Source organism: Budorcas taxicolor, chromosome 15 (assembly GCF_023091745.1).
Source record: "Budorcas taxicolor isolate Tak-1 chromosome 15, Takin1.1, whole genome shotgun sequence".
NCBI lineage: Eukaryota > Metazoa > Chordata > Mammalia > Artiodactyla > Bovidae > Budorcas > Budorcas taxicolor.
This window is the reverse complement of record NC_068924.1, coordinates 50,355,525-50,913,795: the sequence shown is the minus strand read 5'-3', so window position 1 is coordinate 50,913,795 and position 558,271 is coordinate 50,355,525. Positions and strand designations below refer to the sequence as shown.

The following is a 558,271-nucleotide window of genomic DNA, read 5'->3' as shown; positions in this document are numbered from 1 at the left end:
AGTAACTATGCACCTCAGGCCCCTAGACTGGGAGAGGATGTTCCCACATGAATGGCAGGTACACATGTCTGCATGGGGTGGGAGGTCAGCAATGTGTGGGTCTGACCTGGCAGATGCCTATGTATTTACAGGGGTGCATGTGTTTGGAACTGCACCCGTGTGTATATGGCACATGTGTGTCTGTGGCCCTGAAGTCTGTACATTCACACGTATGTTTGCCTGTGCTTGTGTCTCTGCATGTGGTACACACATGTGCCCACTACTGTAAGTGAAAGTGAAAAGTGAAAGTACTAGTCACTCAGTTGTGTGTGACTCTTCATGACCTCGTGGGCTATAGCCCAGCAGGCTCCTCTGTCCATGGGATTCTCCAGGCAAGAATACTGGAGTGCGTTGCCATTCCCTTCTCCAGGGGATCTTCCTGACCCAGGGATTGAACCTGGGTCTCCTAAATTGCAGGCAGATTCTTTACTGTCTGAGCCACTAGGGAAGGGATGCCCGCAAACCCCCAGTGCACAGGCCTTGTTTTCCCAGGCTCAGCAATCCTTGCCACAATCTCAGGCAGGCTGGGATGCCACGGAAGATTTGTGGGGTTCCTGGTCACAGCAGGTTCTCAATTTCCCTGGGAACAAAAGCACCTGCATAAGAGGAAAAGGAATACTTAGAGGATTAACTTAGCCTGCTCAGCTCTGGATGTAGGCTTCTCATGTGAGGGGGTGTGTGCCAAAGGGCAAAGCCCTTTTCCTGGGGTCCTCAGACCCTCTGCTGCTGGTGGGCACTGACCCCTGAAGAGCTACCCTCCTGCCTTCAGTCACCAGCAGGAACCCCCGTCCAGGTACAACAGTCAGTCACTTTGCAGTTTACAAGGATCCTATCCACAGCCAAATCCTCACAGAGTGGAATGAAGTGTGGACTTCGAGCAAAAGCACTGGTGTCCTTCGATAGCAGGTCAGGAATGTGCCTGGAGGCCTCACCTCAACCTAACAAATCAGATCCTCAAGGGATGGAGGCAGACATTGACACTTGAAAAGCACTGATACAGAACATTCCATACAGAGCCAGCCCCTCATCCTGCCAGTTCTCCCAGGATGGCTAAGGCCCATTCAGGTAATCTATACTGGCAACCACAGAACTCACCAGAGTGCTTATACTATCTCACTTAATCCTCACACACCCACACAAAGTAGGCACCGTGATTATCACCATAACAAGTATGGGAAAGTGAGGCATACTGAGTGGATAGGTAACTTGCCTAAGGTTCGTATAGCTAGTAGTAGCAAAGCCAGGATTTGAACACTGCTCCATCGTGCACCAACGTTTCCATGTCTGGGTGGGAGTCAGTAAGGTGGGAGAGGCAATTAAAAAAAAAAGTGAAAAATCCAAGAATCAGTGGATGTTCTCATGAAAATCTAGCAAATACCAGATTTTACTGGTCGATGGCTTTAGAACTTGCATCTCTGTGCATAAAGGGCTAGAAGCAGCTCAGACAAAAGCCACACATGCCACATGATCCTATGAGAGGCAGAGCAGAAGGGTGGCAGCAGAAACATAGACTGAGATGGTGAGTGAGCTTGCTGGCAGCCAGAGTAAAAGAGGGAGGTAGGGAGGCTGCGAGGATTCCAGAGCCTGGCCAGAGTCACAGGGCTGCAGACCAGGCGACCACTGGAGAGATACAAGGGAGGCAGGTTCACTGGGGCTTGGTAATTGAATGGGGGGGAATGGGGAATAATGAGAAACGAGGAAGAAGTCAAGGATACACCCAAACCCCTCCTTCCTGTTAGGGTGACTGGAGGGCAGAGAGCACACAGGCAAGGACTGGACAGCCTCACACAGCAGGTGCCTGGGGAGTGTGTGCTACCTGCCCCCTGTCTTCATTCATGCCAACGCCTGCTCATACCAGGGCCTGTCCCACCCTCACCCCGCCTCACTCAGCCTAGAGGTTCAGGACCCTCCTGGCTTCACTCTTCCACCAATCTCTTGGGGGTTACTGGTTTACAACCCCAGCCTCCAGAGCCACTGCCTGAGGTCTTTGCTTCAGTCGTCAGCTCAGGGGCTCGGGGGTGGTCATCAGGAAATAATCAGGGCAAACTTTGTGAATCAGCAGGCCTGCTGCCCAGGGCTCCGGGCAGTGGAAATGCTGCAGGGCAAGGGGTGACGCCCAGGGAACCCCCCATCTCTTTAACTCTCCACCAGTACAGGGTTCTGCCACAGGGAACTGCCCCCATCCCGCCCCTCCACCCCACTCCTCTACCTCGCCCCTTCGTTCTTTAAGTTCTGAGACCAATTTCTTGGGACTGAGGCTGAGTGGAGAGAAGGGAAGAGGGATCACAGTCATGGTGCCTTCTGCTGTATTTTCACTTCTCTTCATCTGCTCATTTGTTTCTTTATTCTCTCCTCACTCATTCGGGCTTCCCAGATGATGCTACTGGTAAAGAACCTGCCTGCCAATGCAGGAGATGTAAGAGGTGGATTTGATCCCTGGGTAGGGAAGATACCCGGGAGGAGGGCATGGCAACCCACTTTAGTATCCATGGACGGAGGAGCTTGGCAGGCTACAGTCCATAGGGTCGCAAAGAGTCGGACATGACTGAAGCGATTTAGCATGAATGCTTCCTCATTCGACTAATATTTATAGACTGGTCCAAGGACTGGGTTTCCACGATAGTGCTGGTGTCCCCAGTGGTCAGAGAGAGAGATCAGGGAGTTTTAGTCTTGCAAACCAGATTGCCAGAGGAAAGTGACTTTTTTGTCCAAAGTCACACAGCTGAAGTGGGGGCTGGCCATCAGCTCTCCACTTGCAGCCCATGCTGAGTTCAGATTCAGCTGTGCTCTAAAGGTGCTGTTCTTACTAGCACTACAGGAATCTTTCTACGATCTAAGGTGCTTGGAGAATCTCTCAGACATAATAACGTTTGCCTCTGGGTTCTCCTCAGCCCCATTTCTTCTTCTTTCCCTTCTTCTTTGTGTCTCCTCCAAGAGCCCAGTGATCCCACAAGTCCCTCATCCTGTGGGGAACGATGACAACTCGGGATCTGAACAGTTTCCTCCCCTGGGACACCCTCCCTTGAATCACGATCTACTCCAAGCACCTCCCTTGCCCTGATGAGAAGGAACCTCTGGGCTCACTGTCATTCCTCCCAGGCAGCATGTGCTCATGGACCAAGGACCTTTCCTCAGCCCAGAGAAGCAGTTCCAACGGTTGTGGCTGGTTGTGGCTGGTTTTGCAGGCCCTTTCCTGGGGGCTTCTCAAATAATTCTGCTGACGTGACCTCCTGGTAGTTTATAAACTTGAAAGTGTCAGACTGCCAGAGCCAAGGTCAGAATGCTTGAGTACTGGAGCTGGAATCAGGAAATGTTATAGCTGGAGGAAAGAAGTTGGAATTGGGATTACAGACTTTTTTAGAATGTTTGAGTTGAGATTACAGACTCTTAGAGCTAGGGATGTAGAATCATCAATAATTAGAGCTGGAATTACAGATCAAAGGAAATGAGAGACAGAAATGATGCCAGCATTACTCCATTCCACCCCTTGGACAGCCAAGAAGAGAGAGCTGACCCTGTCACCCAGCCTGTGGGGTCTGGGCCAGGCCTTCCGCTCCCCCGCAGGGCTCTGTTCTCCAGATCTCCCAGAGTGGCATCCAGGGCCTCTGGGGCCGAGGCACTGCCTGCCTGGGGAAAGTGGGGACAGTGGTCTGCCGCTCCCCTATCTTGAGCCTCGCTGCCAGTGCACCACAGCACCCCGCCACCACCCTGGATATATTTAGGTACCCTCCCTAAATAAATTTCCACAGCTCTGGCCACTGCCTTTTAAGTCCCCTCCTCCTCTGAGGCCTCCAGGCATCTTCTCTAAACTGACCCAGGAATAAGGGCTCTTGCCCGGCCAAGGCAAACATTTCTCCACTAGAACAAAGCCCAGCCTGAGGGGTCTCCTGGTCCACTCAGTCTGGAGCTCAGACCCACCTGCTGGAACTCTTGACACTGCAGCCTCCCTCTAGCTCCCAGGGCCTGCTCTGGCCTGAGGACCACACATCCTTGATCCTGCTCTTCTCAACTTTCTTCATTCCAGGCAGAGAGCACTCCTGCCCCTGCCACCACAGTCCCCAAGCACAGACACACACACACACACACACACACACACACACATACACACGCGCGCGCGCGAGCACAGGCCAGCATTCCTCTCTTTCCTCTGGTGTTTGTCGGGAGAGAGGCCTCCATCCCAGCTCCACGCTGCCCTGGCACCTCTCCTCTCGGCCTCTCTCCCACGCTCCATCCCAGGCCTTGCCAGAGACGCAACGTCTTCCTCTTTCAGACTGAATCTTCCCAGGAGCCAGAGAGTCACTGAGAGTTCAACAGTGATCAAGGCTGGAGACAGGAATGGATCCCTCAGGCATTCTTAAATGGGAGACCCTCATACTCCCACCTGCCCAGCTCCTGGGCGATCATTGGCCTGTGGAATTGGAGAATTCTTAGGGCAGGAACGGAACCACTATGGGGGGCGGGGGGGGGGGGGGGGCTCCATCACTATCATTATAGTTTTATAACCTGTTAAGGGTTTTTTATGCGCCAAGCACTTTACATCCAGGAACTCATTCAGTCCTCACAATAACCCTAGAAGGCAAACACAATTAATGTCTCCATTTTACAAAGGAAGAAACTGAGGCACAGAAAAGTTTTGCCCTAAGTCCTACATGTAGAGAGTGCCAGAGGTAGGATTTAAACCAGGCCTTGACAACACAACTGCCTTGACAGTCCCAGGTGGTGGCCTGCTATAGGAACCCCCTTCCCCATGGTCCCCTGGGGTCCTGTAGCCTCTTTCTGCCTAGCCAGTGCAGAAAAGATGAGAACATTATTGAGAGTCAAGAGTTCCTCCTGAGAAGCCCAGTTTCCTTGCCCCTGCACTAGAGATGACTAAGACCCCACCACAGTTTCCCCATGCAAGACACACCCCCACTCCACTGTGACCCCTTCCTTCACACACAGTACACATGGCCACACACAGCTCCAGCGTCCCACCACACAACTCTGCTGCACACATGCATGCACGCCACGTACCAGCCACACTGCCGCACTCCCCGAGGAGGTCTAAGCCCTGCCATCTCAGTTTGGAGGACAGGTAGGGGGTTCTTCCTACTTTGCAGGTGCCGGAGGGCTCCCAGCAGGATAAACCCAGCCAAGCCCTGTGTCAAGTCATTGGATAGGAACTTACCAGACGATATTTTTGTGCACTATACAAAAACATTACATAGAGGGTTGCAAAATTCACATGAGTGTTGAAGATTAAACAATGAGACTTCAAAGAAGCTTCTTGTGTGTGTGTGTGTGTGTCTTTGCTCATCCATGCACGCCTGTGGGAGAGTGGGCATGGGACTATCTGCTCTTCCTCCAACCAGATCCAGGGTGAGCTTTCACTCTCCCAAGCCCTTCGGGCTGCTGGGTAAAAAAAGCCAGAACCACCCTAGGGTCATGGGAAGTAAGAGCTGCATGAATGCTTCTCATCTTGCATTATCTGGCTCAGCATGCTTCACAGAGCCATGGATGTGCCACACATAGAGAGCACACATTTCACAACAGGCACAACAAGCATGCGTGCACCGTCATGTGATGGTTCCCACCACACAGTGGGCACACACCCTGGGCACACACGTGGAACCCCCAGGTTACCCTTGCACAGTCACTCACAGCTGTAGATAAGTACCACACAAACTTTTTGCATGCAGAAAGCGAGTTAGTCGCTTCAGTCTGGTGGGACTCTTTTCGACCCCATGGACTGTAGCCCACCAGGCTCCTCTGTCCAGGGAATTCTCCAGGCAAGAGTACTGGAGTGGGTTGCTGTTCCCTTTTCCAGAGGATCTTCCCGACCCAGGGATCAAACCCGGGTCCCCTGCATTGCAGGCAGACTCTTTACCGTCTGAGACACCAGGGAAGCCACAATTCACTGCTCACACACACACCAAGCACACACTGTATACACCTAGTACACACACGTTGCCCACATTAATTTCTTAAACACTGCCCACAATAACTCCCAGACCCCCCACCCCGACACTCTCCATCTCACACCCACACTCATCACACTCACTTCCGGGAACCCCACCTGGGGCGCCAACGCATGGGCAGACGTGCCCTGTACCCGTGCGCCCCGGCACCGCCTGCCCCTCGGTCCCCTGCCCCGACGGCCCTCACCTGGACCGCGCAGCACCAGTGCCGGGGTGAGAGTGCCGGGGACGTCGTTCTCTTCGGCTATTGGCTAGGCTATCGGCTATCTAGGCAGCCCCCGGAATCCAAGCGCAGCGTGAGCAGCGGCAGCAGCTCAGACCACCCGGGCCTCCCGGCTCCTCGCGCCGCAAGAGCAAGGAGGCGGGGAAGGGGTGTAGCCGTGCAGTCCTGCGCCGGCGCTGGAGTCCGCCCAGTTGGGCTGGGCTGGGCTGCCCGCTGCTGGGGGCTCCGAGGGAGGTATAGACTTGGAAGAGGCCACAGGGGTCAGGGTCTGCTGCTCTGAACTGGGACCCAGGACCCCTGGACTCCGTACCAGATTCCCTCACCTCTTCTACCTTCCCTTGGCCTCAGTTTCCCCCTTTGTATTGGGGTCAGGGGCTTAAGTGGTGATTCCGACTTTCCAGCTCTGACACTCTACAGTTCTAGGATAGTGAAAAGGGAGGAGGGATAAACATAAATGCTATTTCTTAGCATCTACTACGTGCCAGGCATCCTACTAGGTCTTTTAATACATTACCTCGTTTAATCCTCACAAGTATTATTATCTTTATTTTACAGATGGTGAAACTCAAGCACAGAGAAGTGAAGTGACTTGCCCAAAGTCACACAGCTAGTAAGTGGCAGATCTGAGATTTGAACTCAGTCGGACTCCAAAGCCCAAGTACCCCAAGTGGATTGGTGGCAGTTTCTATACCATACACTGTTCCCAGATCCTCATAATAATATCAGGAGCTTGGTGTTACAAATCCATTTTAAAGATTAAGAAACTGATGTTCAGAGAGACTCTTTTACTCCAGGTCAACCAGCTAGTGGACATCCTACTAAAGCTGGGGGTGAGAGTGATACTGGGCTAGTATAAGGAGAGTGCTTGGCACATCACTGATGCTCATCGGTGTCAGTATCCTCCTGTCACTCCTCCTCCCTCTCTTTTATCTCCTAAGCTCTCTCTCTTTTTTTAACACTAACATTTTTTATTTATATTATTCATTTATTTTTGGCTGTGCTGGACCTTCATCGCTGTGGGGGCTTTTCTCTCGTTTCGGTGCTTGGGTGTCTTCTCATTGCAGTGGCTTCTCTTGTTGTGGAATATGGGCTCTAGGGCCTGCAGGCTGCAGCAGTTGCAACAAGTAGGCTCAGTAGTTGCAGTCCCCAGGTCCTAAAGCACAGGATCAATAGCTGTGGTGCCCTGGCTTGGTTGCTTCTTGGCATATGGGATCATCCCAGATAAGGGATCACACGTGAGTCTCCTGCATTGACAGGTGGACTCTCCACCACTGAGCCACCGGGGAGCCCTCCTCAGCTCTCTTAGGGACAGTGGCCTCTAATTCTCTCATCTTGGAAACCTCCCCCGACCGGTAGCCCTCAGACTAGCCACCCCCTCCTCTTGACTACCATTGCAGCTTTTAGTCACCAGTTATTGAGTTCCTATATGACAGGTTCTGTGCTAGGACTGTGGATCTAAGTCAGTAGGAGACTCCAGATAGTGCTGGCCTCATGGAGTTTACAATCTAGTGGGGGCCCTAGTTGTTAAACAGTCACATAAATTAATATGTAATTACATATTGTGGTAAGTGCTTAGAAGGAACAGTGAAGGGTAGAGGAGATATTATAATGGGAGTGGGAGGGGAAAGGCATCTAGTTTAAATTGTAAGATTTGGGGGAATCCCCTGGTGGTCCAGTGGTTAGGATTCTGCACTTCCACTGCAAGGGGGCATGGGTTCAATCCCTGGTCAGGGAACTAAGATCTCACATGTCCCTAGGCTCAGCCAATAAATAACGTGTAAGTTTTGGGAAGATTTCCCAGAGGCCAGAGTGAGGAATTGGCCTTGGCCTCAGTCAGGTGATGGTTCGGGGAAGAGAGTCCCAGCCAGGGAAAACTTGAAGAGGGTGAGACAGGAAAGGGTTTGGCGCATTCCAGGACGTGAAGCTCAGCCAGAGTGGGTGGTGCCCCACGGTGGCTCCCCCCGCCCTCTGGCCTTTCTGCTCAGCCAGAGTGGGTGGTGCTCCCCAGGAGGCTTGGTGGGAGATGGGACTGAAGGAGCAACAGCAGCAGCCAGCCCAGCCAGGCCAAAATCAGGACTTTGGCCTTTGAAGAACGTGGGAGCCATCAAAGCATTTAGAGCAGTAGAGTGACATAATCAGATACCCTTTTTTTATTGGGGTAAAGTTGATGTATAACATTTTACGAGTGTTGGGTATACAGCATAATGATTCAGTATTTGTATATCCAATATCATCTTAATCAGTGTCTCCAGCTGCTAGATGGAGATTAAGGAATGGGTAGGAGGGGCAAGGTGGCAGCAGGTCTCCCCATAGGAGTCTGTTTTAGCATCTGAGAAAAGATGATGGCAGCTGGCCCAGGAAGGATGTGGGGGATGGAGTTCGAAAGACAGAGCAGGGATATTTGGTGTCATGAACTGTGGTCACACTCTAGTCCCCCTGACCCAAGGGGCCTTGAGGTGCAGCCATAGCAGTGGGGCTGGGTAGTGGTGGTGGTGGTCACTGCCAGTCCTTTGTGGGGAGAAAGTGTTTACCTGTGACTCAAGGGACTTGGGTCCCTAGAAACTCTCACTTAGGGAAGCTCTCCTCTCCCTTCATGGTAGTCCTGCCAAATCTTCCCTCTTCACAAGCTCTAACTCACTGATATTCCAGCCCCATCTGCTACCTGACTCACCAAGAAATTCACTCAACAAATGCTCACTGGTCTTCCCAGGTGGTGCCTGCCAGTGCAGAAGACAGTAAGAGACGTGGGTTCGATCCCTGGGTTGGGAAGATTCCCTGGAGGAGGGCATGGCAACCCACTCCAATATTCTTGCCTGGAGAATCCCACGTAGAGAGGAGCCTTGTGGGCTACGGTCCATGGGGTCGCAAAGAGTCAGATACGACTGAAGCAACTTAGCGTGTATGCAATTGTTCACTGGTTCTGACCTGTGTTAGATGTTAGGACTGAGGCCAGGCTCAGTGGAGGGCACTCACTCGGTTCCTGTCCCCACCCTCTCCCCCTGCCCTCCGGCCTTTCTGCTCAGCATCCCCTTCCCCGAGAGGTGACTCTCCTTCTATCTGAGATGAAGGCCCCAGCAGCGCTCAGAGCTGCTCTCTGTTTCTGTAGCCAGGTCCTCACACCCTTGGGAATCCTGGTCTCCCTCCCTGCTGGCCTGTGAACATGCTTTAATGTCTTCTCAAGCCTTGGAGCCACCCACTCCAGCCACTGCCCCTTCTCTTTCCTTCACTGCCAGTGGTCTCAGAAAAGTTGCCTCCTCTGCAGTCCTCAGCCCATTTGTCTAGTCTCTGCTCGCAGAGCATCTCCCTAATGGCCCCTCTAAGGACCCAGTGACCTCCATGCCCCTGAAGGAGTGCATAGGAAGTCACTTCTAGACACTGTCAGAAACTCTCTGTGTGGTCCCCACGGCACCCTTCTCCTGCTTCCCTGACTCCTCCCAGAGCTCTACCCCATCCTGCGTCTTCTCTGCTCAGTGAGCACATTCTCCCTGGGGCAGGGCAGTGGCTCTCTTCAAATTACCCCTGTGCGCTGGACACTCGCAGTTCCCACCTCCAGCCCAGCCATTCTTCTGCACCTCAGACCTGCTGCTCCCTGGACTTCTCCCCCTTGGATGACTGAAGTGCCCTCTTCTCTACAGTAATCTCCCCCATGCCCTCATCTTCATGACAACACTGTCAGCCCAACACCTGCAGCGCCTGGACAAGACAGCCTGCCCTTTCAGTTCCCGCTGCAGCTGGTATTCAACATTTATTGAATTCCTACTATGTTCAAGGATTAAGGAGGCTTTCTTAAACAAATGCAACAACAAAAAAGAAAAAAAATCATAAAGGAAAAAAAATCGATAAACTCAAGTGCAATAAAAATTTAGAAGTTCTGTTAATCCAAAATACTGAAATAAAAAAAGAGAACCACAGACTGAGAGAAGGTATTGCAAAATGTAATGAAGGATTATTATTCAGCACATATAAATAGCTCCTGTATACCAATAAGAAGAAACCAAACAACCTAGATAGAAACATGAGCAAAAAACATGAGCAGGCATTTCACAGAAGAGAAAGCAGGCATGACCAACACACATATGAAAATATACTCAACCTCACAATCAACCAGGGAAAATTCCATTAAAACCACAATGAAATACCATTTCATACACATCAGACCAGAAAAAATTAAAGAGTTTGATAATACCAACTTTGTTGAGGGTGTGGAGAGACAGGAACTCTTATGTACTGTTGTTGGGACTAGAAATCAAACATACAAGCTGAAGAACAATTTGTCAATATCTGGTAGTTGAAGATGCACATGGTCTAAGATTGAATCATTGCACTCCAACATAAATAACCTGGAGAAACTCTGGCAGGTGTAGAAAAATGTACATCACAACATTGTATCTAAAGCAAAACATTCAGAACAATCATTATCTATCAATAAGAGAATGGAAAATACATTTTTATTCAAGTGTCCCTTGCTATCTGAACTCACTCTCCTGATAATTTCTACCATGACTTTGAAAACTTTTAACTAGTAGAAAACCTGGCTTAAACCTGCAGGTGTTCCCCAGCACAAGCCTGGGTGAGATGATGTGAAGTAAGCTGTGGTGGTAACTCAGCTGTTCAGATAGTATAGGCTTGCACGTCATGCTCAAGTTCCTTAAACGTATTTGGTATATAATGGTGACAATCTTCTCATCGCTAAGCAAAACTGTTTTCTAAAAAAGTGGGAAAGCCTGAATCTGAGAGGCTGAAGAAAGCCCACTCATTAGAAGAAAACGTGGAAGTAATAAAGCTCATTGAGAGGGCTGAACATGTGAAAGTTGTAAGCTTGGCCAGGCATGTGTGTGTGTGTGCTAAGTTGCTTCAGTCGTGTCTGACTCTTTGCAACCCTATGGACTGTAGTCTGCCAGGCTCCTCTTTCCATGGGATTCTCCAGGCAAGAATACTGGAGTGGCTTGCCATTTCCTTCTCCAAGGGATTCCCAACCCAGGGACTGAACCCAGGTCTCTTATATCTCCTGCATTGGCAGGCAGGTTCTTTACCACTAGCGCCACCTGGGAAGCCCCTTGGGCAGGCATACATCCCCCTCTATCACACATAGGAACTGTCCTATGTGTGAGAAGACAAACATAAAAAGCTCATTCAGTGTCAGATAATGAATCAATCAGTGTTTTAAATGCTTTAGGACTTTATGCAATGATGGAAATATCCTATATCTGCTGTCCAATATGATATGATGGCCTTCAGTTGCATGTGGCTACTGAGCACTTGAAGTGAGTCTAGTACATCTGAGGACCTGAAATTTTTAACTTCATTTCCATTTAAATAGTCTCATGTGGCTAGTAGATACCATATTGGACAACACAGCTTTATACTGTGCAGAAATCTTTGGTGATCATTCATTATTTTCAAGAATTTCAATGATATTGGGATAAAATTAGTTGAAGTTTACCAATGAGCTGGCAACATATTATTATTTTTCCCAACTAAAATTATATAATAGGAGCTTTCACTGGGCTTCCATGATGGCTCAGTGGTAAAGAACTCGCCTGTAATGCAGGAGATGTGAGTTTGATCCCTGGGTCTGGAAGGTTCCTCTGGAGAAGAAAATGACAACCCACTTCAGCATTCTTGCTTGGAAAATCCAATGGACAGAGAAGCCTGGTGGGCTACAGTCCATGGGGTGGCAAAGAGTCAGATGTAACTGAGCACATGCATGTGTGAGCTTTCACTATCTACAGATTTACTGTTAGGGATGGACTGTGCTCTGATAAAAAGGGAATACCTGTATACACATGTAATGGAATACTATACAACAGAGAAAATGAGTGAACTAGGGCAACATATCCAGAAAGCTAAAGCTCACAAGTATAATCAGACTGAAGAAAGAAGAAGTATATGGAAAGATACACACAATCTGATACTATGAGCATAAAACTTTAAAAAAACATGCAAAATAATCCTCTATTCATGTATAAACATATGAATAGGAATGATCAACTGGGTAGAGGTCAGCTTTCATGGGAAAGAGGAGAAGAGATTGTAGGGGACACACTAACTAAACTCTGCTCCTCTCCTGACTCCCCACCACCTGCTGCATGCTCTGCAAAGACAGAGGGTGAACAGGGCCCGCACAGAGTGGAAGCACCTCCTCTCAGAAGGCTTCCCTGTCCCTCACCCCACCAGAGCCTAGGGCCTCCTCTGGCTCCCAAGCCCCCAGGGTTGGCCTCTGACACACCCGATCACTCCAGCCTGATGTCTCCCTCCACATCACTCCCTCGTCAGCAGAGATCTTCCAGAACAGGCACTGTGTCTGTTGTTCACCAGCCCTGTTTTCTCTATACTTGGCACAGTGCTCTATAAATAACTAAATGAAGGAATGAATCTAGGTGTCTTTGGGGATTTAGAGTCACCATTATCATTCATTTCTTCTCTGACCCTTTCTGTGTGCCCAGCATGGTCAGGGCACTGGGGATACAAACATGAATTGTCTGTGGCTAGTGCCCTCAAGAAGTGTTTGGTGCGGAGAGGGGTAAGCCAGGTAGTGGGAGGGGCTGGGATGCAGAGACGTGCACTGAGGCATAGGAGCCCAGAGAGACCCCTGGCCCAGCCCGGAGACAAGGGCACAGGGAAGTCAGGGTACAAATCCTAAGTCGGTGTTAAAGAATAACTAGTCATCTGCATGAAATCGGGGTGGGGGGGGCGGGGTGTGGGCGGCATGCAAAGACCTGGAGGTGAGAGAGAACATGGCCAGTTCTGAGACCCTTGTGTGGCTCAGTCCTGCTGGAGGGTCCAGTGGAAGGAAGGAGCGGGCCAGACAAGGCTGAAGATGGGGGCGGGACCAGGTCTTGCAGGGCCATGAATGTCGCTCAAAACTTGGTTTACTCTCAGGGGGATAAGAACCATGGAAGGGTATAAGTAGGGGAGGGGCATAATCAGTCACGTCTTAGAAAGTTCACTCGACCCAGCTGCTGTGAGGAAGGGCAGGAGAGGAGGCAGGAGACAAGTGAGGGCCAGTAGTCCAGGCAGGTGACCAAGGCAGTGGGGGTGGAAGAGGGGTGTTAAGTGAGGGGCTGATTAGAAAGGGGATTGTGAGGACTTTTTAGAAAACGAAGATCATGGCATCCGGTCCCATCACTCCATGGGAAATAGATGGAGAAACAGTGGAAACAGTGTCAGACTTTATTTTTTGGGGCTCCAAAATCACTGCAGATGGTGATTGCAGCCATGAAATTAAAAGACGCTTACTCCTTGGAAGAAAAGTTATGACCAACCTAGATAGTATATTCAAAAGCAGAGATATTACTTTGCCGACTAAGGTCCGTCTAGTCAAGGCTATGGTTTTTCCAGTAGTCATGTATGAATGTGAGAGTTGGACTGTGAAGAAGGCTGAGTGCTGAAGAATTGATGCTTTTGAACTGTGGTGTTGGAGAAGACTCTTGAGGGTCCCTTGGATTGCAAGGAGATCCAACCAGTCCATTCTGAAGGCGATCAACCCTGGGATTTCTTTGGAAGGAATGATGCTAAAGCTGAAGCTCCAGTACTTTGGCCACCTCATGCGAAGAGTTGACTCATTGGAAAAGACTCTGATGCTGAGAGGGATTGGGGAAGGAGAAGAAGGGGACGATAGAGGATGAGATGGCTGGATGGCATCACTGACTCGATGGACGCAAGTCTGAGTGAACTCCGGGAGTTGGTGATGGACAGGGAGGCCTGGCGTGCTGCGATTCATGGGGTCGCAAAGAGTCGGACACGACTGAGCGACTGAACTGAACTGAACTGAGAATCAGCAGGATTTAGGCAGATTGGTTGTGACTGTGAGGAAGACAGAGGGAGTATCTTGGTTTGGGTTCCCCTAGAAGCCAATCTTGAGGCGAGGATTCAAGTGCAAGCAGTTAATTTCTGAGATGATCCTGAAAGCATCAGTTTAAGGGCCTGGAAAAGGAAGGAAGCCAATTCCGGGCGGTTGTCTGGTCAGGCCACGCGAGGTGGCTGTTCCCTTGCTCTCTGTACGTTTGTTGCCTTACCAGTGCTCGCTTCACCTACACCTTACTCACACGAGTAACTTTCTACATACTCACCCCCGGCCCTAGCTAGTGATTGTTCTTGCCAAAGAGGCATTGAGGGGCATGCCCCTCTGCTGGTTTCCTTGATAACCAATGAACCAACCCAATGTCAGTGTGCCCCATAATTGGCAATCTCTCCATCTACCCCCTGGGAGGGAAGACTGACACCACCGTTGCTCTAAGACCTTGCTTCAGATGTGTGTGCTCCCTCATCCATTAAACCATTGATATCTCTGTTGCTGACTCTAGACTCTTTTTTGGGTCTTGAAGCTGGGTGAGCACAGGCCTTTGTAGGCCTGTGAGGTACAGCCCAACACTGATCAATGAGCTGATTATCACTTCGGGGTAATCCCATTGGGAACCTCCAGGAGGTGGCAAGAATCCCCCTCAGAGATGTCCCACAGGAGGGGCAAGGAATCCAGAGCATTTATCAATTGACTCTGGCTGTCATTGGTTAAAGGCTGGTCTCCAAATGTTCTGACACTTCTGGCCAAGTGTGCTCCAAATGGCCAGAGAAAGCCCCTAGGCAGAGTCCCAGGTACTCTCAGCACGAAGATGCAGGGGTGTAGGGAGTGGTGAATGCTGGGGGTCGTGATCAGGGACCTGCTCTAGCATTTGCTACAGGGGAAAGGAGCCCCTTTACCCCCAGTAGGCTGAGCCCTGGTCCTCGAAGGTGGGTAGATGAGGGGAATCTGTGTTGAAACTGGACAGTGGGGGTTGGCTTGATGGCCCTGACTTCTTCCCAGCATCCTATCCCTAGACCTCAGCCCTAAGCCTTTCTTGTCTGGTCCATTCACTGCCCCCAGATGGTAGGAAGATCCTCATCTGATTTTGGTGGGGACTGTGCTCCAACCACTGGAATCTATCCGATTAGCTTAGCCAAGTGGTTTGATCGTCGCACACAATCAAGTCAGAGAAATGTGGTAGCTTTTTAATAAAATAACATCCCATCACCCCCAGTGTTGGCAGGGAGCTGGAGACACAGATCTGGGAAACATATCAATTTAATGTTCAGTTCTCTGGGCCATACAGGTGAGTTTGCCTAATGGGAGAGAGGAGATCAAGAGGAGGGTTTGGGCTGAAGCCATCAGCTGAAAGAGGGGAAAAGAGATGCCCACAGGCAAGACTGAGGAGAAGCAGCCAGAACAGTGAGGTGTGCAGCAGAGTAGTGTGGTGTCACTGAGGCCAAGAGCAGACAGGTTTGGGAGAAGCAAGGAGGCTGCTGCGGGCTCAGAGCAGGGCCCAGGAGCCAGGCCTCATCCCCCCGGCCCCGGCTCCAGCAGAGGCCAGAGAGCCCTTCGTTAAACCGGGTCTGGCAGCACACTTGCCTCCTTCTCTTCTCCCTTTTCCTCCTCTCTCTCCCAGCCTCTGTCCGTGGCCTCAGGAGCCTTAGCAGCTGGCAGGCGTCCAGTGAGACCCAGAGTTGACAAGCTATGTCTGGCATTTCCAACGACTTCGAGACTACCCTGCTCCTGTCAGCCCCCGGTTTTGATGTGTCTGCAACCCCCCTCCCAAGACCAGTGCTGCTCTTTCAGCCCTAACCGTGGTCCCAAGACTGCCCAACCCCTTTCCTGAGGTCCAGGAGCCCCCCGTTGCTCCTTTTTGTTCTGTCCGTCCAGTGTCCGTGGGCAACTGATGTCCTGAAAAGGGCCACCACTTCCAGAAGTTTCTCCTTTCACATTCCTACCACACTCCAGCTGCCCAACCTGGTATTAATCCACAATTTCATGACCCAGGAATTTTAGCCCTGGCAGTCCATCCTCAGGGTTTGGGATTCCGCCCCTGCCTTCATGTACATTGTTGGGAGGTGGGGGGTGATTCATTGCTCTTTTCTAGGTCTTAGTTTCCTCAACTACAAAATTTCCTCAACAGTCCCCTCTCTGCCTCCCTACAGTGGTCACAGTTCGTAAATTTGGTTTATGCATGCTATTTGCCCTCTTGGAATGCTTTTCCTTTCCTTATCCTCTTCATGAGTCCTGCTCACCCTTCCAAGTTCTACTAATAAAACATGCTATAGTTTTATTTATCTGTGCTATACAGTAGCTTCCCACTAGCTATCTATTTTAATACCTGGTATTATATACCTGTCAAGGCTACACCCCCAATTGGTCCCACCTTCCCCTTCCCCACGTTGTGTCCACATCTGTTCTCTATGTCTGCATCCCTATTCCTGCCCTGCAAATAGGTTCATCTGTGCCATTTTTCTAGATTCTACATACCTGTGTTAATACAAATGCTACCTTTTTTTTTTCATGTGTGCTATGAGCCAGCATCATACTAAAGGCTTTACGAACATTTTCATGCTTCATTTGTACATGGAGTCTGAATAGATGCTCTGATCACTCCCATTTTACAGATGAGGAAATTGAGGTTCAGAAAGTCTATATGACTTGCTTTAGGTTATACATCTAGGCAATGTTGGTCAGAACTAGAACTCAGGACTTCTGAGGCAAGACTGAGGCTGTTCTCTTTTCATTTTGGCTCCCTCTTACCATGCCCACCAGAGCTGCTGCTGCTTGAGAAGTTAGCTGGAATTAAAAGGAGCACAGTGACTGTGGTAAAGCTGATAGAGGTCTGCTGCTCAAACTACATCTGGAAGCTCATTGACCCCACAACACTGCCTGCTGCAGGGGGATCGGGGGTAACAAAATCCAAATGAGGAGCAAGAAGCCAAATTACATGAGAGTGGAAACTTCAGATCAGGGGTCAGATCTTTCACTGGGTACCCATAGATCCCTATTCCTTTCAAATCAGATTTGTTGAATGTGTACCATTCCCAGTATTCTTGCCTGGGACATTTCACTGACAGAGGAGCCTTGCAGGCTGCAGTCCACGGGGTCACAAAGAGTCAGACAAGACTGAAGGGACTAAGCATATTAAATCTGAGGCACAGCCAGATTTCATTGTTTGGTTAAATAATTTAAACTTCCTAATGAAGAAAGAATTGATGTTTTCATTCATTTCAGCTCTTTAAAAATCAACAAATTCAATATCGAAAGATTGGAAATGACCTAAATGTCTATTCACAGGGAACTGGCTAAATATATTATGACGGTTAATAGAACAAAGAAGATTTTTGTTGGTGTAAGAAGACTTTCAAGAAATCTGCAAAAGAAAGCCAGTTATAAGTGTATGAATGTGTAGCTTCTGTAAGAAAAAAGAACGCAGCTTTTAGGATTTATATATGCATACAGTTATCTGGAAAGATGATAAAACCATGAATGGTGGTTTTTTTGTAGAATTAATGAGAGAGACTCTTCACTGTTTACCTTTCATTTGTGTTTTGTTTGAACTGAGTGAATGCCTTCTTTAATAGAAAATTAAATTTAAAAAATATCACTTTCTTAAATCAAGATGTCACATTTAATAAAGTTGTTCCAAATGGTGGGACTTGATAGTATCTCATTATCAAGAAAAATGGAAATTTTTTATAAACAGAATTTTTAGAGGGGTTTACTGTTTTCTAAGTAGTTTTGCATAAATTGACATATTAATCTGCTTAAGTCTTATCTAGTCCAGGTGATTACTCTGACTTCTCAGAGGAGGAAGCTGAGGCTTAGAGAGGGCAATGCTCTCATCTGATGTAAGGAAGGAAAGGAACTGGAACTGGAACCCAGGGGCCTGATAGCAGGAACCTCCGAAAATGTAAAACAAAGCCACACCTTTCCTTCTCAGAGGGCTGGTGACTCATAGAAGGTGGGATAAAATAATTCTGTTCTCTTAAGTGGTTTGAAGATTAACTGAGGTAAGGTATATAAAACTTTGAGCACTGTGCCTACCACAGAGTAGTTAATAAAAAAACTTTCTTTAAATATTGGTTTAGACTGGTTCCAAACAGGAAAAGGAGTACGTCAAGGCTGTATATTGTCACCCTGCTTATTTAACTTATATGCAGAGTACATCATGAGAAACGCTGGGCTGGAAGAATCACAAGCTGGAATCAAGATTGCCGGGAGGAATATCAATAACCTCAGATATTCAGATGACACCACCCTTATGACAGAAAGTGAAGAGGAACTAAAGAGCCTCTTGATGAAAGTTAAAGCGGAGAGTGAAAAAGTTGGCTTAAAGCTCAACATTCAGAAAACGAAGATCATGGCATCTGGTCCCATCACTTCATGGGAAATAGATGGGGAAATAGTGGAAACAGTGTCAGATTTTATTTTTGGGGGCTCCAAAATCAGTGCAGATGGTGACTGCAGCCATGAAATTAAAAGACGCTTACTCCTTGGAAGAAAAGTTATGACCAACCTAGACAGCATGTTGAAAAGCAGAGACATTACTTTGCCAACAAAGGTCTGTCTAGTCAAGGCTATGGTTTTTCCAGTGGTCATGTATGGATGTGAGAGTTGGACTATAAAGAAAGCTGAGCGCCGAAGAATTGATGCTTTTGAACTGTGGTGTTGGAGAAGACTCTTGAGAGTCCCTTGGATTGCAAGGAGATCCAACCAGTCCATTCTAAAGGAGATGAGTCCTGGGTGTTCATTGGAAGGACTGATGTTGAAGCTGAAACTCCAATACTTTGGCCACCTCATGTGAAGAGCTGACTCATTTCAAAAGACCTTGATGTTGGGAAAGATTGAGGGCAGGAGGAGAAGGGGATGACAGAGGAAGAGATGGTTGGATGGCATCACCGACTCAGTGGACATGGGTTTGGGTGGACTTCAGGAGCTGGTGATGGACAGGGAGGCCTGGCATGCTGTGGTTCATGGGATCGCAGAGTTGGACATGACTGAGTGACTGAACTGAACTGAATCATCCTGTATTATTGAGGGTTTTTAGCATTAATGGCATCAAAGTGGTGGTGGTGTTGTGTGTCCTCTATTATCTAGAGTTTAATTGTCTCGACATACACAATGCTGACCTTGGCTTCTGGCAATTTCAGATCAGAAAAATAATGAGTGATGCTGTATTTATTGAAAATTGTCATATATAAAGAACAGAATTGTTCTTCCCAATTATTTTTTTCCTCCAAAATTTGAGAATAAGGGGATGTAATTTGAATTTCAAAGGAAAAAGCCCTGATTTTCTGGAGAGGGAAGTGTGAAGAGCGTGTTTGTGTGGAAACACTCCCATCTGCCACCATTTGAAGACCTGACTGGCAGAAGCTCTTAGATGTTGCCACTCTCCGAAGTGGATGAGAAAGGCCAGAAGAACAAAAGCAAGGATAACAAGAAGGCATAATCAGGAGGCTTTGGATCCACCTTGAGCTCCTTCTGCAGGTTGGAAGAGAGGCATTTCATTGGAATCCTGCTGGCTCTTTCAGTAACAGAACTGACAAGAAAGAGAACCCTTCCAAAGAGTTGGCACTTCTGAGTTTAGGGAAGCAATCATGGTGTTAAACTTTTCTTCGGGTGGCTTATGGACTGATAGTGTATGGATTTAGAAAAGAGCAGGAGGGAGTCCCTGGTGGCCCAGTGGTTAAGAATCTGCCTGCCAATGAGGGGGACACAGGTTCGAACCCTGGTCGGGGAAGATCCCACATGCTACGGGGCATCTAAGCCCATGCACCATAAATACTGAAGTGCACATATCTTAGAGCCCATGCTCAGCAGTAACAGAGGCCACTGCAGTGGGAGGCCTGTGCACCACACCTAGAGAAAGCTTGCACACAGCAACGAAGACCCAGCCCAGCCAAAAATAAAATTAAATGAATAAATAAACAAATAAAAGATTTTTTAAAAAAGAAAAGAGCAGGAGACAAAGTAACGTAATGTCTAGTGTTAAATAACTACACTTGGCCAAAACTGAACACAAGATGCACAGGAGATAAGAAAGCAAAGCACGAACCAAGGTTAACTATGAGGGAAGCGATGAGTGAGTCTCTTAGAAGACTGAACAAGTCTCCATCCATAGAATGGACACAGAGACAGAATTCCTCCATGAAAAAACACCAGGAAAATAAAATCCCAAATCTCCTCATATTATCATTGCTTTTCCTGGATCTTAACCAGCATTTTCCTTGTGCCTTGGGCTTTAAATAGGGAGTTCAGCATGGACCCCCCACATTGGGATGGAAAACTCACCAGCTCACCAGCCCTGGTTCACAGACCCTGGAGAATGTTTAAGATACAGAATGCTACTGACCCAAAGAAGAGAAATAGCCTTGACGTGAGAGAGGCAGGTTATGACAGGACTTTGCTTTGCCTTCAGCAAATTGGATGCAAATGAAAAGAAATGAAGTCTAGGTATCTTGATAGCAATGTCCACTCCAATGAAAACCACCACATCCTTATTGACATAGGTGCTGGTACAAGATGTTTAAAGAACCAAGAAGCTGTCATATAGACAGTGGCTGGTAACACTGACCTTGCAGAAGGTTGGCTTAAGCTTTTGCCCTGTGTGGGCAGTGGCTCTAACAAATTCCATCTCATACTTGCACACACACACACGTGTGCTTGCACAAAGCCAAACCTCAACTCTGAACACATCTGATGAGATCTGGTGTGTGTGTGCTCAATTATTTAGTCGTGTCTGACTCTTGGCAACCCTGTGGACCGTAGCCCACCAGGCTCCTCTGGCCATGGGATTTTCTAGGCAAGAACACTGGAGTGGGTTGCCGTTTCCTCCTGACCCAGGGATCAAACCTGCATCTCCTGCGTCTTCCGCATCGGCAGGTGCATTCTTTACCAATGAGCCACCTGGGAAGCCCCGGGATGTGGTGCCTTATACAATCATGGATTACAAATAGCCACAAAGCAGTCACAGACTGTTATTATTATTATTATCAACATATTGTATATAGAGATGACAGTGAAGAGAAAAAAAGCTAGCTGAGCCATTCACCCAACACAGGAGCTGATGTTCTTTGATACAGAAGTCATCAAGATCAATGACAACAGAAATCCATGAAGCCCTGTTTTGAAGAGAAAATAAAGCTATGGGGTATAAAGGTAAGAACTTGGGTAGAGTAATTAGGGCCAGGTTCTCCACCATGGTGACAACTTGTTAACCCAGCAAGGGTAAGTTCAGGCCCTAAGAAGTCATGTCAACAGGCATTCCCATATGGGGAGATACGTGCAAAGAAAATGCATCTCCCTATCAAACTCTAAAAAATGGGATGATTCCCACATCCACAATAAGAGGTTTTCTAGGGCTGCTCTAACAAAGTACCACAGATTGGGTGGGTTAAACTTCAGAAATGAATTCCCTACTGATACGGAGGGAAGTCCAAGGTCACGGTGACAGCAGGATTGGGTCCTTGGCCTGCAGATGCCCATCTTCTTCCTGTGTCTTCATAACATCCTCCCTCTGTTTGTGTCTGTATCTGAATATCCTTTCCTTGTAAGGACACCAGCCATACTAGATTAGGGGCATCTCAGTGACCTCATTTTACCTTAATTGTCTCTTTAAAGATCCTTTCTCCATTAAGTACCTTCCTGAGCTACTGGATGTTAGGACTTCAACATATTTTGGGGGAGGGGTTCAGCATAGAAGAGTGGGAAAAAACAAAATGTGGTACAATCTCTTCTCTGTTTCTGATTTTCTGCCCCTTCGAGACAAATGGCTTCTGGGCATTTAGGGATTTGGGACCCACACTTTTGTAGCAGTGAGTAGAGACGAGACCTTAGCTTCAATTTGATTCCTATATTTACTTGTCTGACGTTTTCCCCCGTTTTTAAAGTAAAGAAGCAGGTCATTTATTCTGTTCAGTTCAGTTTAGTCACTTAGCCGTGCCCGACTCTTTGCGACCCCATGAATTGCAGCACGCCAGGCCTTCATGTCCATCACCAACTCCCAGAGTTCACTCAAACTCACATACATCAAGTCCACGATGCCATCCAGCCATCTCATCCTCTGTCGTCCCCTTTTATTCTGTAGAAGTCCTCAAATTCTGGATCTGGGTAATTGCATCCCCAACTGTCATTTAACATGTTCTTCTGTACCCTGTATTTCCTGAAAACTGATAGCTAAATCAGTTTGATCAGATTCAGGATCAATTGTTTTTAGCGGGAATTCACATGTGGTGGTCTGTACTCCCTATTGCACCACATTAGCAAGACATAATGACTGATCGCCTTCTCTTTTTTGTGATGCTAATATTGGTCAGTGGGTTCAGGTACTATGAGACTATTTGGGGGGCACTCATGGCCATTGGTGATAACTGCCTAGACCTGTCCAATGGAAATATAAGGCAAGGCACAGGTATAGTTTAACATTTTCAAGTAACTACGTTTAAAAAATAATCAGAAATAAATGAAATTGATTTTAGTAACATTAATTTTATTATCAACATGTAACCAAGATGAAAAATTAATGAGATATTTTGCCTCTTTTTATTGTACTAAGTCTTCAAAATCTAGTGTGTGTTTTACACTTGCAACACATCTCAATTCAGATGAGCCACATTTCAACAGTCACTCATGATATGATAACCAACACTGTTTAAAATTTCTTTATAATTCTCTTTGTCCTTAGAACATGTCCCTCTTAGCTGTGTAGAATGTGGCAATTATTAATTACAGGAAAAATAGAAAGTTAGGCAAGAAAGAAAATGTAATCATGGAACGCTATTAGATATTAACTAAATTAATATTTTAGTTAGTATTAATGTTCTAAAGGAGATCAGTCCTGGGTGTTCTTTGGAAAGGCTGATGCTAAAGCTGAAACTCCAATACTTTGGCCACCTCATGCGAAGAGTTGACTCTTTGGAAAAGACTCTGATGCTGGGAGGGATTGGGGGCAGGAGGAGAAGGGGACGACAGAGGATGAGATAGCTGGATGGCATCACTGACTCGATGGACGTGAGTCTGAGTGAACTCTGGGAGTTGGTGATGGACAGGGAGGCCTGGCGTGCTGCAATTCATGGGGTCGCAAAGAGTCGGACACGACTGAGCAACTAAACTGAACTGATTAGATGTTAACTGTGAACAATACTTCCAAAGTCATAAAAATGGAAGCACTGAGTATTAATTTATCCCAAAATTGCAATGGGAGGATGAGGGAAGAGAACTTCACAGAGGAAATCGGTAGATAACGTCTAAAATAGGAGTAACCAATTTTTTTTTAGCAGCCTGAATTTGCTATTGCCATGGGACAGTTTTCTTTTTCTCCAGTCGAGTTTATGTTTCTGGCTTGTTTTCATTTAGTGAATTTAACACTAATTCCTCTCCTCCTTCTTTCCCTGCCCCTTCTCCCCACCCCACCCCCACCACTCTTCCCGAGCATGAACTGGGGGAAAGGGAAAGTCTCTTTCACTTCAGCAGGACTGTGACGTCCCTGCTGTGTGGGTGTTGCGTGTGCCCCCTCTTTCCTGACGACCCCGACGCGGACCACGTACGTCCTCTGTTGGAGTCATCCCTCCTTGGCACACATGTGAGGTCTCTGCCCAGAGAGATGAGCCAGTGAGGGCAGGGATGGCAGTCCACAGGCTTGGAGGAGGAGGAGGCGTTTACCAGGTAAGCAAGGCAGGGACAGGGATGCTGCAGATAGAGGGGTGGTGAGGGCAGGGGCAAGCTGCCTGGCGTCTTCTCTCAGCACACCAAGGGCCTGCAGTCACTCCTCAGAGACCCTGTGCAGCTGCCCTGACATTTCTGGCTGCCCAGGACCCAGCGCCATTTCCTAATCTGCTTAATAACAGGCAAATACTGGCATCTGCTAAGCCCATGGTCTTGGAACAAATAGACCCAATTAAAAGGCCATCACAGGGGAACTCAGGGGAAGAGGAAAAAAAGTCATTGATCAAATCAGTGCCCAGCTACCTTGTGGCTGGTTTGTGACCTTCTGCCCCAGAAGCCTTTCTCCCACTCTGCCCTAGACCTGGGAAACTTCCAGCCACCCCAGCTCCATCCTCCACTTCTCTACCCTCTGACCAGCTGCATGGCACCTTGCTAGGCCTCTGACTCTTGGTTTCACTGTATGCCAAACCCTGCAGGAAAAAACTGTCAGGGGTCCTTCTGGCTCTTCCTGCAAAATACATCTGGCATGCATCCATTTCTCACCACCTCCATTGCTACCATCTGGTCTTAATCCTCATGCTCTCTCGCTTGGATTCCTGCATTGGCTCTTTCCAGCTCTGGCTGCTCCCATCCTCACCCCACTGTAGTTTATTCTCCATACTGCAGCCAGACTGAGCCTTCTAAAACGTAAGGCAGACTGTACCTGCCATGGCTTTCCAACCTCACTCACCGACCTACCAGATTCCCCCAGTCTATGGCCCCCGCTTCGCTTCTTATGTCTTCACCCTGAACACCAGCCTCCTTCACAGCCACACCTTTGTGCTCACTATTTCCTCCAGCTGGAAGGCTCTTGCTGCAGATAACCCCTCAGTTAACACCCACAGCTCCTTCAAGTCTGTTCAAATGCTGTTTTAGCCTCTCCTGAGGTTTCACCTTGGAGAAAGCGATGGCAACTCACTCCAGTACTCTTGCCTGGAAAATCCCATGGACGGAGGAGCCTGGTAGGCTGTGGTCCATGGGGTCGCGAAGAGTCGGACACAGCTGAGTGACTTCACTTTCACTTTTCACTTTCATGCATTGGAGAAGGAAATGGCAACCCACTCCAGTGTTCTTGCCTGGAGAATCCCTGGGATGGGGGAGCCTGGTGAGCTGCCGTCTATGGGGTCGCACAGAGTCGGACACACTGAAGCGACTTAGCAGCAGCAGCAGCAGAGGTTTCACCTGACCACCCTATTTAAAATCACATCCTCCCTGTCTTCCTAATCTCTCTTCCTGTTCTGCCATTTTCCCCATAGCACTGTCACCTCCTAACACATCATGGAATTTATGCTTTATGATATCAGTTCTTTTTGTCTCTCTCACCCTACTAGGGTATAAGCTCCTAGAGAGAAGGGTCTTCTTTTCCATTCACTGATGATTTCCAAAAATCTACAGAAGTACCTGGGACATGGTAGACTCTTGGTAAATATTTGTTGAACAACTAATCAATAATCAATAATAACAAGGTTCCTCAGACAAAATGTGGCAAAGCCATACACATGAAGCATTATTGGGAATATAGTACTGCTATGTGCTGCAACATGAATGGACCTTGAAAATACAATGCTAAGCAAAAGAAGCCAGGCACAAAGGCCACTTACTGTGTGATTCCATTCACATGAAAGGTCCAGATTAGGCTAATCTATAGAGAGAGAAAGTTGAGTTTCCCTAGGCCCATGAGTGGGGAGGGGGCAGTTCAGTTCAGTTGCTCAGTCGTGTCCTACTCTTTGTGACCCCATGAATCACAGCACGCCAGGCCTCCCTGTCCATCACCAACTCCTGGAGTTCACTCAAACACGTCCATCGAGTCAGTGATGCCATCCAGCCATCTCATCCTCTGTCATCCCCTTCTCCTCCTGCCCTCAATCCCTCCCAGCATCAGGGTCTTTTCCAATGAGTCAACTCTTTGCATGAGGTGGCCAAAGTACTGGAGTTTCAGCTTTACCATCAATCCTTCCAATGAACACCCAGGACTGATCTCCTTTAGAATGGACTGGTTGGATCTCCTTGCAGTCCAAGGGACCCTCAAGAGTCTTCTCAACAGCACAGTTCAAAAGCATCAGTTCTTCGGTGCTCAGCTTTCTTCACAGTCCAAACCTCACGTTCATACATGACCACTGGAAAAACCATAGCCTTGACTAGACGGACCTTTGTTGGGAAAGTAATGTCTCTGCTTTTGAATATGCTATTTAGGTTGATCATAACTTTCCTTCCAAGAAGTAAGCATCTTTTAATTTCATGGCTGCAGTCACCATCTGATTTTGTCTGGGGAGGGGGTTAGATCTGGGCAAAATGCCGAATTGACTGTTCATGGTACAGGGCTTCTTTTTGGTGGCAATGAAATTTTTCTATAATTAATGGGGGTGATACTTGCACAACTCTGTAAATACATTAAAAACTATTGAATTGTGTATTTTAAATGGGTAAACTTTATGTGCTGCATCGATTCAGTCATGTTTGACTCCTTGTGATCCTGTGGACTGTGGCCTGCCAGGCTCCTCTGTCCATGGGATTCTCCAGGCAAGAATACTGGAGTGGGTTGCCGTGCCCTCCTTCAGGGGATCTTCTTAACCCAGGCATCAAACCCACATCTCTCCTGTCTCCTGTATGGGCAGGTGGGTTCTTTACCACTATGTTATTTTTGCTGTTGTTGTTCAATCGCTAAGTCATGACTGACTGCATTCTCACGGACTGTAGCATGCCAGGCTCCTCTGTCCTCCACTATTTCCTGGAATTTGTTCAAATTCATGTCCATTGAGTCAGTGATATGGCTTAACCATCTCATCCTCTGCTTGCCCCTTCTCCTTTTGCCTTTAGTCTTTTCCAGCATCAGGGTCTTTTCCAATGAGTCAGCTCTTTGCATCAGGTGGCCAAAGTATTGGAGCTTCAGCTTCAGCAACAGTCCTTCCAATGAATATTTAAGGCTGATTTCCTTTAGGACTGACTGGTTTGATCTCCTTTCTGTCCAAGGGACTCTCATCATTACAGCTCAAAAGCATCAATTCTGTATGTTAGTTATATCTCAAAAACTATGTTAAAATAATAGTGCTTCTGCCTTCAAGGGCCCTTGTGAGACTTACATAAAATGATTAATTTGACTTGTTTTGTAAAGGAAAGGAATTATATAATGAGTACCCACTGATCCTAGATGTCCAACAAAACCACTATATGGTTTATCTTATTTATCCCTCGCTATGAATCTCATTTGTTCATTCAGTGAGGAACTGTGCACCTCCTATGTACTAGGCACTGTTTTGGACACTGGAGATAAGGCAGTGATCAAAGCAGACAAAGACCCCTGTCCTCTGAGAGCTTTCAGGAAGAATCAGACACTACAAACCAAATGTGAAGTAAGTGTGATTTCCCTTTTTTTTAATGACATGGAAATTGAAATGCCCGAGGTCATCTGAATAATGAGAGGCAGAGCTGAGATTCAAATGGAAGTCTGCAAGGTTTGTGTGTTTCTGTGCCTCGTGGGTGAGGGCACTGGGTTGGCTTAGGTGCAGTGAAAGCTTGTGGACGAGGTGTGTGGGTCTACGGTGAGGATGTGGGGATGGGTCCCCAAGGGCTGGCTGAGACACGCCCCCCCCCCCCCAACCTGGTGCTTCCCACTTCATTCCAAGGGCCCTCCCTTCCTCATGACTGACAGTCAGATGCATCTTACCTACTAGATGCTGGCGGGATTCAAATTATAGGCATCTCACGGGTGGTGAGTGAACCTGAACTTCTGCCAGAGCAGTCACATGGGGGTGCCAGGAGAGGCAGCTGAGCTCAGTCACATCTCCCAAGGGATGGAGTCCAGTTGTGGAGGCTGCCTCATGAGGAGGCAAGGACTTCTGGGGGCCATACAGAGGAGCCAGGGCTTTGGGTGGGGGTGGAGGCCTGGAACAGGACAGGGGAGGGAGCTGGGGGTGCCAGCCTGGAGAAGAGTCAGCTTGGGGTCATGGGTACACCCTCCGTGGCTGCTCTGGGCTGTGAATAGGTATGCCATGTGCCTTTATGGCCAAGCTGGGAAGATAGGGTTCCTGGGAGGAGGCTCTCCTCCAGGGACAGGGGTTGCCTAGGAGGGAGTCACCTCTCCATCTCTGGAGGTGTGGGAGGAAGCAAATGATGTCGGGGTATGAAGGAGGTGCAGAGGGGACCCTTGTGGGGGGACAGATCCTTTCAGAGGCCCCAGCTTCAGAGTGGGGAGAAGATTCTGGCTTCCCACCAGAAGAGCTCCCAGACCAGATTGGGTGGCAGGGTGCTGGCTCTCAAGGCCTAAGTGCCCCCCCTAGTTCTGCAAGCCTTGGGGAGGGCCTCTCTAGCCCTGCTCCCCAACACTCAGCTGTGTCCTCAGACCCAGGGTTTGGGTGTCTTCCTGGCAGCCAGTGAAGGTAGGGACACCATCTGGGGCCTCCCTAAAGGTAAGTAGGAGGTCAAAGGGATAACCATGACCAGAGGACATCACAGAGTTGTCTTTGGGAATCCCCGCTCATGGCAGAACCAATGAGAGCCAAGTGAGCACCTTTGAAACCCCACGCTGGGACACTGGGCCTCAGGGGGCGCTGAGGACGGAGCAGCAGTGTCTCCCTCTCATTTTTTTTTTCAAAGTTTGTTTTTTCTCTTAATGAGGGCCATTTTCACCCCCCCCCCCCCAGTCTTTATTGCATTTGTTACAATATCGCTTCTGTTTTATGTTTTGGTTTTTTTTTTGGCTGCAAGGCATGTGGGATCTTAGCTCCCCAACCAGGGATCAAACTCATACCCACTGCATTGGAAGGGAAAATCTTAACCACTGGACCACCAGGGAAGTCCCTGCCCCTCATTCTTCCCTTTACAAAACCATCAGCCAGTCATAAGCCTTTCTGAGGGGATAAAATACCCCACAGTGCTAAGCTTTGTCCTGGTGCCAGAGCGCAGCATGATGGATCCCACTAGGGGCTGGGGGCTCTAGGTGGGTGTAAGGAAAGAGCAGATTAGCCAAGACGGCAGTGGTCAGGCTCTCTCGCCCCACGGCCTCTCGCACCACGTTTTGTAAATCATGATTATGTAACTGCATGCGCACTATGTCCTATATAAGCACCACCTGGACTGCCTTTGTGCTCTAGTCAAGTTCAGTTGCACTGAGGTGAGTTACGTAGTCATTGTTGCTGCTGTGTCTGCCATTAGGAGGTAAAGCACATCTCCTTTGCCATGGTGAATAAAGAATGTCTGCAGGTCCTACAACTCCTTGCACCATCTTCCAGCTTCTTCCTAGCTCATGCCTTGCTTCCCCTGGGTTCAGTGAACAGTGAGATACAAGGACACAACTGGCATAGTCGGCAGGATTGAACATCAAGACAGTGGGGAGTCCCTGTGAGTCCATGGGAGTGAGTGGGCTGGAATGGAGAGCTGAAATGTCACCTGAAATGAAGAGCTGAAACTCACCCACAACGGCAGCAACCTTTTGTCATTGCTGATCAGCCCCCACCATCAGGAACACACCTGGAGCCAGCAAGGCTTGACTTATTACTTGCTGCAGCAAAGACTTCCTATCAGGGGATTCTCTGGGGTGTCTCCAAGGGGAAGAGTTAAGGAAGAGGTGTTTATAAGGTTGTGGGGGCTGAAGTGAGTCAAAGAATGGTCTTTGGCAGAGACTGGTCAGAATTTTCAAAACAGGAAGTTGCTGGAACAGTCAGAGATCCTATGTTAAGAATACAGGAGAATTACTATTAAATCAGTTTGTCTGTGGTTTTCTCTTGGAACATGTGGGTCTAAATTAGAAGTCCCCAACCTCCAGGATCTACTGATGATCTGAGGTGGAGTCAAAGTAATAATAATAGAAATAAAGAGCACAATAAATTTAGTGCACTTGAATCATCCCAAAACCATCCTCCACTCCCGGTCCATGGAAAACTGTCTTCCATGAAACCAGTCCCTGGTGGCAAAAAGGTTGGGGACAGCTGCTCTAAATAAATACATGGGTGTTTACAAGTGTGAGTTTAATCTGAGATGGACATCACAGCTTGGTCAGAAACGGTTACTTGTTTTGTAAGTCAGGATGTTTTTTAAACTGTGTTCCCAGTTTCAGTTCTCAGTCCTATCTCTATCTTACACACCCCAGCAACTTTGTTGCCCCAAGAGGGTCATTTTCTTCTCTGCACTCCACTGGTGAGGGTCTGGACCTCAAGCTGCCTTTCTGCTGCTGCTGCCATCTCTGGCCACCAGGGGGAAGCAGGGCAGCAGCCATGGACTCAAGACCCAGAGGGGACTAAGCACAGCCAGGCAAGGGAGCTGAGCCAGTGCTCAGATTGAAGGGATAGGTCTGAAGCTCTGCACAGCTCCATTTACTTTCCTTTCCTTCCAGGGATACCAGGAACGTGGAGAAAAAGGCAGAGGGAAATGGAGACTGAGGGAGGAGGGAGACTGAAGGAAAGGGGATCCGCAGAGCTGGCAGCTGGGTCCTCTGCCGCTCCCATCTTTTCCTGCCATCCCTGGTCCTAGACCTCCTGGCAGCCCCTCCTGGTCCTTCTCTTTCTCCCGCAGGTTGGTCATCCACCTGTGGCCTTTCTACTCCAGGGATCTACGTGGTACCTGCCGGGACTGCTCCTCCCCCTCAGCCTTCTCCCTCAACACAGATGTACACACACACACACACGCACAGGCTGTCTGATGACTTTTAATTTCCTCCCCCACATTGTGCAATTGATTTGGTCACAAAGGCTGGTCTAACAGCTTAATCCCACAATGAGGTGGGACTTTTCATGTGGCTGCTGATTTGGAATTTGGCTCCAGGACATAAATCTGAGGATACAGAGGGGTAGAATATCCACCTACTAAAGAAACCTAGAAACAACTGGGGTTAGATAGCTTTTCAGGTTACTGCCCCAGCTCCCTACCACTTCCTTTCTTGACTCTACAAGCTCAACACCTCACATCTCTGCAGTTGTGAATTCACAACAGAGTGGGAGTGGGGAGGGGGCTGGACAAGGGCCTTCCCACCCCCAGGCCAGGCGAAAGATGCTCTAGGAAAATCACTGAGGGAGTCTGGGGTGTATCAGTTCAGACTCTCAGCAGGAAAGATGGGGCGCAAATTGGTCACTCTGGGATAGTTGAGTGAAGAGACTCTTACAAAAGTGTGGTCTGCTGTGCGAGTCAATGCATGAGGCAGGGCACCCAGGGCCGGTGCTCTGAGACAACCTGGAGGGATGGGGTGGGGAGGGAGGTGGAAGGGAGTTCAGGGTGGGGGACACATGTATAGCTATGGTCGATTCATGTTGATGTATGGCAAAAGCCATCACAATATTGTAAAGTAATTATCCTCCAATTTAAGTAAATAAATATTTTTTAAGAGGAGCCTGGCAAAAGAATGTGTGGTCTGGTGTTTGTGGGGAGTCTGTGCAGAGCGGCACTGATGTCAGGTTGTCAGGGCCAGGGAAGCAAGGGCAGCAGGAGAGGGCTGGGGCAGTCCTGGAGATGACCCACTGGCCCCTTTCCGCCTCACCTTGCCCCACACCCAGAGGAGAGGGGCACCCCAAGGATAGGGAGCAGGGTCCTGCCAGCACTGGGGGAGAGGGGGAGGGAGCAGCAAATTCAGAAGGCAACTAGAACTTTAAACTGGACTGAACTCTAGTTGTTACCCAAGAGTGACTCAAAGTTTTGGAGTTTGCCAAATATGCAGTTCATGGATGGAAAGGGAAATTAGACATTACTGAGCAGAGAGCATCGATGAGAGGAAAGTAAAAGTTGCGGGTTTGTGCCTTACAGCACGCTCACTGTTCGGTAAACTTGGAAAGGCGGTATGATCAGTTCCATTTTACAGATGAAGAAACTGAGTTTGCAATCACAGAGCTGATGGTGGCTGAACTGGGCCAGAACCCTGCTCTTCCTGCCTCAGCTTCCCTGTGTCCCCCTACCTCTTCCTTTCCCTGAAGAGTGAATGGGGAGCTCCCAGGTCAGAAGCCAAGATACACCTCTCTCCCACCCACACCACTCAGGCTTCTCCCCAGGATGCCTGCCCCAGGCCTTCCAAGGTGAGTGATCCTCCCAGCGGGTACAGACCAGCACTGAGGAAGGCAGCTGAGGCAGCGGAAGGGGCCAGACAGCCCTGGTCTCATGTTTAGTCTCCGCACTAATCACTGCTTGGCCTCGGGCAAGGCACAGCCCTCTCTGGGTCTCCAGTCCCTCCATGCAGCCAAATAATCCCTGGGGGTCCCTGTCAAGAGGAAAAACTGATTCTAATTGGTCATGTCTCCCAAGAGACTCACATGCTGTTTCTCAGTGGTGTTTAGGAGTAACAGCCCCAGGAAGTGATGTCAAATTTGAAAGGTGAGGAGCAGGGCAGGAAGGCCCAGAAGGTAGATGCAGGGGAGATATTTGGGGGCAGACAGATGCCCTGGTCACTGCCAGACAATGGTATAGGGCAGCCATTGTGCTGGGAATGAAAAATCCTTTTCTGACTTCAAGGGCTGAAAATAGTCATGGGTGAGCCCCTGGGAGTTGGCGTGGTCTGGTCCATTGTTCCTGGCTGAGATGGGGTTGGGACTGGACACCTGGTTGACTTGAAGCCAAGACAAGGGCAAGCCTTCTTGAAGAGGCTGGGGCCACTGAGGAGTGGATAGGCAGAGCCAAGGTCATTGCATATGGGGAAATTGGAAACTGAGATCCAGAGAGGAAAAGGAGATTCACCATGTCACATGGCACAGCAGAGCAGAGGAGGATGAGTTTGGTTTCTGGGGCTCATTTCCCTCACCCTCACACCCTCCACCTCAAGCACATACCCATGGGGAAGGCAAATGCATCCCTCACCTGTAACCCCAGTCACTCCTGGCCAAGCTCCAGCCTCACCCCACAGAGGGCAGAAGCATCTGACATTCAGCTGGCTCTACTCCAAGGCACCGTGTGGTACCAGTGGAGTCACTTCATCTTTCTGCTCACTTGATGCCAGGGGAGACCCACTGCCCCACTCTAGTTCTCAGAACTGAGGGCTCATGGGTCCTAGCAGTGCCTGGGGGAACAGCTGTTAGCTCTGTCTTTGATGAAAAATCTAGGCTGCTGATGCCCTAAGTTAGGGAGAACTGGTGTGTGGGAGGCAAGGTCTCCAGCCTCTACAGAGTGACCCAGAGAGGGCAGGCATATGGACTCAGGTCACACAGCAAAAACTGGCCATCTGTTGCCTGCTCTGGCCCAGCTCCAGGTTGGTCCTCCAGCCCTGGGTCTCTGATTCTTGGATAAACTGAGGAGTGGCTGCAGTGCCCTGGTGGGGACCACCAGTCAAGAAGAAAGGGCCAACTCTTGCTGCCAGAGGGTGGGAGCCCTTTGGAAGAGCAAGGGCATCCTGTTCATCCCCTTCCCATTGTCACTTCTCCCTAAAGCCCTTCCACAGCCCATCACCCAGACAAGGTTCTGTAAATACACACGAGCTCATGAGCCTGAGTGTCACCCAGTGCCAGGCAGGGCAGAGGGTGGTCCCACCCTCAACCCACGATGGCCTGCTCCCTTCCCCCACATCCTGAGGAAGCCTCGCCCACAGGGGACACCCTATTGTTCACTGGCCAGACACACAGTCCTTTCCTTCAAATCACTTATCCCAGTGTGGTTATATATTAAATTATGTGAACTCCACAAGGGCAGGGGCCAGCTGGTTCGCCTCCATATCCCCATGGCACAGTGCCTGACGTGTAAATGCTTATGTTCCAGCCTCTGATCTCAGTGCATGTGTATTGATTCAGGCCTCCCAATGCCCTACATGGGAGGTAGTGTCTCCTTCTGGAAATGAGAAAACAGAGGGGCTGCAAGATTCAGTGATTTGCCCAAGATGCCACAGCTGAAGAAAAGTGGAGACACTCAAATGCAGGTGGTCTGGGCAGAGAATTGGTGCTCTTAACCTCATCCTCACTGGAGCGCCTCTCTCATCCTGAATCACATGAAGGTTGAAGGGTTGTTTACAAACTCTCCTGCCCCACAGGGACTGCAAGTGGCAGGGGACACTGGAAAGGGAACTACTCAGGGCATCGGATGGAAGTGAACTCAGTCTTGACTCCCCATTTACTGCCTGTATAACCTGGAGCAAGTCCTCATCTCTCAGAGCCTGTTCCCTCATTTGCTAAATGGGAATAATACTGTCTATCTCACATGGTAGTGGTGAAGAAATATTACAATGGATGTAAGAGGGCCCTGCCTGGTGCCTGGGACATAGGTCAATACCTCAATTCCCTTCCTTAGGTGCCTGACTCTTACATCCACCCAAATCTTCCATGACAAGGGTGATGGTAAAGAAGTAGCTTTGGTGGCCTGACCTGCCAAGATTGGAGTAGTTGTGTCTGGAGGGCATGTTACCCAGGGCCTTTCCTAGCCTTTGGAGGGTCAGAGTGTCCCTCCTGGGCCCCAGGACTACTGCCAACGAGAGAAGAGACCTCTATGTGCCAGGGCCCCTGCCCCTGCTGCATGGAGCTCCCTGAGCTGAGCTGCTGCTGGCCATTCAGCAGGCGTTTCCTCCTCCCAGTTGTTCCCCTACCACCCCAGTGCCCCAAGTCCCTGGCTTTAGCTCCCTAGCTCCATCAGAGGCGGGGAGAGCTGCGGTGGTGGGGGTGACGGCAGGATTCCCACAGAGGCACTGACCTGCACCGAACGGAGCGGGAGCGGAGCAGCTGGGGCGGTCCAAGCCCCTGGCGCACAGCCAGGCGCCAAGCTGACCTGCCAGGTGACCTTGGGCAAGGCCCCGCCCCTCTCTGGCCTTAAGTCTGTAGCTGAGTTGATAGTCCCCAGGGTCCGTCAGGGGCTGCGCCCTGTCACACTGGCCTTCCGGAGTCAACAGCCCCAGGAAGTGATGTCAGGCTGAGGAGGTGGGGAAAGGGCAGGGAGGCCCACAGAGTAAGAGGAGATATTTTGAGAGCAGACAGGTCCCTCCACGTCACTGCTGGACAATGGTCTGGGGCCAGGAGTGGAAAATTCTGCTCTTACTTTGGCTGAAAATAGTATAAGGCAACAGGGTCGGGAACCCACCCTCAAGGAGGGTGGCCTGCCCACTGAGCAGCAAGGCCCAATGTCCACAACAAAGGGCCAGGCAGTCTGACCAAGGTCCAGAGATGGGGCCCTGGGCCTGTCCATGGTTCTCTTAGGGTCTCCATTCCCCACCCCCACCAGTGTCGGCCACAGGATTGGATGGTGAGTAAACTCCTCCTGTCCCGTAGGTCCTGTGTCCTTAGGCATCTCCAGGCACTGGTTTCGAGGAAGGCTTCCTGAGGCTAGGCCATAGTGTGGTCTTCATGTGCTGCGGACACTGAGTCCTCAGTTCTCAGGGTCTCAGGACAGCTGCTGGAGGGGTAAGTGGGCAGGACATGAAAGGTGTAGGGACCAGGGGAACTTGGGCCCATGGGACACAGTCCCATCCCCAACTGCAGATGGACATTCAAGGGCCCTCAAAGTCATGACATATAACTCCCTGCCTCTGGGTCTGAGCAGGGCTGAGGGAGTCAGAGCTCAGCATCAACACTCCTGGTCAGTAGAGCATCTCACCTGGGTAGAGGCTCCTTATAAACTGAGATGGGGTTCAGCCTGAGCAGCAGCTGGTAGGAAACTCAGGCCTGCAAGAAAGGTTCAAGGACAGACTCTAAGAGATCATCACAAAGATAATCATATGGATCCCAGCTATATTAACAGAAGTAACCTAGAATGCGGGAGGTGAGCATTCCACACTACTTTGGGCAAGTCACCCACATTACACAATGCAGAGCAATGGTCTGGGTCATGGCTCATGACAGGTCCCTGTCACACGGGGGAGCCCTGGAGCTAGACCCTAAATAGGGCAACCCTGAGGGTGCCGTTTTGACGAGGCAGAGTGGGAAGGGTGGAGAAGTCACTGGAGGTAGGTGGAGGCGGAGTGGGGAAATCAGGCAGAGTGGGCCCATCAGGGAAGGGCTTTCCCAGAGGGAGAGAGAGATAATTCTTATTCTTGAAGTTAAAAGTGAGGTCAGTTTTGCCCTGAAAGTGAAAGTGAAAGTGAAGTCGCTCAGTCATGTCCGACTCTTTGCGACTCCATAGACTGTAGCCTACCAGGCTCCTCTGTCCATGGGATTTTCCAGGCAGGAATACTGGAGTGGGCTGCCATTTCCTTCTCCTATTCCTGCCCAAAGGCTGGAGCTAGCTGGCACCTGCACTTTCATGTTCTTCTCTGATGAAGTGTTCTTCTCGGAGTCCTGCCACTCCAGGAGGCTTTCCCTGATGCACAGTCCACAGCCCCAACCATTCACGTTATCCAGCGGTGTGCTACAGAAACTTGTACCTGCTCACAAGCGCCAACTGCTAAATTTTCAGGCATTTTGCAAGGAGGCTGACATTCCACTGGTAGTCTGAAGCTGGCCCTGGTAGGATTATTTGTACCACAGCTATTGGCAGTGTTTACAAATCAGGGATTCCCTGCACCCTCTCTGGACAGTCAGTTAAATGGTTTAACATTTATCAGCACTTAATGGTTATTGCCATTAAATCCTAAACTGGGGGGACCCTAAGGACTGGGACCCTCTGCAGCCAGCAAAATCAGGCAGAAAAGTCAGTTAACTTTAGAGTAGAGGAGGCTATTCCTCACATGAGACCACCTCTAAGGCAGCTGGTGGGAAGCCAGGCAGCAGAAAAGAGCAGGTTGGAAAAAGGACAGCAGTGTGCACAGCGAGAGCTTCCCAGGCTGTAACCCCATCCTCCAACTATACAACGGGGCCTGGCTCAGCAGTAACAATACATTTAGTATCAGTTTATATCATCATAAACTGTTTGTGATGGATTTATGACACCAGTTTCCAGACATGCATCCCTTGGACTGAGGGTACTCCTCAGAGCCAAGCCCAAGGTGGCACTCAGACCACTCCGACTCATCGTGGGAACCGCTGGCTCAGCCCTTACCCCTTACCAGGGTCCTCTGGTCAACTTGCAACCCCACCCCTCCCAGGCAGCTCAGGCCCAGGCTTGGCTGTGTGACCTCGGGAAGTCGCTTTCCTCTCTGGGCCTGTTTCTCCATTTGACTTGATTAGGCTGGAGCCCAGCCTGGGGACCCTGGCAGGCACAGCCAGGTATTTATGTGGGAGTTAGGCCAGGGCTGGCATTGTCCCTGAACTCCCTTCTTAAGATCTTACTCCCTACCCCACACATACAAATGGTGACTAAGGGTGTGGGGACCGCCACGCTTTCTGGACCACAGAGAACAGGCTGAGTCCTGCTCAAATGACAGAGCACTGGGGTCACAGCTCCCTTGACCACCCTGCCCGAGTCGCTGATGGTGCATATGTGGGGAGACTGTCCCGTTTGAACAAGTCTACAGCCCCATCTCATGTAAACCTGAACCGGGGTTCAGCTCCTACAGCCAGACGTCCTTAGTGTCAGCGCCACTACCAGCCAGCGAGGACTCTGTCCCCCTGGAGTTCTCACGGCTGGCCGAGTCTTCTGTCCTGTCAGCGTGAGCTCCGTAGGACCTGTGCAGGCCCAGCCGGTGGCGAGCCTGGGTGGGAGGGGTGGGGCCTGTGGGTGGCTTGGCATCCCGGGCAAAGCGCACAAGCCTCTGCCCAGCCAGGAAGTAGAGCACGGGGTCGAGGCAACTGTTGGCGCTGGCCAGCGGCCGGGTGACCTTGTAAGCCAAGTTGATGGCGTCGAGGGTGCGGCAGCTGAGGTCCAGCGAGCGGAAGGAGTAGTAGAGGGTGCGGGTGACGTGGAAAGGCAGGAAGCAGAGGACGAAGACAGTCAGCACAATGGCGATGGTGCGCACGGACTTGCGCTTGGCCCGCGGCAGGCCGCCGGTGGTCCCGTAGGCCGGCTTTAGCAGCCGCCGAGCCATGAGTACGTAACAGACCAGGATGACGGCAAAGGGCACCGCGAAGAGCAGGCTCAGCATGACAGAGCTGTAGGCCACGAAGTGGCCGAAGAGCTCGGGTGCCGAGGTGTCATGGCAGATGATGCGGTCGCCTCGGGTGCTCGTGGTGACGAAGTACAGCACAGGGGCCTGGCAGGACAGCACCAGCACCCACACGGCGAACGCCACCCGGCGGGCGTAGCGGGCCCGGCCCCAGCGCAGCGAGTGCAGCGGCCGCAGGACGCCCAGGCACCGGTGCACGCTGATGCACGTGAGGAACAGGATACTGCAGTAAAGGTTGGTGTAGAAGAGGAAGCGCACCAGCTTGCAGAGCACGGTGCTGAAGGGCCAGTGGTCACCTTGGGCGTAGTAGTAGACCAGCAGGGGCAGGGAGGCGGCGTACAGCGCATCCGACACGGCCAGGTGGAACATGTACGTGGTGGAGGCGTTCCAGGTCTTGAGGCGGCACAGGAAGACGTAGAGCGCCGCGGCGTTCAGACACAGCCCGAGCACGCACACCACGCCATAGGACACGGGCAGCAGCACGTACTTGAAGCTCTCGTTGAAGCGGCACTTGTAGTCCAGCTCATCCCCATCCCACGTGCCATTGGTGGTGCCATTCCAGGTGTCCGGGCCTGTGGCCATGGCCCTGAAGGGAAGCAGGGATGGGGGTGGGGTGGGGTGGGGGTGGGGGTGGAGAGAACAACCATCAGGGTCATGGACGGCCGGGGACCCAGCAGGGAGGCCTGACACACCCGCCTGACCCAGGCCGTGAGGGACCCCAGGTGACTACAGGCACCTCCCAGGGTCATGGACTGCCGGGGACCCAGCAGGGAGGCCTGACACACCCGCCTGACCCAGGCCGTGAGGGACCCCAGGTGACTACAGGCACCTCCCAGGGTCATGGACGGCCGGGGACCCAGCAGGGAGGCCTGACACACCCGCCTGACCCAGGCCGTGAGGGACTCCAGGTGACTACAGACACCTCCCAGGGTCATGGACTGCCGGGGACCCAGCAGGGAGGCCTGACACACCCACCTGACCCAGGCCGTGAGGGACCCCAGGTGACTACAGACACCTCCCAGGGTCATAGACGGCCGGGGACCCAGCAGGGAGGCCTGACACACCCGCCTGACCCAGGCCGTGAGGGACTCCAGGTGACTACAGACACCTCCCAGGGTCATGGACGGCCGGGGACCCAGCAGGGAGGCCTGACCCAGGCCATGAGGGACCCCAGGTGACTACAGGCACCTCCGTTGGGATCTGCCCAACCACATTCAAGGCTTTTATTGCATCTGATCTGCCCCTCTCTGTGGACACAGAGGGCCCAGAACCTTGGAACCATGGGACCTTTATAATTCTAACGATTTAAAACGGGTAGGCAAACTGAGGGACAAATCCAGCCCACCAGTCTGTTTTTGTAAATAAAGCTTTATTGGAACACAGCCATGACCATCTGTTTCTGCAGCACTGAATAGTTGTGGCAAAGACCATATATTCCTCAAAGCCTAAAATACTTAGCATGTTGCCTTAAAAAAAAAATTTCTTTCTTTTTTTTTTTTTGGTGTTTGAGAACCTCAGGAATAGAGTTCCAGATCTAGGAGTCTGCCTAGGGCAGCTCATACCTTTCTGGAGGCATTGGGAAGTTCTTTTATTTGGCCTGTCTTTCCGTTCTCTGAGAGGCTCAGGCCGTGTGCCTAGTATTTTGGCATTTGAGGGAGTTTTGTAAGGGTCTCCCTCTTTAGTTATTCAGTCACCTCTTCAGCAAATATTTTTTAGGAACTCCTATATTCTGGTACTTTCTGCATCTGTAAACTTCCCTGGCCTCTGAGGCCACCAGATGGAACAGTGACCTTCCTAAAGATTGCAGGCAAGTCTGGGGTGGAGATGGGAATAAGGGTAATGGGGAACTTCTGTGGGGCAAACTTAGCTTCCTCCAGGCCTGCCCTGCTTCTCTCCATACATCACCACCACCTCGACCTTCTCCTTGTTCCCAGTGAGCATATAATGCAGCTATGGTGCCTCACCCAGACAGAGAGCACCTGGAGATCAGGATGCAACCTTACTCCTCCCCCCATCTCTCCAATGTGACCAAGAAGAGCTCTCTCAGACTATCCCAGTCTGGAGGGCAAAGATGTGCCCAAAGGTCTCAGAAGGCAGGCTGGGAGTCATAGCAGAACTCCCTGATTATGGGGCTGTGCAAGTGGCTCCCTAGTGAGTGCAGAGGGCTTGTGCCCTGTGTGTGGGTGTGTCTGGGAGGACATAGAAGGCAGATGATGTGTTAGTCCTCCTCACCCTGAGAATCTGGGGCTGTGTAATCCCTCCTATTTTGGAACCCCAGGATCCTGAGAGGCTGGGACTCAGAGATTCTATGGGGCCAATGATATCCATTCCCTTAGATGCTGAGATTCCTGCCCAGCCAGGCCTCCCAAAAGCAGCTCAGGACCCATGAAGTTGAGATCAGGGTGGCTGAGGGACAGTTGGCTCTTCAGCTCCCTTCTTTTCCCAAAACTCTCCCTCCTCTATCTTCCCTGCCTGCTACTGTCAGCAAAGATGCAACTAGGAGACAGGGAGCCTGCCCTCATGACCTTGCTCCCACGGACACAGGTTCCTCCCCAAGGAGCCAGGGGAGATACAGGATGAGAAGGTATGTATGAGATTAGGGGCCACTGGCAGGGCCAAACTGCTAGGACCCCTCTTGACTCAGGAACCAGCATTAAAGCATTTCCTGCATCCCACCCAGCTCCTTGCAGCCGTGTCACCTCCACCCTTGTGGTAGAGCCCCTGTATCGGTCTCCCTGTCTCCAGCCTCAGTCCCCTCCATCCAGAGGGATCTTTGGAAAAGAGAAAGTCATTCCTCTGCTGGAAACCCGCTGTGGCTCCTGTCTGATCTCAGGAGAAAACCTAGCTCCTCAGGCTAGTACCAGCGGTTTGTATAACCCAGCTTCTATCACCATCCGCATCCCCCGTGACCTGCCATTTCCTGAATGCACCCAACACATTTCCCCTCTCAGCCATGCTTCACGTTACTCCTTCAGACTGGAATCCCTGCATGCCTGGCATCTCCATCTGTTGAAATGACAACTCTTTATCCTAATCCAGTGATTAGGAAGAAGCTGGCCTCTGGACCCAGGCTGCCTTTGTCCCCTCATCTGTGAGGGGACAAATGAGGTGATCAACAAAATCTACGTCACAGGCCTGCTTGTGAGGGTTAGGGGAGCAATTTGTTTAAAACCTTTGGAGCCACGCTTGGCACACGGCGGGCACACGGTGGGCACACTGTGTGTTATGAGCTTTGAGGCTCAGCTCAGCCGTGGCCTTCTCCTGACCTCTTTGGGAAGGCCTCTCAGGCCACGAGCAGAGGAGCAACAGAAGGTCCTGGAGGTTTTGGAGCAGGTGAACGTGTTGGGCCAAGGCAGTGACACCCCATGCTGGGGCCAGGCCTGGGGACCTCATGAGGGGAGAGGTCTGAGAGCTGTTTAGGAGGGAGTCTGGATGGAGGAGGGGCCAGGACGCCTCGGGTTCAGGGGTCAGGAGGAGAGGGAACTCAGTGTCAGACACGGTAAGTGTGGGGTGCCCCAAAGGGGTGTCATGGGCTGGGATCACCAGATCTGAAGCACTGAGAGGTAAGCAGAGGTTGCTAGCTCACAGGAGCTGCAGAAGGAGCATGGAGGCCCAGGTACGAGACTGAGAATCTATGGAGGGCCACACTCCCCCTGGGGACACTGGCTTGGGGTGTCCAGCTCTGCCACAGAGCCCTAGGTGACATCAGGAATTTCCTGCCCTCCTGAGGGTCAGACCTCCCAGGTGCTGAATCCCCTGGCCTGGTAGCACTGTGATGCCAACACTTCCCTCATTAGGTGCTGTGACCACTGGGCGTGCTCAGGGCACCCCCCTGCCCCAGCCCCACCTCCACACCGCTGCTCTGCTCCTGCCCCAGTGCTGAGGCCTGGCAGGTCTCTCCTCAGAGCGAGGGTCAGGGCCTTTATCTTCCCTTCATGTCAACATCCATAGCTGGTTACAGAGTTCCTCGGTAATTACTCACGGTGGAGTCTCTGACCCTGATGCAGGGGTGGAAACTTCAGTACATCTCTCATGAACCAAGGGAGCTGCCCTTTCCACCTGTTTGAAGACATCCTGGCCTCCACCCTCCCAAGGCAGCTAGGGACTCTATCATCACAGACCCTGTCCAGACTGACCCCGCCTGCCCTCTCCCTCCACAGTCCAGCCCGCCAGCTTGTGCGTACAACTTCCCTCCCCACCCGTCTGACCGGCTCCTGCTTACCGAGCAGGCCAAGTCTTCAGTCCTCTCCCTCGGCCCTTCCTACTGCCCCTCCTGACCCCTGATACCCTTGGGGCCTCACTCCCAGCAGCCCGGGACCAGCTCCCACCTAACTTTGTCCAGTACCACTCAGCTTCCCCTCTGTGCCCGGTTCTGGCTGGCCCTGACCTCAAGCGCTCTGAGTGTGGTGGGAGCCATGAGCCGTGTGAGAGCCCTGACAGGCTTTGTGTGCCACTGTTCCTTCTGCCTGGAAAGCCTTTCCTGACCCACTCACACGGCACTCCGCCCATCCCTCAAGACTCTTCTCAAATCTCATCTTATCTCCAAGGCTCTTTCCCTGCATTACTAACCCCCCAGGGCATTCCATACATCCTGCTGGGGATTTGTGTCTCCACCCTCTATCCCAACACATTCCAGGAACTCCTATCTGATTCTTTTCTCTGGCCCTGTCCTCCAGCTAAAGGCCTGATCCAAAGCAGGCATGACATGAATGAGAGAACGAAGGAATGAGTGAAGCAACCACAAGAGGCTATGGGAGCCCAGAGGAGGCTAAGCTTTATGATATTGGTCTCCTTTCAGTGGACAATGACACTGAAGGATTGCTCAGCTGCTGACCCTAGGTGGCCAGGGGTCACACCAGCTCTCCAGGGGCCCAGTCCACCTGAAGCCTGCTCCTGCCCCAGGCAGACCCCTGGACTGGCTCTTTTTTCAAGAACCCTGCCCTTCTCTGGACAGATCAGGGAAGAACCAGAGGGAAGGAAACTGGACCCAGGGATTCTGAAGATGGATCAGCTGTCTGATCTACATTCCTCTATCTGACACCTCTCTGGCTCAGGTCACGGGGTCAGGAGCTCCTGATTCTGGACTGCCACCCTCTTCACTTTGTAGGGACCAAGTCTGGGTTGAGCAGCTTCCCCTGCAGCACCCTCATTTCATTCCTGACCACATTCCTCAGCAGATACTGCCATAGAATTTAGGCTACTTGTTTAAGGTCACACTGCCAAGTATTGGAAAAACTGGATTTGATACCCAGGGCTATCTGGCTCTGAAGCCTGAATTCATCACAGCTTGGGATGAGGTAGCAGGGCATGGGTCCCCTTGATTTACCCCCAGGTCAATGTATACACATGCACGAGCCTGCCTGCCCCAGCCTCCCAGCTTCCCAGGCAGTGGACCCCACCCTCTCGCGCCCATACCTGACCAGCCCCTGCTCTTGCTGTCAGGATGCTCAGCTCCAGCTCAGGTTCCTCACTCATGAATGCACAGGCCTGGACCGAGCTGCAGGGAGCTCTGTGGGAAACAGGAAAAACAGGTCCTCCAGCCTGGGGCCTCGCCCAGCTTCCAGCATTTCTCAGGGCAGGCAATGCCGTGGGCTCCAGAGACAGGGAGGTGGAGACAGCTGGGGCTCTGGGTCACAGGAAGTCAGCTAGGATGAGCCTTCCCCGGGCTGCCTCCTCTGTGCCAGCCCTGGTCTGAAAGAGGCAGCAAGTGACCAGGAGTGGGTGTTCCGGTAGGCTAGAGTGTCCTCTGCCCACTCTTGCTCTTCAACTGTTCCCTTTTAGCTCACATGTTGCACAGGCGTTCCCCAGCACCCCCTTTCACTGGAGGATGGCTCTGCCGGGGAGGGTCTCCCCCATACCCTACAGAGCTGAGCTGAGCTTCCAGTGCCCCCTCCCTCAGTCCCTGTTTGTGCTTCAGCCCCACAACAGGAAACACTCAATACCCTCACTTCCCAGTATGCACTTAATGGTACTGTGGCCAACACAGTTCACCTCAAGCTGAGTCTCTATCTGGAAGACCCTTCCTCCCTCATCCCACCGCTAGTCATTCCTCCAGGGGTGTGGTAAACACACATGGGCACACACAGGCACGGACACACCTAGATACACAGTCATATTCAGATGTACACACACACACTGTCTCTCTCACACACACAGAGTGTTAGACAGCCAGAGCCTGGAACAGCCTTGAGAAATCACCTCTGCCAAACTCCCATTTGACAGAGGAGGAAACTAGGGCCCAAGGGCTCACAATCAGCCAGAGACGGAGCCAAGAGCAACACCCAGGTCAAGATTCTGGCCCTGGTTGTATGTCTTGCCTGGGACCCCTCCCACAGAGCAGGCACGGTGCTTCGGTGAGGGGATGGTGACTGGTGGAGGAATGCCTCTGTGTGGGCAGGTCCCAGTGTCCACCAGAACCTCAGACCCATCTCAGAGAAAGAGAACATTCCTTTCCTTTTTCTCCCGGGTTCACTTCCCTGCAATGGGGGACCAGGAGACAGCTGAAGCCAGGCTCCCAAGCTGGAAGCCCATTCTAGTGTGGGGAAAGTGGAGAGAGATGGAGATGGGGGAACCACAGGAATAGGGCAAGGGGAGGGGACACCAGGAAAGGCCTTGGACCACAATTTTCCCAGTGCACCTTGCCCAGGAGTCTCAGGCTGACATGGGCCAGCCGGGTGGTAGGCGGGAGTCTAGTGACAAGGTGAAAGAGTTCTTCACCTTCTCACCTGCTCCACCTAGGGTCTCACCCAGGCTTCTCCTAAGGAGATGCCTTCACTGAAAAGACTAAGGTAGAACTTCTTGCTTTCTCTGGGCAGGTGGGAGATACTAGTTCCTAGCTCCCAGCTGTGGGACTCAGACAAGCCTCAGGTCCGCACTTTAACTCCCACGGGATCATTCTGGCCTGGTTGGTTATTTATTTATTTTTGGTTGAGCTGGGTCTTCGTTGCTGCGTGCAGGCTTTCTCTAGCTGCAGCGAGTGGGGCTATTTGTTGCACTGTGCAGGCTTCTCATTGCAGCGGCTTCTTTGTTAGCGGAACACAGGCTCTTCAGTAGTTGCGGCACACAGGCTCAATAGTTGTGGCACACAAACTTAGTTGCCCCAAAGCATGTGGAATCTTTCAGAACCAGGGATCGAACTTGTGTCCCTGGCATCGGGAGGCAGATTCTTACCTACTGGACCACCAGGGAAGCCCCCCTCTCCTGCTCTTTGGCTTGGTTGTGTCTTTTGACTTGACACCCACCAAGAGTCAAACCCAGTTGGGGGGTAAACTGACCACTGCCTCCTAGATCCTCTCTTCCAGGAAGCGCCCACGGTTCTTAGTGTGAGGGAATTAGTTCTGATTAGCTCTCCACCAGCGGGAACACGTCTTACTGGCAAGGCCCAAGATCTGCTCTTCCTGGCAGTTCCCCACTGTGAAGCAGCCATGATGCTACTGTACTCATTGTACAGCACTCATGTTTGTTAAAAACAAACAAACCACAAAAAGACAAACCAACAAGGCCCGAAAGGGTAGCCCAAGATCTTACCCAAGGTCACCGATGAGCCAGGGGCAGAGCAAGCCTGGCACGCAGACTCACTACCTGGCCCCTGGACCTGGCTCTGCCGCTACCCCTCACCCAACCTGCCTCTTCCTCTCCGCCTCACTCTTTCTCTCTGTGGCCCCAGGCTAGTGAGCCCAAAGCCAGGAAGAGTGGCTGGGGCAGTTCCCAAACTGGTTACATATTTTTCAGGGCGGCTGGACAGCATTCCAGCTTCTCCACTCGGGTGGCTCTGGAATGTATTGCCTGCTTGCCACCCACCTGGCTGGCCCTGTCCAGTCCAGCAGGGGAAAGTGATCTGTCATCATTCTGGAAACTCCTGCCTTTGCAGGAGGTGAGGTGCTGTGAAGGGAAAGCCCTGGACCCAGAACCACTGAGGGGCAGCAGAGGGCACTGGGCAGAGGCGAGGTCCCATTTCTTCCATTCCCAGCCGTGAGACCTGGACAAGCCTCAGCTCCACAACCTAACTCTCAATTTCCTTGCAATCTAAGAACAGTACGTGCCTCGTAAGTTTGTCAAGATAACTAAAGGAGATGATTTAGATTTTGTGAAATAATTAAAAGAGTTATGATTTTAGCAGGTGAAGAAGGTGGGCAGGATGCGGGTATTCCAAGAAGATAATAGCAGCAGGAAACGCATGGTATTATGGGCAGAGTAGGAAGGTGACAGCCAGACTGACCACAGATCAAGGTTCTCACACTGAAGGCCATCCTCAGAAGGGAGAGCAACCTAGGCACCCCCAGCAAGACTTAGACCTCACCACACCCCTTCACTCAGTCACCCTTTACAGAGGCTGCCGTATCTGTACCTCTGTCTGTGTGGGGCGCTTGGGGACTCTGAGGTGGGTCAGACCCTTCCACGATCTTGAGCTCAGTGTCAAGGTTGAGGGTGGAGGAGAGAGGGCAGGGGAAGATCCAGAAATAGTCAATGACATCTTAGGGTGATCAGGGCTGAAGGAGACATGAGGGCCCCTAATGGAAAGGGGGTGTGGTCAGGGAAGGCTTCCTGGAGGAGAGGACACCTATTTTGGAAGATAGGTAGGAAATTAGGTGGGTGGAGAGAGAAGAGGAGCAAAGAGAGCAAAAACTGGAGCAGGTGATCCATAGTATTTTGGGAAACTGTCAGTTACCCTTATGGCTTGGGGCAGAGGGATGGTAAACAGAGGGTAAGGCTGAGTTGGAGGACAGGGAGGAACTTTGGAGTCATCCTCTACCCTCTCCCAAATGTCCTCCCTGGGGCTGAAGGCCCGTAGGTGCCCAGCTTTGCCTGGTATGCTTTCTGCATCACAAATACTGGGGCTGGTCTGGGGAAATAGCTGAGGGGTAACCTCAGATGTTATCAGCAGGTGCTATTGCAGTGTGATGCCTCTCAGCCTCCTCTGGAGGCCCTGGGTCTCTGGAGCCCCTTCTGGAGTCTCTCTCCCTCTTGGGAGTCCTCAGGATCCTGACTGTGGGGGCCACCCATTGGCGTTGAGCTCAGAACATCTGAGTGTGTGGGTCTCAGAGGTCAGCCAAGCTGGTTCTCCTGCCTTACAGATAAAGGAAACTGAGACCACTTCCTTAAATGGAAGGGCCTTATCCAGGTCTGGTGTTCGAATTATTTTCAGTGCAGGGTTAAGTTCCCCCCAGACAACCTCCAGGGCAAGACTCCAAACCAGCTGGCCCACCTCTGACACAATCCAGCCCAGAACAGAGCTACAGAGGTATGCTGCTGACCTGAATCAGCTCAGAACCATAATGCCCTGGACTCCACCCTGATCCATCACACCCGAAGGCCTCCAGCCACACTTAAGAGGCAAGAACACTGGGTTCAGGTTCTAACTTGGAACATCCATGCTGTGCAGCCTTGGTCAAGTCAGTTCCCCTCTCTGAGTCTCAGGTTCTTCATTGATCAAACAGGGAGAATTACTGACACATAAGAGCTCTCAGGAACCCTCTGCACAAGAACCAACTTTAGCTCTCCACGGAGCAAGACCTTTTTCTATTATACACCTACCTTCTTCTGATCATTCACTTCCCCAACTCTCACTGGCACCTTCTCTGTGTCCAACCTGTGCTGAGTGATCTGGAGAGAAAAAAAAAAAAAGCAGGCCCAGCCTGGCCTACTCCTACAACTGACCTCTAGGATGAATACAGAGGTGAGGAAGGCTCCCATAGTCAACCTCCCCGCATCAGGGCCCAACAGCTGGGAGAGGCCAGGCCTGAGGACACAAAAGTAGCCTAAGCAGAGCATGTGGGTCAACAGGTGCACCAGGGATTTCCTTAGTGGTCCAGTGGCTAAGATCCTGTGCTCCCAGTGCAGGGGGCCCAGGTCTGATCCCTGGTCACGGAACTAATCCTTGGCCTTTCCTAGTAGCTCAGATGGTAAAGCATCTGCCTGCAATGCAGGAGACCTGGGTTTGATCTCTGGGTTTGATCCCCTGGAGAAGGAAATGGCAATCCACTCCAGTATTCTTGCCTGGAAAATCCCGTGGACAGAGGAGACGGGCAGGTCACAGTTCATGGGGTGGCAGAGAGTCGGACACGACTGAGTGACAAAACACATACACGCACAGGGAACTGCAGCCAGCATGACACAACTCAGGATCCTGCACGCCTCCGCTAAGGTATGGAGCAGCCAAATAAGTTTTAACAAGGAACTTTAAAAATGGCGCACCACACAGACTCACAGAAGGAAGTTTGGGAAGGGGAAAGATTTCACCAGGAGCAGCGCCACCTCCTGTTACCCCAATAGCAAGGTTTCTCCAGCCCTGTGGACAGCCTGAACAGACACTCTCTTAGCAGCAGCTGGGTCATCAGGCCACAGGAAAGAAATAAAGACATATTTTCAGGAAGGAATTCAAACTTCCCTTAGCCTGAAAAGTAGAGGACCTGGCCTCACCCAGATGGGGATTCTGTCTTGAATGGGCAAGAAAAAGCTAGGGCAGGTGGGCAGGAATCCCTGCTGTCACCTTGGCTTTGTGACCTTGAGCAAGGTATTCTCTGAGCCTCTATTTCCTCATCTTCAAAATGGGGGTAATAATTTCTCCTTCACAGGGTTAAAATGAAAGTTGCTCAGTCGTGCCTGACTCTTTGTAACCCCATGGAGTCCATGGAATTCTCCAGGCCAGAATACTGGAATGGGTAGCCTTTCCCTTCTCCAGGGGATCTTCCCAACCCAGGGATCGAACCCAGGTCTTCTGCATTGCAGGCAGATTCTTTACCAGCTGAACCACAAGGGAAGCCCAAGAATAGAGGAGTGAGTAGCCTATCCCTTCTCCAGAGGATCTTCCCAACCCAGGAACTGAACAGAGGTCTCCTGCATTGCAGGCAGATTCTTTACCAACTGAACTATCATGGAACCCAGTATATTTCACAGGGTTGGTGGAAGATAAATTAGGGACTTTTATAAAATGTTACTGGTAAGTTGTCTCTGCAGAGACGGCACAGGGAGAGGAAAGCAGCCAATAGTTTAAATTCCAATAATCAGCACCATCCCTCACCATTGCATTCATGTTCTAGTATCGTCACAATGCATTTAGGTCTATGAATATCACACATCTCACCTGAGCATTGCACTTTACACAGGAGAGAAAGCCTAGAGATAAACCCACACACCTATGGTCACCTAATCTGTGACAAAGGAGGCAAGAATATACAATGGAGAAAAGACAGTTTCTTCAATAAGTGGTACTATGAAATCTGGACAGCTACACGTAAAAGAATGAAATTAGAACATTCCCAAACTCCATACACACACACAAAATAACTCAAAAAATGGATTAAAGAATTAAATGTAATGCAGAACACTCTGAAATAAATTACAGCAAGATCTTTTTTGACCGACCTCCTAAAGTAATGAAAGTGAAAACAAAAATAAACAAATGGGACCTAATTAAACTTAAAAGCTTTTGCACAGCAAAGGAAACCATAAGCAAGACAACATACAGAATGGGAGAAAATATTTGCAAATGAAGGAACTGACAAGCGATCAATCTCCAAAATATACAAGCAGCTCATGTAGCTCAATATTTTAAATCCAAACAACCCAATCAAAATATGGGTGGAAGAACTAAGCAGACATTAGAAAACTGTGAATCAAAACTACAATTAGGTATCACCTCACACCTATCAGAATGACCATCATTTTTAAAAAATCTATAAACAATAAATACCGAAGAGGGTGTGGGGAAAAGGGAATTCTGTTGCACTGTTGATGGGAATGTAAATTAATATAGCCACTATGGAGAACAGTATGGAGGTTCTTTAAAAATCTAAAAATAGAACTACCATATGACCCAGCATTCCCACTACTGGGCATATACTCAAAGAAAATCATAGTTCAAAAAGACACATGCACCCCAATGCTCATTGCAGCACTATATACAAATTGAGGCTAGGACATGGAAGCAACCTAAATGTCCATCAATAGATGAATGGATGAAGAAGATATGGTACATATATACAATGGAATATTACTCAGCCATAAAAAGGAACAAAATAGTGTCACTTGCATAGACAGACAGACCTAGAGGCTGTCATACAGAATAAAATAAGTCTGAAAGAGAAAAACATATACTGTCTATTAATGCTGTTCTGACCATGCCCTGCTCACAAACCTTCCACGGCTCCCTATTTGCCTTTAGGATGAAACCCAAGTTTTCATCTTGTACACCCTGAGTCCTGTAGTGCCCCGGGACACACTGTTAGGACCATCTGTGCCACCGATTCTGATGGCCTGACTGGTTTCCCGTTCTTTATAATGATGTGGCGCTCCGCTGTAGACAGGCTTTCCCTGCAGACGCTGGGGACAGGGGACAGGGCTTAGCGGCTGCTGCTGCTCCCCCAGTTCATCTCAGTGCTGTGCAGGATCCTGGCAGCACAAAAATGAGATCCAGTTCCTGCCCTCCAGGGGTTCTGAGACCTTGGGAATGAGAAGCAGGAGACAGAGACCTTAACAGTTCAGGGTAGAATTAGGGCTCTAAGACCGCAAGGGCCCAGACGCGGCTCCAATCCAACCTGGCTAAATAAGGACGGCTTACCAGAGGAGGGGGCATCTGAGCTGGGTAGTTCTCCAACTGAGGAAGATGAGTAGAAGGGCATTTCAGGCAGTGAGCATGGACTATGGAATGGTCCAGAGGCAAGAAAGTGACTAGCATTTGCAGCAGATTACATGCATTTACGAGGATGGAAAGTCAGACAGGAGAGGTGGCTGGAGAGGGTGGCAAGGACCAGCTCTCAGATACCTTGAGTCCCAAGCCAAGGGGCTCAGATGTGATCCAGTGGAAGTTCTCTGAAAGTTTAGCCCAAAGAGCAAAATGACTGGGATTTGAATTTCAGGAAGTTATCCCCCAGGATCTGATCTTTCTAACCTCAAAGAGTGAGCCTGCCCAAGAGGACACTGGTGTTGAGCATGACCCACATGACAGCTCCTCTATAGTCCTTAAGTTCCACATCACTATTACTCCCCTTTTACAGATGAGGCTCAGAGAAGGGACATGCCTTGCTCAGGGTCACATGGTGTACAAGGCATGATGGAGGGAAGGTCTCTGGGTCTCCAGAGAGCTTTTAGGGGGGCCTGTCTGCTCAAAGACTCTCTTTCCCAATCATTTCCACCAATAGACAGCTGAGACTTTATCTGGGCCCCACCCTGGCCCTCAAAAGCTCCCATTATTCCAGCCAGATCCAAAACAAAGTGGGCACTTCAGGCTGTAAGCCCAGGGAAACTGAGGGTGCGTACTGGAAGGAACAGCTGCCATCAGCCCCAGAGACCCCAAACTGGCATTTCTGGTCCGCAGCAGGGCCTGGCCCTTGGGTCTGGCTCCTGGGGGACCCTAAGCCTGACACTGGGAGCCCTCCTTAGGGGGGTGAGAGAGGGCACTGCCTTTCTCCAGGCTGACCCTTCCTACAGCAGCCCGCCAGATTAAAAGTCCCCAGACAGAGGCTTAACTGTCCTTCCAGGCCACTGCTCCGCGCGCCACCCACCTCCCGGCCCCCGCCCCGCCCCAGTCTTGCCGATGCCCAGGCGAGGCTGCCACCCAGGGTGCCCCTGGAGAGAGGGGCTCGGGACCTCCAGGGTTGGCCTGTCTCTGGCTTAGGTCCCACGCTGCGGGGGCGCCCGTATCGGAGCACAAACACAAACAAGTTCCACAGGTTCAGCTACCCGACTCCGCAGGGGCGCACGCTCTCACCCAGGGACACACACACTTTCCCGAATATGCGCACTCACCCGGGGTATCCGTGCGCACTCACCCGGGGTATCCGTCCACACTCACCCGGGGTATCCGTCCACATTCCCCGCGATTGAACTCCCGTGGAGCCCGAGCTTGACCACGGACCCGCCGGAGCTCTCACAGGGGTTTGGAGCCGTGCCTTCTCGGCCAGCCGCGCGCGCCGCTCTGCCTGCCCGGCGCCGGCCGAGTCGCCACCCCGCGCGCACCCGGGCCAGCCCGCCCGCGGCCCTCTCTCCGCCCGCTGGTCCTGCCGGCGGCCCGCCCTCACCTCGCAGGGCGCTAGTCCTCACGCTGTGCCCCGACCTGGCTCCCAAGTGCTCGCGCCACCGCGGGGACACACGTGCCCGAGAGCCTCGCCCGCCCCGCCCAGCTCCCCACCCCTCCGGGTCAGGCCGGGGGCGGGCCGGACTCCGGACAGACCCAGGCACTGCCGCCGCCACCTCCTGCCAGGGAGAGACACTCCGCTACCCGCTGGGGAACACTGCAGGGCCATAGGGCGCTGCCCGGGCAGGGATGGGCGGCGACTGACCTACCGCCTGGGGACCGAGGCTCCCTGGCCTTCCTCACTGGGGTGATGAAAGGCTTTCAGAAACTTTGCTAAAGTTTTGCAAAGTTCAATGTCTCTGTGACCGCTGTCACTGCCCACCGCAGAGCTTCCAGAGAACCTGTTCAGGGACCTTGCTCAGAGCGCTGGCCTCCCATTGCCTGTGGGGAGGAAATCTGGGCGCTCAGGGTCCTGACCCTCCAGTTCTGGCAAGGAGAGTGAAGGGAGCCTCTTGTGCTCTCTCTGTGCTTAATCTCAGCCAGAAAGAGTCAATAGAAATTCCTTAAGAACAGGCTTTTTTTTGGTCTGTCATCTTGAGCTACTTCCCATGAGCTGCCTTTTCAGCCTACTCCCGCCACACACATTACTCTCTTCTCTGCCCTCAACCCCATTCGGATGGCTCCTGTAGCCAGGGACCCTAGTCTATCCCTTTCCTGAACTGTGAGCTCCAGGAGACCAAGGACCAGTCTGTCTGCCGTCTTTCTCCTGGTCCCAGAGGCCTCAGGAGTTGCTTAATACTTGTTGGAACGCTTGAATGAATGAATGAAAATGACCACCACCCCCTTCTCATTCTGGTCTAGGCTTGGAAAGTGCAGGTTCTGACTCAGCTTCAGCCCTGACTCTGGGAGACCTTGATCCAATTCCAGCCCTTTTGGGGCCTCCTTTTCTCTGAAATAGAGGCGATCACAGTCACCCTTCCACCAGTCAGTGTTGTTCTGTGTGGGGCTCTGGACAGTCAGTGTCTGGACCAGTGCACAGAAGGTCTGTTTCTGTGGCCGAGGAGCTTGCCCAGGGCCCTGGGACCTTGGGTCCTGCTAGGTCCCACATCAGCTGACTGGGCCTGGCTGCAGTCTTGCCAGGAGTGGGAATAGGGTGGACACACAGCTCTGTGTGGCTGGGCCGCCTCGGCAGTGCCCCAGGGACCTTCACCCAGGAGACACAAAGGCTCCTTGTCCAGCCTCCTCCATCTATTGTCCGAGTGGATCCATGCTGCTTCTAAGGGGCTACGAATCCCTGGAGTCCCTACTTGAGGAGTCCAGGCCTTGGGGTCTCATTGTGGGGAAAGCCTCCTGGGCACTGGAGACCTCAGCCAACCCTCTTCTCGCCTCTCCCATCAGATCCCTACTGTAAATGCTATTTTGGCCCAGAGAAAAATTCCTTTGGTATCAGTATGAGGACCCAGGGCTCTGCCTCAGGTTCCAGCTTACTGGAGGGTGGCCAGCCCAGGGCTCTGCTTCTGCTCTGGTTCAACTGGCTCACTTTACAGCAGAAAAACCTGCATCCCTGAGACCCGCGGTGTCTAAGCTACCACAACAGGTAACTTGGGCCTGAGGCACAGACAAAAGGGATTTGCCCTCAAACCCCACAACCAGCTCAGGTCCCCTTCTTGCGTCATCTCCTTTAAAGCTTCTCTGAGCCTCAGTTTCCTCTTCTGCAAAGTGGCAGTAATGATTCCTTTCTCAGTGGCTCATCTGAGGTTCTTGTTTCAGGGTTTTGCCCATCATCCCCAGTGGCCTAGGTGTGAAGGGTTAGGATGCCCTACTGTTGAGGGGCTGGAAGTCAAGGTCTCTTGATATCTTCCCCTGACTCTCTCCTCACTGGGCTTTGGAGATCATCAAGTCCACCAGGTTCCAAATCCCCCAGCAAAGTCTCCTCTACTTACGGCCTAAGGAGCCGCCATCCCTCTTCAACCTGAGCTCCTTTGCTTTTATCTTTGTATTTACTTACATTTCCTTGTAAGAGTTTGATGAACCATTGATCCGACCAGGAACTGAGGCCCCGTGAGTTCCATAGCAAACCCCACCCAAGCCCCCATTATGAATGGGTAAAGAAAGAGCATGGAGGGAGCCTTCCTGTAACCACGCAGCCAAGGCAGGCTGATGGAGAAGGCCCAGACACATCAGGTCCCCATGAGGAGAGGGGACCAGGAGAGGAGGCGGGGAGCAGGGTTCCATTAGCAGCAGCAGGTTAGGATGGGGAGGGCAAACCCAGCAGCACTTCTCCCCAGGCATTAGGAGGCTTCCTGCATCTCCAGCTCTGAGGAGGCATTTGGCTCTCTCAAGCCTTCTCATCTTCCCTCTCTGACTGCTCTCGTCTCCCCTGAGGAAGCCAGCTCTCAGAATCTGTGCTGGGGCTGGAGCCCCTGCCCTGGCTCAGGCCTTGCTGTTCAGCTGGGACATGACACCTCCAAGCCCTCCTTCACAGGCTAGGGTGGTGACTCCGTTACCCCTCCTAGCCTTGCCTGCCTTACACCCTCCCGTGTCCCCACCACCCTCATGATAAAGCCTGGCTCTACAGCCAGCCAGGCCAGGGCCTTCCTCCCCCTACCTCACCTCCTGCCTCTGCTCCAGCCATGCTGCTACACTGGTCTGTCTCCCACCTCCTGCCTGGCACTTGCTGCTCCCTCTGCCTGCAATGCCCCTTGATGCTTCTCCACCCTTTGTCCTTTCTCCTGACTCCCCACCATCACTCCTCTAAGTCCCAGCCCAGGCGCCCCACTAGGTCCCTGTGTCACACCAGTCATCACAATCTGATTACTGTCGATATCTATCTCCCCCTCCTATGGGGATCTATTTGAGGGCAGGGCTAGAGCTCATCGTATTCACAGTTAAATGTCCAGCACCTAGCACTGTCCCTGTCACCCGACAACCTCCGTGGATATTTGTTATGTGAGTGAATAAGAACTCTACCGATCACATTCTTGTGATTGTATTTTCATTGCCTGAAAATATCTCATTTAATCTTCACCAGCACCCTAAGAGGTAGATCATTACCGCTTTACATATAGAGAAATTGCAGTTCAAAAATCAGAAGTTAATGTCTAAATCACACGGTGAGCCTGCAGTAGGTCCCCTGGCCCTGAAACTGCAAGGCAGGGAGGAAGGCTGTGTGGCATTCCCAGAGTGATGGCTGAGCCGTGGTGCTGGCACCTGCACGGCGACTCCGGTTACAGAGAGCTGGACTGGCTCCAGAAGGCTTGTCTTGCTTGCTCTCTGGACTGCTGCATTGGCCTGGACCATCCCCTGCCTCCCTCACCGACCGGGAACTGTGCTCCTCAGATTTCCCCAGCAGGGGCCAGGCCGCCGATGTCAAATGCAGCCTGGAAACTCTGGCTGTTGACGTGCCAGGATGCAAGCACCCAGGGGAGGCAGCCCGGGAGGCAAGAAGCCTGGTCCAGGCCAAAGCAAGCCTCTGTTCTGCTTCCCTGCCAACAGGACAGGCTACATAACTTGAGGGATCCATGGCAAAATGAAAATACAGTCCCTTTGTTCCAAAGCTAGTAAAACTCTCAAGATGGTATAGCAGAGCGCTAAATCAAGTATGGGGACCTTCGAAGCATGGGTCGCAGACCTATGAAGCCAGCCCTATCCTCAGACGTTTTGTTTCTTCATCTGTCAAATGGGAAATGATGGCCACCTAGTCAGCAGTGGTGAGGATGAGGTGGGAGATATAAGTAGGAGGTTCAGTGAAGAGCATGAGTTTGGGTAGGGGGCTGTGTGACACCATGAGCTATTCGCCTCTCAGCACTAGGTAGCAGACTAATTCTCATCAGGAGTTAGATTCCTCACACAGCTCCTTTCCATGAACTAAAAACTAAGGCTCGGGCAAAATGACTTGTTCAGGTTCACACACAGACTCAGTACGGGAAGCCAAGATCAGAGTCCTGGCCCGTCTCTGCAAAATGGGTGCTTTCTGTAACACAGGAAAGGGGTGGTTGGGAAGACGGAGGGAGGGTGCTGCTCAGGACAAAGAGGGCCACTGTGCAGACACAAAGACCTGACCACAGAGGGCCCTGCAGGGGCTGGGCCCAGTGAGTGGATAGAAAAGCCCCATGGTGACTGGGGAGCTGCCGGGAGCTGCCTCCCAGCCTCTCCCTGGCCCTGCATTGATGGGGGCGGGGAGGTAGCACGCAGAACCGAAGAAACAGGTCAAGGAGGAGAAACAGACTCACAGCCAGACCCTTTACCCAGCCCCAGGCCCAGGGCCCCAGAGCTACCCACCCTGGCTCTCCCCAGCTTCTCCTGGGCAGCCTGCCAGCTTCAGGAATTCCCCACCCCCCGCCCACCACCAGTGAGAGTAGGGCTCAGTTAGGTAGCTGACCATGCAACATTTCCAAGCTCACAATCCTGCTCAGAAACTTTTGGCTACTGTCTATCACCCCCAGAGGAAGGAAGCATAAGCCCTCACATGTCATTCAAGGCCTTTGTGACCGGCCCTATTTACCGATCCACACTCTCCTGTCCCCACGCTCTATCAACCTTTCTCAGCCTAGTCATATGGGACACTCCACAGTTCTCCAAACCACTCAGTCCTTTCACACAGCCCTGCATTTGCCCGTGCTCTTCCTTCTTCCTGCAGAGCTCGTTCCCCATGCTCACTGCTGGCTGAAATCCTTTCTCCTTGAACTGGCCAGTTCAAGGCCTCCCTCTACTAGGCAGCTTTCCTCAACCCCTCACAGTTGGATTTAACCTCCAATCTGCCCCCAAGGTTGGATTCACCCATTCTCTTGCAGAGCTTATCCTGGTCTGGCTTGAGCTATAGTTTGGATCTTCAGAGCCTGCCTGGAGGAGAAGACATTTGAGCTGGGCCTTAAAGGGCAGGCGGACTTGACTGGTGGACAGCAATGGTAAGCAACAGACAAGAGCTCTCAGAACCAGCGCTCTCTCAAACATTTTATGTAAATCAACCTATTTGGTTCGGATAGCAAGGGGTCCACAGTTCAGAATGTGCTTATTTGCTCAGTTGTGTCCGACTCTTTATGACGCCATAGATGGTAACCCGCCAGGCTCCTCTGTCCATGGGGATTCTCTAGGCAAGAACACTGGAGTGGGTTGCCATTTCCTTCTCCAATAGTTCAAAATGGCAGCAGATGAATGTGGGGTCCCATATCAAAGGGTAAGACAAAGTGTAAGCATCAAGTCATAACGGGTTTTACACGACATACTACAGACTGTTTCGGAGAAGACAATGGCACCCCACTCCAGTATTCTTGCCTGGAAAATCCCATGGATGGGGGAGCCTGGTGGGGTGCAGTCCATGGAGTCTCGAAGAGTCGGACACGACTGAGCGACTTCACTTTCACTTTTCACTTTCATGCATTGGAGAAGGAAACGGCAACCCACTCCAGTGTTCTTGCCTGGACAATCCCAGGGATGGGGGAGCCTGGTGGGCTGCCGTTTATGGAGTCGCACAGAGTCGAACACAACTGAAGCAACTTAGCAGCAGCAGCAGCAGCACAAACTGGTCGTTTAAAATGCACCTGAATGTATTTCTCAGTACTATGGTTTACAAACTAATTCTGCTTTTATCTTTATTGTTTTCTTCCCTTTAACCATCTTGGGATAGCTTTTCTGTTCGTTTTCTACAAGCTTATTCAAGTGAATGCCTGTTTTGTTTATTATCATTCTTTTTAAATACCATAAACATATAAAGTTATGTTTTCCCACTGCGTTCGGAAAATGCAGCTTTTGCTGTACATTGTACATTTTGATATGTAAAGTTGTCTTTATCTTTGTTTTAAAATAGTTGGTAATTGAATTTTTAAATTTCTCTTTGATCCAATAAGAGTCTTTTTAGAAGAATATTTAGACTTAGGAATTGTTTCTTTTATTTATTTATTTTTGGCTGTTCTGGGTGTTCGTTGCTACAGGGACTTTAGTTTCAGTGAGCGAGGGCTACTCTTTAGGTGCTGTGCTTGGGCTTCTCATTGCAGTGACTTCTATTGTTGGGGAGCAGTGGCTCTAGGGCTCTTGGGCTTCAATAGTTAAGGCACTTGGGCTCACTAGTTGTGGTTCCTGGGCCCTAGAGCATAGGCTCAGTAGTTGTGGAGAACAGGCTTAGTTGCTCAATGGTACGTGGGATCTTCCCAGGTCAGGGATTGAACCCGTGTCTCCTGCGTTGACAGACGGATTCTTTACCACTGAGCCACCAGGGAAGTCCATGTGTCACTTTTTATAGGATCCATGTTTTGAGACATTATTAGTCTAGTTTTATTATACACATACATACACACATATTTTAAAATAATGTATATCTGTATTTATTTTTAGCCTATGTAATGTTTGTAACAGGCTTACCAGGTGGCTCAAGTGGTAAAGAATCAAACACAGGAGCTGAGTGGTATATCCTATGGGGTTGCAAAGAATCAGACAGTTGCTTGCTCAGAAGCAACTAAGCAAGCGTGAACTTAAGTATGAAACCATCTTTTCCTAACAAAAGAGCCATTTAAGATCTGTTTGCATTTATGTTTCTATTACAGACTGCTAATGAATATATCCCAATACTTTATTTATATTAACCTTTTATTTGGGGCAAAGTGAGGATTGTGGTCCTGGGAATAGCACTTCAGACAGCTCTGAGAAACTGCTCCAAAAAGGCAGGGGGGAATGTCTGTACATCTGTGATTTTGGTGAAGGGGGAATACATGCAATCAAGCATATATTTTTCCAGAAGCTTTATGCTAGTCACAAGGAACAGGTGTCACCATGAAGGATTTAAGTGCTTATCTAGATATGAAGGTGGTGCTAATGGTTAAGAACATGTCTGCCAATGCAGGAGACACAGGAGACGCAGGTTCTATTCCTGGGGCACAGCAACCCACTCCAGTAATCTTGCCTGGAGAATCCCATGGACAGAGGAGCCTGTCAGGCTACTTTCCTGCCAGTCCATAGTGTCGCAGAGTCAGACATGACTGAAGCGATTTAGCACGCACACACAGATATGAAGAGCTATGAGAATTGGCCTCATAAAATCGGCTCCTGAAAATATCTAACTATCTGAAGACCTGTCCTGCCAGTTTTTCCCAGAGCACAGAATGCCTCATTTCTGCTCACCACCCTGAATGCCTTTCAGGGGGGTGTTGAAAATCAGCAGCTGCAGCAGCACGTGATTTAATCCTTGTAGAGTTAAATGGCAAGTGCCCAAGGCAAGTGAAAATTGGTAGTTGACGAAAGTATCCCCCTTTTAGCCCATGTAATGCTTTCAGCCTCACTTTGTATTAGTTTTTTTTATCACTGTTACTATTCCCTACTTTGCATTTACCTAACATAGCTTTGTCTGTGGTTTTTAATGTAAATTTTCTTTGTTGTTTAATTTTCTACTTCAAATTTTGAGTGAGTAATGTATTTACATGTTAAGACAATTAAAAATACAAGAATAAAAGATATTCAGGGGAAAATCTCTCTCCATTCTCCATTATTTATCTATCCAGGTCCCACTCCTCCCTTCACCCCTAAGCCAGAAAGTGGTTTTATTATTTTTTCGTGTATCCTTGCGTTTCCCGGCAAATACAAATATTTCTGCTTATTTCCCTTTTTTAAAAAAACACAAACAAAACATATATACACATAATCTTGCGTTTCATCATTCAGTTGTAGCTTGGGGATTTTTCTTAATTAGTACATTGCCAGTTTCCTCATTCTTTCTAGGGGCTACAGAATAGCCCATTATATCAAGGTACCAGAATGTACTTATTAATCCTCTGTTGGTAGACATTTGGATTGTTTCCAATTTTTGCTGGTGCAAGCAATCTTGCAATGAATAACTGTACATATTTTTTGTCCACGTAGGAAAATTTCACAGAAATACTGTTACTAAATCAACAGGACTGTGTGTAAATTTGATAACTACTGCCAAATTGCATGCCATTGGGATTGTCCCGATTTACCCTCCCACCAGCACTGTATGAGAGACTTTACTCCTTCATAGTCTCACCAACACTGTGATAGCAGACGTTGAGTTTTGCCAGTCTGCTAAGTGAAAAATCGTATCTCCAGGAACTTGAATTTGCATTTCTATTATTTTGAGCATGTCTTTTCATAACAAAAGAGCCATTTAAGATCTGTTTGCATTTCTTTTTCTATTACATCCTTTAGCCATTTTTCTCTTAAGATTGTTGGGCTTACTGATTCTGTCAACTGAAAATATAGTCACAACCTGAAAGTAGATGGGAATCTACTTTGATGGGAATGTTTAGGACTCTGAGCCTGAGAAACAGCATCTCAGTAGTTCTGAGAAAACTGCTCCAAGGAAGCAGAAGAGGGAGTCAGGCTATATGTATATACAAGTTTGCAACAAAGGGAGCAGGTAGTCAGAAGCATATCAGATATCAAGTTAAGGAACTCAGTGTTCTGTGTGTGGGAAGATGCAAGCCTCTGGGCTCACTCAGTTCATTTCTTTCATTTGCACCTCAGCTTTGTTGTTGCTCAGTCACTCAGTTATGTCTCACTCTTTGTGACCCCATGGACTACAGCACACCAGGCTTCTCTGTCCTTCACTATCTCTAGGAGTTGACTCAGACTCATGTCCCTTGAGTCAGTGATGCCATCCAACTATTTCATCCTTAGTTGCTCCCTTCTCTTCCTGACCTCAGTCTTTCCCAGCATCAGGATCTTTTCTAATGAGTCAGGTCTTTGCATCAGGTGGCCAAAGTATTGGAGTTTTAGCTTCAGTATCAGTCCTTCCAATGAATATTTGGGGTTGATTTCCTTTAAGATTGACTGGTTTGATCTCCTTGCAGTCCAAGGGACTCTCAAGAGTCTTCTCCAACACCACAATTCAAAAGCATCAATTCTTCGGCACTCAGCCTTCTTTATGGCCCAACGCTCATATCCGTACATGACTATTAGGCTGCTGCTGCTGCTAAGTCACTTCAGTCGTGTTTGACTCAGTGCGACCCCAGAGATGGCAGCCCACCAGGCCCCTCTGTCCCTGGGATTCTCCAGGCAAGAACGCAGGAGTGGGTTGCTGTTTCCTTCTCCAATGCATGAAAGTGAAAAGTGAAAGTGAAGTCATTCAGTAATGTCCAACTCCTAGCGACCCCATGGGCTACAGCCTACTAGGCTCCTCTGTCCATGGGATTTTCCAGGCAAGAGTACTGGAGTGGGGTGCCATTGCCTTCTCCGGACTATTAGGCTATCTGGGGCCAAATCCTGTTTCCTCATTCACCTTAAGGAGTGGCAGATGGTTGCTTCTTGCATTTCCCCAGCGCCTCAGCAATCACTGTGGGGGGTGGCAGCATCTGCTGGATCACAGTTTTGGGAGACTTTATTACATTTGGAGGCCAGAAATTGCTGATGGCTGTGACTTTTCTTGTTTATTGATATGGCAGGAGATATTTTCATTTCACAATTCCTATTAGCTTTTTGTACTTTAGGAAGATTGTCTATTTCTGTGCTCTCTGAATTAAAAATTTTTTTTTCCAATTTATCATTTGTCTTTTGAATTTACTTAGGTTTTTCTGTTTTTATTTTTCTGTGGTTGAATTGATCAATTTTTTTCTCCTATGGCTTCTGAGCCTTAATTAGAAAACACTTTTCTGTCATGGTCCGGACACACGGGTTGGAAAAGAATTTCCAGACATGAGACAGAATGAGAGGGAAATAAAGTTTATTAGAATGGGAGACACTGTTGGAACAGCGGGCCAGCTCAAGGGTGAACTGACCTTTGAACAGGGGTCCTTAGTCCACTTTTTTACTCATGGTACAAGGAGTGGGATAGGGGTCTTGGGGGTCTTTTGCTGATTGGCTGAGGCATATATACTGGGTAGGGGAAGAGTAAGGCAAGTACCTTCTCCCTGTGGGGTACGAGGGGAGACAGGTTATACTGCTTAGGAGCACTTGAAATCTGTTAATAGTTACAACATGGGGAGAGAAGGATGATATGGGTCTGGTTTTTCCATTCCTGCATTCCAAGACCCTCCTTGGTTTTATCTGTTCTTTAGTCCTTGGGTCACCACATTTCTTACTCCAAGATCATTTCCCCATGTTTTCTTTTAATACTCATGTCTTATTTTTCACATGTACGTCTTTACTACACCTGGATATTCTGTGTATTTGAAGTATTTCTTATAACCAGAATATAGTCTAGCCGAATTTTATTTTTGAACTTGAGACTGTGACAATCTTTGCTGAGCATGGCATAATTTATTTATATCTATTTCATAACTGATGTAGTCTCACTTTACTTCTTTATATTTGTGTTTCCTTACTGCTTTGTTTTCTGTTCTTTGCTGTACATTCTGGATTTTTCTCGTTTTTATCTTTTATAATGATTTAGAAAATGGAGCTCCAGTTTGTAATTTCATAAGCTTTTGGATTGTCGAGCACATATGTTTAAATTTGTATGTATCCAGCTGCTGCTGCTACTAAGCCGCTTCAGTCGTGTCCGACTCTGTGTGACCTCATAGACGGGAGCCCACAAGGCTCCCTGGGATTCTCCAGGCAAGAACACTGGAATGGGTTGCTATTTCTTTCTCCAGTGCATGAAAGTGAAAAGTGAAAGTGAAGTCGCTCAGTCGTGTCCGACTCTTAGCGACCCCATGGACTACAGCCTACCAGGCTCTTCCGTCCATGGGGTTTTCCAGGCTACTAAAGTCAATTTCGAGTTCGATCCCTGAGTTGGGAAGACAGCACTTGTTGATTATGTGCTAGACACTGTGCTGGCTGATTTCCAAGGGTCTCTCCTTTTTTTTTTGGCCACATTAAAAAATGTGGGATCTTCGTTCCCTGACCAGGGATCAAACCTGTGTCCTCTGCATTGCAAATCTGGGGTCTTAACCACTGGACCACTAGGGAAGTCCCAGTGGGTCTCTACTATTCACTGCATTTTATAGACAAGGAAACAAAAGCTAAGAGTGCTCAAGCAGCTTGCCCAATTTTTTTTTTTAAAGGTTGAGTGCTTGTCACATGTCCAGTACTACTGCTGCTGCTGCTGCTAAGTCACTTCAGTTGTGTCTGACTCTGTGTGACCCCACAGACGGCAGCCCACCAGGCTCCCCCGTCTCTGGGATTCTCCAGGCAAGAACACTGGAGTGGGTTGCCATTGCCTTCTCCAATGCATGAAAGTGAAAAGTGAAAATGAAGTCGCTCAGTTGTGTCCGACTCCCAGCGACCCCATGGACTGCAGCCTACCAGGCTCCTCTGTCCATGGGATTTTCCAGGCGAGAGTACTGGAGTGGGGTGCCATTGCCTTCTCTGTCACGGGATCTTCTTACAAAGCTTGCATTCTGCTTAAAGAGATAAAATTAACCCACTTAACACAATGGGAAGATACTCTAGGACTAAAAAGTAAGGAATGAAAAGTTTAGTAAGAGTTAAAGGTCTTTGTTATGACCTGGAGTTTGGTGTTAGCCTGCCCAATTATTAATGATCTCCTGTGGATGATGCAAAATTTAATAGGCTTCAGGTCATCAGGGCCACCCCTGGAGCTAGAGTGGAAGATATCTCACTTAAAACGACACAGCTGAAAAGGCGGGAGGAGTGAATTCTTCAAATCCCCCAAAGATTTAAAATGCCCACAGTGTATCTCCTAAGGGCCTCACAATCCTGTGGTATCAAACTCTTGAATTTATGCCAGTCTGCTAAGTCTAAGTCGCTTGCTTCAGTCGTGTCCGACCCTTAGTGACCCCATGGACTGCAGCCTACCAGGCTCCTCGGTCTGTGGGATTTTCCAGGCAAGAGTACTGGAGTGGGGTGCCATCGCCTTCTCCGATGCCAGTCTGATAGTGAAAAAAATCATGTTTCCTGTAGTTTCGGTTTGCATTTCTCTTAGAGAAATAAGCATCCTTTGATGTTTTCAAGGCATTTGCATTTTCATTTCTATAAACTGTTCACATTCTTTGTCCACTTGGGAGGCATCCAGCATATAACTACTGTATCAGAGCTTCCTGGGGTGTGTTTGTTTTGAGAATACCAAGCAGATGACTTTCAGAGGTTTATTCTGCTTCTTACAGAAAATCATTTCAGGGATCATAAGTTCTTTATCTGAATCTTCAGAACAATTTTCTTCATCCCATGTAGGACCTTTTCACAGGCCTTGTGTCAGCTGTTTTTGTTCACTCTTGCTGCACTAGGCAGAGAAAATGCCAGGCCAGGCACTGCCTCCTGTCCCCCTCAGCTTGATGTTGCATCGCTCAGTAATGGTGGCAGTCTCAGTCCCACTATGAAACAGACATTGTAGACACAAAAATAGAGAAGCTGGTGGAGCTTATTAGGGAATTATCACCCCTGTCATCAACAATAGCTGGAACTTAAATATCACTATACTTGATCTATATCCAGATATAGATTACCTATTACGCATACCACAGTGAGTGAAAGTCGCTCAGTCGTGCCCACCTCTTTGTGACCCCACGGACTATAACAGTCCATGGAGTTTTCCAGGGCAGAATACTGGAGTGGGTAGCTGTTTCCTTCTCCAGGGGAATCTTCCCAACCCAGGGATTGAACCCAGGTCTCCCTCATTGCAGGTGGATTCTTTACCAGCTGACCCACCGGGGAAGCCATACCACATATAGTACAATATATATTATATAATATATATTATGGTACAATATATATTTATATATATACGTGTATACATATATGCTAAGTTCAGTTCAGTTCAGTCGCTCAGTCGTGTCCGACTCTTTGCGACCCCATGAATTGCAGCACGCCAGGCCTCCCTGTCCATCACCAACTCCCGGAGTTCACTCAGACTCACGTCCATCGAGTCAGTGATGCCATCCTGCCATCTCATCCTCTGTCGTCCCCTTCTCCTCCTGCCCCCAATCCCTCTCAGCATCAGAGTCTTTTCCAATGAGTCAGCTCTTCGCATGAGGTGGCCAAAGTACTGGAGCTTCAGCTTCAACATCATTCCTTCCAAAGAAATCCCAGGGTTGATCTCCTTCAGAATGGACTGGTTGGATCTCCTTGCAGTCCAAGGGATTCTCAAGAGTCTTCTCCAACAGCACAGTTCAAAAACATCAGTTCTTCGGTGCTCTGCCTTCTTCACAGTCCAACTCTCACATCCATACACGATCACAGGAAAAACCATAGCCTTGACTAGATGGACCTAGTTGGCAAAGTAATGTCTCTGCTTTTGAATATACTATCTAGGTTGGTCATAACTTTTCTTCCAAGGAGTAAGCGTCTTTTAATTTCATGGCTGCAATCACCATCTGCAGAGATTTTGGAGCCCCCCAAAATAAAGTCTGACCCTGTTTCCACTGTTTCCCCATCTATTTCCCATGACGTGATGGGACCGTATGCCATGATCTTCATTTTCTGAATGCTGAGCTTTAAGCCAACTTTTTCACTCTCCTCTTTCACTTTCATCAAGAGGCTTTTTAGCTCCTCTTCACTTTCTGCCATAAAGGTGGTGTCATCTGCATATCTGAGGTTTTTTATATTTCTCCTGGCAATTTTGATTCCAGCTTGTGTTTCTTCCAGTCCAGTGTTTCTCATGATGTACTGTGCATATAAGTTAAATAAGCAGGGTGACAATATACAGCCTTGATGTACTCCTTTTCCTATTTGGAACCAGTCTGTTGTTCCATGTCCAGTTCTAACTGTTGCTTCCTGACCTGCATATAGATTTCTCAAGAGGCAGGTCAGGTGGTCTGGTATTCCCATCTCTTTCAGAATTTTCCACAGTTTATTGTGATCCACACAGTCAAAGGCTTTGGCATAGTCAATAAAGCAGAAATAGATGTGTTTCTGGAACTCTCTTGCTTTTTCCATGATCCAGCAGATGTTGGCAATTTGATCTCTGGTTCCTCTGCCTTTTCTAAAACCAGCTTGAACATCAGGAAGTTCACGGTTCACGTATTGCTGAAGCCTGGCTTGGAGAATTTTGAGCATTACTTTACTAGCATGTGAGATAAGTGCAATTGTGTGGTAGTTTGAGCATTCTTTGGTATTGCCTTTCTTTGGAATTGGAATGAAAACTGACCTTTTCCAGTCCTGTGGCCACTGCTGACTTTTCCAAATTTGCTGGTATATTGAGTGCAACACTTTCACAGCATCATCTTTCAGGACTTGAAATAGTTCAATTGGAATTCCATCACCTCTACTAGCTTTGTTCGTAGTGATGCTCTCTAAGGACCACTTGACTTCACATTCCAGGATGTCTGGTTCTAGATGAGTGATCACACCATCATGATTATCTGGGTCACGAAGATCTTTTTTGTACAGTTCTTCTGTGTATTCTTGCCACCTCTTCTTAATATCTTCTGCTTCTGTTAGGTCCATACCATTTCTGTCCTTTATCGAGCCCATCTTTGCATGAAATGTTCCCTTGGTATCTCTAATTTTCTTGAAGAGATCTCTAGTCTTTCCATTCTATTATTTTCCTCTATTTCTTTGCATTGATCGCTGAAGAAGGCTTTCTTATCTCTTCTTGCTATTCTCTGGAACTCTGCATTCAGATGCTTATATCTTTCCTTTTCTCCTTTGCTTTTCGCCTCTCTTCTTTTCACAGCTATTTGTAAGCCCTCCCCAGACAGCCATTTTGCTTTTTTGCATTTCTTTTCCATGGGGATAGTCTTGATCCTTGTCTCCTGTACAATGTCACGAACCTCATTCCATAGTTCATCAGGCACTCTATCTATCAGATCTAGGCCTTTAAACCTATTTCTCACTTCCACTGTATAATCATAAGGGATTTGATTTAGGTCATACTTGAATGGTCTAGCGGTTTTCCCTACTTTCTTCAATTTGAGTCTGGATTTGCTAATAAGGAGTTCATGATCTGAGCCACAGTCAGCTCCTGGTCTTGTTTTTGTTGACTGTATAGAGCTTCTCCATCTTTGGCTGCAAAGAATATAATCAATCTGATATATATATATATATATATATATATATATATATATATACTAAATTTACACACACACTGATAAATTTAGTTCTCACAACAACCAAGATTAGCATTATTACCATTCCCATTTTACAGATGACAAAGTTGGGCACAGAGAGGTTGGGTTACTGCCCAAGCTCACACAGCTAGTAACTGATGGAGCCAGTACTCTACCATGACTTTCTGGCCCTAGAATCCATGCTATCAATTACCCTGACTGGCTTAGAAGATAATCCTGTGTGGTTGGGGCTTATGGCCAAAGGTCCATCTAGTCAGTGCTGCCCCTGGGTCCCTGAGAGAGGAGTAGGTAGTGGGAATTAGTCTGTTTATTTACTTAGAAAAAAGAACTATTGGGTCTTCATTCATTCATTTGTTAAAATCTATCACTCATTCATTCAACAAGTATATATTAAATGTCTCCTACATGCCAAGCCTTGTGCCAAGTGCCAGAGACACCAAGATAAATTCTAGACATGGTTCTTGCCCTTAAGGAGCTTTCAGCAAAGGGAAGTGGGAAGCACATGGTCAGTTAATGGCACAGTATGACACATGTTATTCTGTTTTAGAGGGAGAAGCCAGTGATGTGTCAGCCAAGAATGTGTTTCTCAATCTGTTCCTGTCTACCATCTACTTAGTGCAATTCCTCCCTCATACTTTGTGTGTGATTTTCTCTGTATATAGTATCACAGCAAGTTTTTGTATCTTTGCTTATCTTCCTGATCACCTCGGAGGGAGTAGATAGTGCAATGATCAGTCATATCTACCCTAATTTTTTTTTTCATCCAATAAACATAGCCTTGTTCCTGTGAGTGATGGGGGGCCAGGAAGGGTTCTGAGGAGGAAGACGGGCACTTTAGAATGAGAACTCTGGCTGTACTGTGGGAAATAAATTGAATGGGGGAGTTGAAGCAGGCAGTGCAATAGTTCAGGTGGAAAATGAGATCTGAACAAAAGTTGTGGCTGGGGAAAGGGAGAAGGGTATGGATTTAAGGAATATTAAAGGAATGAAATTAAAGGGATTTGCTAATTCAGTCAATAGTGTTTAATGAGCAACTACTAAGTGCAGGCACTTTGCCAGGTGCCAGGAATACACCAGAAAACAAGTCCCTGCTTTCATTCAGTCTAGAAAAAAGAGATAGATAACTGGAGTTTTTACAATAAAAGATAATAAATGATCTGACAGGGGAAGTACAGGACACTGTAGAAGAGGGGGACCTGCAGGGAATGAGGGAGGAGTCGAAACTGATGCCAGGATTTCCACCTTGGGTGCAGGAGTAGATGGTGGCATCATTAGCTGAGCCAGGGAACCCAGGAGGGCAGAACCCTGAGGATGTCTCTCTGAGTCCCCCAAGCCCAGGACAGGCAAGAATAGGGGAGGTGGTGAGCAAATGACTAGTGAATGAATAAATAAATGAATGTGGGCTTGTGGATCCTCCCCAGCCCCCAGTCTGACCCTGGAAGAGGAAGATGGGGAGTAGTACTGAAAGAAACTTGAAGTTTCAAGAAGCCCAGTGGTTACTCAATGCCCACAAACCACTGACTCTTTTCAGTTTCCCAACAGACCATATGTGGCTGCTGTGACTCCCTTGATGTCTATCACCCAGAGCCAGGCTTCCTTGACTCAGTGTACTTGGGGCCTGAGCAGCAGGCAGACTCCGCATACCCCTTAGTTATTTTGAGGCCACCAGCCTGAGCCCCACAGATTGTTAGAGGAAATGAGTGGGGAGAGAACCGGCCTTGCAAAGTCCTTGGGTACGTGTCAGCAGAGTTAGAGGCCCTTCTTCTGTCTCCCACATCCCCTGCGTGCCCTCTGTCTCAGCATCAAGCTCCCAACTCTGGGTCTGTCTGCCTCCATCGAAAGGCAGGGATTGGCCGATCACTTTCTGTATCCCCAGCACCCAGCCCAGACACCCCGTTCTCCCTAGCACGTGATAGAACATGTGTCATGAGTTAGTTCAGAGCACTATTCCTTGATCGCCAGGGGTTAGTCTCCTTGACCCTCAGAAGAAGTCCCACCAGCAGCCACACAAACACCAGTCCCATTCTTGGCATGTGGCGAGGTTATGTTCCTGAGTGGGTAGGCCGAGGCTCTGAAAGCATCTGACCAGGTGGGAGAAGATACCACCTACGGCCCCATCATTCCTTCCCTGACCCTGTCAATATCTGAGAGTCTTAGAATTGTGGAATCTTAGAATCTGAAGGACAGAAAGGCCCTCTGTGGTCATGACCTCCAACTACCCTTTTGTGAAATCTCAACTGTCCTGTCCAGGCTCTGATCACAGTGCCCTTGGCAATAGGAACTCACCCCGACCTAGGACCTGAGACCTGCCTTTTGTGATTTCTTTGAGGGTCTCCTCTCTGTCTTTAAGGCCACACAGACCCCACCTGCCTGCAGGGCCCAGAACAACCCACCAGAGCCAGGGCTGGGCATGGTAGTGGGGTCTCTGCAACACTTATCTCCAGCTCTCTGCCACCCCTGAGAGATGAGGAAGTGAGCAGGAGTTCCTTTCTCCAAGGCCACAGTTAAAGTGTCCTTACATGCAGTAACCAAACCATCAGTGGAGCTGCATCAAGGCCAAGAAGGACAAGAGACAGGCCACCCTACCAAGCAGAAAGCTGAAGTGTTGTAGGCTGTTTTGAGATTGTTGCGATTGTGGTTAAAAACACCTCTGTTATGTACGAGCTGTATAACCTGGTGCTTAATCTTTCTGACCTTAGTTTTCCTGTAGATAAAACGGAACACTGACCTGGTGGGCTTGCTGTGTGGGTTAAACAAATGTATGCAAAGAATTAGCCCAGTCCAGCACCAAGGAGGCATTCAGTGAACCAGGTTCTCACACAGCAATATCCAGGGACCACATGAGCTGTACACACTGCCTCACACACACACCGCCCCTGGCTCCCCAGGACTCAGATCTGTCCAGGCGGATGGCTGACTGCAGTGCCACTGGGAAAAGAGAGGCCTGCTCCATCCTGGCCATTGCCCAGTGCTGTTTGGCAGTGCTGTGCCAGTCTTGGGGTCTCCCTGCCCCTCAGGTCCTTTCTACCTGAGCATGGGCTAAGGCTCTCCTTCCTGTTCTTGAGTCACTTATTTCTTTCACTCTTCAAACAAAAATCATGTGTTTATTGAAGTTTTCCAAGTGCCTGGATGGTACTGTATGCCAGCCTAGGAACTGTGCCCTGTTTGGGGAGGTCCACACATAACTGACATTAAAATTTTGGTGTGTTTTGTATCGGAGTTTTCTATGCATTGCAACCTAGTCATAATGTATGTATAACTGTATCCTTTGCTTTTTTAAAAAATTCACCATAATGGCATAAAATATTTTCCTGCATAAAATATATTTTCCTGGAATTTTACCATCTAGTCAGTTTGGTGTTTTGTTTTGTTCCTGCACTGCACGGTTTGTGGGATCTTAGTTTCCCAACCAGGGATTGAACCCATGCCCTTAGCAGTGAGAGAACACAGTCCTAAACACTGGACTGCCAGGGAACTCCCTACAACCTCCCTACAACTCCCTGCAGCCAGTAAAATTCTGCCCCGTTGATTTCAGCTCACCATTCTAACAGAAATCCTTAACTTGTGGTGAGATTTAGCTGCCTCTTCCCAGGATAGAATGGTGCTGGTTGTCACCCTGGAGGAAAAGATAGAAAGATGAGGAGAGGAAGGGGTCGGAAGTAGAGGTGAGGAGATGAAATCACCTCCTCTGGAGGTTCATTCTTCTTGCCCCTCTCTCCCCCTCAGGCTATATCTGTTTCTAAGTATTGAAACCACCCCCCGCCCCTACTGCCCCCGAGTCATTTGGGCATACCTGATATCCTTCTCTTTCACTTTCATCAAGAGGCTTTTTAGCTCCTCTTCACTTTCTGCCATAAGGGTGCTGTCATCTGCATATCTGAGGTTTTTTATATTTCTCCCAGCAATGTTGATTCCAGCGTGTGCTTCTTCCAGCCCAGCGTTTCTCATGATGTACTCTGCATAGAAGTTAAATTAGCAGGGTGACAATATACAGCCTTGACGTACTCCTTTTCCTATTTGGAACCAGTCTGTTGTTCCATGTCCAGTTCTAATTGTTGCTTCCTGACCTGCATATAGGTTTCTCAAGAGGCAGATCAGGTGGTCTGGTATTCCCATCTCTTTCAGAATTTTCCACAGTTTATTGTGATCCACACAGTCAAAGGCTTTGGCATAGTCAATAAAGCAGAAATAGATGTTTTTCTGGAACTCTCTTGCTTTTTCCATGATCCAGCAGATGTTGGCAATTTGATCTCTGGTTCCTCTGCCTTTTCTAAAACCAGCTGGAACATCTGGAAGTTCACGGTTCATGTATTGCTGAAGCCTGGCTTGGAGAATTTTGAGCATTACTTTACTAGCGTGTGACATGAGAGTGAAAAAGTTGGCTTAAAGCTCAGCATTCAGAAAACGAAGATCATGGCATCTGGCCCCATCACTTCATGGGAAATCGATGGGGAAACAGTGGAAACAGTGTCAGACTTTATATTTTTGGGCTCCAAAATCACTGCAGATGGTTATTGCAGCCATGAAATTAAAAGACACTTACTCCTTGGAAGAAAAGTTATGACCAACCTAGATAGCATATTGAAAAGCAGAGATATTACTTTGCGAAAAAACATCCGTCTAGTCAAGGCTATGGTTTTTCCAGTGGTCATGTATGGATGTGAGAGTTGGACTGTGAAGAAAGATGAGTGCCGAAGAATTGATGCTTTTGAACTGTGGTGTTCGAGAAGACTCCTGAGAGTCCCTTGGACTGCAAGGAGATCCAACCAGTCCATTCTGAAGGAGATCAGCCCTGGGATCTCTTTGGAAGGAATGATGCTAAAGCTGAAACTCCAGTACTTTGGCCACCTCATGCAAAGAGTTGACTCATCGGAAAAGACTCTGATGCTGGGAGGGATTGGGGGCAGGAGGAGAAGGGGATGACAGAGGATGAGATGGCTGGATGGAATCACTGACTTGATGGATGTGAGTCTGAGTGAACTCCAGGAGATGGTGATGGACAGGGAGGCCTGGCATGCTGCGATTCATGGGGTTGCAAAGAATTGGACACGACTGAGCGACTGAACTGAACTGATGTCCTTCCGAATCGTTCCCCTGTTCATTCCGTATATCCTTCCCTGAAAGGAAGGGAACTCACTTTCTGGTGGGTAAAAAGCCTCCTTTTTCTGGGCCCCAGTCCTGCAGACCTGGGCAAAAAAGACTCGGCTCCAGCCTCCCTGCCCTCTTGTCACGTGGCCTGGTTTCCAGGCCTCTGTCGTCCAGTCACCTTCTCCTGACCCAGAGCACACGCCAGAATATCCGAGAGGCCCCAGAGCTCCAGGTGGGTCTGGCTGGTGTGCAGCAGAGTAGGGCAGTTATCTCTCTCTGAATGCTATATCTCTCTGTCTTTTTTTGGTCTATTTTTTTGCTTTGCCATGTGGCATGTGGGATCTTAGTTCCCTGACCAGGGCTGAACCCACACCCTCTGCACTGGAAGTGTGGCATCTTAACCACTTGACCGCCAGGGAATTCTCATTGTGTTAATGCTATCTTCATTTGTTCATTTGGTAGCTATTGCCTTGGCTCACGTAGAGTTGTGGTCAGCTCAGACTCTGAGCTCATTTTTGCATTGTTGTTGGTAAACCAGTTCACCCACATCCTATTCCTGGATAATCATTTGAAGAAACCAAAAAAAGACTTGATACTTTGCTCTCTTAGGACACTTGAATTGTGATTTTTTTAACTCTTCCTCTTGGCTTCTTGGAAGTGAATTTGATACATGTGTGCGATCTTTGTCAAAACCTACTGATGAGAACTTGAACTGGGCCCAAGGCAGAAACCCTCTTTTCCACAGGCCCTGGTCCATAACCAGAGCTGCTACATAAGTTTGACCAGCTTCCTGAAAACTTGTGAAGCTATATCACCTTCTTTAAAAGTCCAATCATGCATAGCTATACACAAAAGAACTGAAAACAGGTACGGAAACAAATACATGAGTGTTCATAGTAGCACTATTCACAACCAAAAGGTGGAAACAGCCCAGATGTCCATCGATGGATGAATGGACCAACAAAATGTATGGTATATACATATGATGGAATATTCCTCAGCCATAAAAGAAATGAAGTTCTGACACATTCTATAGTACAAATGAACCTTGAAAACATTCTGTGTGGAAGAATGCAAACACAAAAGGTCACACATTATATGATTCCATTTATATGATATATCCAGCATTGATGTGGGGCTGAGGAGAGAGGGAAACAGGAAGTGACTGTTTGGTGGTTCTGGAGTTTTCTTTTGGGGTGATGAAAACATTTTGGAACTAGAGGGGCGGGTTGTTGTACAACACTGTGAATATATAAATGCCACCGAATTATGCAATTTAAAGTGGTTAATTTTATGTTAAGTGAATTTCACCACAATATAAAAAAAATGCATCTGCAAACAAAGCATCTGCAAAAGAAAAAAATCCACTGCATTCAACAGACAGCCTTGTGCCAAGTATTGGGGCAGCTGAGATGGATGAGACCTGCTCTCTGTTAAAGCTGGTAACCGAGCTTTTTGGCCTTTGACGCTAGCAGGTTGCTACCTCCTGAGATTCGCCTCCCTCTCTGTGGGTTCTCTCACTGGTTACCACTATCACCGCCAGGCAGACTTCCAGGGGTGCTGCCCCCCTACCCCGTCTTAGCGAGCTGGGTTGGTACACACAAAATGCATCCTCTTAGTGACTTTGAAGCGGGAAACCCGACAAACATAACCTTGGTCATGTGATAAAGGTTAACAGCCACAGTAATGAGTCATGTTGATCGAATGTACCTTGCTCTGATGTGATGAGAACAGCGCTTTATCTATGAGGTCCTCCTCCAAAGAACTCTGAACTCCAGTTTAACCGTGAGAAGAACATCAGGAAAACTCAAAATGAGAGACAGTCTACACAATTCTTGACCAATACAGCTCAAAACTGTCAAGGTCATCAAAAGCAAGTGACGTCTAAGCATCTGTCCAGACCAGAAAGAGTGCAGGGAGGCATGATAACTAAATGTGAGGAGGTATCCTGAGACAGAAAAAGGATGTTAGGTAAAAGCCAAGGAAATTCAAATAAAGTATGGACTCTGGTTAGTTAATAATGTACCAGTATTTGTTCATTAGTTGTGACAAATATAAGATGGTCCAATAGAGGAAATCAGGTAGGGGTATATGAAAATCCTCTGAACAATCTTTGCAATTTTTCTGTAAATATAAAACTATTCTTGGGACTTCCTTGGTGGTCCAATGGTCAAGACTCCATGCTTCCACTTCAGGGGGCACAGGTTCGATCTCTGGTTGGGGAACAAAGATCCTACATGCCATACCGCACAGGGAAAAAAAACAAACTATTCTTTTAAAAACTTGATTTTAAAAGATTGTCTTTAAAATGTATCTTTAAAAATCCTTACAAGGGCTATAACAAGGCTGTTCAGATAGAAATGGCAATGAAGAAATGAACAGAGTGGCGTGTGACCTACTAGTTTGATGTAACAGATGTTCTCAAGTGCGAATTGACCCCAGGAAGAAAAATAAGGGCTTACCCTACTTTCCAAGCCCCTCACCAGCCTCTTCCTGACTTGGAAGTCCCCTTGTAGATACCAACACCTTTAAATATCTAGATTAACAAACATCTCTTGGTAAATGTCACACTGCACTTGAAAATATGTGAGTTATTTTCAAATATCTTTTGATATTGATTTCTAACATAATTTTACAGTGATAAGAGAACTGACTCTGTATGATTTCAGTACCTTGAGACCATGACATTTTTGTACCTTGCTTTATGTCCCTTAATATGTTCCAGTGTCTCCTAATTTATACAGTCTATGGGAACTTGAATAGAATTTGTACCTGTTGTTGTGTGGAAACTGTATAATTCTTAATTATGTTGAACTGGTTCATAGGGCTTTTCAGATCTATTGTATCCTTCTACTTTTTTGTATATTCATTCTATTAAATTTTGAGAGTTTGATATTGAAACTCCAACTAAATATCTTAATTTATCCACTTAAATAATTGTAATATATAGTGGAACTATATGTAACTTTGTTTTGTTCCAAGTCTCCTATAAATGCATTATCATACTTTTATAATTTAAAAAATAAAAAAGAGAAAAAAAATCAGACTGAGTCAGGGTTTCACTTCCATATCAAAGACCTCATAGCAGTTCTGCTTTCCAGGCCCTGGTCCACTCATCTTCCCCAGGGGGACTTAAACCAGGAAGAACTTTAGATGAGATGCCTCACTGCCTTTTCACAGGTATAGTCTCAAGGCCTGATGGTTATGTTCTAAATCAACAGTAGAATGATATCTCAGTCCTACACAATATCCATAGATACTCCCACCCATTAATCAGGGATTATTTCCTCCTCTACTGAGCAAACATTCCTCCATTTGGTACATGATGATACCATGGATGCCTTTGAACAGGCCCTTTCTCAAATATAAATGCAGGGTGGGGCACTGTAGAGGCTAAAAGGAATGGTTTAGAATGCACAACCCTGGATTCAAACCCTGATTCCATTACTTATTAATTTATTTAAACCCTATGATCCTCAGTTTCCACAACTGTAAAATAAAGATTAATAATGTCTATTTTATAGAATTGTTGGAGGAAGAGAGAATTCATGTTATGTGCTTAGCACAGAGCTGATATAAGGTCTCAAGTTCCTGTCAAGGTTCTTGGATGGAGCTAAGAAGTCCACAGGCTCCAGGGAAGTGCCACCTGCTGCCAAGACCACCAATCCATGAGTGATACAGAAGCCAGAATAGAGAGAGAGGACTGGCTGGATACTGGAGCCAGAGGGAGAAAAGGAATGGGTAGCAAAGGACCTATCCACAGATAAACTTGACTCCAAGAGTTACTGGTGAGGAGACTGGCACAGAATGGCTCTCAAGGTCTTGGGCATGTCCATGTCCAACAGTACTTTATATTCTCCAAGGCCATCATCAGGTGAATCATTGTGAAAACCACCCCCCCTCCCTCTGTGAGGACTTGCCCTGCACCAGGCACATACCTGGAGAGGACTGCAAAGTCCAGGAGGTCCAACACGTGGGTTGACTTGAGCTCTGAGAATACCCCTGGTGAGCCAGACACTAGCCCTTTAATTGAAAGACTGCGAGGAGGCCTGTATGGTACACCCAAGGGCAGCCAGGGTGACAGAACAGTCAGAAGTCTCTGGGCATTTCAGCCTCAATCACACCCTGGTGCCTAACACTGCCTGGCACACAGTAGGTGCTTACTGAGGACACAGATGAGAGAATGGAATGTCCCTCTCCTCAAGTCCTTCACAGTCTGGCAGGGGAGACATGGTATACCACAAATCCATGAGGTATCTTGCCCAGAAGTAATCCTGAATCGTGGCCACTGAATACCTTGAGGGAGCAAAGCACTTGCAGGGCAATGCATAGTAGGACGGTGCCAGCCTGGGCAACAGAGGACGAAGGCTGTGTCTGTGCAAGGGGCCCAGCTGCCCCAACATTGCTGGGGAGCGCATGACTCAGGGTAGGCAGGGCTGTTGGCTGGAGGAAGGGTGGGGCACCCTGGGAAATCACCAATGAACCCCAGGAGGAGCCGGCCTCACCTCTACCTTCCTGATTCCTTCTCTCCCTTATTGCTTCCTGGCAAAGGCCGCTGCAGAGCTCACAAGCAACAGCTTTGCCAGCATCTGCAGCATAAATCGGAGAAGGCAATGGCACCCCACTCCAGTACTCTTGCCTGGAAAATCCCATGGACAGAGGAGCCTGGTGGGCTGCAGTTCATGGGGTCGCTATGAGTCAGACACTGAAGCAACTTAGCAGCAGCAGCAGCATAAATAGCAAAGATCAGAAAGGGATAAAGCTGGAGTGAGCTTCTCAGTGCAGAGAATAGGCAACATCTCAGAGCATACTTTAAAAATAAGGGTGCCTCAGTGAAATAAAAGCTTGACCCTCAGCACTGGATAAAGTTGTGTTAAAATCCTGGTTTAGCCTAAACTTCTAGCGCCTGAACTTCCTGCTTTTTTAATTTGGGCTTTGGAGTTTATATCTGTAGGGGGCCTGGTTCACTGAGTTGGAGCTCAGTGCCTGGTAGGTAAGACTTCCCCAGCGGCTCAGTGGCAAAGAATCCACTGCAATGCAGGAGACACAAGAGATGCAGGTTCGATTCCTGGGTCGGGAAGATCCCCTGGCGTAGGGCATGGCAACCCACTCCAGTATTCTTGTGGGAAAATGCCATGGACGAGAAGCCTGGCAGGCTGTAGTCCATGGGTCCCAAAAAGTTGGACACGACTGAAGCGACTAAGCACGCACGCCTAGTAGTTAGACACTGCCCGTCACTGTCACCGCACTGTTCCACACCATGGTGTGAAGCAGCCTGGATAAACAGATGCTGAAAGCAACAGGGGCCTCCGTGTAGGGCAGAAAGCCACTCACCTTATCTAATATTGCTGAGCAACTGTTTTCACCTACTAAAATTGGCCCCGCAACACCTGATGCCCTGAGCGTGACTGGTCCTCCGAGCCAGCTGGGAGCAGCCGTCCCCTTCCTCAGTTCTCTATCAAACCATCTTCTGTGTGGCGTTCTCAGCCCAGTTCTAGAGAGCATGACAGAAGAGAAAGACCCAGCCCCTGCCCTCTGGAATTGCACTCTCACAGGACAGGCCACCCTCCGAGCAATGACATGTCATGATGCCATGTGGTCCCCAGGTCATGGGGCTGCAGCGCTGGCGCTCTTGGCAGGCTCTCAGCCTCATCTGTGCCAGTTCGGCACAGCCGTCACCTTCTCTCCCCCTTAGTTCATTGCACACACCTGACCTTCACCTGGAAGGCCCCTTTTCCCGCTGTGAGGGGGCAGGTCTCCTGGGAGGCCTTCCCCTGCTCTTCTCCCTCAGCACTTTTATGTTTTCCACTAACGGACTGAACAGGTAGGGCCCCACAGGCACGAAGCCCACGATCACGTGAATTCATCTGTCCTGGGAAAGGATGATTATTCCCCTGTTTGGTGATTGTTGTGTGTCTGTCTCCCCACTAGATGGTGAGCTCCATGGAGGCAGGATCTGTGTCTGTCCTGATCACTGCTATGGGTTGGGCACCTGGTTGGCTGAATGGCTCTGTGACCATGAGTCTGATAGCACTCAGAGGAAAAGGTCTTGATGGTAAAGAACAGCTGAGGGAGGTTCCTGCAGTGGATGGAGTTTGTGTACGAGGGCAGCGGGCAGGAATACAGCAGGGATGTGGAGGTGGGAATGAGTCTGGGCTGTCCCATAGACGATGGCGGGGCCAGTCTGCCTTACTGGAAGGAGGGGTGGTGACGTTGGCTGGATATGGGGCAGGAGGAATCCAGGTGCCGCCTCCTGGGGCCTCTCTGCCTCTACACACAGCTCTTGGTCTTCCCCAGCTGCTGGTTCTCCCTCCCTCATCCCCCTACCTTCTTCTTTGAAAAAATTATTCATTTATTAATTTGGCTGTGCTAGGCCTTCATTGCAGGGCGAGGGCTCTAGGAGCGGCAGCTTCAGTAGTTGCGGCTCGTGGGCTCTAGAGTACTGAACAGTTATGGCGCATGGGCTTACTGGCTCCTCGGCATATGGGATCTTCTTGGACCAGGAATCAATACTGTGTCTCCTGCATTGTATTCCCTCAGCCACCAGGGAAATCTCGACCCCCACCCCCCGCCCCGCCCCACCTGCTAACAGGGCATCAAGAAGTCCATGGATAAGGAACTCAAAGAACAACAAGGTAGGTGATCAGACCTCTGGTCATCTGAGAGTACAGGACCTTCCTTTGTTGAAGTCCCAGCTCCAGTCACCTTCCCCATGTGGAGCTGCCAGATAAAATACCAGACACCCAATAAATCTGAGTTTCAGACATACAGTGAATAATTACTTAGAATAAGTAACACTGGAGACATGCCTATACTAAAAAGTTCTTCCTTGCTTCTCTGAAATTTCAATTTTTATTAGCTAAACATGGTAACCCTTTCCTCACCCCCATTTCAGAACCTTCCACTTGCCCCTGTTTGAGCCTCCAGGGAGCCATCAGAGAAGTCTTGGGCCTCCAACAGCATCCTCAACAAAGCCACAGTTTAGATGGAAGCGATACTGAAGATTATTTAGTCTCATGTGTGTGCACGTGCTAAGTTACTTCAGACATGTCCAATTCTTTGCAACCCCATGGACTGTAGCCCGCCAGGCTCCTCTGTCTATGGAATTCTCCAGGCAAGAATACTGGAGTGGGTTGCTATTTCCTTCTCCAGGGGATTTTACCAACCCAGGGACTGAACCTGTGTCTCCTGCATTGGCAAGCAGGTTTTTTCTTTTTTAACACTAGTGCCACCTGGGAAGCCCATTTAGTCCCTTACCACCCCCCACACGTGGACTAGGAGACTGAGGCCCAGAGGGACAGGAATTGGCAAGCCCTTGGGCCCCTGCAACTCCTTGCCTGTAACTTGGGCCTCCTGGGGAGCAGAAGGACCCTTGGGGAAGGGGGTTTAGGAAAGGCCAGGGCCCTCCTGGGTAAGGCAGGGCAGGAAGGCTCCAGCTTAGCCCACCCGCAGGCAGTTTCCCGGGTCCTGACAACCCCAGGTGAGTCACCACCTGCCAGACTGCATCTAGGGCAGTTCCGAGTCCCTGGGCTTCTCAGCTCCTGCTGGGCTTGCTGCCCAGAGGAACTGGGGGTGGAGTGGCTGGAATGGGGTGTCTCTTGGACGGGAGCAAGTGGGTGGGGCTGGACTTCATGTGAGAGGACTGGGCAGCCACTCAGGCGCTTCAGAGATGACTCAGTTTAACTCCCAAGGAGGAAACTGAGGTGAGGGGAACTGGGAATGGTCTCAGTTGTTCAGTCGCTCAGTCATGTCTGACTCTTTGCGACCCCATGGACTGAAGCCCGCCAAGATTCCCTGTCCTTCACCATTTTCTGGAGCTTGCTCAAACTCAGGTCCACTGAGTTGGTGATGCCATCCAACCATCTCTTCTTCTGTTGTCCCCTTTTCCTCCTGCCCTCAATCTTTCCCACCATCAGGGTCTTTTCTAATGAGTCAGCTCTTTGCATCAAGTGGCCAAAGAATTGGAGCTTCAGCTTCAGCATCAGTTCTTCCAGTGAATATTTAGGATTGATTTTTCTTAGGACCGACTGATTTGATCTCCTTACTGTCCAAGGGACTCTCAAGGGTCTTCTCCAACACACCACAGTTCAAAAGCATCAGTTCTTTAACACTCATAGAGGCAGGGACTTAATTGAAATCACCCAGCCAGTCAGACCCACAGGCTAGGGTTTTTCTATCGAGTTGTCATTCCACTTTCCCTGCTGAAATTGTCCACCCTCCTCCCTGCTCTGTGTTTCTTCATCTCATTTTCCCCTCCTTGATGGTACATGATGTGTTTATGATCAGTCTCCAGTTAAAACACAAATCCTGTGCACTCTCTGGAGATCCCAGAACAGTGCCTGGCACTGAGCAGGTGCTGAATAAGGCTTTGTTGAAAGACACTGCCCCTATAACATCTCACCTTGTGCGGCACACATGGCGTGATGCGGCAGTCCCCCAGCTGCAGGTATGCAGTACAACCTCTGCTAGGAGTGTGGCTCTCTGTGGGTCTGGGGGCCCCTGAGGCCCAGAGCTCCCTCCTCTAGGCACAGCCCCACCTGGCTCTGTTGCACAGGGATGAGATGGACTGACTGTGAGCTCTGGGGCTGGGCTCTCGCCTGTCTGTCCCAGAGCACCCGCTGGACCAGACAACACCAGAGAATGGTCAGCGGACTCGATTCCAGAGTTATGCTGGTTCGACCCCTGGGTCAGGAAGATCCCCTGGGGAAGGAAATGGAACCCACTGCAGTACTCTTGCCTGGGAAAACCCATGGACAGAGGAGCCTGTCGGGCAACAGTCCATGGGGTCGCGAAGAGTGGGACATGACTGAAGTGACTTAGCTTGCACGCAGTCGCTCAGCAGTTTCAGACTCTTTTGTGACCTCATGGACTGTAGTCCTACAGGCTCTTCTCTCTAACAAACCATCACCAACAGGAAGAATTTAAGAAAGGTCAAAAGGAGAGAGGAGACCCCAGTCCCTATGTCCTACCAATCTCCCAGAATTATTCTCGCTGAAATCTGTCTTGGCTGGGTGATGTCCACATTACCAGGAAAGACCCTGGGTCAGAGTGATTGGCCAGAGACAACCTGGAAACTCACCCTAAAACCACAAAACCCGGGACTGTGAGCCTCACGGCAGAGCAGTTCTCCTGGGTTCCCTTGCCCTGCTGCTCTCCCCTCAGGTGCCCCTTCCCAACAAAGTCTCTTGCTGTGTCAGTGAGCATGTCTCCTCGGACATTCATTTCCAAGTGTTAAGCTAGAGCCCACTCTCAGGCCCTAGAAGGGCACCATCTAGTCTCAGCTAATAGCTATGTTCTCATGGCAGGGTTGTGCCAAAGACATCCCTTTTAATGTGTGGATAAATAGTAAGCTCTCAGTAAAATCATGGAGCCCTCTCATGGCAGTGATGGTGCGAGTGCTGATGGGGATGTGCTCGCCACGAGTAATGTGCTCTGTTCCCCTCTCTTTGGTTATCGCTCTGACATTTGTCACAAACACACCTTCTGTTCCTCTAATAATGTCTGTGGCGTATTTCACTGTCAGCAGCAAAGCTCCCCTGGGTAATCTCAAAACCCTGAAGAAACAAAACCTTGGTGTCACATTCTCCTCCAGGTTTATTCTGTAGGCATCTTTGCCGACAATCACCTCTGATTCTGTATTATACCGGGGGAGTGTACACTGTGCCAGCCACTAGCCTAGGGGCGTCCCTTACCTTTAGGCCCCAGGCTCCTCTCTATCCTTGACAGTCCCTTCGCGGACCCTATTCCCTGTCCTTCTCTGAGGCTCGCATCCAGGTCTTGTCTGTCTTGGAGACCATGGGTGGTTGGGGCCTCAAGGACTGTCTTGGGGACACTTGGAACACTTCAGAGTCGTCCAGAGAATGTCACTCCGAGAGATCTGTCCAGATTTGTCCGGCCCCAGGCCTCTGCCCAGTCTAGATACCTCCTCCTCTAGTCATATGATCTCCCTGTTATGTCCAAAGGTGAGCTCTGCTTCTCTTCCCAAGCCTGTTCCTGTCTCAGCCTCAGTGAGGGCACCTCCAGCCAGCTGGCCGCGTGGGCAGAACCTGAGAATCATGGAGCCTCCTCTCACCCCCTCCCTGCTCTCCTCCATTTCTCTCAGTCCTGGCCATCCGTCTGTGATATCCTGGGGAGAGTCCACGTCTCACCTTCCTTCGCCTCACCTTCATTTTTACTTCATCTTCTCTCACCTGAACCTTGAAGCAGTGAGCTCCTTCGATCTCTGCCCTCAGTCCTGTGCTCCCTGCAGCAGCAGGGAGGGATCCTACTGGCAGTGCATCCAAGCTCATCGTTCTCCTGCTCAGAACCTCTCCACAGCTCCCCATTGCCTTCAGGATAAAATCAGCTCCTTGGCCTGATAGCTGAGGTTCTTCATGATCTGGACCCTGCCAGCTTCACCAGCTCACCTCACACTGCTGTTCCGCGGACTGCTAAGCATTCTGCAGCTCCCAGCCTTGCTTCAGGATGATCCCTCCACCTGGAACGCTCCTTCCTTCCTAACTGGTAGATTCCTTCATCTTCAATCATCGGGAGAGTCCACTGCGGGAATCAACTTGTTTTCCAGGGAGGGTGGGTAAACAAGGCTTTTCTCAGGGTGTATGTGTGTGTGTTTAGAGTCAGTCAACGTTTGTCTATTTATTCATGTACACATAGGCTTGTTTCTAAAAGGATCTGAGATGGGCCATTACGTATTTACTGAGTGGCAGCCATGCGCCGCGCAACTCCATGCGCCGCGCAACTCCATGTGCGCTGCATGCGCATCCACACTGCCTCTGGCAGGCCAGAGACCCGAGAAATTCTAGCGCAGGGGCTCGGGGCGCAAGGGCGAGGGAACTGAGAGGAACCAGGAAGGGGGAGGTGGGAAGGAGGGAACAGTGAGAAGGGCTTGACAGGAGATGGGAACGGACGGAACAGAAGGAGCAAAGGCTGCGAGTGGGGGATGGGGAGAACCACAGCTTCCTTCTGCGGCCCCGGCTTGTGTTTCCTTTCCCTTTCGCCCAGGTCGTCTTCAAGATCTGTTCCCCTTTCTTCTTGCAACATTGCCCCGTGGGGGACAGGGTGGGGATGAACGTAGTGGGGACGGAGATTGTGAGAGCCCCTCAGGGTCCAGATTACCCACAGGAGGGAGCCTGTCCCCAGTCAATGAGCGCTCCTGTGGTCACAGCACACTGAAGTTGCCAGCACACCAGCCATCCTCCTTTCATCCTCCCAACCAGTCTGTGACTGGGTATCAGCGCATCCATTTCATCAGAGAAGAACTCGAAGACCAGAATGTGGGTGACAGAGCAAGGACTCCACCCGTCTATCTTCAGAGGCTAAAATCTTTCTTCTGTCAACTATCGCAGGGGCCATCTGCTCCTGAATCCTCTGGGCACAGCACAGGGAGCTTAAGAAATATGAGTTGGGTTAGCATCAGGGAGGATGGATTCCTGAGAAGGGTCCCGTCTCTGCAGCGTCTAGGCCAATGCCTGGGCTTAACCTTCATGGGCTTCCCTGATACCTCAGTTGGTAAAGAACCCGCCTGCAATGCAGGAGACCCTGGTTCAAATCCTGGGTTAGGAAGATCTGCTGGAGAAGGGATACGCTACTCACTCCAATATTCTTGGGCTTCCCTTGGCTCAGCTGGTAAAAAATCCTCCTGCAATGTGGGAGGCCTGGGTTTGAACCCTGGGTTGGGAAGATCCCCTGGAGATCCTCCAGGGGAGGATCCCTATTCTGGCCTGGAGAATTCCATGGACTGTATAGTTCATGCGGTCGCAAAGGGTCAGACACGACTGAGCGACTTGCACTTTCGCTTTCAACCTTCAGGGGCTACTTCAGTCGCTCGGCTCCTCTGCATTTCTATCCAGCATTTCTATTTCTGCATTTCTATCCCTGGTGCTCCAGGGCACAGGACCTGGTCAGGCACCAGGAAGCTCAGGCTGCAGCCGCAGCACTGCCAGCCCTGGCTTCGTGACTCTGGCCGAGACCTCAGCCCTCTGCCCTTTGCCTTCTGCAGTCGAGATGCTGAGCTAGAGCGTGTTCGAGGTCCTGACTTCTCTGATCTCGGTGACTCCCAGATTTCCCTTGGTTTGGTTTGTTTGTATGCCGAGTGTGTGCCAGGCTGAGAACAGGATCAGTTCCTATCCTACCCAGCTGGTCAGCCCTAAGGGGTCCCTCCAGGCAGTGGGAATGGTTGCCTGGGTCAGGGGTTACAGATTCTAGTTTTATCTGTTGCAGCCAAAGCTGGGGCCACCCTGGCCCACTCCCCAGCTGACCCCCACTGACCCCAAAACTGAGCGGCTGGGAATTGACCCAGGTTGAGCTGAGGCAGCTGTCAAGGCAGCCCTAAAATTAGCTTCAACAGGGATAGGGAGAGAGCCCTGGCCCAGGCTTCAGGCTCCAGCGTCCCCGAGGGACTGAGTCCACACTCCACAGAAGGCTGGAGAGGTCAGCCAGAGTTCTGGCCGTGGCCCTGCCATGATGTTGGCTGGAGAGTCACAGATTAGCATGGACACATTTCAGGAGGGGATTTGAAGGGCAGGTACCCTCTGCCAATTGCTTGGGCCCTGATGTAGCTCCCATCTCACAGCCCGTCAGAACCTGGGAGGGTCCAGGAAAGGACCTTGCTATTTATATACTTCTAGAACAGGTTGAGTCAGCCTGCCTGTCTTCCCAAGGCCAAATTGGATGGCCTCACACCTAACATCAACTCCCAACCACAGAGGAGGAGCCAGAAGGTCTACCAGCCTGCTGTGGGGGTAGGTCGCAGATCCCCAGTACTCTGTCTAAAGTCAGCTCCTCCCACTTAGGAACAGCAGCTGGATCCACTTCCCTCCTCTCTGCCTTGTGTTCTGAGGATCTTGCAGATTCTAATTCCAAAGATCTGGGGTTGCACATGGGATTATGCAGTCCTGGTGCCCCTGCATATCCAGCTTGTGACTTTTTACACTATAGAGTATACAAAGATGCAGGTGTACAATAATAGCACAAATTGCTAACACTTTAAAAAATAGTCAACTTTTAGTCAGGTACTAACAAGATTACATATAGTGTCTTAAGTCTCATAACAACTCTTATGAGTTATGGTCCTATTCTCAGATGAGAAAATTGAGGCTCACAGAGGTTAGGTGACTTGCTCAAGGTCACATGACTGTTAAGAGGCAGTCAGGGTTGCTGTCAGGGATGGTGAGGATGCACCTCACCCTGGTGCAGGTGAGCTTGGGAGCACATGTGCAGCCGGGTAGGCCTGGGTGAGTGCAGGAGTGAAGTAGCGCCGAGAGTCAGGGAGGTTGGAGTCAGTGCAGACCAATCAGAGCGCATGGAGAAGGCGGGGGGGTGGGGAGGGGTGGCAATCAGAGCAGGTGCAGAAGGCAGGTGGGGAGGAAGGAGACCTAGGCCCAAATAAGCCCAGCCTGGGCTTGAGTCTTCACACTGCCTGGCTGAGTTTCAACTTTCTCCTCTGTGAAGTGAATATATAAGAGTTGTCTTGTGAGGCTGCTGCTTTGAGAAAGAAATGTGATAACATATACAAAGAGGCTCTCCCAGGGCCAGCCCAACACAGAGTAGGTGCTCAGGATGTGTGAGCTAGCCTTTCCTCTCCCCCTGCCCCACCCTCTGTGGGTGAACTGCTTGGCAATCTGGGGAGTGGCTTCTGACCTGATGGTTGCTGCCAACTCATTGGATTAAAAGAGGCATCCTGGGAAGGGTCAGGGACAAGCCGGGGCAAGGCCAGTACAGAGGTGCTGGGATCACAGCTGAGAGAGCCTCCCGGGAAGGAGACAGACATCCCTACAGAGCTTAGAGCCTGGCTTGCATTAGCTGAGACAGAACTGCAAAGCTGGAGACCCCGTCAACTCAGGATAAGCCCTCTTAGGAAAGAAACACCCTCTCCTTTGACTCAGCCCTTAGCTGTGTCAGACATCAGTCTTCATGGTCCTCTAGAGAGTGTGCCCACTGGGGGACAAGTCTCCCCTGGGCTGGGCCGGACATCTGTTAGGTCAGGGTTTTGTAAGTCTCTGATGACTCATTTCCTCTTCCTCCTCCCACACCCCAACCTCACTGCCGGAGCTGGGTGTCCCTGGTGATGCCCGCATCTGAATTGCTGTGGGTCATCAGTGGGTAGACCCCTTACCTACCAGCCATGCATTGCCAGCAAGTTTGCTGCCCGAGTCACTCCTAGAGGAATAAACTGCTTCTTGTAGGCCTCTGCAAAAAGTGGGAAGTCGCCTTGGTAGGCGTTAATCTCTCCTGGGATCCAGAGTGGAGGGGAACTCAGTTGGATCCCCTGGACTACCAGAAGCAGATGCTGGGAAAGAGAGTCCAGGATACACTGCTGATGAGAGCTCGCTAAAGGTGGGACAGCGAAATATACCACTGGTGATGCCACATGGCTCATTTCCTAAATTTCCCACGGGAGGATCCTAAGGCCAAAAGAGGGCCATCACCAGGCCAGGTCACCAGGAAAAGGGGCACAGAGCCCACCCCAGCCACCTTCCCAGATGAGGCTGTGAAAGACTCTGGCTTTTGGCGCCCCCATGTGGCTGAATAGACGAAAACAGGGCTGAGCTAAGATTTGGAAAAAAGTGGGTTGAGTGACTCCACTGCGTGAGGGGCATCCTTCCTGGGTACAGGGCGAGGACTGTCTCCAATTACACAGCCTCGGCCCCAACTAGTCCCCCCAATTCAATATCTATCTCCCACACCGGACTGGGAGCACCCCAGGAGCACGGTGGGATCTGATCTATCACATCCCTTGGATACCCTGGGAAGGCACTGTGAAGCTTTGAGGAAGTGGTTTGAACTGAATTTAATTCAGTGTAATGGAAGGAAACAGTGGAATGTGGACAAAGATTATGCACAGGACTGCTCACCAAATCCATGTCTGTAAAAGCAAAATTGCGTTGATGTATTGCTGAAGTGGGTGATGGATACAAGGGTCTGTTATAATATTCAGTTCATTTTAGAGTGTGTTTGAAATGCTTTGAAACAAAGGAATTAATGGAAACCATAAAGGCCTAACAATAGAAATCTAAATAAATTATGATGCAGTTGTGCAAAGGAATAGTGTCTAGAGACATTAAAAATGCTGCCATGAGTTTTTTTGTTTTTAATTATAACAGCTTTATTGATCTATAATTCACATAACATACAATTTCTGGACTTAAAGTATACAGTGGTTTTCAGCATATTCACGAAGTTTTACAACCATCACTGTAATAGACTTTGAAGCATTTTTGAAAACCCCCCAACAAAACCTTCTACCTGTTAGCGGTCACTTCTCATATGCCCCCAAGTCTCTCCCACCCCTCAATGCAGCTGACAAATCTACTTTCTGTCCCTGTAGATTTGCTTATTCTGGACATTTAATGAAAATGAAATCACATAATATGTGGTCGTCTGTATTTGACTCTTTTTTTTTTTTTTTAACACAGCACGATGTTTTCAAGGTTCATTGAAGTTGTAGCATGGATTGGTATTTCATTGTGGATGCACCAAAATGTATCCATTCGTTAGTTGATGGATATTTAGGTTGTTTCTGCTTTGGGGCTATAATGAATAATGCGGCTAATAACATTTATGTACAAGTGTTTGTGTGGATGTATGTCTTCACTTCTCTTGAATATACATTGCTGGAGTGAAATTGCTGGACCATATATTAACTCCATGGAGGACTTCCCTGGAGGTCCAGTGGTTACGACTCTGTGCTCCCAATGCAGAGGGCACTGCTTCAATCCCTGGTCAGAGAACTAAGATTCCCACATGCCACACGATGCAGCCAAAAAATCATAAAATTTAATTTTAAAAATATATAAACTTTATGTTTAATTAACTGAAGAACTGCCAGACTGTTTTCCCAAAGCTCTATCATTCTACATTCTCACCAGCATTGTACGAGCGTTCAGATCGATTTCTCCATATCCTTGCCACATTTGTTATGATCTGTCCTTCTTTTAGTCTAGCCATCCTAGTGGGTGTGACCCATGTAATTTTTAATGACATGGAAAATGTCTTTAGTGTAATGTTAGATTTTTTTTAGAAGTAGACTTAGAACTGTTTATACAGTATAATCTCAACTCTATATATGTTTACAGAAATCAGACTAAAAAATAATCTACTAAAATGTTGATTTGGTTATCTGTGGACAAGTTTGCATGGTTTTTATTTTTTCCTAATTTGACAGTTTAAACGTGCTTTGATGGGGGGAAAAGTCAAAAGAAGGTTAAAAATCAGTAAATATTAGAAAGATAATGCAAATAAATTAAAATATTAAAAATGTATTGAATGAAGCTGATTAAGTGCCAGTATGTAGGACTTTGGGCTCTTGGGTGAGGTCTGAGTAGAGATGGAAAAAGCAGACGAGTCAGGCCACTGATTTTAGGGTGCAGGGGTGTATAGACAAGGAGCATCACTTTCAGTAGGAATTAGGGAGAGCTTCATGGAGGAGGCAACCGTGCAGCTACATGGACTGTGAGCAAGAGGCCAATTTAGACTCATGGAGATGAAGTGAGGGGACAGATCACAGACTGCAGGTATATCAGACACAGGCCTGACCTCTGTGCGCACAGACTGCTGAGGTTGCAGACGAGAGCTCCAGTATCTCTGTAGGAGAGATGGTGACCTGAGCCAATCTCACTCTGCCCTAATTTGGGGTAACTGACCTTGCCCAGTATGCTGAGGATGAGTTTCCTAATCTCTGAAATGGCTGGAATAAACTTCCTTGAGTGTTGTCATAGCGCTGAATGAGATAGGAATGTGAAGCAGTCTCTGGCATAAGCCTGACCCATAGCAAGTAAGGGATTTACTTCAAAGAAAGAGGGAGGTGCAAAGTTGACTTAAAGGATGGAATGATGTAGGGGGAGATCTGAGGTGAGGGACACTTACCTGGACCTTGAAGAATGAAGGATTGGTGGAGGAGGTGACTGACATTTCAGACAAAAGCAACCAGGATCCAGAGTCCCCAGCAAGAGGAAAAAGGTTAAAGGACAGGCCAACTGGGAGTAAGATATTGGAGGGCGGGGCACCTTGCTTTCTGACAATAGAGAAGTTACTACAGCAAAGATACAAGAGGCTTTCCTAATGGACCAGTGGCTAAGACTCTGTGCTGCCAATTCAGGGCACCTGGGATTTTCAGGTGGCTCGGGGTAAAGAATCTGCCTGCAATGCAGGAGACATAGATTCAATCCTGGGTCAGGAAGATCCCATGGAGAAGGAAATGGTAACCCACTCCAGTATTCTTGCCTGGAAAATTCCTTGCACAGAGGAGCCAAGCAGGCTGAAGTCCATGGAAGTTGCAAAGAGCTGGATGTGACTGGGCACGCTCGGGTTCAGTCCCTCGTAAGGGAACTAGGTCCCACCTGCCCCAACTGAGAGTTCACATGTTGCAACTATAGATCCCATATGCCAACTAAGATCCAATATAGCCAAATAAATACATAACTTTTTAAAGTGAAATTGCTTTATTTACAAAAAGAGAGAGCGAGAGAGATACAAATAGTCTCCTGGGAGGGCAGCCAAGCAGTCACCTTATCTACTTTTACCAGCTAGCCCAGAGAGGCTCAAGGTCACACGGGGAGGCTGGGGTGTCCCAGGTGTGGGCTTTTCTGCAGGAAGTGGGCCTAGGACTGCAGATTGCTGTGGGACTCATGGACTTGCTTCTGAGCCCTGTGTGTACTTCCATCCACTTCTCAGACAAGTGGCTCTCCTGGGATCATGGAGTTGAAATAAAGGGAAGAGGCAGTTTTATTTTCTTCTTTACTCCTGTGATTTTGAAGCCCTTCGCACTGGGCTAGTGCTGCCTTTGTCCCTTAGTAAATGACTCAAGTGGCTGTTGCTGGATATATTCAGGACAACTTGCTTCGACTTGGCAAAAAGTCAGTGTTACAGAATCTTGCAACTTATTGTCAGATGTTTCTGAGAGGAGAAACACATCCAGGGAGGCAGAATAAATGTAGCAAAATGTTAACAATGAATGTGCTACAGATGAAGGGCACAATACTATTCTTTAAACTTGCCTGTAGACTAAAAAAAAAATTTTTAAGTTTTTTGGGAAAAAATGCAACATATACAACATACAATGTGAACCAAAAATTAGAAAGAAGGAAGACCAAAGAAACAATCTTCTTGACCTCCAGTTAGTCAAAGTATTTATGGATACAATATCAGAAACATGATGTGCAAATGAAAAATATTGATAAGTAGGACTTTATCAATATCTTTATCTTTGAAAGACACAATTAGGAAAATGGAAAGACAAGCCACTATTTGGCAGAAGCTATCAAAATCACTATCCATAGAAGGAGTTCTATCCAGAGCAATTATAAAAGGCCAAAGCAAAAAATTACTGTGAAAACTCAGTAGTAAGAAAACAAACCACCCAATCCAAAATGGACAATAGACATGAACAGGTACTCTACCAAGAAGGCATATGATGGAAACAAGCACATGGAAAGATGCTCAAAAGACAAAAATTAGTAGAAGTACAGACAGAAATAAATGAATCTACTATTGTAGTTGGAGACTTCAGTAGCCCTCTTAGAAGTGAACCTAGCTTTGGGGGAGAATAGATACATGTGTATGTATGGTTGAGTCCCCTTGCTGTTCACCTGAAATGATCACAACATTGTTTATCGGCTATACTCCCATATAAAAAAGAAAAAAATTTTAAATGAAGAAATGGATCTAGCATCCAGAAAATCAGTAAGGACATAGTTCCATCAATCAACTGGGTATGACTGATATCTATAGACTAATTCATCTAACAACAGCAAAATATACACTCATTTCAAGCTCATATGGAACATTCAGCAAGATAGACCACACTGTGGGTAACAGAACACTTACCCAAATTTAAAAGAATAGAAATCATGTAATTTTGGCTCTCAGACCACAAAATAATTAAATTAGAAATCAATAACATAAAGATAATTGGAAAATCCCCACACACATGGAAATTAAATAAGACACTTCCAAATAACGTATGGGTCAAAGAAGAAATCTCAAGAGAAATTTGTAATATTTTAAACTAAAAAAAATTAAATATAAAAATTTATATATTTTTATATATAAAGCAGTGAAAGAATTGCTTAGAGGGACATTTTTAGCATTGAATGCATGTAATATTAACAGAAAGGAAGAAACATCTAAAATCAATAATCTGTTTCATTTTAGGAAACTAGAAAAAGAGCAAATTAAATCCAAAGGGAGGAGAATAAAAGAAATAATAAGATATAGAGATGAAATTGAAAACAGAAAGTCAATAGAGATAAAGCAATGAAACCAAAGCTGGTTCTCTGAAAAGACTGATAAAATTGATATACCTCTAGGAGGCTAACTGCTTTTAAAAAAAGAAAGGATATAAATTACTGATCAGTTATACCCCAATGCAAAATAAAAAGTTAAATAAGAAAAAATGAAAGAGAACAATCACTACAAATCCTATGGACACTAAGATGATAATAAAGGAATATTATGAAAAACTACGCCCACAAATTTGATAATCTAGATGAAATGGACCAATTCTTTGAAAGAAACAACCTGCAAAGACTCATACAAGAAGAAATAAGCAATCTGAATAGGCTTATATCTATTAAAGAAATTGAATAAATAATCTAATAAACTTTCAAAACAGAAAGCAGCAGACCCAGATGAGTTCACTTGTGAATTCCACCAAATATGTAAGAAGAAATTATACCAATTCTCTACAATGTCTTTCAGAGGTTAGAAGCAGAAGGAATACTTCCCGACTCACTCTGTGAGGCCAATACTACCCTGATACCAAAACCAAAGACATTACAAAAAAAGAAAACTTATAGATCATTACCTCTCGTTAACATAGATGCGAGATGCTCAAACACATTTTTAGTCATTGCTGCTGCTGCTAAGTCGCTTCAGTCGTGTCCGACTCTGTGCGACCCTATAGGCTGCAGCCCACCAGGATCCACAGTCCCTGGGATTCTCCAGGCAAGAACACTGGAGTGAGTTGCCATTTTCTTCTCCAATGCATGAAAGTGAAAAGTCCAAGTGAAGTGGCTCAGTCGTGTCTGACTCTTCACGACTACACACCTATTAAGTGATAGTCACTTAGCTTTGTCTGAGTCTTTGTGACCCATGGAACTATAGCCCCCCAGGCTCCTCTGTCTGTGGAATTCTCTAGGCAAGAATACTGGAGTGGGTTGCTGTTCCCTTTTCCATGGGATCTTCCTGACCCAGGGATCCAACCTGGGCCTCTTGCATTGCAGGCAGATTATTGTCTGAGCTACTAGGGAAGCCTGTATTCGAATGGCTAAAATTAAAAAGATTGACAATATCAAGTGTTGATAAGGATATGGAACAACTAGAACTCTCATACACTGTTGGTGGGGACGTAATATGGTACCACCACTTTGGAACACAGTTTAGTAATTTCTTAAAATTTTAAACATAAGTCTCCTATATAACCCAGTCATTCCATTTCTAGGTGGAATGAAATGAAAAGAGAATGAACTCAAGAAATGAAAGCATATGTCAAAATAAAGTCTTGTACACAATTAATCAAAGCATGTTTGTTTGTAATAGCCTCAAACTGGAGATGACCCAAATGTTCATCAATGGATAAGTGAATAAACAAATTGTGGCCCATACATACAATGGAATCCTATTCAGCAATAAAAAGTAATGAGCTGATGGACAACTTGTGGAATGGTGGTGTGAGGAGCCCTGCAGACCCTCTTCTCAGTGGAACAACCATAACTATATATATATTACAAAATCATATACATATGATGTGTGTGTGTGTCATTCTCTGGAAATTGCCCTCACAGCACATAGCAAATGAAGGGATGTTTATTCAAGAAAATTTAGGGGCTTCCCTGGTGGTCCAGTGGCTAAGACTCTGTACTCCCAATGCAGGGGGCCTGGGTTCAATCCCTGATCAGAAAACTAGACCCCATATGCTGCAACTAAGACCTGACACAGTCAAATAAATAAAAATAAATATTTTTAAAATCTGTTAAATCTTGGCAAGGACAGTAAGTGTCTGGAGCATTTGGGCCATGACTCATTCTTTCCCTGCCCTACCAGCTCAGTGTATGGAAGCCCACTCTAGACAGGTGAAGCTAAGAACACAGAGCCCCTGCTTCTCCCAGGTTTCAGACCAGGGCTATTGTCCAGGGCTGTGGTATCTTCCTGGGAGGAACAGGCTGCCAGCATTTCTCATTCTCTCAGCTCTGTGTTGCTGGGACACTTGGTGCCACATGCAAAAGAATGCAGTCAGCTGCTTCTTTCACACTGTATACAAAAATTAATTTTAAAAGATCAAATACAGAAACTTAAGAGCTAAAAGCATAAAATGCCTAAAAGAAAACAGTAAATCTTCAGGACCTTGAATTTAGCAGTGGTTTCTTAGATATGGTAACAAAAACACAACCAACAAAATGAAAAAAGTTTTTTTTTACAAGTTGAAATTTGTCAAAATTAAAAATATTTTTGTTTTAAAGGATACCATCCAAAAATGAAAAGACAATCTATATAATGGAGAGAAATATTTATAAATCATACATCAGATAAATATAGAGTCTAGACTATATAACGGAGAAGGCAATGGCACCCCACTCCAGTACTCTTGCCTGGAAAATCCCATGGGCGGAGGAGCCTGGTAGGCTGCAGTCCATGGGGTCACTAAGAGTCAGACACGACTGAGCGACTTCACTTTCACTTTTCACTTTCATGCATTGGAGAAGGCAATGGCACCCCACTCCAGTACTCTTGCCTGGAAAATCCCATGGACAGAGGAGCCTGGTGGGCTGCAGTCCATGGGGTCGCACAGAGTCGGACACAACTGAAGCGACTTAGCAGCAGCAGCGGCAGACTATATAAAAACTATTAGTTAAATAATAAAAACAAATCAAATTTAAAATGGGCAGAGATCTAACTAGACATTTTTCTAAATAAGATAGACAGCTAAACAAATAGAAAAGTGGACTATAAACACAAGAATAGATTTCTGACATCAAGGAAATGCAAATCAAAACCGCTATGGGATATCACATCATACCCACAAGGATGACCATAATTTTAAATATCGTAGAATGATAAATGTTGGTGAGGATGTGTAGAAGTCAGAATCCTCATAGATTGCTGGTTGGAATGTGAAAGGGTGCAATTACTTTGAAAAAATAATTTTAAAATATGTTTGGGGAAAATTGGGAGAAATGTGAATATGAACTGGATATTAGGTGATAGTATGGAATTATTCATCCTTTCCTCAGGATTGTGATTAAGAAAGTGTTCTTAATCTTAGAAGCTTTATGCTCAGATATGGGTGTCATCTAGTGACATGGTATCTGCAACTCATTTTCAAATGATTCAGATTTTTTGAAAGAGAAAGCAATGGGGCAAACAAGGCAAATCATTAATTGTTGAATATAGGGGAGGATATGGATGCTCATTGTACCCCTTTTCCCCCTTTGCTTTTGAGGATTTTCTTAAAAAAAAAAAAATAGAGAGGACCACAAAAAAACAAATTGCCCTGCTGGGTATACAACAGAGCCTCTCTGGGTTCAGGAAGGCAAAAAGAGACCGAAGCCTGGGGATAAGCAGCCCAGGGGCCAAGATTTGAAGCTCTTCAGCTTCCCTTTCTGGAATGAATGTGCCCAGAGGGATGGGCAATGGGGAAAAACCTCCAATATCAACTCATGCCAGCAAGGTGCTAATGAGTGACTTTAGAGGCATTTTCTCATTTAATCCTCACCACATCCCCATGATATAGGTGCTATGATTATGCCCAATTTACAATTGAGGAACATGAGGCCAGAATTCAACAACTGCTTGAAGATTCTTCTCCTGATCCAAGGACTGTGCTGGGCTGCCTGGAGGCCAGAGAGATCACAAGACTGTGTCCCCTATAAACAGCCTGTGAGAAGCCTGACCTAGCTCCCGGCCTTCGGGAAGAGGACAGGCTTCAGGAATCAGGACCTTTGATGCTGGGTAACCTTACCCACACAATCAACTGTGGAAAATTCTTAAAGAGATGGGAATACCAGACCATCTGACCTGCCTCCTGAGAAATCTGTATACAGGTCAAGAAGCAACAGTTAGAACCAGACATGGAGCAACAGACTGGTTCTAAATTGGGAAAGGAGTACATCAAGGCTATCTACTGTCATCCTGCTTACTTAACTTCTATGCAGAATACATCATGTGAAATGCTGGGCTGGATGAAGCCCAAGCTGGAATCACGATAGCTGGGAGAAATATCAATAACCTCAGATAGGCAGATGACACCACCCTTATGGCAAAAAGCGAAGAAGAACTAAAGAGCCTCTTGATGAAAGTGAAAGAGGAGAGTGAAAAAGCTGGCTTAAAACTCAGCATTCACAAAGCAAAGATCATGGAATCTGGTCCCGTCACTTCATGGCAAATAGATAGGAAAACAATGGAAACAGTGACAGACTTAATTTTTCTGGGCTCCAAATCACTGCAGATGGTGACTGCAGCCATGAAATTAAAAGATACTTGCTCCTTGGAAGAAGAGCTATGACCAACCTAGACAGCATATTAAAAAGCAGAGACGTTATTTTATTGACAAAGGTCTGTATAGTCAAAGTTTTTCCAGTAGTCATGTATGGATGTGAAAGCTGGACCATAAAAGCTGAGCTGAGCACCGAAGAACTGATGCTTTTGAACTGTGGTGTTGGAGCAGACTCTTGAGAGTCCCTTGGACTGCAAGGAGATCCAACCAGTCAATCCTAACATCAGTCCTGAATATTCATTGGAAGGACTGATGCAGAAGCTGAAACTCCTATACTCTGGCCACCTGATGTGAAGAACTGACTCATTGGAAAAGACCCTGATGCTGGGAAAGATTGAAGACAGGAAGAGAAGTAGACAACAGAGGTTGAGATGGTTGGATGGCATCACCAACTCAATGGACATGAGTTTGAGTAAACTATGGGAGTTAGTGATGAACAGGCAAGCCTGGTGTGCTGCAGTCCATGGGGTTGCAAAGAGTTGGACATGACTGAGCGACTGAACTGAACTGAACTGAACTGAACCTAACCAGCGGCTTCTGGTGGCTCAGAGGTAAAGAATCCGCCTGCCAATGCCAGAGACTTGGGTTTGATCCCTCAGTTGGGAAGATCGCCTAAAGAAAGAAATGGCAACCCATTCCAGTATTCTTGCCTGGGAAATCCCATGGACAGAGGAGCCTGGCAGGCTGCAGTCCATGGGATCACAAAAGAGTTGGACACGACTTAGCAATGATACAACAACAACAACCTGACCCAGAGGGGATGGGGTTGCAGTTCAAGGCAGGGACTGTGTACCTGCCAGCATCAGGGGTCCAACCAGGGGGTGAGTGGGGGAGACAGGGAACCGCAGGGAAGCTGTGATGGCCCAGGTACCTAGGGCTGTGACCTTTCTGACCTCATATCCTGGCACTTCCTCTTCTCCCTTATTCTGTCGCTCTCAAGCTTACACACATAGACTCACCCCTCCATGCCTTTGCACAAGCTATTCCCTGAGCCTGGAATGCCCTTTGAGTGCATGCTAAGTTGCTTGAGTTGTGTTCACAGGCAAATTACTGTCATTCTCTAAGACTCAGCTCCAAGTGTCTTGCTCTGGGCTCCCACCTCTAGCTCATCCCTATCTATGAGATCATAATTGACTCCTTGAGAGTCCCCAGGACCTGGCCTAGAGGAGTGTTGGGGGGCAGGGGGTGGGATGATGGTAATTCCTTTTGGTCACTCCTGGACTGCCTCTTGTTCCAGCCACTCATCCCCAGTGGTCACTCTCAGGGGACCTCCTCTCCCATGTCTGGCGCCAGAATTCCTTCATTATTCTAGTACCTACCACAGGGAGGCACAGAGATCCTTCAATGAGCAAAGCCCCGGTTGGACTCAGGTCCCGCCGATTGGGCCCCAGGTGGCGCTATCAGCCAAGGCAAGAGCTGGGAACCCTCAAGCCCTGGAGCCTCTGGCCCTGGTGCAGCCTGGCACACAGAGATGGTGCAAGGCTGTCAAACCCTTAAATTCCAGAGCTGCTTCTCGTCCTATTCAGTGTGTCCATATCTAATTTAAAAGCTCAGAATGTCAGGCCTAGATTGACAGTGGTGATCCTCCCAGCGCCCAGATACACAGGAACAGCGATCCTTGCAAGGCCACACAACTGAACTAAGAGAGCCCATGTCTCCTGAGAGGTCCAGAATGGGCAAACACCTGGGCACAGTCATTTCACCTAGACTCTGCCACTATCAGCTATATGTCGGGATAGCCACCTTCCCTCTTTGAGTCCAAATCCTACTGCCTCCTGTGGGCACTGAGAGCTGAAAAATTGGCCAAAGTGCTGGATTCTGGTGCAGGGGTACTGTTCTGGCCAGTGCCCAACCCCTGAGCCTCAAGGACACTGGCTGTGAAATGGGAGCCAGATCCAAGGGTTCTGAGCAGCTGGCGTCAGGATACCTCTGGGCAAGGGAGGCCTGGGTGTGGGGCCAGTGCCTTGGCCAAGGACAGGCCGCTCCTGGAGCTGCCAGACGGGAAGCATTTTCCGGGAGCCGGAAGGGCTGGCGGAGCCCAGGGCTAGGCTGAGCGGCCACAATGGACCCTTGTGTGGAGGTTTAGCTTGGACCCACCCTCGGGCCTGGCCTGGGCTGGGGTGGGTCCAGTTTTCTGATCTGCAGCCAGACCCAGCTCCCAAGCAACTCATCCCATGCCCAGAGACTGGGATCCCTGTTCAGCTTCAGACTGATGCCCACAGGCTCGCTGCCTGTGCCTGAATTTCCACCATCTGTCTTCCTGGAATCTGCTTGCCTGAATGACCTCACACAAAATGAAAAAGTCCATCTCCCCAAGAGGAGCCTCAAGTGGGCAGGGGTGGGCCTACTCCTCCAGCCAAAGGGAGCTCAGGATAGACTCCAGAGCCCGCCTGGTTCAGGTCTGACGAAGATTCCTGGTTAAGGGGCCTATCTGGGAGATCTCAGCTCTAGCCTTGGCTGAGCCTTCATTTTCTCCTCTGCTAATGAGAAGGAAGGAGGGGTGGTAATCCTCATTTGAGGGGGCCCAAATGCTGGTGGGGGAACTTTCAATGCATCTGGCTCCCCCTCTGCCTCAGGAAGGACTCCGCCTAAACCAGACAGTCTCCACTCATCCTCCCCTTCTGTGGGCTCCCAATCAGACTCGCCCTTAGAACCCTGCCTTTGAGGCAGCCCTCAGGAACCCCTCTGGACCCTCATGTAGACTACACAGTCTCCATTTTGGGGGGCTCCCATGGTCTTATATCCATCACTGCTTGGAGCAGAGGATCCTGTCCACCTAATGCTCATGGTCATCTCAGCAGCTGTTGCCGGGCCCCCTGACATGATCAGGCTCACCAGGGAGCACGTCACATCAGCCGTCTCTGTGAGGCCCAGTAAACTGCCCTAAGCCTGAAAGGGGATGATGCGGAAGAAGCTGCACATAAACTGTATATACCTCTGTGAATTGCGAATATTTAAAAGATGGAAATTTTAAAAAGACCTTGTACTTAGATCAAATTTATAAAGCCTTGGAGTCAAAGATGAGAGGAAAACAGTGGGACGTGACCAGCACAAAGGTGGATTTGACGTCTGGATGCATTAGCAGAGGCATAAAGCCCAGAATGTGGGAGGTGACCAACCAGCTCTTCTAGGTAGTTTTGTGCCCATGTCTCAGGAATGACTTTGGCACTGATGCCCCTGCCCAGGTGGTTTTAGACCAGGAGCAGAGAAGATGCAGAGTCACCGTCCTCCCAGCTTGATAGGGCCACTTGGGGCCATAGGGTAGCTAACTTTGGGCCCCAAAGGAGACTTGGGGAGAGCCTAGGAGGCTGGTCTCTGCTCAGAGTGAGAAAGGCAGTCCCTCAGCAGAAGGAGCTGCTTCTACAGATAAGCAGTGAGGGTGTGAGAGTGGGGTTTGGATGAACCCAGCTGGGAAGTCTGTGAAGCGGAGCCCTCTTCTGGTGGGGTGAACTGAAAGCTTAGGAGACCCTCTCCATGGTAGAGCTTTGAGAGAGTCTAAGGTCCTGGATGACGCTAAGAATCTGAACTTCTGAAGCCAATGGTGCCTTGGCCCGAAGCCACTGGTAGTGGGTATCTCAGCAACACCAGAAGCCATGCCATCACCTCTGTTTGCTTTGTGTGGCTTTGTTGCAGGGTGTGGACCAATATACCTTTAAAAAAAAAAAAAAAAAAAAAACGCCAACAGGAGGCAAGATCTTGCTGTCCCAAGGTCATTTCGGTTGATCTTTGTCGCTGTCACAACCGGGTAGCTAGGAGCCTCGGCAGTGTTTAGAGTTGGCCCTTGGCTTCCTCCTCCCCCTACTTCCTTGCATTGTCAGCCCTGGATCCCAAACCTAGGGACAAGAGCACAAGCTTTGGAAGTAAACAAACTCAGGCTTGAGTTTCTGCACTACCATCTACCAGCTGTGTGGTCTTGGGCAAGGGGCTTTGCCTCTCTGAACCTCTGTTCTTTCCATGACTTGTTAAACATGGTCAAGAATGTCTGCTTTGAAAGTTGTGGGGATTAGAAAGAATATGTGTTAAGGATCTGGCACCTACAGAAGCTCAGGAAGTGTGGGCTCCTTTCTCTTTGCCCTTTTTTCTCCTTGGGAGACTTTGGAGCAGTAAGAAAATCTAGACTGGGAATCAGGACGTTCTGAGTCTGGTCCGTAGGTTTTGTTGTTCACTGGCTGCCTAGCCTCAGGCAAGTCTCCGGTCCTCTCTGACACTGCTTCATCTTCTGAGAAATAAGTCAGGGTACCAGACCATCTCTTGAGGGGTCCTTCCCTTTCCGCAGATGCAGAAAGAACACTGACTTTCCTGAGCATGGCTGGGAAATGCTCTGGCCAGGAGGCAGCCCTCTGGTATGAGGCTAGACCCTGTCCTGACCCACAGGTGACCTAGGAATACTCTTTTCTCCTCTGCACCTTGGTCTTTCCTGTAGTGTAATGGAATGGATGTCATGGGCTCTGTAGCCCCTGTGGCTCTGATGATCCAGGATCCAGTGACCCCCATGGGTCAGGCAGGTCCCCTGTCCATGGACACTCCCATCCGCCTCCCCACCTATAGCAATAATCTCAAGTATCGCATTCTCTGTGGCAGAATCCACCCTGTGTCCAACCTCGTGGTCTTTCCTTCACCATCTTCTCTAAGACCCTGAGAGCTACTGGAACTCCTACCCCACCTTTCCCTTCTCAGTGTTCAGCGTCCCATGAGCCACTGGCTCTCTCTGGGTCCTTCTTCCCTGAAATCATAGGATTTTCCCCAGTAGGGAATCATCTTGACCCCCTCCCACTCATCTCACAAGAACAGAAGGAATGCTTGCTTGTGGAAAAGCCCTCACGTAATGATGGCTGCACTTTCGAGCACACTGCCTACATCCCCACCATCGCCGAGGCATCCTTTTTCCTGAAGCTCTGCAGAAACGTATGCCTCAGGTTGGGCTATAGGCCCAGAGGACTTTACACTTTGCACGTCCTTGGAGAGGTGTCCAGAGCACTTGAGAGAGCTCTGCACTTTGGCGTCACGAGCCCTGGCATGTGAGGTGAGAGGCGGTTGCTGTGTTGATCTGGCTCCAGACAGCTGGCAAACGGCAAGTTCACAGCCTCACACCCGCTGTGAGGGCTCTAGAGGGCATCTGGAATGGTGAGGGGCCATCACGGCTGCTGGGAGCCCCACCCCTGCTCAGTGTCACCACGGGGGCCCTGCCCTGGTACTGTCCCACCTGTAGGAAGAGGGCTGCCCAGGTGCAAAGGCCGGGTCCACCCTGCCAGCTCCACCACAATCTTTATCTGATTTCCTCATGGAGAGTTTACCAGAGATAGAACTTGAGGTCCTCCTTCCCAGTGGGATGGCTGGCCTTATTGGCTACCCTGCTACCACGTTGGTGAAGTCTAGCCAGTATTTCTAAACACACCTGTTCCCCTCCCTCACCCTCTGAGGCTGGGGGCCTCCACAGTCCTGAGCCCTGTTTCCCATGGACTAGCTGACCACATTGTGCATGGCAGTCAGCATACTCCCCAGCTCGAGTTCTCTGGGGAAAGGGGATTGAGTCATCTTGATCCCCATGGCCCATGTTAGGGCTTAGCAAAAAATAGATACTAAATCATTTCTCCCATCTATGCCGTTTTCAGTCTTCCCAGCACTGACCCATAAAGGCCCTGGCAGGGACCTTCTTCCAACAGAAACAAAGAGCCATTGGAGTGGGCAGTCCTAAGCTACAAATGATGGAATGCTAACGTTAGCCTCGAAGCAGATCCTGAAGGGAAAGCAAGGCTTGTGAATGGGATATAAAGGGTGCTGTGGGGTCCCACCTGTCCCTCTACTGTGGTCTCAGCCCGGTCTCTGCTTACATCCTGACTCCAGCCCAGCCAGATGTACTGCCTGTGAACTGCCACATTTCTAGGTGTTCCATCTCAGGGCCGGGCCTCTCACTATTCCTCCTCTTGAATGCTTTCTTCATCCCCTTTTCCCTGGAAATCCTCCTGGCTCCAGAGTCTACTGACAGTGGCACACGGAAGTGACCTTTCCTCTCCACATTCTCTCAGTTTTTTCTGCTTATCAACTCACCTGGCCCCAGAGCTATTGGTACTGTTTGTTTTATCTGTCTCAGGAGGGTGCTCTGAGAGAAAGCAAATAGCAGCCTCTGCAGCCTCAGTTCCCCATCTGTAAGATGGGGACAGTGATCCTACCCTTCCAGGCTGATAGAAGGATTAAATGAAATTAGTCAGGTCACAACACAGCCCAGAGTCATGGCACTTGTCTACACACGTGGCAAGAAGTAAAGCATAGCCAACCTGCACCAAAGATTCAGGGGTCTCTGGGCAAAGCTCTGTTAAATCACTGAACACCTCACCTCACCTCCCAGGCACAGGGAGGAGTGGTCCGGGGACATGGGAGATCAAGGGGAGAGGGCAGGCAATTTTAACGTCTAAGAAATTAACACTGCTAGTGACTATTAACTACACTCCAGACTTTAATTGACTCTCACCAGTTTTTCCAGCAATGTCCTCTTTTCTTCCAGGATCCAATCCAGGATACCACATTGCATTTGTTCGCTGAGCCTCCCACTCTGGTCTGTAGTTAAAGAGACTGATTTTTTTTTTTTAAACTGGAGTGTAATTGCTTTACAATGTTGTGTTAGTTTCTGCTGTGTTAGTCACAACAATGTGACTCAGCTATACACATACATAAATCCCCTCTCTCTCTTTAGCCTCTCCCCATTCCCACCCCACCCCCTCTAGGGTATCAGAGTAACAAGCTGAGCTCCCTAGAGACTGACTTTTTAACTGATGGTTTCACATGGAAAACTAGAGCGCTTTTATCGTGGCTTGCTTCACTTTCACTTTCACAGTTTGACTTTAGAAAATCCCCGTGAGCCGTGACTTTTCTCACAGGAGCAGTCCACTCCTTCACTGTGACGCCCCTCCCAGCCTTCAGGCCCCTGGATGCCCCAAAGAGCTCATGCCCATCTCATTCTCCCTTTCCCTCCTTTTTCTTACTTCAGGGATATTTAATTCTGCCCTGCTGCTGCAACCCACCATGCCACATCATCTTTAAGAATGCCAGTGGCCTTTATAATGGGAATTACAAAACAGCCGAAATTTTAGTTCTACTTCGACTCTCTTCCTGGGGCAGAAACATTTTGCTCTCAGAGGAATGAGTGGGGAGAATCACCAACACAAAACTCCTGCCCAGTTCATCCTCCCTTTCTTCTTTTCTGCAGTTCACACATCCCTTTAGGGAACCCTGTGGTCCCAGGGAAGCCAGCTCAAGGGGTGGAAATAAGACCTAAGCTGGACCGGTCAGTACATTCCATCTCTTGGCCACAGTGATTGGTTCAGGAGAGGCTTGTCCCCTGAGGTGACCAGCCAGAGTGAAACTTGGGACTTTTGCAGGCACCCTGTTTCACAAGTTCTCTGTTTCGCTCGGGGTGGGGTGGGGGTGAGGGGTTGGGATGCATCCTTTGGAAGTGAGAGGCCAGTGGCCATTTTGTTATTGCAAGTGATTGTCAAGGAGTTTCATTCAACCTGTTGAGGCAGACAGCATGAAGCAATTCTGGGTCTTTTTTCCTTCCTAATTATTCCCTTTACTCTTTCCTCTTTTTTTTTTTCTTTTTTTTTAACATCATAGATAGAGTTTTTATAACTTTCTAGTCTCATTCAGTTATTTAAACTCAGACCAGCGAAGTTTAAAACTTCAGTCTCCTATCCAATTCATAGCGATTCTTTTACACTATCCAGCCTAGAATTGTGACTAGAGGGGCTTAGCATGGGAATGGACCGTGATGTACCAATGACACACTCTGCTCTTTGCTGGTCGCTAACTCCTGGAGGTGGGGAGGAAGCTTGACAAGATCTCCTGCCAGCCCAACTTCAACCTGCAGTAGAGAGGGTTCCCTGGTCTTGCTCTGGTTCCTTCTGGCCTTGGTGGCCTCTGTGATATGGTGGCCTCCACAGAGGGGATGTGTGTGGTTTCTTGGGTGCTGTTTAGCTCTACATTGGCCCCCTCTTTACCAAGGATCCCCACAGATGGGGCCACCTGGCCTCCCATTGTCCCTACCATTGGTTAGTCCCCAGCCCGTCCCTCGGATCAGGGGTCCCACTGCTTGGCCTTGTGCCTGCTGATTGGCCATCTGGTTCCTGTACCTCCTCTGACCCTCATACTCTTTCATAAGGAGCCATGGGAAGTATGAGGAACTGGGAGGGGTGGCCCTGTTTTCCTCCACCATATCCTGGTTTTGACAAGCTTGCTGACACAGGCCCTTCCATGAGCTTATCTCCAGAATGCTCTAATCCACTATCTGTGTTCACAAACAACCCCTGTCTCATGGGAACACAGCCCGGGGTCCTCCCTGCCCACAGCCCGGCTTTCTCCCTACACTTTATTCAGGCAGCAGCACCAGCATGAGCCTGCAGGGTTCTAGCTCAGAGAGAGTATCGAGAAGCCCCTCTCCCCCTGTGCAGGCACCCCAGTCTCTTCAAGGAAGCTCTTGGATGTCTCTATTCTCCCTCCTCTGTCTTCCATATGCACTTGCTTAGCTTTGATGGGGAAGAGAAATCTGGGAGATTTAGAACCTCTATTGGTTGAAATGTGGAAGAATTAGCATTTAAAGGGGCCTGGAAAGCCACAGTGGAATTTTCACCCAGGATCTTCTCTCTTACTTCAGAGATGAGCCCTATGCCCACATCTTTGATCCCCGCCTTTCTCCAACACTAAGTAGGCCCCTGCCTGCCTCAGCTCTGAGCTCTCCATCTCCTATAAAGGGGAAAAATGACGTATTTAGCTGAACTAGCTCAGAGGTACAACTACCACAAGATGGCTTTCCTGATCACAGTGAAAATAAGTGCTGGAGTGTTTCAAATTCCTAAGTCCTTCACATTCATTAGTTTGCCCTTCAATCTGATTAGCAAGTAGGGGCCAGCAAGTGCCAGTCCTCCTGGGTACCAGACTCTCTTCAGTGAAAGAAGGGATGCCCAGAGCTTTAGCCTGAGCTTCAGTCTGGCTCTGCAAAACTGTCTATTAGTTGCTAGCCTCCTGCCTGCATCAGCCCATGTCTCCTGCCAGGAAAGCAGACTCAGGAGGCTGGGTATATCAGCATCCCTTCTGCCTCCCCAGTTGGTACCGGCTCCTCTAGCCAGAACTCTGCTGCTCTTTCTTATTCTCTGAGGACTGCCCAACTCACCTCCCCTTCTTCTTCCTCCCACTCAGTTAACAGGGAGAATTTCAGAGATAGCATCATTTAGGGGCCCAGCAAGACCCAGATGGCCCACTCAGTGGAAAATGGAGGAGGTTTTTTTTCTTTCTTTCTTTCATGAAAAATTTTTTTTTTCTTTTTGGCTGCACTGTGCAACACGTGAAACTTCCGCAACCGGGGACCAGGGATGGAACCCATGCCCCCTGCAGTGGAAGTGAGGAGTCTTAACCATGGGCCCACCAGGGAAGTCTGAGTATAGGGGAACGTGAAGTGCGATAACCTGGAGCTGGTAGTAACAGAATGGCCTGAATGGCCAAGGCGGGTGAGGAGCAGTTACTAGAACCTGGAATGAGAGAGTCACATAGAGTCAGCCTCTTTGAGAGGAGCAGTGACCTTTAGGTGAGGGACAGAGCCAACCCAAGTTACTGCCACAAGAAGGGAGCCAAGGGAGTAAATTACCCTGCCCTCACTCTCCTCCCTTCTTGGGATCTCCATTGGCCAAGCCCAGCCTGAAGCCAGAAGCAAGCACTTCTGTTAACTAAGTCCACCCAGGTCAGCCTCCTGGGGCAGAGAGCAGAGTGGGGAAGGCTAGGGAATGGAAAATATCCAGCATAGGCAATCCAGCATCTGGGGAGTCTGTGCCTTTTTCAGTAAGGCTTCCCTGTCGCTTGTACCCATGGTTATCTGTGCTAGCAGGGCCAGATTCTCCAAGTACATCTTGTCCTACAGCTCATGGCTCATAGAACAAGTCTTTTCAGTCTTAGGGCACGTGGGGAGCACTTGTCTCCTTTCTGTTGTCTTTAAGATAAACGAATCCTGGCACCTCCCCTTATCACTGCACACCACTTGAAATGGCACTGGTCATTCTTGCACAGAGTTCAAGGCACTGAATTGCAGCTTTGAATCCATGTTTGGTTCCTACTGCCAGAGCCTCTGCCTGCCTGCCTGCTAAGTCACTTCAGTCGTTTCTGACTGTGATGCTATGGACTGTAGCCTGCCAGGCTCCACTGTCCGTGGGATTCTCCAGGCAAGAATATTGAAGTGGGTTGCCATGCACTTTTCCAGCCAGAGCCTAAAAGCTCTTAATTTTTGCCAATTCTCTCTTTCTATCCCACCACCATCCCGTAACATTTCGTTGGGAAGCTCTAACCACAACTCAGCATCCTCCTCTCTTGTCCCAGGGGCTACACTCCCTGCAAATATCTCTCCTTTCTGGTAGCATGTAGCCTTGACCAGAGGTTTTCAGTGCTTGTCTAGCAGTCAGCTCCACAGAAACAGCTCCAGCTCCAGGAAATCCTGTCTCTGAAGCTAAGGCTGAGATGAGAGGGAGTGGGGGGCCAAGTCAGCCAAGGGTATCCCCCCCAGTCTACCTCGCCCCTTCCTGGAGATACTCTGGTTTCTTAATAAGTCACGTGTCCTTCAGGGTTGGATTAAACAGCCTGGGGTCACACAAGGAAGTTTAGGGGAGGAGGTTTGATATCAATCTTCTGAGTTCATTTCATAAGGGTACACGTCTCTGTTTTTCACGGACTGCTATTTTCCCTATTCCCATTTCTGGTATCAGCACCTTGATTTCCTTTGGGAGATTTTCCTGCCTGTGCTCTGATTGCAAGGATTTCTTGTGTGGGTCACCCCATCCTCCTTGCTCCAGGGTTGGAGAAGTAACTCAGCAAGGCCTGTAAGACTCAACCCTGGTACTTTCTGCAGGACTCAGGACAGTAAGCTCTTTCCAGTAGTGTTGATGATATCCTGATTGTACTTCAGGGTGTCATCTTGCCACCTCATGGGGGGACATAAACTGAGAGAGAAGCCAACACCAAAGAAGGTGGAGTGGCGAGATGGAGACAAATTCTTGGAGCCTGGATCTAGCCATTCCTGAAGTTAGCCCTATTCCTGGCTTCCACATTTTTGTGAGCCAATAATTCCACCCTCTCCTTTTATGTTTTTGGGTTTTCTTTACTTGATTTGATTAACACATTAGAGTTGAACTTCTGTAATTTGCAACCAAAAGTGTTATGATTAATATACTTTCTGAACAATCCACTTTTTAAAATTGCATTATAGTTAATTTATAAGGTGGTATTAGTTTCAAGTGTGTAAAGTGATTCAAAAGAATATATATATTCTTCAGATTCTTTTTCATTATAGGTTATTACAACTTATTCAGAGAAGACAATGGCACCCCACTCCAGTACTCTTGCCTGGAAAATCCCATGGGTGGAGGAGCCTGGTAGGCTGCAGTCCATGGGGTCGCTAAGAGTCGGACACAACTGAGTGACTTCACTTTCACTTTTCACTTTCCTGCACTGGAGAAGGAAATGGCAACCCACTCCAGTGTTCTTGCCTGGAAAATCCCAGGGACGGGGGAGCCTGGTAGGCTGCCGTCTATTGGGTCACACAGAGTCGAACACGACTGAAGTGACTTAGCAGCAGCAGCAGCATTACAACATCTTCAGTATAGTTCCTTGTGCTATACAGTAATTCTTTGTTGTTTACTGTTTTTAATATATATATGTATTATATTAATACATGTATTATATTAATTAATATATACATGTATATGTTAATCCAAAGCTCCTAATTTATTTCCTCCCACCCTTTGAGAATCCTTTGGACTGCAAGAAGATCAAACCAGTCTATCCTAGGAAATCAACTCTAAATATTCACTGTCCATGAGTCAGACATGACTTGGCGGCTGAACAACAACAACAACCCTTGCTATCCCCTTTGGTAACCGTAAGTTTGTTTGGTATGTCTGTGAGTCTGTTTCTTTCTTGTAAATGAGTTCATCGGTATCATTTTCTTTTTACGGTCTACATATAAACAATATCATATGATATTTGTTGTTCTCTGCCTGACTTATTTCACTTACGATGATAGTGTTGGGATTTCCCTGATGGCTCAGTGGCTAACACCCTGTGCTTCCAATGCAGGGGGCCCAGGTTCAATCCTTGTTCAGGGAACTAGACCCCGCATGCCACAAGGAAGATCCTGGCTGCCTCAACTAAGACCCAGTACAGCCAAAAAAGAGATAATCTCTAAGTCCATTCACAATGCTGCATTATTTCATGCTTTTTTATGGCTGAGTAATGTTCCATTACATATATATACTACATCTTTTTTATCCATTCACCTGTTGATAGACATTTAGGCTGCTTCTGTGTCTTGGTTATTGTGAATAGTGCTGCTATGAACAGTGGGGTGTATGTATCTTTTTGAATTATGGTTTTCTCCAGGTATGTGCCCAGGAGTGGGATTCCTGGATCGTATAGCAACTTTATTTTTAGTTTTTTCAGGAAAAGCCCATACTGTTCTCAATAGTGGCTGCACTAAGTCACATTCCCACCAACAGTGTAGGAGGGTTCCTCTATTTCCGCACCTTTTTGAAAACTCCATTCTTGATCCGGCCAGAATGCTGACCTCATAGCCACAACTTCCCTCTGGCAATGAGGTAATAGTCTAGGGTCATCTCTACTTGGGCTGAATCAGGCCACACTGGCACTTTTGCACCAGTGGGGCGGGAGTAGCATGTTGACTTTTTAATTTTTATACTGCTAAGAACTGCAGATGGTGATTGCAGCCGTGAAATTAATAGATGCTTACTCCTTGGAAGGAAAGTTATGACCAACCTAGATAGCATATTCAAAAGCAGAGATATTACTTTGCCAACAAAGGTCTGTCTACTCAAGGCTATGGTTTTTCCAGTGGTTGTGTATGGATGTGAGAGTTGGACTGTGAAGAAGCTGAGTGCCGAAGAATTGTTGCTTTTGAACTATGGTGTTGGAGAAGACTCTTGAGAGTCCCTTGGACTGCAAGGAGATCCAACCAGTCCATCCTAAAGGAGATCAGTCCTGGGTGTTCATTGGAAGGACTGATGCTGAGGCTGAAACTCCAATACTTTGGCTACTTGATGCAAAGAGCTGACTCATTGGAAAAGACTCTGCTGCTGGGAGGGATTGAGGGCAGGAGGAGAAGGGGACGATAGAGGATGAGATGGCTGGATGACATCACCAACTCGATGCACGTGAGTTTGGGTGGACTCTGGGAGTTGGTGATGGACAGGGAGGCCTGGCGTGCTGTGATTCATGGGGTCGCAAAGAGTCAGACGTGACTGAGTGATTGAACTTAACTCAACTCAAGAACACTCAACGTGAGATTTACCCTCTCCTAAGTCCACAATAGAGTAATGTTAACTGTAGGGACAATGTTGTATGTTTGGCTCTTTACTTAAGGTAATGATTGAAATCCATAGTAAGTTGAGAATTTAACTTCCTATCAAAAGCCCCAGGCAGGCAGCTACTGAAGCCTGCCTACCCTAAAGCCCATGCTCTGAAACAAGAGAAGCCACCACAATGAGAAGCCGGCACTCCACATCTGAAGAGAAGCCCTGGCAGCAGTGAAGACCCAGCACAACCAAAAGTAAATAAATAAAGTAAAAAAAAAAAAAAAAAAAAAGCCCCGGGCAGGGTCCAAAATTGCACTTCAGGTGTGTCTGCCCTCCCACCACAGCCTCTACTCATGGACCTCACCAAGGAGCAAGTAAGACTCACTACTCCTCTCAATTATCCTAAAGTAGATCTTCACTGGGCTTCCCAGATGGCTCAGTGGTAAAGAATCTGCCTTCCAGTGTAGGACATGGGTTCAATCCCTGGGTGGGAAAGATCCCCTGGAGAATGAAATGGCTACCCACTCCAGTATTCTTGCCTAGAGAACCATGGACAGAGAAGCCTGGTGGGCTATAGTCCATGGGGTCGCAAAGAGTCAGACATGACTTGGCAACTGAGCATAGCAGGAAATCTTCACCACGAGGCCTTAGTGAGAAATGGACATCATATTGAAGACTTCTGTATAGAGATGGAGTAGGGTTTACATCAAATGACTCTCTCTCCCCTCAAGTGATCCCAAGCCTTTCTCTTTTCCAGGGTCTCCCGTACCCTCTTTTCTTGCCTCCTTTTTTGGCAGCACAGTTTGCTCTGGTCTTTTCTTCCTTACCCATGATGTAAGGCTGTGATCTAGTGTAGGAAAGGCCATCACTCTGACTAAGACTTTGTTCTCAGCAAACCAGAAACCCTCGAACTACCTGGTTATAGCTTCCTGAGAAGGCATGGGAGGAAGAGAGGTTTTAAATCGTCTGAAACAAATATATATATGTTTATATATATTCCTGCCATGTGTTTTAATTCTTTAGAATCAAAGGTATACCTCACTACTAAATCACCCTCTAACTGAAGTTTCTGCAAGTCACCTGGAGTCTTTTTAAGAAATTATTCTTCTGCTGAAATTGGTCCGTTTGTTTCTGTCCCTGGTTCCCACAGCCCAGCTGATGCAGCAGTTCTCTTCTTTTCCTCAGCCTCTGCTCCTCCTGTTCTGACTCAAGCCCTTCTCTCTGTCTTCCTGCCTTATCTCCTGCTGCTGATGGCTTGGCTCCTTCCTCAGAAGGCGGGTGAGGAATGCTGGGCCCACCTAAGCCTTGTTGCCCCAACTTGGGAAGAGCTCTGGGCCTGGCCATCTCTGCAGCCTCCAGCAAGTTTGTAAACCAGCTGCCATTGGGATGCTCTGCCTTAGCTAAGGGAGGGGGGGGCGGGGGAGCATGTAGAACAGGAGGAGGGGAGACTCCTTCACAAAACAGCAGACATAGCAAACACTCTGTGGCTTGGTCTGTTCAGAACTGGAGGTGACTGTCCCCTTACCTCAGAGCTGGTCACATCATACCTGGGTCGTGGCCTCTGAATCCAATTCCCAGTCCAGGAGAGAGCCCTGGACTGATTGAGGCCTGGGTGACTAGAAGAGACAGACAAAGAGGGAACCAAGAGGGAACATCACCCACAAGGGCCTGGCGAGGGAAGGAGGGAGCCCAGAGGACGTGGTCTCTACCCGTACCCACTGCCAGCTCTCCTAGCGCAGGGGCGGAGTTGCTCCAATGGAGAGCGTTCCTATAAGATTAAATTGGCTGAACCAGGTACTCTGTGAGGGCTCTTCCAGTCCTGAGCTTTGATATTTTGTATATTGTCTTGGAATAAATAAAGACTGAATGACTACTTAGTACTTTGTTTGCTAAATGCAGATTGATTTGTGAAATCAGAAAGAAAGTGAAAGATTTAAATTAACTGGTTGTTCCAATAAATGCAATATGCTTGAATAAAGACTGGTTCATTCATTCATTACGTGAATGAAGATTGATTGCTTCGTTGCAAGAATGAATTAGCAAATACAGGGCATAGATAATCAGGCTGGTTAAATGCAGGTTTGATTCAGTTCCTTGGTTCCTGCTGTATTCACTTATCGTATCCTTTATCCTGCTTGTCTCTCTTTTTCTTCCTAGTGTAGTCTTGAAGAAATGTTTTCATTTTTGTGCTGGGCATGAAAAATATCACAGGCTAAAGATTCCTCTTCCATAATCAGGATTTCACTGTAGGCAAATTTGGTTGCCCAGGCACGTGCCTATGGTGACTGATCTAACCTGCTTCGTGACTGATGTGAGATCTGAATTTAGCATCTTGGCCAGGGGAACTGAAGGTCAGAGCTGGGGCTGGGCCTCATCTGGGCTGGCTCATGTGTAGGCAGAAAAATGCTATCTTTGTGGGTTAGCAGAGGGTGCCTATTTGACAAGAAAATACCTTCCCAGGGTTTCCCTGGTGGTACAGAGGATAAAAATCCACATGCCAATGCAGGGGACATGGGTTCCATCCTTCCTCTGGAAAGATCCCACATGCCGCGAGACAACAGAGCCTGTGCACCATAACTACTGGACCAGGGCTCCAGAGCCCTCGAGCTGCAACCACTGAGCCCAGGCGCCACAGCTACTGAAATCTGCATGCCTAGAGCTCATGCTGCATGACAAGAGAAGCCACCACAATGAGAAGCCCGCGCACCACACAACTAGAGAAAGCCCGTGTGCAGCAACAAACAGCCAGTGCAAACAAACAAAATTTGATTTACATATATAAAAAGAAAATATCTTCCCAAACATTTGTTTCAAGGTTCTTAAAATTCCAGCAGTACAGAATCACACCTTCTTTGCACAACAGAGCCGAAAGACTGTTGAGGTGGTACATTCCAACAACCTATTGCTCAGATATGCTTTTGAACTGTGGTGTTGGAGAAGACTCTTGAGAGTTCCTTGGACTGTGAGGAGATCCAACCAGTCCATTCTGTAGGTGATCAGCCCTGGGTGTTCTTTGGAAGGAATGATGCTAAAGCTGAAACTCCAGTACTTTGGCCACCTCATGCAAAGAGTTGACTCATTGGAAAAGACTCTGACGCTGGGAGGGATTGGGGGCAGGAGGAGAAGGGGACGACAGAGGATGAGATGGCTGGATGGCATCACTGACTCGATGGATGTGAGTCTGAGTGAACTCCGGGAGTTGGTGATAGACAGGGAGGCCTGGCATGCTGTGATTCATGGGGTCGCAAAGAGTCGGACTCGACTGAGTGACTGAACTGAACTGATTGCTCAGATGATTGCCTTTTGAAGTAAGATCCCTGGTAAAATGTGAATGGAATCAGGGAAGGGATGTATGTGAAACTCTAGTGGGTAGATTAACCTACTAGCGCCATCAGCTCCTTAAGTTGCTTTGGTCTGTCCCCAGTGTGGTTCAGAGGGATCTGGACACAGGCTGGATAAGTTTGATAGAGGGAGACAACCTGAATAGCTGAGTACAATCCTGGGGTATAGACCTGGGGGAGGGGGCATGGTAGAATCTTGAGGATGAAGAGCAGCTGGGAGCTCTTGAAGGGTACCTGAGAAGGACCTGCAGGAAGTGAAGTGGAGAAAGAGCCCAGAGTTGGCTTTCCCTCCCATTTCCCAGGGTTCTCTTGAGCTGACTTGTGTGCAGAGGGATAATACATTTGTCTGGTCCTCCTCACCCTGCCTCAGGAAGTTGAGAACTACGTGGAACTGGTATGATTACTCCATCAGCTTAGGATACAAATTATAATCACATTCTCCCACCCCACCACAATAATCGCTTAGACTCCCACAAGGCCTTATTAATAGCAGGTTTTATTTGTAAGACTGTCCCTCTAGAGGCTGTTTCTCCCACCTCATCAGACTGCTCACACACCTCAGGGATTAACTGATTTCAAACAAGGTTAGTGCTGAGCTCCAGGCTTGTTCCACCCGCTGCTCAGAAGCCCAGCAGCTAGGAACACACAACCACCAGCACAAGTCCCCTCTCTCATACCACTGAGTTTCCCTGGGAGACCCAGGGGTCCTTGCCCCACTGAGCAGTGGAGCTTACTGGGGATAGCTGTCTTGGGAGAGAGTTGAGTACTTTTGAACCTCGCAAGGGAAGGGGCTGGGCTTTCTTCCACCAGCATTCTGAAAGCTTCTTCAGTTCAGTTCAGTCGCTCAGTCATAATGACTCTTTGAGACCACATGGACTGCAGCGTGCCAGGCCTCCCTGTCCATCACCAACTCCCGGAGCTTACTCAAACTCATGTCCATTGAATCGCTGATGCCATCCAACCATCTCATCGTCTGTCGTCCCCTTCTCCTCCTGCCTTCAATCTTTCCCAGCATCAGGGTCTTCTCAAATGAGTCAGTTCTTCGCATCAGGTGGCCTAAGTATTGGAGTTTCAGCTTCAGCATCTGTCCTTCCAATGAATATTCAGGACTGATTTCCTTTAGGATGGACTGGTTGGATCTCCTTGCTGTCCAAGGGACTCTCAAGAGTCTTCTCCAATACCGCAGTTCAAAAGTATCAATTCTTTGGTGCTCAGCTTTCTTTACAGTCCAATTCTCACATCCATACATAACTACTAGAAAAACCATAGGCTTGACTAGATGGACCTTTGTTGGCAAAGTAATGTCTCTGCTTTTTAATATGCTGTCTAGATTGGTCATAACTTTTCTTCCAAGGAGCAAGCATCTTTTAATTTCATGGCTGCAGTCACTTTCTGCAGTGATTTTGGAGCCCCCCAAAATAAAGTCTGTCACTGTTTTCCCATCTATTTGCCATGAAGTGAAGGGACTGGATACCATGATCTTGGTTTTCTGAATGTTGAGTTTTAAGCCAACTTTTTCACTCTCCTCTTTCACTTTCATCAAGAGACTCTTTAGTTCTTCTTTGCTTTCTGCCATAAGGGTGATGTCATCTGCGTATCTGAGGTTATTAATACTTCTCCTGGCAATCTTGATTCCAGGTTGTGCTTCATCCAGCCCAGTGTTTCTCATGATGTACTCTGCATATAAGTTAAATAAGCAGAGTGATAATATATAGCCTTGATGTACTCCTTTCACAATTTGGAACCAGTCTGTTTTTCCATGTCCAGTTTGAATTGTTGCTTCCTGACCTGCATACAGATTTCTCAAGAGGCAGGTCAGGTGGTCTGGTATTCCTATCTCCTTTAGAATTTTCCACAGTTTGTTGTGATCCACACAGTCAAAAGCTTTGGCATAGTCAATAAAGCAGAAGTAGATGTTTTTCTGGAACTTTCTTACTTTTTCAATGACCCAACAGATGTTTGGCAATTTGGTTCTTCTGCCTTTTCTAAATCCAGCTTGAACATCTGGAAGTTCATGGTTCATGTATTGCTGAAGCCTGGCTTGGAGAATTTTGAGCATTACTATCGTGTGAGATGAGTACAACTGTGTGGTAGTTGGGGCATTCTATGGCATTGCCTTTCTTTGGGATTGGAATGAAAACTGACCTTTTCCAGTCCTGTGGCCACTGCTGACTTTTCCAAATTTGCTGGCATATTGAGTGCAGCACTTTCACAGCATCATCTTTTAGGGTTTGAAATAGCTCAACTGGAATTCCATCACCTCCACTAGCTTTGTTCATAGTGATGCTTCCTACGGTCCACTTGACTTCGCATTCCAGGATGTCTGGCTCTAGGTGAGTGATCACACCATTGTGATTATCTTGGTTGTGAGGATCTCTTTTGTATAGTTCTTCTGTGTATTCTTGTCACCTCTTCTTAGTATCATCGGCTTCTGTTAGGTCCATACCATTTCTGTCCTTTATTGTGCCCTTCTTTGCATGAAATGTTCCCTTGGTATCTCTGATTTTCTTGAAGAGATCTCTAGTCTTTCCCATTCTATTATTTTCCTTTATTTCTTTGCATTGATCACTGAGGAAGGATTTCTTATCTCTCCTTGCTATTTTTTGGAACACTGCATTCAAATGGGTATATCTTTCCTTTCCTCCTTTGCTTTTCACTTCTTTTCCTTTCTCAGCTATTTGTAAGGCCTCCTCAGATAGCCATTTTTTCTTTTTTGCATTTCTTTTTACTAGGGATGGTTTTGCTCCCTGCCTCCTGTACAATGTCATGAACCTCTGTCCATAGTTCATCCGGCACTCTATCAGATCTAACCCCTTGAATCTATTTCTCACTTCTACTGTATAATAGTAAGGTATTTGATTTACGTCATACCTGAATGGTCTAGTGGTTTTCCCTACTTTCTTCAATTTAAGTCTGAATTTGGCAATAAGGTGTTCATGATCTGAGCCACAGTCAGCTCCCAGTCTTGTTTTTGCTGACTGTATAGAGTTTCTCCATCTTTGGCTGCAAAGAATATAATCAATCTGATTTCAGTGATGTCCATGTGTAGAGTCTTCTCTTGTGTTGTTGGAAGAGGGTGTTTGCTATGACCAGTTTGCCAGTTTTGCTATGGCAAAACTTTATTAGCCTTTGCTCTGCTTTGGAAGCTCCTTTGTCCCCTATAAATGTGTTGCCTTCCTCCTCAACTCTGCATCCCATTGGATCTTGTGAGAGAGAGCCTTTGTCAGGCCACAAGGATTCTGTTTTGTTCTGCCAGGGGCTGTTTACATATGATAACCTCAAGTGGCTGCTAAAACAGAGAGGGCCTCCTCCAAGTTGGCTGGCTAAGTCCTTCCTCAAGGACAAAGAACAAGAAGCTTCCTCCTGTTACACCCAGCCTCCTCCACTTAGCACTGTAGAACAGAAGCAGCCATGAGTCAGGGACATTTTGAAACCATGGAATCCAGTTGGGACTGGAACCCACAGTCATTTAACTGAGATCACACACCTGGCTTCGGGACTTAATGAAGCTCTGGTTCTTGCTGTCTCATTGCAGAAAGAATTCAGTGAGAGACAAAATCATAGGTAAGTGGATTTATTTAGAGAAAAACACACTGCACAGACAAAGTGTAGTCCACCTCAGAAGGCGAGACAGGTACCAGGGTATGGGGTTGTCATTTTTTATGTTGTTATTGTTCAATTGCTAAGTCCTGTCCAACTCTTTATGACCCCATGGACTGCAGCATGTCAGGCTTCCCTTTTCTTCACTATCTCCCAGAGTTTGCTCAGATTCATGTTCATTGAGTCAGTGATGCTATCTAACCATCTCATCCTCTGTCACCGCCTTCTCCTCCCACCTTCAATTTTTCTCAGCATCAAGGTCTTTTCCAGTGAGTTGGCTCTTCGAATCAGATGGCCAAAGTATTGGAGCTTCAGCTTCAGCATCAGTCCTTCTAATGAATATTCAGGGTTGATTTCTTTGGGGATTGACTGGTTTGATCTTGGACCTATTTGATTCTAATTAGTTTATGTCATGTCCTCAGGTTATGTCATTCTTTTAAGGGTTATGCCTTGCCCACTTCCCTCCTGTTTCAATTTTACACTGTGCCACCAAATTCCTCAGAAAGACTTCAGGGACCTCTAGGTGGGGCAGGACAGGAAAGGAGAGACCAAAGTATCCTCACACATGAGCACCCCACCCCAACATCTCACCAGCCCCTCTTGTCTCCAGTCAGCCACTGACAGCTCCTCACCTAGACTTCATGAAGCCACCCAGAGAGGAGGCATGCCCTGCCCAAAGCAACACACTTTCATAACTCACTGCCCAGTGCTCTCTTCTGGGCTGGGATGTTGAGAACAGACCACGTTGGGGATGGCAGTGTTTCTCTGGGAGGAGATAAATCTGTGGCTTCCTGGCTCTAGAAGCCTCTTCATCTGGGCCATGGTGGGGCCCAAGTCACTGGGAATCAAAATTAGGATAGTCCCCAGGGAACTCTGCTCAATGTTATGTGGCAGCCTGGATAGGAAGGGAGTTTGGGGGAGAATGGACACATGTATATATATGGCTGAGTCCCTTTGCTGTCCACCCAAATCTATCACATTGTTAATCTGCTCTATTTCAATGCAAAATAAAAATTGAAAGTTAAAAAAAAAGCAAACTAAGATGGTCCCACACCCAGGTGCAGAGGCAGCCACTTCCTTCTAGATGTGGTAGGGATGTCCCTATCCCCAAGCACTTCCCTGCCCATATACTTCCTCCTCCAGCCATGCCCCCTCCATCATGACTTCTCCTCCCAACTCACAATGTCCCTAATCATTTTTCCAGCCTGTGTCCTCAGGAGACCCCTTCAGGCACAGGATGACAAGGCAAGACAAACCGATAGCTCAGACAGTAGGATGCCCAGAGGAGTTTATCCAGTCAACCAACTGTCACCAAGAGGCAAACCTGCCTGAGGCGCTGGGGAATTTTGATTTAGAGAGTAGGGTATCTGGGGCCAAGGTCAGGGGCCTAGAGAACAGACATCTCCTCCTACTCTAGCTGCTCTTGCAGGCCTAAAATTCCCTGGCCTTAATTTCCCAGCAAAGTAAAAAAGTTTTAATAGAACCATTCCCAGCCCCAGAGGTCAAACAGCAAGGCCCTGACCTCGGGGCTGGGGAAATCTTGGAATGCTTCCTGATGTAAGGGACCCCCAATTTGAAATCCAAGCAATCTATGAAAGTTGGGCAAGCCCTTAGGTAGGAGTTAGAGGGAGGTGGTCTAGCCATAAGGAGGTAGCTCTTATACTGTTTGGGGGCCTCTGTGTCCTAAAGACCCAGTGTGAGCTGGGATGGGGGGAGGGTATAGGAGAGGATGGTTCTGGGTCCTTGGATGGAGGGATGGGGTGGGACAATAGGGGATGGCCTGTTTAGGAACCTTCAGTTCAGTTTAGTTCAGTCGCTCAGTCGTGTCTGACTCTTTGCAGCATGCCAGGCTTCCCTGTCTTATCACCAACTCCTAGAGCTTGTTCAAACTCGTCCATTGAGTCGGTGATGCTGTCCAGCCATCTTATTCTCTTGTCCCCTTCTCCTCCTGCCTTCAGTCTTTCCCAGAATCTGGGTCTTTTTCAAAAAGTCAGTTCTCCCAATCAGGTGGTCAAAGCACTGGAGCTTCAATTTCAGCATCAGTCCTTTCAATGAATATTCAGGACTGATTTCCTTTAGGACAGAATGGTTTGATCTCCTTGCAGTCCAAGGAACTCTCAAGAGTCTTCTCCAGCACCACAGTTCGAAAGCATCAGTTCTTTGGTGCTCAGCTTTCTTTACGGTCCAATTCTCACATCCATACATAACTACTAGAAAAACCATAGCTTTGATTAGATGGACCTTTGTTGGCAAAGTAATGTCTCTGCTTTTTAATATGCTGTCTAGGTTGGTCATAGCTCTTCTTCCAAGGAGCAAGTGTCTTTTAATTTCATGGCTGAAGTCACCATCTTCAGTGATTTTGGAGCCCAAGAAAATAAAGTTTGTCACTGTTTCCATTGTTTCCTATCTATTTGCCATGAAGTGATGGGACCGGATGCCATGATCTTAGTTTTCTGAATGTTGAGTTTTAAGCCAGCTTTTTAGATGAGATCTTACACAGGTTAGGGCAAAGGTGCCCAGACCTCTCAGGAGCCCAGAATATGGAATCCCACCACCTTGGGAGAAGCCTCCAGGCCTTCCAGGGTGGGTCTTAGCTGACAGCCTGGCTGGTTGTGAGAGCTCTATTTGGCCTGGTGGCTTTCTTCCTGATATTTTCCAAACTCCCTCAGGATGTTTCTCCATCTGAAACCCCCTCTCCCCCTACCCCAGGCTCCACTTCTCTGCCTCTGTTTCCACCTACCAGCCTGGTGCAGCACTGGCCTCAGAGATGGGGTTGGGATGGCCTGTGTGGGGTCTGGGGTCAAGGGTGGGTGGGGATAAGATTGTAATTCATCATGATTTGGAACCCTATCATGTCAGCCAGAAGGGGACATGGGAATTGTCTAACACAAATTAACTATTTTAATTAATGAAGAAGCCTAGACCTAGATGTGGGGAGGGAGTTGTCCAGAGTTATTCAATGAGCTGGGAACAGAAACAATATTAGAACCTGGGTCTTCTGAACCCTACTGAGCACCTTCTTTCTCTGCCCAGAATCCTGCAAGAAGGAAACAAGCCTTTTAGCTAGTGCAGTGAGTCTCAACCTTATGTCAGTTTAAGACACTGTACTGAAGTTCAGTGTGGTCTTGCGGGATTCTTTGGAGCCAGTTTGCTGATAAACCCAGACATGGGCACCAATGCCTGATTTTTTGGTTTGTTTCTTTATTTTGTTTTTGCTGCTTAATTTATTTTATTATTATTTTTTAAACTTTTTATTTTGTGTTGGGGTACAGGTGATTAGGGCTTCCCTTGTGGCTCAGACAGTAAAGAATCTGCTTGCAGTGCAGGAGATGTGGGTCTGTGGGTTTGATTCCTGGGTCAGGAAGATCTCCTGGAGAAGAGAATGACTATCCACTCCAGTATTCTTGCCTGGAAAGAGGAACCTGGTGGGGTGCAGTCCATGGGATAGCAGAGTTATACATGACTGAGCTACTAACACTTTCACTTTCATAGCTGATTAACAAGGAATATTGTGAATAGTTTCAGCAAAGGGACTCAGCCATATATATACATGTATCCACTCTCCCCCAAACGGCTCTCTTATCCAGGCTGCCATATAACATTGAGCAGAGTTCCATATGGTATACAGTAGGTCTTTATTGATTATCCATTTTAACTATAGCAGTATACAAGCAACTATAGTTTATTCTGGAAGTCTTTGAGTCTGTTGCTGCTTTGTAAATAAGTTCATTTGTATCATTTCTTTTTAGATTTCACATGTAAAGGATGTCTTGTCTGACTTATGATACTTCTCTGTCTGACTTACTTCACTCAGTATAACACTCTCTAGGTTCATTCATGTTGCTGCAAATGGCATTATCGCATTCTTTTTAATGGTTGAGTAATAGTCCATTGTATATAGGTACCACATCTTCTTTATCCACTCCTCTTTTGATGGACATTTAGGTTACTTCCATGTCTTGGCTGTTGTTAACAGTGGTGCAATGAATATCGAGGTGCGTGTATCTTTTCGGATCATGTTTTTTTCTGGATAAATGCTCAGGAGTGGGATTGCAGGGTATATGGTAGCTCTATTTTTAGTTTTTTTAAGGAACCTCCATACTGTTCTCCATAGCAGCTGTACCAATTAACATTCCCACTAACAACATTGGAATGTTCCCTTCTGTTCATATCCTTTCCAGCATTTATTGTTTGTGGATTTTTTGATGATAGCCGTCTGGCTGGTGTAAGGTGCTATCTCATTGTAGTTTTGATTTGTATTCCTCTAATAATTAGCATCTAGTCAAGGCTATGGTTTTTCCAGTGGTCATGTATGGATGTGAGAGTTGAACTGTGAAGAAAGCTGAGTGCCGAAGATTTGATGCTTTTGAACTGTGGTGTTGGAGAAGGCTCTTGAGGGTCCCTTGGACTGCAAGGAGATCCAACCAGTCCATTCTGAAGGAGATCAACCCTGGGATTTCTTTGGAAGGAATGATGCTAAAGCTGAAACTCCAGTACTTTGGCCACCTCATGCAAAGAGTTGACTCATTGGAAAAGACTGTGATGCTGGGAGGGATTGGGGGCAGGAGGAGAAGGGGACGACCGAGGATGAGATGGCTGGATGGCATCAACGACTCGATGGACGTGAGTCTGAGTGAACTCCAGGAGTTGGTGATGGACAGGGAGGTCTGACGTGCTGCGATTCATGGGGTCACAAAGAGTCAGACACGACTGAGCGATTGAACTGAACTGAACTGAATAATTAGCGATGTTGAACATCTTTTCATGTGCCTATTGGCCGTTTGTATGTCTTCTTTGAAGAGATGTCTATTTAGGTCTTCTGCCCATTTTTTTGAGTGAGTTGTTATGGTGCTGTTAAGCATCATGAGCTCTTTATAAATTTTGGAGACTAATCCCATATTGATCACATCATTTGCAAATATTTTCTCCCACTCTGTGTGTCTTTTCATTTTTTGTTTCCTTTGCTGCGCAAAACCTTTTGAGCTTAAGTAGGTCCCATTTGTTTGTTTTTATTTCCACTATTCTGAGAGACGGATAGAAAAGATAGTGCTGCAATTTATGTCAGAGTGTTCTGCCTGTGTTTTCCTCTAGGAATTTCATAGTGTCCGGTCTCACATTTAGATCTTTAATCCATTTTGAGCTTATTTTTGTGACTGTAGTTAAAGAATGATCTAATTTCTTTCTTTTTTTTTTTTTTTACACGTAGCTGTCCAGTTTTTTTTACATGTAGCTGTCCAGTTTTCACCATTATTGAAGAGACTGTCTTTCCAACACTGTGTGAACTTGCCTCTTTTGTCATAGATTCATTGACCATAGGTGCATGGACTTATTTCTAGGTTTTCTATCCTGTTCCATTGATCTGTGTGTCTATTTTTGTGCCAGTACCATACTGTTTGCTAGAGGAGGGCATGGCAACCCACTCCAGTATTCTTGCTTGGAGAATCCCCATGGACAGAGGCAGAGGAGCCTGGCAAGCTATATTATAGTCCATAGGGTCACAAAGAGTCAGACATGACTGAGTGGCTGACACACACATCATACTGTTCTGATGACTAGCTATGTAGTGTAGTATAGTCTGAAGTCAGGGAAACTGATTCCCCCACTCAGTTTTTCTTTCTCAGTGCAGGAGACTGATGCCTGTTTTATAAGATGTTCTGCATTCCAGCCAAGCCAGGATATTCTCCTGTCAATTTGTTTGTTGTTGTTGTTTAGTTGCTAAGCCATACCCAACCCTTTCACAACCCCATGGACTGTAGCCTGCCAGGCTCCTCTATCCATGGGATTTCCCAGGCAAGAATACCGGAGCAAGTTGCCATTTCCTTCTCCAGGGGGTCTTCCTGACCCCGGGGTTGAACACAAGCCTCCTGCGTTGCAGGTAAATTCTTTATCACTGAGCCATCTGGGAAGCACGTCAACTTGTTTAGATTATTATTATTTAAAAAAATTTTTATTTATTTGGCTGCATCTTAGTTGTGGGCTTCCCAAGTGGCGCTGGTGGTAGTAAATAACCCACCTCCCAATGTAGGAGAGGTAAGAGATGCGTGTTTGATCCCTGGGTTGGGAAGATCCTGTGGAGGAGGGCATGGCAACCCACTCCCGTATTCTTGCTTGGAGAAGCCCATGGACAGAGAAGCCTGGTGGTCTATGGTTCACAGGGTTGCAAAGAGTCAAACACAACTGAAGCAACTTAGCACACACGCACGCATTTTAGTTGTGACACAGGATCTTTGTTGTGTCATTTGGGATCTTTCGTTGTGGTGCATGGACTCTCTAGTTGTGGCCTGCAGACTCAGTAGTTGCTGTGCTCAGGCTTAGTTGCCCCGTGGCACATGGGATCTTAGTTCCCCAACCAGGGATTGAACTCAAGTCCCGTGCACTGCTTGGTGAATTTTTACCCACTGGATCACCAGGGAAGTACTTGTTTAGTCCATTAATTAAAGTGAATGTATAACATTCTGAAATTCAGGTAATGATTTTGCAGACACTCATGACTGAGGCTAGAAACCCAGTTTGAGAAATGAGCTGGAAGGACAGACAATCCTGGAGAGGTGAGCAGACAGATCTACACTGCAGAGGCCACTGTGATAGGGCACAGTGTGGGGCTGGACTCCTGCCCTCTGCCCCATGCCCCAGTCCCTCAGCCTTCTCCCTGTGACAGGCAGTCCTGGGAGTGTCCTTCCTGTGGTTTGACCACATGAGAATCTGCAGGTTCCCGACAGAAGTCAGAGTCCTTCCTTGATGAGGGATCCTGGGCTGGACATGCCCTTTTCTGGGCTTCAATCTCCACCTGTAATTCAATGAAGTGAAGGGATTGGTGGGGAAAAGGTAGGGGGGAGGAGGCAGGAGCATCTGTTAGAGCTGCTGCTGAAAACTGGGCAGCTTTTCTGGTAGTTGAGATAGGTCCAGAGCTAAAAAGATCATCTTACCCTTTGCTCCAATTCTGAGATGTCGTCTTTCAGAAACAATCCAATTGGGAAAGGCATGGCTCTAGAAAAAACTGATAATCATCCTTTGGTTATAATCCAGAGTTTTCCCCTCAGCTGGAGCTTCCTTGTGTCAGCCCTGGGAAATCAACAGATCCCTCCAAGGTCCCCCAAAGTGATCTCAAAGTATTATAGCGGGACTTCCTTGGTAGTTCAGTGGTTAGCACTCCATGCTTCCAATGCAGGGGGTGGGAGAAGGAAGCTAATCAGTGTGAAGTCAGGGAACCCAGAGCTCGAGCACAATAGGCCTGGTCCTGGAGAAACGGAAGGCCAGCTGACCTCAGTGAAGTTAAGAGCCAGGACTAGGGCCACCTCTTTTTTTCACCCTCTGTGGACCTCCCAGCTTCTTTGGCTTAGGAACGCCCAGGATTCCGGGCATGTCTGCCTGTAGCCTTCTAAAAATACCCCGGCTGCCCAACGCCTCCCAGATGTCTGAGCGCTGACTCTGTGATTTCCCTGCTGGTAATAGGTCAGCCCTGACATGGGCAATTGGGCTGGCTCAAGCCACTTCCTCTGCCTCCCACCACCCAGTCTACCAGAAGCTTAGCCCAGCCCCTCCTCCCAACCCTTGAAAGGCAGGCAAGGGTAGAGGCGTGATGGCCTGAACTGAGAGAGCTCAGATTGTTGACTCCAGTCCCTTCTGAGAACAGACAGTAGACCTGAGGTCTGAAGACTTGCCCAGGGCTCTTTGGAACACTAAGGTCCTCCCCAGTCCACTCCCCAGTGCCGCCAAAATCTTGGCTGTCTGGGTGCTGATACTACACTCTGGCTAAATTTAGGATGCTTCAGAGGGCCCTTGAAACAACTCTAAGAGAGATATTAAAATAATTAGGTTCATCTGGTAGGTTAAATTATGTGGGAAATATTATCAAATGAGTAATGAATCTTCTTAGGTTATATTATATGGTAAATATCACTAATACAAATATTCTATAAATTATATGGAGTTCCTAAAATTCTGACATGTCCTGCTAAAATGTTATCAGTCATGATTCTAGTCACTATTTTAGAGTATTCTGTGTCACAACACCAGCACCCTGTTCATGCCTGCTGCCCACTTGCCACTTGCTGTCTGGGGTCCAGGTCTGAAAGCAGGATCTGACTTCCCCACTCCAGCTGTAAGCTCCTGACAGCAGCAATGGGGAGGATCTCTGTGATCTCCATGGTGCCTGGAAGAGTGTCCAATCTGGCGCACATGTCAATAAGTGTAGATTGGATTAAATGCCATAGTGGCAGCTAGAGCTGTGTGCAGAGCCCTGGACCAGGGCCTAGAGCCTCTGGCTTCTAATCCAGGGTCAGCCCCTGTGATGCTGTTCAGTTCAGTTCAGTTGCTCAGTCATGTCCGACTCTTTGTGACCAGATGGACTACAGCATGCCTGGCTTCCCTGTCCATCACCAACTCCCAGAGTTTACTTAGACGCATGTCCATTGAGGCGGTGATGCCATCTAACCATCTCATCGTCTGTCGTCCCCTTCTCCTCCTGCCTTCAATCTTTCCCAGCATCAGGGTCTTCTCAAATGAGTCAGTTCTTCGCATCAGGTGGCCAAAGTATTGGAGTTTCTGCTTCAGCATCTGTCCTTCCAATGAATATTCAGGACTGATTTCCTTTAGGATGGACTGGTTGGATCTCCTTGCTGTCCAAGGGACTCTCGAGAGTCTTCTCCAACACCACAGTTCAAAAGCATCCATTCTTTTGCGCTCAGCTTTCTTTATAGTCCAACTCTCACATCCATACATAACTACTAGAAAAACCATACCTTTGACTAGATTAGATGGACCTTTGTTGGCAAAGTAATGTCTCTGCTTTTTAATATGCTGTCTAGATTGGTCGTAACTTTTCTTCCAAGGAGCAAGTGTCTTTTAATTTCATGGCTGCAGTCACCACCTGCAGTGATTTTGGAACCCCAAAAAATAAAGTCAGCCACTGTTTCCACTGTTTTCCCATTTATTTGCCATGAAATGATGGGACCAGATGCCATGATCTTAGTTTTATGAATGTTGAGCTTTAAGCCAAATTTTTCACTCTCCTCTTTCATTTTCAAGAAGCTCTTTGGTTCTTCTTCACTTTTTGCCATAAGGATGGTGTCATCTGCATATCTGAGGTTATTGATAGTTTTCCCAGCAATCTTGATTCCAGCTTGTGCTTCATCCAGCCCAGCATTTCTCACGATGTGCTCTGCATATAAGTTAAATAAGCAGAGTGACAATATACAGCCTTGATGTATTCCTCTCCCTATTTGGAACCAGTCTGTTTTTCCATGTCCAGTTTTAACTGTTGCTTCTTGACCTGCATACAGATTTCTCAGGAGGAAGGTCAGGTGGTCTGGTATTCCCATCTCTCAGAATTTTCCACAGTTTGTGGTGATCCACATAGTCAAAGGCTTTGGCATAGTCAATAATGCAGAAATAGATGTTTTTCTGTAACTTTCCTGCTTTTTCTATGATCCAACGGATGTTGGCAATTTAATCTCTGGTTCCTCTGCCTTTTCTAAATCCAGCTTGAACATCTGGAATTTCACAGTTCATGTACTGTTGAAGCCTGGCTTGGAGAATTTTGAGCATTACTTTATTAGCATGTGAGATGAGTGCAATTGTGTGGTAGTTTGAGCATTCTTTGGCACTGCCTTTCTTTGGGATTGGAATGAAAACTGACCTTTTCCAGTCCTGTGGCCACTGCTGACTTTTCCAAATTTGCTGGCATATTGAGTGCAGCACTTTCACAGCATCATTTAGGATTTGAAATAGCTCAACTGGAATTCCATCACCTCCACTAGCTTTGTTCATAGTGATGCTTCCTACGGTCCACTTGACTTCGCATTCCAGGATGTCTGGCTCTAGGTGAGTGATCACACCATTGTGATTATCTGGGTTATGAAGATATTTTTTGTATAGTTCTTCTGTGTATTCCTGCCACCTCTTCTTAGTATCTTCTGCTTCTGTTAGGTCCATACCATTTCTGTCCTTTATTGAGCCCATCTTTGTATGAAATGTTCCCTTGATATCTCTAATTTTCTTTCTTTTAAATTTATTTATTTTAATTGGAGGTTAATTACTTTACAATATTGTATTGGTTTTGCCATACATCATATGAATCCGCCACGGGTATACACGTGGTCCCCATCCTGAACCCGCCTCCTTCCTCCCTCCCCGTACCATCCCTCTAGGTTGTCCCAGTGCACCAGCCCCAAGCATCCGGTATCATGCATTGGACCTGGACTGGCAATTCGTTTCATATATGATATTATGTATGTTTCAATGCCATTCTCCCAAATCATCCTATCCTCTCCCTCTCCCACAGGGTCCAAAAGTCTGTTCTATACATCTGTGTCTCTTTTGCTCTCTCACATACATGGTTATCATTACCATCTTTCTAAATTCCATATATATGTGTTAGTATACTGTATTGGTGTTTTTCTTTCTGGCTTACTTCACTCTGTATAATAGGCTCCAGTTTCATCTACCTCATTAGAACTGATTCAAATGAATTCTTTTTAATGGCTGAGTAATACTTCATTGTGTATATGTACCACACCTTTCTTATGCATTCATCTGCTGATGGACATCTAGGTTGCTTCCATGTCCTGGCTATTATAAATAGTGCTGTGATGAACATTGGGGTACCCGTGTCTCTTTCAATTCTTGTTTCCTCGGTGTGTATGCCCAGCAGTGGGATTGCTGGGTCATAAGGCAGTTCTATTTCCAGTTTTTTAAGGAATCTCCACACTGTTCTCCATAGTGGCTGTACTAGTTTGCATTCCCACCAACAGTGTAAGAGGGTTCCCTTTTCTTCACACCCTCTCCAGCATTTATTGCTTGTAGACTTTTGGATTGCAGCCATTCTGACTGGCATGAAATGGTACCTCATTGTGGTTTTGATTTGCATTTCTCTGATAATGAGTGATGTTGAGCACCTTTTCATGTGTTTGTTAGCCATCTGTATGTCTTCTTTGGAGAAATGTCTATTTAGCTCTTTGGCCCATTTTTTGATTGGGTCGTTTATTTTTCTGGAATTAAGCTGCAGGAGTTGCTTGTATATTTTTGAGATTAGTTGTTTGTCAGTTGCTTCATTTGCTATTATTTTTTCCCATTCTGAAGGCTGTCTTTTCACCTTGCTTATAGTTTCCTTTGTTGTACAGAAGCTTTTAAGTTTAATTAGGTCCCATTTGTTTATTTTTGCTTTTATTTCCAATATTCTGGGAGGTGGGTCATAGAGGATCCTGCTGTGATTTATGTCGGAGAGTGTTTTGCCTATGTTCTCCTCTAGGAGTTTTATAGTTTCAGGTCTTACGTTTAGATCTTTAATCCATTTTGAGTTTATTTTTGTGTATGGTGTTAGAAAGTGTTCTAGTTTCATTCTTTTACAAGTGGTTGACCAGTTTTCCCAGCACCACTTGTTAAAGAGATTGTCTTTAATCCATTGTATATTCTTGCCTCCTTTGTCAAAGATAAGGTGTCCATATGTGTGTGGATTTATCTCTGGGCTTTCTATTTTGTTCCATTGATCTATATTTCTGTCTTTGTGCCAGTGCCATACTGTCTTGATGACTGTGGCTTTGTAGTAGAGCCTGAAGTCGGGCAGGTTGATTCCTCCAGTTCCATTCTTCTTTCTCAAGACTGCTTTGGCTAGTCGAGGTTTTTTGTATTTCCATACAAACTGTGAAATTATTTGTTCTAGCTCTGTGAAAAATACTGTTGGTAGCTTGATAGGGATTGCATTGAATCTATAGATTGCTTTGGGTAGTATAGTCATTTTCACTATATTGATTCTTCCAATCCATGAACATGGTATATTTCTCCATCTGTTAGTGTCCTCTTTGATTTCTTTCACCAATGTTTTATAGTTTTCTATATGTAGGTCTTTAGTTTCTTTAGGTAGATATATTCCTAAGTATTTTATTCTTTTCATTGCAATGGTGAATGGAATTGTTTCCTTAATTTTTCTTTCTATTTTCTCATTATTAGTATATAGGAATGCAAGGGATTTCTGTGTGTTGATTTTATATCCTGCAACTTTACTATATTCATTGATTAGCTCTAGTAATTTTCTGGTGGAGTCTTTGGGGTTTTCTATGTAGAGGATCATGTCTTCTGCAAAAAGTGAGAGTTTTACTTCTTTTCCAATTTGGATTCCTTTTATTTCTTTTTCTGCTCTTATTGCTGTGGCCAAAACTTCCAAAACTATGTTGAATACTAGTGGTGAAAGTGGGCGCCCTTGTCTTGTTCCTAACTTTAGGGGAAATGCTCTCAATTTTTCACCATTGAGGATAATGTTTGTTGTGGGTTTGTCATATATAGCTTTTATTATGTTGAGGTATTCACAATAAACTGTGGAAAATTCTGAAAGAGATGGGAATACCAGACCACCTAACCTGCCTCTTGAGAAATCTGTATGCAGGTCAGGAAGCAACAGTTAGAACTGGACATGGAACAACAGACTGGTTCCAAATAGGAAAAGGAGTACATCAAGGCTGTACATTGTCACCCTGCTTATTTAACTTATATGCAGAGTACATCATGAGAAACGCTGGACTGGAAGAAACACAAGATGGAATCAAGATAGCCAGGAGAAACATCAATAACCTCAGATATGCAGATGACACCACCTTTATGGCAGAAAGTGAAGAGGAGCTAAAAAGCCTCTTGATGAAAGTGAAAGAGGAGAGTGAAAAATTTGGCTTAAAGCTCAACATTCAGAAAACTAAGATCATGGCATCCGGTCCCATCACTTCATGGGAAATAGATGGGGAAACAGTGGAAACAGTGTCAGACTTTATATTTTGCAGATGGTGACTGCAGCCATGAAATTAAAAGATGCTTACTTCTTGGAAGAAAAGTTATGACCAACCTAGATAGTATATTCAAAAGCAGAGACATTACTTTGCCAACTAAGGTCCGGCTAGTCAAGGCTATTGTTTTTCCTGTGGTCATGTATGGATGTGAGAGTTGGACTGTGAAGAAGGCTGAGTGCCGAAGAATTGATGCTTTTGAACTGTGGTGTTGGAGAAGACTCTTGAGAGTCCCTTGGACTGCAAGGAGATCCAACCAGTCCATTCTGAAGGAGATCAACCCTGGGATTTCTTTGGAAGGAATGATGCTAAAGCTGAAACTCCAGTATTTTGGCCACCTCATGCAAAGAGTTGACTCATTGGAAAAGACTGTGATGCTGGGAGGGATTGGGGGCAGGAGGAGAAGGGGACGACCAAGGATGAGATGGCTAGATGGCGTCATGGACTCGATGGACGTGAGTTTGAGTGAACTCTGGGAGATGGTGATGAACAGGGAGGCCTGGTGTGCTGCGATTCACGGGGTCGCAAAGAGTCGTACACGACTGAGCGACTGAACTGAACTGATGTTGTGGTATATTCCTTCTATTCCTGCTTCTGGAGAGTTTTTATGATAAATGGATCTTTAATTTTGTCAAAGATTTTCTCTGCATCTGTTGAGATAATCATATGGCTTTTATTTTTCAGTTTGTTAATGTGGAGTATTACATTGATTGATTTGCGGATATTGAAGAATCCTTGCATCACTGGGATAAACCCCACTTGGTCATGGTGTACGATCTTTTAAATCTGTTGTTGGATTCTGATTGCTAGAATTTTGTTAAGGATTTTTGCATCGATGTTCATCAGTGATATTGGCCTGTAGTTTTCTTTTTTTGTTGTATCTTTGTCTGGTTTTGGTATTAGGGTGATGGTGGCCTCATAGAATGAGTTTGGAAGTTTACCTTCCTCTGCAATTTTCTGGAAGTTTCAGTAGGACAGGTGTTAGCTCTTCTCTAAATTTTTGGTAGAATTCAGCTGTGAAGCCGTCTGGACCTGGGCTTTTGTTTGCTGGAAGATTTCTGATTACAGTTTCAACTTCCGTGCTTGTGATGGGTTTGTTAAGATTTTCTATTTCTTCCTGGTTCAGTTTGGTAGTTGTATTTTTCTAATAATTTGTCCATTTCTTCCACATTGTCCATTTTATTGGCATATAATTGCTGATAGTAGTCTGTTATGATCCTTTGTATTTCTGTGTTGTTTGTTGTGATCGCTCCATTTTCATTTCTAATTTTACTGATTTGATTTTTCTCCCTTTGTTTCTTGATGAGTCTGGCTAATGGTTTATCAATTTTATTTATCCTTTCAAAGAACCAGTTTTTGGCTTTGTTGATTTTTGCTATGGTCTCTTTTGCTTCTTTTGCATTTATTTCTGCCCTAATTTTTAAGATTTCCTTCCTTCTACTAACCCTGGGGTTCTTCATTTCTTCCTTTTCTAGTTGCTTTAGATGTAGAGTTAAGTTATTTATTTGACTTTTTTCTTGTTTCTTGAGGTATGCCTGTATTGCTATGAACTTTCCCCTTAGCACTGCTTTTATAGTGTCTAATTTTCTTGAAGAGCTCTCTAGTCTTTCCCATTCTATTGTGATGTTGTATGTCCTCGTTAATTGCTCTGAATGAGCCTCCAGTTAATGGGCTCTGGAGGAGATGGTGTCCAGGGTCTGAGCCAGCTCTGCTGTCCCAAAGCCATGAACTGATGGCCTGTTAGGTATTCCTGTCTTCTTTACTCCACTGTGTGTGGGGAGAGATGGCATATCTGGCTGGTTCCATCCAGCTCTAGGTTCTCAGCTTCTACTACTCCCTGGGTATCTCTGAACATCCCACCTTTGACCCCACCCCCATCTCCAGACCCGACTCTTCCAGAGATGCCACCTTCTGACTCTGCAACTGGGTACCCAGGAGTGAACACACCCGCCCCATCCCCCCACCTACTAACTGCATGAACTTAGGCAGAGCATTGAGCTTTTCTGGGTGTCTGTTTTATCACCTGTACAATGGAGATATGTTAGAGGAATGTTAGGAGAATCAAAGGAGATTCCACCTGTAGAATGTCTTCCCTGACCTGTCAGGCTGGTTCAGGTGCCTTTGCTGGCTCCCCAGTTCTGCCTCCCTCCCTCAGACCATGTCCACACTGTGAGGTCATTGTCTCTCCACGCATCCATCCCCCACCAGACTGGGGGCTCCTCAAGGCCATAAGTCCCCAGGGCCTAAACCAGAGTCTTCGCAAATGAAGATCATGGGAAGCTTGTTGACCAACAACGTTTGAATAAAGCCTAGGGGAAAGGCAAAGGGTTGTGTAGAAGTCTGGGAGTCTCATTTTGGAAGGGCCTTGAGAGCAGGCAAGAATGGTAGGTAGGAATACAGAAAGCTGCTTGCAGCCCTGCTCTCACTTCTCTGATTGGTGAGTTTATCTATGAAGATCCCTGAGAAGCAATTTCTTCCCTGAGAAAGCTAGTCATCTGGGCACATGATGTACTCCACTGTAGAACTCTTTATGTGTTTGTCTCTCTCCTCACGGTGTGCTGAGTTCCCTGAAGACAAGACTGTGTTGGATCTCATTATGAAGTTGAAAGTGAAAGTCGTGTCTGACTTTTTGCGACCTCATGGACTATACAGTCTATGGAATTCTCCAGGCCAGAAAAATGGAGATTCAATCCATGTCAGATTCAGAAATCATTGCCTCCATCTATTTTTTTCTCTCCACAACCTTTTCTGTACTCACACTGGATCTATTGCTTGTGGCTCAGCTGGTAAAGAATCTGCCTGCAGTGCAGGGGACCCAGGTTCAATGCCTGGGTCGGGAAGATCCTCTGGAGAATCAAATGGCAACCCAGTCCAGTATTCCTGCCTGGGAAATTCCATGGCCAGAGGAGCCTGGCAGGCTATAGTCCATGGGGCTGCAAGAGTTGGACACGACTTAGCAACTAAACAACCACCACCAGCCTTGGGGATGAAACTAAGTTACCAAGCAGTTGTCTTTCTTCGAGAGGCACAGGAGGGTTAATTTAAGTATGACCAGTGAGGACTGGTAAAGAGTTGTAAGAATATATTCCCAAACCCCATTTTTGAGCTTGGACTTTTCTCTGCTGAGGGAAGGCTGTAGAAGCCAGACTCATAAGTATAAAAGGTCCCTGAATAAACCAAACATGTTTCTCAAGCCCTTGATCTGAGCCTGTTTACTTGTATCTTACACATTAATTTTACACCCTTGGTGATCTGGTTGTAGACCGTTTAAAGATTAATTGGCAGCCAGCTAAGGGGTGAGAACTTGCTGTTGTGGCCAAGTGGGTGGGCACTCACCAAGGCAGCAGAGAAGCAACACTGTCGGATGGTGGCAGTGAAAGGCAGACAGAAGAACAAAACATTAGACAGGCAAAAACACTTATGAGCAACACAGATTGGGACTATTTAGTTCAGGTTGGGCTAAGTCGCTCAGTCATATCTGACTGTTTGCAATCCTGTGGACTGTAGCCCGCCAGGAGCTAGGGGGCTACAGAGATCCTGGAGAATCCTCTGTCCATAGGATTCTCCAGGAAAGAACACTGGAGTGGGTTGTTCTTTCCTCCTCCAGGGAATCTTCCCAACCCAGGGATCAAACCCACATCCCTTAAGTCTCCTGCATTGGCAAGCGGGTTCTTTACCACTAGTACCAACTGGGAAGCCCTTTTAGTTCAGGTCAGGCCTCCCTAAAATCAATGCCCTGGGTACATCACTGCTTCTGTTCTGGGGAAATCCCTTTTTGAACCTCAGTCTCAGTCTCATGGGGGCTTCCCAGGTGGCGCTAGTGGTAAAGAACTTGCCTGCAATGCAGGAGACATAAGAGTCGCAGGTTTGATCCCCTAGAAGGGATGGATACCACTCCAGTATTCTTGCCTGGAGAGGATCCAAAGAGTCGGACATGACTGGAGTGACTTAGAACGCATGCACGCTCCCCACCTGTAAAACAGACAGGTTCCATCAAGGGCTCTGAGTGTTTATAATTCTGCAAGAGTTCCCTCATGTGAGGCTGTTCACTTCACAACTATACAGGTCAAATGAGGTCAAGACTCCAATCTCTGGGATTTGGGGTAATCAGGTTTTCTTGCCACAAATCCCCAAGTGTGGAGACTGTCCTTAGCGGGAGTCCACCACCAAACCTATCTGGGCTGGGCCCCCAGAATAAAGAAAACTCCCAGGAGCTGGCATAGAGCCTGTAGCCCATGGTCGACTTGCTGCCTAGGGAAGGGGTGAAAAGGAAGCCTGACTCTAAGTGAAACGGAAGTGCCTGAGGTTTGACAGTTGCTCTCAGCGTTCTGCAGCCAGGAAGGAAGTAAAACTGTCTGGGCACCTGGCAGCTTCCACCCTGAAAGCCCATGGGACAGCAACAGGTGAGAGCATAAGTGTGTTCTCTGGTCCAGAGCTGGGGCCCATGCTGGCGGGGGGTGGCTGGGAGACAGAGGTCCCTAGAGAACAGGGAGATATTCACAGCCTAGTGGGAGATAGTTAAAGAATCAGGGATTGACTGTGATTATCAGTGTACATATGGGTGCTGAAAACCTGTCAACAGGGAGCACCCAATCTAGCCTGGGGCTCAGGGAGAGAGAACTGAAAAGCACCAAGGTCACAGAACTAAAAAGCACCAGAGATTTAAAAGGAAGAGGAGTTCAGAAAAAGACACAACTAAATAGAAACCTAGTCAGCTTGTGCTTAGTGCTGGCATCAAGATCTTAACGCGGCCATGGAGATCTAGAGGGAGGAAGATTAATTCTGATCTGGGAGAAGGAGGAAGTTCTTCCAGAAGCAGGGATTTTGAGTAGAAGTTTGGAGGATTAATATGAGTTTATCAGGCATTGAAGAGGAGGGAAAGGGTGAAGGTGGAGGGAACAGCAGGTTCAGAAATGTCAAGCTGCTAGAAGAACCTGATGAGGTCTGGAGAGGTGTGTATTAATGTTGTGTTTGGAACAAAAGACACCTAAAATGGTGAGACTGAGAGGTGAGGCCCAGTAGGTCAGCAGGGGTCATGTGGTGAAAGGCCTAGAAACTCACATTAAGAAGCCTGGGCTGCATCTGGAGGATAGGAGGAGCCTCAGAAGAGTCTTGAGCCACAGGAGGGCAGAGGATAGGAGACAGCTGGGTTAGGGGAGAGGCAGGAACGTTGGCAAGGAGGCAGTGACAGAAGATTGAGAGTATTAGGCCACTGTCAGACCCAACCCCTGTTGAGAAATTGAAACTTTTTAGGAGACTACAGAGGCATGGAGGAAATGAGAACTGAAACCTGGGCCCTGTTGTGCCTGCGGTTTGGACAGGTGTGCTTAGCAAGGGAAGTGAAAGCGTTTGGCTGACTGGCAGCCCAAACCTGAGGAAGGTGAGAGAGCTTTGGAGGGAATGTGGGAGACTTGTCCTGGGGTGGGAGCCCTGTTCCAGGCTAGGGCAGCGTTAGGTGCCACGTCCAAGGAGGCAGAGAGGCACCTGCCACCTGCTACTGCCACTGTGCAGCCCTCTAGGTCCCTGCTCCTCAGAGATCTCACTTCCTTATGCCAAGCCTTTGCTCAGATGTCTCTTGAGATAAGCTTTTTGTCCCTCTCCTCTCTGCCTTTCCAGCACCCTGTGATTCCCCATCAGGCCCTGCCCGGCCCTCCAGGGAGCCTTCTCTGGGCAGAGCAGGTTCCTGACTTCCCACCCTGCCTGAGTGGTGGCCTGGCCATGCCCTGCCTTGAGGCAGGTCTTGTTCTGTGGTCTTGGTTCACTACTCCAGTCACTGTTACCTTGCTGCAAGTGCCCCTCTCTCATCTGACTCTTCCCACAAGAGTGCATTTAGAGAGTGACATTCATAATCAGACCCTGGGGCCCTCAAAGAAGCCACATGCCACTTGTTTGTCCTAGAGCAGGTGCATGGGAGGGCTGTTCATAGGCCACGCTGGTTGGGTTTTTGTTCTGGAGAAAGTCTCGACCTGACTGAGTCAAATAGGCAGGTCTAGGTGGAGGGTCCCATATTCTTTTTTATAGTGTCTTTTTTTTTTTAATTGAAGTATAGTTGATATTGGAGAAGGAAATGGCAACCCAGTCCAGTGTTCTTGCCTGGAGAATCCCAGGGACGGGGGAGCCTGGTGGGCTGCTGTCTATGGGGTCGTACAGAGTCGTACACAACTGAAGTGACTTAGCAGCAGCAGCAGCAGCATAGTTGATATACAATATGATGTAAGTTACAGGCATACAATATAGTGATTCACAATTTTAAAGGTTATATTCCATTTATAGTTATTATAAAATATTGGTTATATTCCAACCTTGTAGCTTATTTTATACATAAGAGTTTGTATTATGCTTATCCATCCATATATTGCCCCTCCCCCTCCCCACTGGTTTGCTTTCTACATCTGTGAGTCTGTTCCTTTTCTGTTATTTTTACAAGTTTGTTATATTTTCTAGATTCTAGTTTCCACATATAAGTGATATCATTTGGTATTTGTCTTTGTCTGATTTATTATACTTAGTATAATAGTCAGGAGGCTAGCAGGAAGCTATTCACCTCTAAGGGTTCAATAGAAGGGACTTAATGAAGGGACTGCTGTATTGAGATGTGGGTTGGTGAATGGAACAAATGAAAAATGGTGAGGCACTCACTCAGAGACTAGGGCTGAAAGGAGGGGCAGGAGTCCCATCACTGGAGCCCAGGGAGAGGTGGGCCTGCCAAGAAGAAATGGGATCAAGGAGGTCGGAGGGGAGGCAGCAAAGCAGGGAGGGAGCAAAGGGAGAAAGCCCAACGTCTCTCTTCTCTCATCTGCTGCTGCTGCTGCTAAGTCACTTCAGTCGTGTCCGACTGTGTGTGACCCCATAGACAGCAGCCTACCAGGCTGCCCCGTCCCTGGGATTCTCCAGGCAAGAACACTGGAGTGGGTTGCCATTTCCTTCTCCAATGCATGAAGGTGAAAAGTGAAAGTGAAGTCGCTCAGTCGTGTCCGACTCTTAGCGACCCCACAGACTGCAGCCCACCAGGCTCCTCCGTCCATGGGATTTTCCAGACAAGAGTACTGGAGTGGGGTGCCATGGCCTTCTCTGCTCTCATCCTCTGGGCTCCTGTCATTCCTCATCATCAAAACCCAAGTAGAAGCCAGTTAGCAAGGGTGCCTTGTGATGCAGCCCACAGGAATCAACCTCTTGCAGGGCTGAGGGTCTGGGTCGGGGTGCAAATAGAGGATAACCATCTCCAGATATGCCTGAAAAATTGTCACCCAGATGGAATATCTGGATGATGCCTATGGCTTTGACCCAGTCATTTCTCTGTGATCAGTGCTGGGTTGGAGAAGGCTTTCATTACTGCCCTAGAAAGAAAGGACCAAACTTCACGTTGACCTTCCTATTGCTATCAACTAGAAAGCACTGTCTGGGGACTTGGAGAATAACAGAGCCACAAGGGTCTCAAGGGTAACCATGTGTTTTGCTGAAAGTTTTAACTTTCGTTTCAGGTTCAAAGGATTTGTTAACAAAAGAAACCACTTGTTACACACAAGTAAACAATTCCAATATTTAATAGAGAATTACCTATCTTACTTTCAGTATACAATCATTAAAAAAAAGAGACTCAATATCTAATAGAGAATTATCTATTTTAATTCCAATAAACAATCATTAAAAGGAAAGAGAAATAGAATACTAAAGGAGAGTAATAGTACATACATCACCAAATTGGGTTTTGACTGGCATGCATATTCAAACAGTGCTGAGAAGTCCCATGTAACAGCAATCTGGAGTCCCAGTTCAGGAAAAGTCCCAGGCAGCGCATCTACTCCATGAGTGAGACTTCAAAATTGTAGTTTGGGGGTTCCCCTTTATAATCCCAGGCTGCAAACTGATAGCATCATCAGAGCAAACTGCAGCTCTGGTTTACGTTAATCTGCTATTTGTTTTGTTTTGCAAATCTTGGAATGTTGTTAAGGATGGGTGGCCAGACCCCCTCCAGGGGCTCAACAATTCCAAGATCTGTCCCCTCTCTAATCTGTGGTGCCAGGTGGCTTGTACTCACAGCAGCCAGGTAGTCAGGACAGTGTCCAGGCAGGTCAGAAGCAAGGTCAGAGGCCTGTGCTGCTTCCTCAGTCTCCGAAGGCCTGAACAAGACTTTTGTTGGGTCTTTGTTGCGGTATATGGTCTTCTTGTTGCAGTGGCTTCTCTAGTTGCAGAGCATGGACTTTAGGTGTGCGGGCTTCACTAGTTACAGCATGTAGGCTCAGGAGTTGTGGCTCATGGGCTCTAGAGGGTGGCTTAGTTGCCTCATGGCATGGATCTTACTGGACGGGATTGAACTCGTGTCCCCTGCATTGGCAGGCAGATTCCTAACCACTGGACCACCAGGGAAGCCCATTTAGAGCAACATTTAGAGCAAACATCAAAGTGGGACACACATGGAAGACCACAGTTTACCTCTGCAGGCTGATTTCCTAGGATTCACTACTCAGGCTGTTCCTAAGCATGGCTCAGGCCCATCCAGCCTGCGGTTTTTGCTCTCTCTCACTGTTCCTCCCTTGGGAATGTCCACCTCCCATGCATCAAAGCCCACTTCCGGTTCAGCCTTCCAAGTCCCCTCTTTTAGACAGAGGCAGCTTCCCCACTTGGAGCTAGCACAGCTAGCTTTGGAATTTCTTACTCATGCTCGAACAATAGGGAAGCAATTCTAGATCTTGTTTCTCCATCTGTAGCTCCTGTTAATTCAACTTTTCATTTTCTCCTCCCTGAATACTACATTTGCTCTAAAAGTTTGACAGTTTGGCAGCCCAGTTTTTGAGAGAAGAGGTTGCCTGAGGCCAGAAACTATGACAGGGTTGTTAATCATCTGGATACCGGAGTTGGAATCCTGCTTCTAACTGTGTGATCAAGGGGAAGTTTTTAAACAGCTCTGAACTTCTGTTTTCCCATCCTTAGTGAAGTGAAAGTCACTCAGTCATGTACGACTCTTTGCGACCCCATGGACTATACAGTCCATGGAATTCTCCAGGCCAGAATACTGGAGTGGGTAGCCTTTCCCTTCTCCAGGGGATCTTCCCAACCCAGGGTTCGAACCCAGGTCTCCCACATTGCAGGCAGACTCTTTACCAACTGAGCTATCAGGGAAGCCCTTCCCATTCTTAAAGTCAGGATAATTGGTGTTGTGAGAATCAATGAGTTAATATAGTCAAAGCCCTCAGGGCTGTGCCTGGTACTCCATCAGCATGTAAGAAATGTTAGCTATTATTGTTACAGCTATCACGAGGGGTCAGACCAATGTGCTTGTAAACAACTCCTCACACCCAAGCAAAACTTGTGCAGATACAAGTATGGCTCAACACACAGCCATACTTTGAGATGAGGCTGGGTGTGTAATTGTAACCTCATTTTAGAGATGGGCATAGGCTCAGACAAGGCAGGGGCATTCATTCATCTAACAAATATTTATGGGCAATTTCCACATGTCAGGCACTGCCTCTCTTCCCACACAAAGATTTCTGAATCCTCAGGGAGGGGATGAAGGTACTGTGTTTTAAACAAGCACCTTTAGGTGATTCTCAGCTGAGGCAAGTCTGTGAAAAACAGATTCCAGAATACTAGGGCAAGCATCTTGCCAGATTCCAAATTTGGAACTGAGTTTAATAGGAAATAGCATCTTTTGGTGGTAGATTTGCATATCGGTTAAGAGCACAGACCCTGGAGCCTTGATTAATTGGGTACAAATCCTAGTTTGCATTACCCTTAGCGACTGCAGGGTAAAACGTGGCCAATAATATTACCTACTTCAAAGTTGTTGTAAGAATTAAATTAATTATTTATGTGAAGTGCTGACACATAGTAGCTGTTATAAAGTGTGAGCTATTATTATTACTGTGGCCACTGTAGATAAGCATCAGAGAAGGCAGAGGTGGTGGATTTGACGCTTCTTACCCCAGGATTGGCTCTGCCTACAGTGTTGGCGGTGTCTGTCTCTTCAGGGAGACTCACCACCTGCTCCCTTCTGCTGGAAGAGCTTTCCTGAGCCAGGGAATTCCCTCTCATAGCAACTGACAGAAGCTCCCAGCATTCTGATGCCACATGCACTGCCCGCAGCAACATGGCAAGAACTAGATCCCACCGTGAGGCCAAGGCTGGACAGGGAAGACAGATGGGTTTAGGGATTGGAGCTGTCCATTTAGGAGGGCTGAAAATCAAAGAGGGAGTATAGGTCCTGGGGAAGCTTCTCTCCATACACTGGGCCAACTTTGGTTGAAAGCAGTGCTCAGCTCACCCATGCCACAGTACGCTGGTGTGTGGATGGATGTGTTGCAGACAGGCAAAGGGTGAGTGCCTAGGGAGAAGGCAGGATGCCAGGGCCTCTGCCAGCCCTCCAGGACACTCATTTTGGCCTACAGACCCCCCAGCAGGGAGCAGGCAAACATGTTCTGTTTTGGCATTAATTAGGCAAGCTGTGGGAAAGTAAGCAGCAGGCTTCCTAAGCTGAATAGGGTCTGCTCCCTCCACGGGCCAGTGCACAGTGGTTATAGAGCTGTCCCTCCCCGACAACAACTCTCTCCCCTGCTCCCTGCCTGACCCCCCAACACCCAGCTCAGCCTGGAGGGTCTTCTCCGTGGAAGAGGCTCCCAGATGTGTAGCATCCCATGCCTTCCAGGCTGGGAAGCCCCAGTGTCCCAGAAGAGGAAACGAAGACTGAAGGAGGGCAGGGACTTCCCGGGTCCTCACAGTGAGTCAGGGCAAAACCAAGACTGTAGCTGGGCTCAACCTCCTCCCAAGGGAATTCCTCTTTTTGTGTTTTATTATTATTTTTTTAAACTTGCAAACAAAACCAGAATGAAAATGCAGGGAAGCTGAAGGAAAACACATGCAAGCACAGAGGAAACTCATATTTACAGGCCAGTATGTTGTAAGCATTTTACATAAACATTCCCATTTAATTCCCATCACAACCCTGCAAAAAATCATTATTCTCCTTTTATGGACAAGGGAACTCGGTTTAAAAGAGGTTTTAGGACTTGGTCAAGAATCCAAAGCTAGGCAGAGGAGGAGCTGGACATCTGACCCAGGTTTGCTGACCCCAAATCCCTGTGCCGTCCACCCCAACCTGTTTTATCCATTGGTACAGCTTCACAGAGTTGTAATCACAGTGCAGCTCCCAGTGGGAAACCCTGGTCAGCATCCCACATGGCAGTCATTCAGCCTTCCTTAATGTATCCCAGGTAGGGTAGTCACTGGCTTACATAGCTCCCCAGCCCTTTACAGATCATGTACCTGTTATTTCATTGGACCTGCACCCACCTACCTAGGAGGAACAAAGGACAGAATCTGCAATGTGCCAAAGGTCACACTCAGCAAGTGCCTGGTAGAGACAGGACTAGATCTGTGGCTTCCTGCCTCTTGAAGTCAAAATCATGCGATGGTTAGCTCCTATTATAGCCTCGGGACTGTCCCCTTACTTCCACCCTGAGCTGTAATACTCCTTGACAGGGGCACCGTCAGAGCCCATAATTCCCTACCCCAGTGCCTGCCTCTCAGGGACTCACCTCTGGCCTTAGATCCCTGCTACCTGACTCTCCTGGGCTGACCTGCATGTCCTGACCTTACTGCTATACCTTTGGTTCATGTGCTGAGATTGCAGGCTGCTGGAGTACAGGGCCTGGAGTATACCCCAGATAGCTGCTTACAACTGAGCCCAGAATAAGGGGCTTGTTGATGCTGGATAGAATCTAAGATCTAGTTCTGCCACAGACCCACTTTGTGCCCTAGGAAGAGCCTCTGTCCTCTTCTTGGGGCTGATTTTGAGGCCTTACTCCAGTGGGCTGTGATTCTCTGTCTGAGAGCTGTGGAGGAGACAGGCTCATTTCTACATCAGGCTTAACAGAGGCCTGTGTGAGAGATACCTCAGGCAGGGGCAAAAACCAGTGTGTGTGTGTGTGTGTGTGTGTGTGTGTGAGCTGGAGATAGAGGGGGGAAAGTGACTAGGGTAGAAAGGAGATGAATGGGGGTGGGGTTCACAGACTGCAGTCTCCAACAGCATCCTCAGGTCGGCTTGCAGGGGCGGGGTGCGGGGCTCAGGCAGGAGATAGCTGGCATCTGGATGGGCAGACAGGTAGTCCTGAGCAGTCTGCAACAATGTGAGTGGGGGATAATGACAAAGCAGGGAAGGGAGTAGAGGAGGCTTTGAATCCCCACTACAGCAAGGGGTGCCTTGGTACAGAATGGGCAGATGGGATGCTGGCCATCTTCTCTGGAGAAAGCTTTGAATGGAGTACCAACCTGCCGTTGGTCACATTCTGGGGTGCTGGAGTGAGTGAGGTGGGTGCTGTTCCATGCTAGCCATGCTCAAGTGCTGCTGCACACTTTACCTGAGGTTTCTCCTGGGATTCCTGTGGAATACGAGAATAGCTCGTCTTTCAATGCCCACTCTTATATCTGTACCAGGCCAACTTTCAGTCGTGGCTCTGACTTAAACTTAGAATCACGTTCCTTCCCTGGTGGCTCAGAGGGTGAAGCGTCTGCCGTCAATGCAGGAGACCTGGGTTCCATCCCTGGGTCAGGAAGATCCCCTGGAGAAGGAAATGGCAACCTACTCCAGTATTCTTGCCTGGAAAATTCCATGGACAGAGAAGGCTAGTAGACTACAGTCCATGGGATCGCAAAGAGTCGGACACGACTGAGCGACTTCACTTTACTTCACTTTACGTTCCTTCCAGGAGACTATATAGCCGCAGGCATGCTGAAAGGAGAGCACAGCTTCAGAGCCAGAGGTAGTCAGGGGCTAGGCCTGGCTCTCCTGTCCTAACTGTGTGACCTTGGGTAGGTCATTTTACTTCTGGGCCTCAGTTTGTGAAATCTGAAATGGGTCATAGGTACTGCTAGGTGTTGTTGTGAGGGTTAGAAGCAATGAAAATATGCTTAGTTCAGAGCTTGAAACATGGAAGAGGCAAAATAAATGGTAGCTATTAATTCATTCCCAGGGTAAGAATCCCATCTGTGGCCTCCTCGATGGAAGGGAGCCAGCACCTGGTTGCACAGTCACAGGGATGGAGGAGCTCACTCCCTTCAGGGGCCACTCTGCCTGGAAAACCTCTTTCTTTAGATGCAGCTGAGACCTGTACCAGTTCTGTCTCCAAGGCCACAGGAAAGTTCTGTGGCATTTCCCCCAAAGAATCTCAAGAGGTCTGACTGTAACAGAGTGCTTGCCTGCATCGCAGGAGCAAGGCTCTGGAAGTCCCCAGCCTGGTTCAAGGGGGACATTTTAGTCAGGCTTACATTATATAGAAATCTCTTTCTCTATCCCTGTGGAGTCTGGAACATATGGATTGTACCCTCCCAAAGCTGGTTTTTTTCCTGGGTGAACTCTCCCAATTCCTTTGAGCACTTCTCGTAGAGGCAACCTCAGGTGGTGCAGTGGTAAAGAATCCACCTGCCAATGCACGAGATGGGAGTTTGATGCCTGGGTCGGGAAGATCATCTGGAGAAGGAAATGACTACCCACTCCAGTACTCCTGCCTGGGAAATCCCACGGACAGAGGAGCCTGGCGGGTTACAGTCCATAGGGTCACAGGGTGTCGGACACGACTGAGTGGCTGAGCACGCATAGAGGCAAACAGGAGAACTGAGTTCTGGTCCCAAATCTATCACTTCAGGGCAAGTCACTTATCTTCACCGAGCCTCGGGTTCCTCATTTGTAAAATGAAGAAAACAACAATCTCATAGGATGATAGTGAAGATTAGTTTGGAAAAGTAATACAAAAGTTTGGGGTTGGGAAAAGGCACTTGGTAAATATTAAATACATTTTAAAAGAAACCATTTTTGAGAAAGCAGTTAGCAAATAAGCCCATCTGGTGCTGCCTCTTAGCTTCTTACAACACCTGTAAAGGAAATCATTCCAGAAAGTCAGTGCCATTCCTGGCTTTAGAATAAGGGCAAATCAGGTGGAGGGTACCCTCCTCAATCCATAAGTCAAGTCCCAGGGTTTGACTTCAGCTGTGAAGAGCTTACTAGGTTCCAGGCTCATTCACTTACCTCTTATTCTGCAATTGCGGATCAAGGCCTAGAGAAGACTTAGCAGATCAATGATAGAGACTGGATCCCAAATTTCCCAACATCCAGCACCTTTATATGCCTAGTGCTCACTTCCAATAAAGAGAGGTGAAGGGAGGGTAATTTCTGGACCAGGCTAGTTGTAACCTTCTGTTTGCAGGACACTGCATCTCGACAAGGAGTTACCCCTTCCTCTCCACTAGCTCAGTGTCATTCATGGAATGGTTAGCCTGGAACTCAGCCACGGTGAAGGTCCAGGCTGATTCTTCCTTGTTCACCCTTGTGTCCCCTGTGTCTGGTCCAAGGCTTGGCACAAAGCAGGACCTTAGCAAATACTTTCTGGATAAATGATGAATCAGCCAGCATGTATTAAGCACTATACGAGAGGCCCTGTGGTAGGAGAAATTTTATTTAATATACCGAGCCTGTGAGGCTGGTTTTAGATGCCCATTTTACAAGTGAGGAAATAGGTTGAAAGAGATGAACTGATTAGGTCAAGGCCTCACAATGAACTGCTGGTGGAACTGAGACTAAAGCCCAGCCTGGCTACCTTAACTCCAGGCACTAGCTGCCAGCCCCACAGAGGTCAGGGAGCTGGGCCTCCACTCACTTGTTCCCTTGCCCCAGGCTTTCCCAGATACTAATTGAGGACTCTGATAAAGGGTTCACTTTGAATGGCCTCAAGGAAACCAGAAATAGCAAGCCTAGTATTCCAATTCCTATACAGGTTAATCTGCCTCAAGCATAACTCTGATTCTATCAACTTCCTATTCAAGAATCTAGGCTAACAGTGTAAACAATCTAGGTTGTTCCATCGTCCTAATAGCTGGCCAAGAGGCTTTGGTCAAGTTATTTGGGTCTCTCCAGGCTTCACTCACTTTCCTCTTTTGCCTGACTCTGCTTCTGAGAACAGGTGTTTGAGACCCCAACTTCTGATAAACTGGGGCATTCTAATTCACCCTCCACACATCCCTATGGCTCTGGAAGAGGTGTTTTTCATTTTTCTAAGGACTTAAAGGGAGGCTGATATCCCTACACCCAGATGGTCTGGATAGATGAGGAAGACGGAGTCCGGGGAGCAGACCAGAGCATCCTCGTTGGGAGATTAGGAAGCCTGCTGCTGCTGCTGCTAGGTCGCTTCAGTCGTGTCCGACTCTGTGTGACCCCATAGACAGCAGCCCACCAGGCTCCCCCGTTCCTGGGATTCTCCAGGCAAGAACACTGGACTGGGTTGCCATTTCCTTCTCCAATGCATGAAAGTGAAAAGTGAAAGTGAAGTCGCTCAGTCAAGTCCGACCCTCAGCAACCCCATGGACTGCAGCCTTCCAGGCTCCTCCGTCCATGGGATTCTCCAGGCAAGAGTGCTGCAGTGGGGTGCCATTGCCTTCTCCTTAGGAAGCCTGAGCTCATCCAAACAGCTAGGCGCAGGCAGAGTGGACTGGCACCTACAGTGGGCTGGCACCTAGAGGTCCTGACTCTCATTCAAGAGCTTCCTCCACTGCCCCTGGAGCCTTTTACTTTTCCTCTTGATTATCATCTGCACCTGTTTCTCTGTACCCTCAAGAACACTTAGTTACCCAGAGATTCTAGTACTGCTGTGTTCAGTTCAGTTCAGCTCAGTCGCTCAGTTGTGTCCGACTCTTTGCGGCCCCATGAATCGCAGCACGCCAGGCCTCCCTGTTCATCACCATCTCCCGGAGTTCACTCGGACTCACGTCCATCGAGTCCGTGACGTCATCCAGCCATTTCATCCTCTGTCGTCCCCTTCTCCTCCTGCCCCCAATCCCTCCCAGCATCACAGTCTTTTCCAATGAGTCAACTCTTCGCATGAGGTGGTCAAAGTACTGGAGTTTCAGCTTTAGCATCATTCCTTCCAAAGAAATCCCAGGGCTGATCTCCTTCAGAATGGACTGGTTGGATCTCCTTGCAGTCCAAGGGACTCAAGAGTCTTCTCCAACACCACAGTTCAAAAGCATCAATTCTTCGGCACTCAGCCTTCTTCACAGTCCAACTCTCACATCCATACATGACCACAGGAAAAACGATAGCCTTGACTAGACGGACCTTAGTCGGCAAAGTAATGTCTCTGCTTTTGAATATACTATCTAGGTTGGTCATAACTTTTCTTCCAAGGAGGAAGCGTCTTTTAATTTCACGGCTGCAGTCACCATCTGCAGTGATTTTGGAGCCCCCAAAACTAAAGTCTGACACTGTCTCTACTGTTTCCCCATCTATTTCCCATGAAGTGATGCTGTGTAACCTTCATAAAGTCTCCACTCCTCTGGCCTTCCATCTGTGACATGGGGGATGGGGTGGGTCCTGGCCTTAACGACCTCATGCTCTTTGACTTGGACGCCCTGTAGCAGACAACCGATTTTTCCTTTGCAGGGCAACTAGTCGCCCTCGCCCTCACCCAAACCAGGCATCTGCGGCCGCTGCGAAAGGACTTGTCCACGCTCACTCCTAGGTGCCTTGGCCCGCCAGGCTCATCTGCACGAGAGGGTAGGGGTGTTGGAGGACCATGAAGCAATCTGCTACTCCCTCAAACAAATAGGTATACTGCCTGACCCCCCTCCCGCCACATTGTAACTAACACACACACACACACACGAGTGGGCGTCAGGAGAAGACGGCGGCTTACGCGCGTGCGTCGGCGCAGAGCCCTCTCCCGCCCACGTGCGCGCCCCCGCCGGAGGCGCGCACCGCGGCGGGCAGGCGGGAAAGCGCGCGGGAAGCCCCCGGCTGGCTCCCACTGTGGGGGAGGGAGGACCGGAGGCGTTTGGAACGTGCCATTCTCGGAGAGAACGGGGGGGGGGATTTCCACGCTGCGATAGCTGTTACCCCTCTCATTCGCCGACCGATCCATTAGCTCCCTCCGTTCCCCGCCGCGATATGGTGCCCCGAGCCGCGGCCGCCCCCCCTCCCAGAAGCCTGGCCCGGCCCCTCGAGCCCGGCTGTGGCCTAAGCTGTCCCCTCCGCCGCCGGAGTGGGGCGCTGCGCCGCGCGTTGGGGCCGGAAATTCCCGCGGCCTGAGTGGAGGAACCGAAGCACAGAGCGCGGCGCCGCCTACCACCTCCCGGGGCCGGGCAGAGAGGGTCAGGCTGCCTTAGTGGGGGTGGGAGGGCCGCGTGTGAGGAACCGCGGAGCCGGCGGCGGGTGGGGAGGCGCGGAGGGCAGGGGACGGGACGGCAGGGTTGCTGTTCCGGAGGCGCTGGGCGACCCTGCGCCCCCGCAGCCGGGCCCCCGCCCCCTCGCGGTCTCCGCCTCCTTGCCTCACACACCCCCCGGGCCGCCAGAGCCCAGGCCCTCCCGGGGCTCCTCCTCCTTCTCTTCACACTCACCCTCCGACCCGGGTTCTCCTGCCACCCGCCGGCCTTGCAGCTTCCCGGGCGAGTCTTCGTTCTCAGGCTCTCCTTACACACAGACAAGCACACGCCCGCTCCCGGGGCGGCCCTCTCCTCTCGACCCTCCTTTTCCTCTCCTCACTTACGCCGCCGTGGGAGGAGGATTGATGTCCCTTCAGCATCATGCAGCCGCCGCCGAGGAAGGTGAGGATGCAGCTGGGGGTCTTTGAGGTTTGGGGCGGGGAGGCGTACAAGGAACGCAGCTGGGGCACCGCGGCGCCCCCTCCCCCTTTGCGCAGGGGGCCGTGACCGTCGTCGTCTCGGGCTTGTCACTCACTTGCCGCCGGTTCCTGGAGGGGGGCGCGTGTGTTTGGTGCCTTCGCAGCGGAGGGGCGGCCGTGGCTCGTCCCCTTCACCGCACAGGAGACCACCCCCCAGCCTAGACATTTTTCACAAGAGTTTCCAGTGTGCGTGCGTGTGTGTGTGTGTGTGTGTGTGAGCGAGCGCGCATGGCAGTGCTGCTCTCTGCAAAGTGCTTTCTCCGGGGCTTCACCGAGGGGAGGTGGGGGAGCCCCTGCAGCTTTGCAGAGCCTTGTGTTTGTGTGATTGTTTAGTCTGTGCCAGGTTTGAGCCCCCCTCTCGCTTGTTGCCACCCTCGCGCATTTGCGGATTTACAGGACGTTTGTTACCAGCCTCGCCTTAAGATTTGGCCCGCTTTCCCCACCCGGCGACCGAAAAGAAGTCGCAATAGCCACCCCACCCCAGGGGAAAACAAGAAATTAAGCATTGAACGGTTCTGCCTTTCTCTTCCCGGTTCCTGCCCCGCCCCTCCGACAAGAGGGAGAGGAAGGTGGTGATTCTCTTCCCAGGAGAGCGAGAACCGGGCGGTGCGTGGCGTGTTCGCCGCAATCTGGGCTTGGGGTGGGAGTGACGAGTGCTCCGGGCTTGTCAGCAGCTTCAGCCCTTCCAGAACTGTTTCAGTGTCCTCTTCCCCAGTTTTTTTCCCAGGGACCGAGGCTGTGTCCTTGTCGTTTCAATCTTGCAGATGGTTACTGAGTGTCTACTCAGGGCGCTGGGTGGAGGAGCCTGTTCTGTCCTCCCCTTGTGGGCAAACATTTGGTGAATGCCTAACTCACTCGTGTCTGCTCCCTCTTCTTTTCTGTTTCTCACCTGGGTTCTCCAAGTGAGTCTTTTTCTTTTCACACATAGCCCTCCGGTAGCCCTGCTCCGGTGGCGGCGAGGGTTCCAGGCCCACTGTAACCTGAATCCTGGCCTGGCGGGCGAGGCACTGGCCAATTTGCATTTACTGTTCTGTTTGAAGTGGAAATGCCACGGGAACCGGCTTGCTGGGGTGGCTTAAAAGCATATGCTGGCAGGTCACTTTTGCTTTCTTCTTTGTGAACAGGAGATTGTGATTTGATGTGCTGTCAGCAAGGGCGTCATCCAGAGAGTGTGCTTCTCCTAGCCATTATAGAATAATTTTTGTAGTTGATGGATGCATATAATTTCATGATTGTGTAAATTTCAGTCATTAGACATTAGGCATTCGTTATGTCCCCTTCTCCCATCTATGCTCTGCTCACCTCTCCTTATGGTTAATACATTTGAATCCTGTTTGGAAGAAATAGAAGACAGACTCTTTTAAAGCTCTAAGAAGACCTAGATAGGTATTGTACATGAAATGAAACGACTGGCAGTTTATTTTGCACCTTTTTAATCTGTAATTTTTATACTCGTGTACTTTCATTTAGCTTCTGCTTCAGGTTATTTTGGCTAGTTGTTAAAATTAAGTATCTGCAGTAAACAAAATTAGGTGGCTAGTAACAGGATTGTGGTCCTCAGAGGAGAGGCAAGTAACAGTTATATATTCTGACAAGTATTACATATTTTCCTTAAATAATTTTTTTAAAGTTGTGTTAAGCCCTTATAAATATATGGTATATTTCAGGTGAAAGTTACACAGGAACTGAAAAACATTCAAGTTGAACAGATGACAAAACTTCAAGCCAAACATCAAGCAGAATGTGATTTGCTAGAAGATATGAGGTAAGGTTATAGTAAATAGTTGGAGAACTTCTGTATCTCTGTTTCAAAGAACCTTTGAGTTACCAAGCCCCAGGAACTGATGATGGAATTTCCTTTTGGATTTCCTGCTTTAAGGCTGTTAGAGCTTTAACTCAGCTAGAAATTGTAACTGGAACTAACACAATACAAACTTTTTTTCCTTCAGTGGAGAAACCTATAACGTTCACATACTTTTATGAAAAAAAAGTTCTTACAAATTTATCAAAATTATATAAACAGTGAAATGGAAACTCTTATTTAATCCTTCTAGTAAATTGACCTTTTTGCATTTATTGACCTTAACGATTTCACATGGAATTTTAAACTGACACCTGGTTAATGATTAATATCTGGGGGTGAGCCAGTCAACTTCAGGTGATTATTAGAACATGACAAATATAAGTTTGAACATTAAATTTAGTGGGACATGTGTTTATCGGATTTTATTGTTAAACTTAACCTGTATCCACAATCAGCTAACTTTGAATTTAAAAGATAAGACATCTTGCCAGCATTGTGAAAGTCAATAACTTTCTTTATAGAGGTAATCATGACTCAGTTTATTGAAAGAAACACCACTGTTTTAGCAGTTCTATAATACAAACTGGCAGTTCAGCAAACATTTTTGTAAAGGTTGATCTGCATGTTGAAATAGAGTAGCTGCCATTCTTATTTCCCTATATTAATGTATTTAGTAAATTGAAAATGGATTTGTAAACCTCATCAGATTTTTTCCCGTGCTGAACAAAACCTCATGTTGATTTCATGAAAAATACCAACTATATGTTGTCGTAATTATGTGTTCAGTTAGCTGAATTGTTCATAGCCCAAAGATTTTTGATAGCTCTTTTTTCTCCCATCCCATATTTAATTTAAGTAGTGTTTATGACTATTTCTACTATTTGCATGTATTTTCAGGGTTTCTAACTAAGGCATATTAATTAGACTCATCCAGACTTGGATATACCAAGATCATTGTTTTCTGACTGGAAACTACTTTTTTTTTTAACTTTTATTTTTACTTTGGCATATAGGTGAGTAACAATGTTGTGTTAGTTTCAGGTGAAAACTACGCTGTTTTAGTTCTGTATTTGTTTCTTTGCTTTTCTTGTGGCCATAGTGATATTTTTAGACTGAAATAATTCCTGTGCAAGATACCTGAAATTTTTCATATGGTTAAAATTAAGTTTGTAACAACTATTAAGTGAACTAAGGCATTTTATATTTTACCAGTTTAGAAAGGCAGACTTAGTTTGTAAGTAAAGTTCCTCTGTGGGGTATGAATAGTCAGTAGTCAATGTCCTTTTGATTATATTCTAAAGACTTCTTGTTTGCATTCTTTTTCTCTGTTTCCCCTATTGCCTCTTCCTTGACTTATGGTCAACTAGATGGACACACAGTTGCTGCTAAGTTGGTGTAGGTTGTTGCTTCCACTGCTACTGTTTAGTTGGTTGTATTATTCCTGACTTCATTACATTTCACTTGCACTGGTGCAGTAATATCCTAATTATTGCTTTAGTGTTCTCATATCTTCTCATCTTCTCCCAATCTCCATTTAAATCTGTTTTCCACATTGTCATCAGTTAACTTTCTAATAACCATTATAAATGAGGTTCTCTGTGGTCTTCTGAATAAAGACCAAACACTTTGTTATAGCATATGTAGCCCTTTGCAAGCCAGCTGCAAGCTACAAGCTCCATTTTCCTGGCTTAGTTACTATCATTTCATGCCCATTTATCTTTCGTTCTTAATCCTCTGGCTTGGCCACTCAGGACTTCTGGTTATCTAATTGTGTTCTCTACATTCATGCCTTTGTTTGCACCCTCCCAGTTTTCATCTGGCAAATTCTTGTTAACCATTTAAGTTTGTGAGTTTGCTCTTCTCTGTGATCTCAAATGATTTTGATTTGCACATGCTTCTGTCTTCATGTGAATTCCTTGAAGTCATAGGCTAAGTCTTACTCGGGTTTATATCTTTGTACTTTTTGTTTAAGCTGGCAAAATTGTTAAGTGGACGTAACTGGTTATATTTAAGTGCAGTTTATTAGTTTTTAGGTGATATATTTTATAAGCTCTATTTATAGGGAGCTATAGGTGGTATTGGGTCTTCTTGGGTGGTTCAGTGGTAAATAATCTGCTTGTCAATGCAAGAGATGTGCAGTTCCTGGGTCAGGAAGATCCCCTCTAGAAGGGAATGACAACCTATTTCCAGTATTCTTGCCTGGGAAATCCAATGCACAGAGGAGCCTGATGGGCTGCAGTCCATGGGGTTGCAAAGGAGTTGGACACAACTTAGTGACTAACAACAATAGGTGGTGTCATTGAGCTTGTGTTTTAATTTGACTCATGTAGGCACTGTAAATTGTACTGTGGCTATTTGATGTTGAGTATATGTGTGTGTGTGCATGCTCTTTGTGACCCCCATGGACTGTAACCAGGTTCCTCTGTCCATGGGATTTTCCTGGTAAGAATACTAGAGTGGGTTGCCATGTCCTCCAGGGAATCTTCCTGACCCAGGGATTGAACCAGAGTCTCCTGCATTGGCAGGAGGATTCTTTACTACTGAGCCACCTAGGAAGCCAGAGTATATATGTATTTATGTATAATATGTAAATACAGTGATTGTTGGTGCGCCAAGGATTAATGGGATTCTTTATATTTTAAAGGAGTGTGTTCTCCTTTGTATTAAATAAATGAGATGAATGCCTTCTTTCTTATATAGTTGTGAGCAGAATACTGTATTACCTTCTAAAACATAACTTTAGATTTCTGATTTGCTTTTTTCTCCCTAATGGTAATGCAGAATTGGAAGTTTAAAATTGTCTATTCTCAATAGTCATAACTTTTATTGCTTGAGGAGAAGGTGGTCTGGCTTTTCTGGTCTGTCTTAGCAAGTGGAATGACCTTTTAAAAATTCATTAGAAATCTCTGAGCTTGGATTTTTATATGTGTTTTGTTGTAAAGGATCTTCTTGCTTTTCCTTTTTTGAGGCTCTCACCACCACCTTCCACCCTAAAATCCCACAGATAGCTCTCCTTCTCACTGATGCATCCCCCATCAGTGTTATACTCAGTTTAAATTACTATAAATTTACTCTCCCCAAATTCAGATAGCTTTGATTTTTAACATAAAGAAGTAGACAGAGAAAAATTTTTTGTGACTTTAAAAGAAGTTAAAGAAAAAAGTCCACAACACATTAAACTGTAAATAGGAAAATTTTATACTGGGTTATAGCTTCCCTGGTGCCTCAGCAGTGAAAGAATCTGCCTGTAGTGGAGGAGATGTGGGTCTGTGTGTTTGATCCCCGGGTGTGGAAGATCCCCTGGAGAAGGAAATGACAACCCACTCCAGTATTCTTGCCTGGGGAAATCCTATGATAGAGGAGCCTGGTGGACTACAGCCCATGGGGTCATAGAGAGTCAGACACAACTTAGCGACTAAACCACTGTTACTACCAACCATGGCTAGTTCCCCACTCCCTCTCACCTTGTGAAATTTTGAAAGGAGGCTGATTATGGTATCGTGTTTTTTCCCCATTGCTCTCCTCCCCTTCTTCAGTTTATTTGTTCCAGGGGTGCATGTGGAAGCTGGTGTATTGGGAGTGAAGTATGAAAGATAACTCATTTGTTGTTAATCAGGGACATTCCATGCTTTGGGGGGATTTTATACTGAAGTGTTTCCTGTTGACTTTTGCTGTCAGCAGTAGACAAGCACACTTTACTTTCTTTTTAGTTTATTATTAGTTTATTCTCTCTTTGGTTTCTAAGGCCATGTATAAGTAAGTTTCTGAATCCTATAGCCTATAGTTTATTAATATATGTATTTCTTATTTATTCTAATGATGTGCTAACTCCAGTCAATAAAGAAAGTTCTTTGAAGGGACCCAGAATATAAAGAACTGCCTTCTTAGCAGACATTTTAGGTTGTTATATAATATTTAAAAAAATCTTAGAATTTTAGAGTCAGGTGGATACTATGGTATTTGTTGATTTTATAGATGAAAATGGAAACCAAGGCACAGTTAATAGGAAGTGAATCATATGGAGGTGAACTCTACCCACTCCAGTATTCTGGCCTGGAGAATTCCATGGACTGGATAGTCCACGGGGTCACAAAGAGTTGGACACGACTGAGTGACTTTGACTTCACTAGACTTGTTTACGTTCCCGTATCTGTATTTCCCAAGCTTTTAACCAAGGAACTCATAATGGCTCCCATATTTGGAAACATTTGCCTATCAGAATACATTTTAACAAATAATTTGTGTTCTTACTTTTTATTTTTCATATACTGAGCTGTGAGTCAGCTTTGAGTCAGTATTTTAAAGCTAGTAATATGAGTACAACCAAAGGCAAAGATTCATAAACTATACCTCAGAGAGGGCTAAGTGTATGTATGATTTCTTACGGATGTTCTGAAAAATTTAAACTGACTCAAGAAGCACTTGTCTTTTCACTGTAGACATCTGCAGGTCTAGTGACCTCAAGTGAGGAATTGCTGTGCTATATGTTACCTTCTGGAGAAGGCAATGGCACCCCACTCCAGTACTCTTGCCTGGGAAATTCCGTGGATGGAGGAGCCTGGTAGGCTGCAGTCCATGGGGTCACTAAGAGTCGGGCACGACTGAGCGACTTCACTTTCGCTTTTCACTTTCATGCGATGGAGAAGGAAATGGCAACCCACTCCAATATTCTTGCCTGGAGAATCCCAGAGACAGAGGAGCCTAGAGGGTTGCCGTCTATGGGGTCACACAGAGTCAGACATGACTGAAGCGACTTAGCAGCAGCAGCATGTTACCTTCTCTAAACTGTTGGCTCATGGGGGTCACTGGGGATTGGATTCTGAAGTCTGTTGATGTGAGCTCTGAGACTTTTTTTTCATTGTCTCAGATACCTTTATATATGAAAGGGAAACTTAGAGGTAATCTGGCTTCCCAAGTGTTGCTAGCAGTAAAGAACCAGCCAATGCAGGAGACCTAAGAGACTCAGGTTTGATCCCTGGGTCAGGAGGATCCCCTGGAGGAGGGCATGGCAACCCACTCCAGTATTCTTGCCTGGAGAATCCCCTGAGTAGAGGAGTCTGGCAGGCTATAGTCCATAGAGTCATACAGAGTCGGATATGGCTGAATCGACTTAGCACGCAGAAGTAATCTGGTCTTGTTTGTTGTTCATGCACTCATTTGTTTCTGACTCTTTGCGACTCCATGGACTGCAGCATGCCAGCCTTCTCTGTGCCTCACTGTCTCCTGGAGCTTGCTCAAACTCATGTCCGAGTCGGTGATGCCATCCAACCATCTCGTCCTCTCTTGCCCCCTTCTCCTCCTGCCTTCAATCTTTCCCAGCATCAGGATCTTTTCTAATGAGTTAGCTCTTTACATCACGTGGCCAAAGTATTGGAACTTCAAAATCAGTCCTCCCAATAAATATTCAGGATTTATTTCATTTAGGGTTGATTGGTTTGATCTCCTTGCAGTCCAAGGGACTCTCAGGAGTCTTCTCCAGCACCACAGTTCAAAAGCATCAATTCTTTGACACTCAGCCTTCTTTATGGTCCAAGTCTCACATTGGTAAAGGACTACTGGAAAAACCATAGCTTTGACTAAATGGACCTTTGTCAGTAAAGTAATGTCTCTGCTTTTAAATACACTGTCTAGGTTGTTATAGCTTTCCTTCCAAGGAGGGAGCATCTTTTAATTTCATGGTTGCAGTCACTGTCCACAGTGATTTTGGAGGCCAAGAAGATAAAGTCTGTCATTTTCTATTTTTTTCCCCATCTATTTGCCATGAAGTGATGGGACCAGATACCATGATCTTAGTTTTTTGAATGTTGAGTTTTAAGCCAGCTTTTTCACTCTTCTCTTTCATCTTCATCAAGAGACTTTTTAGTTCCTCTTCACTTTCTGCCATAAGGGTGGTGTCATCTGCATATCTGAGGTTATTGATATTTCTCCCTGCAATCTTGATTCCAGCTTGTGTTTCATCCAGTCTGGCATTTCACATGATGTATTCTGCATATAAGTTAAGTAAGAAGGGTAGGGGTTTTAAAATTTTATTTATTTAAGAATTGTTTTTTAAGCTTATTGTCGACTGGCACCTGGTATTATTTATGATAATTCTTCTGACAGTTGTTTGGTTTTTAATTTTTAGCCATACCCTGAGGCATGTGGGCCCTTAGTACCCCAAACAGGGACCAAACCTGTGCCCCCTGCACTGGAAGGCAGAGTCTTAACCTCTGGACCTCCAGGGAAATCCCTAGAGGGTTTTTAAAAAACAGATTTATTGAGATCTAATTCACTTGCCATACAGTTAACCCATTCAGAGTGGGTTTTTTTTTTTTGGTATATTCATAGGGTTATACAACCATCATTATACTTCAGAACATTTTTGGTCTCCTTTCAAGAAACTACTTATTAGCAGTCCCTTCCCATCACCTTATCCAGCCTTAAGGAATTGCGTTCTCTCTCTGTGGAAGTAAAATCTGTATAAATGGAATCATACAACATGTGGTCTTCAACTTTTATTTAGCATAATATTTTCAAGGTTCATCCATGTTATGGCATCAGTACTTCATTCCTTTTTTATGGCAGGATAATATTCCATTGTGTGGGTATACTACATTCTTTTAATCTATTCATCAGTTGATGGACTTTTTTGCTATTATGAATAATGTTCCTTTGAGCAAATTTTTCTGTGGACTTATGTTTTCATTTCTCTTGGGTATATACCTAGTAGTGGAATTGCTGAGTCATGTGGTAACTCTATATTTAACTTTTTGAGGAACTTTGAAATTGTTTTCTGAAGTGGCTATACCATTTAATATTCCTGCTAGCTATAATGTAGGAAGGTTCTAGTTTCTATACATTTTACCAATGTTTGTTATTGTCTGTCTTTTGATTATAGCAATTATAGTAGGCGCGATTATTGTTGCTTAGTTGCTAAGTCATGTCTGACTCTTTGTGGCCCCATGGACTGTAGCCCGCCACGCTCCTCTGTCCATGGAAGTTTTCAGGCAAGAATACTGGAGTGGTTTGGCCTTTCCTTCTCTGGGGATCAATCCAACCCAAGTCTCCTGCCTGGCAGGCTGATTCTTTACCACAGAACCACCTGGGAAGCCTTTATTAGGTGTGAAGTGGTATCATATTGTGGCTTTGATTTGCATTTCCCTAATAGCTTATGATGTTGAGCGCTTTTGTGTGTGCTTATTGGCTGTTTGCGTATCTTCTTTGGAGAAATGTCTATTCAAATCCTTTGCCCATTTTTAAGTTGGATTATCTTTTTCCTGTTGAGTTGTAAGAGTTCCTTTTTTGGCTCTGCTGGGTCTTAATTGTCAAGTGTGCTTCTCTGGTTGTGGCACGTGGGCTCTTTAGTAATGGCATGAAGGCTTAGTTGCCCCATGGCATGTGGGATCTTAGTTCCTCAACCAGGTATCGAACCCATGCTCCCTGCATTGGAAGGCAGATTCTTAGCCACTGGGGCAACAGGGAAGTCCCATAAACGTTCTTTATACATTTATCTTATCAGCTGTATGATTTGCAAATATATGCAGTATTTTTCCCACTCTGAGGTGATTCTTATGTGCTCTAAATTTTGAAAACCACTAAAGTGGTAAAAAAGAGTAAGAACTTGGAAGATAGACCAGAGATTGAAACCCAGCTCTGCCACTTATTAGCTGGACCATCTAGGACAAATAACTAAGTTCTCTGAGCCTCATATTTCATGTATGTAAAATAAGGTTAATGCCTAACTTTTTGCTGCTCTGTAAAGAGTTAAACCAGATAGGTAAAACGCCAAGCATGGTAGATGTTCACCATTGGTAGCTTCAGGATATGCAAGATAACAAAGTAAGTTATTGTGTATTTTTTTAAAATTTAGTTTTAATTTATTTTTAATTGAAGGATAGTCTCATTTCAGTGTTGTGTTGGTTTCTACCATACATCAGTATGAATCAGCCATAGATATACATGTGCCCCTTCCCTTGTGAATGTCCCTTCCACCCCATCCCACTTCTCTAGGTTGTAATAGTACACCAGTTTGAGCTCCTTGAGTCATACAGCAGATTCCCACTGGCTATCTATATTTATTGTGTTTTATTAATTCTCATAAGCATATATTTTTACATTCTTAGATTTCTAAAATCTGGATCCATCTTATAGTTGCTTTTGTTTATGATGTGGTTGTTGTCTCTTCATGGACAGAACTTGCAGAGTAGTTTTCAGCAGTCTTGGAAGAAAATCCCAGAGATATGGTTAGAATACAAATGCTGGATCACCCAGGGATTTCATGGCACAGAAGATGATATTGTGTGGAAAAACAGTAATGACTGATTTTAAAAAGTGATTCAGAAGAATTTGAGCCTGAGTGTGACCAATTTATTTCTTTTACCTTTTAAAAATTATGCACAGGAGCAATGTATGCTAAAAATTTAATGAAGCTCTTTTAATAAGTAAAGTTGTGATACAGCATTGTATCAGTTTAAATGGGAGCATTTTTTCTTAGTGTAACACAGTGTGACTTGTAATCAGTGGAGTTTTAGATAATGAAAATTGGAAGTCGCAAGTCAGGTTCTGGACCCTGGTCTTTTTTGTTCATTCAGCAAATATTATTGTCAATCTAGTATTCTTTCAAATTAGAATTTAAAGATGAAGTAAATCATGAGAGGGAGAATTTTTTTTAAACGGAGTTAGATGGAATTAAACTAAGGAGTAATAATGAAAGTTACCCACCACTTGGGTTAAGAATAGAAGTGCTGAAGAATTTTAATGTGCGATATTCCTTGATCTGGTCTTTTTAGCCACAGTTATATGAATATGGAGATTGTAAAGGTGATCTGAGTGATAGGTTAGCTGATCACAGCTATTGGAATGAGCCCTAGCTTAGAGATATACAACGTGGATATGAATCCTAGTTGTTAATTTCTATTAATTATGTGACTTTGGGCACAAGTCACTTAAACTTCTCTGAGCCTCATGTTTCTTATCAGCAATGATAATTTTAATACTTTATGGGGTTATTTTGATAATTAAAGTAGCTCACATAAAAGCTTTCTTGCCTAGTGCATGGAACATAGTAGATGCCCAACAAATGCATGTGGAATGCAGTTTCGTTAAGTAATTAAGAACAGTTCAGAAATCACGGTCTTTGACTTACTCATCCTGTAAAGAGTTAACTTGTGAATTAAAAAATGTAATGAACCTCAAAGGTAAACTGTTAAGTAATGCTAAAGAATTTCCTTCACCAAGTTCAGCAGTCCTAGGTACCTTCCATCTTTGTATGTGTTGATAATGATTCCCCTTGTGATTACAGATGGCATATGCAATTCCAAGTATGCTAATCTCATACAACATTAGGTAGAAAAAGAGGAAGTGCAATTGTTCCTTATGCAAAATTTCTCTCCTTACCTTCCCTCCTTTCCTTCTCAGAGGGAAGACCATTTCTATCAGAAATTTTCCCAAAAGACTTTCCCTTGTATCTTGTTGCTTAAGTTTGCTTCCTATGCCCTTGCAGTCTAGCTGCAGAGGAGGCTGGGAATATCATTACCTTCTTAGAGAAGTGATCCTTGCCAGTAAGAAATAGATACTGGTGGCACTGATACAGCTTTTCCACATTACTTATTGCCCTGTTTGCCACAGGGACCCATTTCTAGTTTACTCCTAGTAGTTCCCATAAAAGATATGTTGATGTTAGATTATGAAAGATATAGCTAGAATTCCAGTTGTTCCAGGAAGATTAGGAATAAGAGATTCTTTAGAAACCATTTGTATCTCCTTTCAATTCCTTTGAAGTTCACTGACTTAGGTCAGGAGCAGGTTTTTGCATTTACCTTAAATAATGGGCCAGTAGGCCAGTGGCCTCTTAGGATTCTCCTCTTGAAAACACAGGAGAGGTTAATGATCTTGCCACTTTTGGCCTTCTGATAATTTGGGGAAATCATGGTCTAAGGACCCTCCAGAGAGTACCATTTTTGCTGAAGTCCTTTTACTTCTTAGGTGAAAGCATTAATAAGTAGTAAAGTGGCTAAACTGAAAGTTGGGAAGGACAAATATGAGCTTGAATTACTCCTAGCTGAGTAATTTACCCTAATAATTGAGGATTGGCAGTTCAGTCTTGAATGTATAAAGTATGAAACCTCTTACCTGAGGAGGCCTGTGGTGCTCAGTTGATGTTTGTCTTTGTAAATTCTTCAAATGCCCATTTGAATCTCACAGATGCTGTTTGTTGGTGTCAGTCTTCAGGAATGATTTGATGCATAAGCAGGAGTTAGTTTGTAAGTCTGGTTTGTGCTGTTGACTCTTGAGTGACTAATTTGGGAAGTAGGCACAGAAACTTGCAACCATCTCCTTTGTTCCATTGCTACAGATTTCCTGTTATGTGTTGGTCAGGACGAACTTAACAGAATATTAGCTGGTATTTTTATTTCATTTTATTATTTCTTCATAATATTCTTGGTTATACTTTAACGTTCCATTTGATCTCATTTTTGGTGTTCATGTGCGAGTGTCTTGTCATCTGGATGTTTTCTGTTTTGTGAGTAATCCCAATTCAAAAAGAAAATGTTATTTCTGGTGTTAAAGAAAAGTGTTACCACATCTGTGTCCCACAGGAAAGAACTGGAAATATATACCCCTTGATTATATTTTTGTGTTGTTTACCCTCCACTGGTGGGACCTTAGTTCTCCGATGGGATGAACCAGTGCCCCCTGCATTGTGAGGCCGGGTCTGGATGATCAGGGAAGTCCCTTAGACTTTTTATTGTATACCTTTTTGTGTAAGTTTGAATTTGGAACTATGTGAGTACTATATACTCTTAAAACTAAAACTAAATGATTCAGTATTGGTAAAAAAAATTTTTTTAAGCTCTACCATTAAGTGTCAATGTAGCATTTATTTATTTATTTAATTTTTTGGTTGCGCTGCGTCTTTGTTGCTGGTTGTGGGCTTTCTTTAGTTGTGATGAGTTGGGGCTACCCTTCATTGCAGGGAACGAGCTTCTCGTTGCGGTGGTTTCTCTTGTTGCAGAGCACAGGCTGTAGGTGCATGGGCTTCAGTATTTGCAGCATTCAGGCTCAGTAGTTGTGGCACCCGGGCCTAGTTCCTCAGCATGTGGAATCTTCCCAGGCCAGGGATTGAACCTGTGTCCCTTGTCTTGGCTGACGGATTTGTATCTACTGTACCACCAAGGAAGTCCATCCAGTATTGGTAAATATTTTATTGCATGTCTGTTAGAGATGATATACTGTAAGAGTTTATATTGGGCGCTTCCCTGGTGGCTCAGAGGATAAAGCATCTGCCTGCAATGCAGGAGACCCAGGTTCGATCCATGCCAGTATTCTTGCCTGGAGAATCCCATGGACAGAGGAGCCAGTTGATGATAAAATGTCATTTGTGACCTTTAATTAGTGTTTAGTGAAGTTATTTTCATCATTAATAGACTTTACAGTTTATTTCTAATATATACCAAATATTAAGAACACTTGATTCACAAACTTCTGTTTGTAACATGACTGATCTCAAGCAGGTTATAATTCAGAGTTGGAGAAATAGACTTTGTGTACTATTGTGTTCCTTTCTTTCTGTGTTTTTTAATTGTTTTGTCTTCAAACAAGTAAACATTGGGTGATTAGATTCATGTCCAGGCTCAAATTTTATTTTAGTTAACTTTATTCAGAGGTTTTATATCATAGTCATCATTTAACATATTGTTTCTATGGTAAAATGTATTTTTGGGGAATTCTGTTTCGTCTGTAGAGGTATTTTATACACTAGTTTTCTCAGCTTTATTGACCTAACTGAATATTTTTGGTATTCCATTTTCTTCTTTTGCAATTTTAGCTATACCTGTTTTTCAGGTGGTGGTTTTAGGTGTTACACCATGCATTTTTTTTTTTAAATTTCTTCTTTTTTTTAATTTTTACTTTATTTTACTTTACAATACTGTATTGGTTTTGCCATACATTGACATGAATCCACCACAGGTGTACATGAGTTCCCAAACATGAACCCCCCTCTCACCTCCCACCCCATATCATTTCTCTGGATCATCCCTGTGCACCAGCCCCAAGCATCCTGTATCCTGCATCAAACATAGACTGGCGATTCTTTTCTTACATGATAGTATACATGTTTCAATGCCATTCTCCCAAATCATCCCACCCTCTCCCTCTCCCTCAGAGTCCAAAAGTCCACTCTATACATCTGTGTCTCTTTTGTGGTCTCACATACAGGGTCATCATTACCATCTTTCTAAATTCCGTATATATTACACCATGCATTTTTAATCTATCATTGTTTATCTTGAGTTAATAATACTAGATTGGTGAAAAGTAATTGTGGTTTTTGACCTTGAATTTTAAATCATTATAACTAGATGCAGACATATCTTTATTAATCAAAATAGGAACCATTACAATCAACACATTTTTGCCAACGAGAAATAAGTCTATTTATGCCTGTAGCTTAAAAATACATGCCTTGGGATTCAATGAACTCTTGGAAAGCATTTTCTGCCTCCTGGTGGTTGTGGAAGCATTTTGCCTGCAAAAGGTTGTTGAGATGCTTGAAGAAGTGGTAGTCGGTTGGAGAGAGGTCAGGTGAATATGGCAGATGAGGCAATACTTTGTAGCCTGGTTTGTTCAACTTTTGGAGTGTTGGTTGTGCAACGTGAAGTTGGGCATTGTGGAGAATGGGGCCCTTTCTGTTGACCAATGCAGGCTGCAGGTGTTGCAGGTTTTGGTGCATCTCATCAATTTGCTGAGCATACTTTTCCGATGTAATGGTTTCACCAGGATTCAGAGAACTGTAGTGGATCAGACTGGCAGCAGACCACCAGTGACCATGACCTTTCTTTTTTTGGTGCAAGTTTGGCATTGGGAAGTTCTTCGGAGCCTCTTCTCGGCCCATTCACTGAGCTGGTTGTCACATAATAGTCCACTTTTTGTTGCAAATAACCACCAATTGAGAAATGGTTCATTGTTGTTGCATAGAATAAGAGAAGATGACACTTCAAAACAATGATTTTTTTTTTATCTGCAGTTAGCTCATGAGGTACCTACTTATCCAGCTTTTTCATCTTTCCAATTTGCTTCCAATGCTGAATGACCATAGAATGGTTGACGTTGAGTTCATTGGCAACTTCTTGTGTAGCTATAAGAGGATCAGCTTCCGTGATCAATAATCAGCTGCTTGTTGTCAGCTTTTGGTGATCTGCCACTACACTCCTCATCTTCAAGGCTCTCATCTTCTTTGCAAAACCTCTTGAACCACCACTGCACTGTATGTTTGTTAGCAGTTCCTGGGCCAGATGTATTGAGGTTGTGCGTTGTCTCCGTTGTTTTATGACCCATTTTGAACTTGAATAAGAAAATCACTCAAATTTGCTTTTTGTTTAACATCATTTCCATAGTCTAAAATGCATATAAAATAAATAGCAAGTAATAATTCATTAGCAAAAAACGTAAAGCAAGAAATGCACATTAAAATGGTATATAACATAACCACATTTATTTAAGAATGTATTCCAATATCAAATGGCAAAGTTCAGCAGTGTAAAACTGCAATTACTTTTGTACCAGTCTAATAAAAAGTGTAATGTGATATCTCATTGTGGTTTAAATTGCATTTCCATTTAGTGTATCTTGAAGTTCAGGTCTGCTAGTGACAATTTAGTTTTGTTTTATCTGAAAATTTCATCATATAGTCATTTTGAGGGTATAGATGCTGGGTAATGATTGCTGGCTTGACAGTTTATTAAAATTGAAGTGTAGTTGGTTTACAATGTTGTACTATATAGCAAAGTGATTCAATTATATATATACACATACATATACATATGTATGTGTATGTGTATAGTCTTTTCAGATTATTTTCCATCATAGGATGTTGAATATAGTTCCCTTTGCTATATAGTAGGACCTTGTTGCTTATCTACTTTATTTTTTATAATTTTATTTATTTACTTGGCTGCATCAAGTTTTACTGGCTGCACGTGGGGTCTTTGTTGCACCATGTGTGATCTGTCTTTGTGGCGCATGGACTCTAGTTGTGGCTTGAGGGCTCAGTAGTTGCAGGACACAGGCTCTCTAGTTGTGTTGAGCAGGCGCCAGAGCTTTTGGGCTCAGTAGTTGTGGTGCATGGGCTTAGCTGCTCTGCAGCATTTGGGATCATAGTTCCCTGACCAGGGACTGAACCCTGGTCTCCTTCATTACAGGGTGGATTCTTAACCACTGGACCACCAGGGAAGTCCTGTTTATCTATTTTATATATAGTAGTGAGTACTTGTTAACACTCCTAATTTATCGCTCTCACCCCTGTTTCCCCTTTGGTAACTCTGTTTTCTGTGTCCTCTGTTTATGTTTTGTAAATAAGTTCATTTGTATCATTTTCTAGATTTCTTATATAAGTGATGTCATACGGTATTTGCCTTTCTCTGTCGGATTTTACTTAGTATGATAATCTTCAAGTGCATCCATGTTGCTGCAAATGGCATTTTTCATTCTTTTTTGTAACTGAAAGATATTCCATTTTATTTATATGCCATATCTGCTTTATCCATTCATTTGTTGATGGGCATTTAGGTTGTTTTCATATGTATTGTAAACAGTGTTGCTGTGAACATTGAGGTGCATGTATCTCTTCAAATTAAGAGTTTTCTCTGGATGTTTGCCTGCAGGTGGGATGGTCGTACGGTAGCTCTGCTTTTAGTTTTCTGTGAAACCGCCATACTGTTTTCCATAGCAGCTGTATCAACTTACATTTCCACCAACAGTTTGAAGTGTTCTGAAGTGTTCCCTTTTCTCCATATCCTCTCCAGCATTATTATTTGTAGGCTTTTGATGATAGCCATTCTGACCAGTGTGAAGTGATACCTCATTGTAGTTTTGATTTGTATTTCTCTAGTAGTCAACATTGTTGAGCATCTTTCCATATGCTTTTTGGCCATCTATATGTCTTCTTTGGAGAAATGTCTGTTTAGGTCTTCTGCCCAATTTTTGATTTTTTTTGTTATTGAGCTGTTTGAGCTATTTGTATATTTTGGAAATTAAACCCTTTTTTGTCATAGCATTTGCAAATATTTTCTCCCTGGGAAATATTTCTCACAGTTCTGTAGGTGGTCTTTCATTTTGTATACATTTCCTTTGCTGTGCAAAAGCTTATAAGTTTGTTTAGATCCCCTTCGTTTATTTTTGCTTTTATTTCTTGGATATACCACATTTCATTTATCCATTCATCAGTTGATGGACGTTTGGGTTGTTTCACTTTTGGCTATTATGAATAAGCCTTCTGGGAACATTCATGTACATGTTTTCCCCATATACATGTGTCGAACATTCATGTACATGTTTTCCCCATATACATGTGTCTTTTTTTTTTAACAGCAAGGCACTTTGAATAGATTGATTTTTTAATTTATTTATTTTTGGCTGTGCTGAGTCTTCATTGCTGCTGGCAGGCTTTCTCTAATTGTGGTGAGCTATGGCTGCTCTTTGTTGTGGTATGTGGGCTTCTCACTGTGGGCCTCTCTGATTGTAAAGCACAGGCTCTCGGTGCATGGACTTCAGTACTGCAGGCTCAGGGGTTGTGGAACATAGGCTTAGCTGAACACGCTACATGTGAAATCTTCCTGGACCAGGAGTTGAACCTGTGTCCCCTGAATTGGCAGGCAGATTCTTAATCACTGGACTATGAGGGAAGTCGTATTTTCATTTCTTTTGGAAATATACCTACTTGTGGAATTGCTTGGTGATATTTTTTTACTCTGTCTTTATTTTTATTTATTTATTTGGCTGCATGGTATGCAGGATTTTAGTTCTCTGACCAGGGATTGAACCTGTTCCCCCTGCAGTGGAATCACAGGGTCTTAACCACTGGACAGTCAGGGAAGTCCCTTTTTTCTCTGTCTTTAAATGTTCAAGGAACTGCCAGACTGTTTACCAATGGGACTACACCATTTTATATTCCTACAATGATATATTTTTCTAATTTCTCCATGTTCTTGTCAACACTAGTTGTTGTCAGTTCAGTTTAGTCACTCAGTTGTGTCCGACTCTTCATGATGCCATGGACCGCAGCACACCAGGCCTCCCTGTCCATCACCAACTCCCGGAGTCTACTCAAACTCATCTCCATTGAGTTGGTGATGCCACCCAACCATCTCATCCTCTGTTGTGCCTTTCTCCTCCTGCCTTCAATCTTTCCCAGCATCAGGGTCTTCTCAAATGAGTCAGCTCTTTGCATCAGGTGGCCAAAGTATTGGAGTTTCTGCTTCAGCATCAGTCCTTCCAATGAATATTCAGGACTGATTTCCTTTAGGATGGACTGGTTGGATCTCCTTACAGTCCAAGGGACTCTCAAGAGTCTTCTCCAACACCACAGTTCAAAAGTATCAATTCTTCTGCTCTCAGCTTTTTTTATAGTCCAACTCTCACATCCATACATGACCACTGGGAAAACTACAGCCTTAATGAGACAGACCTTTGTTGGCAAAGTAATGTCTCTGCTTTTTAATATGCTGTCTAGGTTGGTCATAACTTTCCTTCCAAGGAGTAAGCGTCTTTTAATTTCATGGCTGCAGTCACCATCTGCAGTGATTTTGGAGCCCCCCCAAAATAAACTCAGCCACTGTTTCCCATCTATTTCCCATGAAGTGATGGGACTGGATGCCATGATCTTTGTTTTCTGAATGTTGAGCTTTAAGCCAACTTTTTCACTCTCCTCTTTCACTTTCATCAAGAGGCTCTTTAGTTCTTCTTTGCTTTCTGCCATAAAGGTGGTGTCATCTGCATATCTGAGGTTATTGATATCTCTCCCGGCAATCTTGATTCCAGCTTGTGCCTCACCCAGCACAGCATTTCTCATTATGTACTCTGCATAGAAGTTAAGTAAGCAGGGTGACAGTATATAGCCTTGACGTACTCCTTTCCCAATTTGGAACCAGTCTGTTGTTCCATGTCCAGTTCTAACTGTTGCTTCCTGACCTGCATACGGATTTGTCAAGAGGCAGGTCAGGTGGTCTGGTATTCCCATTCTTTCAGAATTTTCCACAGTTTTTTGTAGTCCACACAGTCAAAGGCTTTGGCATAGTCAATAAAGCAGAAATAGATGTTTTTCTGGAACTGTCTTGTTTTTTTGATGATCCAGTGGATGTTGGCAAAATGATCTCTGGTTCCTCTGCCTTTTCTAAAACCAGCTTGAACATCAGGAAGTTCACGGTTCATGTATTGCTGAAGCCTGGCTTGGAGAATTTTGAGCATTACTTTACTAGCGTGTGAGATTGTACATTAGTTATATCTCAGAGCCTTCCAGCAACAATAAATTCTGTCATTGTCATCGTCATCATCACCGCCAGTTTATAGAGGAGACTGAGTGTCAGATTGGTTGAGTGACTTGCCCAAGATCAGAGTACTGAGTGATGAAATATCTGGGTTTGAACCTGTGTGTATAACTGATTTTAAAATTTAAGTTCTTTGTCTCATTGAAAATTACTGATATATATTGTTTGATATCAAGTGAAATTTCATAGTGTTTCCAAGCAGTGAGAGCACCTATGTAGATAGATATTTTTTCCGTCTCAGATTTTGGCAGAAATCCATTGAATATAGGAACATCATTTCCCTAGTTTTGATAGTTGTACTCAGTTTTCTTAAAAGTAGAAGGCAGACATCTTTCAGGATTATTTTAAATAAATGGGGCACAGCATTTTTAGTGCCTACATGTCTAGATATTTGGGAGGGAGTGTCTTGTTTCAAGAGTTACTACTTAGAATAGATACCAAAGAAGTGTAAGATTCAGTGCCTTGTAGATCTTCCAGTCTGGCTAATTAGTACAGTTTGGAAGAAGGTCCACTGGGTGGAGTTTCATGGTTTTTCTGACCCAGGATTGTAGAAGTACTACGTGAAAAAATGGAGTTTTAAAGATCTCTTGGCTCTTCCAATAATGATATCTAGGTTAGGTTATATTTTGAAATACTTCCATAGTAAAAAATGGCTTTTTTTAGGTTGTTTTATAAGTTAAGACCAGGATGTTTTGTGGTCACAGGGTGAAGGATACCACTTCTGAATAGAGCTAAAGTCTTGCTATAGACCAAGATTTTTTCTGGCCACCTAATGATGTTTATTTTTAACCTTTTGCCAATGTACCTAAAATAAAATATATTCCACAAATAGCTTAGAATCAGCTCATATTGGGTGGTAGAAATGTGTATATTCTCATGATACTTTATATTAATAAATTCACTTTAATAAAAGATTACTGTTTAAATGTTTGAAGCTAATGTTATGGAAGTATTGAAATACTTTTTAATTAGGAAATAGGTGCTTATTAGCCGATTACATTGTTTCATTTTATATAGCTATATGCATGAGGACAAATACTTTCCTGAGGAAAGAATGGTTGTATATTTACTTCTAGGAAAATAATCATATTTTCAAAGTTTCATTAGTTTATAAAAAGTATAGAATAATAATAGTAGCAAATTGTAAAACTTTGTTATGCCTTAAAAAATGGCTTTGACGATGGCCTATTTTGTTAATATAGCATCTTTTGACATTTGGTCTAGTCTTGATATATTAGCACATGTACTAAAATTTAAGTCTTCACACCTCCTATATGTTATATATTAGTGTTGTTTTGAGGAAGGAGAAAGCAAGGAAAAAGACGTCACTGTTTAATTTTATGAGTAACTGTCAGGCAGAAAGCTGTGAAAAATTTATGATATACTATCTTTTAAATGTACTGTGTAATTCAAGTGTGAGGAATAAGATATATCTTGCATTAATGATATTAAAAGACAAATAGTAGGAGATTGTTTGCTTTAATTTGCATCCTTTAGAAATAAAAATTTTCATCTAATTAAATTGTTTGATATTTGTTCTTTGCCATGATCTCAAAAGAATGTGTGTTCCATTTCAGTAAAAGATTATCTGACTAATAAATGTTTCCCACTCTTCCTGGCGAAGAAGACGTGGTATCTTAAATTGGGTCTTAAACATGATATATCATAAATGGAAACATTTAGAGTCATGGTGTTCAAAGGTGAACTTGATTATGGATCTCCTGACAAAATGATTTGGCAACTTGGTTAATATTGATAAATCTTAATGAAAGTTTTTTTTTTTTTAACTTAAAAATGCAGTTTTAGGTGGGATTTTTTAATACTTGCATTCAGGTCTTTTGTGTGTGTGTGCACATGTGCCATGAGATTAACATTTTGAAAATGAAAGGACATAGTAATCTGTTATCATGCAACTTTTACTGAACTGAACTGATGCTGTTTAAAGGATGTTATGATAAAATGCATTGGAAGAATTCTTGTGACTGTCTTCGTCTTAGGGCCTTTTTTTTTTTTTTTTACTTATTTATTAGGCTTCACCGGATCTTAGTTGCAGCATATGGGCTCTAGTTCCCTAGCCAGGAATTGAACCCCAGACCCTTGCATTGGGAGCTTGGAGTTTTAGCCACTGGACCACCAGGGAAGTCCTTTTTTTCCCCTTAGGGCCTATTCATGACAAGCTTGGTTTCAATTTCTTTGTGATAAGATTATCTGTTTTCAGGTAACTCATTTTGACATTATTTCTATTTATTTATACGTAAAGAGACAAAGTATATCAAGAGCCTAAAGGCAAAGAAATTTAAAGATGCCCAATTAATATGTCAGTTGATCAACACATGTAACTAGAGAAAAAGCCACTCTATTTTAGGCTACATTTAATCAGTCTGAGAAGTTATGTTCCCCAGCTCTTGTGTTTGGAAGTAGGGGGCAGGGAAAGGAGGAAAAATAGTTATGTGATGAGGAAGATCATAGAGTTTTTCCAGGTTTTTGAATATTGCCATCACAATTTGATGACATTGCCGTCTTTGAAATAGTTTTGAATTCCTAGAATTAAACATAGGTTATTCAGATATAGGTGCTAACAATGCATTGTATAAGGAAGAATCAATCACCTGTGTACGTTACAAATGATTGGCCCTACTCTTAAGATGGAGTAGGAAATGGTGACCCACTCCAGTTTTCTTGCCTGGAGAGTCCCATGGTTGGAGGGGCCTGGCGAGCCATAGTCCACGGGATTGCAGAAAGTCGGACATGACTGAGCAACTAACACACACACTCTTAAGGATCACAGTTGGTTGATTCAGGGGAGAGATCTGGGCATATATGTATTTAAAGGCATCACAGATGATTCATATTTGTAAATATGAGAAGATGAAATATTTATTTATTTGTAAATAAAGATGGTATTACAGGAGTTAATACACATTTCAGATCTTCTTAATACACATAAACATACTTCATACACATTTCAGATCTTCTTCCTGACCTTAGGCATTCCAGGAAATATTCCCTTGGCTAAGAGATGCTATAGGAGAGGTAGATTTCTAAGATGTTTAGAATTATCAATTGGACAGTTAGTCCTGAATAGATTATTTGTAGGTTGAAAATGTCAACAAAGGACTTCCCTGGCAGTCCAGTGGTTAAGACTATGCTTTTACTGTAAAGGATGCAGGTTCAGTCCCTGGTCGGGGAATTGAGATCCCACACGTCACATGGTGTAGGCGAAAAAAGAAAGAAAATGTCAGCGAAATAATGTGTGACTTTTCAAGTTCATTTTACTTTTAACAAAACCTTGTTGGATTAGTAGGAAGGTGCTGGTCTCGTTTGTTATTGTTTTCCTCCCTTTTATGTGTACATGATTTTTATAACTATATCTATAATGACCTAACTATTTTGTTTTTGGTGAAACAAGGAAGGATGAGTAGTTTTATAGTTTTAATTCTTTGATTCTCAAAGTGTATTTCCTAGATTAGTAGTATCTGTACCGACTAGGAACTTGTTAGAAGTGCAATTTCTCTGGCTTTATCTCTGTTGACTGAAAAAAAATACACAACACGAGAGTTGTGAGTTAAGTTTTATTTGGGGCAAAATGAGGATTATAGTTTGGAAGATAGCCTCTCAGATAGCCCCAAGGAACTGCTCTGAGGAGGTAAGAGGAAAGGTCAGCTATATGTGATTTTGGTGGAGGGGGCTATGTGCAATCAAGCACACATTTTGGTAGAAGGTTACTGCTAGTCACAAGAAGGTTACTAGTAGTCACAAGAAGCATATGTCTCTGTTAATGATTTTAGTGCTTTTCTAGATGGGAGAAAATGTAAGAAATTTGGCTCGTAAAATCTTCTCCTGAAGATATCTAACTAACAGGACTTGAGAAGTCCTGTTCTGCCAGTTTTTTTCCAGAGAACAGAGTGCCTGATTCCTTATCTCCACTCTTATCACACTCATTCAGGCTGTTTGAAGTTTAGCAGCTGCATTGGCAGTGACCTAATCCTTGTAGAGGCAGATGGTAAGGGACAATTTTTGGTTAGCTCAGTCCCCTCCTTGTCATAAATTCTACTGTGATTTGGGAGGCACTCATGACCATTTCTATTTTGTCCCATGGTGCTAGGAATGCTCATTCCTAGGTCAGGCAGGGATTTTGTTGATAGCCATACAATTTGCTCTTACTGGACTAGGCCCTGTTAATAGTAGCTGAAATCTATGGACCACCTATCATACCACCTGGTATGGCCCAGGAAATGATTCCCTCTGTTGCTTCTTCCCATATCTAAACTGTTAAAATCACTGACCTTATATAGAACTATTTAGACAGCTGCTTCAAGTCACCTAGTAGTCATTTTATCAGAGGCTCATGCACACATTTGGTAATGCAAGAAAGAATAATTTTGTAAAACAGGCAAAATACAAGTTAGTAAGGTCATTAAGTAAGAATTTAAGCCAAGAACTTCTGCTAGGCGTTGCCTAGTGTATTCTTAGATCGTTTTACTTAGTCTGTTCTGTACCAGTCTTTATCTTTGGGGAGATTATATTTTGGTATTATTCATAGGCACCCAGCCCAATTTCCTAGTATTATTAATATGGCCTCTTGATTCCTGACATAAAGGGAGCCTTAAATCTAAATGACTGCAGCCTGGTGTCAACCACATGAATCCATTCCACAATTGAGGGAGGTTATAATTTTTGGCTGAAATTTTGCTTGCTGTTCTGATTGAGTTTGAGTGATCTTGAAAACAAATTTATGTTTATGGCCAGGGTCATACATAGCAGGTATTATTAATTGGCCGGGTCAGGGTATCCCAGCTAATAACATCAGCTAGTTGCCTGAACAGAATTATGTCTTTTTTCTAGAGTAAATTTCCTAAGGGCTATTCAGTTAGAGCCTTGGAGTGGAGAAATCCACCAGGGTAGCCTGAAAATACTGGATACAGGTAATTGACCATAAAGCTAACAATTAAATTAACTGTGCATAAGGTTGTGAAATGCATTTAGTTAGCAAGCAAAGATGTGAGCAGATATCAAAGTAATTGGTATATAGGCCTGGTCTTGGATCTTGAGTAACCTGGGTCAGATGTGGTCATTTTCTCATCCTGTTTTGTCATCTCATCCTGGCTTGGTAGTGTCTTCTCTGTTTGGCCTTGTTTTAAGGTCAACCGCCCTCTCTATAGGCCAATCTGTGCAGGGGCTTGTTCTAAGTGTAAATATTAATTCAAGAGTCTGTTCCCTTCAGTTTTGCTGTGCAGGAGGTAGTTAAGAGTATTTGATGTGTCCTCCATCTAGGCAAGAGATTGCCCTTTAAATTATGTCCTTTCTAGTATACACAATACCCTGGTTTCAGGTCATGGGCATCTGATTTTCATCCAAAGATTTAGATAAGCTTTAGAAATGAACTTCTTTTAATAATTCAATTAAACTTTTAATTGAATTATTTCTTAATTGAATTTATTTTTTACAATAATAAAACATAACAGCAAGGAGCTGTCTGAGAAGTACATCTTAGGCAGTAAATACAGACCTCAATTCTCAAAACTAGAATTTAATATCCACTGAAACATAACACTTTTCTCTCTAAAATTACCCTCATTTCTACTGAATATAGCCAAATTAAGACTAATTTGTTTGCAAAATAAATCTGGTTTCAATAAACTTGGCCTGATGATTCACATGGGCTTTTAAAAAATTGGCTTTGCTGGAACTTTTTACAAGGAATTTCAGATTAAACTTTTTAAAAGTAAAAGAGGCCAGCTTTTCTGGCCTCTTAGATCCAGGAAAGCCGTGCCAAAGGCCTGCCACATATTTCACCTTCAGATCTAGGTGAATTCCTCCCTTTTTGAAGTCCCCCCAATACTGTGCAGATCACAATAAACTGAAAAATTCTGAAAGAGGTGGGAATACCAGACTACCTGACCTGTCTCTTGAGAAACCTGTATGCAGGTCAGGAAGCAACAGTTAGAACTGGACATGGAACAACAGACTGGTTCCAAATAGGAAAAGGAGTACATCAAGGGTGTATATTGTCACCCTACTTATTTAACTTATATGCAGAGTACATCATGAGAAACACTGGACTGGAAGAAGCACAAGCTGGAATCAAGATTGCTGGGAGAAATATGAATAACCTCAGATATGCAGATGACACCACCCTTATGGCAGAAAGTGAAGAGGAACGAAAAAGCCTCTTGATGAAAGTGAAAGAGGAGAGTGAAAAAGTTGGCTTAAAGCTCAACATTCAGAAAACTAAGATCATGGCATCTGGTCCCGTCACTTCATGGGAAATAGATGGGAAACAGTGGAAACAGTGGCTCCATTTTTTTGGGCTCCAGAATCACTGCAGATGGTGATTGCAGCCATGAAATTAAAAGACTCTTACTCCTTGGAAGGAAAGTTATGACCAACCTAGATAGCATATTGAAAAGCAGAGACATTACTTTGCCAACAAAGGTCCATCTAGTCAAGGCTATGGTTTTTCCAGTAGTCATGTATGGATGTGAGAGTTGGGCTATAAAGAAAGCTGAGTGCCGAAGAATTGATGCTTTTGAACTGTGGTGTTGGAGAAGACTCTCGAGAGTCCCTTGGACAGCAAGAAGATCCAACCAGTCCATCCTAAAGGAGATCAGTCCTGGATGTTTATTGGGAGGACTGATACTGAAGCTGAAACTCCAGTACTTTGACCACTTCATGTGAAGAGTTGACTCATTGGAAAAGACCCTAATGCTGGGAAGGATTGGGGGCAGGAGGAGAAAGGGGACGACAGAGGATGAGATGGCTGGATGGCATCACCAGTTCAATGGACATGGGTTTGGGTGGACTCTGGGAGTTGGTGATGGGCAGGGAGGGCTGGCGTGCGGCGATTCATGGGGTCGCAAACAGTTGGACACGACTGAGTGACTGAACTGAAATACCTTGAGATTCCTGCTCCTGTTAGGAGATGGCCTTCCTAATTTATCTGATAAAACTGCTGGTAACTTGAGTGTTTTCAGACTCTGGAAGGATCAGGTAGAGAAAAAAGATACATGTTTCAATTCTGCTTGCAAAGGTTTAATTTGCCAAAGTTCTGTAAGTCATAATTAGCTTGAGGGGAGGGGTTTCCTTATATCGGGAAAACATAGATTTAAAACTAACAATGTTTCAAACAGAAATCCGTGTGCTACTTGTGAGTTTAACATCTCTAGGAGTCACCCTAGAGTCATTTCAGCCCTCTTATGTGGCTCAGTTTCTCCTTTGTTAGTCTGAGACCACTGTGGATATTCAGATCACTGAATGGCCAGTTCTTACCCATGACCCCTCCCCAACCCCCACCCCAGGTTGAGAGCAAGTCTTAATGAGTGGGTTTCACTGTGGGACCCACTGCATGGTATGAGGACTCTGCCTGCATCACTCCTGTAAATGTTTCAGTTTCCCGAGAAAGCTGTAACCAATGGGGAGGAATCTTGTCCCTCTTCTTTGGAGCAAGGCTCACATGTAATATCTTTTACTTTTATCCCAACAAATTCTGTCAATACATTTTTCTAAATTTGGCTATAGTTGCTTCACAATCTTATGTTAGTTTCTGCTGTAGTGAACCAGCTCTTGTGTATCCATATATCCCCCTTGTCACTCTTAGAGCACTTGTCATGTGGTATATTAATCTTCTATCTTTCAATTTTTTGTTTTCTGGTATGTTTTCCCCTCCATCCTGTGGGCTTTTTGAGAGCAAGACTGGTATGTAGATGCTGAAGAAGTATTAGTTACTGAATGAGGTATCGTTGGCCAAATAAATATTTAATAATTTTTAAAATGTGGTTTTAAAAATTGTTGTTGAAAGTTTTCTTTTCCTTTGTTTACATAAACACCATGTACTACAATATAGTACCTAATTTGCAGTGTAGCATGGTCATTGATATCCTTATTCACATCCTTATATATTTATGTAACTATCTTTTTAGGATAAATTTGTAGAAGCGGAATCGATGGATCAAACATTATGTACTGTTTAAAAGATCATTTACACACTTGTTGCCATATTACCTTTCCTTACTCCCCACCCCCACTGTTGATAGATATTCCACATGTGGGAATAGCAATATATTATCCTGATGTTCTAATATTGGTCATCTTATAGGCAGAATAGTCTTATTGTTTGAATCTGGATTTCTTTGGTCGTTAGAAAGATCAGGGTTTTTTTTTTCATATTGGACTATTTTACATTATTTTATGTGTTTTGTTAATCATCTGTGCTATCTTCCTCCACTGGGGCTGCTCTGACAAAATACCACAGATTCAGTTCAGTCGCTCAGTCGTGTCCGACTCTTTGCGGCCCCATGAATCGCAGCACGCCAGGCCTCCCTGTCCATCACCAACTTGCGGAGTTCACTCAGACTCACGTCCATCGAGTCAGTGATGCCATCCAGCCATCTCATCCTCTGTCGTCCCCTTCTCCTCCTGCCCTCAATCCCTCCCATCATCAAAGTCTTTTCCAATGAGTCAACTCTTCGCATGAGGTGGCCAAAGTACTGGAGCTTCAGCTTTAGCATCATTCCTTCCAAAGAAATCCCAGGGCTGTCCTGCAGAATGGACTGGTTGGATCTCCTTGCAGTCCAAGGGACTCTCAAGAGTCTTCTCCAACACCACAGTTCAAAAGCATCAATTCTTCGGTGCTCAGCCTTCTTTACAGTCCAACTCTCACATCCATACATGACTACAGGAAAAACCATAGCCTTGACTAGACAGACCTTAGTCGGCAAAGTAATGTCTCTGCTTTTGAATATTCTATCTAGGCTGGTCATAACTTTTCTTCCAAGGAGTAAGCGTTGCACTCCTTTTCCTATTTGGAACCAGTCTGTTGTTCCATGTCTAGTTCTAACTGTTGCTTCCTGACCTGCATACAGATTTCTCAAGAGGCAGGTCAGGTGATCTGGTATTCCCATTCTTTCAGAATTTTCCACAATTTATTGTGATCCACACAGTCAAAGGCTTTGGCATAGTCAATAAAGCAGAAGTAGATGTTTTTCTGGAACTCTCTTGCTTTTTCCACGATCCAGCAGATGTTGGCAATTTGATCTCTGGTTCTTCTGCCTTTTCTAAAACCAGCTTGAACATCAGGAAGTTCACGGTTCACGTATTGCTGAAGCCTGGCTTGGAGAATTTTGAGCATTACTTTACTAGCATGTGCTACTGCTACTGCTAAGTCACTTCAGTCGTGTCCGACTCTGTGCGACCCCATAGATGGCAGCCCACCAGGCTCCCCCGTCTCTGGGATTCTCCAGGCAAGAACACTGGAGTGGGTTGCCATTTCCTTCTCCAATGCATGAAAGTGAAAAGTGAAAGGGAAGTCGCAGAGTCGTATCCGACTCTTAGCGACCTCATGGACTGCAGCCTACCAGGCTCCTTCGTTCATAGGATTTTCCAGGCAAGAGTACTGGAGTGGGGTGCCATTGCCTTCTCCGTTACTAGCATGTGAGATGAGTGCAATTGTGCGGTAGTTTGGGTAGCTATAAACAACAAACATTTATTAGTTACAGGTTTGGATGCTGGTAAGATCAAGATCAAGGCACCAACACAACTGTGTTCTCTTGTGAGGGCCTCTTTTCTCATTTATAGCTGGCATCTTCTCGCTGTGTCCTCACAAGACTGAAGAGCTGGGGATCTCTTTGAAGCCTCTTTTATACGGGCACTGACTCTTTTCATGAGGATTCCACCCTCATAACTTAAGCACTTTCCTAAGGCCCACTGACTGATACCATCACATTAGTATTGTTACTAAGATTCCAGCATAGGAATTTTGGTAGGATATAAACATTCAAACCACACCATGTCCTTAATCTAATGTTCTGTTTGAATGTTAGGAGTTTTGTAGGAGTTTTTAATATTTTAGGTTGCTTGATTAATGCAAATGCTTTCCTCCAATTTGTTGTTTAACTTTGTCTTTTTTTCATCTAAAAATTAAAAATCACCATTGGTACATACTCATGGGATGTATGTAAAAAACCTAATGATACCAAAAATTGAATATAAAACTATAAAAATACTCTAGTACTTTAAAGAGACATGATAGTCCATTATTAGATAAAATAGAATTAAAGTCTAATCATTAATAGGAATAGAAATACTTAAAGTTAAGTGGATTCACCTGAAAGAAATAATAAGCATGAAGATTTATTCACTTAATAACAAGAAAGCACAGTTTGCAAAATTGTAAGGAGAAACTGACAAATCTGTAGTCACAGTGGGAGATTTTGACATCAAACAAATTTTAAAAAGCATGTGGAGTATTTAAATTCCATAATTAATAAGCTTAGTTACATATATATTGATAGATTCTGTGTCTAATATGCAAAATATATTCATTTCAAACACAGAAGTTGATTATATCATTATTAGTTCATAAAAGAAATATCAACACATTCCATGGAAATTATACATGCATTTTATGTAGTACGTGGTTAAGAGAGGGCTCAGGGACCAAATTCTGGTTCTGTCCTAGCCATGAGCCCTGGGTAAGTTACCTGACATATGTGATTTAGTGTTCTCATATATAAAATGGAGGTGATAATAGTGTGCCGCTCAGAGTTGCAAGGATTACTGTTCAGAGCAGGGCCTTGCACGTGGTTGAGGCTCAGGAAATGTTTAATGTCATCATTATAATTATCATCCTATTCTCTGATCCCAATGCAGTAAAAATAGAATTAATAATAAAGAGAAGCCCTCTTTCCACCTGTAAAAGAAAACTCCATATATACTACTCAGTAGTAAAAAGGAGTGAATTATGGATATATACAGCAGTGTGAATAAAGGACACACCGGTGAGTGAAGGAAACCAGAGAGTACCTGCTGTATGATTCTGTTTATATGAAGTCTAGAACAGACGAAACCAATCTGTGATGGAAAAGAAACTAGTGAGTGGTTTCCTCTGCAGGTTAAGTGGGGGAATTGAGTAGGAAGGAGTATGAAAGAAAGGAGTATGAAAGTATAGCTATCATTCTATTTGTACCTGGATGGGCATTTGGATTACTCAGATATATGTATTTGTCCAAACTCACACATTTTATGTGTATAAATATATATGTGTGTGTATATATGTTTATATATGTGTCTGTATATATATATATATATATATATATATAAAATTTGTGATTTTAGTTTATGTAAGTTTTACATGAAAAGACTCAACAGGAGAATGAATGGATATACACATTAGAAGGGGGAAAAGTGGAAGCAGTGGCAGATTTTCTTTTCTTGGGCTCCAAAATCACTGTAGACGGTGACTGCAGCCATGAAATTAAAAGATTCTCCTTGGAAGAAAAGCTGTTTCAAACCTAGATAGCGTGTTAAAAACAGAGACATCACTTTGCCAACAAAAGTTCTTACAGTCTAGACTATGGTTTTTCTAGTAGTCATGTTCTGATGTGAATGAGAGGACTAAAATTCATGCTTGAATTTTACCTTATGGTTAAAGAAGAACTGGTTAAAGAACATCAGTCCTTTTCAGAATCTTCAAAAAAACAGAAAATGAGGGAACATGCCTAACTCTATGATGTCCTTATTACCTTGATAACCAGTCAGACAAAGATACCACAAGAAACTACAGATCAGTATCCCATATGAACTTTGATGTAAAAATCCTTAACAAATACTAGCAAACTGAGTCCAACAACATATTAGGATTATACACAATGACAAAGAAAAATTGATTCCAGGAATGCAAAAGTTCAACATAAAAAAATCAAGGAATAGAATGAAGGGGGAAAAAGAACACATCATTTCAGTAGAGGCAGAAAAAGCATTTGACAAAATTCAATACCCTTTCATGATAAAAACACTCAGTAAACTAGGAATTGAAGGAAACTTCCTTAATATGATAAAGGGCACATATGAAAAACCCACAAGTAACCTTATACTCAATGGTGAAAGGCTAAAAAGCTTTCCTCCTAAAGGGACAAGACTGGCTGCCCACTCACCACAGCTACTCTCTTGTGACTTTGACACTCTATAAGCATATCTGGAAGCAGTGTTTGCCTCACTGGGGTTTTTTGTTTATTTTTTAAGTTTTAAAAATGCATCTGCTCTATGGCAGCATTTTTCTCATGAATGTTTCTCAGCTACTCTCTTTTTCCTGTGCCTTTTTTTCTTCTTAAAATTTTATATTTGCATAGATCTATTCTTGCTCCCTTTGGGGTTATTTTTGAATGAAGAGGGTTTTTCCTGTACAACTTTTTAGGATACCAAACTTTTTAGAATACAACTTTTTAGGGTAGTTACAGTCTTTGACATTTACAGTAGTTTTCATTGTACCAGGATTGAGTGTATGAATTGTTCTATTTCTCCTCAGCCAGAGAAGATTGGCTACTGCAGGCTACATAGAACAGGCTATCTCACTGTTTTTTTTTTTTCCTACTACACCAGCAATCTAATTTCTGCCAGTGTAAATTGTTTGTGTGATTTCTAATTTAATACTTTCTCCTCTATTTCTTCAAACTAAACAGCAAAGCTTCCTCCACCAGCCTGTGTCCCTTGTTCTTGTTGTTGGGAATGTGGTTTAAATTTTATACCTCAGTAAGTGCAGTTGAAGAAATGTACTCCCTGCATCTTTTTGAGTTTTGTAACCTCATGTCTTATAGTTTACCCTCTTTCTCCAATTTAATTGTCTCTCCTCAGGCCTCTCTTCCACTTACATTTCATGTTTCCTAGTTTTATTGGAGATCATGTTTACATTTTGTTTTTTATTCTGTTTGTTGCTTTTGGGTAATTTCTGAGAGGAGAAGGGAGATTCTGACTTTATTATTTAAGACCAGAAGTACTTTAAATATATTTTTTGGTAGTGCTTTGCATATTTAATATTTTAACTGGATTAAATGTCATAATTATAAACTGTGGGCATGATATTTTCACTTAGTAAATACTTTTCTAGTTTTTGCTGTGTACCAAGTCTAAGTGCTTTACCAATAATCCTGTATGAGATAGATGTTCTTTTTATTCCTGTTTCATGATAGGAAACTGAAACATGATCAGGAAAATTAACTTGCCCAAGGTTACCTAATTAATAAGAAAGAAAAATGCTTTCTACTTTTCACTCTATGCCTGTAGTATTTGTGGATCTTGGCATCATTTGTTTATCTTATACTAATAAATACCTTGAGAGCAGAGTCCATGTCTCATTCATTTTTACATACCCAGTGCCTATTTAGTAGAATACCTGAAATTCAGAAGATGCTCAATGAATGTTGGTGAATTAATATTTTCTATTAGGAGCAAAATAATTTCCTGTCAGATTTGTATAGCTTCAGTTGTTCATTCTACTTGTCTTGTTCAAAATAAACTTTTTTTTTGTATTCTCATGTCATCATTTTAATGCTATTGCCATATTTTTGGTAATAATATCTCTAAAAACAGCTGTTATATTCCAGGACAAAATTGTAAAGTTTTCTTTATGAAAGAGTCACCAGTGTCCTGATAAATAAGTAGTAGTTCCCTTACCCTGGTTTGCTATCTGTGCTAATGAATGATTTTTTTAATATTCTGATGTTATTGTTCAACTTTGTTATTTGTAAAATAAGAGGTCAACTAACTCAGAGTAGTAGAAATGTGATCATCTTATAGTTCATTTGTTTTTCTTGCTCAGTTTTATTCCATTGTAAGAATGTATCACTGTTTGTTGGCCTATTATCCCACTGGTATAATTTCCTGTTTAGGGCTATTTGTGAATAAAAGTGCTATAAATATTTTTGTCAAGTGTTTTTGTGGACATTTGCTATCATTTCGCTTGGTAAATTTCTAGCATTGGAAATCTGTCAAGATAGATGTTTAGTTACATAAGAATATGTTTTTTTCTTTTCCCTCAAAATGGTTGTACCATTTTATATTCCCACAAACAACATGTAGAGTTTCATTGCATTTTATCTTTACTGATACTTATCAGTCTTTTTAATTTTAGCCATTGTGGTGGGTGTGTTTATTTTTAATATTCATCATTATGGTTTTGATGTCCCATCTCTACTACCACCATTAATAAATTGAATGTTCTTAGGTGTTCTGCTTATCCTGGTGATGAATTACAGAGTTAGGGAGCCCCCAGACAATTCTCACTCCTGATACCAATTGCAAATCTGGAGGCTTCCTAAGACCTCCTCACTTAACAGACTATTTTCTAAAACAGGTGTACCATGTTACATTGCTATAAGCACTGTATGAGAGTTTTCAGTTTTCTAGGTCCTTGCTGGCACTTGTTTTTGTTCATCTTTTAGTAACAGCAGCCATTAATATCTTAAAAGAGATTTTATGAGAAACTGCTGTTGACTATTAACAAATGCCTTTACGTCTTATATGAAGATTATCAGAAGATTTTTTGCTCCATTCTCTTGCTTTCAGTTCAGTTCAGTTCAGTCATTCAGTTACATCTGACCGTTTGCGACCCCATGAACCGCAGCACACCAGGCCTCCCTATCCATCACCAACTCCTGGAGTCCACCCGAACTCATGTCCATTGAGTCGGTGATGCCATCCAACCACCTCATCCTCTGTCATCCCCTTCTCCTCCTGCCCTCAATCTTTCCCAGCATCAGGGTCTTTTGAAATGAGTCAGCTGTCCGCATGAGGTGGCCAAAGTATAGGAGCTTCAGCTTCAACATCAGTCCTTCCAGTGAACACCCAGGACTGACTTCCTGTAGGATGGACCGGTTGGATCTTGTTGCAATCCAAGGGACTCTCAAGAGTCTTCTCCAGCACCACAGTTCAAAAGCATCAATTCTTCAGTGCTCAGCTTTCTTTATAGTCCAACTCTCACATCCATACATGACCACTGGAAAAACCGTAACCTTGACTAGATGGACCTTTGTTGGCAAAGTAGTGTCTCTGCTTTTTAATATGCTATCTGGGTTGGTCATAAGTTTCCTTCCAAGGGGTAAGCATCTTTTAATTTCATGGCTGCAGTCACCATCTGCAGTGATTTTGGAGCCCCTCAAAATAAAGTCAGCCACTGTTTCCACTATTTCCCCTATGGAAAAATCCATTAAAAAATTGCTATCTTAACTGTTTATAAGTGTATAGTTTAGTGCTGTTAAGTACATTCATTTTGTTCCACTGCCACGACCATCCATCTTCAGTACTCTTTGCATCTTGCAAAACTGAAACTCTGTGCTTATTAAGTAATAACTACTTTATCCCCTCTTCTTAGCTCTTGGAAACTACCATTCTACTCTGTGTCCATGTGATTTTGACTGCTCTAAGTCAAATCTTGTATAAATGATATCACACAGTATTTGTCTTCTTGTGACTGATTTATTTCACTCAGCATAATGATCTCAGAGATCTCACAGTTCATTCATGTTGTTGTGTATGTCAGAATTTCCTTCCTTTTTAAATTTAAATAATAGTTATTCATCCAAAACAAATGTAGCAAAATCTTAAATACCTTTATTTTTTATATAAGAGATGAATAGTTATGTTGGTAAATTTAAATAATTATTAGAATAAGTTTTGTTTTGTTGCCTTTTTTCTATTCCAGCTCTTTTCTTTATATTTTTCACTTTTCACTTTGATATCTCTGCCTTTTTGAAGTGTTTCTAAGAACACAGGTACCTGACACCTCACAGAAAAGCCTTTAAACCCAATATGCACGCATGTGTGCTAAGTTGCTTCAGTCACGTCCAACTCTTTGTGACCCTATGCACTGTAGCCCACCAGGGTCTTCTGTCTATGGGATTCTCCAGGGAAGAATACTGGAATGGGTTGCCATGCCCTCCTCCAGTTAAACTCAGTATATTTAAGATTAATTGTTAATGTTATGTTTCATTGACTCTACCTTGCCTGTGGTTTGTAAGAAGTGAAAGTGAAAGGTTGCTGAGTCAAGCTGGATTCTTTGCAACCCCATGGACTGTAGCAGCCCACCAGGATCCTCTCTGTCCATGGAATTCTCCAGGCAAGAACACTGGAATGGGTAGCCATTCCCTTCTCCAGGGGATCTTCCTGACCCAGGGATTGAACCTGGGTCTCCTGCGTTGGAGGCAGATTCTTTACCACTAGCGGTGGTTTGTAAGGTCCACTGTTATTTCATGTACTGTTAAGATAGAAGAAAATACTGCTAATTACTTAAAAAATGAATAATAATATCATAAAATGGGGCTTCCCTGGTGGTGCTAGTGGTAAAGAATTCACCTGCCAATGCAGGAGATGCAAGAGATACGGGTTCAATTCCTGGGTCGGGAAGATCCCTTGGAGAAGGGCATGGCAACCAACTCCAGTATTCATGCCTGGGGAATCCCATGGACAGAGGAACTTGTCAAAATTGTTCACTGTAAAATCTGTGAAATATAATACATGTGTGAAAAAGGCTCTCATACTATAACATGTAGTGCCCTTGTACTTTCTTGACTCTTATAAAAGACTAGAATGAAGGAAATGATTTGACTATTTCATGCTGGGAAGCTGATGAAATTTTGATTTTTACCTTGTTTTCTGTGGTTCCCTCTATGTTGTTATCTTCAGTAAGCATTTTCATACCTACTATGCACTAGCCATACTGATGACAGTAGCTAATAGGCGCACACACCTGTCTTTTACTCTGTGCTAGACACTATTTTGAGCACTTTATATATTTTTACATTATTTATTTTTTACATTTATTTATATAAATTTTACATTATCCCTATGAGGTAGATACTATTACGATACCCATTTTACCAAATAGAAACCTGAGGCACAGAGAAGTCAAGTGACTTGACCAAGGTCATACAGCTAATCAGTGGTGGAGCTAGGATTTGAATGTCCTAAGATTGTCTTAACTCCAGTCTGTGGTGTCAGCGGTATTCTTAGATACATAGATCATTGACATATTGTGCCTTCCCTCACACAGCTTATGAAACAGTGTTTGAGGATATGTTGATAACTTTGCGTAAAATTATTGTTATGTTTTCGGTAATGAATTTTTACTTTTATTTGTGTTTTTAGGACATTCAGTCAGAAGAAGGCTGCTATTGAAAGAGAGTATGCACAGGTAAGCTTGCAAGTGAAGGTCCCCATCCTCTCATCCTTCTTTGGCTTAAGGGCAGATATGGTTGTTGGAGAGAAGCATTGGTATCCCTGCATTCTCCATTTCTTTGGCTCTCTCACTTTTTTCCTCCTTTTACTCCATTTGAATTTTCAGATGAGGAGCTGAGTTGCTTCTTACTACAAAGAAGTTTATGAACATTTTGGAAGAAAATAATCACAATATTTTGAAGTATTTACAAGTATAAATAATAGTGAATAGATTTTACAAGTATATATATTCACAACCGTATATTTTATCCCTATGACTCATTTATTTTGTAACTGAAAGTTTGCTCCATTTGATTTCTCTCATCTGTTTTACTTATCTGGTCACTTGTCTCATAAAAAGCTTTTACGAATAATCCAGGTTTTTTTCTTCATGATTAGATTTAGGTTAAAATTTTAACAAAAATACTGCACAGGTGATGTTGAGCCTAATGAGGTTTTATGGTTTGTTGTGGTGACAGATAAACTAGAGCACATCACTGATATTGCTAGTTTTCTAGCCTGATTGAATCTTTAACAGTGATAGTAGAGCATTTTATCATTTATCAGTTTTCAAGATTATCTTATGCCTTTTCTGTTTTTTGTTTGGTTTTTTCACGCTAGAAAAATGAATATTTGTTATGTTAAAAATATTTGCAAGGCGTAATTCAAGAAAAATTAAACATCTGAGAATGTTTTAATTTTAACTTACACATTTCAGTTTAAATTATTAAATTTTTTAAAACGTCAAAGCTGGTGTATTCTTAGCTTTCATTTATACACATTTAAAAATCCACTGAAAATCAGAACATTTATCTTTTGCTGTGGAAATTTCCTTTAGAGAGACTGCTAGTTGTTAAATTGAAAGTATGTGGAACATTCATGCTGCCAACTATCTGATGGATAATATTTGATAATGACACTTCCTTTCTGGGACATTCCATAGTTTTGGCTATTTGTTGTTGGTATATCATCTAAACAGTCAAGACTATTTAAATATATTTAAAAGAAATGGGATCATAATTTATGTGAACAACTTCTTTGAATTTTTAGTTTTCTTTATCAATTTTTCCAGTTTTAAAGCAGTCTTTTAAAATATGGTAGTTATGTTTTGTTTCTTTTTTATATTTAATATTCTTTTTTCCATGTGCTATACGATAGGTCTTTGTTGGTTATCCATTTATAGCAGTGTATTTAATATTCTTTTAAGTATTTTAATATTTTGGTTCATCTCTGTCAGGAGCTAAGTCTTATGAATATTGATAATTTCCTTAGTTGAACTGTAGGTGAATGGGGAATCTATGCTTTATAAGGAATTACTCTGATTTTCTTATAAAAGTATTATTTTAAAATTAGTTTATTTAAAGATATACCACTTTTCATGTGTTGAGAAAATATTTTGAGCACTCTTCCAGGTTCTGTGGATATGAGTGCCCAAAAAAGAAGAAAAAAAAAGTCCTAGCACTTACAGAACTTCTGTGGTTGTATATTAACTTCCAATTAAATGTATTAAATTCATTCTCTTCAGGGAGTTCCCCGGTGGTCCAGTGGTTAGGACTCTGCACTCTGTCAAGGGTTTGATTCCTGTTTGGAGAACTAAAATCCCATAGGCTGTGCAGTGCAGCCAAAATGAATAATAATAAAATTTAAAAAAAAATTCTCTTCAAAACAACTGATGTGGCATTATAGTCAATTGAAAAGAATGAAGTTATTACTTTATAGAAGTTATTACTTGTGATATATGTTGTCATCATCTACACAAAGAATTAATGCACCAAAAAGTTTGAGTATTATTTGTGAGATTTAGAGATCATATAGATGAGCTGTCCCAATAGAAAAATATGAAGGAAAAGAATTCAAGTGGGATTGATCAGATGATAGCAACTTGAAAAATAATACCTCAAGTACATGCAACCCACTCCAGTGTTCTTGCCTGGAGAATCCCAGGGACAGGGGAACCTGGTAGGCTGCCATCTATGGGGTCTCACAGAGTTGGACACGACTGAAGTGACTTAGCAGCAGCAGCAAGTACATGCAGACTAAACTTGTAATAGATTTCTAGGGGAATGTTAGAAGAAAGAAAGAAAACAATACTGTATATCCTTATTTACACTTGAAGGAATTTGAGCCCTGAATTTTTTCAGGTTTCTTGCTACTTTCAATTTCCTATAAGAATATTAATGTTTTATTTTTAAGCACGGTTTGTGAAATGCATTTTGTAATTCTCCAGAAATAATAGATGTATGGCATATCTATTCAAATAGAGCAAATGAATCTCCAAAAACACAGAAGCAATGTGAGTCATTAAACAGCATTAAGTATTAGGGTAAAATTTAGTCTGGCTTTTAACTACAGTTAGCTAACCACTGAGGTATTGGTAAAATTATTTGGAATACTCAAACTGAAGTTGCTAAAGGCGAGTTCTGTGTATTAATATACTTCCTGTAGTCTTTGGCAGAATGCTGCTAGTGAAGGAAGGATACAGAAGGTTACTGTGGCTGGAGAGAAAGAGCAGGAAAAGTTTGTGGGCTTTAAGGGCGGCTCCTTGTCTGAGGACAAACACAGAGCAAATACGGACACCCTGTCAAAAAGCCTGTGGTATCATACAGTCACACCTCAAGTGCAACTTTTTGCTAATTTTATTCTTTTAAGAAAGAAATTTATGAAGAGTTGGGCATACTACCTACTATCCTATGTGTGTGGCAGGGTTCTTTTTTGGTGAATTTCCTCACAGTAAAAGTTTCAAATGTAACTTAATTTAGTTGTGTACAGTTAGCTTTCTGGCCATTGCTCTTAAAGAATCATTGGTAAAGTTATTTAAAATAGTGGACTATATACTTGGAGTTCTCTATTTTGCTAGCCTTGTCCTGTAGAGCAGTGAAGATAACTATCTTGAGAAAAAGTTGAGGATTATTTTGTGTTCATGTTGATACTTATGTTTTAAAATTATTTTACTTTTGAACTCCTTAACTTATGCAACAATAATTAGAAATAAATTTTGGGAGAAAAGCAGACAAAATTTTTTTCCTCAAAATACTTGATATACATAGTTTGATTTTTAAAGTTTTAAGAACTATTAGGAGAAACAGTGGTAGATATGAGTAAATGTTAGTATTCTTTGGCATGTAGATTTGCTATTAAGTTTTGTCTTTTTTTTAGAAACTTTGTTATATTTAGTTTTATTATCTTGCTTGTTTATTTGTTTTAATTTTAAGAACTTATTTAGCTCTGATCACACATAAAATTGAGGATTTATATGCAGGATATACTTTTAAATCTTACTTTTTATTTTTTCATTGAAGTATAATCAATTTATAATATTTTTATTAGTTTCCCAGTGTACATACAGTATAGTGGTTCAGTTTCTTGCATATTATATTCCATTATAGGTTATTATAAGAAATTAGGTATAATTCCCTGTGCTGTACAATAAATCCTTATTGCTTATCTCTCTTATGTATAGTAGTTTGTTAATTTTATACCCGTAATTTCTTCCTTCCTCCTTTCCTCTTCCCTTTTGTAACTGCAAGTTTGTTTTCTATATCTTCAAGTCTCTCTTTGTTTTGCCTGTACCTTGGTTTGTATTTTTAGCTCCCGCATATAAGTGACACCACATAGGATTTTCTTTCTCCGTGTGGCTGACTTCACGCAGCATTATGTTCTGTAGGTGTGTCTGCAGTGCTGCAGATGGAGGTATTTCATTCTTTTTTACGGATGAGTTCACATTCCAGTGCATGTGCCACACGTGCATGTGCATCTTGTATCTTCTTAACCCAGTTGTTCCTCGATGGGCACTTGGGTTGCTTCCATGTTATCACGGCTGTTGTAAATGGTGCTGCTGTGAACATTGGGATGCATATATCTTTTCAAATTAGTGTTTTCGTTTTTTCCTCATACAGATCCAGGAGTGGAATTATTGGATCATATGGTAGTTCTATCTTCAGTTTCTTGAGGAACCTCCATACTGTTTTTCACAGTGGCTATACCGATTTACATTCCCATCAACCATGTAGAAGGGTTCTCTGTTCTTTAATGGCTGGCTCCTTAAAGGGAAAAAGTGAAAAATGACAGGAGGGAAAACTATTAACTCTGAGAATGAGAAAGAAAAAGAATTGAAGAAAAGAAAACAGAGCCTAAAGAAACTGTGATACTGTCAAACAGACTAATTATACATTGTAGGAGTCCCAGAAGGAGAAGAGAAAAGGTTAGAACTAGGCTTTGAGTGGTGTTATATCATGTTTGAATAGGGTATATTCTGCTTAGTTTTTTTAAAAAGAACCTGTTAATAAGGATAGTGGATATAGCAGGACAGTACACGCTTTGCATTGTTAAAATAGGAATATTTTTTGATGTTATCATAAATGAGATTGTTTTCTTAGTTTTCTTTTTGTATGGGTTGTTGATATAAAGCAGCACAACTGATTTTAGTATGTTGATTTTTGTTTTCTTCAACTTTAATAAATTCATTTATTCTGATAGTTTTTTTTTTAATTGAGTCTTTAGCATTTTCTGCATATGGGGTTATGTATTTGTAAACAGAGAAAATTTTGCTTTTTCCTTTCTGATTTGGATGCCTTTTCTTTATTTTTTCACGTCTGATTGCTCTTGCTACTACTTCCAGCATTATGTTGAATAGAAGTGGCAAGAGTGGGCACCTTATGTAAGTTGTGTATATAACTTTTTAATCATGTTTTGGACTAGTAAGTTTTAAAGTCAAGAATCTAGTCAGTTTGATTTTTATAGGTGATTGATGGGCAAATTGTGATGATATCCAGTTATAACAATGTTACACTAATAGGTTACATCTGAGATTGTCTATTTAAAATTGAATATTAGTATATGTAGTATATACTATGTATTAGCTGATTTTCATAGTCGTTTGTGCAGTGATAACCTCAGAACTTAATGCCAAGTTGCGATAGCATAAGCCTGACTGGTTTCATGACTTTTAGAAAAAGTGTTGTAAAACTTTTAAAGAATGCAGAAGTGGCAGTCCTGGCATCTCAGGGCCTCATGCCTCTCTTAGTTCACTGAAAGGCTGAGGTATTCTCATTCCTGGTATTACTGTGGGGATGCAATACATTACGTGGGAAGCTCTGATTGAGAGCTAGTACATAAGGAACATATTCTCCTTTAGAGCCTCAAAAAGAAACCAAGGCTGCTGACACGTTTATTTCAGACTTCTAGACAGCAGAATTCTGGAAGAATACATTTCTTTAAAAAAAAATTTATTTATTTATTTGACTGTGCTGGGTCTTCGTTGTTTGGGCTCTCTCTAGTTGTGGCGAGTAGGGACCCCTCTCTAGTTGTGATGCATGGGCTTCTCACTGCAGTGGCTTCTCTTGTTGCGGAGCATAGGCTTGAGAGCATTCGGGCTTCAATAGTTGCAGGACCCGGGCTTTAGATTACAGGCTCAGTAGTTATGGTGCATGGGCTTAGTTGTCCTGTGTTGTGTGGGATCTTTCTGGACCAGGGATCAAACTGGTCCATGTCTTTGGTATTGGCAGGCAGATTCTTTACCACTGACCACCAGGGAAGCCCTGTTTCTCTTTTAAGCCTCCTAGTTTATGATACTTTGTTACAGCAGCTCTTGGAAACTAATATAGTAACCGATGGTAATTTTCTTATTCTGGTATTAATTTGAGACGCTTGATGTAGCTACATGTATAAATATGATTGAAAAGAGGATCTTTTCCCTCCTAACTTACGATAACCATAGTTTTTGGAATACTAAGTATTTGCTAGACATCATTATTTTATTTAAATTCTTAAACACTGTAAGATACTATTATATCTTGTACTTTAAAAGTCACCAAGACTCAGAAAGGGGAACCCTCACGCAGTCTGAATGTTGGTGTCTGACCAAAAGCCTATGTTTTCTTTCCTCTCTCACTGTTTCTTTATGTACCAACAGAAGCCAGTTTCTGTTGGTGGCAGTAGCTAGTATTTATAGATTTTCTTCTTTAACTCAAAATTTACATTTGTATAATCTACGCAGATAAAGAATGATGGTCTCTTAAATGTGCCTTTTCCTAAAGTTCTGAGTTTTATATAATTTTAGTATTTGTTTGCATTTTAAATTTTCAGCCAAAGGCCAGAATATAGAAATAAATTGTATCCTTCTGTTCATCTGGGATCATTGAAAAACTAAAACCATTAAGTACCAAAAATTTCTCATGGAAGTTCTGAAAACTTTAGAGTTACCTCTAGAGAATCAGAATGATTACAATATCCATTCTTGTTTATTAGCAGCTTAAAGTAGATCATTCAGAACAAATGGCCAGTGATCGATTTTTATTTGAGAGCCCCCCAAATGGAGTGACTGCTAATAAAGATGAATGTAATTGATAGAGTATCATCTATCCCATTTATGATGACTGGTTATAGGGAAAATCAAACCTTTAAAGTATCTTTAGTGGAAGAAGATGACATGGTCTTGAACATGATGGTTTTGTGTTCATGTTTGATGACAGATGTTTTTGGAGTGGGACTTGGTGACACTGCTGAATAAATATTGAAACACTGCAGGGACCAAATACATATTGGTGCAGCTTCTTCATTCAGTCTCTTTGCAAATAGTATTTATTAACAGTGTAGTTTGGCTAACATTGAAGACCTACCATGTGGCAGCTGTTCTTAGGTGGTGAGAATGTCCTTAATAACATTGGAATATTTCCTTTTCAAAGTGAAGTGAAAAATTTGTATGGGTAATGGAAAGTAACATTTTAATTGGCCTTGTTGTTCTTTAGTTGCTAAGTCGTGCCTGATTCTTTGTGACCCATTGACTGTCCTTCACTAGAACTTTGCAAATATACAAGTAGAGTTTTTAAAAATGGTATATATAGGTAGTTAATTTGATCATGGCATCTGGTCCCATCACTTCATGGGAAATAGATGGGGAAACAGTGTCAGACTTTATTTTTTTGGGCTCCAAAAGCACTGCGGATGGTAATTGCAGCCATGAAATTAAAAGACACTTACTCCTTGGAAGGAAAGTTATGACCAACCTAGGTAACGTATTGAAAAGCAGAGACATTACTTTGCCAACAAAGGTCCATCTAGTCAAGCCTATGCTTTTTCCAGTGGTCATGTATGGATGTTAGAGTTGGACTGTGAAGAAAGCTGAGCACCGAAGATTTGATGCTTTTGAACTGTGGTGTTGGAGAAGACTCTTGAGAGTCCCTTGGACTGTGAGGAGATCCAGCCAGTCCATCCTAAAGGAGATCAGTCCTGGGTGTTCATTGGAAGGACTGCTCTTGAAGCTAAAACTCCAATACTTTGGCCACCTCATGCGAAGAGTTGACTCATTGGAAAAGACCCTGATGCTGGGAGGGATTGGGGCCAAGAGGAGAAGTGGACGACAGAGGATGAGTTGGCTGGATGGCATCACCAACTCGATGGACCTGAGTCTGAGTGAATTCCGGGAGTTGGTAATGGACAGGGAGGCCTGGTGTGCTGTGATTCACGGGGTCACAAAGAGTCAGACACGACTGAGCGACTGAACTGAACTGAAGTGGAGCCTGATGGGCTGCCGTCTGTGGGGTTGCACAGAATTGGACACGACTGAAGTGACTTAGCAGCAGCAGCAGCAGCAAGCAGCATAATTTAAGCTTTAGTAATAAAGGAGGAGCATGCATTCTAGGATATTAAAAATCTGAAAGAAGAGAAGCAGTCTCTGTAAAATATTTTTATTAATTTGTAGTTATTAGCAGGAATCATGTAACACTGTTTCTTTGTGATGGAATTGAATTGTTACATTCTTCATAAAAGTAAAAAGGACATGCTTACTGTATTTAAGTCGTAGTGTAATGGAGAAATAGATCTATAAACAAATGAAACTAGCTCACCTGATTTTGTGTAAGAGAATCATTATCCATTGTTAAATGCATGTCTAGGAAGCATCACTACCAACAAAGCTAGTGGAGGTGATGGAATTCCAGTTGAGCTATTTCAAATCCTGAAAGATGATGCTGTGAAAATGCTGCACTCAATATACCAGCAAATTTGGAAAAGTCAGCAGTGGCCACAGGACTGGAAAAGGTCAGTTTTCATTCCAATCCCAAAGAAAGGCAATGCAAAAGAATGCTCAAACTACCGCACAAATGCACTCATCTCACACGCTAGTAAAGTGATGCTTAAAATTCTCCAAGCCAGGCTTCAGCAATACGTGAACCGTGAACTTCCTGATGTTCAAGCTGGATTTAGAAAAGACAGAGGAACCAGAGATCAAATTACCAACATCCATTGGATCATAGAAAAAGCAAGAGAGTTCCAGAAACACATCTATTTCTGCTTTATTGACTATGCCAAAGCCTTTGACTGTGTGGATCACAATATACTGTGGAAAATTCTGAAAGAGATGGGAATACCAGACCACCTAACCTGCCTCTTGAGAAATCTGTATGCAGGTCAAGAAGCAACAGTTAGAACTGGACATGGAACAACAGACTGGTTCCAAATAGGAAAAGGAGTACGTCAAGGCTGTATATTGCCACCCTGCTTATTTAACTTATATGCAGAGTACATCATGAGAAACGCTGGGCTGGAGGAAGCACAAGCTGGAATCAAGATTGCTGGGAGAAATATGAATAACCTCAGATATGCAGATGACACCACCCTTATGACAGAAAGTGAAGAAGAACTAAAAAGCCTCTTGATGAAAGTGAAAGAGGAGAGTGAAAAAGTTGGCTTAAACGTCAGCATTCAGAAAACTAAGATCATGGCATCCGGTCCCATCACTTCACGGCAGATAGATGGGGAAACAGTGCAAACAGTGGCTGACTTTATTTTTCTGGGCTCCAAAATCACTGCAGATGGTGACTGCAGCCATGAGAAGAAAAGATGCTTACTCCTTGGAAGGAAAGTTATGACCAACCTAGACAGCATATTAAAAAGCAGAGAGAGACATTGTCAAAAAAGGTCCAACTAATCAAGGCTATGGTTTTTCCAGTGGTCATGTATGGATGGTGAGAGTTGGACTATAAAGAAAGCTGAGCACTGAAGAAATTGATGGTTTTGAACTGTGGTGTTGGAGAAGACTCTTGAGAGTCCCTTGGACTGCAAAGAGATCCAACCAGTCCCTCCTAAAGGAGATCAGCCCTGGGTGTTCATTGGAAGGACTGATACTGAAGCTGAAACTCCAGTACTTTGGCCACCTGATGCAAAGAGCTGACTCATTTGAAAAGACCCTGATGCTGGGAAAGATTGAGGGCAGGAGGAGAAGGGGACGACAGAGGATAAATTGGTTGGATAGCATCACTGACTCAATGGACATGGGTTTGGGTGGACTCCGGGAGTTGGTGATCGACAGGGAGACCTGGAGTGCTGCAGATCATGGGGTTGCAAAGAGTCAGACATGACTGAGCAACTGAACTGAACTGAGTGCTCCTCAATAGAGCACTGCTTCAAAGTATTGCCCACGTGAGAGACGTTTTTGCACTTTAAATCACCAGTTCAGTTGAGTTTGAATTTGAAATTCATATCTGAAATCACTTATCTTTTCTCTTAATGTACATGTTATGTCTTTTATGATCAGCAGTCACATAGGTCTCTTGTTTTGTTGTATCTGAATATCAGTTCTGTAGTAAGTAGAACTGTCTGTTTCTTTGATGAATTCTTTACATAACCTGCAAAGTGGCTTCTGGATAAGCAGCATAGCCTTATTTTAAATCAGCTGGTCCCAAATAATGTAAAAATTGGGTGAAACTCCATCCAACCTTTTAATGTAATGTAAGAGTAAAAATAATGAACAGAAATTTGATTTTAATTTAAGTTTAAATTTAGTTTAAACTGCTGTTACTCTAACATAAATTGTTGCTCTTTCTAATTCTCTAAGTTGGTTTGCTTTATGGATTTTCTGAGAAAGCAGGAAGTGACCTAATGCTTTTGCTTTAAAAGAAGAAACCGTAACACTGTCCAGGAAATACTCACACCTCACTTCCCCACCTAGAGAGTCCTTGAATACAGTATTATATTTCCCTCGTGATTTATGTCTAGTACTTAGTACAATATCTCGCACATCATAAATACTTAAATAACATTTGATGGGTGAAATGAAGAATGCTTTTTTCATGTCTGCTATGAAAATTCCAACTCAGAATAGGAATCAATAAAATGTTATTTTTAAGCCAAAAAGTGATATTGCTAGAAAGAAAGAAAAGCATATCTTTTGACCATTAATTGATAGCCACAAGTGGCTTGTGTAATGTAAATTTCTCCTTTATAGTCTCAGAAATCAATCATTTAATGAAGTTGATATTTAAATAATTTGCAGAAACTCTATTTCTCATAGTAGGATTAAACTCTTACATCCAGTTAATGACATTTGCATTCAAATTTTAAAACATTGTATGTATATAATTTAGCAGAGTTATACTCTTAGTATTCACAAACTAATGTAAACTAAACATTGATTCAAGGAGTATTCATTTGTATTGAACTGTTATTAATGGTGTTAACTAATTTTAATGAACATATATTAAAATAATTTTATTTCTTTAGTTATGACTGCAGTGGGTCTTAGTTTGAGCATGTGGGGTCTTTCACTGTGGCCCGGGCTTTTTGTTGTAGCGCTTGAACTCCAGAGTGTATGGACTTAGTAGCTGCGTTGCATAGTAGTTGTGATGCACAGGCTCAGTTGCCCTGCAGCATGTGGGATCTTACTTCCCTGACCAGGGATTGAACCTGTGTTCCCTGCATTGGACGGCATATTCTTAACCTCTGGACCACCAGGGAAGTCTCCAAATAATATTTTTTAGTGACTTAAACATTAGAACTCGATGAGTTGTGAAATATAAGCAAGTGGTTACTTTTCAATAGTGTATTGGTTTTGCCATACATCAGTATGAATCCGCCACAGGTGTACACGTGTTCCCAATCCTGAACTCCCCTCCCACTTCCCTCCCCGTACCATCCCTCTGGGTCATCTCAGAGCACCAGCCCCAAGCATCTTGTATCCTGCATCGAACCTAGACTGGCAACTCATTTCTTATATGATATTATACATGTTTCAGTCTGACTCCTTAAAAATGATGAGTGCAAACTGAATGAGACCCCCCTTTTCTTCTATTTAATTTTCCATTGTGTGCTGTTAACTAGTTCTCTATTTCTGTTTTTAATTCAAATAATTTGTACTTGTGAAGCAAGTACAAATTTAATTTGTACTTGTGCTTCCTTTCAAATTCTTTCTTTGCAGCCAAGTGTATTGTAGTCACTAAAATTTTCAACTGTTGTCATATTGAGAGGATGTTAAAATGTTAATATGCTTAATTTTGTTCCCTTTTATTATTAATACATCTAATCATGCAGCAAAGTTGAAAAATATGTTAACACCCATATACCCACCTACCATTTAGTATACTTGCTATAAAGTATATATATACCCTACCATTTAGTATATTTGCTTTATCACATATCTATCCATATTTTGGTCTTTCTTTCATTTAGTATTCCATTTTATTTTTGATGTGTTTCAAAGTAAATGCAGACATCAGGACTCTTCCCTCTAAATTCCTCAACTAAGCTTTGTTTTGGAAAGATCTACTTTTCTCCTTTTCTATTTCATTCAGCATTGATGTTTTAAAACTTTTTCTTTTCTGTTTATTTGCTTTATTCTATTTACTTTTTATTATTTTTGTTATGACTGCACTGGATCGTCATTGCTCTGCATGGTCCTTCTCTAGCTGCCGCTGGCAGGGCTGTTCCTTGTTGTGTGCATGGGCTTCTCACCGCAGTGGCTGCTCTTCTTGCGGAGCACAGGATCTAGGTGTGTGTGGGTTTCAGTAGTTGCATCACTCAGTCTCAGTAGTTTCAGCATGTGGGCTCAGTAGTTGTGGTGCATGGACTTAGTTGCTCTGCAAAATGTGGGATCTTCCCACACCAGGGATGGGATCCATGTCCCCTACACTGGCAGGCAATTCTTATCCACTGTACACCAAGGAAGAAGTCCCATTCTCCCTTTTTAATATAGAAAACAGGTTGGCAAGCTGCAGCCATCTGGCTTGACACCTGCTTTTGTAAGTAAAGTTTTATTGGACCATAGTCAGTGCTCATTTGTTAATGTTATCTCTGGCTGCTTTCTTGCTGCACTGGCAGAGCTGACACAGGGATCATATGGCCTGCAAAGCCAAGAATGTTTACTCTCTGCCCTTTACAGAAAAAATCTGCAACCACTCATACAGAGGCCATGAAACTTCTTTCTAAATTCATTGATAGTAATTGTGTCAATCAAGGCATTCATCTTCTAGTTAGAAAGTTCCTATTTATGTTGGGCAAAAATCTTCTTTTCCAGGTAATCTTGGATGCATGACAGTCTTTTAGGAATTTGAAAACTGTGTGCTTGCTCTCATCTCTTCCTGCAAGTCTATGCACCACTCCTAGTCTTCCCAGTTGTAAAATTCTGTAGTTTATTCAGTTCACACTTAAATGACCTATGTAACTCAATTTTAAACCTTTCACCTATCTTGTTTCCTGTCATTATTCCTTAGACATTGATACTCAGATCAGAATCCAGTTTATTAATCCTATGGGTGTGATTGGCTCAGAGCAGTCTGTTTCTTCTATATTTTAATTTTTATTAAGTTTTACTATGCATTTCTTATATATTGTTCACCCAGTGATGTTATTACTGTTAATATGGGCTAAGGTGCATTATCCTTACAGGTAGCTATATTACATTAGTGGCTTTTATTGAACTTAAATTCAAAACCACAAAGTCTTTTATGTATCTTACTGTTATAGCAGATCTCCATTCTTTTCTGAACCCACAGCAGAACTTTTACCTTTGTGAGAGTCCACTGTATCGACATAGCTGACTTAGCCATTTTTATTGAGAAGTTTTTGTATCTTGTCTGTCATTCTTATGTTTTCTGTTTTTTTTAGCTGTCCTGTGAGAATTTAATAGTAGTTACTTCAGGTTAAAGCGTCTGCCTCCAATGCGGGAGACCCGGGTTCATTCGCTGGGTCGGGAAGATCCCTTGGAGAAGGAAATGGCAATCCATTCCAGTATTCTTGCCTGGAGAATCCCATGGACGGAGAAGCCTAGTAGGTTACAGTCCACGGGGTTGCAAAGAGTCGGACAGGACTGAGTGACTTCACCTCTTCACCTCACTTCATCATCACCTTGCTGTATGTGCACAATCATTGAACACAAGTGAAATTTTTGTGGGAGTTTCTGTTAGAACTTATGGTAAAGTGAATAATTTCTCAGCAAATAATCCTCTCCCATCCTTTTCCTTGGGCTGATATGTTCATCTCTGACTCACTGACTTTGGACTTGATCATATGGCTTCCTTGAGCCAATAGAATGGAGATGGAAGTGGCAGCAGGCAGTTTCTAAGATGAGGCTTTAAGAGCCCTGCAAAGTTTCTTTTAGCTCTCTTGTACTTTACCCATTTCCTACAAGAAAAAAGAAGATTGCCTCAGTTAATTACTGCCCCTTTGGATTGGGTTCCAAAATAAACGGTAAGTGAAGGAGAACTGAACTTGATTCACAAACTGAAAGCAGAGATTCTCCAGCCAAATCTGAGTTCATAAGAAATTTGTATTTAATACTGTAAGCCATTGGCATTTTTGAAGTTGTTTGTTATACAGCATTAATTCGCCAATAGCTGATCCTTATACGGTTAAGCAAGCCATTCTGTTTGTAGGGAATCGTCTCTGAAATGCCTATTACTTGTAAATAGCAAAGTGACACTAGACCATCTTGAACCCTGGGTGAAAGGAGATCAGAGGTAAATTTTGTGCTAAGATGCATGTCCATGGCAGGAGATAAGAGATCCTCTGAGGAAAGGGACTATAATTACTAAATTATACAGGATACACAGATAGATGCTACTGCTCTGGATTGTGCCTCAAATACTTTGGGCCATTTCCTTACTTATTTGCAGTTTGATTTGCTACCATTGTTTGGTTTTTCTACTTTTTTCTATTCTGTTTTTCTATTCCTCCTCATGTTCTGTGATGTTTTATCACTTTTGGAAATAGTACATGTTTTCACAGACTATAAGTAGTATGTAAAGAAATAACAGAATAAGACTATTGGAGTTTTAGTTCTGGCTCTACCATTTGTTAACACAGTCACTCCAAATAAGTTACTTAAACCATTTCCTCCTTTTCATAGTGAGGTTAATAAATAACTCACAGTTGCTGCTATGCTGAAATGAAATGACAGAGTCATTGGCTCAGAATCATTTGTATATAGTCATTTAGGAAATACTTATTGAGTGAACTTTGAGGAATACAGTGCTTTGCACATTATAAAAAAATCAATGCATTTTATGGCATTTTGATAATTACAGTCCTAGAAAGTACTTGTTGGTATTATATTGATGCCAGATGAAAAGAAAAAAGAATTCGACTTCTATCTGTGGAGTAAAGAAGATAAATATTTGCTGCTGGAAATCATGGAACAGTTTTATAGATGTGTTTTATGTTACATCATGGCTTAATACTTTATTTCAGGACTTTTCACAGTACCCTTGAATAGGTATTGTCAGTAGCTGTTGTCTTGTTTTTGTTTTCTTATTATTTTTTAAATTTTGGCTGTGCTGTGTCTTCATTGCTGTGTGCAGGCTTTCTCTGGTTGTGGCGAGCGGGGGCTCCTCTTCATTGTGATGCTCAGGCTTCTCGTCGTAGTGGCTTCTCTTGTAATACAGAGGCTCTAGTCACGGGTTTTAGTGGTTGTGGTGCATGGGCTTAGTTGCTCCGCAGCGTGTGGAATCTTCCTGACCAGGGATCGAACCCATGTTCCCTGTGTTGTCAGGCAGATTCTTATCCACTATACCAATAGGTGGTATTTTTTGTTCTATCTGAAGAACAGATATTAAGAAATAAAAAACTGCCTTTATTCATATAGTTCTATCTTTATTCATATAGTTACTCTTTATTCATACGGTTCTATCTATATGAATCCAAGGCAGAATATAAGAAGATTGTTTATGCTCTGTTCCCTCTTCTAGTTGACATTTATTCAGAATATAAATTCAAGTATATATCATGCCACTGAGTATTATGCATGATCATATTCTTTTTGTATAACCTTGGATAAGGTACAGTAAAAACAATGAGGCTAACAACTTTTCCCTCCTATTATTTGGGCATGTATCAGACATTTTGACTGGTTCATAGGAATCTTTTTGTTTTAATTTAAAAATTAGTTGTGATTGTAACAATTCACATATTACAGAGGCACATACACTAAAATCAATTGTCTTTTTTAGTTTCTTTTCAAATTCACCTCCTTTTGTTTGGTGTGAGTCTTTTTCTTGCACAGGGGAGGTATTGATGGGCCAGACCTGAATGTGGCTTGCATTATTTCTTCCCATTTTCCATTTGCCAAAACTTAGTCAAATGATCATATCTAATTTAAGAGGAGGCTGGAAAGATCTCATCTGTGTGTATGCCTTGAAGGAGGGGAAAACATGGATACCAGTAAAGCTAGCAGTCTCTGCTATATGTTTGATTTTAAAATTCAGAAATATTATTTTTATTCTGAAAATATTGTATCTATCCATACTGTGATGGACAGGGAGGCCTGGCGTGCTGCGATTCATGGGGTCGTAAAGAGTCGGACACGACTGAGCGACTGAACTGAACTGATACTGTCTACTGCTGAGTCAGTGTTTTAAGAGAACAATAATAATTGTATGTCATTTAACTGATTAATTCCTTCAGTTACACAAATGGTCAATGGGTCTGGTAACCCAAATAGCAAGGAACAACTAAAGAAATAGAAATTTTAAATGATATATTTTAAATTCTTAACAGGTTGCCCAGAAAAGTAGGTGGAGAGTGATAAATATTTGCTTATGAAAGCTAATAATATTTGCATTCACTACTTAATAGAGGCTTTTAATGATTTAATCTATGATGCAAACAGTTTTGTCCTATACCTAATAGAAATCTTGTGCATATTTCGTTAGATATATAACTGAGTGTTTGATTTTTTAAATGATTATGTAAATGGTATTATGATTTTAAGTTCCACTTTTCATTGCTGGTTTGTAATAAAGTAAGTGACTCTTGTGTATTAACTTTGTATCCTGCAACCTTATTGCAATTATGTGATTAGTTCCAGAGAGTTTTTTTGTTGTTGATACTTTAGGATTTTCTGCATAGACGATCACGTCATCTGCAAACAAAAGGCAGTTTTATTTCTTCCTTTCCAATTTGTATACCTTTTATTTCTTTTCCTTGTCTTATTACTTTAGCTAGTATTTCCAATATGATGTCAAAAAGGAGTAGTGAGAAGGGACACCCTTGCCTTGTTATCTTATCAGGAAAGCTTCAAATTACCCACCACTAAGTATAATCCTAGTATTTATCAAGCTGACAGAATTCCTGTTTATTCCTAGTTTGCATGCATGTATGCTCAGTTGTTTTAGTTGTGTCTAACTCTTAAAACCTATGGACTGTAGCCTGCCAGGCTCCTCTGTCAGTGGGATTCTCCAGGCAAGAATACTGGAGTGGGTTGCCATTTCTTTCTCCAGGGGATCTTCCCGACCCAGGGATTGAACCCCGGTCTCCCTCATTGTAGGCAGACGCTTTACCGTCTGAGCCACCAGGGAAGCCCTGGTGATAGATTATATTAATTGATTTTCAAATGTTGACTCAACCTTGCATACCTGGGATAAATCTCACTTGGTCATGGCATATTTAATACATCATTGGGTTCAGTTTGTTAATATTTTATTCACAGTTTTTGCATCTACACTCATGAGTTTAAATCTGTAGTTTTCTTGTAATGTGTTTGTCTAGTTTTGGTATTAGGGTAATGCTGGCCTCATGGAGTAAGTTAGGAATCATCTATTCTGCTGTGTCCTCTGAAAGAGATTCTAGAGGATAAAGCTCAACATTCAGAAAACTAAGATCATGGCATCTGGTCCTATCACTTCATGGCAAAGAGATGGGGAAACAGTGCCTGACTTAATTTTTCTGGGCTCCAAAATCACTGCAGATGGTAATTGCAGCCATGAAATTAAAAGACGCTTAGTGCTCGCTTCGGCAGCACATATACTAAAATTGGAACGATACAGAGAAGATTAGCATGGCCCCTGTGCAAGGATGACACGCAAATTCGTGAAGTGTTCCATATTTTTGGAAAGCATGTACACCCGTGGTGGATTCATGTCAATGTATGGCAAAACCAATACAGTATTGTAAAATAAAATAAAGTAAAAAAAAAAAAAAAGACGCTTACTCCTTGGAAGGAAAGTTATGACCAACCTAAACAGCATATTAAAAAGCAGAGACATTACTTTGCCAACAGAAGTCCATCTAGGCATGGCTGTGGTTTTTCCAGTGGTCACATATGGATGTGAGAATTGGACTTTAAAGAAAGCTGAGCACCGAAGAATTGATGCTTTTGAACCGTGGTGTTGGAGAAGACTCTTGACAGTCCCTTGGACTGCAAGGAGATCCAACCAGTCCATCCTAAAGGAGATCAGTCCTGGGTGTTCATTGGTAGGACTGATGTTGAAGCTGAAATTCCAATACTTTGTCCACCTGATGTGAAGAGCTGATTCATTGAAAAGACCCTGATGCTGGGAAAGACTGAGGGAAGGAGGAGAAGGGGATTACAGAGTTTGAGATGGTTGGATGGCATCACCGACTCCATGGACATGGGTTTGGTTGAACTCCAGGAGTTGGTGATGGACAGGGAGGCCTGGAGTGCTGCAGTTCATGGGGTCACAAAGACTCGGACACAACTGAGCGGCTGAACTGAACTGATATAATTTCTTCCTTAAGTGTTTGGTGGAATTGAGCAGTGAACCCATCTGGACGTGGTGCTTTCTTTTTTTGGAAAGTTGTTATTGATTCAGTATCTTTAATCAATCACTTGAACATCAATGATTTAAATGTACCAGTTAAAAGACTGGATCAATAAATAAGACCCAACAGTATGTTGTTGACAACAAATGTATTTTATATATATGTTTGTGTATATATGTGTGTGTGTGTGTGTGTATGTGTGTATTCAGGGGAGGCCTATTCATATTGTTTATGTCTTCTTGTGTGAGTTTTGGGCCAAATTGTGTCATTCAAGGAATTAGTCCGTTTCTTCTAGGTTATTGACTTTATGGGCATAGAGTTACTCATTCAGTTTAGTTCAGTCGCTCAGTTGTGTCCGACTCTTTGTGACCCCATGAATCGCAGCATGCCAGGCCTCCCTGTCCATCACCAACTCCCAGAGTTCACTCAGACTCACAGCTATCAAGTCAGTGATGCCATCCAGCCATCTCATCCTCTGTCGTCCCCTTCTCCTCCTGCCCCCAATCCCTCCCAGCATCAGTCTTTTCCAGTGAGTCAACTCTTCGCATGAGGTGGCCAAAGTACTGGAGTTTCAGCTTTAGCATCATTCCTTCCAAAGAAATCCCAGGGCTGATCTCCTTCAGAATGGACTGGTTGATCTCCTTGCAGTCCAAGGGACTCTCGAGTCTTCTCCAACACCACAGTTCAAAAGCATCAATTCTTCGGCGCTCAGCCTTCTTCACAGTCCAACTCTCACATCCATACATGACCACTGGAAAAACCATAGCCTCGACTAGACGGACCTTAGTCGGCAAAGTAATGTCTCTGCTTTTCAATATGCTATCTAGGTTGGTCATAACTTTTCTTGCAAGGAGTAAGCGTCTTTTAATTTCATGGCTGCAGTCACCATCTGCAGTGATTTTGGAGCCCAAAAAAATGAAGTCTGACACTGTTTCCACTGTTTCCCCATCTATTTCCCATGACGTGATGGGACCGGATGCCATGATCTTAGTTTTCTGAATGTTGAGCTTTAAGCCAACTTTTTCACTCTCCTCTTTCACTTTCATCAAGAGGCTTTTTAGTTCCTCTTCACTTTCTGCCATGAGGGTGGTGTCATCTGCATATCTGAGGTTATTGATATTTCTCCTGGCAATCTTGATTCCAGCTTGTTTTTCTTCCAGTCCAGCGTTTCTCATGATGTACTCTGCATATAAGTTAAATAAGCAGGGTGGCAATATACAGCCTTGACGTACTCCTTTTCCTATTTGGAACCAGTCTGTTGTTCCATGTCCAGTTCTAACTGTTGCTTCCTGACCTGCATACAGATTTCTCAAGAGGCAGGTCAGGTGGTCTGGTATTCCCATCTGTTTCAGAATTTTCCACAGTTTATTGTGATCCACACAGTCAAAGGCTTTGGCATAGTCAATAAAGCAGAAATAGATGTGTTTCTGGAACTCTCTTGCTTTTCCCATGATCCAGCAGATGTTGGCAATTTGATCTCTGGTTCCTCTGCCTTTTCTAAAACCAGCTTGAACATCAGGAAGTTCATGGTTCATGTATTGCTGAAGCCTGGCTTGGAGAATTTTGAGTATTTCTTTACTAGCGTGTGAGATGGGTGCAATTGTGTGGTCGTTTGAGCATTCTTTTGCATTGCCTTTCTTTGGGATTGGAATGAAAACTGACCTTTTCCAGTCCTGTGGCCACTGCTGACTTTTCCAAATTTGCTGGCATATTGAGTGCAGCACTTTCACAGCATCATCTTTCAGGATTTGAAATAGTTCAACTGGAATTCCATCACCTCCACTAGCTTTGTTCATAGTGATGCTTTCTAAGATCCACTTCACTTCACATTCCAGGATGTCTGGCTCTAGATGAGTGATCACACCATCGTGATTATCTGGGTCGTGAAGATCTTTTTTGTATAGTTGTTCTGTGTATTCTTGCCACCTCTTCTTAATATCTTCTGCTTCTGTCAGGTCCATACCATTTCTGTCCTTTATCGAGCCCATCTTTGCATGAAATGTTCCCTTGGTATCTCTAATTTTCTTGAAGAGATCTCTAGTCTTTCCCATTCTTTTCTTTTCCTCTATTCCTTTGCATTGATTGCTGAAGAAGGCTTTCTTATCTCTTCTTGCTATTCTGTGGAACTCTGCATTCAGATGCTTATATCTTTTCTTTTCTCCTTTGTTTTTCACCTCTCTTCTTTTCACAGCTATTTGTAAGGCCTCCTCAGACAGCCATTTTGCTTTTTTGCATTTCTTTTCCATGGGGATGGTCTTAGTAGTATTCCTTTATTATCCTTTTTATGTCCATAGGATCTGTAGTGATACTCCCATCTTTCATATCCTATATAAGTAGTTTATATCCTCTTTTTTTCTTAGCCTGGCTAGAAGCTTATCATTTTAATTGTTTTTTTTCAAAGAACCAGCTTTTAGTTTTATTGATATTCTCTGTTGACTTCCTGTTTTCAATTTAATTGATTTGTTTTCTAAGTCTTATTATTATTTTCTTGTACTTCCTTTGAATTTAATTTACTATTTTTCCCCCCTAGTTTTCTGAGGTGAAACTTAGATTATTGATTTTAGATATTCTTTTTATTTATTTTATTGAAATAAAATAATTTATTTGACTTACAATGTTGTGTTAATTTCTGCTGTACAACAGAGTGATTCAATTATATATATATATATACACACACATTCTTTTTCCTATTTTTCCATTATGGTTTATCACAGGATATTGAATATAGTTCCCTGTGCTATATATAGTAGGACCTTGTTGTTTGTTGATACCATATATAATGGTTTGCATCTGCTAATCCCAAATTCACAATTCATCCCTTCAACCCCCCACCCCCACCCCAGGAACCAGAAGTCTGTTGTCTGTGTCTGTGAATCTGTTTCTGTTTCGTAGATAAATTCACTTGTGTCATATTTTAGATTCCACATATAAATGATGTCATATGATTTTTTTTCTTTTTCTGAGTTAACTCACTTAGTATGGTATTCTCTAGGTTCATCCTAAAACATATGGAAATTAAATAACACACTTTTAGATAATACATGGGTCAAAGAAGAACCTCAGGAGAAATCTGAAGAGAAATGTTAAAATATGTTAAACTAAATGAAAATGTAAACAACTTATCAAAATTTGTGGGATACAATGATAACAGAGTTTAAAAGGGTATTTATAATATTAAATGCATAACATATTTTCATTGTGGTCTGAAAGTCATTGTGTGATTTCTGGTCTTTAAAATATTAAAATAAGTTATGTTTTATGGTCTACCGTGTGATATGTCTTGGTGAATCTTCCATGTGAACATGAGAAGAATGTATATTCTACTGTTCTTGTATGAAATAGTTTGTAGATGTCAGTTATTTGATTGATGGTGTTATTGAATTCTACTGTGTCCTTCTTGATATTCTGCCTGCTGAATCTGTCCATTTCCAACAGAGGGGTGCTGGGGTCTCAAAATATGATAGTGGATGTATCAAAAAAAGAACATTATTTATTTTAACAGAGGCTAAAAAGCAGAGACATTACTTTGCCAACAAAGGTCCACTAGTCAAGGCTGTGGTTTTTCCAGTAGTCATGTATGGATGTGAGAGTTGGACTGTAAAGAAAGCTGAGCACCGAAGAATTGATGCTTTTGAACTGTGGTGTTGGAGAAGACTCCTGAGAGTCCCTTGGACTGAAAGGAGATCCAGCCAGCCCATTGTAAAGGAGATCAGTCCTGGGTGATCATTGGAAGGACTGATGTTGAAGCTGAAACTCTAGTGCTTTGGCCATCTAATGCAAAGAGCTGACTCATTTGAAAAGACTCTGATGCTGGGAAAGATTGAGGGCAGGAGGAGAAGGGGACAACAGAGGATGAGATGGTTGGATGGCATCACCGACTCAATGGACATGAGTTTGGGTAAACTCCGGGAATTCATGATGGATGGGGAGGCCTGGCGTGCTGCGGTCCATGGAGTTGCAAAGAGTCAGACACGACTGAGTGGCTGAACTGAACTGAATTACTTTACAGTGTTGTGGTGGGTTTTGCCATACATCGACCTGCATCAGCCATGGGTGTACCTGTGTCCCACCATCCTGAACCTCTTCTTGCAGTTCTACTAGTTTTGTCTCATGTGGTTTAGTGCTCTGTTGTTAGTCATATGCATATTAAGCATTGTTATGTCTTGATGAAGAACTGACCCTTTTATCATTAATGCCCTTACTTATACCTGATAACTTTCCTTGCTTTGAAGTCTGCTCTGTGTTAAATTCATGTAGCTACCCTTGCTTCCTTTTGATTAGTGTTAGCATAATGTATTTTTCTCCATCCACTTACTTTTAATAAGTGTCTTTATATCGAAAGTGGGTTTCTTGTATACAACATGTCATTGCATCTTATTTATTGATCTACTCTGACAGTGTCTATCTTTTACTTGATGCATTTAAACCACTGGTGTTCAGAGTAATTATTGATATTGTCAAATTTATATCTAGCATATTGGTTACTATTTTACTATTTTTCCTGCTTTTTGTGGTTTTGACTGGGCCTTTTATATTATTCCATTTTTGTCCTTTCTTAGCATATTAGTTATATCTCTTTTTAAAATTTTTTATTGTTTGCCCTAGAGTTTGCACTATATTGCTGCTGCTGCTAAGTCGCTTCAGTCGTGTCTGACTCTGTGTGACCCCCATAGATGGCAGCCCACCAGGCTCCCCCGTCCCTGGGAGTCTCCAGGCAAGCCACTGGAGTGGGTTGCCATTTCCTTCTCCAATGCATGAAAATGAAATGTTAAAGGGAAGTCGCTCAGTCGTGTCCGACTCTTAGTGACCCCATGGACCGCAGCCTACCAGGCTCCTCCATCCATGGGATTTTCCAGGCAAGAGTACTGAGGTGGATTGCCATTGCCTTCTCCGTTGTACTATACATTTATAACCAAGTCTAAACTCTAAGCCTACTTCCAAAAACCATTATACTACTTAGTGGATAATGTGAGTCCCTTATAACAAGAAAATAATCATAATTCCTCCTCCCATCACTTGTACGATTCGTCTCATTAACTTATAGATAAGCATACTTAAACATAAGTATACACAATAGAATTAGTTCAGTTCAATCGCTCAGTCATGTCTGACTCTTTGTGATCCCATGGACTGCAGCATGCCAGGCCTCCCTGTCCATCACCAACTCCCAGAGCTTGCTCAAACTCATGTCCGTCAAGTCAGTGATGCCATCCAACCATCTCATCCTCTGTCTGTCCTCTTCCCCTTCCGACCTTCAATCTTTCCCAGCATCAGGGTCTTGTCAAATGAGTCAGTTCTTCACATCAGATGGCCAGAGTTTGGAGTTTCAGTTCCAGCTTCAGCATCAGTCCTTCCAATGAATATTCAGTACTGATTTCCTTTAGGACTGACTGATATGATCTCCTTGCTGTCCAATGGACTCTTAAGAGTCTTTTCATCACCACAGTTCAAAAGCATCAATTCTTCGGCGCTCAACTTTATCATCCAAATGTCACATTCATACATGGCTACTGGAAAAACCATATCTTTGACTAGACGGACCTTTGTTGGCAAAATAATGTCTCTGCTTTTGAATATGCTGTCTAGGTTGGTCATAACTTTTCTTCCAAGGAGGCAGCATCTTTTAATTTCGTGACTGCAGTCACCATCTGCAGTGATTTTGGAGCCCAAGAAAATAAAGTCTGTCACTGTTTCCATTGTTTCCCCATCTGTTTGCCATGAAGAGATGGAACCAGATGCCATGATCTTAGTTTTTGAATGTTGACTTTTAAGCCAGCCTTTTCACTCCTCTTTCACTTTCATCAAGTGGCTTTTTAATTCTTCTTTGCTTTCTGCCATAAGGGTGGTGTCATCTGCATATCTGAGGTCATTGATCTTTCTCCTGGCAATCTTGATTCTAGCTTGTGCTTCATCCAGCCTGACATTTCGCATGATGTACTCTGTATATAAGTTAAACAAGCAGGGTGACAATATATAGCCTTGACGTACTCCTTTCCCAATTTGGAACCAGTCTGTTTTTCCATGTCCAGTTCTAACTATTGCTTCTTGACCTGCATAGAGATTTATCAGGAGGCAGGTAAGGTGGTCTGGTATTCCCATGTCTTTAAGCATTCTCCACAGTTTTTTTGTGATCCACACAGTCCAAGGCTTTGGCATTAGTCAATAAAGCAGAAGTATATGTTTTTCTGGAACTCTCTTGCTTTTCTGTGATGAAACGGAAGTTGGCAGTTTGATCTCTGGTTCTTCTGCCTTTTCTAAGTCCAACTTGAACATCTGGAAGTTCTTGTACTGTTGAAGCCTCACTTGGAGACTTTTGAGCATTACTTTACTAGTGTGTGCTGCTGCTGCTACTAAGTCACTTCAGTTGTGTTCAACTCTGTGCAACCCCATAGACGGCAGCCCACCAGGTTCCCCCGTCCCTGGGATTCTCCAGGCAAGAACACTGGAGTGGATTGCCATTGATGAGTGCAGTTGTGTGGTGGTTTGAACATTCTTTGGCATTGCCTTTCTTTGTTTTTGGAATGAAAAGTGACCTTTCCAGTCCTGTGGCCACTGCTGAGTTTTCCAGATTTGCTGGCAAATTGAGTGCAACACTTTCACAGCATCATCTTTTAAGATTTGAAATAGCTCAACTGGAATTCCATCACGTCCACTAGCTTTGTTCGTAATGATCCTTCCTAAGGCCCACTTGACTTCGCATTCCAGGATATCTGGCTCTAGGTGAATAATCACACCATTGTGATTATCTGGGTCATTAATATCTTTTTTGTATAGTTCTTCTGTGTATTCTAGTCACCTCTTCTTAATATTTTGCTTCTGTCAGGTCCATACCATTTCTGTCCTTTATTGTGCCCATCTTTGCATGCTGTGTTCCCTTGGTATCTCTCATTTCTTGATGAGACCTCTAGTCTTTCCCATTCTGTAGTTTTCTTCTATTTCTTTACATGATTATTGAGAAAGGCTTTCTTATCTCTCCTTGCTATTCTTTGGAACTCTGCATTCAGATGGGTATATCTTTTTTTTTCTACTTTACCTTCAGCTTCTTTTCTTTTCTCAGCTATTTGTAAGGCCTCCTCAGACAACCATTTTGCCTTTTTGCATTTCTTTTTCTTGGAGACGGTCTTCATCACTACCTCCTGTACGATGTCATGAACTTCTGTCCATAGTTCTTCAGGCACTCTGTTTAAGCATATAGAATAAGAATAGTTCTTATTTCCACTTTGCCAGACAACATTTATCTTATGCCTACAGATGCAGTGGTCAAAAGTTAATCCATTTCTGTATATATCTTATTGATAAGTGAAGGTATAACCTTTAGAGGAGACTTGGTATTGATAGGAAAGCAGAGCAGAGGTACACAGCAAGGAGAACTTAAGGAAGAGGGTGGAATAAGCTGTGTATGCTATCTGAGAAATAGACATCAAACCCAAGGACACATACACAGCCCTCCCGATTGCCACCCCTGCCCCCGAATACATACAGTATATAGCCTTTTCACACTGGCGTCTTTCACTTGGTAATATGCACTCCAGACTCGTCCATGTCTTTTCATGACATGTGTTTGTGTATGTGTGTTTTTAGATCTTACACATATTGTGGTGGTAGCCTTAATGAAAGCACTTTGCCTACACCAAAAAAAAAAAAAAAAAAAACCTGCTTGTTTTTCCACATGACTGCAGAACAATTATAGCTTCTACTAGGAGCCCTTCTCCTGTTCCTGGGAAAATAACTGGGTTGGCTGGCATTTGCATAATCGTCTTTAGGGCTATTGTGGGTGGGTTTGGACTGCTGACACAGAGCTGCAGACTGGCCACCTGTCCAGAACTTGGCTTTTGTGCAGTATTATTATCTATTTCTTTATAGTGTTATTTCTGAGTGATGAATAATTTGATTAAAATATTATAAACCATTAGGAAATGTTTATGTTGAACTTAATTCTTCCATTTAGGGGAGAGAGAAATTTCCTGTCTCTTCCACTGGCACAACTATATATTTTCATGCCCCCTCTGGCATAGTTTTGTAACTGCCTTTGTGAAATTATCCTCATGAATATTAATTAGGGATGTGAGAATTTTAAAGGAAACTTCAAAATGATTTGTATTCATTCTTCTATAAATTATAAATTAAGTATTGTCCAATGTTTTGTACGAGTCCATTTCACTTATGTGGAATAGTTAAACATTTGAAGTTATCAAAAGAAGAAATATCTAAGGTCTTGAAATGCTAACCAGTCCTACTTCATTCAGTTTCCTTGATAATAATGAATCCCATAACTCATTTAGGAAGTCTCTGTCCAATAATGCACACATTGCTGTTTTCACTAATTTTATTAGTCATCTGTATTCAGTCTATGATGGGAAATTTTTGTTGTTTTTTTAAACCTACATGTAACGTAATATTGGTATTTCTTATACATAATAACCAACTGAATTAGATTTTTATGTTAAAGTTAATCTATAATTGATTGACCCTATAATCATACTATGTAAGGGAAGTCTAAAAATCAAAGAAGCAATCAGTGACTTAATAAGCATTTTTTAAAAAAATTACATGCCAGAATTATTTAAGGACAATATTTATATGGTTGTGACAGTCACTTCTCTTAGTTGTCATTAAATATTTATTGAATGAATTAAAGATTGAATACTGCTAAGAGACATTATTAAATACCTGTAGTATACATATCAGGATCTTCCCTGATCAGGTACTTTTTTTAGTATGCTATTTCATTTGATTAATGCGAGTCTGTTTTTTTAGGTAGATGGTATTCTTATTTTTTAATAGACTTAAGTTTTAGGAGTTTTAGGTTTCCAGTAATTTTGAGCAGTAAGTTTAGAATTCCCGCATATCCTCTGCCCTTGCACATTCATGGGGCATGTGGGCATATGACTTCCCTGACTATTAACATTCTACACCAGAATGATACATTTGTTACAGCCAGTGAACCTCCATTAATATTATCATCACCTAAAGTCCATAGTTTACATTAGGGTTAACTCTTCATATTATACAGTTTATGGATTTTGATAAATGTTTGGTGACATGTATCCAGCATCATACTATCACACAAAATAATTTCAATGAGCTAAAAATTATCTGTGCTCCACCTGTTTCCCTTTTATCCCTCCTAACCCATGGAAACCTCTGATCTTTTTACTGTTCCATAGTCTTTATTTTTCTAGACTGTCATATGGTTGAAATCACACACAATATAGCCTTTCAGCTTGCCTTCTTTCCCATTATGATATCTAAGTTTCCTCTGTGTTTTTTCTTACTTGAGAGCTCATTTCCTTTGAATGCTCGGTAATATTCCATGGATATGCTGCAGTTTGGCTTCCCTGGTGGCTCAGAGGGTAAAGAGCCTGCCTGCAGTGGGGGAGACCCAGGTTCGACCCCTGGGTTGGAAGATCCCCTGGAGAAGGAAATGGCAATCCACTCCAGTATTCTTGCCTGGAAAATCCCATGGACAGAGGAGCCTGGCAGGCTACAGTCCATGGGTCACAAAGAGTCAGACACGACTGAGTGACTTCACTATGTTTCAGTTTGGTTAGTCATTCACCTATTAAACTATGTATTCACTTACTGATTTTACAAATTATTAAATTGAAGCTGAGATCAAGTAATTTGTCCAAGTTCACATGTATATTAATAATACATAATCTAAATCAATGGTCTCTAGAACAGATTGATTGTTCACACTGTTGGGGATGTACAAGATGGTTATATACACAATAAGGGATTTTTACAAAACTCTTACTGTTTGTTTGCCTTTGTTGCACCGTATAGCACTTTCATCTAATTGGATTTATTGATGATATTCTCTAATTTAAACTGTCTCACAAACTGTACAAATAGCTTTAAAATATCACTGATATAGCTTTAAAATTTAGGAAAAGTCATTGAAGATAATTCTAATAATGCAAGAATGTGCAAACACCAAGAAAAAAGCAGAGATAACATTTCTTTTAAAAACTCTTTATCAGCATAAGTATAATGTAAAAGTGATGATAGCCCACATAGACTGGAAAAAAGCAAGCCAAAGATAAATTGAAATTACATAGAAGACCATTTGATAATGGATTTATAACCAGTTTTATGCGGGGGGCGCTCCACAGAAAGAGAGAGGCAGTGGAACTTCCCTCAGCAAAGCCGAGGGGTCCCGAGGAGAGGTGAGCCTGCTGTCCGCCAACCCAGCCCCTCGGTGAGCAAGAGACAATCAGACGCGACCGGGGTTCCGTCTAAGCAGTTCCGCTTTATTCCCACAAACTCTTGGTTTATATAGGCAAGCAAGGGGGTTCTGTGAGGGACCTCCCATAGTTGCACCAATCACGTTAAAGGTCAAATTATAATATGCCATAGTTGCACCAATCATGTTAAAGGTCAAATTATAATATGCATATAAGGTCAAGTCGTCATGAGCTTAACAGGAGTCTATGGTAATCACGCACTGTCCACGTGTACAGAAGTCAAGAGAGCCAATCAAAAACTTTAACATAGACCACGCCCCTATCTCTTCCATCAGACGCCATCTTGGCTTCCAACCGCAAAAGCTAGCCCCTTTTTTTTAAGGTTTCCCACGTAGGGCCCCACAGTTTTATAGTTTTTATAGTTCATAGTTTCTAAGATGGTAGGTGTTGTGAGAGGCATCAGAGGGCAGACACACAAACCATAATCACAGAAAACTAGTCAGTCTAATCACATGGATCACAGCCTTTTCTGACTCAATGAAACTAAGCCATGCCGCGTGGGGCCATCCAAGATGGGCAGGTCATGGTGGAGAGGTCTGACAGAATGTGGTCCACTGGAGAAGGGAATGGCAAACCGCTTCAGTATTCTTGCCTTGAGAACCCCATGAACAGTATGAAAAGGCAAAATGATAGGATACTGAAAGAGGAACTCCCTAGGTCGGTAGATGCCCAATATACTACCTGGAGATCAGTGGAGAAATAACTCCAGAAAGAATGAAGGGATGGAGCCAAAGCCAAATCTACCTCATTTAAGTGGAAACTGTATAGTATTTTTCTTTCTTTGCCTTCTTTCATTTAGCATGATGTCCTCAGGGCTTATTTGTATGATAGGTGTGCATCAGAATTTCTTTCCTTTTTACAACCGAATAATATGAAATTGTTTGTATATACCACAGTTTGTTTATCCATTGGTGGATGCTTGGGTTGCTTATATCTTTTGGCTATTATGAATAATGCTGCTATGAATATGTGTATGTGCCCAATCATATCCAAGTCTTTTCGACCCATAGACTGTAGCATGTCAGGCTCCTCTGTCCATGGGATGTTTTAGGGGAGAATACTGGAGTGGGTTGCCAGTTCCACGTTTAGGGGATCTTCCTGATCCAGGGATTGAACTCAGATCTCCAGTGTCTCCTGCACTGGCAGGCAGATTCTTTACCACTGAGCCACCTGGGAAGGCTATGAATATGGGTGTATAAATATCTATTTGAGTCCATCCTTTAATTCTTTTGAATACATACCCAGAAATGGAATTGCTGGACTGTCAGGAGAGTGTGTAATTTCCTTGGTTCCGTCTCACTGCAGCAAAGATTTGAAATGGGGCAGGGGTTGAGGGGAAGCAGTGTTATAGCTCGGTTACAGCTCAGTTTTATTTGGCAACCAAAGGAAAATACCTCCTTGAGGCATGAGGGTGGGCTGACCCAAAAGAAGAGAGGGGCTCAATTTTGGCTCCTCTTTTTATATGGGTTTTCTCCTCCCACTGAGCCTGCTCTATGTAAATTGGTTTAGCCAGGAGGGCTGTTTGTTTCACCTGGATGTTTGTTCTCACTCTGGTCCTCAGATTTTCTTTTGTTCCATTTTCACAGGCTTTTCCTTTCTTTGTTTTTTAGCCACTTCCATTTTGGACTCCTTTTTCCTATTCTAACTACCCAACAGGACCATATGAAAATTCTATACTTAGTTTCTTTTTCTTTTTTATTCCCTTTCAAAAAATTTTTTGAGTATAGTTGATTTAAATGTGCTAGTTTCAGCTGTACAGCAAAGTGATTTAGTTACACATATATGTGTCTTCTTTCTTTTTCATATTCTTTTCCCATATAGGTTTTTTACAGAATACTGAATAGAGTTCCCTGTGCTCTTCAGTAGGTCCTTGTTGGTTTTATTATATCTATAGTTGTGTTTATGTTAATCCAAAACTCTGAATTAACCCTTCCCCCCCATACTTAACTTCTTAAGGAACCTCCATACTGGTTTGCCTAGTGGCTGTACCATTTTACATTCCTACCAACAGTTCTAGTTTCCTGCATCCTCATCAACACTTGTTGTTTTCTGGTATTTTTTCATAGTAGCCACCCTAATGGGTAGTGTAGCTTTTAGACTTTTAAATTTATGATCAATATTAAGATATTTTTAATGATAATTAGTCTTGATTTTGTCTGGGGAGTGTGTAATTTCCTTGATTCTGTTTCATCACAACAAAAATTTGAGGTGACGGACAGATCAGTGTTACAGCCACGTGTAATTTCCTCATACGGACCAGTGTTACAGCTCAGTTTTATTTAGAAAGCAAAAGAGAATATATCCTCGAGGCATGAGGGCGGGCCAACCCAAAAGACGCAAAGAGAAGCCCCCGGCCCAATTTTGGCTCCTCTTTTTATATGTTTTTTTCTTCCCCCTCGGCCTGCCCTATGTAAATTGGGCTAGCCAGGAGTGCTGTTTGTTTTATCTGAGGTCCTCACTCAGGTCCTCGAACCTTCCTTTGTTCTATTTTCTTGGGCTTTTCCCTTCTGTGTCTTTTAGCCACCAGCATTCTGGACTCCTTTTTCTTATTCTAACTACTAACATTCCCCCTTTAAGAGATGGGAGGCCCAGTGCTTTGGGAATAGGTGTGTCGAGGGTCTCTCTGGCTACTTCCTGCTGAACTGGGATGGTGAGGGGCATTGGGCCTGCCCTCTTGCTAGTCTCAGAGTCCTTATAGCTGTGTCCGTCAAAGAGTGAGCGGTATTTTCTCTGGTTGGCTGTAGTTTTATATGTTCTTCTTGAACTGGCACTGCATATTGTAGCTTGTTGACCTGGGCAGAGACAAAACAGGTTAGACAATTGATAACACATGCAGCAATCATAAGCAGTAGGGGCATTAGCCAACTCCAGATTTCCCATTGCCAGGAGGATCCCCCAAAGAGAGATTGTAGCCACCCTGAGAACTCTCCAGCTCATTCTTTGAGATCCTGTAGGGTCTGAATGTTTTTCTTGAGGACTGTGAGACTTTAACTTGGCTGAAGGTATTTACCTAGAAACAACAAGTGCCATTCAAGATGACTCAAGTTCCTCCATGTTCAGGAATCAGGAGATCTATCTCCTGTCTATTTTGGAGTACAACTCCTGTCAAGCAGTGTTGGCTCTTTAGAACTATCCTGAGAAATCTTATGCCCCCAAACTTAGTTTTGAGGGTGTTCATTAGAATGATACTCATTTGTAGTCCTGCATAGGTATCTGAGATCTCCCAGGAGCTCACAGGTGTATTGAGTCCTCTTCTGTTTTCTTCCATGGCTTGACTTGTGAGTAGTGAATCCAGGAGTCATGTCCTGGTACCTTGACTGCTGTGAGGGTAGAAAGTATTATAGGGTAGGGGCCCTTCCATGTGGGCTGGAGTTGAGTCTTTGGAGACCCATCTTTTCAGACTTTAATTAGGACGTGAGTCCCTGGAGCATATAGTGGTGGCACTTTAGAATCTTTTGGGTCCTGGTTGATACCCCCAAGCATATATCCTGTTGGGATTGCCCAAAGCCATGGTATAAGACCAGAGGGTCTCAACCTCTGGGTCTAGGAAGAGGTCATTGACATAAACAAAAGGTCTCCCATATAGCATCTCTTAAAGACTAAGACCGGCCTGTTCCTTAGGGGCAATACAGGTGTGGAGGAGAGCTATTGGTAAAGCCTCCTTCCATCCCAGGGAGGTCTCCTGGGTTATCTTCTTTATCACTGATTTTAAGAATTCGTTGGCTCTTTCTACTTTTCCTGAAGACTGAGGCCTCCGGGCACAGTGGAGATAATAAGTAATGCCCAATGCTTTCAAGACCTCTTGGGTAACCTTAGAAATAAATGATGTCCCATTGTCGCTTTGTAATAACCTGGGCAGACCAAATCTCAGAATGATTTCATGGAGCGTTTTTTTTTTTTTTTTACCACCTCCTCAACCTTCTCAGTCTGGGTGGGAAAGCCTTCAATCCATCCTGTGAATGTGTCTATCATGATTAATAGGTATTTATACCCTTGAGAAACTGGCATCTAGGTGAAGTCCATCTGCTAGTCCTCTCCTGGGTAGGTCCCACATCGTTGAATGGGCTGGGCCAGCTGCGGTCTTTGAGCTCCTTGGGAGTTGTTTAATTGGCAAGTGGAACAAGAGGAGACCACTTGCCTTGTAGTTGTTTAAAGGCCTGTTCGTCTGAAGGACCTTTCTAATAATCTTTGGAGGGCCTTTTCCCTTAAATGAGTGGTAGCATGTAAGTAGTTAACCAACTTCCATTGGAGGTTCCCAGGCAGAAAAAGGAGTCCCTCCTTTTGGAACCACCCCATATGATCTTCTTGAAAGCCCTCACTCTAAGCCTTAAGAGTTTCACCTTCAGTATATGAAGGAGTTTCTGGCAAATTAGTCTGTGGAACTAAGGTAGCGACCCCTATTACATCATTGTTCTGTAATGCTGCTCTCTTAGCTGCCTGATCAGCTGCTTGGTTCCCTCATGCCACTTCTGTGCTCCCTTTTTGGTGTCCTTTACAGTGGGAACTGAAACCTCGGTGGGCAGATGTACTGCCTCTAAGAGCCTAAGGATTTGGTCAGCATATTTGACTGGGAACCCTTGGGTGGTCAAGTGGCCTCTTTCTTTCCAAATAGCAGCATGTTCATGTAGCACCAGAAAGGCATATTTGGAGTCAGAGTAAATGGCTACTCTTTTTTCTTTTCCCAGCTCTAAAGCTTGAGTCAGGGCTATGAGCTCACCTAATTGGGCTGAAGTACCTGGTGGCAAAGGTTTAGCCTTTATGGTCTCAGAATTGGAGACTACTGCATATCCAACTTTCTTTTTCCATCCAAGACAAAGCTGCTTCCATCAGTGTACTAGATTTCCTCAGGATAGATCAGAGGATCTTCTTACAATCCCTCTTGGGGTTTTATCCAGTGGTCCAAAATTTCTAGGCAAGAGTGAAAGAGCAGAGAGCCCTTGGGGGTAGGCAGGAGGGTAGCTGGGTTAAGAACCTGCCAAGAGGATATAGTCAGGCCTGGATTTTCCATCAACAACAGTACTTGATATCTGAAGATCCTTTGATCAGACATCCATAAATGGCCTTTCCCATTCAGGAGTTGTTTCACTTGGTGGCTGGTAAAAATAGTTTGCCCCCAAGAGAGAGTTTTAAAGCATCTTCTATCAGGACTGCAATAGCTGCAAGATTTCAAAGGCAGGGAAAGATCTCTTCCCAATAAGGGAGTGGGACACTCAGGGACCACCAGAAACTCGTGGGAAAATATTTGTCCATCCCAGCAACAAAGAAGTGCTCAGGTGAATATTTTTGTAATTGTTTTTCCTGTAGCACCCAAAATGGTACAGGTTTGTGGGGAGAAGGCTCTGGAGCAGGAGGTCAGGACAGAGTAGGTAGCCCCTGTGTCAACCAAGAAATTCTCAGACTTACTTGCCACATCCAGTTGCACCCTTGGCTCCAGCCCCATGATGGTTGTCTGTAACAGGTAGGCTGGCTGGAGTGGGCCGCTTTAGTCCTGTTGAACCATCATGAGGGAAGGCTTGGCGCTTGATCTTGAGGCTCTTGGGTCCTGAGGACAGAGTGTCACCCAATGTCCCAGTTGATGGCATTTGTAGCAAGCTGTTTTAGGAGACTTGTCACGGTTTGGACACTCTTTGGTCCAGTGTCCTGCCTATCTACAGATTAGGCATTTGCCTTGTGCCTAAGACTTGGGGTTTGCCATAGGGCTTCCCTGGAGGGCGGTCAGCATCTGGGCGTGCCTTGTCTCTTTCCTTTTCTCTCTTTCCTGGGCCTTGGCCTCCCTCTCCTGTTCTCTATTATAAAAGGTTTTGGTGGCTCTCTGGACCATCTCATCTATAGAGGCGGCAGTGTCCTGTTGGTGTAGCTGTTGTATGTTTATCCTGATGTCTGATGCACATTGGGACAGGAATTTGTCCTGTAAAATAACCTGTCCCTTGTAAGAGTCTTAAGTCCAGATTTGTAAACTTTTGGAGGGCCTCTTTTAATGTTTCCAGAAAGGCGATGGGGTTCTTGTTGGGCTCCTGAGTTATTGCTGAGACTGGGCCTAGTCCCACAGCTAATAGGCTTCCTTCTATTTCCATGGGTGGACTTCCTTAGGGATGATTCCTACTGAAGCTTATCCTGCCCAGTACTGTTGCAAGCTGAGGCCCGGGCGTCCCTGGGTCAGGGTGCAGATCCCCAGACCGGTTGAGGCATGGAAGCCTCCTGGAGATCAGCAGGTCAAGGCATGTTGGCCTCCTGAGAATTGGTCCCTGGGCAGGTTGAGGCATGTCGACCTTCTGGGACCCCTGGACTGGCGGATCCCCGAGCAGGTTGAGGCGTGACAACCTTCTGAGGGCCAGATCCCTAGGCAGGTCAAGGCAGGTCTACCTCCTGGGACCCCCGGACTGGAGTTGGGTATCCCCAAGGTCTCCAGCATGACCAGTGCTGGGTAGAATTAAGGGGTTGTAATCTTAACTCATTGCTGGTTTGTCCACTGTGGATGAGAATAGATAAAATGATGTAAAGTAATTCAAGCCTGTGTCCTGAGACTGCAAACCTGGTGGAACAGTCATAAGCCTTATCATCTTATTGCTCTGAGGGAATGTAAGTCACTTATTTCCTCCCCTAGTCCTCCATAAGAGCAGTTTAGGGTGTTTCCAATCACTTTAGATAGTAGCAGATGTAATGACAAAGGAGTGGGTTATCTGGTCCTGTTAGGGGCATTAGGAGTATTTTAATAATAAGTAGGGTGGAGCCTACAAGGGGGCAGAGTCCTGACTGTAGAGTTAGTAAGTGGCTTAAGAACAAATTCAGAAGAGGCAACAGATCCGGTGTTCCATAAAAGTGGAGTGGAGATTTGGTCCAAAGTTATGTTTGTAACTTTAGGAGAAGTGTGGCAAGGGTTTGGGCCCAAACAGCCTGCAGGGCTAACTCGCAAAGTGGCAAACATTATCTCTGGAAGCCCAGTCGCCCTTGAAGGGATGCCACCAACAGATGGACTTCTAGCAGGCATTGTGTGTCCGTCACCCACCCTGGCGGGTCCATTGAGAGATGCTGTTGTTTCACATGTTGTAGGAAACATGGAAGATGAAGGCCTGACTATCTAGAGGGCTTGGATATTGTACAGTTTTTCTCTCCCAAGGGCCAGCTGTTTTCTGGTTGTCCCTCCAGAAGATTGTAGAGGCAACATTGTGGTCCCAGATGGGACTCAGGAAAAGAGCATGAAACAGGAGGGAAGGAGTCAGGGCACAACTTTTGAAAGAATGACATAGCCCAAGGGCATAACATAAACCAATTAAAATCAAATGGGTCCAGGATGACAAGTTAAATTCAACTAAACCTTGAGCCCCAGTCTGCAAGCTAAATGATACAGAGGTGCCAGGACAGTTCCAAGGCACTGTCAAAAGACAAGAGTGGGTGGTTCCCCCCACTCATCACCATATGAAATCACCTAGCTCATATAACTAACCACACCAGATTCCATGGCCAGCGCCCTCACCCTCTGCGATGGCCCACACCCTGTGGAGTGTGTTTTTCTCTGAATCCTAACAAATCCACCTCTTACTTATCCCTGTGTCTCTCACTGAATTTTTGCAGTGAGACATCAGAGCCTGAGCTTCATTAGGTCCTAAAACCAGGCACCGGGGGTTTTGGCCAGGCTCAGGTCCCAGCTGGATATGACTGAGTGACTAAGCATACAGCACAGGGTCCCTGCCACCTGGGGTTGAGTCCCAGTCTTAGGTAAATGGTTTCAGGCACAACTTTCAGAAATGGAAAGATGATTACTTGCCCAATACTTTGTAAGCAGTGGCATAGATGGAAAGAGGAGCTGAGGGACAGGAGGAAAAAGCAGTGGGAAAAACATATTAGGAAGACCCTTCATAACCTGCTGGAAAATCTGCTAAATACCTGACCCATGCTCACAGTTTGCATTGGCCTGATCTTTGGCACAAAGAAGATTAAGGACAGATGAACCCCCACCCACTTGGGCAACAGCTACTGGGGCCCAAGGAAATAGTAGAGCTTTTGGGACACACTGAGGAGTAGCCCCTGCCAGAGTCCCTCAGTTGCACCCACTGCCGCTCACCTGTTCACGGGGGGTTCAAGGAAACAAGAAACAATTGTAAACGAGTCGTTCACAATCAAGAGAGATTGTAAAGGAACCATTTACAATTAAGAGAGATTGTAAAAGAATCGTTTCCAATCAAGAGAGATTGTAAAGGAAGTAAGACTTTGTTAGCCATACATATGTCCTTCCAGCCTTAGGAGCGAGGATCTCCTACCTTAACCGGAGGTCTTCTGGAATCTGAGACTGAGCTGCCTGAGCTTTCTGTTGCGTTTGTTTTTGCTATCTGGTTTCCAGCACACTGGGCTTCTTGTCACTTCCCCTGTGCTGGTTTTTTTTTGCGTTCCTCTTCCACTGTGGAAGCTTTCGCCGAGCTTCTGCTGTGCTTGGCCTCCATCTTGTGGGGGCCAAGCCAAGTTTGCTTCAGCTGGGTTAAATCTGAGTCACGGCACCATAGATGTCGGGAGAGCATGTAATTTCCTCAGTTCTGTCTCATCACAACAAAAATTTGAAGCGCCGGATGGACCAGTGTTACAGCCCTCGGACGGACCAGTGTTACAGCCGCATATAATTTCCTTGGTTGGGTGAGTGTTAAGAGTCTAGTTTTATTTCAAAAGCAAAGGAGAATATATCCTTGAGGCATGAGGGCAGGCCAACCCAAAAGACATGAAGAGAAGAGAAGCCCCTGGCCCAATTTTGCCTCCTCTTTTTATGTTTTTTCTCCATCTCTTGGGCCTGCCCTATGTAGATTGGGCTAGCCAAGAGGGCTGTTTGTTTTACCTGAGGTCCTCACTCCAGTCCTCAGACCTTCCTTTGTTCCATTTTTACGGGCTTTTCCCTTCTTTGTCTTTTAGCTGCCACCATTCTGGACTCCTTTTTCCTATTCTAACTACGTAACAATTTCACTTGATTTCAGTCTTTCCCCCCTACAACATGTGTTAGTTCCCAGGCTGCAGTTTTGCTTTGGAGCATCTCTTTTCTTTTCTCCTTGCACTGCTTAGAGCACATAGTAACTTCGTGATTGGATCACCCACCTTTCTCTTTATAGTGAAGCTTCCACATCAGCATTGTTGATCTAGAAATAAAGATCTGATGATTACTCCCTCCTTTAAATTTCAATGGGATATTTAAGACTTATTGAATGCTTATTAAAATAGCTTTGCTTAAACTTTACACGCCCTGTAAGTCATGAATTTACCTCCATTTTACAGATAAGAAAGGAGTAGGACTTGTTTAGCATTGTACTACTAGAGAGTAATGGACCAAGATTTAAATCCAGTGTTATCTGACTCCCCAGTTCCTTCCCATTATTATGCTTGACACATTTGTGTATGCACATCATTTCCCCTCTCCCTGGTCACTGGGAAGTCCTTTATACTTCTTTCTTTAAGGCCCAACTCAAATATCACTTTTTCTGTGAAACATTCCCTGACTCTGCTTTTCCCGTCTCTCAAATCTGTCTAGTGGCTTTTACTCTGTTACTTCATAGCACTTGTACATAGCTGTATAATAAAATTTTCTCTTGATAAAGGATCATTCAAAAACAACAGAAGATAACATGTTGCTTTCTAACAAAGATTTCTGAATTTGTGAAAATTATTCTCTTATTGGTATTGTTAGAAGCATTAGGAATGAGAAGTTATTTTTGTAGAAATGAGATCTACAGATTACCTGTATTTTAAGAAAAAATGATGGTGACTGAAACTTTCAAAACAGCCAAATTATGAAATGATTTGCATAAAACTTTCTCATCTTATGCAGAGTTTAGTTCAGTTCGGAGTTCTATGATTATTATTCACAAAAGTTAGATTATATGTAATCATAATCATAATCATATCACTACTTTAGAGTGAAATACCACCTGTACATATTTTCATACTTAGTCTGTTGTCAGAACTAACCTTGGAGCCTTAGTTTTTTCCTTTTTCACTAATCTGTTTCCCTAAGTCTAAAGATTCCTTTACCTTAGTTAATCAAACTCAATGTTGAAAATACAGATGTTAAATTAAAAATGTCTTCTCTGAGAAAGAGACTGTTAAGAAAATGAAAAGATAAGACTGGAAGAAAGTATCTGCAAAACATGCATCTGATAAAGGACTTAAATCAAAAGTATACAAATACATCTTAAAATTCAATAATAAATAGATGACCCAGTTAAAAAATAGGTCAAATACCTGACCTGATACTTCAACAGAAAAGATATACAGGTGGTAGATAAACATATGAAAGATGCTTAACATCATAGTCATTAAGGAATTGCCAGTAAGATACCACTGCGTACTTGTTCGGCTGAAATCCAAAATACTGACAATACCAAATGCTGTCTAGGATGTGGAGCAATGGTTTCCCATTGCTAGAGTAAATGGAAAATGGTGCATCCACTTTTGGAAGCTGAGCACAGTCTTATCACAAAATCAGGCAATTGCACATTTTGATGTTTGCTTAGATATGTTCAGAACTTAAGTTCACACAGAAAACCTATACTGTATGAGTATTTATAGTAGCTTTGTTTATTACCAAAATTTAGTAGCAGATAAGATGTCCTTTAGTAGGTGAAAGTGTGAACAACTTGGGGTGCATCTTGACAATGCATAGTAGTTAGTGATAAAAAGAACTGAGCTGTCTAGCCACTAAGAGACACAGCAGACACTTAAATGCATCTTGTAAAGTGGAAGAAGCTGATCTGAAATGGCTGCAATGCTATATTATTCCAAATATATGACATTCTGGAAAAGGCAAAACTAGAGATGGTAAAAAGATCAGTGTTTGCCAGGGATTGAGAGTAATAATTGAGTGCTCAGAAAGTGTTTTAAACTTTGAAAGAAGACCTGATTTTGAACCCAGGCTTAACTAATCTTATACAGATTACTTAGCCTCTAAAAACTTATGTTGCATCTACTGCGTAAGGTGGTGACCTTAAATATTTGTTTTGTTTGCTAGTTTGTTTAGTCACTGAGTCATGTCTGGCTCTTTTTGTGACCCCATGGACTATAGAAAAGGCAGAGGAACCAGATATCAAATTGCCAACATCTGTTGGATCATAGAAAAAGCAAAAGAGTTCCAGAAAAACATCTACTTTTGCTTTATTGACTATGCCAAAGCCTTTGACTGTGTGGATTACAACAAACTGTGGAAAATTCTTAAAGAGATGGGAAGACCACCTTACCTGCCTTCTGATAAATCTCTATGCAGGTCAAGAAGCAACAGTTAGAACCAGACATGGAACAACACAGTGGTTCCAAATTGGGAAAGGAGTACATCAAGGCTGTATTTGTCATTCTGCTTATATGCAAAGTACATCATGAGAAACAGTGGGCTGGATGAAGCACAAGCTGGAATCAAGATTGCTGGGAGAAAAATCAATAACCTCAGATATGCAGATGACACCACCATTATGGCAGAATGTGAAGAAGAACTAAAGAGCCTCTTGATGAAAGTGAAAGAGAAGAGTGAAAAAGTTGGCTTAAAACTCAACATTCAGAAAACGAAGATCATTGCATTTGGTCCTATCACTTCATGGCAAATGGAGAAACGATGGAAACAGTGACTGACTTTATTTTGGGGGCTCCAAAATCACTGCAGATGGTGAATACATTCATGAAATTAAAAGACGCTTACTCCTTGGAAGGAAAGTTATGACCAACCTAGACAGCATATTCAAAAGCAGAGACATTACTTTGCCAACAAAGGTCCGTCTAGTCAATGCTATGGTTTTCCAGTGGTCATGTATAGGTGTGTAAGTTGGACTATAAAGAAGGCTGAGCACCGAAGAATTGATGCTTTTGAACTGTGGTGTTGGAGAAGACTCTTGAGAGTCCCTTGGGCTGCAAGGAGATCCAGGCAGTCCATCCTAAAGGAAATCAGTCCTGAATATTCATTGGAAGGACTGATGCTGAAGCTGAAACTGCAGTACTTTGGCCACCTGATGTGGAGAACAGACTCATTTGAAAAGACCCTGAAGCTGGGAAAGATTGGAGGCAGGAGAAGAAGGGGATGACAGAGGACAAGATGGTTGGATGGCATCACCAACCTGATTGCACATGAGCTTGGGCAAACTCTGGGAGTTGGTGATGGACAGAAAAGCCTGGCATGCTGCCATCCATGGGATCACAAAGAGTCAGACCTGACTGATCGACTGAATTGAGCTGAACTGGACTGTAGCCCACCAGGCTCCTCTGTCCATGGGATTCTCCAGACAAGAATACTAGAGTGGGTTGCCATTTCCTTCTCCAGGAAAGGATTGAAACTGCATCTCTTGTAATGGCAGGTGGATCCTTCACCACTGAGCCACCAGGGAAGCCTGACTTTAAATATTACTTGAGTGCGAATATTAAGTACTCAGCTATTAACTTTAATGGTTAATTATGTTTTCCATCCAACAGGAGAAATGAGGAAGAATGGCTTTCATTGCCCTATATATTCAGTCACATTTTGTCTGTCTCTTCTGGATTTCCCCCCTCTATTTCAAGATAACTAAGGATGCTTTTCATACTGTTTATGGAGTTCTTACAACAAAAATACTGGAGTGGTTTGCTTTTCCCTCCTTCAGTTGGAAGGAAAACTGTAACCAACCTAGACAGCATATTAAAAAGCAGAGACATCACTTTGCTGACCAAAGTCCATATAGTCAAAGCTATGGTTTTTTAAGTTGTCATGTACAGATATGAGAGTTGAACCATAAAGAAGGCTGAGCAACAAAGAATTGATGCTTTTGAATTGTGGTGTTGAAAAAGACTCTTGAGAGTCCCTTGTACTGCAAGGGAGATGAAAGCAGTCAATCCTGAAGAATTGAATATTCATTGGAAGGACTTATGCTGAAACTGAAACTCCAATACTTTTGCCACCTGATGCAAAGAGCCAACTCATTGGGAAAAAACGTGATGCTAGGAACGATTGAAGGCAAAAGAATAAGGGGGTGGCAGAAGATGAGATGACTAGATAGTATCACTGACTCAGTGGATCTGAATCTGAGCAAACTCTGGGAGCTAGTGAAGGATAGCGGAGCCTGGCATGCTGCAGTCCATGGGGTCCAAAGAGTCAGTCATGAGTTAACGACTGACCAACAAAAAGCAAAGGGTCCAGCCCATGAAATTATTTGCTTGTTGATTTGAAACATTCCAGTTTTTGCTTGAAGAAGGAACTGCTTTTATAGCTGTCTTTGAGATCAAGTGGATAGTTCAGTTATGTTGACTAATATAACACTTTTGTTATTATTTAAAAACAACAGCACCTACCTTGTTTTTCCCCCTCAATAAGACCCTTCAGTCAGAAGCTTACAAATAGGTATCAGCTAATCCAAGCCTTGAAATCTAACTTTAATTTTAACAATTGAAAAAAACATAATTTTGATGATGTCTAGTGACTCTTTAACATTCTAAATAAGGCAAAGTTAGTATATTTTGCTCTAAAAATGTGTCATCATTTATGTCTTCCAATTGGTAATGTTTTAAATATTATAAAATAAATCCCTTAAATTTATTTGTTGACAGCAAATAATATAAATCTCTATTGGAAGATGACTGTAACACTTAGTGAAAACTATTGTTTTTCTTACTAATGGCTTCTAGCAATGTGAAAAGAAAAATTCCCAAAATGTGGGGGGGAGAAAAAAAATTCATAAAAGTATAACCATCATTTTGTGGTTAAACAGTCTACCGAAAAATGGAAAAATGCAGTAAAAACTATTGAAGTAAGAGAGAGAAGCTAAGTCAGTGCTTTTAGTCAGTAGGATTTTCTCTTGATTAAAACTTGTATATAAATCGTTTGGGAATAAGTGGAAGAACTCTATAGGAGTCAACAAAACTGGAGGGAGATGGTTGACATGAACTTGAAAATGATCAGATAACTGACATTTAGTATTTAATATCAGGTAGGTTTGGCCTTTTGCCTCCTAAAAGGAAGATAACCTTTTACTGGACAAACTTCCAAGTTATATTGGCAATAGCATTGTATAAACTGGACATTTAACATGTCTTCTCTGTTTAAGTCCAACAGAATTTATGCACATACTTTTTCTTCATTGTTGTAACAGCAACATTCATTGGAGAGCTAAGCATAATTCAAGCAGATAATTTTCTACCTCTTGTTTATATTAAAGGAAACACTGAGCTTTATAAGCACAGTAAATTAACTTAAAATGATATATCCTAGTTATTATTAAGACCACAACTCTTCAAGAAAACATCTTTGTAAATGTGTTTTTATGATTGCATTTTAAGCACAGTGGTAGTAATAGTGCTTTTACTCTGAATTATGTAAAAGAAAGACATTGGAGGGTCATTCTTAAAGTACAGGAATAACTTTGTGGAAAACTTCTTTGAGAGTAGTTATCTCCTAAATACTAAAGAAGAGTTCATTATATAAAGTGTAAATGTAAGCTTCAAAGAACAAGTTGGTTGCTTTGAAGTAAAAATTTACCCCAACGACGCTTCTCTGCATTTTCCCTATTATTTTTTATATCACAGTGTTTTTTTCACCTAAGTTTTGCCAAAACCTGAAACACCCTCTTCCTTTCTCAGGTGGTCAAATTCGTATTTGCCTTTTTCAGATCCAGTTCCAGAGTACTTAAGTTCACATAGGTTTTCCTGACATCTCTCACTTTAGGAGAGATAGTGACTTCTCTTTTCTTATACTTCTGCTAAATCTAGGATCATTTGTATAATAATCCAGCAGCTCTTTCTGCAGTTAAGTAGCCTGCCTGTGTATTCATCCCTGGGGAAGGTACCACCATCTGTCCATTTGTATAAAGCCAAAATACAGAGAGTCATCTTTGCTGTCTCCTTCCTTCTTATCTCTTCCTCTTGTGTGTTCATTTGCTCAGTTCAGTTCAGTCACTCAGTCGTGTTCAACTCTTGGCAACCCCATGAACCACAGCACACCAGGCCTCCCTGTCCATCACCAACTCCTGGAGTCTACCCAAACTCATGTCCATTGAGTCGGTGATGCCACCCCAACCATCTCATCCTCTGTCATCCCCATCTCCTCCTGCCTTCAATCTTTGCCAGCATCAGGGTCTTTTCAAATGAGTCAGCTCTTCGCATCAGGTGGCCAAAGTATTGAAGTTCCAGCGTCAACATCAGTCCTTCCAATGAACACCCAGGACTGATCTCCTTTAGGATGGACTGGTTGGATCTTCTTGCAGTCCAAAGGGTTCTCAAGAGTCTTCTCCAATAACACAGTTCAAAAGCATCAATTCTTCTGTGCTCAGCTTTCTTTAGACTCCAACTCTCACATCCATACATGACTACTGGAAAAACCATAGCCTTGACTAGACTGACCTTTGTTGGCAAAGTAATGTCTCTGCTTTTTATTTATTTTTTATTTTTTTTAATTTTTATTTTTACTTTATTTTACTTTACAATACTGTATTGGTTTTGCCATACATTGACATGAATCCTCCACGGGTGTACATGCGTTCCCAAACATGAACCCCCCTCCCACCTCCCTCCCCATAACATCTCTCTGGGTCATCACCATGCACCAGCCCCAAGCATGCTGTATCCTGCGTCAGACATAGACTGGGGATTCGATTCTTACATGATAGTATACATGTTACAATGCCATTCTCCCAAATCATCCCACCCTCTCCCTCTCCCTCTGAGTCCAAAAGTCCGTTATACACATCTGTGTCTTTTTTGCTGTCTTGCATACAGGGTCGTCATTGCCATCTTTCTAAATTCCATATATATGTGCTAGTATACTGTATTGGTGTTTTTCTTTCTGGCTTACTTCACTGTCTCTGCTTTTTAATATGCTCTCCAGGTTGGTCATAACTTTCCTTCCAAGGGGTAAGCATCTTTTCATTTCATGGCTGCAGTCACCGTCTGCAGTGATTTTGGAGCCAAAATAAAGTCAGCCACTGATTCCACCGTTTCCCCGTCTATTTCCCATAAAGTTATGGGACCGGATGCCATGATCTTAGTTTTCCAAATGTTGAGCTTAAGCCAACTCTTTCACTCTCCTCTTTCACTTTCATCAAGAGGCTTTTCTGTTCTTCACTTTCTGCCATAAGGGTGGTGTTATCTGTATATCTGAGGTTATTGATATTTCTCCTGGCAATCTTCATTCCAGCTTGTGCTTCCTCCAGCCCAGTGTTTCTCATGATGTACTCTACATATAAGTTAAATAAGCAGGGTGACAATATACAGCCTTGACGTACTCCTTTCCCAATTTGGAACCAATCTGTTGTTCCATGTCCAGTTCTAACTGTTGCTTCCTGACCTGTATATAGGTTTCTCAAGAGGCAGGTCAGGTGGTATGGTATTCCTATCTCTTTCAGAATTTTCCACAGTTTATTGTGATCCACACAGTCATATAAAGCAGAAATAGATGTTTTTCTGGAACTCTCTTACTTTTTCGATGATCCAGCAGATGTTGGCAATTTGACCTCTGGTTCCTCTGCTTTTCTAAAACCAGCTTGAACGTCAGGGAGTTCACGGTTCACGTATTGCTTGGAGAATTTTGAGCATTACTTTACTATTGTGTGAGATGAATGCAATTGTGCTGTAGTTTGAGCATTCTTTGGCATTGCCTTTCTTTGGGATTGGAATGAAAACTGACCTTTTCCAGTCCTGTGGCCACTGCTGAGTTTTCCAAATTTGCTGGCGTATTGAGTGCAGCACTTTCACAGCATCATCTTTTAGGATTCGAAATAGCTCAACTGGAATTCCATCACCTAAACTAGTTTTGTTCGTAATGATGCTTCCTAAGGCACACTTGACTTCACATTCCAGGATGTCTGGCTGTAGATGAGTGATCACAGTATCGTGATTATCTGGGTCATGAAGATCTTTTTTGTACAGTTCTTCTGTGTATTCTTGCCACCTTTTCTTAATATCTTCTGCTTCTGTTAGGTCCATACTATTTCTGTCCTTTATTGAGCCCATCTTTGCATGAAATGTTTCCTTGGTATCTCTCATTTTCTTGAAAAGATCTCTAGTCTTTCCCATTCTATTGTTTTCCTCTATTTCTTTGCACTGATCACTGAGGAAGGCTTTCTTATCTCTCCTTGCTGTTCTGTGGAACTCTGAATTCAAATGGGGTTATCTTTCCTTTTCTCCTTTGCCTTTTGCCTCTCTTCTTTTCACAGCTATTTGTAAGGCCTCCTCAGACAGCCATTTTGCTTTTTTTGCATTTCTTTCTCATTTGCTCAGTCTTGTCCAATTCTTTGCAACCCTAGATGAACTTAAGCCTGCCAGGCTCCTCTGGCCATGGAATTTTCCCAACACAGTACTGGAGGTGGATGGCATTTCCTCCTCCAGGTTCCCATCCCACAGATCAAACTCGCGTTGGCAGACCGATTCTTTACTCCTGAACCGCCAGGGAAGCAGACCATTGCCAACCATTATCATGTCAATTTTCCCTGCTAAATATCTTTATCAGTCTGGTTTGATCTCCAGTGTCTCCACCACATTTTGAACTCTCATCATCTCTGCCAGAGTTGCATAGGGCAAGTGTATGTGGGAAGGGGTGTAGGGCTTCCTTGCCTTCCCTGGATATGCCATTCTCCCACCATCTGTGCATTTTCACCAACCTGAAAATTCTCAACCCCATACTATTGGGATGTTTATGGAGGCTTCATCATGTGAGTATGATCAATTATTAACTCCAACCTGCCCCTTTCTCCTCTCTAGAGATTAAGAAATGGGGCTGGAAATTCCAGAAATATGACTTGGTCTTTCTGGTGACCAGCCCTCATCCAAGAGCCCACCTCAAGTCACCTGATAGAATAAAAGACATTGCTATCACCCAGGAAAATCAGTGAGACTTAGGAACTCTGTGTCATGAACTGGGGCTCAAAGGCTAAATGTTAGAACAAAATTCTTCTAACACCTCTATCCACAAGAGTTTTATGAGCTCTGTGCCAGGAACTAGGGACAAACACCAACACGTATTTTATTTCACAAGGTGTATAGATAGCTTTTTTATTTGTTTTTTTCCACTTGGCAAAATGCATTTAGGATTTATCCAGGACTTCCCTGGCAGTCTAGTGGTCAAGACTCTACACTTCCACTGTGGGGGATACAGATTCAATCCCTGGCTGGAGAACTAAGATCCTGCCTGCTATGCAGCATGGCCAAAAATTTTCTAGAAGAAAAAATTTCAACATGAATGTTGAGGTCAGACAGAAAACAACAAAACTCTGTAAAGCAATCATCTTTCAATAAAAAAATAAATTAATTTTAAGAAGAAAAAAGGCTTATTCAAGTTGTACAAATGTTTTAATTAGTTTTTATTTTTTAATTAGTTTTTATTACTGCATGGTACTCTGTTGTAATGATGTACCATAGTTTGTTCATCTATTGAGGGATGTCTTGGCTACTTCCACTTTCATGAATAAAGCCGCTTGAAACATTCATGTGCAGGGATTTGTGTAAGCATAAATTTTCTCATCAGTTTTGTGGACTACCTAGGAGTGCTATTGCTGAGTCATATGGGAAGTGTTTAATTTTATAGGAAGTTTCCAAATTGTTTTCCAGAGTGGTTGTACCATTTTACATTTCCGCCAGTAGAGGCATGTCCTATGGCTCTGCATTCTCATTAACGTTTAACATTGTACTATTTTTTTAGATTTGAGCTATTCTAATAGGTATGTAGTGGTACCTCATTGTTATAATCTGCATTTTCATAGTGACAAGTGATGTTCAGTATTTTTCATATGCTTATTTACTATCATTACATCATCTTAATGAAGTGTGTGTTCAAATCTTTCTGGGTTGGTTTTTTCCTTACTGTTGAGTTTTAAGGGCTCTGTATATCTTTTGGATGCAATCCTTTATCAGATATGTGATTTGCATGTATTTTTCCTAGTTTCTTTCCCAAAGGAAAGTTTAATTATGATAAAGTCCAATTTTTAATTTTTTCCTTCATGTGTTACTTTTGATGTTACCTGCAAAAACTCTTTGCCAGAGGTAAAAGAGATTTGTGTTCCCCTACATGTTTTGTACATGTGCTTTACATTTACGTTTATGAACTATGTTGAGTTAATTTTTGTGTAAGTTATGAAATATGTGTTTATGTTCATTTTTTGGCATTTGATTATCCACTAGTTCCAACCATTTACTCATATAGACTATCCTTTCTTCATCTGATTGCATTTGTTCTTTGTGAAAAATCAGTTTACTATATTTGTATGGATCTATTTCTGGGCTCTTTTCTATCCATTGATCTGTATGTCCTTTCTTTTGCCAATACCACACTGTAACATTATAGTGTAGTGTTGTAATTAGCTTTGAACTCATAATGTGAGTCCTCTGACTTTGTTCATATTTTTCAGAATTGTTTGGCTATTTCTGGTACCTTTACCTTTCCATGTACATTTTAAAATCAGTCTTTTGATATTTAGCTTTCTGGAAATTTTATTTGGATTGCCGTGAATGAATAAGTGAAATTCAGAATAAATGACATCTTAATAATGTGAACTCTTCTAATCTATTAACATGGGATTTTCTGATTTTTTTTCATCAGTGTTTTGGACTTTTCCCTCTATAGTTCTTACATGTATTTTGTTAGATTTATTCCTGAGTTTCATTTTGCCCACAATGCTATCCTATTTTTTTTTTTGTAAGTTTCAAATACTACTTGTTCATTACAGGTGCACAGGAGAACAATTGAGTTTTACATGTTGTCCTTGTATCTTGCCACCTGCTAAACTTAATTATTAGTTCCAGGAGAATTTTTTTGTAGATTATTTGTGGTTTTCTACATAGACAATCATGTCATCTTTAAATAAAGGTAGTTTTATTTTTTCCTGTCCATCTGTATCTCTTTTAACTTCCTTTTTTTGCCTTTTTGTACTAGGTGGGACTGTACATGAAACTGAAAGTATTAGTCACTCAGTCGTGTCTGACTCTTTGTGACCTCATGGAGCCTGCCAGGCTCCTCTGTCCATGGGATTCTTCAGGCAAGAATACTGGAGTGGGTTGCCATTCCCTTCTCCAGGAGATCTTCCCAACCCAGAGATTGGACTTGGGTCTCCTGCATTGCAGGCAGTTTCTTTACTGGTTGAGCCACTAGGGACTACATATACAGTGTTGTAAAGGACTGGTGAGAGAGCACATCTTTGCCTTATTCTCAATCTTAAAGGGAAAGCATTCATTTTCTACTAGAAGTTTGTTAACTGTAGGCTTTTTGTATATACCTTTTATTAGGTTAAGGAAGTTTCCTTCTGTTGCTAGTTTTTGAGAGTTTTTTTTTTTCATCATTGGTGAGTGTTAAACTCTTTCTCTTTTTTATTCTGTTTGGTTCTAAAATCAAATAGGTCATTTAATATGTTGTTATTGTTCAGTTGCTGAGTCGTGTCTGACTCTTTGCAACTCCATGGACTGCAGCACGGCAGGCTTTCCTGTCCCTCACTATCTACTGTAGTTTACTCAGATTCATGTCCATTGAGTTGGTGATGCTATCTAACCATCGCATCCTCTGCTGCCCCCTAATATGTCATTAGAACTTACATAATTACATTTTTTCTTATATAATTACATTTAAACACAATTAATCTTTATTTTTGATAAAAGGAAGAGTCTTAAAATATGTAAATACATGTTTAATATGTACCATGAGATTAATACCTCATTTTATCATGGAATGAATAGAAAAGTATGCAAAGGCAATTTATTATGTAATTTAAAATAATGGGTTTTTTTACCTTAACTTTTATATGCTGTACAAAACAATGAAAAATATTTCAAAACTTCCCTTAAGGAGAGGATGTTAAGTTCTCTATTACTATTAAAATAATTTTAGAATAGTAAAAGCATTGTATAATATACATCAGTTTGAGAAGTATCCAACTTATTCCGTGGACTTTAATTTTTAACAATCATTTACACAGTATTGGGAATTTCATGACAAAATTGGATACAGAATAACCTGTGTGAGAGCCACAGAGCACACTTCTGCTCAGCTTCTTGTGGTAAATGGACAAAAGGTTAAGCCATCAGTCCATTTCCCAGTGTCTATTGAACAGTGACTTTCTTTGTGTTGCTTCACTTGTTAGAGCAATATAACAAGTGTTATTGAGAGGTGAAACAAAGCAAGTCTTACATCAGACACTGATAGCTTTTTAAAAGTTGAAATGGGATGTTATCGGGTGTTCCAAAGAGTATATTGATAGTACATTTTTGTGGAAACCACTGCTCCAGAGTAAACTATATTAGAAATCAAATCAGCATTATATTTTAATGATACTAATGTAAATATAAATAAATATTGTATGTCTAATGCACCAGTTTTAGATAATAATACTGTGGGCTAGGGAAGAGATTTAAAAAAAAAAAAACACTTAAAAAAAAATTGCCAGCCACAGGTTTATTTTCCTTAGCCATTTATTCATAGTAGATTTTATTTTCTGTACAAAGAAACCTTTTATACATAAGATATAGCCTTAGGCATGATGTAAAAGGTAGACCAGTTAAGTATATAATGCTTTCAGAAGCATGCAATGTTATTTATGACCTTTCCTATCAGGGCCATGGAGTATTTCTTGGGCGTCCATGCAGATTAGATCTTGAACAGCTGCATGGAACACACAGGAGTCATGATTCCTGTTTCTGTGAACTAACTTGAATAAAGTCTTTCATCTAAAGCTCTCGCTGTTTGTCTATTTCATGAATCCCTCATCTCATCTCTGAAGGGCTCCATTCAGTTTAATACAGTTCAACATTGTAGTTTAGAGCTCTAGAAATTGCTTTTGTAACTCATAATGCACAAAAAAGATAAGTTGAAATAATTTCAAAAACTTTTTAAAGAATTATATAAAATCTGCTTCAAAATGATTTTGAGGGTGAAGATTTAGAATGATAACTAGGGATTCTAATTCAAACTTAACTAGTTTTGAGACTTAAAGTAGAATTTGTGTATTCTAAGTGTCCAAAAATTTTTCTGTATTGTAACAGGGCCTAATGGAATTACGAGAAATAAGAATGTTGAGATGTTTGTTAATGAGTTCATTTTATATATCTTTAGAGTGCTGCCATTCTGCCCTCTTAGTCCTCATAATCTGAGGCTATGTTCTGTATGGAGTGTTCTACAGCCACTTTAGCAGTGATTAAACTGAAAAAGTCACTGTAATATTATTTAAATTAATTTGTTAGGAAAATATCAGGTAATTTTTTCCTCCTGGGTACTTGTATCACTTACTGCTACTTTTAAGGCAGTAACCCATCTGTTGCTTCCCATTTTATGTTGAATGCTTCTTACTCTGTCTACACATTATGATTTCTTTCCATTCAGGAATCTTAATTTACTTGAATCTTCATAAAATATGTTCTTTTTTCATTGCTTGGGTATCCACATGTGTGTTCCCTTTTGATAATGAAGATGGTCAAATTTGACTGTAATTTTATTAATGAGCTTATTTATCATATTAAAACCATCTGGTCATAATGTTAGAAATCTGGTATATGTTTTTTCTCTTTGAGTGTATGAAAATTAAGGACCCAGAGAAATTTCGGTCTAAATGTTTCTAACTCCAAATGGCAAAAACACAAAAGGAGTTTGAGTATTATACAGTAGGAATGAAATTATGTAGGTGGCATTTATTTATGCAGTCAGGGAACATTATTGGTATCAACTGAATACTAGGCTCTGCTACATATAGCTTGGAGACAGAGTGATTAAAAAAAATGACAAGATTGATAGCTGAAAGAGCTTATAGTCAGCAAATAGACAAAACATATTGAAACCACATAGTAACAGTGAGCAATGTATAAGGATTATGAGTACTGTAGGATAGTGTGTTCATTGGAAGGACTGATGCTAAAGCTGAAACTCCAATACTTTGGCCACCTCATGCAAAGAGTTGACTCGTTGGAAAAGACTCTGATCCTGGGAGGGATTGGGGGCAGGAGGAGAAGGGGACGACAGAGGATGAGATGGCTGGATGGCATCACCGACTTGATGGACATGAGTTTGAGTGAACTCCTGGAGTTGGTGATGGATAGGGAGGCCTGGCCTGCTGCGATTCATGGGGTCACAGAGTTGGACATGACTGAGCAACTGAACTGAACTGAACTGAGGGTAGTGTGAGACTCCGCAGCTGAGTAAAAGTGAGCTACTTTGTATACAGTGTGATTAGAAAAGCCCTCTTAGAGGAAGATGCAAAGTATGAGCAAAAGGATAAGGAAGTAGCCAGAATTGTGGTCTCTGAATATGGTTTCTGTCTGAAAGGAATCAGAATTCCTTGGAAAACTAGCTTACTGAAGATCTGGAGTAGGAACTGTAAAAACAAAATTATTTAAATATGTTGGGGTCATAATGTGGGCGCCAACTTGGAGGAACTCCCACTGACCACTGATGTAGCATTTGGAGCACTGAGAGAATAATGACTGCAATAGATTGAAACTCATCTGTTATTCAAAACATGTGAGTGCATAATGTTACTTTAAAAATTCATCCTTCACTTTTGGACCAAAACTAGACAGTCAAATATTTATCTTGCCTTTCCTATAAGAATTGTATCTTAGCATACCCAAATAGTGCATGAGGGGATAGTTCTTTAAAAAAGAATTCAAGCTAACAAATGCAGAAAGAATGATAAACTGTTCTCTTTTAATGAAACGAAACCAAACAGGCAATGAAACTTTCTACATTTTTCTTTATATACATTTTAATATTTTGTGTTAGGAAATTTAAAAATCAGCTTAAAGGAGGAACAGTGAGAATTCAGCCAGTAGGAATGAGAGTGATGGGAAGATATTTCATACAAATAACGCTTTGAAAAAGGTACAGAATTGAAAAAAAATTCTGTCCAGATTCAGAGAAGTTTTAATAATTGTATTCTCTAAAGTACAAGACATGTAAGTGAGAGTGTTGTGGATATGCAGTTGTTTGTTAGTTTTCAGAATACATAGGACCTGAAGACAGTGAAACCGAACTACTGCCAAGTTCAAAAGGAATTGAGATTCAAAGGAGCTTCTCTATTATTCTTGGTTGGACTCATTAAAAAAATAATAAACAGAAGCATTCAACAGTGAATTTAATTAAGCCAAATTGGTGTGGCATCAGACCTTACTAGAAAGTTCTCATGTATAGAGTGCACCATCGATTTTACGTGGGCAATTTGTGCTGAAAGCAGGCAGCCAAGTAATGTGATTGGTCTTCATCTCAGCACTTTATTTGTTCCGTTTAAAGTTGCATGTATGGAGACGAATACCCCAAACTTAACGATTTCTGATCCTTTACATTGGGCCCTGTTACAACATTAGGGGACCACATATGTTTCCTTCCAAAAGTAGTATGTTCTATACTCAGAGTGAGTAATTTAACCTCTCTTGCCAATGAAATCGTCTTCTCTATTCAAATTCTGATACCCACTCTACCTGTTATGAATAAATGCTGTTTTGTCTAGCTTCATGTTTGTATGGATAGCAATAATTGGGTATTTCTTTGTGAAACTAATTTTTCCCATTTAAGTGATTTGTGCTATGGTATTATTTAAAAAGAAGAAGAAGAAAAAAAAAACCTTGAAGTCTTGTCTTGAAAATTACTAGTATGGAATAGCACCAGAGTTTGTGCATTAATTTTTCAAGCCAGTATTTATCTGTCTGCTCCAAACTGAATGTGTTATACTATTTTCTGGTATATGAGTTTGGCTCCTTGGATTCAGAAATGCAGTAAATGCTGCAGCAGAGGAATGATGGGAAATTGAGATGTCAAACTGAGTCATCAGAGCTCTGGAGGTGGACAGCTGTGTTCCCTGTGATATACCAGGGGTAGTTTGTTTCTATGGCTGGTCACATAGTTTGGTGAAATGAGAAGCATTTCAATTAAGTTTCAATTTTCTCATCTTTATACTTAACCTTTTTCCTAAAAATGAGAACAAAAGAAGACTTTGAAAATAATGAAACCAGTTATAGTGTTCTGCCGTTTATCATTGGTTCTTTACTTCTGAATTAAATTTACATATAGAAAGATGGGATTTGTTAAGTAGTATATTTTAAGGAAAAGAGCTTCCTTTATAGCACAATATTTATTTTATAATTTAATTTATATTACATTTGTATTTTTTAACAGGGTATCCAGAAGTTGGCTAGTCAGTATCTGAAGAGAGATTGGCCTGGAATAAAAGCTGATGATCGGAATGATTACAGGTAACTTAATCAGTATTCTTGCCCATTTTCTTTAAAACTTGTTTCACACAGAGCCATGTCACATATATATAATATAAAGACTCCAGTTTTTTAAAAAATTTCTTCCTTTCCTCTGCCGTGTTTTTAGATAGAATGTCAAAATTATTAAACACTGTTAATGTTCTGCAACGTATATAATGTATATGCAATAGATCATTTTCATATGTCTTAAGTCTAGTTACATTCTGTTTAATTGATGGACACTCTCATAAAGCATTTAAAGTAGATAGGTGACAGGGAACACAACTTGTTTCCTCATGACCTATAGATGAAACACACTATTATAGCAATAATGAAACAGGATAATAATGTTCTGTCATGATCTTGATTCTTTACTTCTGAAACAAATTCTACATTTGAAAAGATAGAATTCTGTGAGCCTAGGGAAAAAGAGTTTGTGTGTGTGTGTGTGTGTGTGTGTGTGTGTGTGTGTATACTTTATACACACCCAGGGTATCCAGAAATTGACTAGTCAACATCCACATACAAATTTTAAAGAAGGTAGGTGACAGTGGAATATAAATTGTGTCGTCGTACAGACGTCTTATAGCTGATTAACAATTTTGTGACAGTTTCAGGTGAACAGTGAAGGAACTCAGCCATATATACACACGTATCCATTCTCTCCCAAACCCTCCTCTCACCCACATTGCCACATAACATTGAGTAGAGTTTCATGTGCTATACAGTGGGTCCTTGTTGGTTATCCATTATAAATATAGCAGTGTGTACATGTTCATCCCACACTCCCTAACTATCCCTTCCCCCAGAAACTGATTTGTTCTCTGAGTCTCTGTTTTTAAGTAAGTTCATTTGTATCATTTCTTTTTCAAGTCCACATAAAACAGATATCATATGATATTTTTTCTTCTCTGTCTGACTTACTTCACTCAGTATGACAATCTCTAGGTACATTTGTGTTGCTGCAAATGACATTATTTCATTCTTTTTAATGACTGAATCATATTCCATTGTATATATGTACTACATCTTCTTTATCCATTCCTCTAGATAGATATTCAGGTTGCTTCTGTGTCTTGACTAATGTAAAGAGTACTGCAGTGAACACTGGGGTGCATGTATCCATCATTCTGACTGGTATGAGGTGATACCTCATTGTAGTTTTGATTTGCATTTCTCTAATAATTAGCAGTGTTAAACATCTTTTCATGTGCCTCTTGGCCATCTGTATGTTTCCTTTGGAGAAATATCTACTTAAATCTTCTGCCCATTTGTTGATAGGATTGTTTGCTTTAATGCTGTTAAGCCTCATGAGCTCTTTGTAAATTTTAATCCCTTGTTGGTCACATCATTTGCAAATATTTTCTCCCAATCCATACAGATATCTTTAAAGTATTTATAATTTTGTTTTTTTGCAGTTAATTTGGAACTATTTATTAGCTTTTGTACTCAAGACTGTCCTTAGTGTTGAGGGTTTCAGAGTTTGCACTCTGGTTGGAGTTAAGACTAATTATTACTCATGAAGCAATAGCAGAGAATCCAGGGTAATTAAGAACTCAGTATTGAAATGTGTGGTTTGGAATCTGAATATTTATCAGGTTACTGGGTCATAAGATAATTTCTTAACAGGGCTAGAAAACTGAAGGATATATAAGAAACCTTAACAGTATTGCTGATGTAAGTAAAGCCTGACTTAGGAAAAGGTTGCTTGCTGAACAGTAGAGAAGAACTCCAACTTATAGATAGGTTATATTCCAAGTTTGTTTGAAATTCAGTATGTGGGCTACCAAAGAAATAAGGATAAGGTTATGCCCCCAGGCTAGCATATACAACCTACCTTTTAAAAGTATGGTAGTTCAGTTCAGTTCAGTCGCTCAGTCGTGTCTGACTCTTTGTGACCCCATGAATTGCAGCACGCCAGGCCTCCCTGTCCATCACCAACTGCCGGAGTTCACTCAGACTCACATCCATCGAGTCAGTGATGCCATCCAGCCATCTCATCCTCTGTCGTCCCCTTCTCCTCCTGCCCCCAGTCCCTCCCAGCATCAGAGTCTTTTCTAATGAGTCAACTCTTTGCATGAGGTGGCCAAAGTAATGGAGTTTCAGCTTTAGCATCATTCCTTCCAAAGAAATCCCAGGGCTGATCTCCTTCAGAATGGACTGGTTGGATCTCCTTGCAGTCCAAGGGACTCTCAAGAGTCTTCTCCAACACCACAGTTCAAAAGCATCAATTCTTCGGCACTCAGCTTTCTTCACAGTCCAACTCTCACATCCATACATGACCACTGGAAAAACTATAGCCTTGACTAGACAGACCTTTATTGGCAAAGTAATGTGTCTGCTTTTCAATATGCTATCTAGGTTGGTCATAACTTTTCTTCCAAGGAGTAAGCGTCTTTTAATTTCGTGGCTGCAGTCACCATCTGCAGTGATTTTGGAGCCTGGAAAAGGGAGTGGCAAACCACTTCAGTATTCTTGCCTTGAGAACCTCATGAATACTATGAAAAGGCAAAAAGATAGGACACTGAAAGATGAACTCCCCCAGTCGGTAGGTGCCCAATATGCTACTGGAGATGAGTGGAGAAATAACTTCAGAAAGACTGAAGAGACAGAGCCAAAGCAAAAACAACACCTATTTGTGGATATGACTGGTAATGGAAGTAAAGTCTGATGCTGAAAGAGCAATATTGCATAGGAACTTGGAATGTTAGGTCCATGAATCAAGGCAAATTGGAAGTGGTCAAACAGGAGATGGCAAGAGTAAAGGTCAACATTTTAGGAATCAGTGAACTAAAATGGACTGGAATGGGTGAATTTAACTCAAATGACCATTATATCTACTACTGTGGGCAAGAATCCCTTAGAAGAAATGGAGTAGCCATCATAGTCAATGAAAGAGTCCAAAATGTAATACTTGGATGCAATCTCAAAAATGACAGAATGATCCCTGTTCGTTTCCAAGGCAAACCATTCAATATCATAGTAATCCAAGTCTGTGCCCTGACCAGTAATGCTGAAGAAGCTGAACGGTTCTATGAAGACATACAAGATCTTCTAGAACTAACACCAAAAAAGATGTCCTTTTCATTAAAGGGGACTGGAATGCAAAAGTAGGAAGTCAAAAAACACCTGGAGTAACCGGCAAATTTGGCCTTGGAGTACAGAATGAAGCAGGGCAAAGGCTAATAGAGTTTTGCCAAGAGAATGCACTGATCATAGCAAATACCCTCTTCCAACAACATAAGAGAAGACTCTGCACGTGGACATCACCAGATGGTCAATACCAAAATCAGATTGATTATATTCTTTGCAGCCAAAGATGGAGAAGCTCTATACAGTCAGCAAAAACAAGATTCCCTGGAGAAGGGAATGGCTACCCCTTCCGGTATTCCGGCCTGGAGAATTCCATGGACAGAGGAGCCTGGAGGGCTACAGTCCATGGGGTCGCTAAGAGTCAGACACGACTGAGCGATTTCACTTTCACTTTCCTCTTTCATGCATTGGAGAAGGAAATGGCAACCCACACCAGTGTTCTTGGTTGGAGAATCCCAGAGACGGGGGAGCCTGGTGGGCTGCCATCTACGGCGTCACACAGAGTCAGCAGCAGCAGCAGCATTCTGCCTTCACCTCTGCAAAGCCTCACCTCCTAATACCATTATCACCTTTGAGGAATAGGATTTCCAGATATGAATTCTGGGGGAACACAGAGATTCAAACCATAGCAGATCTTTTCTATGTAAATATTCCTTGGAGTTCCCTCAGCTTTCTAGTGACTATTTTAAGTAATCTTATCTATTTTCCTGTCTTTAAATATTGCCTATAGACTAGTAATGATCTGTGTTTTTATGAACTCTGCAGCTTGGGAACAGACCTCATTTTCTGTTAGGAATGTTAAGTAGCTGCTTCTCTGCTTTCACAGTTTCATTTGCCACAGTACCACCAACCATATATACGTCTTTGTAAAACAGGCCTACTCTCACCCCTTACTTGAAAATCTTGTATTGTTTCTCCCTTCTAATAGTATGAAATTTTTAAAGAATTATGATATCCAAAGCCACAAGGAATCTTGACCCCCAAATTACCCTTCTTTCCTCCTTTCTGGCTGTTTCTCTTTCTTTCATGCTTGGTTCCCCAGCTCTTGGGAGCTTTAAGCCGCAGCTGTATTGCAGTTCTTATCACACCTCAACTGGACTAAGTATCAGTCATTCCCTGCCTTTACTTCTGTCATCTAGGATGTGGGTAGTCTCCCTGTCTACTACCAAGACCAACAATACGTGGACACTTATTTATTAAGCACCATACTTTCTCCTTGTATCAGTCACTATATAAGTTAATCTTATATTATGAGTTTAACTTGCCAGCGTTTTCTAGAGTCTTCTTGATGTGTGATGTTGTTTTCCAAATCAAGAAAGATTTGTGATTTTGTTAATTTTTTCTTAAAAAAGGTAATAATGGTTTCATGTGCAGTTTTAAGAAATAAGACAAAGAGCACTCTGACAGTCTTCACTCAGTTTCCCCAGTGGTATTATCTTGCATAACTGTAATATAGCATCACAATTAAGAAATCAATATTGATACAATCCACCAATCTAGTTCAGAATTCACCAGTTTTACGTGCACTTGTTTGTATGTAGGTATATGCATAGTAAGTTCCATGGTGTTTTATCACATATGTAGATTTATGTGACCACTGCTGCAATCAAATAAATGTGTTGGTTTGTTTCCTAATAAAAATTTTTCCTGATAAGGTTTGATCTGTTTTCTAGTGTATTAGTTATATGAGAAATAGTTTACAGCATGATTTTAGGTGGTATATGGATCATTTTTTTTTTTTTAATTTTTTTGCCATATCATGCAGTATGTGAAATCTTAGTTCCCCCAGGAATCAAAGCCATGCCTCGTGCTTTGGGAGTGTGGGATCTTTTTTTTCTCATTAATTTTTTTCATTTGAGTTGGAGGATAATTGCTTTACAATATTGTGATGGTTTTTTTGCCATACATCAACATGAATTGGCCACAGGTATACATGTGTCCCCCCATCCTGAACCCCCATCCCACCTCCATCCCCACCCTATCCCTCTAGATTGTCCCAGAGCACTGACTCTGGGTGCCCTGCTTCATGCACTGAACTTGCACTGGTCATCTGTTTTACATATGATAATGTACATGTTTCAGTGCTGTTCTCTCAAATCATCCCATCTTTGCCTTCTACCACTGAGTCTAAAAGTCGGTTCTTTACATCTGTGTCTCCTTTGCTGCCCTGCATATAGGATCATTGGTCCTGTCCTTCTAAATTCCATATATGTGCATTAATACACAGTATTTATCTTTCTCTTTCTGACTTACTTCAGTCTGTAATAGGGGGAGTATGGAGTCTTAACCACTGGACCAGTGAGGAATCCTAGATTGATATTTTTTAATTCTACTAATTATAACTTAATTATGGCAAGTTTTATTTTTCAATTATAGTAGAATATAAATTGTAAGATGCATATATCTTAATTTAAAAGGTGAGTCATTTTAACAAAAAAAAGATAACAATGGTATAGGAGATATGAGGCACAAACTATGTAAGATATACACAAAGAACTTAGGATACCCTTTTATTAGAGTGAAGACACTTTTTTTTTTTTTACTTTTTATTTTATTTCTGGTTGCACTGGGTCTTCATTGATTCACATGGGCTTTCTCTCATTGCAGCATGCAGAACCTACTCTTCCTTGTGGTGCTCAGGTTTCTCATTGCAGTGGCTTCTCTTGTTGCGGAGCACAGGCTTCAGGTGCATGGCCCTCAGTAGTTGTGTCTTGCAGGCTCAATTTCTGTGTAGCATGTGGAATCTTTCTGGACCAGGGATTGAACCCATATCCCCTGCATCGGCAGTTGGATTCCTATCCATTGCCCCACCAGGGAAGTCCAAGACTCTTTTAAAAAAATTCTTTAATAGTGTTGCTGGGACCAAGAGCAATCTTATGTCAACAGAAGAGCAGAGGTTTGGAAGCCAGACAGATCCTGGATTTGAATCTGGTCTCCATCATTCCCTCCTCTCCTTCCTCCCATAAATATATATTGAGTGAGTGCCTGCTATGCCAGACCCTGTTCTATGTGCTGAGGATACTAGAGTGAATAAGACAAAGCTTCTGCTTTGTAAAAGTAAAAATATTAGAGTGTCTTCACTCTAATAACATTGAACATTGAAATCGCTCAGTTGTGTCCGACTCTTTGCGACCCCGTGGACTGTAGCCTACCAGGCTCCTCTGTCCATGGAATTTTCCAGGCGAGAGTACTGGAGTGGGTTGCCATTTCCTTCTCCAGGAGATCTTCCTAACCCAGGGATCGAACCCGGGTCTCCCATATTGTAGGCAAACACTTTACCGTCTGAGCCACCAGGGAAGTCTCTAATAAAGAGGTATCCTAAGTTCTTCGTGTATATCTTACACAGTTTGTGCCTTATATCTCCTGTACCATTGTTATCTTTTTTTGTTAAAATGAGTCACCTTTTAAATTAAAAATGTATATCTTACAATTCATATTCTATTCTAATTGATAAATAAAAGCCTTCATTCTAGTGAAAGACAAGACAATAAGCATATGAGTAATTAAACATTATGTCACTCTGCAATAAGGATAGTAAGCATAGTAAGAAGAATACAGTACTGAGAAGTGCTGGGCACTGCAGTGGCTATACTGTGTAGAGCCTAGCCTTCAGGAAGATAGGAGCAGAATCAGAGGGAGGTCGTTTAGGCTGTTCTAGTAATCCAGGTATAGGGCAGTGGTGGCTGAACCCAGGGTAGTAGCAGTGGGTAGACAGAGATAGACAGTTAATCAGTTTCCTTTATATTTTAAAAATCTAGTGAACAGTATTTCTTGGTGGATCAGGTGTGGAATATGAGGGGAAAAAAAGAATCAGTGATGACTCTAGTGGTTTTGGCTTGAACACCTAGAAGGTTTGAGTAGCTGTCAGTGAGGTGAAATAGATTAATAGAACATTTTAGGGAAATCAAGAATTTGATTTCAGACATTAAGTTTTAAGATACTTACTAAATATCCAAATCAGATATGTTAAACAGGCAACTGAGTGGTTACAGAAGATGTCTGAATTAGAAATTCAGGAATAGTCAGTATATTGACAGTCTTTAAAGCCATGAGACTGCATGAGCTTATCTAAGAGACTGTGTGGTTATGGGAGAGAAGAAGCTGACTGTGGGGACACTCCAGCATTTACAGGGCAAAGAGATCGAAAGGAACCAGCAAAGGAAACGAATCTGTCGCTAGTGAGATAAAAGTAGACCAAGAGAGAGTAATAATCCGGAAGCCAAGTGAAGAAAACATTTTAAGAAGGATAAATTAGGTCAGTACAGCTAATAGGCTGAATAATAGGCCTAAACTTGAGTTGACTATTTGGATTAGCCCACAGGGAGATCTTTGATGACTTTGACAAGTAATTTCAGAATGGTGAATGTTAAAGCCTTATTTGAATTGAATCAAGAGTGACCAGGAAAAGAAACAGAAGTAGTAATTTCAGACATTTCTTTCAAGGAGCTTTGCTGTTAAAGAGAACAGACATTGGGGTGATAGCTAGAGAGAAATGGAAGGGTTGATGGAAGATTTATTTGTTTATTTTTAAGATGGGAGATATATGAATATGATCCAGTGGAAAGGAAAAAGTTGATATTGTAGGAGAAAGCACAACTGCTGAATTGCTATTCTTGAGTTCAGTTCAGTTCAGTCACTCAGTCGTCCCAACTCTTTGAGACGCCATGAACCACAGCATGCCAGGTCTCCCTTCCCATCACCAACTCCCAGAGTTTACTCAAACTCATGTCCATTGTGTCAGTGATGCCATCCAACCATCTCATCTTCTGTCATCCCTTTTCCTCCCGCCTTTAATATTTCCCAGCATCAGTGTCTTTTCAAATGAGTCAGTTTTTCGCATCAGGTGGCCAGAGTATTGGAGTTTCAGCTTCAGCATCAGTCTTTCCAATGAATATTCAGGACTGATTTCTTTAAGGATGGACTGATTGGATCTCTTTGCAGTCCAAGGGACTCTCAAGAGTCTTCTCAAGCGCCACAGTTCAAAAGCATCAATTCTTTGGTGTGCAGCTTTCTTTATAGTCCAACTCTCACATCCATACATGACTACTGGAAAAACCATAGCTTTGACTAGATGGACCTTTGTTGGCAAAATAATGTCTCTGCTTTTTAATATGCTGTCTAGGTTGGTCATAACTTTCCTTCCAAGGAGTAAGCATCTTTTAATTTCATTGCTGCAGTCACCATCTGCAGTGATTTTGGAGCCCCTCCCCCCCCGCCCCCAAAAAAGTCTGTCACAGTTTCCATTGCTTCCCCATCTATTTGCCATGAAGTGATGGGACCGGATGCCATGATCTTAGTTTTCTGAATGTTGAGCTTAAGCCAACTTTTTCACTCTCCTCTTTCACTTTCATCAAGAGGCTCTTTAGTTCTTCTTCACTTTCTTCCATAAGGGTGGTGTTATCTGCATATCTGAGGTTATTGATATTTCTCCTGGAAATCTTGATTCCAGCTTGTACTTCATCCAGCCCACCGTTTCTCATGATGTACTTTGCATGTAAGTGAAATAAACAGGGTGACAATATACAGCCTTGACATACTCCTTTTCCTATTTGGAACCAGTCTGTTGTTTCATGTCCAGTTCTAACTGTTACTTCCTGACCTGCATACAGATTTCTCAGGAGGCAGGTCAGGTCATGTGATATTCCCATCTGTTTCAGAATTTTCCACAGTTTATTGTGATTCACAGTCAAAAGCTTTGGCATAGTCAGTAAAGCAGAAATAGATGTTTTTGTGGAACTCTCTTGCTTTTTTGATGATCCAGCTAATGTTGGCAATTTGATCTCAGGTTTCTCTACCTTTTCTAAAACCAGCTTGAACATCTGGAAGTTCACGGTTCACGTAGTTTTGAAGCCTGGCTTGGAGAATTTTGAGCATTACTTTACTAGTGTGTGAAATGAGTGCAATTGTGCAGTAGTTTAAGCATTCTTGGATTCCCTGGTGGCTCAGACATAAAGCATCTGCCTGCAGTGCGGGAGACCTGGGTTTGATCCCCAAGTTGGGAAGATCCCCTGGAGAGGGAAATGGCAGCCCACTCCAGTACTCTTGCCTAGAAAATTCCATGGATGGAGGAGCCTGGTGGGCTATAGTCCATGGGATCACAAAGAGTCAGACACGACTGAGTGACTTCACTTTCACTTTGAGCGTTCTTTGGGACTGGAATGAAAACTGACCTTTTCCAGTCCTGTGGCCACTGCTGACTTTTCCAAATTTACTGGCATACTGAGTGCAGCACTTTCACAGCCTCATCTTTTAGGATTTGAAATAGCTCCACTGGAATTCCATCACCTCCACTAGCTTTGTTCATAGTGATGCTTTCTAAGGCCCACTTGACTTCACATTCCAGGATGTCTGGCTCTAGGTGAGTAATCACACCATCGTGATTATCTGGGTCATGAAGATCTTTTTTGTACAGTTCTTATGTGTATTCTTGCCACCTCTTAGTATCTTCTTCTGTTATCCATACCATTTCTGTCCTTTATTGAGCCCATCTTTGCATGAAATGTTTCCTTGTTATCTCTGATTTTCTTGAAGAGATCTCTAGTCTTTCCCATTCTATAGTTTTCCTCTATTTCTTTGCAGTGATCACTGAGGAAGGCTTTCTTATCTCTCCTTTCTATTTTTTGGTACTCTGCATTCAAATGTGTTTATCTTTCCTTTTCTCCTCTGATTTTTGCTTCTCTTCTTTTCACAGCTATTTGTAAGGCCTGCTCAGACAGGAAGTCTTGAGTTAGAGGTTATATAATGTATAGATGTGAAAGATTGGCCTTCAGAGCATAAGTCATTTTTGGAGTAAAAAGAAGGAAAACAGTATATGGGTGCAAAGGCAGGGAAAGAGGGAGATGTGGAGGGAGCATTGTCTTCATGCTTCATTACCAGCTGATAAGTGTGGTCACATTAGAGGTTTGAGATGAGAGGGAAATGTAGGAAATAATTATCTATAAGAGTAAGCAGACGGGACTTCCCTGGTGGTCCAGTGGCTAAGGCTCCATACTCCCAATGCAGGGGGCCAGGGGTTCAATCCCTGGTCAGGGAAGTTGATCCCACATGCTGCAACTAAGACCCAACACAGTCAAAGAAATAAATAAAAACAGATATTAAAAAAAAAAAAAAAAAAGAGTAAGCAGAAAAGTAAATTAGGGGAATATAGTAGGATTGCTGAGTAACACGGGCTTCCCTGATAGCTCAGTTGGTAAAGAATCCGCCTGCAGTGTGATTCCCCAGTTTGATTCCTGGGTTGGGAAGATCCCTTGGAGAAGGGTAACACTAAGGTTTATTTGACATCAATTTAAAGTGAGAGTAGGTAGCATGATTATTTTCTCCAGCAGTGTTCTGTTGCATAGATATTGGTATGGTGTAAACAGAATTTTGGATTTAACCAAGTTTGGAAATTGTAAATTATAATGATGGAAAGAGAGTGAGGCAGAGGTAATAGGGTGTACATTAGAGAGTGATAATATTGGAAATCTAGGCTGGATAATGGGAGCCATAAAGGGAGATTATGAGAAGGGCGTAAAAGAGAATGGAAAGGAGGCAGGATGAAATGGCTTGTGGGCTCTGATTGGGTTGAGTAATTGTTGAAGTGAGAATCCTAAAGGGAGTGAGGAGAAGCAAGAGGCATTGGTCAGAGATTAGATGATTAAATTGGTATTAGAGTAGAGGGGTTAAAATAAATTTAAAAAGTTAAATCGCTCGCTTAGTCATGTCCCACTCTTTGTTACCCCGTGGAGACTCCTCCGTCCATGGGATTCTCCAGGCAGGAATACTGGAGTGGGTTGCCACTTCCTTCTCCAGGGGATCTTCCTGACCCAGCGATCGAACCCAGGCCTCCCACCTTGCAGGCAGACGCTTTAACCTCTGAGCCACTACTCATATAGAGTAGAGGGGTGGTTATTGATAGTGGCAAAGTCTAGGTTATGACCATGAGAGTACTAGTTCCTGGTGAATCGCCATAGAAAAATTTCTCAGCTTCTCCAAGCCTTACTTTTTCCTCTCTGCAAAATGGGGATAATGCCTGTCTTACAAAGTTGTCCTAAGGATTAAATGATGTAGTACATGTAAAATACATGACACAGTTCCTAGCATGTGATAGGTTCTTCAGAGAATTTCCTTGCTTTCTTTTATAATTTTGAGTCTAATTTCCTCAACTGAGCAGAATAGTAAAATACTGTAAATGCCCGATACCTTTCCTTATGTTTCAAAATTTTATATATGAAGCCTAGTGAAATGAAATTTTTAGGAACTCACTCTACAACCCATTATTATTTTTTCAATTGAAATGAAAAACACCACTGTCATTGAAACTACCACTATTATGTTAAGAAGAAGTTCTTCTACAAAGTACTTCTGTAGTATTTCTTCTACAATTCTGTGACTGTTACTATTTATTCATTTAAAAGAATCCATATGACAGAAATTTTCACATTATTTGCATTTATTTTTCCATTTGCCAGTAGAGGAAATGAAAGCATAGTGAGATGTGTTACAGAAGATTATATTGGTTAAACTAGAACTGGAACCCAGATCTTCTCACTAACTGGTAACCAGATTTCAGGCAATTCATGGTGTTCCACTGTTGAAAATATTTGCCTGCTATTTATTTGTCTGCTAATCTCTGAAGATCTCTTTTTAAACTCAATAATGAAAGGATTTTTCTTTTTATTTTACAGTCCTTATGATTTATACATTCATCCATCCATTCATTGTTTTCATTCAATACATACTTATTATAACCTTTCTAATTATTAGACCATGTGCTAGGCCATAGAAATACAATTGTGAGAAAGACATACACCCCTCCCTTCAGGAAATTTTTTCTATAGTGAGACAGACAAACGTTAACAATTACATAAAGATACTTATAATTGAAGGAAAAGTGCTAGAACCATGTGAACCATGTGAACAGGGAGGGATTTGATTGAGTCTGTGTATTGGCTTGGTAGTGATCATGAGACTTCCCTGTAAGTGTCAGTCACTCAGTCGTGTCTGACTCTTTGTGACCCCACGGCCTGAAGCCCACCAGGCTCCTCTGTCCATGGAATTTTCCAGCAAGAATACTGGAGTGGGTTGCCATTCCCTTCTCCAGGGTGACTTCCCTGAGGAAGTTCCATTTAAGCTGAGATTTGAAGGATGAGCAGCAGTCAGTTAGATGGAGGGGTAAAAGGAAGAAGGGGCAAGCGTGGATGAAGGAATTCTTTCTTCCCTATTCCCCTCATCTCCTAAGATTTCTTTTCTTGCGTCTAATGGATTTCCTGCTACAGAACATGGTCCCATATACTGCTGTAGTAGGAAATCCATTAGATGCAAGAAATCTTAGGAGATGAATATTATATCAGTGCAATATCTCTTTTTAGCAAAGTACCACTTATTGTTATAAGTTATAAAATATGTTTATAGCTAGTATAGGATCATGTTGGGACTAAGGCATTTAGGAAAGCAGAAGAGAAGGTTTGAAAAGGAAATTGACTACAGAAAGCAAAGGATGAATAATTCTTTGACTTTATCAAAAGATTGCTGTGAGCACATTTATCAAGCAAAGGTGATGGAACTTGGTTGGAATGACTCCCAAGCTGCAATGAGATGCTGGCTCTAACTTCCCGATGCAGGGATCGAACCCGGGTCTCCTGCACTGCAGGCAGACGCTTTACCCTCTGAGCCACCAGGGAAGCCACCCTAAGTGTTATTACAACAGTGAAACAGATGTAGAGCAATAATACCATAGACTTCTTTTGTCTAACAAATAGACTTCTCGAGAACATAAGCAATTGTTCATGATTTTTCTTCCAGTCACATCCATTTATGTAAGAGAGCAATATAATATAGTTGAAAGAAAAGGTACTTTAGAGGTATTTGTCTGTATCTCAGTACTGCCACATTCTTGTGTAAGCTAGGGTGATCTTCTAAATCTGAGCCTCAGTTACCTCCTCTCTAAAATCAGGAAAATACCTTAATGGAATAATGAAATTTGGTATTCATACTGACAGTCCTGAAACAGTGAAAGGCCTGGAAAGTCTGAATTATCCACTAATTTTTTATAGTGTTAGCTTTGTCTAGAATTGTAATCCTTGTATCACTTTACTCCGGTATCAAGAATAGCTAATGAATCAAAACAGCCCATTGTCAGGCTATAGAGAAATAGAATGTATTCCATGCTTCTGCTTGTTATGTATACTAAAAACATTACTACCACTATGAACCAATATAAATACCCTTTAAACTCTAAAGAACGTATTAATTCTGTTTGTCGGTGCTAGCCAGAGAGCAGAAGGTTAGGCAACTTATTCTTCCATTTCTCTGCCTAATACTTTTCTGTCCCTCTTTAAATTTAGGAGCATGTATCCTGTTTGGAAATCTTTTCTCGAGGGAACAATGCAGGTAGCCCAGTCTCGGATCAATATATGTGAAAACTATAAAAACTTCATTTCCGAGCCTGCAAGGACAGTGAGAAGCCTAAAAGAACAGCAACTAAAAAGGGTATTGTTTCTATTTATTCTTTTCCTTTAATATCTCATTACTACATTTATAGTCTGCAAGATTATGTTCAGTTGCATTTTACACTTTGAGTTTTTCTCTATGGTCCAAATGTTTCTGATTTTAACATAGACTTTCTGATTTCAACATGTTCCCTTTGGCTACTGTATTTTATTAATTGACAAAGGTGAGTGTGATATGAATCTGAAAGCTCAGTAAAGATTTCTTACAAATATCACTTTTCAATTTAACTCAAGGAAGTAGACCTACTTAGATTGGTATATATTAAAACAATTACAATATTATTAATCCCACTAAGTCTTGAGAAAATCTTAGTTTCAGTTTGATCCAGTTTGCATAATAATTTAAAGGAAATTGACACATCTTGACCATATATAGCAAACTTATTACCAAATTTGGGTTTACTCTAAGGTTTAATTATATGAACTACATAAAAGTTTTTAAATGATTATGCAGAGTTTTAAAATTCATGGAAAGAATAATGTGATTTTTATGAAAAGCTTGTGATTGAAAGTAGATAATTGAATTATATCCTCTTAGGAAATAGTTACAAGATTAGAGATTATCATGATGCCTATAAAGTATTTAAATGTTTTTTATGGAAGTATTAATACTTTAAAAATTATTAAAGTAATTATTTAAGGAAATAATATTTCACAAGCCATTGTTTTGATTCTAATTGTCTTTCGGATTTTCACTAATTTTTACAAACAAAAACTAAATAAACTAATCTTCCATGTTTGCCAAAGATGATTTTAGTAGCACAAAATCAATGTTATTAATAAATATATCTCTTTCAAGTGCTCACGTAGTATCAGTGGGTTTTTAACATATTTCTATAAGAATGCCTCTGCTCAGAATTCTCTTTCAAAATTTTCTTTCAAAACAATACATGACCACTGACCGAACAAAGTTTTCAATTGGAAGAAAAAATGTTTGTGTGTGTGTGTGTGTGTATCCATCAGCGCATGCAGAGAAAGAGTGGGAGACAGAGGTAAAGAACTGATCCAACTCCTTCCTAACTGGGAGAAAATATGATGTTTCAAATAGCCAGTTCATTCACCAAATCTAATTGAATTATTGGAAATTCTACATTTCTCAATATCAGAATATTTTGAAAGAGTTAACCGATTTGTGCTCTTCTATGATCTGAATTTCACTTAACATACCTGGGCAAAGAATGTTTGGTGAGGTTTGACAAGTCCACTTATCTGTGAATTAACTTATAGCCAGTAATAATGGTGCTTATGTTTTATCTAAGCAGCTGTTGAACACTAAATATATTTTGAGCATTCGAGGAGGGAATGGCAACCCACTCCAGTATTCTTGCCTGGAGAACACCACGAACAGAGGAGCCTGGCAGACTACAGTTCATAGGTCACAAAGAGTTGAACACAACTGAAGCAAGTTACACACACACCATATATTGAGCATACCTATCAGAACTCTGAAATTATAGATGGCAGAAGCTTACTTCAAACTGACTTAAACCAAGAAGAGAATATATAACTAAAAATTTTGGCATGGATGGAATCCAGGCAGGAGTGGATCCAGGAGCTCAAATGATGGCATTAGAATTCATGTTTCTTCCCATCCATTAGCTCTGCTTTCCCAGTGGCTTCATTCTTCAGCAACTCTCCCCACATTGTGCCGCCCCGACATGCCATATTTACAAATATCAGAGCTAGCAATTCCACATTTTCCACTTTCCCCAAAGTTCTAACAAAACTATCAGAATTGAGGCTCATTGATTTGTCTTGAGTTACAGAGGTTACAGTCCTCAAGCAAACAGAATGGACTAAAAATGGGAAAAGATGATTCTCCAAAGGAAAATTGAGATGGATTCCCAATGGAGCAAGAAAAGCAACACATGGCCACAAATATTGACTTCTCCAATTGTACTTCCCAAACTTTACAACAAATTGACTCCACATAGGATCAAAAATCATCTATTTTTCGTTCTGTACTCCAACCCTTTCTCAGTACTTTCTTTTTTTTTTCAGCCGCCTTTTGGATTAATCTTGTATTTTTCTTTTAGTGTGATGAGAACACTTAACATGAGATCTACCCTCTTAACAGATTTTTAAAGTGTGCAATACAGTATTGTTATCTGCAAGCACAATATTGTACAGACAATCTCTAGAACTTACTCATTTTGTATAACTGAAATTTTTTATGTTTGATTATTTTATGTATTTCATGTAAGTGGAATCATGCAGTCTTTGTTCTTATGTGACTGACGTATTTCACTTGGCATAATGTCTTCTAGTTTCAACCATGTTGTTGCATGGATGCATGCATGGGATATCCTTTTTTAAGGCTGAATAATATTCTTCTGTATTATATACCATATTTTTTTAATACATTCATGCATTTATCCACATTTTGGTTATTTCCATATTTTGACTTTTGTGAATAGTTCTGCAGTAAACATGGGAATACTAATATTCTTTGAGATCCTGATTTCACTTCTTTTGAATAAATACCTAGAAGTAGAATTACTAGATAATGTATGATAGTTATGGTTTTCATTTTTTGAGGAATCGCCATACTCTTTTCCATCAAGAGCTGCACCACTTTGCATTCTCACCAACAGTGCACAAGGGTTCCAATTTCCCCCCAACCTTGCCAATTCTTGTTGTCATTTGGTTTTTTTGGTAATAACCATCCTAACAGGTATGAGGTGATATCTCATTGTGGTTTTGATTTGTAGTTTCCCTGGTGATTAATGACACTGAGCAGTCTTACACTTTTTATTATCAAAATTTCCTTCACTATTAGCTTTTTAATTTTATAATCTTGTTATTCTTTTAGTAATTACTTTGGAGATTCCAATATGCTTTTTTGACGTACTGTAATTTACCATGAATTTATACCTTTACTGGTCTTCAAACTTTAAGTCTATTGTGAATTAGTATTTTGCCACCTCTTAAACAATGTAAAAATGTTTTAATAACATAATTCCATTTACCTCCCTGTTAGGACTTGTTTGCTATTAGACCTTTTGTCTCTGTCCATGTCTTTTGTACTTTATCTGCACTTTCTTTATTAATGTGATTTTTTTCTGCACTTCAGTCTGAATATTTTCAACTGTTATCTTCCAGTTGATTAACACTCTGTTCTGCTATTTACCTTTTTCTTTCTGTGTGTTTTTATAGATTGATTGAAGTAGAGTTGATTTACAATACTGTGTTATTTTCAGGTATACAGTAAAGTGATTCAGTTTTATATATTTTTCAGATCATATTCCAGTATAAGTTATTTTAAGATATTAAATATAGGTCCCTATGCTATACAGTAAATCCTTGTTACTTAACCTGTTTTATTCATAGTAGTCTGTATCTGTTAATCCCATACTAATTTATCCCTCCTCTCCTGCTTTTTCTATTTGATAATATAAGTTTGTTATATGTGTTTGTGAGTCTATTTCTGTTTGTACCTAGATTCATCTGTATATTTTGGATTCCACATATAAGTGATATCATATAATATTTGTTTTTGTCTTACTTTCTTCATTTGGTATGATATTCTGTAGGTCCATCCATGTTGCTGCAAATAGCAAAACTTTGTTCTTTTTATGCCTAAATAATAGTCCAGTGTGTGTGTGTATTGTGTATGCCACATCTTTAAATTTTTTTTGAGTATCGTTGATTTATAATGTTGTCTTAGTTTCTGCTGTAGTGCAGTTATATATACACTTACATCCACTCTCTTTTAGATTCTGTTTCTGTATAGGTAGTTACAGAGTATTGACTAGAGTTCCCTGTATATGTTACATCTTCTTTATACAATTATCTCTCGATGGGCACTTGGGTTGTTTTCATTTCTTGACTATTCTGCTATTTCTAATCTGCTTTTAAAATTTATCTTTTGGAATCTCAGTGTATTTTTCAGTTCTAGAATTTTTTATTTTTTAAAAAATGGAGTCCATGTTTCCGATGCAATTCTTCATGTTTTTTCTTTCTCCTGTTTAATGTATTACTCCTAATCTCTGTTTCATAGTTCCACTGTCTGAACACTATAGGTCTCTTTTTATCATTAACTATTTTTTTGTTTGTTTGCTTGTTTTTGGTTATTTGGGTCTACTGCTTTTGTAAGCCTCATGGCGCTAGACATTGTGGATAAAAATTGTAGATGCTCTGGAAGATGTTTTCTGTTTCCAAAGAGAGTTAAGTGTTTTAGCAGGCAGATAGAATACTATTTAATCACTTTGATTCTGTTAGGGTCTAGCATTAGACTTTTTAGGCTTGTCTGTTTCACTTTTGTCCTTACTTCTGGGGTCCTACCTGAAAGTATGGGATATTTACCAAAGCCTTTCTGTTTTGACAAGACTTGAACTCCAGTCTTTGTCTTCTCAACATCATGTAGCTGCTCTGCTCCCTCTGTTCATTGCTCAGCTCATTAGCCTTTTAGCTTCTGTTCTTTCCTTAATTTCTTGGAGCTTCATTCCACACATGCCATTTAGAAGTCAAACTGATGACTTGGGGAAATTGCATACAGATTTTATGACTTGCTTCTCTGTAGTACCCTTCTTCCCAGATTGAGTCTCTCAAGTTCCTACTCTTTTGGCACCCTCAAACTCCAACCTCTGTTTCCACAGTCTAGTTAAAAAAAAACAAAAACAAACCCACTTTCTGTTTATATTCTACTTCTCTGTACCGTGATTCAAAAATTGCCATAAGGAAAAAAGTCAAGGTGAATGTAGAGCTTACCTAGCTATGTTTCTCTTCTTCCAGATATTAAGTCCCTTAAGTCCAGTGTGTATTGCTGTTCTTTAATTCTAGCTATTTCTAAAAATCTCTGTTGTCTAACTTTTACAGTTAATAGGCTAGAAGAGGATAGTCTAAACCAAATTGTTCATGATCAAAACCAATTTGACTTAAAATTCTCCGTCTGTAATATCTTTTTAATTCAAATATAGTTGATTTGTAGTATTAAATTAGTTTGAGTTGAATAATATAATGGTTTAAAATATTTATAGATTATACTTCATTTATAGTTACTGTATGGTACTGGATATATTCTTCGTGCTGCCCAATATATTCATGTATCTTCTCTTGCCCCTCTCCCCTTACCTCACTCCACTGGTCTCCACTGGTCACCACTGGTCTGTTCTTTATATATATGAGTCCTCTTCTTCTTTACTGTATTCACCACTTTATTTTTTAAATTCCACATATAAGTATTAATGTACACTGTTTGGCTTTCTCTGACTTATTTCACTAAGCATAATACCCTCTAAATCCATCCATGCTGTTGCAAATGGCAAATTTTTGTTCTTTTTTTATGACTGAGTAGTATTCCTTTGTGTGTGAGTTATATATAATACCATATCTTCTTTACCCATTCATCTGTTGATGGACACTTAGATTACTTCCAAATCTTGGCAATTGTAAATAATGCTGCTATGAACACTGAGGTGCATGTATCTTTTTAAATTAGTGTTTTCATTTTCTATGGGTATATTGCCAGGAGTAGATTATTGTATCGTATGGTAGTTCTAAGTTTTTTTAAGGAAGCTTCATACTGTTTGCCACAGTGGCTGCCCTGATTTGTATTCCCACCAACAGAGTACCAAGGTTCCCTTTTTTTTCCACATCCTTGCCAGCGTTTGTTATTTGTGGTCTTTTTGATGATAGTCATTCTGATAGGTGTGAAGTCATACCTCACTGTAGTTTTGATTTGCATTTTTCTGATGACTAGTGATGTTGAGCATCTTTTCATGTGACTGTTGGCCATCTGTATATCTTCTTTGGAAAATTGTCTATTCAGGTCTTCTGCCCATTTTTTTTTTAATATCAAATTGTTTGAACTGTTTATATATTTGGATGTTAACCCCTCTGTAACATTTTAATGTTCATGTTCTTTTTTAAAATTTTCTGTTTTGTCAATTTTATTTGTTATTTAAATAGTTTTATAGAAAAATAACTTCTTCACCTCAGTAGACTATGTTTCCTACTCCTTTACCTTCTTAGTTTTTATAGTAGTTGTAATTAATACATGGATATTATTTTTAGAGTATTCTGTTTTTTTGCATTCTCTATTTCCTAATTTATTGTTAATGTTTCTATACAAGCTTTATGTTTATTATATTTTACTTCTGAATACATCTTTCATTTATTTTGCTTTATTTAATCATTCCTCTGTTTTATTACCACTAAGGTAATAAAAATTAAAAATTTTAAAAGTTATTTTCTTAGGATGAATTTCCAGGACATGATTAGTAGGCCAGAGAACCTTTAAGTTGTTAGCAGGTCTATCTATCCTAGTATCTGTGTCATACTCAGGAATCATACTTTTAATTTCTTCAATAGAATTCTGAATTATAATATCCACATTTTTCATTTGGTATGGTCACTTAGCTCTAATGTAAACTTATTCATGTCTCTGCTCAGTGCTAATACATCTTAGGAAAAAGTTGGACATATATCACATCAAGGCTTTTCTCAGCTTCTTTTTAAGTATATAACTTAATCCTCCTCAGAAAATTGGATTTCTACAGATAAAAAATTTTTTTATTTTAAAAGTTGGAAAGGAAATCTTATTCTTTTGCAAATTAAGTTTGATGACCTTTATTTAATAAATATTTTTGATATTTTGCTGTGTGCAGGCATTTTCCTTTGAAGAAGAACCCAAATTACTCTCACTTGAAAGAGTTCACTTGGGTGGTGGAAAACACTTGGTTGTTATTTTAATGAATGCTAGGGAAGAAAGGGTCACAAGATATCTCTTCATTGTGCACACAGGCTCTCTAACACTGTTTTATAAACTATCTAATAAACTTATGTAAAGAGAAAAAGCAAGTAGGATAGACCCAACTAGAGTTTAATGAAGAGATTTTTGAGAAGTCCTTTTAAAAATATGAATAACACAAAATTCATCTAATATTGTGGCACATATAGAATGTAATTTAATTAATAACCTTTTATAGGTGGAAATTAATTAAGTAATATTTATGAGATATTTGGTTACCTGAGAGTAAGGAGAGATGTCTTTTCCTTCAAAGGGTAGGGAAATAAGGAGTGAGTGGCTGTGTGTGTGTGTGTGTGTGTGTGTGTGTGTGTGTGTGTATGCATGTGCTTGTGTGTATGTGCTCATGTACATGTACCCATGGTGTTCACTCTGTGTGAATATTCCAAGATTCTATCCACATGGCTTGCAATCCTCAGGAAAACCTTTGACCTACTGTGTTTCATTTCCTCTCAAAATATTCAAATTAGCACACCTTTTCAGTGCTGTGTATCACCATGGGACTCTTGGGCTTCCCTTCATTGAATAGTTTTTCTGAGGCCAAGTTTCATTGTTTTGATTGTACATTTTGGATATAGACCTTACACCTGACTCTTCTTTTAAATAATCCATCCCCTTTGCCCATTAAACACAGCTGTATTTTTTCAGGCTCTGCTCCACTTCCTGACTGTTAATATCTAATTGCAGCCATGGAGCATTCTCTTAGCTCTTCACACATGCAAGCATGGCATTATTGGGATGCTTAGCACTATTCTATGGGAGTGTCAGGTTGTCGTGAAGGAGGAAAGAGGTGTTTTTGTTTTGTTCTACCCTTTATTCATAGCCTGACACTTATTACGTGCTCAATAAATGTACCCATAGGGAACCTTTCCAGTCTCTCTCTCCCTGTAGAGTAGGCCCTTTCTTAACACCTAAGTTACTGAGAAACTCTAGCCTGTGTGTTAGACGTTTAAGTTTAAATTTGTCTGTGCTTTACCCTTGCTCTTCTGACGTTCTTGTTCTGCTCTACACTGTTCATCCTGGCACAGTAGTCTCTTACCAGTGTCTCTTCCTGCTTTGCTGAGTTTCTTCAGTCTCCACCATATATTGACAGTGTTATTCCAGGCTCAGAAGTTTTTCAATGGAGGCTGCCCTGAATTGACCTCAGACTGGTGAAACTGGGGAAACTGGCCTCAAACTCTTTCCAACTGGGGAAAAAAATTCCACTTTGGACATCCAGAAGGGTCCCAAAGCAGTGTTACTTGGGCCCCATTGTGTTAGAAGAGTTATTCATTAAATATTTCTTTGACTTACTATGTCTGTCCCTTCTCCTAGAATCTGTATGTGTATCCAAAGAGTTGAATTTGGGATAGTTCTGAGTAATAATTGTTATGTGGTACCCAGGTTTCTTAGTTCTATCCTTCATCTTGGACTTACCATGTTAAACTTCTCAGATTTCACTATTCCTTCACTCACTTCTGAGATGAATCCTTCAGTATCCTTTGTGCCTAAGTTCCCCAAACATATAGGTAGGAGATTTTATTAATATTATGAATATTACAGAATTACTTTAATCTTTTGCCTTTATTGCTCTGCTCCAACACTGAGAACATTTTTTTTGTTGCTCTTCTTATGCCCTAGTCAGTTATCAGCAGCACTCAGAGGTTATTTCTCAAAGCAGAGTTATTAGGCAAAATGTGACACTATTCCATACATTACTTGAAATGGGAGTACCAGCTGTTCACTGGATTTTAATTTGCAATTTGAAGGGTTCTAAACATGCTGATTCTTCTCCTGGGTTTCCAACCTGAGGGCATAGTGCATAGTTCTTAGGACACACTCATTTTTTGTAAGCCTGAAGACTAAAGTCATAATAACTGTACTTTGTATTTTACAGTGTGTGGACCAGTTGACAAAGATCCAAACTGAATTGCAAGAGACAGTAAAAGATTTAGCTAAAGGCAAGAAGAAGTACTTTGAGACTGAACAGATGGCTCATGCAGTACGAGAGAAAGCCGACATCGAGGCAAAGTATGTGTTTTAGCATTTCTGAAAAAGTAATTATGCAAATAAATGTTATTTTTGCCAGTACTTTGTTTTCTGTTAGTACAGGGCATTTCATCAGACCTGTAAATGCTACATACTTTAGATCAAATTTTTCTCTTACATTGGTTGATTTTATTTAAATTAATATTAGCAAAATGAGAATGTTTCATCAGTTTTCACATTAAATTGAATTTTGAAAAAGAAAGAAGACAAATGAACATTGTATTGGAAGCTTAGCAAAAGTCTGCTTAAGTTGCTTAGATGTCTGAATATCAGGGTTTTAGAGCCTCATTTTTCTTATGCCAGACTAAACCAGTTGTAGTTGAAAAATCCCTGATGCTCAGTGTGCCATTGAAGGATGATGGACACATCAAGTGAACAAGAGCACTGACTTCAGTGTAGAAATCCTGCCCTAGAATTTTCTCTTATATGAAGTTCTAACATACACTTTTTAATGTATGCTTTAGCAACTGTGTGTGAATTTTACTTTAAGTATATGTGAATTACAAGTCCTTTATTTGAAAATAATTAGAAAAAGAAGGAACTGGCAGTTTATAACACAAAGAAATGTAAAGCTAGCAGTTAGAGATTTTTGCAGTGACAGCTTGAGGAAAGATTAAAATTTTTTAAGAATAAAGAAACCTGTGTTATTGAATCGTATTCTGAAGATGTCTGTAAGGAAGGGTAAGACTCTCATTCAGTCAGCTCACTGATGGAAAATGTAGGAGTTTGAACTCCTAGTGATGGAATCAGAAAGTCTGTACAGTTGAACACTTGTGCAGACTAGGAAGGAGTCAGGGGTGTCTTTCTAATATATTTTTCTGTCTGTAGGAAATTAAGCAATCTCAGGCAAATATAAAAATTTAGGGGCTCCTGGAAAGTGTATTTTGTACCAAGGGATGGTAAATGAATACTCATAACATGCTTACTGTTACTGGAAAACATATTTAATATTTCCCATAGTTTATTTTCTTAATTATTTTATTTTTATAAGCATACAGATATTTCCTATACTTTCTTAAGAGTTGGTGAACCCATCTCCCGGTAAGATCTGAAGTTTTTAAGATTAGCTTCTCTCCATTAGGGATATCCTGTCATGGTGGTTTTTAAGAACTTGTTTTTTTAAACTCTCAGGGATTTGAAAACAGAATTGACAGATTTTGTAGAGCATATATAAACACCTATTTGAGCCAAGGTCCACGGGTAAAAATGAGGACAGTTATGGGGCTTTTCTTGAGAAGTACACAGGGACTTTCCTATAGCTCAAACGGTAAAGAATCTGCCTGTGATGCAGGAGACCAGGATTCAGTTCCTGGGTGGGGAAGTTCCTCTGGAGAAGGGAATGGCAATCCACTCTAGTATTCTTGCCTGGAGAATTCCATGGACAGAGAAGCCTGACAGGCTACAGTCCGTGGGGTCGCAAAGAGTTGGACACAACTGAGCGACTAACACACACACAAATGGATTTGGCACAGATGCTGATCACAAGAAACTGCCTCCTAGTATGGCTTAGATTCAAAGAGGATACAACAGATCAGACATTTAGTTCCACGTGTAGCTTTTCATGAAAATTAATTCTACAACAGGGAAAGAAATATCTCTTTATTCACTTGCTAAGGTTTTTTTTGAATGATTATATTGGGTACTGTGGATCCAGAAATCAGTAAGATAAGCTTTGCCCTCAGAAAGTTTAAAGCCTAGAATTAAAAACAAATGTATATTAAAGTAAATTTACGGTTTGTTTATTCACAGTAAACTCAAAGAAAGTAAATGCCTAATGTCACCTGGTAATTAATTTATTTTAGTAGTTATGTGAAAACACTGTTATATAAGTCTAGAAGATAGATTAATTTTACCTAATGAGAAAGGAAACCTTTATAGAAGAAGTGGTATTTGGACGCAGTTCTGAAGAATGGTTTTTCTAAGTAGAGATGAGAAGAAAGACCAGGAGGGGGAAGTGAAAACTGGGCTATATACAGTTTTGACAGATGATTTGATAGGTAGTGAGATGTGTACATTAGGAGAGAGCATAGAAGGAAGTATACAGTTTGATGAATGAGTTCCACTTTAAATATATAGGTTCTAGAAAACCTGTGGGACCGTGGAGTTAACATATTTGGTAGAGCATTATGTATCTGACTCTCACAGGAGAATTTGGGCCTGAAGATCTTGCTTTGGGGGTCAGTTGCATATCAGATGATAGTTAAAAGGGTGGCATCATATATAAAATGAGATGAGAAGTTGAGTTTGGAAACCTAAGGAACATTAACATTTGGAAGGTGGGTGAGGAAGGGGAGTATGCAGTGTAGTTCATTGTTTGTATCAATATATATTTTATTTGTTCTAGATGATAATCTTTGAAGCTAGAATTTTTATTATTTTACTTGTTACTATTATTTTCTTTATTGCCACACAAGGATTGTATGAAGATTAGCAAATGAAGTAGAAATCGTAAACTTAAATCCTTATATTAGAAAATCCAGAGGCAACTCAGACTATTTAGATAATGGCTACAAAAAAAGTAGAAATGAGTATACCCCAAACACAGTCTTTCTTAACCCTGAATAGGCACTCCAATTTTAAAGTCTGTAGCTTTTGTTTTACTAGATCAAAACGAATAAGAATCTGATTACTAAAACCCCCATCAAGTATGAATATAATAACAAAGTAGAAAAATACAGGAGTATCTTAGATCTAACTATTTTTTTTTAAACAGTGGAGCAGTTGGAATGCATATTTGTGCATCTAACAAGAGAATGTTTTTCTCTTTTTAGAAAGTTGAGAGACAGCTTTTGCTATCCTCTTCACATTTGCTCAGCAGAGACTGTCTTGCTGTCCTCCAATACCAAATGGCCTGCAACTTTACTTCGTATTATGGCATAGCTTCCAGCACACGCATTGACTTGTCCCATGGCAATCACCATGACACTGTAGTCAAGACAAACAGCTTCAAAAATCACTGGTTGTGGGAATGTTGGTTGTTCCTTAGCATTTGTCTGTTGACTTTCTCCTTACTTTTATCTCTAGTTGTTTGGGTAAAGTTACAATATTTTTATTACTGATTTTGATTGTGGTTCCCCTCACAAGCTGAGAGGGATTGAGAGAAATAAGGACCCCAGAAAAGAGAAGGTTAATCAGAGTAAAATCATACAGGGTAGAAAGTTAAAGGGCTTTATCACTATGTTCTGAATACTATATTAAGAGTGGAGGGAGCACTCCAACAAGAACCGTTAGTGGGAGACATGATGGAATTAAGGCCTTTGTAGAGCCTGTCTATATCATACCATAGGTTGCATTCCTGCCATTGTTACAGCCTATTGCAGCCTATTGTTATGGGCCTGGAAAGCCTGCTAATCTTTGCCTCCATAGGTTGGTTGTCCGTGGGCCTCTTTAAGCTTCCTTGCAGGTACTAAAGTACGTGCAACTATATGATACTGGGAATAACCTATAGTTTGATGGCTTCTGTTTATTAGGCAATACTAACATACTGAATTTGTCAAATTGTATTTTTGTCATTCAGGATATTTTTATTTTATTAATCCCACTATTTTCTTTTTCACCATAATATTAAATTCTTCCTGTAGTAAAATAAAGGAAAATAATCATTGCTTTTGGTTTTCTGTTTATCTAGTTCTCTTTTAGAATAGTGTTATGGGAAAATGTCACTTTTTAAAAAATTTATTGATTATAATATTTAATCATTATGTAATTTGATGTTATTAAATATACTTTTCTATTTTCATTATAGATCTAAACTTAGTCTTTTTCAATCAAGAATCAGTTTACAGAAGGCAAGCGTGAAGGTGAGTTTTTGAAAACTTTATTTCACAAGAAACCTTAGCTTAAAAAAAAGAACTGAGCCTTTTGAAGGTGTAGTTAAATTATTTCCATCTAGTTTCCGTATAGAGAAGCATTTTAAAGTCATTAGGGAAGAACTTTTTTCCCAGTTCATGGGATTTTTCAACAAGGTGTCAGCCCTTTGGATACTCCCTGCTTCTTAAGATTGCATTAGAGGTAAATTTCTGTGCCTAACCTGCTTAGGACTGTTGCCTTTAGCACTTAGTCCAAGAGACTTTAACTGGTCTATTGGCTTTAGAAAGCTTTACAAAATCCGTTTCACTTATATTTATACCTCTGAGCACAATATTCTAGGCCAGATGCAAGTGAATTTTTCCTGTGGTATCCTCAAGCTGTAGAATACCTGATAAATAAGCTTAGTGACCTGCCTTTGTCTGCTAAGCTCCCCTCTAGCATGCATTTCTTTTGGCGCATTAGAGGGTGTTGATTTTTTAAAAATGATTTTCTAACTCCAGCAGATTTACTGATGTCCTTGAAGATAAGAGACTTACTTAATTTGAGAAACATTATTGTCCCATCAGAATAAAATGAGCATACAATTTCGAAGTTCCCTCAAAAGCTTTGAAAATACATAAAGTATAAATAATAAATATTTGAAAACCCTCTAACTATGTGAGGCCTGGCGTGCTGCAGTTCATGGGGTCGCAGAGTCAGACATGACTGAGTGACTGGACGGAACTGAACTGAACTGAACTTACTATGTGACACAGTTCTAGTCACTGTTTATTGAATTCTTCAATAGTGTTGAAGAATTCTTACATGCATATAAATGTTTCTTCACCTGATCATCTAATTTACTCTTATTGGGGAACTGATTAAGAGTGGTAGTACCCTTGTATGTTTTTCAGTACTGTATCGGTTTGCACTAACTATTTTTTCCTCTTACTATGTTTTAGTTAAAAGCCCGGCGATCTGAGTGTAATTCCAAAGCTACCCACGCAAGGAATGATTATCTTCTTACATTAGCGGCTGCAAATGCACACCAGGATCGCTACTATCAAACAGATTTAGTTAATATTATGAAGGTAATACAGCCTAATATCTGCAGTAATTTTGTATGAGTTGACTGTTGGGTGTATGGGATTGAGTCTATAGAATAGCAGGCAGTACCTTGCATTTTGCTGGAATATGGAATATACTTTGTCTTGTTTATGTAACCTCTGTTTCATATAATTCTGAATTAATTTTAGTATAAGAAAATGTTTAAAGCCAAATCATAGTAAAAGGTTGTATTATTCCCTAGCAAAAGCATTTATTTACTGTATAGTGGTTATTAATATATGATTATTTTTTAAAAGCTTCAGTTCAGTTCAGTCGCTCAGTCATGTCTGACTCTGCAACCCCATGAACCGCAGCATGCCAGGCCTCCCTGTCCATTACCAACTCCCGGAGTGCACCCAAACCCATGTCCATTGAGTTGATGATGCCATCCAACCATCTCATCCTCTGTCGTCCCCTTCTCCTCCTGCCCTCAATCTTTCCCAGCATCAGGATCTTTTCCAGTGAGTCAGCTCTTCGCATCAGGTGGCCAAAGTATTGGAGTTTCAGCTTCAACATCAGTCCTTCCAATGAACACCCAGATCTGATTTCCTTTAGGATGGACTGGTTGGATCTCCTTGCAGTCCAAGGGACTCTCAAGAGTCTTCTCCAACACCACAGTTCAAAAGCATCAATTCTTCTGCGCTCAGCCTTCTTTATAGTCCAACTCTCACATCCATACATGACCACCTGAAAAACCATAGCCTTGAGTAGACCGACCTTTGTTGGCAAAGTAATATCTCTGCTTTTTAATATGCTATCTAGGTTGGTCATAACTTTCCTTCTAAGGAGTAAGCGTCTTTTAAAATCATTGCTGCAATCACCATCTGCAGTGATTTTGGAGCCCCCAAAAATAAAGTCAGCCACTGTTTCCACTGTTTCCCCATCTATCTGCCATGAAGTGATGGGACCGGATGCCATGATCTTCGTTTTCTGAATGTTAAGCTGTAAGCCAACTTTTTCACTCTCCTCTTTCACTTTCATCAAGAGACTCTTTAGTTCTTCTTCACTTTCTTCCATAAGGGTGGTGTCATCTGCATATATGAGGTTATTGATACTTCTCCCAGCAATCTTGATTCCAGTTTGTGCTTCCTCCAGTCCAGCGTTTTTCATGATGTACTCTGCATATAAATTAAATAAGCAAGGTGACAATATACATACAGCCTTGACGTACTCCTTTTTCTATTTGGAGCCAGTCTGTTCTTCCATGTCAAGATCTAACTGTTGCTTCCTGACCTGCATATAGGTTTCTCAAGAGGCAGGTCAGGTGGTCTGGTATTCCCATCTCTTTCAGAATTTTCCACAGTTTATTGTGATCCACACAGTCAAAGGCTTAGATTTTTTAAATTTAATCATTTTATACTTAATTGATAGATAAGCTTGTGCATTAATATTTTATTATTCTGAGGTACTTGGGGGTAAAGCAAGAGAAAATATAACTAGAGGTATATGAGAATGTTAGAATGGGTTACAATTACTTGTATGCCAAAATTCGATCTTGGTCTTCCTCTGTTTATACATCTATATGTATCTTTAACTTTAAACTTTAACTCAAGGAAAAGACAAAGGGTGGAGAAGAAACTTTTTTAACCTGCTGCCAGTTTTGCCCTCAGGGCTGGTAGACAAGTTCTGCTTGAAATTGTATCTCTTTCTCTCCTGTCCTCTCAAGGGCCCAAACTTGATTATTCTGTCTTTATTTTCAACCCATCCCTCTCAAATACATTGTTCTTAATGACTGTCCAAACACATTGCTTTGATTGAATTGCTTGCTCTACAAATCAGAGATGTTGAGAAGGGAGTGCATCAAGTTATTGTTTTTTTTTCTTTTTTTTGATACGATGGCTCTGAGAAAGAGATAAACTCTGTCCAGAAACTACAGATTCTTTCCTTGAAAATAGAGACAGGACATATACTGGAACCTTTAAGGAAAAATGGTGGGATGGAGAGAGTAATACTGAACTAAAGTGAAAGTGAAGTCGCTCAGTTGTGTCTGACTCTTAGTGACCCCATGGACTGCAGCCTACCAGGCTCCTCCGTCCATGGGATTTTCCAGGCAAGAGTACTGGAATGAGGTGCCATTAAGAAGTATCCTATTGCATTTTTTTAATTTCCTTTTGATTTATTGTGTGAAACCCCTTTTCCTGATTTCTATGCTATTCTGACTTCTGCTGGTTAGAATATAAGAGATGAGAGAGATCTGAATTGTTTTGACATCCCAGACGAGAACTCTTCATACATTTTCCCATAAAATAGTTGACCTAGAGGTTTAGACATTTTATTAGGTGTTGCATAGTGCTTCAGACTTACAAGGACCAACTGTAGACTTGGCAAATATATACTCTCCCCTTTGAATATTTTTAAATGAACATTGTATTAATTTAAACAGTAACAAAAATAAAATATTTGTGTTTTTTTTTTAATTGAATCCACAGTCAAAAAAGATTTCTTACCTAAAACCCTATGACCTTTAATATACCAGGAAAGGTACAGTATTATTTGGGGGATCTGCTGCCTGCCAGAAACAAAGAGGAGGTTAATGGGCCTAGCTGGGCCTCAGATTATGTATCTTTGAACACACTTTGAAGTCCTTGCATACCTAGGTATTTGATCGTCATTGGGTAGATGTGCTTCAGATTACTCATTTCATGAAACATTATAGGGTATTGAATGATAAAAAATCGAGGCAGGAATCCTTCCTGTACTTTAGAAACAGGAAATTGTATTCTCAAATTTCACATTGTGTGTGCTAATTCATTTCCTTCATTATGCGAATTCTGTAGTCTGCAATATTGAATAATATCCATTAATTACACTATTAGCTACTTAGTAAGCTTCTGTCATTGAATTGATAGTGGCCCTTTAGTGGCTATCTATTTTCTGGATTTTTGTTAATGTTGCAATAGCTTAACTGGAATCTTTTAAACAAAATTTTTATGATGCTATAGGTGATCTTATGTACAAAGCAAAAGTAGAGACACAGATATAGAGAATAAATGCATAGATATCAAGGGGGATAGTGGGTACATCAGTGGGATGTACTCAGTGGGAGGAACTGAGCGATTGGGATTGACATATATACACTATTGATAATATGTACAAAATAGGTAACCAGTGAGAACCTGCTGTACAGCCCAGGGGACTCTATTATATGCTCTGTGGTGACCTAAATGGGAAGGAAATCCAAAAAAGAGGGGATATATGTATACGTATAACTGATTCACAGTAGAAACTAACACGACAATGTAAAGTAACTATACTCCAAAAAAATTACTTTAAAAAATTTTATATGAATAGCTTGAAAGCAGGAAATTTGAGTCATTGATTTTATCATACAATGATACACATTTAATAGTTACTTATAGTATGGTTGGAGAAGGAAATGGCAGCCCACTCCAGTATTCTTGCCTGGAGAATCCCATGGACCGAGGAGCCTGGTGGGCTACAGTCCACGGGGTCGCAAAGAGTCGGACACGACTAAGCGACTTTACTTTCACTATAGTATGGTAGCTACTGTGCTAGGCTTGGAAGAAGCAAAAATAAACAAGACACTCTTCTTATTCTTAAAGAGCTCAGTCTAGTTGAAGAAAGATAATTTAGAAATGATGAATCAGAATAATGAATTCACATAAAAGGACCATGGATAGTAGTCATCACAACTGTCTTTTTTTTTTTTTTTTTATTATTACTTGATACTACCCTGCTGCTGCTGCTAAGTCAGTTCAGTCGTGTCCGACTCTGTGCGACACCATAGACGGCAGCCCACTAGGCTCCCCCATCCCTGGGATTCTCCAGGCAATTCTAATCACTTTATGCCTATTATCCTTTCTCATTTTCTTCTTTGACCTGGTTAGTGTGTATAGTTCATTGTTTAACACACTAACCTATAAATAAATGAAATCCCAACCCTGGATAAACTACTCTTTACCAGCATATAAATGCTGCTAAGTCACTTCAGTCGTGTCCGACTCTGTGCGACCCCATAGATGGCAGCCCACAAGGCTCCGCCGTCCCTGGGATTCTCCAGGCAAGAACACTGGAGTGGGTTGCCATTTCCTTCCCCAGTGCATGAAAGTGAAAAGTGAAAGTGAAGCCACTCAGTCGTGTCCGACCCTCAGCGACCCCATGGACTGCAGCCTTCCAGACTCCTCGGTCCATAGGATTTTCCAGGCAAGAGTACTGGAGTGGGGTGCCATTGCCTTCTCCGAGCATATAAATAATCAAGTCCTATAGAAGAAAATCTTTCAGTAAGGCACATTCGTGATCATAAATTACTGTGGCTGTGCTGTGACCCCATGGACTATAGCCCACCAGGCTCCTCTGTCCATGGGGATTCTCCAGGCAAGAATACTGGGGTGGGTTGCCAGGTCCTCCTCCAGGGGATCTTCCCAACCCAGGGATGGAACCGAGGTCTCGTGCATTGCAGGTGGATTCTTTACCATCTGATCCACTAGGGAAGCCCAAATTAATGTGGAACCAGTTTCAAATGGATCCTCAACACTGTTCAGATATCCTCCTGTATTTCCCTGGTTGACTTTCTGTACTATTTTCAACAATTTTGTCAACTTTTCCCCTTCTCTTAAAATCTCAGACTTACCCCAGCTCTTTCACACTTGGCAGGTGGTCTTTCTTGCTAATTTTTAGAGAAAATAGAAACCATTAAAAGGGAATTCCGTTACTGTCCTATTACAGGCTTCATCTTTATTGAAGACTCTTCCAAGAAGTCTAATAACAAGAGTTGTTTCTCCTTTCTAAAGATGATCGTTTCACTTCAGCTTTGGATGGTATCTCATTCCCTCCCACCTTCTCAGGGATTTAAAACAACTGACTATTCTATTTTTCCCCTTATATTTCTGGGATGTTCTATTCTTTGATCATCAGTTGATAGCATCTTAGACGACAGCCCTCCTTATGTTTATCTTTTGTGTTACAGTCCTCTAGTCTGGTTTAATTGCCCTCTGTGTGCCCTGAAATGGGGTTGTTCTGGGACCTCTCTTTGCCTGTCTCCTGTGTAGTGTCCTCAACTGTCTGTATCGCATCTTCTTTGTTCTTGGTATACTTTGTTCCTTGGTGGAAAGCGACTTAGCAGCAGCAGCAGCAGCAGCAGTACTTTGAGAGAGTGGGCATGAGAGATAAGTTTTTTAAGATACTATGTTATGAAGGTGTTATTTTTCTGTGCTCATACTTCGGAATAGAATTAAAGGTTAAAAACTTTATTTATTCAAATGTTGAAGACAATTGTTGTCTTGCTTCCTGTATAGTCCATGGGGTCACAAAGATATTGAGAACTCTGAACCATCTGATCCTTCATTATTCATATCTGCTCTAGTGTTTTTTCTTTTCAGCTTATGAAATATTTCTAGAATGTCCTTTGATTCTTAAATTAGTTTTTCCCTTTTGTTTTCTCTTTCTGGAACTCCTGTTATTAAGATGTTATATCTCCAAATTTCTTTTTTCTTCTTTTCTTGTCCTTTGTCATTATGCTCTACTGTCTGAGATACCTCTTCAGCTTTATAGTTTTTTGTTAAGTTTTTAATTATTTTCAGCATGGTTTTAATATCCTTTTGTTCCTGAATATCCTGAATTTTGTTCCTTTAATATCCTGAATGTTCCTTTTTTTATATATAACAGGTTTCTGTGCTTTATCTTTTCTTTTTAATTCTGATGGTCTCAATGACAGAATTTATTTTGAAGTTTTCTTTTCCATACGTGGTCTCTCTTTTAGCCTGTGGGTAGGACTTATGAACTTTGAGCTTCCCTATATGGTATTCTGGTGGGCCATTTGTAGGGGAAGCTGAATATTAGTATCTTTGTATCTCTTCTTGAGCTGGTCAAAACTACTACTTTGCTCCTTTCATCATTTCTTCAGATCTTTTCTTGTGTTGTTTGCTGAGGAAGGGTTTCATGATCTCCTTAACCCAGTTACACTCCCACCCAATCTGATGGGCTCATAAAATGATTTATCTCATCTTTGAAGCACTTTGAAACATGGTTGTAGTTTTACCTGTATTTGTGTGATTTATGTGATAACTGCCTTATCTTCCACTTAATTATACATTCCATAAGGACAGTAATTATTGTCTGTATCACTTGAGGCTCCATCCTTGCTATCTAGTACAGTGTTTGATTCCTAATATGTGCTAATGTTTATAAATTAATACTTATTGAAGAGTGAATGAACAATTACTCTCATTTTTATCCTTGCAGAATGAATCATTCTCATTTTACAAATAAGGAAGCTATGACAAAGCCTGGATTCAACTCTGGCAGGTTTCTCTGCCTTCAGAGCTGGTGCCATTAGCTCTTCAAATTATACCCATTCATTAGACTTATTTCCTCTTTCCTTGTTAAATGTGGAATAATCCTGCCCTATCTTATCTCCTTTGACTTCTGTCAGGAGCGAATAAGACAATGAAGAGTATTTTGTTAATTTTGAAAATTGGTATACATGTCATTATCATCCTATTAAATAACATAAATTCTGTTATTCTGTTTTAAATAAATCTTACTTTTTTAGGACGAGGAGGGGGAGAGAATAGAAGAGACCTTGAATGCTTGGGAGTGAGAGTAGAGCAACTGTTTGGATGTCTAACATTGCTAGGTTCTTCTCTAGGTAGCTTAAAATACATTATTTCATTTAGCTTTTCATAATTTCATAATATCTTTCAAAGTAAATATTATTTTTTCCCTGTTTTACAAATCAGATGGTGGAGGCGCAGTGAGATTCAGCTGATCTATATAATAGTTAGGACTTAAATCAAGATTCCTGTAACTTCATACCATATCTTTCCTAGATTTCATGCTGTGTTCTTTTCTACATACCATTCCAATATTATTGATAGTAAAATTTAGTATAATAAGCAGTAACATACCATGAATGTCATAAATTCTGAGAGAACTATAGAATAAAATTAACAATTGAAAATCGCAAATTCTGCCCCATCATGATTATTCTAAAGAGTAAGATCATATCAGTTTCTAAATAAAAGTATTTAGACAGGTTTCCCAAGGAATACTTTGTATACTTTACGATTAGAGTGGACATTAAATATATTACTAGTGTCTGCGTATTGTCAGGCAGGTTTTTTTGAACACCAAAATAAAACAACAGTAGCAACAACAAAAAAAGAACTGTTGCTTGGCCATGCAAACTGGATAACTGATTTTATCAAATCTGTGGGAAAGTTCAGCTGATTGCTAGGATGTCTTGTAGTTTGTTCCTCAAATGCTCCTTTTTTGTAGAGTGTTCCTGTGCAATATATAAGCTGATAGTTTTACTTTTAGAAGCTTGCGGAATATTTTTCTTAGTGGTTTGGATGAGGAAGGATGAAGTATAATGCATCTTAGTAGAAAAGAGAACAAAATGTCAACCTAATGAAAGACTTTTTGAAAAGCTTAATACTAGGACCCTATTTCTAGACAGATATTTAGTGGATGCCAAACATATCTAACTAGTTGATAATTAGGCCAAGTAATAAAAGGTGAACATGTTTATATGTCACCAAAATATAGAAAATACGATAATATGGTATATCTTTTACAGATATTTGTCTTGGTTAAATGAAGAGAAAGTCATTATTGGTATCCAGGTCTCTTATTTTTAAGGCTTTTCTGACTAAAACACTAATTATTCCAAAAGTCTTCTTCATTCTCATGTAGGATTTGTAACTCTCATCTTGATTTTAAATCATAACTTTTCTGGTTTTCCTGCCATCGCTCTAGATGTTATACTTCTGATTCACCTAGTAATGTTTATTCACTTAATAAATTAGCATGGAAGACCTCAAAGAGGTTGACTTCAACAGAAGAGTCAAGACTGGCTCTCTGCTTCTCTTTACATACTTTTTCTTGGAGAGAGTAATTATTTGGCCTGTTTTTTTTTAGTATTGTATGATTCTCAAATCTATTTGTAACTTTTCCCTTAATAATTATCCATACTTTTGCCTTTCCATCAGTGGCTGAAACTTTCTAAACTAGAGGCAACTCTTTGTTTCTCATTGTTCCCTTGAAGAACCCCCTCCTAGATTTCAGGTGACAACTGAAGCAACATCTGTACTATCAAATATGGTAGTCCTTAGGTTCATGTGACTATTTAAAGTAATTAAACATAAGTAAAATTTTTAATTCTCTTCTTTAGTAACGAGAGTCACATTTTAGGTACTCAAAAGTGACTTGGGTAGTGGCTATCATATTGAACAGTACAGATATAGAATCTTCCCATCATCACAGAGAGTTCTGTTGGACAGCAGAGGTCTAAAGCTTATTTAGTTTTTGTTTTCCTCCCATCCTGGTCATCATTTTCCCCAATAACCGTAGCCATAATTGTATTCATGTTATTTCCAGATTAATTGCTTCTTCATTTGCATTCTACATCTTGAAATCAAACAGAAAGAGGTGAGCAGCATTTTCTTAAAGGGCCTAATAGTAAATATTTTAGATTGCTCTGTTACAAGCACTCAACTCTGATGCTGTAGGATAGTCATTGATAATATGTAAGCAGATGAATGGCTGTGTTCCAGTAAAACTTTATTATAAAAATGAGCATCAGGCTGGATTTGACCCACAGGCCATAGTTTCTAACCCTTGGTATAGGACTCTAACAGCTATGTATGAAATTTTCTAAATGTACAAATACATTCAGAGAAAAATTAAATGACTACCCATTAGCGTACCACTCAGCTTCAGAAATGAAATAGTACTAGCAAAATGGAAGCTCCCCGTGTGACTGCATCTCATTTTCTTAACTGAAATTTTAGTTGTTTTTGTTTTACTCTTATAAACAGTGCTGCTATCAACATTCTTTTATGTGTCTCGGTGTATTTATGCAAGAATTTCTTAAGGAAATATACGTAAGAGTGGTATGTGTTAGCAGCTTTACCAAAGAGACGATATTGTATTACAGCAACTTTTTCTTATATCTTTTAACATCGTTTGTGTGTCATCTTAAACTCAACAAGGATCTAAGTGTATATTTGGTGATAGGCATGGTGATACGGAGATAGATTGGACGTGATCCGTATAAACAGTGAGACAGAAACAAGACGGTCTAATTCGCTAGAACAGCCCCTAAAGGGTACATGGAATATGAGGTTATAGATCTTTTCTGCTGTTTTGTTGTTTATATTATGACTGGCTCCCTGTGATACAAAAAGAGATAATTAGGAGGCTTCTTGCCCATTTTTACCAAACTTTTAAAGCAGTGATTTTAAAATATTTTTAACAGTTGAATAATTGTTACAAACTCCTACATAACAGTTGAATAACTGCTACAAACTCCTACGTGGAATCCTTATATAGAAAGCAGATAAAAGGGAAGCTGTTTGGTTAAAGCTGTGAGCCTTTTTCCCTTTTGTGTGGGCCCCATTACCCATACATGCATATGTAATCCTCTACTTCTTTCCCTTAGTTCCTGAGGCGTATGCTGAATACAAGAATTCCTTGAAATATGATTTGGAAACAACCGTTCCAAGACAGGGTTTTGTTTTGTTTTGTTTTAAATAGAATTCTGAGCTTTAGCTGGCTAATCCTCATGCTACTTTTTATTCAAAGTAATCTCTTAAAAATGTGAATCAGATCATGATAATGTACTGCTCATATTCTCCAGTGGACAGGGCCAACAGGAAATTGAGTATTCTCACTTGAGAGCTTAATTGGGTGTCTTGGGCTGGAGAGTCAACAATAATGGACAAAAGCAATCCTGAGAAAAAAGAACAAAGCTGGAGTATCATGCCCCCTCACTTTGTAAATCTTTGTTTTGCAAAGCTACAGTAATTAATAAAAAGCATGATACTGATACAAAAACAGATGCATAGATCAGTGGAATAGAACAGAGAATCCAGAAATAAACTCACACACATGGAGTCATTTAATCTACAGCAATAAAGGTAAAAATGTACAATGGAGAAAAGAAAATTCCTTCTATAAGTGGTGTTGGGAAAACTAGGCAGCTACATTAAAAGAATGAAATTAGAACATTTTCTCACACTACTTAAAAAAAAAACAAACTCAAATGGATTAAAAACCTAAATATAAGACCTGAAACCGTAAAATTCCTAGAAGAGAACATAGGCAGAATACTCTTCCACATAAATCCTAGTAATATTTTTTTGGATCTGTTTATACTAAGGCAAAAGAAACAAAAGCAAAAATAAACAACTACCATCTAATTAAACCTAACAGCTTTATATAGCAAAGGAAAATGTGGACAAAACAGAAAGACAGCCTACTATATGGGAGAAAATATTTGCAAATGGAATGACCAATAGAGGATAAATATCCAAAATGTGTACACAGCTCATATGACTTAATGTTTAAAAAAAAAAAAGAAAAACAATCTGATTTAAAGATGGTTAGAAAATCTGAATAGACATTTTTACAAAGAAGATATACAAATGGTCAACAGACATATGAAGAAATGCCCAACATAGCTGATCATCAGAGAAATGCAAATCAAATCCACAATGAGATATCACCTCACACCTGTCAAAATGGCTGTCATCAAAAAGTCTACAAGTAAGCAGAGCTCCCTCACCTACCCACTTGCATCTCTTACAAGCATCCTATATTAATAATTCTATGTCTTGCCTATCACTTTGCCTCTCCCTGAATTCCTTTTGTGCTGAGACACAAAGATCCCGAGCCTCAGTAAGTCCAGATACCAGATGCTAAAACCACCACCAAATGGAAGAAATTAACTACATGATGATCATGAGCATGTAGCCCCAAGACCTATGGGCATTGAGGAGTGTAATGTTAACCCGTGACACTTCCCTGTTTGTTACCTCACCATCAGCCAATCAAAAAGAATTGTGCGTTAGCTGATCACATACTCTGGTGTGCCTCTTTCACCTTGCCTTTAAAAATGCTTTGCTGAAACTCTTCAGGAGTTCAGGGGTTTTGAGCATGAACCACCCTTTCTGCTTGTGTTGGTGCCTTGTGATAAACACTGTACTTTCTTTCACCACAATCAGATGTCACTAGATTAGCTTTACTGGGCACAGGTAGACATGTTACCAAATCCAAGCTTGTTCTGCTCCCTGCACAGCAGGCCAGTAAATGCAAGAGACAAGGTCTTGAGGCAAGGAGTACAACTTTATTTGGAAAGCCAGCTGACCAAGAAGATGGCAGACTAATGTCTCAAAATAACCATCTTCCGTGGGTCTGAATGCCGGGTTGTTTTATAAAACAGAGATGGGGGAAGGTGAGGAAATATTAATAAAATTAAAAAGGCAGAATGGAGAGGGAGAGGTGGTGAGGAAATAAAGTAAAAGGGGGCCATCCATCCTGCAAAACGTCTCTGGAAATGGCCAGCTTTCTGAAAGGAAGCCTTTTATGAGGGAGGGAGACTAATCAGGCACAGGCCTCAGAGGTCATAGAGTGTTCCATTCACTGAAAAAGTTACAAAGTTGTATCCCTCATCAAAAGGGATTAATAGCATAGATTCTACTTCTTAATGGGGTGGGAGTGCAGGTGGTGCAGAGTTTATGGAAGAACATGTGCACCAGAAATGTTGCTGTGGCTTTTTTTTTCTTTTTGCAAATGCAGTTTTGCCACATGACCTTGTATCCTATAGTTTTCCTAAATTCACTTATTCTGGTATCTTTTTTGTGGATTCTTTACAATTTTCAGTGATCATGATCATGTCACATTGAATAAAGAGTTTACTCTCCTGTCTTTCTAGTCTATAAGTCTTTTTATTTCTTGCCATATATCATTGGTTAAGATCCTTAGTACAGTTGAATAGAAGTGGTGAAAGTGGACATGCTTGCCTTGTTCTGAGATCTTTTGGGGAAAGGAAAGTGAGAAAACTAAACTAACTTCTTAATTATTCTGGTAAAATATAAATAACATAACATTTACCATTTTAATCATTTTTATATGTGTAGTTTGGTACCATGTTGTACAGCCATCACCACTATCCACCTCCACTATCCCTCCTTTTTCGTCTTCTCAAACTGAAACTCTGTACCCATTAAATAATAACTCCCCATTCCCTTCTCCAGCCCCCTGGAAACTATTATTCAACTTTCTATCTCTATTAGTATGACTACTGTAGGTATCTCATATAAGTGAAATCATACAATATTTGTTCCTCTGTGTTTGCTTTATTTCACTTAGCATAGTGTCTTTAAGGTTCACTCATGTTATAAGTGGGCTTCCCAGGTGGCTCAGTGGGTAAAGAATTTGCCAGCAATGCAGGGGACACAGGAGACTCAGGTCTCATCCCTGGGTTGGGAAGATGCCCTGGAACAGAGCATGGCAACCCACTCCAATATTCTTGCCTAGAGAATCTCATGAACAGAGGAACCTAGTGGGCTATAGTCCATAGGGTTGCAAACAGTCGGACACCCTGAAGCAACTGAGCACTCATGCACAGATGTTATTAGTGCATGTCAGAATTTCATTCATTTTCAAGACTGCACTTTTATTTTCTCCATTCTGTATAACATGTAATTGTGAGTGCCTCTTTACCAAAGAAGTGAGATGCTTGCAATGTTAATCCTTGCTACTGGGGCCTTTAAAATTAGAAGTGGAATGAAGACCTTCATAAAAATAACTACATTCTAAGAACATGTAATAGTAATAGCTATTATTTATTGGGCTTTTATTCTGTACAGGCTTTACATTCATATTATCTCATGTAATCTTCAAGGCAACCCTATATGTACATGAATACTTCCTTCCAGTTATACATTTCTATGAATACAAATGGTACAGATAGCCATCAGATCTCATTGGAATGTAAGATTCCTGAGAGTAGGTTCTCTGGTTTTGTTCCCTGTTTTATACCTGGCACCTAAAATTGACATTGAATGAATGACGAGGGAGTGGTTCCAGTCGGTCTTTCTTTGTGGAGGGCCTTGCTTCATAGTTAGCATTTTAGCCAGGCCTTATATGGGTGTAGGATGTATAGCGGCAGAGTACATGATTTCACAGGAACACACTCCAGTGAGCAGGGGGCTGAAAGTGATACATTGCAAAAATCACTGCTTCCGTCTATCTTGGGGAGAGGTCTGAGTGAGGAGAGAGCTTTGGGAGAGCTGAGAGTGCTTGCAATAGGGATTTTTAGTGAAACTGAAAAAATTTTGACCTTGAGGAAAAAATTCTAAAATGCCTTTAAAGTAGCTTAAAAAAAATAAATTATCTGAGGATGTGAATATTAGACTATTTATTATCCTAGCTTTTTATGCAGTTTTCAATGAAGTTTAATCTTTTGCCATTAAATTTGATTATTTTTTGTATTAGGCCACTTTTATATATTAGAAATATTAGATTATTTTTGCTGACTGGAAATACAGATTTAGGTTTTCATTGGTCTTCCTAGATTCTGTAATGTATTTATTGTTGGTTAAAAAACTTGAAGTAGTGGAGATTGATGATGTTAGTTTTGGGGCTAAGAAAGGAAGTGACATGTGAACAAAGTCTTCAGCATTCTTAGCCATTTCTGGCTGTAGAAAGTTTTCTTTGTTTGTCAGTCATTTATCAAAACCTTTCCCTTTTGTTTTTCCTTTTCAAGCTATTTTGAAAAGGCACATAGTATTCATTTTTCTGATATTCTGGTGGCTTTTGCTTCTGAGTCTCAGGCTGATGTAATGATGTCACAGAATATAATACAGATTATATTCTGTCACTGAGGTAGTTAGTCGCAGTTAAAAATAGTCTTTGCCTTCAGACAGGTGTTTTTCTGAACAGAGTATCCTAGTCCTATGATTGAGGATTAGGCCTCACTTGCGTGCATTTGGTGATGTTTTCCCTACTGTGGACAATGTGTAGGTTTGAAGTTTCATTCAGGAAAGCATTTACACTTAAATTTTGTATTTCTTATCACAAATAACATGCATAAACTTTGCTCTATGCTCAAACTCATAGAGTTTGTGGAATTCCAGTTTCAGACATGATTTTATAATATCTAACTTAAACGCATGTCAGGTCATTTTGTTTTCTTATTAAATCAGTTAGTTGACACATACCATATTTCCTTGGTTCTCAGATTCAGGGTTTTTAAAAATCTTTTAATGTTTTTAAATCAGTGGTGCATCTCATATTTTGTGATTTCTTAAAGAAAAAGGAAGATAATTTTTCCTAAATTTCTACTTTGTACAAAGCACAGAGGAGGAAGTAAAAAAAAAAGTGATTAAACATTCTATTCTCAAAAAATAAAGGCAAAGACTGGTCTTTGTCTCTTTCTTTTTGTCTCTTTTTTTGTTTCTGTCTCTCAGATGTACTTTTAAAAGTTAACTGACCAAAAAAAAAGTTAACTGAATATGCAAGGTGGCACAGCCTAAATTCTTAATAACTTTTTCTGCATAATTCATTAATCTGATTTTTATTCTTGAGAAAAATAGCTCAAAGCCAAATGAAATGAAATGATCCAAGAAGGAGTAAGTCTGTAGATGAAGAATCACTGGAATGGAGTTTCAGTTCAGTTCAGTTCAGTTCAGTCGCTCAGTTGTGTCCGACTCTTTGTGACCCCATGAATCGCAGCACGCCAGGCCTCCCTGTCCATCACCAACTCCGGGAATTCACTCAGACTCACGTCCATTGAGTCAGTGATGCCATCCAGCCATCTCATCCTCTGTCATCCCCTTCTCCTCCTGCCCCCAATCCCTCCCAGCATCAGAGTCTTTTCTAATGAGTCAACTCTTCGCATGAGGTGGCCAAAGTACTGGAGTTTCAGCTTCAGCATCATTACTTCCAAAGAAATCCCAGGGCTGATCTCCTTCAGAATGGACTGGTTGGATCTCCTTGCAGTCCAAAGGACTCTCAAGAGTCTTCTCCAACACCACAGTTCAAAAGCATCAATTCTTCGTTGCTCAAGCTTCTTCACAGTCCAACTCTCACATCCATACATGACCACTGGAAAAACCATAGCCTTGAGTAGATGGACCTTTATTGGCAAAGTAATGTCTCTGCTTTTCAATATGCTATCTAGATTGGTCATAACTTTTTTTCCAAGGAGTAAGCGTCTTTTAATTTCATGGCTGCAATCACCATCTGCAGTGATTTTGGAGCCCAAAAAAGTAAAGTCTGACACTGTTTCCACTGTTTCCCCATTTGTTTCCCATGAAGTGATGGGACCAGATGCCATGATCTTCGTTTTCTGAATGTTGAGCTTTTTTTTTTTTTAGGTAACTAGTCTTTTTATTTTTATTTTTTTCGTTTCATGTATGATATTATACATGTTTCAATGCCATTCTCCCAAATCATCCCACCCTCTCCCTCTCCCACAGAGTCCAAAAGACTGTTCTATACATCTGTGTCTCTTTTGCTGTCTCACATTACAGGGTTATTGTTACCATCTTTCTAAATTTCATATATATATGTTAGTATACTGTATTGGTGTTTTTCTTTCTGGCTTACTTCACTCTGTATAATAGGCTCCAGTTAAGCCAACTTTTTCACTCTCCTCTTTTACTTTCATCAAGAGGCTTTTTAGTTCCTCTTCACTTTCTGCCATAAGGGTGGTGTCATCTGCATATCTGAGATTATTGATATTTCTCCTGGCAGTCTTGATTCCAGCCTGTGCTTCTTCCAGCCCAGCGTTTCTCATGATGTACTCTGCATATAAGTTAAATAAGCAGGGTGACAATATACAGCCTTGACATACTCCTTTTCCTACTTGGAACCAGTCTTATTGTTCCATGTCCAGTTCTAACCGTTGCTTCCTGACCTGCATATAGGTTTCTCAAGAGGCAGGTCAGGTGATGTGGTATTCCCATCTCTTTCAGAATTTTCCACAGTTTATTGTGATCCACACAGTCAAAGACTTGGCATAGTCAGTAAAGCAGAAGTAGATGTTTTTCTGGAACTCTCTTGCTTTTTCCATGATCCAGCAGATGTTGGCAATTTGATCTCTGGTTCCTCTGCCTTTTATAAAACCAGCTTTAACATCTGGAAGTTCACAGTTCACATATTGCTGAAGCCTGGTTTGGAGAACTTTGAGCATTATTGTACTAGCGTTGAGATGAGTGTAGTTTATTCTCTCCTAAGATTTTGAAGGGAATAAGTAGACAGTTACCTTTGAATTTAACATTTTGCAGCAGACTTTACGTATTTACTTTAACAAGTGAGACTGAGGCTAAGTGATGTTCCAGGTGTACTATTGAAATTGATCTTAAAGAAAAGCTGATAAAAGGTAACGTATATACACACACAAATACATACATGCACACGCACATGTGCGTGTGTAAGAAAAATTGTTTTTCATGTGATATGAGTCCTTGAATGGGGCCTTAAAGTCATTACCCATCAATTTTTGAAGGGAAAACTAGCTGGTCTTGGATTTTGTTTTGTGTTGCCAGTTTGTAGCAACATCTTTTAATATTACTGTTATAAAACCATCAAAGCACCAAGGAGAAGTGTTGGTCAGAAAATGAATCTCAGATACATAGAAGCACAGCTGGATCTCTCGAGTGAAGGTGACTGATCAGAAGCATTGACTTCTCTGAACAGGGCTTATGATTATCAAGTAGTTCATGGCCCTTAATGCCATCAAGAACAGTAGTGAGTTTTAGGACTTTCTGGAATTCCATCTCAGTACTATCATTTTGGAAATCAGAATAAAGGCTCATTTAGGAAATAAAAATTTATCCTCCATCAATATAGTTGGAGATAAAGATTATTTGACAAGAAGTGTTATAAAAGTTTAAATCAGAAGACAGAGAGATTTCTGCATGTTGCAAAAAACATTGGGTTGTATATCAAGAAGTCTGTTTATTTGTTCAGAAAGTAATTTTGGAAGTGCTACTCCATACCCTACGGAGAAACCTCATGGCTTCTTATTCCTCCAAAGGAAACAGTAAAGAAGTCAAGATAATTTAAAAGACTCCGCTTGCTCTGTTCTTTTGCCAACTTTATTTCTTGATATTTAGATGTAATTTGCATACCATAAAATTCACCATTTTAAGGTGTCATGGGTTTTAGTATATTCACAAGGTTTTACAACTCACACCCCACTATCTATCTTAGTCTAGAATATGTTCATCTTCCCAAGAAGAAACTTTAGACCTCATTAATAATCACTCTGTCTTTTCCCTACCCACTAGCTCCTGCCAGACTAAACTGCTTTCTATCTCCGTGGATTTGCTTTGTTCTTAATATGCAATAGAAATGGAATCATGCAATATATGGCCATTTCTGTCTGGCTTCTTTCACTTAGTATAATGTTTTCAAGATTCCTGCATGTTGTAGCATAAATCAACATTTTATCATTTCTATGATGAAACTCTACTCCATTGCATGGCTATACTGTATCTTGTTTATCCACTCATCAGTTGATGGGCATTTGGGTTATTTCACTTTTTTACCCTTGTCTGTCTCTTTATTCTCATTTCATGAATCTCCCTACTTCATTCTGCCCTTCAGTAAATGATTCTCTTTTAGTTCCTCAGTAGTACCAAGCTTTCTCATCAAGGTATTTGCATATATTCTTTGCTCAGCCTAAAACCGTTCTTCTGCTCGCTCTCCCCATTCACTTTTTAAACTCTTAATCATGGTTCATTTCCCAGTTCAAATTTGTTTCTTTAGGGAAACTTCCTCCAAACTATATCAGATTCCTCATTATATGTTCATAACAGCAGATTTCTTTCCTTCATCTTATTCCTCTTACTTTGTAATTGCATACTTGATTATATTGCCTTCTTGCTTTCCTTCCTGTCCTCCAGTATACTTTCTACCTCATGAAAGCAACGTTGTGTCTGTTTTATACTCAAAATTGTATCCCTAGAGCTTGGCACAGTACCTAGTATATAATTATTTGTTGAATATATTAATGTATGAATCTGTTTACAAGTATTAAGAGCATAAAAATGAGAAACGGTCTGCCCATATGAAGTGTACAGTGCAGAGCCAAGCAGGCAAGTAAGCAGTTATTTTGCAATAAATAATGCTATAATGGCACTATGTGCAAATGTAATGAGACCAGAGGAAGGAGGAGGAAAGTCAGGAAAGGCTTCACAGAGGTGTTTTTTAATGCAGGTTATTCTATCTCACTTGATAGAATGTAAGGCCTTGAAAGGAGGAACTGTGTATTATTTGCTATTGTGTTTTATTCCATAGAAGATTGCTTGAGAACATTCTAAATATAGAGACAACTATGATTCCAGACTACAGAGGTACGTAGTTCGATATCTGTACAGTAGAGTGTGCGGTAGGAGCACATAGCAAGAGAGAGGACTGGTCTGTAGGAAGAGCATATGACTGGACTTACATGCCCTACTGAAAAGATTCTGTGGACAGTGGGGAGCCATGGAAGACTTTCGAATCAAGAAGTGAAGTGATCAGATTTCCATATTAGGAACTTGACTGTGGCAGCAGTGTGAAAGATGGATACTGCAAGCAAGAATACAAATAAGGCCATTACCACCTGACCTGGGGGCCGTTAGTTTAAAAGAATGAGAGGATAGATTCAGAAGTTACTAGGAGGATTCTGCTGATCATGATGATAAAAGTTAACATTTATGCAGTGCCTACTATATGTCAGGAACTGTGCTGGCCTCCAGATGAAAAGATAATGAATGACACAGCACTTGTCCTTGAGGGATGAGAAGGACAAATGTGTACCTTTAGAACATGGATGCAGTGTGATAGAGCACAGAGTAGAAAGGATGACCAACCTAGTCTCCAGGAGTAAGGAAGACTTCTCAGAGGTAGTGACCTTTGTGTTGGGCCTTGAAGGATAGACAGTGGGCTTTTCCTGTTCAAAGAAGAGGTATAAGAGGCATCTTAAGCAGAGAACCAGTGCAAAGGCCAGTAGAGTGTTTTTTCTCATCAGTGTGGTTGGAACATCAGTGTGGTTAGAGCCTTCAACCAGTCATCCTTTACCCTGTACGTTTTCCACTGATTTTTTTTTGCATTTGTTCCTTTAAAATTAATCCTCTTGATTTCTGTTTCATTATTCCAGTCTTTGGAGATTCATTTGAATCTTGATTCTTTCATTCATGATATTTCATCTTTGTATATTTGATAAGCTTTCCTTCTATTTATTCCCCCAGGATTAGATAAAATCATTGAAATGGATAGAAGCCTGTGGTTACTAGGTTAGTAAAGATCTACTTCCAAGTTTACCTGTCTCTTAATTAGCCACTGTTAATTCAACAGCTGTGAAACCTGTTAGCTATTAACACTCAATTTTTTCATCTAAGTTTTTTTCAGTTTTATTCATAATTAAGTATAATGTAGTGGTTAAAGGATAAAAGTTTTGGGGCAAAATCTGATTTGATTCTTGGCTCCATCACTTCATAGTTTTGTGACCTTGAGCAAATTATTTCCGTTTTGTCAGTTAACTTGTCTGTAAAATGAGGCTGCTGAGTGTCCATATTGATTTGAGGAATATTTTGTGAGGTAAATGTTTATTAAGTGCTTTCTCCTTTTGCCCAGAATGTAGCAGGCACACAGTATGGTGGGAAAGTGCATGCTTGAATGCTCAGTAGCTTCAGTCATGTTCGACTCTTGGCAACCCCATGGACTTAACCCACCAGGCTCCACTGTCCATGGGATTTTCCAGGCAAGAATACTAGAGTGGGTTGCCATGCCCTCCTCGGGGGATCTTCCCAAGTCAGAGATCAAACGCACATTTCTAAACTACACATATTTAAAGCAGCACTAAATACAGAGGAACACAATTCAAAATGGCCTGGAAGCACCACGATTTGATGTACTTGTAGTTGAGTTCAGTTCAGTTCAGTCTCTCAGTCATGTCCGACTCTTGTGACCCCAGGAACTGCAGCACACCAGGCCTCCCTGTCCATCACCAACTCCTGGAGTGCACCCAAACCCATGTCCATTGAGTCGGTGATGCCATCCAACCATCTCATCCTCTGTCGTCCCCTTTTCCTCCTGCCCTCGATCTTTCCCAGCATCAGGGTCTTTTCAAATGAATCAGCTCTTCGCATCAGGTGGCCAAAGTATTGGAGTTTCAGCTTCAACATCAGTCCTACCAATGAACACCCAGGACTGATCTCCTTTAGGATGGACTGGTTGGATCTCCTTGCAGTCCAAGGGACTCTCAAGAGTCTTCTCCAACACCACAGTTCAAAAGCATCAATTCTTCGGTGCTCAGCTTTCTTTATAGTCCAACTCTCATATCCATACATGACCACTGGAAAAACCATAGCCTTGACTAGACAGACCTTTGTTGGCAAAGTAATGTCTCTGCTTTTTAATATGCTGTCTGCTGCTGCTGCTAAGTCGCTTCAGTCGTGTCCGACTCTCTGCAACCCCAGAGACAGCAGCCCACCAGGCTCCTCCATCCATGGGATTTGCCAGGCAAGAGTACTGGAGTGGGTTGTCATTGCCTTCTCCAATATGCTGTCTAGGTTGGTCTTAACTTTCCTTCCAAGCAGTAAGCGTACTTGTAGAGCAGCTAACAATTAGGGCAGGCAGAGAACATACTTTTAACTGAGCATTAAAAAAGAAAAGCAAGGCTAAAAGTTGCAGTATTAAAATTGGAAGGCATTTGATGTAAGCATTGCTAAGAAGCCTCACATGTACAATACCTTCCCATCCCTAGGTCATCATAGATAACCCCACTTTGCAACCAACCAGTAGTATTTCATATCAAAAGTAGGAAAGCATGGTGAATAAGTGTGCCTGTCTCCCCAAGAAAAATTTACTCTCTGTAGCCTCAACGCTAAATTTCTGGCTCAGCTTTCTTAACATCTGGGAATTCTTTTTGTCACAGCCTTTCTTTACTTGCATCCTTTAAGCCGTAAGATTATTGCTGTCTCCCTATCCTATACCTTCCCTCCACCCCCAACATTATCAAAGCAGAGACAACTTTTTGGTGGCTTACAGAAGGATGCTGTTTGCTAAAAATATTGGCAAATCTAAAAGAAATGGGAAAGGCAAGCGAGTTTTGGTGTATGTGCCAATTGTAATAAATTAGTGGCTGTTTGGAATGCTGGGCCAAGAAGTATTCTGAGACTGCTAGGCTCAAAGGCCATGATCCATTAGCAGTTTCTGTTGTGAGTGTGAGAGGAGCAAATGCTAGTACATGGGCCCCATATGCGATGTCCCCAGCCTAGTAAATCTCTGCTTTGGATTCATTTAGATCTATAGGAATAGCAGATTAAAACATACATATGCCAAATTAATATGTATTTGAAGTATGTAGATTTTTTTTTCTATATATCTGTCCTTTTAAAAATATCTTCCTCAAAGTCAGACTTAGGTCAGTACATTAAATATCTGAGGTATCTTAATGACAGCAAAAACAAAACAAAACCAAAAATACCCCCAGAAACTTAGAATCAGAGGAACTTGCATTGTAGTTCTACCTCTACCAATCAGTATGTGACTTACTTATAACTGACCCAGTGTCTGACAGTGCAATATTAAATATTTTTATTGCTCCTTTCAGAAAACACAGAAAGCTATTGGGAGCAGAGCTGAGAAATGGCTGCCTTTGCAGTTCATTGAAATCAGGCCCACCCTGTGTGGGGACTTGTCATTTAGTGTGACACTTGACCAACTATAGGAGCAGATCTTAAATTGATAGTCCAGATCGTTAATCTCAAAACAGACCAAGCCTTTCTGTTGAACAAAGACTGTAGACCACATGAAGTAGAAGAGAAAGATGACCGTTAAACCAGGATTAAAGTTTCTGAAATTGGTGAAGAGTACTGACAGAAACTTAGAAACATCCAGGCTTGCAAATCATTTTAGCTCGCGCGCCAACAGCTCACCCTCCAGATTCTAACATTTAGAGGATGGCATATGCACACCCAAGTATTTCTGGTGAACATGCATCGTGTTCTTTAGGTGTGTCCAGGGAAGAAAGCAACTGAGACGCTGATCTAGTCCGGTGCTGTTTCCAAAGATGGAAACAGGTCAGATATTTTGGTAGACTAGAAAGTTCTGTTCTGAAACAAGATTCTGGAGTTTTGTTTTCAGCTTTAAAAAATTACTTCTTAGGAGTATTTGGTTAAGGTAGATTCTTTTTCCTAAATCTGATAAGTTTTAAGTGATTACAGATAAGAATTAGGGAGATGAGACCTTTCTCTGAATGTGGTTTTTGATAAAAGGAGAATATAGAATTGGTGAACTTGGGATAGAAACTGATTGATCAGTGTAGGAAAATACTTCTCTATAAAGAAAATCCAGTTAATAGATTTTGTCCCACAGTGTTTATTTACTTGAAATCCAGTGACTGTTTTAGAACATTTCATTCTGTTTTTGTATTCTGCTCCTTAGTTCCAAAGGTTCACCTGCGATTTGACTTAAAGCAAGCCATTTTCGCTTTGTAAAATACTGCTTAAGTTTGCAGGCGAAATAAAGTCAAAATCTTAAAGATTAAAGCAGAGTAAAGTAGTTAACTGGTAAAAACATGATAATGTGTTTATGTGTGTGTGTTTTCACATACGTATGTATGTATAGAGTTATGGACTTCCCAGGTGGCCCTAGTGGTAAAGAACCTGCCTGCCAGTGTGGGAGACATAAGAGACATGCAGTCAATCCCTGGGTCGGGAAGATCCCCTGGAGGAGGGCATGGCAACCCACTCCAGTATTCGTTTTCTTTTTAAATAATGTTATCTATTTTGGCTTCGCTGGGTCTTTGTTGCTACGCGGGCTTTTCTCAAGTTGCCATGAGTGGGGACTGCGCTCTGGTTACGGTGTACAGGCCTCTCATTGCAGTGGCTTCCCTTGTTGCGGAGCACGGGCTCTAGGACGCACTGGTTTCAGTAGTTGGGGTTCCAGACTCTAGAGGACAGGCTTAATAGTTGTAGCACATGGAGTTAGCTGCTCCACCACCTGTGCAATTGCCCCAGATGAGGGATCGAACTCTGGTCTCTTGCATTGGCAGGCGGGTCTTTTACCATTAGCACCACCTGGGAAGCCCACTACTCCAGTATTCTTGCCTGGAGTATCCCCATGGAGGAAGAGCCTAGTGGGCTGCAGTTCAGAGGATTGCGAAGAGTTGAACACTACTGAAGTGAATTAGCATTCATGTACGCATGCATATCGTTATCACTCAATTTTTAAAAGCTTAATTTTTATGTTAATTGTTATTTTAAATAATTTATGTTTGTATCATTCCCACCTTATAGAAAAATTGCGAAAACAGTAAAAAATGAGAAATCCCGTTTACCTGCATTCCTTCATTGATGTTTTATTCATTTTCTTCTTCTCCATTTAACATGTAATGTATATGTATGTATGTGTTTGTATGTGTATCCATTGTCATTATTCTTTTTCCAATCCATTTGAGAGCAAATTGCAGACATAATGCCCTGCCACTTCTAAATGCTCTAGAATGTTTTTTACCCCAAATAAAGCTACTCTCCTACTTAACTATCCAAACCTTAAACCATCCATATCAGGAAATCAGTATTAATACAGCACTACCATCCAGTCCATAGACAGAATACAAATTTTACCAGTGTTCCAGCAATATCTTTTTTTGATTTCTAATGTGAAATTCAATCCAGTACCATTGTACTGGTTCCATTTAGCTATCATGTCTCTTTCGTCTTCTTCATTCTGGAAGTTTCTCTGTTTTTTCCTGCATTTCATGATCTTCACAGTTTAAAGAGTATAGGCCTTTGATTTTGTAGGTTGTCCCTCATCAAGCTGGGTTTGTCCAGCATTGCTACACGTCCAATGTCAGGCCATACATTCTTGACAAAAATACCTCAGAAGTGATGCTGTGCTCTTCTTAGTCATCATATCAAGAGACACGTGATGTCAACCTCTCCTACTGCTGGTGATGTTAATCAGTTGGTTTGTTATCTGCTAGGTTGTTTTGCACTATAAAGTCATTATTCTTTCCTATACAGTGTTAAGTATTTCAGGGGGAAAGTGTGCCAACATCCTGTTGTTCATGAAACCACTACCCACAGTCTTAGCATACTTGGATGAAACCTTCCTGAGTCAGCCACTTCTCTGATGGTTGCCAAATGATGAGACATCTTCATTTCTTCTTCATTTGTTAGTTGTCACTCTACCATAAGGAAGAAGTTTCTATTCATATCATAGTCATGGATTTCTGTTTTATTCAGTGGATTGCATTTTGTTGCTCTTTTTATTTATTATTATGCTTACATTGCTCCATACTTGATCAATAGGAATCTCGTCAAGTTGGCTCCTGTCCTTCACACATGTGCCTGTTATTCTCTTAGTGTTTCCTTTCTGGTAAAAGATACTCCAGGCTTATCATTTACTGTCTTTGTCCTGATTCTGGAATAAACTGTTTCCTAGTAGAAGATAATATTTAGAAGCTAAATTCTTGGTAATCGGTATGCTCATTGCTTCTGGGAATTATTGCTTCTAGTCCCCTTTCAGTGACCGGGGCTAGGATGTATAGACATATACACAGCTATACCTGTTTCTGTATCTGTCGATGAGTGTATAAACATAAATTCACCTTGAGATGTCCAGTTCCAATCTTACTACCTCAGAATTCGATCTAAGTTTCCCCTTATCTGTATTTGTATGCAAATGCTTTCTTTGACAGACGTTAGGCTCCTGTAATCCTCAATATATTTACTGAAGCTCGGTCTCTTTGTATATTACTCATCTCATGACCACCCTGGTCACCTGCTAAACTTTGATTTTCCCATCCCAAACTTGCCACTCTTGAATTTTCCTAATCTCAGTAATTGCAGCTATGTCCTTGCAATTGCTTGGGCCAGTGTTACCCTTGTTGCCCCTCCCCAAATCCTGTATCTGTCCCATCAGTAGATGCCTTCAGCTGTACCTATAAATAGGACCACTTTCCCCATCCCCACTGCTATTATTATTCTAAACTGAGCCACTGTTATTATCTCTTGCATGTACCTTAGCAAATCTATTTGACTCTCTGCTTCTACCCCTCCCTTCAGTGACTGTTCTTCATGCAACAGCCAAAGCAGTCCTTTTAAAACCCAAGTCAGGACTTCGCTGGCAGTTCAGTGGTTAAGACTCTGTGCCTCCAGTGCCGGCAGCACGGTTTCAGTTCCTGGCTGGGGAACCCGCATGCCTCACAGTGCCCTACCCCAGAAAATAAAAAACCCTAAGTCAGAAGTCATTCCTTTGCTCAAAACCTTCTGGTAGCTTCTCTTCTCACTCATTTTAAAAGTCAAACTCTTAAGTCCTCTGTCATCTACCACTTTTCCATCACTGTAATTCAACCATATCGGCCTTCTCACTATAAACAATCATTCTCTCACCTCAGGACCTTCGCCCATGCTATTTCCTTAGCAAGTATCCCCCAGATATCCATATAACTTACTGTTTCTTCACTTTAGGTCTTGGTTTGAATGTGACTTTACTAGTGAGGCTTTTCTGATTACTCAGTGTAAGATAGCATCCTTTTCTTCACTGTCTAATCCTTTACTTTGTTCTTCTTTATTGTACTTGTTATAACCAGTCATAATAATTAAGAACAGGGATTTGGTCTGGTTTTCCTTTCCACACAATATCCCCACCACCTTAGAGTAATGTATGACAAGTAGTAGACCCTCGATAAATATTTGTTTAATGACTTCTTGCGTATTCACGTTTAATAAATTTTGGGGGAGTAAAAATGGTTTGGGTGGCATATTAGTGATGTCTGTTTATATAGCTGTAAATTAGATAGATATTTTACTTTTTTATGAGGAGAATTAGTGTCAAATAAGCTAATAAGTATCAAGGAGCCTGGCTTTTAGTGTCAGTTAACTTTCAAACTGTAAATCAGAAAATAGAATTCGAGATTAGGAATATTTTGACAAAGAACCTGTTAATGGAATTGGCATCACCAGTTATAAGTTTCTAAGACCTGGATTTTACTTTTCTGCCTTAGTTTCTGATGCTTGGCAAACCCTCTTAAGACCATTTCTCAGAATATTCTTCCTGAAGTTTAATCTTTCTTTCTGATCCAAGACTGTTAGGCATCTCATTTTTTTCTGGCATATTTTATTTTGCTTAGTATTTAATACCATATTTATTTTATTTTCTATTGGAATATAGTAACTTCACACATTTATTTTATTCTTTCCACTTCCAGTAATAAAATTTTTTGAAATTTGAAGTATTTAGAGCCAGTAGAGAAATAGCTCTTTTTGCTTCAGGGTAGCCTGAGGTTCTTGAGAAGGTGAACTGTTTTTTTCACTTGAGGGGAGTTGTTATTGAAGTATAATTGTGATACAGTATTGAGGTTAGACGACTGACATTAAGAAAAAGACAATTTTATCATGGAAGTCTTCCTCCAAGAGTAGGCTTTCAGTGCAGGAGACCCAGATTCGATCTTAGGGTCGGGAAGATCCTCTGGAGAAGGAAATGGCAACCTACTCCAGTACTCTTGCCTAGAAAATTCCACGGATGGAGGAGCCTGGTGGGCTACAGTCCGTGGGGTTGCAAAGAATCAGACACAACTGAGCGACTTCACTTTCAAACGTATGTAAGTGATTAGCACGTAGTAAGTGTTCTTTGAATGTTCAGTTTCTCTTTCCACCTTCTGTGATCTTCTACTAATCAACATAACAGCATTTTCAGTTCAGTTCAGTTCAGTTGCTCAGTCGTGTCTGATTTTTTGCAACCCCATGGACTGCAGCACTCCAGGCCTCCCTGTCCATCACCAACTCCTGGAGTTTACTCAGACTCATGTCCATTGAGTTGGTGATGCCATCAGCATTTTAGCTATATTAATAAACTCCTTTGTATCTAACCAAATTTTCTTACCAGGATAGCTAAAGTTGGTGAACACAAGTAAACAGAAAAGTAAGTATATGAAACTGTTTTTTGCTCTAAAAATACTGAAGGCTAATAGTAGGTTAGTGTTTTCCCTTACAGACCTTATGTATCTTTTTGACATTAAAATGGAGAAGAGAAAGTGACTTCACCTGAGTAACCAAGCAAAACCTATATAAATGGAAGTATGTAGGGAGTTTCCAACCATTAGACTCATGGTACTCTTCCTTCTTGTTTATCTTCCTTTGGTAAAACATGTGCAGGCATAACATAATGATGTAGGGATTTTTTTGGTTCTTACCAAAAATAAAATGCCCTAAAATGTGCCTATTGAGAGTGCTAACAGCGTGTGGATTCAGAAAGTTATCTTTTAAGTGAAAGAATGTATTTTTTATAGTATTCTTGTCAGTTAGAATATTCTCAGTGTTATGAATAGCACCTTTATCTGCTTCACTCAACTCTAGCCTCATTTCCTCAGCATGATTGATCTCAGTTAGATATTAAGAACTTAGAAACAAACTTTGAAAAGGTAGATTTCAAATGAATGGGAAAGTTGATTATAAAGGTAATGATGGTGAGGCTCTCTAGAGAAAGGAAAATTTTGATCCCTATACATACCAGATTTTAGATTTGTTAAAGATAAACATAACAGAGAAAAACATAGGTGAAAATTTAGCTGATCTTAGTACTCTTGCCTGGAAAATCCCATGGACGGAGGAGCCTGGTGGGCTGCAGTCCATGGGGTCGCTAAGAGTCAGACACAGCTGAGTGACTTCACTTTTACTTTTCACTTTCATGCATTGGAGAAGGAAATGGCAGCCCACTCCAGTGTTCTTGCCTGGAGAATTCCAGGGACAGGGGAGCCTGGTGGCTGCCATCTATGGGGTCACACAGAGTCGGACACGACTGAAGCGACTTAGCAGCAGCAGTGTGAGGAGGAGATTTTTAAATATTCTGGCAAAGGTAGATACTATATGGGAATATGGTGATAAATTTGACAATCCCAGAATTTCAAAATCTGTAATGCAACAATGATAATAACAACAATAAGTAACATTTATTGAGCTAAGTGCTAAGGCTTGTAGTAAGTGCTTTACATGTAAACTACAGTGCCAAGATTGAGAAACTCTGTCTTAGAACTAAACAATCTATAACTCTGGTCTACTGGCCACGTTATACAGGCAGCAGTATCATCTGATGTTTTGCCATAGTATAACAAGTATTTCCAGCTTTCCAATCTGCAGCATCTGTTTTCTCTGCTCTGTTGCTTAGCAGATGTCACTTATACTAGCTTTTTGGTGGTTGTTGTTATTGTTATAAGAGCATTCTACTACAAGATACTAGTTCTGTATTAATTAGGATACAGGCTAACCTACAGAAACAGAGAGACTCAAAATGTAGTGGCTCAAACAAGATAGATGTTAATTATTTCTCATCCCATAGTTCAGGGTAGACAGGTTCTGCCTCAGGAAATTATTCAAGTACCCAGGTAGCAAGATGACTCTATCACTTTCTCAAATCATCTGTTTGGCCAAACCTGGATCTTGACGTATTTGCCTTCTAGCTAAAGGGTACCGGAAAGAGAACCTTTCTCTGGAGAGCAAAGACATACTAGATCTGAAGATGTAGTGCTGAAAGTGGCATATATTACTCCTGTTCACATTTGTGTTGGCTCCCAAGGCCCACACCTAACAGCAGGGAAAGCCAGGAAGTATAATCCCACCATGTGCCCAGGAAAAAAAGGAGAACAGATTTTGGTGGACAATAGATAGTTTCTACCACAGCTACTATCTGTGCTGTTTCTAAATATCTGATAAGGTAGATGACAATGTAGGAGTTAAAAGGTTCTTGTAAATCAGTAAGAAAAATTAAAACATCCTGAAAGAAATAAGAAAAAGTTACAAACCGGGTTTTTAAAAAAGGAGATAATACTTGCATATACAAGTTTAACTAATATTTGACAAAGGAGCCAAAAATATTCAAGGGGAAAAGGATAGCCACTTCAATAAATGGTTTTGGGGAAACTGGATTTAACTGTATACAGAAGAAATTGGACCCCCTACTTTATACCATATACAAAAATTAACTCAAAATGGATTAAAGACTTAAGCATAAGATCTGATATCATAAAACTCCTGAAGAAAACATGGGGAAAAAGCTGTTTCACATTGGTCTTGGCAGATTTTTTTAGATACGACACCAAAAGCACAAGCATCAGAAGCAAAGACATTTAAATAAGTAGGACTGCATCAAACAAAAGCTTCTGAACAGCTAAAGACACTATCCACAAAATGAGAGGGCAATTTATGGAATGGGAGAAAATATTTGCAAATCATAGATAAAGGGTTCACATCTACAATATATAAAGAAATCATGCAGTTCAATAGCAAAAATAAAAAACCAAGCCCCTAAAAATCTCAGGTAAAAAATGGACAGAGAAACTAAATAGACATGCATGAGATTACAAAGAAATGAAAAATTAAAAGGAACTAAAATGTTTAAAAATAAAATATTTAATAATTTGAAGTAATATGATATACTTTAAAATATAATTATTTAATAACATAGAATGTTATATATAACATTAATTTGTACAATATAAATATGTAATACAAAATATAAGCAATGATTAAGATGTATCTAGATGTTATATGCTATAATTCTTCTTTAACTTATGTTGTAGAAGATTATTTAATGACATGGAAAATAACACTATACTAACTTTAAATGGATCATAAATAATATATAAGATATGGCTTTGAATTTATTTTTAAAGTCTATTGTATAAATACATGTCCAGATAGATAGAATAGTCATCAAAATATTTAGAAGTGATTATTTCTAGATAGTGAGATTATATATGATTTTTGTACAAAATGATTTCCCATATATTTCTCCAACCCCATAAAATTCTGTTCCCTCTGTTCTAGCTGCTCTTTGTATATAGTGTACGGTTTTCAAATTCCATGTTAGTTTCTGATGTTGTCTCTTGAATAGACTGACATTTGTGTTTTATATACTACTCTACCACACAGGAGTGACTAAGCTATAATGTTTCCCTTAGAAGCATATTTTAGATGACACTGTGGTTACTTCTGGCCATTTGATTTGAATTTAACTATATATATTACATATGTTTTTTATTTTATTATGTATATTGTTTTTATATTATATACTTTAATATAATTTATAGTTTTAACCTATATAATGCTAAGCGATAAGTGAAATGCTGTTCCATAGCAGTTTACCTATTTTCCATTCATGTACACAATAAAGTGAGAGTGTCATTAGTGTATATGTTAAGTCATGGGGGTAGAGCTGACCAGAAGATAGCTGCCCTAATTATAAATTAAAATCAATTATCAGTGTAAGTGAAAGGTGAATTAATGTATTTCTGTTGTTCGTCTGTAAACTTCATCAATAATTCTCTTCCATTTTCTCCCCTTTAATTACAGCTGTTAATAACTAACAAAGGTGTGTGAATTTTACCTCTCCTGCCTTTCTGTAATCAAAGGTAGAAACCTTAATGAGTACTGAAATTAGAGAAAGTGAAGAAGCAGAAGAAATTTCTTTCAAAACCCCTAAGTTAGCTATAGATTTGTTTTCCACAGAATTTTAAGTCCCAACCAAGACTTGAGTCTTCCTGAACATCTGTGCTCTACCATACCAGTATATACCATGCCATTCTGTGCTGACTTTGTCCTGATACAATCTCTCACTAATAACTTTCTCTCAAACCTTTCTGTCAGGCATCTTGGACTTTTGTTCAGTAGTAAACAAATTTCCTATTTCAACATTAAGAGATTATAAAATATTTCAAACATATAGAAAAATACAAAAAATAATACTGTAAGTGTTCATGTGTCCATTACTAAAGTTAGCAAATTAGATTTAGATAAATTTTTTTTTAAGGAAATCAGATACAGATATATTTTAAATCCCTTTGTGACTCATCTCTTCCATTTCTTGTTCCCTTGTTTCTACCCTAGGGACAGCCACTGTTCTGAGGTTACCATCTTTTATTCTAACCATGTTTTCAATACTTTTTACAAATTCACAAAGTATATATTCATAAGCAATTTAAAATATTGCTGTGTGCCTTTAAAGAAACTGTATACAGTGGCATTGTGCTTATTCTGCAACTTAATATTTTTAATTAACACATTATGGTTTTGAAATTTATCTAAATATGTATAACTCATTCATTTTAGCGTCTGTATTAAATGCCTTTTTATAAACTGCGTTTGATTTACATATGCTATTGAAACTATTCGAGTGATTTCTAATAGTTTACTGTTAAAACGATGCTCCTGTGAATATTCTTGTACATGTTTTCACATCCACATACATCTGCACCTGCAATTACTGAACCACAGAGTACATACATAGTCTAGTGCTACCCAAAGAACTGTGCCACTGAGGAGGATGTGGGAAATGGGTACACCTATACAGTACTGGAGACAGTATGCCGTGGTGCAGTACTACGTATATAGTCTAGTGCTACCCAAAGAACTGGTTTTTCTGCTATGAATTGCTTACTCATATCCTTCATCATTTTTCTTTTTTTTTTAATGTTTTTAAAAATTTGTTTTATTCATTTTTGGCTATGCTGAGTCTTCGTTGCTGCACATGGGGATTTCTCTAGTTGGGGCAAGCAGGAGCTGCTATCTAGTTGCAGTATGCAAGTTTCTTATTGCAGTGGCTTCTGTTGTGGCGCGCTGGCTCTAGGGTGTGCCAGCTTCAGTAATTGTGGCACATGGGCTTAGTTGCTCCACAGCATGTGGAGTCTTCCCAGATGAGGAATCAAACCCATGTCTCCTGGATTGGCAGGCAGATTCTCAACCACTGGACCATGAGGAATGTCCTGTTATATCTTTCTTATTGATTTTTAGGAATTCTTTTTATGTTATGAATACTAATTGTTTGTTATATATTAAAGGTAACAAAGTCCAGGAAATTCCCCCATGGTTCAGTGATGCTGCCACTGTAAGGATCTTAATGGGTTCCATTCCTGGTTGGAGAACTTAAGATCCTCCATGCTGTGCAGCACAGGCCACCCCCCCACCCCCCAACAAAAGTAACAAAGCCTAATGCTTTTACATTTATATCTATGAACAGAAGATTTGAATTTTTATGTAATCATAAATTATCATTCTTTTCCATTATTGTATTTTTTATGCTTCTGCCTAGAAATCATATGGGTTTTAATCTATGTTTTCTTCTAGATGTTCTAAATTTTTTTTTGTAGAGTTAGCCTTTAATCCTTTTGTAATTTACCTGTATGTATGATTAAGAGAGGAATTCTATATTTCCTCTTTCTAGATAACCACTTGTTCTAATACCATTTGTTGAACAGTCAAATTTGGACTCAACTCTATTATAAATCTGTTGGACAATCTGATTTGGACTGACCTCTTTTATTAATCAGTTCCCTTATACATGCACATTTATTTCTTGGTTTGGGGATTGTTTCATTGGTCTTTTTGTCTGTTCCTGTCCAGTATCACACTGTCTGTTCTTCAAAATTATATTGATCTGTAATGGTCCTTCTCTATTACCTTTAGAATCAGCTTATTGTCGTATGTGTAGTTTAACTGGGATTACATTTAATTTATAGATTACTTGGATGATGTATTTTAATTTTGAGTCTTCTCATCTCAGTACAGGTTTCCCCTGTCAACTGAAAGTAGAGTGTTTCTATGAAACCTTTTATAAGCCAAAGTGGCATAAAACAAAGCAATTACCTTAGGACGCATCTTGCTAACAAATGCACAAAGTAAAACACAGCTGCTAACAGACACAATTCAAAGCTCCGGTGGCTTGGTGCTGAGAGGCTGAGTGTAGTTTCTGTGGACTGACTTGGCAGTGCCAGTCTCACAGCTTGGGATGCGCACTCACTCCAAAACAATGCTGAATGCTGTTTTTGCTTTCTCCCTCTCTTTTTTTAAAGTGAAAATCCTCTTTAGATTTCTTTCAGTTAGCAGAATATATACTAATGTAAGCCTTTCATAAAAGTGAAATAGCATCAAGCAAGCTTTCAGAAAGTGGTAGATACCTATATTTTTAGGATTTTTTTCTTACATCATTCAGTTAATGTTTATAATTTTCTTCCTGCTGGTGTGGAACATCTTTTTTCTCTATTATATAATATCTGTTGCTTTTTTGGATATATTTTCCTTATATTCCTTACGTATTTTTTCATAATGCATATGAATGTAACTTTATTAATATATTGACAGTTTTTTAAAACAGCTTTATTAAGATAATTTTCATACCATAATATTCACCCATGATAAATATACAATTCAGTCAAGAAAATTTATAAAATTTATGATTTTATTTTAGAAAACTTCTGTCACCCCTGAAAGTTCCTTTATACCTGTTTGCAGCTAATGCCAGCTCCCACTGTCAGCCCCAGACAACCACCAGTCTGTTTTATGTGTCTGTGGGTGGCTTTTTCTGTAGATTTTATATAAATGGAATCACACAATTTGTGGCTTTTTGTGTTTGGCTTCTTTTACTTAGCATGATATTTTTTGAGATTTCATCAACTTTGTACCATGTACCAGCAGTTCATTCATGTGCAAGTCTTTGTGTCATCTATTGCTTTTATTTCTCAATGCATGGATATCCAGCTATGGAGAATCCTTATTCATTAAGTGGTTATTATATTTCCCTTTTAATTCTTTGAACATTTTTTTTCCTAATTATTTACTTATTTGGCTGCAGTGGATCTTACTTGCAGTATGTGGGATCTAGTTCCCTGGCCAGGGATCGAACCCAGGCTGCCTGCATTGGGAACATAGAGTGTTAACCACTGGGCCACCAGGGAAGTCTTACCTTTGAACATTTTATAAAACTTGCTTTAAGGTCTGCTTCTACTAAATCAAATATATTGGCCTACTCAGGCAATATTTATTGCCTCTTTTTTTTTTTCCTCTGAGTATGGGAGACATTTTAACGTTTCTTTGCATGTCTCATAATTTTTTGTTGAAAATTTGACTTCTGAAATTACAATTCTGAAAGATCTGGGTTCTTTACCCCATCCATCCTACCCACTAAGGGTTATTTTTGTTGAATTGGGTAGTTGGTTGGGGCATTGCTTGCCCAGACTAATTCTGTAGAATCTGTCTATTCTGCTGTATGCTGCTACTTGTCTCTTTGCTCAGTTTCTTTTTTATTCTTATTTTTAAGCCTGGATCTCAGTGATTCATCCCTGAGTATGCATAGTTTGGTAATCAGTCTGTGATTAGTCAGAAATTATACTCAAATACCTCAAACCAGTAAGGCTTTTACCCTTTGGGTGGATGTGTTTTTTGCTGGGAAGTTTATTAAAAGTCTAGGCCTTCTTACCTTGCTTTTTTTCCTCGTGGGCCTTCGAAGGTCTCATCTGGATGTACAAATAGCCTTCCTATTAATCTTGGGTGGCCTCAGCCTGCAAAGGCTTGGAGCAGGGCTTGGATTCCCAGCCAGAGATTGAGACCATGTTGTGGCAGTATAAGCGCCAGATCCTAGCCACTAGACCAGTGATCAGTGACAAGGGCCTTGGTCCTACAGCTTTGCAGAAAAGAATTTCCAGAAAGACAGAAAGTAGTGAAGCAAGTAAAGTATTTATTAAGAGGAAAAAAGAGTACGGTATATGTGCTTAGACACACAGGCAAACTCAGAGGAAGAGTCTCTGAGTCACGCCCTCTTGGCAGTTTAAATCATTTATATGGGCATTTCTTCTGGTTTCCCTTTGGGTGGTCATTTTGATTTGCCTTATTCACAGTCCATATTTGGTATTCTTAGGATCCTTCCATGTGGTGCATACATTTCTTAGCCAAGATGAATCCTACTGAAGAGGCATATGGGTAGCTCATCCCTTGACATTGCTCCCCTCTTTGGCCTGCAAGTAGCTTTTCTGTGCATATGTGGTCAGGGAGGTTTTGGGACTTCAGAAATAAGAGATACGTGGTCTGGGCAGGGCCCAGCCTCCTCGCTTAATTGTCCTGTTATTCTTGTCTTGGAGTGCTGGTCAATAGAGAATGAATCTCCAGTTGCCTTATGGTGGGAGGTGGGGGTCATGGGTTCGCATCTGCCTCATGCTTCACTATCAGTTAGGGATACATGGAAAGTTTCTGCTGTTTCATTTCCAGGATCTTTGTGTTAAATTTCTGGCTAATCTGCTGCTCAGATGATCACCCCAACTAGGACCACAGTCTCAGACTAGCAGAGCTGCTGGTTTTCCTGATGCACTTCCTACCAAGATCACTACTTTTGTTAAATATCTCTAGACAGGGTACTCACCCTCTGTGATGGCCCATACTTTGTGTAATGTGTTTCTCTCTGAATAAATCCACTTCTTGCCTATCTAAAAAAAAAACAAAAACAAAAAACCCTCTGGACATGAGTTTTTAACCCTTTGCTCCAAATCAACTTAGTCTCTCTGGCAGTGAACCTGCTGGTTTTCATTGCCACCATTATCCTAATAGAACTATTACCTAACGGAATGGAGATGGGACCAACCCTAGGCAAAAATGCCTCACATTGCCACTATTCTTACCCAGAGGTCAACAAAAGTTTTTCAATATATTGTTTGCTTTTGGTTGATTTCCAGAGCCTGTAATAGGTTTAAGTGAAAGCCACTCAGTCGTGTCCAACTCTGTACAGTCCATGGAATTCTCGAGGCCAGAGTACTAGAGTAGGTGGCCTTTCCTTTCTCCAGGGGTTCTTCCCAACCCAGGGTTCAAACCCAGGTCTCCTGCATTGCAGACGGATACTTTACCAGCTGAGCCACAAGAGAAGCCCAAGAATACTGGAGTGGGTAGCCTATCCCTTTTCCAGGGGATCTTCCCAACCCAGGAATCGAACTGGGGTCTCCTGCATTGTAGGCGGATTCTTTACCAACTGAGCTATCAGGGAAGCGTAATAGGTGTAAATACATATATTAAAAAAGAAGAAAGATCTCAAATTGCTAACCTAACTGTGCATTTTAGGAACTAGAAAAATGAGAGGAAACTAAACCAAAGCAAGAAGGAAGGAAATAATAAACATTAGAGCAGAGATAAATGAGGTAAGAAATAGAAAAACAATAGAATCAGCAAAACCAGAAGTTGGTTCTCTGAAAAGGTCAACAAAATTGACAGACTTTAGATAGACTGACTATATTTCTCTCCTACGGCTGCCATAACAAATTATCACAAATACGATGGCTTAGAGCAACAAAAATTTATTTCTCTCACAACTCTGGAAGCCAGAAGTCTAAAATCAGGCTGCCAACAGGATTGGTTCTTTGTGGAGGTTCTGAGGGAAGAGAATCCATTCCATACCTCTGCAAGTTTCTTGTGGTTGCTGGTAATCCCTAGCAGTCCCTTGGCATGTAGACTGGCATCACTCTGCTTCTGTTTTCATCTCACTTTTTCCCATGTCTCTTTTTCTACTGTCTCTTATAAAAGAACGGATGAGAGTCTTTATTACACATGTAAAGCCCCTTTTTCCAAATAAGATCAGTTTCATAGGTTTGAGGAGTTAAGACATGGATATATCTTTTTTTTTTTTTTGACTGCACAGTGCTTACAGGATTTTAGTTGCCCAACCAGGGATTGAACCACCACCCTTGACAGTGAAAAGACAGATTCCTACCTGCTGAAGCTCCAGGGAAGTCGCAAGACATGGATATATCTTTTATGGGCCACCATTCAATCCACTACACTGATACCTCCCCTCGTCCCACCCCGCCACCACCCACCCACCCCCCCCCCCGCAAAAAAAATGATTTAAATTACTAAAATCAGGAATGAAAGTGTGATATTACTACCAGTATTACAGAAATCAGGATTACAAGAGAATACTATAAACAGATACCAATAAATAACCTAGACAAAATGGACAAATTCCTAAAAACACAAACTCAAAACTAACTGAAGAAGAAACAGAAAAATGTAAATGATTTTATAATAAGTAAAGTGGTTGAATCGTAGTAAAAAAATTCCCCTATAGAAAAATGTAGTACCAGATGGCTTCATAGGTGAATTTTCCCACATATTTGAAGAATTAACAAATTCTTCCAAAAAAACAGAGGGAGAACTTCCTGACTCGTTCTATGAGGGGAGCATTATCCTGATACCTTCTAATTTTTTCTATGCATATATTGTGTATACATGCTTCAAAATTGGTATAATTTTGTTTTCACAAGTACTTTTTTCATATAAAATGCATTTTGAAATATTCTTGCCTTTAAATACTACTTGAAAATGTGATTTTAATGACCGCATAGTATTTTATTATATTAACATGCCATAGATTTTCATGTCCCTTTTTGTCCGTTTTAATAAATCTGTAGTGACTATTTTCTAATACTAATTTTTGTATACCTATTTGATAACTTCCTTAAGACAGCCTGTAAGAAATGTGCTCCCTGGTCAAAAACAAAGATTTGTTAATATTTTCCATATAGACTCATTACCTTCCACAAAGATTATATCAATTTATACCCTGAAAAACAGTGTGCAAAAGTACCTATTCCTGATGTTATCAAAGCTGTGTTTTAAAATTAAATAAATATACATAGAAGAGCAACAGTTTGGATGAATGTAATACTCTTAATTTAATATTATTTTAATTTTTTGCTACTGGTAAATTGCACATTTTTATTTTGTGCTATGTAAACAACTCTTCAGAACAGTTAAAAGTTGAAGAAAAGAATGGATCATTAAACGGATAAGATAGTTAATGCTAAAGATAGTGATGATACAGTAACAGAGTTGGAGTTGATATTTTATACCAAACAAACTGACATCCAACATATTTTTATTAAGTACTTATATTCTCTTACATACTACTCTAGATATGGAAGATATAGTATGGTTAGCTCACATTTTCATTGCAGGGCATTCATTCATTGATAATTTAACAGATATTTATTCAGTGCCTTCTAGATCCAGATGGCCTCTGGCCTCTTAAAGGAGAATAAAAATATCAAAATAGTCTTATTCATTGACTACTTACTATTTTCCACACATTATATTGATACTAACCTCTTTAGTTCAGTTCAGTTCAGTCGCTCAGTCATGTCCAACTCTTTGCCACCCCATGAATCACAGCACGCCAGGCCTCACTGTCCATCACCAACTCTTGGAGTTCACTCAGACTCACGTCCATTGAGTCGGTGATGCCATCCAGCCATCTAATCCTTTGTCATCCCCTTTTCCTCCTGCCCCCAATCCCTCCGAGCATCAGAGTCTTTTCCAATGAGTCAACTCTTCGCATGAGGTGGCCAAAGTACTGGAGTTTCAGCTTTAGCATCATTCCTTCCAAAGAAATCCCAGGGCTGATCTCCTTCAGAATGGACTGGTTGGATCTCCTTGCAGTCCAAGGGACTCTCAAGAGTCTACTCCAGCACCACAGTTCAAAAGCATCAATCAATTCTTCGGCACTCAGCCTTCACAGTCCAACTCTCACATCCATACATGACCACAGGAAAAACGACAGCCTTGACTAGACAGACCTTAGTCGGCAAAGTAATGTCTCTGCTTTTGAATATGCTATCTAGGTTGGTCATAACTTTTTTTCCAAGGAGTAAGCGTTTTTTAATTTCATGGCTGCAGTCACCATCTTTACATAACATTATTTTCTTTGATATTAAACTAATATTTAATATTTGGAAACTGCATTTTGTAGAGTTGCATGTGTCTGATCAAACTCATTCATATCAAATAAAATACTAACTTGCTTTTTAAAAGGCCTTTAGGTATTAAAAGTGTGGTGCTTTTGTGATAAGCCTAGAATGAACACACATATACACAGTCTCATTCTATTTAAATGTTGTAACACTTTCAGTCTTCAGGCTATTGGTAGTTATGAGTTTAAAAGGCTAAGGATGCTGATTCCCACTTAGGGCTAAAATTTATTTGTCCTGCTTCTATGAAATTAGAGCTAAGAATAATCATAAATGCCTTTTTAGTTTGGCTTTGATTGCACCTTCTACGTAGAGGCTATTAGCACTGTTGCATAAAACTCTAATGGCTCTTGCCAGAGGAGACTGAAAAAGCAGTCACATGTTGTTGAAGAAGCTCCCTGAACTTTACTTCTTGATTACAGGAAGATTCACTCACCATCTTCATAGATTTCCTGTAAACCAGATAGTTTTCTCTAAGAGATCAAAATCTAACAGAGAAAAACTGGAATGTTTTTACCAAACAGGCAGCATTTAAAATCAGAATAAACTTCTATATCTCTAAAGAAATCTGTTATAGGTACCATGCATGGAACTTTGGAATAAAAAATAGAAACTTAATTTTTTCTAATACTTTTAAATCCATTACTTAAAAAGATATTTAAGGTACAGTCTGTTACACCTGCAGTCTTACTTGGTGGGTACAAAAATGCTTAGTTGTAACTTTTAGAAGCTGAATCATTGTTGTTCTTGCTGAAAAATGGATCTTGTCTTTCTTGACCTTCCTTCCTTCTTTTTTGAATGTCCTGAGCTAATGGTTTTTCTGTGTTCGATTACTGCTGAGCACAGCAGAGCTTGTTGCTGGAACTGACTTCAGTATGGACATGTGAATGTTTATAATAAGAAAAGCCAAATTCTTTTCCATGGACTCTATAGTTGAAAGCTTTGATACACCCCCCCCCACCCGCCCCGTATACTTGACTACTCTATTAAAATATGAGAACATTTTGCTTTACATGTTTAGCTCAGAGCCCGCTTTTATTAAATGTAAGGACCAAAATGTCTATGGTTCTTATCCTTACTGTATTTTTTAGAAAACATTTGTAATCTTAAATCAGCTTTAGAGTACAACTTAAAAACCATTTTAAAACCTACCGAACTGATTTCTTAGGAAAACAAAAATAATCAAAATGATGTTAGTCTTAGGTAAGCATTGATAAATACTGATTTCAGTTGCTAAGAATTGAGCCACTTTTTAAAATTTAAAATGTGACCAGTGTAATTCTTCAGGTTTTCACATGTGCTCAGGCATCATTCCTCCAGAAAATCTTCCTTAAACCTCCACATTTGTCCCAGTGCCTCTCTACTAGAACCCTGTATAATTAAATCATACTATAACATGCTTGTCTCTAATACTTGGCCAAATCCTTCATGGTTATGTACTCAAATACACACATATAAACAGACTCAACCCTTAGCAGCATTCTTGGCACAGCGTAGGACCTCAAGAAATACTTTTTTGAACTGAACTGTTGAATAATTATTTTTTAACTTTTTTTTAATTAGAGTATAGTTGATTAACCATATTGTGTTAGTTTCAGGTGTACAGCAAAGTGATTCAGTTATACATATACATAAATCTATTCTTTTAAAAATTCTTTCCCCATTTAGATTATTAACATAATATTGAGCAGAGTTCCCCTTTGCTATAGAATTAAGTCCTTGTATCATAGTAAAATTACATAGAAAATTCAGGTGCAAAGAAATGTAGCTGTCATATGTTAATGTACCATATATCTAAGATTGTTCCTGTCAGAGGCTATCTTTGAGCTATAAAAGATCAGACCCCATTCAGTACAACCACTTGTTGTAGTTCAGAAGAGCACTAATCTGTTTCCTTTCCATTAATGGTTCTGTATATCCAAGAAATGTGTATTAACTCTTCCCTGAAATTTCAGTGTGAGAAACTTTCAGATTGCCTATATCTGGAATAATGTTTCCTGAATTAAAACTAAGGCTTTATATTCTTCATGCTAAATATTTTCTGGTGTTTCAATACTTCAGTCTCAAAAGTGCACTCAAAAGATGATATTTTTTTTTTTCAGTTTTTTTTTAAATTTTTAGTTTTACTTTATTTTACTTTACAATACTCTATTGGTTTTGCCATACGTTGACATGAATCCACCACGGGAGTACATGAGTTCCAAAACATGAACCCCCCTCCCACCTCCCACCCCATATCATCTCTCTGGATCATCCCCGTGCACCAGCCCCAAGCATCCTGTATCCTGCATCAAACATAGACTGGCGATTCGTTTCTTACATGATAGTATACATGTTTCAATGCCATTCTCCCAAATCATCCCACCCTCTCCCTCTCCCTCAGAGTCCAAAAGTCCGCTGTACACATCTGTGTCTCTTTTGCTGTCTCGCATACAGGGTCATCATTACCATCTTTCTAAATTCCATATATATGTGTTAGTATACTGTATTGGTGTTTTTCTTTCTGGCTTACTTCACTCTATAATCGGCTCCAGCTTCATCCATCTCATTAGAACTGATTCAAATGTATTCTTTTTAACGGCTGAGTAATACTCCATTGTGTATATGTACCACAGCTTTCTTATCCATTCATCTGCTGATAGACATCTAGGTTCTTTCCATGTCCTGGCTATTACAAACAGTGCTGCGATGAACATTGGGGTACATGTGTCTCTTTCAATTCTGGTTTCCTTGGTGTGTATGCCCAGCAGTGGGATTGCTGGGTCATATGGCAGTTCTATTTGCAATTTTTTAAGGAATCTCCACACTGTCCTCCATAGTGGCTGTACTAGTTTGCATTCCCACCAACAGTGTAAGAGGGTTCCCTTTTCTCCACACCCTCTCCAGCATTTATTGCTTGCAGACTTTTGGATCGCAGCCATTCTGACTGGTGTGAAGTGGTACCTCATCGTGGTCTTCATTTGCATTTCTCTAATAATGAGTGATGTTGAGCATCTTTTCATGTGTTTGTTAGCCATCCGTATGTCTTCTTTGGAGAAATGTCTATTTAGTTCTTTGGCCCATTTTTTGATTGGGTCGTTTATTTTTCTGGAATTGAGCTGCAGGAGTTGCTTGTACATTTTTGAGATTAGTTGTTTGTCAGTTGCTTCATTTGCTATTATTTTCTCCCATTCAGAAGGCTGTCTTTTCACCTTGCTTATATTTTCCTTTATTGTGCAGAAGCTTTTAATTTTAATTAGATCCCATTTGTTTATTTTTGCTTTTATTTCCAGAATTCTGGGAGGTGGATCATAGAGGATCCTGCTGTGATGTATGTCAGAGAGTGTTTTGCCTATGTTCTCCTCTAGGAGTTTTCTAGTTTCTGGTCTTACATTTAGATCTTTAATCCATTTTGAGTTTATTTTTGTGTATGGTGTTAGAAAGTGATCTGGTTTCATTCTTTTACAAGTGGTTGACCAGTTTTCCCTGCACCACTTGTTAAAGAGGTTGTCTTTAATGGTACTGGCACAAAGACAGAAATATAGATCAACGGAACAAAATAGAAAGCCCAGAGATAAATCCACACACATATGGACACCTTATCTTTGACAAAGGAGGCAAGAAAAAGATGATATTTAAATAACACAATCAAAAGATGAATGTGGGAAAATTCTAGATTCCATTCTAAATTGGAATGCCAAAAATTTTTCTATTTTCAACAGTCCTATTTACTGGCATGTATGGTTTTCTGGTTTACGTACCTAAAGATCTGAGTTTCAGTCACGTTAATAGACTCTCCTTTCTGTGTCCTCCTTCAGTCTTTTGTCCCTTCACATCTTCTTGCTTCCAGCTATGAAACTATGTGCATATCATGGCAGTACTCCAATAAAAGATGATCATCTGTATAATCCTGGGTTAAATTATATCCTTTAAATTGATTTATTAAAATGAAAGCAAAAAATGTAAATTCTCACAGATAATTTGTGGACAGCAAAAATTATGTGATTGTATCCCCAGCTTCCATTATAAGGAAAGCTACTCTAATTATTTTTGCCTCCAAGTATATATGTGAGTGACAAAATAGATTTGAGACTGGGATGGGGCAAAAGAGATTTCCTAAAGTGTATACTCAGGCCAGTATAGTCTTGGTGTGAGTCCCTTGAAGTATGCTGCTTTAATTTACTCACCTTTGTCACATAATTTTACTTGATTGCTAATTCTGCTGTGTTTATTAAAAATGAAGGTCATTTAGCAGAAGGGTGAGATGGAAAATAATGAATGTCTGAGGGACTAAAATTCATGGATATTTAAAAGACAGTTGAAGTGATATACACTAAAGCTTTTAAATCAAGTATTTGAGGAGTACGTGAAGTTCCTTACAAAGTTCTGAGATTCCCTGGAGCACAGAGATAAAACATGATCACTAAATAAACAAATAGCAGCAGCAACAACAAATCCTAGAGAGAGGGGAATCTGATTTCTGGGCTTCCCAGGTGGCGCTAGTGGTAAAGAACCTGCCTGCTAATGCAGGAGACATAAGAGACACAGGTTCAATCCCTGGGTCAGGAAGACCCCCTGGAGAAGGGCATGGCAACCCACTCAAGTATCTTTCCCTAGAGAATCCCATGGACAGAGGAGCCTGGCAGGCTACAGCCCACAGGGTCACAAAGAGTCGGACACAACTGAAGCAACTTAGTGCAGGACAGAATTGCCACATTATGTTTAAATGTCCTATTCTTAACCAAAAACTAGACATATAAAGAAACCAGATGATATAACCCATTCACAGAAACAAAAGGAGTCAATAGAAACTGACCTCAAGGAAGCCAGTACATTGAACTTACTAGACAAAGATTCTATTAAATCACCTCTTTATGAGTGAAGACCATAAATATGATTAAAGAGCTAAATGAAACCACATCCAAAGAAATAAAAGAAAGTATGAGAACAATGTTTTACCAAAGAGAGAATATCAACAAAGAGACAGAAATTATAAAAGGAAACCAAGTAGAAATTCTGAAGTTGAAAAGTGCAGTAACTAAAACTAAAATACATAGAAGGATTTGGTGGTAAAGCTGAACCAGCAAAAGAAAAAAATCCATGAACTTAAAGATCAGACAACTGAGATGATCCAGTCTACAAAAGGAGTAGATAATTTAAGTCCGATTTAAAATACAGTGCCTAAGGCAATCATCATAAAGTTTTGATGGGCTTATACTGTATGAAGATATATCTCTATGATAATAATAGCACAGAAGAGGGAGAGTAGAGCTATAAAGGGACATAGTTTTTGTATTCTGTTGAAATTAACTTTGCATTAATCCAAACCAGTTTGCTTAAATTAAGGTGTTAGCTGTGCTCCTCAGGCAATCACTACAAAAATCTTCAAAAGATCTAGTAAAAGAAACAAGGGACTTAAAACAGTATACTATTTTACAGACCTCATGAGGAGATACTATTCTTATCTCTCTATAGAGGAGGAAACTGAGGCTTAGAGAAGTTATACGGCTTAAGTATGTAACAGAATCAAGACTCAAAACCAAATCTTTCATCAAAATCTTTTATTATAGGTCCTCTATGGGAAATAGGTGAAATTCTTGGGTAGAATATAGAAATATTTAAGCTTTATTATTTTAATAACCATCTTTTATAAGTACCATACTCTCTAGTCTCTATCAGATCAGGAATTTAAATTGGGGTCAGTGTCTCCCCAGAGTGTCATTGCTAGTTAAGTAGTAGATCTGAGATTTGAATGGAAGTGTATGTGGTTCAAGGCTTTCTATTGGACCATGCTGCCTTGAGGTTGCAACCCAAATATTGAGATGGTTTTAGCACATTCACAACTAGATGACACACGCTTGTAACTCAAAGAGGATGATACAGACTTTATAGAAAAGCAGTATTAAATTTTCCTTTCCTGGTTTTGTAATTCACAGGTAGAAGCTTTGTTTTCCTCTTTCATAGAACCTGAAGTAACTCAGTGCTTTTAAATAAAATAACCGAGTAAAAATTTAGGTGATATGTTTCTAATTTTACTTTATATCAATTGACAAATTCAACCGTATATTAAAGATATTTACAGTGATGTAAATTTAACCCAGAACTTGCTTTGATCTCTTTAAATTTGTAAAAATATACTTTCTCTTTGCATCCTAGTTAAGTGCAGCTTAAAATCTTCTCAAAAAGATACACAAATGCAGGCAGGCAGTCATTGTAGTTTTGCATCAGTAAAGGAGGACTGTAGAATTTCATGATTTAATTTTAAGACAGCTCTTATTTATCATCATCTTGATATTTATATCCTTGACTTTTACCAAAGACTATTTGGAATGCCCATTGCTCTCAGAAAAAGAAGAGTTTGCTTTTTCTAGGCTTCATTAAGGAAACTCAAGAGATTTCAGCATAGCTCTGTTACTACAAAATCTCTGCCCTTCCTGGATCTATATAAGGAGGCCGCTGTTTAAAGTTCTTGCTTTAGGGGAAATTGCATCAAATGCTTAGAAAAATGACACATTTTCTTTCTCCTAACTCCTAATTAATTTCCCTCTTCAAACAAGTTCCAGGAATTTATACTTCCCTATAAAATAATTGTTTAGTGGAACACCCTAGAATTCTAAGCTTCTGAATTTGTCTTTAGCATATCCCAATTTTCCTTTACTATTTTGAGTTTGGGTTCCAAACTCAACTGATTTTAGAGATCAAGTTGATCAAATGAATAAAGAAAGCAAAAGTAATATATAAAGGGGTATTGTAATATGTAAGGAACATATATATATATATATATATATATATATAATATATAAGTAATACATAAGGAATCTGAAAAGAATATGGATGTTCAAAGGCATTCAGAAGCCTTTCAGCTTTTTCAAACTATTAAAATTATTAAAACAAAAGCCCCATGGTTTCTCAATTTAGATATTGCAGACTTCTTCCCATAGCAATTGGTTCCAAGTAATCAGAAACAAAATTTGTGTTTAAAAGTTACATTTGAGTGAGTTCCTTACCAAATTTTTGCATGGTGGAGACCACTGAGAATCTCATACTGCCAGATTAACTCATATTTGTATAAACCTTAAAAGAATGCTTATCCTACCATTTCTGAGGATATATATGAATTCTAATGTATCATTGATTATGAAATTTATGGCTGTGCATGCAGATCTCTGTAGGAATAGAAGATTGTGCACATCTACTGGTTTGAAATTGAACAAGCAAGTGTACTTAGAGAACATTCTTGTGCCTTGCTCATGTAAATACTAGACAGGGCTCAGTTCAGTTCAGTTCAGTCGCTCAGTCGTGTCCGACTCTTTGCGACCCCATGAATCGCAGCATGCCAGGCCTCCCTCTCCATCACCATCTCCCGGAGTTCACTCAGACTCACATCCATCGAGTCCGTGATGCCATCCAGCCATCTCATCCTTGGTCGTCCCCTTCTCCTCCTGCCCCCAATCCCTCCCAGCATCAGAGTCTTTTCCAGTGAGTCAACTCTTCTCATGAGGTGGCCAAAGTACTGGAGCTTCAGCTTCAGCATCATTCCTTCCAAAGAAATCCCAGGGTTGATCTCCTTCATAATGGACTGGTTGGATCTCCTTGCAGTCCAAGGGACTCTCAAGAATCTTCTCCAACACCACAGTTCAAAAGCATCAATTCTTCGTTGCTCAGCCTTCTTCACAGTCCAACTCTCACATCCATACATGACCGCAGGGAAAACCATAGCCTTGACTAGCTGGACCTTAGTCGGCAAAGTAATGTCTCTGCTTTTGAATATACTGTCTAGGTTGGTCATAACTTTTCTTCCAAGGAGTAAGCGTCTTTTAATTTCATGGCTGCAGTCACCATCTGTAGTGATTTTGGAGCCCAAAAAAGTAAAGTCTGACACTGTTTCCACTGTTTCCCCATCTATTTCCCATGAAGTGATGGAACCGGATGCTCAGATGCATCTTTATCATGCATGTCCTTGTCAAACTATTATAGTTGTGACACTTTTATTGTAAGCTTTAAAAGTATTTACCTTACTTTAAATTTATAAGAAATACAGGTAGCTTTTGGGTTGTATCTGATTCGGCTTTGAAATAAAAATTGTCTATTTCAAGCTTTTGGATCTGTTTAATTGAAAAGAAGTAGAAATAGTAAGGCAAGCTGTTGAATTATTATCACTTGCACCTAGTGATCTGTATGAATCAAGGGTGACAAGAGTGGAAGCTGGAAAAGCAGGCCCCAATTATAAGAGAAGGGAGGCACTGTGAGAGTGAAGTAGATATAATCAGGCATTTACTTTATCTTAATTGGGTCAACTTTACTCTGATGAAAAAATAACATGTAGCATGTAATTTACAGACTTAAATTTTAACCAGACACTATTTCCCTTCTCTGAGCTTCACACTTATATATCATACTGTCTCTTGAGCTAAACCATTCTCTTCTGCCAACTGCGCTTCTTCTTGTGTTCTTGGCGCAGTGTATAATACACTCACCTGCCTAGATCAGACACTTGGAAGTAAAGGTTTACTTTCCCCTCTGCCTTTCTTTCAACATCTAGTTAATCACTAAATCTTGTTAATTTTATTTCTTACTTATCTACTACCTTCCAGACATCCTGTTTCATCTGGGTTATTGCAGCAATCTCCTATTGCCCTGTATCTTGCCAACCCATTTCTACAGTACAGCTAGGAGAACGTTTCCAAACCACATATTTTACTAGACTGCTAGACTATGTTCATTAACGACTCATTGCATTTAAACTAAAGTACAAGCAAAACAAACCAAAAAATTTTCTGACTGCATGATCTGGCCAGGGCTTACCTCTTGGTTCTTCACTTATTCTCCCCATTTCTCTTCCCTGTTATCCCAACAATGTACATCTTTTAGTTCTTCCAATATTCCTCTTTTGCCTCTAGGTTTTCACAAAGGCTTCTCCTCTTTCTTGACTTCTATCTGTCCCTCTCCTCCTTGGTTTTGCTAACTCTTGCTTATGAAGATTTTCACTTAATCATTATCTATTCTGGATAGCCCTGTGTCTTTTTGCTTCATAACTCCTAATGATAGCATAAAATCTTAGCATAAAATAGGCACTTATAATGCCTATTTGTCTGTCTTTTGTTTTGGTTTGTTAAGTTCCGTGAAGGGAAGGATCTTGTCTGTTTACCACTGTGTCTTCTGTGCTGAGTTCAGAGTTTGACATACTGGTAGTACTTAATATGTATCTGTTAAACAAATAATATGCCAGTCAGAATTCACATGCTAAAAAAAATGAGCCCACACTCAAGTCCCATATCAGAAAAGTAAGCCTAATGATGTTATGTAACACTGGTAAAAATTTGTATAAGCTGGAAAAGAAGTTAATTTCACAAAACTTTGTCTAATGCAATAGTTCCAAACCATTTTAGTAGTGGCATTTTTTTATGTGGAATCCCAAGACATAAAACATATATGACTCTGCATGCCTTCTCTCCCTCAAATCCTACTTTCTTGACCACAGGGGTAAACTTACAGGCCAAGCTGGTATGCAAGAGAGAGCATCACACCCCTGTCCCTTCCTCAGGGTTATTGGGCAGATTTTGGCACTTGACCTAAATTAGGTCATCCCTGGGATGGAAGCTGAAAGATAAGTTGAAAATGGCCTATTCTTCCCACTAGGAAACTCAGACCAACTCACAGGGAAAAGCAGTGATGAGAAACTTGGCAGAGTAAAGCTGGGAGTGAGGAGCAGAGGAGAGGGGCAGAGACCGTCCTTGAATTGGGTAGTTTCTGAGCAAGCATCATCTTGTCCTTGTGATATGTTTACCTGAGCCAACAAACTCCCATTTTGTGCAAGTTACTTTGAGTTGAATCTTTGTTATCTGCAGTTAAGAGACTCCTTACTAAAGGGTGATGGATGGTAATTGTAGCTTATATCAGCCCTTCCAATAGGCAATTTGGAAGCATCTCCTATCTGCAGTGTGGAAATGAGTTGGTGGGAGGGACAGCTGTATGCCGAGGAATAGGAGATTGCAGCAATAATCCAAATGATATACTTACTAAGTACTATGATAGATAGCGATTAAGTACAGAGTGATAAGGATAAGTACTGTGATGGAAGAGTTTTTATAAAGCATTTTCAAGCTCTGTCCTTTGTTTCCCAGTATTTCATTCTGTTTTAGGGAACTAATTCTTTTTAACTATTGGATTTTTATCAAAGTCCATATATACAATCTACCTACTAAACGCAAACCAGGTTGAGACAGTACTACCCAGAATTGCTTTGAACTTCATCTCTCAGCACCATCACTGGTTCAAACAATTGCAGTTAACTTGAGGCAGGGGTAGAGCCAGTCACAGGGTAATCATCCACTTCTTTTGCTTTGAATTCTAACCATTTCTTAATTTTTATACCTCCTGCATTAACTTTATGAACATGAGCAATAATACACCTAGGCCAGAAGGCCTCCAGCTATCTTACTCTTATCAACCAGAAAAATTGGTACATGGGTAAGTTAATGAATTCTGTAACCCTATAAAATTTGGGGAGTTCTGGTAGGGTTCCCAGAATTTTTAATATTCTCATCATATTCTGGGGAACATGATGATTTAATCTCTGTCTGCTAGAAGAGACTTCCAATAACTTGACCCACCTCCTACCTAATGTAAATTGGTTAAGCCTTGTTTGAATTGCTGAAGCCAAGAGATGCCTTTACTGTGTTTGGTACATGATTAATGGTACGTTTTTCTCTTAACTGGAATACAGTGAGAATAGCTTGCCTGTGGGCTTCCAAGGTGGCGCAATGGTAAAGAATTCGCCTGCCAATGCAGGAGACACAAGAGACTCCAGGTTCAGTCCCTGGGTTGGGAATATCCCCTGGAGTAGGAAATGGCAAACCACTCCAGTATTCTTGCCAAAAAATTCCACGGACAGAGGAGCCTGGCAGGCTATAGTCCATAGGGTTGCAAAGAGTTGAACATAAGTGAGCAACACTCGTGCGCGCGCACACACACACACACACACACACATGCAGAGCTTGCCTATAAGCTGTCTAATTCAGGGCATTTTGTTCCTATATTAAACTCTATAGAGTAAAGCATTCTTTCATTTAGTCTATAAATATCTTTGAGCATCTGCTATCTGCCAGGCTCTGTGCCTGAAAAAGACTTAATCCATGACTTGCAGTAACACCCATGCAATATACAAATTATAGAAACACTAAGGAACTGGTTAAATCAGTTTTGTAAAGCATTTGCAACATTAGTAAGCCATTAATAAATATTAGTTGCCTGTTAGCCATCATTATTACTATTTGAGTAGGTGAGAAAAGGGGAATGACATTGCAGGCTAAGAGAATAACTTCATTGGAAACGTGATAGTAAATGTCATTTTCCAGAATGACTTGTGGTTGGGATATGAGTACAGTACAGACAACAGTGATGAGAGATGATACTGATGAGAGGTAGTTTGGGACTGGATTATAAAGGATCTTAGATACCAGCTAAAGAATTTTAACTTTTCAAAATGTATAGTGGGAGCTTAAAATTTTGGCGGATAGCACCACTTTTTCTTTCTAGTCTGGTATTCAGATTTTCTTTTTTATGGAAAATTTCCCATATATACCAAAGTAAAAATAGTAATGGAATGACCCTCATGTATTCATTACTCAGCTTTAATGATTATCAATATGTAGCCAGTCCACTGAAGATTTTTTTTTTTAATTTTAAAATCTTTAATTCTTACATGTGTTCCCAAACATGAACCCCCCTCCCACCTCCCTCCCCATAACATCTCTGTGGGTCATCCCCATGCACCAGCCCCAAGCATGCTGTATCCTGCATCAGACATAGACTGGCGATTCAATTCTTACATGATAGTATACATGATAGAATGCCATTCTCCCAAATCATCCCACCCTCTCCCTCTCCCTCCGAGTCCAAAAGTCCGTTATACACAGCTGTGTCTTTTTTCCTGTCTTGCATACAGGGTCGTCATTGCCATCTTTCTAAATTCCATATATATGTCCACTGAAGATTTTTAAGCAAAGCAAAAAAGGAGACTAACACTGTGCCATTCCCTTGCATTAGTTGATCTTTACAGTGTCCCATGGAGTATGTGGTATTCCCACTTTCCCTATTTATAGAAGAGAGAACCTTCAAAATGATGAAGTAAAAGTTCTGAGATTCTAACCCATACCCAGCTTATTTTCAGAACTCAAGTTCTTTCCCATGCTGCCTTTATAACTCTGAAGTAGAGCATGGTTCTCAGTTGCTCCTCTGCCTAATTGATATATTGGTGCTATTGACCCCATTCACGATGGACTTCTACCTCCAGTCACTGTGCTGGAGTCACAGGGTCACCAGGATCTAAGTCTATGTAAATATTCAACATAATCAGCTAAAATGACTCTTCATTTAGTCCAGTGGTTGTCAAAGTATGGTCCCCAGACCACCAGCAGCAAGTTGTTAGAAAGTATAAATTCTCAGGTCCCACCCCCAACCTACTCGGAAACTCTGGGGGTGGCACCGCATGATGCCTGTATTCCCATTTGCTATGTTCAATAAAATGCTCCAGTGGTTTCCTGCAAACACAAGGTTATGACCATCTACCAAGAGTATTTCTAAAGCAAAAACCTCATATCAGTTGTATGTTCATTTTTTAACAAGTTCAGGAAAAGTAGTTGTAAGGTAAGAATTATTATTCAGACTTAACACCAGCAGTCTCTCTGGGGATGTTACATAACCTCATGGAAAGAAATCTTAAGGAATTTGCACTGTCTATATTTATAGTGCTTGCTGGTGCCATCTAGTGGTTTAAGCACAATGGAACGTGCAGTTGTATTACTGCTTTGACGACGCAATTTGTGGTTTTAAGTCAGTTTTACAGTAAATGTTTAATTAAATAACCAAAGTAAGAAAAAATATTTTTCCTTACTATAAAACCTCCATTGAGAATTCTTAGATACAGCACCAAAACACAAGTGAAAAAAATAGTTAAATTAGGCCACAACAAAATTTAAAACTTTTGTACATCAAAAGACACTATTGATAGAGTGAAGGGGTAGCCCACAAAGTGGGAAAATATATTTGAAAATCATATATCTAGTAAGATGTACTTAGTCGCTCAGTTGTGTCCAGCTCTGCAACTCTTCGGACTGTAGCCCTCTAGGCTCCTCTGTCCATGGAATTTGTCAGGCAAGAAGACTGGAGTGGGTTGCCATTTCCTTCTCCAGAAAATCTTCCTGATCCAGGGATCAAACCTGAGCCTCCTGTGTCTCCTGCGTTGCAGATGGATTCTTTACCCTCTGAGCCATTGGGGAGGTCCATCTAGTAATATATATGTATCCAAATATATAAATAAGTGCTAAGTAATTTCAGCCATGTTCAACTCTTTGCATCCCTATGGACGGTAGCTGACCAGGCTCCTCTGTCCATGGGATTTTCCAGGCAAGAATACTGGAGTGGGTTGCCATGACTTCCTCCAGGAGATCTTCCCCACCCAGGGATCGAACCCATGTCTCTTACTTCTCCTGCATTGACAGGCAGGTTCTTTACCACTAGTGCCACCTGGGAAGCCCAAATATATAAATAGTACCTAAATATATAAAGAACTCTTACAACTCAACAACAAAAAGACAAACAACACCAATTTTAAAAATGAGTGGAAACTGTTATATTTTAAATGGATAACCAATAAGATCCTATCCTGTAGCACAGGGCATTCTGCTCAATGTTACGTGACAGCCTGGATGGGAGAGGAGTCTAGGGGAGAATGGATACATGTATATGTATGGTTGAGTCACTTTGCTGTCCACCTGGAACCATCACAACATTGTTAGTTGGCTATACTCCAATATAAGATGAAAAGTTTTGGAAAAGTGTGTATAGGACTTGAGTAGACTTTTCTTCAGAGAATATATACACATAGCCAATTAAGCACTTGAAAAGACGCTCAACACCATTAGTCATTAGAGAAATGCAAAATCAAAACTACAATGAGATACCACTAGGGCAGCTTGAATAATTAAAAAACAAAACAAAACAGAAAATAGCAGATGTTGTTGAGATTGTGGAGAAACTGGAACCTTTATATATTGCTGATGGGGATGTAAAACGGTGCAGCCACTATGGAAAACAGATTGTCTGTTCCTTAAATAGTTAGACACAGAATTTCTATCGGGAGACCCAGCAATTCCACTACTAATTATAAACCCAAGAGAATTGGAAACAGGTGTCAAGCAAAAACTTGTACACAGATGTCCACAGAGCGTTATTCATAATAGCTAAAAAGTGAAAACAACCCAAAGATTCACCAACTAATGAATAAACAAAATGTGGCATATCCATAAAATGTAATATTTTTCAGCCATAAAGTGAAAGTCGCTCAGTCATGTCCAACTCTTTGCAACCCCATGGACCGTACAGTCCATGGAATTCTCCAGGCCAGAATATTGGAGTGGGTAGCCTTTCTCTTCAGGGAATCTTCCCAACCCAGGGATTGGACCCAGGTCTCCCACATTGCAGGGGGATTCTTTACCAGCTGAGCCACAAGGGAAGCCCGAGAATACTGGAGTGGGTAACCTATCGCTTTTCCCCGGGATCTTCCTGACCCCAGGAATTGAACCGGGATCTCCTGCATTGTAAGCGGATTCTTTACCAACTGAGCTATCAGGGAAGCTGTAAAATGATGTACTAATTCATTGATGAACCTTGAAAATATGTTAAATGAAAGAGGCTGGCACAAAAAACCACATATCATGTGATTCCATTTATATGAAATGTCCAGAAGAGGGAAATTCATTGAGTTAGAAAGTAGATTAGTCAAAGATACAGAGAACAGACTTGTGGACATAGTGGGGGAAGGAGAGAGTGGGATGAATGGAGAAAGCAGTATAGCTCTATATACACTACCATGTATAAAACAGATAGTTGGTGAGAAGTTGCTGTATAACACAGGGAGCCCAGCAAGGTACTCTGTGGTGTTCTAGAGGGGTGGGGTGGGGTGTGGAGAGGGGAGGGAGACCCAAGAGGCAGGTGAGATAGATAGATAGATATGTATATGTATATAATTGTGGCTGGTTTGAGTTGTTGTAGGACAGAAACCAATATATTTATAATGTTGTAGCAATTTTCCTCCACTTAAAAAAAAGAAGAAAGTAGATTAGTGGTTGCCAGAGATGGAGAGAAAGGTAGGAATGGGTGTGACCACTTAATGGGTATGGGATTTCTTTTGGAAGCAATGCAGATGCCCTGGAATTAGATAGTAGTGATGATTGTACCACATTGTGAGTGTACTGAAAGTCAGTGAGTTGCACACTTTAAAATAGTTCAATGGTGACTTCAATGTGTGAATTTTCCCTGGTTTTAAGAAGATCTCTGTTGATTTGCAAGACTCCAGAACCTTTATTTTCATTATTATTGATGTATTGATATATTTTCCCATCCTTGTTGCTAATATGTATATATTCCATTTGTTCTGCTTTTTTAACCTAAAATTGTTCAATGCATTTTTTACCATCTACACGGTTTCCACGGTTTTTGTTTTGGTGGCTGTGCATATTTTAGTCACTGTGTATATCATAACTTAATCATTTCTCAACTGTTTAGTGGTTTTCTCTTTTTTTTCAATTTTTAAGGAGTCCTGATCTAAATACTTAAATAAATAAGAATGTTTAAATTTCTTTGTAGATATTGCATTGATGTTTCTTCCCCAAAACAGAATTTCTTTTTTTTAATTTTACTGTTTCTATTGTGGTTTTTCTCTGATTGCTGTATAGTAAGAATATATGACGGAGAAGGCAATGGCACCCCACTCCAGTACTCTTGCCTGGAAAATCCCAGGGACGGGGGAGCCTGGTGGGCTGCCGTCTATGGGGTCGCACAGAGTTGGACACGACTGAAGTGACTTAGCAGCAGCAAGAATATATGAATTTAGAATCCTACCAATAATGGATGAGGGAAAATGGAGGAAATTAATGTTTGTAGAATGTCCATTCTGTTCCAGGCACTGCGTATGGACCCTTTACATCTATTATTTCATTCAGCTCCCACACCTAATCTTATAAACGGACTAGAGATGTAGACATAGCTAATAAGTGGATGAGCAAATATCAGAAACCAAGCATTCTGTCTCTCAAATTTTATACAGTCTCCACATCTTTACCAGTATTGGGCTCTACCTTTTTTGAGTTCCTACTTATTAGAAAAATTCAATGTTTTCCCAAGTGATTGTTTAAGATTTATATTTATTCTTTACTTAGAAACCTACCTATATCTTTTATTTTATATTAATAGATTTTAAACTGAACTTAACATTTAAACAGCAAGCATTGTATGTCAGAGCTTTCTCATAGTTTTTTTGCTTTTGTTTACTCTTTTATAGGCTCTTGATGGAAATGTGTATGACCACCTTAAGGATTATTTAATCGCCTTCAGCCGGACTGAGCTAGAGACATGCCAAGCTGTGCAGAACACATTCCAGTTTTTATTAGAAACCTCCAGCAAGGCAAGTTACCTTCAGTGCAGTATGCGATATATCCATTTAGAATCTAAAATGTCTTTAGATACAAACAAAATGAATGTACCAATGACATTAGAATGCTTTAAAGGACAAATTTTTTGAAAACAGTATTCCTTCTAACAAAGTTGAAAGGTGTTTCATTCTTCTTGATGAAGGTCAAAAAGGGAGGTGATGATGCAGGCTGACTCAGGACATCAGTCATTATTAGCATGTCTGTTGCTTTTGAAAAGAATGGTTTTAAGAACTTTATTTTCCACTTAATTTTGAATGCACTCAGTTCACATAAAACAACAGGGTCATGTGTCTGTGCGAAGAATAATCAAGGGACACAAAAAGGAAAATTAAAATTTTATGATTGATAAATTAATGTTATAATATCTTGCTTTAAACAATTAACCTTGCCTTCTATATGCTGTCATTCTTTGATAGTTATCTTTTCATTCAAGTTTGCTAGCATGTCACACTGTTTACATAGAAAATAAATCAAATTGTTTTTCTTTAGGATCTGACAGATTAAAATTTTTTGCAGTAGAGAAAGTATCCTTTGGAAGATAAATTGTTCCTATGGTTAATTAATCTTGTTTTCTTTCTGATAAATTAAGTGCACAGTAAATGTTTCCTGACTGAATGCATTTATTAAAATATACTCATTTTATGACTACTATTTTAAAAGATCCAGTTCAATTCTCTTTTTTGGCCAGCAGAGTGGGAACTGGCTAATACCTTAGAAAGTTGTTTGGAAAGGAATCAGGGTATCCATATTACAAACAGAGGCCAAAGACAGGAAAGAAAAGGGCACAGTCTATGTCCCTTTTCTTTTCCTGAATTGCCTCCGTGTGTATTTATTATTTTCAGTGTATCATAGCGCCAATTCCATTTTTAGAAAAACATTTAAAATACTAAGTTCATTTGGAAATACAAATATCACTAGTCTGGTGCTTTGAAATCCTGTCATGTTTTTGTGTTCTTATATTTTTACCCCTAGGATTCAGTAAAAGATGTAAAAGGATGAACATATAGAGAGGATAAATAGATGGGTAGATGGATAGTTATGTGAAAGAAAATGTAGAAAAATGTTAATTAAAGAGTCTAGGTAGTGGTATGCAAGTGTTTCTGTACAGTTCTTTTTATTTTAATGTGTATACATTTGACTTTTTCCATAAGAGAATATTGGGGGTAGAAGTCTATAAAAATGTCTTGGTTTGTTCCTTTTATGAAGAAGTTGATTTTTAACTAGTAATCAGATTGTTTATATGTACTGGTCCATTCGGGTTTTCTGTATCTTTTTTAGTGTGTTTTGGCAACTTCACTTTCCTAGATAAATTGTCTATTTCATTTATCAAATTTGAAGGCATAAATTTGCATATAAACTTGTTTGCCTCTGTAATTGTCTCCCTTTTTATTTCTAATATTATTTGTGCTTTCTTTCTTATTTTAATCAGACTTGCCAATCTATTTTATTAATCTTTTCCAAAAGCCAACTCTTGTTCTACTTCTCAGTGTTATTGTTCCCTGTCTCCTTGATTACTACCTTTATAGTCATTATTTCTTTCTACTTTATTACAGTTAATGCTTTTAGGCTTCTTTTTCTATTAGGTTCTCTATTTTCAGCCTTTTCAAATAAATCCACTTGAGCCTAAAAACTTTCTCTTTCTACTGTAATTGTATTCTGTGATAGGTACGTAGGGCATTTTAAAATCGCTTCTGCCATTTCCCTCCCCTCATTAACCCATGAATTATTTAGAAGTTTTTCCAGTTTCCATTTAATGGAGGGAGCACATAGTGGGTGACATTTTTCATTTCTAATTTTATCAGAGAGATTGTCCCCAGAAAAAAATTTTTTTGAAATATTTCTCCAAGAATGTTTGAGTACACTGCCAACTAAAGGCATTTAGTCTTTAAAATGTGCTACTATTTTATATAGCAGGTCACAGTTTTCTAGTTTTTAATACATCCTCTGAGGTTGGTATTATCTTGCTCATTCTGTAGAAAGAAAAACAGACCCAGGAAGTTTATGTGATTTGCCTGAGGTCACAAACACACACATAGTGTTTTCCATGCTCTACTAATATCTATATTATCTCTTTAGCTTATATTGTTTTCATAGGAAATGAATTTAAAATGTATAAACTGATTTGGACACATAAAGAGATAAGCTTTTATTTTCCTCTACATTCACTCATATGGGTATCTTACTCCCCAGGGATGAGGAAGAAATAAGATGCTCTTATGTTTAGATTGAAAGTGGTAGTAATAAAAATTTAATAAGAATGATGTAACTAGGAGATGTGCCCTTTTATTCCTACTACCAGAAGAGCTCACACCTAGAAGTTTTATGCTGTGTGCTTTTTTGTTAACAAAGAGCTTGTTCTGCTACTTTTGTTATCCTGCTAAAAGCAACCTAGTGATCTGATATCCAGAAGTTTAAAATTTTTTTATTTTTATTCTACACCATTACTAGCTTATCTTTGAGAGAAGTTCATTTATTTCCACATTTCTAAATTGTAACTGTACATGTATTTTGGGGATAATCCATAGACACATTGTAAATTGTATAATGCCCACTATACCTTTCATTCCCTAAAGGGAAACAGCTGGCCCTAGGAACTTCTGTTTAATTTTAATTATTTATGAAAGCTTGCTTTTCTTCTTAATATTTTATGAAATGCTTTGTGCATGTAACTGAAGCAGATATTGTCAGAGAGATTTTCTCTAGTATAGTAATTCTAAAGGTGGTTCTACTGGCCTTAAAATTTGTTTATGTATGCTTGCTTTCTGTCTGTATAAGGAAATTCCTACCAATTAATAATGTAGCTCTTTTAACAATTCAAAAATAGCAGGGTTATTCTACATTTCTTCAGAAATTAAATTGTCTAGTATTGTCACTCTTAATACCTTAAAGATACGCCAAAAAAGTAAACTTAATAAAATAAAGGGGAAAATCACATGGTCATCTCAAAAACACAGGAAAAGCATATGACAAAATTCAGCATTCTCTTATGATAAAAATGCTCAGCAAATTAGGAATAGGAGGGAACTTCCTGAACATGGTAAAAGACATTTTTTTAAAAACCTACATCATATATCATACTCAGTGTTGAAAGACTGAAAGCTTTCCCTATCTAAGATAGGATCAGACAAGGATGCCCACTTTCACCACTACTATTCACCATTGTGGTGAATGGGCCTCCTGTGTGGCTCAGCTGGTAAAGAATCCGCCTGCAGTGTGGGAGACCTGGATTCAGTCCCTGGGTTGGGATGATCCCCTGGGGAAGGGCGAGGCTACCCACTCCAGTATTCTGGCCTGGAGAATTCCATGGACGGTATAGTCCATGGGTCGCAAAGAGTCGGACAAGACTAAGCGACTTTCACTCATTCACCATTATACTGAACGTCGTGATCTGAGCAGTTAGGCAGGAAACAGAAATAGGAGGCACCAAAATGGAAAGAAAGAAGTAAAAGTATATATTTGTACATGACATGATTGTGTATAAAAAACTCTATAGAATCCACAAAAGTCCTGGAGCTAGTAAATGAACTCAGCAAAAGCTGCAAATGCAAAATCAAAACACAAAAATCTGTTATGTTTCTATACTTCATCAGTGAATTAACTGAAAGAAAATTATGAAAATAATTCCAGTTACAATAGTATTTGAAGAGTAAATACCGAGAAATAAATTTAACCAAAACACAAAAGACTTGTACACTGAAAAACTATAAAACATTGCTGAAAGTAAAGAAGACCCAAATAAATGGAAATAATAAATGTTTATGGATTAGAAGATTTCATATCTCTAATATTTCAGTATTCCCCAAAGCAATTTATAGATTCAGTGCTGCTGCTGCTGCTGCTAAGTCACTTCAGTTGTGTCCAGCTCTTCGCGACCCCATGGACTGCAGCCTACCAGGCTCCTCCATCCATGGGATTTTCCAGGCAAGAGTACTGGAGTGGGTTGCCATTGCCTTCTCCGAGATTCAGTACATTCCTATCAAAATTCCAATGGCCTTTTTTGCAGAAATGGAACAGCCAGTCCTCAAATTCATATGGAACTACAAGGAATCCTGAAATATTGAAAAGGAAAAACAAAATTGAAGGACTCACACATCCCAGTTTTAAAACTTACTACAAAGCTATGATAATTAAGAGTGTGGTGCTAGCATAAGGCTAGACATGTAAGAATTCAGAGTCCAGAAATAAGCTCAAACATTTGTGGCCAATTGATTTCAACAAGGTTGTCAAGGCCATTCGATAGAGAAAGAATAGTCTCTTCAACAAGAGGCGATAAAACAATAGGATAACCACATGCAAAAGAATAAAGGTAAACCCCTTCCTCACTCCATATATAAAAATTAACTCAAAATAGGCCAACAACCTAAAACTGTAAAATTATAGAAGAAAATACAAAAGTAAATCTTTGTGACCTTGGGTTTGCCAGTTTATTCTTAGAGTTAACATGAAAGCACAGCAGCAAAAGACGATAGATAACTGAACTGGTGGGCTGCAGTCCATGAGGTTGCTAAGAGTCAGACACGACTGAGCGACTTCGTTTCACTTTTCACTTTCATGCATTGGAGAAGGAAATCGCAACTTACTCCAGTGTTCTTGCCTGGAGAATCCCAGGGACGGGGGAGCCTGGTGGGCTGCTGTCTATGGGATCGCATACAGTCAGGACTGAAGTCACGACTGAAGTAACTTAGTAGCAGCAGCATCAAATTATAAGTTTTTGTGCATCAAAGAACATTGTGGAAAATGTGAAAAAGCCCAAAGAATGGGAGAAATATTTATAAATCATGTGCCTGATAGGAATTTAATATTCAAAATATATAAATAACTTTTACAACTCAACACATAAAAGACAAATGACCCAATTTAAAAATGGGCAAAGGACTTGAATAGACATTTTTCCACGGAAAATGTACACATGAAAAGATCCTAAGCACCATTAGTTATTGGAGAAATGTAAATGAAAACCACAATGAAATACCACTTCCTACCTAGTAGGATAGCTTTAATAATTAAAACAACACGCATATAATAGCAAGTATTGGCAGGGATGTGGTAAAATTATAACTCTCGTACGTTGTAAGAATGTAAAATGGTGTAGCCACTGTGGAAAACAGTTCAGTAATTCCTCAAAAAGTGAGACAGAGTTACCATATGACACTTCCACTTTTTTGAAAACAAGTGTTTTCAAAAAAATTGAACAAAAAAATTGTACAGAAATGTTCACAGCAGTGTTATTCATAGTGAAGTCACTCAGTCGTGTTTGACTCTTAGCAACCCCATGGACTGTACCCTACCAGGCTCCTCTGTCCATGGGATTTTCTAGGCAAGAATACTGGAGTGGGTTGCCATTTCCTTCTCCAGGAGATAATAGCCAATAATTGTAAACACCCTAAATGTCAATCACCTGGTGATTAGATAAATACAGTTTATCCATACTATGGAATATTATTTGTTCATAAAAAGGAATGAACTACTGATATATCATACAACACATGTCCCACAGAATAAAAAAATACAAATAGCTATTACCATATAAAAAAGATGCTTTTATGGGCTAAGTTGTATCCCCTAAAATTCATATATGGAAGTCCTAACCTCTGGTATCTCAGAATGTAACTGTTCTTGGATATCAGGAGGTTAAGGTAAAATGAGGTCATACAGATGAGCTCTAATCCAATATGACTGGTGTTCATAAAAGGTTAGAATGTGAATAGGCACAAAGGAAAATCCACGTAAGACACCAGGAAAAGACGATCGTCTGCAAGCCAAGGAAAGAGGCCCTCAGAAGAAACCAGCCCTTCCAGCACCTTGATCCTGGACTTCCAGCCTCCAGAACTGTGAGGAAACAGAATTACCTTGTTTAAGCCACCTCCTCTATGATCCTTTGTCATGGAAGCCCTAGGAAACTAGTACAGATGCTTAAACTAACTATAAATCAAATAACTGGAAATTAAAATCACTATGAGATTCTATTTCACATTTACGAGATGGACAAAAACTGACAAGAATGATTGTTGATGAGAATATGGATTAACAGAAGCTTATATACTGCCCTGAGGGGTACAGATTGATATATCCAATTTCAACACATTTGGCATTATCTAGTCAATTTAAAGATGCACTTAGCTTATGACTCAGTAGTTCTACTTCTTAGAATATAACATAGAGAAACTGTGGCCCCAGAGTGGGTACCAGAAGACTTTGAGATATTGTTCATAGCAACTTCTTTTGTCAGATTAGAAAAAGCTAGAAATAACTGTCCACCACCAGTAAGATGAATAATGGAATACCAAATAGCAATAAAAATGAAAGCTCTGTAGGCACATGCATTAATATGGATGAGAGTCACAAATGTGATATTGAGCAAAAAGCAAATTGCAAAACAAGGACCTACTGTATAGCACAGGGAACTGTACTCAGTATAGTAACCTATAATGGAAAAGAATCTGAAAAAGAATGTGTATGTGTATGTATAGCTAAATCACTTTTAACACTGGGAACTAACACAACATTGTAAATTAACAATACTTCAATTTTTAGAAAAGCAACTTGCAAAGAATAGACACACATTTATACAGCATTCAGAAATATCCAAGAAAACAGTATCATTTTGAGATACATCATATGTAATAACACTGTTAAAAGGAAAGGAAAAAAGAGCAGCACAGTAAAATTTGGTAGAGTGGTTATATCTAGAGGAGCACGCATTCACAGAGGGGCAGATAGTCCCCCAAAGGAGTAAAAAGTGCTTCTGGATGTTGAGGGGTTGTTTGCCAAAAGAATCGTATATGTCACAATGGGCCACAGTACATGAATATGTAACATATACTTGTAATATTAAAATGTAATCAAAGAGGGCAACTAGTGGGAAAATGTCTTAAAAGGGTCCTTGGATTGGGGAATGGGAGAGATTCCCCAACTTAAAAAAAAAATTCAAAAAAAGAAAGGTTGAACATACCTTAGGAAGTAATGTGGGAATGTAATAAGGAGAGGATGTATAGATTTCTACGGTAATGGTAATGTTTTATTTAATCTCAGTGGTGGATACAGAGGTGTTCTTTAACAGCTGTTTATTGAATACTACTTTAGACGGAAGTCATTGTGCTAGTTGCTGAAGGTTACATCAGTAACGAGATTGAAGGCCTGATCTCAGTTGTCACAAGGAGTAACTGAAGGAAGCAGAGAGGGAAAGATTACAAAGGGAATGAGGAAACCTTTGGAAGTGAGGGATATGTCCATTATCTTGATTGTGGTGATTTTTACAGATATATAGGAAAGTTAAAATTTATCGAAGTATGCACTTTAAATATGTACAGGTTATTGTATGTATGTCAGTTATACTTCAGTAATACCTTTACAGAGAGAAAAATAGGGCATATATCCTAGAAAAAATGAAAATTTATTTTCACACAGAAGCTTACACAAAAATGTTCAGAGTAGCTTTTGGTCATAATAGTTGAAAACTGGAAACTCCTTAAATGACCTTTAGTGAGTGAAGGACCAAAATAAATGGTGGTGTTTCCATGCTATGAAGTACTACTCAGCAATAAAAAGGAGTGACTGTTGTTACATGCAACAGATTGGATGAACTTCAAGGAAATTATGCTGAATGAAAATAGACTTCCCTAGTGGTCCAGTAGTTAAGACTCCATACTTCCGCTGCAAGGGGCGTGGGTTTGATCCCTGATTGAAGAACTAAGATCCCTCATGTTACGCCATGCAGCCAAAAACATACCAAAAGGCATATGGTACATGATTCCATTATGTAACATCTGTGGAATAGCGTATTTATAGAAATAGAGAACAGATAAGCAGTTGCCAGGAATTAGGGATGAGGAGAGTAGAGGGAAGGGACTTCCCAGGTAGTTCAGTGGTAAAGAATCTGCCTGCCAGTTCAGGAGATGCAGGTTCAATCCCTGGATTAGGAAGATCCCCTGGAGAAGGAAATGACAACCCACTCCAGTATTCTTGCCTGGGAAATCCCATAGACAGAGTAGCCTGGGAGGCTACAGTCCATGAGGTAGCAAAACAAGTCAGATGCATCTTAGTCACTAAACAAACAAAGTAGAGGGAAGTATTATGGAATAGCACAAGGGAGTCATGTGGCAGTGGTTCAGTTAAATATCTTGATTTGGATAGTGGTTGCATGAAGTTATACACGTGATAAAATTGTATAAACCTTTACACACACATATCCCAAAATGAGTGCTTATATTAATGTAATTGGTGACATCTAAATAAGCATTATGCTTTGTACCAGTGTCAGTTTCCTCATTTTCACATTTACTGTATTTATGCAAGATGCTGACATTGGGAGGTGCACAGGATCTCTTTGCAACTTCCTTTCAAAATTAATTGTTTGAGAGAGAAGACCAGTTACTAACCCAGTGCCTCTATTGTACAGGTCTTGTTTTCCATGTAGTTCTCCTACTCACTTTAAAAAAACAAAACAGTGCTTCTTGGGAAAATAGCACTGATTCTAGATCTGGGACATAAAATATTTAAGGTAAACATTAAATAATTAGTCATAACGGAAAGCAGCTGCTGCTGCTGCATCACTTCAGTCATGTCCGACTCTGTGCGACCCCATAGGCAGCAGCCCACCAGGCTCCCCTGTCCCTGGGATTCTCCAGGCAAGAACACTGGAGTGGGTTGCCATTTCCTTCTCCAGTATGGAAAGCAGGGAGACTATCAAAAACTACTAGGTCATCCCCAGGGACTTAAGATGTGATCTTGCTAGCCAAAGATGGGATTATTTTAGCATTGATAATGATAGCAGTAGGTTGAAATAATCGCAGTTTTAAATCCATGACTTTATAATAATTTATTAAAGCTATAATTGATCATTCTTTTGAGGTTACTAGGGAAACAGACCAATTTGAAAACTAGATAATAAAGGGAAGAGCCAAGTGTTTATCCTGCCTTATACAAAATCAGCCTCAAGGTAACTAAATAAATGAATTTGAAAGTTTCTCTTATAGAAGTTCAGTTCAGTTCAGTTCAGTCGCTCAGTCGTGTCCAACTCTTTGCGACCCCATGAATCACAGCACGCCAGGCCTCCCTGTCCATCACCATCTCCCGGAGTTCACTCAGACTCATGTCCATCAAGTCCGTGATGCCATCCAGCCATCCCATCCTTGGTCGTCCCCTTCTCCTACTGCCTCCAGTCCCTCCCAGCATCAGAGTCTTTTCCAATGAGTCAGCTCTTCTCATGAGGTGGCCAAAGTACTGGAGCTTCAGCTTCAGCATCATTCCCTCCAAAGAAATCCCAGGGTTGATTTCCTTTAGAATGGACTGGTTGGATCTCCTTGCAGTCCAAGGGACTCTCAAGAGTCTCCTCCAACACCACAGTTCAAAAGCATCAATTCTTCGGCACTCAGCTTTCTTCACAGTCCAACTCTCACATCCATACATGACCACAGGAAAAACCATAGCCTTGACTAGCCGGACCTTAGTCGGCAAAGTAATGTCCCTGCTTTTGAATATGCTATCTAGGTTGGTCATAACTTTTCTTCCAAGGAGTAAGCATCTTTTAATTTCATGGCTGCATTCTAGCTAAATGAAAAATGATGAAATTCCTTGATAAAGTGATAGAAAAGTATAGAAAACTCTCTAGTTCCTGCATTCATCATTGTAGATCTCTTCTGTTAGTTTCCTAGTGTTACTATACAATTACCACAAACGGGAAGACTTAAAATGACTGATATTTATTCCCTCTCAGTTCTGGAAGCCAGAAGTCAGAAATGAAAGTGTCAGCAAGGCCGCACTCCCACCAAAGGCTTTAAAGGATAATCGGTCTATTGCCTCTTTCAGTTTCTGATAGCTTCAGACTTTTGTTTGTCTGTGGTCACATCACTCCAATATCTGCCTCTTGTCTCACTGTCTCCTCTTCTGTCTGTTTCCTTCTGTTTGTCTTTTATAATAACATCACTTATCATTACTTTCAGAGCCCAACCACAGAATCCAGAATATTTCCTAATCTCAAAATTCTTAATAATTATATCTGCAGTGGGCCTTTTTCCAAATGAGGTAGCATTCACAAGTTCAGTGCTAAGGACAGGGATCTCTCTTTCGGAGAGCCACCATTCGTTGAGCCCACTACAGCTGTTAATAGAAAAAAGAGGCAAGTCAGAGGCAAGCCTCCTTACAGAAGTAAACACCACCTTGCCAAAAAATGAAACAATAAACGTGAATGCAGTGAAACATCAATTTACAGGACACACAAGAAATAGAACACTACAAGGATGGAGAGAACGAAATTCAGACTTTGGGAAACTACAGAACAAAAACTCAGTTTCTTCAGCAGGTAAATTGCAAGTGAGGTGGGTGAGAGAGATGGAGGAAGAAACATATGTGATTTTTTTGGGGGGGCCACACCATGTGCCGTGTGAAATCTCAGTTCCCTGATCAGGGATCAAACCTGCAGCTTCTGCACTGGAAGCATAGATTCTTAACCACTGTACTGCCAGGGAAGTCCCAAGAAATCTATATATGAAAAGAAACCTAAGCAACATCATCCATATGCTCTGTAGGAACCATACTGTGGCCCTAATGTGAAAAACATGGACAAAAAATTAAACAGATTAAACAGTTACTGTTTTATAAAGTTTATTGTACATTTTAATATACGTCTTCTAAAGTCTGTCTTTTAGACATTACACTGAAATATTTATAGGTGACATAATATGTCTAAGACTTCCTTCAGTTTAATAGAAGGTGGAAGGGGTAGGTGGGTTTTAGATGAAACAAAAATCGATGTGTTTTAGAAGTTGGTTGATGGTACGTGGGGACACATTATACTGTTTTCTCTTTAAAATATTCCATACCAAAAAGTTAAAATTTTTTAAAAGATTAATACCTCCCTCTTGAAAGAAAGGAAGGAAGGAAGTTGGGTTTGTTGTGCTTCAGGGTTTAGGTTTAGCAACCAGAAGGATGATCTTCTTGGCTTTTTCTGCATAGTGACTAGTGAGGCTATGTCTCAGGACTGTATCAGGAGCTTTCTCAGTTATTCTAGCTTAAAGCTGGAATCCAGGAAAAGAAAAAACACATTTCCCTATAAGAATATGTTTATTCAGCCAGCCTTCCCTGACCACATATTTCCAATCACTCCTTCCTCTCCCCCACCCCAGAGTCTAGATTAAATAGCACTTGCACTCTCCTAGTGCCTTCTATGTACTTTGTTAGTGTATTGTAATTGTGTAATCTGTTGTCCAAGTTTCTAGATTATAAATTCCTTGAAGATACTAACTTTGTTTATTCATATTTATTCCTCTGTGTATAACCCCTTCTCTGCTGCATTTAATATTAGGCCTGGCAAACTCTCTCAAGTAAAATGTTGTTGAAGGCAGGGGAGGGAAACAATAGAGAATTGGGATGTACTGGTAAGTAAAATGCAAAATATACCTCCTACTTTCTCCATCTCCTGAATGAATTCTTTTCCCAGGTCTACTAAAGTATAGCCAAAGACTGCTGTAAACTTTATTTCCTCCTTCTGCCCATCTTTTGGCAGAGGTTTAATGAGCTTTAGCAGATGAAAGACAAGTCAAGGGTAAGCAATGTAGCACACTAGAAACTGGATTTCTGTGCAGTCAAATGTTGCTGGTTTCCACTCTCCCAGGGAATATAACAGTGAATTTTTTTTAGAGGGCTCTCTTCGTTGCTATTTGTTTTGCTAGTATCTGTGTATCAGAATTTTTCTTCCCTATAAAGCCTTTCTAGTCTGTTCTTCTTGGTATGCTTTAAGATGGTAATTGGAATATAACTTCCTTAGAAATGTGGCAAGAAATACTAGAAAAATACTATTTTGTGCTGTGTATAAAGTTATCTGGCAGTTTCCTAGTAGATGGCAGGAAACTTTAAGAGGCCTACAAAACTTTAGAACTGGTTTAGAAAAAACTGATGTGCTTCCCTGTTTGCAACTACCTATCCCCATTCAAAAGAATAACATCTTGTGTAATAGCCATCTTTCTGCAGTCTTAAAATAGTACATATTGTCTAGTCCCCAAATCTGGGCTAGTTTCTAACCTAGTACTTTCCATATTTAGATTCTTGAGACAATGGGGCACAAGGATAACAACTATTATCCAAAATGAAGGGGCTCCACACTTCCCTGGTGGCTGGGGCTCCACACTTCCATTGCAGGAGGCCCAGTTTCAATCCCTAGTCAGGGAACTGGATCCCAGATGCTCAACTAAGACCTGATGCAGCCAAATAAATACAAAAAAATTTTAAAAATAAATGAAATGAAAAAAATTGTAATAATCATTTCTTTTTGACCATGTAGTACTGGATGATTTCTCATTTTTTGAAAACTACAGAAAAAACCCTAAACTTTTAAAATGCAATTATTGAACATTTTAACCTTGTTAAAGACTTAAAGATATTTTATTTTCTCTTTAGGTGGTACGAGACTATAATCTTCAGCTGTTTTTACAAGAGAATGCTGTGTTTCACAAACCCCAGCCCTTCCAGTTCCAGCCTTGTGACAGTGATACTGTAAGGGAATTCCAGATTTTCATTTTATTTATTTTTAAGCTGTTTGTGCTTCAATAACTGTTGTCTTTGGAATAGACAGACAAAAAAGACTGAGTATATCTCAATTTTATAACAAAACTATAAGGATGCCGAGAAACTGTGACATTACTTTCTAAAATATGACTAACACACCCAACATCTTTATGCTAACAACTTTCTACTTAGTAGGGTTAAATTATAAAACAAGTTACTGGAAATCTGAAAGCTGAACTGAGGGAAGAAGAGAAAAATATTCAAGAAATTTTTTTCAATTCAGATGTAAATTTATACTTTCTATTTATTAAATTCTTCACATATATACCCTTCCAAAGAAACCAGTGGTTTTTTAACCAGAATAGAATTAATAAATAGAATAATGAATATGTGTATACAAATATTTTACTGGGTTTATTAAAAATTATAGGCCCTTTATAATTCCTTTCAGATTTCTTAGACTGTGGAAGTATTAACACAAATGCCAAACTGGCAACATATAAAAAGCAAACATTAATTATATACTTTTATCCTTGAGTTTTTCTCTATGAAAAATGATAGCCATTGTTGAATTTTACAAAAAAGAACCAGAATACTAATTTAATAACATTTTTAAAAGGTATTTCACTCTATAAGGTAAGAAAGCACATATCTAGCACACTCTCTCAATGCAGGTAAGCCAAGAGGGAAGTCAAGTTATACTGGTAAAGTCTGCGGTAAACTTAGACTCAAGACCAGGGGAGTTGATGATAGCAGAGTTTAATGGTTTCAGTTTAATAGAAACCTTTACTGGAGGTATCTTCATTACTTTTCCTACTAAATTTAAAGTAGCCCTGTTCATGGCTATATAAAGAAATGTAGGAAATCAGGATTTCCCTCTAGATTATTAACCTTTTCCCTTAGTAGTGCCTTTTTTTAATCTATCAGCTTTTGCTTAACAACTTGGAGACATTGTCCTGAGGATTCAGGGTATGGACAAGTTTGCCAAGCTCAACTTAAAATTGTGACCCATTTGAGATTATTTCATCTTTTCCCAGTTTCCTCAGGAAAATGAGGCTGATAGGGACTGATCTCACTCATCTGAAGCCCCATGACAACCCTAAATCCTTCTTTGTTTCTAAACGCTGTGCTAAATGTTCTTAGCTCTGTGTCCCTGTTTGCCTTACAATTCTAACTCTATGCTGTTTTCTGTCCTTGTGCAATCTGTACTGGGCAGAGTTTAAAAGCTGCCCAGCTGGTGGATATTGAGTTCTCCCCTGTCAGTGCTCTGAGAATGACCATAGCTGAGGTATTTGGGGGTATGGGTCAGGGGTGGGAGGGATGGGGTATGTGGGTTTGCATGTTAAAAGAAGGGTGGGACCTGGTATTGGGATGAAAGTTATAAATATATGTGTAAAGGGCTACTGAATGCATAAGCTGGGGCTTTTCCTTTTCTTTTATATATTAGGAATTTCTTTTCCTATTTATAGTGAAAAAATTGAGCTTCTCATTTGTCATCTTGTCTGAAGCATCTTAGTTTTCCTCAATAGGAGTGCTGGAAAGAACCTTAGAACTAATCTTGCCTTTATTAAAGAGGAAACTGAAGCCTAAAAAGGAGAAGAGAGTTGTCCAGAGTCATACAGTGAATTAATGACACATTGACATCCTAATTGCGGTTTAATGTTCTTTCTAAATGCTACTGTGTTTTCAGGGAAGAAATGTTCAGCACTTGTGGAGCAATTAATCTCTTCATAATGGAAAACAATAAATGCTCACACATTTATAAAAATCATCCCAGATTGTTTCAACTGTTGAAAGTTTTAGAATAATCATTTTGAAAATGTTTTTACCTGTAAAATTTGTTGTATATACTTTTTGTTTTGTTTTAGATTTAAGTATTCATGTTGCCCACAAAAAATAAAATCCCAAGTAATTGTTTTTACCCAGTATAGACTAGTACTGTTCTTTTATATGAGAACAGAACCATTGTTTACTTGCTTTTCTGGTTTCCTCTTGGAGTTGGTAGCGCTAAGCCTGTCACAGAGTGGAGAGCACCAGTCAGTGCCCCATTAACTTACTTCTCCTGCTGGTTAAATGTAGGGCATGTAGGAAGGACTAATTGCCACTATCTTCTGTTTTATTTCTGAAATTGCTGTTGTTCCTATTCTCTTCTGGAGCACATTTCAATGCAACAGACATTACGTTCCTGCTGTATCTATCTGAATGTCAATCATTCAGACAGATGCTGAGGCCAGCTACTACATGTGAAGAGCCCAAACTCAAGAAGCTCACTGACATGTACACAAATAAGTAAAATATAATCAGGCAAGTGCTGTACCTGACAAAATGCTCTTGGTGTCCGTTGATGAGTACAGTTAATGCATCCTGATGTGGTATAATTTTTGTACAAGTTTATAGAGACATTTATATATCATATAATTCACCCATTTCAAGTGTATTATTCACTGGTTTTTAGTAAATTTACCAAATTGTGCAACCAGCATCACAAATAAGTTTTAGAACATTTTCATGACCCTGGTAAGATCCCTCATGTCCATTTACTGTTAATCCATATTCCCATCCCCTGTGCAGGCAATCTCTATAATCTATTTTCTTTCTTGATAGGTTTACCTTCTCTAGACATTTCATATAAATTGAACCATACAATATGTGGTCTCTTATGTCTTGCTTCTTTCACTTAGCAAGTTTTTGAGGTTCATCTTTGTCTTAGAATGTATTGATAGTTTGTTCCCTTTTATTGAATAGTATTCCGCATACTACATATTGTTTATCTGTTAATCAGTGATAGAAATTTAGGTTGTTACCCACTTTTGGCTATCATCAGTAATGCTAATATTAATATTTGTGTACAAGTTAATGTATGAATATGTTTTCATTACTCTTGAGTTGCTGAATCAATTGTATGGTAACTTACGTTTAACTTTTTAAGAAATTGCCAAACTTTTCCAAAGTGGCTACCATTTTGTGTTTCTGCCTACCATTGTATGGGTGTTTTGTTTCTCCATGTCTTCACTGCCGTTTGTTATCATCTGTCTCTTTGCTTATAGTCATCCTAGAGGGTATAAAATAGAATCTCATTGCAGTTTTGATATACATTAACCTAATCACTAATGATACTGAATATCTTCTTATGACTTATTAGTGATTCATATATTTACTTTGATAAAATGTCTGTTCAGATCGTTAGTTTTTTTTTTTATCAGATTGTGTGTCTTAATATGGATTAGATCTTAAAGGTGAATTGAAATTTACTCTGCAGGACTGAAAAAAAAACATGCTGGGAAGTGAAAATAACAATTTAAAATGATAAAAATAATAAGTGACATTCACTGAAGGTTTATTTCATGTTAGACATTTTTCTAATTGAATTCCTTGTATTCGAATAATCCTCCCAACAATCCTATATTTTAGGTGCCGTTTTTAATCTTCATAGTTTAGGAAACTATGTTTAAGAAATTTGCTCAAGATCACTCAGCTGATAAGTATTAGAGCCACAAAAGCTTGAAAATGCATTATGGTATTTGAAATAGCAAGTAGGTTTGGTATGGTGAAGAAGTTGAACAACACTGTAAATGTAGGTTGCAACCAGATTTTGTGTTTGAGTTTTACATATGGTAACTATGGAATCTTTTCAAGTATGACAGCCATGTGATAATTGCAAACAAGTTCCCTCTGCAGGACAGTATTGTTCCTTTATTTTATTTTGGATTTTATAATTTATATTAGGAACTTTGAGTTCCTTATGGATTTAACACATTCATTTTTATTCACCCAATAGATATTTATTACATAAAATTTGTATATGCCCTTGCCTTATATAGAGAAGAGTAAGAGTAGTCAATAAATACTTGATCTAGATTTAGATAAGATAAATTTAGGAAAGCCATAGGACTTTTAAAGTCATCATCATGATTAAATTTAACTTATTTTCTTCTGGAAAGTTTTTAATATAAACCATTTCAGATTCCAATATTTTCCCTACAAAAGTAAAAAATGTACAGTTGAAAATAGTCACAGTATAATCACTGGGATTTAGTTAAGGGTTGAAAGTATTTCACTTCTTGTTTTTTATTGTTGTTATTATTGAGTTATTTATTTTTTCTTAGGCTTAATCTTTTTTTATCTGCTAATACATCAAAATTCCTTTTCATTTTATTTTAATATATGATTATTTTAAGTCATGTTTTAGAGTGATATACCAAAGGGAACTAGCCAAAATTATTTTCTAAAGTCACAATGATCTATTCTATACAGCCATAGAATTAAATTAGGAATCTTAGTTTAACCTTGAGATGATTATAAGTGACAGTGATCAATGGCAAGTTCCATCTGATGTAGTAATTTAGTAGCTGCCTCATGGTTAATACTGAAAGATTTATATGTCTCTGTTTCCATATAGAATTGCTGATTTCCAAGATATCCCTTCTTTGTATCTCCTGGTATCAGGTGATACCGGAAAGGCAAAAATCTTTCTAGAAATAATAAAGTTCATCTTTCTTCACTGAAATGAAAGTTTTTTAGTATAAGATTGTTCTAAGAAGGATATGGAAGGTACCCTAAAATTCCCCCCCACCAAAAGAAGGATAAATGTAAATTCTGTGAGAGAGATTTTACAAGTACATTTATCAGAATCTCTATGTTTAAAGTCATTCAGCTGTCACATGGGTAATAACTTTGTGTTAGAGATTCATGCAGGTGTTATACAATGAGAAATCATGGGCTTTGGAGTCAAATCCTAGCTATGCTATGTGCTGGCTGTATTTATTTTTATTTACATATTTATATATATTTAACCTCTATTTAACCTCATAGAGGTTAAATATATGAGGAAACAGTAGAAACAGTGTCAGACTTTATTTTTATGGGCTCCAAAATCACTGCAGATGGTGATTGCAGCTATGAAATTAAAAGACACTTACTCCTTGGAAGAAAAGTTATGACCAACCTAGATAGTATATTCAAAAGCAGAGACATTACTTTGCCGACTAAGGTCCGGCTAGTCAAGGCTATGGTTTCTCCAGTGGTCATGTATGGATGTGAGAGTTGGACTGTGAAGAAGGCTGAGCGCCGAAGAATTGATGCTTTTGAACTGTGGTGTTGGAGAAGATTCTTGAGAGTCCCTTGGACTGCAAGGAGATCCAACCAGTCCATTCTGAAGGAGATCAGCCCTGGGATTTCTTTGGAAGGAATGATGCTAAAGCTGAAGCTCCAGTACTTTGGCCACCTCATGCAAAAAGTTGACTCATTGGAAAAGACTCTGATGCTGGGAGGGATTGGGGGCAGGAGGAGAAGGGGATGACAGAGGATGAGATGGCTGGATGGCATCACTGACTCGCTGGATGTGAGTTTGAGTGAACTCCGGGCGTTGGTGATGGACAGGGAGGCCTGGTGTGCTGCGATTCATGGGGTCGCAAAGAGTCGGACACGACTGAGCGACTGAACTGAACTGAACCTCTATGATTCAGCTTCCTTATATGAAATGACTGTACTTTATTGAGTTTGAAAATTAGACTTGACTCAATGCCTGGCACATAGTAGAGAGAAAATAAATGTTGACAGCCTTTTTTCTCCTGTCCTCAAGACAAGCATGTTTCTTTTTCTTTTTTTTTTTTTTTTAGGTTGTGCCACAAATTACTATGGGAAATACTTAAATATAAAATATAGAAGACATTACCAAGATTATGAAATATGATAACACTTTGTAGTCATGGCCTCCAGTTTTCAACTCCCTTACTAAGTTGATCACTGGAAGTTCCTTGGGATTTTCTCTCCTGTTTTATTCTACAAAGGATAACTCACCAACCTCTCAGAAATTTTTAAGGCTAAAAGGCAATATGTCTGGAATAAAAAGTAGCCACTAGCTAATAGTTAGTGTCCATTCTTATTCCTCTTAAAAATACATGACTTGCTCTGCTTAGCACCTCTCTGCCCTGCATACATCTCAGTGTGTCTCCCTTCCATTATCAGAACTAGTGTTGTGTACACTTAGGGAGCATTTCCTCACATCATGTGACAAATGACAAAGTTAACCTGGGAAAGAATACAAGAAACATGCATGTCCACGAAACTTAGATAAGTATGATCTATACAAGCAGGCAATGATTCAGTGGTAAAAAAAAATCCACCTGCAACGCAACAGATACGGGTTCAATATCTGGGTTGGGAAGAGCCCCCAGAGTAGGAAATGGCAAATCACTCCAGTATTCTTGCCTGATAAATCCCATGGACAAAGGAGCCTGTCAGGCCACAGTTCATGGGGTCACAAAGAGTCAGACATGGCTGAAGCAGCTGCACACACGGCACACATACAAGCAGGAAAACCTTAAGGGAACATTTCCCTCAAACTTCCTGGTGGGGATGAGAGGACCCTTTCCTGTTTACCTTCTCTGAACTGCAAGTAATAAGGTCTTCACAGAAATGATGAAAAAAAGAAAAGAGCTAACAAAATATATGATCTTTTCCTATTATTTAAAATGCTACTTCTGACATTTAATTCCACCTTCTATAGATTAACAGTTATATTAAATAAGACAACTGGTTGCTATAATTAGAATTTTGCATATTAAAGTTTCACTTAAGTGAGGCGATTTTTGCATCTGTTTAAAAATAAGTATTTAGCAAAAATGTCCTTGTCTGGACTTCTCTGGTGGTCCATTGGCTAAGACTTAGTGCTCCCACTGCAAGGGACCTGGGTTCCATCCCTAGTCAGGGAACTAGACCCACCATGCCGCAACTAAAAGACCCCATTTGCCACAACTAAGACCCAACACAACCAAATAAATAAATATATTTCAAATGCCCTTGTCTATAAAAACATCTATATGTGATCAATATATCATGCAGAGCATTTACCTGTTGTAAGTGGCTCTTTCTGTTGATGGGAATCTTATATTACATTTAGCATTGACTCATTAGCATGAACACATTGTGGTAGAGAATTTATGGAAAATACTCATGATGGATAGAAAGATACCATTGTCCTGTACATATACTGGCAATAATATCCAAATTGAAAGATTCTGATTGTAGACATGAGTGTCCCTTTCTAGAATCAGCAGTGTCTACTGTCAGATGTTCAGAGAGGACTATATTAAGTTCTTCAGCCTTAGGACAGAAAGGAAATTCAGAAAGGGAATTCCCTGGCAAACCAGTGGTTAGGACTCTTGCTTTTACTGCTGAGGGCCTACATTCAATCCCTGGTCAGGGAATTAAGATCCCACAAGCCACAGGAGCAGCCACCCCCCCCAAAAAATTTTTTTCTGTAGTGTAGTTCTTTAAATTTATTTAATAACTACAAATTTTGAAAAGACTTTATTTTAATATTACTTTCTAAAAAGATGAGTGATTTTTTGTGTGTGTGTGTGATTTTTGAAAGTAACATTGCTAGGCCCTGAAAGCCTTCCTAAACTCTTGAAATGGTTTGACTTTTGTTTTTCTAAAAACAACATTAAATTTAAAAAAATCTTTTTTTTTCTTTGGCTACACTGTGCAGCTTACAGAATCTTAGTTTCCATCCAGAGATGGAACTTGTGTTCCTGCAGTGGAAGTGCGAAGTCCTAGCCACTGGACCACCAGCGAAGTCCCACATTTTCCAATATTCTTGACGTATTAGTTTAAGCCAAAAGATGTCTTCAGTTCAGTTCAGTCACTCAGTCGTGTCCGACTCTTTGCAACCCCATGAATCGCAACATGCCAGGCCTCCCTGTCCATCACCAACTCTCGGAGTTCACTCAGAGTCAGTGATGCCATCCAGCGAGTCAGTGATGCCATCCAGCCATCTCATCCTCTGTCGTCCCCTTCTCCTCCTGCCCCCAATCCCTCCCAGCATCAGAGTCTTTTCCAATGAGTCAACTCTTCGCATGAGGTGGCCAAAGTACTGGAGTTTCAGCTTCAGCATCATTCCTTCCAAAGAAATCCCAGGGCTGATCTCCTTCAGAATGGACTGGCTGGATTTCCTTGCAGTCCAAGGGACTCTCAAGAGTCTTCTCCAACACCACAGTTCAAAAGCATCAATTCTTCAGTGCTCAGCTTTCTTCACAGTCCAACTCTCACATCCATACATGACCACAGGAAAAACCATAGCCTTGACTAGATGGACCTTTGTTGGCAAAGTAATGTCTCTGCTTTTGAATATGCTATCTAGGTTGGTCATAACTTTTCTTCCAAGGAGTAAGTGTCTTTTAATTTCTTAGCATTCAGTAAAAGCTTAGCCAAAATTTCATTGAAAAGAAATTTGTATTTTAGCAATGTCTTTTTCAGTATCACTCTCTCTATGTTATCAGTGTTAGATAAATAGAACAATTAATAGACAGTATGGTCATGTAAGTATGGGCTTCCCTTGTGGCTCAGCTGGCAAAGAATCTGCCTGCAATGAGGGAGACCTGAGTTTGATTCCTGGGTTGGGAATATCCTCTGGAAAAGGGAAAGACTACCCACTCCATTATTGTGGCCTGGAAAATTCGATGGACTGTATAGTCCATGGGGTCGCAAAAAATCTGACACGATTGAGTGACTTTCCCTCTCTCTCTCTCTCTCGATGGTCATAAAAAGATAGCAGGAATCTCAAGAGGTCTCAACACAAACTCTGGATCTAGCTCTTACTGGCTAAAAGGCTTTAGAGAGACATATATCTTTTTTGAGCCTAGATTTCCACACCTATAAATTGAGAATAGTCTCTATTAGTATTGTTTTGAGATCTAAATGTATGTAAAGCACACATTTAAGCACAGAGCTTGAATATTCAATAAATGACACCCTTTTAAGAATTAAAATAGCTGTATAGTTTTCTAATTATAAAAAAGCATTAAAAAAATTTTCACCTAAACCCTCACTATTCAGAGATAACCACGGGTAACATTTTGGCCAATATCCTTCTGAACATTTCTCTGCAGATACATACTTACCTAGATAATGGACATACAACTTTTTATAAGTAGATTTTTTTTAAAGTAGATTATTAATAGACTTGAATTTAAGCTATTTTCTTCTCATTCAGTAGTGCATCATGGACATTTAATATCTGCATTATTTATACTCCCTAACCATCTTAGAAATTTGACATCCTGCACCTTCCATGGTTTGTCTTTATGGTTTTCATCTCCAGTACGTCCTAAAATTACGTCATGAATTAAAAATTCCAAGTAAATTAATAGGTTTTTAGAATATTTTAATAATCTTTACAGAGGCCCTTCTGCTCTTGAGACTATCCTCTCAGATAATGCTAAGAAGAAATTTGGAGCAGAGAACAGTAGCAATAGAATAGCGTAATTTCTGGGTCTCTTCTGCGGAGAAACACACTGTTCCCTCTGATTACAGCCAGTGCGTGAGCCTGTTTGTTCTCTTAATTGCAGCACTGGTAAGGATCTGGGGATTTCATCTCATCTAGAGATGTCTTGATTTTCAGTTGAGAAAGCTGCGGCCCAGAGAGGAAGTTAAGTATATGAGCCAGAGTGACATACCCAGGCCTCTTGGAGGAGTGAATGCACTTCATATTCAATGGCTACTTTTTAAAGAAAAATAAATTTCATAAAATAAAATGTGTAAAGATTCCTTAAGTTGGGGTTCCAAAAAAAAAAATTCCTTCCTTAGCCATCCATTTTGAATGGATTTTGTAGTGAGAATTTAAACATGAAGAAAGAGATCTTTTATTTTACAAGAGCAGAGGGATCTCAGTCCTAAAATGAGCTTTGAGAATCTGGATTAAAATGCACGGCACTAATTTACTATTAGTCCTCTTTCTCCTCTGTTCATCCTATTCTTCTCCACAGAAAATACTTTCCTTTATCCATTAGAAAGTGATTCCAATTCAGTATGTTATTCTCATCACTTCTGAAGGCACCATACTAATAATCTGGTGGCCTGCCCCTCACTTCAGGTTATATTTGTTAACCAGCCTTTACTGAGGGCATTCTGTTTACTATTAGGCATGGTACTACATGCCAGGAATGCATCCTTTAGAGCCTCATATTGCCTGAAGACAAACAGGAAGAAACATACGTGCAGCAGTCACAGTATAATGTTATGTTAGCCTGACAGCAGCCACATAGTAGATGTCTTACAAATGAACAAATTAATATAATGGAGATATGTCTAAACTGAAGGAATCCCTGAGTCTGTCTGGGAATATCAGGGAAGATTTCACAGAGAACGTGGACTTGAACTGAGATTTGAAAAATAACTGGAAATTGGTCTGTGGACCAAAAAAGATAGGGTAGTTATTCCAACCAGAAAGAAGAGTACTCAGAAGCATAGGGTTCTATTTGGATTGACATTTATTTTCCAGGAAAAGATCTCTCTGCTTCTGAAATGTTTTATTAAAGCTTGTATGATTTCTGAAATCTGATGTTTCCAAAAATTTCAAGAATCATGTGAATTGACCTGAATTATCAAATAACCCAAACTGACAGACTATAAACTACCTAACCTACATTTAAAAGTCGATAGGAAATTCCTTTTATAGCATTTCTCTTCATTTTGTAATTTGAACTATTTTTGTCTATTATGCAGAGAATCGTTATGTTATAGTATATGCCTCTTTAAAAATAATCAAGTTGAATAAGTAAACTTTTCCAGAGCTAATCTACTGTGTTGTTTGGTATTTAATTTTCAGTCTCATATTCTGCTTTAAGAAAATAACAATGTTTTTTTTTAATTATTTCTGAATAGCCTATGTATGTTACTGTTCTTTTATATATTTTAACATATTTTTAAGAAATATAGGAAAAGTATTAAAAGTATGAACTAAAGATTAAATTAGCCACCATTTTAAAAAGAAGCAGTTACTAACAGATCCTTTCCTGGAATCAACCACTACTGATACTACCATCTTAAAAAGGTAGTGATCTTTTAGTTCAGTTCAGTTCAGTCGCTCAGTCGTGTCCGACTCTTTGTGACTCCATGAATCGCAGCACACCAGGCCTCCCTGTCCATCACCAAATCCCGGAGTTCACTCAAACTCACGTCCATTGAGTTGGTGATGCCATACAGCCATCTCATCCTCTGTCATCCCCTTCTCCTCCTGCCCCCAATCCCTCCCAGCATCAAAGTCTTTTCCAATGAGTCAATTCTTCACATGAAGTGGCCAAAGTATTGGAATTTCAGCCTCAGCATCAGTCCTTCCAGTGTACACTCAGGACTGGTCTCCTTTAGGATGGACTGGTTGGATCTCCTTGCAGTCCAAGGGACTCTCAAGAGTCTTCTCCAACACCACAGTTCAAAAGCATCAATTCTTCAGTGCTCAGCTTTCTTCACAGTCCAACTCTCAAATCCATACATGACCACTGGAAAAACCATAGCCTTGACTAGATGGACCTTTGTTGGCAAAGTAATGTCTCTGCTTTTGAATATACTATCTAGGTTGGTCATAACTTTTCTTCCAAAGAGTAAGCGTCTTTTAATTTCATGGCTAGATTCTAATTATATTGACCTTTATTTGTGGGAGTGGCATTAGAACATTTCTTTATGTATTGTTTAGTACCCTGGCCTGTGTTTTCCTTATAAGGAATTCTCATTTGTCTAGAACTGTATTATAGTTAGCCATGTTTTTCCATGGCTTGATTTCAGAATTCATGAAAGCAGTCAATCTACTTGAATTTTCGTTACATGTCATTCCTTGCCCAGAAGATTCCAAAATCACATGTCCTGGTCAGTGGTATTTGTGATCTATCCTGATCATTGGCACTCCATTCTGAGTAATAGTAAACCCATAGGGAATGAGAAAAAAAAGCACGGCTTTCAAGCACAGATAATACTCAGTAAAAAGGTACAGATTCTATGTGGGCAAGTTGGCTATGCAGCCAACACACATTTTAGACCTGTTTACCAGTTCCTACAATGTGCCTCAGTAATAAAAATTAAAGTTCTCTGTTAGTTGCCTCCTTTCTCATCTACTCTGTGCTCTACAAGTTCATTCTTTTTGGATCTCAGTCTTTCATTATATCTTCAACCTTGTTTTTGACTCATTATTTGGGCTATCAAGAACCTGGGAATTATTTGGATTTTTTTATTAGCAATAATGCTAATTTTCTTGTTTCAAGTAGCTTTCTTTTGGGTCTTTAGCAATTACTATCTGTTGGATACTTACACATATGCTATAAGAAAATGTTTAAAATATGACCTCATTTTGTCCTAAATAACCCCTTTGAGATAGATGGCATTTTCACCAATTTCAGCTGTAACTAAAACACAGATTAACTAACAACCCAAAAGATCATAAAGCTAGTAAATGGCATAGAGAAGATTAAAACTGGATCTGTCTGGCTCAAAAATCTGTACCTGAGCTCTTCAGAGCATACCTTTCTACCATACATCCTGTAGATTACATTTCCATTCTGCATTCAGGGTTTAACATTTTAAACCTTGGCTTCTGAGTACAGAGATGAATTTAAATGCCTAGATCCTTTTGCAAACCAAATATTCCCTAATAGCCCAAAGAATGAATCAGTATAAAGTGTAAACATAAAGTTGGTTAGATTTGGATATGTTTCAATTCATTTATCATTACATAATCTAGCTTTAGCTGAAATGTCTGCATAGAGAAAAGGTTTTTCAACCTTGCCTACAATCCCCCCAAAAAATATTAAATTTTTAATCCAATTTTAATAAATTTGTTTTTTTATGAATTCTTCATTGTTTAGAAGAAGTTAAAACAGTTTAATGATTAAGAGCTCTAATCCTGGAATCAGAAGCTGATCTCTGAGCCTCAGTTTCCTTTTCTATAAAATGACCATGTGACCCATCTCATAAAATTGTTATAAAAGTTACATGAAGCACTTGCCACAGTACCTTGCATAATAGGGGTTAACTATTAACTGTTGTTTAGTTAGATTTTGCAGTTTGTTCTTTGTGATCATTTGCTCTAGCATCCCTATCTTTGAGGTGACAAGTAAAGCCCAGAAGAAGGACAAAAGCTAGCTTGAGGTTTGGTGGTAAGTTGGTGATGGACCTGTAACTAAACCCCAGTATTTTCGAGGATGGTTAGGTTGTGTTGCTATTATTGTATCATTTTTTTTCTTCTCACTTCTATCCAGTGATTCTTTTTTTAATCCCACTGAAATTATTAAATTGTTTCTGTTTTGTCTATGCAACTATTTTAGTGTCATAGTAAGTTGGCATGAATTCTTTTTGTTTTTTGCTTAGCTCAGTTTTCTTCACACCCAAAATGGATCACGCTACAGTACTAGAGATGAAGCTTTAATGTTCAGCAATGGAAGACAAATATCTGCGGTCATTTATGGTTTTTATACCATCCTCTTTGTCTTCTGCTAATCTCCTATGACATATGAGACATTGCTTTCCACAGTAGTGGAGCATGCCTCCTATTTTGAGTGCTGATTAAATGAAGGCCCTCTGCTCTACCTACAAAATGGTAGTGATTTCAACAAGGATAACAGTACTTTTCCCTCTGTTCTCTCTTGTGTTGTAGAGCCGACAACTAGAATCAGAAACAGGGACCACAGAAGAGCACAGTTTAAACAAAGAGGCTCGGAAATGGGCCACACGTGTGGCACGGGAGCACAAAACTATTGTTCACCAACAACGGGTAAGTGCAATAGAGAATCGTAGGTTATATCTAACTTTAAGTAGGTTATATCTAACTTAAGTCAAACATCAAACCAGTTTAAGGAGTTGAATTTTATTGTGTGAAAAATATCCGATAGATGTTTTTCCTATAACTCAACCCTCAGCAATGTTTTCCACTATCTACTAAATACCTGTACAGTATATCCCTATAGCATCTTAATTTTATGCATGTTTATACCTCTTAATCCTCTACCCCTATTTTGCCCCTACTTCATTCTCTTTCCACTGGTAACCACTAGTTTGTTCTCTGTATCTGTGAATCTGTTTCTTTTTTGTTATTTTCACTAGTTTGTTTTGTATTTTAGATTCCACATATAAGTGCTAACATATAGTATTTGTCTTTCTCTGACTTCAAAATTTTTTTAAATTAAATTTATTTGTAATTTCGGTGAAATCTCAGTGAAACTTTAAAAGTATTTTCAAAGGAACTTAAAAATCTGATCCTAAAACGTGTCTGATATCTGCCTGCCTAGCAGGAGAAGTAGATTCGATTCCTGACTTGGGACAATCCTCTGGAGGAGGGCATGGCAACCTACTCCAGTATTCTTGCCTAGGAAATCCCATGGACAGAGGAGCCTAGCGGTCTATAACCATGGGGTTGCAAAAGAATCTGACACAACTTAATGACCAAACAGCAAAACAGCAATAGCCAGTAACAATAATAATGAGATGTTTGTAGTTTAGCACATACTGAAAGATGCAGTAATGATTATAGTAATTAAAACTGTAGCATCATACAGGAGTTAACAAATGTATCAAAGAAAATGATCTGTATATGTATGGACCTTTAGATATTGATTTGAAAAAACACTATAAAAAGTCATTTTTATACAAGCAGGGAATTTTAATGATGAACAGCATATTAAGGTGATCAAGGGATTATTGTGACCAAGGGATTATTGTGAAGTCTGATAATGGTATTATGGTTGTATTTTTTTAAAGTTTTTAGAGACTTTTACTAAAGCATGTAGGAATGAAATGACAAGATGTCTAGAATTTGCTTTAAAATGCTTTTCTATTAGCACAGAAAAATAAAGAATAGGTAAAACAAATATGGAGAAGTTTCATTAACTAGTGAATCTTGGAGATTGATATTTAAGAATTCATCATACTATTTTTGTATTTTAGTGTATTTAAAATACACTAGTCTATTGAGTGTATTTAAATATTCCATAATAAAAACTTAACGGCATATCAAATCTTTGAGTAAAGGATTTACTCAGGAAATGGCATTATAGCAATTATCTGTGTATTTGGAAAAATATATAAAGCTAGATCTCTCCCTTCTGCCATATACAAGGTAAATTTCAAAAGAATTAAAGACCTGAGTGCTAGACACAAGACTACTGAAAATGAACAAAAAAAAGAATAAGAATATTTTTGTCATATAACAAATGGTTTCTTAAGTAAGATGCAAAACCCAGAAAATACACAGGAAGATGATTGATGAATGTGACTACATAAAAGCTAAAACTTTCTGTAAAACAACAGGTCTTCTGAAAGTTAAGAGGAAGGCAGTAGAATGGGAGGAAATATTTATGACATAAATAACAGAAAAAGGACTCATATCTAGAAGAAAATATATTTAAATAATAATAAAAAGACAGAAAATTAGAAAAATGAATAGAGGATATGAAATGATACTCTATTACAGAGAAACAAAAATTGAAACAATGAGATAATCTTTTTAAAATTTCAAAGATTGATGGTATCCAATGTTGGTGAAATGTGGAGAAATGTGCTTACACACTACTAGGAAAAGAAGTACAGCCTCTTGTGAGCCATTTGGCAATGTCTGTAAAAATGTACAATTTCTACTTTTATGTTTTTGCCTTAGATAAATATTCTCATATGTTCAAAGAGTCATTGACTAGGCTGTTGTTGTTTTTGTTTAGTTGCAAAGTCTTATCTGACTCTTTCGTGACCTCATGCATAGTAGCCTGCCAGTATCCTTTGTCCATGAGATTTTTTCAGGCAAGAATACTAGAGTAGGTTGCCATTTCTTTCTCCAAGGAATCTTCCTGACCCAGGGATTAAACCTGCATCTCCTGTGTTATAGGCAGATTCTTTACCACTGAGCCACCTGGGAAGCCCAGGTAGTTAGTACAGTACTATTTATAATATTGAGAAATTTGAAAACTCAAATGGCAGTAAAGTAAGAGTAAATAAAGTATGACACAGTTGAATTATTGTAACAGTGGATTAGAGAATGATGTCAGTCTATTTGTACAAACACACAAAGGTTTCTTAGACACATTTGATAGATCTCATTATTTTTTAAAACTGGGCAAAGTACATGGGAAATACATAATAAATGGTTAGATAAAATGCAAGTAAATTGACAGGACAGTGGTTATTTTGAAGTAGGGAACACTTGGTAGGGTATGAAGCTACAATAGACTTTTTGCCATTTTGTATTAGTTGTTGTTTGGAAGCAGTGCTTTATATTCATGTAATTTTTAAGTTAAAGGTGTGCATATAAAAAAATGCAATTCAAATAAGATTTATAGATTGTGCCAATGTCAGTTTCCTGGATTTTATCTTATACAGTAGTTAGACAGGTTTTTACCGTTGGGGAACCTGGGTGAAGAGACTCTCTGTCCTACTTTTGCAGCTTCTTGTAAGTCTGTAATTACTTCAGAGCTTTTTAAAAAAATTTTTCAAATAAATAAATGGAAACAAAGGTTAAAAAGGAAATCATGGAAACTTGTCACTAAAGTCTTTAAAATTATCTAGACGTTCTAGTCATTTAATGAAGAGAAAAATAGAAAACAATCATCATTTTCCTATTTTCTTTAATAGGTTCTAGATGATCTGGAATGCCATGGAGTTTCAGTATCAGAACAAAACCGAACAGAGTTGGAACAGAAAATAGATGAAGCTAAAGAAAATATTCGTAAAGCAGAGGTGAGGTGGGAGCTAGTTGTGGCGTTTAGCCCAGCTCCAGCAGTGCAACAGCCGCGATGTGGACCTTTAGAATCCAGTCTCTATACACTGACTAATTTGAAAGATGATTCACCATCTGTGTCCAGAGTATTATCTTTAAGTGTCTGTTTCATACAAGGTAGTACACATAGCAAAAAGACACTAAGCCCACTATGACGGGTTTACAATCATGAAATATTAAATAGCGAAAGAATTAGGCCACAATAAAGATTAATAGAGAAAGTGATCCACGTACATTCAGTGCCAAGAGCTGATTAAGCAGACAAGGCAAAAAAAAAAGTTAAAGCACTGAATTTTAATCTTTTGGGAAGTCATGGAATCCTTTGAGGATTATATGACAGTATAAAACCTCTCTACCACAGAAAAATACACATTTTATGTATAGTGTGCAGAAGTTCGTGTACCATACACGAATATCCTGTGACCTAGAGAGGGAGAAGTTGAGCTGGAAAGAAAAGTTATTTGCAAAGGAGAAAGATATAGGATATAGTTGGCAGTTGGATTTGATTAGGATAGAAGATTTTTGTAAGAAAATGTGGTACAAAGTAAGAAAAGTCATCATGGTTAAGACCAGTTCATGGAGGACCCCTGCTCATTTGTATTTAGTTACATATCCAGTGCATCGTAGTAAAGGGATATGGAAGTAGATATTTTAAAAAAAGACAGAGTGTCCAGCCCTCAGTGAGAATACGTTCTTATTAGAAAGGCTGAAAGAATGCCCAGGATAGTTAAGACTCTAAAGCGTAAGTGCCAAGGAGTGGTCTACACATAAGGAAACCAAAGGGCACAGGGGTCGCTGTGGGAGAAGTAATTAGGGCAGGTAATACAAAGAGGTAAAACTTAAGATGGGCATTGACAGATGAAAAACAGATGGCACAGTTTTGTGCCCTGCAACCTCAAGAGGCAGAGCTAGAACTAAAAGAAGAAGGTAGGAAGAAGGCAGATTTGAGCTCGCAAACTGGGAAATATTTTCTAACAGCCAGATATGCCCAGTGGCAGAATAAGTTGCCCAGGATCTAGTGCAGCACTGTAAGTGCATAAGATTATGTGCAAGTACTTCTTGCATTGGATTGAGCATTAATCTAAACTAGTGATTTTCAAACACTCTCTCAAATCTCTAGATCTGAGGAAGTGTTTCAGTGATTGAGTTGGGGCAAGGAATAGGGGTTGGTAGTGAGCAGAAAGGCAGCATCAGCAAAGACAGAGAATATGAGTGTGTTTGTGACACCACCCATGGAAGTGATCTGAACCGGACAAGGCTTGCTTTCTACCTGGCCTGGAGAAGCCCCAGCAACACCAGCTCGCCTTTATTCCTAGAACGTGACCCACAGCCTCCATAGTAAAGAGAGCAGAGTGAACAATAAATAGCCCTTTTCCTCACTGAATTCAAGGTCATGGCTAAACAGCTGCCCTAGGGTGCTGGCCAAGTACATTGGCAGGCTCTTGCCTAGTCTGAGACACATGTGCTTGTGTAGAAGAGCTTTTCTTGTTTGATGTTTCTCCAAACTCTGGGTGAAGTCAATTTCAGAGTCTTGACAGGACAAGTCTCAGATGTTTTCTGAAGGGTGTGTTCTCTCTTGTATTTTCCATTTCCAGACTTTATCCATAGTGTCACCATCTGGTACCCTACCTCCACCATGCCCTCCAGTAATAGCAGTAGTAGGTATCAGTCACACAAAGTCTGCATTTAGGTTGAATGACCTGTTATTTCCATGAATGTGCTAAACTGCCCTGTGTTTGTAAAGCTTAAAATATAAAGTGAGATTCACACAACAGAATGTTCATCTCTCCTAATACTAGTATGTAAGTCTGCATTCTCAAAGATAATTTTTTACCAGAAATATGGAATATGCTAAAAACCACAATGCCAGAATCACTATCTTTTTTTCATATATGTGAAATGCAGTTAATCCTATCGCTTTTATAAAACGATCTCTCACTTGATTTCCACTTATCAGTTACAAAAAATAACCCAACTAAAATTAGATGGCAAATATGAGGGTAGTATTAGGGGATTATTTGCAGTATTGTCATGATGAGATTTTTTTGTGGGCTAGACCTTGAGAGCCTTCAGAGGAATTGATAGTGATAGTTTCAATAGATTTCCTTTTTCTTTCTTCTGCCTATATATCATTTGCATTGGATTTTCTCTTTTCATTCAACAGTTACTTACTTTACTATAAATACTGAAACAGAAGGGATAAGAAACTAGTTAAAAATCCATTATATCCTTTATGTTTGGTGTTTAACTCCTACAACGTGAATCCTACCCTCCCTTGTTGGTTAATCTGCTTTATCCAATCTTTTCTATATTATGTTTCCATTTAGTGTTGTTAATTAGAATAGAAACTCAGTAATAGATTAAACTTTTTTTTTCCAGTCATAAGAAATTAAAAATGTAAATGGCCTGTGCTTTTCTAAAGAATAAGAATAGATTACTATTTCCAAAGAACAGTATAATAGAGGTTGTGTAGTGATTAAATAATTATTGGCTGGTTAATTTCAGGTTAGACTCTTTGATTAGTTTAACAAACAATTAATGAGTGTCTGCTGTGTGCCAGATTCTGATGAATATACTAGACGTAAACTGATGAAAAAAATTACTGTTACATTGTTATGATCTCTGTGACTACTAGCTCTGCTACTCTTTGTAGCCCCTAGTTTAAGAATTGAAATGAGGCAATAGCTGCTCAAATTAAAATTTTAAAAGAGTTTTCTTAATCTGGTATTTAGGTATTTGAATTTTTTGAAATGTCTTTTGTCATGGAGAAGGAAATGGCAACCCACTCCAGTACTCTTACCCAGAAAATCCCATGGACAGAGGAGCCTGATGTCCATGGGGTCGCAAAGAGTCAGACACAACTGAGCGACTTCACTTCACTTCACTTTGTCATACAGATACACACTTCATGATCTGACATGCTAGTGCTCAGTCACCTCAGTCGTGTCTGACTCTTTGCAACCCTGTGGACCATAGCCCACCAGGCTCCTCTGTCCTTGCGATTTTTCTGGCAAGAATACTGGAGTGGGTTGCCACGCCCTCCTCCAAGGGATCTTCCCGACCCAGAAATCAAACCTGTGTCTCCTGTGTGTTCTGCATTGCAGGCAAATTCTTTACTGTTGAGCCGCCCATATCATACCCATTTTTAAGATAGCTTTTCAAGAAGCTAGGAGTTTTAAATGCCCTTTCTGGAAACTGTACATGACTTGTGTTTCAGGACACAATTCTCTTGTACTTGAGTAATTCAAAATTACAGTGTCACTTTTGTACTCAAAGACTGGGAAATGGTAAGATCTTTGCCATAATGCAAAAGAGAAGTATAAAAACTTCGGTTGCATAAAATGTGAGGCCTCATTGTTGTTTAGTCACTGAGTTGTGTCTGACTCTTTTGTGACCCCATGGGCTGTAGCCTGCCAGGCTCCTCTGTCCATGGGATTTCCCAGGGAAGAATATTGGGATGGGTTGCTGTTTCCTTCTCCTGGGAATCTTCCCGACCCAGGGATCAAACCTGTGTCTCCTGCGTTGCAGGTGGATTCTTTACCACTGAGCTACGTGGGAAGCCCCTGAGTCCTCGTTGCTACAAGGTTAATGAAATGCTAAGGGTGACCCTGCTATAAAAACAAAATTTCCAATCATACATATCCAAATTTATATTACCTTCAGACTTGTTTATTGTGAGGTGAACTGTACTCTTACAATGTAGTATGTTGGTAGACCTCTTAACTAATCACTTTCTTCAGTTTTTAATGTGAATATTTTTCAAATGTACAAAAAAGATGAAGAGTATTTTTCAACATGCTAAATCAACTATTAATGTTTTACAGTATAAAATTTATGAGTGTATTTCTGTGCTATAAGTTGCAAGTTTAAAGGCCTGATCATAGTCTTATTTTAGGCAAGACTACTTTATAGATGATACTGTTTTTCATCATAGTATGTTTTTATCAAGTTTTCTCACAATTGATGCTAAGAATAGTCACTTTCAATTTAGGTGGTACTACCAAATCTTTCCACCGTTAAAGTTCTTTTTTCTTTTTCCATTGCAATTGACAAGTATTAGTCACCTCCAGTGAGTCTTTTTCTCCCTTTCTTAAGTATCATTACAATGTCATAGAATTTTAAAAATCAATTTTATTAAGATATAATATACATAAAATGTAACCATTTCAAGTAAACATTCTGATGTGCTTTGACAAATGCATACCCCTATATGTCCACCTCCACAACCAAGATAGAAAATATTTCTGTCATCCCAAAAATTCTTTTGTGACCAGGCAACAAATGATCTGCTGTCAAATAGGTTAGTTCAATTCCAACAACATGAATAATATATCACTTGATATTGTCTAACACATCACATATAAAGATCACCTCACACTTTTACCAGCCTTATTTTTTATCATAATCTCAGTTTGATGAGTTGTTATGTATTCAAGTTCATGAATCTTTTCTTCTGTAGTTATAACTTGCTATTAAGGCTATCCTGTGAATTTTTATTTCAGATATTACATTTTTAGGTCTATAAGTTTGGTTTGGTTCCTTATATCTGCCAGTTCACTCTTGTTTATTTTCATGATGTCCTTTAAGTATATTTATAAAAGTGACTTTAAAGTTCTCATCTACTCATTCCATGATTTCTGACTCTCTCCTGACTGATTTTTCCTTTGGTTGTGGCTTGTATTTTTCTCTTATTCAAATACTTAGTACTTTTTTTTTTCACTGAATACGAGAAATAATGACTGTTTGGCTATTGAGTGTCTGGATTCTCTTTTCCTCTGTTAAAGCCTGTTGAGTTTTGTTTGGGCAGCAAGCTCAATTTGACCTGCAGATCAGTTAGATCTGTTCAAGACTTATTTTTAAGCTCTGTTTAGATTGGTTTAGAGTAGCCTTTCCAGTAGGTCTAGTTCAGCCTTGTTACTAATGGATCTCCTTTCTGCCATTTCTTCTTATGCCCTGAGAATCCAACAAGGTCTCTGGTCTCTCAGCTCTGGCTGGATAGAACTGCAACGTCTTTCAGTCCTATACCATCTCTGGGAATTTTTCAGTTCACAGCTCCATGGTAGACATTCTTTCCATAGTACTTACTCTTTGTGTCTCCTCATGGAGTCCCACTTTATGTACTTTCAATTTATTATGGATTTTTATTCATTTAATGTATTTTTAATATTATAGTTGTCCTGCTTTAAGCCCCATATTATCTAAATTTGGCCAGTGAGAGTCCATTTAAGCTGACTTCTGTGTCCTTTTCACATTACTCTTAGTCTTTTAACATTAATTTGTTTTCTAGCACAGCAAGCTATCTTACTGCTGTTCAGTCGCTCAGTCCTGTCCAGCTCATTGTGACCCCGTGGACTGCAGCATGCCAGGCTTCCCTGTCCTTCATCATCTTCTGGAGCTTGCTCAAACTCATGTCCATTGAGTTGGTGATGCCATCCAGTCTCACCCTCTGTCATCCCCTTCTCTGTCTGCCTTCAGTCTTTGCCAGCATCAGGGTCTTTTCTAATGAGTCAACTCTTTGTGTCAGGTGGCCAAAGTATTGGCACTTCAGCTTCAGCATCAGTCCTTGCAATGAATATTCAAGATTGATTTCCTTTAGGATTGACTGTATTGATCTCCTTGCAGTCTGCGGGACTCTCAAGAGTCTTCTCGAACACCACAGTTCAAGAGCATCAATTCTTTGGCACTTAGCTTTCTTTATGGTCCAACCTCACATCATACATGACTACTGGAAAAGCCGTAGCTTTACTAGATGGAACCTTTGTCGGCAAAGTAATATCTCTGCTTTTTAATATGCTGTCTAGGTTGGTCATAGCTTTTCTTCCAAGGAGCAAGCGTCTTTTAATTTCATGGCTGCAGTCACCATCTGCAGTGATTTTGGAGCCCCCCAAAATAAAGTCTGTCACTGTTTCCATTGTTTCCCCGTCTATTTGCCATGAAGTGATGGGACCGGATGCCATGATCATTTTTTGAATGTTGACTTTTACGCCAGCTTTTTCACTCTCCTCTTTCACTTTCATCAAGAGGCTCTTTAGTTCCTTTTCACTTTCTTCCATAAGGGTGGTGTCATCTGCATATCTAAGGTTATTGATATTTCTCCCAGCAGTTTTGATTCCAGCTTGTGCTTCATCCAGCCTGGCATTTTGCATGATGTTAGACAACAACTCTGCATAGAAATTAAATAAACAGGGTGACAATATACAGCCTTGATGTACTCCTTTCCCAATTTGGAACCAGTCTGTTGTTCCTTGTCTGGTTCTAACTGTTGCATTTTGACCTGCATACAGGTTTCTCAAGAGGCAGGTAAGGTGGTCTGGTATTCCCGTCTCTTGAAGAATTTTCCAGTTTGTTGTGATCCACATAGTCAAAGGCTTTAGTGTGGTCAGTGAAGCAGAAGTGGATGTTTTTCTGGAATTCTCTTGCTTTTTCTGTGATTCAACAGATGTTGGCAATAAATCTCTGGTTCCTCTGTCTTTTCTAAATAACAGCTTGAACATCTGGATATTCTTGGTTCAGGTACTGTTGAAGCATAGCTTGGAGAATTTTGAGAATTAATTACTTTGCTAGCATGTGAAATGAGTGAAAGCTATCTTAGGTTCGCTTTGTATTTTCTCTGCCCATATTTAGAATTAACCTTTTCTCCAAGAAGCCCTGATTTCTTTTAGTATATAGAATAATATTTAGATACCAAAGTCTAGGCTGTGAAGGTGCTTATTGCACCTGGTTTGTGGTATAGAAATAAATGGGAGTCATTTATTTCTTGGCCCTTTCTTGGCCCATGGTTTAGAGCTAGGAATTTTTTTAGAATCATGAGTTCATACTGATATTTTCAGTTAAAATTTAAAATTGGAAAGATTTTATTAAACTTCTTTGGTTTTTATGTGTGTATCTTTTATTTTACAATGAGATTTTTACTTCCTATATTATCATGATTGCTTTATTCTACATATGCATTAAATAGTTTCAAAATTAAAATGCAAATATTATTAATAATACTACAGAGTGACATTTAAGATCTCTTGGAATTCTGCTTGAATGTAGGCTATATCTCTTCAAGGGTTTCTGATTCTGATAATAAGGGACTAGCTTATATCCTCTTTTAGATAACAATTGCTAATCTAATCTAGGGTAAAAATATTTAAAATACCTATTTGATAGAACTGGAAAATGCCTCAAAGCATATAAGAACTTGAGAGGAATAGACTCTTCAAAGAATGGGACTGTACCTAGTGATATTTACATTTTACAGCTCTTCCTGAAGGGCTGTACAACTAAGATTCAAGCAGAGAGCCTCAGCCTCACTGGCTTGAGCTGGGATGTCAGGGAGTTCTCAAATTTGCATATAAATAGCCATCCAAATCCTTGGCCAAACCTAAATAGACATGTGGAACAGAAACTGCAAGGAACTTGGCAAGAAACAACAGCTAGAAGGCCCCCCCCCAAAAAAATGAGCATAAATTTCAGCTGTTGTTCATCAGAGGGAAGCAATGCTAATCATTAGAAAATGGAAGTGATTATATTAATATCAGACAAAATAGGTGGCATAAGAAATGTTAAGAGAGATGATGATTCATAATGATTAAAAAGAAGTACAGTTCATCAAAACACTTCTGAATGTGTTTGTAGCTAGTAACAGAGTTACAGAATAGTTCATGTAAAAACTGAAAACAAAATGAAGAAATAAAAAGCCTCTTGATGAAAGTGAAAGAGGAGAGTGAAAAAGTTGGCTTAAAGTTCAACATTCAGAAAACAAAGATCATGGCATCCGGTCCCATCACTTCATGGGAAATAGATGGGGAAACAGTAGAAACAGTGTCAGACTTTATTTTGGGGGGCTCCAAAATCACTGCAGATGGTGATTGCAGCCATGAAATTAAAAGACGCTTACTCCTTGGAAGAAAAGTTATGATCAACCTAAATAGCATATTCAAAAGCAGAGACATTACTTTGCCGACTAAGGTCCGTCTAGTCAAGGCTATGGTTTCTCCAGTGGTCATGTATGGATGTGAGAGTTGGACTGTGAAGAAGGCTGAGCGCCAAAGAATTGATGCTTTTGAACTGTGGTGTTGGAGAAGACTCTTGAGAGTCCCTTGGACTGCAAGGAGATCCAACCTTTGGATCAGAATGATCCAAATCATTCTGAAGGAGATCAGCCCTGGGATTTCTTTGGAAGGAATGATGCTAAAGCTGAAGCTCCAGTACTTTGGCCACCTCATGCGAAGAGTTGACTCATTGGAAAAGACTTTGATGCTGGGAGGGGTTGGGGGCAGGAGGAGAAGGGGACGACAGAGGATGAGATGGCTGGGTGGCATCAATGACTCGATGGATGTGAGTCTGAGTGAACTCCGGGAGATGGTGATGGACAGGGAGGCCTGGCGTGTTGCGATTCATGGGGTTGCAAAGAGTCGGACACGACTGAGCGATTGAACGGAATTGAACTGATAATCATAGTTTGAGACTTCAGCTTTCCGTTCTGTAGTTGATGGAACAAGGAGCTAGAAAATTAGTAAATGTATAGAAGACTTGAATAACACATGAGCCAACTTTACCTAATAGACATTTATAGAACCCTCCACTCCACAGGAGTAGAATATACTGCTATGTTCTTTTAAAGTAGACATGGAGAAATTCCCTGGGTAGTCTAGGCATTAAGACTTTGTGCTTTCACTGCTAAGGGCCTGGGTTCAATCCCTGGTCAGGGAACTAAGCTCCCACAACCCATGAGGCCTGGCCAAAAAATAATAATAATAATAATAATAATAATATAAATAAAGTAGATATAGAGTATTTAGTAAGACCAAAGACTATACCACAGACCCATGTCACTGAGTCTGAAAGGATGTCATGTGGAGTTTGTTCTCTGGCCCATCAGAATAAAATTAGAAAGCAGTAACAGAAAGATATCCCAGATATTTGGAATTAAATTATTAAGTACAGTAATTTGTTGCTGCCTTTGAGAAAAAAAAATCCAGTTTAATGGCAAAAACAACAAAGATTTATTATCTTTCATCATCTGGGTTTTGTCTGTGTAGTTCTCCCCATGATTTAACCATGATTACTCAAAGAGCTGTACACAGCCAGAGGATGAGGTCTTTTTCCCATATGGCCCTCCATCCTCAAATAGGCTAAACAGGTCTTCCTCACATAGTGGAGGCATATACCAAGAAATCAAGGCCTAGTAACGCTCTTATCAAGCCTCTGCTTTTATCAGATTTGTATATGTTACGTTCCATTGGCCAAAAAATAGTCATGTGGACAAGGCCAGAATCAATGTGGGAGGGGATGCATGGAGACTCCTGTGTTTCGTTGGGAGTAACCTTCTACCACAATTGATATGACCTTGGTTAAGTCATTTTTCTCACCTATTCAGTAGAGTTTATGATATACATTCTCAGGCTTGTTGTGTGAATTAAATGAAATAGTATAATTATATAGTACCTAGTATATATGATAAAAGTTGTTTGGGGGTGAGGGGGCATTTAAGATACCAGAAGTAATTGAGTGGTAAATGGTATTATCTACCATTATTCATTTCCTGCTGTATGCACTGACCTAAATAGTAGGGTTACAAATAGACACAGTTCTTATTCTTAGAGAAATGATATTTTGAATACAAGTTAATTAAGCCCAAATTATGTTTACAGATTTTGTAAACTTTGTCAAAAAGTTTCATAAACTCAACCATGGTGTGACACTTGGATACAAATATGTTCAGTTTTACATTAAAGTTGGTTAATTGACAGTGTTAATACTCCCAGGTTTTATATCTTAAAAGATCTGACTTTTTAAAACATCATTTTAAAAAGCTCTATCTTTTTACAAGTTTTAAAAATGATTTGGTCATGCAGTATCTGGAATGCCATCAAGTTTCAGAGAGCTATGCTCTACAGAATTTTAATCAATTGGCAGATCATCAAAATGTACTTGAAAACACTGGAAAGTTCTGCTTTTAAATAGTTGTTGAAATATAAACAGTTGGAACTCTGAAGGAAGGCTAACATAGTTTATTCTGGAACTGCAATCTAAGTTTGCAAATACCATGTTCTTTAATTGTTTGGCAAAGTACTGACAAAAATAAATCTTATGAAAACTAGATTACTTAGATTTGAGAAAATAGAATATACTGATCTTTCTCACTCGTGTGTGTGTGTATGTGTGTCTTTTTCTCCCTCTCTTTCTTTGTATTTTCTTTGCTTCTCTGCTTTAGCAGTTAAATGACTTACACTTATAATTTCCAAAAAGAGGTTTGTTAGTTTACTCATTTTTTAAAAAAATTTCATTGCCTGTATTAGTTTAAAATACCTACTAGAATGGTTCTGAGACTACTGGATATCCACATGCAAAAGAATGAAGCTGGACCCTGACCTCACACCATATACAAAAATAAACTCAACTCAGAATGATCAAATACCCAAATGAGACAGTTAAAGCTATAAAAACCTTATAAGAAACATGGGGATTAACCTTTGTGACCCTGGATTTATTTGATATGACACCAAAAACCCAAGCTACAAAAGAAAATAAATAAATTGGACTTAATCAAATTTTTAACTTTTATGCTTCACAGTTAAGAAGTGGAAGACAACCCACAGAATGGGGAAAAATATTTGCAAATCATTGCACATGGTGACTGCAGCCATGAAATTAAAAGATGCTTGCTTCTTGAAAGAAAAACTATGACAAACCTAGACAGCATATTAAAAAGCAGGAAAAAAAAAAAAAAGCTGAGACATTGCTTTGCTGACAAAGTTCCGTCTAGTCAAAGCTATGGTTTTTCCAGTAGTCATGTATGGACGTGAGAGCTGGACCATAAAGAAAGCTGAGTGCCGAAGAGTTACAGTTTTTGAACTGTGGTGTTGGAGAAGACTCTGGAGAGTCCCTTGGACTGCAAGGAGATCAAACCAGTCCATCCTAAAGGAAATCAGTCCTGAGTATTCATTGGAAGGACTGTTGCTGAAGCTGAAACTCCAATACTTTGGCAGCCTGATGTGAAGAGCTGACTCATTGGAAAAGACCCTGATGCTGGGAAAGATTGAAGGCAGGAGGAGAAGGAGATGACAGAGGATGAGATGGTTTGATGGCATCACCGACTCAATGGACATGAGTTTGAGCAAACTCCAGGAGTTAGTGATGGACAGGGAGGCCTGGCGTGCTGCAGTCCGTGGGGTCACAGAGAGTTGGACACGCTGAGTGACTGAACTGACCTGATCTGCACATCAGATATCTAATAAGGGACTTTTTATCTAAAATACATCAAAAGGCTTACCATAAAAAGACAGAGACACAATAAAAATAGTAAAAAGACAACCCAACTTTAAAATGGACAAAAGTTCTGAATAGACATTTCTCCAAAGAAGATATACAGATGATTAACAAGCACGTGAAAAGATGCTTGACATCGTTAGTCGTCAGGGAACAAATCAAAACCAGAGTGAAATGCCACTTCACGCGCACTAGGATAGCTAGAATCAAAACTGGCCAACATTAGCAAGTGTTGCCAGGATGTGAAGAAATGGTAATCCTCACACCCTGCTGGTGTGATTGTTAAATGAGGTAGCTGCTTTGAAAAACAATTTCCCCAAATGGTCAAACATACTGTGACTTTATGACTAAGTCAGTCCAGTCCTAGGTATACATCTACAAGAAATGAAAACATAGGTCTACAGGAAAACTTGTACACTGATGTATAAGTTGTATACAAATGTTTATAGCAACATTTTCATATTAGCTGAAAAGTTAAAACAACCCATCAACTGGCAAGTAGATAAACAAAATGTGTTTATATCCATGCAACATCCATAAAAAGGAATGAAATACTAATACATGTTACAACGTGGATGGACTTTAGAAACATTATTCTAAGTAAGAGAAGCCAGACAGGAAATATTGTATGGTTCTATTTATATTAAATGTTCAGAATAGGCAAATCTAAAACCTGGGTTGGAAAAAAAAAAATAAAATAAAACCTGGGTTGGGAAGATCCCCTGGAGATGGGAAAGGCTACCCACACCAGTATTCTGGCCTGGAGAATTCCGTGAACTGTACAATCTATGAGGTCGCAAAGAGTCCGACTCCACTGAATGACTTTCACTTTCTTTCATAGAGAAAGACAGTAGATTAGTGATTCCAGAGGCTGCAGAGAATAAGGGATAGGGGAGCAGTAGCTAAAGGGCGGGAGTGCGGGGAGGTTTGGAGGTGATTAAAATGTTCCAAAATTGTGATGACAGTGCTATAGTTAAAATGAATAACCAACAAGGACCTACTGTATAGCACAGGGAACTCTGCTCAATATTATGTAACAACCTAAATGGGATAGTAATTTGAAAAAGAATAGATACATGTATAGCTGAATCACTTTGCTGTACGCCTGAAACTGTCACAACACTGTTAAATAACTATGCTCCAATAAAAAGTTAAAAAATAAAAGAAAGTTGTGATAATTGCATGTATCTTTGAATATGCTGTAAGTCAAGTGTATTACATAATTTAAATGAGTAAATTATATGTGCACTTTATCTCAATAAAGTTGTTACCAAGAAAAAATTATTAGAAGAAACAGATTTTTGCAAGTCTATTTACCAAGTAGTGTGCCACAAGCCAGAATCTTTAATTACTATATATTAAGGTCTATGTGATATCCAAAACCACTGAATTGTGTACTTTAAAGTGACTAATATGGTTAATCTTATATTAATTTTTATCTCTCTCTCTTTTTTTTTTCTTTGGCTGCCCCATGTGGCATATAGAATCTTAGTTTCTCAACCAGGGATCAAACTTGTGCCCCCTGTAGTGGAAGAGGGGAATCTTAACCACTGGAGTGCCAGGGAAGTCTCACTGTGCAAAACTTAGGAATACAAAATAAATTCAGCAATGAGAGCTCAGTGAAAGAAGTCAGAGCTCAGATCCTTTTTGATACCAACTCCCTTAGCAGAGAGTCCAGAGAGTGATCAAAATTGTATACTGTGAGGGCTCAGTGAGCACACTTGTTTGTCCGAGAGTCACATAGAAGGCCATCCAGTGAAGGTCCTCAAAATTATTTCAATGGAGCCTTCAAATGTTGAGGAAGACACCACCACTCTTAATATGAAGAACAGTGAGGCTGAGTTTACTACTTGCTAAACCAAAAAGGAATGATATTTATAAAATATAATCTCTCTGACAAAGTAGAACTGATGCAAAGGGTTTTGAGAAGTGTGGGTTTCAGGGACTGGCAGATTTTCAAAACGGGGAATGTACTACAGACTTGTTCACTTTTGACTGGTGTGTAGAGATAGGACTTCCCTAGAAGTTGGTAGGGAAGGAGGTCTGTTCTTCCCTAGACAGTGAAGAATCCGCCTGCAATGCAGGAGACCTGGGTTTGATCCCTGGGTTGGGAAGATCCCCTGGAGGAGGGCATGGCAGCCCGCTCCACTATTCTTGCCTGGAAAATCCGCAGAAACAGAGGAGCCTGGCGGACTACAGTCTGTGGGGTCTCAAAGAGTCAGACACAACTGAGTGGCTAAGCACTAGCACACAGAGGTTGATGGACTGTTGGAAGCCGGAGTGGACGCTTGACTGCTGATGCTTACTGGAGTGAGGCTGTGGTGGACTGGCTGCCTTGCAGAAGCAAGGGACTGTCATTGATTGGCTGACTTAGAGGCATGGCTACTGGGCAAAGCAGTTACTGTTTGATTGGGACAGGTTTGAAGTAATTCTATGATTACTTGCTTATGGCTTGGAACAAGAGCTAAAGAACAGGCAGTGTTTCCTTTTCTTGATGGAGCATAGAAACTTCTTTTATTCTCAACATCTCCTGTTTCTGATAGTGGCATTAGAATCTAAAATCTTTACTCGGTAGGCAGTCAGGAATCATGGGTGTTTTTAAGCAGAGAAGTGACTGATGAGATCGTTCGTAGACTTGTAAAAGGTGGATTATAGAGGAGAAGAGAAAGTCCAGGAAATGGGTTAGAAGGCTGTTGAAAATGCTAAACTTAAGAATGTTCTGAGGCATAGCCTTATTAACAGGAGAGGAAAGCAGACTTTATGTTGCATTAACGTCTTCCTTTTCCTTCCCTGTTACCGCTCTCTCTCTCTCCCTCTCATCAAGTGAAAAATTAACATCTATGCCAAGGAAGAATTACTAGTGAATATCAAGATTGTCCTAATTACTAAATCAGGAATAACTTAAAAGCAATTAATTTGAGGAAAGAATGCTTTGCTTTCTGACCATTTTCTTGGTTCTCTTAGATAATTAAGTTGAAAGCTGAAGCCCGACTGGACCTACTAAAGCAGATTGGTGTTTCTGTCGACACATGGCTAAAGAGTGCAATGAACCAAGTGATGGAAGAACTGGAAAATGAGCGATGGGCCCGCCTTCCTGCAGTGACTAATAATGGAGCCTTACACTCGGTACAGTTTCTCTTGAATATGATGGGCTAACTTCACTAAAGGATGCTCTTCTATGACTGTGTAACCAAACTTGATAATAGCCAAAATTTTAAAGAAAAAGTAATGGATTTTCTAATGATTTGTGGTTTTTTCCTTTAGTCTATCACTAATTGAGTTAAACTTAGTGTAGGAAAGAGAGAAGAAAAGAATAGTACTTTTTAAAATGTGCATTATATAGTGATAAAATATTATCACTGGTAGGTTTATCATTATCCCATTCATAAAAGTAGGTATATTTCTTATCCGGAGGTAGCAGGTTAAAAATTTTAGTCTAGTGTTTCCTGAGTTTTCAGAGGTCTTCTTCAGTGTAAATGAAGATAAACATCCGGAGCATTGTGAACAGTGTTGAAGAAGGGAAAGGAACACAGCCTATGACTTAGTCTGTTCAGTTCACAAGGACTGCCACACTCTGCTCACAGTCTCTTTCATCAGGGAGACAGTGCTACAGGTACAGGTTTATGAATAAGGCCAGAACTCACGCTGAAGTTTTCTTACTGCAGGTTCAGAGTGTTCTCCACTCTGATGTCATCCAGTTCAACCGTGGTTTTTCATCCTAGAAATCTGAGTATCCGATAAGTTCAGTGATTTGCCTGACACTACATAGGTGGATATATAATGCCTTGCTGGTCGAACTGTTTTTTCCTGCTACCTCTCTACCCATTATTCTCTCTCATCTAGTTTATTTCCATATGGCACTTATTACAATCTGTATTTGTCTTCTTGTTTTATTTATCATCTATCTTCTTCCCTGAAATGTAATTTCCATGCCTACCTGGTTCACTGTTCTGCACAGCAAAGTGTCTGGCACATATCAGTACCCATAAATGTCTGTTGAAGGACAAAGTGAATGAATCAACAGATAAATGGAATAGTGTGTGTGCTCAGTTTCTCAGTCATGTCTGACTCTGCAACCCCCTAGACTGTAGCCCGCCAGGCTTCTCTGTCTATGGAACTTTCCAAGCAAGAATACTGGAGTGGGTTGCCATTTCTTACTCCAGGGGATCTTCCCAACTCAGGGATCAAACCTATGTCTCTTTGTCTCCTGCAGTGGCAGGTGGATTCCTTACCTCTGCACCACCTGGGAAGCCCAGATGGCATAGTAGCAAACTAAAACTCTAACCTCCTGACTTTCCACTATTTCCATAGTGCCTCTTCAATATTTGTGCCCTTCAGATAAAAGGAATCGAGCTAGAGAAAGTGGCCATAGTTTAAGAACATTCCTGGAAGTTTTGTCAGTTTTTTCACATGGCATTCTGACTTTCTAATGAGAATACGCTTGTACATTTAAAAAAGATTGTGAGTGCATGTGCAATTTAAGGAAAAGCAATCTACTGAAGGTTTATTTTTATTTCACTATTAATGGTAATCCAGCTGGGGAAAATAAGTACATATCACCTACTTGACTTTGGGGTTAGAAGAACTTACCTTGTTTCAAATACAACAGAGTTGCTCTGTCTCATGGAATGTCTCTTCCCATTGCATCTTTTAAAAGCCGCAACTTCCATCTAATTCACATTATTCTGTTTAACAAAACTTACAATGATAACAAATTCCAGATACATTCTTGCTTTTGGCTTCTTCAACAGTACTTACTATTGGCAACTTATCAACCCCATGGTTTTCCGCAGACTAGCATCTTTTCTAACTCTATCAACTGGGCAGGCGCTTATCCCTATGTGCCCACTTCCTGGGCAAATTGGAGATGAACAAGACTTGGTATTTCTCCTCACCAAGCTTACAAACTGGTAGAGCAGACAGACTTCTATGGATCTTAATGATACATGGAAGTATATGACTGAACTATTGTGTAGCAAACTTGAAATTGATAACTCCTAACTCCTCAGCACATATTGGAAAAAGTCTGGATTTCAGAAATTCTAAGATACCCTCCAACTCCAAAATCTCATGGTTTTGTAAAATTGTATCAGAAAAAACTTAACATACCTCATTTTATTGCAATTCACTTTATTGCGCTCACCAACAATTGCATTTTTTAACAAATTAAAGGTTTCCTTTTTCATTTTGGAGAAGGAAATGGCAACCCACCCCAGTACTCTTGCCTTGAAAATCCCATGGACGGAGGAGCTTGGTGCAGGCTACTGTCCATGAGGTCACAAAGAGTCGGGCACGACTGAGAGACTTCACTTTCTTTCTTTCTTTTTTCATTTTACATTTGTTATGGTGATCTGTGATCAGCCATCTGTGATGTTACCACTGTAACATTTTGGGGCACCACGAATCCCATCTGTTAATTGATAAATGTTTATGTGTTCTGACTACTTCCCTGACTAGCCATTCCTCTGTCTCCCTCCGTCTCTTCTGGCCTCCCTATTCCGAGATGCAACCATATTGAAGTTAGGCTGATTCATAATCAATAGAGTGGTCAGGTGAAAGGGAGAGTTGCACATCTCTCAGTCTGAATCAAAAGCTAGAAATGATTAAGCTTAATGAGAAAGGAACATCAAAAGCCAACAGAGGCCAAAAGCTAGACCTCTTGAGCCAAACGTTTGGCCATGTTATGAATGCAAATGAAAAGTTCTTAAGGGAAATGAAAAGTACTACTCCAGTGAATATGTGAATGATAAGAAAGAAAAAAAGCTTTATTGCTGGTAGCAAGGAAGTCTTAGTGGTCTGGATAGATGATCAAACCAGCCACAACATTCCATTAAGCCAAAGCTTAATCCAGAGCAAGGCCCTAACTGTTTTCAATTCTATGAAGGCTGAAAGAAGTAAGGAAGCTGTAAAAAGAAAAGTTGGAAGCTAGCAGAGGTTGGTTCATGAAGTTTAACGAAAGAAACTGTCTTTGTAACATAAAAGTGCAAGGTAAAGCAGCAAATGCTGATGTGGAAGCTACAGCAGGTTATCCAGAAGATCTAGTTAAGATCATTAATGAAGGTGGTCACACTGAAAAACAGATTTTCAATGTAGACAAAATAGCTTCGCCATGGGAAAAGATGTCACCTAGGATTTACATAGATAGAGAGAAGGCAATGCCTGGCTTCAAAGCTTCGAAGCACAGGCTGACTATTTTGTTAGGGGCTAAGGAAGCTGGTGACTTTAAGTTGAAGCCGGTGCTCACTTACCATTCTGAAAATTCTAGGGACTTCAAGAATTATGCTAAATCTACTCTGCTATTCTCTGTAAATGAAACAAAACCTGGATGACAGTGTATCACTTTACAACCTGACTTTATGAATATTTTACACCCACTGTTTAAGATCTGCTACACAGTCTTCCCTGGTGGCTCAGTGGTAAAGAATCTGCCCTGCCAGTGCAGGAGACAGGGGTTTGATCCTTAGTTCAGGAAGATGCCACATGCCACAGAGCAACTAAGCCTGTGAGCCACAACTGCTGAGTCCATGTGCTGCAGCTACTGAAACCTGCGCCCCGGGAGCCCGTGCTCTGCAACAAGAGAAGCCACCACAATGCAAAGCCCTCCCACGGCAGCTAGAGAGCAGCCCCTGCTTGCCACAACTAGAGGAGAGCCCATGCAGCAACAAAGACCCAGCACAGCCAAGAAACATAAATACATTTTCTTAAAAATTTAAAAGATCTACTACTCAGAAAAAAAAAGATTCCTTTGCAAATATTACTGTTCATTGGCAATGCACCTGGTCACTCAAGAGCTCTGATGGAGATGTACAATTAGATTCATGTTTTCATACCTGCTAATACAATATCCCATGGATCAAGGAGTAATTTTGATGTTCAGGTCTAATGACTTAAGATACACATTTCGTAAGTCTGTAGTTGCCTTTGATAGTGATTCTTCTGATGGCTCTAGCCAGAGTAAGTTGAAAACCTTTTGGAAAGGTTTCACCATTCTAGATGCCACTTAGAACACTCATGATTCATGGGAAGAGGTCAAAATATCAATTTGAACAGGACTTTGGAAGTTGACTGCAGCCCTCATGGATGACTTTGAGGGATTCAAGAATTCAGCGGAGGAAGTAATGCAAGAGTAGTAGTAACAGCAAGAGATCTAGAACTAGAAGTGGAGCCTCCAGATGGGACTGATCGCTGCAATCATGTAATAAAACTTAATGGATTAAGAGTTACTTCTTGTGTATGAGCAGCGAAAGTAGTTTCCTGAGATGGAATCTACTTCTGGTGAAGATGTGAAGATTGCTCATGTAACCACAAAAGGTTTAGACTATTACATGAACTTAGTTGATAAATCAGGGTTTAGGAATATTGCCTCCAGTTTTGAAAGAAGTTTTACTGTGGGTAAAATGCTATCAAATAGCTTTGCATGCTACAGAGAAATAGTTCATGAGAGGAAGAGTCAATCAATGCCACAAACTTCAGTGTTATCCCATTTTAAGAAACTGCCACGGGCACCCCAGCTTTCAGCAGTCACCACCTTGATCAGTCAGCATCCATCAACATCGAAGCAAGACCTTTTTACCAGCAAAAAGATTATGACTCACTGAAGACTCAAATGATAGCATTTTTTGGCTATAAAGTATTTCTTAGTTAAGGTATATAAATTTTTTAGACATATAGTATTGCATGCTTAATAACTACAGTATAATGTAAACATAGATTTATGTGCACAGAGATCAAACCAGTCAATCCTAAAGGAAATCAGTCCTGAATATTCATTGGAAGGACTGATGCTGGAGCTGAAGCTCCAATACTTTGGTCACCTGATGCACAGAACTGACTCATTGGAAAAGACCCTGATGCTGGGAAAGATTGAAGGCAGGAGGAGAAGTAGACAACAGAGGATGAGATGGTTGGATGGCATCACCGACTAGATGGACCTGAGTTTGAGCAAGCTCCAGGAGTTGGTGATGGACAGGGAAGCCTGATGTTCTGCTGTCCATGGGGTCACAAAGAGTCATACATGACTAAGCGACTGAACTGAACTGACTTTATTGTGGTAGTCTGAAACCAAACCCACAGTATCTCCAAGGTATGCTTATACCAGCTAGAAAAATGGGAGAGAAGGAAATGTCCTCATCAAGGAAATGTCATTTGGGATAGTCTTTAAAGAAATTTAACAAGAGATAAAGGAAGGCATCTGAGTATGGAGGAAGGAAATGAAGGAGATATCCCTAGTATAGTGTCTGGCAGTGAGTGGTACAGACTGGTTGTACGTGTTGAATAAATCAGATATTTTTGACAACTGTCCCAAAACATCAGCTCATCTAGAGACATGTCATATCCTCTGTGAAAGCAGCATTTATGCAATCCCATTCCATTCTTTCTTCCCTCTAGTCGCTCTTACAGAACCTGTGTTTTCTCAGTTTCAGCTGAGGGATGTGTTTTGTGGATGCTCTACTATCAGTATAAATAAGGGAAAGATGTAAGCATAACATAGTTTAATGAAGTCCCAATATTTATTTAACCTGATTTTAAATGACAACCCTGAAATAACTTGGAGGAATTTGTAGCTCTTCACACTGACAGCTAGCTGGAGAGGAACAGAGAATAGAAATACACATTCGGGGTCCAAATTATTTCTTCCATTACAGATGCCAGCAAAAGCATTAATCATCAGGTTTAGAATTCCCTTTCATCTGGAAAACATAGTTAATAGTACTATTAGACATTACTAGTGTAAAGTGCCCTATAGAGATAGATATTTTTAAAACATATGTTGTTTATCTTATAGAATAAGGAAGGGACTATACTTTCTTGAGTATTAACTCTTTGCCTTCTGTATTATGCTGTGGTACAGAATATAGGAATAGGAAGGGGAAAAAAATCACAATATAGCAATATTTTTTAATGGAGAGCATTCTGCTGGTATAATTATTCAGTTGATGGTTAATCAGACCCTGCATACAGTCTCCTATGATTGGATTGCTGCCAGTGACCCAGTCACCCCTTCTGTCACTTTATCCCTTCTCATTTTCTTGCCGTCTCTTACTCAGACACCCATACCCAGTTTAAAACCTAATTTTGAAATTATATTAATTGTAGAATAGAAAAATCATATAACTAGATAACAAAAAATTAGGAAGTATGGCAGAGAAGAAAATAAAAAAAGCTCCATTCTTATAACAACACTGTTAGCAACTTAATTGAATTCCTTCCTCTTTCTACTCTTCCTTTTTTGAACACCTTTATCATAATAAGGTTAATTTTTGATATTTTTATCTAACATTCCATATTGATGGATGACCTTCCTAATCATCCTTTTCACGTCTGTGTAATATCCCATCAGGAATGCATTTACTTAACTCTTTGTGGTTAGTATTTGGCTTGCCTCCACATAGTCTAAATAACACTCTTTAAAACATTTTTACACATTTTTTCATACTGGGGATTTTTTTTCTGTAAGTTAGAATCTTAGAATTACTGAGTCAGAGATTCTTAGTTTGAGGTTGGTTTATTTTTGTTCTTTCTGTCTGTTCTTTTTTCCTCTCTAGATTTCCAAACTGTAGCTGACAGTGTTTACATGACTTCCTTGTTTTCAACCACTTCCCCCAACTACTATGCCAAGGCATCCTGACATCTACTCTGTTGGGAAGCATCCCTAAGTATATCAGCATTTCACAGAGTTGCATAGAAATAAATTCTAGGTCTGTTCATTATGAAGATCATGCTCAGTATGTGTTTGAAAGGCAAGAGTAAAGATTTTAAACCTTTAGGGTGCTAATTTGGTTCCCATCTGCCTCAGTAATGCCTTATAGTCCTCGCATCCAATGGGCTTTGTTTTTATAACACAGAAACCTGTTTGTTGGCTTGAGCTAAATCCCAAAGAAATGAACAATGGATTTTCATGATGAGAGAAATGTAAACAATAGAAAATAATGGAATACACCTACAAAAATCTTCAGTTGCTTTTTTATTTACAGTATTTCCAGATGGGCATTCACCTTTTTACTGGACTAAACTCCATACTCAAAATGTCCACACTTTTAATGAAACTGACATTTCAGGTTCCCAGTAGGATCAGTTTAGTTCAATTCAGTAAGCATGTATTGAGCCATCACTGCTCATGAGACCCTTTGCCAGGGGCTGGAAATTATCTAGCTGCATATAATGACTGTTGGGTTGGTGTCCACAGATCAAGAGAACCAGTGTCACTTATTGACAGCGAAGACCAAAGATGGGCATTGAAAAGCTAGAGCATTTCACTTCTATGAGAAGTATCTCTAGCCGTGTTATGTTCTTTGACTTTCTCCGTAGCCATAACAAGTAAAGTGCTTAACACAGGTCCTTACACATGATACATGTTCAAAAATATTAATCTGAACTTTAAGCAGTTTATTCCAGTTCTACCAACTAAGCTAAAAATGCTACCAAAAAGAGGGTATTCACTTTGATAAATCATCTGTTCTGTACCAGGTACCATGTCAGGCACATTCATATATTATTTTAATTAATAATCACAACCATCCTGAATGTATTTACAGATGAGAAGATAGACTGAGAAGAATTAACTATCTTGCCCAGCAGCTCGCAGCTAGTAAGTGGAGAGAGCTGGGATTAGAACCCAAATATGTCTGTCTCTAAAGCCCTGCTTTTTTTTCTCACTCCTTAGATGACTCTTTATTCCTCTAACCTTTTTCGTGATTCATTTCAATTGCTGTATCTTTTCTTTTTTCATTTCTTGTTTTAAGCATCTGGTGAATTATTGACTGCCCTATTTTGATGTAATTAATGGTCTTATAGCATCTTCAAGTACTGTGCAACCAGTTGTCATTAAAATTCCCAAGCTTTATTATTCTCAACAGTTTTACTGAAGTATAATTGAAATACAATAGATTACACATATTTAAAAACATACACTTTGTTTGACCTCTTTCATACAGCATAATTATTTTGAGTAGCATCCATGTTGTTACATGTCAGTCTTTTAATTGCTGAGTTATATTCTGTTTTATGAATATACCACAAAATTTGTTTATTCATTCACTCTGATGATGGGCATTTGAGTTGTTTGGGGTGCTTTCAAGTAAAACTGCTATGTGTGTATGTTTTAGCTGGGTCATATAGTGGCTATATGTTTACCATTCTGAGTAGCTCTCAGGTTATTTTCCAAGGTGGTTGTACCATTTTACATTCCTGTCAATGGAGTGCTAGTGTTCCAGTTGTTCCACTACCTCGCCAATAGCTAGTATGGTCACTTCTTTCTAACTTTAGGTATTTTAATAGGCGCGCAGTAGTGTATCATTATAGTTTTAATTTGCATTTCACTAATAGTGTTGAGCATCTTTTCACATGCTTGTTTTACACATGTATATCTTCTTCAGTGAACTATCCATTCAGATTTTTCAAGTATATTTCATTAGGTGGTTTGTTCTCTTTTTATTGTATTTTGAGAGTTCTTTGTATACTCTGGATACAAATCTTTTATCAGATAGATGATTTATGTAATTTTCTCCGAGTCTGTGGCTTGTCTTTTCATTTTCTTAACAGTATCTTTCAAAGAGCAGAAATTTTTTGGTTGAAGTCCAACTTACTTTTTTTTCTCTTTCATGGACCATGCTGTGATATAACTAGGAAACCTTTGTCCAACCCGAAGTCATAAAGATTTTCTTGTATGTTTTATAATTTTAGGTTTTACATGTAAGTTTGTGATTGTATGAGTTAAGAAGAGTGAGTACAATTCTTTTTTCTTGTTTTTGTTTAAAAGACTGTCATTTCTCTACTGAAATGCCTTCACATCTTTGTCAAAAATCAACTAACCATATATGTATGGGTCTATATTTGGACCTCCTATTCTGTTTCATTGATCTGTTTGCCTAGCTTGATGACAGTGCTGCTGTGTCTTAATTATTGTAACTTTTAAGTCCGGAAGTCAGGTAAAAACTTCCATGTTTCTTCCTTTTCAAAATTGTTTTGGATATTCTCATTTCTTTGCTTTTCCATATGAATTTTCAAATCGGTTTTCTACCAGAAAAACCTACCAGCATTTTTTCATTAGGATTACAGCGAATCTGTAGATCAGCTTAAAGGTATTTGATATCATAACAATATTGAGTCTTTCAATTGTCTTTCATCTCTCTAAGCAGTGTTCGATAGTTTTCAGTGTGTAGGTGTTGCACATCTTTTGTCAGACTTATCTCTAGTTCATAGTTTTTGATGCTGTCCTAATAGTTTTTATTCCAACTTCTGATTGTTCATTACTAACATATAGAAATACAATTGATTTTTGTATATCGATTTTGTATCCTACAACATTGCTAAACTCATTCATTAGTTTTTTTTAATGTAGATTTTCTATATAGATAATTACATAACCTGCATACAAAGACAGTTTTACTTCTTCCTTTCCAATTCAAAATGCCTTTTATCTCCTTTTATGCTTACTTCCCCCTTGCCCTTATTATAACAGCTCCAGTGTCCAGTACACTGCTTGAATAGAAGTGGTGAGAACCAACATGATGTTCTTGTGTTGTTCCCAAACTTGGGGAGAAAGCATAGTCTTTCACCATGAAGTATGATGTTCATGGTAGGATTTTTGTAGATGCCCTTTCCCATGTCAAGGAAGTTTCCTCCATTTTTGTTTAGTTTACTAATAGGAATGGATGTTGAAGTGAAGTGTTAGTTGCTCAATCCTGTCTGACTCCTTGCAACCCCACGGGCTCTAGCCCTCTAGGCTTCTCTGTCTGTGGGACTCTCCAGGCAAGAATGCTGGGCTGAATTGCCATTCCCTTCTCCAGAGGATCTTCCTGACTCAGGGATCGAACCCCACTCTCCTACATTGCAGGCAGATTCTTGATCCTTTGAGTTACAGGGAAGTCCTGAATATTAAATGATTTTTCATATTTGTTTGTTAATATGGTGAAGTACACTGATGATTTTTCATATATTAAACCAACTTTGCATTCCTGATGAACTATTATCCTTTTTATATATTGATTAGAATTGATTTGTTAAAATTTTGATTAGCATTTTATATGTCTGATTATGGCAGATACTTTATTAGTCTATAGTTTTCTTAAACTGTTTTTGTCTGATTTGGGAATAATGCTTATCTCATAAAATAATTTGAATCCCTTCCTCTTCAATTTTCTGGAAGCCTATGTAGAATTTTTTGCTTCCTTATATGTTTAGTAGAACTCACCAGAGCCTGGACCTGGAGGGGAGTTTTGTGGGAGTTTTCTATTAAGCAACAAACTCAATTTCTTTAATAGAGATAGGATTCTTCAACTTAGTCTTCTTGAATGGACTTTGATCATTTGTGTCTTTCAAAGAATTTGTTGGTTTCATGTAAGTTGCCACATTTATTGGCATAAAGTCATTCATAATATTTTTTATTATTTGATTGTCTGAAGGATCTGTAGTGATATCACTTCTCCTACTCCTTGATGTTGGTTATTTGTTTCTCCTTTTTTTTCCCCTTGATCATCCTACTAGAGGTTTATAAATTTGATGTATCGTCACCAAAAAACAAAACAGCTTTTGATTTCATTGACTTTTTTCCCTGTTACTTTTTTGTTTTTTTATTTTATTGATTTCTGCTCTCATTTTTTTTATTATTTCCTTTTCCTGATTAATTTGGACTTAATTTGCTGTTTCCTGATATTTTTAACATGGAAGCTGAGGTCATTGATGTGAGACTTTACTTCTTTTTCAGTACAGGCATGTCATACTAAACATTTCCCACTACATGTTGCTTAAGCACCACCACACAAACTCAGATACATTGTGTTATTATTTCCATTCAATTTTAAATATTTTCTAATTGGCCTTTTAATTTCTTCTTTGTTTCCTGGGTTGTTTAGAAGTATTATTGAGTTTCCAAATATTTGGGAGTTTTGCAGATACCTTTCTGTTAATGACATAATTTATTTCCACTGTGGTCAGATAACGTACTTGAATCATTTTTAATTTATCAAGACTTGTTTTGTGGCCCATTATATGACATATATCAATAAATCTTCAAGTGTACTTGAAAAGAAAATATAATCTGCTATTGTTAGGTGTTATCTTTTATCAACGTCAGTTAAATTGGTTTGTAGCGTTGTTCACGTCTTCCGAATCCTTACTGATTTTCTAATTTCTCTACTTGATGCCCTATGCCTTGTGAGGTTTTCTGCTCTGTTAAGAGGGAACAGGAAATATTCCCAGGCCTATGTGAATGCTGAGGATGGTTCCCTCTAATCGTTTGAGGGGTTCTATCAGTGGCTTTGGGTAGTTCTTGATGTACATGTGCTTATCAGTACTTAGCTGAAGACTTAAGGAGGACCCTCTGTAGATTTCCAGAGTTCTCTCTATGCATTTCTCTTTTCTTCATTACTGTGCAAACCCTAGCCACTTTGGCCTTCCTGAAGTCCCAGTTTCGTGTCTTCAATTCCAGTAGATCACCAACCTCTTCCTGGGTTCTCTCCTGCTGTATCTCATCTTGGAAAATTTTTTCAGATAGTAGGTTGGGGAAATTGTTTCCCGCAAGGATCACTGTTCTTCATCACATAATGTCCAGTGTCTTGAAAACTGTTCTTTTGTAAATTTTGAACAGTTTTTTAGCTGTGTCTAGAAGGTTTAAACCTGGTCCCTGATATTCCATCTTGCCTGGAAACAGAAATCCATTTGGCTGATATTTTCAACATCATCTTTTATAATATACCTGTGTTGTATTTGGAATGATGTTCACTTTTCTGTCTAGATGGAATTCAGAGGTTCTCCTAGCCACTTACAGGGAACTGTCTTCCTCTAAGCTGGAGATCACCAGATTTTTTTTTTAATCTATCTTCTCCTTTCCTCATAAAAACAACAGTTATGTATTAAGTGTCTCCTTTGTACCAAGCATATATTAAGGGTTTAAGTGTTGCCTCACTTAATCCTCATGATAACTTTGTTAAGAAGTAATTGTCTTCATTATAGAGACGAGGTAATTGAAGTTGAGAAATCAAATAATTTGCCCAAGGTCATACAGCAAGTAAATGGCATAGTCAGCATTCAGACCCAAGTCTGTCAAATCCATAAAGCTGATGAAGCCCTTCAGAGGTAATTTGCTGAGTATGAGGTCAGCTACTAAAACCAACTCAGAAGGGTTCTTCTTATCTGCCGTTGCAATAACAGTAAGCATTTTACAACATCCCAGAAAGGAAAATTATTAGTACCACTGGAAAGAATAGTTTTGATTAAAATTCTGTCAGGTGACAGGAAGGAAAAGGGATAAGTGAGCAGTTAAGAAACAGGAAGAATGTGCTTTTAGAAATGCTAGGTCAAGAAAACATTGCAACAGTTTAAAAAACAAAAAAAAAAAGGAAACATTGCAACAGTTAAGTTACAGAAGGTGGAAAAGGAAAAAGGAAGAAGCTGTCCTGAGATGACATACTTTGGAAAACTGCAAGAGCAGTGCAAAAGCATGTAGCAGTGACCCCTGCTGCCGTCACTGCAACCTTCCATTCCCTTCTGTGAGAATCAAAAAATGAATTCAAAATAAAGAAGAAAGAAAGAATGCCTAGTATCAGATAACACTGCCAAGATGAAACATTTTGAATTGATTCCCAGTGCCAAAACACAGTACATATTAACATTCCTTATGCTGTATTTTTGGAAACTCGCTCTACCCACATTGGCTTTAATTTTGTTATGGATGTATGGGTGTTTTGTTTTGCTTTTTGTGCCCACAGTTGTCTGTAACCTTTTCTAGAATATAAAGGGATCTTCCAAGTATATGTAAATGTGTTTGTTAGTTTGAGGGCTTCCCAGGTGGCGCTAGTTGTAAAGAACCTGCCTGCCAATGCAGGAGAGTAAGAGGGTTCAATGCCTGGGTCGGAAGATACCCTGGAGAAGGGCATGGCCACCCACTCCAGTATTCTTGCCTGGAGAATCCCAGGGACAGAGATCTGCTCTGACCTTCTCGAGTCACCCCATACTCACAGGGCTGTCTGTGCACTTAGCGTTTGGGTATGCTGACTTCCCACTCTAGGTTGTGAACTCCCGCAAAGCAGACTGTGTCCTTCATTTCATATCTCAGAGCCTAGCTTAGTGTTCAGCATTTAGTAGGTGTTTGATATTTTAATTAATTGTTCTACCATAAGGCCCAGTTCTGACTGCCCATTCCTTATATCCTTACTGTGTAAACCTTAATGCCTTTGTATGTTTGAACATTGGGAAAATAGCCAAATAAGTGTTTGTATGTAGCTAGAAACCAAGAAACCTTTGAGCTGATTTTGTTTCTTCTTTGCTGGATTTTAGTTTAAAAAGTAAAACTTACTTTTTGTTTATAGTTCAGAGGTATATAGAACAAGCCCATCTCCTATGTTCTCCAGTCTTAGTCCTTCTTACTCTGCCTACCTCTGTCAGATGTTTATACTCATTTAAGTGTTATTTGCGTTTTAATGTAATAGACAATACTCTAGATAAATACATTTTTACACTTAATACCATTTTAATTAATATATGCCTTTTAGCTATGGGCAGTAATATACCTTGAAACTGGATTTATTTTCATTTATTTTCCTTGAAATTACATTTCAAAAGAAACTGTGCCCTTTTCTGTGGCAAAATATATGAAACATAAACTTCATCATTTAAACCATTTTAAAATACAAAGTCCAGTAGCATTAAGTGCATTTTTTTGTGCAACCATTAACCATCATCCATCTCCAGAACTCTTTTTATCAGTAGAATCATGCAGTATTTATCTTCTTTGTGACTGGCTTATTTCATTTAATATTAATGCCCTTAGGGTTCACCCATGCTGTAGTATATGTCAGAATGGCCTTCCTTTTTAAAGCTAAGTAATATTCTGCTGTCGAATACCACCGTTTGTTCATCCAACCATGTCAGTGGATGCTTGGGTTGCTTCCACCTTGTGGCTATTGTGAATAATACTGCTGTCAACATTGGTATACAAATATGTATTCACATCCCTGCTTTCAAACTCTTTTGGGAAAAATAATTGAAAGAATAGAATAGAAATTAAAATTGAAGAGCATTGGGAGTACAGAAGTGAAATTGCTGGATTATACAGTAATTCTATGTTAAATTTTTTTAAGGAACCATCATAGCATTTTTCCAAAGCAGCTACACCATTTTACATTCCTACCAGCAGAGCACACATGCTCTAATTTATCCGTATCTTTTTTTAAAAATAATTTTATTTATTTATTGTTTTTGGCTGTGCTGGGTCTTCATTTCTGTGCAGGTTTTTTTTTTTTTTTCAAGGAGGTACCAGTGTACGTTTAAACCAGCCATAGATGAAAACCTGTTTTCTACCTCGTTGGTTCAGTTCAGTCGCTCAGTCGTGTCCAACTCTTTGCAACCCCATGAATCGCAGCATGCCAGGTCTCCCTGTCCATCACCAGCTCCCGGAGTTCACCCAAACTCATGTGCATCAAGTCGGTGATGCCATTCAGCCATCTCATGCTCTGTCGTCCCCTTCTCCTCCTGCCCCCAAATCCCTCCCAGTATCAGGGTCTTTTCCAATGAGTCAGCTCTTCACGTGAGGTGGCCAAAGTATTGGAGTTTCAGCCTCAGCATCAGTCCTTCCAATGAACGCCCAGGACTGGTCTCCTTTAGGATGGACTGATTGGATCTCCTTGCAGTCCAAGGTGTTGGTAGCATTTAGAAATCTTTTTAATGTTTGCTAATATGATCAGTTTAAAATAGTAAGAGGCCTTCATTAGTCAGTATTTAACTGACTCTTGGTTAACCAACACAGTATTGTAAAATAAAGTAAAATTAAAAAAAAAAAAGAAAAATCTCAGTCCTTTCATAACATGAAAAATGCAAGTGAGAACAGAACAGATACTTTCCTATGTGCGGATGAATGAGTAAATTAACATTTTGAAACAATCCGGTTGTTTGCTGCTTTCATGCATCTTCTTGAAGTAACTGAGTAAGCTAGCCAGTGGCCTCTGATTTTTCCTAGCTTAATGCAGATACTGAAAGAGAAGAAGGAGAAGAGTTTGAGGACAACATGGATGTTTTTGATGACAGCAGTTCCAGCCCTTCTGGTACCTTAAGAAATTACCCACTCACCTGCAAAGTTGTTTATTCCTATAAGGTTTGTATTTCTCTAACATATTTCTCATGTTAAATTGTGACAACTCTGAAGATACAAGTAACAGTATCTACCCAGCCTCTTATGCTGTACTTACCATAATGTTGGTGTTCTGTTCATTTTAGAGGCAATGTAACATAATGGGGAAGAGTCTAGGCTCTGATGTCAGATGGCCTCGGTTAAAATCTTGTCTCTGCCACTTACAACCTACATAACCATGCTAGTCCCTTGGTTACTGTGAGCCTCAGTTTTCTTATCTATATTATAGGGATAATACTATAGGGCTAATGTGGAGACTAAATGAGATAACACTTGTATAGCAAAGCATTTAGCACAGTGCCTGGCATCTAGTAAATTTTCTGTAAATAGAACTCCTCTCCTTATCAGTTGCCTGCTTGGCACAAGGCTCTCCATTAGGATAGTTCTCAAAATTGGTATTAAACTAAAATTGCTTAAAAGAACAGTTTTGTTAAAACTTTGCTTATCCTAATATTAATATAACCATCTCTTATTTCCAGGTTAAGCAGGGACCTGGATAAATAGATTTTCTTCTAACTTCCAAACCTGATTTGGTATAATAGTTTTTAATCTCTCTCACCCCTGCCCTGCTTTCACATTAACTTTTTACTCAAAGTAGATTGAGTTTGTTTTCCCAGTTCCCCTCTTTTCCTCACTCCCTTCACCAATGAATAGCCAGTCCTGTTGAGTCCACCTCCAAAACATATCCGGAATCCATTCACATTTCACATCTTGGTCTAGGCCATTACTTTGATTAGTGTAAAAAAAAATTAATAACTGGTATCCCTTCTTCATACTTGTCTGCCAGGAGTCCACTTTCCACCCTATAGCCAAACTTATCTTTAACGTATATAGGAGATTACTTTATTCCCCTGCCTAAAACTCTTTTTAAGCTTTCCATCACACAAAGAAAAACCAACTCTTTACTAGGCTCTGAAATGTCCAGACTGATCTGGCCCCTGCCAATCTCCTTAGCTTCATGTCTGACCAACCCACTGAACCTACTCACTACATGTTAGCAACTCTGGCTGCCTTTCAGTCTTCAAAAGCACTTGCTCCTTCCTGACTTGACAACTTTACACTTGCTTTCCCTTACCTAGAACTGTCTCTTCCCAATTCTTGGTTGGCTGCCCAGTGCTCTTCATATAGGCTCAACTCAAATAGTGCCTCCTCAGGCTTCCCCTGACCACCTAAACACATACACAGCTTCCCAGTCACAACTCTATCCCATTGCCCTTCTGTCCCCACTTATTAATTGATACTATATAGAACCTGTCGCCAACCAAACTTAATCTTGTTTGTTTTCACATGTCTTTATCTAACTCTGCACTAAAGTTCCCTAAAGGCAGAAACTTTGTGTGCCTTGCATATGTGTCTTCAGCACCTAGGACAATGCCTGACACATAGTTGGTCCTCAGAAAATAATTGCGGAACGAATAAATGAATGATGTGAGGAAAGCATGAACAAATGAATCCCTTTCACTTTAATGAATTCCTTTCACGTTAATGCCATGCTTGAGGAACAACAACAGAGGAAGTATGTGGAGAGAATCTTAAGCATACAGGGAATAGTCTCACTCCCACCAGCACCGTGCCTGGAGAGTGAAAAACTGACACCATTTACTCCTCAATACCAGTGACTACCAGACTTCTTTTCATTTAACATCCTTTTATTATATATTTAACAATACTTCTTCTTTTCTAAAAGAGTTGGGGTTTGTCTTCCCAATGTAAACTGTTTTGATAATCTTCTGAAAATTTGAAGTCATCTTTAAAACACTTATGCAATGTTCTGAAAATATTATACAGCTAGGTTGAGATTGTTTCCCTGTCTTCTGTCTCAGTGTTCTATTTACTCTGAAGTTCCAGAATTAAAATTTAAGGTCTTTAAATGGAGAGGCTCCTAAGTATCTGAGTGATTATTGCATCTGAGGAATTTTGCAGATAAGGTAGCATTTCAGTGAGGTCAGGAGTAAGATCTTTCTAGTCACAATGATGAGGTAGAGAAGGGAAAGAGCATTCTATGCAAACAACAGATGCAGAGACATAGTTTGATGAGATGATAGAGTGTCCAGGAAATGTTAAACTCAGTGGTATGTGAGCATCAAATGTGGGAAACAGAGCAGCTGGAAGTAAAGATATCAGATAGACCTGTAGATCACACCAAGGTTTGGCTTCCATCCTGGCTGAAGGAAGCCATCACGTGTCCTAAAATCAGACTGGGCTTTAAAATAAGGTAACCCTGGTCGTGGTATAGATATTCCAGAGAGGGCAGGTTAGAGTACAGAGAGGCTTAACTATAAGCCTAATTGTGATTCCTATGGTCCAGACCAGCAAAGAAAGCCTAAATTTAAGAAAAGCTAAATTTAAGGATTTGTTTCAAAAGCCTTAAAAATGCTTGTCACTTTGACCCTACTAGCATTTGTCCTAAGGAAGTGACCCACAATATAGAAAAATATTCTGGGTACAAAATTTTTTTTCATCATAGTACTACTTTATAAGAGCAAAGTTAGCAGTCCAATGAGGAAATAATTAAATAAATTAACTATTCATATAATGTAACCATAACAATATTATGAGGATAATTGAAAAATTACATTTGAGGTGTTTTTGTAAGAAGAAATGGTACGTCAAGAAAGTAAGATACCAAATTGTATTACCTTCAGATCTCGATTATACCTATTTCTGGCTTTTCTACAGTGAGCATTTATTACTTTTATGATCAGGAAAAAGCATATTGTTTTAACAGAAAACAGGAAATTTAGAAAGGTGGTGGTGGAAACAGGGCATGGCTGCTTCTGGGGTTCTGGCGGCCACTGCATATCAGGACTTCATGAGGTAGTGTATGGCCATGTGTTTATTTAATAACCATTTACTGACCACTTGCTGTCCTTGGTTGGGATGAGTGAGAAAAATTACATTCCCTGCCTTAAAGAAGTCATTCTATTAGAAAGCCCACAAGTGCGAATAGCTAACTTGAGTGCCATAGTAGTCAGTGTTAGAGGGATACTCAAAGCCTTATAAGAATAAAAGGAGGAAAAAGCAACCAGCTCATTGTGGGTGGTCTTGGTATACATATAAGCCAGGCATCAAATCATGGGTAATAATAATAGCTACCATTTATGAATTCCTGTGTGCCTAGTATCAATATATATATAAATATTTCTAATCCTTTCAGTAATCCTATAAGGAAGAAATTATCAACCAATCCATTAATTCAACAAATATTACTTGAGTACCTTCCATGTACCATGCTATGCTCTTTTCTAGGCTTGGAGATACAGCATTGATCAACACAGACAGAAATCTCTGCCTTCATGGAGCTTGCATTGTAATAGGAATAAAAAAGAAAACTGAGGCTCTGAAAGGTCTTACAGTCACTTGCCTGTAGAAAGAGACTGAAGCTGGACTTGAACTCACAGTAATCTAATTCCAGATACCAAATGGGAAAGAGGGATCAAGGCCTCTTGGAAGGAAGGCATAGAGACAATACATAACATGGTATATTCAGATACTAGGGATTAGTTTGCTGGGGCCAAAACATCAGGAGACCACAGGGTCTTGAGTGTCATGGGAAGGACTTGACCTTGTCAAGTGAAAGAATTGCTAGTATAACAATGCTGTATATAGCACTGCTTATATAACAATGTTGGACAACTTGCATGGACCTTCATGACTTTTCTACAGGGGCAGCAATATATTTAAAGGTGTTTAACTCCCCTGCTTTGCTCTCACACACATTGAAATCTGGTTGTATTGATAACCTTTGAAAAGTTTTGCCACAGAATTAGGAAAAACAACTTTGTTATATAGGTGCCTTTTTCTGGTATATTCAAGGCATAGTGTGGTTTCAGATTAGTGAAGAAATTCCACTGGAAAAGCCATCAGAAATCAGCGGACTCTTTTTCTCTTATTTTGAGGTCAGAGGTAATCTGCTTAAAATTCTGATCCTGGAGTATTTCTGTGATTAGTCAGCCATTTTCAATACTGTTTTTCTATCTCAAGCAGCTATTATAGCAATGTCCAGAATCTGGGTTTGATGAAATGTACATGCAATGGGAAATGAGCCTTGCCTTATTTTTGCTTATGTAACTTGGAGATATTTTTATACTTTGAGACTGTGAGATCTGAAAAGCTATATGGTCTTAACTGATAGTTTTCACTGATCTTGAGACTTGGGGAAAGATTTTACAGCTGTTCACTAAGAACCAGAAGATGCCTGCAGATGCCTCCTGTTACGTGTAACAGACAAGTCTCTTCAGGAAACACAGTCTCTTTCTCTGACCCCTCTGCAGAGTCCCTGAGAGTTTGCCCTCAGATTCTACAGCCTCATGGGCAGCATTTGGGTGTCCAGTGTCAGTGGACTCCTGCTTTTATTTACCTTAAAAAAAGTCACAGCAACTTCTGCAGAAGCACCCAAATGGATCAGCCCAGTGTCTACAGTTAAGTTGGAGCATAATAAATCCAAGCCTTGACCAATATCAATCATTTCTCTCCTACAACTTACTTCTCTTGGCCACTGTTTTACGGTGATTCGAGACCAATTCCAGGCACTGCTCAAGCTGTCATTCAATCCATATACATAGCTCTTTGCATTTTCACAGCCTGCACCTCCACTGTAGCCCTGTGGTGCGGTTCTGATTCACTGCTTTCTCCTTTGCCTGTGCTTCCCAAACCATCATGGTTCTGTGCTTATTCATCCCACACTGACTCCACCCACCCCCACCCCCACCATCTTCCCGAGAATGGCGGGATTGTCATTTTGAAGAAATGGAGGCATCAAGAAGTTGAATAACTTACCAATAGATACATAAGCTGGAGCTGGAACCCAGGTCCCCTACTCCAGCAGAGTGCTGTGTTCACTGAGCCTGACTGCCTCTTGAGGATTCCGTTTCTCCAGTTTTTGTTGTAGCTTTATTTTGTTTAGTTTTTTAAGTAAAACTTCACCTCATTATGATAGTTTTACAGCACTCAAATTTTTATGTTCAGTACGTTTTTCAAAATCATTTCAATACTTTGATCCCCAGTTTCTGTTATAATCAGTTCACATCTGCTCTTTATCTAACCTTTTTAATTTTGTCCATGACCATCCTACATTGCAGGCTTCTCAACCAGATGAGTTGACCATTGAGGAGCATGAGGTGTTAGAAGTGATTGAAGATGGAGATATGGAAGACTGGGTAAAGGTATATTCCTTTGCTCATATCACCCCTTCTTGTGACATTTTCAGGAGTTTGTTTTGGTTCTTGTTGTACCCTGTCCAAATTGTGTGTGCAAACCTGTTTTGTCGCATGTCTTTTACTCAGGCTCGAAATAAAGTCGGCCAAGTGGGTTATGTGCCAGAAAAGTACCTACAGTTTCCCACCTCGAACAGTCTGCTGAGCATGCTGCAGTCCTTGGCTGCCTTGGACAGTCGGTCACACACATCCAGCAATTCCACGGAGGCCGAGCTCGTTTCAGGCAGCCTCAACGGAGATGCCAGTGGTAAAGACTGAAACAAGGCACTCTTTATTTGGTCACGTTTGACGTAAACCCTATTACCTTGGAGTCAGCCTTCAGCTGGTTAAAAACCTGGGTTTATTCCCTTTCTGTAATGTATGTATTTGGCCTCATGTGTCCTGTACAGTGGAACCCTAGAGTTGCTCTTCAGTGAGTACAGAACTACAGCTCTGCTCTTATTCCGTTGGGCACTCTTAACTGTCACCTGTGCATGGGGTGGTTGTGAGAGTCACCTGGTTGTTGGTGTTCTTACTGCATTTTTCTCTCTTGCTACCTAGTCTGTTTCGTGAAAGCACTTTATGACTACGAGGGCCAGACAGATGATGAATTATCTTTTCCTGAGGGAGCAATCATCCGAATCTTGAACAAAGAAAACCAGGATGACGATGGCTTCTGGGAAGGAGAATTCAATGGGCGGATTGGAGTTTTCCCATCGGTGCTAGTGGAAGAACTTTCAGCCTCAGAAAATGGTGACACTCCATGGATGCAAGAGACTCAGGTGCACAACAGGGGAAGAAAGCTGAATTAAAAGATAGTTCAAGAAAATAACTCCCAAAGAGTCTGTTGACCCGCCCAGAAGTGGGCTGTGGTCTCAACCTCACCCTTACCACTCCAGTTTTTGGTTGCCAAGTTTCCACAAGACTGAATTTGGGAAGCAGAGACTTGTCAGCCAGGCTCTGTGTAATGCCTATATTACACTTCATGTCTCCCACATTCTGTTCTCTGAATTGAGGAACCAAAATACTACACTGTGTGTGACCTACAAAAGACTGGTTTGGTGAGGAGAAAGAAAGAAACCGGAGAGGGAATATATTGTCTCTGTGGTTAGTTTATACAGTAAAAATATTAGCAGCCTCTTTCCCTCACTGTCAGAACCTCCCTGCCCAGCCCAGGCGCTGCTAATCCTTTTCAGAGAACTAATGAGACTCCCAAAGCCCCATGTACTCATGTGGCCTGAGGCTTACTTCATCATAGCAAAACTTGTCTTTACAGGAAACTCCTAATTCAGATATGTCACAACAGGCCTGGCAGGTCCAGGACCGTAAGGAATATGTCTGCCCATCTTGCTTGTACAGTATTATGACCACTGAACATGACAATTACAAAGCCTGGGGAAGTCAGAAACTCAGCCAGTTATTTTTTTCACCGAAAAATAGAACTTGTTCTTTCTTTTGTTCTTCACTGAATTGACTACTTTGATATGTTTTCAGTAGAACTCTAGAGAATGGTTTGACTTGGTAAATGTTTAATTTAAACTAAAATCAGTAGTATAATGAGATCTATGGAAGGAAAAAGTTAAATGCAACACAAAACTGGTGGTAGTGTGGTTATTCTAGGCTCATTTGCTTTTTTATTTTACTCTTTTCTAATTATGAAAGGATGATAACACATTCACAGGAGACTTGGAAAATACAGAGCAAGGTTGCATATAGTTCCACCATGTTTTACAATTATTTTTTAAGTAGATAAATTAAGATTTTTAGATGGAGTTTCAATATCAAACTCTCAAACATTAGTAGAATGAATATACAGAGAAGTAGGATATAGTAGGCCTGAAAAGCACTGTGAACCAACTCAATGTAATTAAGATTTATATAATTTTCACACAATAGTAGGATACAAATTCTCTTCAAGTTCCCATAGACTGTAAATTAGGAGACACTGGAACATATCCAGGGACATAAAACAAGGTGCAAAAATGTCATGGTCTAAAGGTATTGAAATCAAACAGAGTCTGTTCTCTTAGCACTGTGGAATTATGTTAGAAATCAATATCAAAAGATACTTTTAAATAACCCACATATTTTCAAGTGCGGCTTTCCAGGTGGTGCTAGTGGTAAAGAACCTGCCTGCCAGCACAGGAGACGTAAGAGTCGTGGGTTCGATCCCTGGGTCGAGAAGATCCCCTGGAGGAGGGCATGGCAATCCATTCCAATATTCTTGCCTGGAGAATTCCCACAGACAGAGGAGCATGGCGAGCTACAATCCACGGGGTCACAAAGAGTCAGACACAACTGAAGGGACTTAGCATGCATGCATTTACCAAGAGAGATCATCTTCAACTTAGCCATCAAACTAGGCTTATTTGCTTCTAATTAGGCTGGTCAAAAAAGTTAACAATCATAATGTAGCTCCGGAGAAGGGTTATTTGCCAGGAGCAGTCAGAGAAGCCAGCTGACCTCCCTCCTGAAGTGAGCACTGTGTAACCTCTGTTCCCTTTGCTGCAGGTCTCTCCTTCCCCCAAACCGCCCAGCTCCCTGCCTCCACTGCCGCTGTATGACCAGCCTCCCAGCAGCCCTTACCCCAGCCCAGATAAGAGGGGCTCCCAGTACTTCTCCCGCTCTCCTTCAGCAAACGGTAAGGGGTCTCGTGGGCATTTATCAAAATACACTTTCATTTGGAAAGCCACGTGTTCATCTGAAGGGTAAACAGATCTAAACTACCATCTATATTGCTCAGCAATACAAATAAATTGAGCTGCTTTGATTCCCTCCCTTAGAAAACAGCTTCCATGCCGAATCGCCAGGATTCTCGCAGGCATCCAGGCATACTCCTGAGACCTCATATGGGAAACTGCGACCTGTAAGTCTCTTATCTAGCAGAGTAATAGAGTGCATAGTTCTTCCAGATTGAAAGTTAGAAATTAATGGAGCTCCATGACCCCTGTGTTGTTACTAATTTCTTCCATGCCAGGTTGCAATGGACTTGGGAAGTTAAACAGAGCTCTGGAAAAGGAAGGCTATAAAAATAAACACATCTTGGAAGGTCTAGCTTATTACGCTGGCACTTTCCTCACTAAGCCATGGTGAGATTGCCAGGTGACAACTATGGAAAGTGTATTTAAATTATAACAAGTTCTGTGAGCATTAAAGCAGTCTAATTGTGAAACAGAATTTTTTTTTTTTCCAGCAGGCGTTTATTGAGAACTTTTTTTCCAGGCCTCTACTTTCCTCTTCGACAGACAGTGAGATGATATAAGATACATGCCCTTTGGAGGTTTGAGAGCTTCTATTCTCAAATAAATTATTTGTTCTTTACAAATAATCACCTCTACCCACCCCTCACTCAGCTGTCATCAAATCCATCCCACTACCTCACTGTGAAATAGTTCTTCCAGGGTCATAACTTCTGCATGGTAATCTAGTTACATTTGCAGTTTTATTTTCCTAGACCCTCTTATCAGTATTTGACACAGTTCTTTGAGCCACTTACAACCTTTGTCTTTGTTCATTCAGCAGATACTGAGTGCCTTGTTAAGGACTTGGTTCGTGATCCTAAATGTGATAGGAAGATGTTGTAAGATTGTAAACCAGATAGTGATATGACTGATTGTGCATTTTTAAAAATTATTTTTACTTAATAATTTTTATAATTTTATGTTGGCTGCACTTGGTCTTAATTGTAGCACGTGGGCTCTTTGTCACTGAGCATGGACTTCTCTTTAGTTGCAGTGAGTGGGCTTAGTTGCCTTGAAGCATGTGGGATCTTAGTTCCCCAACCAAGGATCAAGCCTATATCCCTTGAATTGGGAGACCACCAGGGACATCCCAGCTGTGCATTTTAAAAACACTACTGTGGCAGCTAGGTGGAAAATGAGTAGAAAGTGTCAGAATGAACATGAGGAGTTGTTAGGAGGCTGGAGCAATGGTCCAAGCAAGAGAGGACAGTAATGTGAACTAGTGGGGAAGAGCAGTAGTGGAGAGAAGTGGACCCATTTGTTCCACCACACTTTTCCTGGTCTGCTTTCTACTTCCTGGCCTTCCTTTTCATTAACCTTTGAGGGCTTCTCTGCCTTTATCCAGCTCTGTTGATGCTTCTCAGGGTTCCGTCCACTAACCGCTTCCCTCTTTTTTTTTTTTTTTAATTTGTTTGGCTGCGTCAGGTTTTAGTTGCAGCAGGGGGAGTCTTTGTTGCATCGTGTGGGATCTTTTCGATGCGCTGCATGGACTCTGTAGTGTGGGCTCCAGCGCACCCAGGCTTCAGTAGCTGCTGTGTGCAGCCTCAGTATTTGGGCACTCAGGTCAGCCTCTCAGTTGTTCCATGGCATGTGAGATCTTAGTTCCCTGACTAAGGGTTGAACCCACGTCCCCTGCATTGCAAGGCAAATTCTTCACCATTGAGCAACCAGAGGAGTCCCAGGGCTACTGCTCTTAAAGTCGTTAAACTTACTCCTGAGTTATCTCATTTACTCCCAAGACTTTGATAACCATTTATTTACTGACAGCTCCCAGATTTATAACTACCTATCCAATCTCTTCTCTGAGCTTCAGATCTGTGGAAATCTCAGTGTATATATATAGCAAACCCCCAAAACTCAGCAAAAAACTAGTTAATTATCCTCCTTCTCAGACATCATCCTTCTCCCTTATTTCCCATCCTGGTGAGTGGTACCCCTATCCTGCTAGTGCTCTGGGATCACTCGTAACACCTCCCTGACCTGCCTTTCGTGAAGTCATCGCAAGGCCTGCCAGGGTTACCTAGAGATGACTGTCAGGTTGTCCCCCTCTATTCCCCCAGTGCCAGCCAACATCAGCTCCCTTTCAGACGATCACAGGAGGCTCCAAAACTGTCAACCTGTATTCTTGCCCTCCACCACTCTTTTCTTCAAACTTTTACCTGAGTCATCTTTTCACACATCTAATATTACTGCTTAAATCCCTCAAAGACTCTTCTTTGCCTATAGAATAAGGCTCAGATTTTTAAATATGACTTAATAAGGCCCTTCATGACTTACCCCAGCCTGTCTCTCTAGTCTCATCTCTTGCATCTCTCCTTCCAAGACATGTTTAAAGGTTTTTCAGTTCTCCAAGCATTGCTCTCTCTCGCTTCCAACTCTAGGCCTTTGCTTGGGCCAAGGTTGTCAGGACTACAAAGACTCTTGTGGCCATGAGGCTTTCAGCCCAGGGAAGAACCTGAGTCGTGAGTTTCACATTTCATCCAGAGCAGTCTGTCCTTCTCAATGTAAGAAGCTATAAAAATTAAGTTGAAAGCACATGCCTAGAACATTTCTGAGAGCCCTCGGGTGCCTATGTCCTTGAATAAGTGATTGGTCGGATTTCGATGCTTCAGCCACTGAATCAGGAAGCTGACTGACCATGTGATGGTTTCCTGCTCAGGTCCGGGCAGCTCCCCCTCCTCCTACGCAGAACCACCGAAGGCCCGCAGAGAAGATCGAGGATGTGGAAATCACACTGGTGTGATGATGGGTTTGCCTGTCCGTTACTGCTACAATCAAGGCCAGGCTTGGAGTTTGGCCAGTCTTGTTTTTTAGGCACCTTTGCTTGCATGATGATGACTCGAACAGAGCAAAAACAAGGAGGACTATATGTGACCGGGTGGCCTGGTTGACACCTCCCACGTTATTTCGTGCCTTTTTTTGTTGTCATTTTCTATGTCATCTCTCCTAGCACAGCACAAATCCTAGTGGGCCTTAGAAGCAGAGAAGAGGGACAGTCCTCTTGCCTACTAGGGACCCATTTTTGTATGAGACTCAAGACCAGGCCTCGTTCAGGGCACAGTCACAGAGATACTGATCATGTGCACTCGTACAGTATATTACTGTGGCCACGAGGACGTGGCAAAGATGCTCATCTTTCTTCAAGTGGCTTTGGCTTATCTGATTGAGTTTAATCAGATCATGTCGGCTACATAAGGAAGCAGCAGGAGGGATTTCAGGAGAGGCTGGCTCCTCCCCGCAGTTGGTCCCCAAACTGAGAAACTGAAACCTTATTGGAAAAAAGTAGACTGCCCTGAGTTTAGCACCGATTGCAATAATGCACATCTCTTCCACAGCTAACAGATTTAAAACAATTAACAGTGTCCTTTGTATTAATATTTATGCCATTCATTTAGTATTAGCGGAGCTAACATGGAGGGGCTGAACTAGTAGCCGAATCTCATCCATCACATAGACTAATAGAAAGGAGGCTGTGGCTAAAGCAGAAATGGAGCTTCCAGATCTGCAATGAGCTGACTTAGTGTTCTTTTTATATTTGGGTATTTTTTCATCTTAATTTTTGCAGCATATACTATCATGACCAGTATCCTTAGAATTTGAATGTCTTGATAAAACTGGGGACACATACTTGCCTTGTCAAGCTTCTCTATTGGGGAGGCACCTAGCATTATTTTATTCCCAAGCTAGTCCACTGGCCCAGGCAGCCAAGTTGTGGCTGGCCCAGACCAGCAGCCACCCACCACATAAAATGCAGCTTCCCAGGTCCCTCTGACCTGACATTTCCTTGGGAGGAAGAATCTGTGGCTCAAGGAGTAAACCATCTTCCTATGAAGAAGGACAAAAGGATTGTATGGTGCAAATTGACAAGGAAAGGACAAGTTCTCCATGTCACAGGGAGAGCCAGGAAGAGCCTTCCCTGCAGACTAACAAACCCACAGCAGTGGCTCCCAGAGGCCTCTGGTGGCCCTCCACCTCCAATGGAAGATAGGGAGTGCATTACTTAGGAACTAAGGGATGTTTGCCAGTTGCTTTTTTTCCCTTTTTTTAAAAAAATCAAAATTCTCAGAATTTAATCCAAAAGTTGTCTTTTGCTTTGAAAATGCCATCCCTCCTAAGAATCTCTAAAAACTTGAAATGCTCGCCAAATGTCCCCATGGGATTTTTGACTAGAAATAAGGTCATAGCTGAAGAAGTTTTCAGATAGTCATTTGATCACTTCAATGACAGTATCCATTGATGAATCTTCTCTGTGATTTGAGGATTTTTTTTTTTTTGCATTTCTTAAAACCTGTTGATCTATTTGAGGTCTTTTTGTGTTTATCAAACTTATTCTTAAGTTTACAAAAATTAAAAGGGTGGGCTTTTTCTTTTTAAGATTTTAAAGTTTGTGGACAAGTTAAAAATCTTCAAAGCACTTTAAAAATCTTCAAAGTGCTGAAATTGGGCAGTTCTTGCCACCCAGTCTTGTATTCTCTCTTTAGCTAGCAAAATTGTCCTTGAATCTGGGTTTTCCACATTCTCAGAGAGTTATTTGAAATCTTTTGTTATATTTTAAAATATTTTTTGGAAGAGCTGCTAATTTTATTTTAAAAAAAAAAACGAAGTTGTAAGAATATGCCTCCTTTTTAATAAGAACCCGTCCCTCTAGGACATGTAATCCCGCACCACAGTGCACAGGGTTGGGCTCAGAGGAGGCGCCTCTGTGCAGAAGTGCTTTCTTTACAGTGGCTGTAAAAACTTTGTATTTATTATGTATAAAATGTTGAATAATAAAAAACAATGGAATTACGTTTCTAAGTTTTTCTTATAAGAAGATTTGGGTAAACAGGCTTTTCCAAATAGACAGTGTTTGTTTTAAAGACACTCTCAGGCCCTCCTTTAAATCTTACAACAGATACAAAGAGAGGGAAGTAAATTAACCCATCCATGGGACAAACCGCCCTTCGTGCCACCCACCTGTCAGGGGTAATACCCTGAATGCTAGAGATAAAAATAAGTAAGTTGTGGCCTTGGCCGTCAAGGTTCTTTCCATGGAGGTAAAAAGAAGGATACGCCTGAGGACAGTACTGTATGATATGTGCCAGAAAGGAGAGGCGGAGAATGTGCTGAGGTGACTGAGGAGGGAGCCCCAGATCTGCAGCTGCGAGGGCCAGAAGGAGGCCACTGAGTCCCCTCAGACTGATGCGACTGCAGGCCGTGGGCAGTCTGTACTCCTCTGTCCTTTTCCTAAACCTCTACCCTGAGGAGTCATGAGGCAAAAGAAGGAGATTTTACTGTTTCTAGGGATGGCTGGAGGATTCCAGGTAGAAAGCTGAGTCCATCTGGCTACTAGCCACCCCAGTGAGGACCACTGTTTGAGGCAGGCCCCCACAACCCTCCTCTTCCAGAGCTGGGCAAGTGTGATATGTAAGCTTCCAGACATTTTCTGTGCATAGAACTTACATGTGCCAACACTACCTTTTTCATATGTGAAGTTATATAATACATTTAGATTTACCTCATTCTTTCTGAAGGCAGCATTATATTCCATTGTTTGGATATAGCATGATTTAAACATTCCTATAGTGATGGATGTTGAGGCTGTTTCCATTCATTTGCTTTCAGAGAGCTGAAATTAATACCTTTTTACCTATTGTTTATAAATTTATTCCAGTAAAAATATCAGGTAAATTCCTAAATATGTAATTTAAGAGTTAAAAATATATGTGTGTATTTAATTTTGTCATGCTGTGTGCTAAGTCACTTCAGCCACGTCCAGCTCTTTGTGACCCTGTGGACCATAGCCCACCAGGCTCCTCTGTCCACGGGATTCTCCAGGCAAGAGTACTGGAGTGAGTTGCCGTGCCCTCCTCCAGGGGATTTTCCTGACCCAGGGATCGAACCTGCATTTCTTACATCTCCTGCATTGGCAGGCAGGTTCTTTACCACTAGCACCACAAATAATATGTATAGATTTGATTTTGTTAGATGTTGCCAAATTGGCCTCCAAAAGAATCATATCTGTCGACACTCCCACCAACAGCAGTGCCTTACCATAAATATGTTAAGGGCATACACATTAATATCAATACAATATCAATACACATTAATATCACCTCCATCTTCTGTCTTCCCCTCCTAATGAAAGCTGCTCACATTTAACACTACCGTTGGTACCAGAGGCCTGGTCTATGACCAGGGGACAGAATTAAGCTGGTTGCCCCACCCCTGTATCATAGTTATAGGGGGGCCTCCTTCATCATAGGAGCTAAACGTGAGGCAGCCAAAGCAGAGTCGCAGCGCATCGCCTGAATCCCTTTCCTCTCTAACCCGCCCCAGCCCACAACCACAGGCAGGCGGAAACGAGCGGGAGGATATCCTGCAGCCTCAGCCCTGCCGCCGCCTGATGGATACCCTTTCCACTGGGCTACCACAGCCCCCAGCTTTAAAAGAAGCAGAATGAGATGATTTCCAAGGACTCATCCAACCTTTAGGTTCCAGGTAAGTTCAGTTTCTAGATGCACAATGAGAACATCACACAAAAAAGTCACAGTATTTGAGAAGACTCTACTAAAACAGACTTCTCGGAATGGCCAGAAGTTGAAGATTCAAGCCACTGGACTCTCCACCAGGACAAAGCAAACTCCTTCCTCTGGGTTGTAATCTCACTGTGCTGCACCCTCCCCTCACTGCCCAGGGAACCCAGCCAAAGCTTTCAGTAGTGAGGCAAGTTATTTCTTTGGCCTCTGAGTGGCTTTATGACACAATCTGGCTGAATCTTTGCATTTAATTGCTCATTATGAAGCTGTTTTTCATGACAAAAATACAACCAAGTTACAGGAATTTTAGTGTATAAGGAGAGAGTTGTAATTTGTCCCCAAATCCTACAACCTAACACAACCAGTATAAGTTTCCTCTTAGAGGCTGTTACCGCTTGATCTGTCAAGAATTAATTCCAGAGGGCGTCTCATTCCTGAACCAATTTCCCCTGGTCCCACTGGCTGAAAACACAAATGCAATACTTCTGCCCCGTCTGTTTCAGAGAGCCCTGGTCTGGAAATACTTTACTGGAATGTTATCCTGAAACAACAGAAAGGAACACCTCTTCCACACTGTGTGCTAAACAAATACGCATGCTTCTTGTCACTCACTTGCTCCTGTGAACAGCAGGAGAGTGGTCAAGAGACCTGTATTCAAGTCCCTGGGCTACCTCACTTAGCTGTAACCTTAGACTCATCCCTTCACCCTTCTGGGCCTTGCTTTTCTCATCTGTAAAGTGGGAAGGAGAAGACAATACGAGCTTCATAAGAGCCAGGAGAATCGAGTAAGATAATGCAGAGATAAGCTGAAATATTATTGACTAATGAAATGTGCATCTATAAAAAAAACAGCCTGTACCAGACACGGCATTTCACATATTGCAGATGGGGCCACGCCTTGTGCCACCAGGATTCCTCCAGAGCAGATTTAAGGTCCAGGACCACCTCTACTCAATCACTGTTTGTCTAGTCAGCAACTTCCTGCCCCAGGCCACATTCTGGTCCTGAAGACACGGATGGCTCAGTTCCCATTCCTGTCACCAGAGGGCTCGTGTCTGGTGGGGGTGACTTGGGAACAGCAGTTTGAAGCCAAGGTGCCTCTCCCAGGATAGGGAGATGACCAGGGGCAGTAGGAGCCCAGGACAAGAGCCTCTGTCACATCTCTCAAGCCTCAGGCTAGCAGAGGAGGTGGTACTCATGTCTGTACACCAACCCGGGGAAGAGCCAGGTCCCCACTGGTGAGGCCCAGAGCCATGGCACAGGGTCTCACAGGTGGGGAAAATCCACCCCCTGTGATTTGCCCACGGTCTCAGGAAGACAACTGGGAGTGGAACCTAGAACCTGGCCTCCAGAAGATGGCTCAGCACCTCTGCAGAACCTGAGTCCAGTTTTGAGAAGAGTGAATCAGGAGCCTGGATTCTTATCCCAGTTCTGCTGGTTCCTCTCTGGACCGCCATCCGTATGGACAGCAAGGACAACAGTTTTGAAGGGTTTTTTTAATGTTTATTTGGTCTCAGCTGCAGCACTCAGCATCTCTGTAGCATCGCACGGGGTATTGTGCTGTGGCTCAGACTCCAGAGCACACGGGCTCAGTAGTTGCATCGTACAGGCTCAGTTGCTCTGCAGCATGCGGAGTTCCCTGACCAAGGATCGAACCTGTGCCTCCTACCTTGCAAAGACCACTGGGCCACCAGGGAAGTCCCAGAGGCGACAGTTTGGACTTTAGGGAACAAACAGGCCAGCAACCTCAGAGTAGGTTGAGTAGCGACTGGAGTACGGAAACCCAGAGCAGTCTTCCGTACAGGGTTCTGGCCCCGCCCGCTCTGCTGCCCAGGACTGCAAAGACTAGAGGTGTAGCCTGCCCAGCTGGCACCCCTCCGAGATCTTCCCCTGCATGGCATTGCCAACCCTTCTCCTCACACTTGCCTCATTCCCTGGAATGCCTGGGCCCATCTCTGACCCTCCAGACTTGCCCCTTCAGGAAGTACTCCCTCCAAGTAAATTAAGGTGTGCACGTGCTCCCTGAGGTGAAGCAAGCGTGTGCTGCCCCATGAAGAAAGGGAGGCTTGAGGGGAATGGAGGGCACTTGTGCCAGGAGTTGAGTCAGGTAATTTCCCGATGACTGCTTCTGTGTCCTCTAAGCAGTCTCCACTGCACTCCTGGGAGGTCCTTGCCCCAGATGGTGGAACTGGTAACAGCCTTCCAGGATCAAGTTCACGTCCCTCCTGTAGCCCTGCATGTCCCTCAGTTCAAAGGATACTAACCGTCCAGGCTCAGACATAGGCTCCCACGGCCAGAATGAAGAAAAGATGCAGGGAGGGTTTCTGTAATTTTTTTAAATTTTGTTTATTTTTGACTGCTGGATCTTCATTGCTACATGTAGGCTTGCTCTCGTGGCAGTGAGGGGGCTACTCTCTAGTTGCAGTGGACAGGTGTCTCCTTGCAGTGATTTCTCTTTTTGCGGAACGCAGGCTCTAGGCGAGCAGGCTTCAGTAGTTTCAGCTCGCAGACTCTAGAGAACAGGCTCAGTAGATGTGGCACATGGGCTCAGCTGCCCTGCAGCATGTGGAGCAGTGATTGAACTGGTGGCCCTTTCATTGGCTGGTGGATTCCCAACCAGTGGACCACCAGGGAAGCCCAGGGAGCTAGAATCACCCACCTGGTGGTGGGGGCCGTGGGCACACTGCTGGAGCATGGCAGGGAATACCCTATAGCTCTGCTTAATTGGGAGCCCAGATTCTCTGATATTTAAAAAAAAAGAAGTTTAAAGACCACAGCTCTGTCCCAGCTCTGGTGACCTCATATCACTTACCCTCTCTGAGCCTTGATTTTCTCATCTGTAAGACAGCTACATCCCAAGGTGGCTGGGAGAACAAGGTACTGGATAGAAGGCACAGGGCCTGACAGCTCAGTAATGGCGGCTACTGGAAGCACTGGTCTTTCCACCCCAGGAGGTGGGAGAATGGCCTCGGCAGACCTAGGCAGCTGCTGACTCCTGGTGGCCACGAGAGACTTCGACTGTCAGACTTGCTGAGTCCTCGAGTAAGAGAATTTAATCATTTAATAAACATCTCCTGAGGCTTTCTCTGTGGCTCTGAGGCCTGATCCCAGAGAGTGCTTTGCTCCCATCCTGGCCTCCTTCAAGAGCTCCCTGACTGAGACAGAGGCAGACCCAAAGCAGGGAGGCACAGAAACAGAGAAGGCTCCTAGCCGGCCTGGCAGGTGAGGAAAGGCTCTCAGTGAGGGGATCCTAAAGGACAAATGTGAATTAGAGGCTGGGTGGGAAGAACATTCTGGACAGAGAGAAAACCCTGTGTGAGACACACTGCAGAGTAGCAAGGAGGTGAAGATGCAGCTGAGGCCAGCAGGGCCACATCCTGCGGGCAAGGAGTTTCTCTGCAGGCAGTAGAGAACTTCAAAGGGCCGGATGTGTGACCAACATGCATCCTCAGGAAGTCACTCTGGCTGTGGCAAAGAGGGGTCTCAAAGAGGGGTCTAGGTTGGAGAGAGAGCAGGTCTAGGAGAAGGTGACCTGCAGTGGCAGCAGGAATGGAGAGTTAGACACAACAGCCCCAGGCCTTGGTGCCCAAGAAGATGTGGGGTGTGAGAAGAGATGATGCCTGGGAGGCAGCTGGGTATGTCACCAGAGCCCAGGGGAGAGCTGGGCCAAGGGTGGTGAGTGAGCTGGGATCAGCAGAGTGTAGATTTGGGTATCCAGTGTGCCAGGAACTTTACAGATACTAGTACACTGAGTCCTTACTACAATCTTTGAGGTAGATACTACTGTTAGCCCCTTTTACAGAGGAAGAAACTAAGGCACAAAGACATGAAGGTAACTTCCTCAAAATCGTTCAGCTACTAAATAATAGAGCAGAGATTCAAACCCAGACAGTCTAGCTACAGAGTAAAGGGTGTTAGCTCTCTCCTGCCCATCCTGGAAATGGTTTCCGAAACCCTGGGACTGGCATCAGGAATCCCCAGGGAGGATTCTGTAAGGTAATAAAAGGAGGAGGCTGCGAGTTCCAGAGTAAAGCCTTTGAATCTCAACTAAGCAGACCACCAGAGGTCAGCCCCCATCACTCAGAGACAGGCATTCCCTTCGACACCCAGTGACTGGCAGTGGCTGTCCTGCTGACCCTCCTCCATGCCCTCGGTTGGGGAAGAAAGTAGGGTGCCCAGGTTCCACCCTACTAAGTCTGCTCTAGAGGCTCGTCATGTGGATTAAATCTGATGCTAAAGTAAGTGAAGGCCCTGGCCCAGCCCATGGCTGTCCTCCCTGACACACATGGACGGTGTTCCCCACCCACTCCAGGGTCTGCCTCTGGGGCACAAACATGGCCCCAGTCTAAAGGCAGGCCTGGTATTCAGAGTACCTGACGTCGCTCTGGTTTTTTAGGCTTCTTTCCACAGGGCCCCCTGTAGGCTGTCTCTGTTGCTCCTCCTCTCTCAGAACTCACATGGTCCCTCCTCAGCCTCAGTCTACCCTGGGCACCTGAAGAGAGAGCCCAAGGACCAGGATTGTCTTGGAGCACAGGTGAAATGTCCACAGCTCCAAATGCCACTGCCCTTTGCTGCCTCTGGGCCTTTCTTCCTGCTGTCTCCTGATCAGGCCGCTCCGCCCTGGCTCTGTATGGAAGGGACAGGAGCCAAGCCTGGGTCTCCGTATGCCTCCAGCCCAGAGGCTTCTCCATTCCCTAAAGGCTGAAGAGAAGCAAGCACACACCAGTTTAAATGCACTTTTTTTCCCCACTTTTGCTGGGAAAGTGAAGAAACAAAAAAAAAAATAATAATAATACTGTGATTCCCCTCTTTCCACACCAACCCACACGTTTTTAAACCAACAGGCCAGGTCCTGCCAGGCCTTCCTACCCATTAAACACCCTGAGCCACCCCCACCCCGCTGCTAGCTCCGGAGTGTCTGGGGCAGCAGGGAACTCCTCCGGCTTCAGGCTTCGGACCAAAGCCTCAGCTCAGGCAGGGAAGTCGTCGCGCTAGCGCCAGAGCACAACCTTCCTGGCCTGGTCCACGCTCACCACGTGGCTCCCAGAGTAGCACCAGGCCACAGCGTTGACAGCAGCGCTGAGGAGAGGGAGGGACAGGATTTAGGAGCGTTGGGAGCCAGCCCTGCCCCTCCTCACTGGACCTGGCTGTGTGAGGGCCTCTCTGCGCCCATCACCTCACTGTAAAGTGGGCTCTAAGGGCTGTGGTGGGAGTGGACCCAAGTGCACATGGGAATACTCTGTGAACTGTGAAGGGCTCTGAGGGGGCAGGGATGGGAGGCATGGGACGAGGGCCGGGGACTCCAGATCCCAAGCACGTCAGGACCTGGGATCAGCTTAGCAGGACTGGCCGTGGGGCTGGGGTGGTGGTCAGTGGCCATGCTCACCTGTGGGCTCCCCGAAGGCTGCTCTCTAGTTTCCCAGTGTCTACGTCCCAGATGTAAAGGGCTCCATCCCAGGACCCTGCCAGGGCATAGCTTCTGTCTGGGCTGCAGGAGCCACAGCAAAGCAAGAGAGAAGAGACCAGAGGTAAGGACACGGACATGCAGACACCCAGACAGACAGGACATACTCAGGCATGGGTGCTCTCGCAGACACACCTGAACACGGCTTTGGTCCAGTCAGAACCGCACTTGAAACCATCAGCCCTGAGAATAGACAGGTCAGGATGGAGGGGGCTGCCACTTCCTGCCCTCAGCCCAAAACTGAACGAGCTTCCTCTCTGTCAAGGGCTTCGGCACCTCAGCAGGCCCTGGTCCAGAGGGGCCTCCACGGAGTGTCCCCCGCCAACAGGCTTTTCACAGGCCCAGCTGCCCCAGTCAAAGCCACAGGGCCAGTGGACACAAGGCAGGTACCTGAACACCTGGCGGATGTTGCTGACACGCAGGTCGATGACCTTGAGTGTGTCATCTCGGGAACAGCTGAGCAGATGCAGCTGGTCATGGCTGAGGCTCAGGGAGGTGACCCGGCCCTGCACAGGGATGACCTGGGTGCAGCGGGGGCCCCTAAGGAGCAGGAAGGGAGGCGAGGGTGAGGAGCAATCTCCTTGACAAGGCTGCTCCTGATAGACCAACAAAAGTCCAGAGCACCCCTCAGGCCCCAAGGCTGACAACTAATCTCCCACCACAGCCAGCCCCTTCCAGCGGGAACTTACTTGAAGCCAGAGCCCCTGAAACCTTTGAGCCACTAAAGTAAGTGCTGGGGGGAAAAGCAATGAAAGTCTGTCTTTAAATATGTGAAAGGGAAACCAAAGGGTTTCAAAGGCAATTGCTACAGATGAGGAAGAAGCCTGAGGCAGGGCTGGCTCTAGCTCTGGTTCTAGCCTTAGCTATTTTTATAAACCATTCAAGCCTGACGCTGGGCTCTTAGGTTCTTTTTGACTAAAAAGGGGTGACTACACCACTTTTGGAGAAGGTTGGAGAAGACTCGAGAGTCCCTTGGACTGCAAGGAGATCCAACCAGTCCACCCTAAAGAAGTTCAGTCCTTGGTGTTCATTGGAAGGACTGATGTTGAAGCTGAAACTCCAATACTTTGGCCACCTGATGCGAAGAGCTGACTCATTTGAAAAGACCCTGATGCTGGGAAAGATTGAGGGCAGGAGGAGAAGGGGACGACAGAGGATGAGATGGTTGGATGGCATCACCACCTCAATGGACATGGGTTTGGGTGGACTCCGGGAGTTGGTGATGGACAGGGAGGCCTGGCATGCTGTGGTTCATGGGGCTGCAAAGAGTCGGATGCGACTGAGTGACTGAACTGAACATGGGACTCGGTTGGCAAGACCCAGCAGAGTATAGTGGTTGGACCAAGGGTCTATAAGGAGGCATGATTCTCGAGGCTGCAAAGCCTTCAAGGGCCCAAGCCCAGCACAGAGGCCACCAGAGCCTCACTTCCCTAAAGTACACTCAGCGGCTCCATGGCCAGAAAAAGGAAGAGAACACAGGAGCCCTGTCCCCACCTCCCCTGCCCACAGCCTGTGCCTATCACCTGCTGTCCCAGAACCGGATCTTCTGGTCATTGTGACCACTAATGATGATATGGTCCCCACACACCACGTCGTTACAGTAGGAAAGGACATTGATGGTCCTGGAACCTAAACCAAGGAGTAGAGAGAGCCCTGGACTCAGAGAAGGGTTATTATAAGCCAGCCCACTGGACGTGTGGAGAAGCTGAGGCCCAGAAGCCCCAGAGGTACAGTGTCCTCCCAGAACTAGAACCCAGGCCCCTGTTTTCCAGCCCAAAGCCTGAGGTCACAAGAAACCAGGGAAAGTGTCACCAATGGAAGACAGAAGAGGAACCTTAGGAGGTTTCGTCCCAAATGCCTGTAAGTCTTGGAGCCCCTCCCAGGGATCAGGTTGCAGCCCCCCATGGCCCGGCCTGAGAGGGTCCTGGTGGGTGGGGAAAGGCAGGGCTGGGCCTCACAGTAGGCTCGGCAGAGGTCCCACTCCTTCACTGTCCGGTCCCGGCTCCCAGTCACCGCCTGGTGCCTCGTCAGCTTGAATTTGGCAGCCGTGACCTTGTCTGTGTGTCCAGATAGTGTCTCCTGCACATCCCAGGGAAGCATCAAGGGCATGGCCAAGACCCCGTCACCAACCCCTCCACCCGAGGCGTGACCCCTGTCCCCCAGGCTGCCTCCCCAGTCAGACCTCACCTTAGACTGTGCCTCCCCAACCTTCCAGAGCTGGGCGGCCTTATTATAAGTAGCTGCCAATAGCTGGGAGCCCTAGGGAGAAGGGAAGGGAAAGGAGAGATCCTGGGCCTGGCCAGAAAGCCAGAGTCGGGCCGCCTCAGCGCTTCCCCTGGCCCAGGTCACCCAGGCAGGCAGAGGAGAATCAAGGCCCAGGAGAAGGATTTATCCAGGCACCCTCTCAGGACACATGGCTCAGGATACCCATGATGTTCCCCTGGGTCCCAGAGCCCCACCTGCCCAGTGTGGAGACTCGGGGAGGGACATCCCATGCCACCCAGGTCCTCTCACCGAGGGGTCAAAGTCCACACTGGTGATGCTGCCGCCAGCTCCTTCAAGGGTCTGGTTGGCCTTCAGGTGCCCTGGGGGGACCAGGGGAAGGAATAGGCGAAATGAAGTCACTAATCTCATGGAACAGAGGACCCTGTGCTGTGAGTGGGAAGATGAATCTCTCCCAAGTTAGAGGACAGAATTGCTGGGTCTGTTCTTGGGGGCGGGGAGATACGGGTCGGAGGAGCCTAGCTAGAGGCTGCACCTTCCTGAACTGCCAGCAGGGGGCTGCAGGTCATCTCACAGATGTCTGCAGAGGACTAGAGAGAAGGGACTGTCCCTAGTCACACAGCAAGCCAGGCCAGGCAGCTGGGGACTTGCCTCCTCCAGGAAGCCTCCAGGAGCCAGCTTTCACTCCCCAGTGCACCCCCATCTGCAGAGCACAGAGCAGACAGCTAACACTTGTCTCAGAACTGAGTTCTGAGAGCTCAGTGATGCTAGGTGGCCTGGTGGACCCAAGAGACCTGCTCAAGGGTCTATCCCCGTAGAATGTCCTGACATGGTATCCTCACCACCCCAACGGGGACCATCTGAGCTGAGCCCTGCCCACCGTGCAGGCCTCGACTCCAGGAGGTGAGAGGCTCTGCCCTTCTTAGGAGCACTGAGCCCAGAACTCTTGCCAAGGGGTCATCTGGCCACTGCCCACAAGGTTGACCGGGTGAGGAGACACAAAGAAACCCAACACCTTTCCCACAAAGGAGCAAGCTGAGGGTGAGGTCTGGAGAGAAAGGACTGAGCTTGCCTGTGGGCAGCGACCCTCACCTCCCACGACATTCCAGAGGAGGATGAGGCGGTCAGCCCCTCCGGTGGCCAGGAGGCTGCTGTTGGGGCCAAAACAAACAGCACTGACCTCGGAGAGGTGGGCATCCTGTGGGGAAAAGGGAGGTCAGTGCTCCTGGTCCTTGCCACACACGCCTCTTTGTGCACACTCACAGCCAGCTCTCTGTCACACATCCTTGCACACATGGGGTCCCTCTCTGAACTCTGAGTTTCAAAGTTGGCCCCACAGGGCCTCATCACCTCTGAATGGACCCTGGTAGCAGCCTCCTTCCATGTTCCCAGTACTCCCCTACCTGGCCTCCTGTCTCTCCCTCTCATTATAAAATGCCGAAGGGCTCCCAGCACAAGCTGTGGGCGGAAAACTCCTGCTCCCACTGAAGGGCCCATCCTTGCTTCCCCGGCCTCCTGAGACTGCTCCTGGGACCTGCACTCCCATATCATTCCCCATGCACTTGGCCCAGCTCCTCCTTACCAGCACATCCTGAGCTTGGGTGGGAAGTCGTGCAGTCACACACACGGGGATGCTCTGGTATCGCTGCTCAGGGGCTCCTCCGATTGAGTGGCCTCTTCTCTTCTTGAAACTGGGGTAGGGGGTCAGGAGGGCATTCAGCAAGGCCTTCTGAGAGGGAGAAGGCCCTTCAAGCTCTCCTGAAGCAACAGCAACAGGAAGCAGACACAGAAGGCGGCAGAACATGGCCAGCGGCACCAAGACAAGCACAGAAGCAGGGCGGGGTCGGTGGATCCTGAGAAACCTCGGAGCACTGCTTGGTTGGCACTGTGACCCTGATCGAAGCCCTGACATTTCTGAGCCTCTGTTTCCCAAATGAGTGGTAGTTCCTGTTTGGCCTCACCTTGGAGCCCTTGGTCCCCTGTGAGGACCCTGGATGAGGGGCAGAGCCCAGAAGACAGCCAGGCAGGGGCGAGGAATGAGGCCATGCACCCAGCTCCTGCCTCGGGCTCAGCAGAGACACACACACACAGAGTGCTGGGCAGAGTATGGAAGGACAGACCAGGACTCATACACAGCCCAGGCCTGGGCTCCAGGAGTCTGACACAGGCATCCAAGGCGCCCAGCACCTTCACTCACACGGCGCTGCACACACACTTACTCCAGAAGCCCCTTCACTACATCCACACAGCGGGACATCGTCAGGGAGGTGGCAGAGGCTGACCTGGGGCAGAATCGAGAGAGATGTTTAAGGGACTGGCCAGTGGGTGTGTGGACCACAGTCATTCATCCCTACACTCTTTAGCCAGAGCAAGAACGTACTCTTCCAACGCCAGGAGAGCACGGTGACCCAGAGCAGTCCCAGGAAGGTGGAGGAGGGCAGGGATTTGGAATGAAGCCTCCCAGTTTCACCATGATAGCTAAAAACTGCCTCACCACCTAGGTGCCCCCCAACAAAAGTTCATGGGAGGCTGAGCTGGGACCTGTGGGGTAGGATGGAGGTGCCCCCAACCTGAGATAGCACAAGGTTGGGGACAGGGGCGTGGGGAAACCTAGATCCCAGAAATACCCAGGAAAGCATGTGTCCTGAGATGACCTGGCCCACCAGGGCTGCCAAGGCTTTGGGGACCAGCATTTCATGCCCCTCCCCAGGGTTCCTTTACCACCCTGAGGCCTGGACACCAGCCACCTGCAAGAAAGGGCTAGAGAAGGGGGCCAGTTTCAATGCCAGACAAATCAAGATAGATGAGGGAGATGGAGGGAGGGGCACCCAAGGACTGAAGCCTCAATCAGGTCCCACCCATGTGAGTCCACATCTACACATGCTTCACACGCATTCAGGTATGCTCACCTAAGTCTGTACACATACATGCTCTGATGTCCCCATGTATGTACACACATGCTTGTGACAGCTGAGCCTTGGGCCTTGCCCACAGGCTCCCTCCTGTCACCCTCTTTCACCAACCTGCCATCCCAGCCCCAGAGCTCTGGTCTTGGGAAGGAGGAAAAAGGCGAGGACAAAGGTCGGAGTCCCTGGCATGGCACTGACCCCAAGGGGCTCCAGCTACTGAAGTTTCAGCTGCCCTGGGGTCCAAGTGTACCCCAGTCTCTGCACAAAGCCCTCTCAACCCAAAGGCTGGCCCAAGGTCCTTTAGGAAGACTGGAAGGGCCCAGCTCAGAGTTTGGGATAGTCCTCACCTTAAAAAGATTGGAGGGGGCCAGCTCAGAGCGCTGGGACAGTCCTCACCTGAAGGGCCGCTTCCATTTCTCACCAGCCTCACTCTCCAGGTACCCTGGCTGAGCAGCCAGGACCTGAGTTTCTGCTTCCTCTCTGATCCCATCGCCTAGTGTGTCTGGGCTCCTGGGAGAGAGAATGAAGCTTAGGACGGCCAAGGCAGCAGGCCAGCCCCTCCGTGCCCCTGTGCCCTACTCGGTGAGGACGGGCACCCCCAGAGACGAGGGTCAGTGCGCGAGCATGTGTGGTGGGCGCAGATGCTGGCTCCTATGACCACCTGTGTCCGCACGTGTCCTGGGCTCAGTCTACCTGGGGGCTTCGGCACCGTGACTGTGCACACTTGTGGTCAGGTGCACAGATGGCCGCAGGCAGGTAGGGACGGGGTAGAACAGTAGCGGCCCAGGGACAGGGCATTGCAGAGCCCCCAGCGGAGGCTCGGCAGACAGGTCCCCGGCGGCGCATCCTCGTTCTTACTCGCTTATGCTCACTGTCCGCTTGGCTGCCTTCTTCAGCTCCTGGGACACCCGCGCTTGCTTGGCCCTGGGATAAAAAAGCCTCCAGAGTCGGGTGGTTCCCGTGTTGGGACAGGGGGGTCAGGGCCCTCCCCGCCAGGACAGCTCGCCTCCCAGCCTGACCCCCGGGGCGCTCTCACCTTTCCCGGCGCTCATTGCGCAGGTTGCGCTCGGCGGCGGCGCGCGCCTTACGCTGCACCAGCCGCTCCAGCAGGTCGCGAGCCTCCTCCTCGAGCCTGCGCAGAGCCGCCTCCTGGTGCCCGACGCGCGCGCGCAGCGCCTCGTAAGCCGCCCGCTGCTCCTCATTCAGTGCGCGCCGCGCGTGCACCTGTCCGGCCTTCTTCGCCCGAACCTCCTCCAGCTGCTCCACGCGGGCCTTCAGCGCTGCCAGCCTAGAAGACCGGGAGCATCTCCGTCACCACCCTGGGGGAACCGGTCTGAGAGCTGAGACAGACTTGCTCCTGGCCACGCTGCCAGCGCGAAGGCTAAGCCACGTCTCCCTCGAAGTCCTGCAGCTCCCGGCCTCTGCGACCAGCCACAGGCCTTGGGGGCGTTACGCTGTCGGGCCCTTCTGGAGACCCGCGGGGTGACCGCGTGCCCCCCACCCCGGCAGTGATGGCCTGGAGCCTCCCCAAGGAGCGTCCCGCCCGCGCCTCACCTGCTCTGCCGCTCCTCCAGCTGCGACTCCAAAGTGCCCAGGGTCTCGCTCTTCTCCACCACCTGGTAGGCCATCTGCAGCGGCGGAGGCGCGGGACAGGTAGGCATGGGCGCCTGTGTGCAGAGCCTCCAGCCCCTCTCCGGCTGGAGAGGCTGGTAGGACGGGGTCTGCCTCTCTTTCCACCCGCCCCCTAGCTCAGCAGAAAGCTGAGAAGCAGACAGCTAAGGCATCAAGCTCAGGAATACACTGCCATTTCAGGGATCAACGGAAGGGCCTTAGGCTCTGGAGCCTAACACCTGAGTTTCACTCCTTGCAGCGCCACTTTTCTCTGTGACCCGCGGTAGTGTTCTAACAGCTCTGAACCTGTCCAAGGCGAATAGCAGTGCTTACCTCGTAGGGTAACACTGAATTACTATAAGGAATAGTATTTCAAATAATGGTGACTGGTTATGTAGCACTTAACATGCGCTGGGTCTTGTTCTGAGCACTCCACAGTACCAACTCTTTTATAATCTCGTAGTTACTGCCATTCTCCCCAGTTTACAGATGAGGACATTGACACTTCTCTAAGTGTCTTGCCCAAAGTCATACAGCTAAGTGGCAGAACTGATATCTGAACCCAGGCCACCTAACATGCTCCAAGTAAAGGGCTGCTAATGTTCAAAGGATGTGTGTTCTGTTCCTCGCGTCTCCAAGCCTTGGCTTACCAAGCATAAGTCCCAGAGAGCAACAAGACGCTCTGAGCAGAGGCACGCAGAGTAAGAACAGGAATGGACTGTGGGAGCACAGGGCCCAGACTGAATACTGGAGCCGCCCCCCAGCCCCAGAGTTGGGGGAGGGTCATCTCATCTGTACCCTGCCTTACTGAACCGTCCATCCAAGAGCCAAGAGCTGGGGAAACCACAGAGCTGAAGGGTCAGTGAGAGCGACAGATGCTTAGGGAAGCAGTTCCCAGCACGGAGGCAAGAGGAGCATGAGAGCACTGAAGCTGGGGGCTCTTGCTACTAACCCGTCCCTGTGTCCTTCCTCACGTGGGCCTGGTGAGAGACGAGCTGAGGAGCAAGGTTGGTGTCTGCCTGCACTGACTCCCTGTGTGAGTGGGCTGGGGTAGGGGCCTTGCACATTCAGGGTCTATAACTGGCCCAGTTGTTTTTTGTGTTTTTTTTTAAATATTTATTTAGATGTGCCAGGTCTTAGCTGCAGCACATGAGATCTCAGTTGCGGCATACAGGATCTAGTTCCCTGAACAAGAATCGAACCTGCACCCCCTGCATTAGGAGGCATGGAGTCTTAGCCACGGGACCACCAGGGAAGTCCCTGGCCCAGTTTATAACATTTATAATTCCTTCCACCATTCAACAATCTGACCATCACTTCTGTTTCCTCACCTATCATATACTTTCATTGATGTTTTGGGATTCAGTATTTTTTGATGCTTTTCAAAACTCAAATAATAGAGGTGGAAAACAGATTAGTGGTTAGGAGTTAGGGATGGTCTGAGGGGAGGGCTGAGTTGCGACTAAAACGGGGTGGTCATGAACTTGTGCTGTATCTTGATGGGCACACAAATCTACACACGGGGCAAAATGACAAAGAACTGTATACACTTCATACTAACATCTATTCCCTGACTGTGTGTACTACAGTCAGGCGTAAGGTGTAACCAGTGGGAGGTACTGGGTAAATGGCTGCACGGGACCTCTCTGTGCTGTCTTTGCAACTTCCGGTGGATCTAAAATTATTTCAATAAAAAGTTAAAATGATAACACATGCTTGTTGTGATATGTGAAACAGGACTAAGAATTAAAGAAAAAGTCTCTCCTTGTCCCTTGGCATATCCAATGGGAACTGACTGGTTTGTGGCTGAGGATGTCATGAGGAGGGAGTGCTGAGGACAAGGGGTGCCTGGAAGCATCCCAGACAAGGGAACCAGGAGCTCAGGACAAGAGAGTGGCAGGAAATGCAACCTGAGGCTGGAGAACCCAACTGGGGAGCCAGGCTAAGCTTTGGAGAATATGCACCACACTGATAACGGGGAGAGTGGCGAAAGGGGCTTTTACTTTTTCACTCTATGGACTTCTGTTCTCTTGAAACGTTCACAACAAGCATGTATTTGTGTATCACTCGTCTTTTTTAATAGAGATCATTTTTTATTATTAAAAATATATCACTGAGTGCTGAATGGAGAATGCAGGGGGTGCCAAAAGAGGAGTTATCCAGAGAGTAATGAGAATAACTTGGACCAGGTCAGACAGGGTACAGGAAGTGGAAGTTCATGGATTTGGAGGCAGGATCCATGAGCTGGTGACTAGCTCAGGATGGATGGAAGGCTGCAAGGGGGCAGAGGTGACCCTGGGTTTCCTGACTGTTAACTACCAATGGAGGGGGGAATGGTCTACCTTGTTTTCTTAAGTATGCTTTTTTTTAAAAAAAAAAAAAAAAGAAAAAGAAAAACTACTTAGGTGTGCCGGGTCTTTGTTGTGGCATGTGGGATCTAATTCCCTGACCAGGGATCAAACCCAGGCCCCTTGCATTGGGAGTGTGGAGTTTTAGCCACTGGACCACCAGGGAAGTCCCACTGTTGTTGTTCAGTCAGTAAGTCATGTCCAACTCTCTGTGACTGCATGAACTGCAGCATGCCAGGCTTCCCTATCCTTCACTATCTCCCTGAGTTTGCTCAAACTCATGTCCACTGAGTGATGCCATCCAACCATCTCATCCTCTGTCGCCCCCTTCTTCTCTTGCCCTCAATCTTTCCCAGTATCAGGGTCTTTTCCAGCAAGTTGGCTCTTCGCATCAGGTGGCCAAAGTATCTACCTCATTTATCACCTGCTGCTGCTGCTGCTGCTGCTAAGTCACTTCAGTCGTGTCCGACTCTGTGCGACCCCATAGACGGCAGCCCACCAGGCTCCCCCATCCCTGGGATTTTCCAGGCAAGATCACTGGAGTGGGTTGCCATTTCCTTCTCCCATTTATCACCTAGTCTATAAATATTCATCAGCATGGACTGTGGAGACAGGCCCCAGAGATATAATGGAGGCAGAGCAAAGACATCTCAATCCTTGGGGTGCTCACAGCCCAGAAAGGGGCTCAGATGTTTGAGAATCACCTCTCAAATGTGGTTGCAACTACAGTAGGGGCTCTGAGGGAGAGGCTCTCCCTGGGTTCATAGTCCCAGCTGGACATTAGTTGAGCAAGTGACCTGGCAATTCTTCAAGCTAGGCTTCAGCAGTATGTGAACCAAGAACTTCCAGACGTACAAGCTCGGTTTAGAAAAGACGGAGGAACCAGAGATTAAATTGCCAACATTCACTGGATCATAGAGAAAGCAAGGAAATTCCATAAAGACATCTATCTCTGCTTCATTGACTACCCTAAAGCCTTTGATTGTATGAATCACAACAAACTGTGGAAAATTCTTAAAGAGATGGGAATACCTGACCACCTTACCTGCCTCCTGAGAAAACCTGTATGTGGGTCACGAAGCAACAGTTAGAACTGGATATGGAACAATGGACTGGTTCAAAATTGGGAAAGAGGTATTTCAAGACTGTATATTGTCACCCTGCTTATTTAACTTTTAAGCAGAGTACATCATGCGAAATGCCAGGCTCAATGAAGCACAAGCTGGAATCACAAGATTGCCAGGAGAAATATCAACAACTTGAGATATGCAGATGATACCACCCTAAAGGCAGAAAGTGAAGAGGAACTAAAGAGCCTCTTGATGAAGGTGAAAGAGGAAAGTGAAAAGACTGGCTTAAAACTCAACATTCAAAAAATGAAGATCATGGCATCTGGTCCCATCACTTCATGGGGAAACAATGGAAAAGACAGATTTTATTTTCTTGGGCTCCAAAATCACTGCAGATGGTGACTGAAGCCATGAAGTTAAAAGATGCTTGCTTGCTGGAAGGAAAGCTATGACAGACCTAGACAGTGTATTAAAAAGCAGACATCTGTTGATGTATGGCAGAAACTAACACAATATTGTAAAGCAATTATCCATCAATTAAAAATAAAAATTTTTTTTAAGTAAAAAAAAATGCAGAGCCATCGCTTTGCCAATGAAGGTCCATATAGGCAAAGCTATGGTTTTTCTAGTAGTCATGTATGGATGTAAAATTTGGACCATAAAGAAGGCTGGGCACCAAAGAATTGATGCTTTTGAATTGTAGTGTTGGAGAAGACTCTTGAGAGTCCCTTGGACTGCAAGGAGATCAAACCAGTTGATCCAAAGGAAAAAAAAAATCCTCCTAAATATTCATTGGAAGGACTGATGCTGAAGCTGACACTCCAATACTTCGGTCACCTGATGTGAAGAGATGACTCATTGGAAACGTCCCTGATGCTGGGAAAGATTGAGGGCAGGAGAAGAGGATGACAGAAGATGAGATGGTTGGATGGTATCAATAACTCAATGGACCTGAGTTTGAGCAAACTCTGGGAGATAGCAAAGGACAGGGAAGCCTGGTGTGCTGCAGTCCATGGGGTTGCAAAGAGTTGGACACAGCTTAGTGACTGAACAACAACATCTAGGTAGGTATGTAATGGCTCCTCAGCCTCCTCCAGTGGACTAGAAGGTTCATGGGGCCAGGTCTTATTTACTGCTATTCCGCCTGTGCCTTGAATATAGTACTTGTCAATAAATATTTATTGACAGAATAAATGGAGATCACAGAAAGCAGATTCGTGTATGAGAGAGTTCAGATCCTGGCTCTACCTCTCAAAGCCTCTGCTTCCTCTGAAACCATAAAGTAGAGGATTAGCTGAGGTAACACTTAACCCAGTATCATCAACTGGTGTTGACCATATTATTACAGGGGTGACGATGAATCTGATTTTAGATATGAAGTCCAAAAAGCAGCTGAGAAAGAGTCTGGAGCTCCTAAGAGAAACCTGAGCTAGAGACGGATCTGGGAGTTAGCAAACACAGCAAGTCCATGGGAGTCAGTGAACCCACCCAAGTTCTAAAGAACAGCCACATCTACAGGGAGGGGGATAAAGAGGAGGGAAAGTAGCCAGAAAAAGAAGTTTAGAAGCAACAGAAGCCCAGAGACGCCATGGCAGCAGGAGAGGTGGGGGGTGGTCAGTGTCAGGTAGAGGTAGCACACCCTGCCCCGGAGGTGGACCACCTTATTTTCAGTCTGCAAATGTGTATTGTCAGCTGGTGCTGGGCCCCAGGGTTTGCAGGGCAAGTGATGAGCAGAGCAGGCTGAACCATCCAAGGGGAACAGAGGCTGCCTGTTTGCTGCACACCTCACACTCCTCCCCGAGCTCTCACCTCACTTCCTCCAGCTGCTGTTGGAGCCCACTTCATCCTAGGCTGCCAGGGCCAAGCTCGAGAGCACTCTGAGCCCTGTCTGGCCTCAAGGCATTGGACTCGGAGGATCTCCCTCACTTGCTGGCTCCCTTGGACCACATCTCCCAGCCTCAAAGTTCTGGATCCTGGGCCCACCCATTCTCTCTCAGACCCCTGCCCCGCCTACCTCTCCACACACCAGCCGGAGCCCCTCCGCCTCCTCTTGCCACTTCACCCTCAGAGCTGCTGGTGAGAGGCCTTGGTCTGACTCCTTCTCCCTGCCAACCAATCAGAGTGGTGTTCGTTTCCCACCATTCATCCAGAGGACGCATGTGAAAAGTCTGAAGCCAGAGCTATGCATTTTCTCCTGAGGAAGGTGGGAGCCCAGAAGTCAGCAGAGGAAAGATCAAGTCTCCAGGAACTGGAGCTGCCCATGACTCCTCTGCTCTGGGCTTGCCCCAGAGTTCCCCTGCCAGGACCCCTCCCAATTCTGAGCCCCAACCCATCCCTGGTTCTCATTTTCACTCCTTCTTTGGAATAGGTGGCATCATGTACTTTGTGTAGGCATTAGGTGAGGAGCAGGCAAACAAAAAGACAGATGTGCGGAGGGGGAGGAGGTGGGATAAAGGCAGAGAAATGAACTGAGAAGGACATTCTAAGCAGCTGGCCTGGGGGAAGGCTCAAGAGCCTGCCTCCCCCTCCCCTGGGCAGCAGCCAAGGGCCAATGAGGTGCCAGGGAGAGAATGAACCCAGCAGAGGTGGTGGGGGCAGGGCCTGCATACAGGAAGCCCATTGTGACCACAGACACAAACACTCACCAGGGACCCTGGTGGACAGAGGGAGTGACATCGTTTGGATCTGGCTGCAGCTTCTCTGAGAATCGGGCCAGCAGCTCAGCTTTCTCCAGGAGGCGGTTATCTAGGGGTACAAAAGGGTGAGCCTGGAGCAGAGATGGACACTTTCCAGCAGATCCCAGGCAGACAAGTTACCTCTCTGGCTGGGAGGGCTGCAGGAGTCCAGTGATGCAGAAGGGGGAGCAACTGGCAGGCTGGGCTCTGCCTTGCCTGCAGAGGGTGAGTGTAGCTCCATCAGGACCTCCAGCCCTTGCACAGCCTCCTAAGAACATAGCCCCCAGGCCCTCCCAGGAGAAGACCTGCTCTCCCAGGGACAGAGAAGGACAACCATTAGGGGAAACGAGATAGCTGGCCAATGCCTGCTGAGGGTCTCGAGGGAAGGAAGGGGCCAGGGATTGATTCAACCTCCCCCAAGGAAGGGCCTGGCCCCAGAGTGATGAAACAAACCAAGCTCCACTAGCCTGTGGCCTTTGGCAAGATACTTCCCTTCCAGGAGCTCTAGCTTTCTGTATCAGTACTAAAAAACAGTCCTGACTTCCCCTGGGTTGTTGTAAGTTTCCCCTCAGGCCAGAACAGAAAGTTCTTGAGTTTGGTAGTTTCTGTTACAGACCCTGGAATACTGCCCCTCCACCCGGATCCCTGGTCATTTCCTCTTTTCTCACCAGTTTCAGGGTTGGGTAGAGGTGAGGCCCAGGCCTGACTCCTCAGCCCCTTTCCCTCTCCCTGTCCCCTACGGGGGTCACCTAGGTCGATCACCTAGGTTGCTGGCCTTGTTCTCACACAAAACCCCACCCCAAGCCCCAGGGCATTGTTCTGGCCCCCCTAGCAAATCTAAAGAGGATGCCATTTTGCCCGCTTTATGAGTGAGAAATCCAAGGCTTAAGGTTAAGATTTGTCCAAGACCATAAAGAAAACTGGACCTGCACTGTCTCTGAGTTCAGCCCTCCAGGATCACTCCACTCCCACAGATTTGCAGCTCTCAGGGGGTGGGTAGGGGTGACTCCTCTCTCATATTGGAGGGTTCCATTGTCCATCAGAGCCCTGGAGAAGTGAGGCTGCCTACAGGTAGAGGGCTGGCCTCACATCCCCAAACAGAGAGGACCAACAGCTTGGAAGGTTGCAAAGACATGTCCCAGGACAAGAGCAATAAGTTCAGTTGTGAGGCTGGGGGAGATGGTTAAGCAGCAGCCAAGATTAGGACCAGTGTTGGAGCTGGAGGGACTGCGGTTAGACTTTGAACCTCAGACATACAATCTCAGATAACCAGAGGTGCACAAACAGATGCACACCTGCTCATCCTGGCTTGAACGGCCACACCCCTTCCTGACCAGCTCCCCAGAAACAGTTCTCAGAATCTGACTTCCCCAGGCTCAGCCACCTCCCTCTGCAGCCTGGAGCCCCTACGTCCCCCTCAGGCTGAGGTTGGCTGGGCACAGAGATGCTCCAAAAACCTGAACCAGGATCACCAGTCTATGGCGAAACCTCCGACTCGGAGCTCCCTCTCTAGAGATTCAGGGTTTAGAAGTAGCTGTTCTGGCCAGTCCCTAGATCTTTCACTTTCTTATGGGGACCAAATGGAGGGAAGGCTAAGAGACCCTAAAAATCCAACACACGCTTATGAACCCATGCATAGGAAGCCCAGCCCAGCCCAGGCCCTGAGGGGCGAGAAAGAGCGGGAAAACCAGGAGGGAGCTCGGTCCAGGAGAGGGGGGATCTCCGCAGAGCCTGGATCGGAAAAGGTAGGAACGCTGGCTAGTCGGAGATGGGGCGTAATAGACAGCGGGGCCAGAAGGCCCCAGGCTTCGGAGGCGACAAGGCATCGGTGCACTTGAGTCACAACCGGAAGAGCCAGCCAAACCCTCTCCCCGGGCCGGAGCCCCATCCCCTCGACGGTCCCCGGGCGCAGTGCACTCACAGGCCGGCACCAGCTCCAGGAATAGGGCCTTTTGCGTTCGATCCCGCTGTCGAAGCTGCCGCACGATGTGGCGCTTCCAGCGGGCGGCGGGGGCGCCGGGGTCGCCGGGCCCCTCCATGGCCACCCTCTCCGGCCAGCACCGCGCGCGGTTCTAGTCGAGGGAGGCGCGGCCGGGCAGGGGCGGGGCCCCGAGGGGACTCCGTGACGTCAGGGGGCGGGCCGCGGCGGGGAATCCCCGGATTGTACCAAGTGCGGTCCTGGGGGGAGAACGGAACAAATCCAGGAGGGAACCGCCGACAGGGTCTAGACCATCAGGAGTCCACAAAATGTCTCACCTCCCTGGGAGCTCCTATGGCAGTCGGAGCTGTGAGCGAGGACCGAGATCGGAGCCTCTGAGACGGCTTCCCCTCTCCTGTTGGCGCGCTCCGCAGGCGGGGCCTCCGGGGGGCGGGGCCTGTGTTCCTTAACCCCACCGCGCCCGGACCGAAGTCAACAAAAACTGACACTCTGGACCAGGCGGTGCACTAAACTGGGGACCTGGAGATCCCCGCACACCCGGACCCTGCTCTTCGAGGCGCTCAAAATCTGTGAGGCGAGGCGACACAGACACAAAGCAGACAGTGTGAAACAGCGAGATACGAAAGTACGGAAGAGGAAGGGACTGAGGGACGAGGCCCTGCTTTGCAGAGGTGATGGCACTGATCTGGATCACGAGGAATGAAATAGGAATTGGCCGAGAGAAACGGATACCAGGCAGCGAACGAGAAGAACAAACGCAGAGCTTTGAGGATTAAAGACTTCCAGTAGATTCGGGCCTGGAAGGACGGGAGACAGAACTGCCCTTATCCGGAGCAAGGTTTTAGGCTCCAGTTCATCGCAGGAAATTTACGACCTTGAGAGTAAAGGAATACAGCTGATTTCATCGAGCAAACCCCTGCCCCAGAGGGGAAAAAAAGGCTTTCCTGAGACTGCACAAGAGGGGATGGGTGAGCCGGCCAGCACCTATCACTCCATGTGGGTGGCTCTGGAAGAGCGGCAGCATCTCTTGCTGGTACACTCACTTGAGTCCTCAGCTTGCAGGAACTGTGATAAAACTGTCTCCAGCCAGACCCCAGTCCAGAGCTCTGCAAACAGGCTGCTGTGAAGTATGAAAGGAGTGATTCAGTGGAGCACTGCAGGCCGTAGAAGTGACAGGTCTGTTGAAATGCAAACGGGAATGGGTGGCAAGTCTTGGAAAGCTGTAATTGCTGGAGACCCCGCAGGAGCGTGTATGCTGCTGTGCTTTGAAACCACAATGAATTGCGCTCAGTCCTCCTGTGCCATTGTCTTTGACCCTCATTTCCTTTGCACATGCCATGCGTGTTGTGTACAACACCTTTCCCTCTAGTGGGCCTGACTCCTACTCATAAGTCACCTCTTCCAGCAAAGCTTTGTTGAGCCTTCACTTCAGTTAAGCCTTCTCTAAACTCGGCCCCAGCCTAACCCTAGCCTTGTCCCTAGAAGGAATGGGTGGTGGGTGTTAACATTAACTAAAAGTTGTGCCCAGGAGAAGGGGATGGTACCCATGGAGGCTCAGGGCCAATTGGCAACAATTAAATTCCCTCTTAGGAGTGAGTGACTTGCAGGTGCCTGGGGACGCCATCAAAGGAACTGAGGCTGTGTATATTGAAGGGCATATTGTCAAGGCTTTGCCTTACTGTGAGGCAGAGAGGTATTATTTCTCTCAGTTGGAGAGTCATATTGGGGTCAGGATTTCCTAATCTAGGAAATTTAAAATAATTTTGTCATGTTTGAATAGTACATGATAAAGAAGTATTTGATTTTGACTAAAAATATTTTTATCTTTAGAATATGAAAAGTTGTACTATATAAGTTCACTTAAATTTTTAGATGATATTCATAATATATAGACAAATTATTTATGCTTCACATTTAACATGCTGCTTAATATATCTTTGATTATGTTAGAAAGCCATGAAGTGATGACCAATAAATATAAAAAGTGATTATATCATGATTTAGAGACCTAATGTACTTTAGAGTGTAGTTTGAAACTTGCACCTGGATTAGGCATCTCCCAGCAGCCAGAGTGATTATTAAAACCTAAATCAGTTCCTGTTACTCTGCTTAAAACCCTCCTAAAGCTTTTCCGAATATTCAACTCAAATTCCTAAATCCTTTCTGTGGCTTTCAAGGCCCTGCTTAGTCTGGCTCCTGCCCACATCTCTGCCTTTACCTCTCCCACTGTTGAATGAAACCTTATTCACAACACTGAAATGACTGCTAAGACTTCCCCAGTGGCTCAGTGGTAAAGAATCTGCCTGCCAGTGCAGCAGACAGGGATGCTATCCCTGGTCCGAGAAGATCCCACAAACTGAGGGGCAACTAGGCCTGTACACCATAACTACAGCCTGTACTCTAGAGCCTGGGAGCCGCAACTGCTGAAGCCCCAGAGCTTGTGCTGGGCAACAAGAGAAGCCACTGCAATTAGAGTAGTCCCCACTCACCGCAAGTAGAGAAAACCTTCGCAGCAACAAAAACTCAGTAGAGCCAAAAATAAATCAATTTTTCTAAAAAAAGAAAAACAAATCACAGGCAAACTCCCACTGTGGAAACTTTGCCCTGGCTGTCCCCTATTCCTGGTGCTCTTCCTCCTAAACATTTATGGGCTGACTCTTGCCTGCAAGTCCGATTTCAGAAGACCCAATCTGAATGAAATAGCTCCTATCCTAATCAGCATCTGCAGATCATCCAGTTGTTGTTCCTTTCAGAGCATTTATCACTCTCAGAAAGGATCATGCTTCTATGTTGTTTGTTGCTTGTTTTGTTGTTTATGACCTATCTCTCCTACCAGGCTGGAAGCTTCAGGATAGCCGGGACCAGTTCAGCCTTGATCCCAGCTCTGTCTTCAAGCACCTAGAACAGGGCCTGGCATCAACTGACTAGGTGATCAGTAAATATTTACCCCTGTTGCTCTCATTAAAAATATGCAGAAACAATTCTCACGACCCAGTGCATAGAAGTCTTGAATTCAAAACTGTAACTATTTTTAATTGAAAAATAACATGCACATAGTCAGAAATTCAAATAGTATAAGAGAAAGCCTCTTTGCTTCACATGTGTCTATTGGCTAGCATAGGACAGACTATTCAGTGGTCTCTTGGTTTTGTGTGTGTATGTGTGTTCAGCCTGCCAGGCTCCTCTGTCTATGGGATTTCCCAGGCAAGAATACTGGAGTGGGTTGCCATTTCCTCCTCCAGGTCTCTTGGTTATTTTTTACTTAATACAACTCTTTCTTAAGAGCTCTCGTGATTCTGAGTGTTGGCTGAGCTCCGGTGATTCTTGCTTTGAGTTTCTTACATAGTTGTAGTTACAACCACTGGAGTCATATGAAGACTCGGTGGGGCTGGTTGCTGATAATGGCTCGCTGATTTAACCAGCAGGAGATGCTGGCTATTGACTGGAAGGTGAAACCTAGCTGAAAACCTAAAATGAAAGCCCTGCATGTGGCCCCTCACACAGCTCAGGTTTCTCCGAACACGGTGGCTAGGCTCTGAAAGGCTACATCCCCAAACAAGCATTCCAGCAGACAGCAAGAAAGCTGCTAGTCTATTAAGGTTCGAGACCAGACACTAGCATAGCATTACTTCCTCTGTGTTTTGTTGGCCAGAGCAGTCCTAGTCCAGCCCAGATTCCAGGACAAAGACCCCAGCTTTCAGAATAAGCCTTCAGATCTCAGTGGCTTAAAACACAAACATTTATGTCTCCCTCATATTCCAGTGCCGGGTAGACCATGTTGGTATACTATTCTCCTTCAACAGTGACTCAGATCCAAGCTGCTTCCACCAGCATCTCCATCATCTCAAAGTTCTTTGATCCCAACTGTTCAGATGGGAGAAAGCTTGCGATGAGGGGAGAAGTGGGTGGACATTCACACTGACATTTAATTGCCTTAGACCTGAAGTGACACACTCTTTGCCCACATCCTCACTGGTGAGATCACATCTCCTAGGAAGGTTGGGAAACAGTGTTTCCCTGCTCCCTGGAAGAGAAAAATGGGTGTGAACACGTCATTTTACAGATACACACCAATTTCCCAATGTCTTTCTAGAAGCATCATCATTAACAATTAACACCATTAACAATTTAGTGTGTATCCATCCTTTCAGAAATATTTATATATGTGAAAGTGAAAAGTCACTCAGCCGTGGTGTCTGATTCTTTGCGACCTCATGGTATATACAAGAATATAAAAACACAAATGTAGCATTTGCACACTGTTCTACATGTTGCTTCTTCTTTATGTAACAATATATTTTCGATATATCTTAAAGAACTTCACATATCAGACTACATAGATCTACTTCATTCCTTTTTTTTTCACTTGAAGAAGACCACCAAATTTATTTTGTACACATTGATTTATAATATGGTATTAACCTTTTTTATTTGCCAAGCATTTTATTTTCTCTTTTTTTAATTGAAATATAATTGCTTTACAATGTTATGTTGGTTTCTGCCATACAACATGAATCACCCATAAATATGCATATATCCCCTCCCTCTTGAACCTCCCTCCCACCCCCATCCCATCCCACCCCTCTAGGTTGTCACTGAGCACTGAGTTGAGCTTCTTGTGTTATACAGCAACTTCCCATACTTCATTCCTTTTAAAGCTGCAAAATAGGAAATTCCCTGGCAGGCAGTGGTTAGGACTCTGCACTTTCACTGTTGAGGGCCCGGGTTCAGTCCCTTGTCGGAGAACAAAGATCCCACAAGCCAGGGGGCATGGTCAAAAATAAATAAAATAAAGCTTCAAAGTATTTCATTGTAGAGATGTATTATATATATAAATCAATATCATAATGATAAATATTTAGACTATTTCTGATTATTTGCTTTTACGGTGCTACACTGAACAAGCTTGTATATAGATCTTTGCTTAACTCTGTTAGTAAACCTGTAGGAAGTAATATATAGATAATATATTCAGAAGTTATTATGCATCCCAGTAATGTCCAGTTAGAAAATGTAGTAAAAACAAAGTCATTCACGATAGCAACAAAACCAAATATATTTAGGAGTATAACAAGAAAAAAATTTACTAGATGAAAATGAACAACATAAATTAATTTGATTGTATCAATTATATATTTCATGTATCTTAATGGAATCAATTAAATTAACTGAAGAACATACAAGAATATCTAAATGAAAGAAAAAATATAAATGTTTGGAGTTGGAAAGACTAAAAATAAAAATGTAATTTACACAAATTATGAAGTCGATATATTCCTATTATATTCTAATAGGATTTCATTGTTATGGAATTTGACAAGTTGTTTCTAAAACTCATCTCAAAAAGAATACCACAAAAATATTTTTAAGAATGAGGAAAGATAGGCAAGATTAGGCAAGATTAATAATAGAATAGAGAACAAAAATAGATCCTCCCATGTAGGAATTTAATATAAGGTAGCATTTCAAATATATAGAAAAAAGAAATCTTTTCAATAATTTATGTAAGGACAATTAGTTATCCAGTTAGCAAAAAAAATAGTTATAATTTTTTCTTCACACCATATGCAAAAGTAAATTCCAGGTGAATTATATTACATTATGATTTATAATCATAAAATGATAAAGGTATCAGAAACAAGTAGAATAATTTATTGATAACCTTGGGATAGGGAAGACCTTCCTAAACAACATGCATAACACAAAAGTCATACGGGAAAAGATAGGTAATTTAACCATATCAAAATATAAAATTTCTGGACAATCAAACACATCATGCCCTATCAAAATTACAAGTCTTTCATGCAGAAATGGATTGCTAATCCTAAAATTCATATGGAATTTCAAGGGATCCTGAATAGCCAAAATAATCTTGAAAAAGGACATATTTGAAGGACTTTACCCTTCAAGGTATACTACAAAGCTACAACAGTAAAAAACAGGGTGGGGGTTGTAATGGCATAATGATAGACACAAGGACCATTAGAATAAAATTGAGATCCAGGAGTAAACCCATACATCAATGGCCAATTGCTTTTTGACAAGGATGCCAACTCAATTCAATAGAAAAAAAATTTTGTCTTTAACAAATGGCTGAGACAACTGGATTTGTATATACAAAAGAATAAAATCAGACCCTTACCTCATGTCATATACAAAACAGCTAACTCAATATGGACCTAAACTTAAGAGCTAAAACTGTTTTAAAAATCTTTGAAAAAGCATTAGGGAACATCTTTATGACTATAATTTTATGAATATGAAAGCAAAAGCTACTGCTGCTGCTAAGTCGCTTCAGTCGTGTCCGACTCTATGGGACCCCATAGACAGCAGCCCAACAGGCTCCCCCGTCCCTGGGATTCTCCAGGCAAGAACATTGGAGTGGGTTGCCATTTCCTTCTCCAATGCGTTAAAGTGAAAAGTGAAAGTGAAGTCGCTCAGTCATGTCCGACTCTTTGCAACCCCATGGACGGCAGTCCCCCAGGCTCCTCCGTCCATGGGATTTGCCAGGCAAGAGTACTGGAGTGGGGTGCCATTGCCTTCTCCAGATACCAAAAGCACAGGCAATAAAAGAAGAAAAGAGCTTTTGTGCATCAAAGGAGATGATCAAGAAAGTGAGAAGACAACCTACAGAATAGGAGAAATCATTTGCAGATATATCTCTGATAAGGGTCTAGTATCCAGAAAAAATAAAGATCTCCTAAAACTCAACACCCTCTTGATGAGAGTAAGAGAGGAGAGTGAAAAAGCTGGCTTTAAACTCAATATCTGAAAAATTAAGATCATGCCATCTGGTCCCATCACTTCATGGCAAATAGAAGGGGGACAAAGTGGAAGCAGTGACAAATTTTATTTTCTTGGGCTCCAAAATCACTGCAGATAGTGACTGCAACCATGAAATTAAGAGGTTTGCTCCTTGGAAAAAAAAAATATGACAAACCTAGAGAGCATATTAAAAAGCAGAGACATCACTTTGCCGACAGAGGTCCAATAAACAAAGCTATGGTTTTTCTAGTAGTCATGTACAAATATAAGCATTGGACCGTTAAAGAAGGTTGAGCACCAAAGAATTGATCCTTTCGAATTGTGGTGCTGGAGAAGACTCTTGAGAGCCCCTTGGACTGCAAGGAGATTGAAACAGTCAATCCTAAAGGAATTAGTCCTGAATATTCATTGGAAGGACTGATGCTGAAGCTGAAACTCCAATACTCTGGCCACCTGATGTGAAGAGCTGACTCTTTGAAAAAGACCCTGAAGCTGGGAAAGATTGAAAGCAAAAGGAGAAGGGAACGGGGGCAGAAGAGGAAATGGTTAGATAACATCACCGAGACTCAATGCACATGAATCTGAACAAACTCTGGGAGATAGTGAAGGACAGGGGAGCCAGGCATGCTACAGTCCATGGGGTTACCCAAAGTCAGATACAACTTAGTGACTGAACAACAACAAAAATAACCCAATTCAAAAAATGAGCAAATAATTTGAATAGACATTTCTTTAAAGAAGATATACAAAAGACCAATAAACACATGAAAGAGCGCTCAGTGTTGTTATTCATTCAGTTCAGTTCAGTTCAGTTCAGTCGCTCAATTGTGTCCGACTCCTTACGACCCCATAAATCGCAGCTTGCCAGGCCTCCCTGTCCATCACCAACTCCCGGAGTTCACTCAGACTCACGTCCATCGAGTCAGTGATGCCATCCAGCCATCTCATCCTCTGTCGTCCCCTTCTGCCCCTAATCCCTCCCAGCATCAGAGTCTTTTCCAATGAATCAACTCTTCGCATGAGGTGGCCAAAGTACTGGAGTTTCAGCTTAGCGAAATGCAAATCACCTTATGCCTACTATGATGACTATGATTTAAAAAATTGTTTTAATGGTAAATAACAAGCACTGGCAAAGATGTTAAGAAATTGGAACTTTGGGCATTCCTAGTGGGAATGTAAAATGGTGCAGCCACTGTGGGACAGTTTGATTGTTTCTCAAAAGGTTAAACATAGAACATAATGTATTAAACATAGAACCTACCAGTAATTCCAACTCCTAGGTTTACTGAAGGCAAGGACTCAAAGAGATATTTGTATACCCTTGTTCATAATGGGGCTTCCTCAGTGGCTCAGGAGTAAAGAATCCACCTGCAACGGAGGAGACACAGGAGACTCAGGTTCGATCCCTGCATCAGGAGGATCCTCTGGAGGAGGTAATGGCAACCCATTCCAGAATTCTTGCCTGAAGAACCCCATGGACAAAGAAGCCTGGCGGGCTACAGTCTGTGCAGTTGCAGGGTCGGACATGACTGAAGCAACTTAGCACACAGGCACAAGCACAGGCACAGGGTCATAATATTATTCACAATAGAAAAAAAGGTGGAAACAACTCATGTCCATTAACAGGTGAACAAATAAGCAAAAGGTGGTTTATACATACAGTGAAATGTTATTCAGCCATAAAAAGCAATGAAGTTCTGATACATGCTATAGCTTCTATGAACCTTGAAAATTTATACCACATGAAATGTCAGACACAAAAGGACAAATATTTTGTGACCACTTATATAAAATATATGGAATAGTCATATTCATGGAAACAGAATGTAGATTAGAGGTTACAGAGGCATGTGGAGGAAATGGGTAGTTATTACTTAATGTTTGCAGAATTTCTGTTTGAGATGATGAAACAGTTTTGGAAATAGTGGTAATGGTTTTACAATATGATAAATGTAATTAATGCCACTGAATTATTGTACACTTAGAAATTATTAAAATGGTAATATATGTATATATATTTTAGGCTGCTTCCTGTTATCTTAGTTCCCTGACTAGGGATAGGACCTGCACTCCCTGCTGTGGAAGTGTGGAGTCTTAACCACTAGACCAGGGAAGTCCTTAAAACAGTAATTTTTACGTTAGATATTTTTTCTCAAAAAAAGACACTATATACAAAGTAAAAACAGAGGCAGATAGAGAGGTAGATGAGGAGGAAATATTTGCAACATGTATAACAAATTAGTAAAAATCCAAAGGATGGAAAGAACTCCCACAAGTCAGCCGAAGAGCAGGAAACCTAATATAAAAATGGGCAATGATTTTATCAGAAGAACAAAACCAAATGGTCCACACAAAAAAATTATGCGCAACTAGTGAAATGTAAGTTAAAGTATGAATGAGAGGTCACGTTACAGTCATCAGGTTGGTAAAAATTAAGAAATTTTTTAATATTTAGAGTTGCTGAGGGTGTGGGAAATGGAACCATCATTCCTGCTGGTGGGAGTGTAAACAGACCTAACCTCTTGGGTGGGCACTTTGGCTACATCACAGTCACACACACACACAATCATTCAAACACACTCTTGGTCCCAGCAGTTGCACTCCAGTATATGACAGGATGAATGGCTGCATATGGTATACTCAAAAGATGGAATTCAGTAAAACCCAAAGGAGAAACTGGATCTGTGAGTCCTAACATTGGAAGTCTGACATATGTCTGAAATACTTCATAATACTTTTTAAAATCCAACAGGCTTATTTTTTTGCTTCTAACGTTTATGTTTTGTTTCTAAATGATGAGATTAAAGGTTCAGACTGCCGTTTGCAAGCCGTTTTCACAAATGACACCTGTGAGAGGGGACTGGCTTTATTCTCCATACACGAAAAGCCGTCGTGTCTGCTTTTTTTTTTTTTCCTTTCTGCTAGCTGTGGCTTTGTAGTCTCTGTGACATCTGGATATGCTGTATATAAATTTTGATTGGATAAATGCAAGAATCTGGTAACAGTCATCTTTAGACAGATTTACAGGTTTATTTTTATGCTTCTCTTTAAATAGTTGTTTATGTCTATAATCAATGGTCCACCAAATATTATGAATGAAACAATATAGAACTAAAAATTAAATGGTTTAGAAGCATGAAGAGGTCAAAACGCTCAGGGTTTGAGGGAAACAAGCTCACCTGTAGCTGATGGGGTCCTAGGATCCCCAACCTTCCTTACAAACCACATGAATGCACTGTTGACTATTGCTTTAAAGGGAAAACAATGTTTGAAATGGGATACTGAAGCTACATCCACCAAGGAGAGAAACTTGTGATTTGGGCATCAGTCAATATGGGTAAATGTAAACAGTGCTTTGAAATGGACGGGAAAGATGACCCCTTTTCATTTTCCAAAAAGTCAGGTCAAAGTTACATGAATAAGAGGAATATAAACATCTTTGGTAGATGAGATGTGGCAGAGGTGAAGTGGAATAGAAATGGCTAGAGGGTCCTTCACATGGAAGTTAAATCCTCAAGATGTTGAAGTGTATTTGCTTTTAGCTGTGTTTAAGAGAAAACCAAACACAGCCCAAGATGAAGCTTCTTCCCACAACGTTCACCCTCCCTCCAGGCAGCAGGCAGGCCACACCTCACCCTTCTACATAGCCACCAGGCTCAGTGGCTATGAAACAGTTGGCTGTGAAATTTCCAAGGCACTAGTAGGGTCTAAGACTGGATGAGCTAGAGACACCACTGGAAGAGCTTCCAGGGAGGGGACCATGAGATGAGGAGGGGAAGACAGGTGGGATTGCCTCTGCAGTCTCTTTCTTGAGGCCCCAGCCATTACTGAGGGATCAGGGGAAAGGGGCAGAGTAATTGAGACCCACTTTCCACTTGCAGCCCCCAACCCCCGCCCCCCCCCCCCCCAGCTTTCTAAGGTTTGGGCTGCTGACCTATGTGAAAAGCAGCTGCCCGGTGTGCTGCAGTTTGAGGACAGTGTGTGAGGAGGTATCTGACCCAGGTGAGGAGTGTCCCTACCCATATCATGGTCAGAGGTGGTCAGTGCCTAGTTCTTACTTGGAGCACAGCAGTGAAAAGTGGCTGCCCCTCCCCTCCAAAGAAAGATTCAGTGTTATATTCACAGAGTTTAAGGAACCTGAGTCAACCAGAAGTAGATGTCTCAGAGGCCAAAGAGAGACCTAAGCCATAAATTGTGGGCTCATCAGCTTATGGATGGAAGTTAATGAGGTCATCCAAAGAGAGTATGCAGTGAAGAGAGGGCCTGTGAGGGAACCTGGAGGACACCAGTATCTCAGGGTGTTCTAACCCAATCAGTCAAAGACCTCCAGGGACAATCCATAGTCCAATGGAGTCAGGTTTATTGACCCATTGCTATGAGGAAGACAGCACATCAGAGGAATCTTGGAGAGTCCTACCAAACACAAAGAAAAAGAGTTCTTATAGGATCTGAGAGAATTAGGTGAAATGTAAATCAGGCAGTAGTTTGATAGCTCAAAGCAAACCAGAGTAAAGGAGCCTACATCAGGTCTGGACTGCTCAGTGGACTCAGGGTCTTGTTTCCTTGGAAACAATAAAGTTCAGGCTCATGTGGAATACATGTTTAGAAGTCCCTTTTCTGAATCTCTCCACACCTGGGTTTTAAACCCTGTCCTCTTAGTTATTTAGCTCTTCCAGGCAAGAGTTCCATTCCTATTCTAAAAGCAAAATTTCTGATAGTCTATGATTTTAGAAAACAAAATTGCTCAGTGAGTAAGAAACAAATAGTCACTTCAAGAAGAAGGTTGTTATGATATTTTATAGCTGCAGTATGTCCCTGGGAAAAATTTTGTTTCTTATTAATTTTGTGGCTGGCTTTCTCTCTGTCTGTTATTTCAGCCTGATGAATACCACAGCAGTTTTTACAGCCTGAACTAATTTTCAGATTTTCAAGGGACACACAAAGGAGGTGGAATCTGCAAAGACGGAGTGTAGTAAGTAGGCAGTGTGGACAAAAAAAAAATGTTGCCTGTCAAGTAAGTAAACAAAAATCTTTCCTGCCATCAAGTCATCAGCCCCTGCAGTTACCCCTCACAATGGGTGCACCCTGAAGGGGAATTCTGGATGGAGAAAAACAGTATACTAACCCTAGATAGTTTAAGATGCATCAGTTCAGTTCAGTTGCTCAGTCATGTCCAACTCTTTGCGACCCCATGGACTGCAGCACGCCAGGCCTCCCTGTCCATCACCAACTCCCGGAGTCCACCCAAACCCATGTCCATTGAGTCGGTGATGCCATCCAACCATCTCATCCTCTGTCGTCCCCTTCTCCTGCCCTCAATCTTTCCCAGCATTAGGGTCTTTTCCAATGAGTCAGCTCTTCACATCAGGTGGCCAAAGTATTGGAGTTTCAGCTTCAGCATAAGTCCTTCTGATGAATATTCAGGAATTATTTCCTTTAGGATGGACTGGTGGGATCTCCTTGCTGTCGAAGGGATTGTCAAGAGTCTTCTCGAACACCACAGTTCAAAACCACCCCAAAGGAATAATTTCAGTGAGCCTAGACTCTTGCATCTTCCCATACATAAAAGGGCACTAAAAGTCAATTTTTGACGTCTGGTTTCTTGTGTATGAATAGTAATAATCTTTGGATGTTCACTACACTTTTTTTTTTTTTTCAGGAAAAACTCCTTGCTCCTCCCTTACCTCTTTTGAACAGTCCTTCAGAGCTATCTAAGAGGCTGCCAACCCAGATTATAGTCCTCAGTCAGGAGAAGGCAATGGCAACCCACTCCAGTACTCTTGCCTGGCAAATCCCATGGGCGAAGGAGCCTGGTAGGCTGCAGTCCATGGGGTCATGAAGAGTGGGACACGACTTCACTTTCACTTTTCACTTTCATGCATTGGAGAAGGAAATGGCAACCCACTCCAGTGTTCTTGCCTGGAGAATCCCAGGGACAGGGGAGCCTGGTGGGCTGCTGTCTATGCGGTTGCACAGAGTCGGACACGACTGAAGTGACTTAGCAGCAGCAGCAACAGCAAGGCTGCAAATAAAATGTAGTTCTCAACTTTTACGTGGTGTACTTTTTTTCAGTCGACAGTAGAAAGGAAACTATAAAGTCTTAGGTCTCACAAACCAGGAAGATGATTGTTGATTATGAACACGAGGAGGTCTAGTACACTGTGCGCTGTGGAATAAGGTGGCCACTAGCCATAGCTGAAACTCCAATAGTTTGGCCACCTGATGCGAAGAACTGACTCACTGGAAAAGACCCTGATGCTGGGAAAGATTGAAGGCAGGAGGAGAAGAGGACGATAGAGGATGAGATGGTTGGATGGCATCACCGACTCAATGGACATGAGTTTGAGTAGGCTCCGGGAATTGGTGATGAACAGGGAAGCATGGCAGGCTGCAGTCCATGGGGTCGCAAAGAGTGGGAAGCGACTGAGCGACTGAACTGAACTGAGCCCATAAGTGGCTCTTTAAATTGAACTGAAAAGTAATTAATTGGATTTAATTTTTAAATAAATTCAAATAAATATTTTTCTTCCTTCATGGCACTTAACCTCATGTCAAATGTTCAGTAGCCACAGGCTAGTCTCTACCTTATTGGACAGTGCAGCTGTAGAATATTTCCATCGTTACAAGCAGTTAAGAGAAATGAGAGTCACAGGCGATGGTGACCCGTGGGAGTGTAGTCTCAGCCCAACACTCAGCCCAACAGCGCTACTCTCTTCGTTTGACAGCTACCGTGTAACTGTAGCTTGAACCACAACCAAGGCTAAAAGCCGGAGGCTCCACCGCTTCTTCACATTTCCCTTCGTACACAAACTCACTACCATCGCCACACTCCATCTCCCAACAAGCCCCGGGCCCGTCTTCTGCGACGCTGGCCTCTTGGACTTCTGGGAAATGTAGTTTAAACAGCGTTCCAACTCCGGAAAGGTTCTAGCCACGAACTAAGGCTCCCATGAGGCAGTGCGCGGTCAGTTCCGGTCCAATTCACCGCGGCCGCCAAGTGTGCCGTGAGGGGCCCGCAAGTTGGCACTGGAGTCTTAGTGCAACGGTGACTTGAGATGCAGGAGTTTGGAGGGACCGCGCTGTGCCTCTCCCTGCCACTGCTTAGGTCTCCGCCGCTCCGGAGTGTAGAGACGCCTCAACCCAAGGCGGAGCCAACCGGGCCCCAGGGAACCGTAGTTACACTCCAGCCACAACCACTAGGGGACTTGAAAGCAGCGTCCGACGGCGGTCGGTGGGGCGATCCCTGACGGGAAGCGCACGCGTAAATGCCGGGCCTCAGGGCTTCTGTAAACACCAAAGAGCGCCTGCGCGAACAGAGCGCCTGGAGACGGACACGCGGGGGCGCCTTAGCAAAGATAACAGTAATGAACAGTAACGTAACGGTCCCGTTATTTTTCTGCCTTTTTTTTTTTTTTAATGGTTTGCTAAGCACAGCTCCCTTCACTGAGTCTGTTAATCTGATCTTTGGGGCACTCATTTTACCAGTGGGACAGCGGGTCAGAGAAAGTGATAGCGAGAGTCCTAGCATCTTTGCGTGTGAGGGACCAACGATGGTTCAGGATGCAAGGACTCTAGACTCTGTCTCTGAGTTGCTGTGTGACCTTGGTAGTTCTGTTCCCCTGAGGACCTAAGCTTTCTGATTTGTAAATGGAAATAGGATATTGGAAGGATCAAATAAGACGCAGAAAAGAAACTAAGTTGCCGAGCAATCTATAAGGACAGAAGATTATTATAATCGGGTGATTGCAGATTGAGGAACTATTTCATCATACTACAAATTGCAAAACTGAGGGCCCCTACAGGGGCAGGAGCTTGCTCCAGGTCTCAGCAGTCTGTGAGCAAGGGCTAAAACCGAGGCTGCCAGCGTTTGGGCTTAGAGCCCTTCCCTGCACCTCCAGAATTAGTGTCTTTGTTGCATACAGGCTTAGAGAGGCAGACTGTGCCCAGAGTCCAGAGAAGCCCCTATTCCTAATCCTTCTCCTACCTGCTGGGCCTAGTGGAGGAAGACCCTGCTCTGTTGAGATGACTACCAAAGGCAAGAAATTAAGGAGGAGCTGGAGAATCCTGGAGACAGAGGACAGTGTGGCAGAAGCTGTACAGATCCTACTTCTCAGAAGAGTGGCCCAGGTAAGGGAAGGAGATCAGATGTGACAGATGAGGGGCCAATGTTAAGGGGACCGACCCTGAATGGAAAAGGGTGGTCTCTATTTCTGAACCCGAGAGGAATTGGGTGCTCAGATGATCCCATCTGGGGCTCTGACAGCTGCCCGTGACAGCTGGAGGGGGTGCCTGTGCTGGCTTGGATGCTAAGGAGAGGAGGTGATGCAGGTTGAGCTGAGAGGCTTTAGGGGCCACTCGCCCAACCAGGTGGAGCTGTCAGGTGGCATCGTGGGCAAACCATACCACCAACCAAGATACTGACCTCTCTGTCCCTTGGAGCGGGGCTGTGCCCAGCTGTCTCTCTGGAGTGCTCTAAGAAGTTCTGGACATAGGTGTGGGAGGGGCTTGGAGCCGCTAAGGTCTGGTTGCAAATAGGGCCTCTTCAGGCAAGTCATGAAAGGAAGGTGTTTGTAGAAATAGAAGTTCAAGATCTTCCCCACTTCTGACTGTCTGATTCTCTAGGCCTTCACTTGTCTCTGTTTTCAGCAGGGGAAACTGAGGCTAACGGAAGAAAAGACTCTCTTCAGGATACACAAGGAGCTGGCGTAAAACTGGACTAGGATAGGGATCTTTCCATGACATGGCAGTGATCAAACATCTTCATCAAACATTTATTGAGTATCTAATGTATATGCTGAGAAGAGCTACCTTAGGGTACAAACAGAATCCAGGATTGCAGTCAGACTCAGCTTTTAACTTGCCCTCCCAGTGACTTAATGCTGTGATCCTTGGTGAGTCACTACCCTACTCTGAGCCTCACTGTCTCTAGAGTGGGAGTGGTAAGCCGTATCCAGGGCTCTCTGAGGTGTAACTATGAATTAAATGAGTTAAGAACTGTTAAGTGCATATAACAGCACTAGGCCCATGGTACCCGCTCAGTAACTATTAGTCGCTCTTTGTTACTCATGAACACAGGTGGAGGCCAGCTGGAGATAGGGTTCTCCCAGAGTCCGGCAGGAGCGGAGATGCCACCACCTCTGGTCTGTTTGCCTTCCAGATACCTCCACTCTGCAGCCAGGCAGCCTGTGTTTGTGAAAGTTGAGGGGTGGGGGGACACTTGCATCCCCATTTCTCCCTCTGGCACTGGGAACCTGGCAGGGAGCATTTACACCTCCACACACATGTGATGCATGTTCCCGACGACCTGGGTCCAGAGTTAAGGTGATTCTTGCCCAGTACAGCTGCACAGTACAGCCCTGGGCAGTGAGACCAGAACCATGACTCTTCCTCCCTGCAGGGAAGAAGTCCCAAAAGGCTGACAGCAGGGTCTTGACCTGTGTGTGTCCCCTGAACAGATCAGGAGCTGGGGGTAGAGAGGCGCCTGGGTGGAAGACAGGGCCCAGTATCAGATACCCTACCCCCAGCTCACCCTGTTTGAAGGTGGTGGTCTGGTCCATTGGTACTTTCAGCTCTGGTCCAGGCCACCCTAGTGGAGGTCTGGTTCAAACCCCTTATTTATAGAGAAGGAAAGAGATGACCGCTGAGCTCACCCAGAGCCCCACAGTAAGGTGGGGGTGAGTCTAGGCCAGAACTCAGGTGTCCTGGTGTTTGGCCAGGGCTCTGCCTGGCAGCTGGTTGGGAGGGGGCAGGCCTTGGCTCCATTTCTCTTTTCCCTCTGCCACTGCAGGCACGCTTGGAGCCAGATGTGGACACCTGGGTGGGTTGTGGGTTGGGGCATAGAAGGGAAGGGGAGTACAGGACCTGGTCAGCAGTCCAGAGCCGAGCTGGGGTGGGTGGACTGGGGAGCTCTCAGTGGTGTGTGTGTGGCTGCTGCAGGATTCTAGGGCCTTATTAATCAGTCTGAGGCAGCAGAAGATAAAAATACCGTGGGAGCACACTCCTGGAGGAGGGTAGCAAAGCAGATTCAGTAATGAGTCACAGAGCCCAAGCCCTAAATTTAGAAGGTGCTGAAGGAGGCAGCCGCCCCTGGGGAAGCACCGTGGAGATGCCCACTAACCAGGGGTACCAGTGCTTCAGGGCAGAGGGCATTGGTTGGCAGGAGTCCCCAACACAGCAATGCCCCAGGAAAGCTGGGCTGCTTCTAGGCCTGCCCCAGGTATGAATTTTGGACCTCAAAATGAACCCAGACCCAGGGCACAGTCTTCAGCCCCACTCACTGACAGAGCTCCTAGCAAGCCTTCCCCACACGAGCCCTTCAAAGGGTCCTAGAAACTAGCCCCTGGGGCGTGGACATCTCAGTACTGTCCTGCCAGCTGGCTGGGTACAACCAGGCTCCCTGGGGCCTGCTGCTGTCCTGGTGCCCTGTTGTCAGACGCTGAGAAGGGAGGCTGTGTGGATGCAAGGAGCTCATGTCGTTGAGTGAAGGCCTCCCAAAGGGGACCCATCCAGGCCTTTGTAGCTCTGTTAGGAATTGGGCCGAGGAAGCAGGGCAAGATGTTATAATGGCCTCTTCTGCTTTATTCTCAGCCCTCCAGGTTCCAGGTGAACCTAGACTGTTGCTTTTTCTCCAGGTCAGAAGAGGAAGGCACTGCCTCCAGGTCAAGGAGCAGAGACTTAGAAAAGAGGCTATGCCTTGGGGATAGCGCCAGACCTGGGGTAAGGGAGCTTAGGAGACAAGAACTGATAGTCGCTGTGGCGTTTATTGAGCGCTTGTTGCTTGCCAGGCACCGTGCTAAGCTCTCCACGTGCATGAACTCACTTCATCCTGGAGGCAATGATGTAAGTCCTACTAGCTTACTTGTTCACAGAAATGGGAGTACCAAGACAGAGAGGTTAAGTAACTTATTCTAGATCACACAGTAAGAGGTTCTAACCCAGACAACCTAGCTCCCTAGCCTAGGCTCTTAGCTATTACGCTAGACTGCTGAGCAGGGTATTTTACCCTATCTGTGCTGCCTCTGCTCCTGTCCTTCCCTCCCAGAACTCCAGGGCCTGGGAGCTTCTCTCTGGGCCTTGCAGGGTCTTGATGCCCAGGGCGCTCCTAGGTTTGGAGGAAAGAAGAGACTAACAGAGCTCTACTGCGTGCACCCCCCACCACGCAGGACTCCACAGTTTACAGAGCCTACCCAGCTGCCCCAGGCCAGGAGAGAGGCATCTTAAGCACCTCAGCAGGAAAACAGACCAGAGAGGTGCCAGGCCTTGCCCACAGTTGGTGGGGCCCAGAGTAGAACCATGGAGACTCCCTCTTTGGGAGGGCCCCAGACCCAGATGGCCAGCACCCCCTCTGCAGGCTCGGTCCTCCTCCTGCTAATGTCTGTTAGGCACTGCCGCCTGCAGGAACCCAGTTCGATTGCTGGGTCGATGCAACCTTCTGAAAGCCCTGGAGTGTTTTGTCAGGGGCTCTTGATCCATCTGCCTGACCCCTGGCCCTCCCTTCAGCTCTGTGCTCAGGCTGGATGGCAGTAGGGGTGGAGGTGTCTTTGTGTGTCTTTGGGAAGGACTAGGTTGTCTGGCCCTTTTACCAGGGCAAGAGCTCCAGCCCTGGGACGATGCTTTCTTTTCTGGAAGCTCCCCCCCCGACACACACACCTTCCTTCTTTTGGTTTCTTCATATTTTTTCATCTCAAAGCTGAGCCCACAGTGCCCTGACAGAACAGTTTCCACCTCCTGGAACTAGAGGGGCCTCTGGGGGAGCTATTAGTATCACCCTTGAATGGGGGAAGGGTCAGAGGGCCCACCCCCAAATCCCTAGGCTATTGTTCCTGGGGGGAAGAGGCTCCTTTGAGAGGCCTGCTTGAGGAGCTCAGACCTGCCAGGGACACAGCCTGGCCCAGGTGTAACAAGACTTCCCTTACACCCCTTCTTCCCCCTGCCAGAGAGCTCACATGGGGATACCACGGATAGGTTCTGTTTCTTTCTGGGCTTTATTTTCCTCATTTTTCAAGTGGGGCTAAGAGTCCCAGCATGACCTTCCACCTAAGGTTATTGTGAAGGTTAGACAAAATGAGTGTGGTAGACTCTTACTCTGCCCCAGGACCTCTTCACAGAGAGGATGTGCCAGGCCATTTGTGTGTGTGTGTGTGTGTGTGCACGCACACGCACACAACAGCTGTAACCCAGGTGCTGACTGCATTCCCAAGGCAGGCAAGAGACGGAGGTCTGTGAGGGGACTGGTGAGTAGCTCTTTGAGGCTGTGTGATGTGGGTATGACAGGGCCCCAGGTAGAAGGTTGCCAGATTTAGCAAATATTTGAAACATGCTAACAATAATTTTCCTTATCTGAAAATTAAATTTCAAGATGTGTCCTGTGTTTTATCTGGCAAGCCTACTTGGGTGACCTGGCGTGCTCAAGCCAGTGTGCCCCTGTTGGATTCCCACGCGTGAGACTGAGATGGTATGTGGCTGTGTGGACTGAGGCAGGAGATGGGTGTGATCGTGGAACCAACTGGGGTCATTTCAGTGGGGCTCCGAAAAGCTTCGATACCATAGTCCTTCATGTCAGCATGGAGAAGAATCCAGTGAGAGCAAAGTAGTAGATAAGAAATGATTTATGAGAATAAAACCCTTGTGAGGCTTACAAGCAGATGGGTGGGAAGTGCCCCCAGAACTTAGAGGGCTACAGTTTTATAATCAAACGAAAAGTGGGGAGGGGAAGAAGACCTTCTTTGTCTCTCTTGAGTAGATGTGACGTTTCCATCAGCAGCTCCTCCCCAGACAGGGCAGGGAAGTTTACTTGTCCCTCCCTATATGGTTAGACCAGGACTATCATAGCACTTTCAAAAAATATTTTCAGGTCTCAGTACAGTGAGGGTCTTTCATTTTGAAAAGTCACCTTTCCATAAATGATGGGGTTTTTTGGTGTGTGCACAGAGCCTGTTTTGGGGGTCATTAATGTATGGATGTGAGAGTTGGACTGTGAAGAAAGCTGAGGGCTGAAGAATTGATGCTTTTGAACTGTGGTGTTGGAGAAGACTCTTGAGAGTCCCTTGGACTGCAAGGAGATCCAACCAGTCTATTCTGAAGGAGATGAGCCCTGGGATTTCTTTGGAAGGAATGATGCCACCTCATGTGAAGAGCTGACTCATTGGAAAAGACTCTGATGCTGGGAGGGATTGGGGACAGGAGGAGAAGGGGATGACAGAGGATGAGATGGCTGGATGGGCCTCATTGACTCGATGGACCTGAGTCTGAGTGAACTCCGCGAGTTGGTGATGGACAGGGAGGCTTGGCGTGCTGCAATTCATGGGGTTGCAAAGAGTCGGACACGACTGAGCGACTGAACTGAACTGACTGAGCTCAGTGTCTGGATGTGAGTTTCATGGCACCATTGTTTTATTGTTTGGGGGCATGTCCTGTGCTTCTGTTGCATGGTTTTGTTGCTAAGCAAGCCTGCTTAGTTTTGTGGTTAAGCAAACCTGCTTTTTTGAGTAATCATTAATTTACAGGAGTTTTTTTCCCCATATTTTTCTACTTATAATCCCCTAGTGGGATTAACTATTTAATCACTTATTTTTGTCCCTCTATTCTATCACCCAGGAGATCAGCCCTGGGTGTTCTTTGGAAGGAATGATGCTGAAGCTGAAACTCCAGTACTTTGGCCACCTCATGTCCAGTCCTTTGGCCACCTCATGTGAAGAGTTGACTCATTGGAAAAGACTCTGATGCTGGGAGGGATTGGGGGCAGGAGGAGAAGGGGACGACCGAGGATGAGATGGCTGGATGGCATCACGGACTCGATGGACGTGAGTCGGAGTGAACTCCGGGAGTTGGTGATGGACAGGGAGGCCTGGCGTGTTGCGATTCATGGGGTCGCAAAGAGTCGGACACGACTGAGGGACTGAGCGACTGAACCGACTGACTCTGTCCCTGTCACAGCGCTTGGCTGGGTCAGCGCCACCAGCAGGAGAGGGGTAATAGGTCCCTCCTCTGTGTGCTCTGTGATTCCCTGAGGCTCTAGCAGCTCACTCAGGGCAGTGTTTGAGCTGTTTGCTCAGTGAGGCCCAGCAGGGGTAGGAGACCCACCCTGGGCAAACACTCAGATCCGGCTCCAGGTGGGACTAGGGTGCTGAACCTGTTGCCGCCTGCCATCAAACTGTAAAGGACACATCCCTCAAGGCCATGCCAGCCCTGGGGACCTCAGAGTGCTCTGTCCTCGGCCCTTCCAAGGGGGCCTCTGGAATCACCTCTCTGCTGCTTCCTGGTGACATCACGCAAGTCGTTGCTCAGTCTTCTAGAACAGTGCCCCCAGGATATTGCCTTGTTCCCCTAGGCAACCTGGGAATTTTCTCACCCAAACTGGCAAGGCCGGTTACCCCAGAGGAGAGGAGCTGGGGGAAGAAGGGGTCAGGGGGGCCTTCTCCTCATCTCCCAGAGGGGAGATCAAGGCAGCCATCCGTCTGTCTGACTAGATGGTGAGTAGGAGGGAGCACCAGGAGCAAGTCAGGATGTGGTAGCCCCTCATTGTCTAGTACACTTGGGCAGGGGAGGAATCTTGAAGCAAAGAGGTTGGTAACTGCCCCCAAGGCCACCCCTAGGGTAGTGAAAGGGGTGGCATATAGTGGGGAGCAGGGACAGAGCCTTGGGTTAGAAGCTGGGAGACCTAAGATCTTATCTGTGCTCTGACCGTGCTGCTTGGTCCTTTGTTTCTCCATCTGTACAGTTAGGGGCTGTGGTCCTGATGGGAGCTCAGTGAGGGGAGTTGAGAGAGGAGTGTTACGGACCAGGTCATGGATGGCTCCAGGCAGGTGTCCTGACTCTGTTCCAACAGCTGGCAGGGGTCAGTGAGCAAGAACTGGTGTGAATATCTCCAAACAACCCCCCACCCCATTCCGGGAGTCCTACTGGGTACTTGTGGTCCCCAGATGGCTTCTGTCTTACTTTGATTCAGGGGCGTCACTATGCCTCCCACACCTCAGATTCTCTCTCTGTGAGGAGTGCGTGTAAAACCCGCACTTGCTCAGCGCCCTGGGTCATGATTCCTTGCATTCTTGTGATGCCTCTCAGCCTGCTAAGCACTGTCTCTTTCTCATACACACTCCCGCCTTCCACCCCAACTCTGAGTCCTGCTTGGTGTTGTCCCCATCCTGGGGCTGGGGTCCGGAAGGGCACCTCCACCCAGTCCACTTTCTGTTGAGCCCTGTGACTGGGACAGGGGCTGCAAGGGACACACAGGGTCGTGCTTCACCAACCTTTTCCACTGTTTACTCTTTCATGAGAACCTTAACAACCATCCTACCAAGGTATTTCCTTTACACTTTTTGTAGGAAATATGCCATGTTTGAACAGTGTATTTATTCCTCCCTACCTTTCCCCTTCCAGTTTATATTTTTAGTTATTTGGGCATGAAACTGACATGTATACAACTCTTTTCCTTGCAATAATTCTCAGAGAGTAGGTATTATTATTCTAGATGAAGAAATTGAAACTCAGGACATGTCACCTGCTCTTGGTCACACATTTAGGAAATGGTATCAACAGAATTTGAACCCAGGTCCACTTTGTACTTCCAGGCTGTGGGAAGCAGGGATCGCCAAATCCTAGGACTCCTCTCCAGGCTCCTCCCCCAGGTCACGCATCCCAGCCCTCCCAGCCTTCTCTCTGCTGCTCAGGGGTGTTTGAGACAGGATATGAATCTGCTTTGATCCAGGCATGTTTGGGTGGTTGTTATGAACCCTTGAGCCAGAGATACCTAAATTCCTGGGGGACTAGGAGGGCCTGCAAGGGCAAATTGTTGATGAATGAGGATTTATGCTCCAGCCAGCCTGGCCTAAACCTCCAGGCAGGGTTGAGCCCAGGGCATGGCCACCTGAGCCCAGGGGTACCAGGTCACCCACCTTTTTTGACCCAAGACCCAGAAGATTCATTCTTGGTTAATCTCTATTTGGATTTGAGTGCTGGTTTGATTTCTGCCATCACTACCTCCCTGAATTGGTGTGTCTCAGACTGGCAGTGCTCTCAGGGGTGGAGGAGTCCTGTGAGCCTGTCCTCGCTGCTATCTCCTGCTGTCCCTTCAGCCTTATCTCTTCCTCCCAGTGCGAGGCGATGGGGATGAGAGGTGTACAGTCCTGGTGCCTGCTGTCAGCTGACGTGTGTCACTGGGGCCCTAAAAAGGCAGAAGCCACCAGGCCAGTGCTCCTCTCCCTTTTCCTCATGGCAGATCCCAGAGGCTACAGTTCACAAAGCAGGCTCTGTATACCCCTCTTTTGAGTCTCTATCATCAGCCTGGGTATGAGGCTGTCAGATAAAACTACTGAAGCCGGGGGAGGGGCAGTGAACTGCCTATGGCTGGGGTGAAGGCAGAGGATGTATATAGCAGAGAGCCAGAGCCCTGGCCTCCTGAACCCAAAGCCCACCCTCACGCACCCCACCCCCAGGCCACCCACTACCACACGCTTAAAGAATGTGGGTTAGAAGGGCCAAGGATGATTATCTGACTGTGCTGCTCACACTGGAGATCCAAGATCACATGGGGACCTGCAACTCATTTTACAAGACTTACTTTGCAGAATGCCCCTTGGGGTGACTTGCCATCACACTTGGCTCCTCACCCCCTCGACTTTTAAAATTGGGCCTGATTCACAAACGTCTCAGAGCCCTAAGCACTTGAGTAAGAAACACCTCTATTTGTGAATCCACCATGACAACTCCTCATCTTTCTCTAGCACCTTTAAGAAAAGCTATTCCATCCTGGAACTCAAGGATGGTGAGGCTAGGAGGTTTTACATTCTGATGCTCACATTCTACAGATAGGAAACTCAGGCCCAGAGAGCTGGGGCAGCCAGAGCCAAGGAAGGAACCCTGGGGTGGGAGGAGGCTGAGATCTGGGATCTTGGCAGGATGGCCATGTACTCACTGATGACACTGGGCAAGTGATGGGCCACTTGTGCCCTATTAGCTGCCCATCCAAGGGAGCTCACCATGAGCCCTCCCTAGTCACTAGGGTAGTGAATGCTCAGCCTTGAGCCTGTTGCCACACTCACAGTGGCCTGGCCTCAGAAAAATTGAGCTATTGGCCTCAGTTAACACAGAGCAGCTGGAGACAGAGCTAGCACTAGGACCCAGGGGGCAGGTAGCAGTCTCTGGCTGGAAGGGGTGGCTGGAGTGCTGGTGGACATATCTCCCCTGTGGCTGTGGAGCTCTGGCCAGCTCTGCCTGGGGAGGGCCAGGGAGCCCCAGAGCTCTGGAGCCAGATGCTCTGGAAAGCCTAGTCTAATCCATGGGAGGTGTGCGAATACGTACAGGGGTGCTCAGGAGGACTGGGGGTGGACAAGGACCAGAGTCCGGGACTGGAGGAGGATTCAAGCTCCCAGCTGGGAGTGCGATGGGAGTGGAGATTTTGTCCAAGTCTACCCATCTTGTGAACCTTGAGGCCAGTGGTTGGTAGGGGAGGCAAGCTGTGGGCTCTTGATTGTGGTGGGAGTGTGCCCATCTTTGGCTCTGAGGGGTGTGGTGTGGGGATGTCTCTGGGTGGTTCTAGGGACAGCTGCTTGTGTATCTTAAGTAGGCTGTTGCAGAGGTGTGTACCTGTGAGTGTGGGAAGGTGTTGGAGATAAAGGGTTCACAATTAACTTCCAGAATCCCTCTTCTAGCACCTCCTCGCTCTTCCTCTCAGAACCCTATCTATCTTGGACCCTCCTCAACCCCTGCCTGAGGACTGGTCCGGCCAGGTCCTCTTCGGGGGCAATGGGGGCGGGCGCTAGGACCCGGCTGGGCGGGGTGGGGCGGGGCTCCAAGCCCCGTCAGCTGTACCTCCGCAGCCTGGAAAATACCAAGCGCAGGCGAGCGGAGCCTCCGAAGCCCCCAGCCTAGCCCCTGGGGAGGGAGGAAGGTGGGGTGGGGGGCGGGTGGTGCGCGCGGGGCCGGGGGAAGCGGGGCGGGGCCGGGCGGCGGGACCCACTGCTCCTCCCCCCAGAACCCCCGCGCGGCCCGGGTCGCCCGGGCAGCGGCGGCGGCGGCCGCGGCGGCAGAGGCGCTCGCACCCCCGGCCCCGGCCGGCCCCGGGCGAGTAGCGGGCACAGGTGAGCCTGCCGGCCCCGCGGGCGCCCCACCCCGCCCCCACCACCGGCCCCGCGCGCTTCCCGCGCCGGCGCCGCTGGCGAGTTAGTTGAGCCAGTCCGGCCGGCGCTGCGCGGACCCCACCGGACCGTCCGTCGCCTCGGGTCCCGGCCTCCCCTGGATCCCGACGGGCTTCCCCCGCACCCCGATACGCAGCCCCCACTCCGGCTCCCACCCGCGGCGGTCTGAGGTCGCGCTTTTGCGGAGAGAGAGAGGGGCGTACTGCCCAGTGGCGGCGGTACGCTCTGGCCAGGGGGCCAGCCCCTGCCTCTCTCGAACTCGCTACCTGCCAGGACCCCGGACAGCCGCACGCGCGCCCGCAGCATTCTGACTCCTGTTTCCAAACCGGTCTTGCAGGTCCCTGGAAGGTGGCGTCAGCATCTGCAGCCGCGTCGACGTTGTCGGAGCCTCCGCGGAGGACCCAGGAGAGCCGGACCAGGACCAGGGCCCTGGGCCTCCCCATGGAGCAGTCAGCTGCCTCCCCAGAGCCCCCGGGGCCTCGGCCAGTCCTGGGCCGCGACAGCGTCCAGGTGCCCGACGACCAGGACTTCCGCAGCTTCCGGTCAGAGTGTGAGGCCGAGGCGGGCTGGAACCTGACCTACAGCAAAGCTGGTGTGTCTGTGTGGGTGCAGGCTGTGGAGATGGATCGTACCCTGCACAAGATCAAGGTAGGGTGGCCCCGCAGCAGGTGCAGCCGACACTGCGCCCTGACTCCCTCTGACTGGGAGTCTCCCTGTCCTCCAGCAGGGGTACAGACACCTGGCTGTGCACCTCAGAGTCTCCTGCGAGGACCCAGGAGGCACAGTTTGCTGGGAGACAGGGGGTGTGACTCACAGCCCCTGCCTGCTCAGGGAGGTGGACTGCTGCCAAGCCCACCTAGGAGAGTGGCCTTCCTCAAGGAGCCGTCTGCCCTTGAAGCCTTTATCAGGTCCTGACTTGAGTCATCTCAGGTGGGAGACTGAGCCTTTCAGTCCCGAATCCCTGATTCTCTCAGCCTGAGCTGGGTCTCATTCCGCACTCTCTGCACTTCTTCCTGCCGGATGCTCTGCTCTTCCCTCTTCCCTCCTGGCTGTCCCCTGAGTCTCTCCTGCAAGGACTCAGGATCCTGGGTGGCAGATCCTGAAAGCGGGGCTTAGATGTCCCTGCCTCACACAGGGCCAGGCTGGGCTGGCAGGCTGGGAAAGGAGGGACCAGGGTGTAGGCCAGCAGAGGCAGGGAATATGCAGGCATAGTTGGCCTCTCTCACAGCCATCCACTCCACTCCTCACAACCCCATGATTTTCTTCTGTTTGTCAAAAGAGGGCCGGCTTGGGGTTTGGGACCCTGTGAGTCCACCTCCCCTGGGGACTAGATGGGGAATAGGCTAGTAAGGACTCTGATGAGAGGCCTCAGTGACTGCCTCCAACACAACACATCTGGCATTGCTGTGAGTGCCACTTTTCAAGGCGGCGGATCTCCCTTCCACGGCTCCTGGCAGTAGACTGTGCCCTCCCTTCTCTCTTGCCTCAGCCTTCCCGCTCTCCTCAAACACGTGGAGAAGTGTTTTCCTGTGGTGGAAGCCGGCAGAGGTGGAAGCAGGGCAGTGGACTTGGAGAGCACGCCTGCCCTCCCCCACTCCAGCCCGTCCTGCCTGGGACCTGCCCTTGGATTCGGATTTAGCTCTGGCATCAGGGCCTCATAATAGGGCCAGAGATGTCTGACCTTCCCTGCTGACCCTGTGCCTTTCTGTCTCACTTTGTCTTAGTCATTTAGAGCTTCGTCTATCTGTCCTCACGTAGGCACTTGGCTCACCCGTTCTGCCTTCCCTGCTCCCTTCTTGACTCTCTGTCTGCACCCTGGCTATCTGACTGTCTTTTTCTTTCCCAGTTCCCATGTCTGTCTCCTTTTTTCCCTTTCTGGGACTCTCTACCCGGGCCTGAGGACTCTGGGCCGGGGGCTTCCCCAGAGCTGGACCTGTGTCTAAGCCTGAGGAGTGGGGAAGGGCAGGGCCACTGGCATGTTCCAGCTTAGTGCTCTCCAGGGACAGGGACACGTCCTATCCTTTGCATCCTCAGCCTCCAACACAGGCCCAGCAGGGATGTTGGTTGAATGAAGGATGGAAGGAACGAACGAATGAAGGAACACATTGAATATAAAGTGAGCAAAGTTGTTGTGAGAAAAAGGTTGTTTTCCTGCCTGTAACCTGGGAAAGGCTCAGGCTGGCCTGTGCCAAGGGGTAGGGAAGCATAATCTCCCCATCAAGCTGGCTCTCCAGAAGGAAGGGTAGGGGAAAGTCTGAACTGAGCCGGGGACTCCCACCCTCTGTGTCAACAGAGTGGAGCTGCCTCCTCCATCTGGCTTGGTTAATGAATAAACCCAGCCCAGTCCAGGACTGGAATTGGTGAGTCTGGGAGCCAGACCTCCACAATAGACCCCTTGTGGCCATATCAGATTTGTCAGGTGTTCTTCCTTGAGAGTAGAGGGGACTGGGAAAACTGGGGTATTGTGGGCTTGTAGTTAGGGCGTACACCTGGCCTTCCTTCCCTCTCAGACTGAGCAGAGGTTGGAGGTGCCTTTGCAATCCCCTTTCCAAATTCACTCCTTACTGGAGTGCAAGTCCAGAGAGGAGCAGGGGCTAGCCCAGGCTCACACAGCCAAGCCCCAGCCAAGCCAGGCTTGGAACCCAGATCTCTAGCCTTCTAGCCTAGTGGTCTCTTTTGTGCTCCCCACAGTGAAGGGGGCTGGGGCCATGAGGTGAGCAGAGCTGGGGCCTAAGGAGGGTGCTGAGCCTTGGCTCAGGGAAGGGAGGTGATCTCGAGATCTCAGATCCCCTCAGCATAGCCACGTGGAGCTCTGGGGGACAGGCAGAGGTCTCTGAGCTCCCCAGTCCCTAAGACTCCAGGAATCCCGTTTCCGATAAGAACCCCTGCTCTGAGTCGAGCATTTGTCTCCATTGCCTGATTGACCTTCAGACCAGTCCGGGGCAGTAGTAGGCTTATCTCCAAGCTACAAAGAAACTGAGGCTGAGAGAGGTGAGGTCACTTGCCTGAGGTCACACAGTAGCTGAGGCAGGAGTGGAACCCAGGTCAGCCTGGCTCCAGAGCCCCTGCCTCTCTCCACTTGGGCTCACATCTTGTCAACATTTTGGCATTTGACCCCATCAGTAACTCTGAAGGACACGGTGTTCTCGTCATCCCATTCCTGTTGATAAATGAAAAAGCTGAGTCCCAGAAAGGGGAATGGCTTGCCAAGGTCACACAGCAGGTCTGAAGCCAGAGTTCCCAGCGTCACTCCAGGAGACTGGGACTCAACCACAGGTATTTGTTGAGCTCCCTGCTCCCCACAGCCGGTTCTTGGTCTGCCCCCTGAGCTGGGAAAGCCAGCTGCCCGTTGGACATGCCCTGTGCACGTGAATCTAGGGTGGGGGAGGAGCCACCTAGCTGCCTACCTGATTGATTTCCTCTACCTCACCCCCCTTCCCCCAGACTTATCTTCTCCCTACCCCTGTGTCCAGAGGTTCCTGGAAGTCACTGTGGCTCTGGCCCAGCATTTGGAGCCAGAAGAAAGGGACAGAGCTGCTGGAGGCCACCTCTGCCCTTTCCCTCCCTGTGGTCTGGCCTGGTCCCAGGCTTGCATAGTGCTCTGAGCACCAAAGAGGAGGCAGATACTGCCTCCTGTGAGGTCAGGCCTTGTCCCAAAGGCTGATGCTGAACATGGATCCTGGGCCCAAGGGCAGAGGGCTGCTGGGCACCTGAATGCAGGTCTGTCAGTGCCCAGGCCAGGCTTCCTCAGAGCTGCTGTAGAAGAGAGAATTGGGAAACCAGGGGGCTGTCATTTATTCAAGCAAGGCCAGCTGGAGAAGAGGCTGAGGTCCAGTCCTGGTTATAGTGTTCTTTTGCTCTGTGTGTGACTGTGGGCACATCCCTGCCCTCTCTGGGCTGTTTCTCCATCTGTGCCATGGGGCTCTTCTGGCTCCAAGAGCCTCTAGACTCTTACCTGTGCTGGGTCCCATGGAGAGGGATGAGGCACAGGGGACAGAAAGCCGGAGATGGCATGGCATGGCCGGCCCAGTCCTGCCCTGATGCTCACGTGCTCAGGTTCTCTGATCCTGCTGTGCACCTAGCTACCTGAGAGGCAGAGGGTGGCCAGACCTCCAGAGGGTGGAGAGAGACTGACAATTCCAGATGGCTCCCTGCCCACTGCTTGAGGCAGATATTCACAGGCAAATGACTGAGGCAGGAGGGGTTCCCAATGAGTAGGGGCCTTGAGGGCCTTGGCTGGAGCAGGGGTGTGAGGTCTCCTGGGGGAGCATGGCTGAGAACCTGAGGTTCCTCTTGCCACAGGAAGCTGAGCAGTGGGGACCTATCTCTTCTGACTTCCTGTCCTACAACTGCTCCTCTTCCCCTTTGGAGAAAGCTTGGTGACCCCTCTCTGACCTGTCTCACTGTCCACCTGCTTCCATACCACAGCCTCCTGGGTACCAAGCTCTCAGGCTAGTTCTCAGGCCTGTCCTCTCTCAGCACCTCATTTTCTTCCCCTGTGAAATTTGGGATCATCTCAGGGATCTCCAAGGACCCTTCTTACTCTTAATGGTCTATGGGACTCAAAAGGGTCCTGGGGATGGTGGAGACAGTCACAGGGCCAGGCGTTTTCTTCAGGTCTTTCCACTGAATCTTCACAAGTGTCCTACAAACTCCATTGAACAGATGTGGAAGCTGAGGTTCAGGGCAGGAATTCACTTGTGCAGTCAAACAGCTTGAAGGCAGCTGAGGCAGGATCGGAACCCAGGTCCTTGAGACTCCAAGGCCAGGATAGCTTCAGTGTCTCGGGCCTGCTTATTAGCACCACTGGCCCCTTCGACCTCCTGGACCCTGTCGCTCAGAACCCACCCCTCTCTCCTGCCTTAGGTCACCCTGTGCTGTCATTGCGAGAGGGCACCTTGGAGGGGTCCCAGCCAAGCAAGAGCCCAGTCCTTACTGTGTGACCTTGGGGTTCACGTTACCTTTCTGGGTCAGTCTTCTTATCTGTGGTGGCAGAGGCAGGTTTTAGGGGTTTGGATTCGGTGAGCTCAGGTTTAGGCTGGGCTTCTGCCCCCTCAGGGGCTCAGTTTCCATATTTCTCTAGAAAGATGCTGGGCAGGTGGTTTGTAGAGCCTGGCCTTAGGGCATGGTAAGGGTGTCTGCAGTACTGGACACAGGGTAAGGATGGAGAGCTAAAGCCTTGCTGGTCTGTGCTGTCTGAGAGGTCCCTAGATGGGGCTCCTGAGTCCAGGCTGGGGTCCTGATAACCCCTGGCCTGGATTCCTGGATGGTTCTAGCTCTGACTTGGAGTAGGGGCAGCTGGAGGAAGTTGTCCAGACCTGTCCTTAAGAAACAGGGCTCCCAGAGAGCTGCCCCCCAAAGTCGGGGTCTGGATCTTCAGGTGGAAGAAATCAGAGACAGGAAAGGTCAGAGCTGGCTGGAGGCTTCAGGGAGGTATTCCTGGAGGTCCTTCCTACAGGGGGAGAGAACAGGTTTCAGGGTCCTGGCCATGTGGCCTTGGGCAGATTGCTGCCCCTGCCCCAGCTTTAGCTTCCTCTTCTGTCACATGCGAGCAGCTGTGCTGGCCTGCCTGTCTTTGGGCACTTCATTCAGGTTGGAGACAAAGAGGGAAATCAGGATGCTGGAACAGACACTTGTCACAGGAGCTGCAGAGACCTGGAGGGGGCCTCTCAGCCATCCCTGGAGACCAGGGAGGGCTTCTCAGAGGAGGAATGCTCAGGTGATCGGTTTGGAATTGGGTTGAGAATGAGGAGTACAGGTTTGACAGCACTGGGAACATTTCATACAGAGGAAGAGGTATGTAAAGGCCCCCGAGGAAGGAAACAGGCAGTGTTGGGAGGACTGCAGGTGGTATATTGTGGGTTTGGAACTCAGGGGGCTGGAGGTGATTAGACAACTAGATCAAGGCTCTTGAATTTGGGTCCCAGAGGTTCTAGGCTACTGGGGAGGGTTTTAGACAAGGTGGGTGGTAGGAGGAAGATGCTGCTCTATTTGTCTGCACAGACTTGCCAAGGCCTGCAGTAAAGTAGGGCCTGTGGGGAGTGGAGCACGGGATTGCCTCCAGAAAGATTTTGGAGGGATAAGGGACAACATAGTGGTTATAGCATAACTCTTGAGCAGGCTGGGATGTGAGATAGGATAAGATGTGCAGCCCCTGGGGGCAAGAAGCTGGTTGGGGGGGTGCCTTCAGTCAGTCCACGCTGGGCGCAGAAGAGCCCTCAGGCCCGCAGGCTGGCTCTGTGCCTCCACGACCAGCTCCCCAGGCTCTGGCTTTTAAACTTTAACGAGCCCAGCTCAGTTTCCAGCCGAGAGTCTTTAAAGTTTCAGGAGATGAGAGAAAGGAGGCAGTCCTGGAGACAGATGGGTTTCCTTTCTTCCCCTGCTTCTCTGTGCCTGGTAGAGCCGCCTGGAGCCAGAGCTGTGGGCTCCAGGACCCTGGAGGCCTGGCACTCTTTAGGGATCTTGGACCTAAGCTGGACCTCTCCAGTCTGTTAATGAGGGGCCAGCAACCACCAATGGAGTTAGAAACTCTATTTCTGCCCTGCTCTCTTACCTTTACCCCTTACCTGGGCAGGTAAGCATCACCCCCACCTGCCCCCTCAACAGGGGAGAGGAAAGGTGCTCAGACCAGGCACTGGGCTTGAGGTGCCTGGGCCTCCTGTGCTTCACTTTGTCTCCTCAAGCATATTTGGTCTGGCCTCAGTGCTCCAGGGCCCCTGGAGCTGCAGAAACACAGGCCGTGGAGGAAAGTATCAGGCCCAGAACTTAGTGGTGGGTCCCACACCAAATACAGAACCCTCTCACTTGTCATTAAAGAGAGGCTGGACAGGTGGCACTGGGCAACTGGAGCTGTTCTCCCGGGCTTTAGTATAACAGCTGCCTCCCTATCTCTCAGCCTGGCTCCCCGAAGGCAGCTACTTGTTGCTTCTGACCTGTGTCTACAATCCTTCTGTCTTGGGGCAGTTGAACAATGCCTGCAAGTTTTCCTCCTCCATGGGAAGTAGGGGTGAATCCCACCTTTGGTCTCCTCTGCATCGCCTGGGCCATTTAATCTCATCCTTTGAGTTTCCTGTCATCTAACCCTGGCTTTCTGAGAATCCCCTCCAGCCTCTCCTTGATGCCCCCTTCCTAGTTTTGGACCCTTCTAGATTGCCTCGGGCCTGGTACTGGACCAGAAAAGTGTTAAGTCTGAAGGCAGAGGCCTGACAACCAGAGCGGATGGAGTTCCCTTATGTGTCTCCAATCTTCATTCATTCAACATACTATATGGTGAACATACTATACACCAAGTATATCCAGGAATTTAGTGGCAAACCAAACAGATCAGACCCTGTTGTCATGAGTTTACATCCTGAGGGGGAGACAAGCATAAGATACCAGATGGTGTTTGTGTGTTATGAAGACAGGATGATGTGATGGGAGTTGTCTGGCCTTCTATATTTGGGCCTTGTGTGTGTGGAGCTGGCCTGTGGGTGCCTGTGTGTATGATCTGGTCCTTGGTTAGGGTAGACTGTGAGCCCCTCAGGGCAGGGCACCTGACAAGGGTCATTAAATCCATATTGAATGTGTGTGTGTGTGTCTGTACATGCACCTGAGGTTGTGTGTGTCTGTGCCTCTGAGTGTGAGACTGCTTGTGTTTCTGTGTCTGGCATTACTCTGTGTGTGTGAGTCACACCCCCTCACTGCAGCAGAGTTGTCTCTGATCCAATTATGTCTCCTCAGCTGTCTCCCAGCGGCTTCCACCCCCCAGCTCAGCCTTGGCTCTGCCTCGGTCTTCCCCTCCCTGCTTCCCTGCAGCCTCCTGTCTTTGCCTCTGGGCCTGGCTCTGGGTCTCAGTCTCCCCTTAGGGTGACTCTGTCCCTGTCTGTGATGGTTACTACCTCTGCCTGTATGTCTCTACTTGTCCCTTTTCTCCCCCGCCCCCTTTTTTTCCCCTGTCTCAATCATTTATTCGTTCAGCAAACCTCTTCTCATGCCTCCCACCCACTCTACCAGCCTCTGTGCTGGTGCTTGCGGCCTGGGGATGGATCACACCTGAGTCCTGCTCTGAAGTCCTAGTGGGGAGACTGATGGAGATGGTGACAGCCTTCCATGACTCCTCAGGCCAAGGGAGACGTGGGTGACAGCATGGTGGGGTGCAGTAGTATCTGGGTAAGACCTGGGGGGCCCAACAGGAGTTAGGTGGCAGGCTGAGAAGGTCTTGGTGGGTGTGGACTAAGGGTGAGGAAGGAGAAGAGGATGAGCCAGAGTGGGGAGGACGTTTTAGGGTTTGATCTTGAAGTCGGGGAGAAGCAGCAGAGGCTTTCAGGCTGGGCAGTGCCATCATCACTGGGTTTTGTTTTTTATTTTAATTGGCTGCGCCACATGGCTCATGGAATCTTAGTTCCCTGACCAGGGATCGAGCCTAGGGCCTTAGCAGTGAAAGCACAGAGTCCTAACCCATTGGACCACCAGGGAATTCCCATCACTGGGTTTTAGAAAGCTCCTGGCCGCAGGTGACAGCTTGACCTGGAAGTCAGGAAACCAGAGTTGAAGGTGGGGCTGCAGTGGTCCAAGCAAGGACGGTCAGGCCTGCCTGAATCTGGCAAAGGGAGGTTGCTGGGAAGGTCATGGCCAAGCTGAATCCCAGGTTCCAGGCACAGGAAGGGAGCAGAGGCGGGTGGGCATTGGGGTTGGGTAATACAGCAATAGTGGACATGGTCAGGATGAGCTTTGTGGGCTGTGCAGGGGGTGGTGCCCAGGGAGCTGCTGAAGATGCAGTCCAGAGCTTACTAGAGAGCTTTGGGAGCCTGAGGCCACTTGCAGCCCCTGAAGTCCTGGGAAGTGTTTATCCAATTTGTCTCTGTCTACTTGTCTGTGTGTCAGCCCTGGCCCCTGTCTTGTCTCACTGATCTCCCCGACTGTCTCTCTTTTCTTACAGGCCCACCCACTCTGTTCTTTCCCAGGTCTCCCTCCTCTGGCGGGCTCCCCCACCTCCCCCAGGGCTGGAACAAAGTGGTGGGAGCTCCAGAGCAGGAGGTCAACTTCTCAGAGGTCAGAGCAGGGTGTGCCTCAGACACCGAGGTCAGATGCTGAGGCCTGGGGGGCGGGGGCGGAGGTCCAGGGAGGCTGCTGGAGACTAGGGGAGGGCAGGGGGGTGGAGGCAGAGTGGGGCTGAGTCACTCAGCCCTGGTAGAGAGCAGCAGAGGGGCCTAGCTTGGCCTGCCTGAGCAGCCTCTGGGAGCTGTGTTTCAGGTAGACATGCAGTACCACCTCCCACCAGTCTCAGGAGGGCCACACTTTTGTAGAGAAGATGGGTTGAGGTTGTCTGGTGCCAGATGCTCTTCCCTTCAGAAGAGGCTTGTCTAGTCATTTTGCAGATGAGAATTCTGAGCCAGGGGAAGGAGAGCCTGTGAGGGGCCCACACCAAACCTGCTGCGTGCTTCAGCTCCCCTCACTCTAGGCAGAGCTGCCTCCATAGCCCAGTCCCTGGTGGGGACTCCCCAGGGACAGGCCTTATCTAGCCAAGTGCTGGCCCCCCTGGGATTCCTTGAGTCCTTGACAGCAGAGCCTAAATCTTAAAGAACAACTTTAGCAGTCGACTTTGGGTCACACTGGGTTCCTGAATAGTTCTTCACGTTTCTTAGCCACTATTTACAAATGGGCCTAATCTTCCCTCCTCCTGGGTAGTTGCAAGGATGGAATTAGGAGAATTTGCAAGGCCCCAGCACAGCACCTGGCACAGAGCTGGCACGCTGTTAACGTTTGCTGAATGGATGAATGAATGAACAGTCTGAGGTACCCAAGGGACAGCTCCATTTCCTCCCGCTTCCATCCTTCACTCGGGTTACCTTGTGGAACCGCATGAGCTCTGTCCTACCCCCAGCCAGTCCAGGCCCTTTCCAGTCCAGCACCTCTGCCAGGAGCCTCTTCCCTGTCCTTATGTAAAGCAGATGTGGGTGCCATCTGCTTTACATTCTGCAAGATCCTGCTTCAGGGTGCCCCTCCCTGTACCTGTGTCCCCCTACTTTTCTCTGTCCCTGCCCTGAGCCCCCAGGTTTCATGCCTGTATCCTGGCTGAGAATGGAAGGACTCTGAGTCCCCTCTGGCTCCACTCTCAGCATGGCTGTAGTACACACAGCATTTCCAAGGCAGCTCAGCATCAGCCTGGCAGCCTGAAGCCCATCTCAGCTGAGTCCAGGCTCCCAGGTCTAGGGAACAAGGCCCTTGGGATTCTGGACAACACTGTTAACCTAGAGAAAAAATATATAGTTTCTTTATCTTGTATAAACTCTATTGTACCGACAATAACAAGAACCCCAAAATGAGGCACAGCCAGCCTCAATTCCCGAGCAAAACTTTTCCCTGTTTCCTTCCAGCTCTCATTCGAGGGTGTAGATAATTTATATACAATCAAGCCTGTGGCACAGATACAAGTTTGTGTCCTCTTTTGTTCATTTAACATTGCATCTGTGGAAATTTCTTGCATTGCTACAGAATTATTAATTCAGGAACATTTCCGGCAGCTGCTGCCTGCTAGGCCTTTTCTGGGTTCAGAGGGGCCCCTGCCCCTGTCCAGAGGGACCCCACTGTCCTTCCTCAGCAGCAGCGTGAGAATCTTCAAGGTAATGAACCATTCTTAACTCAACCAGGCCCTGCTGTTGGTGGTGTTCCAGGTTGTCCTCCAATATATTCTGCTAATTACAAATGCAATATTATTGTCATGAATATTGTAACAGAACTTTTTTTCTTATTTCGTATTACCACCCCCCAACCCCTCAAGTAAAATTTTCAGTTCCTGGAGGTCCAGAAACTGAGTTAAAAGATACATTTTTATGATTTTAAAAATATTTGCCAAATTGCTTTTCAGAATAGTGGAACCAGCTTTTGCTGTCACTAACTGGGTAACAGTTTTACCATATCCTCATGAGCAGTTGGGTATTTTGTATATTTTTGCTAATTTACTGAATGTAAATTGATGTTTCAATACAGATTTAATTTACCTTTTTTAAAAATCAGAGTTATTAAAGGTCTTACAGAAAATCCCAGAATATCCTTTAACTAGTCTCTGCCCCCTCTCCCCACTTACACTCCATTTTATAAGAGGATGAGGGTAGAAACAGAAATCAGCCTCACGTGCCACAGAGAGTTTGATGAGCGTCCAGGAGGTTTTCACAACGACCCTTCCTTCTTTCTCCACAGAGCACTGAGGGCCACCAGTCATGGCCCAGAGCTCTAAAAGTCGAGAAGCTCACATGGGCTTGGCATCTTTGGTGGCTCACCTGTCCCTCTTTCCATTCAGGCAACGTTTCTTTACTAAACTACGCCAAGCACTGGGGATGCCAAGACGAACAAGGGGCCAAGATGAATTGATGCATCACAGCGTTGCTGATGAAGGGAGCCAGTGGGGCAGAGGAGCAGGCCCCAAGACCAACCTGCAGAGTGTAGGGACAGGGTAGGCTGCCTGGGCAGGGCACAGCCAGGCTCAAGTGGGAGGACAAAACAGCGAAGAACCAGCGAGTGGCGGTCTTGGGAAAGCGGGCCTCAGCAGACCTCTCTCTCCTGCACACCTCCACCTCTGCTTCCCTGTCCCTTGTGTCAGTCCCCTGGAGCTGCTCTTGAGATTTGGGGCGGCCATGAGAAGGCCTCGCGGTCTCCATTCTGGGGCCCCAGGAACCCAGAGGCAAGGGCAGGTGCTCCAGCAGCTGGGCTTCATGTTGGCCCTGTGGGGCCTCTGGGAGGGGCAGTGGAGGGCCCCGAAGCCAGCGAGCAGGCAGTGAGTGGCCCCGGGGAGGAGGACTGGGAGCAGAAGCAGCCAAGCCAGAGGGGCTGCTAGCGCGGAGCCTCTTGTGCGCCGTGTGTCCTGGGCCAGTCTCTGCGTCCTTCAGCACCTGGACTGACACGGTGAGGGCAGTGCCTGGTGGTGGGCTGTGAGGGTGGAAACTGTGGGCTTGGGCAGGGTCCTCCCACCCCCTCCCTGTCCATCCAGCCTGTAGAGGGTTCTGGGGGTATTCTTGCTGTTTTCAGCTTTCTTCCTATTGCCTTATCCTGCCTTTTGGTGTTAGCAGGCAGGGCCTGCGAAGTCAGGGAAAACTGTGGGGGCCTAAGGCTGGAGGCAGGGCAGCTGCCACAGGGGGCTTGGTGTGTAAGTCTCCTTTAATCCTCACAGCTTTACTCTGAGGGGAGGATTATCCCTGTTTGACAGATGAAGATACTGGGACTCAGAACTGAAGTCCTTTGCCCAGGCCAAGGCCATACAGGCAGAAAGTGGCAGGGCAGAGGCCTGTCTGACCAGACAGCCTGGAATTGCTGTGAGTGTAAGCCTGGGAGGGAAATGCGATGCTCCAGGCTTCTCAGAGGAGACTTCCAAGTGCAGAGCTCCAGGGCTGGGCTTCAGAAAAAGCATGGCCCTGCCTTTCAGGCCAGTGAGAGCCAAGGATGGAGTCAGGAATTTGGTTCAGAGGAAGAATCGCTGAGCTTTGCCTCCTTGGTCAGCAAGTCCTTCTGAACACAGCGAGCACTTCATAATAACCACCAATTAACTAAGGCAGCCTCCAGGTGCCAACATGTTTGTTTTTGCTGGGTCAGTCCTGCCTCTTGAGGAGCGGAGCATAAACTCCTGATGCTTTCGGGTCAGGCTCCCCAGGCTCTGGTTTGCTCCACCACTGTTAGCTTTGTGGCTGTGGTCGGTCATTGTACCTTTCTTAGCCCCACTTTCTCCATCTGTAAAATGGGCTTGATGATAGCCATCAGAGTGTTGGGAGGTTAAGAGACAGTGTCTACACAGGATGCACCTTGGCACCCTTGACAGCTGGCAGAGGTGGTCTGACCTAAATTTCAGCCCCTGTGGGGTCCACGGTCTGGCGCTGCCGTCTCCTTTGTGGGATGATTTGGAGCACTCGATACTGGTTGTTGAGGTCTATTATTTGGGGCTGTGATTGATTTGATAGCTAGTGCTCCACCCTGGTCAGGAGTGCTGCTTCTGTGTTAAATATGGCTCTTTTGGGAGAGGATGATGTGCTTAATAGTTTTTCTTTAACAAAACTGCTAAAATACAACATGGTGGGAAGTCAGCACAGCCTGAGGGAGGTTTCGGAGCCCAAGTGGACCCCTTCCCCTTCTCCAGGCCTCAGCTTCCCTGGTGGTAACCTGAAGAGGAACAGTGGAAGAGGTTGTCTCTGGAGTCCCTAGGTCTCTGCGATAATCTGTATGCCCCATCTATTCCACAGGCAAGCATATTGGAGACCCACTGTGTGAGGTCTCAGAGCCTGAGCCAGACTGGGATCCATCTGCCCACGTCTCAGTTTCCTTGTTACTGCCCTGGCCATTGACCCTCAAGGTCACACCACAGCCCTGTGGACATGACCTGACTTCTTTTCTTCTGTCTTTGGTCTGCCATCTCCCTGGGTCCTGGGAGATACTGCAGCCCCTCCCCACGACACTTCCCTCCTCCACTGGACCATCTGCCAAAGCACAGGGCAAGGGGTGGGAGAGAGGAGGAGAGGAGAGTGAGACACCGGGATGGCCCTGGATCTTGCTCTGTACTGATTTATTTAAGCCTCCAGGCCTTTGCCACCCACCAGTCTGCCTGCTGGAAATGCCCTTTCTCCCCTTTCAGCAATTCAGCTCTGTTTAGGTCCCGTTGCCCTCTGATCCCACAGTTCCCATGCCCCCTGCCAAGTTCATTCTCCCTTGGGGTTTTATGTCCCCTTCTCTCCCACTTGCCACTTGATGGGCCCTTTTTGGGGCAGGGCCCAGGTGTGGTTTACTTATCCATCCCAGCTGCCCAGTTGCAGGCCTGGCATGCAGCAGAATACTGCAGAAGGTAGTGAATGGATGGATGGAAGGGCAAGGCCAGGTGAGGCAAGAGAGGCGCCTGGGGCCCAGAATATAAAGAGATACATGTACACGTCTGGGGTCCTGGCCTTATGGAAGGGTGCATGGCTGCTTGTGGAAGCCTGTTTAAGTAATAACAGTACTGGTTTGGGGCATACCTGCCACGTGCCAGGCATACTGCATACGTTGAAAGTGTCAGTTGCTCAGTTGTGTCCGACTCTCTGCAACCCCCCGTGGACTGTAGCCTGCTGGTCTCCTTTGTCCATGGAATTCTGTGGGAAAGAACAGTGGAGTGGGTTGCCATTTGCTTCTCCAGGGGATCTTCCCAACCCAGGGGTTGAACCCTGGTTCTGCATCGTAGATAGATTCTCTAGTGTTTGAGCTACCAGCGAGCTCATTTTTGTCTCATATATTATCTCATTTAATTTGATCACAACATCCCCATGAGGTAGGTATTTTTATTATCACCATTTTTCATACAAGGAAACAAAGACTCAAACTAACTAAATCTTGTGCCTAAGGAGAGGAGTAGAAATTGGAACCTGGGATTGCCAGACTCAAAGCGTGCAGGAGTCACCCTGATGGCCTTCCTTGCTTGTCCATTCCCTCTGACCATGGTTCTGTGGGGGTTCTGGGCAATCTCAATTTTCTACATCAAGGAGTCTGGTGGAGTGTAGCGGGTAACAGAGTCTAAAAATTTCTCTGGTGTCACCTGCTCCCTCTGGGCCTCAGTTTTCTCAACTGTAAAATGACTGCATGTGAGACTTCCTGCAGTAAACCAGGCCTTAAGAGCTTTGCAGCCAAGCATGGCTTGCTCCCTGGCTGAGCAGCTCTGGCACTGCCTCCAGTTCAGTTATGGTTTCCAGGAGAAGCTCCCAGGTGTCCAGCCAAAGTGACTGACTTGCCCAGGGCCCAATGGCTATGGATTCTAGTCACAGCCCTGCCCACCAGGTGCTCTCTGATGACTCACCTCTGCTCCCACCCATCCCTCCAGGAGCCTCTTAGAATTACTTTGCCCATGTGGCAGCTGCAGTTGGACACAGGAACGACGCTGGATGTAACTGACCTCTCTTGCCTCAGTCACGCAGCCTCCTGGGGGCTATGGAAAGAGGCAGGCCCAGAGCCAGGCTGGTCACCTGGACTGCCTCGGTCTCCTTACCTGCAGCGCCACCACCACAGCCTGGGTTCTCACCTTCTCAGCAGGCCCTGCAGCCGACCTTCCTCCCGAGGAACATACCATGAGCTTGGGAAACCTTTGAAGTTTCCTTCTTTATCTTAAAGATAAAATATCACACAGAGTTTATGCTCAGCTTGGTGCCTGTTCTGTCTTGTGACCCGCGTGCTCCTCCCGCTGCCTGCTGTCTGAGAGCGAGGCCCTAGGTCCTGAACGACAGCAGTATGCACCCAGCCGTGGGTGCAGCTGGCCCTGGGGGCACTGAGGCTGGCCTGAGGGAGGAGGACTTCCCGGGTGGACTCTAACCTACAAAGCATAATTCTGTTGTCACTCCCTCATCATACACTCGCGACCTGGGACAACACATTTGAGGACTTGCAAAGCCAAACCAGCTTCCAAACTTGGTTTAGAGAAGTTCTGGTTTCCTGAGAAGTCACACATGAGTGCTCCTTGAGGGTTAAGAGTATTGGAAGATCCGGTTTTTAAGTTTGGCTGCTTTCTTGCTCTATGATTTGGGCAGGTTACTTCCTCTCCTGAGCCTCGGCTTTCTGTTTTGCAGCACAGCGGAGAAGCTGGGGGTGAAGGGTGAATGTGTGTTGACCGTCCGGTGCAGCACCTGGACCTATGTGTCACCACACAGCGGACACTTGCATGGGTGCTCCTGAGGATGCAGATCCAGCCTCTGCCATCTTCTCCATCGCATCCCTCTCCTCGCTCTGTTTACTCTCTCATTTATTCACTCACTTGTGTCCCATTCATCTCTCTCAGTCTGATATAGTTCCTGAGTCTTTCCTTGACTTTCGTTTCCCTTAGAGGCCAGATATTTTGTAAAAGCCCCTCATTTAGGGTTTGTCCGGTCCTCCTCATGATTAGATTTAGATCATGCATCTTTCATTGCATTCTGTCAGGAAGCATCTGAGTCACAACTTGCCCTGTCACTAATGACGTTCCCTTTGATCACTTGATTAAGGTGGTATCTGCCAGGCAAAGTAAAGTTACTGATTTGATGGAAGGTACTTTGAAACTCTGTAAATACCCTATTCCTCATTAAACATTCAATGTATTTATTTATTCATACTTGTATATACTTTGGTTTCCTATTTTAATCAGTGGAATATAATCTGTTACTATCATTATTTACCTTAATACATGAGTTGGCCTAGCTTTCGCCCACGGTAGGAGACCAACTGTCTTAGTTTGCCTGGGACTGAGAGGTTTCCTGGGATAAGAACTTTCAGTGCTAAACTGGCAAACCCTGATGAGTTGGTTATGGAACCAGTGGGGAGCCCTCCACGCCTGCTCCTGTGTCTTGTAGGCAAGGTCCTTATCATTTTGTGAGTACACTGTCTTTACTCTCTGGCACATTAAGACATTCCAGGCTCCTCCTGTACGTACTCCGACCCAGTCCCAGGATCACACATTTCTCTAAGAAGACCTGGCAGCAGGACCTTTTGAGTATTAGGCTGCAGCACACCCTGGGCACTGGAACAGAGGGAGCTCACTCAGCTGGCCAACAGGCCACTCTGTCTTCTCTGCCACGGCCTCTTGCTGGACACCTACTTTCCACACTGAGCTTCTCTGGAAGCCTGATGCCCCATGTCTCACCCCACACAGCTGACCACCTCCTCTGTGTCCCCTTGGACGGTCTGGGCACCTCCCCATCTCCACACTAGTCTCCTCTTGCAACTGGAAGCCTCTGAAGGACAGGCCTCAGATTCATCTCTGACTCTTCTGTGCTCTGCACAGAGCTGAACCTGGTGAAATGACTCAATCTAGTCATACCTTCTTGCAGAGTAGAAAAGCAAACAGAGGGTGGGGAAGGAGTCTTTTCAGTCTGAAGCTGTTCTTCAATTTCAGTTTTGTTTTTTTAAATTATTTATTTATTTGGCTGTGCTGGGTCTTAGTTGTGGCATGCAGGCTCTTCCATCTTCATTTTGGCACATGGGATCTAGTTCCTTGACCAGGGATCAAACCGAGGCCCCTCTGCACTGGGAGCACAGATTCTTAACCACTGGACCACCAGGGAAGTCCCACACTTTGGTTTTCTTGACTAAAATGAGGCTAATACCTCAAAGTGATAGTGTATAGAAAGCACTTAGGATAGTACCTGGCAGGTGGTGAGCACACCTCTCAGGATCTCTGGGGAATCTTTTTATTTAATTTTTTTCATTATTGAAGAGGCAGTACTATATATTTTAGAAAATTAGAAATACAGACAGCAAAAAGAAAATAAAACTATCATATGCTTATCGTTTAGAGATTGCCGCTGTTAGTACCTTAGCTTCCCAGGCCTTTTCTGTGCATAGATTTCCCCCGCGGCCCCAAAGTGAGATTATATCATGCATCCATTCTGTAACTTGCTTTTTCTTCAGGCAGCAATATCCACAATTTTGTCTCAGTAAATTTTCAGCACATCTAATTAATACTCAGACCATGTTCACATTTCTCCAGCTGTCCCAAATGTGTCCTTTCTGCTGTTGTGTCCAAGCCAGTATGCAATCCAGGACTGCACTTTCTATCTGGTTATTTGTCCTATAAATCTCAGTCCCTTCTTTATGACATCAATGTGTAGAAAGACGACCAGCCACCCTGCAGAATGTCTCATCATCGGGCTTTGTCTTGTATTCTTGTGGTGACACTTAACTTGTTCCTCTGTCCATTGTATTTTTGTTAAGTGAGGCATATCCAGGGCTTGATGAGTTCACTGGTGCCTAGAATACTCAATGGGTAGTGTCCTTCCTTGTCCTTTCATCACCATTAGTGGGGCCAAGGCCTAACAAGATTAGGGGGAAGGCGATGTGACCCCTCCCTCATATGGTTGCATGTATTTACTTTTTAGTAGAGTGGTAGTTTAGTATGTCTAAACACCCAGTTCTGGGAAACCTTTTTAAGCTACACAATAGAACTTGTCCATTTGCCAAGGGGAACTTGATACTGGGGTTTGGGCTTTCGGGTGAAAAAAAAATCACAGAACAAGGATATGGACTGAGTTTCATCTTGCCGAGTGTAAATCTAATGAAACCTGGTTCTGTTTTTATTTGCTTTCCAGACGTGTGATCTAGGTGAAGTCCCAGCTCTCTTTTTTTCACTTTTTGGCCACATCCTGTGACACGTGGGATCTTAGTTCCCCACCAGGGATAGAACTCATGCCCCTTGCATTGGAAGGTGGAGTCTTAACCACTGGACAACCAGGGAAGTCCCAACCCCAGTTTTGCTGCTTATCAACTGGGTGACTGTGATTGGATTTCTTATCTGGCAGAGTTATTGTGTGGGTTAAATTTTTTTTAAAAAAGTTTCCTCTGCTCTTTTCTCCCTAGCTGGAAGGCTCTTTGAGAACAAGGCTAATAAGTAATAAGAATTCAAAGATGTTTGTTAGGGGAATTCCTTGGTGGTCCAGTGGTTAGGACTCTGAACATGAAGAGGGGGCATGGGTTTGATCTGTGGTGGGGGAACTAAGATCCCACATGCTGCATGGTGGGGTCAAAAACAAAACAAAAACAAAGATTTTGTTGGATGATGTAAAAAAAGGAAGGAGGGCAAATGGAATGGCCAGGTGATAAGTACCATGGGGGAAAGACATCCATTTAGGCATTCGTTTGTTCATTCATGCTTTCATTTCATTTAACATGTACTCATGCCGGGCTCTGTACTGAATCGACTGAGCCTCTGCACATGAAATTCAGGGACCTGGAGAGTACAGAGAGAGGAGGAGAGCACAGTGTATAGGAGTCCAGAAGGTTGGCTGGGTAATTCAGGAAGACTTCCTGGAGGAGGAGACCGGGACGAATGGGGAGGTTTGGTGGGGGCTGAGATGGGGGAGATAGTGTCTAGATGCAGAGGCTAACTTTGTCTGGCACATGTGGCTTCTGGGAGGGCTGGATGGGGCTCATGGCAAGAAGTGAGTCCATGTTGGCGTCAGAGGTCGCTGTTCCTCCCTGTCCTCCTCCTCCTCCTACCCCGGCCCCCTTTGCCTGCATGCCTTCCTATCCTGATTAGCGCTTTGAGCCCTGTGTGACCCTGACAACCCATGTGTCTGTCTGCAGTGTCGGATGGAGTGCCGTGATGTGCCAGCAGAGACACTCTACGATGTCCTACATGACATTGAATACCGAAAGAAGTGGGACAGCAACGTCATTGAAACTTTCGACATTGCTCGCTTGACAGTCAACGCTGATGTGGGCTATTATTCTTGTGAGCAGATGCAAGCACGCCAATCCCAGCCCCCTCCACCTCTACCCAGGCCTCTAGCCCAGCCTCTTCCTACCCGCTTCCCTCCTCACAGTCACTCCTGGGGCCAGGCTGCTCGGAGACCTGAGTGTAGCGATATAGGGCTGCCTTCCCTGAATCCTTGTCCACTCCCAGACACTTGAGCATATAGAAACGTGTACTCACAAACACACATGCACTCCCATGTTCATGCATGCACATTCCAGACAAACACACTTGCACAGTCATGTATAAAACCCACAGCCACACGCCACCTACTCACCCACCTACCCACACTTCATGGAGACACAGAAATACCACTGTTTTCTCCTACACTCACATTCACATACACAAACAGATCAGGCCAGCAAGGTAAGGGCTCTGTGAGGTGGTGAGGAGCAGGGGAAGCTGGATGCAGGAGGGGAGAGGGGCTGTTCTGTCTCCTTCCTAGCTCCAGAAATTAGGTCTGGTGGGTGGGGTCCCTGTTTAGATCAGGGGGAGCTGGCAGTTAACCAAGCATCCCTGTGTCTCTGGGCTTTGCCACCCCCTTTCAGGCAGGCAGGCCAGTGGTCTGGCTGAACTGTCCCTTGCCCTCCACAGGGAGGTGTCCAAAGCCCCTGAAGAATCGTGATGTCATCACCCTCCGTTCCTGGCTGCCCATGGGCACTGATTACATCATCATGAACTACTCAGTCAAACATCCTGTGAGTCAACCTGCCTTCCCTGCTGGGTGGGCAGGGGAAGGTACCAGGTAGGGCTAGGCCAGCAGGCCTAGCCCAGGGAGAGGTCCCTGGCTGCCACCAAGACTTCTCTGTGACTTCAGTCCAGACATGAAGCCTCCTGTCCCTGATTCCTACCTACACAGTGAGAATAATGGCTCCTGTCTCCCCGCTGGGGCTTTTAGACGGGTGTGGACCATCACTTTGGACAAGTGGGTGGGAGGGGCTGCCTGGGAAAAGAAGAACAGAAGTGAGATGTAGGGTCACCTGGCCCTCCCTGAGGCTGAGTGTCTTGATCTCCATGGCAGGCAGGACAGGCAAGTGCAGGTGGCCTGGGAAAGGATGAGAGAGAGAGTTTGTGTGTGTGTATGTGTGTGTGTGTATGCACACACCCATGTGTGTGCTTATAAACCCTCACCCCAGACTGGGGTTTTTCTGGAGGGGAACAGAGGACATTTAGAGTGGTAATGATGACCTCATCCGACTCCTCTTTTTCTTCTTACCCTAATATCAGGCCTGGCCTGGAGTGGATGCCAGGGCATGTGAACCAATTCTGTGTGTGTGTTTAGTACTCACAAAGACACCACTTTTGCCCACACCTTGAGTCTCACCTCCCTGTGCCTTCCATCCCCAGAAATACCCGCCTCGGAAAGACTTGGTCCGAGCTGTGTCCATCCAGACGGGCTACCTCATCCAGAGCACGGGGCCCAAGAGCTGCGTCATCACCTACCTGGCCCAGGTAGACCCCAAAGGTGAGGGCTTGGCCCTGGAATCCCATCATGGGATCCATCCTTCCCTATACCACGGCGATGGGACTTGATCTAGTTGATCTACTGGGATCCAGAAGGGCCTCTGTTAAGAGGGGTTTTGTATTTTGGGGCATCTGTACCCAAAACATTCTTTGAGCCAAAGTTTGAGACTTTTATAGTGTTTTGAAAAGCAAGGATCAAGGTGGTAGTCACTGCCCCAAGACAAGCTTACAGCTCTCTTTCTGGGCTCCTGCGCTCCCATGCTCTGACTTGCTCCCCTCTCACTGGCTGCTCCCCCTGTCTTGTTGGCTTCTATCCTGGAGGTCTGGGTTTCCCAGGCCCCAGTCCTTTTTCCCTTGGGAGGGCTCAGCCAGCCCCAGGCTTCTGTGGCTAGGTGACCACATGTCTTTCTGCTGAGATCCAGGTCCCTGTGGCCATTGGCCTCCTCGATGTGTCCCTCAGGATGTCTCTCTCCTAGGACCCGAGGCTCAATGTGTCCAATGCTGAACTGTCTCCCTCCCTGACTTGTCCCTTCTCCTGAGTCTCTTCCCTCTAGTCACTCGTACCCAAAACATGGTGGTTGTGGGCGGTCCCCTATTGCCAGCTCCCAAATCATTAATTAGTATTGATTCTACCTCCTAAATAGCTCCTGAATCTGTCATTTCTTTCCACACTCAGCCACCCTGTCTGTCCATACAGATTTTTTCCAAAGGACTTATTTTCTTGTGACTCTCTTCTGCTTAAAATCCTTCTGTGATTTTTCCATTGCCCTCACAGTGAAGTCTAAGCCCCCACTCCCAGGTTTCCCAGTCCCTTCTCACAGCATATACCTTCCTACTTGTCTAGGCAACCCTTTCCCTCAGCCTAAAACACCTCTCTGCCCTTACTCATCCCTCCAGGGCTGCTTCGCCTCCTCTATCCCTGATGCCCAGAGGAGCTGCTCGCTCCCTGCCCTGTGGGCCCAGCCCCCTCTAGCAGAGCACTTGGCACACTGTCAGGCTCCCCCAGACAGTGAGTTCCTCTCTGGGTCCCCAGGGCTGGTCCAGGGTGGGTGTCACTGAGTGACTGTGGAGTGAGTGAGGGAATGAATGAATGACTAGAGGAGGGGTAGGCTCTTGAGCATCTTTGCCTGGGTATCCCCCCAGCACCACTGAGGGTCCACTGGCCCAGGCCCAGAGCTCCCCAGCACTTCACTGAGTGAGTTTTTTGGGTGTCAGAGGCAGAGCAGACGCTTGGGGATGAGGCGGGTGGAGAATCAGTGCGCGGACTCCAGGTCAGGCCAGGCTGGAAGAGGTCATGCAGCAGCTAGGCTTCCTGCACCAGGGGCTTAGAAGGACAGGCAGAGCAGGCGGTGAGCACCAGGGCCATTCAAGATAGTGGGACTGGGTATGAGAAAAGGGAGGTAAGTGTGAGTTGAGGGGAGGCAGCAGGCAGAAGCTTGACTGGCCAGGATTTTAACTCATGTGTGGCCTGTGATCACCTTGGACCCTGTGGTTTTCTTTCATGCAGCCCTTGGACTCGGCAGAGGGCAGAGGCCGTCGGGTGGTAGAGGTAGAGGGTGTAACAGAGTTGAGCCTGAGGACCTTGGTCTGAGGTGGAAAGAGGGAGTGAAGTCGATGAAGTCTCACAGGACTTGCCTCACTCTGCCCCCTCCTTGTGGAGAAGAGTGTGTTCTCCCTGGAAACCCCGGGTTGGAGTAAGGGAGCTGGTGTGTGTGTTTGTGGGGGGCTGGATCCCTACGGCTGCTGCTTCCTTTTTCTTCTCACTACCATTTCCTGCCCTCATAGGCTCCTTACCCAAATGGGTGGTGAATAAATCTTCTCAGTTCCTGGCTCCCAAGGTGAGTGACCTTGGGACTTGGCGGGTGTGGAGGTTCCGGGGAGAGCGTTCTGGGATGCAGGGATGGAGTCCGGGAAAGGGAGCCAGGGGGCGGGGCTAGGGCTGAGGAGCGGGGTTACGAAACCCCAGCTGGAGTCAGGATCCTGGGAACAGTGGTCTGAGCCGCTGGAGGGCGTGGGAGCGGGCGCGGTGAAGGCCTAGTCCCGCTCCCAGCTCACCCCTTATCCGGCGGTACAACCGGTCCGCAGGCCATGAAGAAGATGTACAAGGCGTGCGTCAAATACCCTGAGTGGAAGCAGAAGCATCAACCACACTTCAAACCGTGGCTACACCCGGAACAGAGCTCGTTGCCGAGCCTGGCGCTGTCGGAGCTGTCAGTGCAACATGCGGACTCGCTGGAGAACATCGACGAGAGCGCGGTGGCAGAGAGCCGGGAGGATCGCACAGGCAGCGCAGGCGGCGGCGAGGGCAGCGATGACGACACCTCGCTCACCTGAGCGCGGCACCACGGCAGGGACGGCGATACTACGGGGCGGAGCCCAGAGGCGGCGGATCCTCCCCCGCTTTCTCCCCTCCCCCACCTCCTGCGCCTCCTGGGGACGCTGGGCTCCGGCCCAGGCTGGCGCTGCGGCCTGGCTGGACACAGCCCCAATAAATGATCCCACAGCCTCATCTGGCTCATCACTGTGCCTCCTTGCTCGGGGGCACGGGCACCGCCCTCGGTCCCTTTGTTCTACACTTCATTTTGTTAATTTTATTACCCATCACGGGCTTTTGCTCCTTTAGACATCCCCTCATTTCCCCATGTGAAGCGGGGGTGGTTGTCAACCCTCCTGTCCGTGGTGTGTTCATTCATTAGTTTACTCTTCAGTCATCCACCTGTCCTTGTTGTGTGTGCATCCTGCCATTCACTCAGGCTCTTAGGCTAACTTTCACTGCTCTAAGAGAAGAAACAGGTCTGGTCAGGGTCAGAGAATGGGCTTCTATTGTAGGACATGCAGCCCAAGACTCCCTGGGTCCAACCTATGGACTGGGGGTCTGACATGTGCCCGTTGTGACAGAAGGAGGGGCAGAGGTCCTTGGCACTCAGACCACAGGGCTGTAGGCCCAGAGCTTAGGTTGGGGCAGCATTCTCTGCAGGAAGTTTGGGGGTTGAGGGGAATGTTGTCAGACTCCAGTGTAGTGAAGGGACCAGGCCCTGTAAACTGAGTCCTTTCTACCTCAGGCCTGTGCTAACAGAGAAGGTGAGGCCTCCAACCCCTTGCCAAGACGCCAGTCCCCTGGTCCTGTGTTCCCCACAGCAGCTTTGAAGTCTAGAGGGGTGCGTGGCCTCTCCTGCTCTCTGTAGCCCACAGGTGCCCTCTGCTGCCTGAGGGTCACCTCTGCTCTCAGGTCGGGAGGAGGGCGCTGTGCCCCACCCCTCTCCAGTGTTTCTGTACCCCATATGAACTGGGGGCCAGAAGTTCTCCCCAAGGTCTAGCCCTCCACGCTCCCGGGAAACGACCTACCTTTGCCTTGTCAGGAAAACACTTGGAGTCCACTTTTTCCAGGAAGGGCAGGGTGAATATCCAGTAGGGGTAGGCAGGAGATTCTGTAACTCACTAAGGCTTGGCTGGTTTACCCAATACTGGCTTTGTAACTTTGGGCAAGCCCTGGAGCTTCTTTGGAGCCTCATTTCCTAATCTATAAGCTGGAGTAATAGTTTTTACCTTCAGGCACATTGAGATAGAAGAAATCAGTTGCCCAGCCCTGGGCTTGGCATGTAGTAGGTGCTCAAATTAATGACACCCAATCTCAGCCCTGGACACAGGACCTGGGAATGCCTGTCAAACCCCAGACCCTCATCTGTTGTGTATGCTGGTAGGATGAGTGGAAATCTCCCATTCTCTAGGCCAGGGAAGCTGCCTGGCCGCCGGGATCTCAGACTGCAGCCTTTAACTAAGGGATCCTTGGACACTCTGACTTGCATCTTCCCCACCACCCTGCTCCTGAGATGTGGGCCCAGGGACAGAAGTAGGATATTCTCGAAGAATGAACTGGGTAAGGACTTCCTGGAGGAAGAGGTCAGGAACTTGGGTTTTCCAGTTTCCCACTACCTCTTACCGCTCTGGGGGTGGGGCGGTTTGTGACTTGTCCCTCCCAGGGAGAGGGGTGGCAGAAAGCGGAGAGGCTCAGGAGGAGATGGGAGACTCAGAGGGCAGGGGTGGTGGAGGCAGACCTCAGCTTCAGGAGACGTAGACGGATCTGTGAGCAGCGAGATGGACAGGGGAGACGCACAGATCAACGTGTCCGCAAGGCCTGCGAACTCCAGGAACGTGACTGGGCGTGGCCGGGAAGGGGCGGGTCCTTGTCCCCTTCCCCGCCCTCTCCTCCCCGGGGCGTCACGTGGGGCGGGCGGAAGAGCCCGGCGGGGTGGGCGCGCCCGGCCTGCGGCCGCGAGTTGACTACGACGGTGTCGTTGGTGGCGCCGGGGCCCCGGCTACGCGCGTGGAGTCTTGGATCAGAACAGGTCAGTGCGGCAGCGGGGGCTTCCCCGTCCGCCGCCCCTTGGCCAGGTGTGGCTCGGAGTTTCCCCATTCCGCGGAAGGGAACGCCGAGGCTGCGCGGAAACTCTGCGCCCGGCACCTACTTCCGCGGGAGTTTCACTAGGTCACGTCTTCTGTACTGACTGGCGGCGGGGATGGAGTCGCCTCCTGAGGATATGCGGTCGGACCAGAAACGGTAGGGAGGAGGGCGAACCAGCGGGAAAAGGGGCTTCCAGCCCTTAGCCCTTTGGCGTGAAGCCTCCCAGGTTCCAGAGCTAACCCGCTTTCGGGTGCTTTGATTTTTTCATCTGTGAAATGAAGGCTCCCACTTCGTTGACTGCGGAGACCCTTACAGGTCTGCTGGTTCATACGACCTTATGCACTGGACCTGGGGCTCTAGTGATCTTGGGCAGACGACTTCCGGTCTTTCCGCCCCAATTCCCCACCAGTAAATGGGGGCATGGCCTCCCAAGAGCCCCTACCTGCCCCAGTTGCTGGGAAAAGAAGGAGGTGTGTGTGTTCACTGAACGGGGTCAAGCCTGGAGTGGGTTATTGGGACTGGAGGAAGCAAACTCAGAATGCGGCCTGAGGGTGTGTGGTGGGTGTCTGGTCCCAGATCTCCAGGGCTGATTTTTAGCGCTGGTGAGCTCTGGTCGGCATCTGGTATATGCACCCGACTCCCCCAAGGCTCCTGTCCCGGGGAGCCTGCTTTGATCCCCAGGCTTGGTGGGGGGAGCGCTGTAGGGTTGGACAGATGTATGGAGGTACTCAGGGAAGGATTTGACTGTGCAGTAAGGTCCAGACAGAGACACCCAGAATACCTGTGCTCAGAGAGCAGTGTGTCTAGGCTGGGAGAGACCTCCCAGCAAGCTCATTACAGGGTAGAAGGAGCCCAGCAGAGTCCAAATACAGGTGCAGACAGGTACTGGGGTGGAATCAGACACTGAGACTCTTGGAGGCTCAGGGAGGAGGAGATGATTGGAGATGAATTGGCCTTGACAGTTAAGTGGTAGTTCACAAGGATAAGGACTCTCAGAGGAAGGCAAAGCTTATGCAAAGGCAGGAACTTGCACGGTGTGTTTGAGGAATGACAAGGAGATGGAAGTGGCTGGAATGGGTGGCAGAGGTAGGCTGTAGAGAGAACCAGTCCCCCAGTCCCATGGTTGGCTGAGGATGGTCCAGACCCTGCCTTGGGGATCCCCTCTCCCTGTTTGCTGCTTGCTCACTGGAGTAGGGCAGGAGGGGTGGTCCCAGGCAAGAGTCTTAACAACTGTGAAGTGGAAGTGGACAGATTTCTCCCAGGCTTCGTTGGGGCATTCAGGCCTCCCCAGTCAACCCTAGCCTCACCCCCGCGGTCTCTCGGACTCCAGTCATGCCTTTCCACGTGTCAAGCTTCAGCTGTTTGTGCAGGTTGCTTGTCTTCCCCACTACCCGCCTGCCTCCGCCCCCATCCCATCTGGGGAAGTTTTCTCCCCATCAGACCTCCTGGATCTCCTTGGAACTGACTGGGACCTGGGACAGTCTCTGTGCAGCCACCAAACTCTGTGTGTCTCTGCACATTCCCAAACTTCTCCATTTCCCCATCTACAGGGTTGAGTAATAAGACCTGGTCCCGAGATCCAAAGAGAGAGACTGCTGGAGCAAGATTTGAGCCTCTCTGAGTCTAAATCCACCCCCGATCTCCACCACGGGTGTTTGGGAGAACACTCACTGACCCACAAGGAGAAGACTCACCCCCAGGGAGAACCTGAGGGGAACGAGTCACTTCAGCGGGGTAAGGGGCCTCTGAGAGTCCCAAGAGGCTAGGTGTGGACTAGCTAAGTCAAAGCCCTAGGAGAGAAGGGAGTCCCCTCCACTCTCCAGGGGCCCTCTCCCTTCCCCACCCCACTCTTCCTTTGGCTGAGCTCAAAGCCAGCCAGCTGATGCTCAAACAAGTGGCCTCTGTTCCTAGGATAGGGGGAGGGGAGGCAGGCCCTGGGCTGCAGGCCCGTCTGTCCAGCACTGACCCTGCCCCCCACCCTTCACTCTGGATCTTAACCCTTGGGGACCTGGGGTGGGTACTGGGCTGCTTGCAGGCGGGTACCTCTTGCCCACCAGCTGTCCCCTCCACCCCACTTTAGGGTTCCCAGGGTTCTGTTGCTGAAGGAGTGGGTGCAGTAGGACATGAATTGGAAATGGAGAAGGAAGGATGGAATGGAGGTAGGAAGGAGGCCATGGACAGTCAGCAATCACTTGGCCCAGAAGCTTTTTTCATAGATAAGGAGACTGAGGTCAGGGACCAGAGGTCAGACCAGGATAACACAGCAAGCCCTGGGCTGAGGCGGGGCGGGAGGCAGGGGGTCCGAAGTGACCCGACTTCTCGTCTGGGCCCTCTTGGGGAGAGGAAAGGGAAATGGAGAGAGCTCTACTTGATTTGAATACCTGCTGTGTGCCTGACACCGCAAATTTGTTACTATATTTAACTTGATATCATTCCGTGAGACAAGGGTCATCTTCTAGTAACATAGGGGAAGAAGCAGCCTCAGAGAGAGCTGAGTAATAGCGTCAGAGAGAATGACCTCGGCAAAAGCAGACAGCACCTCTGTGGGCACTATTACATATGTTAACTAGTTTCGTCCTCCCAACAAGCTTAGAAGTCAAGTACCATTCTACAGATAAAGAAACTGAGGCACAGAGAGGTTAGATAACTTGCCCAAGATCAGATCACAGCAAATAAGTGGTGGAGGCAGGGTCAGGACCCAGGCGTTGGTTTGCCTCTTTTGATCTGATTTCCCCTCCCCCAGCCTGACATCACTCCTTGAGCTCCATCCAGGGTTCCTCTCAGTGAGGGGCTTTCTCCTGGGCAGTGGCCAACGCAGCCTCTAGCACAGAGTGTGTCCCCAGTCAGGCAGACCCTTAGGAGCAGAATTCAGTCCCTTGGGCCGCCCCTGTCCTGCGTCTCAGTCAGGCTGGACTCTTCCCCCTCCACAGCCCCGTGTGGCGGGGCATTTCTTGTTTTAGGAAGAGATTGCACCAAGGATTTGAACAGCTGGAGGATATGGGGAGGCCGTCAGAGATTCCCAACAAGTGCACTCCCAACAAAGTTCAGGGACTCAACACCAATACCCCAGCCCTGATCAGAGAGGACATCTTGTCCACTTAGACTCTCCGCCCCCCACCCCACTGTCAGGCCCCCGGACCTGTAGATTCTAACCAGGGCTCTGGGGAGGACAGTCCCAGCCCCTGAAGGCAGATGACCCCAGGTTCAGGGAAGGCCAGAGGTGGAGGGAGTGAGGGCAGTGCATAGCTGGTCTTCCACGTGACCTTCCTGTGGAATTTCTTGCTGTCTCATCCTTTAGAACATAGTTCAGAAAGGGAAGAAAGATTCTGTCCCATAAACAGGACATCTGTCCCAGACCACTGGGACAGTCAGAGTCACTGGGAGGGGATGTGGAGTTAAGTGACCAACTCAATAACAAAATTATTTTTTGATAGTAATACTAGTAGCAGTAGCTACTGTTTCTTGGAAGCTTATTATGTTTCAATCACCATGCTAAACATTTTATGTAGTGATTTCATTTAATCCTCAGCAATAGTTTTATGGATTAGGGACTGTTCCCATTTTACAGATGAAGAAACTGAGGCCTTGAGAAGTTATGTAATTTTCCTGAGATTGTTTATTATATGGAAGAGCTGGTAGTCTGAATTTCTGAAACTTCACAGTGAGAACCCTGAGCACTAGGAGATACTGCAGGCAGACAAGAGCCAAACCTCATCCTTCTCTGGAAACTCCTGGTTGGGGTGGCGGACAGGGACTGGAGGGCCGCCCGGGCAGGTGACTTTCCTGGCGATGTCCTGTGGGGATGGGACGCCAGCTTGCAGGCTGTACTGGGTGCCGTCAAGTTCTAACCCTCAGACACCCAGCCCTAGGATGAGGGAACTCCTGTTCACTGCCCTTGTCCTGTCCAGTTTAGACAGGGGTTCTCCTGTATAAACTGACAGGAAAGGGCAGTGGTTGAGTACAGTGGTTCTCCTTTTTACTGATGAGAAAACTGAGGTCAGTAGATGTTAAGTGACTTGCCTAGAATCTTTCAGCCGAGGGAAGGGAGAACTGGGACTCTGAGGCACTCCACCTCCCCGCCTGGTCAGGGCCTTCTGGGCCTCTGAAGCTCTGAGCGTCCTTCAAGTACTGCTCACCTGCCTTGTCACAGAGTCCAAGTCTTCCTCTCTGACCAGATCAGTGTCAACTGAAAAAATAGTCACAACCTAGCAATTGAGGGTTCTGTTTTATTTCGTGGGAATTTTTAGAACTTCAGGCCTCAGAAACAGCATCTCCAGTGACCTGGAAAGAGCTATTCCCAGGAGGCTGGGAAAGGAGTTACGGAAGCTTGCTGCAAGGGGCAGGTAGTTTGAACATCAAAAGATTATTGTTAATTAAGGAAAATCAGATATCTCAAATTAAGGAATTTAGCGCTTTTCTGTGTATGAGAACATGCAAGGAAATACTCCATTTCACAGTAGAATGGATTCCTATCAAGGTACCTGGGGCCTGGTACCTGCGGGGTGTCTGAGATTGAATGAACAAACCTGGGGAACATGGTTCCAGAGCTAAGAGGCCGAGAAGCAGAGACCAGCTGTGGTCAAGAGTGTGATGCCCATGGCCAGTGGGGTCTAGAGGAGAATTCAGGGATCAGAGAGCACACCTACCCCACCCTGGGAGGAGGATGTGGCCAAATCTTCCTCCTCCTCGTTGTTGTGAGGGCGAGCGCAGCCACCCCTCTGTCTCCATTTTCAGGGCAGGGAATCTAAGGTCACACCTGGAATCTCAGCTGCCCAGGGCCTTTGGCAGAGCCTAGCCCTGCCCTCCCAGCCCTGCCCTCCCTCCTTCTGGCCAGGCCAGTGCTGGGGTGGGTCAGACCGAAGGACAGGGGAGCAGGAACTGGGCTGACTATGTACCAGTGCAGACTGTCCCCTCTCCCAGGTGCCTGGGTCTCCTCTGCGGCCTTCCCCCACCCCCGCTGGGGGCACTGCCCTGCCATTGGGCATCCCCTTCTCTCCTTCCCTCCCCTCTTTCTGTTTCCCACCATAATGCTGGGCCAGGGCTCTGCCTATAATCAGGCCTAGAGTCAGGACCTTGGCCGGTCTGTCCCTGGCCTCTGGATCAGTGAGAGACCTTTGGCTGGTCATGGACTCAACTTTCCTGGAACTTCAGGGAAGGAGCAAGAAGCAACAGCACCGTTTTTTAAATATCTGTATTTATAGAAGTACGCTAAGATAAATATGTTTTATGGCAACCCAAGTATCTCCTGTTGACTTATGAATATGATCAATAGGAACTGCTATAGAACAGAAGAAAAGGTAAATCCTTAAAATGTGAAGTGAAAGTCACTCAGTCGTGTCTGACTCTTTGCGACCCCATGGACTATACAGTCCATGGAATTCTCCAGGCCAGAATACTGGAGTGGGTAGCCTTTCCCTTCTCCAGGGGATCTTCCCAACCCAGGGATCAAACCCAGGTCTCCGGCATTGCGGGCAGATTCTTTACCAGCTGAGCTACAAGGGAAGCCCAAATCCTTAAAATACTCAATTCTTAAAAAAAAAGCAGCAGCAGCAGCAGTACCTGGGACTTCCCAGGCTCCCAGGTTCAGACAGCTCAGGACAGAAACCAAACAGCACAGATGGGGGGTGGGGGTGGGTTTCTCCATTCCCGCACTTCCTCTCCCCACATTGGGCAGCTGGGGTTTTAGGAGTCTGAGATTGTGGGCATTGGGAATCAAGGGTTTTATGTGTTGGTGATCCCCAGCTTCCAGTTTTCTTAGATTGGAGAGTCTAAGAGTCTGCAGAGCCTCGAGATGGGCTGAGTGGATCCTGAGTTGAGGCTAAGGCCTGTGCCACACTTTGGCCAGCTGGTGCCAGATGGACAAGGCCTGGAAAGTTTCTCAGGGCTGCCAGGGGTAGGGGTGGGGCAGGGGGAGACAGAGGCCCAGCCACCTCCAGGCCCTGTGTGCCCTTTGTACCCACTGCTCCCAGCAGACACACCCAGGAGGCACACACCTCTCAAAAATCTGAGAACCAGGCCCTGGAATGGACTAGGTGGTAGCTGAAGAGATAGCCATCTTAATGGGGGTGGGGGAGAAGACAGACAGTGGCCAGGCCTCTTCATTCCCTGGGGGTGGGTGGGGCTGTGCTCCTGGTTACCGGACTAGGATTGAGAGGGGACCAGCTCGGCTCACAGAGCAATGCCTGGTCACTACTAGCGCACCAGGCCCTCTCAGGACGTGTGGAATGTGGCTCAGCAGGCCCAGGTCCAGCTCTGAAGTGTCAGAGCCAGGCTCAAGGGCTCTGATGGGATGGTGGACAGAGACCCGGGCGCGGGAGGCCCTGAGCCTCCTTGGGAGACAGGGAGACTGGGTCTTGACTGAGAGCCTTCAGGTAATTCACAGTGCCTCCCCCATCTCCTCCCAGTGCCCATGTGGGTCTGTGGGCACAGCAGTTGCCCTCAAAGAGACCTGGGCATGGAGGCAGGAGCTGCCCCATGGGGTGGAGAGCTGTTCCCTCCCCATGAGGGAAGCACAAGACTTCCTGGCTGGGTGAGCCCCTTTCTGCTGCGTGTTCCTATGTGTGCACGGGTGTGTTCTCAGACCCAGATTCTTCCTTGGAGGACCGTGCTTTTGCCTTTGCGTGGGTGCCATCAGCATTTCATGTCCCTGGCTCTGCACCCCTTAATGTGTAAGCTGGATGAGCCTTTTGCCCATTGGAATGGGGGCCTTCATCCAGTCAGGCCCTGTGTGGTTCTGTGTTTCCAGTGGCTCTAGCATGTTAGGGAGACAGGGCCTCCCCAAGGGGCAGGCTGGGGACTGAGCTTTGCCAGAGGACAGTAAGACAGCTTTGGGCTGGAATCTCTTGCTTGGTAAAGGGGTCCTGGAGGCCCAACTCAGGTCCTGCCTTCTCCCTTAGTTCAGTTCAGTTCAGTCGCTCAGTCATGTCCGACTCGTGACCCCATGGACTGCAGCACGCCAGGCCTCCCTGTCCATCACCAACTCCCGGAGTTGACTCAAACTCATGTCCATTAAGTCAGTGATGCCTTTTCCTTAGATTGGGGCTGTTCTCCTGGGGTCTCCTTGCTGTAAAGATGGATAGCTGAGTCTAGGGAGGCCAGAGATGCAGGGAGTGTCTAATGGTTTTAGGGGCTCTGTTCCAGGATGTGAACCCAAACACTCATCTGCCTCTACTGCCTGTGACTTGAAAATCCACATTTCTTAGTGTGAGACTGGCCCAGCCTCTTGGAGATGGCAGGTTAGTCCAGTGTCTCTGAGGTCTCCCCCTGATACTTCTTTTCCTGGGAATAGTTCTTTCCAGTTCAGGCTGGGTGGTCTGGGTCCTGTCCTGACTTCTGTGGCCCTGGTTAGGTTCTTGTTCCTTTCGAGGCTGACTTTCCCCTTCTGGAGGTGGGGAGGATTGAGTTGGGAGGTTCCTAAGTGCCTCAGGAGCAGGTGCTTGGGGATGTGGGGCCAGGAAAAGACAGGGCTGGGATCTGACAGGCAGGAGCTAGAGCTGCAACTGGTGTGTGTGAGCAGAATGGGAGGCACCTGGTCTGGCGGCCTGAAGGCCAGGTTCTAGCCACTGATAGCAGTGTGACCTTGGGCACATCATCACTTGCCTGGGTTCCTAGCTCTCCACTTGTAAAATCAGGAGATTTCATGCAAGCAGTAGATATTTCCTGTCTGCCAACCTTAGGCTAGTAGCTGAGGATGCAGGGAAATCAGACCCTGGTCCTGCCTTCAGGGGGCACCCAGCGAAAGCTGGGGTGAGAGAGAGTGTGTGTATTTGTGACACAATGATAGTGACATCTCAGTGGGACCCAGGCTGTGAGCATGGGGGTCGGAAGCTGCTGCCTGGAGGTGACACTTGAAGGGTGAGGTAGAGGGAACATGATGAGTGAAGTCCTGGAGATCTAGTGTCCAGCGGTGAGAGTGGAGGGACTGGACTGGAGGGGAGGAGTGAGGGGTGGGAGCCAGAGGGTGGGGGGAAATGGGGAGCCACGGAAGGAGCAGGCAGGCAGGCAGGAGAGGCAGGTGTTGAGCTCAGAGACTTCTGGAAGTCTAGGGCAGTTCAGACCTGCTCCAGGGAACCGTCAGTGGTGTCTGAGAGCCAGGACTTCCCCAGTGTGGCTGAGGGCCCCTCAGCGGTGTTTTTCTGGCCGGCCCAGTAGGAAGTGGCTGGAGCAACCTTAAAGGTGGAGAGAAGGGGCAGGCCCAGCCACAGAGGGTGCCAAGGCATGTCAGAGTTAAATCTTTCACTCCTTGAGCTCCGGACTCGAACCTTGAACCTTTACACCTGCCTCCTCCAGCCATCCCTTACCCTACCCATGTCACGGGGTTCCTGCCCCGAGTTCCTGACCAGGGTAAGTCAGGCCTCTGTAGATGTCCATTCATGCACCACCCCCCTCCACCCCCACCCCAGGCCAGACGCTTGTAACCACTGGGAATAGAGCCACGAATGAGACAGTGCTTCATCCTCCAGCTGAGGAGACTAACAAATGAACAAGTAAATATGTAATCCAGTGTCTGCTGGAAAAAGCCCGAGAGTGAGTTGCACCGGTGTCTGGAAGAGCATTTCAGGCCAAGGGAGCTCCAGGGCCCAGCCCTGAGGCGAGAGCACTCGGAGTAGGCTGGGATGGCATTGAGGCAGGGACAATATCATCCTGGACAATAGCATCCAGGTGCTGTGGTGTACCTGCAGGCCTGGTGGACTTTGGCTTTTACTCTGAGGGAGGTGGGAAGTCATTGGGAAGGGAGAACGGTTAGGCTGGGCTCTGTTTTGAAGGGTTACGTTTATTCCCACAAGCCCAGTATACAGATGGTGAAACCAAGACTCGGAGAAGCTAAGTGAATTCCCAAGTCTCACAGCAGTAGGACCCGTGGCCACCTGCCTGCCCGTGGCCCCGTGCACCCTGCAGCCCTTCATGGTTCCCTGTTGTCTGGACAGTCAGGCTGAGTGTCTTAGAGTGGCCTTCAAGGCCCTTCTCCGCCTGCAGTCACGCTGCCTCCCCTCTCCCACCTGACCTCCTTGCTCCTGATCTCCACACTCGCCCCTCGGAGGACGTGGAGTGGAAGGAGGGGCTCCAGTGTGATGTTGGGCAAGTTGCTTAACCTTTCTGAGACTCACGTTTCCTCCTTGTCTGTAAAGTTGGGCTAAAACCATTTACTTTCTAGATTGTCATGAAAATTATATGAAGCTATCCATGTAGCAGGGTTGGCCCAGTGCCTGGTAGGTGGGAAGCACTCCATAATTGTGGCCTTTTGTCTTTTTAGGCAGGGATGGCTGGGTCAGATAAGTAGGTTAGAATGTTCCCTGTGAGTGAGAGAGGAGAGTTTTCCCTGCCTCTTATCTGACTATAGAGTGGGGGGCAGCTGAGGTCCCACAACAGACTGGAGGCCAGAGCCTGTGGGGCTGGTCCCCCCGCCCCTGCCCCCCATCTCCCTCTCTCCCTTCCAGCCCCTGCCCTGCCCATCTGGTCACCTCCATGCACTGAAACAAGAGCTTCCTCTTTCAGGTACCTGCAGCAAGGGGGCTGCTGATCATCTGGCTTGTCACTTCCAGGGACCTACCTAGGGAGAGGACAGGGTCAAGTCCTGTTCTCTTGGGAGGTTGCTTGGGTGCACAGGAGCCCCGGGCTCTCCTCCCTGGTGGCAGCCATGTCAGGCACCTGGCCGCCTCAGAGGGGATGGAGTCAAGCTGCCTCCCCCTGCCCCTACACTCCCTGTCAAGCCAGAGCTGCCCTCCGTCCCTCTGGCGTGAAGTGAGGGTCTGACGGACCTGTCTGCTTCTGTCCACTCCTGCTGCTTGGGGCCCTCGTCAGCTGTGTGCACTCCCATCCCCCATGTGGTCAGCCCTGTTTCTTCCTGTTCTGCCTCATTTGCAGTGTTAAGAGGCCCCCCCAACTCCCTCCTGGGGGGCAGTGGTCACAGAGGACGATCGTCCTGGAGTCGTGCTGTGGTGTACCTTAGCACCTTTGGTGGGGGTGGGCTTCCTGTCCTGCCTAGGGCGTTCCCAGCCCATGAGGCACCAGGGGGCCAGGTCAGAGCCCGTACTTTCCTGATGAGAGGGCCCTGGGTCTCTCCAAGTGCAGGGTGGCTGGCTGGGCCACCCTTCAAGGCAAGAAGGGTGGGACCTGAAGAGTGAAGGGTTGGGGGTCTTGGGAAGGTGGATGGATGTGACTCAGGGCTGTGGGGTTTGGGTTTGGAGGAGCTCTGTCTTGAAGGAGGGTGGTTAGAGGAGCAGGTGGAGGATGCTCTGATTAAATGTAGCAGAAGGGCAGGAGGCAGGGAGGAGGGCCCAGGGATCAGGCCGGCTGGGGAGGGGCAGATGGAGTAGAGGGGTGAGTTAGAAACATGGCAGTGGGGAGACAGGGGAACGGGAGGGAGTGGTCCAGGGTGATCCGTTTGGGGGGCAGGTACTGGTAGGGCCAAGGAAGCTAGTGTGTCATAGACTTTTTAAAATTGAATTATAGTTGATGTACAATGAATGTTGGGTTAATTTCTGCTGTACAGCAAAGTGATTCAGTTATACAGTACATGTATGTTCTTTTTTATATTCTTTTTCACTATGGTTTATCACAGGATATTAAATACAGTGCCCTGTGCTGTATAGTTTGTACGACAAGGCCTGAAAACCAAGCCTTTTAACTTTGCGCTTCTTTTACTGTGAGTGAGGTACTTCAGGCATTCACACTTGGTCCTCTCCAGAGTAGAGAGGGGCTTGGGCATAAGAGTCGGAAGGTCTGGGGGAATGTGGGTGAGGGGCAGTGATAGGGTAGGGTCAGATGCTGTCTAGAAGCAAACCACAGGAACCCTGGAGTCTCCTGTTCATAATGGACTCAGTCCACTTCGCATTTGAAAGTCCGTGGGCTTCAGTCTGTGATTGGCCTCTGGACCTCTGGTCGGTGGCTGGCAGTGGAGTGGGGGAGGTTGTTATTTAATAAACTATATGTGAGAACTTCGGGCGGATAAGACAGTGAGGGAGGAGGTAAGCTTTGCAGCTAAGTTTTGCATCTTTCAGTCCAGATGGCCCAGAAAATCAGTTTTGTTTACTATAGTTCTCTTGGTATTCTATGCATATTATATTTAAAATTAAAAAGGTACTTTATAATGATGGTTTTAGGGAAAACTGGGACAAACTCAATTCTAATAGACTGAAAATACTTTTATCATTTTTTATTCTAATTATGAAAGTGATAATGCAACTGTGAAAACTTTAAACAGTCCAGACGTGGAAAGTGATTAATCTTTCAAGATTGGGGTAGGAGTTAGGAGTAGGTTTAAAATTTAAGTCAGGGACGTTCACTGTCCCTTAAATGTCCATCGATCATTAATAAAACTAGTTTTATATTTATTAGGGTGATGCTGAAGGGACTGCCCTAAGGAGATTGTTAAAATATCCTGCCTCTCACCTGGTCCCCTGGGTTCAGAGGTACACTGCCCAAGGGTACCTGGCTGGGCGAGGGCTGGGAGAGGGGGATTGAAACTCAGCCTGTCCTCTTTGCTGAGCTGCATGCCCTGCTGTGGGGCTCTTTTAGCAAGAGGTATTTTGTCTAATTTGCTCAACGGCCTCACCTGCTTTTCCTAGGAGAGGGGAGTGGGTGGGTTCGCTGTGGGGTGGAGAATGCACTGTATCTGGGGTTCCTCTAGAAGGAGATCCAGGAGGCAGTGGGATATCCAGTCTGGAGCCCATAGTGGGACATTGCTGGAGGCAGGGTGCAGGAGTCATTGGTACCTGGGGAACTGAGAATTCCAGGGTGCTGAGGGTGTCTAGACTAGAGTCTGGCTCTAGGGCCAGCACCAAGGACCCTTCTGGACAGGCCCAGCCAAGGCCTTGGGGCTCAGAACAGGAAGTGTCTATCTCGGCAGCAGAGGCGTGAGCAGATGCCGAGTGAGTGTGGCCTCTAGTACACACATGGTCATGTGTCACGGTCATCTGGATGACAGCGCTGTTCCGTGGAAGGGGAAACTGAGGCTCAGAATGTGACGTGACTTGCCCAGGGCTTCAGGTGAAAAGTGATGGAGCCAGAACCGGAAACTGATCTTGCCTGGCATCATGGGAAGGATGGGTTCTGGGCTAGAGCTGGTGGCCCCCAGCTCCCCATCAAATAGGTGGCCGAGGCAAGCCATGGGGCCTGGACTCAGTCAGTCCTCACTGCCCTATGGGCTGCACCTTGTCAGCCTCCATCATTCCTGGGACCCCAGAGGACAGGCTACATTAAGGACAGGGTGGGGGCAGGTATATAGTGGGCAGGTGAAGGGGCAGAGATCTGGGGCTGGGGTTGGGGCAGGAGACCCCAGTGTGCCTCCTCGGAGCCCGTGTGGCCATCAGTCCCTGAGAAACAGAAAACAGGCTTCTTGGTTCAGGGGTTCGTCAGCTGCCTGCCTGAGCGCTGCACCTGCTGCCTTGCCTGGCAGGGCCCGAGAGAGCTGGCAGAGATCTGCAGAGGGCAGGGGCCACTTCTGCATGCTCTGGGCTGGGAACCCAGCCCCCGCCTAGTTCCTCATATCTGAGGGAAGTGTCTCCAAGTCCTCTTGTCTATGTCAACGGAACCCTGAGAACGCCAGGAGGGGAGCAGCTGAGGGTGACCCTGCCCACAGGTATGACCTGTGGTGCTTGGGCGGGGGGCACGGGCAATGTGGGGCTCTGGGCAGTTGTCTACAGTCAGACTGTTGGTAGTGAGTGTGGGGACTGAAGGCTGTGTGTGTGGTGCGGTCAGGTCGGCCGTGTGGCTGCTAGGCGGGGTGGAAGGTGTGTGTCCCCGGAGGTTGTGTGAGGTGTGCAGTTTGTGGTACGGGTGGGCTGTGGTTAGTAGACCCAGGCCTAGCTGGATGTGTAATGCTGTTAGTTCCTGTGTGGAGGGCCTGAGGGCTTTCCTGAGGTCTGGGCGCTGGGGTCCCTGCCCAGCCTGCCTTGGGTGGGGTGCTGTGAGGGGGAAGAGGGGTTGGGGGGTGGAGAGATACAGGCCCCAGGTCTGAAGCTCTAGGCCTGCCTTCGTCCCCTTTGACTCCCTCCACCATTGGGCCTGCTCTTGAATCTGGAGCACAGCTCTGTGTGGGGCGGTGGCGGAGGAGGGCTTTGAAAATACAGTTGGGAAGGGTCCTCGCTGAGAGGACTCCAGAACTGAGTGGGGAAGGAGTTAGGATCAGCAAGGCCTCCAGATCCAGGCCTAACTCGTTCATACAAATCAGAATGCAAAAGAGGCTCACACCCACATGGGCCGCCAAGGGCAGATCCCTCGACCTCCCCGGGTGTCCTTTTGCGTCCCCTGTTCCTGCGCCACTGAGCTCTCCCCATCTCTGCATCTGCAGGTCCTTTCCCATCCCCGGGCCCTGCACACTGAGTTCCCTTGGCTTAGAAGTGCAGCCTCCTGCTTATCCTTCAAGGCCCAGCTCATAAGTACCCCCTGGAAGCTTCTCTGCCTCTGCCAGATAGACAGTCAAATCTTCTGAAGGCCCCTTCTTGGCTCTACAAGTGACCCAGCACCTTACACAGCCTCCATTGAAACAGGATAAAAATCCCAGGCTTGGGACTTTTTTATGGGGACAATTCAGGTGAAGGTGGAAATCTTGTAGGGGCTGGACATGTGGCAGGTATTTAGGAAACCAATTAAGTGGGAGTGTGCTTGTCCTTAGCTGAGGCTCAGGGCTGCCTTCCTGCTGGACTGGCAGTGTTGAGGTCCTCAGTCAGGAGTGAGCAGGGATGCTTGAGAGAGATGCTGGGCTGGGACAGAGAAGGGGGCGATGAGATTTAAACTCTGCCCTTGGGGTTGGAATGGTAGTTAAAGGACAGAAGTGTAAAAGCTTTGGCTCCAGCAAGAGGGACTCAGGCTAAACCTGAAGAAGGACTAGTTGGCATGGGTTAGAGACTCCAAACCACCCTTACTTACTCCTGGACTAAGTAAGTGTCCTTGTGAGCCCAGTCAGGTCCTGGGCTCTACTGTGGAGGGCAGGGGGAACAAAAAGGTGCAGGCTCTCAGGCCGGGTTGGAGGTCGGGTAGACCCCCCTCACAAGTGGACAGCCAGGAACCGAGCAGGAGCAGCACTGAGCTGCATGACTCAGCATCTGAGGCTTAGGAGCCCAGGGGGCGGTCAGGGAGGACTTTCTGAAGGAGGCAGCCGAGTCAGCACCCGAAGGTGGGAGGATGTGGTTCATTTGCTCATTGTCAGCAGACCATCTGGGGGGCTTCCATGTGTTAAGCTGGTGCCAAAAATGAAATGGAGGGAGTGGTGGGCCAGCTGAGTCTGGTTGGGGCTTGAGGCATGTCTTGACAACTTGAGCAAGTCACTTCCTCCCTGTGGGTGTTTGTTTCTTCATCTGTAAACGGCAGGGCTGGAGCTGGTCGAAGGATGATCCGAGGAGGTGTACTTGAGGACGCTGGGAACTGTGGGACGGGTTTTGAGCAAGAGTGGGACCCAGGTTGGCCCAGCAGTGTTGCTGGAGGGAGCGAGGGTAACAGCAGGAGCAGGGTGGGCTGGTGAGATGTTGAAGCCTGAGCTGGGCCCTTGGGGTGTTGGGGAGGGGAACCCCCAAACTTGTGGCCAGGCTGTCGCAACAGGATGACACTCTCCTCTGCTGGTCCCTGCTTCCCTGCAGTGGAGATTCAGTGATGTGTCATAGCAGGGGAAGAGCTTAAACCTCCAGACTCCAGACCAGAATTATCATGGAGCAAGTGAGGCAGAATAAGTGAGTGCGAAATATAAGGGGGAACGGGGGACCAAAAAAACTTCAGGTAATCCAGGTAAATATTTTTCAGCAATATTTTTTTAAAGATAAAAATTAATGAAAAAAATCCAAGGTAAGCAACATAGCCAAAATTTAAATAAAGAGGTTTAGTATTGCAGATTTTTTTTTTTTATCTTTTTAGGCCCCAGCATGGTTCAGCAGCGCACTGCTCCAAACTTCTTTTTTCAAAGGGCTGCTTCCTTCAGGAAGCCTACCCTGACCCCCAGCCTGGTGAGGGCCCTGTGGGCTGTTTTTTTGCTGGCTGGGTGGTATCTGATGCCATCAAGCCTGAGATTTCTGAAGGGTGGGTTGAGGTTGGTCTGGCTCATGCTTTCAATGCCTTGAATGAGGCTGTCCTAGAGGAGTGTCAGTGTGGAGTCCCTGAGTCTGACCTTGGCCTGAAGCCCTTAGTGCAGGAGTAGGAACTTGAGAGAGGCCCTGAAGGGGGCTGGGCCCTTCCCAGGGACAGAGAGGTAGTTCCTGTTTCCCAGCCCTGGTCATTCCAGTAGCCTGGTTGGGCTGTCATGCATCAATCCATGTTGAATCCTGAGAACAGTGCCTGACCTGCAGCAGCTGCTCAGTTAGAGCTTGTCATAAAGGCAGTATGTAGAGTGGTTAAGAGTCTGGAGCTGCACCGTCCGGTAGCAATGTGATGCAAGCCACAAATGCAATTTAAAATTTTCTAGTAGCCACATTAAAAATAAACAGGTGAAATTAATTTTAATACCATAGTTAATCCAAATATCCAAAATGCTATAATTTCATTATGTAATAAAAAGTTACTGAGATATTTCATGTTCTTATTTTTTTTTACTAAGTCTTTAGAATCCAGTGTGTGTTGTATAGAGCACACTTCACTATATGGTCGCATCTGGAGTTTCAGTACCTGTATGTGGCTTCTAGAAGTTATTGTATTGCAGGTCTAGACTATATTTAAATTACCCCTTCCCAGCTGTGTGACTTTGGGCAAGTTACTTAACCTCTCTGTGCCTCAGTTGCTTCATCTTAAATTGTGAGGTATGTACCTCATAGGGTTGCTATGAGAATTAAACAAGTTAATAAAAAGTGCTTTAGGTGTCTGGTGTATATTGATAGTAAAGACTATTTGCCGCTGCTATTTAGTTGCTCAGTCGTGTTCAACTCTTTGCAACTCCATGGACTGTAGCCTGCCAGGCTCCTCTGCTGCTAAGTCGCTTCAGTCGTGTCCGACTCTGTGCGACCCCATAGACAGCAGCCCACCAGGCTCCACCGTCCCTGGGATTCTCCAGGCAAGAACACTGGAGTGGGTTGCCATTTCCTTCTCCAGTGCATGAAGGTGAAAAGTGAAAGTGAAGTCGCTCAGTCGTGTCCAACCCTCAGCGACCCCATGGGCTGCAGCCCACCAGGCTCCTCTTCCACGAGATTATCCAGGCAAGAGTGCTGGAGCGAGTTGCTGTTTGCTTCTCCAGAGAATCTTTCTGACCCAGGGATCAAACCTGCATTTCTTGCTTGGCAGGTGGATTCTTTACCACCGAGCCACCTAGGAAACCCAAAGACTACATTGTCTTATTAAATTCTTTTTTTAAAAAAACATCATTTGAGTAGTACTGCCGTTTTTTGGGTTTTTTTTCCCCCAACCCTTTATGAAGTACCAATTACTTAAGATTTATTTTAAAATACTCACTTTTAAAACCTGTACCCCCTAAAGTCACCCTGCAGAGACCAGCAGTTTGCGGTTGACCCTGCGCTAGTGGCAGGAAGCGTGGCTCGGCCCAAGACCTGCCCCTTCCACCCACCCACCTGAGCAGAGCCCCGGCTTCCTGGCCTTGCTGGTGGCCTGCCCTTCGGGATGGCCACTCCTTTCTCCTGCCTGGAAACACCGTCTTTTGGTCCCCATGCACATTTAGGAGCAGGGCCCCTGGGTCTCGTGGCCCTGCCTCACCCCTGCACCGGCCTGCCCGCCGCCGCCCCGGCTCCCAGGCTTAGAGCCTTGTCTCCTTGGCTCTCCCCAGGGTCCTCTTCACTTTCTGGCAGACTCTGCATTGTGGGGACCCTGCCTCAGTCGCGGAGCTGCATCTGCCACTTTCCCGTGTCTTCCCGGGGGCAGTCCAGCCTCCTGGCCAGGCCGCTGGTCCTGGGGGAGGGCCGGAGAACAGGGGTCCCGGCTCCCCTCTTGCATGGTGTGGTCTCCACCTCCAGGCAGCCTGTTGGGTCTGCCTCTCACTCCCTTGTCAGTCAGCCCCGTGGGAAGGCCCTCCTCCCTTTAACCATCTCCTGCTGCTCCCTGGGCCCTCCCCTCTCTTCCTCGGTCCTCTTCCCGTTCTCACTTTCTTGCTTCTCTTTCCTTTTCCCCATCTTTCCCCCGACCCCTTCCCCTTTCCTTTTCTTCTTCCTGGCATCCAGCCATTCACAGTGACCTAGCCTCTTAGACTTTCTCGTTTACCCTTGTCCTTGCAGCTTCCACCTCAGGCCAAGATGAGGAGCCATTCAGAGTAGCTGCCGCCTCTGGGGGACCCCGGCATCCTGGGCAGCCCCACCGGTGAGTCAGGGGGAAGTGGGGAGCTGGGCTGGGTGTTGTAGGCTAAGCCTCCACCAAGGCCTCATGAAGGTGAGACCCAGCGTCCTCTTTTCCATTTATTTATGTATTTTTGGCTGCGTTGGGTCTTCGTTGCTGCAGATGGGCTTTCTCTCCCTGTGGAGAGTGGGCACTCTCTGCAGTTGCCTTGTGTGGGCTTCTTGTTGCAGAGGACGGGCTCTGGTGTGTGGGCTTCGGTAGCTGCGGGCCGTGGGCTCTCGAGCACAGGCTCAGTAGTTGTGCTGCATGGCCTTAGTTGCCCCATGGCACGGAGGATCTTCCTGGACCAGGGGTCGAACTGGTGTCCCCTGCTTGGCAAGGCATTGGACCATTGGACCACTGGGGAAGCCCCTGTTTTCCGTTTTGAAAAACTGAGGTTAAGAGGCAGAGAGAGAGGGTGAAGCCAGAGAGCTTACGAAGAACTTCCCAGGAGAGCTTTGAAGGATGGAGTCAAGCAGGGATCAGTGAGGCAGGTGGGGTGTGTACCTGATTACTTGATTTCCTTCCGTGCCTGGTGCATTATGGTCTTATTCTTACTTCCAGATGATCCTGTTATCGTCTAAGTTGTAATTTGTTGGAAAATGGTATGAAATTAAAAAGATAAAGAGGATACAGTGAAAGGTAACCCTCCCTTTCTTGTCCTCCCGGCTGGGAGTCTCCTCCTCAACAGCAGTGTCTTGTATACGTATCCGAGTGTTTTGTGTATATGCGTGCGTGTATGTATACGTATATATTTTCTTTTTCTTTACCCTAGATTTTTACATAATAAAACACTGTTCTGCACCTTGCTTTTCCATCCAACAATAGATCTTTAATATCCATGAATATGAACTTTATTTTTTTGGCCGTATCTTACTTTTTGGCTGTGCCTCGAGGTGTAGGGGAACCTTAGTTCCCTGACCAGGGATTGAACCTGCATCCCTTGCATGGAAAGCACAGAGTCTTAACCACTGGACTGCCAGGGAATTCCCTGAATATGAACTTCAGAATCTGCCTGTGGGTAATTTTAACTGGGATTGTGTTAGCATTAGCTTAACCTGGGAAGAACTGCTGTCTTTATAATGTTGAGAGCCCCTTATCAAAGAACATCAAATGAATTTGTTTGTTTGTGTCTTCCTTTGGGACCCTCAGGAGCCTTTTAGAAAAATTCACATAGTTAAAAATTTGGGTAATAGAAAAACATGTAAAGTGAAAAGTTTACCGCCACTTGGAGCCGGGTTTCCAGGGAAGCTGATGGGGCCCAGGGAGGGCCCGGGCAGTGTGTGCATATGGTCATGTTTCTTGGTAAATTTTTAACAAACCCTCCCATCCCCCTCAGCCCTCAGCATTCCTCCTTAGAGGCAACCAGCATTGCCTGTATCCTCTGTATCATTTTAGCCATCTGCATTTAGCCGTGGACACACACTGATCTATCCTCTCCTTTTGTTTTTATTATCGTGTTTTTTTCATGTGGAAGGCAGCATGTTCGGTAGGCAGCATGTTCGGTATGGTGTTTTGAACTTTTCTTTAGTTGGTTGATGCATATCGGAGGTCATCCTTAGCAGCATGTAGCATTCCCTCCTTCTTTATGGAGTTTCTTCATTTTTCTTTAGTCATTTAGCAGCTCCTTAGGAGGTCACCCCACACTGATATGTAAGGAGTCTCCTCATTTCCTATGGCTCAGCATTCTCCTGTGTGATTACACAGTAATTTAGTTAACCATTCTCCAGTCTATGCGTATTTTGATTACTTCATACCTTTTGTCGTTGTACACAATGCGGTATACGTCCTTTTGGACATGCACCAGGAAGACTGCAAGGGAACTAGCCACAGGCGGCTGGGTCAGAGGGCCAGAGCATTGAGGTTTTCACAGCCTGGTGGCGTTTCCCTTCCCAGAGGCACTGCCCTATCCTGGGAGGGGAGTGCCTCACCTTGTCACCACTCGCTGTAAGGAGGGGAAGTTCCATGTTCCATTTCTTGTGTTTAGAACCATGTATACTTTTCTTTCTGTCAGTTCATCTTCTTTGCTCATTTATCTGTCAGATTATTGGTCTGTTTCTTATTTCTAGGTGTTTTTAACTGCCTAGGAAAATTAGCCTGTGCTTGGGTTAGGAGTGATACCCCCTGGTTTGTCATTTATCCCTTGGCCTTGCTTATGATGTCTTTTTTTTTTTTTTAATTGTGCAGGAATGTTTTGTCTACAGTTGAATATTTTAGTCTTTTCTTTATCCTTCTGGATTTGTATCATTTCCAAAAGGCCTTTGCCTCTCTGAGACAAAGATTTTTCATATCCTTTCATGATTTACTGTAACTTATCCTGTCGTAAGGTGTAGGGGTCCAGCTTTGTAGCTCACTACACAGTTGCGCTAACAATTTAATAATGCATCTTTTCCCTCCTAGTTTGAGATGTTACTTTTGTTGTATTACTAAATTCTTAAATGTATTTGGGTCTTTCTTTTAAAATGTTGTTAGTTATTTATTTGACTGCCTAAGGGATCTTTAGTTGTGGTATTTAGGATCTATTTCCCTGACCAGGCATTGAACCGCACCCCCTGCTTTAGAAGGTGAAATCTTAACCCCTGGACCACCAGGGAAGTCCCTAACCTGTGCTGTTTTATTGATTAATTTATATGTTTTAATATGTGGTGAGGCTGATTCTCACTCTACCCTTCCTTTGCCCACTCCTTCACTTCCAGAATTTTCCTGCTTTTCCTGCTTGTTTGTTTTTCCACATGAACTTTTAATCAGCTTGTCTAGCCACCACCACCCATCCCTCCAAGAAGTTCTATGTGTATGTTTAGTAGGATAGCACATATTTATAAATTAACTTAGGGTTAATATCTGTATGATGCTCTCTATCCAGGAACATGTCTGTCTATCCAGAACTTATTTTTGCCCCTTAATACCACATTTTTCTCCCTATAGATTCTATGTATTTCTTACTAAGTTTATTCTTGGTGGTTTTTATTTTGTGATGCTGTTGTAAATGAGGTCTTTCATCCTGGTTCCTACTTCATTATTGCTTATAAATATTGATTCTATTAATTTTGAACCTAGCTATCTTACTAAATTCTTTTACTGTTTGTAATACTTTCTCAGCTGAACTTTTCAGGTTTTCCAATTCAGAACTCATATTTAAGTAATGGATTAACTCTTCCTTCCCAGTTTTTATACCAATGGTGTATTTTTGTTGAACTTTTAGAGTAGTATGAATAAGAATAATGATGGAAGTTTTTCTCTTGTTTGTCTGTTAAGCAAAGTGCTGGTTTTGTTTTAAGAAAGTATCGATCTGTTTCTGTTTTACTAAAATTTTTGTTTAAGTGTACTGGATATTGAGTTTTATCATATGCCTCTTTAGTATATGGAGATGAGCAGTAAGCGTTTTCTTTTGATCTGTTAATCACTGCTTGGCATCATCTGTTCCTTGACTCTTGCCAGGTCAGGAGTTCTTGAGTATCGTTAGGGGACCTCAGTCCCCATTGCCCAGTACAAGGCTGTTTTGAAAGAACAAATGAAAGAATGGCTTATCCTATCCATTCCCATCTTTCCCTCCTCAGTGGTGGGAAGGGGTTACTCACCCACAGGCCCAGGACATCAGACTGTGTGGTGCTGTGTTGACGTACCTCCTGGAGTAATCTGCTTCCTTCAGGAGCATGGAGGTGGGGGTAAGGCTCACCCCACAGACTGGGCCTATAAAGGGACCAGCAGTGGTATCCCTCAATCCCACCTATACTTGCTAATACCCCTGGGGCCTGGGCCTCTGCTGAAAACTGGTGCCTGAGAAGGAACTGTGTCCTTGCCTGGGTCTTGCAGAACGTGGGAGGGGCAGGGATGCAGACACAGCCATAGCAGTGGCCAAGGCCGTGGATGGGGATTAAGACAGCACCAACTCTGAAGGTCCTGGAGGACTTCCTGGAGGAGCTGGATGCTAGGAGGCCACAGAGGTGGGGTGGGGGAGGAGGTGGCAGGTTTCAGGCAGTAGGAGAAGCCTGTGTGTTCAGAGCCCAGGCAGTACCTCACCTTGCCTGGCACATGGGATGCAGGGGAGAAAGCTCGAACACAGAGCTTACCCCATGGCATGGAAAAGCCACAGAGAATTGTTGATTGGAGACCTGTACCTGGACAGCTTGCCTCTGACCTGTGCCCGTGTGTCTATTCCAGGTCTGGACAGAGCCCTGCTGGCTGGCCTCTGCTGGCAGGAACCATGGCGGAGGCCGGGGACGGGGCGCTCTCGGTGGCAGAGTGGCTGCGAGCGCTGCACCTGGAGCAGTACACGAGGCTCTTCGAGCAGCACGGCCTGGTGTGGGCCACAGACTGCCAAGGCCTCAGCGACACCCGCCTGGTGGACATGGGCATGGTGCTCCCTGGCCACCGCCGCCGCATCCTGGCTGGCCTGCTCCGTGCCCACACACCCCCAGCCCCTGCACCCCGCCTGGCCCCACGGCCCGTGCCCATGAAGCGTCATGTCTTCCGCTCACCACCCACGCCCACCACTCCCCCGGAGCCACTGCCTGCGGCTGGAGAGGACGAGGGGCTGCCCACCGCCCCACCCATCCCGCCCCGGAAGAGCTGCCTTCCGCCCACCTGCTTCTCCACCCCATCCACAGCGGCCCCGGACCCTGCGGTGCCTCCGCTGCCCGCCAAGCGGCATTTGACAGAGCTCAGCCTTCCGCCCGTGCCCCCCCGCACCGGGCCCCCACGCCCGCTGGTGAGGTGAGTGGATGCGTGCAGGGTGGGAGGGACATGGGCAGAGGATCTAGAGGGTCAGTATGGGGAGAGGGCAGGAGGGAGGGTTGTGGCTTTTGACACTGGGGTAAGAAAGGCACCTTGGGGGCGGGAACAACATGTGCAAAGCTCAGAGGTGGAAAGTGCAGTCCTCAGGTGCTCTGAGCAGACAGTGCAGTGTGAGCGATGGTGAGGCTTGTGGATGGTGCTGGTGGGACATGCCATGAAGGCCAGGTGGGGAGCCGGGAGAGTTTTCAGCAGAGCAATCAGTTGAAAACTGAGTACGAAAGAATGACCCTGGCTGCTGGTAACATTGATGGAGGAGGAAGCTGGGAGACCAGTGAGAGGGCACAGGGCCACCTGTGAGGCCCCCACTAAGGCTGTGCGCATGAGACTGGAGAGGAGTGGGCAGATTGGAGTGAGAGCTTGGCCCCAGAATGGACAGGACTTGGGGCTGGGCCGGGCATGAGCAGAGAGGGCACGAGGAAGTACATGGCATCCAGCTTTCCATCTTGATGGTGCCGTCCTTGATCTGTGATCTGAGCACAGAGGGGAGTTTGGGAGGAGGTTGGGTTCATTTTGGGGCCTGGCGAATATGAGTTACTGGGAAACCGGCACCTGTGTCTGCAGTCGGGAGGTAACATGTGGAGGAAATGGGGAGTCTGGAATGAAGAAATTGTCCCGGAGGCTGCAGCAACTGCCCCAGGCTTGGTGCTGGGGCTCCTGTCTTCCCCTTTCACATGGCTCCTGCCAGATGTCAGTTCTCAGGCCACATCCTGCTCACCCTGCCTCCTCCCCAGAACCATTTTCCTCGCTCCTAGGTCCTGGTACTCCTGTTTCCTTTCTTTCTTTTTCAGTATGTTTTTATTTTGGTGCGGGGGCACCGCTCCATGTGGCATGTGAGATCTTAGTTCCCTGACCAGGGACTGAACCCACGCTTTCTGCATTGGGAGCATGGAGTCTAAATCACTGGGCCACCAGGGAAGTCCCCTTCTTGTTTTCCTGAGTTTCCGCCTACTTCTGTGGACATTGCATTTAACCTCCTTTACAAATATCCTCCCTTCCTGCGACTTGCTGGGGTGCCCAGTTTAGGGGAGATCCTCAGGTGTGGCTGTGTATGTAATGAAGGGTATAATGGGGCTTTATTGTAGCACTTGGGCCAAGTCAGCCTAATCTGGGAAGGCTTCTTAGAGGAGGAAGGGATGTGTAGAGAGAGATCCCCTGGTCTCTGTTATTGTTGGGCACTGTGCTGGGTGCTTTACTTACATAACCTCGTTCGATCCCTGCGCAGTTCCTCTGGGGCATTTGTGTCCTATTTCAAGCAGAGAAACTAAGGCTCAGAGAAGAGAGGGGAACACTGGCTGGATCCATGCCAAGTACATGCTGAGGGAGCCCCTGTGGGGAGGACCTGAGAGGTTTTCCCCCTTCCAGAGGGGCATTAAAGGGCCTTCTGAGGCCAAGCCAGAGCTGTGGTATTTTGAGGTTTGATTGGTAAGAGCACAAAAAGAGTTTATTATGCCTTTCATAGGTTCACACACTGGGAGAGGTAATGGGATCCCCTGGGAGCTTGGCTCGGAGAAGGTAGTGGCACCCCACTCCAGTACTCTTGCCTGGAAAATCCCATGGACAGAGGAGCCTGGTGGGCTGCAGTCCATGGGGTCACGAACAGTCGGACACGACTGAGCGACTTCACTTTCATATTTCACTTTCATGCATTGGAAGGAAATGGCAACCCACTCCAGTGTTCTTGCCTGGAGAATCCCAGGGACGGCGGAGTCCGTGGGGTTGCACAGAGTTGGACACGACTGAAGCGACATGGCAGCAGCAGCAGTAGCAGGAGCTTGGCTTAGAGGCCAGATTGGAGTTTCCTGGTGCCACTGCACCCTCTAGTGGCCACCCTCCTGCATGCAGAAGTAATTTTTATTTCCTTTAACTCCATCTTTAGAATGGGATGTGTGTGTATGTGTGTTCATGCACACCTGTCTGTGAGGGCTGGGAATAGGTGAACAAGGGCAGGAGGCGGGGCCCTGTCCATAGAACGTTCACGAAGGCTGAGGAGGCAAAAACCCTAGCCAAGAAGTGTACGCCTGGGTTCCTGCTTAGAAGGCGAGGTACCTGAGCAGGTCCAGCTGGCTGCATGATTCTGACTAGGAAAAGCTGCTCCTCTGGGCCTGTCTCCCCATCAGGTATCTTTCTTGGCTCTCCATGGCCCTCCTGAATTCAGGAGACTTTCTGGGTAGAGCAAGGGTCCTGTCTTTGCCCTAGGATGCCAGGCCCCACTCTCAGATCCTCATTCTGAACTTAGCCAACCTCTGTGGGAAGCCAGATTCCCATGGTCAAGAATCTGGCCCCTTGTAGCTAGAGAACCTAAAATTCATTCCAGGCTGAGAGAGTTCGTAGGCAATTATTCCTTGCAATGTGGGGCTATTCCTTGCGGTAGAATGGCAGGTGAGCTGCCAAGCCTGGCTTCTGTATCCTGGGGTCTTTGACACTTGGAATTGTGGGCATCTGCAGTCCTAGCCTCCTGGGCTTCCAGGGTGTGCAAAGTCTTTACAGTCCAGAGATAGAAAAACTCTAAGGGCAGAGAGAGCCTCACATGTGGGTAACAGACAAGGGCTGGGCCACGTGTGGGTAATAGGTAAAGGCTGGGCAGGTTTTGGACCCTGACTGGCTTCCCCTCACAACCCCTTTCTGTGACCCCAGGCTCTGTGGTACACAGTGGAAGACGGCCCAGCCTGGCCGGCCCCTGCCTCCCTTGCAGGAGTCCCCACTTCCTGATCTGGCCTTCCTGTCCTTGCTTGTACCCTCTAGTGACATAGGTCTTACTCTCTCAATCTTAGGGCCTCTTACACCAGATCATGAGGTGACTGAGGGAGCATTTTTCCCTGGCTCTGGTCCATCCTGGGCTTCCCAGTGGAATTTGTGATTGATTACTGTGTGTGCATGTGTGTACTTAGGAGGGAGTAGCTCCACGTGAGGGCATGGCGGGCCAGTTTGTCTGTTTGCGCCTATAGGTGTGCATCTAGCCGGGTGGTAGCATGTCTGTGTATTTCTGCAACCGCACATGTTCTAAGGGAGGCAACGTGTAATAATTATATGTATACATAGGTGGGGATTTATACGATTTCAGTGGTTACATGCTATAGTGTGTATACAAATTTATCAAGGCCTGTATGCACACATACATGTGCCCAAGTGTTCTGTACTGTGGGGGCTCCAAGAACATGAGTGTATTTGTGAGTGCATGTGTTGTGGGTGGTGAGTTGTTTTTTGTGTACGGTCAGGTGTGAGCCAGTGTGTACTTGTGCTGTGTTTGCATGTGCTGCCAAGAGGCCGAGCCCCCTAGAATGTCAGCTCCATTAGGGGCTCAGATCCTTTTCAGTTTCGTTTACTGCCACGTACCCAACATTTGGAACAATGCCAGGTGCCTGATAGGCACTCAGAATATGTTTGTTGTGTGAGTAAATAGATGAGACCTGCATGAGCTTCTGTACCACCAGGCACTGAGCTTGTGTGCTGCCCACAGACTCAGCATCCTGTGAGTGCCCTCTGCACACACTGGACCCTGGACAGTAGGGTTACAGGATACCCCAAATCCCTTCCCACTCCCCGACCTCTGTCACCCCAGGCATCTTGGAAAGGGAGAGACCTTTAGGGGAGGCAGGCAGAAAATGAGCAAGGATGGCATCTCTTCCCCTCTGCACCAGCTGGGTCAGAACTCTCAGAAGCAGCTTCACTATTTGCCTGGCCTAGGAGGACCCTGTTTCACCCCCAAAGGGTCTGCACCCCCACCATCACCTAAGCCTGTAATAGGTAACTAACTGACAAGTCCAGAGACACTGAGAGACTTGTTCAAAGTCACACAACCCAGTATAGGAGAAGGCAGTGTTCAAACCCTGCCTGTTGGCCTGGGACTGTCTACTCAGCTTCAGGTGTCATAGATGTGAACCCTCTGAGCCCGCTTCCCTGACCGTGGCAGCGAGGTCATTTCTGACCCAGAGTCACTCTGCAGAGCCTCCCCTAGCCTGCTCTGGGCCTCCGTGTCCTACTCCGATACTTGGATGTCTGGAGAAACCTGGAGAAGAGGGAAAATTTGCCCATAGTGGGCAGCAGCCAGCTGGAGTCATATTGCAAGGCCTCCCACCTGTGCCCTCGACCCTCTGCAGCCCAGCCAATCCCTGGGCTTCCTGAAGACTGATCACTTGTTGCTAGGGCACAACTTGCTCTCTTCAGAGAGCCTCTTTCCTAGCTTCTCTGGGCCTTGTGTGAGTGGGGAGGGGCCAGCCAGAGTATCCACTCTGGAAGGCCCTGCTTGATGTCACTGGAGTAGTTTGTCCACCCACTTCAGCCTAGAGGGGGAGCCAGCCTGGGGGCGGGAAGGAAGTGTCTGCCCCAGGGGATTCTGGGTGACTTTTCTCTGTCTCAGTCGAGTTTTCAGGAAGTGTGTGTGTTGGCCAGGGCTGCAGGGGGCGGGGGGAGGCGGAGAGCAGGAAGCTAGAGGAGACCAAAGCTGGATTCAGACACAGACACGCACGTACACGTACACACACTCACTCTCCCAGACAGACTCACAGTCACACACAGAAACACACACTCCAACAAGTGATCACAAACACTCCGACACAAATCACGGGAGTGCAGAGCCATACCTGGAACCAGACGTGGCCTCAGGCACACCCAGGGAGTGGGGCCAGGCTGTCTGCGAGACCAGCCTGGGTCGGACACAGGCTGGACAGTCAGGTACCCGGCGCACACTGGGCCCAGCTGGCCAGAACCACGGGAGCTCTTGGGCCCTGGATCCAGAGGGCGTCTGAGGGTGAGCAAGGGGCCACCGTGGGCTGGGCTGTCGGCTGAGGGAAGGGGGCAGTCTCTTCCTACGGGCCTGGGAGGGCAGGAATCCCAGACTGTCTGTCTGTCTGTCTGTCACCTCTCCCCAGGTTAGGTTTTCTGTGCTGCTCTCCTCCCCCTCCCTTTTTTACTCTCAGACTTCCCTCTCTTCTTTCACTTTCTCTACATTTTCTGTTTTTCTCCTGCCCTTTCCTTTTCTCCCCTCTCTCTTCCCCACTTCTGCCCTGGGCTTTCCGCAGCTCCATCTCCCCATAAGTGTCTCTCCTGGGTTCATTGGGAGCCTCTGGGGCCTGTCTTCTGGGCTGCCTGGACTGCTCCTCTGTGGGGCCTCTGCCCTAAAGCGATCTGGTGCTGATCTCACTTCTGGCTCCCTGCACCCCCCCTGAGGATTCCCTTCGGAGGCTTAGGTGACTTACCTCAGGGTCGAGTTCAAGGGTGCTGTAGCTCTGGAAGCTCACCTATCCAAGCCCTCTTGCCCTCCCCTCTTCCAGGCAACAGGGAGACCTGCCAAGGGCTGACCCTTAGCTGGTGTCTTCCTACCCCTTCTTCCAGGCCTGCTGGTGTGGTGGGTGTGCCTTTGTTATTGGGGGGATCTCCCCAGTTGCTATAACCCCTAATGAACTCAGTAACCCTGTACTTGGGCCACTAGGGGCAAAGAGATTCCTCTAAGCAGATTCTGTCTGTGTGGCTGGCCCACCCCTGCACCCTTGGCTCATCTTTCCACAGGGCCCAGCAAACACCTGCACCTTCTCCTCTGTCCAGGCCAGCCCAGGGATGGGGAGAGGGGCTAGTACAGTCATGTGCTCCCTGAGGGGTGAACTTCCTCCCCCCACTGCCTTCACAGGCCAGCACTGGGTCAGGCCTAGGAGGCGTGAAGAGCTGCCACAGGAGACCTAGGCCTCAGCCCTTTGCTGCCCACGACAGCAGGGTGCCCAACTGTGAGCTTAGAGGAGGGAGCAGTTGGGTGGACTTCCTGGAGGAGGAGGCGTATCTTGAGCACAGGAGAGTTGATGATCTGGGTCATCATGAGGATTAAATGAAAAAAAAAGACTTACATGAGAATGCCTGGCATAAAGGGGATACTTAAGCCAGTGGTAGTTACATTGTTCCAAGAGAATGTGCAAAGAGCTGGGTGAAACATTGGTTTTAAAGGTGGGTGCCAGGTCAGTTGGGCACTGCTCTATGGAGAGATGGAGAGCTGCTGACCCCCAGTATTCAGTATGTGAGTGGGGTGATGGTCATTCGTTCACTCAAAACGCAGTCACCAAAGCCCCCTCTGTGTTGGGTGATGCTGTGGCATGGAGAGGGCTTGGCCTGAGAGGACTCACAGCTTATGCAAAAGCTGAGAGGCGTCCAGCAGACATCATGTCTAAGGAGTGATACCCTGGGAAGGGCTTTCTCCGCTGTGGCTTGGGCAGAAGTAAATAGAACAGAACCCAGAAAGTGCTAGAGGAGCTGAGCTTTGGGCCTCATGATGGAGAAGGAAGGATAAGGGCAGCCATGGAGGAAGAAAGAAGCATAGGGCTGAGGCATGGGCCCCAAGGAGGACAAGGAAGTGGGGAGTTGGGAAAGTCTGCCCTCGTGGGTAGAGGAGGTCAGGAGAGGAGGCCGATGTGTCCAAACCGTGGTCTGACCCCACCTCTTGGCCCTGCTGGTGCAAGTCCAGGGGCTGGTTTGGACTGGGTCCCTCCAAGGCCTGTGTAACCCTTTAGGGAGAAGATCCTGACTCAGGATGGAGTGTAGACCTGGGTCCTTGGTCCTCTGAGGTCAGTACAGTGAAGCAGACAATGAAAGATACAACTATACTGAGTGCTCAGAAGCCTGAAGGCTAGAGAAGCATCAAAGAGACCCCAACCCAGCCAGGGGTACGAAGGGAGGCACAAAGTGGAGGAGAAGGATGTATGACTTGCACGTTTGGAAAGAAAAGTAGGAGGTGGCCGGGCAGGGAGCTGTGTTCCTGGTGGAAGGAACAGTATGGACAAAAGCCTGCAAGTCCGCATTTATGGAAAGCAGCTCAGCTCAGGATGGCTGGAGTGTGAGTGGGGGATGAGTTCCAGGCCAGCCTGAGATATTCAGACTGCCCCGTTCTGCATCCCGGTCCCTCTGCCTGTGGGGTGACTGAGATCCAGGGGCCACCCTGGAGGAGGGGCCATGAAGCAGGTTCCTGGTTCAGCCTGTGCAGCCTGGGCCTCCTGTAGAGTGGCCCTGCGGCCTCACCCAGCCACAGCCAGGGTGAGAAAATTGTGTTGACAACTTGTGACCGTGGCTGTCTACTGGTTATCAGCGAGCCAGGAAGCAGATCAGAGGGGAACTTGAGGCTTAGAGGTGAAGTGATATGCTTTGGAAGGACACAGACCGATCAGTGGTTCAGCTGGATTGGAGATCCAGGGCTGCCTGGCTGCCAAGCTGTGTCTCTTACCTACAGTGACGACATGTCTCATTTCACCCAGGATAGGCCCACTTGCACCTGTGCCCTGACATAGTTGTTAATAGTGCCTCTTTTGGGACTTCCTGGTGGTCCAGTGGGTGAGATTCTACACTTGTTCACAATGCGGGGGGCATGGGTTTGATCCCTGGTCAGGGAATAAGATCCCACATGCTGCAAAAAAAAAACAAAAAAAAAAGTGCCCCTTTTAACTCTTGGAAATGTTATCGTTTATATAATTAATTACATGGTCACCCTACTCCTCTGTTCTTACCCATTCTGGCTTGGGACCCTCACATGTCCCCTAATCTATAGATATGTAAGGTTGGCTGTGTGTATTTGCTGTAACCCAGTAAAACAAACCTCCTTAGGCTAAGGGCCCAGGCTGGGGTGGCCCCTGCCCTAGAGTGCCTAGCCTTGCTTTGGGCATAAGGTGGAGAGCAGATGGGTCCATATGCCACTTAGATAGAGAAGAAAGGGGCTGAAGGAGCAGAGGGGCCAGGAATGAGGGGCAGGTGGAGAGCAGCTTTGCATGGGCATCGCGGAGGCTGCCCAGAGGAGGACTATTGAGCCGTGTTCAGAGGCACAGACAGGCTTTCCACAAGCTGAGATGTAGGGAGAGGGCCAGGAGGTGTAGGCAGGAAGAAGTGGTGTGAGCAGGGCTGCTGAGTCCATGCCCAGGCCTGGGACTGATCTTCCGGTCTTGTAGGGCCAGGGGTCAGTGGGTCCACCCCAGCTGGGCTTCAGCTACAGATTGGAGCTGCTCTAAAGGGTGCAGGCACCAAGTGGTCAGGACTCTGGCTAGTTTTCGGGCACTCTGTGGGCACTGCCCCGTACCCCGGAATTTCCCACATCTGTGCCTTCCTGATACCACTTCTCCTTTCCTGGGCTTGGCCCTGACTCAGCATGGCCCTGGTCCCCCGTGGTAGGCGGGGAGAGGGATCAGCTAGGAGGCTTCCTGGAAGAGATGTCTAGAATGAGATTGGGGGGCCCATGGAGTCCCCTTGCCCCGCTTTCTTGGCATACAACCCTTTTCCTGCAAAGACTTTGCTGGGAAAGGAGCCCTTAGCATCTGTTCCTCTCTCCCTTATCACTATGGTAACAGGGCCATCAGAAATGTGATCACATTTCCTTTCGGATGGAACATCAACTCAGAGCTGTCTGGATCCTGAGTTGTAGCCAGTGTGAGGAGGCGGATCTCAGAGAAGCCCTGGGATCCTGGCTATGGCCTCATTTGCCCCTGATGGTTGAGTTTGCAGCTGTGGTGCTGTACTTCCTGGGTGAACATCCTAGTTGTGGGACCAAGAACAAATTACTTCCTGTCTCCATGTCTCAATTTCCTCATCTGTAAAGTGGGGATAGCAAGAAGCCCTGCCTTAGGGAACCCTTGTGATGAGAAAGTATACATACACACACACATACTTAATAAAAATTAAGTAATCCAGGTCTTCATTTATTAATCCCTGCTGAGTGCTGGGCATACAGTAGTGAAGAAGGAGGGTATGGCACTTGTCTTAGGGAACCCACGTGCTGGGGAGCCAGGCCTCAGGAAGGGCAGGTCCCTCACAGATGATCAAGACAGTGGTGGGGGAGGACTGGGGGCCAGAGATGAGAGGACTGATGCTGCCTGGGTTCTGAGGATGCTCTGTTGCCATCAGCTTTGCCTCAGTGCTGGCTCTGAGTCCTAGGGGAGGCATGGAGCCAGGCCGACACAGCCCTGCTTGGCATTGGAAGGGCAGAGGCTGTCCCCCCTGCTCTGAGCACGTCTGATTGGTCCTGATCCAACATCCTAGAGCTCTGCTCTCAGCTGATCACAGGCTGGGCCTCCAAGGGCCCCTTCCTATTGGAGTCTGGGAGACTATGTGTGATAGTTTGCTTTGGACTTTAGACTTGACCAGCTGGGAGCTGACACCACAGGTCATGCCCTCGGGCCTGCCTTTTATTTGCTTCCCTCTTGACCCTATTGGCCAACCTGTCCACCTACCTATCCACCCACCCGCCCATCCAACATGCTCTTGTTGCTATCTCATCCAGGCCCTGTACTAGGTGGGCTGTGGGGATAAAGAGTCAAGATCGAGGCTGCCCTTGCTCTAAAGAGATTCAGGGTCACGTTGGGGAGACAGCCTAGTACAGTGCTCATTGTAGGGGGAGTCTTCGCAGGTCCAGCTAAACTCCCACCCTAGGCCCACTTGGCATCAGATTCTCTGAGAAGCATAGAGAGAGGGAAGAGCTGGCCACCAGGACAGCGGTGGGTCTTCCTCTGCTGGAGGGTCCTCCTGGCAGTCACTGCCGCCGTCCACATAGCTGTCTGGGAGCCATTCTCTGTGGTCCTCCAGGGGGCAGCTTGGGGGTGGGGGACAAGACTCACAGTGGACAAGTGTGGGAGCCACCCTGGCTTGGAGACCTCTTGCTCCAAGGAGCCAATATGTCTTCTAACAACCTAGCAGGTGTGGCTTCAGGTCCTTTGCACAGGCTGTGCCCAGTAACAAGCTTCCACACTCTGGGAAGCCCAGAGCTCCAGCTTCTCCCCCAGGTCAAGAGATCACTTACAATTTCTCCCAGTCCAGGTGCAGTTCCGCACTCCAGCCACTCTTGCTAAAGGTAGTGTTGCCTGGGAGCGTGGCTGACATACCACCTTTATCAGGTTTCTAGGGAGAAAGAATTTTGTCCATTCTTTACCTATGGAGAAAAAGAAGATAGAGTTCAGGGTGATCTAGGAGTAGCCACTACGTGTCCTAAGAAGCATCCAGACTGTGGCGTCAGGGTTCAGGTCTGGCTTAGATGCTAGCACAGTACCTGGCACAAAGGAAGGCGTTACTAAAAATCGGGTTACTTGGAATAATTCACCTGAAAGCTCATCACAGAGGATAACATGGGCAGGGCCTAGGGGAGCAGGAAGGAGGGGTCAGGAAAGACTTTGAGAGAAGGGGCATTGAGTGAGAAGTTAAAGGATGAGTAGGTCTCAGTGCAAAGAAATAGAGGAAACAATAGAATGGAAAAGACTAGAGATCTCGTCAAGAAATTAGAGATACCAAGGGAACATTGCATGCAAAGATGGGCACAATAAAGGACAGAAATGATATGGACCTAACAGAAGAAGAAGATATTAAGAAGAGGTGGCAAGAATACACAGAAGAACTATACAAAAAAGGTCTTCATGACCCAGATAATCACGATGGTATGATCACTTACCTGGAGCCAGACATCCTGGAATGCAAAGTCAGATGGGCCTTAGGAAGCATCACTACAAACAAAGCTAGTGGAGGTGATGGGATTCCAGTTGAACTACTTCAGATCTTAAAAGATGATGCTGTGAAACTGCTGCGCTCAATATGTCAGCAAATTTGGAAGAGATAGCAGTGGCCACAGGACTAGAAAAGGTCAGCTTTCATTCCTATCCCAAAGAAAGGCAATGCCAAAGAATGCTCAAACTACCGCACAATTGCACTCATCTCACTTGTTAGTAAAGTAGTGCTCAAAATTCTCCAGGGCAGGCTTCAACAGTACGTGAATCATGAACTTCCAAGCTGGATTTAGAAAAGACAGAGAAACCAGAGATCAAATTGCCAACATCTGTTGGATCATTGAAAAAGCAAGAGAAGTCCAGAAAAATATCTATTTCTGCTTTGTTGACTATGCCAAAGCCTTTGATGGTGTGAATCACAACAAACTGTGGAAAATTCTTCAAGAGATGGGAAAACCAGACTACCTGACCTGCCTCCTGAGAAATCTGTATGCAGGTCAGGAAGCAACAGTTAGAACTAGACATGGAACAACAGACTGGTTCCAAATTGGGAAAGGAGTACATCAAGCTGTATATTGTCACCCTGCTTATTTAACTTATATGTAGAGTACATCATGAGAAACACTGGGCTGGGTGAAGCGCAAGCTGGAATCAAGATTGCCGGGAGAAATATCAATAACCTTGTGCAGATGACACCACCCTTATAGCAGAAGGTGAGGAAGAACTGAAAAGCCTCTTGATGAAAGTGAAAGAGGAGAGTGGAAAAGTTGGCTTAAAACTCAACATTCAGGAAATGAAGATCATGGCATCTGGTCCCATCACTTCATGGCAAATAGATGGGGAAACAGTGACAGACTTTTTTTGGGGGGGGCTCCAAAATCACTACTGATGGTGACTACAGCCCTGAAATTAAAAAGACACTCCTTGGAAGAAAAGTTTTGACCAACCTAGACAGCATGTTAAAAAGCAGAGACATTACTTTGCCAACAAAGGTCCGTCTAGTCAAAGCTGTGGTTTTTCCAGTAGTCATGTATGGATGTGAGAGTTGGACTATAAAGAAAGCTGAGCACCGAAGAATTGATGCTTTTGAACTGTGGTGTTGAATAAGACTCTTGAGAGCCCCTTGGACTGCCCCTTGGACTGAAAGATCAAACCAGTCCATCCTAAAGGAAATCAGTCCTGAATATTCATTGGAAGGACTGATGCTAAAGCTGAAACTCCAGTACTTTGGCCACCTGATGCGAAGAACTGACTCATTTGAAAAGACCCTGATGCTGAGAAAGATTGAAGGCCAGAGGAGAAGGGGATGACAGAGGATGAGATGGTTGGATGGCATCACCGACTCAATGGACATGAGTTTGAGTAAACTCTGGGAGTTGGTGATGGACAGGGAGGCCTGGCATGCTGCAGTCCATGGAGTCTCAAAGAGTTGGACATAACTGAGCAACTGAACTGAACTGAGATCTCTGATCAGAAACCAGGGAGCAAGGTATTTCTGGAGGAAGCAAGAGCAGGAGCCAAGGCCTGGCATCGTGTTCATGCCCAGCCCTTCCTTGCTTTCTTGGTGGTCACACACTCTTAGCCACTGCCAGGGACACTGGGCAGTAGAGAGGCTGAGGTCACCGGTGGGGAAAGTGGCGCACCGCTCGGGTGCTCCTTCTCAGTCCCTGCTGGACGCTGGCAGAGATGGCAGTTGGTGCCAGGCTTCCAGGGCTCAGGCACCTGATCCAGCTGGTGGTCTCTGCCTCCTGTGTGTTGGCCCGTGACACGCCACGTCTTGTTTAATCCTCCAGCCACCCTGCCACAATGGATTGGTAGTCCTCAGTTCACCAAAGAAGAAACTGAGGCTCAGAAAGGCTAGGTGCTTGCCTCAGGGCACACAGGAACTGAGACCAAGGCAAGGCTCAAACCCATGTCTCTGATGCTGAAGCCCTTTGTAGACCCTCAGCCTGCAGGGAGCAGTGTGATCTGTGCTGAGACAGACAGACAGACAGAAGTCTAGTGGCTGTGGGAGCCCAGGCCTTGGAGTCTGGAGGGCTTCCTGGGGCAGGGGTAGCAGAGATGAGAAGCAGGGAGTGTGGTGGGTTCAGATGATTTGAGAGGTCTGAGGGCACCCAGAGGATGGTGAATATCCAAGACAAGAAAGAAGGTGGTCATGAGCCAGAGATCCATGACTTGTTGCCTCAGGACTTGGTTTCTGAGGCTCTGGTCTGTGCCCTTGGCCTCGATGCCCATTTCAGTCTTGTCCATTCTCAGACAAATGCCTTCTTCTTAAAAGCTCAGGTCCAACCTTCCCTGGTTCCCTAGGTTGGGAAGCAAACTGCCTTCCACCCCGTTCTGGTCTTCAGCCCTGTTTTAGAGTGGAGACCCAGTGGGTACGTGTGGCTAAAGATTAGCACTTTGGGGCCAATTGACCCTGCCCAGCAGTGCAGGGCTAGCTCATGAAGCCAAGGAAGGCACCTGCTTTGGGGAGCCTGGAGGGTTTGGGCAGGGGAGTGAGGCAAGGCGGGCTTATCTCTGAGTGTGGAATGAATGAGTTGTGCTGCAGCTCAGTTGAGCTTGGGGCTCAATGAATTTGAGTCCTGGCCCTGTTGCAGTGTTGCTGACTCAGTGACTCAGACACACTGAGGTTGATGCCCAACTTTTGGTCTGTTCCCAGCCTTCCCTCCAAAGAAGAGAAGTTACTATCACCACCATCACCGCCCCCTCCCCAACTGGAGCCTGTGGAGCCTCCGGCCACTTTCCCCAGGGGGCCTCCTCAGCCCCTGTCTGCACCTTGCAGCACCCCAGAGGTCCCTCCGAAGCCCCCCCGCCTGCCCCCGGAGTTTGGTGAGTGCTGTATTGCAGCATGGGACTTGGGGTGGGTAGCCTGGGTTCAGGGCTGAAGAGTCTATAAGGATGCAAGGATCACACTCCCCTTTGTCCTGGGCCCTGCCACTGACCCGCTGTGTGGCCCTGGACAGGTAAGCCTCCTTCCCTTCAGCCTCTGAATGGAGACAGCACCCAGCTCTCCAGCAGACTGACTGTTAGGTGGGGACAGATGGCAGACTTCTTGAGTTACTCACGGTTTAAAGTTTAGGACTATTTTCCATGGTCATGGGCAGTCTGCTTTTCCTTGGCTTGTCTGCTTTTCTTGAGTCTCAATTCTTAGTTTGTTTTTTGGTTTTTTTTTTTTAGCCTTTTTAGGAGAGTCCCTGCCCTGACCCCCGCGCTTGCTGCCTAGTTAGACCTCCTTGTGGCGGCCTGGCCTCTCCTTCTGCTACCCCCTAATTCTGTCCTGTGAAGCCTTGAGAGTATAAATAGCACTTCCTGTCCCTTGTGCCTTGTTTTGAAAACCAGGCCAGAGTCGGGGCAGGGGTCACTCATGGGCTAGAGGAGGCCTGGTTTCCTTGCCTCTCAGTCTCTCCCACCTGTCTACCTCCCCAGATGACTCTGACTATGATGAGGTCCCAGAGGAGGGGCCGAGGGCCCCAGCTGCCGTGATGACCAAGAAGGTAGGGCAGGCGGTGGTTTGGGTTTGGGCTGTCTGCCTGTCAGACCCTGGGGACCACCCGATAGACAGTGGGCAGCCGACTCCCTGGAAAGTTGCCTTCCTCTTCTCTGTCCAGCTGTGCAAGGGTCTAGGGGCTCTGGTTTGTGGCTCCAGATCTAGTCTTAAGCTGCATCTTGGATGGCTGTGTGACCCCCTCTCTCCCTCTCTTTTGGGGTGTCTGTCCCTGTGTCTGTCTCACTCTCCGTGTCCCTGTCTCTCTTGAGTGTCCTAACTTTCCATCCGTGTCTTTATCTCTTTATCCTTCTGTCTTTGTCTCTGACCTGGGCCCCTGCCTGCACTGGTTTTCTCTGTCTGTGTGACCCCATCTCCCTGGGTCCCTGGGTAGTCTGCCGGCAGTTGGGGAGGAGAGGTGGGTAAGGAAACAGAAGTGCCAAGTTGTGTGGGCACTGAGCCTGGACAGAGGTGGGTGTGGCAGCCCTTAGCGGTATGATCTCGGGCTTGAAGGAGAGCGTGACACTGAGTGGGTCTGGGGGGCAGGAGGAGCCCCCAGCGAGTCAAGTCCCACGGGCCGTGCGTGTGGCCAGTCTGCTGAGCGAGGGGGAGGACCTGTCTGGAGACGACCAAGGGGATGAAGATGAGGATGACTATGCCTACGAGCATGTCCCCAAGTAAGTGTCCACTCCTCTTGGGCAGTTCTCCCAACCCGCCACCCTCCTTCACCACGCCCAGCCCGTCCTCTCCATCTCCTCCGCCCCAGCCCTGTGGGAGTCCCCACTCTGGCCCCCTCCTCCCCTCTCTTCTCCCCACAGTGGTGACTGGCACACCAGCAGCCTGAGCTCATCTTTGCCCAGCAGCCTCCTGACCCCTGAGCTTCCCCCGCACCCCATGGACAGCCTCCCTGTGGGCCCCACCCCCACCCCACTGGTCATCAAGGCTGGCTGGCTGGACAAGAACCCCCCGCAGGGGTGAGTGAGGCCTGTTGGGTTGTGCTGGTGCCCTGCATGGGATGGGCTCAGTCTAGTATATTTGGTATCACGGATCAGAAAACCAGAAGGGACAAGGTATTTGAGCAGGTCTCCCTCTAGGTAAACTGTAACTGCCCATCATCCCCACCAGATTTATGTGTTATTACCCTTAAAACTGGGAAGTCTTTGTCCTAGTGGTCCAGTGGGCAAAACTCTGTGCTCCTAAAGCAGTGGGGACAGGTTCAATCCGTGGTCAGGAAACTTAAGAATCCCCCAGGCTGCATGGCGTGGCCAAAAACAAAACAAGAAAAACGCTGGGAAGTCCTACTTTGAGTCTGATTTCATTCGCTCTTGCTATAGGTAAAGTCCCATTTTCTTCTCCATGATCATTTGGGATCCTTCTTGCCTTCAATCTGGCTGTTCCTAACTTTGTATGTGACTGCCACAGGGGGCTAGGGTGATCTTGGAACTGCTCCCTAATTCCCAGTCCTTTGCTCTGTTGTTATTCTGCGTCTACCTCTCCAGATCTTACATCTATCAGAAGCGATGGGTGAGACTGGATGCCAGTCACCTGCGATACTTCGATAGTAACAAGGTGAGGCCTGTTAGTCCCTGATATGACCCTGCTCCAGCCTGAACCCTGACACTGGGCCCAGACAGAGTCCCTGCCTAGATGAGTCCTCACCAGAGCTCTACTCTGACTCTTTGGACTGTGTCCTCCTGGCCCATTGACCAGCCATGGACTTGGCCTGGGTTGGTATAGGGACTGTCACTGACCCCTGTGGGAGACGGGGCTGCCACCTTCATTTCAACAGAGGTTGAGGGGGTCACAGAGGGGCTGGGCCTCTGTGGTCCTCACCCCCACAGTCTGGCTTCTCTCCCCTAGGATGCCTACTCAAAGCGCTTTATCCCCGTGGCCTGCATCTCCCGAGTGGCTGCCATTGGGGACCAAAAGTTCGAAGTGATCACGAACAACCGGACCTTTGCCTTCCGGGCAGAGAGTGATGGTAGGGAGTGGGGTGGAGAGAAGACTGGCAGTTCGGCCTGAGAAGTGGGGGAGGAGAACCAAGGAACGTCTGCTCCCCCCGTATCAGACCCAGAGAGGAGTCAACCCTCTGTGAAGTAGGGGAGGGGAGGGCCCTCTCTCACCAGCTTTGTGCTTGAGACACCACTGAGTCCTCAGCAACACACATCCCCATTTCAGGGGATACAGGCTCGGAGAAGCCAAGGGCCTTGCCCACCCTAAGTGGCACAGCTGGGATCAGAGCCTGAGCTGGTCCACATCAGAGAACTTGGAGATGACAGAGACAGGAGGGCTAGTCTGGGTGGGCTTTCTGGCAGTGGTGTTGCCTGAGGAGCTTGGAGTGGGGACCCTGAGGGAACCCCTGCCTGTCTGAGCTTGGGCCTCCCCTTTCCCTTTGCCCGCAGTGGAGCGGAAGGAGTGGATGCAGGCCCTGCAGCAGGCGGTGGCTGAGCAGCGCGCCCGGGCCCGCGTGTCTAGTGCTTACCCATTGGGTGTTCAGGGCTCAGAGCCCCATGACCATGCTGGCAGCCTGGAGCTACGTGGCTTCAAGAATAAACTCTACGTGGCCGTGGTCGGGGACAAAGTTCATCTTTACAAGAATCTGGAGGTATGACTGGTCTGCCAGGCTGCTGAACCTCTGCCTTGTCCCCTGCCCACCAAGTCCCTTAGTCCCGCCTTTCACCCACCTGGTCCTTCAGCCCCAGCTCTCCGCCCTGGTCCCTCAGGCCCACCTGCTTGGTCCTCAGCCCTCCCCTTGCCCTTTCCCTCTTCTCTTGACTCCGCCCTTTGCCTGCTGCCTCATCCTGCCGCTTGTTCTGACCCCTTCTCCCTCCTGGTCCCTGAGCATTACCCTCCCATCACCACCCTGGCTCCTGCACCCCCTGTTTATTGCAACATGGCCTCTGATTGAGGTCCGTTCACCCATGCCCAGATTCCTGAGCCCTCCCATACCTCCTTCCTGGGCACTTTCTAGTCCCTAAAGTCCCACTTCCCCTTCCTCTCTCCCCCATCCCTGGGTCTTGGCGCCCCACCCCCCAGCCTTGCCCTCACCCCTTCCCACCCACTACCAGGAGTACCGCCTGGGCATCGGCATCACCTTCATTGACATGAGCGTGGGCAATGTGAAGGAAGCGGCCGACCGGCGCAGCTTTGACCTCACCACCCCCTACCGCATCTTCAGGTGAGCCTCCCGCCCCTTGTTCACCTGCATCCTCACTCCCTGATCGTATTTTCTTGCATGTGGAGGAAGCTGTCGCTGCTTCTAGGTTCATTTTCTCCCCTCTCCCCCCAGCCCTGCCCACCTTGCTGGGCCTTGCTAACCTGCTCTGATCCCTTCCAAGAAGCCTCACACCCCCGCTCTGTCCATCACCGTCTCCCCTTGCCTGCCACACTGCCGCACCGCCCACTCACCTGCTGTCCCCTGCGGCCTGCCGTGCTCCGCTCACAGGTGCTTGTCTGGCACTGACGGTGGCTCGAGACCCAAGGCTGCGCCTCACTCCCTGTCTCGCGCCCGTCCTGTGTGCTGCCCCCTGAGCCTCCAGGACTCTGCCAGCTCGGTTTCCTCTGACCTCAGCTGCCCATCAGTGATCTGTCTCTGTTCTCCATCCTCTCCCTGGAGAAAATTGCCTACTCACAGACCTTCAGTCACCTCCTCTGAGGCTCTGTCCCATGCCTGGATTCAAACGCTTTGTATTAGTCAGCTCAGCTGCCGTGACAATACCACAGACCCCAGATCTTAAACAACAGGTTTATTTTCTCACAGTTCTGGAGGCTGGAAGTCCAGGGTCAAGATGCTGTCAGGGTTAGTTTCTGGCGAGGCCTCTCTTCCTGGCTTGTAGGTGGCTTCCTCCTCCTCCTTGGGTCCTCAAAGGCCTTTCCTCTGTGCACTTGGAGAGAGGGATGTCTGGTGTCCCTTCCTCTCTTTATAAAGTAGCCAGTCTTGTCGGGTCAGAGCCCTGCTCTTACAACGTCGCTTAACCTTAATTACCTCCCTTAGTGGCCCTATTTCCAGATGCAGTCACACTGGGGTTTGAGGCTTCAGGGGACACAATCAGTATAATATCCTGGGCCTGTCACTGGGTCACTGTGTGACCTGGACAAATCATGTGACCATTCTGTGCCTCAGTTTCCTTCTCTGTGAGCAGGATCACGGCTGTCTCTGTAAAGCCATTATCTGACACAGCATCATCATCCCGCCACATCATCTTTTTTGTCCTTAGTCAGATCTTCTCTGCCTCCGGTGGCTCTTTCTCCTGAACTCTAGACCTTCGTGTCTAATAGTTCTGTGGACATTGCCCGCTTAGTCCCTCCTCAGCTCCCTGCTCCTCCCTGCACCCACGGGGACCGTGCCTCTCCTGCTCACCACTGGGCAGACCAGTCACCACCCCTCTTCCTTCCGTCACGTTTCACTGCTGTGTGGCCCCTCTCCTGCAGGCCCTAGGCCTGTGGGCCTTCTGGCCTGGCTCCTGCTTCCTCACCCTTTGGCTGTTTATCTGTGACCACCAGAGGGTTCCTTTTCTTTTTTGAAAGCCAAGTTTGCATTTGTTCATTTCTTTCATTCGTAGTCATCTTTGGTTGACATCTGTGGCCAGAGATTCTTTGCCATCCTCCTTAACTGCCACGTGACTAGTGGACACTTTCTCTGGAGTTGTCCTTCCCTGTCAGTTTTACAGAGTCTTGCCCATTTCCGTAGTTCCTTGTTGTCATGAACTTTAATTTGGTTGATTTGGTATTCAGCACCAGGGGCCTCCACCAGCCTGACACACATGGGCTCACAGTCAGATGTAAGTACACAGAGATGGGCTTAGCACTTGGCTAAAGCCTTGGCATTTTGCAGATTCAGTACACTAGGACTTAATGGATGAGGGTGGTCTTCACACCTCTCGTGTTGACGTGTTGACATCTATTCCATCTCCAGCAGCAGTACCTGCCTTGGCCATGGCAGTGGGTTACGGGTGAGCTGAATCTTGAGTCCACACGTGAGACTTGGTGGCAGTAGGGAAGGAGCCAAAGGGAAAAGATCTCTGTACCCCCTGAAACCTGCTGCTGCTTCTCTGTTGTCCTCTGGGTGCACTTTGACCTCCTCTGCATGGCACAAGTTTGCCCTGTCTGTCAGCTTCTTTTCTGCCAGTATGCCCACTGGAATGCCCTGTGTACCCTCATGTCCCTTTGCACGCGCTGTTCCCTGTCTTGAACACCTTTCCACCTCTTCACCTCACCACCCCTCTCATCTGTCAGGTCTTAGGCCCCATTTCTTCCTAGTATCACTTTCTACTCCCTGGGTGGGGCCGAGGTTGCGGGGTCCCTGTTGCTGTCCATGCCCATCCTCCCCAGGGGCCGTGGGCGCCTCCCTCTTCTGTCTATCAGCTCTCAATACATGGTTACCCCCACTTCGTGCTGTGTCCCCTCAGGCTGCCACCAGTCGTGCTGGGCCCTTTCCCAACCAATCCCCCACCCCACTCCTGTGTCCCCAGCTTCTCAGCCGAATCAGAGCTGGAGAAGGAGCAGTGGCTGGAGGCCATGCAGGGAGCCATCGCCGAGGCCCTGTCCACCTCGGAGGTGGCCGAGCGCATCTGGGCCATGGCCCCCAACAGGTTCTGTGCTGACTGTGGGGCTGCCCAGCCTGACTGGGCCTCCATCAACCTCTGTGTTGTCATCTGTAAGCGCTGTGCAGGTATGAAGCAAGCAGGGTGCCAGGCCAGGGCAAGACAGGGCTGGGGTGTCCAGAAGGCAGGTGGTCTGTCTGGCTGGAGGGGCTGGAGCGAAGGCAGTGTCAGAGAGTATCATTGATGAAGTGGCACCTATGTGTCAAGCCTTTCCCACCATGATTAACCTGCATGGCAGGGATTCAACTTCTCACGTACCATGGGAACTCTGAGGCACAGAGAAGGAAAAGGGCTTCTTCAGGGTCCCCTGGCAAGTGAGTCTGGATTTGAGCCCAGGCCTGTTGGAATCCAGCGCCCTGGTCACATCAGAGGAGCTGGAAGTAGGCTAGGTCAGGCAGGGCTTTGCAGGCAGAGGCGGGAGCTAGTGTTTTCATCCACAGGGGGATGGAACTGTGTGCAAACTGCAGGCCTAGCCCTGGGGTCCTGCCCAAGGCCTCTCCCTGACTGCCCCCATGGGCCCTGGGGTGTGATGGGGGAAGGGGGTTGCTCCTGTAAAGCAGAGGGCCCCCCAGTGACCATGTGTCTGGCCTTCCATCTGCAGGGGAGCACCGTGGCCTGGGCGCTGGTGTCTCCAAGGTGCGGAGCCTGAAGATGGACAGGAAAGTGTGGACGGAAACACTCATCGAGGTGGGGAGCCAGCTGTGTTTGGGGTCTGTCCCCCTTGGCTGTTGCCTGGGTCTCCCACCCATTTTCCCCCACCTCATCAGCCCCAGTGCCTTGGAGCTAGAGAGACCTTCGGGATCAGCTAGTAGGTGGAGTTTGGAGCAAGTTGATTTTTGGCAAAGTTAGCAAACTGGCTGGTGAGCTAAGAATGTTTTTACAATTTTAAAGGTTGCTAAAAAAGAAGAAGAAGAAAAAGAATATGTCACAGAGACTATCCTGCAAAGCCTAAAATATTTACTTCATTTTATCTCTACTCACGTGGGCCAGTGGATCTGAGTCTGTCCTTTTGGGGGATACTCATGCGTGTACATTTATGCCTGTGTGCTTGGGGTTGCCAGGTACTGATATGTGTGATAGTCACAGGAGAAAACCTGCAACAGGAGGCTGGACCAGGGCCCGACCACACACCACCTTCCTTAGCCCCAGCCAAGCTGCAGACTCCAGAGCAGTTTGGGTGTCATATCCCCTGTGACTTAGGGTTAGAACCCCAGTTTACAGAGGATACTGAGACACAGGGAGAGAAAATGACTTTCCCGGAGTCACAGTGAGTCAGTGGCGGCTGGGACTGTTTCTGCTCTGTTCTCTGCTCTGACTCCAGCACCCCATGCAGCACCTGGCAAGCAGGCAAACTGGGGGGCCCAGGAAATAGCTGTGGCCCAAGTGATGAGCACAGTGAAAGCATGCATACCCTGAGTGCCAGAGCCCTGCAAAAGTCTGCCCTCACCCCTCTTCCTCTGAGCCCAGAGAGGAATGTCAGGGACAGGAGGTGTTTCCATAATCCCTGTCCACCCAGCTGGCTGACAGGCTAGGCCCTCACCAGCTGTGATAGTCTTAGGAATGCAGAGTTCTAGATGTGGGACTAGGTGGGGAGATAGCAAGGCACCCAACCAGGCACCCAACCTGGGCCTCCACCTGTTAGACTGTCTGCCTCTGGTCCCATAACTTGAGCTGGGGGCCTGGGCTCAGGCCCAGCGTTAGTGAGGGAGCACCCAGGGCCACCAGCAGGCCAGGGTATCCGCTCAGCTTCCTTGATGGGAGAGTGGGCAGATGGTCTGGCTCTTCCAGCCCCTCACTTACCAACCTCAAAACCAAGGCTTTGCTAGGCACGGGCCCCAGCTGTAGGCTGCCTTTCTGATCTCTTTCCTGCACCCACAGCTCTTCTTACAGCTGGGCAATGCTGCCGGGAACCACTTCTGGGCAGCCAACGTGCCCCCCAGCGAGGCTCTGCAGCCCAACAGCAGCCCCAGTGCCCGGCGGTGCCACCTCGAAGCCAAATACCGCGAGGGCAAGTACCGCCGCTATCACCCACTCTTTGGCAACCAGGAGGAGCTGGACAAGGTCAGGGCACTGGGCCCGTGAGGCCCCCTGAAACTACCCCCATTACTGATGCCCCCATCATTCCTCACACTGTCTCAGCCCAGGTTTCCCACTAGCTCAGAGTAAGGAGTGGTCCTGTAGGGAAACTGATGCCCAGATGGCAGAAGACACTGCCTAAGCCACAGGGACAGTTGGGACAAAGGAGGAGCCAGGCCTGACCCTTGGGCCAAGGCCATGTCCCCAGCATCTGTCTGCCTCCCTCCCTCCCCGATTCCTCTGTCTCCGCACCCTATCCTGCTCCTACTGAATCCTGCCAAAAGGAGTGAACTTGATGGGGATGCTATTTCCTGTCAGGCTCATGAAAAACAGCTGGCTGCTCCGATCCACCCCCCATCCACACCCCAGTCAAGATGAGGCCCCTCATGGGCCCCCAAGCTCCGGCAGACTGGGAGCCAAGCCCTGTCCCTGGTCTGGCTTGGCCTGAGTGGGAGGTAACCGCCTCTGAAGCAGGGGGCTGCCACTTGTGACCTCTGGTCAACCTTCAGCCCTTCCCCCAAGTAGCCCCACCCAGTCAGGCTCAGTCCGGTTAGAAGCCCAGTGGGAGCCAGGCCTCCACCTCCCAGGAACCCAGGCGTCCAGCCCCCAGCCCAGCCCAGTCTAGCAGCCAGCCAGGAGGGGCGGCAACTCCCATTGGTTGGGAGGGATGGGCAGGCGGTGAGGAATTCAAATGTGGGAGGAATGAGCTACAAAGCACCCCCCTCCCCTCCTGCCCTTCCTCGAGGCAGAGGGAGCTTGAGATCCTCTAGAGAACAGGCCTGGTGGCTGACGGTCCCAGGGGGCTGTCGGCAGGGTGAGGCCTGGGTGGCTGGCACCACTAAGGGGATGCCCCTCCCCGCTCGCGCCCTTTGCCCTTTCTTTCCTCCTCTTGTCAGTCTTCCTCCCTTGCTTCTCTTTCACTCTGAGGGTGGGCCCTTGACCTGGGTGGCTCCTTCCTCTTCCTCCCTCGCCCCTGCATGACACTGTCCCACTGGCCCCTCACTCGGGTTCGGCCTGACCCTCCCCCCTCCCTCCTGCCAGGCCCTGTGTGCCGCAGTCACCACCTCAGACCTGGCTGAGACTCAGGCGCTCCTGGGCTGTGGGGCTGGGATCAACTGCTTCTCGGGGGACCCCAAGGCCCCCACGCCCCTGGCTCTTGCCGAGCAGGCTAGACAGACACTGCAGATGGAATTTCTTCGGAACAACCGGACCACAGGTGAGTGGGACTGTTCACCTCAAGGGATGGCACCTCCCTGCTGCCAGGCTCAGGCCCTTGGGAGGGGATGGATGCTGGTTGTTGGGTGCCAGTGGAGGGGTATCGCCCTGTGAGGTCTGGTTCATATACCACTTGAGCTGTCATTGCAGCTTTTCCAGGGGCCCTGGTGCGACAGTGTGTGTGTGACATTTACATGACTTCTGGGCATTTGTGTCTCTGGCTTCCCCTTCGTACACGTGTCCCTTTGTGTCTCTGTCTCTGCATCTCTCTTTATGTGTTTGTGGGTCCCTCCCTGGCCCACAGTGTGGGACCTCCCGGCAGCGTCCATGAGTCCGGGTCTGTATGTCTCTGAGCTGCTGTGGCTCTGCTTCCTTGCATCTGGGGGTGTCGAGGGCCTCAGGGTTTGTGTGTGTGTGCAGAGCGTGTCTGTGTTGCTGTGTATGTGGGGGGGTGTACTGCATTTCCTGTGTGTGGAGGGACTCACCCGGGCAGCCTTGTCTGCCGCTCTCTGGGTGGGGCTCTGTTGCAGTTGGGTTGGGTCCCACTTGGCTCCCACTCTCGGGGTAGCGGAGAAGCGGGTGGTGGGGGTGAGCGTCGCTGGTCATGGCCCAGTACTAGCCTCTGGGGCTACATCGCAGGACCAAGGGTGGAGCCCGGCAGCCAGGACTCTGGGCTCAGGGCCATGGGTGGGTGGGGCACACTGGGCTGGAGGGAGCCCAGGTGTCCGGGAAGGCACAGGAGACCACCCAGCTGGCTTGGGCTTTGGGACCGCTGGGAGCAGGGCTGGAGCCAGGCTGCTTCCTTAGGCTTTGCATTGTCTGAGACAAGCTCCCTCTGGGGATTGTTAGAGAGTTTGCTCCAGGCCCCCCTCATTCTAGTGTGCTGGCCCTGTGCTTCCAACAGGAAGAGCTGGGCTAGAGAGTCAGGGAAGCTGCCTGGAAGGAGAGGTACTGGACCCAGGCCCTGTGAGTGGGGCGGAATTTACACAAAGTGGGAAAGGTGGAGAAAGGTTTAGGCAAGATCCAGAATGCGGCAGTAGGAGCCCAAGGGTGCTAGTCAGGGAACAGTGTTAGGGAGCAGGGGTGGGTGAGTTGAGTGCCAGCTTAAGTACCCAGTCCAGGTGGGGGTGAGGGGGGACTCCCTTGGGTAGTGACCAGCCACTCTTTCCCTCCCTTCCCCAAAGAGGCACCTCGGCTGGATTCAGTGAGGCCCCTGGAAAAGCACTACTCAGTTATCCTGCCAACTGTGAGCCACAGCAGCTTCGTCTACAAGACTGCTTCTGCAGGGAAGCTGCTGCAGGACCGCCGGGCCCGGGAAGGTGGGTGCCAGGACCCTGCCCTGGCCATGGCATTCTGGCATGGTGGCAGGGCCAGAGAAGCCAGAGCTGGCCAGGCTGGGGGCCCCCTGAGGGCGCAAGTGCACTCTGGTCTAGTCACCCTGCAGGGTGTCCTGGGGGTGGTCTTGGGTATACAATGAGTGCTTAATAAATGGGATGATCCGGTGAGAGTGGAGCATGGCACTGCAGACTGAGTCACTTCCAGAGTTTCCTTGAGCTCAAAGAAGCCCTTTATTGAGCGCCTACTAGGTGTGGGCCCTGTGCTGGGGTAGCTGGTATTTGGAGCACTTGGATGCTGGGAAGTTTAAAGTCTAAGCTTAAAGCTCTGTCATCTCTCTCCTTAGCCTTCCCTTTGCTCCCATCTCTGAGTACAATCTGAGTACAGTCCTCCCAATTCCTGCAAGGACGCGCACATTGGCTGTCCCACCCCATTACCTTGCTGACTCCTCTCCAGCTTTACTGGCCTCCTTGCTGCTTCTTAAACACACACTCACCAGACCGTTTGTACTTGTGGTTCCCTCTGCCCAAAGTGCATTTCCCTAAATATCTGCATGGTTAGTCCCTCACTTAAAAACAGATCTCTTTCAGTGTCACTCCATGAAGACTTTATTCCCAGCCACTTAATCCAAAATAGCAAGCCCTTCTTACCCTACTGTCATACTACTTACCTGACCTTAATTTGTGTATTTCTGAGTCTGTTTATGGTTCTCTGTGGGCCTGTGTGCTGCAGGGCCACAGGATGAGGAATGACTGAGACAGGGCGGGGGTCCTGGAGGAAGCTTAGTCTGGGAGGCAGCCTCTGGGGCACACCGCCCTCAGAGGGCGAATGTCATGTCCTCCTAGACAGGATAAGAGACTCTGCTGTGTGAGCACTGTTGAGGCCGTTGTTCACTGCATCCCTTAGCACCCCCAGAGGAAGCTCTCCAACTCTCAAACAGATTTCTTGGGAACTCTGTGCAGCTCACCACCTCACTGCCTCTGGGGCACTGCCCCTAGTCTACTTCCCTCTGCTTGGCAATATCATTTATGTAACCGCCTGACTCATCCTTTTTTTTTTTTTTTGCTGTGGATGCCAGGAAGCTCTGAGCCTATGTGATGCTCAGTACTATGAATTATACAAGCCTGTGTGACCTTGACAGTCTGTATTTTTTCCTGCTTTCCTGGTCCAGACTCCCATTTCTGTTTCTTTATGGGATCTTGTCAGTCTCCTTAGATCCATTATAGGAGGAAGCAGAGTACAAAGCAGCAGGTCCTGCTGGCAGAGGAGGGTGGGGCACGGGGGTTCCGTTATGGCAGTCTTCCTGGGCATTTGGGTTGGCCTTGAAGGGTGGGAGGGTGTGGGTAAAGGGAATAGGGTGAGCAAAAGCAGGGAGTGTGGGATGTGTATCCATAGTGGTCAGAGAGGTGGCTGGAGAGGTGGTGGGGCTGGCTTGCTGGGGCTATAGGGAGGAAGATGGGTTTGGGGGAAGCTTGTGAATTAGAGTGAAGAGGACATGAGTCAGATGGGAGTGGGGGCCCAGGGAGAATGCAGTGGTTATGTTCAGGTGAGGGTGGAGAGCTCCCTCATTGTTCCCCTGCCTGTCTTCTCCCCAGAGTTCAGCCGACGCTGGTGTGTGCTTAGCGATGGGGTCCTGAGCTACTATGAGAATGAGCGGGCAGTGACCCCCAACGGGGAGATTCGGGCCAGCGAGATTGTGTGTCTGGCAGTGCCCACTCCTGACACCCATGGGTGAGCACCCTGGGCAGAATCACAGACTGTCACTGATGTAAGGTCCAACCCTCCATTGCGGAGGTTGGGAAACAGGCCCAGAGATGGGTGGGATCTCCCTGGGGTCACACAGCAAGCTGGTGCTATGCAAGGGCGAAACCAGGTCTCCTGAGGCCCTAACCTCTTACGGGACCAGGGAAGGGTAGTCACAGGGGCAGTGGGTGGAGGTGGGCCAGTGCTTGGCAGAGTGGGCCTGAATCCTGGCCTGTGTATCAACAGTTTTGAGCACACCTTTGAGGTGTACACAGAAGGAGAGCGGCTATACCTGTTTGGGCTGGAGAGCGCAGAGCTGGCTCGTGAGTGGCTCAAGTGCATTGCCAAGGTGGGCCTGGGTTAAGCAGGCTGGTGTGGGGGGAGTCTGTCGGGGTGCTGGGTAGAACCCCCGGCTTTCCCACTTTATGGATCAGGGCTGGATGGAAGGCAGAAGACACAGGACCCAGGGCCAGAGGTAATTTGCAGCCCCTTGGGGACGGGGGGAGGGGGCAGTCAGGAGACCTAGCTCAACTCTGTGGAAGCAGGGCCGTGGGCCAGAGCTCCCTAGATGCTCAGTATATGTTTAATAATGAGTCAGAGTCATCCTGAGACGGACAGTGCTGCCCCTAGGGGAGCGAGCACCTTGTCTTGGAGGAAGGAGGCAGGGAGGCTGTAGAGGAGAGCTCTGCCCTGGGGACTAGAATCAGGTACCCTCTAGGGTCCCTGTGTTTTGAGGGCCTGTGACTCTCATCCTCCGGTTCATTGGTCAGTCATCTGGGGCCCTCCTGAGGGTCAGTCCTCAGAGCCCTGGGGACCTGGATGAACCAGTCATGGTCCCAGCTCCTCAGTGGCTCGCAGGCTGGTAGAAGAGACAGATGGGTCAAACAGCAGAAACTGTAATTGGTACTACAGCAGAGGGCAAGAATGCCTTGGTGCCCCAGAGAAGGGACATCCCTGATGGTGTCTGGGAAGGCATACCAGAGGCGGGCATATCTGAATGGTATGAAATGGGGCATGATACCCACGTTAGTTCACTGCACTGCGTGGAAAATCGGTACATGCCCACAAGCCAAACAGTTGGGATATCCCAGGTGGGCAGTGCTGTTGGCTGATACAGTCTCCCTGGCCGTCTCCACTGTCCCTGGCCTCCCCACCAGGCGTTCGTGCCTCCCCTGGCTGAGGATCTGCTGGCTCGGGACTTTGAGAGGCTTGGACGCCTTCCCTACAAAGCTGGCCTGAGCCTACAGCAGGCACAGGAGGGCTGGTTTGCCCTCACCGGCTCCGAGCTCTACGCTGTCTTCCCGGAGGGGCCCTGTGAGGAGCCGCTGCAGCTTCGGAAATTACAGGAGCTTTGTGCGTACACCTGGACCTGGGCCCCAATCTCCAGGGCACCCTATCCTCGGTTCCCAGGCCCTAGTCCCTCTCCTTAAGTCTGAACTCTACCCTAACCTGGCCAGAAGGAGCAGCCTGCCTGCTCATGTCTTCTCCTGTCCTTGGGATGCATCTCAGCCACCCCATGGATTGGTGGGTGGGTCCCAGGGGTTTGTGGACCCAGAGAGCTTCGGGAGGGAGCAGATTAGAGACCATGAACGAGGCCTGGACCTCACCTCAACTGGCTTCTCCACAGCCGTCCAGGGGGACAGCGAGAACCAGGTGCTGGTGCTGGTGGAGCGACGGAGGTGAGCCTTGGCTTCCTGAAGGGGCTCTGAGAAGCCTGGGCAGCCTGACAGGCCTGGGAGGGGTGGGACAGGTGGGGGGGTCCCCCAAGTGACTGACTTCCCGGCCCAGGACGCTGTACATCCAAGGGGAGCGGCGGCTGGACTTCATGGGCTGGCTAGGGGCCATCCAGAAAGCAGCGGCCAGCTCTGGGGACACGTTGTCAGAGCAGCAGCTGGGAGATTCGGATATCCCGGTGATTGTGTACCGCTGTGTGGACTACATCACACAGTGCGGTGAGCTCTGCTTTCTTGCACAGGCCCCGCCCCGCCCCTCCTCGCCCCGCCCCGCCCCTCCTAGAGAGACTTTCACCTCCTGCCTCAGAGCCTCGCCTTCCTGGGATCTCCCTGAAAGCCTCGAGGCCCGCCCCTTGACCAATGCCCGTAGCCCCTCGTGTTTGGCCACGTCCCGTCTCGGCCACGCCCCCAACTGAGCCCCACCCTTCTCCAGGCCTGACCTCGGAGGGCATCTACCGCAAGTGTGGGCAGACGTCAAAGACACTAAGACTGCTGGAGAGCCTACGGTTGGACGCTCGCTCTGTGCGCCTCAAGGAGGGCGAGCAGCACGTGGACGACGTCTCTTCCGCACTCAAGCGCTTCTTGCGAGATCTGCCCGATGGGCTCTTCACTCGAGTCCAGCGCCTGGCCTGGCTGGAGGCCTCAGGTGGGCCCTGCAGCCCATGCCCAGTCTGAGACCCAGGCCAGTGCTGCTGACTTGTACACTCTGATCTCAGTTTTCCCTGCCCTCCCCATCATGCGCTTGGGGCTAAGCATACCCCAGCGGTGGACTCTAGTGCCCCTTCCTCCTTGCCTCTCATTCCCATTGTCACTCTGTGCAGAGCTGGGGTCCCTTGGAGTTGGAGAATTCTTTATTTTTGTTACATGGCTGGCCTTATTTGACTTAGAGGTGGATAGAGAGTGGTATCACCTAGGATGAGGCAGAGTAGCCAGAGGGGTGGGACAGGGAAAGTGGTTACTGGGGGGGGGATTCCTGACCTGATCCATCTCTCCCCACCCAGAGATTGAGGATGAGGAGGAGAAGGTGTCCAGGTACCGAGAGCTTCTGGCACGTCTGCCCCCAGTCAACCGGGCCACAGTGAAGGCTCTTATCAGCCACTTGTACTGGTGAGGAGCAGCACTCCTGGGGGGCTGGGGTGGAAAAGACTCTTCTCCTCCCAACCTGGCTGGCTCTTCTCCCCTGGGAACCAGGTGGGTCTGGGAACTGAGTGTTGCCTTATGATGTGCCCTGGTCTTGGACACTTTGGCTCCCAGCTTGCTTCCTTCAGGGTGGGAGAGTAGAGGTTTCAGCTAGCAGCCACATCTCTCACGTTCCCAGCCTTGCTTCTCCCTGGGACCCAAGACTTGGTCAGAAAGACTGTTCCCTCTTCCTCTTAACTAGTGGTCCTCTCTGATTGGGACCTACCCTGGCTTCACTCCAGGAGCCATTCATGGACCTGGCAGGAATTAGGAAGGTGAGGTAGGGAAGTCCTGGGTTAGACCCCTCATTCAAGGCTTCCGTCCTTCTGTGTCCAGTGTCCAGTGCTTCTCAGACACGAACCAGATGAACACACACAACCTGGCTATTGTGTTTGGGCCCACGCTCTTCCAGACAGATGGGCAGGACTACAAGGCCGGCCGTGTGGTGGAAGACCTCATCAGCCACTACGTGGTGGTGTTCAGTGTGCGTTCCCCAGCCGGTGGGCAGCAGCGGGCAGCATTCAGCCTCACAGGCGGCAGTGACCGTCTGTCCCTGTCCCTTCCCCCTTCACAGGTGGATGAGGAGGAGCTGAGGAAGCAGCGGGAGGAGGTCACTGCTATCGTGAAGATGCGTGTGGCTGGCACTGCCAGTGGGACCCAGGTGAAGGGCAGGGCCTGGGGTGGGGGGCTCAGGCCAGGCACCTGCACCCACTTCCTAGGCTTCCTGCTGAGCCCTGTCTCCCCACAGCACGCCGGTGACTTTATTTGTACCGTGTACCTAGAGGAGAAGAAGGCAGAGGCGGAGCAACATGTCAAGGTGGGGACCAGGGACCAAGAGGCCAGGGGGCTAGGAGAGTCAGGCTGGACCAGGCACAGGCTCCGATGCCCAGGGAGCATGGCTTCCACCCCCAGGGGGGCCCTGGTTTGGGACCTGTATCAGGCCAGTGCCAGGGCCTGTCTCTTTCCCCTGTCACCAATCAGGACCACTCAGAGACAGCCTCCTACATCCCAGTACTCCAGAGGATGCTGAGAGGGTTGGCTCACAGCCATACAGCAAGGTTGTGACAGAATGGGGACTGGGGGCTGGGTAGGCTGATCTCCTCCTCCTCCTGGGTCCCTGCAGATCCCAGCATCCATGACCGCAGAGGAGCTTACCTTGGAGATCCTGGATCGCAGGAATGTGGGCATCAGGGAGAAGGACTATTGGACCTGCTTCGAGGTCAACGAGAGGGAGGAGGCAGGTGCGTGACCAGCAGGACTGGTGCAGGAAGTGGGGCAGCCCCAGTCTGTCATCCTCTATCCCAGTTTGGTGATACTGGTGGCAAGGGGGGTTTTGGGTGATGGATGTTGCTGTCAAGTTGTGACCTCAGTGATGGTGGTGAAAGTGTGCTGGTGGGGGTTCAGGTGGCAGCTGTAACATGGCTGATGGGAGGGATGGTGAAGGAGTAGATCGTGTCAGCTATGGTACTTTTGCTAGTGTTAACGAGACTGGCGTTGCTTGCGACGGTGGAGATGCTGAATTTGATAATGGGATTGTGAGTGACAGCATGGGTGGTGATAAGCATGCTGGAGAAATGGGGTGCGGTGCTGGTGATGGTGTTGTTAAGGGGCCAGGGTGGTGAAGGGGGGTGATGATGGCATTTTAGGGTGAAGGATGGTCTCAGTGGCAGTGGAAGTGGAGGGCGTATCTGTTCATTTGTTTTAGTATTGTTTGTTGAGTGCCAGGCAGTCGGCAGGAAAGTCGGGCACATAGTCCCTTCCCTCACAGGGGTTACTGAGTATGGACTAGAGATACTGATCCTGTGATCACACCCATAAACGCACAGCTACAGCTGTGTTAACTTCTGTGAAAGAAAGGGCCATAATGCCACCAGAGCTTATAACAAGGTCTCTGGCTTTGGAGTCCCTGGACTAGGAGGTTAAGGAAGAGTAGGGGTTACTTGGCGAAGAAGAGAGGAACGTACTTCCAGGCAGTGGGACAGCGTGGACAGAGGCCCTGTGGTGGCCAGGGGCACTATCCTTTTAAGGAGCTTGAGATAAGGGCAGTGAGGTGTGAAGCACGGGGTGGGGCTGAAGATGGAGGCGGAGGCCGCGCTCATGGCCTGACAACAACACAAGGCCATTGAAGAGTTAGTGGTTGGGAGCTGGAAAAGATTCCTCCTTACTGCTGGGTAGAGGGACATGGAGAGGGGGATGAGCGCCCATGGCAGGGACTGCGTCAGAGGCCACACCATTCGTCCAGGAAGATGGCGTCATGTGCCAGGGTGGCTGCAAGGAGCTGGAAAGGAGCAGAGAGATTCGACACATTGCAGGCTGAGAGGGAGGAGAGTTTATTTCCGGCTTGAGTAGCCTGGTGGGCGGTGCTCTTTGCCCTGATGAGGACGCACAGGAAAGATCACCAGCTTGGTTTTGAATGTGGTAGGTTGGAGCAGATTTGGTCCTGCCCAGATGTGTCAGGAGTGGTCAGGGAGCCATGTGGCACTAGGAGGCAGAGGCAGCGGGCGGCGCCGTTCGCCACATAGGTGATGTGTGTCCATGGGCCAGCTCTCAGTGCTGTCCGGCCTTGTGGCCCCAGTGAGCAAGTGTCCTCTCCCCAGAGCGCCCCCTGCACTTTGCGGAGAAGGTGCTTCCCATCCTGCATGGGCTGGGCACAGACAGCTACCTGGTAGTGAAGAAGCACCAGTCCATGGAGGCCATGCTGCTGTACCTAGGTAGGTGGTGTCCCTGGGTGGGAGGTGCCTGCGGGGCTGGGAAGCCTGGCTGGGGGGTCCCTCCATCTAGACCTGGAGCAGGGTATGGTGGAGCCAGGCAGGAGAGGCTCAGGTAGCAAGTACCAGGGGGGCAGGCCTCTTTAGAGGCTAGGGCAGGACAGGGCAGTTTCCTTCATTGGGGGACCCTGCCCCGGGTGTCTGTGTCCATGGGTGGGCACAGCCTGTGCCACTCCACTCCTCCCCCAGCCAGCCACGTGGGCGAGACCAAGCATGGCATGATGAAGTTCCGAGAGGACCGCAGCCTCCTGGGCCTGGGCCTGCCCACAGGCGGCTTCCACGATCGCTACTTCATCCTCAACAGCAGCTGCCTGCGGCTCTATAAGGAGGTCCGGGTACGTGATCCTGCTGGGTCCTGCCCTGCAGTGGGCACCTGCACCCATGCGTGCTTGGTCACCCAGGCTCCAGTGTACCCCTGGGCCTGATGGCGGGAGCATCCCATCGTGGGGTCTTGATACGGCACAGCACTGGTTGCGGGGAGCTGTGGACTCTCAGAGACTCTCCCGCTGTGGCTCTGGCTTTGCCCTGGGGCCCTCCAGGCCCTGGTACCTGAATGCCGTTACATCAGGCATGTGCTATCCCCCCGTGCCTGGTCATGTCACCCAAAAGAACCTGCTGTGTGGTGACAGCCCCAAGTTGTGGCCTGTGCATGCCTTGTTGCTTCATAGGCCATACCCACTCCCGGCCCATGCTGTGCCCACTCTGTGCCCATGCTGTCCACATCAGATGTCCTCCCTGACCAGACACCATCTCCATCCCAGTGCCTCCCCCTCATCTTTTGCACATACGAGCCACATCCCACCACACACCAGTACACACACCGTCCTAGCCCTGGGCCTCCTTCGTCCGTAACCCTGATCCTCTATCAAACAGAGCCAGAGGCCATGGAGCGGGGCCCCTGAGACCGTGAGTAGCTCCGGGTCAACTGCCAGCTGCCTTACACCGCCTGGGGGCCAGATGAGCCTGGTAGGAGCACAGGGTCACAGCCAGAGCTGCTGGCCATCTCCAGGCATGGTTTCTTGGCCTCTACCCAGGGGCTGTGCCCTAGGCTCCTGCCCTTCTCATCACCAGCCAGCCCTGTCCCAGAGTCCTTCACCAGGGTCCCCCATCAGTGCTTTCAAATTCTCCAAAGGACTCAGCTGTGGAGCCAGTTAGTGGAGGCCCATAAGGGCCACCCTCCTTCCAACCCTGGAGAGAGTTCCAGTGCTATTTAGAACATCATTGTTACTTTCCATATCCTAAAACACAAGAGCAGGACTACAGAAGCTTGTGGTATGTTCCCCACTGGTAGCTGGTTGCCAGCCTGTGTTTACATACCCTGAGAGAGGGAAGCTCAACCTCCCCTCCTGGGGGCTGCCCTATCCCTAGAATGATACTCCTGTCTGGGAGAAAGCCCTTGCTTAGCTTCAGCTGAGACCTGCCTCCCGCAATACCCCTGTGGATCCCAGCTGTGCCTTGGGTACCGCAGAGTGCAGATCCTCTGTGGAGACAGTCAGCAGAAACATATTTCTACGCCCAGGGGCCCAGCCTGAGCTCCTGCCAGCGTCTCCTGAGGACATCTGAAGAGGCCTGGCTGCCATGGAGGAAGCAGAGCAGATAGCAGGCCCCTCGCCTCCCTCTCTCTGCTCACTGCATCTCTGTTAATGCAGCCTGCGCTCCTGCTGACCCTTGAGGGGAGTGCCTCCTCTTCGCCCCTTTGTCTCCCTCTGTCATCATCGTCACATCCTTACCTCTGGGCCTTACTCCTCTAGTTAGTCCCCCTTGGTTCTGGGATGCCTTTTTCCTGGCTCCCTCCCTCTAGGGACTGTTTGTGTGTGGACAGAGAGCAGGTGCCTCAGGTGTTGAGGCACCTGAAGGAGCATTGGCGTCTGCTGATCCCTTGACGTGGAGGAGGGAAGGCGGGAGAGCTAGAAAGAGGAAGCAGATCTAATGTCTGTGGAGCTTTGTGTCCAGCCTTTCCCGTACTGGGACATGCAATCTCCCTGCTGTCCTGTGGGGAGGGCCATTGTCCCTACTTCACAGGGAGAGAGCAGGCTTCAAGTGCTTTGTCTAAGGCCATCTCTAGGCGGTAGACTGGGTTTCGAATCCAGACTTGTAAGTCTCAGTCAGAGCTCTAGCTTTCTACCCCTTGAAGTACAGGGGCAAAGGCCTCGGCAGCGAGGGCTGGTCAGAGTGGGCCCTGGCGGTGCAGTCCCAGGGCAGCCAGCACCAGTCTCATAGGAGTCAGTGAGCTGCTTGTAATCCTGGTATTTGCTAGTGTGTGGGGCAACAGGGAAGACTTGAATTTGGAACAACCCCGGGCAGTTCAAGATAGGTGAAGACCCAAGCCTCATCCTGGGGTCTCCCGTTGTTAAAGACCCTGAGGCACCTGGAAAGGTACATTCTAGAAAGATCTGGGATCTTGCAGAGGTCTTTGAGCTTCGTTCCGTGTCAGTGGCCTTATACTCGGAAATGCTGGGAAGATAAGCTGCTTGATCAGAAGGTCACATTGACTGATGCGCCCCTTGCCCCCCAGAGCCCCCTCGGCCTCCCTGTCTTGGCCACGCTCATGTCACACACCTGCCATGCATACACCGCGCACACCAGCTCCTGAGGCTTAGGGGTGGTGGTTTTCTGACGCTCGCAGAGCCGCAGCCTGGCCTGAACTCCTTCATCCCCGCAGTTTTCTCCTCGCCCTGCTCTGCCCACTCTTGGTTCACCTTATTCCTTGCTTTTAGTCCTCTTCCCTTCACACCCGCAGCCTGACTTCTTGAAGCCCTCTGCCTGCGTTTTATTCCTAGCCTGTTTCCTTCTGTACCTGCAGCCCAGCTTCCCCCGCATCCTTTCTCCGGTCATGCCGGGAGCCGGATGTTTTCCATGCCAACAGCCTATGTTCTCTTAGGACCTCTGTCTCAGTCTTTCCATTCCCGCTGCCTGGTTTCTTCCAGGCTCAGTCTGGTTTCGTCAGTGCTCCCAGCCTTGGATCTTCCCTGCTTGCACATAGGCACTCCCCTGCTGTATTCTTCTCACACCTGTTCCTCTCGTATCCACAGCCTGATTTCCCTTCCCTCCCCCCAGTTCGGTTTCCTCCCTGCCCACAGCCCCGCTTGTCCCTGGCCCTCTTGGGCACCATTGTCCTGCTACATGCAGGAGATATAGGGCTCCCCCACCAGAGGCTTGGTCATTAGGGGGACTAGGGGTGAAAGCAGGATGAAGGTTCCTAATAAGCCCCTCCTAAACCACAACCCTGTCACAGTGCCAAAGTCTCCACTGATCCCTAGTCAGCCCATCGTATCATGACCTCACAAGGAAGTCCACCAATTCCCAAAACGCTCCTGCTTCCTGCCCATCCCCTAGGTCCCCTCTTTTTGTTCCTGGTGAGGAGCCATGCCTGGGGGTGGGGCTGGGAGCAATGGTGGGGAACAGAGCAGAGGTGGCTCAACTTTGGACCCCCAGTTTCGGTTGTAAGTGAGTCCCCCCTCCCCTGCCATCCACCCTGGTGTCCTTGCTGGTACCAGGGTTGCCTGGTGGGGGCAGGGCTTCGAGCAAGTGGCTCCCAGAGCAGGAGGAAGGCTTATCAGCTTGACCTCTAACTAACTGCTTCCCTGGAGGTCATTGCTCCCATTCTGCCTCGGAGCCAGCCTGCTTTTTCCAAGCCCAGACCCATATGCAGAGGTGGGGACCAGAGGTGAGCACGTCAGTGATCTGGTGCCCCTCCCCAGTACATTGGTCTGCTGCTTCCTGACCTAGACCATTGGGAAGTTCTTCCTGTGGTCTACCGAACAGCCATTCTGCTTAGCTTGAGTCATTAGCCTTTACTTCGTGGGATCAAAGAATCAGTAACTGCTCACCCCGCAAGCCTTCTGTTCACACAGTCAACCCTGGAGCCTCCGCAGGGCAGGGAGAGGTGAGGAGTAAATGACCTGAGACAGACAGACACAAGCAGCCAGCTGAGGTGCCCAGCTTGCACATGCCCATTTAGTTCGGTGCCAGAGGGCGATGTGTGCGTGCAGATGTGTCCCTCTGCGGATGAGCTGGATCAGCTGCTGCTGCGCGTCAGTTCTCATTTGCAGGGCAGCAGGGAGGGACTGGGGGTCACTGCTGTGGACAGCTGCCCCGGGGACTGAGGGTTGACTGTCTGATGCTGCTGCAGGGAGAGAGGCCTGGGGCTCTGTTGGGCTGGATTGTGATCAGGGAGGGCTTTATTAGGAAGGCTTCCCAGAGGAGGGCCCCTGTGCTGGGATACGGAGGGGCTGGGAGAACGGGGAGGGAGGCACCCAGTTGGAAGACCTGCCCCAGTGCCCACCCCGACTGGCTGAAGTGCCCACTCCCTCTGCCCTCCCCTACCCAGAGTCACCGGCCTGAGAAGGAGTGGCCTGTCAGGAGTCTCAAAGTCTACCTGGGAGTGAAGAAGAAACTTCGGCCGCCCACCTGGTGAGCTGGGGAAGTGGGTCTGTGCAGCTCAGAACTGACGGGGGAGACGTGGCTGAGGGCTGTGAACTTGATAGGAGCTGGTTCAGTAGTTCTAAAGGTGTGATCTCCTAAACCAGCGGCATCAGCATCACCTGGAAACGTGTTAGAAACCCAAATTCTCGGGCACCATCCCAGCTGTGCTAAATGATGGATTCTGGGGATGGGGGCAGCAGTCTGGGCTGTTACAAGCCATCTTGGGAACTCCGATGCTTGCTCACGTCTAAGAACCATTGGCCTGGATGGAAATCCAGTTAGTCACTGAGTAACTCTGGGACCTCTGTGTGCCTCACTTCCCACATCTGTAGAACGGGAAAAATAACGGCACGCCTGTTCCAAAAGCTGGTTGTGTTTCTTCTTCTTTTTTTAAATTGAAATACAGATGAGATGGTTGTATGTTTTAAAAGTTGAAAAGCGATGCACAGCCACTACCGTTGTTATTAATTGCAATCACTTGACTTGGGTTTCTGGCATTCTCCTCTTAGCCCCTGGATGTGCCTGCTTGTCTCTGGGGGATAGGGCTCGGGGATAGGGAGCCAAGGCCCTGGGAGGCTGGTGTGGGGGGCTGTGAGAGGAGGAAACAGAGGCTGGGGTGTGCTGTGCCTGCCGAAGGCCCTGCACTCTGCCCCCAGCCCTGGTCCAGGCTGCTGGGCTGTGAGGCCTCTCCGGGTTGTCAAGCGGCCCCACCTCCTCTTTCTCTGCAGCTGGGGCTTCACGGTGATACACGAGACGGAGAAACACGAGAAGCAGCAGTGGTGAGCGAGGGTCCCAGGCTGAGGAGAGGTGGTAGCACGTCCCCCTGGACTGGGTCCCCTCACTGTCCAGGTCTGGGCCCTGCCCCTGAAACCCTGGGCAGGGGAGCAGGGTAGGGTGTCCCTGCCCAGCCAGGCCGGCCCTGATGGTGTCCGGATCTGTGCCCCACCCTGCAGGTACCTGTGCTGTGAGACACAGATGGAGCTCCGGGAGTGGCTCGCCACCTTCCTCTTCGTGCAGGTACCAGGCGCGGGGTGCAGGGCTGGGAGTGGAGTCCCAGAAGGCCTCCGTTACAGAGCATGTGTATGTGTGTGCTGCTTCACTGTTCAGGCCACTGATTGCTTCAGGATTTTGAATTGCTTTTAAGGCATTTGTATGTTCGTTCTCTTATAAACCCTTCCTGGCACCTGCTGTGGTCCAGCCTGGAGCCAGGCATGCTAGAGACAGAGGGTGCGGGCCCCTCCCCTCGGGCACTCACTCCCCACTGGAACGGAAAACAGATCCAGAAGGGGCCTGTTAGAGCTGAGCGCTTGGGTGACAGGGAAGCCAGGGACACTACCTCGTGGCGGTGGTGGCAGGGTGGGGAAGGCAGCAGGAGAGGGTATCATGGAAGTGGAATCTTTGGGGATTAGGGAGTGGTCCCCAAGCAAAGGTAGGGGCAGGGGGGATTCTAGGCCAAGGAAACAGTTTGCTCACAGGCATGGCAGGACTGTCCGAGAGGGCATAACCAAGGGAGAAGCCTAGGAGTGCTAGACATTGGTACTGAAAAGGGAACTGGGAGTAGAATCTCAGTCTTGAAGGCCATGCCAAGAAAGCTGACCTTGTCAGGCGGCAGTTCTAAGGGAGACTTTTTAAGCAAGAGTGGTGTGCAGGGTTGCGTCTGAGAGGAGGGTTCATTGTGGGTGCGGCTTGTAGGGAAGGATGGACTGAGGGCTGAGCCTGGAGGTGAGGGTCCCGTGAGGTGGCTGCTGCAGGGGCTATGTGGGAGCAGGTTGGAGAGGACTTCAAGCCAGAACAGGGCTAGAGGGGTGGGCTGGAAAACAGGTGTGTTTTTGTTTTTGTTTTGGCTTCACGGCATGTGGGATCTTAGTTCCCTGCTGCTGCTACTGCTGCTAAAGTCATTTCAGTCGTGGCCAACTCTGTGCAACCCCGTAGACGGCAGCCCACCAGGCTCCCCCGTCCCTGGGATTCTCCAGGCAAGAACACTGGAGTGGGTTGCCATTTCTTTCTCCAATGCATGAAAGTGAAAAGTGAAAGTGAAGTCGCTCAGTCGTGCCCGACCCTCAGTGACCCCATGGACTGCAGCCTTCTAGACTCCTCCGTCCATGGGATTTTTCAGGCAAGAGTACTGGAGTGGGGTGCCATTGCCTTCTCCGCTTAATTCCCTGACCAGGGATCAAACCCTACATTGGGAGTACAGAGTCCACTGGACCACCAGGGAAGTCCCCAAACAGGTTTTTTAAATGAGAACTCAGAATCATCTGGGGAAAAGGGAGACGAGACTGTACCAGGGCCTCAGGTTGAGCCCTTGTAGCCCTGAGCTTCCTGGTAGTCAGCGTCTAAAGGGGATCAGAGTGGATTCTGTAATTTTCTGGGTTTCTGGTGAAAGGAAGCAGGCTTGTTCCTGTAGAACTATTTTCTTGGTGCTGCACTCTTGGAGCGGTTTGTTTGTGGGCCTGGAAACGAGAGTTGTTGAGTAACATAATAGGCTGGGCTTTGCCGGAGATACAGTCATGTTCTGTAACAGCTGCTTCTCATATCAGCTGGGATCAAAGCTGAGGGTTTCACCTCAGATCATAGCCGAGGCATTTCTGGGAAGGGTGGGTGGATCCAGAGCCATGTCTGGGCCCGGAGGAAGCCGAGCCCAGGCCCAGCGCCCCTCTTCTCCCCTGCCACCCAGCACGATGGCCTGGTGTGGCCCTCGGAGCCCTCACGCGTGTCCCGGGCAGCGCCTGAGGTCCGGCTGGGCAGCATTTCGCTGATCCCCCTGCGAGGCAGTGAGAATGAGATGCGCCGGAGTGTGGCTGCCTTTTCTGCGGACCCCCTTTCTGTGAGTGGCTCTCCATCCCTGTGTGCAGGTGTCTGGGGACCTGGCTGGCGCCCACCTTCTCCCTGACTTACCTTTGCTCCTCCTCTCTGAGTGCCCTCCAGCCCCGTCCGTCAGTCCTCAGTGGGAGCCCTGACAGGCCCCTTGGGTTCACCTGGTTCACCGGAGCACCCTCTATTGCTGTCCCCTGACCCCCTCTTCCCTGTGAGTCTTCACAAACCTGCTCATGGAATCTGGGCTTCTCTGCCTTCCCACAGCTTCTCCGAAACGTCTGAGCCCTGTTGGGACTTTGCCACGCCACCGCTGCCGTGAAGCCTTCCTGGGCAGACGCCCTCATGCCCTGCGTGCCTGGTGTGAGCCAGCAGGGGCCGCCTGAGGAAGCCGCATCCCCACGCCCCTCATCCTGACTGCAGCCTGGGGTTCCCTGGCCAGGACATGGGGGGCCAGGCAGCAGGGTCTGCCTGAGGAGGAATCCCTTACCTGCTCTGTCCAGGTGCTCAGCCCTGCTGGCCTGCTCCCCGACAGGGTCACCCACCCTGACTTTGGAGGGGTTGGAAAGATGGGCGTCTGTCAGGAACCCTGGCAGGCTGCCGTCCTTTCAGAGGCTCGAGGCCCTGAGGGCCCCGCTGGAAGGGAGCCCACCCTTTGACCACAAACTCCAGAACAGCCGAAAGCGGATGCTCTGAAGGAACACTCAGCTGGGGTGGGGAGGGAGCTCTGGGTAAATGTGTACAGGGCTGAGAACTGGACTTGGGGGACTTGAGCCCCTCTTCTAGTCTGGGCTTACTGGGAGGGCCCAGGCTGCCCGGCGCCCCTTCCCCACTTTGGGGACCTTTTGATAATATAAATATATCTGTATATTTTATCCCCTGGTGCTGAGGCCTGTAATTGGTTGGGGGTTTCCGGTGTCCCAGGGTAAGGGGCCAGGAGGTCCAGAGGTGAATGCCTTGTGCCCTGAAGCTGGGGACCTGGCTCTGCTCCCTCCAGACCCTCCCCTGTTCAGACACTCTTCACCTGCCCCAGGCAGAGCCCCGGCCAGGCTCCAGGCCACCCTCATTGTACTCCTGTGCAGCCAGGATGGGAATTGCGGGTCCTGACTCTGGCCAGGACAGACCCCAGCTGGACTCGCCCTGCTGCAGTCTGATTCCGAGCCAGGGGCTGGGTGTGTGAGACACAAGGTCACAGAGGCACCAGAGCTATATTAGGAAGAAGGGCCTCAGGTTACCCTGGGCTTCTGTGCATACCCCTCCAGAGGTGCCCTGCCTTGGACCAGGAAGCTGCCCTCACTGGACACTGCCTGGCCATCTCCAAGAAGACAAGACCCTGGCAAGTGGGGCGCAGAGACGAATTTGGGACTCCCTGGGAAGGTGCCAGACACCACATTCCTGCCTCTGCCTAAAGCCTCATTACCAGCCTCTCTCCGGGGACCAGCGGGCAGACAGGCTGACCTCCCAGCCTAAGCCACTGGGGCTGGGCAAAGTGGATGGGGGTGGGTCGATCACATGACTTCTAACTGATCCGGTTCAGTGGGGAGGCCTGGGTGAGGAGGGGGGTCTTGGGGACCTGGACTCCAGGCTTCTTGTTCCTGTCTCTTGGGAAGGGAAAGTGGATGCCAGACTGAAATAGATTCTCTGGCAACTTTTGTCCTAGGTAGGCTGCTCCAGACCAAGCTGGCCATCCTACCAGCAGCTAAGATAAGACCCTTGTCCAAGTGCTTGGGGGCTGGAATTCTTCCCTGGATCTGACCTTGGACTGAGCAGCTAGCCCTGTGGCCCAGAGAAAGGGTGGGTGAGACTGGAGGCACTCCCCTGCTAGGCTGCCAAGTGTCATTTACCCCAGCTCAGGAATGGACAGGCTGCAGTGACTGCACTGGGCCACCAGAGGGCAGCCATGGACAACTCAACACTGCTGGTCCCAGCACAGGCTCTGGAAGGCCCCCTTGTGGCTGTCTTCTGTTGGAGTGTCCTGTGGGACCTGGCCCTGCCTTTGACCATAGGGCTGGTGATGTTCTGGAAAGCAGCACAATGGAGGAAGTGCTTTGGACTCCCAGGCTTTTGGAGTCCGAAGGAGGGAGGAAAGGCCTTTGTGGGTCAATGCCTGTGTAGGCGCTATCTCCTGGCAGAGGAAGAAAGACCCAGAGAAAGGAAGCGACTTGAGAGAGGTCACACAGCTGTCCTGAATCGGGGTTGCAATTCATTTCTACTGCCCCACTTTGGGAGGTTCTCCTTCCTTCACTCTGATTCTGACTCTGCTGTCTCCTCTCATAAATGGCCCCATTTGTCTCCTGGGGAAGGGGATCTGAACTGTGTAGAGTTAATGATAGCTTAAAGTGCTCTTCCTGGGGATCAGGGGTGACATCCCAGTAGGAGCCTTCTGGGCCTCAACTTAATGAAACATGGCAAAGACAGCAGTATTGGGTGGATTAGGGCAGGAGGCTCTGCTGTTCTTTGTCACAAAGATTTCTAGAAATGGGGCCCCTTGGGACCTTGGATGGTTTGTTCACATATTATTTGAAGTTGGATTGAGGGGGATGAATATAAGGAACCTGGAACCAGACATGCCGAGGTGTGGGCAGCGGCTCTTAGAGAGTGAGGAGGCTTCCTGGAGGAGGAGGTGCCCCTAAGTTGGCACTGAAGACTGGAAGCCTTGCCAGGTACACATAGTAAGGAGGGGGTGCAGGTTGGGATGGGGAGGGGGACAGGCCTTTGGGGTCAACCCAAGTCTGGGCCTAATGGCAGGAAACCATGGGGAGGGAAGGCATGGGAGGGAAGGCATGTCAGATCTCCGGAGTTAAGGCATTGTGGATGGAGAGGAGGCTGAGCTGGGGGAGGGCTGGCAGGTGGGGTGGGGTGTCAGTCTCTCTTCTGTCTCCTTCCTGCTCAACCTGCCCACCCTGCAAAGTGTTCAGCAGCCATCCAGCTGTCAAGGGCCTCCAGGCCTCAGGAGATCGCTGGGCTCCACAAGAAATCAATGGGGTTGGGGGAGGGGAAGGTGGGCTCTGCCTCCTCCTCGCTTCCCCCTGAGCCCAGGGATTAGAATGGGTGTCTGGAGCTGAGGCCTTCTTTCCTGGCCCCATGCTCTTGTGGCTCCCAAGCCCCCTGCCCACAACTGGTGGTTTTGAAAAGCATGGGTGTAGGACTTCCCTGGTAGTCCAGTGGCTAAGACCTCACACTCTATACAGGGGGCCTGGGTTCAATCCCTGATCAGGGAACTAGATCCCACGTGCCACAACCAAGACCTGGCACAGCCAGATAATAATAAAAGCATGGGTGTGAATGCCAACTGGGCAGATGCCAGCACTCCCATCTACACACTAGTTTTGGCTGAGTTCCCGAGATCTTGGGTCCTCAGTGTTCTCTTCCGTACTTTGGAGATATTAATAGCACCCACTAAGGGGAAGACTAAATGAGCTAATAAATGTGAAGTCCCTAGCACTGTCCCTCAGTAATCCCCTCCCAGATATATCTGGAGAGACATCATGGCACCCAGAGTCCTTTCCAGGACCAGCATGTTTTCACTCCACAAGCTTTTCTTGAACACTTACTGTGCATGCAGGGCTTCACAGAGCACCAAAAAGCTGGAGCAGGTGAACAGGCGGGGTGGGGGTAGGAAAAGCTCTTCTGGTTGGGGGAAACTGATCAGGAAAGACTCCGAGGAGGAGGTGAGCTTGGAAGGACAAGTGCTGTTTCTGCAGGTGGAGTTGAAAGGGAGATATCTCTGGGGGAGGGATTGGCATGAGCCACAGGCAAGGTGATGTGGGCCCGCAGTGAGCCATCTGTTTTGATTGGAGCCTAGTGCACCACAAGCACTCCGGGACCTGTCCCCCAAGCCTGTGGTGTTGGGATCTTCCCCAACCAGCATCCCTTCACTCTGTGATCTAAGTGACCCAGTCTTTGATCTGAGGAGAGTATCTCATAAGCATAGCTGGCATGAACCTCCCAACCTCTCCTCCAGTATGACACCTCCTTCAGGAAGCTCTTCTGGATTGCCCCTCCATCATACTGCACTGTGCGCATTAGGGTGTGTGTGTGCACCCAGACTGCTTGAATCCAGCTAGAGATTGGCCAGGGAAGAGCTGTCAGGGACAGAGTTTCCCGGTCAGTCCAAGCTGGTTCAACCCTAGGATGTTCCCCTCTCCCACGCCTCTTTCAGCCTGTGGAAATTTCCTCATTTTCTCTGCCCTGGTTATAGCTTCTACTGCTGTATTTATCACCCTAGAGACACAGTGGCTGCACACCTCCTCCTGAACTCCAGACACACGCACACGCGCGCACACAGACTGCACGTGTATGACCACCCCCACACAAAGCTCTCTAGGAAAATGGCCCCCCTCCCTCCTGCCCTTCCTCCTCCTCCACTCTGTCCTCCCACCACCACCCACCTCAAAACGCTGAGACCAAAGAGATGGGCTGGATGGTGCCTCCCACCGCTTGTCAGCTTGGGAGGTACTTCCCCCCTTCGTGACTACAGTGTGCTCTTCCCCACCACCCCACCCTTCCCCCGCGCCTCCCAGCTCTCCCTGCCTTCCCCCACCTCTGCTGTTCCTTTGTGTGTCTTCCCCCACTCAGTCGGTCAGAGTCCCTCTCTGCCACTCCTCTGACCCTCTGAGGTGGAAGGTGTTCTTCCTCCCTGCCCTCCGTCCTGCGTGGCTCATGGCACTGATGGAGAGAGAGCCAGGCTCGCAGGCCCCAGGGCCTAAGCTGCCTCAGCTCCTGTCACTTCCAGTTCCTCCTCCTGGGTGAAGGGAGGATTGTGTGCCTAGCACCATGGAGACCAGCGTCATGGCAACACAGCCCAGGTGGGTGCAGCCTTCCTCCTCCAGGGTCCTGCAGAGACCCCAGGAGGAGCTGCCAAGAGGCCCCAAGGAGGTGGGCCTTGTACTGGTGCCCAGTGCTGGCTGCCGAGCCCGCCTCCAGCTCACACCACCCCCACATCACCAGCATCCTGACCAGCTCTACTTGCAGCTTCCAGTGCCACAAGCCACTAATCCCAGTGGAGTAAAGTCTTTTTGCAAATACGAACTCCAGAGCTGGGGATCCTGTGGGCTCATTTATAGACTAAGGGCCAGAGAGGGCAGGGGCTTGCCCAAGGGCACACAGCTCATCCAGCCAAGCTCCTGTCTCAGATCTCAGTTCTCTCTGGCCTCCCACCTTCCACTCAGGTCAGCTGTTACTGGGGCAAAAGGGTCATTTCAGCCGCCTGGGAGGTCTCTAGCCAGTCCTTAGCATTGACAGTGATAATGATGCTGATAAGCCTTTATGAAGCACCCACCTCCTCCTGGGCTAAGGGTTTGCATGTGTCATTTTATGTAATCCTTGTAACGAACCATATGGAAAAGATACCTCTTGTTCTTATTTTATTGGTGAAGAAACAGGCATAGACTTAGCAGTGTCAGGTGACTGGTGAGCAGTAGGGCTGGGACGGGAACACAGGTCCTCTCCAGCTGGTGCGGGTGAGCCAAGGCTTCATGCCTTGTGCCCTCCCCAGCAGGCACTCTTTTCTAAATCAGTGACAAGCTGTGTTTTCAGTTCTGTCTTTCCTTCTGGAAAGAGTTCCTGGGGGAAGATCGAGGGTTTAGCTTAGGTCTGGCCTTAGGGTCTTCACAAGTCAGAAGGCTTCTTAGGCGATGAAGAGGGAACAGAGCCTTCCCGGCATGCCCTAGACAAAAGCTCTCTTGCAGGATAGTAATGCAGAAACTAGCTTGCAGTCTCCAGGTCCTTTCAGAGTCCTGTCTAAACCCAGCTTGGAGCCTCAGGACGCAGGAAGGAGACCCTGCCTCCTGGGCCCAGACTCAACTTCTCTCCCGACCTTGATGGAGTCACGTTGCAGCTGCTTCCCTCTTAGCTTATGTAATCATTCAAATATAGCAGCTGCCTTTATCCCACTGAGTCACACCCCCTCCTCCCCCCCACCCCACTCAGGTGCAGGGAGTTAAGGGGAAAGAGGTAGATCAGGGCTGAGTGGGTGGCTCAGGGCCTCCTGGCAAGGACAATCCTAGTTTGCTGGGTTGGAGGGTGGTGGAGGTGAAGGAGCTGGGCCAGGGCCCCAGCAGTTCCAGAGTTTGAAGCCACAGTCATTTCTGCTCTGACCTGTCTCTGCTGAAATGACGTGTTCCTGGGGATCCCTTTCCAAAGTTATAAGCTGTATCTGCAGACTTCCCTCCCAGCCCTCAGTCTGGTTGAAAGGGCGAGGAGGAAGATTACAAGAGGAGGAGCTAGTCTGGTGGGGCAGTGACCAGGAGTCCTTGATCCTAGGCCCAGCCCTGTCCTTTACTCCCTGCGACCTGGACCTGTTTCTGCCCTCCCTCACCTGTTTCCCATCTGTACAATGAGGGATTGGCCTCTGTTGCCTCTAGCATCTTGAGCTGCCTGGTCCACATCCCAGGATGTGGCAGAAGGCACTGCCAAGTGTCTGGTTCAGCCTCATCCAGCCTGACTTCCTGCTCTGCCTACCCTAAATGTACCCATCTTCTCTGGACAAGTTCAATGCTCCCGCCCCATCCATGGGTGGTCTAGGTAGGAAGGGAGGATTCTGAGAGGGGCTGCCTCTCCCTCCTCTAAACTTTGTCTGTTCCACCGCTTTATCCTCCTGCCCAGCAGATATGGAGAGCTTACTGCCCCCCTCCTGAGGTCACTCCTTCCCCCATAGGGCACCTCTGGCTGCTCCTGGAACCTGAAGTAGGCCCACAATGCCTCAGCCCTCATTCCTGCATCCCCAAGGCCACCTTCCTGAGATGTGGAAGAAGCCATTCCCAGAGGCAGTGGTGGCCTTTTGTTCGTTTATGCAAAGGCCTGTCACCCATGGTGTGGTGGGGTCTGTGCTTACCCTGACAGTGCAGGGAACTATGCCAGGCTGTTGCCAAGGACATGGTGCTCCTCTCACCATTGTCCTTGGAGCCACAGGTGGCAGCTTCTGACCGAGGAGGAGAAGCACTGTGAGATGTTTCTCTAAGGCCTCCCCCACTCCCCCAATGGGCTCCTGTTGCCGAGACCCAGATGTGGACATCCTGGCTCCCAGCCAGAGGGAGTCACCCAGGGGTTTTCAGGCCAACCCTCCGTGAAATCCGTGTTCCACCGATTACCAGCCTTACCCTGGAGTGAAGTGATCTGTTTCACACTCCGCAGCCTCAGTCTTCCCCGGCAGGGAAGGTGAATTCCCACAGAGCAGGTCAGTAAGCACCCCCTCCAAACACACACCACCTGTGTCCCCACATCCACCTGCAGCCTCTTTTTGAGGCTCCAGTGTGTCCTGGACTGAGCTCCGAAGTGCCCCATCTCATTTCCACACTATCTGTGTTGCCTTCCTACTTTCCTCCATCAACATTTTTCAGTAGTACCTGGTGAGGCCATTCAAAGGCAGGGGCCTGGTGCCAGGGTGAAAAGGACTGGCCTGTCCTTGAGGAAGATGAGAACCAGTGGGAGAAAGGAGGTGAACCTAAGCGGGGGAATGATGTTGGGACTGGGTGGCAAGTCAGGGAGTTGAGTCAGCCGGGCCTGCTCTGCCCAGAATCCAGGGATCCCTCCTGCCTACCTGGTCCACTGTGAGTGGGGGCAGGTATGTGTTGAACTTGCCCAGAAAGGCTGAGCCAGGATTTTGGATGGGCAGGGAAAAGGAAGGTGAGAGAAAGGGAAGTCAACCTAGGAAGGGAGACAGACTGTACCAAATCAAGGAGGAAGAAAGGACCAGCATGTCCTTAGGGACTAGACCCTTCTCCACTTGGAGCAGATGATGGAGGGGTCAGCCAGGGTCAATCATGAGAGCCCTCAAATGCCAGGCCGAGGAGCTTGACATTTATCCTGAAAGCACTAGGAACCAAGCAAGCGTTTTGAGGAGGAGTCATATGACCAGCTGGATGTCTTAGAAAGTCAGTGCTTTTGATGCTGGGTGAAGGTGGAATAAAGGGGTTGAGTTGGAATAAGGGGCTGGAGAATGACAGGGAAGGGGGGAAGTAAGCTGGGGCTCGGGGCAAGGAGGGGTAGATGGAAGAGAGGGAGATTTGACAGAGGAAGTGAAGGAGAGAGAGGGAAGAGGCAAAGCGACTTTGAAGTTTCCAGACCAGGGATTAGACATTTACTGATGCCTTTGATAGAGACAGAAGATGTCAATATTGGATATTGAGTATTGTGAGTGTTAGGGCCCTAATGAGATGTTCCCAGATACATTCAGTGGGTAGCCACGCTGGTGGTATAATGGTGAGCATGGCTGCTTTCCAGGAGGTAACCTGTACTGGACATCTGGAGCTCCAGAGAGAAGGCTGGTACTCAGGGGTTGGTGTATTGGGGTGGACTCCATGCTTCGTGGGGTGGGGTGAATGAGGGGAAACAGGGTCCAGTGCTCCAGTGAGGGGGTGAAAATAGGAAAAACCAGTTAGTGAGACAAAGGAGAGGCCGGCTGGAAGGTGGGAGGGAAACAGCCACAGGGGAGGGGCCGAGGAGGGCACAGAAGAAGCGGCCTTCTTAGGTAGCTGGAGCCTTTGGAGCCTACAGTCCTCCCGAGGCGGTGGGCGCGGGGCGGAGGCCGAATCCCAGAGGTTGTATCCTCCCATCGCCTTGGGCCGCCACCCGCCTCTCAGGAGCGTCCTGCTTCCCTTCACCTTTCTCCAGCCCCGTAACAAGCCCCCCAAAATGGTGTATGCTGGCCCGCTACGGGCCAGCGCCTGTGAACGCGGCACGCGCCGATCAGCACCATGGAGAAAGGCGGGGCCGGGGCCTGCTGTGGGGCGGGGCTTCGCCGTAATTGCGCTGGGTCATTGGTTCCTGCCCTGGCTGGTCTAGAAGGCCGGTTCTAGGTGGAGAGAAATGCAGGCCCGGACAGTCTCAGGGCTTCTGCCTTTTCCTCACTTCCCCGCTCCCAACACTGCCTTGCAGCAACCCCTACCCCAACATTTGCTGCTGTTACTCCCGTGGCCCCATTAATTCAGCCTCTTTAGGAGAGGGAAGCGGGGGCAACTGTGTACTGGGAACTTGATGGACACTCCCCAAACCTCATAACTCTTTGAGTCGCTAATCATTCAGATGAGAAAACTAAAGTGAAATTCAGAGTGGTGAACTTGCCCAGGGCACATGGCAGTGCTAGGGTTTGAACTCCCGCCTACCTGGCTCTGTCTTGGAGGGCCCATGGTCCTAGATCTTGCACCTCATTCCTACAGCCTCCTTACTTCTGGGACAGCTGTGGAGGCTGGTGTGGCTGTGGGATGGGGAGGAGACCCTCCCTCCCACCTGACCTGCGCGAGCATAATCCCAGGAGATTTTTGAGGATGAGGACTCCACCATCGTTTCAAGAGCAAGAGAACAGAAAGAAGGCTGAGGGCCAAGTGAGGCCTCAGTGCACCTGTGCCCCTCTGGGAGGCACCCTCCTTTGAACTCCTCTGACTCAGCTTCTTACCGCCAGGATCCTCAGGGCATGAAGGAGAGCTGTGAGAGGCCAGGACTGGACATAGGCCAGGGCCTTGGCTTTCTGAGCCCATAGAATGCCTTCCTGGCTGGCAGGTGTGGAGGAGCAAGGCCCTAAGGATGGGCCTGGCTGAGGACACAGTTTGCCCACAGCTTTCAGAGATCTAAAATTCCACCTTCTGAGGCCACAATGTGAAGCAAAAACTCCCTCGCATTTTCTTTCCTAACACTTCCTAAGTCACAGACAACTGCTCTCTGTAGCACTCAGCCTGGGCAGGCCTCCTGCACAAGCTCAGTCATTCTTGTCCACCCCCCACTACTGAGCACCCCCATGCCCCTCAGCAGGGTCAGGTTTCCACTTAGCCTCATGGATTTTTCTGCCTGGAGCTTGGTATGTGCAGCAGGAGTTACTCCCCCCATAGCTCAGAGAGGAAGGGTTACTGGTGAAGGTCATATATAGCTCCTCTATCTTGGAATACACCCCCTTTTTCTGGGCCCCTCTCCTTGCCTTAAAACAACTCGGCTGAGAGACTTCCCTGGTGGCCCAGTGGCTAAGACTCTGCTCTCAATGCAGGGGCCCTGTGTTGGATCCCCACTCAGGGAACTAGATCCCACATGCCACAACTAAGATCAAAGATTGAAACTAAGACCTGGTGCAGCCAAATAAATATTTTTTTAAAAATCCAGCTGATGTCCCCTCTTCTGGAAACGCTTGCCAACTGCTGGGCTCCCTCTAAGAACCACAGACCCTCCCCTCTGTCATACGGCCAACTACCCCCTTCCCCTAGCCTGGGTGCATCTCCTAGGCAAAGCACAATCTGAATCATATCTGATGAGATTGGCCAGTGGTAGGGGTTTGTGAATGGATGAGGAAATTAGTGGTGGAAGCAGAACTTGAACTACCATCTCCTGCCTCCAGTTGTAGAGCTTTCTTTCCAGTTATTCACCTGACCCTCACCCCAGATCCCGTCCTGGCTGACAAGAACTGCACATGCCTCAAAATCCCTCATCCTCACACTTGTCTCTCTGGGCTCCTCTGTCAGCTTCTCTCTCTGTGTCTCCATTTCCACCTCTGCTGTTTCCCCCAGTCTATGTTCCTCTGTGTGTGTTTTTCCCTGTGCCTCTCTGATCTCTTTGTATTTCCATCTTGATCTCTATGAGGCTCTGATCGCTCTCTCCTCTCCTTCGTGTGTTTCTCTGCGCCTCCCTGTCTCTCTTTCTCAGTCTCTCCTTCTGTGTGTGAGTCTTTCTTTTCCTCTCTCCCAGCCAGTCTCTCTACCCCTCCCTCTCCCTCTCCGTCTGGGTCTCTCGGTCCCTCCTCCCTCCTCCCTCCCCCTTCTGCATTATCAGACCTGCTCCAACCTCCTGCCAGAGCCAGCCTAGCGGCAGAGGCAGTGACAGCGGGAGGAGCGGGAACTGCCAGGGCAGCAGGGCTGGACTGGGGTGTCGAGTCCAGGCTGAGCCGGGGACAGGCCACTGTTCTTGGTCCCCGTGCCTGCTGGGCCAGGCGCCCTGCCTGGAACCCCGGGCAGGGTGGACAGGGTGAGGTGCCACTTTAGTCTGGCTGGGGAGGCAGACGATGAGGAGCGATGGGGCAGGCATGCGGCCACTCCATCCTCTGCAGGAGCCAGCCATACCCGGCTGCGCGACCGGCTGAGCCGTGAGTACTGCTGAGGGTCTGGGGTCTGGGTGAGCAGCTTGGGAGGTGCTGTGGACTGGGTCCTGGGAGTCCCTCCAAGGAGCTGGGGTTGGTGTAGAGCTGAGCCACGTGGGAACATCGATCCTGCTCCAGGGTGCCCGGTTGCTGGACCGTAGCATGGCGGGGGCGGCGGGGGCGGGGTGTGGGATCTCTGTGTAGGGCGGGGGTGCCTGACATCAATCTAGGGTGTGTTGCGGCTGGGGTCCCATAGAAGGGACTGGTGGCTAGGGGAGGGTTTGGTGATGGACATGAACCATCCCTTCAGGGGCTGGGGGGTAGGGGAGGTCTATGGGGAGTGTGTGTGTCAGGGTGGGGGGGTGTTGAGGGTATTTCCAAAGAGCTCCGGAGTCTGATAGACTGATTCAGGACCCTGGAGAGGGATGATGTCCCAGACCAGGGTGTGTGTGAGTGTGTGTGTGTGTAGAGAGAGAACATGAATTATGAATAAGAGTGGCCCTGGAGCAGGAGAAGGTCTGGGGGAACTGCCCTCCATGGAATGGGGATTGGGATTCAGAGTGACCAATGTAGGCATGTTTGTCCCCAAAGCCCCTATCCCAGAGAGAATCATGGGGCTGGTTGGAATGAGGCTCCTGTGCACCAGCCTCGTGAGCACCCACGTGCAGGGAGACGCATATGCAGGTGAGCAGAAGGGGCTCCGTGGAGGTGCCCCTCCATCATCTGAGGGCTGCTGAGGTAGCAGGCAAGTGACATGTGTCTCCAAGTCAGTGATAGTGCAGGTCCAAGCCAGGCTATGTGAGGGTGTGTGTGTGTGTGTTTGTGTATAAATGTTGGGGTGTAAGGGAACATGTGGAGTATCAAAGGGCATGTAGGGATCCTTGGTGGTTGGGTATGCAGCAGGGTGTGTGAGCATCCCAGTGTGACTCTTGAGAGTTTAGGTAAGAGTATGTGTGTTGGTGTGTGTGTGTGTGTGTGTGTGTGTGTGTGTGTGTGTGTGCTTGAATTTGTCTATTGGCATGCATGTTAATATGTGTGCTGTGTCTGCAAAATAGAATGACTCAATATTGAGCATGTCATTTGATTCTATGTGTATTCATGTTTGTGTGTGTACTGATCGGTGTCTGAATATTAGTGCTACTGTGTGTGTGTGTGTGTGTTATGTAGGTGTCTGTGTTAGCATAACTGTTCTTGTGTGGGTGTGTGATCATGGGTCCTAGTGTGCATGAATGTGTATGTAGGTGCTTGTGTGGCTGGTATGTGTGTGTGTCTATATGTGTGTGTTCATCTGAGTGTGTGTGGGTGGCTGTTTCCTTCCCTGGTGGTTGGGGACACAGCTGGGACACTGTGGCCCACCAAGGCTGGGTGGGGGTGGCTGAATGTGTGACCACCTCCATGAGCTCAGGACAATTCATTCTACACCCTGCGGGGAGATGGAGAAAACAAATAGGCAATAATGGCTCTGCTCTCTGGGGCCTCTTAAGCTTCCTAACATAAAATAGCTTGAACATAATTAAGCAGTAAAGACCAAGAACAAGCTAACAGGTGGGGGTGGTGGGCATAGTATAAGCAAAGGCCCTGGGTTGGGATTGGGTGTGCGCCTGCAGTCATGAGGAGGCTGGAGGGGTGGGCAGGGACCATATCCTACGGGACTTTGACCTCCAGGCCTCTTGGGCTTTATCCTAAGGCCCCTGGGGAGTCCAGGAAGGTTTTGTACAACACGGGTATAACCGGTTTTGGGATTTAGAAAGTTGCCTCAATGGAACTGTCAAGGTTGAACTGGAAGGGAAGGGTGGCGGCCCGGAGACCAGTGTGAAGGCTAAACCACTGTGGGTATCAGGGACGTCTGGGGCCTATTGGACCAAAAGGCAGACGAGACCAGGGGCTTTCTGAAGGGAGAGTTGTGGGGGCTTGGAAGAGAGGATGGGAGCAAGGGAGCGTGGAGGTGGCTCAGACTTGGGCTAGAGCTGGGGGTGCAGTGGCAGGACCTCAGAGGGTATACATGTGGGAAAGGAAGAGCTCTTGGAAGGTTGAGACAAAGAAGGTAGTGGAGGGACCTGGTAGGGTTTATAGCTGGACAGAGGGTTGGAGATCCTGGAGCCATCTCTTCCCAGACAGAGAAAGCAAGACTGCTGTTTTGACTCTCTCCTCTAGCTGCCAGGCTGGGGCTGAGCCTCGGGCCCCTTCCTCTCAGGCTGCTCAGCACCTCTTGGTTCCCTGAGCTGGATGGCTCTCTGAGGGTTAACTGCCTTTACACTCCTGCACCTCCCAGTTCCCCCTGCCCACCAAGCACTCCTCCTGCTACTCTTCCTGCTTCCCACTCCAGCCTCTTGTCCCAGGGGATTACTGATGGCTTGGCTGGGATCTAGCCAAATGGGGGAGGCAGGACTCCCAGCAATACCCTCCTTCAGCCTTAATGGACTGGGAGTCTCACCCTCAGCCATGCTGCTGTTGGGTCCAGCCTGCACTCCTCAGGCTTCTGCTGCTTCGGCCTTTCCAATCTACCCACTGGGCGTGCTTCCATTCCTGCATTCATGTCTTCATTCCTTTATGCAACAGAGATCCCCCAGTGCCTGCTTGGTGCCCAGTGGGCTGGCCTCTGAAGACACAGCACACTGACCCAGACCTTGCTCTCAGGGAGTGCCCAGTCTGATGAGGGAGGCAGAAGTGGAAACTTACAACCCTCCAGGGAATAGTGCTGGGCAGAGAGAAGTCGAGGGAATGGGGGACCCACACCAAGTCAGGACGGCCGAGGAAGAGACATTTGAGCTGGATCTTGAGGGATGGATAAGAATTGCCCAGGCAGGGAAGGGCAGAGAAAAAAGCCTATGAAAGTGGGTGGATGTGAGAAAGTGCAGTGTGTTCAATGGACAGAGTTTGGATTGGCAGAAGTGAGAAGGGAGATGAAAAGAGGAAGAGAGAGACAGAGAGGTCAGAGTCCATTGGATCTCAAGTGCCAGGCTAAGGGGCTTATAGAGGCTTAGACTTTTCCTCTTAAAATTAAGGAGCTAGAGAAAGGCCTCTGAATAGGAGACCTCCCCTAGGAAGCCCTCCTTGGTTCCCCCTTCCCTCTGACCCCATGACCCACCCTGAAGTCTTTCTCCCTGAGGGTGCAGGATCAAGCACCATGGGACTTCCCTGGTGGTCCAGTGGCTGGGACTCCCCTCTCCTGGTGCAGGGAGCCTGGGTTCCATCCCTGGTTGAGGAACTAGATCCTGTATGCTGCGACCAAGACCTGGCACAGCCAAATAAGTACTAAATTTTTTTAAAATGCAGCCCCGACTTAGCCTTCCCCTGTGATGTCCCCTGTGTGTGAGCTCCTTATCCAGCTAGCCAAGGAATTCCTCAAAGGCAGGAGCCACCTCCTTGTGCTTCTCCACCTCACTCACAGCCCAGGGTTTGGCACCCAACACAGTGCAGCTTCCCAGGGTGGGGGGAGGACATAAAGAGCATCTGGGCCACTGTCTAGCATCTTCACTCCTCTCTACAGCTTGCCCTCAGATCTGTCCAGCGCTGCTTACACACCCCCAGGGTCAGGATGCTCATTCCTTCCCTCTTGGGGAGCCCTTCCCTTGTGGGCTCAGCTACTCCAGGCTGCCTGGCCTTGCATCATTTCTTGATCCAGGGTCACTCTCCTTTCTAAGCAGGGCCAGGCTGGGGCATGGTGGTTCAGTAGTGCTAGGAACACGCCTTGGGCAGAGAGAGGGGAGAGATTAGCAGCCTTTATTCCAACTATAGATGGTAAAACTGAGATGGAGCAGTCCCTGAGCCCTCTCCAAGAATAAAGATAAAGAAGCAGGCATGGCCAGAGTAGGGAGTGAGGGTAGACAATGAGGAGAACTTCCTACCAGCACAGAGGGGCTATAGAATCACCTGGCTTCACAAGAGCAGACTGTGGGCATGAAGGGGGACGTTTCCAGGACAGGAGGGGGAGTTGGAGGCAGAGGCACAACTTAGCCATGCTCTTCCTGCAGTTGAATGATGTCCTCAGGGAGAGGGGACTGGAGGGGCTCAGACATACAGAGGAGAGGGGTCAGGATTCATTCCTTCCTTCCTTCGTTCAGCAGCCATTCAATGGATTGCTGCCCAACCAAACATGGCAGCCCTGCGGGGAGAGGGACAGAGCCAGTGACCACTTGGAGGGAAGCCTGTGGTCTTTCCTACCTCTGCCAGTGTCAGACGAAGACATTTAGGAGGAGGGGCCTTGGGCTGGCCTTAAAAGGAAGAGTCACTTCTCCAGACAGAACTGAGAGAGAGCTCCAGGAAGAGGGAATGCCACATGCAAAGACCTTGAGGTGAGCGCAAACATGGTTTTGTGTATGTGAGGACTATGAAAGTTCGAAGTGGCCTAAGAGTGAAGTTCAAGGGCAGGGGGCGGAGGACTGGGCAGAGATGGGGCAGGAGAGAAGTGAGGGAATGGAAGTTAGAAGACAGGAAGCACTTTCTGCCACCAAAGGGTCCCCCAGCAGCTTTGACATGTAGGCCTGCTGCAACTTCTTGGTCTCTTCCAGTGCCCCCAGCAGGGTCTGCTGAGGGTCTCCTCCTCATTTGAGAATGGAGCGTTCAGTGAACAGAGACTCTGGAAGTGAGGGAGGAGCAGCGGCTGAAGAATGTGGGCCCCTTCCAGAAAGTGGAATGCAAATGAATCCAAAGCAATATGCAAATAAACCAGCCCAGGCTTGGCAGCTTTGGCTGGGAGGATGAGACGTCACCCCCTTCCATGCTGGCCTCGCACCCCTTCTGCCCCAGCCCCCGGGACAGACAGAGTAGCCTGGTCTGATGCTCTGAACACTCCAGCGTGCCTGAACCACAGGACTGCAGCCTCTAGTGTGGGGGCTGTGGGCTCCCTGTCAGCACCCCCACCCTCTCAGGGAAGTAGGTATATTTAGTAACAGGGATATTTTCAACACATTTATCTCCCATTGTTCAGCTGCCCATTCCCTGGGAAAGGCCAGGTCCCAGGGGATGTGACCCACTTCTTTAAGTCCCTGAAGTCACCCTTCTCACTGCCTACCCTGAAAAACAGGGAGCAGTGGGGGCTTGGTGCAGCAGGAGGGATTTAAGTTAGACAACCGGGAGGACTTCCCAACAGTGTTGTTGCTGAGATATGAGAACCCTGGGGCTTCCAGGCTCTCACTATTTGGATGGCTATCTTGGGTTCAGAGGGGACTTTGAAAACAGGATTGAGAAGGTGGCAGACAGACATAGTTTCCAGTTTCCGTAACTTTATTTTGTGTCGTCCTGGGTGACTTAGCTTCTTTCTCTGAACCCCATGTGAATAACGGAGGGGGAATAACAGTACTTTCCTGGCAGTGTGACTGAAGAATCTGGAAGTGGAGTGCTTAGCACCAGGCAAGCGGCAGGTGCTCATAAAGGTTAGCCGCTGCCCTTATGAAACACCCACCCTCACCTACACTTTTAGAAAGATTCAGTGAGGGGCTGGAGCGGGAGAGACCAGAGCTAGCGAGCCCAGAAGCTGTCATCCTGTGGGTGAGACAAGAAGTCTGAAATGGAGCCGAGGTGGTGGGAATGGTGAGAAGTGTGGATGCTCTGTGGGAGGAGCTGAGGGGCCTTAGAGACACATAACCACCTCCCCAGGCTGCTTGGTCTGGGCTGAGATTAATCCCCAGGGGAAACAATGGTGGAAAGGGCTCAAGTCTGTGGCCACACCCATGACAGTCTGTGAGTCATTCTGGGAGTTGTAGTCTCGAGTGAACTTGCAGTGAGTACGTTTTGTACTGCCACCTTGGATCCAAATCCATGCCCTGCTGCTGAGGCTGGCTGGGGCAGGCCCTGGTGAATGCTGGAACATTCGAGGCCCCAAAGGTGAAGCAGCCTGCATCCCTTCCCTCAGGGATCACTCAGCCTGCTGAGTGCTGGCAGGTGCAGGGGGCAGGGATAAAAGGATTAAGCCATAATTATGACTCTTCACACGTTCACAGAGAAATTTACAGCTTCCAGAGCACTGTTTTCACATCTATGATCTCATTTAATCCTCACCACAAACCCAAGAGACTGCTGTTTTCTAGATGAAGAGACAGAGGATCTGAGAGGGGAAATAACCGGCCCAGAGGTATTCAGCTAATCCCTAGAGCACAGATCTGTCATTGTTGTTCAGTTGCTAAGTTGTGTACAACTGTTTGTTTGTGACCCCATGGACTGCAGCACATCAGGCTTCCCTGTCCTCCACTATGTCCTGGAGTTTGCTCAAGTTCATGTCCATTGAGTTGGTGACGCACAGGTCTGTCTGCCCCTAAAGCTCCTGCCCTTTCCATGAATTATTGTCCCAGATGGCAAAGGCCAGGCTTCGAAGGACAGACAAGATATGGACAATTAGACATCTCAGCAGAGGAACAGCTGAGCAAAGACCTGGCTCGAAGGTGAGAAGGCCAGGGTTGGGCTCCTTGGGATATGACACTAAGAGATAGACTGGTCAACCCCAGAGGCCTAGCTCCAGACTGAGTTTGGACTTCTTGCTGTGGCTCACCAGGATTTACCCAAGGGTTCTGAGCAGAGGCAGGAACTGATTAGAGCTGGTCTTGGGAGGCTTGGACTGATTGGATGGAGGTGGCGAAGCCCGAGATGGCCTGAGGCTTCTGAACTCCACTCCTGGTGCTCCCAGAATTTTGCTCCTCTTCCTCTGGTACACTTCTTCGCAACCTCTCCTTCCTCCCCCCACCCAACCCCCACAGCCCCCCACTTCCTCTTCCTCTCCCTTCTAACAGCCTGGGGAGTGATGACCAGGTAATCTTAGAGCTGTGCTGTAACACCACATATCTCCAGCAGGGGTGCTATCACATAAGTCCATTCTAGCCTGGGTCTTCAAGTTTGATGGATAAGGAGTAGAGACGAAGGGTAGGGAGAGGAGAACCCATTGTTCTCCACTTGCTTTGTGCTGGAAGGTGAGAGGGCCCCGCTGAAATAACCTAGGGAGATAGGGAGGCTGGAGAGAGGCTGGACCCCATGCAACAGGGACAGACACACTGGAGGGGTTGAGCCTGGAGGCAAGAAATTTGTTCCTCACAGTTTTAGGGTAGGTTTAGATATGGAAATGGATTTAGACTGAAATTATAGATAGTGTCTGGATTTCTACTGGATGGCAATTTCCCTGATACTGAGGTGAGGGTGAGGTTGGTTGATTTCTTTGTTTCTGTGTGTGTTAATGTGACCTTCCAGTTGTATGTGTGTATATATGGCTCTGAGAAGGTGAGAGCATTTAGATCAGTGTTTGTATAGAGTCTGGGCATATTTATATGCGTGAACATGTGACTGTCCATTCTTTTGCCCGATTTATTGTTAGAGGGTTATATGCGTGCTTGTGTGGCTTGTGTGTATGTGTATCTGTGTATAGAGTGTTATGCACATTGTTCTGGTAAAACTGTGTGTCAGTGTCTATGTCTGTGTATGTGGGTGTCCATGTCCGAGCAGGAGAGCACAGATGAGTAGGTATGTGTGAAGGCTCAAATACCTGCTCTGCTGACAGCAAGGCCACACCCAAAGTATAGCTGCTGCTGCTGCTGCTGCTAAGTCGCTTCAGTTGTGTCCGACTCTGTGCGGCAACACTTTGTCTCCTGGGTACCACCTATCTAAAGAAAGAGAAAAGATTTGTGTAGACTTAGGCTGAATGGGCTGTCATGTGTGGGACTGGGCTTCCCTTTGGGGACTCTGGCCTGCTCCTAGTCAGTGAAAGCCCTGGAAGGAGCAGATCGTCTCTATATTCAGACTCAGGTAGGGCCAGCCAGGATACTGAGCCATCATATTGAAATGCTGGACATAGCTGAGAGGTGTCTAGCTTCCATTCTCCTGGGAACTCTTAATGGCCACACCTGTGTCCTATTAGAAAGTTTCAGGGACTCTCAGCCCAATCTTATCATTGTATAAATGCAAATATTGAAGCCCAGAGAGAGGCTAGTGATTAACCCAAGATTACACTGCAGGATCCAGGGAAGGGTGGCAGGTCTTGGAGCAGAGAGAAGGGTTATGTCTGGCCTGGGAGACCTCCTTCCCTCTACCCTGGACCAAGAGGAGAGCTCGGGGTAGAGAGTCAGGTCTGTGGCAGGAGGCCACCCCTGTGCCTGGGCATTTCCACCCCTCCCAGGCCTCAGATGCTGCCTCTGAAGTTTCTACCAGAGCTTCTGCCTGCTGTGAGAGTCCTCCCGGGAACCTATGAAGTCTGTCTCTCCGCAGAGCATAGAGGCTCAATGGAGGAGAGTCCAGCAGTGGGGCAGGATCAGGGAAGGGCCTCCTCTAAGAAGCCTCAATGTCCTCATCTTTGCATCAGACACCTTTTTAGGTCTCAAGTGTTGTAACATTCTGGGCTTTCCCTAAAATCTCTCCATGGGCTCTTAGTACTGAGACAGTGCTGGGCCCTGGGGGAGTCCTGGAGGCCCAGCTTGGCTCAATGTGGGGGTGCAGGGCAGTCCCATAGGGGGAGGCTCTGCCCTGAGGAAGGAAGGATGAGCTTCCTGTCCATGGGGCGGGCAGGCATGAGCAGGGGCTGGGCAGCCTGGTTAGGGAGGCAGCCAGTGAGATTCCTGTCCTAGCAAGGAAGTTGGTGGCAAAGTCTCTGAAGTTCGTTCAGTCTGTAGCTGCCATGGAGGGGCCAGAGAAGGACATGCCTTTGCCCCTGCCATCAGGCAAAGGGAGGTTTTTGAACTCCAGAGTGCTCCCCCTGGTGGTCTGGGCAGCGGGAAGGTGTGAGATGAGACCATCTAGCTGGAGGCAGGGAGCTCCCCTTCTTTGGGGGAATGCGAGAGAAATCTGTCTTCTTGGAGATTTGGGGTTGGAGGCCGGGGAACTGGCAGTGAGGATGCTCTGGTGGAGATGGGAGTGCAGTGGCTAGGGCTGGGCCACTCTGCAAAGGTTTTGCTGGTTGAGCGCTGGTGGGGAGGGAGCAGACAGCAGGCGGGCAGACAGGAGGCAGCTTGCTTTGTGCTGAGTCGTGGGGAGTCTAGGGTGGGAGGCTGCTGGCTGGGGGCTCAGACTTTGAGTGAGGCAGGGGGCTGGGCAGGAATTAGGGTAGGAGAGGAGAGGAGCAGGCAGCCCAGTATTGCATCCTTCCAAAGCCAGAGAGGATGCAGAGCTATCTTAAAACTTGAAGTGGGATGGGGCTTGGGGGCTAGATGGAGAGAACGTGTTTACAGAGTGCCCTTTGTATTCTGGTCGGGCGGTGGGGGGGGGGGGGCGGGGGCGGGAATGGTTGCAGGATCCTCTGTGGACACCAAACTCCAAGAAAGCTCAAGTCCCTTATCATTTCAGTTGCTCAGTTGTGTCCAACTCTTTGCGACCCCATGGACCGCAGCATGCCAGGTTTCCCTGTCCATCACCAATTCCCGGAGACTGCTCAAACTCATGTCCGTCAAGTCAATGATACAAGTCCTTTATAGAAAATGTCATAGTATTTGCATATAACCTCCCATGTATTTACTTTAAATCATCTCTAGATTACTTACAGTACCTAATATAATGTAAATGCTCTGTAAGTAGTTGTAAATACAATGTGAATACTATGTAAATAGTTGCAGCCAGTGGCAAATTCAAGTTTTGCCTTGTGGAACTTTTTGGATTTTGTTTTTTTCAAATATATCCCATCCATGGTTGGTTGAATGCGTGGATGCAGAACCTGCAGATACGGAGGGCCAACTGTAGGTTTAAATCACCTTTAATCACCTCAACTATCCTTCAAGGAGCTAGCGCTGTTTTGTGGAGGGGAAACAGATGACACACTCAGGTGGTTTAATTGAAGGCAGTTTGATGAAGCAATGATTACAGAGGTGGGGTAGGATTAAGAGAACCAACAGGGCATGTGGAGGCACTTAAGACTAGCATCTGAGAGACCCGAGGAGTAAGGAGAGTGCTCCAGACCCTAGCTGGGGTTCTGGATGAGGGCTGCCCTACAGAGGCCATCAGAGGAGGTGGGGTGGGTGAGGGTGCCAGTACCCTGGGTCCTCTTACTTCTCATCACCCCCTCCCACCCTCACTGGCAGAACCAGATTGGAGGCCAGAGACTAAGGGAGCCTGTTGAAGCAGCACTGAACATCAGCCTTGGGGCCCAGAAAAGGGCAGGAAATGATGGAGAGCTGGAGGGACAAATGGATTGTGGGAAACTGAAACCCAGAGAGGGTGCCCACTTGCCCAAGGTCACACAGCCAGTAGGTCTCAGAGCTGGAGCCAGAAGCCAGGCCCTGCCTCTGAACACCCACTTTGTCATGTCCAGTGGGGCATGGTGAGTGACCTAGTAATCTGCTCTTGGGCTCGAGCTGCTTCCCTGTATGAGCAGCACTGGGGCTGCTGAAGAGTGTCATCCAGGCTATGGTGAACTTTGGGTTTAGGAAGTCCTAAGTGAAGGGAGAACTAAAGAGCCTCTTGATGAAAGTAAAAGAGGAGAGTGAAAAAGTTGGCTTAAAGGTCAACATTCAGAAAACTAAGATCATGGCATCTGGTTCCATCACTTCATGGCAAATAGATGGGGAAACAGTGGAAACAGTGGCTGACTTTATTTTTCTGGGCTCCAAAATCACTGCAGATGGTGATTGCAGCCATGATATTAAAAGATGCTTACTCCTTGAAAGGAAAGTTATGACCAACCTAGACAGCATATTAAAAAGCAGAGACATTACTTTGCCAACAAAGGTCCGTCTAGTCAAGGCTATGATTTTTCCAGTGGTCATGTATGGATGTGAAAGTTGGACTGTGAAGAAAGCTGAGTGCCAAAGAATTGATGCTTTTTAACTGTGGTGTTGCAGAAGACTCTTGAGAGTCCCTTGGACTGCAAGGAGATCCAACCAGTCCATCCTAAAGGAGATCAGTCCTGGGTGTTCATCGGAGGGACTGATGTTGAAGCTGAAACTCCAGTACTTTGGCCACCTGTTGCAAAGAGCTGACTCATTTGAAAAGACCCTGATGCTGGGAAAGACTGAGGGCAGGAGGAGAAGGGGACGACAGAGGATGAGATGGTTGGGTGGCATCACTGACTTGATGGACTTGGGTTTGAGTGAACTCTGGGAGCTGGTGATGGACAGGGAGGCCTGGCATGCTGTGGTTCATGGGGTCGCAAAGAGTCGGACACGACTGAGCAAATGAACTGAACTGAACTGAAGGGACAGTTGGAGGAGCCAGTGAGGAGGCTGGTGTGGAGACCCAAGTGAGGGACAAGAAGGCCGCATCAGGGGTGGCTGGACGTGTGAGTGGCATGGACGGGTCAGGGGAGGAGTGGCAGCGCCTGCCCCCGCCTCACCTGCCTGAGCTAGGGCCCGAGTTCCCATTGTCTGCCCGCCTACGCAGGGATGTGTGATAACTTGAGATCCCCCTCCAGGAGCGCTCCTCCCTGATTCATCCCACCTGGGGCTTCCACACTCCACAGCGCCCATCCATGGCACCCATAAGCCACCCCCTGACTATGGCCCCCCAGGAGCAAAGTTACGTCACTGCTGCCTCATCTCTTAATAACATTATGACCTGTCCACTGCGAAACTGGATTGAAGTCCTCCCATTTGAGACCTTTCCGCTGGAGTTTGATCTCAGTCCTTCTTGCTGCTCAGAGTCCAGTCCTTGGGCCTCCCTGGGAGATGAGTCAGTGAGACGGCCCCTCCTGGTGCTGGGGCGGTGAGGGGCCTTGGCCTAGCCAGCTCATCTGAGTGCCCTGTGCCAATGGGGACCCACTCTCAGCCTCTGCTGGGCCTCAGGCCGCTGACTCATTATCAGTGATAATTAGCATCTCCAGGGCACCCTTCCACCCCACTAAGTGCTTGACAGTCATTAGGTGCTATTGTGAGTGGCTGCATTGCCACCCCCAGCCCCAGGCTGCTCCTCCAGTACCAAGTGCCCTGGCCGCAGACTCACCGCTCCAGGCCTGGGGGAAACAAATGCAAGCAAAGAGAAAAGCAACACAAGAAGAAGCAGCCCACGGCCTACAGGCATGGAGAGCCCCACACAGAAACATCAAAATACACCAGGAAACAGTTTGGCCTGAATGCAAAAGAAACAGTGAACTGCAGTACCCTTGCATACAACCCAGGTGTACAGAGGCAGACACGCAACACAGATGTGGATTCAGCACACGCACACAGAAACACTTGCAGTCCGCATAAACACAGAATACCCCTCAGGTGGCCAGGTCAGGCTCCCTTGGGCTCCCCACCTGTCCGGCATCTCTCACTCTGGGCTGTTGCATACGCTGTTCCTTTTGCCTGAAACACCTTTCCTCAATAGCCTCTCCCTTCATGGCTAACTCCTATCATTCTCCAGGTCTTGGTGGCCCTTCCATACTCCCCAGCTCCCCTCTGCCACATAGCATCACTAATGGTTTTCCAACCAGTCTTTACAAGTTTGGGGATGAAGGCTTTTTGCCTGTGCCGGGTGAGGTGATGACTAAATTCTCAGTGGGCGATTAGGGCCGAGAAACTCTGGGAAGAGTGTCAGGAATAGCTGCGAGGAGCCCTGGCTACTCAGGGCCTGAACAGGCATTTAACATACCAGCCAGCATAGCCAGATGCCCTCTGCCTCATTTTTCAGATTCTGATTCCTTTTGCCTTTCTTCCAGGCTTGTTGCCTGACCCAGTTCCCTCCTTCCCAAAGCTGGCTCAGCCTCTTGCCACCTCTCTGAGCTCACTCACAGGCTCATTTGCCATCTTCACTTGAGTGTGCTCCACCTCCACTTCTAAGCCTAGTGAAAACCTCATTAATGAGGACCTTGGGTCAGAGGCACATCCTCTGTGTATGGCTTCCTAACCCCCGCCATTTAGTGTGGGAAAGGGAGGTGGTGGAGACGAGTGATTATGAGCCTAAGCCTTGGGCACCGCCTCCTGCTTCAGCTCGCAACTCTTCCACTTCTTAGCTGCAGGACCTGTGCTGAGTTCCGCCACCTTTGTTCCCTCTTCTGTAAAAAGGGGACGATAATAGAGCCCACCTCGTTAGGGCTGTTGTGAGGATGAACTGGGACAAAGCGTGTGATGCACCTGTGCTCAGTTCCGCTCCCTCCCTGGGGCCCGCGTGAGAGCAGGGGAGCTAATGAGATCAAGCCACGTGCAGCCAGGAGGTGCCTAGTGATAGGAACTGAGTGAAACCAGCATCTGTGGTGTGAGCACCTACTGTGCGCCTCCCGTGGCTGGCTTTCTGCACCTCCCTGCCTCAGTTTCCACACGGCTGCCAATTCTGCATGGTTTTTATACTATGGCCAGGAAGGTAGGGGTGTGACTTCCTTAAAAAATTCTTCACATCCATTTTATTGAGGTATAATTTACATACAGTAAAATCACCAATTTAAACTGTATGATTTGATGAGTTTTGGTGAATCTATACAGTCATATAACCATCATTATTTCAATCATGAAAAGATTATTTTTATCATCTCCTGAGACTTTCCCTGTGCCCTTTGCAGTCAGTGCCCCTTGAGGGTGATGTCTTCCAGGGCTGTGAGAGGTGCTGGGTTTTCCTTGAGCTGATAGCCTGGGCACAGAGCGAGGACTGCTGGTGCATGCCGGGAGACACCGAGGAATGGCTTGTGCTCTCTCAGCCTTGATTTCTGTGGACTGGTGAGGAGCCCAAGGCCAGGGGAGGGAAGGGATGGTCAGGCCACAGTGTCCTGACGGTCGGCCCTGGGTCTAAGGGCTGGGTCAGCTGGGAATGGTGGCCTCAGAAATCCACAGTGTGGATGACAGAAATTAGGGAATTGGTGTTCCCCAAAACCCTCCCCTCCTGGAATCAGATGTGCCCCGTGGCCCAGGTGGAAATGGTCACATATTGTTCAAGCAGGGGGTTCTGCAACATGATTCAACTTCTTATCTGCCCCACCAGGGGCCATAAACCCTCTGGGGACCAGAGATTCCCCTAAAAGAAGGGGGCTCTTTTGTTCCCCACTCTCAGAACCAAATATTAAAGCAATTATGTAACTAGCAATAAATTACTTAAAGTAGTGACTCACTCAGCTTAATTAGAGCACGAGCAGGGAGAGATTAAGGTATTTTTAGCGCACACACCTCACTCCCTCCCATGGAGGGAGGCCTCTGAGCAAGGTGGGGGTGGAGAAAAGACTGGGAGCTCATAGGAGGACCCCAGGTGTCTGCAAGGAGATGAAAGCTGATCCTCTGCCCACTAAGGTCCCAACAAAGAGAGGGCAAGTCAGAGCTGCAGCAGAAGGGATTCAGATGAGACTCAAGGAACACTTCTCAGTGGTGCTCCTTGAAGAGCTGGGACAGGTAAACTAGATTATGAGCTCTCTGAGGGCAGATACTATGTCTGTGAGCCCCTCTCCACCCAGAAACAGAATAAGAATGAGACTTGGGGTCAGACAGGGATTCCCGGGTGGTGCAGTGGTAAAGAATCCACCTGCCAATGCAGGAGATGCAAGAGGTGCAGGTTCAATCCTTGCATCAGGAAGATCCCCTGGAGTAAGAAATGGCAACCTACTCCAGTATTCTTGCCTGGAAAATCCCATGGACAGAGGAACCTGGTGGGCTATAGTCTATGGGGTCACTGAGTTGGACACGACTGAGTGACTAACACACTTGGGGTCAGACAAGTCTTGGTTTGAATCCCACCTTTACTGGGTACTAGCTGTGTGGCCTTGGGCAGTTCCTTTATCACCCCCAAGCTTCTATTTTCTTCACTGTAAAAATGGGCATAATAATATCCCCCTTTGTATATATTGTAAGGATCAAATGGATTACTGTGACATGTGAAGCAAACCCCAGTACTGACTTTACAGGACCCAAACCTCCAAAAGGGCAGGAATTAAGTCTGTTTATGTAATGTATCCCAAGCTCCATTCACAGGGCCACACATAGTAGGCATTCAATAAATGCTTATTGAGTGAATAGATGTTAGTTTCATTTCCATTCTCCAGATCCATACGGGCTCCTTGTTTTGAGGTTTTGTGAATAAAGGAACTTGGTGAGTAGAGGGCAGGGGTGCCTCACAGGTGGCATTTGGCCTTTCACTCTCAGGTAGAGAGTAACAGGTGACTTCCAACAGAAAAAAGGCAGACTTCCGGGGAGAGGCCTGGGAGGGTTCAGGACCACGGACAGCCCCAACCTGTGTGACCAGGAGACTTGCTGGGATGAAACGGTCCACCGTATGTGCCCTCCACAACCCCGGTGGGAGGAGCCAGCAGTCCAGTCTGACTGGGGTGACCAGGACCTTCACCCACCATCACTGGGAGTTCAGAGAAGGGGGGAGGGGGCAGTGTGGGGCATCCTGAACAGCCAGGCATCTGCAAAATGTGGTAGCAATTCTGACTCTGTAGGTGTTCTGGGGGGATTAAATGAGTTACTTCTCAAGAATGCCTGGCACATGACTGCCTGGAGAGGGCACAACATGGGTTCACTTCCCTCCACCCCTTCTCAGCCCCTGTGGCATGAGGGACGTCCCCCTGCTCTGTTGAGGGCCTGGACATCTGCTCACAGGCCCCAGGGTGGGAACTTCCTATTCCGGCCTCCACTGACCCCTACCTCTGAGGCTGGGCTGAGATAGGCACACAGTAGGTGCAAAGGACAGCCTGGGGAAAGGTCTGCCCTCCTCTTTCCTACCAGAGCATTGGGAAGCTGAGAGAAGGTCACAGATGACCCTCCCCCAGGCCCAGAGCCCCAAGGCTCCTGCCCCCAGTAACCACTCTGATCAGTTCTGACCAGCTCTCCTCACACCTCACTGGCCTTCCAGGGCTCAGGCGATGAATTAGTGATGACAGCATCTCAGCATCACTATGACGACCAGGCATGTCCTTAGCCTCCGGTCAGAATGCATTGGCAGAGGCCAGAGACCCCTTTGACTCTGGCTTTGGGACTGGTGTGTGTGTGTGATAGGGGCCAAAGGGGAGAGACGGTGGGGCAGGACGAGACACGGGGCCTCCATCTGGAGAGGACTAGAGTTCATTCAGATTGTTAGCTCCACAGGGACCTTGGAGACAGCTGTTTCTCTCTGCTTCCCTCCTCATCTCTTTCTTTTCATTCCTCCCGCCCTCGTTGCTTCCTTCCATGTACCTAAGCCCCTTCTCTGTCCAAGGTCCTGAGCTGCCCACCACCTTCACACACACCCCTCAGTTGGGGAATGAGGCCCAGCCTGACCCTCACCCGTGGGAGCTCAGAGTGAGATGGGGACATAGACGCTTCCTGGTCTAGGCTCCAGAGGTGTGTTGGTCGCTGGTGGCTCTGTGGAGGGGGTGGTCCTGGCTTAGCCCTGCCAGGGTCTGTGCAAATGGCTTTGCAGAGGGGGTGATACCTTTTCCAGCCCTGTTGATTGAGGAGGGGATTGTTCCAATGGAGAGACAGAGGTCCAGGGAATTCCCTGGCAGTCCCTGGCAATGGTTAGGACTCAGTGCTTTCACTGCCAGGACTCTTAGTTCCCATTCTGCAAGTCACACCACTCAGCAAAAAAAGAGCAGAGAGAGACAGAGGTCCAGAGGTGAACTGGTTAAACCATGAAGTATAAGCCCATAGGTGAAACATAAAGAGGGATGAGGGATTGATGAAAGTCCAGAACAGCCTAAGTGTGGGGTCTGCCGCGGGGAGCACAGGAAGAATGGAGCCTGGGGAAGGATTGGGAAGGAGTGGATGCAGTGAGGAGTTTGCAGTTTGTCTCACAGGGGAAGAGGAGCCCCCGAAGAATGTTGTTGTTGCTTGTTCCCATCCTATTTTAGGGATGGGAAAACTGAGGCCCAGAGAGGGAAAGTGACTGGATTCAGCTCAGTGAGGTCCTCAGGGACAGTCTGAGACTATGGGCTCTGCTAGGGTCCACTAGACCCCAGCTAGGGCTTCTTGCCCCAGACTTGCTAACCTGAGTTTTCCCAAGTAACCACTACCTCCACTGGGTGGGGAGGCCCATGAGTGACTTTGCCCTCAGGTATAAGGAAATTTGCATAGGCATGGGTTGTGCTTATGGCCCTTCCTGCCTTGGAAGGATTGGGTGTGGGTGGGAGGATAGTGGGGGAGGACATCCAGGTGAGGCCCTGGAGGAATTCAGGGGCTTGGGTAAGGTCAGCAAGAAATTAGAGTTAGAAATTGAATCAAGCTTGGGTCTTTGGGCTCCTAGCCCCACACAGTGCCACATCCCCTTACTTTATACCTTTAGGGATCTTCGGCTGAGTTGGGCGCTGATATAAGAGGTAAAGGCCTCTCTGAGCCCCTCATGATCCCCTAAGGGTTCTTCCTGGTCCTGGCATCTGCTGAGGTTGGAACTCATCTGGGCTGAGAGGAGACATTTAGCTCCATTGTTCTGATGAAGACACTGAGGTCCCAAGGTAACAGTGACTCACTCAGTAACAGGTCAGAACCAGACTGGGCCTGACTGCCTGGCCCTTAGCTTGTCCACACTTCCCCCACCCAAAGCTGTCCCTTGCTTCTCTTCATCCTGCTGTGCAGCCTTGCTGGGCCTGCCAGCTTTGATGGATGGCCCCACATCTCAGCCTCCCTTCCATTCCTTTCTGGATGCTGGGCTGTTAGCCTCCTAATCACCAGTCCTGCCTGTGGTTCGCCAAGCCATCCATCTCTCCACAAAACCTCACCCAGCGCAGGTGGGTTTTTTGGGGTGCAGCAGGTCCCCCTACTCTAAGGCCAAGCTGAAAGTGTGGCTGCAGGCCCTACTCCAGGGGAGTCAGGGGTCAGGAAGCTGTTTACACCCTGTTGCTAGAGGGCTAGAAATCCTCACCAGAACTTCCAAGGGAACTTATACATGCATACATGTGCATACACACATGTGAGCATACACACTTGCTCACAATAGCAGTATAAAAGCTTTCATGTATCAAAAAATACTATATGCTAAGCATTGTGCCAGAGCTCGGCAAGTATGATCTCATCCAGTTCGTTGATTACTGTTGATAACCCCAATGTACAGATAAGGAAACTGAGGCTCAGAGAGTCACATATCCAGGAGATGGAGGAAATGGGATTTGAACCCAGGTCGTATTGGCTCACTTTTATATTTGCCACTTCTCTGTTCTACTGACTTATGCATACACACACGTGCACACACGCACATGAGCACGTGCACACGTGCATGCACGAACACCAGCCTCCGTGTGGACCCATGCCCCGCCTGTCTCCCCGGACCTGGTTCCCAAGGAGTAGAGAGAGTGCTGGGCTGAGGAAGAGATGAAGGGTCACTACTCATTGTCCACAGGCTGCCCCCAGACTCCCACCCTGACAGTGACACTGATCAGCCATGGAGGCTGCATGGAGGAGGCAGCCCAGGCAGCAGGAAGAGGAGGCTGAGAGGCAGCTGATCGATTGATTACCCCTGCAGCACTGCCTTCCAGGAACCTGGGCCCAGGGCAGTGTGGCGCCATGGGTCGATCATCCGCGATGCAGCCCAGGTTCCACATGCAGGGGGTGTGTATGTGGGGTGAGGCTGGCATGGGTCCCCTGCCTGCCCCCTTCCCCCTACTTTGCTGACCCCACACCTTTCCCCTGCTCTCCCTGCTGCCCCCCACCATGGGCACTGCAGCTGGGAATCAAGCTACCTGTTCCCAGACACCTAAACCTATGTGCACCCACTCCTGTGGGATTACTGTGCTCCAGAGGCTGATCCTAGGGTTGCTGCTTCGAGGTGAGGAGAGGTCAGGCAGGGAGGTCAGGGGCCAGGAGTTTCAGGGGGTTGGAGTGAGCCTTCATAGATCTTCATGGCCAATTTAATAAGATAATGAATGTAAAGTGCTTTGTACCACCAGGGCATGCAATAGGAGCTTAGTCTTTGCTGGTTCCTCCCTCAGGAGTCTGCAGAGAGTGAGGCTGATGGGGGTGGATGGGGTGCCTCTGAGGGCACCTGAGGTCCCAGAGGGACTGTCGGGTGCCACTGACAGTGTTAACAATGGCAGGAACGATTTAGCTCTGAGAGAGAAAGAGGGAGAGAGATTAGTACCTGACAAGTGACAGTCTAGCCAAGCATTATCATCTTTCTGACACAGGGAGGGGAACAGCTGGTGCTGGGAGGAGTGGTTGGGAACCCTCTCCACCTTCTACTGGGAAGGGCCCCTGAACAGGTCTGTGTTGCCCCCTTCCTGGATCTGCTTCCATTCTGGCAGAGGGACCTCCACCAGGCCCTCCAACTTGCACTGGTCCCCAAGAGACCTGGGTTCAAGTCCTGGTTCAGGCACCTGCTGGCAAGTCATTTTCCATCTGTCTTCTCTGTGGCAGGCCGCTCCGGGGGCCTCTGTCTTCTCATCTGTGGCAGGTCCCCAAGAGGATTAAATGAGATGTCACCTGTCCAGTGCCTGCCATTTCCCTTCCCACAAAAGGCCATGCCCCCTGGGTTCCCCAGAGCCTGCCTTCCCTGTTCACCACCCCAAGAGCCACAGCTGTGGTCCATCTCTACCCTGGATGCCATCCGCTCCACCTTGGGTCCCCACTGTCCTGACACAGGGCCTGTTGTTGAGGAAGAAGGTAGTAAGGGGATCCCATCGCAGGCTCTGTTATCTTCTCTCTCACTCTGGGGAGAAGAGCGGGAGGACGGTGGACCTCTCTGTACTGACGGTGACTCCATGGGTCACCAAGGCCCGGTGTGACTCTGACGGGTGTTGGCACAGGGCTCAGGACTGGGATTCCCAGGGCCTGACTTCCTACTGTTCCGGATGCTGCCTTACTGTACGAGCTTGGGCACGACCTGTCCTGGGGGGTGGGGTAAGAGAGACACAGAACCTCTCTGACCAGCCTCTCTTCTGAGGGTCTGTACCCACATGATTCTGTGTGCTGGGGGAGAGGCTGGGTGGTGAGGCGGTGGTACAAGGCTGGTGACCTCCATGCCACAGATGGGCAGCCCCAGGAGGAGGGGCTCGGGACTGGGGCCAGCCTAGGACTCCTGTGGTCCCGGCGCCTTTCGTCCCCATACCGCCCCTGCCGCTGTCTGCTCTGCCCCCGGGCCCGTTGCACCCACGCCCCAACCTGCTCCTCCATTCCTAGTCCTGTCTTCCTTTTTATGTCTCTGTATTGCCTTCTGCCTCGGGCTTATCTCCTCCTGTCGCACTTCCATCCATCTCTGTCATTCCCCTGTGGCTGCCTCCTGCTCCCTGGCACGCCCTTTCCCCCCGCAGGAGTTGGGCTCGTCTGAGAGTCACTTCCTCTCTACGCTCGTGTGTCTCGGTGGTCTGAGTCTCAGCGCTCCTCTTCCTGCGCCTTCCCGAGTCTCCCTCTCTCTGATGGTGCCTTGTGCTGCCTCTGAAGCCCCTTAGTCTGTCTCTGTAAGTCTCTCTCTGGCCTCGTCTCTGGCTTTCTGTCTCTTAGGACCCACCTGGTCCTGTCTTCTCGGCCTCCCTTCCTCCCCTTGCAAGCCCAGCCAGAGCAGCGGGTACAGCCCTCCAGCCTGGAAAGCGGGGTGGTCCACCCTCCCGCTCTCTCGTGCTGGTTGTCTTCGAGGCCCCTGACAATTGCCCTCCGCCCCACACCACTCAGGGCCTCGTTGCTAGGCCTTGGGCTGGCAGCACCTGGCTTCCATAGCGACGGGTGCCTAGAAACAAAATGCCACGTCTGCCGGTCCCACTCGGAGTCTTGGCGGATCGAGCTCCTTTCGATCAATCAGGACAGGAAACGTGGCCGTCTCTGGGCTGCCTCCAGCTTGAAGAGGCGAGGAGACCACAGTCTCTGCCTTCTGGAACTTGGGAGCCACTGGGGTGAGAGGAACTGCTCCAGGGTGGTCCTGAAGTCAAAGAGGGAGCCCTCTCTCCTCTGGGCTCTTCTCAGAGGCATGCATTTGCAAGGGGCTGGGTTTGGGTCAGTGTTCTACTATTTCTAGCTATGTGACTTTAGACAAATGGCCTCCTGTCCTGCGACCGTGGTTTTATCAACTGTAAAGTTGAACTAATAATATAATGATGATTAAATAAGAGAATCACTTGTGTGGGCCTGGCACTTAGTAGGTAGTCCCTGACGGCATTGTCGTTCCTGCCCCTTCAAAGTTGTCTCAGATTTAATTAGCAGAGATGAGGGCGATGGAACTTTAGGCATGGATAGTGGTGTGAACAAAAGGTGGAGGCTGGAAAGCAAGTGTAGGGGCTCACAGGGGCCCTCTCCTCACCAGTATTCACAGAGACGCAGCCCACAGACCAGCAAGCTCTGAGGGCCGTAGAAACCCTGGAGCTTGAGTCCTAGAGTCTCGGTATTATAGGCAGTTAGGATAATAGAGTGTTAGGATATTGGGCTCCGACATTCTCAGGGCTCCAGGCTCTCAAATTCATAGGGTGTAAAAAGCACAGATTTTTCTAATAAAGGGATCTGCAATAGAAACTCTGATTTTCTTATATCACAAAGCTCTGGGAGTTCTTGGAAACTGTAAGCCACAAACTGGGTCTCCCTCTATGACTGTCTGAACAGGCAGAGAGTTTTCAGAGCATGGGGCTTTGGGTCCCTGTGGCTTAGAATTTCTTGTGCCTTGGCACCCCTCATGGGCTCAGCTCTGAGCAGTCCTGGTGTGTGTGTGTGTGTGCCCACATGCATGGGGCACTGGGGTCAGTGACCAACTGCAGCCCGAGGCACCTCTGGAGAAAGGCCAGCCCAGGAATAGCTGGTGAAGGAACGCTGGGCAGCTCGTGCGCAGCAGCTGTCCAAGTGGTGCTGGCTGGGTCTCTGGAAGCCACCCTTGGCCGAGGACCTGCTTGCCTTCATCCACCCAGCCTGCCCAACAGGGCTCAGGAGGAAGCATCCCATGGGACATCCTAGGGTTGGAGTTATAGCAGCTCCTTGAGGTCCTGCAGACTGAAGGGCAGGAGGCACCTGTAAGGGGAAGAAATGGGGTAAGTGGGAGCTTGGGGAATGAGAGAAAAAGTGAAATCAGTGGGGGGATAGTGCCCAGTGGAGACTACAGTAGTGATTCTCAGCACCGCACTCTCTCTGCATTGCCCCAGGCTCTTGGGTTGGGTGGTTTGGGTTGGGGGAGCCTAAGCACCCTGAACCCACCTGCCTATAGTAGCCTGGGGTAGTCTCAGAGGAATGAGCTCCTTTTCCCACCTCTGCCCAAAGCTGGAAAGGCCAGTGGAGCTACTCAGAAAGCTGGAATCTGCCTTTCCTTTTGCTCATCTTCCCAATTTCCATGGGAATCATGGCTCAGGATGACCAGGATTTGATGGGATGGTGCTGTGGGAGGAGTCAGCGTCAGGCAGAGCCATCCCACATGGGCAGGAGTCTGCTGCCAGGAAAGCGAGCTCCCCATCCCTGGGAGCATGCAAGCAGAGGCTGGATTGCCAGCCTCTGGATTGCCTCAGGGTGACTTCAGAAAGGAGCTTGAGTGGGGAAAGGTGGGCTTTGTATGATTGGCCCAGGGGGCCACCCCTTCTAGACATCCCTGTGCTTCATTAAGGCGGGGCCACCATCTGCCCCCATCCCCTGCTCCTGCTCTGCGTGCCTGGCCCTGGGCCGGAAACAGACATGGACAGAGACACATGGAGCTGAATTAGACCCCAGTCTCTTTCGGGTCTGGTGGGAGAGGCACTTAAGGAAACAAATACAGCTGGGCAAGTCCTTCAAAAGTGGCAGATCAGGTAGGGTGGAAGTTTCTACCACTGATTCCTACAGTCCACAGATGTCTTTTTGAGCAATTCCTCTGGGTCAAGCCTTGTTCTAGGTGTGGAGCCACAGCAATGAGCAAAACAGAAAGAGAGCCCTGTCCCCTGGAGCTGACAGCATAGTGCCTGGCGAAAGGACAGAGGTGCTGGTTGGAGGATTGGTGAGTGGTGAGGGGTGTGGCCAGAAGACAGGGTGGGTGGAGAATGAAAGGATGGTTTGGAGGCGGGGTTAAGGAAGATGAAGGCCAGGACCAGAGCTCCAACTTTATCCATGTGGCTGTGGGTGAGGAAGAGTCAGACTTGAGGGATGAAAAGATCACTCCAGCAGATATGGACATCGGAGAGAAGAAGACACAGTCGTCCCCAAAGGAGGCACTAATGGGCAGCTGTGCCCATTAATGTTCCTTGTGCTGGAGCCATGTGAGCACATGTAAAGGGATGAGTCTGTGTATAGGAGTATGTGTGTGTGTGTGTGTGTGTGTGTGTGTAGGAGTGATGGGAGTGTGTATGTGTATCTATAAAAAGACAGTAATTGTATAGGTGATTGTGTGTCTCCTGGGACAGCTTTGTGTGGCAGAAGACTCTTGGGGTTTGTAGAAAATAGGGGGCAGATTCCGAGGTGTGCCAAGGCCCAAGTCCCCTGGACCTCAGTCCATATATGAGTTGGCAGGTCCTGGACTAGTCTAGACTAGAATCCTCCAGGCTCCCTTCCCCCTCTAAGGTCATGGAGCTGGCCATCTGCTGCAGAGAAGACAGATGTGTATGCAAATAACATGGGGATGGATGAGACCTGTGGTTGACCATCCCCCCACCCCTTGTCCCTTGAGCCTGGGTTCACTCAGCTTGTGTTCTTTCCCACTCGGAGCTGCTGTGGGGGCTCTGGGAGCTGGCCCTGCCCACTCTGAACCCAGATTCACATTGTCCCCAGCACTTGCCTGTGGCCAGATCCTTTCTCTGTAGGGGTTACCCCCACATCTGGGGCCAGTGCCTGTGGACACTCACAGCTGACCTGGGCTAGTGGACATGAGCAGCACCTCTGTTAACTGTGAATTTGAAAACACACAGACTCACACATTTGCACATACATGTATACATGAATGCAGCTATGGGCCATATATGGACACTTGTGCACACACACAACTGTACATATATACATGCATGTGTTCATATACACTCATACCTGTGCACACATACCTGTCTGCATACACATATAGGCATATTTCTGTAGAAACACATCTCTGTACACATACAGGAGTTAGGCTCTACTGTGGAAGCACTGCACATCCTTACAGACACAAAGTTACAAACCTGTACTCTGCCTCTTCTGCCCTCACCCACGTCATGCTTACAGCCTGTGTGCATGCACACACTGTGTGCACACACCAGGGCTAACCAAGGGTGGCTCACTAGGGTATGCCCTCTCTGGGCTGAAGCACTGAGGGCGGGCTCTAGCTGGATGCACAACCTGCAGGGATGTCAGTTCCTCCAAGATGCCTCTTGGATTGTCCCCTGGCAGGGTCCCTGGGGTGGTGGAGCTCCTTTTAAGTCCATGGGCTCCATCTCTAGTCACAGAGAGACTGAGCCTCGCACACTGCCTCCTGAGAAGCCCCCATGTTGGGATCTGGCCCTTGCTCACAATCCTTGGGCCTAGCATGACCAGGCAGGCTTACCTGCTCCAGAGAGCTGCCTTCTGCTGGCTAGGCCTCCCTGGACACTGCCTTCCTCCACCTGAATTGCCCGAGTCCTCAGAGAGAACCAGGCCAAACTTCACAGGGCCAGATCCCTGCCTGAGGTCACCCAGCACTTTGGACAGGGCTCAGCTTGAACCTGGGGCTTCCAGGAGTCTGACCACACTCAGCAACCAGAGGATAGATGCATGTCAGGTGCACAAATGGGCTCCTGGAAGCCGGACACATGGTCAAGGGGGATGGGAGCAGATTTGGGGTCTATTGAGGGTCTGCTGGCATCACACCCTGAAATAGAGAGATGGAGAGTAACAAAGTCTGCTCTTCAGACCCGCAGCGTCCAGAGAGGGGTCATTATTAGGAACAGAGACGGGCTGGTTGGACAAGGCCCAAGGTTGAGAGGCCCAGTACTCAGACTGACAGGCTCTCAGCTGAGAAACGTTGTCCTAACATACCCAGTCTGAAGTAGCTGGGTCCCTGGACAGCTTAGTGTGACCTGTAAGGTGGAGAGATGAAAAGAGGTGGCTGCGGGTCTGGGTTAGGCATCCCTAAAACTGAGCTTCCTCATGGCAGAGGTGGGATAGGGCTCAGGGCCTGGGAGTATAGGACCCTGAGTGCATTCTTGGGGACAACAGGAGAGCTGGGAAAATTAGATTTTCTCTCATGCCATTCCTTAAGAGACAGCATGAATATAAAGCACAGATTGGAGCCAGATGGCCTAGGTTTGACTTTTGCTCTACTACTTAATAACTCTGTGACTGTGAGCAAATTACTTAGTTTCTCTGTGCCTCAGTTTTCCTTATCTGTTACATGTGACTAATAATGGGTCCTGCCTTCTAGTACTGTTGAGAAGACAAACTATGAAGCATAGAGTGAGTGCTCAGCAAATGTTAAAGCCCAAGAGATGCTGGCTGTGCCAGGCCAGGGTTGGCCCTTGACTCTGGAGTCTGAGATATCCTCTCCTGAAGAACAAATAGCTCTGGCCTGTGGCTGTAACAGATGTCTCCTGGATACCTTGTCCTACCTGTAGTGTCTGGAGCCCAGGATTGAGTTGATAATAGATGCTCAGGATTTACCAAGAGATTTGTGTACAGGTTTCAGACTCAGTCCTTATAATAGCCCTTACATTGGTCACCCCCTTAACAGAGTAAGACGCTGAGGCCAAAAAAAGAATGGAGGCTTTCTCTTTTTGGTCAGAACCTTTGCACATCTTAGCCCATGCAATATTTTCTACAACATTAGTAAGTAGGACAAGTCGCCCCCAGTCTGAAGATGCAGTAACAAACACTGACTTGGCCTGGATTACTTGGTGACAAAGGAGTTTCCCATCCCTCCCTGTGCCCCTAGACATGACTCCTAGTAAAGATACAGGAAGGGGGACCCAGAGGACTAGGGTAGCATCCAGGGAAGGCCTACTGAAGGAAGTGGCATCCGACTGGCCCCTGAAAGATAAGCAGGCCCAGAGGGCATTGGGGTTGGGGTGGTTGAGTGAAGGCCACAAGGTGAGAATGAGTCAGTCACCCAGCTGGATAGAGAAGGCAGTATAAATTTAAGGAATGGTGGTGAGAGGGTCAAGCGGAAACAAGTTGGCTCTAAGTTACAGCGGGTCTGCCATGTCAGACTGAGGGTTTGGGCTTTACTGTGCTGCCAGCAGGGAATCACTGAAGGTGTGTGAGCAGGGGAGGAGGCATGTCCAGAGCTGGACCACAGAAAGAGAGGTGGGAGAACTCTTGGCTTCCCCTGAGCTGGTGGCACAGCTGGGGCTCTGCCCAGCCTGTGTGCCTGGTGCCTGGACTGTGTCCAGGTCTAGGTTCAATGACTCAACCTTGAGGAAATCACTCCCCAGGGAGAAAGGACCCAGATGAATCAGCCCAGTAAGGTGGGGAGCTGGGAAGCTGGGGGTTCACTGAGTCACCCTCCAAGAGGGGCCAGGGGGTGGGGGATAAGGGGAGAGTTGCAGAAAGAGGGGACTGCAGTGCAGTGGAAAGGATTCAGGTCAGACCACAGCGAGGGCTGTCAGGGGACTCTGGCTGCCTTCCCACCATTGTGGGGTTGATTCTCCTGGCAGTCTTGT

General features: G+C 45.3%; 5 protein-coding genes and 1 non-coding gene across 11 annotated transcripts; 4 read left to right on the top strand and 2 right to left on the bottom strand.

Annotated features, from left to right (window-relative positions):
- Positions 1-35,362: 35,362 nt before the first annotated feature.
- On the bottom strand, positions 35,363-51,646 carry P2RY2 (purinergic receptor P2Y2). 3 transcript variants are annotated; one of them, XM_052652690.1, is made up of 3 exons: positions 51,593-51,646; positions 42,990-43,083; positions 35,363-38,160 (listed from the first exon to the last, which is right to left on the bottom strand). In XM_052652690.1, the coding sequence occupies exon 3, from the start codon at positions 38,154-38,156 to the stop codon at positions 37,023-37,025; it is 1,134 nt and encodes a 377-aa protein (XP_052508650.1). In that variant the 5' UTR covers positions 38,157-38,160; positions 42,990-43,083; positions 51,593-51,646; the 3' UTR covers positions 35,363-37,022. The 3 variants fall into 3 exon arrangements, with proteins under 3 accessions (XP_052508650.1, XP_052508648.1, XP_052508649.1); XM_052652688.1 differs by lacking the exon at positions 51,593-51,646 and adding an exon at positions 51,367-51,462; XM_052652689.1 differs by lacking the exon at positions 51,593-51,646 and having other exon boundaries at positions 42,990-43,166.
- Positions 51,647-145,684: 94,038 nt separating this feature from the next.
- FCHSD2 (FCH and double SH3 domains 2) lies at positions 145,685-386,595 on the top strand. The gene is made up of 21 exons (XM_052652842.1): positions 145,685-145,713; positions 147,458-147,555; positions 181,812-181,857; positions 234,948-235,024; positions 248,443-248,587; positions 257,232-257,365; positions 261,129-261,183; positions 262,135-262,263; positions 316,900-317,022; positions 329,444-329,539; positions 330,768-330,839; positions 342,975-343,091; positions 345,935-346,039; positions 360,303-360,464; positions 375,292-375,426; positions 380,544-380,627; positions 380,748-380,925; positions 381,219-381,439; positions 383,169-383,298; positions 383,441-383,523; positions 386,058-386,595. Exons 1-21 carry the CDS (start codon positions 145,693-145,695, stop codon positions 386,139-386,141), a joined length of 2,295 nt encoding a protein of 764 aa, XP_052508802.1. The 5' UTR covers positions 145,685-145,692; the 3' UTR covers positions 386,142-386,595.
- Positions 198,867-198,973, top strand: LOC128061047 (U6 spliceosomal RNA). Its single transcript, XR_008200668.1, has one exon. It is a non-coding gene; the product is annotated as a U6 spliceosomal RNA (small nuclear RNA).
- An 8,195-nt stretch (positions 386,596-394,790) lies between the features above and the next one.
- ATG16L2 (autophagy related 16 like 2) lies at positions 394,791-410,255 on the bottom strand. The gene is made up of 18 exons (XM_052652978.1): positions 410,138-410,255; positions 408,187-408,286; positions 407,556-407,646; positions 402,067-402,140; positions 401,549-401,800; positions 401,371-401,436; positions 400,909-401,022; positions 399,823-399,885; positions 399,186-399,294; positions 398,696-398,801; positions 397,895-397,965; positions 397,568-397,639; positions 397,339-397,459; positions 396,904-397,009; positions 395,771-395,920; positions 395,516-395,563; positions 395,303-395,404; positions 394,791-394,995 (listed from the first exon to the last, which is right to left on the bottom strand). The coding sequence occupies exons 1-18, from the start codon at positions 410,253-410,255 to the stop codon at positions 394,908-394,910; spliced, it is 1,851 nt and encodes a 616-aa protein (XP_052508938.1). The 3' UTR covers positions 394,791-394,907.
- Positions 410,256-434,700: 24,445 nt separating this feature from the next.
- Positions 434,701-458,228, top strand: STARD10 (StAR related lipid transfer domain containing 10). 2 transcript variants are annotated; one of them, XM_052652269.1, is made up of 7 exons: positions 434,701-434,807; positions 435,392-435,702; positions 454,087-454,234; positions 454,850-454,953; positions 455,603-455,720; positions 457,505-457,557; positions 457,805-458,228. In XM_052652269.1, the coding sequence occupies exons 2-7, from the start codon at positions 435,496-435,498 to the stop codon at positions 458,051-458,053; spliced, it is 879 nt and encodes a 292-aa protein (XP_052508229.1). In that variant the 5' UTR covers positions 434,701-434,807; positions 435,392-435,495; the 3' UTR covers positions 458,054-458,228. The 2 variants fall into 2 exon arrangements, with proteins under 2 accessions (XP_052508229.1, XP_052508230.1); XM_052652270.1 differs by lacking the exon at positions 434,701-434,807 and adding an exon at positions 434,942-434,997.
- A 1,730-nt stretch (positions 458,229-459,958) lies between these two features.
- On the top strand, positions 459,959-521,844 carry ARAP1 (ArfGAP with RhoGAP domain, ankyrin repeat and PH domain 1). Of its 3 annotated transcripts, none has more exons than XM_052652429.1 (34): positions 459,959-460,065; positions 477,263-477,344; positions 481,521-482,072; positions 495,261-495,430; positions 496,028-496,095; positions 496,632-496,762; positions 496,904-497,059; positions 497,585-497,654; positions 497,946-498,066; positions 498,488-498,690; positions 499,154-499,263; positions 501,557-501,756; positions 502,290-502,375; positions 503,567-503,749; positions 504,806-504,980; positions 506,164-506,298; positions 507,910-508,045; positions 508,304-508,406; positions 509,215-509,410; positions 509,685-509,736; positions 509,846-510,009; positions 510,224-510,436; positions 510,792-510,897; positions 511,306-511,453; positions 511,544-511,630; positions 511,718-511,786; positions 512,093-512,210; positions 513,567-513,680; positions 513,927-514,072; positions 518,068-518,150; positions 518,891-518,941; positions 519,116-519,179; positions 520,840-520,989; positions 521,244-521,844. In XM_052652429.1, exons 3-34 carry the CDS (start codon positions 481,564-481,566, stop codon positions 521,259-521,261), a joined length of 4,335 nt encoding a protein of 1,444 aa, XP_052508389.1. In that variant the 5' UTR covers positions 459,959-460,065; positions 477,263-477,344; positions 481,521-481,563; the 3' UTR covers positions 521,262-521,844. The 3 variants fall into 3 exon arrangements, with proteins under 3 accessions (XP_052508389.1, XP_052508387.1, XP_052508390.1); XM_052652427.1 differs by having other exon boundaries at positions 496,599-496,762; XM_052652430.1 differs by lacking the exons at positions 459,959-460,065; positions 477,263-477,344; positions 481,521-482,072 and adding an exon at positions 486,549-486,900 and having other exon boundaries at positions 496,599-496,762.
- The last annotated feature ends 36,427 nt before the right edge of the window (positions 521,845-558,271 follow it).

Bases quoted from the DNA above. Each gene is read 5' to 3' on its own strand.
- P2RY2 (XM_052652690.1), bottom strand. From the start codon at position 38,156: ATGGCCACAGGCCCGGACACCTGGAATGGCACCACCAATGGCACGTGG.
- FCHSD2 (XM_052652842.1), top strand. From the start codon at position 145,693: ATGCAGCCGCCGCCGAGGAAG. The intron at 181,858-234,947 runs GTAAGCTTGCAA...ATTTTTTAACAG, and splicing joins TTGAAAGAGAGTATGCACAG to GGTATCCAGAAGTTGGCTAG. The intron at 381,440-383,168 runs GTGCACAACAGG...CCTTTGCTGCAG, and splicing joins CATGGATGCAAGAGACTCAG to GTCTCTCCTTCCCCCAAACC.
- ATG16L2 (XM_052652978.1), bottom strand. From the start codon at position 410,255: ATGGAGGGGCCCGGCGACCCCGGCGCCCCCGCCGCCCGCTGGAAGCGC. The intron at 407,647-408,186 runs GTGAGTGTTTGT...ATTGGTTGGCAG, and splicing joins TCTGTCCACCAGGGTCCCTG to GGAGAAGGAGTCAGACCAAG. The intron at 397,640-397,894 runs GTGAGAGGACCT...CCTTCTCCCTAG, and splicing joins GTGTGGACTTTGACCCCTCG to GGCTCCCAGCTATTGGCAGC.
- STARD10 (XM_052652269.1), top strand. From the start codon at position 435,496: ATGGAGCAGTCAGCTGCCTCCCCAGAGCCCCCGGGGCCTCGGCCAGTC. The intron at 454,235-454,849 runs GTGAGCAGATGC...TGCCCTCCACAG, and splicing joins TGATGTGGGCTATTATTCTT to GGAGGTGTCCAAAGCCCCTG. The intron at 457,558-457,804 runs GTGAGTGACCTT...ACCGGTCCGCAG, and splicing joins CTCAGTTCCTGGCTCCCAAG to GCCATGAAGAAGATGTACAA.
- ARAP1 (XM_052652427.1), top strand. From the start codon at position 481,564: ATGGCGGAGGCCGGGGACGGGGCGCTCTCGGTGGCAGAGTGGCTGCGA. The intron at 511,454-511,543 runs GTGCGTTCCCCA...CCCCCTTCACAG, and splicing joins ACTACGTGGTGGTGTTCAGT to GTGGATGAGGAGGAGCTGAG. The intron at 518,942-519,115 runs GTGAGCGAGGGT...CCCACCCTGCAG, and splicing joins AAACACGAGAAGCAGCAGTG to GTACCTGTGCTGTGAGACAC.